Source organism: Xenopus laevis, chromosome 8S (assembly GCF_017654675.1).
Source record: "Xenopus laevis strain J_2021 chromosome 8S, Xenopus_laevis_v10.1, whole genome shotgun sequence".
In the NCBI taxonomy this organism is placed as follows: domain Eukaryota; kingdom Metazoa; phylum Chordata; class Amphibia; order Anura; family Pipidae; genus Xenopus; species Xenopus laevis.
This window is the reverse complement of record NC_054386.1, coordinates 72,114,713-72,642,003: the sequence shown is the minus strand read 5'-3', so window position 1 is coordinate 72,642,003 and position 527,291 is coordinate 72,114,713. Positions and strand designations below refer to the sequence as shown.

Below are 527,291 nucleotides of genomic sequence, written 5' to 3'. Positions count from 1 at the left end.
AGAATAATGGGTTCCCTGATAACGGATCAAATACCTGTACAAGTTTCTGCTATAGGTTGTTTCCCATCACCCAGTATATTTACATCCAATTAGTAGTTAGCCAATCACAGCCCTGCAGTCACACAAGCAAAGACTGTCCTTAGTTCCCTACCAGGTCAGCCCAGCTGCTGATCCCCCAGTATCTGTCTATATTGCACTTGAGTACTTGTAATGTACTTGTAAAGAAGAATTATATCCCCTTGCAAGTGTCTTTCCCCCCCAAGATAAAACCGCCACCATAACAGTCTGCCCTCATAATTTAAATCTTTATTTTTCTCCAATTATTTATATCCTTCTTAAAGGGGTGGTTCATCTTTAACATAACTTTTGGTGTGTTATAGAATGGCTAATTCTAAGCAACTTCTCAATGGGTTTTCATTGTTTTTTTTAACTTATTTGCCTTCTCACAGCTTTCAAATATGGGTCATTGACCCCATCTAAAATCAAATGCTCTGTAAGGCTACACATGTATTGTTATTGCTACTTTTTATTACGGGTATGGGATCCGTTATCTGGAAACCTATCATCTAGAAAGCTCCAAATTACGGAAAGGCCATCTCCCATAGACTCCATTTTATCCAAATAATCCAAATTTTTAAAATGATTTCCTTTTTCTCTTTAATAATAAAACAGTAGCTTGTACTTGACCCCAACTAAGATATAATTAATCCTTATTGGAAACAAGACAGCCTATTGGGTTTATTTAATGTATACATGATTCTAGTAGCCTTAAGGTTTGAAGATCCAAATTACGGAAAGATCAGTTTTGCAGAAAACCGGGGCCCCAAGCATTCTGGATAACAGTTCCCATACCTATAGTTTCCTACTGTTAGCATTATTATGGTATATTGATTTACTCATTTCCTTTATTTTGTTTAGATTACAACCATTTCTATTAGCCAACACTGAACTGACTGCAACATCTTACACTGATAAAAATACTTATGTAAACGCACTTTAATCAAAAGGATTGTAACTTATGTTGCAAAACCAATAAAAATACTAAAAAATATAGTAACAAGAATAACCCCTTGCTAGCCCATTAGTTGACATCAGAGATCAGAGAAAATCTCGGAATAAGCCAGCAGAGAAAGTGCCTTCAAGCAAACCATACAATATATTTTAAATTTCCATTATGCAGAGTGAAATGTATTCAGGTGTGGGATCCATTATCGGGAAACCCGTTATCCAGAAAGCTCTGAATTATCACATGGGCATCTCCCATAGATTCTATTTTATTTAAATAATGCAAATTTTAAAAAATAATTTGCTTTTCCTCTGTAGTAATAAAACAGTAGCTTGTACTTGATCCAAACTAAGATATAATTAATCCTTATTGGAAGCAAAACTAGCCTATTGGCTTTATTTAACCCTTTCCCTGCCAGCCGTTTTGTCCTAGATGCGAACATCTACTGCCAAGCAGTTTTAAGATATTTTGCACTCTTTCACTTTAAGGGCCTTTCCTGGGGTGGTCTTTTAGTTTACCCAGGAAAACAATATATTACAACCTGAACTTTCAAAATATGCAAGAATTTTGGTGTAATTCTACTTCTGTTGTGGCTTCTAAGTGTCTAATAAAATGAAAAAAAATCATGTTTCACATATATCAGAAACATCATTTATTTTATGTATGAGAACACAGCCTATTTGGAACGATCTATGTCTCCTGAACACGGCAATACCAAATATATATAGTTTTATGGAGATTTCTCACTTGTATAGCTCAAAATCTACAAGCAGTACACTACCAAATTTCCAAAGCACCCCTCCCCAAATGGCATACTTCTGATTTCAAGGCCAAACATTCCGCTAACAGTAGGTTTACCCTAGAAAACTACCCATTATTAGAAAGAACAGATTCTGGTGAATCAAAAATGGGTAAATATATGTTTGCACTCCAAACTACCAAGTTGCAATTGTTTCCTAAAGTTATAATGTTTTATAGAAATTGAATTTTTTGAAAAATGACCTCAAAGCTTCCACTCTACAGCATCATATCTTCCACACATCATTAGGTATCAATGTAAAACACCCCAAATATGAAAGCCTGGGGTCCACTGAACAGTTTGATGCCCAATTTGAGCTATTAGTTGTTTAATTCCAGATACTGCAAAAATCAACACATTTACATAGTTTGGGGGGGGGAGGCAAAGTTAGAAAAAAGTATGTTCACCCCAGAAAACCATATATTTTCGGAAAGTACCCATTCCCCCAAATGTAAATTGGGTATGCATGTCTTTGTACTCCAAAGCACTAAGCCACAAACCCTTCCTAAATTTGGTGATTTTGGTGACATTTTCTAAAATCACCTCAAAACTTCCAACCTGCAACATCGTTTTTCCAACATACTATCATGTATCAATATAAATCACCCCAGATATGAAAGCCTGGGGTCCCCTGAACAGTTTGATGCCCAATATGTATAGGTGTACCCAAGCACGTGGCATATAGGGGCCCCAAAAGGAAGACCCCCATTTGGTCTGTCATTTCAGGTACTGCAAAATCAACACATATACATCGTTTTGGGGGGGGAAGTAGAAAAAAGTAAGTTCACCCCAGAAATATATATTTTCGGAAAGTACACATTCCCACGAATCTAAATTGGGTATGCAAGTCAAAATTTCCAGCCTGCAGCATCGTATTTCCCACATACTTTTAGGTATCAAGAGAAATCACCCGGAATATGAAAGCCTAGGGTCCTCTGAACAGTTTGATGCCCAATATGTATAGGTGTACCCAAGCACGTGGCATATAGGAGCCCCAAAATGAACACCCCCATGTGGTCTGTCATTTCCGATACTGAAAAATCAACACATTTACATCGTTTTGAGGGGGGCAAATGTAGAAAAAAGTAAGTTCACCCCAGAAAACCATATATTTTCAGAAAGCACACATTGCCACGAATCTAAATTGGGTATGCATGTCTTTATACTACAAAGTACCAAGCCGCAAACCATTCCTAAATTTGGTAATTTTGGTGACATTTCCAAAAATCACCTCAAAAATTCTACCCTGCAGCATCGTATTACCCACATACTTTTAGGTATCAAGAAAAATCACCCCAAATATGAAAGTCTAGGGTCCTCTGAACAGTTTGATGCCCAATATATATAGGTGTACCCAAGCACGTGGCATATAGGGGCCCCCAAAGGAAGACCCCCATATTGGTCTGTCATTTCAGGTACTGCAAAATCAACACATATACATAGTTTTGGGGGGGAGCAAAGGTAGAAAAAAGTAAGTTCACCCCAGAAAACCATATATTTTCGGAAAGTGCACATTCCCGCAAATCCAAATTGGGTATGCATGTCTTTCTACTCCAAAGCACCAAGTCGTAAGCCTTTCCTAAATTTGGCGATAAAAGCAACAGTTTTTACATTTCTGAAAATGGCCTAAAAATTGGCCGCATTTATCTCACCTAATTTCTTACATACAATTGTAAAACACCATAAATACTGATGCCAAGGATCTACTGAACAGTTTGATGCCCAATATGCATTGATATACCAAGGCAGCTGGCATGTGCGGACCTCAAATGAAAATAGTGCATATGATTTTTCTCCGCTGCCGATTCGCCTTCTGTGAACATAGACCCTTGACTTCATATTATGTGATTCAAGACCCTCTTAACAGCAAAGACCCACCAAAACCATATATTTTTGGAAAGTACACATTCTGACGAATCCAACAAAGATAAGGACGTCTTTCTACACCAAACTAGCAAACTGGAAAGCTTTTCTAAATGTAGAGGTTTTTACAACATTTCTGAAAATGTTGCTGTTTGCCGCATTTATCCCACACAATGTTTTACGTATAAAGAAAAATCACCCTAAATATGGACGTCAGAGATCTACTGAATAGTTTGATGCCCAATATGCATAGATTTACCAAAGTATGTGGTGTGTACGGACCCCAAATGAAAAACATGCATATGAATTTTCACGCTAGCCAACTAAGCTGCAGAAAAGAGAACCCTAACTGTGCGTTATGTGCCGTAAGACCCCCAAACTGTAAAAAGACCCCCAGAAAACTATATATTTTTAGAAAGCATATATTCTGGCGAATCAAACTAAGTAAAATAAATCTTTCTATACCAAAGCACCAAACAGCAAAACTATACTAAAGATGCATAAGGAACAATAATGCAGGGATAAAATTGCAATAAAACCACAAAAATAGCGTAAATCAATGAAATAACAAAATAATTGATCCGACAGCGTAATGAGTGGCCGGAATCGATTATCCAATAGTCACACTGTCAAAATAACATGTTTTTAGGCAAAACAAATGGTACAATGAATAAGTAAAAAAAACACCTGTTTGGGAGTTTTTGTGTATACATATTTGTGCACTTCTAAAAGTTGTCTGAGTGTGCAAATACATGTAAAGAAGTGTACAAAAGGGACCAAGTGTGCTAAAATAAAAAATAAAAAATACCAATCTTTACTAAAATGTGTGTGTAAGTGTATAAATGTACTGTAAGTATGTGTAAGTGCAGGTAAGTGTGTAAAAAAACGTGCACTTACCGTTTTTGTAGCAGGAGGATCACTGGAAACAAAGGAGGCAGCTAGGACATCATTTTTGCTGAGTCACTGCAGAGCAGAAAGTGTGTGGGCGGATGTGCGACAGAGAGCAGCAGTAGCGCATTATGCAGCAGCGTTTGCCTCTTTGAAGTCGGATCTACAACAATCGTGTCGCAGATCCGACTTGACAGCACCCCAGCCTCGTTGCCCAGGGGGCTGTCAACCCTCCTGACTCTCTGCAGAGGCGGCATAAGCTGCCGATGCAGAGAGAGGGACTCAGCTGCAGGAGAACGTACGAGGTACGTTCTTGGCAGCCTGAGCCTTGAACCGCCAGCCGGCGGTTAAAGGGTTAATGTTTACATGATTTTCTAATAGACTTAAGATATGCAGATCCAAATTACGGAAAGATGTATTATCCAGAAAACCTCAGGTCCTGAGCATTTTGCATAACAGTTCCCATACATGTTCTGGTTAATAGGTCCCAAGCATTCTGGATAAAAGGTCCCATACCCAAACTGGATCACAGGTGGATAACAGGTCCCATACCTGTACACCATTTGGATCTTAATACCTACTAGAAAACCATGTAAACATTAAATAAACCCAATAGGCTGGTATTGCTTCCAATAAGGATTAATTATATCTTAGTTTGGATCAAGTACAAGGTACTGTTTTATTATTACAGAGAAAAGAGAATCCATTTAAAAAATCTGGATTATTTGTATAAAATGGAGTCTATGGGAAATGGCCTTTCCATAATTCAAATCTTTCTGGAGAATGGGTTTCCGGATAACGGATCCCATAACTGTACCATAATTATAGTAACTTACAATTCAATGGAGCACGTACATCTTGCTATTATCTGTAACTTGATATTATATCTGCAGAAGCCCCCCCCCAATGCAATTTGAAAATTCACGAATACCCAGGTATAACCCAAAATACCAGGCCTAAACCTACACAAACTAGAGACCGCGTTACTGTACAACACCAGGCATATGTAGCAAATACATTCCGTTTCACTATATGGGGATGTCTTTGCTTCATTCGTATTAATGCATAAGCTTATGGGAACATCAGACATTTCTACTGCAGTTTTCATGGGGTTCCAGGTCACCTTGTGCAACAGCAAATTATAGACATCAGGATGTACAGGTATGGGATCCGTTATCCAGAAACCCATTATCCAGAAAGCTATGAATTACAGAAAGGCCGTCTCCCACAGACTCCATTTTATCTAAATCACCCAAAAACTATTTCCCTTTTCTCTGTAATAATAAAACAGTACAGGTATGGGATCCATTATACGGAAATTCATTATCCAGAAAGCTCCGAATAACAGAAAGGCCATCTACCATAGACTCCATTTTATCCAAATAATCCACATTTTAAAAAGGGAGTTTCTTTTTTTTCTGTAATAATAAAACAGTATCTTGTACTTGATCTCAACTAAGATACAATAAATCCTCATTGGAAGCAAAGCCAGTCTATTGTGTTTATTTAATGTTTACATGATTTTCTTCTAGACCTAAGGTATGAAGATCCAAATTAAGAAAAGATCTGTTATCCAGAAAACATCAGGTCTCGACCATTCTGGATAACAGGTCCCATACCTGTACCTTGCACTTGATCCAAACTAAGATATAATTAATCCTTATTGAAAGCAACACCAGCCTACTGGGTTTATTTAATGTTTATGTGATTTTCTAGTAGACTTAAGGTACGAAGACCCAAATTAGGGAAAGATCCCTTATCCGGAATACCCCAGGTCCTGACCATTCTGGATAACAGGTCCCATACCTGTACCTTGCACTTGATCCAAACTAAGATATAATTAATCCTTATTGAAAGCAAAACCAGCCTACTGGGTTTATTTAATGTTTACGTGATTTTCTAGTAGACTTAAGGTACGAAGACCCAAATTAAAAAAAATGTTGTAGAAGGTCCCCCATAGGCTAACATAGCACTTCGGCAGGTTTAATTTTGCGAAGCATTGATGTCAAAGTTTTTTTAAAGAGACAGTACTTCGATTATCGAATGGTCAAATATTCGAACGATTTTTACTTCGAAGCAAATTTGAAGTCGTGGTATCCTATTCGATGGTCGAAGTATCCAAAAAATTACTTTGAATTTCCAATTCTTTTACTTCGAATATTCCCTCGAATTCACTTTGACCCTTGATAAATCTGCCCCCTAATAGTTTTTTATATGACCCATGTAGGATAAGTCGAGCTGCAGAAAAAGCACTCAGCAGTGATTATTAAATGAATGAAGGGGGAATAAAATATAATATAAAATATGTGGAGCAGAGCACATTTCATTTCATTTGGGGGCTTATTGAAAAAATAAGTGTTAGCAAATAGATCCGCTACACAAGCCAAGGGCAACAGCACATACATAATAATGCCAAGTGCAGATTGGTCACTAAGAGCTTAAATTTTAAAAAATTACGATTGCCACTCAGATTAACCCTTCCCCAATCAACTCTTACAGAACTACAACTCAAAACTGAAGAGGGTTGCAGCAAACTTTGAGTCTCTGCAGAGCATGAGGACAGCAGCAACAACAGAATAAGAGGTTGCCAGATCAATTACAAGCAGGCCTTACTAGCACCCTGTATGCCCTGCCGTGGTTGTAAAGGTGCACAGAATTGATCTGGCAGCCCATTTCTGGCCCCAGCATTTAAAAGTGTTGTTCACCTTTAAATTAATTATTAGTATGATGAAGAGAGATATTCTGAGACAATTTGCATTTGATATTATTTTTTAATGATTTATGGGGTTTTTTCTTTAGTTATTTTGATTTTTCAATTTTGATTGAAAAAAAAAAGATAGAGGCAAATAAATCAAAAACTATATAAAAGAATAAATGAAAGCCAAATGAAAAGTTGCTTAGAATTAGCCATTCTATAATATACTAAAAGTTAATTTAAAGGTGAACCACCCCTTGGAAGACACCACTGTGCAGAAGTTGCTTGCTCCTTACAGATGATTCTGTGAGATTTGTCAATACAATATGACAGCCAGGGCCTGGCATCAGTCAGTCTCATGACAGGGGGCAGATCTAGGGATTTGTCCCATTCCCCCCATTTCCCATGAGCCCCTACATGGTACCCAGCATGGCCTCCCTCTATAATGAAGGGCTAATGAATCGTACTCCGGTAACATCCGGGACTCATGGTTATCAGTAAAGGGACCTATGTGGAGGCTGGTGGTGGGTACTAGAGATTGAGGGCCCTGTGTGAGGGTGGGTTTGGGGCCCTGTGTGAGGACGAGTTTGGGGCCCTGTGTGAGGGCAGGAATTAGAGAGTGAGGGCCCTGTGTGGGCAGGTTTGGCATCCTCTGTGAGGGCGGGTTTGGGGCCCTGTGTGAGTGGCGAGGCCACAAAGGCCCAGGCCTAGGGCAGCAGAATATTAGGGGCGGCATGGCGCCCAGCCGTTTTCCGGGGAGCACAGCTCCCCAGTGCTCCAGGGGGCTCGTATGTGCGCTCGCACCGGAGTGGGGGTATGTTGGCGCTAGGACTGTGCGGCCAAGCACCAGGACCGCCCGCCCACTAAATCCAGTGCTAGGGAACCCCTGGGCCCTGTGCTGTTGTCTGGCTACGATCCTGGCCAACTTGAACAAGTCCACGGGCACCACAGCCCCTGGGCAACACTTCTCCAGGAACTCCTGGAAGCCCTGCACTCTCATGATGCTGCTGGGCAGAATGGGGCTGAGGCGGTGGAGAGAAGCACTGAGACAGCTTGGGGAGGGCAAGAGGAAACCACTCCTCAAAGTGTCCCGGGCTGTCAGATGCAGATAATGTACGGAAGAGGCGAGATCCTGCTATGGACTCGGGATCCTTCCTCACAGTAGTCTGACAGTGGGTGAGGGTCCCTGCGTGTCATAAGCCACCATCTTAATCGGCTTCTTCTTCAGTAGTGGCTAGTTCCTATCCTCGGAAAGTACCTGACGTCACGGTCATGTGATCCTACCATGTGACCGCTCCACTGCTGATTACCTATTAGTGAGTGGCAAATTCAAACATGGGAAAGCGGTAATGGGTAATGGGGATCATTGTACCTGAATTTCTGTAGAGTGAGGGGGATCAGTGTGCCTATGAATTTCTGTAGGCTGAAGGGGGAGTCACTGTGCCTCTAAATTTCTGTGGGGTGAGGGGGGGGATCACTGTGCCTATGAATTTCTGTACATCATGGGTGTTCAGTAACCAAGCCTCGGCAGAATAACTGCGCAAAGCAAAATTTTACCACTTTGACACCTTTTCGGCACTTGACACACGATTTGGCAGGAAGGTTTTACAAGCCACAGTGATCTCTTCCACATAGGACATCTTGACCACCCTACGTTGGGGACAGCTTTGGTATTCCCCACTGTTTCCTTTACGTTAGCAAGATCACATATAACATATTTGGGTATTAAACTACCAAAAAAACATACAGAATTATACTCTCTGAACATTCGCCATACTATAGATAATACACAACAAGAACTCAAATAATGGGAGACGTTGAACTTAATATTTCTAGGTAGAATTCATTTAATAAAAATGATTGTTTTCCCCAAAATTCTATATCACCTGCAGATGTTACTGTACAGCATAAAACCCTCAGATTATAAAAGATTACTCAAAGCACTTCACACCTTTATATGGAAAAAAAAAAGACCTAGGATAAGCCTGTTTAAGTTGCAAACTAAAGAGATGGGTGGGGTAAATTTCCCAAACATACATGAATACAATGAGGCATCACTCTTACGTTTTGCATGTGATTGGATCTACAATAGAAATGTAAATACCTCAACAGAACTTGATCAAGTACTGACAGGAGGCCTGTCTCTTAATTTCTTACTCCACTCTCAGATAAAAGACATTCCTCAAGATATGCATGAACATCCCCTATTCATAGACACATAGAAAACTTGGAATACAGTAAGGCACAGATTTAAACTCACATCAGGCAAATCCATCCATCTCACATGGATGGGTAACCCAACATTTCCAATGGGGAAAAATAATAGAACATTACTGAACTGGCAAAATCAAAACTTGAGATTGATCAAAAATGTTGCTACTGACAAATTCACCATAATTAACAAAGGAAACTTAGCTCAGAAATCCCCATTTCTATCTGAGGACTACCTACTCTCTACTCAAATTCTACATTTTGCTACAAAAGCTTTACAACATCTTTCTCAGTTCGGTAAAAATAACCCAATAAATATATTATGGCCCAGAGGCACTACAGTTAAGACTACATCTCAAATCTATCGTACAATTAGGACCACATTATTAATTGAAACTCCAAATAATTTTATAAGCAAATGGACCTCTGTAATTCCGCAGACAGAAGCTGCTAAGATACTCCAATTTCACACAAAGACTATGCAAACGCTTTGTACTAGTAAATATCAGGAAATGTCTCTATAGATACTACATCAATCGTATCTGACACCACTTCGGAGACATCATATAGGTACTACAAATACAGACAAATACCTGAGATGCCAACAACCTAGAGCTGACCTCGTACACTGTCTATGGCTTTGCCCTAGTATCCAAAAATTATGGGGAGAAGTTCAGGGATATTGGAAATCTCTAACACAACAAACTGCACCCTTTACATTAACATGGGCAATTTTTGGAATACCCCCCCCCCACAATTAAAACTTACATGTTCGGAGAGACTCTTAGCAGAAAGATTAACTGCTGCAACCAGGAAACTATTTTACATCACTGGCTTTCTTTGTTAATTATTTTCAAACTATGATGTAAGGAAATATTGTTGTTTTAATTAATCCCATATTCAAGCTATCTACATAATTTGACACGTTTTCAGATAAATCTCTAAGCTTGTATTGACAATGGAATCTTTTCTCTTTGTATAATTTATGTACCTCCAAATTTCCATTTTGTTACTTTGTTATTTATTTGATTTGGAAAATAAATAAAAACATACGTTGAAAAAAAATATCCACTTATACCCTTAATGGGACTGCACTAGGCAAATCCATAATGGAGACGGAGCTTGGCGTCTTTTTATATAATAAACTTGGCTGTAGCAAACAATGCAGGTCAGCAGCATGAAGGGCAAATAAGGTCTTGAGCTTTATTAAAAGGGGCATAGATTCACTGGAGCACTGGTAAGGCCCCATCTAGAATATCCCGTACAGTTTTGGTCTCCATCACTCAAACAGGACTTTATTGTATTAGAGAGGGTACAGAGAAGGGCAACTAAGCTGGTAAAAGGTATGGAAAATCTTAGCTATGAGGATAGACTGGCCAATTCGGGGATGTTCACACTGGAGAAGATGCGCTAAAATCGATATTGACACAATCCTTTAAAAATCATAGGAATGTGTCAGTATCAGGTGCTGCATCTGCAACAGTTCCCCTCAAAGCCATCACCAGCCCCGAGAACCTGTGTTGACCCGACTATTTGACACTGCTAAAAGATCTTCTGTGCTGTTTCAGTGACACTGGTCTGGGGGCGGGACAATCCTTCCATACGCTAATTACAAATGAAAACAGAACTTCAGCCTATGGAAGGATCACTCCACCCCCAGCACAGCATCACGGAAGCAAGGCAGAAGATCCATTAGTAGTGTCAGAGGGTCGTCTGCTTTGAGGGAAACTATTCCGGGTGCACAACTACTTGATACTGACACATTCCTATGATTTTTATAGGAACTTGTGATATCCTGAATGCTCAGGACCTGGGATTTTCCGGATAATGGATCTTTCTGTAATTTGGATCTTCCTACCTTAAGTCTACTAGAAAATCATGTAAAAATTAAATAGCCAGACTAATGGCTTCCACTGATTAACTTTGGCCAGGTAAGGTACAGGGGAAACAGGCCATACCTACTTGCAAATTCAGGGACAGCAATATAAGTGAACCAGTACCATAGCTGTCTGCTCATTTAGAGTAGCGTTTATGGAATGCAATTGCATTGTAATTGCACCAGGGACCACTCCTCCTCGGGGCCCACCGGAGATCGCGCTGCAGTGCGGTAGTCCCGCCAAAAATCACAGTGGTAAGTAATCCGCGCATCTAGAGGGGTAGGGGAGGGGCCCGGGTGCACATCCTGCGCCATGGCCCGGAAGACTCTAGTTACGTTACTGCTAGTTTCTATCCCTCTACTGGACCTGTCAGGTTTTTGCCTAATACCGATGGTCCCTGTACTGTTAGAGAAGGTCCTTAGACAGGGTGGGAATTAGCTTGTATGAACTGACTAGTTTCTATCTCTTTACTGGACCTCATATGAAATAGCAGTAAAACAGTCTAACACAGATGATGGATTTCACACATCTTATATAGGAATAACTAAGTACTATCTCTAAAAATGGCAGAAATATGTCCTATAATGAGTTGCAAATAGTTTTCTATCTATTTAACATAGCATAAGTTTAATATATTGTGAGGGCCTTTATAAGGATGAGAAATAGCTAGCTCTATTAGAACAGACTAGAGTCTATCCTTATTTGGGACCTTACTTTGAAGGTCCTTGTACTGGATGGCATTTAGCTTTGTCATTACAGACTGGACTAATTCCTATACTTTCCTGGTACCTCACCACTAGAGGCATTAGGTCCTTTCTAGGGATAGAAACTAGCTCACTGCCATATGAATCATATATTTCCTATCCACTAGAGCAGTGATCCCCAACCAGTAGCTCGTGAGCAACATGTTGCTCTCCAACCCTTTGGATGTTGCTCCCAGTGACCTCAAAGCAGGCGATTATTTTTGAATTTCAAGCTTGGAGGCAAGTTGCATAAAAACCAGATGTACTGCCAAACAGAGCCTCAATGTAGGTTGACAATCCTCATAGGGACTACTAAATGTCCAATCACAGCCCTTATTTGGGACCCCAGGAACATTTTTTTCATGCTTGTGTTGCTCCCCAACTCCTTTTACTTCTCAATGTTGCTCACGGGTTCTAAAGGTTGAGGATCCCTGCACTAGAGGTAAGGGCCTTTCCAGGGATAGGAACTAGTCACTACCATTTTGGGACCGAGTTGACAGAGCAAATGTCAGCGATTGTCTGCATCTGCCAGATTCTATTAAAGGGATTCTGTCATGATTTTTTTGGGGTCTTTTTTATTTCTAAATTACACTGTTTACACTGCAAATAATTCACGCTACGATATAAAGTTTAATTCCTGAACCAGCAAGTGTATTTTTTTATTTATAATATTGGAGTGTAGGCAGCCATCTCAGGTCATTACGTCTGGTCATGTGCTTTCAGAAAGAGCCAGCACCTTAGAATGGTACTGCTTTCTGGCAGGCTGTTGTTTCTCCTACTCAATGTAACTGAATATGTCTCAGTGGGACTTGGCTTTTTACTACTGAGTGCTGTTCTTAGATCTACCAGGCAGCGGGTATCTTGTGTTAGGGAACTGTTATCTGCAAGTCAATAGTGGTGCTACACTGAGGGGCCGATTCACTAAGGGTCGAATATCGAGGGTTAATTAACCCTCGATATTCGACTAGGAATTTAAATCCTTCAACTTCGAATATCGAAGTCGAAGGATTTAGCGCAGATAGTTCGATCGAACGATCGAAGGGTAATTCCTTCGATCGAACGATAAAATCCTTAGAATTGAACGATTCGAAGGACTTTAATCCAACGATCGAAGGAATATCCTTCGATCAAAAAAAGTTAGCCAAGCCTATGGGGACCTTCCACATAGGCTAACATTGACTTTGGTAGCTTTTAGATGGCGACAGTACTATCGGATGGTCAAATAGTCGAAAGATTTTTACTACGAATCCTTTGATTCAAAGTCGTAGTCGAAGGTCGAAGTAGCCCAAAAAAACCTTCGAAATTGGAAGTTTTTTACCTTTGTATCCCTCACTCGAAGTTAGTGAATCGGCCGCTGACACTGTATTGCCTTTTGAAGCGTTGGGTGCACAGCTGTGTTCCTCTCTGCCAAGGAATATATCCACAGTATGAAAAAAGGAGTGCTGCTGGATTTATTTTCATACTAGGGAGCTGTTATCTGGTTACTTTACCATTGTTCTGTTGTTAGGCTGCTGGGGGGGATAGGGTTGCCACCTGGTTGGTATTTTACCTGCCTGGCCGGTAAAAATGATGCTTGATGCCAGGCCTGGACTGGCAATCTGTGGGTTCTGGCAAATGCCAGAGGGGCTGCTATACCATACCTCCCAACTTTCCCTTTTTTGGAGGGACAATCCCTCTTTTGACAGCTCAACCTGCAGTCCCTCATTTGTACTGGAAAGTCCCTATTTTCTCTGCACTGAACAGCCAGAAAAAGAAAATAAGTTTCTCACTTTTAGCAGAGGGCACAGAACAGGTAACAGGTGCAAATAAGATACTTTGTAACAATTTTGAGACAAAAAAAAAAAAAAAGTTTAGTTTCAAACTTTCATAACCTGCCAAATTTTGTGAAATGAACATGGTAATTAGGGGATGTGGCCACAGAAAGGGGCGTGGTCAAAACATTACACTGCGCAATGTGCGAAAAAAACATTTTGTCCCTCTTTTTACTTCCAAAATGTTGGGAGGTATGCTAGAGGCGCCATAGAAAGTCAGTATTTAGTGGGCTGGTGGGGGCTGTTTGGGCCTCTGTGTTGGTTGATTGGGCCTCTGGGTACCTGAAATGCCAGAGCCTATTTTAATTCTCAGTCCAGACCTGCTTGTTGCCAATGTTATTAATAGGAAAAAATGGCAAGAATATAGCAAGGCCAGTATTTTTTTCCAGAAAAGGTGGCAACCCTAGGGGGGCAGGGGGTGATATCACTCCAACTTGCAGTGAAGAGTGGCTGAAGTTTATTAGAGCACAAGTCACATGACTGGGGGCAGTTGGGAAACTGACAGTATGTCTAGCACCATGTCAGATTTCGAAATTAAATATGAAAAATCTGTTTGCTCTTTTGAGAAATTGATTTCAATGCAGAATTCTGCTGGAGCAGCACTATTAACTGATGCGTTTCTGAAAAAAAACATGTTTTCCCATGACAGAATACTTTTAAGGGAGCTTTGACGTCTTGTCTGTTCTGCCTTACTGTGTTTAAACACAACTGTGAGTTTAATTCTAAAAATATGCACCAGGCAACATAATTGTTCCGAGGGGCAGCAGGGCGTAGATTGTTTTTATGCTGGGGAGCAATGCTGGGGAGCAATGGGGGCAGCATATTTCTAATGGGAATGGAGCGGGCAGCGTATTTGTATTATTGGGGGCAGAAAATGTATACTGGGACTGCAGGGGGCACCAGATATAGATTACAGGACTGCAGGGGGCACCGGATATGGATTTTCAGGACAGCAGGGGGCACCAGATATGGATTACAGGACAGCAGGGGGCACCAGATATTGATTACATGACAGCAGGGGCAGCAGATTAGCACAACAGGATAGCAGGAGGACAGTAGATTTTTGATTGCAGTGGAGACAGCAGATTTGTACAAAGGAATTGCAGGGGCCACAAATGTATATTCCAGACAAAATTTTGTATTAGAGAACTGCAGCCGTTTTAAAGTAGGAAAAAGTATAGAAGCAGTATACTGTTTACTTTCAACTTGTGGGCATACAATAATGTATAAAGGATTTGTTTGGTTTTCATAATACTGTGCAAATATAGATTTTGAGGTGTCCTCAACCCCAACTGCTACTTGACTTTCTAAACAATGTACATTTGTTTGAAATAAATGTATGTGTGTGTAAAGTGAGAGTTTGTTTTTTATGCAATTAATTATTTGAGCTGCCATTTGTTGCCTCTAAAATACATTAAAAATGGTATTATTAATGCAACTGTTATTTAGTGATGAGGATTATTTAGGGATTGTTATATAACTATCTTGTGAGAGCTGTTTTTAGTGGGGGTCCAATCACTACTGACTGTCCTGAGTTTCACACATTATGAAGTCCTGTGAGTGCAGAATTTTACTGCAGTGATTATAATACCATTAGGGATTATTCTTTCAGGGAAAGTGTTGTGGACATTGGGTTTCAGCTTGTTTCTAAATATATAAATGTTCCATGCACATCCTTGATTGATTGGATATAGAACTGAATTGGAATGGGCACTGCATTTGCTAAGGAGAGTTTATTGTGCGCAATACAGAAAAAACCCATGCCCATAAATACATCTGTGCTTAATGAGAATGGGGCACTAAGCAGTCCACTGCCTGCATTTCATGACAGCCAAGGTGTGATGGTTTCATGTAGTTTCCACTATAACCTCTGTATCTATGATGTAGGCGATAACAAACCTGCCAATGTTCAAGGATATTACATATTTTTTTGTATTACTTGCAACTAGTGATGGGCGAATCTGACCCGTCTCGCTTCGCCAAAAATGTGCAAAAACGGCAAGAATTCGCCCAAATGCATTGAAGTCAATATGTATCAAATTTATTTCAAAAAATCTAAATATTTTTGACGCACGACAATTTTTGTTCACCTATTAGAGTCTATGGGCATCATATTTGCGGTAATTCTGCATTGAAATCAATTTCTCAAAAGAGCAAACAGATTTTTTTAAATTTAATTTCGAAATCTGACATGGGGCTAGACATACTGTCAGTTTCCCAACTGCCCCCAGTCATGTGACTTGTTCTCTAATAAACTTCAGCCACTCTTCACTGCAAGTTGGAGTGATATCACCCCCTGCCCCCTAGGGTTGCCACCTTTTCTGGAAAAAAATACTGGCCTTCCTATATTCTTGCCATTTTTTCCTATTAATAACATTGGCATCAAGCAGGTCTGGACTGAGAATTAAAATAGGCCCTGGCATTTCAGGTACCCAGAGGCCCAATCAACCAACACAGAGGCCCAAACATCACTACTTGCAACTCTAAATCAATGTGCCTGAAACATTAAAAAGTTATTGAATGCTAGTAAAATCAATAAAATGACTCTATGGGGCAGATTTACATATGGTCGAATATCGAGGGTTAATTAACCCTCGATATTCGACTGTCGAATGTAAATCCTTCGAATATCGAAGTCGAAGGATTTACCACAAATAGTTCGATCGAACGAAAAATCGTTCAATCAAACGATTAAATCCTTAGAATCGTTTGATTCGAAGGATTTTAATCCATCGATCGAACGATTTTTCTTCGATCAATAAATTGTTAGAAAGCCTATGGGGACGAAGTAGGGGGTCGAAGTTTTTTTAAAGAGACAGTACTTTGACTATCGCATGATCGAATATTCGAATGATTTTTAGTTTGAATCATTCGTTTCGAAGTCGAAGGTCGTAGTCGAAGGTCAAAGCCAATTCGATGGTCGAAGTAGCCAAAAAAAACATTCGAAATTCGAAGTTTTTTTCACTCGAACAAAGTAAATGTGCCCCCTATGAGTTGCTTTCGATCAATTAGCGCAACACCACTCACCCCAGAGAATGAAGACAGAATGAGGAGAAGCAGATGTTGAAAGAGGAATAGTGAAGATAAACTTGATTATTTCAGAAACAATGCAGAATTTGAGTGTACTTAGAAACTTTCTTATTTTAGTATGTTGAAGCTAATATTAAATTTTCGCAAGCAGTGTATGACACACAGGTGCTAGCACAGTGGAGCTATGGTACCATATGTATTTGTCTTTTTCTGATAACGTTCCCTAGCTAAAAACTTTTGACTTTCAAATGACTATAGACAGCAATAACAAATCAATGTGCTAAGGTCATATTGTGGTTAGGTAGTGAGCACACGTCTAACACAAAAGTAATGCTTGTAAAGGCTTTTTTTCTTGTCAAACAATGAATACCTTAGAGGAAATCATTCATGCATCTCAAACATTACAATGTGACAACATGAGATGATCTATTTCTCCATCATTCCTCTACCTTTAACCTGTGGCAATATGCACTCTTCCAGATCATGGGCGATATACATTTTTCACACTAATGATCCACATAAAATGAAACACAGTTGCGTTGAATGTCCTACATTTGACATAGTCGCAGGCTGGTAAATTAATACCTTTCCATTCCAAATGACTCTCATCTGTATTAGAAAAGTTTTGCAACTATATATCTGCTAATCTTAGTTTTTATGTAAAGGTCTGTAGATGTTGTTTAGCACCTTCCTTATGTTAAGTGTACATAATCCCTAATGAGGGTTTTTTTTGTCCATCTGTTCCTACTGGAAGAACAACTAAACCTTCAATTATTTATCAATAATTGTAGTACAAGAGAATAACTAATACCTCTACATAATACTTTCTCTCTGCTAAGGTATTTTAATTCCCTATTTATCTGCAATTCACCTAGTTATCTAAACCCTCAACTCAAGACATGCACTTTCTGGCTTCTTGTGAGGGACTTATTGAATTCTTGATCAAATGGGATAATTGCTTTTTTAAAGGGATACTGTCATGGGAAAAAACATTTTTTTCAAAATGAATCAGTTAATAGTGCTGCTGCTCCAGCAGAATTCTGCACTGAAATCCATTTCTCAAAAGAGCAAACAGACTTTTTTATATTCAATTTTGAAATCTGACATGGGGCTAGGCATTTTGTCAATTTCCCAGCTGCCCCATGTCATGTGACTTGTGCTCTGATAAACTTCAATCACTCTTTACTGCTGTACTGCAAGTTGGAGTGATATCATCCCCCTCCCTTTCCCCCCCAGCAGCCAAACAAAAGAACAATAGGAAGGTAACCAGATAACAGCTCCCTAACACAAGATAACAGCTGCCTGGTAGATCTAAGAACAACACTCAATAGTAAAAACCCATGTCCCACTGAGACCCCTTCAGTTACATTGAGAAGGAAAAACAACAGCCTGCCAGAAAGCATTTCTCTCCTAAACTGCAGGCACAAGTCACATGACCAGGGGCAGCTGGGAAATTGAAAATATGTCTAGCCCCATGTCAGATTTCAAAACTGAATATAAAAAAATCTGTTTGCTCTTTTGAGTAATGGATTTCAGTGCAGAATTCCACTGGAGTAGCACTATTAACTGATGTGTTTTGAAAAAAACATGTTTTCCGATGACAGAATCCCTTTAAGGTTTTCTTCCTCATCCTGCAAGCAGGAGAGTTTGTTTCAATGGAGATATTTCTCTATAAACAAATTCCCCTTTTTCTCCAGCTGTACTATTTGTCAGGCTTTCAGATAAGGAGCAGTTTTTTACTTCTGTTGGCTTGCACCTGCTTCTGATCTTTGCCTCTCTTCTCCTCCATTCTCATCTACAAGACTTCTCTCTGTCTTCTTCTGGAACTCGCTGCCACAAGCTATCAGAATTTCTCCTTCCAAGCGCCTGTTTAGGAACCCACCTGTTTAGGGAAGCTTATTCCTTGTGTCTTAATTAACCAGACATAAATGTATTATAAATCACAAATTTGTTTCTATAATCACTACCTCTCAGTTGTACACTAACCCTTTCGTTTTTGAACTCTTTTGAGTGGGGTCCTGCAATCCTGTCGTACTCTGTAAACCCTTGTTGTTTGTTCAATGTTCATTATAAACTAATGGAAAGCACTGTGTAATTTATAATATTGGCGCTATATAAATCAATGATGAAGTGATGATGAAGTCATTGATGAAAAGTAATACTAAGATAAATAGATTTTTTTCATTCCCACTATAATAAAGGTATGGGATCAGTTATCTAGAAACCGTTTTTCAGAAAGTTTAGAACTACGGAAAGGTCGTCTCCCATAGACTCCATTATAATAAATTAATCCAAATTTTTTAAAATGATTTACTTTTTCTCTGTAATAATAAAACATTAGCCTGTACATGATCCAAACTAAGATATAATCCTTATTGGAAGCAAAACCAGCCTATTGGGTTTATTTAATGTTTACATGGGTGAATCTTGAAACTCTACTTCATTTGGTTCTGCAACACTTGGGTTAAGAAAACAGGATAAATATGTAACTATAAGGTTTTAGTTTCCCTTTAAGTTGTATACCTACACTGTAAAAAATTAGAGGAAGGCTATTGTACAAGGACATTCCCACTTAATCCACTTTGCACTATTCTTTTTTTTTCAAATTGAGAGACAAAAGCTGACTTCAGTTCTGACTTTCTGATGATGACGTATATTCCCTATAGGGTAACTGTTATAAAGTCAGTCTGGTATTTATTCTATACTGACTATTGTACATGACATATTTGGGACAAAAGGTTACTTTTCAAAATCAACCTGCCACCACTAGAGAGGGAAAGATAATGATCTAGTCATTTGACAAAGGCTGTTTTGTCATTGACTGTGATTCTAATAAACAAATGAGTTACTGTCATCATCCTTCTACCAGCAAGAGCAAAGGGAATGATGGATGTTGAATTTCTGCTGCAGTTTACATGAAATCTACAAGATGACAAAAACGCAGGTGTCAAATTGGATGCAACGGAAAATAAGGTAAGCAATGTCGTATGGTTGCGAAGTTGCGCTAGCGTTACCGCACAAAGCGAAGTTGCGATAATGTTGGCTAATTTGCATACAATGGGAAGTTAAATTTCAATAGACGTATATGTTGCAGCAAATACATTACACTACACAAGCCCAGGGAACCTTAATAAAAGAAAATCGAGTTGTTATAATACCCTACATGAGCCCAGTGTTTAGTTTATGTGCCATGAGTAAGGAAATGTAGGGGGGAAGCCGGGTACCCTAAAATAAATTTACGCTCTTTTGCAGCCTATCACCCTGAAAAACTTAAAAGTGGCAAACGTTTTTTGGGAAATTTTTCAACTTTTATTGAGGAAGTCCTATCTACTCTAATGCACTTCGTCTGGTCTGAGGTGGTGAAGGCAAGTCTGGCGCAAGAGGTAACGTTCAGTAAAATCTGCATCTTAGTGAACTCAAGTAGTTACGTCCCTTCACCAGAGTGCAACTTCGCCAGGCGTAAGGGAGCGAAGTACCGCTAGAGTCTATCTCCTTCGCTAGCAAAGTTACGACTGCGTCCATTAGTAAATCGGCAATTAATTAGTAAAACGAAATTACGTCACGCTGGCGAATTTTCACTATCGTTAGTCACTTTGCCCTTTAGTAAATCTGCCCCTATATTTAGTAGAAGTAAATCTAGAACAATGATATTCCATTTTCTCTAGATTTACTGCTACTAGATATACCATGAGCTCGATGAATGAAAACCTTCATAGACATTTTAAAATTAGGGATGCACAGAATCCAGGATTCGGTTCAGGATTCGGCCATTTTCAGCAGGATTCGGATTCGGCCGAATCCTTCTGCCCGGCCAAACCAAATCCAAATTTGCATACGCAAATTAGGGACGGGCGGGAAATCGTGTGATTTTTTTGTCACAAAATAAGGAAGGCTATGTATACGATGTGCAATTTCTACATGGTGAAACAAATACATTTAAATAAATGAAAGTCTGGAATATGCATTTTAATCACGTCTGAATTGTTTGATGTAAACTTTTACACACTGAGGAGCAGAGGGGTAACTCAAAGAAAATGTGTCATTGTCCCAAACATTATTTAGGGCACTTAAAATGGCATCTCCAATAGAATAGATGAACAATTTTAAATCTGTTCCCCAGTATTGAGGTCTGTGAGTTATCTGTTACTGACCCAGTGGGCTAATTTACCCTTTTGTCAGCAATTTCAAACCCTTTATGCATAGTCAATTAACCTTATGACTGCCAGCACAGCAGCTGAATCCTTCCTGCTGGCACAACAATTCTATTCTATTATTTTATCTAAAATAAACATGGAGAGACCTGTGCATAGTGGCACAGTAACAAGTATGTCCCCAGTAACCGATATTAAGTTCAAATTTAAGACCCAGGAGGAGAAAGGAGCTTCTGCGAAATGATCCTTTTAGGATACAGTGACCAGGTCACATATTTAAAGGGATACTGTCATAGGGAAAAAATGTTTTTTTCAAAATGAATCAGTTAATAGTGCTGCTGCTCCAGCAGAATTCTGCACTGAAATCCATTTCTCAAAAGAGCAAACAGATTTTTTTATATTCAATTTTGAAATCTGACATGGGGCTAGACATTTTGTCAATTTCCCAGCTGCCCAAGTCATGTGACTTGTGCTCTGATAAACTTCAATCACTCTTTACTGCTGTACTGCAAGTTGGAGTGATATCACCCCCTCCCTTTCCCCCCCAGCAGACAAACAAAAGAACAATGGGAAGGTAATCAGATAGCAGATCCCTAACACAAGATAACAGCTGCCTGGTAGATCTAAGAACAACACTCAATAGTAAAAACCCATGTCCCACTGAGACACATTCAGTTACATTGCGAAGGAAAAACAGCAGCCTGCCAGAAAGCATTTCTCTCCTGAAGTGCAGGCACAAGTCACATGACATGGGGCAGCTGGGTAATTGACAAAATGTCTAGCCCCATGTCAGATTTCAAAATTGAATATAAAATAAATCTGTTTGCTCTTTTGAGAAATAGATTTCAGTGCAGAATTCTGCTGGAGCAGCACTATTAACTAATGTGTTTTGGAAAAAACATGTTTTTCCATGACAGTATCCCTTTAACTGGTGAAAGTTATAATAAATATGACCTGCAGGGATGCTTTTACATTTGTTTGTTCCTGAAGGAAATATCCCCAAAGGAAGTGATTAGGGCAGCATTCATTTTTCATAGGTGTCATGTTTTAATGGTGACATATGGCTAGCCTAGAGCAGTTGTATTTTATGTAATAGTTTTTCAATGACATTTTAATCCTAGGTGACATCAGTGTACACTGTTTGCTTCTGTGCCTTTCTAAAGAAGTCTAGTCAAACTTTTCAGTAGTGACACAGAGAACATGATTACTAGCTTAGCATCAGGTGTTTGGGGGACTGCATACCTGAGGGAGGATAGGCTGCTCGTTCAACTGCCACAGACAGAGATATGGGGGTGGTGGAAGGTGTAGTTAAAGGGGACCCGTCTCCCAAAAATAAAAAGCTGTATAAAAAAAGCCAGAATTTTTTGGACTTTGATGCATTTTCGGCTCACAGAATATAATGTAAGTGACAGAAGATTGAGGAAGATCTCGCTACTTTAATGCACTTCGCCTGGTATAAGGTGGGGAAGGAAACTCTGGTGAAAGAGGTAGTGTTCAGTAAAATCTGTGGAGTAACGTTCATTCACCACGGAGAATTGTCGCCTGGCGATAGAGTACGAATGACCACTAGCGCTCGTCTCTTTTGCTAGCGAATTGGACAGAGCAATGTCCCTGTGGGCGGTGACGCTATTGAATTGGTGCTAGCGCTAGCCACTTTGCCCTTTGGTAAATCTGCAACCTAAGTATTCTTTTTTATCTACCCAGCGGTTTTCCGAAAAGAAAAGATTTACATCTACTAAATTAGTAAGACTATGAAAAAGGATTATAGTATGCCTTTCCATGGACATATTATGTTTTTACTTCCCTTGTCCATGTAAACTTACGTAAATTCACGTAAGTGCCGGCGGGAAACATTTTGGACGCACGTCGCTTGCGTGAAAACCGTTGCACATCAACATTATTCGGACACCCATTGACTTTAACACTGGTGTCAAAATTGATGCAGATGTCACGATTCATGATTTTTATTGCCGTTTCACGAATTTCACGGGAATTTGCGAATGGGAAAAATTCACCCATCACTATTAATGATAAAATCATTAATCAAGAAAGTATTTGACATCAAAACTGACATCAAAAAAGTATTTAACATCAAAACTGACTGTTCTATAGACACCACAAAAATGTAAACAATGCTGTAGATGCAATGGATGTATGTTACCATGTCCCACACATTCCTTCCCTCTACCATAACATTAAACAGAAAAACAGAAGCAAAGAGATGACAATCTCTCCCGCGGCCTCTCACATTTACATTCAGCATGTAGAGGGCTCAGGCTCACAGTTACACACTTTTTGGCTATATTCATTTGGAACATCAAAGACATATTACATTTTATATTTAATATTATAAAAGGTATAACTGTGCAAATTAACAAAAAGATGTTACAAAAAGAGACATACATTAAAAACATAATCGCAAACAGTTGCAATATAAAAATGGAAAACATAGAAACCTATACTTTACCCAAAGATTTGGGGGTAAATTTATCAAAGAGTGAAGTTCCGCCACTAGAGTGAAATTCCGCAGCTCTCAATTCATTTCTATGGGATTTTGAAAGGCGTATTTATCAATAGGTGAAAGTGAAAATTCACCCTTTGATAAATACGCCTATAAAAATCCCATAGAAATGAATGGAGAGTGGTGGAATTTCACTCTAGTGGCGGAACTTCACTATTAACTTCACTCTTTGACAAATATACCCCATAGAATTCCTTGTCCTGGAGACAAGGGGATACAAACTGGATGAACTTCAAATCGAAATTGGTCCTTCAAAGTAAATCCAAGGGTAAAGCTGGCCATAGATGTAAAGAGCTTTAAACAATCTTTTCTTTATCGTGAAACCACGATTATCTCGAAACGAACGTTTAAATTTACGATGTGTCCATCAACTAAAAAGACCATTTCAGGCGATATTGCCAGCAAAACTGAAGAGTAGCTGCCTGCTTGGCCCTGCAAACATAGTGGGACCAATAAAGATTTTTTAACCTGGCCGATCAATTTTCTGACAGATGTCGGATGAAAAATCGTAAGATGTACGATCGTTCAAATCCCAATAACTTCACGATAATTTGACGGATTGGTCGGATTTCGCTAAAATCAGTTGCTCGGCATAGAAAAATCTTTGCCTCTATGGGGACCATTAGTGAGAAGAGCTGTTTGTCTGTGAATGAGTTTAGGTATCTGGTAATTGGACACTCCCCCTCCCTCAGGAATGCAAGGGGACATGGCCTAGCAGGACAGAGATTCAATTTTTTATGACCTCCTTTCAGTAGGAACTGGACCAAGAATATAATAACTATAACTACTTACAGGAACACTGTAGAGAAATAATATAATATGTAGTGGTCATATTTCTTCCTACTGGGTCCACAGATAACAAATATCAATACTGTATGACCTGCCCCTGCCCAGATATTCCTACCTGATAAGAGCCAAACCTAGTCATTTTCAGACTCTTTTGATACTGGTACCATATTGAACATGACTCACATGTCATATGTTCAATATGGTGCCAGAATTAAATGTATGTTTGCAAATGCAAGGAGTCTGACTGGTAAAATGGGAGAGCTGGAGGTTCTGGAGGGAAAATATGATGTGATTGGTGTGGCCGAAACATGGCTGAATGAGTCGCATGACTGGGCAGTTAATATCAGCGGTTATACTTTGTTTTGGAGGGACAGAGGTAATAGAAAAGGAGGAGGGGTATGTCTGGTTGTTAGGCAGTATTTAAAAGCTTATATAAAGGAGGAGGTTGTGTTAGAAAATGAGGGGGCTGGAGTCTTATGGGTGGAGTTCTTCACCAATTGTAAAGAATCCAGCAAATTAATTGTAGGAGTATGCTATAGACCCCCTAATGTAAGTGAGGAGGAGGAGGCTAAGCTTCTGATGCAAATAGAAAAGGCTGCTAGTTTGGGTAAAGTAATGATAATGGGGGATTTTAATTACCCAGATATTGACTGGAGCAACATTACTGCCAGATCAGTTTATGGGAACAAATTTATAAACTTGTTGCATGACAATTTTGTGGCACAGGTTGTTGAGGAGCCAACCAGAAAAAAATGCTATTCTGGATCTAGTGATCTCAAATGACCCAGAACTTATAGCAAATGTGCAAGTCATTGAACCCCTGGGTAATAGTGACCATAATGTTATATCTTTTAATGTCTGGTGCAAAAAACAAAAATATACTGGGGCAACAAAAACCATGAATTTTGGAAAAGCTAATTTTAGTGCCTTGAGGGCTGCCCTACATAGTTTTGGGCATTAAGTTTTCAGCTAAAAACACAGAACAGAAATGGTTGTCATTTAAAATGATATTAAATCATTACTGTTCTCAATTTATTCCCATTACTGTTCTCAATTTATTCCCTTAAGGATTAAATGTAGAAGCTCTAAGAATCATCCTATGTGGCTTAATAGAGAAGTAAAGAAGTTAATAGGAAAGAAGAGAAAGGCATTTAAAAACTACAAATCTGTTGGGACAGAAGCTGCATTTAATGAATATAAACACTTTAATAAATGTTGTAAATCAGCAATCCGGAAGGCTAAGAAAAGAAATGAAGAGTTAATTGCGGTGGAGGTGAAAACTAACCCTAAAAAGTTTTTTTAATATATTAATAGTAAAAAGATGCCGGTTGAGAGTGTTGTTCCATTAAATAATGGTACCAGTATGGTTGTAACAGATACAGAAAAGGCAAATGTGCTAAATAAGTTCTTTTCTTCAGTGTATACAATAGAGGAGTCTGAGTTCTCAGGCTCACTTTATAGCTGCACTAATGGCTCAGCTCAATCTAGTCAGTGGCAGACTCAGGATATGATTCATAAAGATTTAAAGGAATAGTTCAGTGTGAAAATAAAAACTGGGTAAATGGATAGGCTGTGCAAAATAAAAAATGTTTCTAATATAGTTAGTTAGCCAAAAATGTAATATATAAAGACTGGAGTGCACAGATGTCTAATAAAACAGCCAGAATCCAACTTCCTGCTTTTCAGCTCTATAACTCTGAGTTAGTCAGCGACTTGAAGGGGAGCCACATGGTACATTTCTGTTTAGTGAGTTTGCAATTGATCCTCAGCATTCAGCTCAGATTCAAAAGCAACAGATATGACCCATGTGGCCCCCCCCTCAAGTCTCTGATTGGTTACTGTCTGGTAGCCAGGGTAACCAGTCAGTGTAAACCAAGAGAGCTGAAAAGCAGGAAGTAGTGTACTGACTGACATGTTATACGTCAAATCACTCCAGCCTTTATACATTACATTTTTGGCTAACTAACTATATTAGAAACATTTTTTATTTTGCACAGCCTATTTACCCAGTTTTTATTTTTACACTGAACAATTCCTTTAATAAAAATCAATGTAAACAAGGCTCCAGGGCCTGATGGCATAAACCCTGGGGTTCTAAGAGAGCTTAGTTCAGTTTTAGACCAGCCCCTATTTCTGATTTTCAGATTCGCTTTTATCTGGTATGGTGCCTATGGATTGGAGAAAAGCTAATGTTATTCCAATATTTAAAAAAAGGGATTACGATCTCAGCCTGGCAATTATAGGCCAGTAAATTTGACATATGTGGTGGGCAAATTATTTGAAGGCTTGTTAAGGGATCACATTCAAAATTTTGTCCTAGTGAATGGCATTATGAGCAGCAATCAGCATGGCTTTATGAAGGATAGGTCATATCAGACAAATTTGATTGCTTTTTATGATGTGGTAAGTAAGATGCTGGACAGTGGGGGGGGCAGTAGATGTGATCTATTTGGATTATTGATGTTTGATACCGTGCCCCACAAACGACTGCTTTCTAAACTAAGGTCTGTTGGGCTTAATGAAGTTGTTTGCACATGGATAGGAAACTGGCTACAGGATTGGGTGCAGAGGGTGGTTAATTGTACATTCTCTACTTGGAGTAAGGTTCTTAGTGGGGTCCCTCAGGGTTATGGAAGATAGCTCATAGTAAAAGTTGATCCAGGGACTAGTCCGATTGCCATTTTGGAGTCAGGAAGGAATTTTTTCCCCCTCTAAGGCTTCAGATGGGGTTTTTTTCCTTCCTCTGGATCAACTAGTAATTAGGCTGATTAAAACTAAAACTAAAAGGTTGAACTTGATGGACATGTGCCTTTTTTCATCCTTACTTACTATGTTACTATGATTGTGGAATTTGATCCATAACCAGTTTCTTATAGTGTTGGTACAACAGGTATGGGCTCTGTGAGGATAAATATGTTTGCGTATATTTTAAGTGTGACCTTCACTTCATGGGTTTTCCCACCTCCACATGGAATGGCTCTTATCAGTCAGTTATTAGCCAGGGCTTGGAGCAGGGCATCACAGGCTTTGACCCCTTTACACATGGCAAGACCTTAGTAAAGAAAGGGCTGTTACAGTCATATGAAAAAAGTTTGGGAACTCCTCTCAGCTTGCATAATAATTTATTCCTCTTTCAGCAAAAAAGATAACAGTGGGATGTCTTTCATTTTCCAGGAGTACCGGGGTGTTTTCTGAACAAAGATTTTTAGTGAAGCAGTTGTATGAAATTAAATCAAATGTGAAAAACTGGCTGTGCAAAAATGTGGGTAATTTTGCTAATTTGAATGCATGTAACTGCCCAATACTGATTACTGGCAACACCAATGGGTTGAATTAGCTCTTTAAGCCTTCAACTTCATAGGCAGATGTGTACAATCATGAGAAAAAGGTATTAAAGATGGCCAATTGCAAGTTGTGCTTTGGTTTGACTCTCCTCTGAAGAGTGACAGCATGGGATCCTCAAAGCAACTCTCAAAAGATCTGAAAACAAAGATTGTTCAGTATCATGGTTTAGGGGAAGGCTACAAAAAGCTATATCAGAGGTTTAAACTGTCAGTTTCAACTGTAAGGTATGTAATCAGGAAATGGAAGGCCACAGGCACAGTTGCTGTAAAACCCAGGTCTGGCAGGCCAAGAAAAATACAGGAGTGGCATATGCAGAGGATTGTGAGAATGGTTACAGACAAAAGATCAAATCCCAAGACCTGCAAGAACATCTTGCTGCAGATGGTGTATCTGCACATTGTTCTACAAATCAGTGCAATTTGCACAAAGAACATCTGTATGGCAGGGTGATGAGAAAGAAGCCCTTTCTTCACTCACGCCACAGAGTCGCATGTTGTATGCAAAAGCTCATTTAGACAAGCCACGGTCATTTTGGAACAAAGTGCTTTGGACTGATGAGAAAAAATGCAGTTATTTGGTCATAACAAAAAGCACTTTGTATGGTGGAAGAAGAACACCGCATTTCAAGAAAAACACCTGCTAACTACTGTCAAATTTGGTGGAGGTTCTGTGGGGCTAGTTCAGGGACTGGGGCCCTTGTTAAAGTCGAGGGTCGGATGAATTCAACCCAATATCAACAAAATTCTTCAGTATAATGTTCAAGAATCAGTCACAGTTGAAGTTACGCAGGGGTTGGATATTCCATCAAGACAATGACCCTAAACACATCTACATCTACAAAGGCATTTATGCAGAGGGAGAAGTACAATATTTTGGAATGGCTGTCACAGTCCCCCAACTTGAATAGCATCAAAAATCTATGGGATGATTTGAACAGACTGTCCATGCTGAGCAGCCATCAAATTTAACTGAACTGGAGAGATTTTGTATGGACGAATGGTCAAAAATACCGCCATCCAGTACATTCTGCCCCCAGACATAAATAAAAACAAGTTGGGGAGTGGTGCAAGCACAATTCAATCCAAGCCAATAAACAAAAAATGGATCCAAATCTTGGTAGAGGAAAATAAAGAATTCCCAAAAACTGCAAGAGGTGTCAGATATTTCTGTTCTGAGGGGAAGGCAGAGGAATTCATTTCTGCAAAGTAAAAAATCAGATGATTGCAAAAAAGCCAAGATCTGTATTTGTGAAATGTAGATTGCAGCACAATTTTCTAATGAATTATTTATGTCAATTATCTGAAATTGTTTTGCCTTCCACTACAAAAAGATGTCAGACTTGGCCAGAACATCTGTCTGGAGTTTTCTCTCCTTTACGTGGTTAATGAAACAATTTAGCCTGCTAGATCCCTAGCAGTATAGTAATGCATCCTTTCCTATACTAAACATTACAGGTTAAAGGAAAACTATACCCCCCAAACAATGTAGGTGTCTATAAAAAGTTGTCGCATAAAACAGCTCACATATAAAAACCCTGCTTCATGTAAATAAACCATTTTCATAATAATATACTTTTCTAGTAGTATGTGCCATTGGGTAATCATAAATAGAAAATTGCCATTTAAAAAAAATAAGGGCCGCCCCCTGGGATCGTACGATTCATTGTGCACACAAACATACCAACCAACCATAATTGTTAGGTCACATGAGCCAATTAACAGTCAGAGTTGTGTCTTTTGCTTCAACACTTCTTCCTGTTACAGTTGAAGTATTTCTGGTCAGGTGATCTCTGAGGCAGCACACAGACCATCACGAAATGGTGGTTCAAGGCAAGAGATGTAAAAGGGCAAGATTTACTTAAATATATATTCCAGTTTGGTAAGATTCTTTAATATGCCACTTAATATGATCTAAACTATCTGTTGCTTAAGTGTTTTGGGAGTATAGTTTTCCTTAATTAGTTGCAGTAAAAGGCTTGTGCCCATTGCTCTGGAGGGGCTATTAAAGTGTGACCATATATTGGTAGACATCTGTTGACTGCTGATTAAAGCTCTCTTGAGTTATCTGGTAACTCATCTTCCTATGTAAGGGTCCAAAATAATTGGCTTCTAGATCATTGTTCCAATGTAGATGTGAACAGACAAACTCCCAAAGCTTTCTGAAGACTAGTAAATGTAAATATTGTTGCCGGTCTCATGGACCTGCCCCTGCTTATCCTAAGCTTAGGCAAATGGAACACATTTAACTACTGACAAATATATTAAGAGGCTCAAGGGTAAATAGAGAAAAATATAAATCAGAGACATAACTGATGAAGTATAGAACAGTAACATTAATAAACCATCAACATACAGCATACGTAGATACATTTATGGGAATGAGGTGACAATATTTAATAGATTACTGGACAGAGCAATTTAATGCAACAATTAATAATGATTTTATAAGCTGATTGATTCAGTCACACCACCATATATGCAATTTTGCTCTTCCTCCTCAACTGATATTGTCTTAAATTGCAATCATCTAGAAAAACGAGGGAAGGTGGACTTTTATATTATACATTTTGCTAAGATAAGAGCATTTAAAACAATTAAATCCCGATCATTTAGAAGGAATGTTAATACTAATGCTTACAACTATATTATTAGATTAAGTGGTGGTTTGGAAATAAAGAGTAAAATTTAGAGGGAAATAAATACATAAATTCACAGTTAATCCAATGTAAAGATCCATTAAAGTGATACTGATCAGAAATTAAACCTTTGTTTACTATGTCATAACATTGTTTTTATATGCTGTTTAGAATTTTGCCTTAAAAGTATTTGCCCAATGATTTTACATTAACCCATCTGTTCCACTATGTTCCTCGATGAAGGGGCTGCCATATTAGTACAGCAGCAGTCTAGTAAACCGTTATTGGGAGACACAATACGATTATTTTATTATTTCGCTGTTTAAGTTTGTTCAGCAGCTCTTTAGTTTTGTTTGTTGGCAGTAATCTGGCTGCTGGGTTCAATTTACCCTAGCAACAAGACTAGGGTTGCCACCTTTATGAGACCGGGGCGGGGGGGCGGTTCCATGATGTGAGTGGGCGTGTCTGTGACGTCAGTGGGTGGGGCTATGGCACCAGTGGGCGGACCTGTGACATCAGTGGACGGGGCTATGGTGCAGGGATCAGCGATTGGCAGATCGCCGTGTCAATCCGGCAATCAAAACCTGGCAGGAAGTATAGACCCGGGCAGCCCCTCAAAATACCGGGTCAAAACCGGACAGGTGGCAACCCTAAACAAGACAGTAGTTTGAATGAGAGGCTGGAAGATGAAATGGCCTAAATAGAAAAATAAAATGTCGTTATAACAATAAAATTGTAGCCTCACAGAGGAAAAAGGTTTTAGGCTTCTGTTAAAGTGACCATCAAAGCATTTAAAAAAAATATATAAAAAATTAAAGTATTTTTTTTTTTTTTTAAATGAAGACCAATTGCAGAGTAAGAATTGAACACTCTATAAGATACTAAAAGCTAACGTAAGGGTGATCCATGCAAAGACATGGTTCCAATTCACCTATTATCCAATGACAAGGTTACATATATATAAAAATATTTTCAGTCATCCTTATAGTTCCAAAATATCTAGGGCAGCAATATATATTCACCCCAAATTGTACCAAAATTTGCTTTCAGGATGTGCTCCCATCAGTATTGATATATGCTAATCAACATTCAACTCAAATCTGACCCTAATCTGGGCTCTCTTCTGTTGCTCTGGACCACACTAGCAGAGTTTTGGGACCGCTGATGTTCATGCTGTCTCAGCAGTGATTTCTTTCAGGATAAAGTTAAGTGAATCCAGAGATGTACAGAATGAAACCAGACAGTTTGCTACCTACTGTAACCAACCTGGTTTGTATTTCTGCCCTCTGACGACAAGCTGGGGACTACTTACAAATTCACATTAAAAAAAAAGAAGAGAGACTATATAGCTTTTGCTTTTAATCTCAATCTCTTAGGACACATTCATATGTCTGGCAATCTATAGTACATTGTGCTGCTTGTTTTGCAGTCATTTAGAAATGTGATTCAATTTCACGAAAGAAGAACCGCTCCAAGTTTAACACTTCCTGTTTGCTGCTTCAAACGGGTGCTCAGTCCGCAGCGTCCCCACTGCTAGAATTCACATAGACATCCAAAGAAAAGGACGGCACTCCAATACTAGGAATAAAAATTTATTCCAAACACATACAAGGATCCAACGCCCTACGCGTTTCGGGAATCACTCCCTTAATCATAGGCATGCATCTTGGACCAAACAGACAGATTATATACACAACTTCAATAGTGACCCCTACTGGGCCCAATGTAGTAATACAAGTTAAAAACATATGTGCTTTATTAATCATTAAAACCAGTCTGCTGAAGGTCAAAACCTCGTTTTCCATATTAAAAAAACTGACAATCCTTCTACGAATGTGTGAAAATATATAAAGTTAATTATCTGCTCTGGAGAATGGGTAACTGGTAATAAATACTTGATGACTTATCGTCCGCAAGGCAAAGGTAAACCTTTTCTGGTAAAAGTAGGTTTCAGGGTATATATCTGTAACATAATACATATGGGTGTAGAGAAACATTATAATCAAGAAGTAATAAACAAGTGGTAAATGAGGAAAGTATAAAGAAAAATATGAAGAAATAGGACATGAGTTAAAGGTAGAAGGGGTGGAGAGGGATATATATTTTTATTTTTAAGGCTAGGACCGAGTCCAATTAATGGCCCCAGCACCCTAATATAAATATAATAAATCATGTCTGGTATTCAGACCATTCGGTAACCTAGTCTCCATTTTTAGGATCCAAAATGCCTCTCTCAAATTTAATAGATGCTCAGCATCTCCACCCCTAAGTGGTAGTTTCACCTGTTCAATGACTTTCACTGACAGGTCACGGATTCCTTTTTTCGAGCATATGGCAAAGTGTTTCCCCACGGGAGTCCCTTCGTCCTTATTCTCAATCGATCTAATGTGTTCACGTATCCTTTCTTTTAAACAACGGGTAGTGCGGCCCACATATTGCTTATTGCAACTCAAACATTCCAATAGATAAACTACGTTCTTGGTGTTGCAATTAAAAAAGCCGTTGCTTTGGAACACACTACCCGTTGCACTAGATCTGAAAGTTGTCCCCGTGGAGATAACTTTACAGGTTTTACAGATGTTGGCCCCGCATCTATAGCTGCCCTTAGTAGACAGCCAATTGCCTCTGTGGCTTTTGCGACCTGTGGCCACTAGACTATGGTCATTTAGAAATGTGTACTCCTCTTTTCACCAATAAACAACCTTACACTGCTTTCAAACACAAATAAAGCCGAATTTATCTTGACACAAACACGGGGAGGCACATTTATCAAAGGTCCAATTTCAAATTCAAGTGAGTTTTTAAAAACTCCCCAAAACGCGCATAAATTCGAAAATTATTAAAAAAAAAATATTTTTTAAACTCTGATGAATGGAATCGCCCAGAAAACTCGAATCGAATTCGAATCAGATTTTAAAAACTCGATGTCAGGAAGGCTGCAGACAACTCAAAATTGATCCCTGGTCCTGTCCCATTGACTTAAACAGCAATTCGGCAGGTTTTAGGTGGCAAATAGTCAAATTCAAGTTCTTAAAGGGCCAGAGTATGATAAATCTCAAGAATCTAATTTGAATAACTCCCTAGTCGAGTTTAAGAAATCGAATTTCAAATTCTCAATTCGACCCTTGATATATCTGCTCCTAAATTGTGTATTTTATTATTACCAACTATTTCCCTTGGGTCAGTGTCGGACTGGGACACCAGGGGCCCACGCAAAAACCTTTGACCAGGGGCCCAGTCTTAGTACTATTATTCTTCCTTACCTCACCCAACCTCTATTCTCCTAATCTCTTTTCTTTACATACTATAATACTATAATCTATTATTCCATCTATTTAGCCACTTTGTTCTCATAGAAATAGGAGATGGCCATGAAATAGGCCAAATGTTTAGCAGCATGAGGCCCACTGACACCTGGGCCCACCGGGACTTTTCCTGGTATCCCGGTGGGCCAGTCCAACACTGCCTTGGGTAGAGTGCATGGCATAAGAAACTCCCTGGAATGAAATCAGAAGATTTTGGACGCGGTGAACCTATAAAACACCCACAAAGATCGATGAAAATACCAGCTATACAGAAAGTCTTTATTGACTGTTGTTTTATTTTTTTCTGCAAAGCAGAAATATATCCAGGATGCAAAATATATTCTGTTAGTTGATTAAAATAACTTAACCTTTTTTAATTTTCAGTCAGTTCATTCTGTCTTCCAAGGAATGAAACATATGTAAGAGTGGGACAGAACACTGGAACCATGTGACGGGCACTGGAGGAGCTGGGATGGCTTCAGAGACTGTCCGGAGTGTTCTTTTCAGAGACAGAGGACATGCTGTATGAGGTATATTCAGGCTCAGGGGAGGGATGACTGTAATCCATGTCTTCTAATTCCAGAGGTGACTCAGATAGGAGGATCTGCAGGAAACAAGAGCGTTGCTGACTCTGACCAAATCAAATCATGTAGAACAGGTAGGACAACATACTGGCCCGCAGCATTTTTATAGTACACCGCCCCATATCCCACAAAGCCAATCATAAACCCAACATCCCTGATCCCATAAGTACAACAGGTTAAACATGCTGATCTAGCAGTGACTCTTGGGGCATAATGTGCACATAAAGACAGCCATTTACTTGTTTACAAATCCGTATGGTTAGTCCTATGACAGCACAGAAACTGAAGTTTGGAGAACTTTGTGACAGAATAAAATTAAGTACAGGTATGGGACCTGTTATCCAGAATGCTCTGGACCTGGGGTTTTCAAGATAATGGCTCTTTCTGTAATTTGGATCTTCATACCTTAAGTCTACTTGAAACTCATATAAATATTAAATAAACCCAAAAGGCTGGTTTTGCTTCCAATAAGGATTAATTATATCTTAGTTTGGATCAAGTAAAAGGTACTGTGTTATTAGTACAGAGGAAAAGGCAATCATTATTTAAAATCTGGATTATTTGATTATAATGGAGTCTATGGGAGACAGACTTTCTGGTGTCACTTACCTGTTGTTGGTCTTTATCGTTTGACTTCACAGCCTGTACAAGATTCTTGATGAACGCTTGAAGCTCAGCATACTTCTGCTTATAATTCTCCAGCTCGTTCTCCATGTACCGCATTTCTTCATTCTTTAAAAGGAAATGTATAATAAAATGTATGTAGCAATCAGATAGTTAACTTATTACAGGAATATACAAACCTGTTCCTTGTTTGTACAAAGAAACAAAGATACCGGCACACAAGGCTTGCTTGCAGGGAAACCCTTGCTTTAATTCAAAAGTGCGGAAGTGCTGGAGGTTGCCATACCCTCTATTACTGAACACCAGGCGTTATTTCAGGAGGTTGCTGTGGGTGTGCGTCTGCTCTATCTTGTTCCAGTACACCTTGTTTGTACAAAACCACTGAACAATGAAGCTAAAAGCTTATCCATGCATTGTACGCGATATCTTTGTCAGATAATCTATTATATGTCATTCATAATATAGTATTGTTCCTGGATTTGGTTTGTTTGTCACTAGGGATAAACCAAATCCAGGATTCGGTTCGGGATTTCGCCTTTATCAGCAGGATTCGGCCAAATTCAAGTGCCTGGCCGAACCGATTCGGAAAAATCATGTGACTTTTCATCACACAACAAGGAAGTAAAAAAACATTTTTAACCACACACTTCACTTTTGCCCCTTATTCCCATAATATGCATATGAAAATTAGGACTCGGATTTGGTTCATATTTGGCCAAATCCTAAAATAGTGGATTCAGTGCATACCTATTTTTCACCTGTGCCGAATTCTCATAAAAACATGTATGACACCTTTGATATATATTAGGCGTCATTTACAAAGTGGAAAACAGTGCAAAGTGCAAAAAACAGACACAAGGCACTATTTTTTTGCCCTTTGCACACTACCTTGCACTCTAGATAAATTGCTGCAGGTTTCTGAGCTCCAAATAGCAGACGGTGAGGACAGAGTTGTCCTGCATTCACCAATGTTGCATTCTGTGGGAAAAGGCGTCTCTGCAAAGCATTATCGAATACATACTTTTGAATAGCACAGAAGGGAAAAAAATAAATATATATGCTAGTATAATCTCCTTGTCAGCAAAAAAAAAGACATTGCCAAGCAAAACCTTTATTGGCATGGTAAGAAACAGCATGCATTTAAGGCATTCAAGCTAGCTGGGACACCTGTGAATTTTATTAGGTACAAAGAGGCCAATAAAGCATGTATAAAAGATATTATACAAACTAAAATAGATAATGAATAGGTCAAGTAAAAATAACTTTAAATTGTAAATAAAATAAAGCAAGAAGCAGTGGGACCCATAATATCAGAGGTAGGTCAACTAGTTAATGAGAGCAGGGAAAAAACTGATTCTAAACAGAGATTCTAAACTGTTGGTTTTGTCAGTTTACACAACTGAGGAACAAGCTAATGAAGCCTTTCTTGTTAATAGACCCAATTCTAATAATATAACTATTGACTAGGTGACTCAGGAGGAAATTTTAGAGACTAGAACATATAAAAACAAAGGTCCTGGGCTGGATAGTATTTATCCCTGGGCACTAAAAGAGCTCAGCTCAGTAATTGCTAAACCAATTGTCGAGGATTCTTAACTGCCTGGTTCATAGGGACTAGTGAATTGTTAGTATGTAGAACCATTTTCAAAAAGAGTTCCCGGTGTAAGCCTGAAAACTGATGGTCTGTTAGTTTGACATCTGTGGTAGGAAAGATGTAATAAGGAATACAATTTATATTCAATATCTATATTCATAAATCTTGCCAGACTAATCTATTTGCCTAATATGAGGAGGTGAGCAGGAATCTAGACTTTGCTTAATATTATGATGTCCTGCGACTTACGATGGGACACGATTACTCTACAAGTACATTAAAGGACACTATAAAGAGATAGCGGGATATATTTTTTCCCATAGAAAAGCTCAATGTGGCAGAGGCCACCTCTTAGGACTTGAAGAATTAATCTTCCATTTGAAGTAATGAGTGGTTCTTCAAGGTGAGGTTGTGGAATGCCCCGTCAGTGATGTTGGGATGGCTGATTCTGTTAATGCCTTTAAGAGTGGATGATTTCTTGAACAAGCATAATATTCAAGGCTACTGGGATCTTAAGATCTATAGTTAGTTTACAATTATAACCATCAATTTTATATCCCCTAAGTTTTATTATATTTTACACTATTGTTTTCTCGTCCCCTAAAAATGATGGACTTTTTGTCTTTTCTTTAAAGGGGGTGTTCAGCTTTAAATTAATTTTTAGTATGATGTAGAGTGTGATATTCTGAGACTGGCTTTCATTTTTTATTATTGTTTTTTTTTTTTGGTTATTTAACTTTTTATTCAGCAGTTCTCCACTTTGCAATTTCAGCTATGGTCCCAATTACCCTAGCAACCCATGCATCGATTTGCATAAGAGACTGGAATATGAATAGAAAGATGAGTAATAGAAAACTGCAATAACAATACATTTGTAGCCTTAATAGCCTGTCTGTAGCTCCCACCCTTCCCAGCTATAGGTGATCCCACTGGTGTCTAATAAAAGGGCAGCCAAGTTTGGGAGTTTTACTTTGAAAGCAGCTAGTAAGTTGCAGGTAAAACTTAGTCCCTTTGTAAAATGTATAATGAAGCAATAGAATTCTTAATGAATCAGATGAAAATTAAGCGTAGGACTGGCCAGATATGGGATGACTTTGATGTAGTTGGCCAGCTTAAATATATTGCAATATATGGACAAACAATCCCTGTGTTGTTTAAAGGGTAAGGCATTTTTTTGTAGCAGTATGCACAAAATGTCTCTGTCTTAAATATATTGATAATGGGTTGAGTGCAGAGGACCTCTTGTAGTTGACTATATGTATTTTGTGGTCACACCCTCATTGCACCCCCGCCGAATGGTTTTAAAAAATAGGGTGAGCACAACTTTCCCTTGTTTGTCTGAAAGCAGTTCCATCCAAGTGCTGGATCTAAAAGCACATGACCAGGCAAAATGACCTGAGATGGTTGTTTACACACCAATATTACAACTAAAAAAAATTAATTTATTGGTACAAGAATAAAATGTTAAATGGTAGAATGAATTATGTGCAATGTACCCAGTGTAGTTTAGTAATAAAAACTATACCATACAAATCATGATAGAATGATCTTTTCAATTGATGCAGGGTGCACAGTGCAACCAGATAGAATATGACTATGAAGATTTTCATTCATCCAGGTCATAGATATACTAGATTTAGCCAGATAGAAGTGCTTTTGTACCCTTTAGTGCTTATGCACTTTTGCCTGGGGTCTTTGTAAAAGGCACCTATTGTGTGCATGTATATATTTAATATAGATGCACAAAATAGGTGCATCTATATACATATTATATATATATATATATATATATATATATATATATATATATATATATATACATATGTTTTAAATTGTTTTTGCTATACATTTTTTGTATGAAAAAATGTGATTCATAGGGAGTAATGACATGAATAAGTCACCAGCTGCCTCTGCAAAATCTCTTTAAACCACAACATAAAAATTCTGTTTTAATAACACAAGGTGACAATTTCAAACTTAAATAAATATGAAATAAATATGAATATACTCCCAACAAAACTCAAAAATGCACAGCCAGGATGAAGAAACATGTGCTAACTAAACACAAGCTGATTTTTTTTCCACATGAAGAGAACACATATTATAATATTATGTGTATGGGTTTAACATAGCAGTTGCAGGGAAGGTCCCTACTGAGCTAAACACATATACGTCATCCATTAGGCCCCGTGTGCATCTTCAAGTGCTTCTAGTTTTAGCTGCACCAATTGGAATTGGACCAAAGTAGCAGGATTGCATAGCATGACTCATATCCACTTACACGCATTGCAGTCAGATGGGAGGTCTGATTAATTCTGCAACAGTAACATCACCTCTAATGGTCATATACAGAGTGTTCTGTTGCTATTTCCATCTTTGGGTAATTTGCAGATTGACCACGGCTATCAGTACGGCTTTCAGCTCCTACTTATGTATAAAAAGGAAGATGAAACATTTTAATGGGGATCTTTTTATTAAGCATATTTAGATAAACCAGTTCAGAGCAGCTTTCTAATTTCTTTATTTATCCTGTACGGTTATGGAATTATGAGCCTGCTCTTTGGCCTATATCAAACCTGCAGCTGAAAATGCTGGCTGGCTAATGGCATCACTGATCCGGCAAGAAACAGATTGATTGTGAAGGTTGAGTTTAATTATTATTCTTATTTTTAACATCTAATTTACTCTTCAGGCTTTCCTATTGATTTTCAATTGTGAATTCGAAACTGCTTTCTGGTTATAGGGGGGAATTGAGCCCTAGCAACCAAATAGCAGTTGAAATTCCAAGTCTAACCCTCATATGTAATAAAGGGTGCAAAGTTGCTCAGGAGCAGTAACCCACAGCAACCGATAGGATGTTTTCTTTTAAACAGTTGACCAATAAAGGCTATCAGCTGATTGGCTGCATTAGGTGACTAGATCTGTAGCAAACTTTGCACTTTATGTCATATAACTGACGTTGCAGAACAAAAATGCAAATATATACAGGTGTGGGATCCGATATCCAGAAACCTCCAAATTGCGGAAGGGCCTTCTCCCATAGGGGTAGATTTATCAAAGAGTGAAGTTAGACATCTCCATAGTCCGCAGAGTGAAATTCCACCTCTCTCCATTCATTTATATGGGATTTTAAAGGCTTATTTATAAAATGTTGAACTTTCACTTTCATCCTTTGTTAAATATACCTTTAAAAATCCCAGTCCCTCTGCGGACTGTGCAGATCTCCAACTTCACTCTTTGATAAATCTACCCCCTGGACTCCATTTTAACCAAATAATCCAAATTTGTAAAAAAAAAAATTCCCTTTTCTCTGTATGAATAAAACAGTACCTTTTACTGAGATAGAATTAATCCTCATTGAAAGCAAAACCAGTTTATAGGGTTTATTGAATGTTTACATGATTTTCTAGTAGACTTAAGGTATAAAGATCTAAATTACGGAAATATCCATTATCCAAGTCCCAGGCATTCTGAATAACAGGTCCCATACCTGTTATACATTTTAACACAAAATATCGACACACTCATAGTGTATTATATAAGAATAATACCTATGAATAAGATAAAGTAAGCCTTTTTAGGGCTACTGTAATGTTGCAAAACAGGGCTGTTATTTTTGAGATGTGCATTGGACTGGCTACAGCACCTGCTGATTGTGAGGGAAAGACTATACCCACCCAATCTGTTATTCTAATTTACCATTATGGCCCCAGACATACAATTATTGGAATGATTTCTCTGGTGTTGCAGAAACCTGCCCAGCACACTGTGCCATTCAGACAACAGCCCAAACACTTGGCAGGTAGATTTCAATTTGGAGTTAATCCCCGGTGTGCCATGATGGTCTATGTTACAAGAGGTTAGCAGCAGAGAGGAGCATTAAGCTGTTGCACGCATCACTCAGACAGAAGCGGGGGAGTAACCATTTCATTTAGAGTCAAAATAAAAAGGGAATCGCTCGTTTTTAATGACAAGGCACATGTCCAAACGCTGATAAATGAGCACTGAGTGACTCACAGTGAGTATACGCTAGCATTTCACTGCACTACAGAGGAGACGCTTTATACCAGTGCCTGACTTGGCAGCACAAAGAATTCCCTTGATCATTTGTTTCCATGGCATCCACCAAAATTTGTTTCATAAGAGATTGAAACTGATTCTCCCCAAATTCCCATTATATTTAAAATTCAGCAGCTCTTTCTCAAGAAGCACATACATGCATAAACGTCTGTCTTTTGTGTATATTCTATCATAAACATAAGGGAAATAAGTGGTAACAATATGGCTTGCACATTTTCCTGGGGAAACTATTGTAAGCCATATTTCTTCAAAGATATTTTTTACTGAAAACAAACTACTAGTTCGGTTGCGTAACTGCACTGCAGTAAATCAGCCTATGATTAAAGGAGAAGTGAAGCTTAACTGAAGAAGTAGGTTAGAAATGTTGTACATTATGTTTTGGGCTTCTGTACCAGCCCAAGTCATAATAACCCTTTACCAGGGAAGATATGCGTCTCCAAAGCTGCCCCAGTAGCTCCCCATCTGATTGCACATGCTCTGTGCTACTGTCACTTACTGAGCTAAGGGACCCACTCACATAGAATATAAATGTCACAATACAAGGCTGATTAGTAATTAATACAGATAATTACTACATGGAAGCACAAAAAACAGTGCAATTAGCATCAGAATTTAATAATCAGCCCTGTAGCATCAGCTTATATTACAGACCAACCTCATTTTCTGCTTGATAATTTGTGACGACCCCTAAGTTTAGCTTTTCAACAGCTGCTCAGAGCCTACTGAGTATGTGAGTGTCAAAAACATATTCCAAGATGGTGACCCCCTGTGACAAGTTTGAAGTCCTGGATCTTTGCTGCTATTGACAAGCTGAAACTTTAGGCTGTTGCAATAAGTTCAGTATATAAAACATGGCATTTTTAGCCCTATTCATTTTTAGCATTTAGTTCTCTTTTAAAGGTCACTTGAAAAAATTATTCCAAATCCTATTTTATCAAGTTAGTCAAGCAAAATAAACTTTAATTACACTATAACTTATTTGAATCTTGTTTCCTGGGAACTCATAATTATAGCAAGCTGGCAGGAGCCATTTTGCGGACACTGTTATTAAGGCAAGTCTCACATCATCTCCAATTCTTGTTTGTGAGTTTGCGGCATATCGCTGGCAGAGCTGTGAAGCAGCAATGCCAGATGGAGGATGGGTCTGCAGCAGCCCTTTTCTATTTGTTATTAAACCATTGCCCTAAGTGCAAGTACAAAACTGTTCCCCATATGGACCTATACAATTATCTGCTGCATCTGCAGGATGCAGATAATAGTCAAGCTGAAGGGAGCCCTTACTTAACAGCTGCCATAAGCATGTAGTAAGTACAGGGCTCTGTAGCACCTTGTGACTGCTACTACCTAGGTTGAACATCTGAATGAAAAGTAAGTTGGGCCCTCTAAGGGGATTGGATGCCTATAAACCACCCCTTCTGCCCCTCAAAAATACATCACAGCTGAACCAGGCACGGGCTGAGCACAGGTACTGCTGTATTCATGGGAAAGATATGTCTTTTTAATTCATTACGGAGTGCAATGACTTGTGCCTATGGTTGAAGGCTCTAGGACAGTGGCACTGCTCATAAAATGGACACAGCACAAACTGTTTTTAGCACTTAACATCCAACTCCGCACTGCTTTAATTAGGGTCATGGTCAGTGCCACCATTATACTGTAAATCAAATAGTTTCTTCTGAGGCCCAGTGAGTGACGGCTAATTTAAATGTATACAGAAGCTTGCATGCTGCAGTTAAGGATTCATGCGGTTTCAGGACCTGGGACAGCACTGTGTATTGGGTGTAGCAGGGAGTGTAGGCCATAATGCATCACAGAAAGGGCAGAGTGTGGAACTGGGGCAAATCAAATGTGTGCAGAAAAAAGTCAGCTATTTGCCTTAGGCTATAAATGCTTTTACTCAACCTTATATTGAACTCATACTCTCTGAATTCTTAAAATTACAAGTCAGGGAAACACCAGTTCTTAATAGCTATCTAAATTCAATGTGTATTTGATGTGTAAGTAAAGGCTCATAAACAACTCCTTAAGTAATATTATTATTGTTACAGTCCTTTGCTACAATTATTACTGAATCCAGTTTTTTCTTTTCAGTTTAATCACAGTTTTTCCTGATTTTTTCCTGTTTTCTTCATGTCCTGATCAAACATGATTAAGTGTCCCATCAGGCATTAAGGCAGAAATGTGTTTCATGAGATTACAGGGAACGTTATTGAATGGATTCATACCAGTGTGCTCCCTTCAGCCCGTAACATTCAGCTAAAAGGTCCCTAAAACTGTACAGAACTAAGAAAAAAGCAGATAAAGAGGGAACAAATCCATCATTGAACATTCTTTTTACGAATCCCATTTGCCTTGTGCATCTGTGTTGCTAGGAGAGGTGTCTTAGACATTAATCCTTGAATCTAGGCAGTGGCGTTATTAGTTACTCTTACTGGGCCCCCAGCAAATTAATTTGAGGGCCCCCCCAACATAACCAGAGGTTGTCCTTTTTTTACCAATGTATGTTTAAACTGCTCATTATTTAGGGCCTCATGTGGCCCCTATACCTCCTGGGCCCCCTTGCAGCTGCAAGGTCTGCTTTCTCTGTAGTCATGCCCCTGAATCTAGGGGCTGCAGGCAAGCCTGTTAGATTGGCAGTTCTTCATCACACTTTAAGCAAATGCACATGAATGAACCATAACTAGTGATGGGCGAATTTCCCGCGAAATTATGGAAAATTCGCCAACAAATTTTTGCAGCCGTTTGGTGAAGTTATTCGCTGGCGAATCGCGCAAAGTCGCAGTGAATTCGCGCCTGGCGAATAAATTCGCCCCTCACTTACCATAACCAACTAGGTATTCACCCAGAATTGTATCCTGCTGTATAATCTGAAGGCATTGCACAGAATAAAAAGACTGCTGTTCAGGGCAAAAATATGAAGGTTTTTACCATCTTGTAAGAAGGGTCTTAAATAAACATGTTTAGATCAAGCAACTGGCCAGGGAATGCAGTGATCATGCTAAACCCTGTCTGGCTTCTATGGCATGGTGGAAATATAAAGCTTATGATTAAGTGTTAGATGGTCTAAATAAAGATTTTTCACTTTTCAACAAATACTTTTCGGTGCGATCTGCATTTTGGTTCCAGAGTGCCCTATACCTTCTATTGTTCCCTATGGTGGAAATATGGCAGCCATGGCTGGGACAGAAAACTTGAGATCCAATGCAGACTTTAAGGTGGCCATACACTATAAGATGAGGTTGCCAAATGATGCATCTTTCTCCCGATATGCAGGGCAATATCTTGCCAAACTATCAGATTACAACAATGGGAATAGGCACCCATGGGGCAAGGAACACCAACTACACGACACAGTCCTTGACTCTGGAGAAAATCAAACCTGCCTGATCAATATCTGGCCTATTTTTGGCCAGATATTGGTTGTCAAGGCCCGCTGGAAGGCCCCATACATAGGCAAATAAGCTGCCAAATCGGTCTAAAGGACTCAAATAAACAGCTTAAATCTGTCGTGTATAGCTACCTTTACAATACAGTGAGAATTAAGATGGAGAGATGAGACAAACGCAGCGCACTTCTAATTGGTATTAGGCCTATTGCATGATAGCTCCAATGTTATGATATGGAGCTGCTTCTCACTAGCACAGATTAGGGAAAGATACCAACTGTGCATGTTACCACAGGTCTAACACACCTAATTACAAACTGCACTAAATTTATCAATGATGGATGTACAGAAAATGTTCAGTGTAGCTTCAGTAAATTTAAAGGAAGACTTTTAATGATGTTGGGACTTATTTATCAACAAATCTGCATCTGGGCAGCTGAAAAAGCTAATTACTGACTGGTTGCTCCGGGTTACTGCCCAGGAGCTAATTTGCCCAGTGTTCAAAAAAGCCCCCCCCCCATTATGTAGCAGCTGTTCTGACTCCTGTATTTCATGCAAGAAGTGAGATTATTGTGGGACTAACTAGTAACCATGGCACTAAGCACCTGAAATGTAAATATTAATAACAGTCACACATTGATCTCTATTCCTTATTGCCTGAAGAGCTCTGAATGCCAAGGATTTGTCTTGAAATAGCTTCTAGCCATAAATACATCTCCCTTCTGTCAGTGGGACTGTAATTCGTTTTTTTACACCTGAAAACAAGTCTCTTCATTGCATAAAACCTTGCTGCTCACCTAAAGAATAAACAGTAAACTCCTAAAAGCAGCTTAACTCAATTGTATCCTCATGATGTGAGATAACCCTTAGGCCTGGGGCACACTTTGCATTTCTTTGCTAGCCAGTCAGTCAGTGCACACACAGGGCAGATTTCAGTGCAGAAAGGCATTCTCATGATGAAAGCTGGCCCATGTGTTTGTTTGCAGGTCAGTGCATGTGCAGACAGGGGGTTGAACGTGTGCCCCTGGCCTTAGGGTAATAATGCACTGGACAATTAAGAAATCTTCCCCCATTCTAGGACACTGAGCCAATGCCCAGTTTTGGCAGTGATTTCTGGCATTTTGTCATCCTCCCACAGGACAGCCAAATGCTCATGTGACCATACACTAGAAGTTGCCTAGTGTGCCATTACACTTACATCACTCAATGGTTTTGTAATCAGTAATCTGCCAAAAATGTGAGGCAAAAGTATTCATGTGTGGAACTCCACTTGCCAATTCAAAAGTGGTCAATGTTCAGTTACTGAAGCACAAGAGAGATGAGATTCAATGAGTTATGCCAACTATCTGGCCATGAGGCACTGTACTGTAATTTACTCAAGATGAGTCATTTATGTCTTTGTATAAAAATGTTCTAATTCTGGGGTCATCATCTTGTCAAACAAGACATAATGGGGGCATTATAAATGTATATAATGTATATATAATATTATATAATGAATACATGAGAAAAGCCAGGGAATCTCTGTGAAAATATTGCATAATTATACTGTTACTTATATGCTTTGTAGTCTTTACGCATTTACCAAAACCACATCCATTACTTCACTTATCTATAAGAAGCACAGACACCTTGCAGAATACGGGTGTTCATGCATTAGTAGATTCCTACAACCTACTAGATAGGTTAATGTGGAAAGCTCTGTTATCCCATTGATAACCAACCTCAATTAAATATGTAATGACACCCATTCCACTAATCAGCGGTGGGAGTGTATCAGTAGCAAACGGTGCACATAACCTGATGGCCATCTGGTCAGTCAGTGTGAGAAATCTAGCAGTAATGTTTCAGACCAGCCTAAGGCCTAAATACTAAATTTGTATTTAGAAAATATCTGCTGGGATATACCTATGACTGTTACCCAAGGATTCAATTGATGACAGTAGGGAAATAATTGCAGGTGTGAGTGTATTCCACCCAATATGCTTAGAATATTTTCGGGTGGGAAAGTGCTCACTATCTACTTCCCCACATTGCCCACTGAAGTCAATGGGAGTTATAGGAGGTGGTCACAGGCAGTTTTCCATCGATGGGAAAAATGCAGGAGGAAAAACATTTAACATTAACCAAATAGCTCTATTCGCATGTTTCGCTTTACCATAACGCAAGTAGTAATATAGTGTTTTACAAAGACAAAATAGAAAACACTATACCTTGTAGTCCAAGAGACAACGCATCTGCTCCACATCAAACTTGCTCATTGCATCAGTGATTTCCTCTTCAACCACTTCCACTTTCTGAAACATAGTAACAGGCATTGCAATGATCATGGAGTTATACATTTAATTAGTGTGTGATTAGGGCTTCCTTGTGCAGAGATGCCTTCTGCTCAGAGTGCAGATCCCTCTCCCCAACATGCCAGGCACAAGTGCTTTGTACATGAGAATATAAGGGCTTTGCAGCCCTTTACACTCTTGCAATTGAGCTCTTCATGTTCATTTATTGTGAAAAATATAAAAATTGTGTGTCTTCTAAATGATCACCGACTGCATAAGTATGGGGATGCCCTGTTGTTGCCATCCATAGCACCTTTTAGAAGCTGAGGAACGGAAAAGGTAACCATCTGCAGTAAGAATGACCACATAAAGAACTGGTACACACTGCAGTAATGATATATGGACATAGGGACCAGTACATTGAAATGCCTATGCCATATGTCTGCCTTGGTTCTCACTCTTCCATTTAAAACAGTAAATAATAGCTACTGGGAAAAAAAAGAAAAATATTAGGGTACCCCAAAGGTTAAAAAACAAGGAAAGACCCTTTAACTGGGGGGTGCAGTTGATTTTTATTGCATAGCAGTAACGTCTCTCCTATGTGGAGGGGGCGGGCTTCAAAAATCAACTACATGCCATGTACAGTATCCACTTTAGAATAAATCATAGCAGCATTTTTGTATATAACAAAAGAATGATAGCATTGCCTTTCTTCAGATCTCTCTAGCTAGTTGCTATGGTCAGATTTCCATAGGATCATCCAATTACAATTATCAGGCACTGCATGAGAGGGCCAGGTTTACCATGGAAATATGAATACACAGTAGCTTCCAACTAGGCAGACTTCAAAAGGTGATAAGGGATGAAAAGAATGATATACACATTTTAGTGAGTAAAATATATAATCTTTCCCATTTTACTGGTATTAAAACATTGCTGGAAATACCCTTTTAATAATTAATGAAGAGAAGGTTCATGGTAGCAGAGAAAATGTTAAAATCTTGTCAAGTGTGTGTGTAGAGGATTGGTCTCGAAAAACGAACAAGTCCTTGTAAATAAGACAACGACATGTATTTTATATCATAGGAAAAAAATCAAAGATCCAGAAGGATATGATGGGAAGGAATTGGTAAAACCAGATGCAACTCCCCAGGAATTTTAAATGGCAGAGTCTAAATCTAAACAACTAGAATATTTGTTCATGAATTAAACTTTGTATGAAACATTTATAACAAAGATTTTTGGAGCAGATTTATTAAAATCTGTTTTATTTTTACTCACTGTAGCTGAAAAGAAAGATTAAGAAAACTAACTGTTTAATGTGTATTTTGCCTAACCAGGAAAATATAAAAGCCCCAAATACCCAAAATAGGAATTGGTCCTCCGGGCACTTTTACATTTCTTTTTTTAAGTGGTTTCTGAAATACCGACGACTCTTACAACTCTCTTTCAAGGTCCACTATGTCAAAACACTGTTTAGGAACCTCCTGTATTCATTTAACCCATGGTTTGGTAAGGATTTTTTTTAAATAAATATATTATCAAGCTTTTCAAAAATGTTGATTGTTCTAAAATGTGTGATTTATGGAAGAAATCATGTTTTATATATATATATATATATATATATATATATATATATATATATATATATATATATATATATATATATATACTGTATATATATATATAGGACAATGTGTGGCAAAATGCTCTGCAATAAAGCTAGACAAGACAAACTTTTTGAGAAATTGAGAGAAAAGAATGAAATACCACCATAGAAAGTAACAGAAAATATACTGTTTTGTGAAAGCACAAAAATGGTTTCAGAATTTAGGTTAATCACATCGCTGAACATTACATGTTGCTTTTAGGCACAAATAGGAAGACAATATTTGATGACAGTGCCACTTTATAAAACTGCAAATAATGAAAAGAGATAAATGTGTTTTTTTTTTAAAAAACTTTTTTAAAGTGTCAATTCTGTTTGGGTATGAAATCTCTATATGAGAATCTATTCTAAGCTAAAACAATATTCCCGGGAAGAAAATAACATACTCACCACATTATGCACTGGAACAGAATCGTGACAGTCTTCTTTGATGGCAATATCTTCATTCAGTACAACCTCAGGCATTTCATCTGCTGTAAGACAAGACAGCAAGTTTAACAGAGGCACATACTCTTCTAAAATAAAAGGTGTTGGAGGATACACAATTAACTAAGGATCAACTCCAATGCCTGGTTCTGTCAAACTCAGCAAGTCTATATATTGTATTGACTAATGCTTTATATTATTTTACACTGATCCTTTTTAAGGCATGAGATTCTGAAATGCAAAAATGGATGTGCATACACGCATCTTGTGTATATATATTTATAAATCTATATATCTATCTATAAATATATATACATATATATATATATATATATATATATATATATATATATATATATATATATATATATATAAAACTAAGTTTTGATTTGCACAGGAAGACAATCATTTCTATTTCCTGGACACTCCATGTCATACTTACCGGGATAGCCCCGCCCCAGTGCTCCCATCAGAAGGACCCTCCCCAAAGCTTTAAAAGCCCAACCCCACCCCCTAGTCCGGTGTCTTTTTTTCCTTCTGCTTCAGTTTTTTTTTTTTTGCTCCTGTTAGAAGCAAGTTTTCTTTTTAACCTTGGGGAAGCAGTAGGGCTGCTGTTAGCGTCCTAGGGACTCGGGTTGGTCCTGGTGATCTTTTACCCCTAAGCACATTACCTCAGGTGGAATCTTCAGTGTTTAAACATCTGGATCAGGTAGGCACAGTTTTTACTGTGGCTCATATCATTGCTTTCCTTGATCCATGTGCCCTCCAGCCTGATTATATCCAGGTCTGTGGCAAGTGCTATGTCCACCCATCCGTATGCCTACCTGGGCATGTCTAAAAAGCGTCCAGCGGCATTGGGGTATATGGCTCATACACCCTTTATGATTTTTACGGATGGGAGAGGGAGGTGGCAGTTAGGTACGTTATTCTGATGACAAATATTTAGTTAGTGGCCTGAACCTTATGGCCTCCTTCTCTTTTTTCCCCCACATGGGGGTATTATTTTTTTTTTCTTCTGGAGGAATTTAGGTGTCAGAGCCAGCTGCCTCCCTCAAAAGACTTTCCCAAGGTTGAGGTAATTGGCAGCTTCCAGGGTTAAATAAAAGAAAACCCTGAGGTCTTAAATCTACTGGCAGTTAAAGCTAAATTTAAGCTGAGAATGCCACCTTGTTCCAGAGTCTCCTAACTCTTAAAAAAGTATGAGCCTTGTTGGCCATTGGAAGAACTGTGCAGCTGCAAGGCTGATATATACGTTCTATGAGCAATGATAATGCAATGCAGTGATAATGCAAAACTGTTTCTACGTGCTGAGAGCAGCTGAGAGCAGTTCTATGCAATGATGATCTGCAGGGTCTGAAAGCAGCATTAAGGCAAGACTTGTCTATATGTGATGGGAATGTTGCAAATACAATGTTAGCCTTCTTATTTGAGCGCTGAGAATACTATGTTGATCTGCAGGTTCGGTTAACAGCAGCTGCAGGTAATTGGGTAATTACTCTGGAGGTCAGTGTTCAGGTTCAGTTAATGAACAGGTAGATCCCCTCCCAGCCCCTCCCTTAGCAGCTCAGATTGATTATCTGAAACATCAGGTAAGGTTCTGTGTTACGACTCTTTCCTTTATAGTATAGGTTTGTGAACTAAATTAACATGTACTTCTTCTACTCTGCTTCTGATTTAGCTAGCTTAGAAGCTTAGACATTACTGTATGGAAGGAAGTAAACTGTTTAGCCAGTATATATATGTGTTTATATATGTGTGTATATGCGTGTGTATATGTGTGAGCATGTGGATACTGGCTAGCTGGGATGGGCAGCCAGAGAAAGGGGCCTCTTTACTCTTGGGCCGAGTGCTCTGTCTGCATTATGTAGAAATTCCTAGTCCTGGCACTACTGAATATTGCAACCAAACTGACTGTTTGTTTCAGTGATTCTAGAGCTGGCTTTAATAACCAAATACAAATGCATATGTTATACATTTATGGGCCTGTCGCTGCATAAGGCAGTAACCAAACTGTCTGTATATGTGGAAACAAAATGTGTATGTTATACATTTATGGGCCTATCACTGCATAAGGCAGTAACCAAACTGACTGTATATGTGGAAACATTTCAGTGATTCTAGAGCTGGCTTGAATAACCAAATATAAATGCATATATTATACATTTCTGTGTCTGTCGCTGCATAAGGCAGTAACCAAACTGACTGTATATGTGAAACATTTCAGTGATTCTAGAGCTAGCTTAAATAACCAAATACAAATGCATATGTTATACATTTCTGGGCCTGTTGCTGCATTATGTGGTAACCAAACTGACTGTATATGTGGAAACTTTTTAGTGGTTCCAGAGCTGGTTTTAATAACCAAATATGAATGTACATGTTAGACATTTTTGGTATAGGCACTTTTTAATATTACACCAAACTGAATGTAGATGGGGTAACATCAGTGGTTCGGAGCTGGCTATAATAACCACATACTAATGCACATGTCATACATTAATTGGGCCAGCCACTGGTCACTACTATAACCTTACTGTATGTATATGCTTAAACATTTCAGTGGCTTTGATGCTTACTAAGGTTATAACTAAAGTAAATGAACATGCTATACATCTCTCTGGTTTGGACACCAATCAATAGAACAACCAAACTGAAGGTAAATGTTAAACTGATGAGTAATGGGTGTGGTAAGGTTCTAGGCATTTCCGGAGGGTGCCTATATAACCTTCAGGTTTGTATGTAAGCATGGTAACACAAGTTAAGGCTCCAGTATCCCTGGGTCATGTCTGTTTCAAGTAACTTTGATTTAGGTTATAAGCATGGATTACTCTTGCAAATAAGCCAATAGGGTAACGTATGCTTGTTGATAACAGCAGCCAAGACTGACTTAAAGGCGCTAGCCAAGTCAGATATAGGTATTATGAACTTAATTAAGTACGTCAGCTGTGTTGCAGATAAGTATTACGGTATACCCTTATTTACAGCAGTCCATAATGGCTTAGGGGACTGTGTCCCGGTAAGTATTCCACAATCGGTATATGGGTTACAGATACAGTAAAGGTGGTAACTGATGTAGACATGTATCTTGTCTAAATGGATTGGCTAAGGCCAATTCTGATTCATATAAATGCTATGTAATATATAGGATTATGCACCGTTACAAAGATGGTGTGAGAGTAGTGGCCAATTCTGGTTTAAAGGTATACGACTATATTGCATATGGGTGTTATGCAATAGTCAAACAGCAGGTAGGTATTATACAATGGCTGTATTATAACATGAACTTGTAGACCACAACTTTTGAAGTCAACGTGGTCCATATATTTGCTTACATTCAACTATAGGCTGTTGGAATAGTTATCAGTCTTAAGGATCTCACTAATTAGAATCTATGTTCTACGACTGGACTTATTCCTGCTGATTAAGAAAATAAGATAAATACGTATCCTGCTTCTGCGATAGGATTGGCCTGGGGCTAAATGGACGTAGACATGTATACAGTCATATATACATTTAACAAGGATTCTAATATCGCCACAGCTGGATATCAGGCAAGATAGATGTTCTGTATATTCCAATGATAAATCAAGGTCTATTTATAAAACTGGTATGATATTCATCAGGATCTCTTTCTTGGTTACAGGAGTGCAACTTATCTGGTCTCAGTCTGGAAGACAGTGGGTGCATCAGTCAGTGCAAATGTTTGGTTAAATCACATACTGTATACTGTATTCACTACTGCCACAGGGTTTTAGAGCTTTGCAATGAGGTATTTTATAGTACAGACCTATTTAGTTTGTCTCCAATACAATAGGGGTCAGCTCTTGGACTATATATTCATGGGACATATTATATTAATGGGTACCATATAAAGCTGGCTGTAAAATTAGGTATTCTCCATCAATTCAGTTATAGCTAAAAGTTTTGATCCACAGGTTCGTTATAACAGGCTATTCTGTAATGTTAATCCATATGGTGGACAGGAAGCATGCAATCTTGGCATGCTGGGTTTTCTAAAGGTCTGTTACTCTGGGTTTAGCCTTTTAAACCACCATAGACTGGCCTGGCTAGTTGAGGTAAGTATCATAGGGCTTAACATCAAGCTATAAAAAGGGTCTTATACACTATCCTTTTAGACCAAGGCTGCAGTATCGGCCTTAGGCAAGGTCCTGGTTATTGCATCTCTTGCCAACAGGCTTGGACATGCATGTATGGTTAGTAGGGGAGTTCCATTGCAGAATAATAGGTAAATAATTATATCTCCATACCTAGATTAATTTTAATCTTGAACACTTAAGGATGGTACTGTCCATGTCCGGGGATTTGAGAATAACCAATCTCTAGCAGTATTGTTGGTTGTAATACTTCCTTGAGTCATTCAAATTTCTTCCTATATGGTAAACTCATGGGAGCAGGCCATACAGATTGTTTATAAGCCCAATCTATGGTGTACAATAACTCCAGCTATGTACAGGTCACATCTGTGAAGGCTCGAGGACTGTATCATAGCAAGGTTATGCATATCTGCAGGCATTTCTTTTACCTGGTCTACTCCAGGGCACGCTGATCTTAATACTATCCAGTCTTGTTTGGTGTTGGATCATGAGCTAAAGATAAAAACAATTTCAATCTGTACAGACTGCAGAATGCTTCTAGATACCTCACAGGGCAGGTAAGGTATTCCCACATTGGCAGCACTCCTTCTCCATAAGTCATTCTACGGACCTCTCATTGAGAGGTGTATTGGTTATGGTCTGGAATAAATACAGGTTCCTTAGTATTAAAGAGACTGGGAACTACACTAGGTGATGCCATGTACCGGTAGTGTCATACAGAGCGGGGTCATGTAGAAGACTAGTGATGGTATTTTTCCTTCCCCCTACTAAATCCTCTTTTGCAGGTACCATGCTTTTGAGCCATTTCCAAGAGTCCTCTTGTGGATGTTATGCGGTTGGAATAAACATGCTGGTATGTAGTAGGAGTAAGACTATGTAGAAGTGTTACTCTGGGTTCCTATCCGCTTCTATTTAATAAGAGAGAGTTCTCTCTTTTTAAATGTAATTGTCATGCTGGTTTCACACTCGGTATCATTACTTTGGTGTGGGTTCCTTTAAGGAGTACTATTTCCTTTTATTCTCTTCCAGTCCATTTCCTCTGAAAATAGAGTTCACAGATTTCCACAAGGTGATTTTGGTCCACCTTTGGGGGTTTCATTCTTCTGAGTTTTATCTGGTATAGATTATACTCGGCCACTTCCTTATGTGTAACAAATTCCCTCCCATTGGGATATTAGCTTGCTAAGTCCCGGTAAGTATGACATGGAGTGTCCAGGAAAAGGGAAGATTGTATCATACTTACCGTGATCTTCCTTTCCTGGACACTCCATGTCAGGTTTCCCATCCCTTTTTCGGTAGTTTCTAGAAGCTTATTACGAGACACCGGACTAGGGGGTGGGGTTGGGCTTTTAAAGCTTTGGGGAGGGTCCTTCTGATGGGAGCACTGGGGCGGGGCTATCCCGGTATGTATGACATGGAGTGTCCAGGAAAGGAAGATCACGGTAAGTATGATACAATCTTCCCTTTTAATAACGCAGTGTAGTTTTGGGAAAGAAAAACACTTACATTCTGAAGAAGTGACAGGAACATATTATATTCTCACTGAGGAAGCTGCTTCCTTCTTGTCTTGTTAGGCTTTATGGTGAAATTCTAGTTATTTTCATAACAGAGCCCCAAGTGACAAGAGCGCTATGGCTTGAATACAAATTGATTACAAGAATTTCACAGAAATATCAAGGAATATGGGCACTTCAGGACACATGGCTATAATATTATATTGGCTACAAGCCTTCCTAATATACTGTTGTACATTTCTTAGGAAGGTAGTCAATAATAACAGAATATTCTGCTGTTTTAAATGTGTGTTACTTCTTAAAGGTAACTATAGTTTGTTATCCTGACCTTGTCTTCTAAGAGCAGGGCCACACGGGCAGTCGCCTGCGGCAATGCACTCGGGCACTTAGATTTCCGAAGTTTCCTCGTGAGGCAACTTCAGGTGACTTCAGAAATCGAAGCACCGCGAGTGTCATTGCGCTGGCATTTTCTCATTATAGCAGGCAGAAGGCAGTTCGGGAGATTGTCTCCCCAAGAAGAGGAGATTAGTCGCTAAGTGACTAAATCTCCCCGAATCTGCCTGTGTGCCCCTGCCCTTAAAGTTCTTGGCCCCGAAAGAGAGGGTAACGAGACAATTATATGTAGGCAAACAAAGCCTTTGTTTTGGTAATGGTAAGTCAGAATGAAAAAGGCTTTTAGGCAGAGACACACTCAGATTCGGGGAGATTTAGTCGCCCGGCGACTAATCGCCTCTTCTTCGGGCGACTAATCTCCCTAAACTGCCTTCCCAGCCGGCTAGAATAATAATCGCCGGCGGGATGGCACTCGGATCGCTTCGTTTTCCAAAGTCGCCCGAAGTTTCAACTTCGGAAAATGAATCGCTCCAAGTGCCATCCCGCTGGCGATTTACATTCTAGCCAGCGGAAAGGCAGTTCGGGAACATTAGTCGCCTGTAGAAGAGGAGATTTGTCACTGGGTGACTAATCTCCCGAATCCGAGTTTGTGTCTCTGCCCTTAGGGTGGCTGCGGGTGACTAATCTACCTAAATGCCTTCCCGCTGGCGGGATCGCTTCGGATTTCAGAAGTCGCCTCACTAATCTCCCCATCTGCCACCATCCTTAGGGCTGCTGGGTAAACATAGGCGGCACCACTACTTTCAAAAGTAGAAATTTCTTTGTTAGGAAACATCGGGCAACTTTGCGTCATGTGTGTTTCCCCAGCGGCAATTCACATATTAACCACTGGGAAAGCATTCATACTAGATTAGTTGCCCCAGCTAGAGGAGATTTAGCATGGGGCGACTAATCTCCTGGTCTGTCTTCACCCTTGGATTATTTTAATGCAAGTTAGAAAGCTGAGACTAAATCTAGCATGGTATCTTCTTTTTTTTTTTGTCAGCTTTTCTGGGGCCGGAAAACAGACAGGAGGCGGATGATGTCAGAAGAGGGGGCAGGAAGGAAATGTTAGAAGAAATACACTGAAGGGCCAATCAAGTCAACCACTTAAAGGAACAGTAACACCAAAAAATTAAAGTGTTTTAAAGTAATGAAAATATCATGTAGTGTTGCCCTGCACTGGTAAAACTGATGTGTTTGCTTCAGAAACACTACTATAGTTCATATAAACAAGCTGCTGATTAGCAATGGTGGAAATTTAAAAAAGGTTAAATGGCACAGGATAAATAATGGATAACAGAGAACATTATGCTCTACTGAGCTTATCTGCTATCTGCTGTGTAACTTGAGCCTTTTCTCCTTTGAATGGCTGCCCCCAATGCTACACAGCAGCTTATTTATATAAACAATAGTAGTGTTTCTGAAGCAAACACAGCAGTTTTACCAGTGTAGGGCAACACTGGGTTATATTTTTATTACTTGAACACAAATTAATTTTTTGATGTTACTGGTCCTTTAAGTAGCCGTTAAGTATAATATGGGGCACTTTCCTCATGCAGCTGTGTGATTGGAGAATCTAATCTACCAGCTCCATGGAGTGATTGTATATCTAACTGCATATAATATATGGGATTTTTTTTTGTCTTGGGCGTGGGCTGGTGATTTGGGGGGCCGACTGGTGACGTGGCAATCAGAGATTGGCCGATCGCCATGTCATTATTTTCAATGCCCTGTCCAGATTTCCGGTATTTGGACGGGCTGTCCAGGTGAAGTCCGGACAGGTGGCAACCCTATTGTTTAAGCATCATACAATAATAAATACATTTTTTTACAAATTGGCATTGAAAAGGTTCTTTAGATATCTTCAGACATGCAGAACTGCTGATCATAGAAGAAACATAAAGATGTAATCTGGCAACTACTCCTCGCCTGGTGCTGGGCCGGGTGGCTAATTGCTACATTGGTCTGCTTTTTCACTTTTAAAATAAGCAGTTATTTAAGTGCTTGCGGTAAATAAATCCTCTGTCACAGTACTTTCTTTTCTGTGTCTCTTAATGCATAAACTGTTTGTGTCCCCTGAGCCTGCAAGGCAATTACCATCCTTGTATGGCAATATTTCTGCTACCAATTATTCCTCTTTGAGTTGCAGCCTGCAGCTCTCTCTGGTGGAAAGAAAATACATTTTGATACTGGTATAAAGGCATGCCGTTGGCACAAAGCAAACCAGCAGGGTGGAAACTGAGAGGAAGGATGATAGTTAAACAGACCTTTCAGTAGAGAGCTACCCTTAACAGGTAGCTGCAGAATGCTGCTTTGATCCTTACCAGAGAGCTGCCATAATCCTGCACTCATCAGTGCCACAATAACTCCCAATATACATTATAGCATGGCAACTGCATTGAATTCTAGTTCAGCAGGAATACCACATTACAGATCTCTACATTACAGCAGCCCACTGTGCCTTTGTAGCTAAGGAATTCAGTTTTAATATATCACAGAACATTAACAGCATGAAATGCGGTAATAGGCCAAATTACTGAATAAAAGCATTAAATGCTCCATGCTCAGAAATCCTTCAGCTTACAAAGCAGCACAAGGCAACATGAACTGCAGGATTTATGAAAATATGATTTTATATAACACCATAAATGCTCCCTGCACATTTAATGGGGCAGTTACACCTGAGTTACACCAAAGAAAGCCACATTAATTCTGCTAAAAAATAATTGAAACCTTGAGGGGGTTATTTACTAAAACTTGAAATTTTCTCTTTATTTTATTAAAACAAATTCAACCAAACTTCCATCCACAATTTTACCCTATTTATTAATAAAAGAACTTGAAAAATTTGGTGTGGGAAAAAGTTCAATAAAATCGTGGAAAAATTAACATTTTTCAGATTATCGCCCGAAAACCTCTAATTATTCAGATTATCACTCGAAGCCGAGAGCAGAACATGATTTCTTCCAAACGTAAAAGGGACATTTGTTATTGATTTGTACATGACCTCGACAGGTCTGAGTTAGAGTATTTTTAAATTCGGACTTTTAGCAGCCTCGGGGTATAATAAATCTCAAAAAATTTGAGTTGTTTTTTTTCCACGAAAAATTTGTGTTTTCCCCTATAAAACCCCAAATTCAGAAATTCAAGTTTACTAGAGAAAAACCCCTAAAAACTCAATATGGATTCATGCAGTTTAGTTGCCATCAAGTACAAGGTAATGTTTTATAATTACAGAGAAAATGGGAATCTATTTTAAAAATGAGAACATGAGCTATATGGGAGTTGGCCTTCCTGTAATTCGAACTCTCTGGATAGTAGATTTCTGAATAAGGAATCCTGTACCTATCATATGTTAAACATAAAAACTTAGGTAAGGCTACATTTTTGCCTGTATCAATGTTCTTGCACATTGCAGGGAAATCTGTGCAAATGAGATGTTCATAACACAATGCAAAAAATGCAGTTATAATTGCAACACCAAACATAACGTTCCAAAGGCATACTGATGCTTTGGCTGGTGCTTTCACCAGCTTCGCCACGCAACATTGTAAAACCTTTCCATCTCAATCACACATCCACTAATTAGCAGGGCTAATAAAGAAAATACAGAGGATAAGAATAGCAATTCTCATTTCTTGTTAGGTAGCTAATTACTACAACTTAACAAACACATTTTCACTTCTTTAACAGAGGTGGGACTAATAGCAGGAGAATAGCAGGTTGCCCATCACTGGTCTATAATCTTTCCACAATTCTATTATACATATGCTGAATAAGGAATACAAGAGCTTCAGACCAGCACAGGAACTGTATACATTTATTGAACATGGCAGGTAACACAGCCCTGCTCCACACTTGCTCTTAGCTTAGACAGGAAGAGGTAAAACAGGAACAGGAAATGAATCATAAGGCAAGGGCAAAACAGCAGGAATGCCCTTAACAAAAATGTCCACAAAAGCTGGTTACTACAGGTGTCATCAGAGATCTGATGTTGCATCACCATGAACTTTAAATTGTCATCTTCCAAGGAAGTAGTAGGCGAGGAATGAGGCACAGAAGCCTATTTTGAGACATGCAACCCACTGAGCCCACTGAGCCAAACTCATAACTGAACCTACAATTCTTAAAACCTCACTGCAGCTTATGCTACTAGGGAACACAGAAGGACACCCCCTGTTCAAGCTTCTGTGAAACAAAAAATAGGAACATTCTGAACTCTTGTCAGATGAACACAGCCATGACACAATCTCTATTGTGCTGAATATGAGCAATAAACATTTTGTGCTCCCCCTTGCATACTCTTATGCAGAGCTGGAACAGCAAGCACTCTGCAAATTCTTCTATTGAACAGAGATAAAAACACCCTGAATAAGGTTCATTCATATTTGTTTCAAGTCTGACAATGGACTTCTGTTGAAATCTATGGAAAAAAAATGGATTTGAATTAGGAGAAAAGTTGTTTATTCTGAAATTGAATCTCGCGCATAAGTTTTAAAAGAAAACTATACCCCTCAAACAATGTAGGTCTCTATAAAAAGATATTGCATAAAACAGCTCATATGTAAAACCGTACTTCACAAAATAAACCATTTTCATGATTATACACTTTTTTAGTAGTATGTGCCATTGGGTAATCATAAATAGAAAATTGCCATTTTAAAAAATAAGGGCCGGACCCTGGTATCGTGATTCACGGTGCACACAAACATACCGAACAAATGATACATGTTAGGTCACATGAGCCAATTAACAGACAGAGTTCTGTCTTTTGCTTCCACACTTCTTCCTGTTACATTAAGAGTTGTAGTATTTCTGGTCAGGTGATCTCTGAGGCTGCACAGAGACCATCACGATACGGTGGTCCAAGGCAAGTGATGTAAAAGGACAATATGTATATTTAATATGTCTCTTAATATGATATAAACTATCTGTTGCTCAAGTATTCATTTTGGGGGTATAGTTTTCCTTTAAGTGATAAATCATAAAGTAATGATTTTCATGGAACTGAATCTTCACATTTTGCTTTGGGGTTCTCCACCAGTCCTTGGCAACCACAGCTCTGTAGATGTAAATATTTGTGCCTCCAAAGATGTTTCTAATAGCTTAATGTCTTTCTTCTGCTGATCCCCAGGGCTGCTGTCAGTTACCGGATAGTGACGTGCGGGTTGAGGAAAAACTGGACCCGCACCTGACCCTAACCCGCGCGCCCCCAACTTCCGCCTTCCTTTTATAGACCTGGGCCTCCCCGCTAATGATGTCATATAAGGGGCAGGACGGACAGAAGCGCGTCTATAAAACTGGAAGTCAGTAGTATATATCATGGGCAAGGAGAGAGCTTAACCCGAACCCACCCCTGACCCAAAAATTTGGGGAGCGAGGTCGGCCTGAATCTACCCTGCGGGTATCTATATATTCTATATATAGAATATAAATGTGACAATACAAAGCCAACTAATTAATTAAGATTCTAATTACATGGAAGCTCAAAAATTAATCCATTATTTGCATAAGAATTTAATCAGCCCTGTGGTATCAGCTTACTTGACAGACACAGCTTATTTTTGCTTGATGATTTGCAACTACCACTAAGCTTAGTTTCTCAAGCAACAGCTGCTTGGAGCACACTGAAAATCCTAATTGGGAGCTCCTGTAATATTGCTGTTATAGAGATCCTGAACCTTTCGGCTGGTGTGTTTGGTTCTGTATATAATATGTAATTTCTTGCCATATTCAATGTTAGGGTTTAGTGCTCCTTTAATTATTTTAAAAACATTTTAAAATAAAAAGAAACCCAGTAGGATTATTCTACCATTATGGATTGATGCTAGCTTATTTAGATCAATTTTAAAGTTCTATTTTATGATTAAAAAGAAAACAATAAAAAATGTAGAATGGTTTGCTTAAAATTGAGTCTTTTGGAGATGGCCCATGATTTGGATTTCTGTTTAAGAGGTTTCTGGTTCACAGATTTCCAGACAATGGATCCAATATCTGTAGCAGTATTTTATATTGAAGGAAAGAAGTGGCTAGTGATGTGTATACACCTTGGAGATGGATTCATTATCTACTATTGTGGGCCTGGGAGAGCAGGCAGAGTGGAAGGCCAGATAGGAGTGAGCAGCAGTAGTATAGTACTGTATATACAACATCCTCTTACAAGATAAGAGCCACTTAATCTTTTATGTATAATTTCTCTTGAATGCATCTTGTGGGCTAATTACATTTAACTGATACGCAAACAATTATTTTCATTTCATCAGTGTATAACTGAATGCTGCATATTATTATGGGCCAGCTCGGCACCTTGCTGCCACAATCAATCACCGTAGGGAGGTAGGGAGCCGCTGTACAGAAAGTAAACAGCGAGAAGCTGAGGTCTAGTAATGAGGAGTGTCAGCGGCATTAGATGCCAAGACTAAATGGAAAATTCCCATTCTTAGGGAACACAAGCAAAGTTTGTTTATAAATAACATAGCTGTCTGGGCAATATCTCAGGAAACATTTGAAATGAAGAAGATGTTGTCTGAAAACAAGAATGACTGAATTTTGGCTTCTCCAGATACAGATACCACTACCTATACAGCTTAGGGAGTCCCATAACAACAGAAGGAGGTCAATATAAGTCGCAATCCAGTAATATCCACTACATACTGTAGCATTTATTGCCAGCTCCATATCATTATAAAAATATCCAATTACAGGTATGGGATCTATTAACCAGAATGCTCGGGACCTGGGGTTTTCAGGATAACCAGTCTTTCCATAATTTGGATCTTCATGCCTTAAGTCCGCTAGAAAATCATTTAAACATTAAATGAACCCAAAAGGCTGGTTTTGCTTCCAACAAGGATTAATCATATATTAATTTGGAGCAAATACAAGCTATTGTTTTATTTTTACAGAGAAAAAGAAAATATTTTTAATTTGGATTATTTGGATAAAATGGAGTCTATGGGAGACAGCCTTTCTGTAATTCAGAGCTTTCTGCATAATGGGTTTCTGGATAACGGGTCCCATACTTGTATATATTGTATTACAGAAGTGCTCTTGGGGGAAGAACTGTGCAAATAGGAATGTTTTGTAGCCAACAAGTTCCAAAATGCTTCAAAATACCCTTCTACTAGAATTTACTTATATTGTGAAACGCATTTTCCCTATTCCTTATCAGAGGTCAGAACAATGGCAGCAGAAGAGCAGTTTGCCCATCAATGGACTATAACCCTTCGGAAATTCTGCATACACTTTGCTTGTGCTTATCAGTAAGAGGGACAGAAAATATCTTGCATAAACCTGCAACCTCCTAGGGTCTAATTTCGCAGACCAGAACAATTGCTGCTATCCATTCCATTACAATGTCAGGAACAGCAGGTTGATTGTATAAAATGCAGTAATGAACACATATTTTTACTGGTGTACATGTGGCAATTCCTGTGCAGAAGAATATTTCCAAACATTCTCAAGGCTTGAGAAAGGGCAAGAGTAAGCCCGAAACATTGCCTGGTTGTTTGACCTAATGAATTCAAGTCTTCACTTTTTGCAAGAAAGAGGTGCTGCAGCGGTATTTTTCCTGGCCCTAAATCATTCAGCCTTTCTGAAGAAAAATAGAGATGCCTCAAGAAGAGGTTATAGATTACACTGAAAGGAATTGCTAACATGAAATTGATTATAACAAGGACACTTTAAACACAGCAAGGGTTTCCAATGTGCCCTTCTCAGCACTCCAGGAAAATTTTTTCCTGTAATCCCTGCACAAATAAACCATGTTTAAATGGAGCTACAAGTCTCTCGCCATAATGCTGCCAGCAAACTCACAATCAGAAAAACAACACATACTTAAGACCAAACTGTGTACATTTTATATGATGTAAAATGTACATAAGAAGATAAATCCAGTATAATATGTGATGGTACCTTAAAGGAGAACTAAATCCTAAAAATGAATATGGTTCAAAATGCCATATTTTACATACTGGACAGTCTAAAGTTTCAGCATCTCAATAGCAGCAATGATCCAGGACTTCAAACTTGTCACAGGGGTACCATCTTGGAAAGTGTCTGTGACACTCACATGCTCAGTGGGCTCTGAAGCTAAGCTTAGGGGTCATCGCAAATTAAGAAGCACAAAATGAGGTTGTCCTGTAATATTATCTGATGCTACATGGCCGATTATTACATTCTGAAGCTAGTTGCACTGGTTTATGTGCTGCCGTGTACCAATAATCATTATTAAGTACTAATTTGCCTTATACTGTGACATTTCTATTCTGTACATACAGTATATTGTGAGTTGGTCCCTAAAAGGTAATTGACAGTAGCAAAGAGCATGTGCAGTGAAACAGCAGAAAATAAGACGGAGAGCTACATGGGCATCTTAAGAGACACAGATCTTTACTGCTAAAGTGCTGTGGTTGCCTTGGGCTGGTACAGAAGCCCAAAACATAGAGTACAACATTATTAGCCTACTTCTGTAGTTAGGCTTTAGTTCTTCTTTAAAGTGTGTATTTTAAGTGCCTTTTTGTGATATGTACTAGCTGGAGCCACGTCGTCTCGTCTCACTGTATATTCATATACTGCTGAGATGACAATAAAGTTTACTTGGACTTTGACTGACATAGAGTATCGGTTTATAATTATATACGCATTGTGGGGTCATGAGCAGCCAGACTGCACTGATGCTCCCGTTGGACAATTTATTGGAAATTGGAAAATTATTTGTGAACCAGCGTAACAGTGGGGTATACAGGAAAGTGCATCTACCAACAGTCAGTTGGTAGTCAAATTCGAGTTCTTAAAGGGCCAGAGTATTTTTTTTAAAAAACTTGAATTAAATTTTAACAATTCCCTAGTCTAATTTGACCATTTTTGACCATAAAAAAAAAACTTGAAAATTTAAATTCAAATATTCAATTCGACCCTTGATAAATCTGTCCCTTGGTGTTAATTTTGTTAAAATTATTAAAGGGAATCTCCACCCCAAAAGAGTTTTTGCATAAGATAGAAAATGTAATTCTAAGAAACATCCAAATATACATTCATTATACATTGGAAATATTTTCAATGTTATTAGTACTGAAATATAATGTACCAAAAGCACTGCCTGACAGTTTATATTCTATGCAATATGGGTTTTTGGCTCATGAAACACGTGACAGACCTGAAGAACTGATTATGAAGTGATCAGAATCAGTTGAGTATCTCCTAGTAAATCCCCTGATAAATGCAGACTGTATTATGTAGTTATTAAGGCTTTTCAATGCTTGCACAGAACAGTAATAAAGTATTCTACACATACCTTGGTGTGTGTAACTTTACTGCACTGATCCCTTGCATGCTGCAGAACTTAATGTGAAATGCTGCAGTTGTTTTTCTTACCCTGGGAACTTTCCTCAGAAAGGCAGATCGACGCGTCATCATTCCGGTCATTATCTTCAGCTACTTCTGCAACAGGATCATCTACTGAAGGCAACAAAGAGGATCCTGACTCTGAGAAGGTGGCAGGACCTCCTCTGGGAGGTGGGACCTCTATTCCCATCAAACGGTATTTTCGCCTTCGATTTCCAATCCACGTCTGTGAATAAATATCAAATTTGTTTTTATGAAAATAGTTTAAGTAGAAATGTATCACAGATGTCAGTAGTCTAATCCAATCAGACTTTGCACTTTTGTTGTTAGGACTTGAAAGCTGGATTACTTATGATATGTCGGTTTTCCTGATACCTCTATAATGCAAGAATACTAAGGGGTTCTGATAGTATACTAAACCTGTTTATTACATTGTTAGCTTTTCACAACTAACTACAGCCCATTCCCCCTTAAGTCCCAGGACATGCATCCTAATGACTTCAGTACTACAGGACAACTACAGGAGAAGATAAGAAAGGTTCTGGTGAGTATGGAAAAATGGAGTCCCCTGTACTGGGTCTGCACAACTGATATATTGCTGAAAATTGGACACATCTATCAGAATGATTTGAACATAACATTGACTGAAGACTGCATCAGCAACTTGATGCAGCTTTGTCCGACAGGTCTCTGTAGGCCCGTTATAGGATCTAATCGTTACTCCAGTGTGTTAGTGCCTAAATCTGGCAGACAATGCCAAACAAGCAAAACTCAATGTGTATGGCCAAGCCAAACAATACAAAGCATTGGCAAAGCAATCATTTATTCACAAGAAAGAAGACTTGGTGATCATTTAACATTTATTTGCATTAAAACATGTCTAAGTCTCTAATAAAGGGCCAGGATAACTGTACATTTTCATGAGTTAAAGGAGAAGGAAAGTCAAATCTAATCATCATCTTCCCTGAATAGGTCTCATAGAGTAGTGTTAGATCGCTAAGATTACAGCTCACCTACTGTAAGTCTACCATCAAGCAGCTTTTCATGTCTCATAATCGCAGCAGCTTTATCGGAATGCCCCAACCATATTGCTTAAGGATTAACTGCTCCTTTCTCGTCACCCAAGTCCTGTGATTACTTTCTCGGCAGCCCGCGTTACCTACTACTAGAGGCCAGGGACAACAGATGTACTCTGTGTAGTGTTGTAGTGTTTAAACAATAAATGTTATTACGGAGAATGGTTTATTTTTTCACTTTCGTTGTCCTTTAAAGGCGATTTGTAAATGATAAAGTGGCATTTGCTCATGCATTTTGTTGCAGTGGTTCTTTTATATGTTCCACCATTGGTCCTTCCCCTAATTACACATATATGGGATTGTCCAGTGAGACTTTATGCTACGTTGTTACTCAGTGTGTAGTTTGTATATCTTTTTGACTTTAAAAGGTGTATAACGATGAACTCAGAGACAGCCATGTTTCTGCCTACCCCGCTTCTAAAAAAATTGCAGTCTTTATATAGGTCCAGAGAACAGGTAAAAGATATGTATTAAGAAATGATACATAGGGAAAGAATTAAATTAGCAGGAAGGCAGAGTAATTGAGTAAGCCATTTCTTGTAATCCTATACAGCCTTTTTTAATGGTACACACAAAGGCAAAGGAAAGACACATATTCATGAAGTGCTTCTATGAATAGAATGAATTAACAGATGAGAATAGGATAAACAAATGCAAGTGCACCTATTTTGATGGAACCTTCACTGGTGTTTGCACTGGTTTCCACTGGCAAATAGAAAATGCTGGTAGTCGCCTTGCTTATTCAGGTGTAGCTGTTGTAATGTTAATGGATCGGATTAAGATTTGGATATAGATTTTGGAGAGAACTTTTTTCCGGCCTACAGTAACATTATCTAAGATCATAGAAATCATACATATTTATATATGTAAAAAAAAAAAAAAGACCAGCAACATCAGGAATTTCATTAACCAAAAATGTTATTGTATGTACAGCAACATACACACATATAACACTTTTGGTTCATTAAAGTCCCGGTGTAATTTTTCTTACCTTGCACCTGGGTTTATCTTGGAGTGCTGTTTTTTGCAACTAATTATATATATACTGTATATATAATTATATATATGTGTGGAACACAATGGTGTACACTGTAAACCACGTTGTTACCTGGGTGCCCGCAAGAAAATTATACAAATTGTAGATTGCAACACTCGCAGGGTTTCTTTGTGCAGAAAACAAAAAAATATTTATCTCAACGCTTCGAGCCCACACGTGGCTCTTCGTCAGGAGTAAACAACTCTTCGTCAGGAGTAAGCAACTCCTGACGAAGAGTTGTTTACTCCTGACGAAGAGCCTGCAACTAAACTTTGGACTATGATTTGCATAAAATCCATAACTAGATGGTGTTACTTTGCACCCATTTATACAGATCATGCAAGTTACAGTGGATGCTACTTAGCAAGAACTCAATATTGTGTTAGAATTCTGGCAAAACCAAAACACTGCATTGTGGGTTTGCACTTGGAACTCCATTCATAAATGAGCTCTATATTCTCAACTGACAATGAAAGACTAACGGGCAAATTCACTAACAATCGTAGTTTCGCCAGGCGCAACTTCGCCGCGCTTCGCCACACTTCGCCAGGCGTAGTTTCGCCAGCGCTTCGCAAATTCACTAAAATCCGAAGTTGCGCACAGGGGTAGCGTAAGGTTGCGAAGTTGCGCTAGCGTTGATTGATAGGGCGCCAAATTCAAATTTCAATGGAGGAATACGTATCAGCACTACAAATGCCTAGAAAACCTTCAATTCATCAAATAAAAATTTTATTTTGCCCTACACATGTGCCCACTGTCTAGGTAAGTTGCCATGAGTCAGGAAATGTAGGGGGGAAGGAGGGGAGCCCCAAAAAAATCTTTTTCAGCCTATCACCCATAATGTAGAAAACACGCCAGCGTGTTTTGGGACTTAGAAAAATTTTTGCCTTTTTTTTAAACAATCCCTATCTACTCTATTGCGCTTCGCCAGGTCTGAGGTGGCGAAGGAAGTCTAGCGTAAAAGGTAGCGTTCAGTACACTGCGCGCGTTAGTGAATTTGCGTAGTTACGTCGCTAGCGAAACTTCGCCAGGCGTAAGGGTGCGAAGTAACACTAGCGAAACTACGCCAGCGTTCGTTGTGAATTTGCGCAGTAACGAAAATGACAAACGCTAGCGAAGTAACGCTAGCGTTCGGCGCTTAGTGAATTTGTCCCATAATCCCCTGCAAAATAAACTCTTACTATGATATATTTGTGAGAACGGTCGTTTGCAGTTCAAGCTCAAATGCATTTGGTCCATGTCATTAAAGATGCAGTGGAGAAAAGAAAAACAAAGTGCCTAGCCAGCAATAAATCTCCCAGTAATACAACTTTTTATATCATTCTGCTAGATCAAAAATATGCAATTCTGATGTTGCAGCTTCTCAGATGATCAATAAAAAGCCTCTCACCTGAGGGGTTGTATCTATATATAGTAACAGAGACAGAATGAGTAAGTACTTCCTTACACGGCTATTCATTATACGGAAGCTAAAATCTATTTCAGGCTCCTCATTAAGCCAAGTACAAGGCTTGTGTCTCATGCAATTTTAAAGGGGTTCTTTGCAGATAGAAATTGTGCTCTGCTGTAGAAAAAGAGAACATTGCAAATCTATTTTATAACCAGTACTATTGCAGAAGCAACATTTTACTCTGAGCTTTTTCAAGTAATTCCTTGCCCTTAATGGATTTCTTTATTGAATTTTAAACCTTTGCTGAGAATCGTTTCCTATTTATAACCAAAATAACTGCATCAACACAATGAACATGTATATTAAAACCAAAGAATATATAAAACATACACACAGAGATATCTGTGGAAACATCTTTGATGCACAAACTAAATGAAATAGCTGTCATTTGGATTGGATTGAGATTTAGGAATAGAGAAGAGCCAGGAATCCAATCACTCTGTCGAACAGGAAAGTCCATCAGGGTCCAGTTTCTGATCTTCCAGGAAATCTACTTATAGGTCTCTCTTTCTGCCTAGCAATCCAATAGGGAAATGGATTATTCCAGGAATAAAATCTGACCACTTCATTCATGGGGGGCTTATTTATATGAATTTTTCTGATTATCTTAATGAAAAAAGTCAGATTATACAAGAACTCATGATTAAACCTTATTTTTATTTACAAAATCATGAATTAATCAGATCAGGAACAAACTCGAAAGTCCAAAATAGGGACTTCTCCCACTGACTTATATACAATCTCGGTTGAGAATGAGATGCCGGATTTTCAGATTCTGACTTTTTCCATCCTCCGGGTATAATAAATCTCGAAGTTTTTTTCCACTAAAAATTTGGTTTTTATATTTATAAAAATATTTTTTTTTCTAGTTTTTGGCATTTGCACCTTAAATATACTTGTTGTACAATATTTCAGGCATGGTGTATAATATACCACTGTGTAAAAATGTTCACTACTGTGTGTATACAATTTTTCAGACAGCTCAGTACACTCCCAGTCTGAACCTCCCATTAGATTTTGCTCAAAGCCATTTGTCTGGCCAATAGACTGACAGTACATGAAGAGAGTTCACAGTCAAAATGTACCCATGTATGATCTGCTTAGATGAATCCACTCCATGTGTCATCCTCTCAACTTCTGTTGTAAACATGAAATGAAGCAAGCAAAGCTGGATATCGTTTTTTTTTATATATAGCCCTTTTCACAAAATTAAGGTAGCCCTTTCACAAAATGAATGTTCAAAATGTTCAAAGTTTACATCGTTATCTGTGCTAAACGGGGGAAAAGACTTTTTACGAAAATGCAAAGGCATCCTGCTTGTTTTCTCAAAAACAGCAAGGAACCTCAGATTTGTTATTACCCATTAACTGCGATGAGAACTTGTTAATTCTTTAACAAAACAAGTCTACAATACACTATTGCCTTAGATGTGGGTGGAGACAATGATGACGCAAATAGGAAATCATGTCGCAATGCTTGTTCACAGGACGGGGTTGGTAGTAACTGAATTAATTTCCATGTGGCTACCATCATCTGCAATTTAAGGGGAAGACTTAACCCCTAGCTTTGGTTTCTTTCGCCCAACTGTGCAGGTCACACACAGCCAGTTTTAGGAAGGCCACTGCAAATTCCCTACCACACCCAGTAAATGTATGACCACTTAGATAAAAGGAGATCTTCATACATCCAGGAAGAGGATGTATACTATTCTAGCAAACAACTATACACAAGGTTAGATTCATTTAAACTTTTGCAGAATCATAATGCACTGTGACTTGCAATTTTCATCTTGGGAACAGGAAGGATTTTTTTTTCTATTCTAGGCTTAATTTCAGGAATGTATTTGAAACAAAAATATCATTGGTTGCTCTTACATTTTTAAAATGATAGATTGTTCACACCCGACAATATTTACTGGGTGTCTGTAAAAATGTAATTAGGAAATTAGCCCATCATTGCATCAGCTGCAGTCATTATGTAACACATTTATTTTAATAGCATTCCCTCTTGCCAAATCTTTTCAGTTAAGTATGTCACCCTACAAAAAACACAAACTAAATAAACAATCTCTATGACTTGCTATAATAAGTTATAATTCTACTATGCAAATGGCACTGAGGAATAAGGATACAGAGAGGTATGGATGGAGTACTACAACTCCACAGGGTAGACAGTCCTTTGACCCTTTAAAATAAACTTATTTTGACATAGTGATAATTTGATAAATGTGTAAATTCATTAAAAACTTTCCTGATTGTTGTATAACAATTTTGCCCCTCTTTTTGTTCCACCAATTTATCTATATATAAGCTGTTATGCAGTAATGATTTATGTATTGACGGATATTTAACTGTGGCTCAGATATGCAAATAGCTTCTGGACTAAACACAATGGGGGAGATTTATTAAAGGTCGAAGTGAAAATTCAAATTCTATTTTTCAAATTTTTTTTTTGGTCAAAATCTCAAATCTGAATTGTGAATTATCCAAACTCGATTCGAGTTGTAATTCGAATTTCGAGATTTATCATACTCTGGCACTTTAAGAACTCAACACCTAAAACATGGCAAATTACTGTATAAGTCAATGGGAGAGGTCCAGGGATCAATTTGGTGATTTTTGTAGCCTTCCTGACATTCAAGTTTGTTTCGGAGAATATGAATCGAGTTTTGGGGTCTTCAAATTCGTTCAAGGTTAAAAAATTCTATTTTATTAATACATTTCAACTAATCTAAAATTTATGGGAGTTATGGGGAGTTTAAAAATGGGTCCTGTATTCACTGCTCCACTCTTGTGGACATGCCAGTCTGTCTACACATTTGGGTCACTCATTTGTGCTTGTTGGAATTAAAAGACCAGTAACATAATTTTTTTTTTTTTTAAATTTGTTTCTACTTAACAGAAAAAAAAAAACACCAAGGCAGTTTTAACTTTCAATCCGCAAAGTCTTTATTAAGAAATTACTTACCGATTCTCTGCATGCGCTCCTCTTCAGTAACAGCAAGGATCCATCGTGCGGTGCTTGATTTCTATAGGAGATAGCCAGGAAGGAGAAATCGGGCGCCGCACGATGGATCGTTGCCCTGTCGCCGTTTCTGAAGAGGAGCGCAAGCACAGAATCAGTAAGTAATTTCTTAATAAAGACTTTGCGAATTGAAAGTTAAAACTGCCTTGGTGGGTTTTTTTTCGTTAAGTAGAAACTAATTATTTTTTCAAAAAAAAAAAAAAAAAATTATGTTACTGGTCCTATAACAAAAAGCTATTTATAGCACTAACATGTGGTATGGGAAGAAGAAAATATGTTCTCTTTATCAAATGTTTTGGTAATTTGTGTTGATTGTAGCATTTTCTTTATTAAAGGAGAACTAAAGCTTAAATAAAGAAGTAGGGTATACATGTTTTACATGATGTTTTGGGGTAAAGGCAACCACAGCCCTTTAGCAGTAAAGATCTGTGACTCCAAAGATGCCCCAGTTGCTCCCAATCTTCATTTGTGCTGGTTCACTGAACATGCTCTGGACTGCTGTCAATTACTGAGATTAGGGACAGGCACATAACTTTATATATATAATATAAATGTCACAATATAAGTCTGAAAATAATTCAGATTATTGGCACATAGCAGCTCAGACATGACATGTGAAATTAATTTTCTGCTTGATGATTTGTGAGGATCCCTAAGCTTAGCTTCTGAACAGCTGCTAAAAGCACACTGAGCATGTGCAGTGCCACTGACACGCCTAACAAAATCCAAGATGTGAAACTGTAGGCTTAGATCATTACTGCTAAAGAGAAACTGAACCTTTAGGCTGGTTCAATAATTTTAGTATATAAATGATGGCATTTCTAGCCATATTTGTTTTCAGGGTTTAGATCTCCCTTAAGATCTTTCACTGATGTTCTCTATGTCGGTGGCTTGGTGGACTCTCAGGGAAGGTACATAGGTGTTCTGAGCTGTAAATGCCCTGCATGAGCTCTAGCAGATTCCATGTTGCTTAACAGGACATCACTGCATGGAGTAACTGATTAATGGAGTCACTGGAGTAACTTCGTATGCCATATGGCTCTGTTCCCAATGGGACAAAGATGAAAGCTGAGTACAGAAAAAACAGGTCTTTGATGCATCTCCCCAGCTGTTATATGTACCCGCTGTTTGAGTAGTGATGTTGTCTGCTGCCTGTTTATCTTTTTTATTAAAGGATCTTTTAGTGGAGCAATCATATTATTAGGCACATCATAGGCTAATCAGCAGGAAGGAGTCCCTTTGAATAGAGTTCTTTTGGCCCTATTCACCCCTACATACAGATGTTTGAGACACACAATTTGGGTGCTATAATAGTATCCCTTTATGCAACAAAGCAAGAGGAAAGGTGTCTATTGCAACATTATGCTGGTTTATCATTCTCAGTTTAAATATGTTTCCCACTTGTAAAACCACTAGTCACAGATTTCAAATCCACCACTTGTAACAAGTGTCTGATGAGTCAGATGAAACACTCTCATCATTGATAACTCAGATTTTAACATTTATGTTTCTTTCTTACCCGCACTATTTCACAGTCTACGTTTAATTCTGAAGCCACTGCTTCTATCTTCTCTCTGCAAACCGAGCCCAAACTGGTCATGCCATTATCCCAGTATTTCTTCAGCGTTGCCAGATCATGGTCACTAAACTGAGTGCGGTCCTGGAGCTGCAGTGACAAAGCAACATTGGTAACAAGTCATGTTAGCAATTAATTGCATACTCCCTTGTAAGCAAGGTTAATATGTTAATTTATATCATTAGTAACAGAAATGTAGCATCAAAGTACAGTTTCTTTACAGTCTTTACTTGATCGTATCTTTGTAACCTATTTGCCGTTTAGCATCTCTAGAGATTCTTATGCTCCCGCAACTATGTTCTGACTGCATGCTGAAGTGTACCGTAAAGGAGAAGGAAAGGCTTGCAGCACTTGGGGGTGCCAAATGTTAGGCACCCTCCAATGATTGTAGTTACTTACATGAAACCCCCGGCCGACAAACTTATCAGCAGAAAACTGCACCGGCCCGGGGTTATACCAGTGAGTAAAAAAAGGAGGGTTGTGGGTGCACTCCTAAAGCCATATAAAAACATATTTAAGTACAATAATCCCCTGTCTAAATAATTCAATGAATATGCAAGTTCATGTATTTAAAAAAAAAAAACATGTTTTTTTGTTACAAAGTTATGATCATAGTTGATAAGTCACCATACCACATCAAGGTAAACCCCATACGGTGGTCCCTAACTTGTTTACCTGTATATCAAAATATAAAAGGTCATATACCTCTCTGCTTAACAGCATTACTCGGAGTCAAAATCTCCTGAAGCTTGGTTTCAATCTGTGGACTAGATCCTCCCCCGCCACCTGCGTATGCGGCTTTTAAAAGAGAGACTGCCTAAACTAACACCCATTTTTTTTTTTAAAAAATGTCATAATGAAGAGACTATAATAAAGGCTAAAAGAGTAAAGCTGTACATAGGTGCACATTTTTTTTTAAAAAAAAAATTGGCGTTGGTTTGGGCAGTCTCTCTTTTAAAAGCCACATACGCAGGTGGCGGGGGAGGATCTAGTCCACAGATTGAAACCAAGCTTCAGGAGATTTTTACTTTTTGTTTTTTATTAATTCTTGGTTTGGGCAATTCGTCTTTCTTAAAAGCCACAAATGCTAGCGGCAGGGGAGGCTTTAGTCCTTTTATTTGAAACCAATGCCTGTGAGACACTCCTTATATCTGCTGCATCTATCACTAGGTAACACCTCTGCACTTATTCACATACACTACACTTATTACACTTCTCATTTCTTCCTTTTTCATTTTCTGTTCACTTCTATACCCACACCTGTACTTATACCTATACTCACACACATACACACACAAGTGTGCACCTATATATAAAGCTTTACTTTGCCTTTATTATAGTCTCTTCATTATCACATTTTTTAAAAAAATGGGCGTTGGTTTGGGCAGTCTCTCTTTTAAAAGCCGCATACGCAGGTGGCGGGGTAGGATCTAGTCCACAGATGGAAACCAAGCTTCAGAAGATTTTGACTCCAAGTAATGCTGGTAAGCAGAGAGGTATATGACCTTTTACATTTTGATTACAGGTAAACAAGTTACTGATTTACCTTGACATGGTATGGTGGCTTATCAACTTTATGATCATAACTTTGTAACAAAAAACCCTGTTTTTCTTGTTTAAATACATATACTTGCATATTCATTGAATTATTTAGACAGGGGATTATTGTACTTAAATAAGTTTTTATATGGCCTTAGGAGGGCACCCACAACCCTCCTTTTTTATATCAGTGAGTACCATGGAGTGATCTTCTTCCAACGCCCTCCTTCTTCGTGCAGCTGCAATGCGCAGTAGAACGAAAAACCGAACTTTAACGAAAAAGTTGGCTATTTCGTTCAACTGTGCATGCGCTTGCCCCGGAAAATTTGAAGACAGAAGAAGACGGAAGTGGATTGATCCGTGATGCTCACTGGTATAACTTCGGGCCGGTGCAGTTTTCTGTTGATAGGAGCACCGGCCCGGGGTTTCAGATAAGTAACTACAATCACTTGGGGGTGCGTAACATTCAGCACCCCCAAGTGCTGCAAGCCTTTCCTTCTCCTTTAAAGGGGATGAGATGTAAAGTCAAAAAAAAAAAAAAATCCCATTTTACGTTTTCTAATGAAAATTAAACATATCTCCAATATACTCTAATTAAAAAATTTGTACCGTTTTTAAAAGAAACCCTAATTGTATGCAGTGAAATTCGAAACTTTAGATGGTCTGTAGCTGCTCTACGTGGTAACAATGGTAATAATGGTAATTCCAACAACAGGGAAGCAATGTGCAGGGTTATTTTATGTTTTGTTTGCATAACTTTGTTAGCCTTAGCTAATCTCTATGCCAATCAACCTCCCCCTCCACATTTTTCTTCCCAGTCCTGCAAAAAAAAAAAAAAAAAAAAAAAGGGCCACTCTGTTTGTTTCCCTGTAGAGCAGCTGGCGACCATGTAGAGATTTGTATCCACAGCAGTCAGAGCAAGTCAAACAAAGGGGGAATTGCACTGAATACAATCCTGTTTTTCATAAAACCGCTACAATTTTTTGTTAATTGAAGTATATTGGGGATAGGTTTCTTTTGCAGTAAAGAATGTAGAAATGGGATTTTATTTTTGCATTTACATCCCCTTTAAAGGCACTTCATAATTCCAACAAATGGGTGCTCGATCTTAACACCGAATATAAAGGATTTTAAGAACATCACATTTTAATTGATGTAAAAAACGGCTCATTGTATCTGCCACGAGCTGTTTTAGGAATCTCTACAGAATAGCAGCCTTAGAGTTAACAATGTAAGTTCCTTGCCATATACAGTATATTGTATATATATATTACCATTCCCTAAGCATATGCAATGGACAGCAGCCTAGAGCAAGAGAGGTGAATCAGCAAAATATGGCATGGACATCTACTGGAGGCATTTTCAGAGTCACAGATCTTTACTTCTAAAGGGCCATGGGTGCCTTGGGCTACTACAGAGGTCTACAACATAGTGTTTAGCACTATTTATTTGTTAAAGTTTAGTTCCTTTATGTCAATGAAAAGAACTGCTACAAGCTATGTAAGTGTCAAATTCCACTTTGACCCTACACAGCGGCTATCTTGATAACAACTCACCTGTGTATACGTTTGCCAATCAGGAAGCAAACCAATGAGACGAATGTATAAAACCCTATACAGTACAATTAATGGATCATAGAGGCTCTATGCACTGAACTGGAGCTCAAGACCTGTTTAAGGTAAACTATGCGGCCTCATTGTTTTTGCATAGCAGACAAAGAGGGTCAAATGGTTTACAGCTGCAATTAATAATTGATGTCCCATAGTCACTGACAAAAAAGCAATGAAGCATCCTAAATGAGTGATGGATGTGAGTTCTGTAAGAGCATACATCTACTTTTTAGACTGACCGCTAAATGCATCATAAAATGACAGCTTAAAAAAAAAAGCATAAAGTATATGTACTTTACTTAAAACTAGATCAATAACAATAATGACAGCATCATCAGAGCTGCCTAATAAACAGGATAAGAACAGCGGCAGCACTCTGTATTCTAACAATACAATGTGAATTTGTCTAAAGAAAACTTGCCTATTTAACAATCATTGTTTCCATGATTGTTTCTTTCTATAAAGTGTTTTAAGACAATTTTCCCTCATCATACAAAGAAAATGCTTGGCAGTTTGCAGTATATAAGCAATGATATGTCTGTTTAAAGGACAAAGAAAATTAAATGTACTTTTGATATTGTAGTATAATAACTAGCTTTAAAACCCTTTGTATACAGGTCAAAGTTCCTGTGGAAATTAATCTATTTACTAGCTAATAGCAAAGTTTCTCTATAATTTCCTTTTTAGTCATACACGTACGGTGCTGAACTTTGCTCTGTATTAGACCAAGGCAAAGAAACTAAGGGAACACAAAGCATATTCAGTCAAAGAGAGATCACCAGCCCACTTTTCCTGAATAAAGCACCTAATCAGCAGGAACCAATCCTGTTCTGTACAGATAGGACTTGCTACATAATAAATGTGAGCATATTACCCTCCAATGTGAAACAAATCTGAGTAATCAACGTTTTGCCTGTTGTCAAACTATTTCCTTTATTTCATACCCCACAGTTAGTTATTTTCCATGCTTATGTTTATGAAGAAAAAGCAATCCCCTCTTCTAGAGCATAGAATTATAATGTAGTCTATTCATGTATAGTGTTTAATTTGGTTTTGCTGTATTTTCTATGGATGGTTATAAATAACATGTAGATAGTTTTGTTGACTTATAAATGGTGTATACTTATTTAAGGTGTCAGAAACTTTTTAATGTGAATTAAATGTGAATTAAAAAACTGATAGAAGAGACAAAGAAAAGAAAATTCAATATTCACGACAGAATTGCTTGTTTATAAAGCCTGTCATTAATGGAATAGCGTGCAGTTGGGGCCCGTCAAATTTTATCACAACCTGGCAGAATATAAAACCAGAGGACAGAGGTAGCAGCCACCAAAAAGGGAATATGCCCTTAGAGCACTTCCACTTACAAGAAGAAGGAATAGGACTGGGCCAAATATTTTGTCAAAGATCAACCAAAACTTTTTTTTGAAAAATTAGTTATTTGACTGCATCCAAAAATACTGCATTATGTGCACATCTATAATGCATTAATTAATACAAGCAATTTCTTTTCAGCCCTACTACAGAGGCATTCTCTACCTCTTCTTTAATTTGGAATTCACCTTTAAATTAACTTTTAGGGGCTGATTCAGTTGGCATTAGGTACAAAGACCATTTCCCCCAAGGTGTGGTTGGAAATAACTCCTACAAGTCAGATATAGACTATTATACTTTCCTATCAATCAATCAATGGAATCATGGAGGTCTGTGATTTTACCATGTTTTTTTATTGTTTTGATTATTTACTATGTTTAATATGTTTTTGATTTTACTATTCTTATGTAAATCACATTGCGGTTTCTGGCAAATATTTCACCTTTATACTTCAGTGTAACAGTCTATTTCCCTTGAAACCATATAAGTTTGTGAAATAGAGTTCAACTCTATTTAAACATATAATAAGAAAGGCCTACAAAAAAGGTAGCTAGGTGTTCTTTGCCTTTTATAATGCCTTTTATATGCCAAACATATTCAGAGAGATCACAGAACTTCGTATATTCTAATCACTAATAAAATATTGTTTAAATTTGTTACAGATTAAAACTCATTACAAATAATCCATATCCCCTTTAAATTCTATCATTTGTGCCAAGACACATCCTGGTGGTTTACAATTTACAGGAAATGACACGTTATCCCATCCTTGATTGCGTCCCTAAAATATCTACATTTCTGCTCTCACAATTCAAATTAATTGTACTTGTAAGCAAAAAGCCAACTAGCAAAAGTACAATACAATGATTCATACATATTTTCTGATATTCATTGGCTACATCTGGAGAGATGCGGCTTCCATTTTTGCAAAACAGCAAATACATTTAAAAATTTAAACACAATGAAAATGTCACTCTCATAAAATGCTTAAATGCTACTTAATTAAGTCCCTTACTGTTCTTTTCCTGGAGCACTCCATAATCCAAGGCACTGTGAGGTTTCCTGAAATCTGTAGATAGAAAAGCCGCTATCAGCAATATTTTAACACAATTACATTTTCGTCAAGATAAAGATGTATTCAAAAAGCGATCATAACCAATTTTACAATAAGCATGCCAGAATCTCTGTCACATACAAACTTAACAAAGGAATTGTAATGCAACACCCCCCCAAAAAAAAAACAGGTGTGGTGCTACCTTTCCAAATTTTTCAAACATAAAAATGCAATCTCTATGTTGTTCCCACTACTACATTTATAAGAATTTATTATACATAATGTTTATCTGCAACTAATGAAGTAAATGCAGCAATGAGTATAAAACAGAGCAAAGATTGCTGAATGTTAGTTGTACAAGGGATATTCTCTCAAATGCATTTATTGATGATTAGTTTCATAAACCCAAACAACTTACCGGGTAGTTATTTTGGTTCTGTGGGAGTCTTTGTTGAGGAGATGCTGTGTAGGGTGGATGCATGCTATTCCTTGATGTATTACCACCAGGATATTGTGGGCTGGTTGTGTTATGTGTTGAGGTATTTTGTGATAAGTAGTAGTCTCTGTTCTGAAACATCAAACCTTCTGATAAGTCTCTTGAGTTAGGTGCCATTGTCTTACAAGTTCCTGTTCTTACTGGCATAGGCGATAAAGCACAGTGATTATCCAAATTTGGGGAACAGTTATTCTCCCTATATCGTAAACATGCCTGGTTCTGTGCAGCCATAGATGCCAGTTCTTCCTCTCGAGCATACTCATCATCAACATCACCTGTTTCCATAGCAATAGAAAAGCAATTGCTCTCAACCAAACGAGGCCTGTCCTCTACAGTACCTCCCAAAGCCCTTGAAGAATGTTCTTTAGTAGCCAATGAAAATACTTCACGGATCTCAAGATTTCTTATGCCACAAGAAGACTCTCTGTTTCGTTGCCCCATAGAGGCATTCCCAATAGGACTTATGCTTGGTCGATCTGATTTGTATAACCTTTGGCCTCCAGGAGGATCTGCCACACTTTTTATAGACCAAGTCATTGTTTTCTGAGGGGCTATTCTTTCTAGCACTTGAACAGTGGATACACTAAAATTTTTCTTGGCATACAGGGAATTTGGGGGATTGGCTAAACTTGGCTGTCGTGATAACATAACACTCTTCTCATCCAGCTGCTGTAAAGAGCTCTTTGACAGAGGTGCCTGCCGTTGCACAGGAACCTGCATTTTCAGATACTCTCCTTCATTTCTCCCACCTGGTCTGGACAGGTTGGGTTTCAGTGTCTCAGTTTTAGAAGCTGTGATTGGAGGAGTAGACCCCTGTCTAACCAAAGAATTATTTGGACTGTAGACACAGTTCATAATAAGATCACTGTTAGAAGAAGTCTGTGAAGGCTGGGTTCTGGTATTATTTGGCACATTTCTAACACAAACTTCTGGAGGACGTGAAGGAGAGTTTGACACTGACCCCGGTAAAGCAATTTCAGAATCTTTATAATTTTTACTGCTGCTCATTTTTCTTCTTTTGTTTCCAACCCAAGTCTAAGGAGAGAATATAGTTATGGATGGTTAAGTCATTCTGCTATTGCCTTAATTACAGAGAATCTACCATGTCATATATTTTAATGCATGTTCTGGAAATAAAAACCATTAAATCAAAGCCTATAACTATGCACTTTACCATGTGAACATCTTTTACAGGGTAATCAAATGAAATTTAACATGCAATCCTATATTAGAGGAAACGCACAGAATAATCACATCTGAGATTCTACTATATAATAACTTATATTATACTTATATACGAGTGTGGTGAGTAAATATTTACCATGAGTAAATATAATTTCAGTATATGTCACACTGTTTCTTTTCTCAGAAGCAACTCATGAAATCTTTGTTTAATCCAATTCCTTTTGAAATGTTTGATCCTTGATAAGAGTAACTCCTAAAAAAGAATATCAGTGATTGCACCACAGCTGAACAGAAACCCAAGTCAACTGATATGTGACTTAACCCTTTGCAAGTGACAGATCATCATCTATCTGATCAGTCTTATCAGTGCAGCCTGACTATGCATTAGGTCTAATTGTATAACGAGACAAATTGTCAATATAACAGTGTTTGGTCATTTTAGATTTTGGAGCATATGTCCCAGTATCTACGGTGAAACCATACGGACCACTTACTATTCTGCTTCTTGTCACACGTGATTTAACATCTTCTTCCCTATACCTATGATACTCATTAGTCACAAATAACTTATAAAAGATATACTTATAAAGAGTGCTTAAAGGAGAAGGAAAGCTACCGAGGCAGTTTATTGCCAATTAACCACAATAGTGCAAGCTAGAATGATATATTTTTTTATTTTATGTAGAATGCTTTACCATACCAGAGTAACAGCTCTAGAAACTCCAGTTTAGGATAGCAGCTGCCATTTTAGCTTGGTGTGACATCACTTCCTGGCTGAGTCTCTCCCTGTTCACTCAGGTCTGGGCTCAGATTACAGCGGGGAGGGGGAAGAAAAATGGAGAGGTCGATAGGAACAAACTGAGCATGCTCAAGCCCAAGCCCTGGATGTTCAAGCTAAAAACAGGAAGTCTGATACAGAAGCCCATGTATACACAATAGGAGGAAAGAAATGTAGTGGTTTTGAAATTTTCTATATATGTATATATATATATATATATATATATATATATATATATATACACACACACACACACACACACACACACACACACACACACACACACAGTTAGGTCATAAATCTTTGGACAGAACAAAGACAACTTTTTTCTAATTTTGGTTCTGTACATTACCATAATGAATTTTAAATAAAACAACTCAGATGCAGTTGAACTGCAGACTTTGTTTTAACTCAGTGGGTTGAACAAAAAGATTGAATAAAAATGTGAGGAACTAAAGGATTTTTTTTAACACAATCACTTCATTTCAGGGGCTCAAAAGCAATTCGACAATTGACTCAAAGGCTAATTCATGGGCAGGTGTGGTCAATTCCTTTATTATATAATTATCAATTAAGCAGATAAAAGCCCTGGAGTTGATTTGAAGGGGGAGGCAGCTTGTATGTGAAAGATTTTGCTGTGAACAGACAACATACGGTCAAAGTAGCTTTCCATGCAGGTGGAACAAGCCATCCTTAAGCTGCAAAAACAGAAAAAAAACATCTGAAAAATAGCTACAATATTAGGAGAGGCAAAATCTACAGTTTGGTACATCCTGAGAAAGAAAGAAAGCACTGGTGAACTCAGCAACACAAAAAGACCTGGCCATCCACGGAAGACAACAGTGGTGGATGATCACAGAATCATTTCCATAGTGAAGAGAAACCCCTTCACAACAAACAAACAAGACAAACAAGTGAATAACACTCTCCAGGAGTTAGACATATAAATATCCAAGTCTACCATAAAGAGAAGACTGCATGAAAGTAGAAACAGAGGGTGCACTGCAAGGTGCAAGCCACTCATGAGCATCAAGAATAGAAAGGCTAGATTGGACTTTGCTATAAAACATCTAAAAAAAAGCCACCACAGTTCTGGAAAACCATTCTTTGGACAGATGAAACCAAGATCAACCTCTACCAGAATGATGGCAAGAAAAAAGTATGGAGAAGACGTGGAACAGCTCATGATCCAAAGCATACCACATCTCTATAAAACATAGCAGAGGTAGTGTGATGGCTTGGGCGTGCATGGCTGCCAGTGGCACTGGGACACTAGTGTTTATCCATGATGTGACACAGGACAGAAGCAGCCAAATGAATTCTGAGGTGTTCAGAGACACTTTCTGCTCAAATCCAGCTGAATGCAGTCAAATTGATTGGTAGGCGTTTCATAATACAGATGAACAATGACCCAAAACATACAGCCAAAGCAACCCAGGAGTTTATTAAAGATTATCTGATCTGAACCCAATTGAGCATGCATTTTACTTGTTGAAGACTAAACTTCAGACAGAAAGGCCCATAAACAAACAGCAACAGAAAGCCATTGCAGTAAAGGCCTGGCAGAGCATTAAAAAGGAGGAAACCCAGAATCTGGTGATGGCTATGAGTTCAAGACTTTAGGCTGTCATTGCCAGCAAAGGATTTTCAACCAAGTATTAGAAATGAACATTTTATTTTCAGCTTTTTAATTTGTCCAATTGCGTTTGAGCCCCTGAAATGAAGTGATCGTGTTAAAAAAGGCTTTAGTTCCTCACATTTTTATGCAATCTTTTTGTGCAACCCATTGAATTAAAGCTGAAAGTCTGCAGTTTCATTTAAAATTCATTGTGGTAATGTACAGAACCAAAATTAGAAAAAAAGTTGTCTCTGTCCAAAGATCATGGCAATTGTGTTTTACCCAGAGTATATAGTAATACTGTATGTACCTAACAGGAAAGCAGTTGTTCAGGAAACTTACATTTGAAGACACATAAACTCAAATTATCCTAACAAAGGTATATCTGTAGTAATAAGTCAAATCACCAGTCATATCTGTAGTAATAAGTCAAATCAAGCCATCCAAAAACCCATTTGACAGTATATAGGCAAGTTGGGTTTATCAGTTGGGAGGTGAGCTGCAGGGGAGTTGTTGAGGACTGGGATAAAAAGAACACTGAGGAGCCTGGGAAGAATAAAGATGAAGACAGAAGCAGCTGAGACAGAGGAGAAGCAGCCTGGGAACAAGATGGGAGCAGGAGCCATCAGATGACCCATAGAGAGAAACTTTATTGGGTCAATGTTATTGTATAATTATTCTGTAACTTTAAATAGTGTAAATATTGTTTTAGTTTAAGTATAATTGTTTAAATTGTCATAACAATCCATTGATTTATTATTTAATACAATCACTTTAATATACACTTATTGGTGGATGTGGATTATTTGTCTACTTGCTTAAAAGAGCCATAGACCCTGGTAAGGGGGGGAATATTATTATTAATAATATTTCATACATATAATATACCTTACACCTGCATTGTTCACACTTCAGATTCAGACTGTAAAAGCCCTGCATTGTTTACATCTGTAATCTCCTGTATTTATCACACCTGTATTATTTACACCTCAGACTGTCAGTGCCCACATTGTTCACCTGTTCACATCTTTAGGTGCAGCATTGGCACTGCATCCTGATGGCTTTCCCTGTCTCTTACCCTCCTCTACCCTACCTATGTGTGCCATACACCTGTCCAACTCTGCATGCCCTAGTCTATCTCTGCATGCCATACTCTGTGCGTGCCATACTCTGTGCGTGCCATACTCTGTGCGTGCCATACTCTGTGCGTGCCCTACACTCCCTTTGTGTGCCATACTCTGCCTGCCCTACTCTACCTGTGTATACCATACTATTCTTGTTCTGCTCTGCCTGTGTGTGCCATACTCTGCCTGTGGTGCGCTCCCTGTGTGTGCCATACTCTACCTGCCCCATGCTGCCTATGTGTGTCATACTCTGCCTGTCCTATGCTCCCTGTGTGCCATACTCTACATGCCCCATGCTTCCTGTGTATGGCATACTCTGCCTGCCCTGCTCTGCCTGTATGTGCCATACTCTGCCTGCCCCATGCAGCCTGTGTATGACATACTCTAGCTGCCCTACTCTGCTTGTGTGTGCTATACTCTGCCTGCCTTGTGCTCCCTGTGTGTGCCATACCCCACGTGCCCCATGCTGCTTGTGTGGCATACTCTGCCTGCCCCATACTGCCTGTGCGTGCCATACTCTACCTGCCCGTGCTGCCTATGTGTGCCACACTCTGCTTGCCCTACTCTGCCTGTGTGTGGCATACTCTGCCTGTCTGTGGCATACTCTGCCTGTCTGTGGCATACTCTGCCTGTCTGTGGCATACTCTGCCTGTCTGTGGCATACTCTGCCTACCCTACTCTGCCTGTGTGTGCCATACTCTGCCTGCCTACTCTGTCTGTGTGTGCCATACTCTGCCAGGTATACTGCCAGGTGAACCTGGTAGGGATTTGTTAACATTTGGATATCCATGTTAGAGGGTCCAATGTGTTTATTCTTGTGCTGGGTGCTGCTATGCTATCCATAGTGGAGAGGAGGATTTAAGGGTCTTAATGTGACAAACTTTTTTCAAATACAATATGAGTGATGAGTGATATCCCTGCAGTGAGCACCAACCATTTGGTTTTTTTGGTGTGCTACTACCATTGAAGTGCCCATGGTCTTAACATTTTTGGTGTTACCATGAGGAGGGGCAACATTCAGGTCCTCGGTCCCACAGTTGGACAGCACTGGCTTAAATAATATGAAAGCAGAGTAGGTCTCACACAGCACTTACCCTGACTACACTGAAATCCAGCTTGGTTTCTTGCGCACATTGCAAAATGAGCTGAAAACAACTTTTACTCTGATTTGTCATTCCATTTTCATAATATCTCTGTAATATTCTCTGTTGCTCTGTAGTAAATACAGACCTAAGGTTCATCTGACAAAACAAAAGAAAAGCAATTTACTACTTTATATAAAACATCATAAAAAGGAAATTAAAATGGATAAAACCATCCTACAGTTCATGTGTAGAGAGAGAGAGAATGAGTGTATATAAAATGTTGTGTTATTCTTACAAAAGAAACATTCACCAGTAAAATGTTAGTTGTAAAATCCACAGTATCATTATTCAATGTGTATATTGTAGTACTAATGTAAAGGAGGTAATTTTTAATTAATGCTTGCTTTTAATAAAATGGCTTCATTTTAGTTGCCAAATTCAGGCAAATCCCATAGAATATCAGTAATGAGTTTTTAAAAATGACAGATCTATAACAAATCTCCCCATTTGGTAACATTCAGCATATATGATGATGACTGATTGAAGGAAATAATGCATGTTTGCAATATTAGCTTTTTAGTATTACAGATTTTTATTATATAGTTTCAGGAATGCTGAAGGCCTTCTTTGTTACTGAACATTTATAGTACAAAAGAAATTCAGTTTGGAAACCCAAATTTGGTTTGCCTGATTTAATTATTGACTATTAAAGGAAAAGGACCAAACATAACCAGAATCATTTTATGTCCTGACCCATGGGTTTAAAATCACTGAATTTCAGTCCCTGTGTGGCACTTATTTTATACTATCACATGTTACTGGGTTACAATCATGCAACAATTCTAGGAGCCCTATAAGGCTGTATGGTGCCAATTTCTCTTAAGTAAAAAATGTGTTCATGCCATTCACCCAAAATGCAGAAATATTTTTTTTCAAATGAATCCTGCAAGCATTTCAAAGGTAGAGGAAATTTTAATTTCATGAATCCCTGAAAAAAGTTTCCTTAGCCAGATATGGGACCTCTAGAACAAAAGTTACAAGAGGAACATACCTCTGGCTGGTATCCCTGAGACCCTGTGGAGGTCACTTCCTCAACATTTGGAGCCACAGGTCCCTCCATGGCACGAGTTTGGTGGCTCTAATTGGCAGAGATATGTGTTCTAGAGAAAAAAATACAGTACAAGTAAATTCTTAGTAGTGCAGGACAGGCAACCAAAATGTATTGTTTAAAGTTGGTAAAACAAGCAGAGACTTTTATTACAAGTCTGTCAATTTACAAAGAAACCATACAAATATATATATACAGTATATGTGTGTGTCCCATTAAAATTATTTTAGCAATGTTTTCTGATAAAAGTAGGGAAAACCACTCTGATAAACCTGCTTGTACCCCAATCCCCAAACCCAGCTTCCTGCATACAAATGAAGGCTCACATGGTATAAGAAAGAAAGATGTTGTAGGATGTAAGGAGTCATTAGTATTAGAAAACAAGAGAATAATTCCTTGGCAGATAAAGTCTGAACTGCAAGAATATTATATTGTTGTTAAGGGAAAAAAAATCAAGAGATAGGGAACTATGTAACGGCAGAAGGGTGTTCAGCCACCTACTGCAAATACATTACTTGATGCAGGGTTAGTATACAAAAAGTTTATATTCCATATTTATTGGTTTATATTAAAAAATCGGCCAACATTTGATTAATTATGGGTTGAGTGCAGAGGACTCTTGTATTTGTCTATATATATATCACCATCATGGTGTCGGCACTCACGAAAACGGTGTTAGTATGCCTGGGTGCAGAAACAATAACTTTATCCATAACAATCCAAAGGAATCCGCACTCACAGGTCTTAAGTTACATTAAAAATAGTTATTAGAACAGATGACTAACGTTTCGGCCTCTCCGAGACCTTTCTCAAAGTATTCATTCTACAATAAACATGCCTTATATGCACACAATCTGGCGGGAAACAATGATAGCTCTGATGTATATTGTTCGTCAGAAACAGAGCGACTTCCTTTATGATAGAAAACCACAGATTCATTGCACTTCATTATAAGGTATGCATTACAATTAAATCTAACAATACAATTTAATTAGACACAATGTTAAAACAAGTTTAAAACCAACATATCAAGACACTGTTCCTTTGTAACTATTTTGTAACAATATGATGACTACTTGTGCTCTAATTTGTAATGAATACTTTGAGAAACATTAGTCATCTGTTCTAAAATATTTTTAATTAAACTCTTTGGATTGTTATATATATATACAACTTTCCCTTGTTTGTTATAGTTATACAGGAGCAGTGACCAGCTCCATGTTGTAGCTCCCACCCTTCCCAGCTATAGTCAGGTGATCCCACTGGTGTCTAATAAAAGGGCAGCCAAGTTTGGGAGTTTTACTTTGAAAGCAGCTAGTAAGTTGCAGGTAAAACTTAGTCCCTTTGTAAAATGTATAATTAAGCAATTGAATTCTTAATGAATCAGATGAAAATTAAGCGTAGGACTGGCCAGATATGGGATGACTTTGACGTAATTGGCCAGCTTAAATATATTGCAATATATGGACAAACAATCCCTGTGTTGTTTAAAGGGTAAGGCATTTTTTAGTAGCAGCATGCACAAAATGTCTCTGTCTTAAATATATTGATAATGGGTTGAGTGCAGAGGACCTCTTGTAGTTGACTATATGTATTTTGTGGTCACACCCTCATTGCACCCCCGCCTAATGGTTTTAAAAAATAGTGGTGAGCACAACTTTTCCTTGTTTGTTTTATATACACACACACAACTAGATAGGTGCACTCAGCCATGGTGATGCCTAGGTGCTGGAACAAAAATTCATATCTATAAAGCAAAAAAACTTCCGCACACATAGGTCTTGATAAGTGAAAAAAAGCTGGTAGATTTATTTCAACGTTTCGGCTTACAAACTCAAGCCGTCATCAGGATGACGGCTTGAGTTTGTAAGCCGGAACGTTGAAATAAATTTACCAGCTTTTTTTCACTTATCAAGACCTATTTATATATATATATATATATATATATATATATATATATATATATATATATATATATATATATATATATATATATATATATATATATATATATATATATATATATATATATATATATATATATATATATATATATATATATATATATATATATATATATATATATATAGATCACAGTTTGTGATCGAAAGTTGAAATGTTTGTTTGAAATAAATGACTTTGGACAATTCTTGTTGAGTGTGGTGCTGTGTTCCTGTATATATACAGTGTATATAGGATGTTTTCAAATATAACTAGCAGAAAGTATACACCATGTAACAATGACAAAAGAACAATTACCCTTGACATCACTCTCTGGCTTTATATGCAGTGAAAGGTGACAGCCCAAAATAATGCATAAAAATAAAGACAAATCGCAGACCGTCTTAGACATCACTCTCTGCATCAGGGGTCCTCAACTGTTTTAAGCCGTGAGCCATATCCAAATGTTAATAAAAATTGGGGAGCAATCCCTATTTTGTTTAAAGAGTAAGGCATTTTTTAGTAGCTGCATGCACAACATGTCTCAATGTCTTAAATATATTGATAATGGGATGAGTGCAGAGTACCTCTTGTATTTGTCAATAAAAATTGGGGAGCAACACAAGCATGCAAAAAAAGTCCCATAGGTGTCAAATATTGACTGTGAATGGCTATTGGTAGCCCATATGTGGACTGGTAGCCTACAGGAGGCTTTGTTTGGCCGTACACATGGTTTTTATGCAATTAAAGCTTGCCTTCAAACCAGGAATTCAAAAATTAGCACCTGCTTTGTGGCCACTAGTAGCAACATCCTAGGGGTTGGTGAGCAACATAATGCTCGCGAGGCACTGGTTGGGGACCACCGCTGTACATGATATTAAATGTTAGTTGCCATTAATATTAACCTAAACACCTCTACTTTGTCAGCTGTTCAAAATGTTCTAACCTGCAGCTTTCAGAGTCAAATCAACAAAATGCTAAGAACTGTCTCCAGACGGAGTCCTTTGCCTATAATTCTGTTCCTTCTTGCTTTGTGAGCACGTTTTCATTCACAATTTCGTCAGACTTCTCTGACAGACTTTTAGGCAATACTCTAGCATTCTTAGGGGCCTATTTATTATGCTGTGAAATTAATATTGCTGAAAAAACAGTGCAAAAAGGTGTACAATAAATGGCAAATTTATCTAGGTGTTTGTTTGATTTTAAAACCATCCAAACACTCCATTTGGCACCATAATTCTTCCCCACTTCACCTGTCTTCACCAGACCTCATGTAATCCATTAATGTCGATGGGAAAAATTCAAATAAAAAGTAAATTCCACCGGCAGTTGCTCTAGGAAAAACGGTGTAAAAAGCCACAATAGAAGAATGCCAGGTTTTCCCCTAACATTTTCAAGTGGCTGCTTACAGTTATGCCAGATTTGTATGCAGTTGCCAAAAAATCAGTGTAAAGCTTGATAAGAATGGCATTTTTTAACAGACACCTGGTGAATTCGAAAGCTGTTCTTTTATGCAGCATAATAGACATCTTAAAATCCAGGACTATGTCCTGGACTGACTGCTGATGACAGGGTGGGGTTTGTTGCAGAGTGGGTCAGTAGTGTGTCATTTTACAGGTGGAGTTGTGACATTTCGGGGCTGACTGTGCAATGAAGGGATTAAAGAGCTTTGAATTTGGTGAGGGGAACAGAGCAGGTCTGGACTGAGATTAAAAATAGGCCCTGGCATTTCAAACAGGCCACACAGCAGCCCAAACATATAGACCGTGTTTTCCTTGTCAGAAAATATATCTGAAAGTACAGTATTGTATGGCAGCAATGGTAAATGTTCCACCAATCTCTTTAAAGGAGACCTATAGGATAAATGAAACAACCCTAGTTTTGTAGGCAATTATAAGTAATATATGGTGTTGCTTTTACATGGTGCTTAAAATTAATATTATCATTAAATATAGCCCCTTTATTGGAGCTCCCTATAGATGTTCTCTGGTTCAGATGAGGGGTGGGCGTGTCCTAATGGTTCCTGCCAGAAGCACAGTAGGAGGAGGGACAACCAATCACAGCCCTGCAGTCACACAAGCACAGCCAGGCTTCAGTTCCCTATCAGGTCCTGCTAGCTGCTGATTGGTTCCTGTCCTACAGTGCAGTGAGCTGAGCGTCTGGCTCCCCTGCAGAGCCTGGGAATTCAGGGAGCAGGAAGTGGAAGAGACGGGAGGAATTATTAGGCTTTTTGCAGAAATATTCACAATTTGTCTATATCTAAATGAGTATAACGCACTTGTAAATTATTTTTTTTACACAAAATGTCTCCTTTAACATAGTCCTGACATTTACATGGGCTTAAAGCTTCACAGGCTTCAAAAGTTGGCCAGCATAAGTTTGTCAGTAGTATTAGGAGGCATTAACCTATATGATCTCATCCACAAACACTTACTGGCAACTGAGCAGCACTGGAGAGATGCTGGCATGTGAATGGTGATATCTGACACAGTGACTGTGTGTGTCTGGCGGGAATATTAGTCAGGACACCGGGTAGGGCCGAGTTTACTTACAAGTACTGCAGCAGCTTTTATGTGTGTCTGTGTAACTCAGGCAGCCGTGTACAATGACTACATTAAGGAGAAATGGCTCCTCCCCTCGCTGCTTCAGTCACTGCAAAGTTGTGAACAGGGATGGGGGGAGGAGTCGAGGAGCAGGAAGTAATGACTCCTCCCCCTGCTGCTTCAGTCACTGCAAAGTTGTGAACAGGGATGGGGGGAGGAGTCGAGGAGCAGGAAGTAATGCCAGGTCGCGGATTGATAAACACTGCCTTGTTCTTGCCGTGTGTGTTTGTACAGATGCATTTGTGTGTTCCTCCACTTTACGAACCGCGAGGCGCTGGATTAAAGACATGACAGGGGTATTTTACAGCTTGTGCATACAGACACAGTCATGCCTGGTTTAGTGGGCCCTGAGCAATTGCCCTGTTATTACAGCCCCTCTCTTCTGCGACTCCCCTCCTATAATGCACGGCTTCCTCAGGGAACCCTGGAGCTGTGCTTTGCTTCAGTAATTGCTCAAGAGTTGTAGGTGGCGCGGCTAGCAGCAGCTGTACATGTGTGATATCAGCTCGGGAAAGCCTGAGCTAAAGAATCCCATCGCGCATGTCATAAAAGGGGAGGGGAATACGCCACACATTCCTCCCCCCTTTGCACAGAGCTGGGGAGGAAGCCTCTCCGTTTGGGGCCGGCTGATTTCCTATTAACCCTGTGCTGCTGCCGCAGGACTGCCACAAAACAGGATCAGCAGAGGGGATAGGTACACAAGGCTGCAAAGGCCAGACTGTAAAGTGCCAACAATGAGCCCAGTCCGCTGCCCACACTATATATGCTCTATGCCTCCTGGCTATGGGATATGTTGCGGGCCTCTCCCACTCACCACTGCTGCAGAAACCTCCCGGTATTTGTACCTACCCCCGCCGCAGGAATCACAAATGGGTCCTCTCCGCTCCGGGAACAGACAAAGAAATCAGCGCGTCCGATCATCAATTCTAATCATGATTGTGACGTAACGACAGACCGCAGCCAATCGCAGGGAGAGATCACGGGCCTGACATTCCCAAGAGCAGAAAGAGGGAGGGGGCATGGGGGACTGTATGGAGATTGTATACAGCTGGGAATTGCCCACTGGCTGGATGACAGTGCCAGGGCGCTTTAATAACAGCACAAAAGGGGCATTTGTCCAGGGCCCACTAAATAAAAGGACCCACTGTGTCTGGTTTCTTACACTTTTCCACTTAATGACTTTTATCTATCCCCCAGCTCGTAACACCTCTCTCTCACACACACACAACCTGTCGTTACTTCCTGCTCCTTGACTCCTCCCTCCTCCAATTTTGCAGTGACTGAAGCTGAAGGAGGCGGGTATTACTCCTTAATGTACACGGCAGCCTGAATTACACTGACACACATAAGGGTAAGGGCACACCTGGAGATTTGGGGATTTAATCACCCGGCGACTAATCGTCTCTTCTTTGGGGTGCCTAATCTCCCCGAACTGCTTCCCCATGTCTTCCGCCGGCTTTAATGAAAAAACGCCTGCGCCAATGCACTCGCGGCGCTTCGATTTCCGAAATCGCCCAGAGTTTACTTGTGAGGAAACATCGGGCAACTTCGGAAATCGTGGTGTGCCCGGCCTTACCCTAAAAGCTGCTGCAATACTAGCGAGTAATCTGTTTTGATATTGTTCACCAGAAATAGCCCCTTTTTCAATTACTTTCCATGTTTTAGTTTTGACCATTTTTTCAAAATTGATGTATAAAATGTCACCAAGGAAAACGTATCCACAACTTGCAGAGTATTGGTTGGATAGCGCACTCCAGGGCCCTCTTCATACAGAATCGCTCGTTTCCAAATTAAAGTTTAAAACACATTTCCTTTATTTAAACATCTTGATACACCATTTACACAGTGCCATGAGGTCTGACGCGTTTTGTGTCACTGCACTTCATCAGAGACCTGATATATATAAAATATTAATATAATATTAATATATATATAATATATATATAAAATGTCATGTTAATTACTTTAGAAAGCTTTCATTTTTTGGTGTTAATGCCACCAATTCTCTTTATTCAGCAGCTCTCCCATTTGCAATTTCAGCAGTCTGGTTGCTAGGGTCCAAATTACCCTACCAACCATGCTCTGGTTTGAATAAACTGGAATATGAATAAGAGAATATGGATAGAAACATGAGCAACAATAAATAGGAATAACAATACATTTGTAGCCTTATATAGCAATTGTTTTTTTTTAATGGGGTTAATGACTCTCATTTGAAAAGAGATAGAAGAGGAAGACAAATAATTTAAAAGATGAAACAATGAAAACCAATTGAAAAGTTGCTTAAAATTAGCAATGCTATGAACCACCCCTTTAAATGCAATTCAGAATTAACTAAATTATTGTTCTTAGAAACAGGATTGCTTCTGCCAGATTCTCCTTCATAGAAGCTCTTGAATTTGATTTGATTATTTCCAATGCGTGTATACTACAGATATGAATGTCAGGTTGCATAATAGTTCATGCTCGTGAAACTGCTATAAACTGGGCTTTATTCTTACAGCAGAGAAGTACTTTATTATGACTATTATCTGTGAAATAGGACATTGCGTAATGCATTTTTTAAATTGCAATTTAAAGTTATTAGGAGTCGGTACATTTTTGGAGACTCGGACTCCAGATACCCAAAATTGCCTCAGACTCCACAGCTCTGCATACTAGTAGTAGGATACAGTAACTTGCTTAAGATAAAACTGACCCTTAAACTTGTAGAAGGGAGAGTACATTTAAATACATTGATTAGGGTTATATATGAGCAATAAATTTAGGCCCAGACTGGCAGTCTGTGGATTCTTACAAATGCCAGAGGGGCTGCAGTAAAATGCCTCCCTGTACTTGAAATGTCTTGACCTGGAGTTACCCAATTTATGATTCCCATCCCTGGTGATGTGTGAGTGGTGATGTCACTTATGGATTACAACATTTTGCTGATGTTTGTGCTGCTATTCTCCTGATCCCCCTTCCTTCAAAGTTGAAAGCTCTGTACATAATAGCTTCTCAGCTGGGACCACAGTCTGAAATGCTAGCGTTCTTATCTGCACTTTTTTTAGGGAAAGGTAAGTGGGTGGGGGGGGGGGGCACTCCTGCTTAAATAGGCCATGGCTCCCAGTCAGTCTCTGTCCAAATTTCAGTGTCCAAATCGAACTCCTAACATATCTGAAAGGGTTTCAAAACAAAACAATCAAACAGCTTCAAGGCAGTATTAATAAACTGTAAGTGTTAGTTTATTTGCAGTGTAGGTACACTACATGTTTTGGGTCAAGCCCTTTCGCAAGTCTCACACTTGAGAAATGAACTAACACTTGCAGTTTATTAATACTGCCTTGGGCTGTTTGAGTCTTCTGTTTTGAAATTGATAATTTACTTTGTAGTGGTGCACAGACACCTGGAATCTACAGCCATACCATTTTTGACCGAGCACGATTAAACCACAATCATTTTATCTAGCTGGGTACTTTTTCTCTCCTGTAACTGGAATGCTGCATTTTGTTAACCCCATATTCAATACAAGGCACAAAGTTCATCCAGATCGTTGCCTGTCTTGACCTCTGCCTTGTTTTGACTTCTCTCTTGGATCCTGCTCTGTACTTTGACCTTGGTGTGTTTGACTCGGCTTGTGACCTTGACTACTCTTACGTCTCTTGAATCTGTACTGCTTATTCCCGATGGTATCGACCTGGCCTGTCCCTTGACTACGCTTCTTGTTCTCTGTCCCTTCCGATGCGTGGCTCCCTTGCCTGCCCAGAACGTTCTCCCTGTTCCTCCCAGGTTAAGACCTGGCAGCACCCGAGTAGCAGAGGGCTCCTCCCAAAGCAAAAGGTGGCTGTTATAGGCAGAAGACTGAGCCACGACTGGGACCTTGGGGATTGTTCTGGGTTTGGGATACCTATCGTAACATTAAGAAGCTGAAATGGAGCTTACAAGCCTCCTGAAATGCAAAAAAAAGGCTTCGGTCTCTGCTGAACTTTTCAGGGAATGAGAGCTCGGGCTCCACCATAGGGTAAACAGGTGATGCAGATGTCAGCTTGCCTGGGGAAGTTGAAGCAGACAATGGAGCAACAGGTTGCTGCCGGATGGTGTCCAACCTTGCCGACAGTCTTTGTAAGCATTGGACTATCTGGTCCTGCTTGGACTCCCGTTCTCCGAGGCGCTGAAGTAGACTTGCCAAGATTGCCTCCATAAGGGTAGAGGAGGAAGTTGCACCTTCAGTGTCCATATGAGGCCCAAGGTAATGTTACGATAGATATCCCAAACCCAGAACAATCCCCAAGGTCCTGGTCACGCGGCTCAGTCTTCAGCCTATAGCAGCCACCGTTCTCTTCTGGAGGAGCCCTCCACTACTCAGGTGCAGCCAGGTCTTATTGTGAGAGGACCAGGGAGAGCGTTCTGGGCAGTGAAGTGAATCACATATTGTACAGGAACAGAGAACAAGATGCGTAGTCAAGGGACAAGCTTCCCCCCTACATTTGATAACATATGGCACTTAAACTATACTGTGTGCACATGTGTAGGGCATTAGAATACATTTATTAAGGTTCCCTGGCCTTGTGTAGTGTAATGTGTTTTCTGCTGCATATACGGCCATTGTACTTTAACTGCACGTCAAATTTCCGATCGCTAGCGCAACTTCGCAAATGATCGGTAACTTGTGCGCAACTTCGGTTCTTCGTGAATTTGCATAGCCCTGGCGAATCTACGCCTGGCGAAGTCAACGCTGGCGCAACTTTGGAGGTAAGTAAATTTGCTCCAAGGATGGGTCCGCCATGGATTTCCAGTGTATTACAGTCGCCTTTTATGCATAAATACAACAATTACTGAGAGTAGCATACTACTGCTCCATTCTGGTGACAGATCCTCCATTTAATTGAGCAATAGCACCCTGGGGTCCATTGGGAGTGGAGTGCGTTTTCTACTCCCAGAATGACTGAATTTGAGGACAATTGGAAATCATTTTAATCAGAGAAGGAAGATTTATTGCAATAATAAGCTCCAAATAAAAATGTATTCAACAGCCAGGAAAGCTCTCTTCCCCTTGACCGTTAACGTTAACATAAACCACATTATTATCATATTAAGATTATTATCTTTTGATCATTAAAATTGCAGCTTTTCATTGGCTTTTAAACACATCATCTTATTATTATTTATTTAATCACATCACACGTATCTCACCTTATTTCATCATTCTGTGTGTCCACCCTTAACAGACTTTCCATACCATGAAACCATTCTTACTCCAGAATCATCCTTAGAAAAAAAAGCTAAAAGCAAAAGGGGGACCATATAGGGCCTAGCTGACCATCTCTGACAGGGGCCAAATACAAATATAAACAGTTTAGCCATGTTATACTGTCTTTACTACTGATAACCCCATCAAAGGAGGAATTAAGAGTGTTGTCACGTTCGGCACCCTATATCCAGAACCCAAGCTAAGCTCCCTGTTCTCGGCTCTCACTTCTGCTTTTAACCGCCGCCTTTCACTTCGGGAGGAGCCCTCGGCTAATCGGATGCCGCCAGGTCTTAATTGAGAGAGGAGCTAAGCTAACGGTTCTGGACGAGCAAAGGGGCACGATCGTCTCACCAGGGTACTGGAAGGAAGAACACTACCAGGAACAGGCAGGCCGGGCCAGCACAAACAGAGAAATGTCAGACAGGCCAGAATCAGGATTGGAGAATGTAGAATAGTCAGTGGACAGGCAAAGGATTGGAGAGGTCAGAATAGTCACAGACAGGCAGGATCAGGATTGGAGAGATCAGAGGAGTCAAACAGGCAGGCAAGGGTCAAAACACAGTAGATCAATCAGGATTCAAGTAATAAAGCACCCAGGAACAAGGCAAAGTGAACCTAAAAAGGGGCAGTTAGCAGAACACTGAATTCCCCTTTTATACAGTTTGAATTTCGCGCCCTTGCGCGTGACATCATCACGCCGGCGCATAAACCAGGAAGCGCGCTGGCGCGTGTGCCATAGAGGAACCGGCACAGCAAGGGAAAGGAGCAGCACAGCGGGCGTACATGCTGAAGGAGTGGTGGTGGACCCCGCTGCCCACTAGGCCACCAGGGTAAGGTTCCCTTACAAGTGTGCTCTGTTTGCTTTGCTGTGATCTGGGGGATATCCTGTTGACATTTTGTACATAATTTAGGTTTTTTGAGATCTCTTTACATACCCCCCATGCCTCCTTTGCATGTCTCAGTTGTAGTTATGTAAGAACCTCATGTTGGGGAGGGTGAATTTTGTTTAAGGTCCTGGAATGACAATAACTTACCATCCACTATTACATCAGTTATATATTTTATATTGTGCCAATAACTATGAATCTGATATTTTTTCTTAAAGAGGAACTCCGGCTTCCAAACTAAAACTTGATAAAGAGGCCTACATAACGCCCTTAATATACCATCACAGTTAAATTTTTTTTCAAAATGTATGAATAAATGCAATTTTCTATGCTGAAATCCAGCTGTTTAACAGTTCTTTTCTTTCTGCATCATTTGAAATCCTGGCAGGGAAGGAGGGACTAAAACACTGATGTTACAAATTGTAACAACTTATCCACAGCTTACAGACAACATGCAGGAACTACATAACCCAGGGTGCAGAGTCTGACAGTTGTGTCGCGTCGAATCAATGCCACGACTTCATCCGACATTTCTATCTCTTACCTTATTTCTGTCGCATGCGACAGCGCGTCGGATCATGCTGAAAACGTCCATGTAGTTCTACCTTTACAGAAACAAAAAGATGCTAAAAATGAATAATCATCAAAATCTAAAATTGTTTGGTAGGTATGATAAGGCTGTAAATCTATACTCCAAACCATTAACATATTTTGTATGGCTTAACTGTGTTGTTTTATTCCTGCTTTTACCTCTTTGTGATACATGTAAAGCATTTTGATATGCTCTACCTTCTCTATCACTTGCTCTTACTTTATCTCTTCATCTTCTCCAATTTTACCTGTTGTATTTGAATATAAAAATATTTTTTAAAAATCACAATCTGGGCTCACAATGAATCCAGTTTCTGGTTTGCAAAGCATTGCTTAGGACAACTGCAATTGTGCATTGCTTTGTTGAAAGAGACAAATACATTTTGAAATATTGAAAACCACAATATTACAAAAACAAGACAAGATCTTTAGACTATATTACAATGTCATTGTCTATATCATACTTTTTGTTTATTCAGTTAATAAAATAGAATTCCCTTTTACAATGGTTGATTTGTGCTGTGCTTCCTCCTTGTTTAATTTAAATTGTTTCTGCTGCAAGAAGAATTTGCAGGAATATGATACTTAGCTCAATACCGTAGCATTTTGGGTCAGTTCCAGCACTATTTGACTTCACATGTACCATTTTTCCTCATCTGAAAGGATTTTTACTCTTGAGCACTCATCACCACAAACATTTACATCAGGGGGGTCATTTATTATTCATTGGGCCTGGTGAAAAGTCCAAAATTGGTGCAAGCCACCATAGCTTGCAACGTGCCCTTTGATAAGCATCCAAAATGAAGTGCAAGCACATTTGCTTTCCCAATTAATGCAGAGCCATCTGTGTTAAGATAGAGGTGGCGGTGGGTATGCATATGGCATCCACTCTTCCAACCCTAGTAATACCCTAATTTGCATGTCATTCAGACACACAAATAAGGGGGCATCGACAGGCCCAGGCTGTTCAGGAGCATTGTACTTATTTCCTGGCTGCCCTGCACCCGAAAGAATGGATGCAAGTGCTAAATGTGTACGAAGGGGAGCAGTTTTATGTACTTAGTGCTCTAGCACTTGCTTTGGATTTGCCAGTAAATTATCCCTCATAAGTTACAGTTGGGATGCTGTCCAAAAGTATTGGATGGAGGAGCTAGTCTTAAAGCAGGTTAGGATGAAATTTGGGTTAAGTGCTTTTTTGCTGTTTTAGATTTCATTGAAAGTATAATGACAGAATGACTAACAAGGTTTTCATATATCAGTAGCCTTGTAATGAGATAGGAAGGCCTTGGCATAGTGTATGACAACAAAAGGGGATTTAATCCAAAGAGTTATTAGTCTGTGATGAAGTAAACATTAAGAATAATGTATATAGTAGGAATAAACAGCATCAAGGCAGTATTTTCAAAACTGCAAGTGTTTCATTTATTAGCAGTGTCAACACTACGGGGCAGATTCATTAAGGGTCGAATTTCGAAGTTAAAAATACTTCGAAATTCGACCCTCGAATTGAAATCCTTCGACTTCGAATATCGAAGTCGAAGGATTTAGCGCTAAACATTCGTTCGAACGATTCGAAGGATTTTAATCCAACGATCGAAGGAAAATCCTTCGATCAAAAAAAGGTTAGCAAACCTATGGGGACCTTCCCCATAGGCTAACATTGACTTCGGTAGGTTTTATCTGCCGAAGTAGGGGGTCGAAGTTTTTTTTAAAGGGAAAGTACTTCGACTATCGAATGGTCGAATAGTCAAACGATTTTTACTTCGATTCGTTCGATTTTGTTCGAATTCGAACGAATTTAACCAATTCGATGGTCGAAGTACCCAAAAAATACTTCGAAATTCGAATTTTTTTCATTCGAATCCTTCACTCGAGCTTAGTGAATGGGCCCCTACATGTTTCGGGTAAAACCCTTTTTCAAGTATAATACCCGAAACATGTAGTGTTGACACTGCTAATAAATGAAACACTTGCAGTTTTGAAAAATACTGCCTTGATGCTGTTTATTCCTACTATATACATTATTCTGATTACTTTGGGGAGTGAGACACAGGCTCCTTGGAATCTACAGTAAGATATTATTTGAAATTTGCACGCTGAAACCAGCTACTTGTCTTACCTTGAAGTAAACATTCCACCATGTGTTAAATATGCATTTTGGGAGACTGATGGAATTCAAATCCTTTCTGCATCTCTTTCCCTACTTATAAAAGAAAAGCAGTTAATTTTTAAATGCTTTTGGTGTTTCATAGTGTGCAAGCAATATTTATTTTACTGTATAATATCTAAATTACATTTTAGAAGGAACATCCTACAGAGTTAACATAAAATAAAGTATTAACTATATGCACTTCTTTCAAGCATAAAATAAATTATAATGTACTGAATAAAGATTATAATGTTTGTTCTAATACCATCTCTATTGTAATGAAATATAGATTTCTAGTTACCTTCCAGGGTAAGTCTATAAAGGTACATTTCCGAAAGACTCTTTGCAGGACATGGTAATGTGATGAGCACTTATAAACTAGCTTATAAAAATTTTATGGTATAGCAGACAAGAATATTTCCCGAAAGTAAGCATCCACAAGTCAAGATTAATTAATTGCTGCTCTGGTTAGGAAAACACTAAAAACATTCAATAGTTTCAGTTGTTCATATGGCCAAAACTTAATTGCTCATACTGCCAATACCACCAAAAACATTCAATTAAGTCACATTTATTAAGCATGGGTTAACAAATTTTAATATTTTCGGTCCAGAGCAAAATTTGCTGCATTTCTGGCATGGTCCAAGAATTTGTTAATCAGCAAAAGTCTTGTAAGTATATTCAAAGTGAAGTCTAACTTCTAACTGTTATCAAAGTCATTGTTGTAGGTACATTAGCCACATTGTTAAAGGAATTGTTTAGTGTAAAAATAAATACTGCGTAAATAGATAGTATGTGCAAAAATTTAAATGCTTCTAATATAGTTTGTTAGCAAAAAATGTAATGTATAAAGGCTGAAGTGACTGGATGTATAACATGTACAACATAATAGCCAGAACACTACTTCCTGCTTTGCAGCTCTCTTGGTTTCTACTGATTGGTTACCAGGCAGTAACCAATCAGTGACTTGAGGGGGGGCACAGGGGTCATAACTATTTGCTTTTGAATCTGTTCTGTATGCTAAGGATCAATTACAAACTCACTGAACAGTTATGTTCCATGGTGCCCCCCTTAAAGTCACTAATTAACTCAGAGTTAGAGAGAAGCAAAGCAGGAAGTAGTGTTCTAATTATTATGTTAGACATCCAGTCACTCCAGTCTTTAGACATTAGATTTTTGGCTAACTAACTATATTAGAAACATTTTTATATTTTGCACAGCCTATCTATTTACCTAGTTTTTTTTATTTTCACACTGAACTGTTCCTTTAATGTGTCACTAGAAGAAAATGTGTGCTGAGAATTATTCAAAAATCATAGGCACCTGCCAAGAAGTCTTTTGGGAATGTTTAAGGGGCACATTTACTAAGGGTCGAATATCTTGGGGTAATTAACCCTCGGATTCGACCCTCGAAGTTAAATCCTTCGACTTTGAATATCGAAGTCGAAGGATTTACCGCTAATACTACGATCGATTGAAGGAAACAATTTTCCTTAGATCAAAAAAAGCTTACAAAACTTATGGGGAAGGTCCCCATAGGCTAGCATTGTAGGTTTAAAGTGGTGAAGTATGTAGTCGAAGTTTTTTTTAAAGAGACAGTACTTCGACTATCGAATAGTCGAACGATTTTTAGTTTGAATCGTTCAAATCGAAGTCGTGGTTGAAGGTCGTAGTAGCCTATTCGATGGTCAAAGTACCCAAAAAAAAAACTTCGAAATTCGAAGTTTTTTTACTTCGAGGTTAGGAAATGTGCCCCTAACTGTCTATTGTATCTAGGAATGGGATATCTTACATACAAATCAATAGACAGTACCTAGATAAGTATATTGTTATCCCTTCATCTGTTAAACATGCACTGAATAGGTATAACTGGCTCTTAAAACTATCCCCCCAAAATGAATACTTAAGCAACAGATAGTTTATATCATATTAAGTGACATATTAATGGATCTTACCAAACTGGTATTTATATAAGTAAATATTGTCCTTTTACATCTCTTGCATTGAACCACCATTTCGTGACGGTCTGTGTGCTGCCTCATAGATTACCGGACCAGAAATACTACAGCTCTAACTGTAACAGGAAGAAGTGTTTAAGCAAAGACAGAACTCTGTCTGTTAATTGGCTCATGTGACCTAACAAGTATAATTTGTTATGTTTGTGTGACCAGTGAATCGTATGATCCCAGGGGGCTGCCCTTATTTTTTAAAATGGCAATTTTGTATTTATGATTACCCAATGGCACATACTACTAGAAAAGTATATTATTATGAAAATGGTTTATTTACATGAAGCAGGGGTTTACATATGATCTGTTTTATGCAATATCTTTTTATAGAGACCTACATTGTTTTGATTTAAAGTAGGTTTTAATTATTTGTTTAGTTACATGTGCATTTGTTTTTCTGCACAAATGTAGCATACCAGAACCATTAAAATGAGACTTAACAGCAACCTGTATTTTGAACATACAAATGGACGGCCAAAATGCACTGATTTAATTGATCAATAAATAGGTGAGAGTTCTGGTCTGTGCAGATGCTGGCTGACATTTTTCAACTTTCAACCCTGCCCCATAGCTGAGCAGGTCCTTGCACCCTATATTGGGTGCTCACCTATGGAGTACTCTGAGTAAATCATGACCCATGGCAGTTGGAAAGGACAGGGTTGCCTTGCATGACCTGCATGGACCCAAGTGTTTGGAGAACGAGTACTAAGTAATGCAATTTGGCCTCTTGTGACTGTAATGATGCAGGAATTCTGAGAACACTGCATTGTGGGTAAAAACATGTCAATTGCACTTGAATTACACTTTGCTCTCTGCACTTTGTAATTGACCCATAATGTATTTTTCATCCTCAACTAGTAAGTAACTGTAATACTTATATTGTATGGTCAACACAGTAACACTTATCAAGAACACTAAGCTCCCCTTAGTGCCACAAATATAATTCTGAAAACACAAGGCCAGGTTAATGGATATTTCTGTAATTTGAACTAAGGCATTCATAACACAGATCAGTTAAATCAACTATTGTGATCATCCACGTATACAAGTGTCATTTTCTGCAGTTCTTTTTAAAACCTTTCCTTTTGTATAAAAATAATATCTTAATTGGAGCAAAAACCCTAATGACTGGTTTTCTTGAAAGGTAGTAATTTGGCCTTTGTAAATATTGAGCAAAGACAAGCTGAGCTTTTTCAGAAAAGTAAGTTTTGCCCTACTGTGAGAAGTATATTCATCATCATCATCATCATCATCATTTATTTATATAGCGCTGTCAAGATACGCAGTGCTTTACTGCAGTTATAGCAAACAGGGAATAAATGGTGGCTAACAGACAAGGATTACAGAGTACAATAGGGTTTACAAACTAAAAGGTTAGGGTACAATTGAGACATTAGGATTATATAAACACATTGTCATTTTTGATACAGCAATGATTAATTAAGGTACAACGAATAGGCCTCTTTAAACAGATGGGTCTTTAAGGAGCGCTTGAAAGTTTGGAAGGAAGGAGAAAGTCTGACAGCTTGTGGCAGAGAGTTCCAGAGAAAAGCAGAAGCCCGAGAGAAGTCTTGTAGACGAGAATGGGCAGAAGTGACCAGAGGAGAAGTGAGGCGAAGATCAGAAGCAGAGCGTAGGTTTCGTGAAGGAGAGTATTTGGAGATTAGAGATGAAATATAGGGAGGGGTTTCATTATTAAGGGCCTTGAATGTGAGTGTAAGTAATTTGAATTTGATTCTAGAAGAGATTGGGAGCCAGTGAAGGGACATACATATGGGAGCAGCTGATGTTGAGCGGCGAGCTAGATGAATGAGTCTAGCGGCCGCGTTTAGAACAGATTGGAGTTGTGAAAGGTGACTTGTTGGAATACCTGTGAGGAGTAAGTTGCAGTAATCAAGGCGGGAGATGATGAGAGACTGAATCAGTGTTTTAGTTGATTCTGAACTGAGATATGGTCGTATTCGAGCAATGTTGCGCAGTTGAATACGGCAAGATTTTGCAAGTGTTTGAATGTGTGGTGAAAAAGACAGATGAGAGTCTAAGATGACTCCTAGGCAGCGTGCCTGTGTGGTGGAATGAAAGGTGGTGTTGTTTACGGTGAGTGATATCTGAGGGACAGGGGAAGATCTTGGAGGAAATATGATGAGTTCTGTTTTAGAAAGGTTCAGTTTCAGGTGGCGCTGTGACATCCAGGAGGAGACAGCAGAGAGACAGTCTGTGACTTGGGAAAGGACAGAATTAGAAAGATCAGGAGTAGACAAGTAGAGTTGGGTGTCATCAGCATAAAGGTGATACTGAAGTCCAAATGACTGAATGAGTTTTCCTAGTGAAGTTGTATAGAGCGAGAACAGCAGGGGGCCAAGAACAGAGCCTTGAGGAACTCCAACAGAGAGTGGGAAAGTAGTAGAAGTAGAGTCAGAGAAGGAAACTTTAAAGGAACGGTCAGACAGATAAGATGTAAACCATGAAAGAGCAGTGTCCCGAATGCCAGATGAGTGTAGAATGTCAAGGAGGAGTGTGTGGTCAACTGTGTCAAAGGCTGCAGAGAGATCTAGAAGGATTAGAATGGAATAATGACCTTTAGACTTTGCCAATAGAAGATCATTGGTTACTTTGGTGAGGGCAGTTTCAGTCGAGTGTGATGGGCAGAAGCCAGATTGCAAGGGGTCGAGGAGGGAGTTGTGAGTGAGATGCTGGATCAGGCGTTTATAAACAAGCCTTTCTAGTAATTTGGAGGCGAATGGAAGAAGGGAGACCGGTCGATAGTTAGTGGGAGAGCTGGGATCAAGGGAAGGTTTTTTGAGGATAGGAGTGATTAGTGCTTGTTTGTATAATGATGGAAAGGTACCAGTAGAGAGTGAAAGATTGAATAGGTGGGTAAGTGCAGGAGAGAGTGTATCAGAGATTGGGTGGAGAAGGCGAGAGGGTATGGGGTCAAGGGAGCATGTGGTGGGTTTTGAGCTGGCTAGAAGTTGCTGACTTCATCTAGAGTTGCAGGGGTGAAGGAGTGCAAAGTAGATGTGAGTGGACTGCACGTTGGTCTGAGATTGTTGTCGGACGGTATGCTCAGCCTAATGAGATCGATTTTTTCATTAAAGAAATGAGCAAGGTCTTGGGCAGTAACATTAATAGGTGGAGGAGGTGGAGGGGGGCATAGGAGTGAGTTAAATGTGGCAAACAGCTGCTGTGGTTTGGAGGACATAGTAGATATTAGATAAGAGAAGTAATGTTCTTTGGCTAATGATAGAGCTCGGTTATAGCAAGAGAGCATGAATTTGAAGTGGATGAAATCAGGATCAGTTCGTGACTTTCTCCACCGTCGCTCAGCTGATCTACTACATCTTCTGAGGTACCGTGTTACACTAGTGTGCCAGGGTTGGGGTTTAGCTGGCCGGCTGTGACGGGTGGTAGAAGGTGCAAGGGAGTCAAGTGCTGTTGAAAGGGCATCATTGTAGAGAGAAGCTGCCATATTGGGACAGGAGAGAGTATTAATATGAGATATGGATTGTGCTGATACTGTTGATAATTGTTGTGGTTCAAAGGCATTAAGGTTTCTGTACGTATGGGTAGAGAGAGATAGTTGTGAAGGTGCAGGTGAAAGCAGTATCTGAAAGGAGAGTAGATGATGGTCAGACAGAGGGTAGGGAGAGTTTGTTAAGTTGGATGGGCAGCATGAGTGGCAGAATATAAGGTCAAGAGCATGACCCTCGATGTGGGTAGGTGAGTCGGTCCACTGAGAGAGACCAAATGAAGCTGTTAGAGAGAGAAGTTTAGAGGTGGCAGCAGAAGCAGAGTTGTCAATGGGGATGTTGAAGTCCCCTAAAATGAGAGCAGGTGTCTCACTGGAGAGAAAGTATGGAAGCCAGGCAGCAAAGTGATCCAAGAAGGTGGAATAGGGACCTGGGGGGCGATATATGACAGCAACACGCAGAGAGATTGGAGAAAACAAACGTATGCTGTGGACTTCAAAAGAAGTGAAGGAGAGAGAAGACGGTGTATTATCAAGGTTTAGTAATAACCCACTTTTGTACCTGAAAGTGGGAGATAAATGCTCTCTAATTCTCCCACCACCTGCTCTGTATTTCTGCTCTGTTGACTGACGCTTAGAAAGGTTCTTGTGTTAATGATACCTGAATAACTTGTAATTGTGTCACAGTGTGATATCAGGGGAATATTGAAAGTCAAAAGATAGTTATTAGTTTGTAGAATGGCATTCTTTGAAGCAACTGAGCTGATTTAATCATGGGTCTGAGAAAATGCTCTTAATAGCATTCTGATCTTTTATGAATTACCAATCTTTAAGCTCGGTCATGGATGCCTACAATAATTTTATCGGCCAGGTTACCACCATGGGACCTTGTGTTATATATTAAGCCTACAACTTTCATCAGCCTTGTCACATGTAAATTATCTGGTTTAACCGCTCCTTTCAGATACAATGGCAGGTGAGAAACATATGTAATCATTTTAGCTACACTTGTAAAATACAGAATGTATCTCTGTGCTGAGTGAGAAAATCACTGTATTAGGGATGTGTTGACCATACAATATCAGTATCACAGTTACATACTAGTTGAGGATGAAAAAATATGTTATGGTCATTTACAAAGTGCAGAGAGCAAAATGTAATTTCAAGTGCAATTGCCATGTTTTGTTTCCCCAAAATGCAGTGGTTTTTCCAGAATTCCCACATCATTACAGTTGCAAGGGCCATTGTGCCTAACGCATTTGCAGCTTATTCATCAAAAATAATACAACTGCATGTGAACTTCATCATAAATCGGACGCAATTCTGCTGAAGCCCGTCTGTTGTTCTTTCCAGCGTTTGGTGTGTGAGTGTATATGTCCCAGTACTTTAGACGTAAGTGCGCTGCCGTCAGGAGCGCCCGATGGCACTCCCGTCTCCATTAGTGTCGCTTCCAAGATGGAAGATGAGACGCGGCGCAATGACATTACCCATCTGGCGTGAAAATTCTAAATAAAAAGACGCAGAGGTCAAGGGTTCAATGCCCGAATATAGAATTTACTGAGAGTTTTTCTGGGAGTTCCTAAATTTGTATTAACCTATTTCCTGGACTTTTGACCTTGGCTGAACCTGTGACTTTGCTTCTATTCTGCCTGCCTATTGAACTTTTGCCTGGATATTGACTATGTTTACTCTTTACCCCTTTTGGTTCAGCGAACTTGGACTTTTACCCTAAGCTTCCTCCTTGGTCCAGACTTCTCTCGCTGGGATAGTGCGTTTATTGACAGGGTATGAAGGAATCCCTGCAGAGGTGGAGTAGCTCTTGTGCTCCTCTGCACCAATAGGAGCCCAGGAGCTCAGTTCAAAACAGGAGGCAGGAAGGACTGATTAGAGCTATGTGCAACTATAGGGAAGTGCAAAGAGCACATTTCGATGCAACCTACTGCAGGGAAAATTGCGGAGGCACAACTGCACCTTGTTGTAAAGGACCCCTATTATGTTTAAAATGGCTCATGACTAACTGCTTGTGGTAATGTGAAACATGTGGGCCCTTTTGTACAAATGTCATAACACAATTTTTTTATAATCATAGAAAATATTCATTAATTTTTTACTCTATGGCAGTATTTGGTTAAGGCAAAAACAAAAATGCGTTATTTATCAGTGGCTAAGGGATAGTATTTTATTTTGATTTTTCTGCTTCTTCTTGTAAATATAAATAAAGGAAGATGGTTAAATTTTAAACAGACAAAGCAATGTTAGGATAGGATAGTACTCAGTTAGAATCTGAATTAGGCAAGATGCCATATGCTTTTTTCTTTCCATTTTTGCCACTTCAGAATACACCAAAATGAAATGTCTCTACCTCTGACCAAACTTTTGATTGAAGTAAGTAAAAATCTGTGGATGTTACCTAAACAACAGGAGCAGGAGTACCAAGTGTGTCCCTCAACAGAATCCCATAGTAATTTAAAATAGCCTTTACTTTTTGAAGACTTGGATTTCATGTACTATAAACGATTAACATAGGAACTGTAGGGGCAAGAACATTACATGTATATTTGTCTTTAAAAAAAAATTGAGGAATTACATTTTTTTAACATAGGTGGATATTGTTATCATGTGCAATCTCCTTTTATTTTCTAACCAAGTACATACATCAACACAAGTCACTATGTTTGTACAATATTCTAGTACAGAATTTTACTGTAATTGTGCTGGTTGCAATTGTGTGCAAAACTTTGTACTAGATGCCAGAGGCACAACATTTTCACTAGTCAGTGTGCATTTGTGCACATTGCCCCTGCAAGGAAGGGGGCAGCATGCAGTAAGTGCATGGGCATACGCTTCAACTGCATGTCATTCAACTGGTGCAGCATGGTTAATACACTAGGTACTGGGCTCCCATGTGCCAAATTAGTCATTTGTTTTTTTGGAAAAAAATTTCCATTTTCTACACAGAATGTCTGTAAATGCCTATTGCTCCACCACCTCCACACATTTTAAGCTACTCCTATTCAACAATGAATTGCTGCCATTGCATCTCAGTGCAGCAGCAGACACTTGTCTACAAAATGATGCACATCAATGTGCTAAGTGTGATGCAGGTTGTTAAATATTTACATCTCTACTAGACTTGGCATTGGCATTGTGCCCCCAAGGAAATGTCCACAGTGCATGGCTGATATGACATAACTGCTGTGCTGTTAAATCAGAGGTCTTAAACATGAGTGGTTGAGTTAAATCCTGAAAGAAATATCTCACCAACTGGATGAGATTAATAAAATAAATGTATACATAGTCAAGTTCCCTGCCCCAATACACTGTGCTCACCTGTTTTTGTGTTGGATTTGGCAGGAGCAAAAATGTGCACCTGCTGTGCAGACATGTGCAACATGCACCCTGCCAGGTATGGGGTTGCACACAAGCAACCCATGGATATCCACTTACATGCCCTTTACCATTACACCATTTCATAGGCATTTGAAGAGCACCTCCTATTTTCAAGGAAAATTTAGACTGCTGTGTGCCTAAATGAAAACTATTTCTAGACATCTGTAAGTAGCTGTGTTATATTAACCTTAGGTGTATGGAGGAATAAACACAATCAGCAGGCAGATCTTCCCAAACATATACGTTTACAGACTACACCCACAAGATAAATGGCAGATCAATAAGCAGTTCAGTAATTATGATGAAACATCCACAATGTCCAGAGTTGGGGGGAAGGGACTTATGGAATGCAGTCACATAAAAGAATTTCATATAAATGTACTTACAGTGTTTTAGAAGTTCCCTGAGAAGCCAAATACTCTCAAAACTCGTAAGGTGCCAGATGTGCAATACCTTCTTTTGCAGTACCACCTATGTCCTCTGCAAACTACCAATTCTTTAGTAGTACGCATCATGTGCCTATCTATTAGAACAGCCTTCTTACATTTGTCACTGTCACACAAATTGTTGATCCCCATCTGAACGAGAAAACCCATGATGTTTTAGCTATAGCAGAGAATTAACTCCTTCCTTGCTCTGTAGTTCAGTTGCCTTCTCAAAATCATGCCATCTAATTCTTGCCGTCCTCTGAAATAAGCATTATAGTAAACCCTACCCTATATTTTTCTGTGCATGATGCAAGTGGGAAATAACTAATTTTACAACTTTTTATCTCTTTGGTATAAAAACATGGTTCTCTTGCTGTCATTTATATGAATCCTTTTGCATATGGAACGAAATAAAGGACTGATAATTGCTAGCACGGGGCTCTTTTCATTTTTACTATATCTTCAGCCTCAGTATGCAGAGACAGGAGATAAGTAGGATATTTTCTGTGATTGAATGAGCTGACTATTAGAATTGAATATGTGAGCAGCTGAAATGGAGGTGCTAAATTTAGGCAGCTGTATTTTATACACATTGCTTGGGATTTAATGCAGCCGTATAGTACTGTAATGAGATTAGCAGAAACAGAGGTTACAAGAAGCATGTGTGTATATATACTGTACTGCACCATTTCCTGAATCTGTGTTCTTCAGTGTGTGTTGCAGGCTGTGTGCAGTGGGGGAGGTGCTTGAACTGATCAAGCAGTGTAATTTTATACATTACTGAATCAGTGCAGGCGAATCCTGGAGGGATAAAGCAACATCTTGGCTTTAGCCTGCAATATAAGATCTTTACTGATTTCCCATTACAGCCATGCTCTGAAAATATTCTTCCATATTTTTCCTTCATTTGGGTGACTGACAAAGTAATCTGGTGATGGCTCTTGTAATGGAACCCATTAGCAAGTGGAACCCCAAGCAAGTAGTAGACTGGATGAAAGGTACTGTATCGTTCTCTATTTCTACTATGCAATGGGTTTCAAGGGGGCATGCCTAGCTTGTAGTGCTCCTATGCATGCCATGCTATGGCAGTGATTTCTAATTAAATGTGCAGTAAATGAGAGCAGGGAACGTGTGATCCGATGCAGGGTCATCTCTTGCAGAGGTATACTTAATGCACACAGATTCAGTGCAGTTTGCCTTGTAAATGAGGGTGTATAGAAGGCTGCCTTGATACGGCTGTTTGTAAAGATCAGGAATAGAATGGAAGGCTGATGAAAGGAATGTTAGCAGATTCTTTCACAAATTAAAATCAAATGATGCACTGATAGTTTCCCGTTGCGGGAGGGAAGGAGTTTTAAAATCTGGCGTGTGCCTGTTAGTGATCTCCTGCACATGATCATTGCTCAGGGTTTCTGTCTATACAAACAGTAGATATTGCTTTCCCTTCTAAGCACCATGGACAGCTCCATTGCTATACGAGGTGGATTTTCCAGTGTGATGAATTGTGTTGGGAAATACCTGAAACTCTCACCAGACGGATTTGTTCATGGGTTTTGTTTTTGGTGAAAATAATAATATACCAGGTGATAATTTGCACCTCCCTTCATTGGTTCCATTGAATACCATATAGTAATTCCTATATTTCATTGGTTGACTTTGTGTGTGAGTGTGGGAACGTTCTGCACAGCCTCAAAATAAAACATGATCTGCTGCATAAAAAGCTGCATTTGAAAAGGAAAAGGTACATATGTGCAAAAATGTGTGCACTTCAAAGAACCAGCAGTATGAAAAAGATTATTATGGCAGAGTGAATTGGGATAGTATACGGTTATGTATAACTGTTCATCTAAGAAAGATTCCTATCCTGGCTGTTAAGGTATTAGCAGGATATAACCAGTTATATCACTTATGAGCAGTTTAACCTATATATATATATATATATACCGTATATGTTATATAAACTAGTGATATGAAAACATCTGTCTTAAGTCTTCTTATTTGTAGAATGTGTTAACTTCTTTTATCCTAATCTATGTGACTAAAAATGCTCCAAACAAACAAATACATGACTCCAGGCTGGACGGCATGTGTGGGAATGCCTTAGAACTCATAATGCTGTCAGCTCTGGAGGGAGGAGATGCTAATTATCTTAAACAGGTCAGCTAGGACTGAGTATGAAATTTTTATATATGTGACAGGAATACTAGTCTCACTGGACAAATGCTGCAATAAGAATGGACACTTTGAGTGAATTTTTGAAGTTCAAAAAGTTCGAATTTCAAAGTAAATTTTTGGGTATTTCGACCATCGAATAGGCAACTACTACTTTGACTTCGATTCGAAGTAAAATCATTCGAATATTCGACCATTCGATAATCAAAGTACTGTCTCTTTAAAAAAACTTCGACTTCAATACTTTGCCAAATTAAACCTGCCGAAGTGCTATGTTAGCCTATGGGGACCTTCTAGAGCATTTTTTAACGTTTTTTAAAGTCAAAGTAAAATCATTTGATCGTTCGCTAAAATCCTTAGACTCGTTCTATTCGAAGGATTTAATCATTCCATCGAACGATTTTACTTTGATCGTAGGATTAACAAATTCGGTTAAAAATCCTTTGACTTCGATATTCGAAGTATTTCAATTCGATGGTCGAATTTCGAAGTATATTCCACGAAGGGTCGAAATTCGACCCTTGATGAATCTGCCCCATAGATTTAAAATGAGTAATGTACAGGAGGTTGGAGGATCAATGAAAACAAACAGCGTGAAATCTGTATTGTTAAATATGTTCCGTTCCCAGATATATCCCAAATGTGCAGGAGTAAGATAGGAGCTGTAAATGTGTGTTTCAGGCATGTGTAATATATATATATATATATATATATATATATATACATTATTCTGAGATATCATAAAATATATAATATTGCTGTAACACACATTTATGTAAGCACCTTCCTTAATAATGGTTCTATATTTCTGTTTCTTTATTCATGTTTTATTCCTTTGAGCGAGTAAGTGCGAAACTGCACAGATCTAAACCAATAAATAATGTATAATCAATATCATCACTATGATTATTGTGAAGCCTTTGTCCACTCTTAATGACATCATGCAAAGTATGGGTGCAGTTTCAAACAGATGAATGCAAATGTTCAAATGAAATTCTCATTAATCAGATTTGGATTTATGTTGGAAATGTACTAAAAAAGTTATTGAATACTATTGCTGTATATGTAGAGCTAAGCATTAACCAGCAAGTGGTGTTTGATATTATTGAAAGATATATATATATGTTATGTGTTCATGGCTTACACGTTTAATTTCCACAAATACATAGTTTGTGTTTAACCCATTGTGCACTTGAATAATCTGAATGTGCTGTGGAAGGTGTTGTTTAGAGTTCAGTCTGCATTTATTTTAGAAGTAAGAGGAAAGCATGTGTGACTAATTGAATAATGGACAATATACATTTCTTTTAATTACACAAAATGTGTCTTTATCAATTCTGCTTGGTAACCCAGGGCACATATTTTCCTTTTTAAAATCGGTTGTCTTAAAGGTGTAGTGCACCCTAAAATAAACTTTTTAGTAGACAATGGTATTTCAAGACAATTTGCAATTAGTTCTATGTTTTAATCATATTACTTATTGGTATCTGAAATATTATACCGTTTGTTCTGCAACCGTCAGACTTGAAATGTTCACTGCTATTTATTAATTTACCTAGCAGCCGGGCAGCAGTTTGAGAGTCAGAACAGATTAAAATGAGAAGATAACAATGAAAAAATAAACTTTATGTTGCCTGGATCAGTGACCCCACCAACCATCTATGCTTTTCAGCTGCAGGCTGAAAAAAGACAGGATAGGAAGGCTAATAATTCAAAAAACATGCACAAAATTATCAATTATCAAGACCAAGGTAAAAGCAAAAGCTACTTAGAACAGGTAACCCAATGACACACTAATGGACTGCTTTATCAAGGGTCGATGTGAAATGGGAACGGGAATTTTCGAAATTCAAAGTAATTTTTGGATACTTCGACCATCGAATAGGCTACTTCGACCTTCGATTCGAAGTAAAATCGTTGGACTATTCGACCATCCGATAATCGAAGCACTGTCTCTTTAAAAAAACTTCGACTTCAATAACTTCGCCAACTTAAACCTGCCGAAGTGCTATTTTAGCCTATGGGGACCTACCAGAGCATATTTCTAATTTTTTTGTATTCAAGGGAAAATCGTATGATCGTACGATAAAATCATTCGAATCCTACGATTCGAAGTACGATTGGAGTACGATCGTACAATCGTACTACGATTGCAATACGATCATACGATGCAAAAAATCCTACAAATTCGACTTCAAATTTCTTAGTATTCAATTCAATGTTCGAATTTTGAAGTATTTTCCACTTCGAAATTCGTCCCTTGATAAATCTGCACCTAAAAGTTTGTATACTGTAAAGATGAACATCCCCCTTTAAACCAGTTTCATTCAGAATTTTTTTAAAGTCTGTAATTTTTATATAAAAAGATGATTTCACTTTTCACATTAACAAAACACAAGAGAAACAAACCTTCTCTTTGACAGTGTATTATACCACGTATGTAAATTGTGACCTACTGAAGCAAAAAGTGATTGATTGCATTAAATAGCTGACACATTACCTTGCTACAATGTGACTTTGCACTGGTAGAACAGTATAAGCTCTTAGAGACAGGACCCTGTTTTCTCAATATCTCAACAATATCTATTTATTGCAATTTAGTGTAGCTCTCTCTCTAGTTGCCTGCTGTTAATTAAAAGCAAGTCATGTTTTTAAAACAGCAAAGGGCTTGAATATTGGGATGGAATGATGTTTTATTAGATTGTTAAGATCTATAGTACATTCATTAATTAATTAATTGCATGCACTGTGATATTTTCATCTACATTCCAAAAGCATAACAGACCAACCAATGACTGTGTGAGTACATAGATCCAACTTTGAGAAAAATATGTTTTTGATCAATAAACTATGCATTAGAATCTCTTATTATGTGCTGAAATTTATAAAACACTGAGCAGTATTAAAAAGTTCTGAAATCAAAACTAATGTACTTGCCTAAAATAACCTTAGCCATTCACTGGCATTCATAATGCAGGTCCTTATCATTTCTTGTGCAAAAGCAGATGGTTTGGCTATCTGATATTCAACCGGCATTACTGTCAAGCAGTGTTTCTACATTGTAATATCTGTCAGATAAAGGATGTCAGTCATAGATGAAATGATAAAGCAGTAAGTCGCTGAACTATTCAAAGGATTCCTTGATTCAGTGTTTTTTACGTTTCTAGAGTGGGGTGGTTTATTTGTTAAATTAAAATCTTGAGGGCCAGATTTTAATATAATTAGGTCATTCCATCATAATGTATTATATCATGATGTCATACATGAAGCGCCTGAGTAGATTGGTGGCCTCAAAAATTCAATGCAAGCCATAGTGGCCTATAAACTCTAATAATAACAATTGCTGTTCAATAGTTACAGTATATGCCATGTGCCAAATATCCACATTTTCACATTTTAGGGGGCCAGATAATTATAAGAGTTACAAGAGTGAGCCTAGGGAGGGATTTGATGAGGTTAGGGGTGTTTCATACTACTTCAAGTGACTGTTACACATCTTAATTAATCTACAGATTTTTCCAAGGGATGCAAACGAATACACATAAACATGTCATAGTTCAGTCCTGTTAAGATATACTTGAATTTCATTCATTGTCCATTATTAGCCCAATGGATCCTTAAATAATGCATCTCCCCATAGTGTCCAGATGGATTAAGAGGGGTGTTCTAGCTACATGAATATAAGAATTAACTGTAAAAATGTTTTATGAAACCCTGATGGTGTTAAAAGTACACCAACTCAGACCTGCCGAGTTCATGTAAAAGTCAATGGCAGATGTTATGAAGATATCCTGATTTGCGCTGGGTATATAAAAAAGTTGTGATATTCAGCCGTCAGATCTGAAAAAGTCATGGTGTTCTTATGTGAAATCGAAAAAGTCACGGTATTCAGATTTTTTTCACAATTTTATCAAGTTTTTTCCTGCACAAAAAATTGTCAGGAAATTTAATTGATAAATAGGGGGGACACTGAACTTTTCAGATTTTGATAAATAACACCCCTAAGAAACAATAATAAGAATTTTCTGAAGCTTAAAGTGGACCTGTCACCCATACATAAAAAGCTGCATAATTAAAGTCCTTTGCAAATTAAATATGGAACCCCAAAATTTCCATTAATTTTCATTAAAACATCCATACCTGTTATAAAGGTGTTTAAATATCTAAACTGTCAATCAAATATTACCTGCCCCACCTCTATGCCCGTGGAATAGAGGAGGGGCAGTCAGTTACTTTCACTTTCCATTCAGCACTTCCTAGATGTCACTGCTCTCCTCACATTCCCCCTTCCCTCCTCAGGCTCTATAATTGTGTAGGGCACTGCACATGGACATTAGGTCCCCCATTCTGGTGCAAACACAAGATTTTGGGGTGATACACAATTTCCCTTAATAACCGTGTCCACAAAATTGCAGCCGCCTGCTTGCTGTGATTGTATAATTCCAAGGCAGAAGGAAACAAAATTTAAATAATAAATACAGTGTAAGTAAATTTTATTTTGCTCAACTAACATGATAGAAAAGAGTTTGCAATTATTTCTTAGGGTGACAGGTCCCCTTTAAATCTAGTAAGTGAGAACATAGCAAGGGAACGAAATAAAGCATCATAATTTATTTATAAAGCACCAGCAAGTTATGCAGTGCTTTACCATAAATAAATCCCTTTAGCATAAGACAGTGATGCAAGTATTATAGAGTGATTGCCGTGTTTGTGCTTATTTGTGGTTTCTGTATAGAGTTTAGTCAATTTATTTGCAGTATGTTGCATTTTTATTCTGCCAAATCACAGTTTATTACATTCCCATCCTACGTGCACATCAAGTACTTTGTCCCTATTAAAATACTCCTTTCTAAATTGTGGCATTGTGTTGCAGAGTACACAACACCATTTTTATTGTAGACTGGGACGTTCCTGTGTGAGAGCAGTGTTGTAGACTTTAGAATAAAATAAACAGAGGCAGTATGATGTTTACTGAGTTTCTTAAGTAACTTTTGGTTCATTTTTAGTTGTTTAAACACAAATCTACATACTATCTACCTCAAGCAATCATCTTCAGAGGTGGAAATGTCCTCATCATTTCCTTTTACAAAATAATTTGTAGCCTTATAAACATGTAAATATAACATATTTCTAGCATTTACTTGTTATATATTGATCATTGTATCAAAGCTCAGGTTGTTTTTCATAGAATATACTCAATTAGTAGCAAACTAAGTCATGCCAGCTGTAATTTAATTGTCCATAGACATTTGTATTCAACATTGGTGAAGAGCAGTAAATATACCTGGGCTGAATGATCATCTTAAAGATGACAGTTAAGAGAACTGCTTTATAATACAACTAGTTCTGCCAAGGTGAGTGGTAAGCTTTTGCCATTAAGTCATGTAAACATAAATGTATACCCCTGTGGGGAGATTGTGTACAGGAAGTGACTAGCAGAAGTTCTGAGCTGTGGACAAATGTGTTAATTGAATGGTTACAGCCAAATCATACTACATATATACATAGCGTTTATTGATGTGGTTAAAGAAGAAAGATAGAATCACTCGGGGGGGGCACCAACCCCAAAATCATGCTTTGGGTACTTTTTTCTGTGAGTACCGTACTGCACCACCGTATTGTTTAACTGTCCCAAATTCTTTACTGCACATTCACCTGCCAAGGGCAGCGCAACAGCCTAGGGTAGGAACTAAGTGACTGGGATCACTGGAAGAGCTGGACTTTTCATGTTGGCTTAAAAATACTCATATAAAGACTATTCCACTTGCATATTTTTCTCATATATTTTCTATTAATTGTATTTTAGTAAATCATTCTTTAATCCTGGAGGCCCAGATACTGCCAGGAGGTATGCAGGCCCCATGAGGCCCTAATTAATGTACAATTTCAGTATATATTAGTAAAAACAGAAAACCTCTGGATATTTAGGGGGGCCCTAAAATGAATTTGCTGTGGGGTCCAATAACATCTTGTTACACCACTGGCTCCAGCAAACATATGACAGAAAAATATGCAGCATGAGTTAACATGCTGATTCATCCATTTATATTACAGAGGCAGGAAAATCTTGTGCCTTTAAGATAAGAATTTCAATAGGCATTTTGACATCCATGGCTATATAACCTGTCACCTATCTTTTTATTTGCAGTCTTCGCCATAGTACATTAAGAGAAACATAATTTTATCTGCATGTCAGTTGATATTAGCTTCACAGTTAGCTTATGAGGAAATTTGGGACTTGCAAGAAAAGAATGGTAGAAAGAGAGATGCCTATAGGTGTGTATCTAGCTGATCACTGGCCTTACTCTGCTGTAAACTAACCACTAAATATAATGATTTAATAATGAAAACTTAATTACATTGTTTGAAAAGATCTGAAAAGATTACATTGATAAATGTTTTCATCTTCAGCACAGATTCAATACAGAATCAAAGTTGAAAAACAGTCTTTTCAGCCCAGGAGAACCCACTACTGTTATCTCAAAAAAGTATTTAAATGGCTTTGTAATAGGAAAGCAAAACAGGTCATTAATCTGCCCTCAAGATGGTCAGTTTGATGTTTCCCCTGGTAGTTTTAAATACTTATGTACAGTGGAAGCTTTCCCAGAGAAGCTATGGGTTTTTTCAGCTTTCTATTATGTACACTTCTAATAACTGTGTGTAACATGACGACTTCCTAGCAAGTTGTGTGTATAAATATATCGAAATGTATATATAATTTTGTGCTAAAGTCCACATTTTATAAAGAAATGTTCTTGTACATTGATGTAAGCAAAGTGCTAAGTATACTGTCAGGTATCAAGGCGAGTCTGAAGATATAAGCCTCCCCCACGCTTCCCACTGAGCTGCGCCCTGGGGGTTGGTACAGGACGGTCCCAGATAAGGAATAGCAAGAGTGCCAATTGAGCCCGCAGAAATAACAGTTTTGTGAATAAGGACTCAGCACTTATCTGCAATTGAAGAGACGAAGGCTCTTTCTGAAATCATATTACCAGGCAAAATGATCTGAGAAAAAAATACACTTTTTAGGTTAGGAATGACATTTTGTAATAAAAACTCACCCTGGTGGTCTAGTGGGGGGACGCCCGCCGCACAAATCTTCTGGTACTTTAGGGAGCTCGTGGTGCGCCTCCTTGGGATTTAAAGGTGTAGGCGCGCTGATGTATGATGTCAGTGCGCAATGGCGCGAAATTTAAAAGTACTTAAAGGTACATTTTCTTTTTACACACTGCCCGTTATAGGAGTTTGTTCCTGGTGCTTCTGAGCTTTAAGCTAAATCTGTCTGAACCTGTTTTGATTCCTGTTGTGACCTCTGCCTGGCTTTTGACTATTCTGACCTCTCGTTCCTGACCCTTGCCTGAATACCAACTACTGTACCTCTTCTGCTAAATCCTTTCTGATTGATATCCCGGTTTGACCCTTGCCTGCCTGACTACACTTATTCTCTGCCTTCCTCGACCCAGCCTGATCTGACTACTCTATACACCTTGTACTACAACCTTCTGCCCAAAGACTCTCGCTAACTGTCGTGCCCCTCTGCCTATCCAGAACCTCTAGCCATACACCTCTCGTTTAAGTGCTGGTGGCATCCAAGTAGCTGCGGGCTCCTCCCGAGGCCAAAGGCGGTCACACTACAGGTGAGGCACGAGCCGAGCACAGGGTGCTTGGCATTTGTTCTGGTGTTGGGTGCCAACCGTGACACATTTTATATGGTAGAGTAATAAAAACGACACCATAAAATCATGACAGATTCCCTTTAAAGTTTTGCAACAGGTAAATGTAGTCCAAATTACATTATTTGCCTAATTGCCAGTAAAATACATTATTAAATGTTCCCTACAGTGCCAGATTATAGATTCAGGGCATTATAGGAAACATTCAGGAGTAATCTGGGCCTTATGTCACAAGTCAGGCCAATCCAAAATATGATGACATTGGAACTTACATTTTCATTGCATACGATTTGGTATGTCCCTGGGACAGTCACCTGTTGGTGTTTATTAAGGAAGAGTGTGCAGCAATAAAGGCTTACATTTCTAGTTTAAAGAGAGAGTGTTGAAAACATCTCTGCAACACAAACCATATTGCAGCTAATTACTTTAATGTCTTCATGTAAAACATCTAATTGACTAGAAGATCAGCCTATTAACATGTAAAGCTCCGCAGTTGCTGTTTATTCACTCACACACTCTCACAAATATTAAGGCAACAAAGTCTCCTGACCATCCACAGTATCCAACTGAACTCCATGGATTTCACTGCCATAGATTCTTAGTGAAACGCTGTCCTTTGAAACCTTTAAAACATTCTTATTTACAAGCACTTTTAAATAATCTATCATATGTAATGCTGTTTTATTATAATCATTATGCATGGCACTTTGAGTTCATTTTGTAAGAGAAGTGCTATGTAGCTATTATTACTATTATTATTATAAAATGTGCACATTTCATTTATTTCACTTTCATGACTTTTAGTTTCTGGAAATTGGAGACTGTAGGATAACAGTAATAATAAAACAAGGATGTTTAATACCCAGAATTCTTTTTGAGGCACAGGGATAAGATTGCTTAACAAATTATTCCGTCATACTTTTATAAAGGGGCTAAATGACCCTATACCCCCATGATAAATAGGGCTTGTACAGGCAGTATTAATTATTAATTTTGCCTTTGCAAAACCTTGGGTCTGGGCAGTTGTAGTTCAACAAATGCCAAAATGTTTTATTATTACCCTCCCTGCGGTTAATCTTTTAGCACACAGATTTAATAAAAGCCCAAAATATCAAGTGTGCTAATGCTTAGCAATGCACATTATGCACTTATGTTTCTAAGTGGAACTGTGACCCTTTGAAATATGAAAACTCTTAATTTAGCAAATGTGCTCAGTTACTATATATGGCATCCCCTTTGTACAGCTTATTTTTTCATAATTAATCTCTTCATTTCATTTGCTCAGTCTCTCTTTCTGTGATTTCTATAAATTGAGGTAGGCTACTAACAATAAAGTCCCTTATAAATGAAAGGGAGCTGACAAAATCCATTCATTATTGAGGACATGGATGGGAAAGAAAGTGTGCAGATTCATAAATCACTGAGCTATTCATGTACAAACAGCGCAATCCAAAACACCAGACCAAAATGGAGAAACCACAGGTAGAATGGCTAATTGCTCCTAATTTTTGTTGCATTTTTAAGTATAAATAGGTATTTTTATGAATAGATGTGAAAATTACATGTTATGGCTGTGGTTACGTTTGTCATCATTTTCAAGTAAAAAAAGTAACAGAGTTAAATCAAACAAAACCTAAATAATCATACTGTGGCTCAGTGTACCTAATAGTATTTTGGCCAAATACTAGGAGAAGACACACTTATCCATGTAGTCAGCCAAAGATTTGGCCCTAACAGCTATAACTGACTTTATTCATAACATTCTCTGCCTAAGGGGAATTGCAAGGATATTACTAGAATTTAGAAAAAGGCGCTAGTATAGACAAGGGAGCAAACTTTGTATAACTATAAATAAATATACATAACAATACAATGTGCTAGGTTTTAAGATACATGAGGGGAAGTCCTTGTCCTATACAGCTTACAGTGATAGTGGGTGTATAACTTACAGGGACAAATACATTTGAAGAGCAGCAAAGAAAAGGTTTTAAGATATGAGATGGCAGTGGATGCAAATAGTATGAAAAGGCAGTGTCACTACGGGGAATGGATGAGGCAACCATCAGCATGTGAAAAGATAGAGTGAGGTTTGAATTAAATGGCTTTCAAAGTAAGCAGAAAGAATATCCCTTGCTAAATGGGAAGTCAGAATAAAGATTTTAACAGCAGAGAAGTGGGTTCTGATTTATGTGAGGAAAGGAGAATACTTGAACAAAAATTTAACAGAGAACTACATTTTAACAAAGAAGTAGGCTATAAATGCTAAACATATGTTTCTGGGATGTTGAACCAAGCCAAAGCAACCATAGCCTTTTAGCAGTGAAGATATGTGCCTCTGAAGATGTCCCCAGTAGCACCCCTGTACATCAGATTATAATGACAAATATAACCATCATTTTATTGGTTGATGATTTTTTATGGCTCCTGAGCTAAGCTTCTCAACTGTAGCTCATAACATGCTGAGCATGTGCAGAATGACTGACATTCAATAGAAGGCCCAGGATGGGGAACTCGTGTGGACAAGTTGGGCTGGTACAATAATATAAGTATATAAAAAATTGCATTTCTAGTCATACATATACAATTTCAAGCTTTAGTTCTGTTGAGGCTAGGAATCATTCAAGTAGAAAATATCCACGGCACACAGGCTGCTGCAAGCAAGGAACCCCTTGCACATTTATTGCGGAAGTGAGCTACGTTTCGGGGGTTTCGCTTTGTCAAAGGGCGTGACCCCGAAACGTTGCTCACTTCCGCAATAGACGTGCAAGGGGTTCCTTGCTTGCAGCAGCCTGTGTGCCATGGATATTTTCTACTTGAATGATGTATGAGGTGGCCGAACTTCTACCACTCAGCACCAGACATCGCATTAATTGATTGGGTGTGCAAGAGCCAGCGGTATTTCTATTCGAGGCTAGGAATCACCCATATAGTAAGAGTCCTTGGAAACCAGAGCTCTGGAGCAGTGGAGCTTCCTGTCGCCATCTTCCGGCTCTGTGTATTGTCTCCGGGTCTCAAGACCAATTTGCGCACTTGAAGCCGATTCCTGACTTGGCCCAACTGCGCATGCTCCGACAGGCTTTGTGTCAGCAAAGAGACCCGAAGACAACACTAAGAGCCGGAAGATGTCGACCAGGAACTCCGCTGCGCTTCTCTGCATTTAAGGGTCCGATTTTTTTTTAAAGGTTTTTTTAACAAATTTTTTAACTAATGCACATTGCAGGGAGGGAGAGGGAAGGGGAAAGCCTGTAAGTTTAGGGGGGATTTTGGTAGGGGGGTTTAATTCTCCTTTAAGAACTGAAGATGTATGAGGTAGAAACCTGCAGTAGGTTTCAGTAGTCTATATAAGAGGTGATAAAACATGGAAGTGTTTTTAGTAGTTGCTTAAAAGACAAAGGCAAGAATATTGACATTATTATGAAGACAAATGGAGAAGGTTTTGACGATGAATTCGTGTAAAGGAATGGTTGAATGTAAAGAGTAGCATTCTGTATCAACAGGGTTAATGAGCGTGCCTCCAGGTCAGGATATATGAGCATGCCATTTTTCAGATGGATAGATAAAGCTACACGCAGGAGAAGGGCAACATGCAGAAGAGAAAATGGAAAAAAACAACACACAGCAGGGCAAATATCTCTAAGTTCCTTGTTTAGTCATGAAGAAATTGGATTTGATTAGATTTTTCATAACTTCTCAAGATCTAGGAAGTGATTTGGATCTTGGTAAGACCACTGAAATGAGATATAGATAATCCATTATTCTTTGCTTTCAGTTAAAGAAAATAATCACTATATTCTTGCCAAATCATTTAGACCAACTGAGCAAATCCTGTTGCCAAAACATCCATACACAAACAGTGCTTCTTTAACTCTGCCCTTCTATTATCCAGAATCATCCCTGCAAGGCACATAAACTAAACACTATTTTTCCACAACAGAAATAATGTCTTTTTATTATCATTTCCTAAACACTTCAATTCCCTTACGCAAGTTTTTAATGTTTGCTTTCACCTTTTGGTTTGAGAATAAGGAGCACAATGTTTTGTATAACAAATTTCCCAAAACACCAAGGGGCAAATTCACTAAGATTTGTAGTTGCGCCAGGCGCAACTTCGCCGCGCTTCGCTGCACTTCGCCAGGCGTAGTTTCGTCAGCGCTCCGCAAATTCACTAAAATCCGAAGTTGCGCACAGGGGTAGCGTAAGGTTGTGAAGTTGCGCTAGCGTTGATTCGCTAAGTGATGCGAAGTTACGCTAGCGAAGGTTAATTTGCATACGGTGCCAAATTCAAATTTCAATGGAGGAATACGTAGAATCAATGCAAATGCCTGGGAAACCTTCAAAACATCAAATAAAATTTTTTTTTTGCCCTACACATGTTAAGTTAAGTTAAGTTGCCATGAGTTAGGAAATGTAGGGGGGAAGGAGGGGAGCCCCAAAAAAATTCTCGATCTTTTTCAGCCTATCACCCATAATATAGAAAACACGCCAGCGTTTTTTGGGACTTAGAAAAAATTTGAACTTTTTTGGAAGCAATCCCTATCTACTCTATTGCGTTTCGCCTGGTCTGAGGTGGCGAAGGAAGTCTAGGGTAAAAGGTAGCGATCAGTACATTGTGCGCGTTAGTGAATTTGCGTAGTTACGTCCGTAGCAAAAATTCGCCAGGCGTAAGGGTGCGAAGTAACACTAGCGAATCTACGCCAGCGTTCGTTAGTGAATTTGCGAAGTAACGAAAATGCCCAACGCTAGCGTTCGGCGCTTCGGCGCTTAGTGAATTTGCCCCAATGACTGGATACATTCAAGCATCTGAGGGCAATTATGCTGGACAGAAATCTCCTCAAAAAAGTTTTTTTTGCTGATGCTGTCATTTGACAGAATGTATGGTTGTTGCAAGGTCCTCGCAGAATCAATAAAACTTTAAACACAGACACATATTAGTGCTGGTACAAACACACATTTATTTTAAATAATATCATGTAATAATAATAATATTATAATAATAATAATAATATAACTGCAGTGTTGGTACTGGCAGCTTTTTGGTTAGAGAATAGCTTCCTCAATATATAAGATGTCAATTTGTTAGCTGAACTCTTAAATACAAGTACAACAGCCTGGGGATATAGTAAAAAAGAGCAGAAGTAGTAGGAATAAAGTAAGGAGTAAAATGTACAGTAAGGGGGCTTTCTTATGAAATCTAAGGCAGAACAGATGGGGCCAAACACAGAATGAAGAAGAGGAGGGTGGAGTAATGTGACAGACAATGGGACTGAGTAACAAAAAACAGAAAGGTTAAAGCAAAAGAAAAAACAGTATGGAATGAACTAAAACCCCAGATTTAGACTCAATTTAAATTAGTGAACATTTTTTCTATCTTACAAATATAGTTAAGAAAAATACAGTCATTGTTTGTTGTAATTAGTTACCTGAAACAGCTACAATGAAATCCAAACCTGAACTGATTATTGTATGGGTGTAATTTTGCATTGCTGAAGCCTTCACATACCAAATTACACAATAAATTATTATGATTGTTTTTTAACAGACACGACTGGATTGATTTGTTCTACAATATATAGTTAAAATGGAGAACAACATGCAGAAAGTGAGCAAATGCAGCTGGTGTTGGAAATACTGTAAGAAAAATTAAATACTGTACCTTCAGATGCATGGGCCTGAGTTGTTCTAGATTCATAACTATAGCATGAAAGAAGCAATGAAAAAAGTCTTGTTCATAATTTAGAATTACTTATGTCCAAAGTGAATGTTGAACTGATCCTTTTTTGGTGAGTGGGGTTCTAAATGATCTAGACTGACACCCAAACTATGGTTGATGAAATGGGTTCCCTGGTACAAGAAATGCCTTTTTAGTTGTAACATGTAACTTCTTTTTATGCTCTGTGCCCACTTTTTACCCTAACTGACACCCCCTGTGTGTAGGGCTGAAACAGTTTACAGCATCAAAGAGGGGTAGAACTAACAAGAGTGCAGCCAGAATAAATGCAGGGAGTCAGAGACCTTAGATAAAGAGCTTGTGGGACTGAGAATAGGAGACCTTACTGTTTCTTTTGATATGTCTTGTAATAGGCCCTCCAAACTTTTACTATGATGTGCTCCAGCTTTTGACAAGTTTATTTTTACTGATTTCAAGTTTATGTTACCATGGTACATTATAAGCACACAGTATTTACAATTCAAGTTGAACATTTGTATCAGTAAACAGAAGGAAAATGGAAAATAAAAAGAATAGCAATGGGATGATATCAATATGTTCATAGTTCCAGTGTGGATCCCAAATGATCTGGGCACATATTAGCTTTGCCTGCTGACCATGCCCCCATTTTGCCCTGGCCCCACCACCAGTTCCAGGTAATGGGTATGTAATTGCAGGTGACCAGGTAAGGGAGTTTAAATAAGGATGAGTCAATGTCTGTTTTCCCTACATTACTTTTTTAATTTTGGTCCCTCATTGACTGTAGAGTAACTAGCAAACAGCAAGCCCTGTGGGTGGTCCAAGGGAAGGGGGACTCGGACCTTTGCTGGATTGTAGTCCCTCTCTGTAGACCCTTTTGGTACTTTAATTTTTGTGGCCCATCGCAAACAATCAAGCAGATGGGCAGCTGGAGGGGTGAAAAGGACTGGTGTACTCCAGGTATCCCAATTTATTATTTAATGTGCCATAAAAACACAACTTTAGCTTTTTGAAAAAGTAAACATTATTTTAAGCAACTTTGCAATATACATCAATTAAAAAATATGCAGACTTTTCATGATTTTTAATGGTTTGGAGCAGTTCGCTATGCCAGGTCTGGACTGGGAGTCAAAATAGGCCCTGGCATTCCAAGTACAGAGAGGCCCAATCAGCTCCCCACCAGCCCACTAAATAGTGACTTTCTGTGGCATCTTACAGCAGCCCCTCTGGCATTTGCCAGAACCCACAGATTGACAGTCAGGGCCTGCCCTAAGCATGGTCTTAGCATGGTCTTCTGCTAATCTGTCTCACTACTTTGCTGAACTGGCTGACTACCGTTACTTTGTACATCTGCAAGAGAAGAACTGTTAAACAGCCTGATTTTAGCAAAGAAAATGGCATTTAAACATACTTTTTGAAGAAACAGGTAACTGTGATGAGTATATTAGGGGTTTCTGTGTTATGTGGGCCTCTTTATCAAATTTAGTTTGGAAGCCAGAGTTCCCCTTTAAAAATGAAAGTATGGTAAATGTCTGTAGTTAGATAATTGTTTTACTTATGTATAAAGTTGCTCCATCTGTTTACTACAGTGTTAAATTTTGTCTCATGAAATCAGTGACCTCACTAGAAAACGAAATCAGATGGAATGCCTCTCATACAGAAAAACAGCCCTCTTTGGCTTAGATTCTAGCAGACAGATCATTCTGCAATGTCTCACAGCTTCACACGCTCACACAGTAATTCATATAATGATGCAAATGTTGTCATTATACATTTTCTATTTTTAACTGCAAACCTATTGTGATATGACAAGTAGAGGAAATATGCAAAACAACTGCAAAACAAAATATAAATAATCTAATGGTGACATGAAACCAGTAAATTGCCCTCTGGAGCTTACAGTCTGATTGTAAGTGTCATAAATGATAAAATAAAGCAAAAAAAGTGACTTAATGCCAACAATTAAGACATTTATTGTAAACCTTGATGTTGTGTTTTGTAATTTTGTCGCTGTTGATGTTATTGATCACTAATGGAGCACAATTAATTTTGACAAATGTCTCATAGTTGCTAAGGTTCCAAGAGTCCAATATTAGTTACAATATTTTCTGTTTATAACTTTCAACTAAGAGAGCACCTATTTGTCTTACACGACTCAACTTTTTATGTTACCTTTAGTATAGATTGTATGTTTACCTTTTTCACTAGTCCTACTATACACAAGTTTTGCCATTTGTAATCTTTGCTCAGATTTACCCTTATAAAAAGTATGTACCATTGCAGGCGCTTTTCTACTAAACACAGCATTTAAGCTGAACCACACAATGTATGTAATAATTCATATGCTCCGTAAATGTCTTCTTTAGATTGCATGTTATGTGTGAACTGAAAATAATATGTTCTGACTGAATGCATATAATTTCTAGCTGCAGCTCAGGAGATTATTAATGGCATCAAATTGTATCCAACTAGAAACTGATCTAGTACTATTCTGAGTTCTGAGACCTACCTAATAAACTTGTAATATCAAAGTTTGCTTCTATTACAGGCATCCTCTGATATGAGACCTGTTATCTAGAATGCTTGGATCCTAGGGTTGGATAATGGATCTTTCTGTAATTTGGATCACCATACTTTAAATCTACCCAAAAATAATTTGAACATTAAACAAACCTAATAGGATTGTTTTACATCCAATAAGCGTTAATTATATATTAGTTGGGACCAAGTACAAGGTACTAGCCTTCCTGTAATTTAGAGCTTTCTGGATAACCTGTAGAACCAAATGCTATTATGGAATGAATAAAAGCTACATAGGAGCAGTTATTTACTTTGGGAGTAAATGTGGCAAAATCCAAGATCTAGGGGTTTTTTTTTAATCAAAATCCGAAATGTTCTCACTATTTTCTAAAAACCACTCCGACCAAACCTGCATGGACTTTCCCCCTATTTATCAATACATTTTCATGAAAAGACTCGATAAAATTGTGAAAAAATCCGAATCATATGATTTTTTTTGATTTGTAAGCCCGAAAACTCACACTTTTTCGGATTATCACCATGAAATCTTCGGATTATTGTACGAAACCAAGTGCAGATCAGCATATCTTCAAAATGTCAACGGGACATCTGCCATTGACTTCTACAGGTCAGAGTTGGAGTACTTTTTTATTCAGACTTTTGAAACCATTGGAGTTTAATAAATATAAAAAAAATTAGTTTTTTTCTCAGAAAAAATGGTGTCCCCTTTAAAAGTCCAACCAGAAACGAATTGGACTTAAATAAATAACCCCCTAATGTAAACATGGCAAGAGACATACCAAAGTTCATAAAGACTATTGTCATGTGTCTTCTTCCAGCAAAGGTCATAATGTTGATAGGGTGGAAATTGTTGTTGATAAATTTTCAGCCACATTTTCAGGCAGCGGGCACATGCTGAACTCATTGTGATTCTTATTAAATATAATGGGGACATTTATGTGTGACATTAGCTTTACACAAAGACATATATAAATAGGCATTTATCAGTGTTACTGCATGTGGGCTCTATACAACTAATGGTGTCTTTCCTTACCTCTCTGTATGAAGGTTCTTTTTTTTGTAACTATTGCAAAGAAAAGCAATAAAGGATACAACACCTGCTTTAATGGGAATGTGCCACAGAGCATAAGTATTTTATTTAAATTGCCTGTTGCAAAGAGGTTAAACCTATTCCTAACACAGCCCAGCTCATTAGCTCCTGAACCAAATGTGAGTCTGGTTTACTTTTATGTAGAAGACTTTCCTTCAATTTGTAATGCATCAGACTTCTCTTTGTCATTCAAGCTCTTTTTTTTTCTCTTTTCTATTGCTTAAAAATAATGGGCCCTTTAGAAAACTGTTTTAGTGATAATATTTTTTATATTTTCAATCAAAATGAAATAGGCTGAGAGCGATGGTCTGAGTTTCAAATGAAATGTAGCCTAATGTAATCTTCTGCTTCACTAAATATGAGTTCTGTTCTGAATAAAAGATTTTTAAGCGACTTATTATTTTAGTCATCCATCCCACAACATTCCCAATAATTGTGGGTGCTTTAGATTCAAGAGATACACACTGTAACTGTGACCCTAGTACTGAGAGATTGAAATGTAAATCTGTTTTAGTTTTATTAAACCCTAAAAGCTTGACAGGCAGGACAACTAATAGGAACCCCCAAAATTCAAAACAGCTGAAAAAAACCTAATTTCTATACCAAAAAAGAAAGCAAAGTATAAACACAAGCGGGGCAGCATCATCACACATTTAGGGAGTGAGGGAGTTGTATTGGCATCAATACCAATGAATGGTCTTCTAAATATGTAGATAGTGGCATCAAGAAAACTTGATGCAGTTCTAATAGCTAAGTGCGCCATTTTGTGATAACAATAGAGGGATTATATTCAAACTCATGCACAATTTCTGTTGGCATTTGGTTACAGGGCTTAAAAATTTTGTTTGGACATGTTACACATAAGTACGGTACATTCATAAATTGCAATTGTTTAGGAGACGTTCTTCAATTTTAGCAATCCTATTGAAGTCCCAGCATGCAACCTGGTGGAGCAGGTGAAAGACCAAAGACAAGTTGCAGAGGCGAGGTCAGTGGTCCTCAGATCCCCTTTTACACACCATTTATAACATCTGCATTATTATCTCTCATCTTTACCTTCCATGCACAAGTTAAATTGGGCAGTTTGTACGTCTAAAGCTTTAACAAACACCTGAAGCATAAACAAATAGATATATCTGAAATGTTACCAAAATAAGGCATTATAAATGGCACTGCGCTTTTTCCACTAATGGTTTTGCTGGAATTTCCTCACTAAATGTATTTAGTTCTGATCTCTGATCTCTGCTGTAATAACATGCTGCCTCACTTCCATCTCCACACCATCAGCTGACCCTTTATTACCCTCTCTGTCACATTCCAGCTGCAACTCATTTCCCATTCAGTGTTACCGTCATACTAGCTGACATGCTTGATTCTCAAGGTTTATTCCTTTCTTTTGCATTGGAAAAAGATCCAAGTGAGACTCAACCAGCCATACATTGTTGTAGATTCAGGCCCACGTCCATCAAAAGGAAGCACTGCTACTCGGAGTGCAAATTTATGGATCATTTCAACCTTTAGCATAGTCATGAAATAGGCTGAGCAGCAACTCCAAGTTCAATTAAAAAGCAAATGCACATTTTTAATAAAAGCATACAGCATCCAGTGGCACCACAAAGGGTGTTGTTTTTGGGAAATCCCACCCTTAATCATAGGTGCCTATAAGACAAGCCTCTGTGATGCCACTTGTAGCTTTATATGTTTTATAGAAATGTGAATAAAGATAAGCCACTCAACCTTTATCTTAATACCGTATTAAGATGTGTTAAGATGTGTTAAGATAAGGCAGAAAAACGTACAACTTATAAATGGTGATATTAATGAAGGTGAGTAACATAGTTAAATTGAAAAAACATCCTTGACTAGTCCCTGTACTAGAACTTGTACTACGAGTTATCTTCCATAACCCTGTATTCCCTCCCTTGCTAAAAAGCCATCCAACCCATTCTTAAAGCTATCTGATGTATCAGCCTGTATAACTGATTCAGGGAGAGAATTCCACATCTTCACAGCTCTCACTGTAAAAAACTCCTTCCGAATAGTCAGGGCAGAGACACATGCTACTATTTCGGGAGATAAGTCACCAAGCGACAAATCGATTCTTCTTCGGGCGACTAATCTCCCTGAACTGACTTCCTGCCGGCGTTGTGTGCGTGCGATTCTGGGCTCCCCTGGATGACGTCACAGCCGACGCGTTTTGTCTCGCGGGACTTTCACTGCTCTGAGGAAGGAGATTGGCTCTTTCTATATTTGCGCAACAGAGATCCTGAAGCCTTGAGAAAGTCCTGCGAGACATCATCAAGGGGATCCCAGCATCACACAACGCCGGCTACCACCACCAATCTTTGCGGAGCAAAAATACTGGAGCTGGAAATACCCATGGACTGACTATTTACATAATAATCCTAAGCATATTTATGTGAGTGCAATTTTCTCTTTTAAAATTATTTATTAAAGGTTTTTTACACAATGTTGAGCACATCTTTTTAGAAACCTATAGATGTTAACAACACTTAAAGAGGGTGCAACAACCACTTACAACGCAAGCAATGTTCCTAAACGTCTGTGAGTTTAAAATTTGAAAACACAGACGGTGCCATTTACAAAGCTTGGTTAAAGGGCAAGTTAATCCCACAGGTGAAGGGAAGCAGACACTCTGCCTAATGATAATTAACCCCGACCTCACTGAGGGTGTAACAACTAATTAAGAAATACTACACTATGGGGCACATTTACTAAGGGACGAATTTCGAAGTTAAAAAACTTCGAAAATTTGACCATCAAATTTGATACTTCGATAGTCAAAGTAAAAATCGTTCGATCGTTCGATTAAATCATTAGATTTGAACGATTTTACAAAAAAATACTTAGACTACTCAAAAACTTAGCCAAAGACTCAGAAAGATTACAGGAGGTCCCCCATAGACAGTACTTCGATTTTCGAAGTCAACGTTTTTTCAATTTGAATCGAATTTTGGCCTATTCGATGGTTGAAGTACCCAAAAATTTCTTTGAAATTCGAAGATTTTGAATTCGAAAATTCACTTCGACCCTAAAATGGTCGAAGTAAGTAAAGTAAAGTAAGTAAAGTAATGGGCCCCTAAATATTACTATTTTTTCTGTCTATCCCGAGCTTATAGCGCTGCTTTATCTACACAAGTTTAACTACTGTCCATCTGAAGGAGAATGGATTATCTGAACCGGCAAAGGGAGTGAACCACAGAAATCTCGGATTTTTTCTATTTTTAATATCCTAGATGGGGCCTTACCAGTGCTTTGCACAGTAGAAGAATAAGTGCTCTGTACAGTGGAAGAATAAGTGTTCTGCACAGTGGAAGAATAAGTGTTCTGCACAGTGGAAGGCTAAGTTGCAGTAAAGATGCAGTTTCAGTAAGGAGCTATTCTTTACTTCTCCAGGATAAGGATATCTTTTCCTTGATATTTATATACATAAATATCTAGGAACTGCAATTTAGCCATTTAACTAATAAGTTATGTCCACAAAACTGTACTCTTTTTAACAAGGGTTGTGCTGGTCTTTCAGCACCCTGCGTTACTTTATTTTGACACTGCTGTCTAGTGCTGGCAGGTAGATATGTTATTGAATCAAGTGATGCTAAAGGCTATTATCTTTTGTTCAGTTCTCCAAATGACCTCGACATTTACCCATGTGCGTCACTAGAACGTCACTCATCACCCATTTCTGGAGAATATTTTGTATTTTTTTGTACATCTAATAGACATAAGATTTAACTGTGTGCTACGTTACCCACAATCAAACGTGCTATGAGTGTGTTATTGTCCTATATGTATATATTTTACGGTAGAAAAAAACGAATCGACCAAATGAGTTAATATTGTACATTTAAAAAACACACCCAAATAAAATTAATTCAGTTGGTAAACTGATTAGCTCCATTGCATTATGCTGTTCAAAGTAATTATATGTTTAGCTGGAGGATTTTTCTTAGTAAGTAATTCCCTGGTTTAAAGCTGGTTCATAAAAGAGAAGGAGGGATGGGGGGTTTGTGAGAAAGCAGACATGTCAGGTGACGTCATTTGGTCACTTAAAATTCAGAGCACGCTTGGCTCAGGCAAGCCCCTTTCAATATTCTGCTTTCTTTATTAAACCACTTCCTGCTTTGTGCAAATATGTCACAAATAGTTAATCTTTCGTATCTGCTTAAAAGAGATGGGCTCGGAGCATAGATTCAGGCAAATCCCTTCTGCAGACACCAAATTATTCAATCCCTTACTAATAAGCACCCAATGTCATGTTTGAATTGGGATTTAACATTAAAATGCATTTTCATCAAAACAAATATAGAGCAAGTGCAATGTATGACTTTCAGTTTTTTGTCATACCTACAGAAAGAAAGAGATCTTCCCATATTCTAGTTGGTGTGGTTTTAGAATGTCTAATATGATTATATGGGCAAAACTGGATAAAAGAAAATTGCGTGCATAAAAATTGTCACGCGTCAAAATTATTCCGGACACCCATTGACTTTAATGCATTTGGAAAAAATAGTCGCGCATAAAAATTGCCACTCTTGTCGCGCGTCAATATTATTTTGGCGCCCATTGACTTCAATGACTTCATGAATTTTTCACAGTTTTGCAAATTTTCTGTAAATTTGTGAATTTTTCAGGAAAGCGAAAAGCCACAAATTCGCCCATCTCTACTGCCAGGCAGTTTTGGAAATTGCCATCCTCTATCCATTCCACCCCCATTCTCTATCATATATGCATCAAAGGGAAGTTAATGCAATATTGTTTGCAATCAACAGCCTCTCTTTACAAGATATTACAATATGTCCTGTCATCTGTCATTCCAGCTGTTCATTTCCCAATATACAGACCATGAGGATAGCCATTATGTCTTTGAAATATGCTTTGGGGACTAGAGACAAAAGAACGAAGGAGTTGAGTTGAACAAATCTAGGTTAGTTGTTGCAGAAAACAAGTTGTTTCATGTGCCAAAGATCAGCAGCAAAATAGAAATGTTTGTCACACAAATATGTTCACCTTGCCTCTGATATTTTTTTTAGTGTAAACAAGAAAACAATTCTAAATATATTCCTTAACAAAATATATCATCCCCATTTTTTAGGAAGACCAAAATTGCCCTGAAATTTAGCATTTTTTTTTTAATTTTATTTTTAGGCTTTTTGTGCAGCATATGCTATGTATACTAAGATGGTATGCAAGTGTCTTTATTCAATTAAAAGGATTATGGTTAGAGTTAGCACTGAAAGTAAACTTAACTTCATTTACTTAGTCTCCACTTTTCAGCTTGCATAAGACATTGTTTTCCTGGTACACATGGGCCTTTCTACTTCCTTTAAGTCATGGGATTCTAGCTTCATCCAGTGCTGCCAAAGTTATAAGACATCTAAATAACCCAAAATCATTTGGCTATCTGTCAATTTCACTATATATATATGAATGGAGAAATTGTCATGAACCAAATAGTAATAAAGGATCCCGACATGAAAGTGCAGGCACCTGTTGTTTCAGGTCAGTCACTTACCCCATAGAGTCATTTTTTGTTTTCTACTTTTGGCCTGTGAAAGCTGGAATTGCATCAGAGGATATTTAGGACATAACCATGACATATGCTCTGTGCCTTATAGCTCATTACAAAGGTGCTGGGGTTTAGAAAAAAGAAGAACTTCTTTTGGAGTGGTCATCTGGACTTTATTTTGCTGCTCAAAATCTACTAGATATTATATGCTAATCTACTAGATAGCAGATAATTGTCTCTTATACGTCTCTTATACGTCTCTTATAAGTCTCTTATATCATTGCTTAATACATAACCTTGATAAGCACTGTGATACATATGCAATATTAACACAAACACTTTTTATTTAAAAAAAAAAAAATGTCACTCTATACAGATGCCACAGTTTCAATACAGGCAGGTGATTCATTTAATCCAATGTTGGCAGCATGGAAAGGCAAATATATTAATCATGAATTTGTGTATGTTATGGCAGTGTGTGGTTTGCTCCAAACTGAAGCCGTATTCTTTGTGTATCACTGTTACAGCACAAGCAACCAAACTTTTATATTAAACGTAGGAGGAACTGAAATTTTCTATCCTGCAGCCACTTTATAGTAATCAGTGTCATATTCCTACTGGAAACATTTCTGTTATCAACAGCTGTTACTACCAGTATTTTCAGATACATGATAGATAATACGGTTAAAATAAAGATGAAGAGTACATTCCTAGAACATTTTATCAGATTCCCTCAAAAGACTGCACAATGAATAACTCAGCATTCTGTGTATATATATTTATGTGTTGTAGGAAACTTTTTTTGTAAGCTCCACTGTTGAATGAATCAGTCTCTATGCCAAATATAAATAAAGGATATAATAGTCTAAATGCCTCAAAAGATATAAGTAGTAGCTATAAGACGACAGCCAGTGTTAAAAAAATAACTTACACAGTAAAATAGCATGGTTGCATTCTTTCTCTGTTACTGGTAGAAGAGAGGTTACATGACTTATTACCCCAGATGCTGACCAGTAGAGCACCTGTCTCCCTAGTTGGATGAGCCCTCATCTGGATTAAAGGCCGAGCTATTTAAACTACATATCAAATGGCAGTGTTAGAGAAAATAGAGGGTTTCAATTATTGTTAGTCACAAACGGTGTTTACTGAACACAGATGAGGTACTTCCCTGGTACAATATCAGACACTAGATTCAGCAGTACACTGAACAAATACATTTTAAAGTGATACTGACACAAAAAAATTAATTTTAGCATATGAATGTACATTAAATGTTACCTATAGGTCATGTTGATCATTTTTTGCTGAGAGGTTTGTTTTTGTATATAATTGTTAGTTGAAGTTCCTAAGCCTGACTCTCTGACACTCTGACTTTGCCAACCTGACTGTCCCATCTCAGCCTGTTAGTTACAGTTTCTAATGTTAACGGACTCCTGCTGCACAAATATGGCAGCCCCCTCATACAGGAACATGGGGGATCAGACAGGTAATGTAAAAGCATCATGCAAATACTTTATGGCAAAGTTAGAAGTAGCTTGCAAAGCCAATATTATAATAGATGTAAAAAAAAGTTTGATTTCAGGTGTCAGTATCTCTTTAAGTACCCCCTGATATCAATTAGTTCACACTAGACAAAGCCCCATCACACTGGATTCCTCTGGCATACATCACCTGCGGAATACTAACCGCACTACTTCCATTCCATTGTAGAGAAAAGAACTGTTTTTTACTTGCAAGACCAGACCGTCTTACACCCATTGGATGCACTAAAACAGAAGCTAGGCTATCACAAACTTCCTGCAGCCCCAGATTGACTATTAACTATATAATCCAAGATTATTGAAATTAAATTTGATTTACTGCCTAAACTTTATTTAGAAGTGTTTTTTCTCCTCCTCATATGTACAGCTTCAATTGTTTTTTTCCCCTTTGGTCATTAAATAGGAATTCTGTGAGTAAAGGGTTGATGGAATTATTTCTTGCAGTTTATATTAAATATTTACACTTGATACCAGATGTTACCAGTCAACCAGGGCCAAACACAAGCTTTGCTGGGGCAAAGAGTGTGCTTATGGTTTGATCAAGTACACATGAGCTTACTTGAATGGATCACACAAACTTTTACATGTTTTTTCTATATCAGAAGTACGTTGTACCACATAAAGCATGGATTTGCAATTTGAATGAATGAAAATTGGTGGATTCTGGTAGTTGTAGTACAGCACTTTCCTGGGCTGACGGCTGTACAAGTAGAATGTTCCTGCGGGGGATTTGCATTGTTTCCAGACAGTTGACATACATCCAAGTAATTTTATTACATTCTAAATTGAGAAGCTAGTAATAAAATCAGTGTTTAGCTTGGCAAGATGCTTTGTATCCGTTACACAAAAAGACACATGTTCTTATCGGACTAAGAGTATATTATATTTATTACAGTCTCATTCATAGCACTCAAGATTAACAGTCTGGCAAATTAAATTGCTTGTGACGGAAGGATGTCCTTTTAAAAAAATAAATACTTCAGCAAGTTTAATTTGTATTTAGAATTTTTTTTAGAGAACACCAAGCGGATTAAGAGCCAACACTGTGAATTAAGCAGCTTTGTGACCATGAGGCATGAATCAGGTAAACTGGTTCAGAGCTAATCCAAAGGGCAGTGGTGGAATGAGTTTCCGTTTGGGTTGCTTTGTTTACTATAACATTGATTCCATTGCTCAAATGGAAATATGGCTCTAATTTTAGAATTATTATTACTTTTATCTGACAAATATAAAGCGATTACAAATTATGACTTCTCTCATAAGCTGCTTCCTTTTATCTTACCCCTTTGGCCATGTCTGGGGATATGATGCTTCTGTAAGATAAGAGCCAAAGGACCTTTTTACAGTGAATGTAGGAATGCATGTATTTGTTCTATGGGAGTTCTCTAGCAAATCCAAACTGTAACATTTTATTATGGTAGAGTTTTAACCAGCCAAGACTGCTCTGAAAGTGTTTACCGTTAAGGCAATAATAATAACCTGCTAATACCTTTAAGACTATACATGAACAGTTAATTCAAGTGATGGCACAGCTAATGGGCACTTTCCCAACATTACCTTTGGTGTCTCTTAAAAATACAAATAGATGTGACTGAATAACTGAGGAACAGAAGACTCATTTCCTAGTGTGCCAGTAGCTGGTAAAACATTACTTTGCTCTATTAAACATGGTGCATTTGAGGCACCTGTGTTGAAAGTCTTGCCTTCCATAGAATTATAGAACTATTTCAAATCAGTGGCAACAATGGAGCTCAATCTCCCCCTCATGTGGTTTTTGAAAAACATGACATGCATTTTAACCAACTTCAAAATTAGAATACAAGTATACAAACTTATCTTGGCATGCATTTGTGAATGATGACTATCAATACAAGTATAAAGAATAAACAAGAATAAAACAAATCCTAAAGAAAAAATATAGTGTAAATCAGTTACATCCAACTTGAAACCCTTTAGTACATATACTAAACTCTACTAAGCATGATTCCACATGCTGGAGATTAATCATGGGACCTTAGTTTATCCTTATATACACCAAGCCATGCAAAGGAATAAACTTTAATTAGTTGCCAACAAGCAGAAATGTTTAAATGATACCTGTATGGGATTTGTTTTGAGCAAATAATTACAAATAGAACAGTAGCTTGTACTTCATCCTAACTAAGCTGCATGAATCCTTATTGGAGACAAAACAATTAGGTTTATTTAATGTTTAAGTGATTTTCTGCAGAATTTTAGTATGTTGGGCCAGATTATGGAAAGACCCCTTATCTGGAAAACCCATGTCCCAAGCATTCTGGATAACAGGTCCCATACCTGTACATAGTGTTTTGTTTATTCTAGTGTATTACCGTATATACTCGAGTATAAGCCGAGTTTTTCAGCCCCCAAAATATGCTGAAAAACTCTACCTCGGCTTATATTCGGGTCAAGCGCAAAAACGGTCGCTGGTGTCTAAGAATAGTCGCTGGTGTCTAAGAATAGTCGCTGGCGTCCAAGAATAGTCGCCGGCGTCCAAGAATAGTCTCCAAGAATAGTCGCCGGCATCCAAGAATGGTCGTTGGCGTCCAAAAACGAGATGCTGGCACCTCCAATGGGAGCAGAAACCCTCAATTTTTTGATTGAAACTTACCAGAAGCTGCTGCATTTCTCACCCTAGGCTTATACTCGGCTTATACTCGAGTCAATAAGCTTTCCCAGTTTTTGGAGGTAAAATTAGGTACCTCGGCTTATACTCGGGACGGCTTATACTCGAGTATATACGGTAAGTATTTACCTTCACATACAGTGAGTGTTTTTAAACATTGTTTAGCATTTCATAACTCTGTGCAATAAACCTGATGTCACAGAACATCTCACTGATGATGTATGCTAATGTACAGTTCTCAGAGTGATTATGTCACGCTATTTATTATTGCATTCAGCTGTGTTTGCGTCATTACAATTCATCCAGGTCCATTGATTTTGTGCTATTGAGCTATGCATACATCAAATATGCACATGTGAAGAACAGAATCACATTAAATGTCTCCAGTGCATCTCTTTCTGTCTCTGGACCCTGTTGGTTCCCCTACTGTAAATATGGGCTACACTTCAAAAGGAGGCTTAACTAAGTCACATGATGCTAAACTGTTCCCCAGCACGTTAAAGGGACCTGTCACCCTAACAAATAATTTCAAATTCTTATCTATTGTGCTTGTTAATCAAAATAAAATGTATAAATTATTTAAATCTTGGTTGCAGTCAGCTTTGATATCCACCACCACAGCAAACAGGCAGCAGGCATTTTGTGGATACTGTATTAAGACAAGCATTGTAACACCTCAATATCTTGTTTATGCACCAGAATGGGGGACCTGATGCCATACCTCCCAACATTTTGGAAGTAAAAAGAGGGCCAAAAAATTTTTTTCCGCATGTAGCGCAGCAATTTTTTGACCACACCCCTTTCTGTGGCCACACCCCCTAATTACCATGTTTGTTTTACAAAATTTGTTTGAAAGTTTGAAAATATTTCTCCTTATCTAAACTGTGTTTTTGTGTCTCAAAATTGTTACAAAGTATCTTATTTCCACCTGTTAGCTGTTCTGGGCTCTCTGCTAAAAGCCAATTAAGTGAGAAACTTTGTTTATTTTTCTGGCTGTTCAGTGCAGAGAAAAGAGGGACAAATCCAGTACAAATGAGGGACTGAGGGTTGAGTTGTCAAAAGAGGGACTGTCCCTCCGAAAAAGGGACAGTTGGGAGGTATGTAATGCCCATACCTTTGCATTGGCTACACAATTATAGACTGTGTACAGAAAGGGGGAAGTGGGGAGAGCAGCAACATGTACGAAATGCAGAATGGAAAGTGAAAGTAATTGCCTGCCCCACCTCTATGCCTAAGGCATAGAGGAGGGGCAGACAATATATGATTGACAGCTGAAATCTTTAACAAGTATGGATGCTTTAATGAAAAAAAGAATTTGGATTTCATGTCTAATTTGGAAAGGACTTTTATTATATAGCTTTTTATGTCTGGGTGACAGGTCCACTTTAAAGGAATTATTATGTCATGATTTTTATGGCGTAGTTCTAATTTCACTCTAACATATAAAATGTTATTCCAGAAACAGCAATTTTTTTTTTTTTCAGTTGTAATATTGCTGTGTAGACAGCCATCTCAGGTCATTGTGCCTGACCTGTGCTTTCAGAAAGTGCCAGCACAACAAAGAACTTCTTTCAGATAAACTATTGCTTCTCCTACTCAATGTAACCAGAGGAGTCGCATTAGGACCTGGATTATACTAAAGAGTGCAACTCTCATAACTACTATAAAGCTGTTATCTTATGTAAGGGAGCTGTTATACTGCCCTATTGTTCTTTTAAAATACTGCTGGGGGGAAAGGAAGAAGGGTGATATCATTCTAACTTGCAGTGTAGAAATAAAGAGTGATCAAAGTTTAACAGATCACAAGTTACATGACTGAGGGCCTCTGGGAAACAAACAAAATGTCTAGCCCTATGTCAGATTTCAAAATTAAAATCAGTTGCAGGTAAGCTGCAGGTAGAAGTACATAATGGACTGCTTAGGACTCACATTCCCATAACACTGTAGTCCCTCACTGACCCCAATTCCAATTTCATGTAGCCCATACTGCTTATCTACCTGCAACAGGAAAGTAGCTTCCTGTCTGCTCCACTTTATTGAAACAAAGTTTATTTTGTCCATAGCCTGAGTGCCTGCTCTACAGTATTTTTTGGCCTCAGGGCGGTGTACCTGGGCCACTTCCTTAATGTGGTGAGTAACTACTTTACCTCTTGGAGACCTCATTCAAGTTTTATCATGAGCAGATACATATCTATGATTTCATATAATGAGCAAAGTACAGTTTGTGGAAGAAAACTTATTTCATGATCTTCTGAAAACTCAATTGAAATGCACAACAAGGTACATCCCTTCATTGCAGCAGCTGAGCATGACAAAAGTATACAACTTTATACACAATCGTCCGTGGCATTAGGTGATATAAAGCCTGTAAAACACAGTAGAAGTGAAGATTTGTATTATATTAATATGTGTGTAATGTTAAACTAATAACTCCACTTAAAAAAGAAAAATGACAGTTTGACAATGCTTTCATTAGATTCTTTTATCAAACTATGTCATTATGAGGAGACGTCAAGATTCTATGGGGGTATTATGTAATAAAAATTGCCACGTTTGCTGTAGGCTTAATCTCCTATAGCAACCAATATGCATATAGCATTTACTGGTCACCTGTCTCCCAAAGAAAACAACCTATTGATTGCTATGGGTTACTGTACCTCTGCAATTGTAGCAATTGTATTTCATACATATATCAGTCTTTTCCTCGCGTCACATTCTGTATTTCTCTATTCTTCCCATGTGACATTTTTTATTCCATTCTTTTATAGTCTCCTTTGAAATGTATCTTTGCTATTTTGCCTCTCTTTGCTATTTTGTCTCTTATCTCTATTCCCCTCTATCTGTTTCCTTTGTATTCTTCTCATATTTTCCCCTTCTTTAATCCAACTTTCATTTTGCCTTTCACCCTTTCCTTTTACATTCTTAGCACTTTTTTCTCAAATTTGCAACTCCCAGGAAACTTTTGTTCCATATTTGGCCAATAAGCAGTGTTTAAATTCCATTTCCATTGTCCTCTGCTAATTAATTAGTTCTAGTGTATTAGTGTATTTATTTTCCCTTGGACACACACACCAGTACATTCAAGTTTCAATGTTCTAGTATAATACTAATATAGATATTTGCATTTAGGGAGAATCAGATTGAACTGAAAGCATAGCATTTGGGGGGAATTTATAGGGCAGGTAGAAAGGACAGCGCTACACTGTGGATTATGGTCTGTGTCTCCCTTTATGTACAAATATACTACTGAAAAATTCAGCAGTGATAGAGATTGCTGATAATATTCGTGTGAGATCTGAAATCATACTAAGGTAGGCTGAGGTCTCCTGAGGTCCAATACATGTTTTCAATATATAAATATGGCTACAAGTTTAAAATCTGAAATAGCATAATTTTTGCATATTTGAGCAAATAATACATAATATACACAGTTCATTGTTGTTAATCAGATGCAATTGGCTTCTATGATCAATAACTCCAGATCATAATTACATTAAACAATTAGCGGTAGAAGTAGTGGCACCCAAAATACATTGAATGCAATGAGATTCAGTGGGAACTTTAGCCCCATATACAATAATACAGTAAATATATATATATATATATATATATATATATATATATATATATATATATATATATATATATATATATATATATATATATATATTAGGGTCGCCACCTTTTCGCCCGGTGGAGACCAGGCAGGGGGCTATTATGTGCTATTATTCTTAATTACTGTATCTAGTGATGGGTTATTTCTCCAGCTGTTTATTATTAGTAACATGCTTTGTTGCTTTAAACTGACTGAGTAGGTTGCTGATCAAAGGAAACTGCTGATAGTGAAGTGTTAAAGAAGAAAAGCACCTCAGTGTTTGTAAATGAACTCTACTGGATACATTTATGGAAACATATGATGGATTTCTATACTGTGCAAAAGAACTGCATCTACAGTATGTAGTCTGTCATCCAAATGAATAAAAGCAGATTGTCCCAAAACAGAGTGTGTGCTGACTTGAACTGGATTCCTTGTAGCACTGAGCAGTCTGCTGAATATGCACCAGCTGCCAGCCACAAGCATGACTTATAAATCACATACTAAAAATACAAAGATTAGAGATGACCCAATTAACTTCAAAGGCCTAAAGATGATCACATTTTATAGCATCTCCTTATATTGCTATACTGCAAGACATGTTCCCTGTGATCACTTTATACTTAAAGGACATGTAAAGCCTACATTTTCCTACCATGTATATAAGTTGGGCATATCTTCCCCACCCAAGTCACATCATTTATACTGCATATACCCCCTCTATTTGCCAGCGACATCGCACATCATCAGTAACATTGAGACATGTATGCTGTAAAGTTCATGCAATGCAGAATTCAGCTTTACACAGGGACAACATACTTTGATTAAAAAAAGTTCTGCTGAGGTTCAGCACTGTAATGGTTAAGCTGAACTCAGGAGAGGTGGTGAGGAGTAAAAAATAGGATCAGACAGCTAGAGTAGAGTTTCTATGGGAACTAGCAATACTGTCTCTTCATTGGCTGTTAGGGGGTTATAGGAGGAGAAGGCTTTCTAAGTGATTAAGGGGATGCTGCAGCCTTACTGTCAACCTTTTAACAACCACAGTGGCAGTTATCTAAAGATTCCAAAGAGGCTGTTCACTGATTAAATTTTGTGTGTTTGTGTGGGGTGGGGTTACATGTCCTTTAAGAAAGTCTTTCCATTAAAAAGAATGCATTAAAAATGTACTTGGCATTTTAAGGAACAGGCCTTTATAAACGGTGTGTAAAGAAGAACAAATAAAATTAAACTTAATGAGAGCACAATTCCATAAAATAATATTTATATATATATTTTGCAAATATTTATGAAATTGCAAAATTAAGTAATTGGATAAAATCGGACTCCAGGGAAAAATATTTACTATTAGACTTCTCCATCTCAAATATGTCTCAGCATTATTTACTGCTTATGATACATTATTAATGCAAAGAAGCTCACACAAACTCATAATTTAAGTATGATGTAAAGTGTGGTGTTTATACAAATGGCCTGTAAACATAACATAAAGAATAACAGTTCATTCGGCCTCTCCATATAATATACATGAACATAATATAGACTGTATTGAGACTGTCTGAGTGTGCTGGTTGTACTCAGCCCAAACTGTACACAGTAAGGAGAACTCTGTAGCTCCTTTTTTCCCTTTCAAGGTCATAGATAAGAATTTCAATTAAAGGTGGTTGCCAAAACTGACTGCACATTGTGGGTGGATGTCTATAGGCCTATTGGCTACCCTCCACCTTCTACCTGCCCCTCATGAGTGCAGTGCTGCAAACACAGGCAGTGCTTTATTCTCCGGGGAGACGTTGATTCCTTTGCTCCATATTGGAGTGCAGAGACCTGCAGCCATAGAGCAAATGTCAGGGCACAAATATGGAGGATTATCCATTTTCTGCACCTTGCATCCGTCCTGTACTTTGAAAATAAGCCTTCAATTTTTGTATTGGTGAACCCTGTAATGTGGAGCAGCACATGCAGATAAATAGGATATAAGGGTAAGGGCACACCTGGCGATTCGGGGAGATTTAGTCACCTGTCAACTAATCACCTCTTCTTTGGGGGCGACTAGTCTCCCTGAACAGCTTCCCCCTTTCTTCCACCAGCTATAATGAAAAATTGCCTGCGGCATGGCACAAGCGTCGCTTCGTATTCTGAAGTCGCCCAAAGTTTCCTCGTAAGGCAACTTCGGGCGACTTCAGAATACGAAATGCCGTGTGTGCCATGCTGCAGGTGATTTTTCATTATAGCCGGTGAAAGACAGGGGGAAACCGTTCAGGGAGATTAGTTGCCCCAAAGAAGAGGCAATTAGTCGCCAGGTGACTAAATATCCCAAATCGCCAGGTGTGCCCTTACCCTAAGGGAAAGGATAAAATAAACAGATAAAAACATTTGAAGCAGTTGAGATACAGTACTTTGGAAGAATTTAAAAATAGTTAAAGAAAGGCTGTTAGAGGAACAAAGACTCATAATAGGATAGAAACCAATGGAAAGTACTGATACTATGTAGTCTGTAGAGAGGGAGATGAGTAAAATGTGTAGATAGTGAGAATGGAGGAGAGTATGTTTTGTAGAAGATATAAAGGTAGAGGATGACAATTTAAGACAATGAACAGTGAGGAATGTTAAAGGAAAACTATAACCCCAGAATGAATACTTAACCAACAGATATTTTATATTATATTAAGCTGCTTATTAAAGAATCTTACCAAACTGGAATATATGTATCAGCAAATATTGTCATTTTACTTTGTGATGTTCTTTGTACTCCCTTGGAGATCACCTGACCAGAAATACTGCAGCTCAAACTGTAACAGAAAATTAAATATACACAAAGCATGCAAGATCAGGGCGACCTTGATTAACTGCTGACATAGGTGAACTCATATATAGGGATGTAGCGAACCGCCGAGTATGTGTTCGCGAACGCCGTTCGCGAACACCGGCAAAAAATGCGAACAGTTCGATTTTAGCGATCGAATGGTCGAATGGTCGAACGATTTTGACGCGAACGCCTATTGGCGAACGTCGCGCGACGTTCGCGAACTTGCGGCGGACGCGAACAGTCGAAGTTCGCGCGAACTAGTTCGCCGGCGAACAGTTCGCTACATCCCTACTCATATATAGTATGTAGTAAACAGAGTTACCATGGAAAACTATAATGAAAATAAAAATGTAAAAAATTATAAAATGATGGACAGATTAGGTGATGTTGAATTACTGGAGGGAGATTTATTGTGGGGTTATTGGGTAAATAGTAGTAATGGTATCTCTTTATGCAATGTCACTATAGGGTAGAAGAATAACTGTATATAGTGGGGGATTATAAAGTATTAACATTAGCTCTGTATCCCTAGATGTATGGAGATTGGTAGGTAGCAAATTACGTAGCAATTCAGCACAAGCTATTATAAAACCAACATTCTGCTGCAGCTGATACGGATGCATACTTAGAAAGGGAGAATTCTTTAATACCTAAAATATCAGTTCTATCAATAATGCAGTTGAAAATAACATTATGTTAAGTACTAAATACAAAGTGATAAACTAAACACTGCATGAATAAAGCACATGGTTCACTTTTACCCATTTAAATTAATTCATACTTTCCTGCTGTCAGGACCGCTCGGCGGTCTCTTCGTTCGGCGCCTCCATTGGCGCATCCAAGATGGCGGCGCCCATTTAAGCAACGTGGGGACACCGGCGCAAACGTCACGCGCATGGCGCAAAATTCAAAGTTAAAACCCTTCTGGGTCATGGGTTCAATGCCCGAGTATAGCATTTGTTTGGAACATTCCTGTGTGTGCTATAATTCCTGTTGAACTGATTTCTGGATTTAGACCCTGCCTGATAATCTACTTTGCTGTTTATCTGCCTGCCTTTTGAACATTTGCCTGGACCTTGACTACGATTCTGCCTTACCCCTATTTATACTGCGAACTCGGACCTTGACCCCCAGGGCTTCCTCCTTGGTCTGGACTACTCCCGTTGGGAGCCGATAGGCCCCCTGACACCTGACACTAATATTTAATACTATATAATTTATTTCTTACATATTTAAAGTCAAATTGTTATTTGTAATGTATAACAATGGGGTTGGCAGTGTATGCTGCATCCCCATCACAAATTACAATGACTGCAGGCTGGTCCTTTAAATTATCACACCACCATGAGTTTAATTAGCATTTGTAAATTGGATGTGTTGCAGACTGTATCCTGAGATAGTTGGCTCGACACTTACTTCATTTTTACATGACTTCATAATCTTTGTATAGTTGTGCTAAGTGCAAATCTCTACTTGCATTATCATTTGAATGATTAAATAGTATATCATTTCTGTAGCACTTTATTTTGCTTCTTGCTGTGCTTAGAGCTATTAGTATTCAGAATAAAAGCCTTTCAGAATTTTCCTGCAATAATACTACATTACCATCCGGCCCATGTCCAAAAGGATGGAACTTTTAGGGGATGGGTGTAGTGACATTACAGTAGATAGCAATACACTTACATTTAAAATATTGAAGTTGGCCTAAACACTGTATATCCTATAGCATTTTCCATATCTATATTTTCTACTGCTTTCTTCCTTTGTATTTACTATATTTATTTAGTTTTTACATATTTCATTGTTTCTTGTCAATATATTTCTATTTCCTTGTGTCCGTATGTATTTATAATATTTGGTATCTACCAGTGGTTTCAAAAGTTTATGTTCTGAAAATAATATATGTGAATAGGTACCATCACCATGGTCCACTACCATGATCCATTGGGGGTACAGGTTAGGGAAACCCATTATCCAGAAAGCTCTGAATTACGCAAAGGCCATCTTCCATAAATTCAAAAAAATTTTTAAAAAATTTAAAATTGTTTCGTTGTACTCTGTAATAATAAAACAGTACCTTTTTAATACGAAAACTATTAACTGACAAGTCAGAATTAATACACATTTTAGGGGGTTATTTATCAAAGTCCAATTTTATTTCAACATTTTCTGCTACAAACTCCAATCAAATCCGCTCATTTTTTTTACGCTTATTGATTACATTTTCCTGAAAATTTGCTTTGAGGGAAAAAATCTGATTTTCACATTTATTTCAGATTTTTTACCACAGAAAACTCAGATTTCTTATGCTTTTTTGCCCGAAAACTTCGGGGTATTGCATGAAACCCAGCGCACATCAAAAAATCATTGGGACTTCTCCCATTGACTTATATGCAACCACGACAGGTCTGAGATGCCGGATTTTCTGATTCAGACTTTTTCATCCTCTGGGTTTAATAAATTCCGAAAAATTCGTGATTTTTTTAAAAGTCCGATACAAAAAAAAACACAATTCTTTCAGGATTTTCGCATTAGCAAAAAAAAAAAACCTTAGTTCTTGGCTACCCAAGTGGTAGGTTAAATTGGGATTATACAATCATGTAGTCTCCATGTCAATGACCCATCCTTGACTGCCGGAAATTCTCTGTTCTTCCCAACTGATATCTTTCAGAACCCAGATCAGATACAGGTATAGAATCCATTATCCTGAAAAACATTATTCAGAAAGCTCCAAATCATACGATGTCCATCTCCCAAAGACTTTATTTTAATAAAATAATTAAAATTTTAAAAATGTATCTCTATTTTCTGTGTAATAATAAAACAATACGTTGTACCTGACCCCAACTAAGATAGAATTAAACTTTATTGGAGGCAAAACAATCGTATTGGGTTTAATAAATGTTTACATGATATTTTAGCATGATGAAGGTATGGAGATCCAAATTATGGAAAGATTTATTCGAAAACCCCAGGCCATTTAGATAATAGGCCCAATACCTGCAGTCAGTGTCGGACTGGCCTGGCAGGACACCGGGAAAAAACCCGGTGGGCCCCGATCCTAGTGGGCCCCTGCTGGGCCAGACCCCTCTCCCAACAGTTTTTTTTTAAAAAAAAAATTGCAGCGACATTTGCGCATGCGTGCCTAGCGATGTTTACGTATGTGCGATGCGCCGCCTGGGCAAGTATGCCGAGCGGCGCCTTTGGGTCACAGTAGGGGGTGGGGGGTAGGAGGGGGGCCCTGGACAGCAGTCCCGGTGGGCCCCGGGCCCCCCAGTTCGACCCTGACTGTAGTTTGTGTTCTGCATCTCGGATACCTTGGAAACACTTTGTGGTTGTATAGTTCCAAGGGCAAAGATTACCCTCTAATATAATAGCATAGAAACCAAGTATGGTGCTTTCAGTAATATTTGATTACCACACACTGTACTAATGACATTTTTAGAAATGGTAAAATTTGTATTGGAATTGGAATTTTGCTTGAACCTCTGTGCTTAAATGTCAGCCCTCTTGTTCTGCAAAAGAGCATAGATGCCCTTGGCGAAAAACACCTACCAATGCATGCATGGAAATAGTGTCATATATTTAATCAAACTGAACAGCGAAAAATAGCATAAAACATAAAGCAAATATCAGGAAATCAGAACCATAATCAAATTTTAACTTTAATGTAATATTCATATTTGTTCAAAGCATACATACATATCCACAGCATAAATATAGCAAGCAGTATGCCTCTGAGTTACAGTGCCCAGAAGCCTAAACCTGTGATGATTTTTAGTTTTTGATCATAGCACAGTGCCTTATATGCAGTTTATAGTTTTTATTGCTTTGTGAAGACACATGTTTATATTGATAAATATTTTTCTCCATGAAGCAATAAGAAGCCTTGAGGTGCAGTGTCCTAAGTCTACAATGTATGAGTAAACCATAGAACATTGCTTGATACAATAGAGGAGGCAGTCCATGCAAATACTGGCTTGTGCAGCGTCATAACTTTACATGGTCTAATTGCTGTAGTTTCATTTCTCACAAAAGGTAATCATTAAAGGCAATTATTTTCTGTCTTATATGTTTTCTTAGCCAATTAAGGGGGGCATGCTATCTCCTGACAGATAATGTTCGAGATTATGAGATTTGTCCAAAAGCAATAAAGAAGTAATCACTGACCTTAGTAGAAGTGCTCTGCTTCAGTACATTTATGCATTTCTTCTATTTCCCAAAAGCACTCTTCAAGCTCACTCATGACAAGACCAATAAGTCAAACTGGTTTATTATATGGCGGCACTATCTCTTTTCTGCAGATGACCAGAACTGTCACTGATTGTGATGTACAGTAGTGCACACGGTGCAAACTGGTTATGTTTGTAGATAAAGACAACTGAGAAAAGGCAAAGATCATTTTCTTTAATGTATAAGCACAGCAGCCAGCACAACTCGTGCAGAAGATAAACAAATGTTGGAAAGATCAAACAGAAAGTGATTCATATGAAGTAGCTAACTCAAAAGGGGATTCATCACTTTAAATATGAACAATATGTGGCTGGTTTGCGGAGATGCTCGATGTCATTACTCAACCTTATGCGAGTTATTTATCAAAGTCCAAATTTATCTCAATATTTTCTGAAAAAAACTCCGACCAAATCCGCACAGGTTTTTTGGGCGCCTATTTATTAATACACTTTCCCGAAAATTTTGTTTGCGGTGAAAAAAATCTGAATTTCACGATATTTTCTGATTTTTTTTATCAGTTTTTTTCTCGATTTTTTCAATTTTTTCACCCGAAAACTCAGAATTTTGCCCGATAACTCAGAGAACTTCGGGGTATTGCCAAAAACCCAGCGCACATCAAAAAATCATTGGGACTTCTCTCTGACTTATATGCAACCACGACAGGTCTGAGATGCTGGATTTTGAGATTCTGTCTTTTCCCATACTTGGGGTTTAATAATTTCTGAATAATCCCTGATTTTTTTAAAAGTTCGATATTATAAAAAAATCAAGAATTTTTTTGCATTCATGGTTTAGTAAACAACCCCCTAAGGTTCTATATTATGGTAGAATAGAGGGTATTTGCTCTGGACCCTCAGCATCAGAAGAGCCCTGTTGTGGGACATAGATAAAAGTGCAAAGGATAAATAATATTCTGCAAGAAACATTTTTTTTCTTCAAAGTAACATTTTTTTGATACTGAAACTCCTAAGGGGTCACTTACAATGCAGGATGCAGTATGTAAAATTCAAAAAAGCAGCAATTAGCCATTATTTTTTCTGCAATTTGCACATCACATAATGCATTGTGTAACTAGTAAAAACAGGTTAGCTTATACTGTATGGATTTCTTGTTAAATTGAATCCACCTTATGTATGTTGAAATTAATTCTGCAAACCTGTAATGTTGTTTGATCGCTTGTGGTCTTTCAGTTTTAATCTTTAAGATTCGTTGCTTTGCTAGTAATCAAGATTTTACAAGGTGTGAAAATCCGTAACTACCACAGCACACAAAAGCCTGTGCATCATTCTCTTACTCTGGCAGCCATTGACACTTAAATATACAGAGATAAAGAAGTACATTTTAATATCCATTGTTTGGAATTGAATCATTTCCTCCTTCGTGTGGGTGCGCATAAGAAAAAGAGTGAATAGCTGAACTAAAAAGTTGGCTATTTAGTTCTACAGCGCATGTGTCTGCCCCAGGAAATTAGAAGAAAGAAGAAGCAGGAAGAGGATCGCTCAGTGGTGCTCTCTGTAAGAACCCCAGGCTGGTGCAGTTTTCTGCTGATAAGAGCACCGTCCTGGGGTTTCAGGTAAGTAAATATAATCATTTGGGGGTACCTAACATTTGGCACCCCCAAGTGGGGGATATGATTCTTGAAGGGCTTTGGCACATGTGGCATTTTAATCACCGCTGCTTGTTATTATTACATGGCATCAGAAGGAAGAGCTGTTGGTCCCTGCATTGGAAGTCGCACAAAGTTTCGGGCCACTTCGGAAATCGAATCGCCGCGAGTGCATTGGCTCTTGCGTTTCCTCATTATAGCAGGCGGAAGGCAGTTCGGGTAGATTGTCGCCCCATAGAATAAGCGATTAGTCGCCGGGCAACTAAATCTCCCCGAATCTGCCCGTGTGGTAGCTACAGCATCCCCTTAATCCCTCCCTCAGGAATTTGCTTTGGCTATTAATTTACGAGCATGCTCAGTTCTTCTTAGCTCAGATTACTAAACACAACCTCCAGTCTAACAGCCAACAAAGAGATGGCATTGCTGGTTCCCATAGAAACTCTGCTCTAGCTGTCTGATCCTATTTTTCTCCTAACCACCTCTCCTGAGCTCAGCTTAACCATTACATTGCTAAACCCCAGCAGAACTTTTTTTTTATCAAAGTATGTTGTGCCTGTGTAAACCTGCATTCTGCATTGCATGAACTTTACAGCATGGGTGGGGAAGATATGACAAACTTATATACATGGTAGGAAAGTGTAGGCTTTACATGTCCTTTAAAGCACTGGTCGGAACCAGGATCCACCTCAGGAGGGATTCCCACTCTGATTCCAATAGAGAAGTGTTAATTGAACTATGAACTATGGAGCCCCAAATGTTTAGCCAGTCTTCCCCATGCCTGTACATAGGAAGGAACTGGCAGGGAATTAGGGAGAATTAGATATAATAGAGACAAGCATAAACAGGCATTTTGATTTCACCCATCACACTGAGAGTGCTCTGACAGTCCTTGCCATCTGTAATTCCCTAGATCTGACATGGGAACAGGCAGCAATTCAGTTTGTAATAATTCACTTGTGACTTGGTGTGCCATTCAAAAGAGTTGGCAGTACCCCTACAAAAAAATCACACAGCATTTTGAGCAAGAATAATGGTAGAGATATGGGGTGGAAACAGTTTTCTCCTCTGCATTACCTGTATTCTAGACAATGGCAATTTAATTGGAATCAATGGAGAAAGATCAAAAAGCTCCAGGCAGTATCTGTTATCTGCAATGTGGTTTATTTTAGCAGTGTAAGCACACTATACTACATTGTGGGGTACATGCTGTACACTTGATAAAGGACTTGACCTGAAACATGTAATGTGCTTACACTGCTAAAATAAACCACACTGCAGTTAATAGATACTGCCTGGAACAGTTTAATCCTTTTCTATCCATTGGTTATGTTAAATGTGTCTCACAGACACCTGCTATCGGCAGACATACCTGTGCCATAACTTGGGACTGTAAACTTGGTGAATTTAATTGGTACCTTATGGGGCACAAATGCAAAGATAAGAATAAATATAAGAACCATTTAAATACAGTAGGCCTCATTTACTAAGCGCAGGGCAGAGTGCAAAGTGCAAATTGTGTTTGCTGTCTGTCCCATAGTTTGCACCTTAAAGGGGTTGTTCACCTTTAAATTAACTTTTGATGATGTAGAGAGTGATATTGTGAGACAATTTGCAACTTAATTTTAAATTTTTTTTGTGGTTTTTTAGCTTTTTGCAATTTCAACAATCTGGTTGCTAGGATCCAAATTACCCTAGCAACCAAACATTGATTTGAATAACAGACTGGAATATGAATAGAATAGGACCTGAATAGACAGATGAATAATAAAAAGTAGCAGTAGCAATATTTATTTTTTTAGCTTTACAGAGCATTTCTTTTTAGATGGGGGTCAGTGACCCCCTTTTGAAAGCTGAAAAGAATCAGACGAAAAAAGGTAAATCATTTTTCAAATAATGAAGAACAATTGAAATGTTTTTTGGATTTGGCCATTCTATAACATACTAAAAGTTAACCGAAAGGTGAACCACCCTTTTCTTTCGTTCGATTCGAAGGATTTAATCGTTTGATCGAAAGATTTAACTTCGACAGTCGAATATCGAGGGTTAATTAACCCTCGATATTCGTCCCTATGTAAATCTGCCCCCTGATCAATACTGGGCTGCCTTGCACCAGATAGCTCTGCACCTTGTATTTTGAATATATTTTTAAATAGTGCACAGTGCAGCAAATAAAAAATACAGGTATGTGACCTGCTATCCAGAATTCTGGGGACCTGGGGTTTTCTGGATAATGGATCATCTGGTAATTTGGATCGACATACGTTAAGGCTACTAAAAAGCAGTTAAACATGGATTAAATCCAATAGAATTATTTTGCTCCCATTCTTCTCTGTTTGGAAATACCTTTACAATGCTGAAATTCTAACTGCAGCTTTGGTAAAAAAAAATATCTCAACAATAGTTTCACCCTGTGAAATATGAACACAAATAAACACGCTGAACAGTAAGCCATTATCCGCAGGTTTCCGCTAAGCTGGTTGGAGGATTGTTCGCCTGGGTATGAAGATTGCAGCAGGCTGCCGGGGTCATGTGATTATTGGGATGAGTCACCAGGGAGCTCCAGGCAATCCACTCTTTCTCCTTTACTTGCTGCCTTTATTACACTTTTAATGGTCAGGCAGCTTTATGGGAATGTCCACCTTTTTTATACTTGCTTATTTATTTATTTATTTATTTACTTCTTTATAGCTTGCCTGCAACTGCCATATTGAAATATTGAAAATGAACTGCAATAGAAACTGCGCCTGCATGTGACTTGCAAAAGGATTTTTTTCACTATAATAAAACTGCATGAAGCACATTTCCCATAATCCTCTGCAGGGCATGATGCAGCCCGTGAGCGTTATCCTTATATAACAAATCATGTAACAACTGCAATATCTGAGGGAGAAAACTGTGTTTGAACCATAGGGGCATACATTGTGCTTTATTCTGCGCTTGGTGGTAGTGCCTTGGCTAAGAAGAAATATTCTGTAAATGCAAAATATCCTAGGGCATGTTTCATTTTATTGTATAGTTATATATATTCCAGGTATCGCAATATACTGTACATGCAAAATATCCTAGGGCATGTTTCCTTTTATTTTATTGTTAAATACTATATATGCCAGGTATCTGCTACTATAGTATCTCTATATCTATACTATCTACTATATCTAAGAATTGCATATTTTTTTCAATCCTCTTCAATATAAAAATGGGCACAAATAATTTATAAAGGACTGTGCTGAGAGTAAAAGACATTTCTTATAAGGCATATCTAGGGGCAGAGTAACCTTAGCAAAGCTCTAAGGAGAAGACTGGTTATCCGTCATATCAATGATCGATGGTCGAATTTCGAAGTATTTTCCACTTCGAAATTCGACCCTTGATAAATCTGCCCCCAAAAGTCTGCTAAAAAATTATTTATTTATAAACATTCATTAAACTCAATAGGATTGTTTTTCCTCCAGTAAGGATTAGTTATATTGCAGTTGAAATCAAGGCATTGTTTTATTTTTAAAGAGAAAAAGGATTTAAAAAAATAAAATAATAAAAGCTATTTGATTAAAGTGGGGTCAATGGGAAATGGCCTTCCCATAATTCAGAGTTTTTTGTTATTTGTCAATTCCACATGTATTGGGGTGAACGGGTTATCTGTAAATGAATACTGGTATGTGATCTGTTATGCAGAACGCATGGGACCTGGGGCATTCTGGATAAGGGATCTTTCATTGATTTGTAATTTGGACCCCCAAATGCTAAAAATGATTTAAACATTAAATAAACCCAATAACATTGTTTTGCCTCCAGTAAGGATTAATTATATTTTAGTAATGTTTTAAACTTTTCAAAAGTGAAAGGAAAAGGGTTGTTTTAGCAATATTCACTAGTCATGTATGATCTGCCTGCCTTTTACAATAAGAATGCTATTTAACTATGTTAACTATGTAACTATTTATGATCAAACCAGCATCTGCCTACAAGCTCAAACACATAAGCTTAGAATCACATTGGTTATGAAATCATTTAGTACAAAGTTACACAGAGCAGCGGTTCAGCCACGCTTATCTATGTGCAGTGTATACATCAGAAAGGGACATCTATTGTTTTTGTCTTCTCATACTGAATTGACTGAAGACAGCTCAAAGTGAAAGGCTGAAAAAAACATCCAAATAAATGAAGTATACTTTTTCAGAAGGCCGCCAGCTATTTTAAGCAGGTTAGACCTTGAGTTAAATTGTCCTGGCATCTGTGGAACACTTGAATTTTTCCCTCAGGTGCCCTGCATGAAAGAATATATTCTATATGTCATTTCTCTTACAGCAAGAAAATAAATACTGTATTGTTTATTAACTTAAAAGTGGCCTCTGACTTTTATTATAAAGCAGGTTTAAAGAAAAGAAAACCATACAACATTTTTCAGCCTGATTTTATTCTGTGAAAAAGGAAGCTTTGCCTTTACATTGCATTGTTCTTGCTAATGTAGTAATATGTAGAAGACATTAAAGGAGAACTAAACCCTTACAATGAATATAGCTAGAAATATCATAGTTCATATATGGAACTTATTGAACCAGCCTAAAGGTTCAACATCTCTATAGCAGTAATGATCCAGGCCTTCAAAGTTGTCACAGGAGTTTCCCATCTTGGATTCTGTTAGGAGTGTCTGAGCACATGCCCAGCATACTTTGAGCAGCTGTTGTGAAGTTAAGTTTGTGTGTCAACGCAAATCAGCATCAGCAAGCACAAAATGAAGCTGGTTTGTCATATAGGCTGATTCTATAGGGTTGATTATTAAAATTCTGATGCCAATTGTGTTGGTTTCTGATCTTCTGTACATCAATGAGCTGAATTATTGAATTATTTCTGAATCAGCCTTATATTGTGACATTTCTGAAAATTGCACAAACTTCGTATTGCATTTATCTTATTCTTTAGTTAATGGAAAAAGTTCAATGGGATGCATATAAATACATCAATGCTTCGGTTCATGGTTTGAAACCTTTGTCAGATGGTAAAGCATCTTGACAAAGGTTCCAGACCATGAACCGAAACGTTTGTATGTATGGATATGAATCCCATTGAACTTTTTTTTATTAAATAAAGAATAAGTTAAATGCCAGTCAGAGTGCATGCAATTTTTGGAGCTTTCTATATATATATATTTTATCATTCTATTTTTTTTATTTCCCTGTATATGGCATCATGGACCCTAAGCTCAGTGAGTGACAACAACCCAGAGCATGTTCAGTGAATCAGTAAAAAAGAAGATGGGGAACTACTGGGGCATCTTTGGAGACTTGGAGACACAGATCTGCTAAACGGCTGTTGTTGCCTTGGGCTGGTACAGAAGCTCAAAACATAATGTACAATATTTCTGGCCCACTTTTTTGTTAAGCTTTAGTGCTCCTTTAACATCCAATCATCATCTGTTATGTGTGATTAGTCTGGTTAGCAAAATAAAGGAAATTGTGTAATTGGTTGGTCTGAGTTACTGCACCAAATTTGCACCCTTTTATTATAAAAGCCTATATCAAGATTATATGAAGATGGCCAAGATCAGTTGTTAGCTTTTATAGGTTACCTACTGTGCATGTTTGGGCTTCTGGTTACAGTTATGGTTCCCTTCCGATGGGTTTTCCCCTTTTGTTAGCTTAAAGTAGTGGATAGGGGCTCGTCTAAATTACAATTAAAATTAGATTTGGAGTGAATATTTGCTTACAAACAAAATTGGCATTTGACAAAGGAGTTATCTTAACAGCAAATCAATTAGTTTTAAAATGATACATGGAGATTACAAATTATAGGGACACATGATTACCTGTCATACCGTTAGGAAGGGTAAACACATTTCTCTAAATTAAAGGGATCTTTCTGTAATTTGGATCTCAATACCTTAAGTCTTCTAAAAAGCATTTAAACATTAAATAAACCTAATAAGATTGTACAGTCTCCAATATGGATTAATTATTTTTTAGGATCGGATACAAGGTTTTATTACAGGAATGGGTTCCATTATCCAGAAAGTTCTGAATTACAGGCAGGCCACCTCACATAGACTCCATCAGGGCTGGAACTAGGGGTAGACAGAAGAGGCACCTGCCTAGGGGGCAACAAAGAGGGGGCTTGGCAGGAATCTTTTAAAAGGGTCTTCTGCCTAACCCTAGTCTGGGTTTGCATGCCCCCTCTGCACCATTTTCCCTTCTTTCCAACAAGGCCCCCCACCGTGACATAATTGCACCCATAAAGGAGCGTGCGCATGGGGGTGTGAGGTGGCAGGCCGGGCTGCCTAGCCCACCCGGTTAGCTTGGCCCACCACTGTAATAATAAAACAATACCTTGTACTTCATACCAACTTTTATTGTGGCAAAACAATCCTATTGGATTTATTTAATGCTTAAGAGATTTTTAGCAGACTTAAGGTGAGATCCAAATATTGGAAAGATCCCTCATTGGGAAAACCCAAGGTCCCACGCCTTGTGGATATTAGGTCCCATACCTGTATTAGAGAGTAAATGGAAATCATTTGTAAAAATCGGAATTATTTGACTAAAATGGAGTTCACAGGAGATGGACTTCCCGTAATTCAAAACTTTCATGATAATGGTTTTCCAGATAATGGATCCCATATCAGTATTGGGCAGTTGCTTAAAATCACACTGTCTTTCAGTGCAAAAACTGTTTTTGGGTAATTGTTTTGGGGTAGATTTTCCCCTTTAAGAACTAAACATACTAGGTATTTTTAGATCAACTGCTCTTTAAAAAGCCCCAATGGTCTCCATTCATTTATTCAGAGATTAATAACAATGAGGATGTAAAAAGCCCATTGCACTGCACATTTTCCAAGACCCATTGTACATTCATTTAGAGGAAAGCCAACTCCCACCAGTGAATGCAATAAATATCTTAAGATCTTGGCATTACAACCATGTGGTATTGAATAGAATTGCTGCTAATGTCTTAGCATCTGTGTGGAGTCATTGCAAAACATAGTGCCAGGATGCAATCATATTTTTAGTGCTCTAGAAACACACTAAGCAGTGTTCATGTTGCTGAGATAATTTTCTGCTGCTCTTGTTTGATAACAGAACACAGCTAGCTATTTCTGCAGCAAGGAAAATCACCTCGAAGATGCTTGGGAAATGTTTTTCTCCAATAGCAAGTAGCTGCTTTTCCAAGTTTTGCTAATTTGGAATGGAATGTTATCATTAGGTGGCCTACTACTGTAAGAATTGGAATGTAATGCCCCTTATAAACTTTTCAGTGAAGCTTGGAGGTCCAGAATCACCCAACACCTTTTGTCCAGAACTGTAAGACCACAAATTCACATCAAAGGAAACCATATTCCTTTTATTTACAGAAGCGTACCACTTTTGTTGAAGAAATTCATATTATTTTCTTATTTTATTTCAATTCATATAAATCAGTACTAATGCCAAATAAAGGCATGCTTCATCAACTTTTTAGATATACCAAATGCTTGATTAAATCTGTAGATTATAGGGCTCATTTGCAGTCACAAACAAAGAAAACATGGGAATTGGTCATGCCTTTTACCAAGTTTTTGTGAGATACAACTTACTGTGCCGTGGAACATATAAAAAAGCTGCCACATGTAAAACGCCTGTGTGAAATAAGTTTCTCTATTTATAGGTGTATTTTATTAACCTCGCTTTAGTAAGCCCTTTAGTTTTGGAGGCTGATATTTTTCTGCATTAAAGAGTTAGAGGTTGGGGAGCACCGTCCATCCGACACAGAGGATGGTGTGCAGGGTCAAATAGTAATTGATAATACAAAAAAAGAAAAAAAAGAGATGACCTACCTACCTAGGCGCATTTTAGCTTTTGGTTAGGTAGGCGTCTGATAGGGACATAAGGGAGGGATAAGGAAGGGATCCTGAAGTGGGTGAAGGGGTGGCTTGATGTGGGTTATTACTTGGTGTACCTCATAGATATATAGAGTGATCAATGTGCCAAATAATCATTATTTATTGATTTTCTCTAACCAACCGTCACTCCTTAGTGACTTCACCCCTCTAACCTTTTGTTATCTAGACTCCTTACCAAACCTTTATTTTAATGTTGCTATCTAGACTTTGTTTTTAACTCTTTATTAAAAGTTACGTTTTAGGAATCACTTCACTGGAGTTTTGCAATATATGGATGGGAGGGTGCAATTAGATGGGTCATCTCTTTTTTCTTTTTTTGTATTATTTTTCTGCATTAGCAATTAAGCACATGTATATGGTCCTCTGTCCTCTAACTATGCAAATCTCTAGCTATGGCCCTGATCTGGTAGGTACAGTACAGGAACCAAAATAACCAGTTAGAACTGTGCTCAAACAGCAGGCCAGCAAATTCTACCTGCCGACTGGATGCCATATACTTGTTATTACATTAATGTATCAATTCCCTTTGACTACTATATTCTGCTAGCCACACGTTGAGTACTTTTATTTTCACTTGGTTCACATGGGATATATGGTTCTAGTAAAAACGTTAGCTGTGGGATCATTATACACTTCTTCTGTCCAGAGCCAAATTTTGTGACCTTAGAAACAGATGCTCTTGTAGGTGTGTTTTTATAAATGCTGTGCTTTATTACTACTGAAAAGTCAAACGGGTAAAGTAAATGGATGCTCATCCCTCATTTGTTCCTTCACAGCAAGTCTTTATGTTTGAAATAAAATATAAAATGTTGCTCTAAAAAGGCTGGATTCTTCTATTGCTAGTCCTATTGTGATTCTGTCTTGTTATACACAAAGGGCAGGAGTGATATTTGCTTTCACCTTTGACAAAAGCATTTTTTCTACCTAAAAGCATTGCATTTTTGGATGAGAGCAAGTTCCTATTTTCTTTACTGCATTTTGGAACCTGTGGACAAAAAAAGTATATATAATTCTGTATCTGAAAAAAGGGTACTATCAATTGGATATACCAGAAAAGCAGCTTCTTATAGATCGGGGGTTTTGTGTAAATGAATGACAATTTCCCAGCTGGGAACAGTTGAGAAATTATGTTGTACTTAATGAAAGAGGAGCGCGCGTGTTAAGAATAGGTTCCTTTTCTTTAACTATATCAAACAATCAAGCATACAGTATGACCTACTTTAAAGTTTTCTTTTCAAGTTAACCTACCATTAGCAGTCTACATAATCATATACTGCCCTTCCTTCTTTGCACAGATTTACGCACATACTGTAATATGTGAAATGTATATTGTACTTTGGAAATAATTGGGATCTATCTATATCTTCTAATGCGCAAAAAGCTTATGGGTGGGTAAGCTTTATCAGAAAGGTCTATATAAATACACCAGTAAACCCTCAAAGTAATGCTGCACCACATTTCTTTGCTTTTATTGTGTACACATGGGCTTCTGTATCAGACTTCCTGTTTTCATCTTAAACCTCCAGGGCAGGGCTTGAGCATGCTCAGTTTGCTTCTCTCCCCCTCCTTCCACCCATCCCTGCTGTAATTTGAGCTCAGAGCTGTTAGTGAGCAGGGAGAGACTCAGGCAGGAAGTGATGTCACACCAAGCTTATATGGCAGCTTCTATCCTAAACAAACAGAGAGAGTGTCTAGAGCTGTTTACTCAGGTATGGTAAAACATTCTGCAGAATAAATATAGCGTTCTAGCTTGCACTATTGTGGCTATTCTATTGGCAATAAACTGTCTTGGAGCTTTTCTTCTCCTTTAAGAAATAATGTATTGTGTAATATAATTAAACATTGTCAGAGCTGGATCAGCGAAGTTAAGGGAGGCAACCCCCCTCCACCAAATCCCACCAATCCATTACTACTGATCTGAGTTAGTGGTGGACACAGACCAGCTGGAAGCTAATCTGATATAGACATATTTGTGGAAAAGTAAAATTGGAGCTTGCAACAAGTGGTGAAAAGTAGTAATGTGCGAATTTATTTGTCAGGCCCGAATTCGCGGCAAAGTCCCACGATTCGCAGCCGGCTTATAATTTTGCGAAACCACTGTGAAACTTTGCCAGCGGAAATTCGCCGGCATCAAAAAAAAAAATGGACTCCGGTGTCCATTTTTTTGGACGCCAGCGAAAAAAATGGACGCCGGTTTCGTAAATTTTACACAGTTTTTCAAATTTCGCAGTAAATTCGCAAATTTTTCGGCGAAACGCCCCAAATTCACCCATCACTAGTGAAAAGTATGATTTCCCCATTTGATAAATTTGGCTATAAAACCCCTAAGCAAGTCAATAGAGAGTTGTGAAAGTTCCGGTTTCATCTTCTGATAAATCACAAGGAATTGTCTACACCCAAGCGGTGTGTTGCTCTGCATATTGTGAAACAAATATTTTCTTGAATTGCTCCCTCTCTTTTCCTAAAATAGTTGTGTCCAAGACAGGTGTCTCTGCTGCCTCCCTTTCGTTAGGACCCTGACCAATCTCAACAAAAAGGGAAACTGAGATGACAGACTGCAGAAAATGTCACAAGTCCAAAGGATTACGTGATCGAACTGTCAAGTTCATTATAGAAAATAAAGCCTTAAAATGACTTCCTCAACTACTTTTTGTGGTGGAAATGGCTGTGCCACTTCCTGTAGCCATCAGCCCTATGTCACATGACATACAGGTGTTCAAAAGGTTATCCCGATTTTTACTGTATATCTGCTAGTGTACATTAATACTTCAATATCAATAGTCAACAATAAGGACAAACTTTGCATTTTGTAATGTAATATTCTTTAGCAGACACTGCAAATTTGAAGGACCTGATTAGGTAACACACTCTTTTTTGCACAAAAAAGAATGACTTTTTAAAATATTTTCTTACATTCCCCCTTTATATTTACAGTATTTGTTAACACATGTTAGCACATAACACCTGAAAAGGGCATATTGTATAAAAAAAAGTCTTTGCCATTGCATTATACACCTCTAAAAACAGGAGATATACTCCTGCCAATGAAAATCCTACTAGTGCCACTCATCTGTTCACATTCCTTCTGGTCTCTGTTCCACAGTGTGCAGAAGAGCCTGAACAGATATGTAGACCTGAAAGGGCACTGTAGTTCATATTATTCTCTGCTATACCAGAACTGTGATTGGCTACCCATCTCCTACTGTGCTTCTAGGCAAGCACAGTTATAACACAGCCACCACTCACATACAACAAAGCAGAGAGGATCTATGGGGTACTCCGATAAAGGTGTCATTATTTGGTGCTGCAAGTACTTTTAAATGCACATTGAAATTGGGCACCAAATCTTATTCACTATTGCCTACATTACAACTGCTGTTAATGATGGTACGTCAATAGGAATCCTGTGTCCAATTCATCATCTTCTTTGCATAACTCTTGACAAAACGTTTTTAAAGTTGAGATTGTGAAGATTGTGTGTAACTTCAAACAGGTCTAGGACTTTGTATTATGCACAGTAAGGTTTTCATTTGTTATAATTTCATACAGCACAAGCAAACAACTTGATGTTCCATCTTCTAAATCCCGAAAAGACAGGTCCACTGACAGTCTGAATATTTCAGAAACCTGCTTTTACAAAGCACTTTAGCCACTTTTAGTGCAACCAACAACATAAATATTTTACTCACAGTCTTTAAGATGTATTGCCCTCAGCTCTTTTGCAGGACTTCTTCTCCTACTTCCTGGACAGAACTCACTTCTAGCCCCCAACCCAAACTGAGTTGAAAATAAGTTTAGCATTTTCTCAATTCTATACAGCAGAACATCAGTCTTTAGGTTACCCCTGAGTATACACCTTCCTAAAAGGTTCCTCAGATGTGATGCAGTACATTCAGGAATATAAGACCAATGGACTATATAACTTTCACAGCAGGAGTATAATACTTTAGTTAAGATGGGCCTAAATACAATAATCCTGCAATGGTCATATCTGTTCTCAATAATAGCAAAAAGTCTTCCAAAATGTATTGTCAGTTTAAGCTTTTGCAGATAGGCAACAATGTGCACAGTTACTCAAGAAAAATGTTTGCCAATAGGCTGAATGTCAGATCGTTATGGGGGCTATTTATTAAACTCCGAATGCCAAATGGGTTTTTTTTACTAAAAAAAATGAATTTTTAATGGAAAAACCCCCCCACAAATTTTCAGGGATTTATCATACCCTGAGGATGGAAAAAGTCTGAATCTGAAAATCCGGCATCTCAGACCTGCCGAGGTTGCATATAAGTCAATGAGATAAGTCCCAAAGATATCTAGATCTGCGCTGGGTTTCTTGTAATAATCCGAAGATTTTGTGGTTTGTGTTTTCCAGAGGAAAATCTGAAAAATTTTGTACGATTTGATTTTTTTCACGATATTTTCTGGGGTTTTTTTCATGAAATTTTTTTTTTCGGGAAAGTGTATTGAAAAATAAGGAGAAAAAAACCCATGCGGATTTGGTCAAGTTGTTGTCAGAAAATATTGAGATATATTCAGACCTAAATTGGCGTCCCCGTGTATATCTACATTTTCACATCACTGTTCATACTATTGCTCACTGTATTTTAAAGGAGGGGTGCACATAACTATGAGGCCTCCCTATTAAACATGTACATTACCAATAGAAGACAAAGTCTGTCATCTTGTTAAGCTCAAGGGGCTGAGCTTACAAATTGATTGGTATTTGTAAAGAGTTTCTAATAATATTTTGCCAACCAGTTTTGTTTATGTAATACTGTGTTGCTAAAACAATATTCAAATATTCCTATTATCTTAGTTTATGAAATCAAAGACTCGTAAGATATTCTTTTGATAAACATAATACCATTTCAAGTGAGAATTCATAAATCAATATTAGTGCTTAGATTTATATTACAGAATTACATTTAAATTACAAAGTCTAAAATTAATTTCCCTTATTGCCGCTTCTAAGGAAAGAGAAACCCTCAGGCATACATGGTGTCAGCAGAACTAATGCATGAATTCTCTTTGTATTCTGGCTTTCATTAATTGGTTGGATACACTAATGCTGAAAAGCATAAATTTAATATAACCTATAAATGATCTATGCATTGCATGCTTCTCTGTATTCTACTATTTAATTGTACCTGGAGTTTACTCAGGGTTTGGTATTGTACTAGCAGCACAGTTTGTTTAACTTTCTTTGAGTTGTATCATGACGAAACCCTTAAGATGGTCATACAAAATCTGAATGTCTTCTGGCTCAGCCAAACACTAGTTTGCAGCTTATTGTCACATTTTTGGGTGCAAAATTACTCCCTTGCCTCCTTTAAAGGCATGGGACCGGCATATCCAGAATACTTGAGATACTGTAAATCTTTGCAAAATTCTGATCTCCATGCCTTAATCCTCATTAATCCTTAAACCCTGCCCCCAATAAGGATTGATTATATTTTAGTTGGGGTCAAATACACAGTATTATGCTTTATTATTACTCAGAAAAATTAAATCATTTTATAACATTTTAAGTATTTGCATAAAATGGAGTCTGTGGGAGATGGGCATCTCGTAATTTGGAGCTTTTTGAATAATGGGTTTCAGGAGAACTGATCCTATACCTGTATCTGATCAGAGCTCAGATAGATTTCAGGTGGGAAGATTGGAGCAATTCTGGCAGGCAAGGATGGACAGGGGTGATCCTAGCAGCTTGCTGCTACTGCCGCCCTCCTCTGTACTCACATTTAAATGGGAAAAGCTTAGAGGTTACAACAATGTTGTTAATATAGGAACTATTGTATGGAGTTATATGAGTTATGAGTTTCCCCCCTTTCCCTGTTTAATGAACAGGTTTTTCCATTTTAATGAGAAAGATGAGCTCATTATATTATTATTATTCATTGTATTTTCCTAAACAGAGCTTATCTTGTATTTTCCTTGAGATTCAAAGGGGCAAATTTACTAAAGGGCGAAATGACTAACGCCAGCGTGACGTCACTTTGGTACCTCGCCAATTTACTAACGGGCGCAGGTGTAACTTCGCTAGCGAAGAGACTGACGCTGTCGATCATTCGCACTCAATCGCCAGGCAAAGTTGCACTCTGGTGAAGGGACATAACAGTGCAAATTCTACTGAACGTTACCTCTTGCATCAGACTTGCCTTCACCACCTCAGACCAGGCAAAGTGCAATAGAGTAGATAGGAGTTAAAATTTTTCTAAGTCCCAAAAAACGCTCGCGTCTTTTCCTTTTTTTAGGGTGATAGGCTGCAAAAGATCGTCATATTTTTTGGGGTAACCGGCTTCCCCCCTACATTTCCTAACATATGGCACATAAACTATACAGTGGGCTCATGTGTAGGGCAATATAACAACTCTATTTTTTTTTATTTAGCTTCCCTGGACTTGTGTAGTGTAATGTATTTGCTGCAACATATACGTCCATTCAACTTTAACTTCCCGTCGTATGCAAATTAGCCAACGCTAGCGCAACTTCACTCTGCTTGCCGCTTTAACGCTAGAGCAACTTTGCCAGCGTTCGGTGCCCTGGACGCAACTCCGCATGTTAGTGAATTAGCGTTCGACCTGGCGAAGTGTTGCACTGCCTGCAAAGCTGTCGCTGGCAAATTTTGAGCGGTTAAGTAAATTTGCCCCTTAGACGGTGACATATCGATGTACCTGGTCTGTCTAGAAAGAGGCTGGTTAGTGGAGTGCCCACATAGTCCACAACATAGCAAGTTACTAATGAAGGTTAAAGGGTGCTTCTATGTCTGCTGTTGGAATAAATATCTAGAAAGGTATAGGATCCCTTATTCAAAAAATGGTTACCCAGAAAGCACAGAATTACGGGAAGGCCCATAAAATCAATTTTATGCAAATAATTGGATTCTTTTTTAATGATTTCCTTTTCCTATGTAATAAATCAATGTTTTTAGCTTTAATTAATCATTTAATGATTTTTAGTAGACTAGAGGTGATGTGAAATACAGAAAGATCCCTTATCTGGAAACCCCCAGGTCCCAAGAATTTTAAATAATAGATTCCATACCTGTAAGGAAATAGAGGGCCTCACCATAACACATACTGCCAAAATAACGGCATTGCAAGTTTTTATTCAAGGTTGAAACCCTAAGTCATTGAATAGAGATGTTTCCTTCTGTGCATTTTCTGTATGGGTATTCTAATCAAAAGTAGACACAAAATAGCTTTTTAGCTATCATGGCCAATGTTACTATAGTGTCTGTGAAGAAAGACAAGATAAGCTATATGGTTGTTCACACATTTATTGAAGCAAATATGCCAATACGGTGTGTTTTGTATCCAGCATTCTGCATTCACTTATGGAGAAAATGTATGCACAAAGCAGGTTTATTTTTTTTGCTTCCTTTAATTAAAGGGAACTGGGCACAAATGTAATAGTTAATTAGAAGCTACTCCATCTACTGCCTTTTTCTGGATATGGAAGTCAGTATAGCATGATGCACAGTATTTTTGAAATGAATGAATCAGGGTTTTTTTATTTCCACATGAAACCATTCTTATTTACATATTATCTTTAGTGGTGATTATGCATTCATCGATTGCAGTATTTAGTGCTTTTTTTGGCCTTTTATTCAACCGATGTGAATGCTTAACATGATTTTGTATTGAAAACAACTTATTTTCTTCATCAGGAAATTCTGAATTCCTGTATTAGCCATTGTTGCACTGGTACAGCTTTGCCCTTCAGTATTGCTATTCCATTATAAGTCAGTGATGCCCAGTGATTCCTGCTGTTCCACCCTCACAAGTACTTTGCTAAGAACCTACATTTGTACCAGCCTACTCCCCTGCCTGATATATGTGGCAGTTACTGACAGCATGAAGCTATTCATTCTGAGCTCAGGCCTCAATGTTACCTTCCTGCACTCAATCATCTCTATTCCATGTCTGTTTTGTAACTGTAATTAATAGGCACTATTAAAATGTTTATTTGTTTTCAATAAGCACTGTTAACATATTTATACTGTTTACATATTTATTAATTTTCCGGTACAACAAGATCCACTACGCAGCAAGGTTAAGCGAAATTCTAAGCAGAATAACAGAGATAGAATTTCTTATCAGAGACCTAATTCTCCAGAAATGGTGATTGCCCTGAGCTTGACACATCATGGTTTTTTTTTATGGGGCAGAAAAAAGTTGAATGGTTTGTTAGTAGGAAAAGAGGCTATTGTGATACCGTTAGTGGGTTTAATTGGGAAAGTCTCTGAATTTAGGTGATCCAAAAATAAACTTTTTCCCCCCTGCTATTCATAATTCATAAGGTTTTCCCTTGTACCTGAACTTTATTAACATATTGGCACTAATTGGGCAAATACACCAATTCAGTGCGAATTTCCATGTGGCAACAATTCGCCGTCAAAAAATCTGACGTGTCAAAAAAAAAAAATTGGCGTGTGCCACGCGCATAAAATTTTTTGTGCGTCGGAATTATTCAGATGCCCATTAACTAATGCATTTGGATCAAATAGTCGCGCATATAAAAATTGATGCTCGTGTCAAAATTATTTTGATGCCCAATGACTTCACTGCGTTTCGTGAATTTTTTCACCTTTTTCCGCTGTAAAATCTCGAATTTTTCAGCGAAGCGAAACTGCACAGATTCGCCCATGACTAATTGCCACTTGTTGAGTTGTATTTTTTGCTGTGATGCACAAGCTCTGTTGACACTGCCAAATATATATATATATATATATATATATATATATATATATATATATATATATAGATATATATATATATAGATATATATATATATATAGATATATATATATAGATAGATAGATATACACATTGAACTGGAAGACTCAAGAATGTTCTATAGGCATTCTGGAGTTTTCGAGAACAGAACACCAATATTAAAGGCATGCCTTTACACTTAGCACACATCTCATTTTGTGTTACTCCTAGATACAGGCATGGGATCCATTATCCAGAAAACCTTTTTCTCTGTAATAATAATAAAAGTACCTTGTACTCTGTCCTAACAAAGATATTATTAATCCTTATTAGAGACAAAACCAGCATTATTAAGACATCCCAATGGGGTTATTTAATGTTTAAATGATTTTTAGCAGATTTAAGATATGGAGATCCAAATGATGGATTATCTGGAAAACTCCAGGCATTGAGCATTCTGGATAACAGGTTCTATACCTGTACTAGAACTGCCCCAGAAGTGGGCCTTATGTTATACATACACTTTTTTGTATTTAAAGTCAAGTAGCTTGGTAAATATGTAGTTAATATTACTGCCAGACTGCAGCATAGGAAGATAACTAGTAAGTGTGGTGAGTTTCTGCATTAGGGATAATTATGAGCAGGATCTGTGGACTGACAGTCTGCATTGACAGTACAACACATTGCATGGTGTAAGAATACAGTACAGTACAGTACAGGGGAAAGTCTTTTATTTAACAGGATTGACAGAGAACATTATCTATCACAAGTCCTACATCATTTTTGGTTTCTGCAGAGACTGGGGATTTGCACTTATGACAAATACTGCATCATGTTCTTGCATGTTGAGTGACTGGATGAAATGCCAACATATTTCTGGCAGCCAATCAGCATTCTGAACTTAGATATGATATTGATTCTATTCTTGGCAAAGACAAGTGCTCAAACTCCAGTCAGCTCTAAAAATACCAATTGTGTTATCAGCAGAATCCTGCCCAGCACGATATTGCTTCGTTGTTATAATATATTGCTTTAAAAATACAGAATCATCTAATTTTGTTCAACCAGACAACATCATTCCTCTGTTGGTTGGTAGGACTCAAGAGACCTGATTCAATAATCTTTGCAGATCGTCGCTGTCTGTTTCCCTTCCTTTATGTCTTTTTGTTTAAAGGAGAGAAATTGCTATTTGCCAGTCACAGAAATTGTGCATAGTTTGTCTAATGCTGTAGAGTAAGTGTTATTTAACTTTATTCTTTTAATATTCAAAAGGTGCATACAAGTACATTGTGAAAATTCTATCTATCTATCTATCTATCTATCTATCTATCTATCTATCTATCTATCTATCTATCTATCTATCTACTGTATGTGTGTGTATGAGAAATAGCATTTTAGGTCATGCTGCATGTTTTAATGCTATTTTAAATAAAGTGGTATTTTCAGTGGTATTCTAAGAATTTACAATTACTTGTTGTTTTTGTATTCAACACTTTTCTTTTGTCCCTTTCCAGTTTAAAATGATAACTGTTATTATGGGAAATGTACCCTAACAACCAGGCAGTGTTTTGCAATTCAGCAATACAAGTGTAGCCTCAGAGAAAATGAGTCTCTTTGCTATCGTAGGTACAACCACCTGCTATGAAAATTGGCTCATGTTTGCATGTGTTAAAGCTCTACACAATAAGTAGTTTAACTGTATTGCACCTAGCACCAATGTGCTATCTGAAGGGAAACAACACCCTTAACACTGTAGGGTTTACTTCCTTGTTTTGTGACAAAAAGTAACGCAATTTCCCTCCCCGTCCCTAATTTGCATATGCAAATGAGGGCTTGGATTCGAATCCTGGCCGAATCCCGAACCGAATCCTGGATTCGGTGCATCCCTAGTTCTGACACGCTGAGATGAATTGCAGGCGTCACTTTGGATGCGCTGAATCTAGTAAGTAAGTAATAGGAATGTCGGACGTTGTTGATGCGTCTGTCGGATACAACAACATCCGATATTCCTATTACTTACCTTACATTTGGTGTATCCGACGTGATGCCTGCAATTCATCTCAGCATGACGGAATGGACGGTATAAAATCGCCCGTAGAGTTTTACCCTTAGTTCCAAGCATTCCAGATAAAATAACCTATACTGGTATGAATGAAGCCGTTTCTAATAGTATGTGCCATTGGATAATCCCATATGAAACACTAATGTCTAAAGCACTATTGTCCATCATTTCTTATGGTTCTTATGATTCACTGTGATTCACCCACAAACCCACAAGTGCACACATGCGTGCTAGGTTAGATCAGCTAACAAATGAGCACAACTGTGTCTTTTTTCTCCAGTTAGAACCTGCATTAGGTATTCAGGAAGTGACAAAGTTTATCACAAAATAGTGACTCAAGGTGGATGATGTAAAAGGACAACAGCTTGGTCTTTTTATTAAATCATTTTTTAATTACTTATATTTCTATTCAGTCTTTCTCCTATTCATATTCCAGTCTATAAATCACATCAAAGCCCGGTTGCTAGGGTGAATTCGACACCAGCAACCAGTTGGTTGCTTAAACTTCTGAGCAAAAAGCAAAATAATTAAACAAATAAAAAATGAAGACTAATTGCATACTACCGGTATGGGATCTATTATCCAGAATACTCGGGACCTGGGCCTTTCCGGATAAAGGATCTTTCCATAATTTGGATCTATATACCTTAAGCCTACTAGAAAATCATTTAAACATTAAATAAATGCAATAAGCTGGTTTTGCTTCCAGTAAGGATGCATTATATCTTAGGACAAGAAGAAAAAACAGCGGAGCACCGTAGGAGTCCAGTAAAAGTATTAAAAAATGAAAATTTTATTTAATAAACATGTAAAAGCAGATTACAGCAGCAGTGAACCCTGGCTGCCCGCTTAACGCGTTTCGTGGCGTCCTGCCACTTCATCAGAAGCTGACGGCAGCCAACCTTCAACTCCCTTAAAAACCCACATGTAGACACGCCCACAAAAACCATTAACCATGAAGTGGCAGGACGCCACGAAACGCGTTAAGCAGGCAGCCAGGGTTCTCCTACGGTGGACTCCTACGGTGCTCCGCTGTTTTTTCTTCTTGTCCTTGGAATCTATTTGACCGCATGGGATGGCGGCTGGGTGTGCAGCACGTTTGAGTCCAGCGTCTGGTAAGTGCTCCCACTAAATATTTTTCTGGACATTGCATTATATCTTAGTTTGGTTTAAGTACAAGGTACTGTTTTATTAATAAAGATAATTTTTGGATTATTTGGATCAAATGGAATCTATGAGAGATGGCCTTTCTGTAATTCAAAGCTTTCTGGATAACAGGTTTCCGGATAATGGATCCCATACCTGTAATGTCTACATTATACTAAAAGTTAATTTCACGGTAAATTACACCTTTGAAAAAGAACTACTGTTATTTTTATGTTTGATAAAATTCTTAAAGTAGAAGCAAACCAAAAAGTTAAAAACCCCTACCCCCCACCCTACATAGACCCCCTTCCCTCCTCCCCTCAGCCTAAGTGTTACCCCGGCCAAATGCCCATAAGTCTTTACTTACCCCTCCATGCAGATTCTGTCCAGCGGAGTTCACGGGCCGGCATCTTCTTTTCTTTGGTAATCTTCGGAATGAGACCAGCGGAGCGGCGCATGCGCAGTTGGAGCAATTTTCTGTTATGCGACAACTGCGCATGCGCAAAACTTGCTGAAGCGCCAGTCTCATTCCGAAGATTACCGAATCGGCTGAAGATGGCACCTGTGAACTCTGATGCCTTGCGGTAACACTTACGGTAGGACTACATGGGCGTTTTCAGCAACAAAACGCCTGCAACAAGTTGCATGCGACAAAAATAAGGTAAGTGAATGCATTGACGTATGGTGTCGCAGCGTTGATCCGATGCGACGCGACTGTCGGATGTAGACACTGCATGTCGGATCGCGCCAAAAACGTCCATTTAGTCCTACCCTAAGGCTGGGCGGGAGGAGGGTCTATGTAGGGTAGGGTTTTTTTTAACTTTTGGGTTTGCTTCTCCTTTAAATAAGTCCCTAATTAGTCTATAATTTATTATTGGCTATGTTTTCTTTAGGGTATATAAAATACTAGAATGAAGCACAAGTACTCAGTGGTTTAATCAGTGATTTTAATCTGTCAGTTTTCCTTTCTTTACTGTGGAAAAGCTGGTTGATCACAATTCACTGATTAAACCACTATCAGCAGCAATTGGTGAGTGATTGTGTGTCATGCTAGTATTTTTTTAAAATCAGCACAACCTGAGAATCAATAGTCCATAAAAGTGTACAGTGTGCTCCCAACTTATCATTTAAATTGTTTCCAATTCCTTGGTTCTCAAGACCTATTGTGATGAGGAGGTTCAGGGCAGATAATCAATACAACAGTCACAGCTAAAGCCTGTTTGCAGTAAACTCCTAGTTATCAGTAAGCTAGAGACACAGGCAGCTGAGGGAAGGGAAAGGGAAGAGCTCATTAATACAGAGCTTATTATATGTTATTAAATAAACTATACTCATTATGGGGGGGCATGAAACAACAAATAAAATGCAATAGTGCTTTATAATATAAAGCAAAGACAATAGGGATTGCTGTAGTTGAAAGAATAGATGCAATCTTCAGTTATTTTGTCCTATTATTTTGTCCATTTTGCCTCTCTAGATAGTGAGAATAAATGACACCCCTGCTGCTTGATTATAAAAATCTGAGCATTGCATTCTATTGGCAAAGTACTGCTGTAAGGTGGGTGATATATCCTTGTAATGGCTTATTATTTAGCCTGTTACCATTCAAAATGATGCTCAGAATGAACTTCTCACCCTGAAATGATTTAAGCTCATTTAACAGTTATTTAGTCTGCTTACACGCTGTATTGAAATGAACTTTCTGTTAAATAGATAGGTTTTACGATTATAAACCTTTTTACCTCTCTATGCCCGTGACAACGGTGTCAAATTTATGCCCTGCTATGAGAATGCAAATATATTAAACTGGCAGCCTTGTATGCTAAAGCAATCGAAAGCCCATCAGTAAAACAAGTGTCAAATTGTAGCCTTTCTGCTGACTGATCTTAGAGCAGTTTGTGGGCAGATCAGGAACATTTACTAAAGACGGAGCAGACAGAAAAGCCGATTGCTGATAAATGGACATTAAGCTGAAAACGTTTTAGACTGCTACAAACGAGTGAAGATTCATCGTTCTTTTTAAAAAGTCACTGAACAGCAATTGCTAATTTGGTCAATAGTTTATAATGTCATTTGCATACAGTCTATCAATTAACATAACTGGACAGTTTAGATCAGCATCTGCAGTTATAAATATCCACTTTTTCATGGGGAGTTAGAGCCAAAATATAAAAAATAATTACCAGCAAGGATATTTTGACTGCACAGGTATGGAACCTGTTATCGAGAATGCTCGGGACCTGGGATCTTCCAGATAACTGATCTTTGATACCTTAAGTCTATTAGAAAATAAATTAAACATTAAATAAACCCAATAGGCTGGTTTGGCTTCCAGTAAGGATTAATTAGATCGTATTTGGGATCAAGTACAAGGTACTGTTTTATTATTACAGAGAAATTTTTAAAAAATTTGGATTATTTGGATAAAATGGAGTCTATGGGAGACATTCCGTAATTCAGAGTTTTTATGGATAACAGGTTTCCGGATAATTGATCCCATACCTGTCCTAGAATAATAGTGTTTAACTTTAGTCTAAAGAGAAGACCATTTTTTGGAGGTATTAAATTAAAGTTTAGGGGAAATGAAACATTTTATCTTCATCCAAAAGAAACTCAGACACTCACATAACAAGGAGCTGCGATGCCTGGGTGCAGTTCAGCAGAAACCGCTGTCTAGTCTCTAAGATGAGCTGCACTCATAGGGTTTATAGATGCTTTTAAAAGATTTATCATCATTAAGGTCAGTTAACATCTACTACAGGTATGGGATCCATTATCTAGAAAACCGCTATCCAGAAAGCTCCGAATTACTGAAAGGCTGTCTCCCATAAATTCCATTTTATTCAAATAATCCAAATTTTATAAAAAAAATTATTTACTTTATCTCTGTAATAATAAAACAGTACCTTGTACTTGCTCCAAACTAAGGTATAATAGATCATTATTGGAAGTGAAACCAGCCTATTGGGTTTATTTAATGTTTATATGATTTTCTAGTAGACTTAAGGTATGAAGATCCAAATGATAGAAAGATCATTTTCTGGAAAACCCCAGGTTCTGACCATTCTGGACAACAGGTCCCATAACTGTCCATCAATCTCTGTGAGTGCAATTTATTTTGGAGATTAGATACCCATTTATTTACATTGATCTCAAATGTATTTAAAAGATAAGTACTAGGTATGGGAAGATACCTAATCTGCTTAAAGGAGAAGGAAAATATTGTTACACTTGGGGGTGCCAAATGTTAGGCACCCCAAGTGATTGTGTTTACTTACCTGAGTGTAAATGACATTACAAGTGTAAATTACATTCCTTCTCCTTTAACAGTTCCAAATTGAGAATGGTTGCAACTCCGACAACAGGAACTTTCAAATATGACTATATTATGCAGTGTGCTTTAGTGGGACACAAGGTGCATTTCTGGGTATTCAAGCTTCTATAGCCCTCAGTAAATCACCTCTGATATTGTTTAAATTATTAGATAGACTGTTAGGGGCAGATATATCAAAGGTCAAGGTGAATTTTCGAATGAAAAAAATTTGAATTTCAAGCTATTTTTTGTGTACTTCGACTAGGGAATAGTCCAAGTTTGATTAGAGTTTGAAAAAAATTAGAACATTAGAATATCAAAAGTTATCATGTACTGTCTCTTTAAAAATTCGACTTTGACCATTCGCCATCTAAAACCTGCCGCATTGCTGTTTTAGCCTATGGGGAACCTCCTGGAGTCAATTGGTGGACTTTTTACAAAATCAAAGTTTTTTTGGGCAAAAACTTCTAATCGAATTCAATCAAATGCGATGTTCCTTCGATTCGTACGATTCTAATCCAGTCAAATATGGACCTATTCGATTGAAAACTGACCTATTCGACCAAAAAAAAACCAAACTTCGACTTCATTTCGGTTGGTCTTTTTTTCAATTCGAAATTCGACCCTTGATAAATATGCCCCTTAGTAACTTTGTGCTGAAAACAATCTGCCTATCCTGTTGCAGCTTTAACTGCTGGTATGGGACCTGTTATCCAGAATGCTCAGGACCTGGGGTTTTCCAGATAACAATCTTTCTGTAATTTGGATTCATTCAATCTACTAGAAAATCATGTAAACATTAAGGGGCAGATTTATCAAGTATTTGGCTATTCTGCGGTCAAAGTAAAATCGAATGATTTTATCGTACGATCGAACGATTTTTACTTCGACTTCAAAAACTTAGAAAAATGCTGTAGAAGGTCCCCATAGGCTAACATAGCACTTCGGCAGGTTTAATTTGGCTTAGTATTGAAGTCGAAGTTTTTTTTAAAGAGCCAGTACTTAGATTATCGAATGGTGGAATAATCAAACTATTTTTACTTTGAATCGAATTCGAAGTAAATTCAAAGTCGTAGTATCCTATATGATGGTCGAAGTATCCAAAATTTACTTTGAATTTTGAATTTTTTTACTTCGAAAATTCTCTCGAATTCACTTCGACCCTTGATAAATCTGCCCCTAAATAAACCCAATAGGCTGGTTTTGCTACCAATTAATTATATCTTCTTTTGGATCGAGTAAAGGTACTGTTTTATTAGTACAGAGAAAATGGAAATTATTTTTAAAAATTTAGATTTTTTGGATAAAATGGAGTTTATGTGTGGCCATGCCGTAATTCAGAGCTTTCTGGATAACAGGTTGGCTTCCCCTGAAATGTGCCTCTTTTGCACTTAATTTAGAATGTACAAGCTGGGGGATCTGCACTGGGGAATGCAAGGGATTAGATGGGACTAGAAAGGCTTTCACTTTATGGATTCTTTACTATTTGAACATTGCAATTGACACCTGTCCTTGTTATAAACAAACATGCATGAGCCTAAAGGCTCCCCTGTACTGCATCAGAGCCAGTGATAAGTGATACCTTGAGCTTCTTTGTGGCACAAGTATTTACCTTTGTACTTATTGTTATGTTTTGGTAGCCGAGGATGAGTAGGGTATAACAGTGCTTTATTAGCAGGTTCATGCAGCCATTACACTTCAACAGGAACTTCAACTCTAACACTTTAAGCTGTATAGAAAGTACTTTGTATGCACAGTGTAACTCTTGTGCACAGTGACACCTACAGGCCATTTGTATAAACACCACTTGTTCCCCCTATTGGCGACGAGGATGGGATGGTTTAACCGTGCTTTATTAGCAGGTTCATGCAGCCATTACACTCCAACAGGAACTTCAACTCTAACACTTTAAGCTGTATAGAAACTACTTTGTATGCACAGTGTAACTCTTGTGCACAGTGACAACTACAGGCCATTTGTATAAACACCACTTGTTCCCCCTATTGGTGACAAGGATGGGATGGTATAACAGTGCTTTATTAGCAGGTTCATGCAGCCATTACACTCCAACTCACCAAATGAGCAGTTCTTTCATTGTATAGTCACTTTTAGCTGGGGTTTTCTTTATTTACCTTGTGTTTAACTCTCCATGGAATCTACATCTCTAGTCGTGATCTGTGAGCTTTAATATAATTACAATGTAAACTTCTACAAACATCTGCTCCTGTCTTATTTGTTGTATTTGTCTGTTCAGCGAAACACAAACACTTTAGATACCGTTTTATTTTGCATACTAGTAAAATTTGAACATTTAGAAGAGGAGATTCATATATACAATACTAAGAAGGCACTAAGCTATTCTAAATTGGAAATAAACATGTTACAGAATCCCACATTTATTTTTATGATGATTGATGAATATTTTTCATACATAGCTAAGGGGTATGGTTACGTAATTGTTTCCAAATCCAACAGCGTTTTAGCTGACTGCTAGCAATATGGAACATGCATGAAATATTTAATCGAGATAAGAAAGGTAATGAAAATGGGAATAAAATGCGTCTGTATATTTTTAGAACTCTACATAAAATTTGCAAACGTCCATACAAAATGGTAGACTAGGTCTGTCAAAATTCTGGTGGAATTCTAAGGTGGAACAGCCTACTGTGTACATAAAGAACTGCTGACAGTAAGCTGAGCAATGTGGTTTCAGTAGATATTATGCAATACTGATGTAAATATGGTCTTGAAAATAATCCAGTGAACATGCCATAAATAAACTGATCAAGAGGTTCAGAGGTATGGCTGACAGTCTCAAAATTTAAAGCTCATATTTTATGTGTATTTGGCTTTTAAGCCATACACACCATGTGATGAACAAAAACAAATTGGATTTATTACCTACTATAATAGGGGAATTAGTTACCTGCAAATTCTATTTCCTTCTTGTCTTCTAAGGCAGCACCCTGAAAGAGACCACTCTGCCTTAGGTAGGACAGGAAAATACCTATAAAAAATGCCTCCCGCACTGAATGCCCCAGTGTAATTCTGCAGCTATCTGAACAAAGGACACATAGGGATATACTGTATTTATCAAAGAGTGAAGTTAAAGATCTCCACAGTCTGCTAAAGTGAAATTCCACTCTCCATTTATTTCTATAGCATTTTGAAAGGTGTATTCATCAAAGGGTGAACTTTCACTTTCACAAATATTCTTTTAAAAATCCCATGGAAAAAAATGGCGGAATTTAATTCTAGCAGACTGTGGCGATCTCTAACCTCACTCTTTCATAAATATACCCCATAGTCATGCTCACAAATCTTTTAATAGTTTTGGAAGAGTGTACTGTCTTAGAAGACAAGAAGGAAAAGGAATTTACAGGTATATAATTCCTCCATTCCTTCTGTCTTCTGGCAGCACACTGAGAGAATTATATAGCAACAGGGGCAAGGAAATTTCTCCTGTTTCGCTTCGTGAATTTCCTGCAAAATTTGCGAAACGACAAAAACGCGAATTTTGTCGCTGGCGGCAAAATATTTTTGACGCCGGCAACAGTTCCGATGCTGGTGACAGTTCTAACGCCCATTAAAATCAATGGACACCTAGAATTGTCACTGGCGAATAAATTCGCAAAACTTGCCGCTGGCGAATTTTGGTGGCAATTTCGTGAATGTATTCGCCGGCGGCGAAACGTGGAAATTCGTTGCAAAATCGCGCCTGGCAAATAAATTCGCCCATCACTACAAAAACAGCTTCCCCTGCTGAAATGAAATTTAGGTGACAATGCCTTGCAAACAGAGTCGAAGATGCGTTGGCCATGCCCTCCCCCCCCTCTGCAGCAGCCCCACTCCGGGGGGTTGCATTTTTCCTGTTCGTGGCCGCAACCGGGCTGGGACATGTTGGGTAGGAGATGTGAATCTTTTTCTTTGCAGTTTGTTCAGTGGCTCCTAAACTGACCCAGTGGAATTGTTTTTTTGATGTGTCAGATGTGTCAAGTAACTGGAAATGACTTATGGCTTTTAGCAGATATCTAAATTGCCACTTATAAAAGCATACCACATATACAAAGATCTTTAATGCCCAGTAACAGTATAACATTTACATAATAGCGGGGATTAAGCAACCTATTGTTTGTGCATATGCCCATGTTAACATTTAACCCTATAATACAAATATGCATAGTCAACTACATATTAACCAGATAAAAATATAAATGTACAGCTTTGCTTAGAAAAATTGGAATTGTATGTATAACAACATCTATTCATCTACTTCCAGTAAGTAATATACATATAATTCACTTAATTTTATTGTTTTTGACAAATCAATAATCTAATAATTATAATGATAAGAATATGCACGGTGCTACTTCCTCACACAATGCCATTTTATTGGAGGTAATGTTCTCAGAATAATTCATTTTCTATTGAATTGCTGGAAGGAGCATTTAAAATTCCATCAAATTAGGCAATGACTTATAAGTGATTTCTTGCAGAAACAAATTGAAGCGAACAGGCCCCTTGCTGCTTTTAAAATTTAAAAAAAAAACCCTAAACCAAAGACTTGTCTCTACACTTCCTCAACTCATTTCTAGTCAAGATCAGGGCCCAGGCTGCTGTCATATCACTGCTTCAAATCACTGCTTAAGCCACAGATGTATATCATATAAACAGGAATATATATTTAAATGAATATTGCCCCTTTAGATCTTTTCCCTTGAGCCATTCTCTGTGCTGCCTCAGAGATCATCTGACCAGAAATACTGCAGCTCTAACTGTAACAGGAAGAAGTGTGGAAGCAAAAGACAGAACTTTGTCCATTAATTGGCTCATGTGACCTAACATGTATGGTTTGTTTGTGTGCACCATGAATTGTCAGGGGGCAGCAATTTTCTATTTAGGATTACCCAATGGCACATACTACTAAAAAAGTATAATATGTATAAATATGAGCTGTACTATGATGTTTTATATTTTTATAGAAATCTATTGTTTCATTAAAAGATAACTAAAGCCTTATTAAAGTAGTAGCTAGAAATGTTGTACATTATGTTTTGGGCTTTTGTACCAGCCCAAGGCAACCACTGCCCTTTAGCAGTAAAGATCTGTGTCTCCAAAGATGCCCCAGTAGCTCCCCATCTTCTTTTCTGCTGATTCATTGCACATGCTCTGTGCTGCTGTCACTTACTGAGCTTAGGGACCCACTCACAATATACAGTACACATAGAATAGAAATGTCACAATATAAGGCTGATTAGTAATTAATACAGATAATTACTACATGGCAGTACATAAACCAGTGCAATTAGCATCTAAATGTAATAATCAGCCCTGTAGCATCAGCTTATATTACAGACCAACCCCATTTTCTGCTTGATAATTTGCGACAACTGATTACAGAGGTTCTGTCAAGCACAACTAATAATCCACACATAATCACATGGATCACTGGTCTAGTGCTTGTACAGGTATAGGATCCCTTATCCGGAAACCCGATATCCAGAAAGCTCCGAATTACGGAATGGCTGTCTCCCATAGACTCCATTTTATCCAAATAATCTATATTTTTAAAAATTATTTCCCTTTTCTCTGTAATAATAAAACAGTAGTTTGTACTTGATCCAAACTAAGATATAATTAATCCTTATTGGAAGCAAAACCAGCCTATTGGGTTTATTTAATGTTTAAATGAATTTCTAGTAGACTTAAGGCATGAAGACCCAAATTACAGAAAGATCCATTATCCGGAAAACTACAGGTCCCGAGCATTCTGGATAAAAGGTCCCATACCTGTAGTAGAGACTTAAGAGGGAGAAGACTGGTAAACAGGCACAATGGATGTTTTGCACACAAAACAGTTGAATTAAACAAAGGCCAGGTGAAAGACACAAGGTAGAATGGCACAGGTACAGGTATGGAAGACAGAAAATCAGCATATGCATCTGCGTTTATTTCAGTCCAATAATCATATCCAAAGGCTCAGTGAAGGCTATAGCCCATAACAAGTGAGTCTATGTGAGCTTAGATGTTTCAGACAGTAATGCCGGGCTGCATATCAATTGATTGCTTACACCATTTTGGCAATATCTGACAAAATGCTGGTTGTGGTAGTTCAGCAAACAGCTGACGAGCTTTAGAATAGGGGCCCCGGCTCCTGAGTGCAGAGCCAGAGCAGATCAGTTTCAATTTTAAAAGCTTCCACATAATAAATCCCAGTAAACGTCTATCAAATATCAGTCTGCTGCAGCGTTGTAATAGATACAAACCCCAACCAGATTAAATGAGAACTTACATGCTTCTTGCACATTTATCCACATAATGGAGGGGATCTGACTCTATGTGATATTGATTTGTTAATAGATCTGTGCATTTTACCTGAGGAGTAAATGCATCTCCAAAACCTTCTCCACACTATGATTTAGGCAGGGATTTGTATTGTTTGTCTTTTCCACTTCACTGCAGAATCTCCTAGGCTATAATAGGAGGAAGTTTCACCTCTCCTCTGCAGTGTTCCCCTGAGTAAAAATTTTAGAAAAAGGATGGTGCCACCCTCCTGTGCTTTTTTACATTGGGCTCAACCAGATGATTTTCTGTATTAAAATGTATAATTATGTGAGTCAGCTTATAAAAAGGTGAACTATAACTATGTAGGTATGGGACCTGTTATCCAGAATGCCTGGGACCTGTGGTTTTATCGATAATGGATCTTTCTGTAAATTTGGAACATCATTCCATAAGTCTACTAAAAAAATTCAAACATTAAATAAATTGCCAGCAATGAGGATTAATTATATCTCAGCTGGGATCAAGTACAATGTACTGTTTTATTATTACAGAGAAAAAATGAAATCATTTTTAAACATTTTTATTATTTGATTAAACTAGGGTCTATGGGGATACCTTTTCTGTAATTAAGAACTTTCTAGATAATGGATCTTGTACCTGTATTTTATTTTAAATATTTTGGCAATGTCTTATAGGGCAAGCAGGTGGAACCAACGCTTAAAGTTGGCCTTTAGGTGAATTACCCTATAGAAGTCTATATAAGGAGGTGCAGGAGCCAGTATCCTCATTGGTCTGATAACATCAAGAGGCAGGACAGCCTTCAGAAACCAGACCAGGTAGGAGGTTGCACCTTGTTAGAACTTGTTAGTAGACAATAGGTTTGGTTCTAGCTCATCCTGGGGGTTAGTAAGGGTGGTCAGCAAAGGCATCCTATGGCTTTAGTGAGGAGGTAGTAATGGGTTTAGACCCAGCTGGTTTTGCCCTAGTTAGGGACCAAATTGGTAATACAAGTATATTGTAAGGTAAAGGTATGTCCAACTATCTATCTAGTGATGGGAGTTCACTAGCAATGGGTGGTCCCGTTAGAAGCTCCTTCTGAAGATACTCATTGGGTCAAGATTGACTATATTTCAAGTTAAGTTGAAACTTATGTTTAGCACTTTCTAAACACTTTTCAAGCTGATTAAGTGGGAGTAAATGTCAATGCCAAGAGTCAGTAAATTATATAAAATCAATAGTATAGATATAAGTACAAGACACAGTTTATTATTACCAACATTGATGTAACTATTTCTATTACATTTTAGTTGCATCAAAATGAATAGGTTTATACACGTAATTAACACAAAAGGCTTCATAGAACATTCACTAATACACCTGGGGGCCAATTCACCAAGCTCGAGTGAAGGATTCGAAGTAAAAAAACTTCAAATTTCAATGTGTTTTTTGGGCTACTTCGACCATCGACTTCGACTACGACTTCGAATCGAAGGATTCGAACGAAAAATCGTTCGACTATTCGACCATTCGATAGTCGAAGTACTGTCTCTTTAAGAAAAAACTTCGACCCCCTAGTTCGCCATCTAAAACCTACCGAACTCAATGTTAGCCTATGGGGAAGGTCCCCATAGGCTTTCCTAAGTTTTTCTGGTCGAAGGATAATCCTTCTGATCGTTGGATTAAAATCCTTCGAATCGTTCGATTCAAAGGATTTAATTGTTCGATCGAAGGATTATTCCTTTGATCGCTCGATCGAACTATTTGCGCTAAAATCCTTCGACTTCGATATTCGAAGTCGAAGGATTTTAATTCCCAGTCGAATATCTAGGGTTAATTAACCCTCGATATTCGTCCCTTGATGAATTTGCCCCCTGATGTAGGTGAAAGGATAAAACACACACAGACATTCTAAAAATGACATTGCAGGGCAGTCCTTACAGAAAACATCTTTACTCAGTTCACAGCTAAATAATTTCTTCCAGAATTTCTCAGCTGGTGGCAGACATTGATATAATTGAGAGTAATATATCCCAGCTGGATACTAGACTGCCAGCTCAGTGATTTAACATTGTATTCGTCTCTTTTGTATAAAAACAAAAGATTATTTGGGGCAAAAATGAGGTTAGTAACACAGTATGCAAAACCAATTTCACTAAACTGCACTGCATGCATTTTTCCCAATAATTGTAAAAGCTATTTTACATGGAATCAGTCATCCACTTGTTCATTCGTCAAAAGCAACTAGTACAAGATATATGTCATTTTTAAAGAACCTTTTAAAGGAATTTTGCACAGACATAAAATATACCTGCAGGACCTGCCACTCTCAGCTCAAACTACAATGTGACATTTCTGAATTACTCACCATGACCTTCACGCCAAGCCCGCAACAGTAGAGCCATACACATTTTTTTCTGCAAACATTCCAGTAAACCTCTTTTCCTATTGCTTGCTCATTAGGAGACAAATTACAGGAAAATAAGGCTAAGATGAACAATGAACATTTGTAGGTGACCCACACCAGTGGCACAAGCAAACAGCAAGGGTTGGGAATGGAAATTCTAACAGATTTGCCTTGGGAGTTTTGTTCCCTCAAGAAGTTTTGGTCCCGAAAAAATAGGTCAGAATAAATTCTGATTTGGTACGATCAATTCCCATAAGATTTACACACATATACGTTTCAGCCTTGAGGAATAGCCAGGGGAACATGATTTAATAAGCACTTGCAGTATTAGCAATATTTTTTTATTTAGTTGATTGTATTCAGCCACCTATCTGGAGGTATAGCCCAGCCTTTGGCCTTGTTGTCATGAAATGACCACTCCTAAGATCCTGTGCCAGCCAAATACTGGTTAAAGTCATTTAAAAAGGATGCACATGTTTTTTTTTTGCTCTGTTCTCCATACAAAGGGAACCCTGCCTGCAAATCTGGTATCATCTGAGTACCCCAAAGGTACAAAAAGAACTCAGACTTGCAGTTCACTTCTGTCTGTAACAATCTCTTTTTGTATTTAGAAGGATCTCTCAGTTACACATTTAATGGCTAGTGTGGGTTTCCAATACCACCCACAAAGGCTGGCAAGGGAAACAAACATTGCTACAAGAGAATAGAGTACAGAATAGACTGGAAAATACATTACTAGCAGTAAGGAAATGGCACAGAATCATGAGAAGGAATTCATTGGCACATGCTGGACCCTAAAATATGATAATTTAACAAATAAATGGGGGAATGTAATAAAAGTAGCAAAGAGCAAAAAAAAAGTCTCATTTCGCAATGTAATACTCTTCCTTAAAATGTTATTGCATTGCAAATTTTAATTGCGCATTGCCTAATTTAAGAACTGTTTGAAGGTGTCGTAATTTGCTGGAGCAAACATAACTTTTTGAGTAAGACGTTTTATTACATTCACTGTGCACAAGCGCAAACTTTGCAAACTTTCTTCCACTGTCGGAAGAGGTTGCTAAGCAGTTTCCGGGTTTTCAAACGCTATATTAAATTCACACAAAGAAACATTTGTTTGTGCAAAGGCATAACTTTTTGCACTGAGAATATTTTTTCCATTACCGACTTTTATTATATTCCCCCAAAAGAGTTTTTTTTTACTGCAGGAGCTTCAGCTCTAATATATGGTGTGTTTATCACCAATGTGTTTAAGACTTTACCTATAATGTATTCAAAAACGGTAAATTCTAGAATAGACTATTTATTAATTGCTAATGAATCAGAGTGGCACTAGGTGAACTAATACTAGAAAAGAACTAAAAAAAGCTCGTTACCCTTTTCATTCAAAAATTATTTACATTCAATAGGCATAAGTTTTATGAAGACAATAACAAATGTTAAAGGGGTGGTTCACCTTTCAGTTAACTTTTAGTATGCTATAGACTGGCCAATTCTAAGCAACTTTTTAATTGGTCTTTATTATTTATTAGTTATAGTTATTTGCTTTCTTCTTATGATTCTTTCCAGAATTCAAATAGGGGTCACTGACCCCATCTAAAAACAAATGCTCTGTTAAGCTACAAATATATAATTATTGCTGCTTTTGATTACTCGTCTTTCTATTCAGACCGTCTCCTATTCATATTCCAGTCTCTTATTGAAATCAGTGCATGGTTGCTAGGATAATTTTTAGCCTAGTAACCAGATTGCTGAAATCGCAAACTGGAGAGCTGCTGAATAAAAAGCTAAATAACTCAAAAACCACAAATAATAAAATATGAAAACCAATTGCAAATTGTATCAGGATATCACTCTCTACATCATACTAAAGGTTAATTTAAAGATGAACAACCCCTTTAATAGTAACACTCTAAAAGCCACACAAAAGCGCAGATAGTACACTATGGGAAAACATTACAAAAAGTTATTAAACAGTGAGGATTTCTATTTTAACTCACTTGTTTCCTCTTAAATGATGAGCAGAGATGAGCACAAGCTGAGCCAGACAGCATGTCAATCAGAGCGAAGGAGCGCAAAATCTGAACCCTTGCTTACACTTGCCTCTGGGGCTGCATTCTGTACCTTGTGCCATCAGACAAAGTGGTTGTGACACAGCCCTATACTTAATGCCTTTATTAAGAATTAGGTACAGGGAACCTGTGTGTGTTAAATGCTGGGTGTAGGGCAGAGTGAAATGTCCAAAAAAAAAGATACAATTTGGAGCATTTTTTTTAATTTTCTCTCTGCCCTACTGATTGTCAATTAGGCCCGATGGCTCTTACACTTCCTATTACAAGTGTTTGTCTGCCAATGCAAGCATGGCCATTGACCAATGCATTTGGTCTGTGCATGTAAATTAAGTCCTGTGCATGTAAATTAAGTCCTCTCCAGGCACAATACAGACAGCAATGCACATTTCTTTGATAAAGTGCTGTTTTGAAGTCATTCAGACAGGCTTTTGACCTGCCTATTCACAATGTAAATGCATTGTCTAGTACATCCACCCATCACCCCCGTATCCTTTTAAACTGCTCTACAAATCTACTACTTGAATATATTACATTCTTGATTGTCTTCCTTCCAACGCATTCAGCCTCTGTTACTGTTAGCCCTTATGCTACTGTTTTAAGACAGGTATTCATTTAAACTGGATGATAATACATTGTTTGACTCTTGACTACAGGATAGTGAAACTGCTTAGCACCTAATTACTTATATTGTAAACTGCAACGAACTGTAAGCTCTCTACATCTGACATAATAATATGTAGCACTTATGGTTTCAAAGCCAAACAGAGATGAATATCTCTTATTTGGAATAACTAGATGATTTGGTAGATTACAATAGATACGGCAGTTTTATTATTCATCAGACAAAACATAAGCAGCAGCAAAATGAGCCCATATTTCCATGCTCTATTCAGCATTATAACATTAGGTAATTGGTGCTTTGAAAATGCTTTTGCCTTTGTGATGTTTCACTGCAGAAGATGTTTTGTAAGCGAGTTCAATATATTAACAGTGCTTAAAATATAATGAACAGATTGCAAGCTCTATGTGTCATCCATTAATTCTAAATTAAAGTATTTATTTTTGAAAGACAATCAGTAGGGAGAAAGAAACAGAGTGTAAAAGGGAATGCTAGAGCACCAACAAAAAATAATGGGAACAAATATCATAACTGTATAACTGCTATATTTACAGCCAACATACGTATCTTTCCCTCAAATATAGCTTCACCAATCTCTTTTACCAGTGTTTTGCTTAAGCCTTTTAATAATAGTTACATAGTTAGAAACTTAAGTTGGGTTGAAAAAAGACCATCAATTTCAACCACTAGTGTCCATATACAGGGCCCCCATCAGGGAGGGACTAGGGGGACAGTTGTCCCGGGCCCAGTGATTTTTGGGTCTTAGGGGGGCCCAGCCACTGTACTCACGCTGTAGCCGGACCCCGACTGCTGCCAGGAAGCTGCAGAATCGTATGGGAGGGCGGAGCTTCTTCTACACATCTTTCCTACACATTTATCCCAGCTTCTAAACTATTGGTAGTTTCCCTAGAGCCGCATGGTGATTGGATAACCCTATCCAATCCCTGTGTAGATCTACCGGGACTACTAAGCACTATAGCTCCGCCCACCCTATCCGATGCAGCTCACTGAGAGCAGGGGCGGGGACTTAATGGTTTTTTTTTTTAGTTTATTGAACCCCTGGCCACCAATGATATTTTATTATTATATTCTACGGGGCCCCTGACCACCAAATTTTATGATGGCTCTCTGTCATCACTGTTTTTTTTTAATTTATTGGGGGGCCGTGAACACTAATGAATTTTCTTAACTTATAGGGGGGTCCCTGACCACCAATGACTTTTTTTAACTTTTAGGGGGGGCCCCTGACCACTAATACATTTTTTTTTAACTTGTAGGGGGGCCCTGACCACAAATGTTGTTTTGGGGGGTGAGGCTTTGGGGCAGAATCTGGGGTGGGCGGGGACCAGGGGCCCCGAAAATTTTGCCGTACGGGGCCCCGGTGATTCCTGATGGCGGCCCTGTCCATATATAAACACAGACTCGTACAGACCCATACAGACTCCCTCTATACACTCACATAAACTATATGTCTATATATATATAAACTAGTATATCTATACTATTTGCAGGTTTTAGTATCATGATAGCCTATGACATTATGCTTGTCCAAGTCCCTCTTAAAAGCATTAAAAGAATCAGCCATCACAACATCACCCGGCAGTGCATTCCACAACCTCACTGTCCTCACTGTGAGAACCACCGATGTTGCTTCAAATGAAAGTTCTTTTCTTCTAGTCTGAACACTACTTCCTGCTTTGCAGCTTAAAGTTCCTTAAGTTTTATATAAACTTATACTTGGTTACTGCAAACTGTGCTTTATTTCCTAGGTGGATCTCCTGAGGTGTAATTCATTAGTAAGTGGAGGCACTGGGCTGTACTTCCCAGTTCCCAGTATCAGGACACCTGATCGCCACATCAACTGTGCCAAAGTAAGCGAGTGTACTAAAAAAGTTACATTTACTATCCAAATCACAGAATAATTTAACACTTTATATCCTATAACACATAGCACTGAATCACACACATGAAATATGGTAATAATGAGAATACAAGATAACTAGGAATAGCATACACACCCATGACATTCCCTTATTAGGATCCATAAGGCACTTCTGCATGAGAAAACAGGGTAGAAAGGGTTCAGCTAGTTAATTCAAAGACGTTTAAAAAAAAAGGTTGATGAACGTTCTTTCTTGTAAACTCACCACATTCTACAGACCTTCAGGGAGTGTACCATTAGAAAACCATATAGAGGCATAGAGGAGGGGCAGAAAATATTTGATTGACAGCTGAGATTTTTAAATAATAAAAAATAAAATTGGATTTAATGTTTAATTTGAAAAGGACTTTCATTATACAGCTTTTTGTGTCTGGGTGACAGGTCCACTTTAATGAGAAGTGACCTGTTAGTACACTCATTAAAGTGTTTTGCTACAGCAGTTCAACAATTTTCATTACATTCATCATTCAAATGTTCACAAAACCTTTCTTTTAGGGCTCTTACTCACGAGCGATTGTAGCTGCGCTCCCCTGTGTTCCGTTTTTCTGCGTTCAGCCGCAGGGGAGCGCAGGAATAGACGCATTACATTTTTTCCAATGGGGCTGTACTCACACAGGTGCCTGTAGGCGCCGAAACGCAGGTTGAGACGCAACATGCTGCATTTTTCCTGCGTTCGGCGCCTACACACGCATGTGTGAGTACAGCCCCATTGGAAAAAATGTAATGCGTCTATTCCTGCGCTCCCCTGCAGCTGAACACAGAAAAACGGAACGCAGGGGAGTGCAGCTACAACCGCTCGTGAGTAAGAGCCCTAAGAGTGCGTTTTGTTTGTCAGATATATTGTGTGTGTGTGTATATATATATATATATATATATATATATATATATATAATATAAACAATATATAAAATATATAATTGCACCCGTATACCATTAAAATGATGCAGTTGAAGTTGATTGCCACTCATTGGCACCAAGTAGGCTGTATCTTTTAACACTTTATCCATTCATGTTCAAAACCTAAATGGTATGAATGCAGTAATAACAATTATGTAGTAGAAAACACATATGTGGTATAAACCACCCAAGCAGGGAAGACTAGAATACCTAAATATTCAATAGCCAAATGCTAAAAATACTAGAATCCCAATATGTGCAGTTACGTATGCAAAAAATTTTCAGTGTCAAAGAAAGAAAATACATTTGTTTGCTTTGGAGATAATCAATGGGTGTGCTGTACTTTCTTACTTGCCTATGTCTTTTTTACATTCAATTCATGTGTATGCATGCATACAAAATACAAGGTAGCTGCCCAGTGCCCCACTATTATTATGCCCTAGGCATCTGCCTCTTTTGCCTACACCTATTTCCAGCCCTGCATGCTGCATACAAAATACAAGGTCATAGATTAAATACATTTCACTCATCATGTTCCCTACATATTTAAAGGCACAGTGGGATATACATTTTAAAAGGACTATAAAGATTTAAAGAAAGAACTTAAAGCATATTCCTATCATTAAAAATATCACTAGACCTTCAAAGGGCTTTGTCTGCATATACATGTATGACTTAGGAACTCAGTTTCCATTTAATGAGTTATGTTTTAACCAGGCAGAAATTGTACATTAAAATGCAATAGCATTGCATACATTGATATACTTCCTATTCTGGATCCAAAGAATTAAAGTTACACAACCTTCAAACTAGTGTTTTGGGTGAAATATACAGTAGCTCTTCTTTTCAAAACATCTTTGGAAGCCCGAGGAGGGCTAAAAACCTGATATAACAGAATAAATCTCAATACTGAAAAAAATGCTAATATGAAAATGGTAAATGATCATATTACTAGGATTTTTGACTTCAGTAATGAATCTGAGCAAGTGATAGCTTTGAAACTAAGTATTCAGTTCTGAAGAATAAATCAATAAATCTTTGGTTATGGTGTGTAAGATCGAGTGACAATGATTGTCAGGATTTATAACCTCATTATGAAACCTGTACTATAAGTAATAAAAAATGACACAGTGAAAAGAAAGATGGGCTTAATCCTGAAAATACAGTCTTGTTTCTTCTAAGGTCTGGCTTTTAAAGTTGAGTTAAGGGGCTCTGAAGAAAGCTTTTGCTAAAGTAAAACTGTGAAGTACAATTTGCTCTTATTGAAAATGCTTTTGTCACACAAATATATAAAGTATAAAATAGTTGAAAGCCATGCATTACTTTAAATCAAATTTAAGTTGTCTGCTAGATTAGAGAAAAAAAGAGACAGGAGCCATGGTTCATGTATAGTCTTTAACAAGGTTGACAACTGTGTTCTTTTGCACTGTTAACATTACTTCTTCTATAGAAGTAACATCTTGCGGTGTGTTAAAAGGACAATAACAGTTTTTTACTGAGGGTCTGCTATGTTAACTGGTACTGAGTAACTTTGTCTCTCAAATTGTCAATAATGCCACAGTTCCCATGAGAGACTTGCATCTGCCGCTTGCCCTACATTTGTCATTAAATACAGAACTTACATTGTACACTGAGGGGGTTATTTAAAAAACTCTGAATGCAAAAATTCATGATTTTTTTTACAAAATTGGACTTTTAAAAAAATCACGAATTTTTCAGAATTTATAAAACCCCGAGGATGGAAAAAAAAAGTCCGAATCTGAAAATTCGACATCTCAGACCTGTCAAGGTTAAATACAGTATAAGTCAATGGAAGAAGTCCCAATGATTTTTTGATGTGCGCTGGGTTTCGTGCAATACCCGAAAGTTTTCAGAATTTTTGGTTGAAGAATCTGAAAAAATTTTGAAAATTGGATGAAAAATCTGAGAAAATCGGAGAAAATTGTGAAAATTTGAATTTTACCCGCAAAGCAAATTTTTTGGGAAAATGTAACAATAAATAAGCGTAAACTCAGCGGATTTGATAGGAGTTTGTAGCAGAAAATAGAGAAACATTTTGAAAATTGGATGAAAAATCTGAGAAAGTTGTGAAAATCTGAATTATACCCGCAAAGCAAATTTTTTGGGAAAATGTAACAATAAATAAGCGTAAAACTCAGCGGATTTGATAGGAGTTTGTAGCATAAAATAGAGATAAATTCGGACTTTGATAAATAACCCCCCGACTGTTGCCATTAGCAAGTTTACTTTAGACTCTTGTGATCTGCACAGAAATCTCTGCCATTTTGAAACAACAGTGTAGTTCTCAGCGTAGTATGGGGATGTAAAATGCAGCTGCAGCTAATGGACAGGCAAAGACATTATAAAGTATCACATAGGCAATGTGTGTTTGTCATTGTAGGGGAATTGTACAATCCTCCATTTTCATTCACAGGAATATTGCTTTCTTCTAAAACCAGAACTTAAAATTTCAGAAACAAAATTTTGGAATGATAAAAACTTTTTTCTATAGGAGTAGCAGTATTTGGAGCAACACAGTGGCTCATTGGTTACTACTGCTGCCTTACTGTGCTTGCGTTCAGAATTTAATAATGATCAAAGCACTATATGCAAGGAGTTTGTATGTTCTTTCCATGCCTGTATTGTTTCCTTTGGCTACTCTATTTTCCTCCACGACTCCAGAAGCATACAGTCAAGTTAATTAGTTCCTAATCATTCTAAGTGTGTGAATCAGATTGGGAGTTTAGATTGCACCACTGGGACAAGGAATAATGTGAATGATAAAAATTTCGGTGAAATTCTGCGTCAATGTGTGTCGGCACTACATAATGATAAAAATAAGCATTTGCTGTAGTTTGAAGTAAACATTTGTACTACTTTTTATGACAATAAAGTGTGATTGCATTGTGCCAAAGCAAAAATTCTCTCCAATGTAAACAAAACTAGTGCAATAATTAAATAAGGGATTCTTTAACAGTGCTACTATACACTTGTTTGCTCTTTTGGGGAAATACCTATTCCTCATAGTTTAATCTATCTCTGTCATCTACATTTATCGCAAATGCAGTTTCACTTTTATTCACTTTGAAGCTTGCATTTTTATAAAAGGCTTTAATAATGAACAAGCTGATCATGACAAAACCATTCTAAACAATCAAAATAATACAAATTATGTTAAAACTAAGTTAAATGCATGTTATAGTACCTGTTTCACACCTCCCAACTGTTCCTTTTTGAGTGGTACAGTCCCGAAACGACTCAACCAGCAGTCCCGGATTGCTACTGAAATGTCCACTCTTTGATCTCCTGCACTGAACAGTCAGAAAAAGATACATAGTTGCTAACTTAATTGGCTTTTGGCAGAGAGTCCAGAACAGCCACCAAGGACATTTGGATACTTATGCAATAATTTAAGATAAGCAAATAAGTAATTGTAGCAATTTAAGATCAGCAGGTCTCTTGGGGAAACTGACTTGCAGCTTTAATGGCAATTCACCTTCATTAGCAAAACTGGGAGGTATGCTGTCACTGGGGTTCAGTTTTTACATTACCCAGAAATATCTATACAGGTTTTCATTCATCCAGGTCATCATATATCTAGTTAGTACAATCTGAACAACCAAAAGACCATTGTGTCATTGTGATTGAATTATTGCAAGAGTTTATTTGCCAAGGACTTCCCGTACCATTCAGATGAACTGAGGAAGATGTTCAGATGATTAGTGAAACAACTCCGCAAGTCCAGTTGCTCTAGACTTACTTCTACTATAAATTATCCAGAAATGTTCACAGTGGTGCTGAGAAAAAGAGACCTGACATTGTTCACAGGTGCAGCCAGAGTAACGAGCTACAAAGGGTGTTTCTTAATAAAATACTTTTGCCAAGATAAGGCAAACAGTTGGAATATAATTCATCATGCAACACCATCAATGACAGACTGCATAGCAAAACTGTTTGCCTACTTTTTTTGCTTGCAGATGGCTAGTCTTACTTTGTTTTCACAACAAACATGAATAAAATATGTCCTTTTATATAGAAAAGGCTATTTATCATCAGATATTATCTGTTCCACCGGTTCAATATTCAGCCAATAAGCTGGCAACTTGGTCTCAAGGGGTCAGGTCGGCAGCTTGTATCTGCCTATGACTTAAAATATTAAATATAAAATATAACAGCAATCAAACATTTACTTTCATTAATATAATTGAATTTAGTTAAAACTATACTTTATTGGCTGCAATGATTTACTGCATTGGTGCAAACTTACCCCTGTGTTAGCCATTAATAGCCATGTTTCAAAATTGTAAGATCTTGCTTCTATCATGGGCGATGATAAAATTATAACCAAGCTATGTGAGTGTTCATGATAAGTTCCAAACAGTTAGGGGTCCTTTAACTCCTGGGCAGTGTGCAAAATGCAAAAAATGGGGGGCAATGCACTTTTTTCTTTCGCATTTTACTCCATTTTTGTAGTACAGAGGCTTGCAGCTACCCCCTGCAGGCAGTAAGAACAGGGCTGACATGCTGTGCACCTCATGCTGGATTTTTATGCTGGTCTGTGTTATATTTTTAAGCACACAAAGTAAAGGCAAAATGGCAGGTGCCTACAATTTTTCTACTCTTTCAATTAATAAGTATATGAAAGGAAAACAAAAAAAATATTTTAGTTAGTAAAATAATAGTTTAAAATATAGTTAGGGAAAGCTGCTGAACATAAGTGGCTCCATTAGATTTCAATCATTTCAGATTTGTTCTTTAAACTGCCCTGATCAGAATGAATTCACTTCTTATCAGCAATGTGATTTAAATAAACACACGCAGTTTAAATGCGTCCAAAAAAGTCATCAGAGATGTAAACCCGCAATTATGAAATGAATTGTAGAGTGTACGTTCAATTTAAATGGCATTATGGAAAAAGATGGTATGTCAATGAAAAGACTTATTATTACATTTTGCTGGAAGCATTTTTACATCATTTTTTACAGCAGAGTTTAGGGCTGCGAACAAGTTTAATTTATTTGCTAATGACAGGAAAAGCTTCAATACAAGTGCATTATATTCTAAAACTTGTTTTGAAGGGACACAGAAGAACAGAAAAAAGCAACATTGCTCCTCCATCAGAAGAATGGGAATAAGAGTTTCTGGAAAAGAAAATATAGCTATAGTTTTGTACAGACAAGCTATGTTTCTCAGGAACATTCCACTGGTGATGCAGTCCATCATATCATATATACCTTGGTGTTTAACTTTCTCCATCTGGAGGAGACCTTAGTCTTCTAATCCGAGCTATTTTTTATACATAGTTATAAGAAGCAATCTTTAGTTGCCTGGGGCTTAGAAACAAATTTGATTGACTATTACGTAAAATGATAATTAAGTTGAACGTGTGCTTTGGTTATTTTGTTTTCTGACAGAGAATCACTTCAGTTACTCTACCCCCGGCTCACCAACTCTCCTTCCATTTAGACCTGAGCATCTGCTACTTCCAGAATTTTACTGCCTAAGGCAAGGACTTATCTAGTTACAGCAATGACATATAAACCATATAAGCAGCTTCAAGGACCTTGGAAAAAAGACTTGTGATGGTACTTGGGAATTTAAATATATATATGCGGAGGGATCACACGTCTATGCAGTAACACTGTGCATCACTGCACAGTATAATCTGTTTCCTCCAATTATATGTGAAGCATTGCAGCTTGACACTGAACATTAAGGGGGTTATTTCCGAATTTATATCAATATTTTCTGAAAAAAACTCTGATTTATTAATACACTTTCCCAAATTTTGTTTGCTGGAGAAAATTTGAAAAAATCATGAAAAATTTGATTTTCACGATTTTTTCAGATTTTTGATCCGATTTTCACGTTTTTTTTCGGATTTCCAACCGAAAACTCTGAATTTTGCCCAAAAACTCTGTAAACTTCAGGGTATTGCCAAATCCAAGCACACATCAAAAAATCATTCGGACTTCTCCCATTGACTTATATGCAACCTCGACAGGTCTGAGATGCTGGATTTTCAGATTCTGACTTTTCCATCCTCAGGGTTTAATAAATTCGTGATTTTTTTAAAAGTCCAATTTTATAAAAAAAATCAAACATTTTTCGTGATTTTTGCATTCAGAGTTTAGTAAATAAAAGGATTATTGGTGAAAGAATGACATAGCACTAAATTATATAGATTTTTATATTCGTCATTATTCATGATGTTAAAGGCCAGATCTCCAAAAATATTGCAGTGCCATGGATTGATTTAAACAGTTACTCTTCATGAATTTTTAAACATAATTCTGTATTCTGAAAACCCAAGGCACATGTATGTATCTGGTTATCCAATAGCAGCGTAAACAAGAAAATAATATATTTGTGGAATCTTCTGACACCATGGGGCATATTATTATTACTTAGCTCGAGTGAAGGAATAGAAGAAAAAATTCTTTGAATTTCGAATGGTCGAATATGGCTACTTTGACCATCGAATAGGTTACTTCGACTTCGAATCGAACGATTTGAACTAAAAATCGTTTGACTATTCGACCATTCGATAGTCGAAGTACTGTCTCTTTAAAAAATACTTTGATCCCCTAGTTTGCCACCTAAAACCTCGATTTAATTAACCCTCGATATTCGACCAAAGGTAAATCTGCCCCCATGTATAACAATGCACGCCTAATGTTAAATTGATTTGTAAATAACACATTTTGTATGCATTTATTTATACCTGGGGTTACTGTGTTGTCCTGTCCTGTGTACACTGATTTATCTTGGAAATAGCTGGTTATATTTGGTTTACAATACACCTATTACTTACAGTATGTGCTGTTATTTTTGCACATACAGTATACAATTGTGTTCTAAAACTATAATCCTGCTCTTTAAATTACTTTCCCTATATTGCTTAAGTTTGTTGTGATAACTAAAACAACACTGACCTTATCCAAACTGGAAACAGAACATAAATCAAAATATTTTACAGTAAGGTCTCTATTCTTTTTTACTATTTCCCACATTGTTTATCGGGAAAAAAGCAGCAAACAAAACAGCATAAAATTATGTACTACCAGTTGATAAATGGTTTCAAAACCTTGAACACTAAAAATAGAGATGTATTATATAAATCTGTAGTACATTAGGGGGCATATTTATCAAGGGTCGAGTTTCGAATTGAAAAAACTTCGAAATTCGAATTCAAAAAGACCAACCGAAAGGAAGTCAAAGTTTTTTTTGGTCGAATAGGTCCGTTTTCGATCTAATAGGTCTGTATTCGGCCAAATTCGAATTGTTTGATCGAATAAATAGCGTAATCAATCGAATTTGATTAAAAAAAAACTTTGATTTTTAAAAGTCCACCAATTGACTCCAAATAGGTTCTAGGAGGTCCCCCATAGGCTAAAACAGCAATTCGGCAGATTTTATATTGTGAATGGTCAAAGTCGAATTTTTAGAGAGACAGTACATGATGAATTTCGATATTCAAATTTTTTAATTTATTCCAGATTCGAATCAAATTTGGACTATTCTCTAGTTGAAGTACACTAAAAATAGCTCAATTCAAATTTGCAATGTACTAATAAAATTTGCAATGTAATAACAGGTTAAGGAAGAATATTACATTGAGAAAGACACTTGTACAAATTGTTTATCTCTTTGCGACTTTTATTACATTCCCCATAAAGTGTTTCTGCTGATTTCTGCTGAGCACAGGGAAATACCCATAATTAAATATTTTTACCTTTTACAATGGCCACTAAGCTATGCCAGTTAAACCCTTTCCCAACACTTTTTTTTATTTGATAGAGGATTGACAATCACTTTTTCTATACCCAGTAAATAAATACAAAGGAAACTGAAAAATATTAAGCTACGTGCAATATTAAACATTTGGCTTAACGTAGCGCAATATGTTCTACACTTGCCCTCCAGAGAATGGTGTTCATGTGCAACTTATTGCAGCGAGACAAAACATAATTCACCATTAACATTTTTGTGCAAAAATGCTATAACAGTCTTTGTAAAACAAAACAGAGAACTGAAACTGTGAATATTGAACAGGGTAGAGCATGCCGACAACTTTAGTACCATCTTCAAAGAAAGTAGGAAATGCCTTTATCGGTAGTTTATCATGCTAGGTTTAAACTTTTAGTGATGAATACTAAGAAAATTGAATAACTTAATAAGACACAGAATCCAGCAGGCTTAGTTATAAGACTGATATACTGAACTCTGAAGCAGAAAATATTAATTTGATTTCCGCATCTTCTGCTGAGCCAGACAAAGTTGCTATGTCTTCACTTACCGAATTGTTTTAAGGCTGCAAAATTATGTTATAAGAATGAAGATCTTTTTTAAACAATAAAAAAACATAGAATTTGATAACTAAAAATAACAAAAGTACAACTGAGGTATACAATATTATCCTGGTTTTGAGGCCTAGAATTACAAGGGGTTACTGGATCTAGAATATTGCAACTGGATGAAATACCTGGCTGGTGAGTTGATGGGTTATGTGAAAAGCAGGGTGGCCTGAAACTGAAGAGGAAAGGACTTGGCTGCCTTTATTGGATACAGCATAGAAAATGCAATTAGCTACTCATTTTATGGCAGAAAACATAAAGCTTGGTCCTGTAACTAAGTGATTTTTTTGATAGATCTAATTATTTTAAATGAAAAACCACTTAAATTCAACACTTAAATGACCTTGTACATAAGAAAAAGCACATTTAAGCATATGAACACAAGAACTTTAGAAATGTAATAGGTCCATGGGTAGTATGTCATGTGCATAAGCATTTTACATAACCTTTCATACATGTGTTATTAAAGGAGAAGGAAAGGCAAATCTTACAAACAGTCCCCTTCAATAGTCCTCAGACTGTACACCAAGATCGCTATGTTTTTTTCCCTCAAAAACGTTATCTTAGTAAAATATCAGTGCATCAATTTCACAAGCCGATTACTTGAACAGCGACGCCATCTTGCTAAAGGATGTGCAGCTGCCTTCTGCCAGTAATGCGCATGTGCCGAAAATTCCCTACCCCAGTCACGTGTCATAGTTACAAAGAATTATACACGGGCTCAAAACCACCCATATATCATCATTAAAAGCCTGCCTGCAGCCCCTCTCCTCTGTATGATCCTGTCTGCAGCTCCTCCGTGCATTCTGCTCACTAGAATCCCGGTCGCTGACATGAAATAGTAGTGTCCTCATGGCAAAGGGGAAATTCCATTCCTGTTGGCTGGGGGGCGGGCTCACTGTGCCAGTATGCTGTGCATGCAAATGAAGACAGGAGCGCTTCATGCAAGAAGATAAGGGAGAGTCGAATTACAAGCATGCGCAGCAGTACAAAAAAATGCCAGAGGCAGCGGGGGAGGAACAGAAGAGGATTTTGACCAAGTCACCCAACCCTGTGACTTGGATCATGCAGGCAGCACGTTTACGTCTTACTGAAGAGAGAGAGATGGGATTCGCTCTGCACAGTAGGTGCTTAAACAGAATGTCTTTGTTTTCAGCCAGCATGATTATTAACCTTTCCTTCTCCTTTAAGTTACAAATTAAGGGCCATATTTATCAAGGGTTGAATTTCGAATTGAAAAAAACTTTGAAATTCGAATTCAAAAAGACCAACCGAAATTAAGTCAAATTTTTTTTTTGTCAAATAGGTCAGTTTTTGATCGAAAGGTCCGTATTTGGCCGAATTCGAATCATACGGATCGAAGGAATAGCGCATACGATTGAATTAGATTCAAAGTTTTTCCGAAATAAACTTTGATTTTTCAAAGTCCACCAAATGACTCCAAATAGGTTCTAGGAGGTCCCCCATATGCTAAAACAGCAATTCAGCAGGTTTTAGATGGCTAATGGTTGAAGTTGAATTTTTAAAGAGACAGTACATAATAAGCTTCGATATTCGAATTTTCTCATTTTTCCCCTAGTTCTCTAGTAGACGTACACAAAAATAGCTTGAAATTCAAATTTTTTTAATTCGAAAATTTTTGATAAATCTGACCCTACGAGTAGGATCACATATGTTTTGTGGTGGTGGTTTGTGGTGAATTTATTAAAAGATCTGAATTTAAAAAGTAGGAACAAAAATGATGCAGTAAAAAAAATGATTTTTAAAAAAAAATCTAGCAAAAAAATCTGAAAGTGGCTGAAAGTCAGAAGTGACTCCTATTGATCTCTATAACACCTCAACAACTTTTACTTGCCAAAGTTTTGTATTAGAGGTTTTTGTGTTTTTTTCCACCAGATTTACTAAGGTTCAAATGGTAAACTTGTCAAAACTCACAATTTACGAATTTCACAATTAAAAACCACCAACACGAATTTAAATTGTAAGATTTATCAAACCTCGACCCTGGAAACAGTTCTAATTCGATACTTCGCTTAGTTCATGTACAAGTCAATGGCAGAGGTATGTTGAACCATTTGAAGATGTTAATAGCATTCCTGAGATTCAAGGTTTTTTTTGGAGGAAAACTCCATTCAAATTCGATTTTTGGGTCGTTCCTATCTGATCGAATGTTAGACTTTGAGTTTTTTCATAAATAACCTCCCATTCGAGTTGTCAGTACATTCAAATTTATTAAAGTAAAATTCACATAACTTCAAAATCCAACCTTTGATAAACAACCACCCTTAATAAATCAATAGATTTTTAGAAATGTAGGACATTTTTCAAGACTTGTGGAAAAAGAAATCACAAATTGATTGTTCGTAAATGGGCCCCAAATCATGATCATTCACAAATGCTACAATAAATGAAATAAGAAAAATATGTATTTATAATAAAATTGTTAGCCATATTGTTTTGATTTATTTTGGCTGCACAGAATCTGTTAGTGGGGATACTTCTGCATCTTAGATGTTTTCCTAAATTATACAAAATAGTATAAACACATAAAGCAAAAAATGTTTTCAGTTAAGGGAAAGAAGCAAAACAAACTTTTCCTATACTGTATTGCTGTATATGCAGTATTTCTATTCTTTTTAAGTATTACTTAAAAATTGCAATGACTTTGAATTTCTTGAACACTGCCTAAGCTTCTGCTTTTGTATCTAGGTTTTAAATGCCAGCTCATGATGTAATAACATAACCATTTTTTTATTTAGCATGACTAAATTCTCAAACTGTATTTTGCAAGGGGGCAGTGCTAGTCGATGGTGTCAGTTGTTTACCTGAATGATGTGCCCAGTCTGCATCACAAGTTGTGTTAGTTGCATACTATTAGCTTTAGACTTTTGGATGCATAGTGAAGCTCTTCTGCAGACACCAAAATGGTCTACCCCTGCAACAGTTGACACCCTGCTTGGTGTAAAGTTGCGCTCTCTCTCTCTCTTTCTCTCTCTTTCTCAGCTGGTCTTAAAGCTAAAGTTTGACAGACATCAGCAACCTGACATTTCCTAAAGCTTCTAGCTTGCACAACACAACACACCTGAAAGCCTAGTAGTAGACAACCCTTGGGCCTTCCATGCATGTTCATGACTGTGTTCCACTGATTCCTTGCTATGTTCCTGAGACAGCATTCCAAGTAGTAGTCAGTCTTACTCCTGCCGAATTGTCTAACAGTCTAACTGCCTATTATCTCACTGTCAGCCTTTTACAATACTGGTCTACCTCCAGAAGCAAACTTTAAGCCTGTCAATACTCCTACTGCTTTACCACACCCAATGAATGACCTGTCTACTTGCTGGCCATTATTCTTTTTTTGTCTGTTCCTGGTCTTTCCTCGCCTGTTTTAATTTGTCCTCTGTTGCTTCTGATTCAATTTTTTCTGGTCACTAGTAGATTTAAAGGAGAAGAAAAGCTACAGAGGCATTTTATTGCCAATAGATTAGTTGCAATAGTGCAAGCTAGAATATTATATTTATTCTGTAGAATGGTTTACCATACCTGAGTAAAATGCTCTAGAAGCTCTCTGTTTGTTCAGGATAGCAGCTGCAGTATTAGCTTGGTGTGACATCACTTCCTGCCTGAGTCTCTCCCGCTCTGGGCTCAGAGAAGGGGGTGGGGGGGAGAGTAGCAAACTGAGCATGCTCTTGCCCAGGGCAATGAGGTTTAAACTGAAGGCAGGAAGTCTGATACAGAAGCCCATGTGTACACAATAGAAGGAAAGAAATGTGGTGTTTCTTTTGAGAGAGGAGCAGCACTACTTTGAGGGTTTACTGGTGAATTTACATGGACCTTTCTGATAAAGCTTACTTAGTTTCAACCTTTCCTTCTCCTTTAAAACTGTAAAGGGCATATTTATTATGCTTTATTTTACATTGCTTCCCGCGGAAGTCACTCGAAAAGAACGCATAAAATATTTACGCTGTTTTACATGGTGAAGCCTGCCTATGTGTGGTGTAATATCAGGCTGTTTTTTTACACAGCATAACAAATATGTTCTAGGTATACCACCACAGATGGCATCACCTCATGACCATGGGTATTTTGCTTTATTTTGTCCAAATATTTATGAATTAATTTGCACGCGTGACAAGTAATTCACAATTGTTAGGCTCACAATGCACTTGCCCTTCCTTGCACTTATAAATACTAATACTATTAGTATAAATACTCCTACTGTGCATTCTTCGGTACATGAGGTACAAAGCACAATGTTCAGCATGCTTTTGGGTGCACTTGAATCACACCCCATTGAAGTGCATTTAGGTATATTTCCATGTTCTAATATAAATGTATTCTCCTTTGCCTAACAGACACAAGTTGTGTCCACTGGTGCAACATTTTTTAACCTAATCTTGTGTGGTGCAAGAGTTTGGGTTGTGGATAAAAGATAAAATTCACTATACTGTTTAGTTTTGGCCTGGCAGACAGGTAGTGGGGAGAGAAAAAAGTAATTCAAACTTTAAATGCCTTTCAGTTGTGTATTTATGAATGTTTGCACTATTACTAATATCTATTTATTGTTTTATATGTAGGATCTGATTACATTTTGTGTATGATTATATTTATTGCACTTCTGTTCAACTATAATGTACAGTATAAGTTTGTAAAAGAGGAAAAAAAATTGTATCTGACATATTAAAGCTTCAAGATGGTTGTTTATTACAGAAGAGAATCAGCGCAGCAATATTGTTTTGTACTTGTCATGAAAACAATGCCAGAAGCCAGAATGATAATTTGCCAAAACCTAAATACTGTGTAGCAACTCCAATCTATTTGCAAAAGAAGGATGCCAAATTGCTATGGATGGCTTTGGAGTGCTACAGTAATTAACAGACAGCATTTTTAAAATTGAAATATGTGGATGAAGATACATTCACAGAGTGTAGAGGTAAATTATACATTTTCATTCTCATATTTTCATCTGTTGACACAGAAAGTCCCAACACGTTTTCCAATCATGCTTTCAGTTTAAGCAGGGGTAATAAATGGCACAGATTACAGCGTGTGAAAAGTGCTTGAGAAGATTTGTTAAATCCAATGGCAGGTTCATAGAACAAACCGAACATTAAGGGAAACTGGTAAAATCAGAGAAGTCTGATTTATTTTTTGGATTGGCTTCTCAAAACTTTGCCAGCCTTACAATGTGAACACATTTCTGCATAGTCACAATGAAATGTGAGAAGATCCACAGTGTAGGAAGGAAATATTCCCTTGGACATTACTAACTGCCTCTTGTAGGACAAAGTCAAGGCAGGAGACTTCTTGCACCCCTTAAATGACTGCACATGAACCTCCATTATTATCTGGCTTGGTCCTCTTATGGTTGAGTGCATGTGTTTAGAGATGTAACAATTACATTGTTACCATGTTCCCAGTAAGTGAATGGACCCCTATTTCTTATGTCTGCTTACAGATAGAAACAGTCCCTGATGAATTAAGGAGTTAATAGATTATCAGTAAGGTTTGGTGGCATTCTGAATCCTCAGCCCCAGCTAGTGGGGTTAAATTGATAACTCAGCTTTAGTTTCTTTAGTTCTTTCATGTGCATTAATTGGAAGGAAACACACTGCTTTAGGACACATTGTTCACGGAGTAAAGAGCATTTACTTTATAGATATAACATAAATCATTAGCATACAGACAAATTGTGTTGTGACATGGTCCTTATTTGCCTCCTGAGTCACCACTATGGGCGAATAAATTTGACAGGTACGAATTCGAGGCGAATATCCACATTTCACCAACGGCAAATAAATACCCCTCTGAAAATTCGCCGGCAAACAATCCGGCGTGACAACAAAAAAATTGTCGCACGTCAGAATAGTTTGGCACATAAAATTGTTGTGCGTCAAAATTATTCGGATGCTCATTGACTTCGATCCATTTGGACAAAATAGTCGCTCATATAAAAATTGTCGTTCACGTCAAAACTGACGCTCATCAGAATTATTTTGACGCCCATTGACTTCAATGCGTTTTCAATGTTTTGTTAATTTTTCCGCGAAGCAAAACGGCACATATTCACCCATCACTACTCCTGAGCTCTTTCAATTCATCAAATGCTAAGTATAATTCATACATCTTTGTTTCTTCAAGGAATAGGCATAAAATGGACTCAACAGATTTTAATAAGAAATGGACCCCAAATAAAGATATGAATGTGATTGTTTCTGATGACCTAAGGAACTTTCAAATTAGACTGATATTCCTTGTGCTAACTCTTATTAATATGGAACTTGGGCCAGTGCTGTAATAATTAAAGATTTCCACTAATTGCATTCAATAATGTTGCTTACAAATGCAAATACATTATATCCTGATCCATGCCAGTGTAATCCCCCAAATATCATTTTATCAGTGGATGGCAGACACTCAGTATGAATGAATCAGATGCAGCCACATATAAATTTTAGTTTTCAGTAATGAATGGAAACAGTTATTAAGATAAACTGTAAGATTTAGTCAGTGGTTTCCAGACTGTGGGGCTGGAACCCTAAGAGCAATTACTTGAAGGGTCAGCCAGTTAGGGTGAGATTTTGGGAGAATGTCTATTTTTTTTCTTAAAGGAAAACTATACCCCAGAACAATGTAGGTCTCTATAAAAAGATATTGCATAAACTGTTTATATGTAAAACCCTGCTTCGTGTAAATAAACCATTTTCATAATAGTATACTTTTTTAGTAGTATGTGCCATTGGGTAATCATAAATAGAAAATTGCCATTTTAAAAAATAAGGTCTGCCCCTTGGGATTGTCGGATTTACGGTGCACAAAACAAACCATACATGTTAGGTCACATGAGCCAATTAACAGACAGAGTTGTGTCTTTTGCTTCCACACTTCTTCCTGTTACAGTTAGAGTTGAAGTATTTCTGGTCAGGTGATCTCTGAGGCAGCACACAGACAATCACAAAATGGTGGTTCAAGGCAAGAGATGTAAAAGGGCAATATTTACTTAAATATATATTCCAGTTTGGTAAGATTCTTTAATATGCCACTTAATAAGATATACACTATTGGGCACATTTACTTAGCTTGAGTAATTAGAATGAAAAATACTTAGAATTTTGAAGGTTTTTTTGGCTATTTCGACCATCGAATTGGCTACTTCAACCTTCAACTACGACTTCGAATCAAGCGGTTCGAACTAAAAATCGTTCGACTATTCGACCATTCGATAGTCGAAGTACTGTCTCTTTAAAAAAAACTTCGACCACCTAATTCGCCACCTAAAACCTACCGAGCACCAATGTTAGCCTATGGGGAACTTCCCCATAAACTTTCCTAGCAATTTCTGATCGAAGGAAAATCGTTCGATCGATGGATTAAAATCCTTCAAATCGTTCGATACCAATAAATGATACCGATAAATGCAGTAAATCCTTTGACTTCGATATTCGAAGTTGAAGGATTTTACTTCGATGGTCAAATATCGAGGGTTAATTAACCCTCGATATTCGACCCTTAGTAAATGTGCCCCATAACTGTTGCTTAAATATTCATTTTGGAGGGTAACGTTTTAAAGATACTCCTGGAAGCCCAGCTTGAATGCTAAGATATGTGCTGAAGATATGTGCTGAACACATATACAGGGATTCCCTTATCCGGAAAGCCATTTTCCAGAAAGCTTAAAAGTACAGGAAGGTAGTCTCCCTTAGGGTAGAACTACAAAGGCGATTGTACCTGCGATACCTTCAGTTCCGATGCGATGAGACAAGATTGTCGGATGAAGACTCAACATGCAGCGTTTGCATCTGACAGTCATGTCGTGTCGTATGCAATCAGCTTCTACATCCAACATTTGTATTACTTACATTAGCTTTGGTGCATCCGATGTGACACCTGTGATTAGTCTCATTGTGTCGGAACGAAAGATATCGCAGGTAAAATCACCCTTGGAGTTCTACCCATATAGACTCCACTCTAATCAAATAATTCATATTTTAAAGGCTATTTCCTTTTTCTCTGTAATAAAGAAACAGTACCTTGTACTTAATCCAAACTAAGATATAACAAATCATTATTAGAGCTAAAAGGGGTCCTAAATCATTGAACTTCCAAAGAGAAGTTCTAAACAGGAAGTGTACAAAAAACTCTGACCTTACGTAATAATATCGCTAATATCCCTGGAATGCCCACCAACTAGCGTTTTTTTATGGTTGGATCACTGTCACTGAAAGACAAGTGGGTTTTCTGGGTTTTCCTAGATTGAAAGGCAGTGGGAAGGACTTATTTCCCTGTGACAGCATGTAAGTTGCTTACAGTCTGTTTGTATGTACGTAAATTTGATACCCATGACTGGTAGGCTCCTAGTACAACCACCATGTAAGGCCTTTACTGTAAGAAGTAGGCATGGCATAAAATAATATGATATATTTATTATTAGACTTTATTATTAACTTCACATAGGTAGGGATGTAGCGAACGTCGGAAAAAATGTTCGCGAACATGCGTCCAAAAATGCGAACGGTTCGCGAACGTCGCGAACCCCATAGACTTCAATGGGAAGGCGAATTTTAAAAGCTAGAAAAGACATTTCTGGCCAGAAAAATGATTTTAAAGTTGTTTAAAGGGTGCAACGACCTGGACAGTGGCATGCCAGAGGGGGATCAAGGGCAAAAATGTATCTGAAAAATACATTGTTGACACAGCGCTGCGTTTTGTGCTGTAAAGGGCAGAAATCACACTACGTCACTCAGGTGATGTTTCTGGACACGGAATGTGAAAAAGCTCACACAGCTAGGTGGCACTTGGTTAAAGACTGGGCAAACAATGCCTGCAAGGGCAACGTATACAGTAGTGGATACGGAATATATTATTGCTGCTGTAAAAACATCACTCAGGTGATGTTTACGGACACGGAATTATTATTGTTATTTAGACAGAATGTGAAAAAGCTCACACAGCTAGGTGGCACTTGCATACCTCCCAACTGTCCCTCTTTTGACCACTCAACCCCCTGTCCCTCTTTTGTACTGGAAAGTCCCTCTTTTCTCTGCACTGAACAGCCAGAAAAAAAACAGTTTCTAACTTAATTGGCTTTTGGCAGAGAGCTCAGAACAGCTAACAGGTGCAAATAAGATACTTTGTAACAATTTTGACTCTGGTTGGTGCTGGTAGTGGTGAACTACTAGGAGGAGCAGCACACCAGTCCCTCTTTTCTCTGAACTGAACAGCCAGAAAAAAACCAGTTTCTAACTTAATTAGCTTTTGGCAGAGAGCTCAGAACAGCAAACAGGTGCAAATAAGATACTTTGTAACAATTTTGACTCTGGTTGGTGCTGGTAGTGGTGAACTACTAGGAGGAGCAGCACACCAGTCCCACTCCCCAACACAGCTCGACTAATAGCACTGGGCTCTTATAGTAGCAAAGTAAAAAAACAAAAAAGAAAATAAAAGCAGTCCTTACAAGGACTATTTGGTTATTACAGCAGTCAGCAGATGAGATCAGAAGCAGTGCCCACAGCAGCTACATACAGAGCACTGCAGTAGAAGGTAGATTACTAGTCAGCAAAGCTAACTAACCTAAACTCACTGTCCCTCAAATCCCTGCAGAGTTCTGTCCCTACAATACAGAGCAGTATCAAGTAGATTACTAGCCAGCAAACTGTCCCTCAAATCACTAAACAGCTCTCTCCCTACACTAGCTCTTCCAAGCACACACAGGCAGAATGAAAAAACGCTGCAGGGCTTCAGTTTATATATGGAAGGGGAGTGGTCCAGGGGGTGTGGGGGTGGTCCAGGAGGGAGAGCTTCCTGATTGGCTGCCATGTATCTGCTGGTCTGGGGTGAGAGGGCAAAAATAAGCGCCAGCTAAGGGGAACCCAAATTGGCGAACGTCGCGTACATTCGGTCGATGTTCGCGCGAATTAGTTCGCGGGCGAACAGTCCGCGACATCCCTACACATAGGTTAGCAATGGAAGAGCAGAGCCAGAGAATAGTCCCAAACCCACCCAAACTGCAGGTAAATCTCACTTACTGTAAGAGGCCATGATCCTAGAAGAAAATTAAAAACTGAAGTTTGGGCAGATTATAAGACCACATGGAAAATACTATAGCATATACGGTAGCTATTTGTGCTTATTATTTGTCATTTAGGTCAGGATGGGCAACACTTAGCTCTGTATGGGGCAAGGGGGTGGGTGGAGTATAAATTCGAGGATGTTCATAGTCAGACACTAGGACTAAGTGATTTCTAAAGGTGTTTCATATAAGAAAAGATTTTTATCTTTAGCTCTTGAAAAGGTCTGTTTTACATAAGTATTACACAAGCGATCTGCTATGAAAAAAAAGAAAGAAAAGGTTTGCAGGTAAAATGACCCCCTGGGATTTTAAGAAGCATAGAGCACTGCTTTACTTATAGGTAATAAAAAGAATAATTTATTGATTATTTGGGAGAACTGTATCAGCTGTAATGATGGGCAAATAAATTCGGCAGGCATGTATTCAAGGCAAATATACCCGTTTCACCGCTGGCGAATGTTTTTGCGAAACTGCGGCAAAACAAGATTTGCTTTGCGTCGAAAGTGGGGCACAAAAAAATAGTTGCGAGTCACAATTATTCTGACACCCATTGACTTTAATGCATTTGGACAAAAAAGTCACGTCAAAATTGTTGTGCATCAAAATAATTTTGACACCGATTGACTTCAATGCGTTTCGCAAATTTTATGCTGTTTTGAGAATTTTTGTTCCCGTTTCACGAATTTTTCAGCAAAGCACCCATCATTAATCGCCCATCATTAATCAGCTGTTGTTAGGCTTCAGTTATGTCTCTTAAATTACCTAACTGCACTTCACCTGGACAAACCAAATGACTTTGGTGCTTTTCCCGATAGAGTGTAACTCTCATTTGTTCTGCTTTGAATTAATATATCACTATTCTAAAACATCAACAATTACTGTAAAGCTTGTGTGTCCTAAATGCTGCAGAGAGTTTGACCAGCCAGGCTATAGTTCCCAACATCCTCTGATAAACTCACCAAAGATCACCCTCACTAATCTTAGGAAGTAAAGCAAGAATGTCTAGATGGCAGCCCTTAATCTGCCTACAGAAATAGGCCTGCTCTGAACTTAAAATATATAAAGTTGTATAATGTTAGGGACATTTGTTGGTGAACTAGAATTTCTAACAGTGGATATTGCAAAATGTAGTGTAACAACAGTTTCAGAGCCCCAGGTCAGACGTATCTCATGTATTCAATAAAAATCAAGTCCTCGATCATGTATGAATGCATGAAGCTCTGTGCTTCTGCTTGTGCCAAATTTGATAAAATATGAAATAACCCCAGATTTTGCTAAATTTATTTATTTATGTACCTTCCATTCCTCTTCTTAAGATTTCTTCTCTTTTTCCCTTTTCTTACTTTCAGGAACTCCACCAAAAATTAATTCTAAGCAACTTTGCAATATACATACATGTAAAACAATGCTATGGTTCAACAAATCTGTGTACCTTATGTAGATACAGTATTTTGTATATATTTCTTTAAATGAAATAGGCAACCTATTTCTACAGAACTGCAGCTTTCACAATTTCCTGGCAGGGGATGCTGGGAGACTACATTGTATGTTAGTTGTCTGTTACCTGTTTAGACATTAGAAGCCAGTGAGCTGTATTAAAAATAGCAATTTGATGAAAAAACAGGATACTGGATATGATAAAGATTTCATTTTATACCTCTTACCTCAAGAGACATCACCTCAGAGCTTATAACTCAACAAAATAACAGATCTGTGTGATGTTTCTAGCAATCTAATGGCCAGTACAGATGTTCTTTAACAACTGGAAATGACCCTTACCTTCTTGTTAAATGGAATGTGCTTCTGTTTGTCTCTCTAGACAATAAAGCATTAAATGGCTTTGCCCTTTAGAAGTGCCGAGTAACCTTTATTGTAGTAATAATTCTGGGAATTTCAACACGGGCATGTGTTGAAATGTTTGGTACACTATTGCTTAACACCATTTTAAATGGAATCCAGCAAAATAAATACATATTTTGACATTTAGCAAGTAAAAAATAAATATTCACACCATATTCTGGAATTGTAACATCCTGTATTCATGGTATAAAAAAAAAAACAAGAAGACTTTGTTCCTGTCTTGTAATAGATATCTAAAATAGAAAGTACCTTTAAAGGTTACCTTTTGTACTACTTCAATTAGAATTTCCCCAAAAATCTTACTAGCATCACCCATCCATTCCACTTCTGCTGGCTACTTTGCCAGGCTGTTCATGAGAGCTTGCAGCACTCAGCCATGTAGAATGCCAGCCAGTCAAACCAGTTGGCAGGCAACAAGCACATGCTTGACCTATAGTTTTAATTGGCTAGCCACATGCAACTCTGCTTCTGGGAAATGATTGGTAGAATACACTCATCCCTTATTTGTAATATTTAGATAGAGACTGACCCAAAGAAATACCAAGATAAATCCTGGTTTGTTGCCGCCCCTTGGCTGGTCCCACTGCCCACTTTCCCGCTACCTGCCAATATGAAAGGACCTGAACAAGGATCTGAAATGACATGGACAAAAACATAGGTAAAAATCATTATGACTGTGCATTTTTGCCTCAACAATGACTCCTTTCCAGCAGCCTAAATCTGAGAAATAGTAAAGATGATCTACTTATTTTCTTATTTTTCAGTAGATATTGTTCTCTGAACGTCTTAACTTCTAACCCTACAGAGTGTCATTTATTTACTTCTGTCATCTCCTGACAATGTGTGTGCCCTAAAATGACCCTAGAATGAGTGACATTCTTTCCTTTATTGCCAAAAGGGTAAACCCATGCATGTTTGAATAGGGCCCTACACTTACTTACATACTGTCTATGGAATATTCCAGTGGGGTGGGGATCCTATATTCCAAATGGCTTGCTAGTCAACTCTCGTACCACCACATTCCTACTAGTGTGATAATTCTGAGGAGGACATCATACTCCAACTATTTCCTAATATTGGCTTTTGGTTGGTACTATGTCCAAATTATGTTGTGGTAAAGGACATTTGATTATTTCTATAAATCTGCAAATGCTGGTCTGGTACTGATAAAAGCAATTCACCTTACATCATTTTTATTGGCCTCTTTAAAACTCTTGGGAAAAATGAAAAATGGCTCCTTCTAAAAGTCTACAAACATTATCAAATTTATGCAGAATAAAACAAAAATAACTCACCCTCCAGAATTTACATTCTGACTTTCTGTAGTATGGGACGTGTTATGCAAAATGCTTAGGACCTGGGGTTTACCGGATAAGGGACTTGTCCATAATTTGGAACCCCTTACATTAAATCTGCTAAAAATCATTAACCTTTAAATAAACCCAATCGGATTGTTTTGCCTCAAATAAGGGTTAATGATATCTTAGAATCAAATGCAAGGTTTTGTGTTTTAATTATTGTTGTGTTTAAAATTTGAAATATTTTTTTAAAATGGAGTCTATGGGAAATGGCCTTCTTGTAATTCAGAGTTTTCTGGATAATGGCTTTCTGGATAATGGATGCCATAACTGTACTGACTGATCTAATTTCTGAATCAGCCACAACAAATTTTAATGTCTTCCCCCTTCTGTGTTTATTTTCAAATACTGTTACTGAATCACATATTACAACTGTACCCATAGGAAGTACGGTTATGTGACTCCCCACACAGTAAACACCACCCCACTACTTCAGTTCTAGCTAGATATGTGTTGCATTGTGTATTGTGACAGATGTGTATCTAGGGTTGCCACCTTTCCCTGTGGCTCCAGCCGGACAGGGGGTGGTCCTGTGACGTCAGTGGGCGTTCCCGTGACGTCAGTGGGCGTTCCCGTGACGTCAGTGGGCGGTCCCGTGACGTCACGGGGCGGAGCTATGACGTCGCGATCGCCGATTGGCCGATCGCAGCGTCAATCAAGCTAATCCCGCCCGGTTTTCCTTATTTGGAAAACCGGGCAGGAAGCATTGAACCGGGCAGCCCTTCAAAATACCGGGCTGTCCGGTTCAAAACCGGACAGGTGGCAACCCTATGTGTATCATATGCTCCTCCTCATTTAAAGCAAAACAATTCCAATTGGTACAGCCTTTCTTCCTACCCTATGTTTTATATTTTGTCCAAATAATCTGGTAGATCTTTAGGTGTGTGGCTCTACATATTGCTACCAATTTGTTTACATATTGCTACCAACATTTATTCTTTAAACTAAGATACACTTCTAAACTGAATAAAGGAGCTTGCTTCTTCTGGAATCTGCAAAATCACCTGAAATTGAAATAATACATACAGTATATATACATATATATATACACAGTATATATATATATATATATACGAAAAAAGAACCGCACTCACAGGGCTTTATGAAGGTGCAAAATCAAAAATTTCCTGATGACGGCTTAAGTGAATAGCCGAAACGTCGAAATAAACATCAATTTTTGATTTTGCACCTTCATAAAGCCCTGTGAGTGCGGTTCTTTTTTCGTTATACATGTTTTGCTATAACCAGCACCTAGGCATTAACGCTTGTTTTGAGTGCACCAGCATTTGGACTGTATATATATATATATATATATATATATATATACACACACACACACACACACACACACACACACACACACACACACACACACACACACACACACTAGCCTTGATCTCTGCCTGTCTTGTATGCAGAATATTGGTGAGTATACAGTACATTACAACTGTGCACACACTTAAAAGTATGTTTCTGATCTATTTATTGAGTTAATGGCCTGCCTGGTTTAAATGTCTCACTTCAGCTCAAAAGTCCATGTATTCTTCCAGAGAAGAACTGTTGCTAAGGAACAGAAAGAGGAGTCTCTCAAGCCTTTTAGCAAAAGCTCAGATAAAAGAGATCTGAGCCCAAAGAAACTCCCTACACCTCGCTTTAAACAGCAATCTAACGATTGAAGCATACGTGTTTCTCAGAATGTCAGGGAATGAATGTTAATTGGCATGTTCTGTGTTGCTAGGATGTTTTACTTTATCTTCAGTTCAGCAATGTATATATGTGGGAGAGGATATAGGCAGACTGTATATCTTTAAGGCTTGTTTGTACCTCATGAAAAACCCCCTGCTTCTGGCTGATCAGTAAAACAAGGGATTAAGGTGGAGAAATCCATATATCCCAGTGATATGTAGACAGCATTAACGATATGCTAATGTATCTGCATGGCTTATAAATTTTTGCTACTGTTCTGTCAACCTGCTCAGGTATTAACCCTTTTTACAAGTGTCTGAAGGGCTGACAAAGACCATGCATAGCATAGAGACAGTAACTAGAAGTTTTATGCAGTCATGTGAATTCACTACTTTTTTAGCAGCCTTGGATTAAGCTTTTCAATTCCTATTATACCATAATCACCATTTCTAGTAAAGTGAAAGAAATCAGTGATAATCAAAGGTATAAAAAGTGGTTACAGGGCTCCACAAAGTTGCTCCACATAGTTTATTATGCTGACCCTTATAAAACTGCACATTATCCAGTGCACGCAGCAGGGTTGGACTGGGATTCAAAATAGGCACTGGCAGTGATGTAACTAGATGTTGCTGCTCCCCACAGAAAAATAATTTTAGGGCCCCCAAAATATCCAGTGGTTGCCCTGTATTACCAATATATAGTAAAAGTTCTCTTTAATTAGAGCCTCAGGAGGCCTTCTATGCCTCCTGGGCCCCCCAGCAGTCGCAGGGTCTGCTTCCTCTGTAGTTACGCCCCTGGGCCCTAGTATCCCTAGTACACAGAGGTCCAAAAAGCCCCCACCAGCTCACTTAATAGCCACTTTCTAAGGCATCTTACAGCAGCCCCTCTGGTCAAATCCCACAGATTGCCAGTCCAAGCCTGCACCCCAGAACCCATTGGCTCTGCTGTCTATATTGTAAAACCCCTAACTACAGTGCCATTGACATGGGTTTCATATAAGGGCAATATACATTTAGTTCAGTGACCTTCTACATAATGGCGTGAACAGGTTTTTTTTTTTCTACATGTTTTAACTACCTCAACAAAGTAAAATATATAAACACAGAAAATAACAAGATAAACATTATATCATCTTTACAATAGTTTTTAGTTTTACTGCTATATAGCATAACAAAGCCTTTAGGATAAATATTTTCAATTTTACACCTTATGCCTAAGGTAGGCTCAATGGAATCAAATGTACTGCAGAATAATATCTTTACAGAACAATGGATAGCAAATTTGCCCTGGTGCCCTATTACAATACATTTTCATGTAAAACAAGCAACTAAACACAGCCACCAACTGTGTCTGAAGTGAAAATGTAATATTAAGAGATATTTGGTGCCCAAGATGAACATTCAGACAATGGTTTAGTACTGGGTTAATTTTATTCTAGCTTATTGCTGATTTAAATGTTAAATATGTGACATTGCTATTTTGTGACTTGGATGGCTGTATGTGATAATAGTGTAGATAATGAAGTATATGGTGAATAGCTAAAAATATAATTTGAAAACTATACTTTGTCAGTGTCATGGACGTTTGTTCTGCTTCTGCTGGTGAAAATCAGAATTCCGTCCTCAGAGAAGGCTGCAATATATCAGTGGGTATCTAATGAAAATAGACCCAATTATATCCAGATCACCAGGGGACAATGGCAATTGTAAGAACTATGAGTGTTGTGACAGGTTCAGATGAGAATCATTATCCATCTCTTGTATCTCCAATCATGATCATTTCCTGAAGCCATGGAAACTGCTCATACAGGAACTAAGATAATATGAGAGTAATAATGACTTTAATGTTAACTGCAAAATGGGTTGGGGCACCATAATAATATGGTATTACGGCAATCAACAGTTTTCCAGCAGCTTTTATAAGAACGTGAGCTTCCAAATTCATGTAACAAAGATTTTCTTAATTCATTTGACTCTCCAGAAGGGAAACCTGAAAGAGCTGTATCTGTAACAAATATGGTTCCCGTTATCCAACACTTACTCAAGCACATGCTTAGATCTCCCAGATGTGCTGCTCTGGTGTAATAACTTGTGTACACTTGTATTTGACACTGTAGATCACCCTCTCCTCCTCCAGTCCCTCCAGTCGCTTGGCCTTCGTGACACAGCCCTGTCCTGGTTCTCTTCTTACATCACCAATCGTTCCTTCAGTGTCTCCTACAATGGAGTATCATCTTCTCCCCTACCTCTTTCTGTTGGAGTTCCTCAAGGCTCTGTCCTGGGACCATTACTATTCTCCCTCTATACTTCCTCCCTTGGCAAATTAATAAATTCGTATGGTTTCCACTACCACCTCTATGCTGACGATACTCAGATCTATCTCTCATCTCCTGATCTCAACCCAGAACTCCTAACTCGCGTCTCCTCCTGCCCGTCCGCTATCTCTAACTGGATGTCGCAACGCTACCTTAAATTAAACCTCTCTAAAACTGAAATGGATCCCCGAAGTATCCATCATAGTTAACAATTCCACTATCACCCCCTCTCCCCAGGCCCGGTGCCTTGGGGTTATCCTAGATTCTGCCCTGTCATTCACTCCTCATATCCAGTCACTTATTAAATCATGTCACTTCCACCTAAGGAACATATCTAAAATACAATCATTTATCACCCAAGACGCTGCCAAAATTCTTATTCACTCTCTCATCATATCGCGTCTAGACTACGGTCACTCTCTTTTAATTGGCCTCCCCCTCCAGAGACTGTCACCTCTCCAGTCCATAATGAACATTGCTGCGAGGCTCATACACCTCAGCAACCGCTCCTCCTCTGCCTCGCCATTCTGTCAATCCCTGCACTGGCTTCCGTTACCTTTCAGAATCAAATTCAAATTAATGACACTGACTTTCAAAGCACTTCATAACTCCGCCCCACCCTACATCTCTGAACTCATCTCTATATACTCACCCACTCGCTTACTGCGGTCCTCTACTGACCTGCTACTTAACTCTTCTCTCATTAAATCCTCACATGCTCGCATTCAAGACTTTGCAAGGGCTGCACCCCTCCTCTGGAACGCTCTCCCACGGTCTGTCCGACTTTCTCCCAACCTTTCTGCTTTCAAAAAATCTCTGAAAACTCACTTCTTTCGAGAAGCCTTCCCTCACTCTGCTTAACTACCAAACGCAACACCACATACAATACCACATTTCTCACCCACTTAATTCGATCTTGCCCGCTCCCACACCTTGTGTATTACTCCCTTCCCTTTAGACTGTATGCCTATGCATATGGCCTTCCTCACCTTCTTGTACCTGTATTGATTGTGATGTTTGTTACTCCATATATTCTATTCATGTGATGTAGTTGTATAATCACATTTACTTTACAGTGCTACGCAATATGTTGGCGCTATATAAATACATGTTAATAAAAAAAAAACACCACAAATAAAAAAGCTTAGATGGAATATTGTCCCTACCCCGGGATGTGTAGATCCTTACTCTCATTCATCATGTACTATAACTTTAATACAAACAATGTTCCGTTTTTTGAGCTTCACTGGTATGACGTGTACCAAAACTATTTTACTGTTACCATTGCTCCAGGCAGAGTTTATTTATTTATGTTTCCATTTGTTTATGATTCCTGGTCTGAGGGGCCAGAAGGAACGCCTCATCACTGGCAAATTAATCTGATTAGTGTAGTATGTGATCAAGTTCAGTATGGTGGCTATGATACCCACTTACTTATAGGCTGTAGTTCTATCCATTGTAAAAATGGAACCAACCAAGGTCAAAAAAATGTAAGTGCTTACAACCTAAGAGCAGAGCAATACAGGCAGTGTGGCTCAAGATGGAGCAATGCAGTGTCAGTATCATTCATCACAACATTTTTTTTTTATGGGTCTTGGCTATTCCACAGAGGTCAATAGAGCACATTTGCAATTAAAGTAATTTCAAAAAACAATAATACAATCTATATACTGTGACTGGTTACACACTCTTGCAGGGGTCAGTCGTGCAGAAATAGGAGTGCAGACAAGTTTGTGTCATAAAGCTGTTCAGCCGCTCAGGCTTTATTTGTAAGTTGCTCAAAATAACAAACAAAACGAAAATAAAACATATTTTTATATATCTCACTCTGCCTATCTCACTCAGTGGCCCTATCTATACTAGCAACACAAATATAATGATCACAGTCACTGGCAAAAACAGAGCAACTTACGGTTTCATAGTTTTCAGGGCATTTGAAAATCACTCACAGAGCTCCTTTCCTTCCAGCTTTCAGGCAGCCTGCATATAGGAAGAGAACTCTGTGTCAGGCCCGCTGACCTTAATACTCCACCTGTGTGATCAGCACACAGACAGGTAAAACCCAAAACATTCCTGGAGCCTTTTAACACATGAAGTGCCGGAATCCTGGTGCAATGTATACACCATCCAGCACTTTCTCTGCTAAACATTGGGACACCCTGTCACAATACATATATAGTTTCTTCTGTATAACCCTTTATTAGTGATGAGCGAATACATTTGGCAGACATGAATTTGCTGCAACTTTTTCGCCACCAGCAAAACTGTGGTAACAATTTGCCACCGAAAAATCGGCGTCAAATAAAAATTGTCACATGTCAAAATTGTTGCACGCATAAAAATTGTCAAAAATATTCAGACGCCCATTGACTTTAATAGTCGCGCGTATAATAATTGTCGCTCCCGTCAACATTATTTTGACGCCCCTGGACTTCATTGCGTTTCGCACATTTTCAGGACACCCATCACTAACCTTTATGAATATTCAGTTGTTATTAATGCAACAAGAAAGAATGTGTTATAAATAGTCTCATACTCATTAATTTTTCATCCATTTTAGTGAAATGGAACCTTTTTGCAGAGTCAAAAAAAAGTTATAGAATACCTAAAACACTTAAGCTCTTTCTTGGGATATGCAGCTTTATCTTCTAAAGAATTGCTTTCCTAGAATGTGTTATGCACCCACCGTTAAATTTAATTAGTGCCAGCTACACTGATAATTTAACCTATTTCCAAGTTGGTAGTGTCCACTTACATTAAATCTTTGTAAGTAGCTAATCCATTTCATGCTCAATTCCAAGGCAACCTTTTTCCTTTTTAATTTGTAGCCGAACACAGAGAAAATTTCTGTACAGCCTTTTTTGTTCCTGTAAAGAAAATGCAAGCCTGGCATTGCTCATAGCCTTGCACAGGGATTAAGCTAAAATGGCTAGCTCGTTTTACTGCTGCATAAAAGCTTTTTACAGGATTACAAAATGTACAGCTGATTTTATCGACATTGCTTAGAGAACAGACCACATTTGTGAGGAAATCAATTTATTTACCTAAGAATTACAATAACACCATTGCAGTTACATAGAGCATCCAGATTTTTGCATTCATTCTCCAACTTATAGTAGACTTATCTATTAAAAAGTAGAATTGGGCCTATTAAAAAGGAAGCTTTAAAAAACTGGTAATTGGTAACTGCATTGGTGCAACTTGGCAATTGTGTTAGACTATTAAAGGAAAACTATACAACCAAAAGGAACACTTACGCAACAGAGAGTTGACATCATATTAAGTGGCATATTCAAGAATCTTACCAAACTGGAATATGTATTTAAGTAAATATTACCCATTCACCTCTTTCCCCTTGATCCACCATTTTGTGATGCTGTCTGTGTGCTGCTTACTGCAGCTCTAACTGTAACAAGAAGTAGTTTGGAAGCAAAAGACTTTGTCCATTGATTGGCTAACATGTTGACCTAACATGTATGGTTTGTTTGCACTGTGAATTGTAGGATCCCAAGAGGCACCCGTAGTTCTTAAAATGGCAATTTTCTATTTTTGATTACCCAATCGCACATAGTACTAAAACATATGTTCTTATGAAAATGGTTTATTTACAGTTTTTACATAGGAGCTGTTTTATGCAATATATTTTTATAAACACTTATATTGTTCGGGGGTTGAGTTTTCCTTTAACTTCTTGCCTACACAGGCTTTTTGATTTTGCTGCACTGCATGTTGCCAGACAACACAGGGCAAAGTGTCAGGAATCTGAAAGCTTAAATACTAAGGCTCTGACAGTCAGGTGCCTAATGGCTGAAGGTGGATCATTTACCATTGACAGTGGAAAGTTGTTTTTCATTTTATGAAAGGGATTTTGAACAATATCTTAATGGCATCTTCAGGACTCAATATCCTGAGAAGGGAAGAAAGGCAGTGAAGTGAGTGTTTGCTTAAAAGCCCCTACAATTGTCATTTTTATCTGATATCGAGTACTGGGAATTGGCACCACAGAATTTTCAAGATCCTGCCAGTATCCCTAAAGATAGTCACCTACAATATGGACTTATATGGTTTACATGCACTGTGTGCATCATTAATCTTTGCTCCATCAAAGTACAAAGATATCACACATGATTTGCCATTTGGTTCCTCATCTGTTCCTAATTTTGCTTAACCACTTTTTTGGCAGTTTAGGTTCTTCAGCAGACTGAGCGTCGCCATCATTAATGCTAGTAAACACAAATAATTGGTTTAATATCTGACCTGAAACAGTGTTTACTCATGCTTAAAATTAACAAATAATTGTTGGCTAAGTGAAATTCTAATTCTAGTTTTATTTAAATTCTTTGGTCTGCAGAAGGTTAAGTGCAGCAGATAATAATGCTTGCTAATTAGAGCCATCAGTAAAACCACCAAATAAGGTTTATAAATCCAAAGACAACGAGTCAGATTTACTAAAGGCGAAGTTGCCATCGCTAGTGACAGTTAGCCAGAAATCCCATCCGCAGGGACATTGCCAATTTACTAACAGGCATAGAGGTCAATTCGCTAGTGAAAGAGACCGTCACTAGCATATGTTCGCACCCTATCGCCAGTCGACTTTTCGCTCAGGCGAACAGTCGTTACTAAAGTGCGAATTTTACAGGACGTTACCTCCTTTGCTACCTTAGACCAGGCAAACTGATAAGTCAGTGACATCATATCCTGTATGCTGGAAAGTCATAAAAGTTGTAAGAAACGCTGGCGTCTTTTCATTTTTTAAAGTAGGATTGCTTTAAAAAGTCCTATGTATTAAAGATGTGTGGACCAAAGAATGGACAAATGTGGCTCCACATTCATGTAAATGCTGAAACAAATAAAAGTGAAAGGGTTAAATGAGACATATAGGATAAGTGAAAACACTCTAATCTTGTAGGTAATAATATATATGGTTTTAGTTTGGGCTAAAAATTATTATTTTCATTAAAAATGTCCTCATTAATGGAGCACTTTTTAGATCTGCTATGGTCTCTGTCCATATTTCAAATGACGGGTGGGCAAGTCCTTATGGTCCTTGCCAGAAACACAATAGGATGAGGATAGCCAATCACAGCCCTGCAGTCACGCAAGCAAAGACAGGCTTCAGTTCCCTATCAGGTCAGCATATCTGCTGATTGATTCCTGTCCTACAGTGCAGTGTGTCGAGTGCCGCTGGCTCCTCTGCACAACCTGGGAAAGGAAGCAGCAGGAAGTGTAACAGAAGGGCGGACTGGTAGGGTTTTTGCTGAAATTTTCAATAAAACAGCCTGACACACAACTTTTGTGCATTCCTTCTATATTTAAAGGAGTATAATGCAAACAAAGTTATCCAACACAATAAATAAACGTAAAAGTCTATTGGAAGTCTATGGAGCCCAGCTGTGCACAACAGACATACTATAGTGGCTGTGACAAACCACTTTAACCTTTGTTGGTAGAGTTGGCTTATCCAGTGCAAAGCTTAATATGAGTGCAAGCTCCAAACCATAAGAGCAGGCAGTTCATTCCTTCAATAAAGTATATCCATAGTATAACATGACAATTAATTGAAGGGATTTATAGCATATATAGGAAAATCTTTGCTTTAACATATATATATGTGATGTAAGAAGTAGAATGTAGGATAATAGAATATATTTACCAAGATAAGCTAACATGATTACTGGTCTTTGAAATCTGATGACTATGACTAATCAGTTGACCATCCATTTTCTGATTGTGAAAGTCACAGGAATCCATTAAAATTGTAGTGTTCTGTTCATGCTTTACTTCCAGAACTATATTGCTCTATATGACAGATGAAACAAAGACAACATTTCTATAAGTGAAATAATTTCTGTATTTTGCTTTTTAACTTTTATAATAATGTAGTTCCAATAGACAGATACTGCAAATGTAATTCTGTGTGAGACACCAATTTCTATATTGATAAAGCAGAGGTAGGTGCGCTTTTGCTGGACTAACTGATATTGCCTAAAAAAGAAAAGAAAAGAGGGGGACCCGATAGTGTATTATCCTCTTTTTGACAAAGGTGGTGTGTGCTGCAGAACTACTCACGGGGGAACTGTAGATTTAGTTCACAAAAGAGACTCCTAGTGGCTTCGGTCTGGCTGATCGTCTTAGTAACCTGGCAGAAGAGAAATTTGCATAGCGCAGAAAAGCCGGTGTGCGGGTGCGGGAGAAAGGTTTAGGTACGCTTACCGAACGATGGTGTTAAACACAGCACTCTGAGATTGTACCGGTGGGTATCGGCTGGTGCCTTCTAGAGATGTCGCGAACTGTTCGCCGGCGAACTTGTTCGCGCGAACATCGGGTGTTCGCGCTCGCCGGAAGTTCGCGAACGTCGCGCGACGTTCGCCATTGTTGGCGCTTTTTTTTGCCCTCTCACCCCAGACCAGCAGGTACATGGCAGCCAATCAGGAAGCTCTCCCCTGGACCACTCCCCTTCCCTATAAAAACCGAAGCCCTGCAGCGTTTTTTCACTCTGCCTGTGTGTGCTGAAGAGATAGTGTAGGGAGAGAGCTGCTGCCTGTTAGTGATTTCAGGGACAGTTGAAAGTTTGCTGGCTAGTAATCGTTTTGATACTGCTCTGTTATTGGAGGGACAGAAGTCTGCAGGGGTTTGAGGGACATTTAAGCTTAGGTAGCTTTGCTGGCTAGTAATCTACCTTCTACTGCAGTGCTCTGTATGTAGTTGCAGTGGGCAGCTGTCCTGCTTCTGATCTCATCTGCTGACTGCTGCAATAACAGTAGTCCTTGTAAGGACTGCTTTTATTTATTTTTTTGTTGTTTTACTACTACTACTACTACTACTATAAGAGCCCAGTGCTATTAGTCTAGCAGTGTTGGGGAGTGGGACTGGTGTGCTAATCTGCTGCTCCTAGTAGTTCAGCAGCACCAACTTTAATTTTTTTTTTTTAATATTCATTTTTTTTTTATTTTACTTTTTTTTATTTTACTACCGCTGTAGTAGTGTATAAGTTGACCTTTTAGGCATTATTTGCCCTGTAGGCATTATTTGCACACTGTTTTCTTCAACCCGCCATCTAGCTGTGTGACCTTGTTCACATTCTGTCTAAATATCCATAATATTACCGTCTCCAGAAAAAACACCGGAGTGACTTTTTTCAAGCAGCCATAATATATTTTACGTAATCCGTATCCACCGCTATAGTAGTGTATACGTTGACCTTGTAGGCATTATTTGCACACTGTTTTCTTTCAACCCGCCATCTAGCTGTGTGACCTTGTTCACATTCTGTCTAAATATCCATAATATTACCGTCTCCAGAAAAAACACCGGAGTGACTTTTTTTCAAGCAGCCATAATATATTTTACGTAATCCGTATCCACCGCTGTAGTAGTGTATACGTTGACCTTGTAGGCATTATTTGCACACTGTTTTCTTCAACCCGCCATCTAGCTGTGTGACCTTGTTCACATTCTGTCTAAATATCCATAATATTACCGTCTCCAGAAAAAACACCGGAGTGACTTTTTTCAAGCAGCCATAATATATTTTACGTAATCCGTATCCACCGCTGTAGTAGTGTATACGTTGACCTTGTAGGCATTATTTGCACACTGTTTTCTTCAACCCGCCATCTAGCTGTGTGACCTTGTTCACATTCTGTCTAAATATCCATAATATTACCGTCTCCAGAAAAAACACCGGAGTGACTTTTTTCAAGCAGCCATAATATATTTTACGTAATCCGTATCCACCGCTGTAGTAGTGTATACGTTGACCTTGTAGGCATTATTTGCACACTGTTTTCTTCAACCCGCCATCTAGCTGTGTGACCTTGTTCACATTCTGTCTAAATATCCATAATATTACCGTCTCCAGAAAAAACACCGGAGTGACTTTTTTCAAGCAGCCATAATATATTTTACGTAATCCGTATCCACCGCTGTAGTAGTGTATACGTTGACCTTGTAGGCATTATTTGCACAGTTTTTTTGGCCGCAGCCACTGAAGCACAGAGGCCAGAAAAAATATGCCATATAAATGCTGAAAATAGTAATTTTTTGCCATACGTTGACTCAACGTATATGGCAAAAAATGACTATTTTCAGCATTTATATGGCATATTTTTTCTGGCAACTGTGCTTCAGTGGCTGCGACCAAAAAAATGCATATTTTCTGCATTTATATGGCATAATTTTTCTGGCCTCTGTGCTTCAGTGGCTGCAACCAAAAAAATTTATATTTTCAGCATTTATATGGCATAATTTTTCTGGCAACTGTGCTTCAGTGGCTGCGACCAAAAAAATGCATATTTTCTGCATTTATATGGCATAATTTTTCTGGCCTCTGTGCTTCAGTGGCTGCAACCAAAAAAATTTATATTTTCAGCATTTATATGGCATAATTTTTCTGGCAACTGTGCTTCAGTGGCTGCGTCCAAAAAAACTGGGCAAACAATGTCTACAAGGTCAACGTATGGCGAAAAATTACTATTTTCAGCATTTATATGGCATATTTTTTCTGGCAACTGTGCTTCAGTGGCTGCGTCCAAAAAAACTGGGCAAACAATGCCTACAAGGTCAACGTATGGCAGTTGTTTAAAGAGAACAGTAGATTACTAGCCAGCAAAGCTACCTAAGCTAAAATGTCCCTCAAATCCCTGCAGACTTCTGTCCCTCCAATACAGAGCAGTATCAAGCAGATTACTAGCCAGCAAGCTTACTATCATCTGTCCCTGAAATCACTAACAGCTCTCCCCCTACACTATCTCTTCCAAGCACACACAGGCAGATTTTTCAGATACATTTTTGCCCTTGATCCCCCTCTGGCATGCCACTGTCCAGGTCGTTGCACCCTTTAAACAACTTTAAAATCATTTTTCTGGCCAGAAATGTCTTTTCTAGATGTTAAAGTTCGCCTTCCCATTGAAGTCTATGGGGTTCGCGAACCGTTCGCGAACCGCTCGCATTTTTGCGCAAGTTCGCGAATATGTTCGCGAACTTTATTTCCGACGTTCGCTACATCCCTAGTGCCTTCCTCCTGGGTCTGGTCGATCCGTCTGGCGATGGAAGATTAATGGGTTGTATCGTCAGCTGCTAGCTTACGGTCTCCTATTTGGAATCGGTCTGTTTGGCGTGACACCTGTTTGGAACAAACTTACATAGCGCAGAGGAGCCGGCTTCACGGTGCAGGAAAGCGGTGAGTATATGCTTACCCAATCATGATGTATCTTAGCGCTTGGAACCCGTGTGGGTAGCAATCCTGTGGCGCCTTCCTCTTAGGATTCTTGCTGATCTCCCCGGCGGTCTGCAGGAGTAGTTGTAGGGGTCAACAGTAGTTGTGGTGACCACTGCCGGAAGCTGGTTTCCTCCTTGTATGTAGTTCTTCGGGTCTCATCGTTTCTTTTCGCTAATGGTTTCTTACAGGCACTTAGTTAAACACAGCGCGGTGTTTTTTGTAAAAATGTACTTTTATTTACATAAATTAGAGTTTAACAGAGCATTATAAGCCCAACGCGTTTCGTATCATAAAATACTTCCTCAGGGGCGAATTTCCCACCCTTCCTTTCGCTCCTATTTATCAGGTTTGTGGGTGGGTATGTCAATTACCTTAATTGGTATAATTAAGAGTTATTTGGCTGCAGGTGAAGCGATAGTTCATTTTAAAAGGCCGTCTGGAAACAAAATTAATTATTTAAAAAACGAAATTACTCAATTAAAAAACCAAATTAGTCAATTAAAAAACATTTCAAATCTATTTCGATATTTAATCCTTTTGGTGTTAATGTTTTTAATTTGTGGATCCAAAAAGTTTCTTCTTTAGAAATTAAATTAGTTATATTGCTGCCCCGCCAGTGGGATTTTTTAAGAGTTATTCCCATAAAGGTCAGTAGTGAGGGATCGGAATTGTGGTGGCTTTTAAAATGGGCAGAGACACTATGTGTCAAAACTCCTTTTTTAATATTGTTAAGGTGTTCCCTTATTCTTATTTTTAGGGATCTACCTGTTCTTCCTACATATTGTAGTTTACATGGGCACTCAAGTAAATATATAACATTTTTGCTGTTACAGTTGATGTGCTGTTTGATGTCAAATATTTCGTTTGTTATGTTGGATTTAAATTTAAAGATCCTTTTGTCGTTATTTTTGCAGGTTTTGCAAGCTTTACAATCCTTGCAGGAAACAAATCCCTTGTTTTCTTGTGAAAGGAAGGTTTGTTTTTGTTTTTGTGGTATACAGCTTGGTGCCAGAATTTGCTTTAAGGTTTGCGGTTTTTTATATATTATTCGTGGATTATCAGATATGTGGTTAGATAAATCCTTATCTTTTTTTAGAAGGTGCCAATGTTTTTTCAGAATGTGTTGAAATATTTTATTGGACTGGTTGTATGTGGTAATAAAAGGAATGTATTTATTAGTTTCATTCTCAAATTTTTTGGTTTTGGTTTTTAACATTTCGTTGCGATCTTTCAAATCGCACACTTGTTTCGCTTTTGTGACAATTTGGTCATTATATCCCTTCTCCTTAAACTGTTTTTGTAGAAGTTCACATTCCTTAGCATAGTCCATTTGTTTGCTGCAGTTACGTTTTGCTCTATTGAATTGGCTTAGAGGGATGTTATTTAGCCATTTTTTATGATGACAGCTGCTGTTAAGGATAAAACCATTGTTGTCAGTGGGTTTGCGGTATAGACTGGTGTACAGTTTATCGTTTTCTGCTGTGATAATTAGATCTAAAAAATTAACACTAGTTTTGCTGTAATTGGAAGTAAATTTAATATTGTAATTGTTGGTGTTAAGTGAGTCCAAAAACTGAATTAGTTCACCTTCAGATCCTTGCCAAATGAATATACAGTCATCGATTTAGCGTTTCCAGTGTAGGAGTCCTTTGTTTTGGTTTAATACCGGTGTGATGAATTGTTTCTCCCAATGCCCCATGAACAGGTTGGCATAGCTGGGGGCGAATCTCGTTCCCATGGCAGTACCTTTAATTTGTAGGTAATAGTCACCCTCAAACCAGAAGTAGTTTTTATTTAGTATAAATTCTATTCCTTTAGTTATAAATTCTCTTTGTGTAGAAGTCATGGATGAGTCTTCATGTAGGTAGTAATTTACTGCCATTATCCCCATTTGATGTTCTCTTCTGCCAGGTTACTAAGACGATCAGCCAGACCGAAGCCACTAGGAGTCTCTTTTGTGAACTAAATCTACAGTTCCCCCGTGAGTAGTTCTGCAGCACACACCACCTTTGTCAAAAAGAGGATAATACACTATCGGGTCCCCCTCTTTTCTTTTCTTTTTTAGGCAATATCAGTTAGTCCAGCAAAAGCGCACCTACCTCTGCTTTATCAATCATTTTCCTGTGGATACGTGGATCCACTTTTCTCTGGTGCAGCTCAACCCCCCCCTTGATAGCCAGCAAGCGCGGATCTTCATCCCCCTTATTGCATCTTTATACGTACCACATCAGGAAGACCGCTGCTGCTATCTAAAGAAATATGGACATCTTCAACGAATGGAGGAACAGAAACGTGGACATTAACCACATATTTAAATATAAGGACGATAAAAGTATGAATGCAGACTATATGATTAATGAACTGTATAAATTGCTTAACAAAGAAATGAAAATTTGGTGGGACATGGTAACTTTAGAAAAATATTTAGAACAAGACATGATCCCCCAGGGCTTATTGATATGCAAAGAACCCTCTTTCAACAGTATCGATCCCACCTTTAAAGAAAGATGGGACTTTATTTTAAAACGTACCTCATTTGACCTTATGAGCCTCATAATATTAGACCACAAAAATCAATTAGAAAAAATAGAAACAGAAATTAACACGATACAAGAGAAATTAGAGCCAATTAAAGGCATAAGAGAGTATAAAGATCAAGCAACCATTATACAAGGTAAATTAAAAAAAACTGAAAATGAAATAATAGAAAGAAAAAGAACAAAATTCTGGAGGGACAAAAACAGACCCCCAAAAGAACTAGCAATAAAAAAAGATCGAAAACAACCCAAATACTCAGAGGCACGCAATAGACCCCCTCCGAACTACTATAATAAATACCCACCACATTCAAATACACAACCTCAAAGAACCCATTCAGAATATAAAACACATAATCAACTTTACAAATCACCCTGCTCCAAACAACATAGAGAACACCATCATTATCAGAATTGGGATTTTCAGGAGAACCGGATGAGAGAGAAAGAAAAAAGACCCTATCACCGTATAGGAGGACCGCCAATAGTTGGCACACCGCACAAAAAAAGGAAAACGTTAGATTCAGAAAACGAGGATGTAGAGGTGGAAAGAAATCCACCAAACAGAGAACAGACAGACAGAAGAAAAATGTGGATTCCCTTTTAGGGATCTACAACCTCACCAACAAGAACCTACAACCAAATGAAATTGCAGTATTACAAAAAGGCTTGAAATTTGCTCCAACCAATAATTTCGACAAATTCCAAACTTATATAGACACCCACAAGTTCATTAGAAAACTCAGTTTGAAAAAATTCTTCAATAAGAAAGACAAAACAACGACAAATCCAGTCCAGACATTCCAACATACCGCCCTCAAACCTAAATCCACATTCAATCCCTCTTATTCAAATAGTCATTTTATCAATACTTTTAGGGATCTAGTCCTAGAAGACTTAGATAATATGACCTCGCACAAACCTAACAAACTTAACCTAACGACAAAAGAGCGACAAGCTCTCAAACAATTACAAGATGATAATACAATTGTGATCAAACCGGCCGATAAAGGTGGCGGAATTGTAATCATGACCAAAGAATATTATATAGAGGAAATAAAAAGACAACTATCAGATGATACCACATACAAGAGACTAAAAATCAATCCCACAAACGAATATAAAGGACAGTTAAATAAGTTACTCGAAAATGCCAATTTAATAGGCATTTTGAACAAAAAAGAATTCGAATATATCAAAATAGATCACCCAAGAGTTCCTGTTATATACACCCTGCCGAAAATACACAAAGACGTCCAAAAACCACCGGGCAGACCAATCATTTCGGGCTGTGGTTCGCTAACTTCAAACCTGTCTGAGTATATTGATCTTTTTCTACAAAAATATGTAATCAACTTACCTTCCTATCTCAAAGACACGATTGAAACGATTAATTTTGTCGATACCATCTCCTGGCAAGAACATTACATCATGGGTACCTGTGATGTCACCTCATTATACACGATAATCGAACATCAAATGGGGATAATGGCAGTAAATTACTACCTACATGAAGACTCATCCATGACTTCTACACAAAGAGAATTTATAACTAAAGGAATAGAATTTATACTAAATAAAAACTACTTCTGGTTTGAGGGTGACTATTACCTACAAATTAAAGGTACTGCCATGGGAACGAGATTCGCCCCCAGCTATGCCAACCTGTTCATGGGGCATTGGGAGAAACAATTCATCACACCGGTATTAAACCAAAACAAAGGACTCCTACACTGGAAACGCTACATCGATGACTGTATATTCATTTGGCAAGGATCTGAAGGTGAACTAATTCAGTTTTTGGACTCACTTAACACCAACAATTACAATATTAAATTTACTTCCAATTACAGCAAAACTAGTGTTAATTTTTTAGATCTAATTATCACAGCAGAAAACGATAAACTGTACACCAGTCTATACCGCAAACCCACTGACAACAATGGTTTTATCCTTAACAGCAGCTGTCATCATAAAAAATGGCTAAATAACATCCCTCTAAGCCAATTCAATAGAGCAAAACGTAACTGCAGCAAACAAATGGACTATGCTAAGGAATGTGAACTTCTACAAAAACAGTTTAAGGAGAAGGGATATAATGACCAAATTGTCACAAAAGCGAAACAAGTGTGCGATTTGAAAGATCGCAACGAAATGTTAAAAACCAAAACCAAAAAATTTGAGAATGAAACTAATAAATACATTCCTTTTATTACCACATACATCCAGTCCAATAAAATATTTCAACACATTCTGAAAAAACATTGGCACCTTCTAAAAAAAGATAAGGATTTATCTAACCACATATCTGATAATCCACGAATAATATATAAAAAACCGCAAACCTTAAAGCAAATTCTGGCACCAAGCTGTATACCACAAAAACAGAAACAAAAACAAACCTTCCTTTCACAAGAAAACAAGGGATTTGTTTCCTGCAAGGATTGTAAAGCTTGCAAAACCTGCAAAAATAACGACAAAAGGATCTTTAAATTTAAATCCAACATAACAAACGAAATATTTGACATCAAACAGCACATCAACTGTAACAGCAAAAATGTTATATATTTACTTGAGTGCCCATGTAAACTACAATATGTAGGAAGGACAGGTAGATCCCTAAAAATAAGAATAAGGGAACACCTTAACAATATTAAAAAAGGAGTTTTGACACATAGTGTCTCTGCCCATTTTAAAAGCCACCACAATTCCGATCCCTCACTACTGACCTTTATGGGAATAACTCTTAAAAAATCCCACTGGCGGGGCAGCAATATAACTAATTTAATTTCTAAAGAAGAAACTTTTTGGATCCACAAATTAAAAACATTAACACCAAAAGGATTAAATATCGAAATAGATTTGAAATGTTTTTTAATTGACTAATTTGGTTTTTTAATTGAGTAATTTCGTTTTTTAAATAATTAATTTTGTTTCCAGACGGCCTTTTAAAATGAACTATCGCTTCACCTGCAGCCAAATAACTCTTAATTATACCAATTAAGGTAATTGACATACCCACCCACAAACCTGATAAATAGGAGCGAAAGGAAGGGTGGGAAATTCGCCCCTGAGGAAGTATTTTATGATACGAAACGCGTTGGGCTTATAATGCTCTGTTAAACTCTAATTTATGTAAATAAAAGTACATTTTTACAAAAAACACCGCGCTGTGTTTAACTAAGTGCCTGTAAGAAACCATTAGCGAAAAGAAACGATGAGACCCGAAGAACTACATACAAGGAGGAAACCAGCTTCCGGCAGTGGTCACCATTGACCCCTACAACTACTCCTGCAGACCGCCGGGGAGATCAGCAAGAATCCTAAGAGGAAGGCGCCACAGGATTGCTACCCACACGGGTTCCAAGCGCTAAGATACATCATGATTGGGTAAGCATATACTCACCGCTTTCCTGCACCGTGAAGCCGGCTCCTCTGCGCTATGTAAGTTTGTTCCAAACAGGTGTCACGCCAAACAGACCGATTCCAAATAGGAGACCGTAAGCTAGCAGCTGACGATACAACCCATTAATCTTCCATCGCCAGACGGATCGACCAGACCCAGGAGGAAGGCACCAGCCGATACCCACCGGTACAATCTCAGAGTGCTGTGTTTAACACCATCGTTCGGTAAGCGTACCTAAACCTTTCTCCCGCACCCGCACACCGGCTTTTCTGCGCTATGCAAATTTCTCTTCTGCCAGGTTACTAAGACGATCAGCCAGACCGAAGCCACTAGGAGTCTCTTTTGTGAACTAAATCTACAGTTCCCCCGTGAGTAGTTCTGCAGCACACACCACCTTTGTCAAAAAGAGGATAATACACTATCGGGTCCCCCTCTTTTCTTTTCTTTTTTAGGCAATATCAGTTAGTCCAGCAAAAGCGCACCTACCTCTGCTTTATCAATCATTTTCCTGTGGATACGTGGATCCACTTTTCTCTGGTGCAGCTCAACCCCCCCCTTGATACCCAGCAAGCGCGGATCTTCATCCCCCTTATTGCAATTTCTATATTAGCTGCTGGGATAATGAACTGTTGGGTTTTACAACCGTCTCAGAAAATGATGAGATCAAACACTAAGTGCAAATACTTCTGTTGTACATAATTAATGCAGAGCTGATGCTAGCCAGAGGTAATAGCTATAGAGATTGCTCTCCAGCTATAACTTGATCAAATTAACCTCTTGCTTGTCTTATAAAATTGTTGTTATACATTGAGGGCAATTGCCCTGAAAACATCAAGTGTTAACGCATGTTTAAGGGAGATGATTCCTATATTAGATTGTCTTTTGTTTTGGTATGCATGTAAAAGTTTATTCCAGGTGATAGTATTGATTTTAATATAATATAAGGTGCCTGAATGCTCAAAGCAAAATGCTGATAAATTTACACAGGTAACTTCTTTAATAAATGTGTCAATTTCATGAAAATATTCTGGAGCTCATGAAGATTGTGAGAAATAGGGAAATTGCTTGGAATTCATATGGGAATATGACCCATGGATTTTTGGAACTATTGCCACTCTGAGAACAGAAGGAAGTTTCGGAATAGGAAAACTGGTAACAATATTTTAGAAATATTGCTTTTCCAGATTAATTGATCATAGAAGTGTTTTTAAGAGAGTTTGATCATTTTCTTTTTTAAAGACTATTGCAGTTTACAGTAGCACAAAGAAAATGTCTACTTCTCAGTTCTGATCTCAGTTCTGATCTCAGTTCTGAACTTTGCCTTGTTCTTCTTTTATCATAACTTTATCCAATTCCTCACTTCAATGTTTCTCTCGAGCTTCTGCCTGTGTCTAGAATTCCCTACACAGTCAAAAATTCCCCTTTGTTTCAAATCTTTTCTAAAGACCAATTTATCAAAAGAAGCCCATTTGATGCATCATGGATCATCAGAAGTCAACATATAAAAAAATAATCTCCAGTTCTGTGCATCATAATCTCATAAAATACCTGAAAAAAGGAGACAACCCATATTGTGAATTCAGACTGGTACACAATGTTAAGAAATATTTTTTCCCTGCCTCCATTTGGCCTTTTTGTGTGGATCTTAGCTTGTCTAAGATAAAAATTATTCATTGCTTAGTCTTGTAATTCTCCTTTATCCTACCAAAGCCCTTCTGACAGTTTTGTGTTATAATCAATTTACAATAGCTCTTGGTGACATGGCTTAACAAGACATGACACGGTTGGTAATAAAAGAACTGCCATAGAAAAGACAGAAACAACTACCTAAAGAACTCATAGCTTCAGCTTATATTGCAAGGGGAAATAACAACAATACTAGGGCACGTAAATAAAAAAAGAAAAATATGATGTTATGTGACTTTATACTAAAATGTGTTTAGTTTATCTTGGAATTTAGTCAATTCTATTTATTATTTATGTTTGACTAACATCTGCTACTGGTAAAGCTGTGGATATATTTTGATATTTCCTTCTAAAAATAAACAGTAGGGAATTGTAAATGATAAGGGTGCTTGGGGAAAAATTGGACACAAACGAGGGAATGTAATAAAAATCGCTAACGGAAAAACTATTCGCAATGTGAAAAGTTATGCCTTTGCGCGAACAAATTTTGCTTTGTGCGAATTTAATATAGCTTTTGCGAGCCCGGAAACTGTTTAGCGACCACTTCCGACAGTGAAAGACCGCTTGCGAATTTTATAGTTTGCACCAATGCGCAGTCAATGTAATAAAACTTCTTACTGAAAAAGTCGTTATGTTTGCTCCAAAAGATTACGACACCTTCAAGCACTTCTTATGAGTGCGCAATTAAAATTCGCAATGCGCAATTAAAATTCGCAATGCAATAACAGTTTAAGGAACAATATTACATTGCGAGATGTGGATTTTTAGTCTTATTGGTGCGAATTGTTTTGCTCTTTGCGACTTTTATTACATTCCCCTGAAAGGGTTTTGAGAAGTATAACATTTCAAAATATACAAACACTGACAAGTAAACATATCACTTTATGTCTAAAAAAGGAAATTTCTGTTTCTGGTTTTAGATATTAGTCAATATTTATAGCTCAGGTCCATACAACACGCTAGAGATGTGTCAGTAAAAATATATTGATTTGGAAGGCAGTAAAGCTGAAATTAAATTGTGTTTCCCCCCTATAAAATTGCTTTGCCTTACCCACTATCAAATACCATGAATACATACATGCAATTTCCATTTTTCCACAATAGTAACCTTCTAGCATTTTCCATTCTGCAGTCTAGTTAAGTCTAGTTAATTGCAGGGACAGTACAGAAGCCAATCACAGTTGTACAGTTGCATCTGTGCTATATAGATACCTGATATATTATATACAAACTGTGTTCTTGCCATGTGTTGTCTTTTGTATATGGTGCATATTAGGAAATTGTTCTAATGTGAACACGGTAAGCCTTGTTTACTCTTGCACCTCACCTTGAAAAACAGTTACATATCTGTGATCATTTTATATTTTCTGCCATAAGACAGAGGTACCTCTGAGCTCCATGGTTTAGAAGATACTCCCTCTTTACTAAGTATATGTATTTTTACTGAAAGCCAAGAAATCACAGTTTTATTGTTTTTAACAATCTGTTCAATTGCTCAGGGAAGAGAGCTAAATTCAGCTTTTGCAAGAAGTAGCATATAAAGACAATTAACTTTTATATAAAACCTTGGACTTTGGATATTGTATTTTTAATTTTCTATCAATTCGTGGCAAAACAAACAGAATTGCACACATTTTATCACAATTTAGTCAGGAAACAGGCAAGAATATTCACATTTACCATTAGTGCAGTAATTTTAAGCACTAGTAGATAACAAATCCCTTGAGATATGTACATATGTTCAATAATGTATCAGTCCACATATACACAGGACTCCGAATTGACCTTAAATATTAATGTATAAGGACTCAGTTATGAAACATGACAAAATGCAAAAAATAAGAGCAAAGCACATATCTGCAGGGCAAACATGGCTGCTTTAATAAAGCAACAAATGATGCATCCACCCAGGGCCCACTGTGTCATTATGTCTACAATTCTTTTTCACTCCCTTCCTTTTAGCCATACTCCTCCACCTCATGCTGCCACCACTGTCACTGCCTTCCTCATCCCTCTTTGACTTTTCTGGTGCCCGTTTTTGGAAAAAAATTCCAAGATGGCCTACATTCCACTATGTGTGTGGATTTTTTCACAGGTGGATTTTTTCAAGCTAGGCAAAGTGAAAAAGGGGGCTAATCATTGTGGGAGCACAAAAAAGAAGAAACCATTGGTATTCTGCTTGTGCAATTGTAGGTCATGCTTCCATTATATTCACTGATCTTACTGGCATATCTGAAGTTAGTGTAGTTTTTATTGGTAATTTTTCAGTGATCTTACTGGCATATTTGGAGATAAGGAAGTGCTTAACTGGCAATTTTTCAGTTATCTTACTGACGTGTAGCGTTAATGGACTGCTTATTGGTCATTTTTTAAAGTTCCAAAAGATTTTGTAGCACTGCACACCATAGGATGGGGGAGAGCAGGAGGTCCAACCAATTGGCTCTTTGTCCAGGGCCCAACAAGGTTTTAAACAGCCCTGCATGCAAAGATGTGTGCTTGCTTGTAAATGGTCTGTAAAGTGTAAAACATGGCCAGGATGTAAGTGTCCCCTTTGATGTTCATTGTTTGTGTTTTATGGACAAAGTGCATGCTATGGCAGGTATTAAATATAGGGTTCCTTTGCACACAATGCATGATGTATAATTTATGCTGCAGGGTGTGATTTTATGTTTATTAGTGTAATATATAACATATAAGCCCTGTGAAGTCTAAAGTCCAAAATGTTGGTATTTTTATGATATTTCCCATGGTCTACCACTTTATTAATTAGTCATTTTCTCTGGCTAGTAAAGAACCCAGGGATTCCTAATTCCAATGTGTAAGTATTTCTCTGTCATATTGTAAAAACGATGCATACATAACAAGCTGACAGTTGTCTGCCTCATAGTGTTGCAGATCTGGTCCCTAAGCTCAGCTACCAGTTGAAGCTTTGAGGATTTTCTTCCTCCAGACAGTACATGCAGATTGATCAGCAGCGCAGTTGCTCTTGACAGATCCACAAGTGCTAATGATTTAACCAACTGTGCCGGCGTGGAGTTATCCTAATATCTGCAGTGCTGGCCATGAACTTTGAAAGCATATGCAGTACAGAGTCATGTAAATCAGCATAACATACACTTCTTACATCTGTATTATTCAGAATTATTTTTATATGAGGATGCAAATACTATTATAACTATTTGATAATATATAAACCTGCATAACTATTTGGTATTTAAAGCTGTTTTTTTATTGCAAATGTTAATGAGGTTTAGCATTTTCAAAACAGTATTTGACGCATTCCTTGATCACAAGGCTTTTGCATTTGAATGGATACAGATATGTCTCTCTAGAAGGGGACACAGAGGATATTAAAGATGCATAAATTCTGAGGGAGTGTGTCAGGGGGATACTGGAGTTGTAACAAAAGCCTGGGTGGACCACAAGTTGATATTCCGGACTCTCAGATTGGGGTTTCTGTTCCTGCATCATGAGGGAACCCCAATTTGTTTGATTTATCCCTGGAAAAACGGTGTACTCATGTTTATATTTTCAAGTCAATTTACCATAGCTGCTGGCAGGTTCACCACAGTGGAACATAGCCTATGAATGGAAAACAGGTAGTTAAATTCCATTTCAAATTATCCTAATTTAAAATCATGCATAAATCCATAAAAATAAAATCAATTTGGTGCCAGAACATGTTTTGTGCTCTGTTTGAGAATTCTTTAATATTCACTTTTCTGACTAAATTACCATAAATGTATTCTAAGAATAAAGTTAATGCTGCAAAAATAAACTTTAATAAATATCATTTTGTGAATTTACATGCAAAGCCACCTCAATAGGATATGTTTTATTTGAACTGATAATATTAGCTACCTCTGTGACAGAACAATCTGATCCTATCAGAAATGTACTATTTATATATATGTTAAGTTTTTTTACTTGAACATTATTAATTAGCAGAGACATTAAGATAAGAGGACTTAGCGAGGCAACGGAAACAATTATACGCCCAAATTTAAATAAGTAATTTTATATAATTTTGATATATATTCACAAACATGACAAAATGGTTCAGCACTAATAAAAATCCTTATAAAGAACATTTAAAGGAACAGTAACACCAAAAAATGAAAGTGTTTTAAAGTAATGAAAATATCATGTAGTGTTTCTCTGCACTGGTAAAACTGATCTGTTTGCTTCAGAAAAACTACTATAGTTCATATAAACAAGCTGCTGAATAGCAATGGTGGAAATTGAAAAAAGGCTATACGGCGCAGGATAAATAGTGGATAACAGATAACATTATGTTCTACAAAGCTTATCTGCTATCTACTGTGTAACTTGAACCTTTTCTCATTTGAATGGCTGCCCCCATTGCTACACAGCCGCTTATTTATATAAACAAATAAATATAGATATTTTGGCTCTAATACAAATATAAATAGTGATGTTTCTGAAGCAAAGACATCAGTTTTACCAGTGCAGGGCAACACTGTATTATATTTGTATTACTTTAAATCAATTTCCTTTTTTGATGTTACTGTTCTTTTAAATGGAAAACGTAACAGTTTACCACTATGACAGTGCCTTGACCAGGTAGTAAGTAAATAAACCCCTTTACATGTATTACCTGTTTATGTTTCATGTTGCTGTAGAGGAATCACACACCCAATTAAATGTTGTGTAAGAGCACGCCCCTGCCCCACTTCTTATCTCACAGATGAAATCTCTTCTACTTTGTGCATAATCTATTAACTTGACCAAATATCTGTGCCTCCTGTCCTATATCTGCTGCAACTGTAGGCTCACCTACACTGAATTCACACTGAAATTACTCATCTGGTGGGTAAAAACATGAATCATTTTTGTTCTTTGCACTTGTTTAGTAAATTAACTTTATAGTTTTTGTGTTGGCGATCTACCAAAATGTTTATACAAATGTCTGTTAATGTCACAGCATGCTTTATTATTTTTTTGTTCCTTTAAAAGAGAAGAGTCTTTTTTTTCTTCACCAGGAGTTTATTGATTTTAGTATAACATTTCTTTTCTGGATTCTCCTTATCAGGGTTGGATGATTGCCTGCAGCAGTACATCAAAAACTTTGAGAGGGAAAAGATAAATGGAGAGCAGTTGTTACACATCACCCATCAGGAGCTAGAGGAACTGGGTGTCACACGAATTGGTCACCAGGAACTGATCTTGGAAGCCGTTGATCTGCTGTGCGCTTTAGTAAGAGCAACCTTTTATGTCTTATCTTCTTTACAACAAAATATAAAAATGCACCGTGTACTTTATCTTCAGGGAATTTTCAGTGAAAGGATCCATGTCATGTTGTCAGAACAAAATGTAAACATATTTTATGCGGGCTTTTTGTGTGTAGATTGTTCAAACAAGCCTTAGCTAAAAAAAGCTTGTTAAATATACTCCATAAAATATCTAATCTTTTCTTAATGCATATGTGCCAGAAGGCTGCAAAATTAGGCTTTAAGATTAAAATAAAGGATGCTATTGGGTGATTATTCTTGTTACAGAGTATAAATATCCCAGTTCTCACAAAACCTGTACCTGAAAACCTGATAATTGTCTCTTCTGCCATTCAATGCAGTAGTTACAGCCATTTAGGTCATCTTGGCAAAGGAAACCCACTTTTATGCATACATTTCATGGCTTGTATAACATAAATCCAGGGCAACAGTTTTTTAATATTATAATAAATTTAAAACATGCAGATTGTGTGACTGAAACATATGTATATTCTACAACATGACTCGTCTTATAAACTATAGCCCTATATACAGTATGTTCTGATTTCAGAACATGCTGTTTATAACTTAAAGCAACAGAAACTGAAATAAAAAAAAAACAAGAAGAACTATTTGCCATTGCTTTAATAATGTCCCTTTCCCAAAACGCAATATTCTACTTGAAAACAATTGCAATATATGAACTGTTTTAACATTCAAAATCACTTCCAAATTCACTGTTACTCTCATGGCAAAACAAAGAAAAAAACTAAACTGCTAATAATCTAATAACCCACAACAACCAATCAGACCATGTTTACAAACAATGACCAATAAATGCTACCGGCAGATTGTCTTGTTTTTCTAGCTTTATTTGCCTTTCTCTCTGGAGTTAGCAGCATTTGTTGCCTGATCCTTTGTGAATGATTTCATCAGATTCTTGGCAAAATTAATGCAGAGAGAACCAGTTTTAGAATAAAGCTTTAAGACAAATAATTAATACAGAATTAAAGGCAAACAAATAATAAATAAGAATATTTAGTTCCATGGATCTCCCTGTGCCGATTCACCATATAATGATAACGCACCTTTCATAGTACAAGAAATATGGCGGCCCCTAAGATGACATTTATGAAAAGGTCTTGTTCTCACAGTAAGATTACCAAATTAATGTAGCACAATGAATCAAAGCTAGAAAGGAAGAAGTCAAGGTCTTAAAGGACAAGTCATAGATCTGCGGTTATAGCTGTGTATGGAGGTCTATTTATAGTACTGTATTAGTGACTTGTAATTTAGCTGTAGTAAGCTAAGTATGAGCTGCAAATCTCATGGTAAATAATATAAGCTTCCTGAAACAGCAACCCTACTAGGATTCAATTTATTCTTGTAACAAAAAAACAGGAAATTGTAACATTTCAGATAACAGACAAAATACTCTATCAGCTATTTTGCTAGTGGAAATGTGTTGTGTGCAAATTCGCAGCACCAGCAGGAAGTAGTGCCAACCACAGCCAAATAGAGCTTTTAGTATCCAGGTCAGTTTAAGTAAGTTATAGAAAACATTTTACAACTTTGAAAGCTGCATTAGTTTATTGTGGTAAATATACTCTGTAGGCCTGTTTACAATATTATAAACTGTTTTAAAGCAAAATAAAAAATATATGTACAAATGTTTATTTTCTGACACATGAAATCTCAGGACATTTTGTTCATTTGACTCATCCAGGACTTTAGGGTAGGACTACACGGACCTTTTTGGCACGTTCCGATGCGCTGCAACAAAACGCCTGCGACCAATCGAGATAGAAATGTCGGATGCAGCGTCTGCATCCGACAGTCGTGTCGCGTCAGATTAACACTGCGACTTAATCCGACATTTCTATCTCTCACCTTATTTCCGTCGCATGCGATTTGTTGCAGGTTTAAGGGTAACTTAAGTGTATTTTGGCTCTAATACAGTTATATGTCATTTACAAATTTCTTTTGTTTTGCAATTTTAACTTAGTTGTATGTATGTATAACTTTATTTATTTACAATACACACAGGGTGGACAGAATTATAATAATGTTTACAATAATAATCAAATAACATATGGATAACAGTCACATAAAGGAGGGCAAAGTGCACAAAGCTTTGGGCATTGGCTGGCTGGGAAATTCCCTACAGAGAGCTGAGAGCACAGAAGAGAGAATTTTATCAGGGCTGATACATGGTAAATCAGATTTGTAGCTTCAATGCAAATAATAAATCTCACATGGGCTATTCAAAGGTAGAATATGGTCTAAGATAAACATCCCCTTTAAGTTTCAGGACTGGACAGATGTGGGGTATTTACTAAAACTCTCACTATAGTAAAAAAAAAAGTTTGACCAAACTCCCAAACCTGAATCTCCTTAACTTACCAATAAATGTGATTGAAAAAGTCAGTGCAGGAAAAAGTCAAGACAAAACCGTGTGACTTTTTTGCCCAGAAAACTCGGCTTTATGGAATTGTCACCACAACAACTCAAATTTATCAGATTGTCAAAGAAAAATCAGCGTCAAACAGCCTGAAAGTATTGAGAATCATGAAAGCGTGATGTAAAAAAACATTTTACAATTGTTAAATGGACCATCTTCCGTAGACTTCTATGAAATTTTGACAGGTTTTAGCTGGAGTATTTTGAGATTGGGATTTTTAGCAACTTCAGACCATAATAAATCTTGAAAAATTTGATTTATTTTCCTCCATAAATTCAGATTTTTTTCCCCTATTAAAACTTGACAAGAAAAATTCAATACTTCATAAATAGACCCCATACAGGGAATGTAATAAAAGTTGGTAACGGAAAAACTATTCGCAATGAGAAAAGTTATGCCTTTGCGCTAACAAATTTAGCTTTGCGCAATTTAATATAGCTTTTGCGAGCCCGGAAACTGTTTAGAGACTACTTCCGACAATTTGCAAATCTTATAATTTGCACCAATGCGCAGTAAATGTAATAAAACTTCTTACTGAAAAAGTTGTTATGTTTGCTCCAAAAGATTACGACACCTTCAAGCACTTCTTAAGAGTGCACAATTAAAAGTCGTAATGCACAATTAAAAGTCGCAATGCAATAACAGTTTAAGGAACAATATCACATTGTGAGATTTGGATTTTTATTCTTATTGGTGCGAATTGTTTTGCTCTTTGCGACTTTTATTACATTCCCCCTAAAAGTGTTCTATTGCTCCAAAAGGCTGGATCTGAGTTTGTTTATGAAGGGGCTCAGACGGTGTTCCTTACAGAGAAATACAGGGATTTAATTCCAGAGGTATGGACCAGCAAGACAGAAAGGTTTTAGATGAGAAATAGCAGTGGGTGTGAATGGTAAAAAATATGGAGGTATTGAGAGGAGCGGAGAAAGCGACCAGGACTGTACAGGGAGACAAATGAAGAAATCTATGGAAGAAATGGAGGATTGGAGTGAAGAGCTTTGAATGTATACAATCATTTTATCAACAAGCAGCCATAAAAGAGATTTTGCCAGTATAGAAGCTCTTCCAGTTGGCAGAGAGCTTTGGTACTGCTTTCCAAGTGCAAAACCCCTATACACCAAAATATGCTATCGCCTTCTACCCGTAAAAATCTGAGTCTCAGCCCATTCCTTCTCTAAGAATGAATTAGTTGCAGTCTCTTACTGTGCAGCATCAGGGCATGTGCAAGGGGCAGGCATAAATCAAACTGTACCTGGAAGATTTTTTACCATGGTAGTTTCACAAGGCAGCTACCCCAAAGTAGTAATTTCTATGAAAAAAGAAGGCCCATCCTTGGACCATATACCATCAGTCCTCCCAGTACCTGTAATTTAATTCTACAACAAAACACACAATCCAGTTTGTTCTAATCTCCATGAAAATACTACATTGGGACTTTAAGAATTATATATTGCACTTACAATTTAAGCAGAAAATGATTGCTCATCAATAAAGTCTGTTAAATCTGTTTTCCAGTGCGTTTCGGCGTGCCCTGACTTTTTCAATGGTGATGGTGTGCTGATTGGTATAGGGCCAATTTCAATGGAAACCTGTTTTCTGCAGGAAGAATGATTGGTATCTCATGCAGCCGAGGTTTCCAACAATAACTGCAATTCTGAATTGCTAGCCCCACTGCTGAAAATGATAATTTACTAAAACAAAAGCCCTATTTTCAAGGAGTTCTGTGCACTCATTTTTTATTTGCAGCCATCTGTTTCTGCTCTGGCGTTATTATTTTGGACTAAAGAAATTCATGACCATTGCACAAAATAAATCATTTACAACCAAGAACTGAAACCCTAAGAGACTGGAAGCTAGAGGCTCTTTTCGTAGTCATCACATTGCCAATTCTCACTAATAAATTACACATTGAGTTTGAGCCTTGGTAAATCATCCCGTAATGTTATACACTAGAAATTGGCTTATCATGGTTATGAGGAGTATAAATGCTGTTCGGCAGATTGCTTTTGTGCCTAATAAATTAACACTTAAAGGAAAACTATACCCCCAAAATTAATACTTGAGCAACAGATAGTTTATATTATTCACTCCTTGACAGATCCATCAGTGATCTGAACCATGATGTTTGTTAACTACTAGTGACTAATTTGTCCAAATGCATTAAAGTCAATGGGCGTCAAAATTATTTAACGCGCGTCAATATTTACATGCTCAACTTTTTTCAGCTGCATATTTTCACAGAAAAAATTCACAGGTGCAAAATGCAGAAATTCGCCGCAAATTCATGCCTGGCAAATAAATTTGCCCATTACTAATAACTACTCATTTAGTATCCTGTCCCTCCATCAGCACTCAAAGGTTCAAAAGGTGCAATGGGTGTCATCATTTGCAGGGTGTTAAAGAAGAAGCAAGGACAGCTCTAATCTCTGCACCCTGCACTGGATAATTAATCTGGTGCAAAGTTCAGAGAAAGACAGCTAAGTGCTCAGTCTAGGACACCTGTAAATGAGAATAGATAATGACACTAGATGCACAATACAAAGTAGAAAACTCACCTATTTAACTCAGTGGTTCTGTTGCTCCAGCCCTAGACCCTCAGCTCAAGGGAGTGGACAAACCATATACAAAACAGCGTATAGTATACCTTGCTGTGACCTACGTAGATCTCTTTCACATACAGTGAATCAGAAATGAGACATATTTTGACTTGAATCTCAGTCCAGATTTCAGAAATATCAGTGGAGAAAAATTGCTCCGTTGTTGGCAAAAGAAAAGCACTGGAATGTAAAAAGCCCTTTAAAGGGCTGGTACTATATAGAGAGGACTGGTTCACTTTGGCTCAGCTGGAGTTCTATGACTGCTACACACATATCAGGGATTGTTTACGGTTTTTAAGAAACTGTAATCCAAACAACATTCCTAAATTGGCACTTCAACTTCCTTTCATTTTTATTTTTCATTTTTTACTATGGCAAATATTTCAGCAAAATGTATTGATCTTTGAGTTTTAAAATCTTTGTATATGCAGTGTAAGGTATTTAAGGTATTTACATGCCTCATGCTTGGTGCCAGATTCAGTGGGTTGGCGCCCGCCCGCTTACCCCCCTCGGGCGCGGCTGCACCAGAGCTGTGCTCCCTGGGAGGCGACTGGACGGCATGCTGCCCCTAATATTTTGCCGCACTAGGCCCGGGCCTTTGTGACCTTGCTACAAATCCGGGCCTGCTCATGCTACACACATAGCACTGCCTAAATTGTAGCCACTTGGTATAGTAAACTGTTACACAACTTGAGGGATATACTTTTACACTGGGGCAGGAGAGTAACTAGAGTCCCACTGACCTTTATGAAAAAGTTTGTTCAGGGTCCACTTCCTACCTTCTCAATGATCCACTACTTTCTGAGTCCAACTCCCTTATTTGCACCTATAGCTTATAAATATCTGTGAATTGGCCCTTTAACACTTTTTATTTTCTGTGTGCAACATATGGAGTAGCATCTCCTGCAAGTGCTATAGCAAAACTATTCTGCTATATTTAGATGCAACCAATTGCCTGCAAGGTATATCTGCATTAATATCCTGAACACTGTACTCTCTTTGCAGTCTATAGCCTTTTCCCAACAGCAGATAAGAACAAGCACAATATAGGAAATTAAATATGCATTTGCTATGACTATTCACCAAACTTTTAATTTATTTACACCCCTTGGGGAGTAGTTATCACACGGGTCTCACTATGGCTTAGTGGTTAGAATGGCTACCATATTGGAGTTCAGAGTGGAATTTCATTCAAAGACATCTGCAAGGAGTTTGTATATTCTCTTTGAGTTTGCTTGGGTTTCCTCCGGGTAGTTTCTTCCACAAACAAGTGGGCAGCTTAATTCGATTGTGATGAAATTGATCTCAGTGTGTGTAAATGTGTTCTTGCTTCCAGAAAAGTAGATTCAGGCAGTATCGATATTGATCCAATCCACTGGAAAACAAGACATTTCATCATTTGCTACAACTTTTTATGGGATATGACATCTGAGGACAGTCATTTTTAGGCTGCTCTGGGATAAAAAATCTTGAAGGCTCGGACATTGATAATTATTGATTTTGCTGCATTTCCACATGGATTAATTCCATCAAAGTTACAATGTCAGAATTACTAGATCAAACATTACATCTGTCCCATAGTGGTAAACTGTGTGTATTTGTCACAGTGGTTGATACAAGGGGTTACACACCCGTATCTTCAAGACCTCTAAGTGCTTTCTTACTGTCACCCTATATGTATGCGTTTATATTTGTATACTATGCATTATAATATACTACTCATTTACTAATTTATAACAACCCAGATTAAAAAAGTCATTTACAGTATTCCACAGAATACTTTTGAATATAGTTTCCGCCTTAAGATGGCAAATTACAAATAACTGAGACATACTGGGCCCGATTCAATTCAATGAGAAAAAGGTTTTATTGTGAAAACTCGTGGACTAGATTCAATTTGTGATACAATTCAAACTTATCTGACAGTTTATCACTTGAAATCTATGAAGATAAACTGGATGAGGAGAAAAGTGCACATAGACAAATGCAAGAGTCCTCTGCACTCAACCCATCATCAATATATATATATATATATATATATATATATATATATATATATATATATATATATATATATATATATATATATATATATATATATACATATATATATATATGGACAAACAATCCCTGTTTTGTTTAAAGGGTAAGGCATTTTTTAGTAGCAGTATGCACAAAATGTCTCAATGTCTCAATGTCTTAAATAGTATAGTAGTCTTTCTGTAGGAAACAGACAATGTTAATATAACATAACTGCATATTAGAGGGTATGTGACCTGTTATCCAGAATGCTTGGGACCTGGGGTTTTCTGGATAATGTATCTTTCTGTAGTTTGGATATTCATACCATAAGTCTACTAGACAATCATGAAAACATTTAATAACCCCAATAGGTTGCTTCCAATAAGGGTTATTTTTATCTTAGTTTAGATATATTACAAGGTACTGTTTTATTATTACAGAAAAAAAGGAAATCATTTGAAAAAATTGCTTTATTTTGATAAAATGGAGTCTATGGGACTTTCCCTAATGCAAAGCATTCTGGATAACGTGTTTCTGCATAATGGATCCCATACCTGTATATTTTAATATTTAAAACATTTTAATGTTTTGGTGTTACTGTTCCATTTACTCTTCACAGCAATTTAGTGATGTTTTAAAGAACAAATATTTATATATTTAATAAAGTTGTGTTTTCTGTCCACTTACATGTTAATTAACAGCTTAGACTGCAGACTTCTGGGGAAAAACACATACATAAACAGAACTGTTTAATTAGATTCAAGTTCTTGACTGTTATTTTTTTTATCAATCCGCCCCAGGCGTATGTTGTGGAAACACTCTGGGAGTTTACTGGAAAAACATATCAAATAAGTTAAATTAAAGTAACCAGATAAAAAAATAAGTATCTTATTTTTTATTACTGTTATCTTTTTCTTTATTATTTGCCAGTTAAGGTAATCTGCTGCCCATACTGTAGTTTAGTCCCCAAATCTCCTGAACAGCAATTTATAGAATGGCCTTTTTAGTTTAAGAGGATCACAAACATCAAACATGCGGTGCAGTGGGTTCAACCCTGCTGAGTTTTGTCCTCAGTGTTTGTGTGAGCCTTCCCTCATATTTGTCTTGCCAACCTCTGGTATGGGAACTTTACAGCTCATAGTCATGAAATGAACACAACAGTTGTCTAGAATTATATTCAAAATAACCAAATCTACACATGTAATTAGCTTTAGACAAGATACAATGCTAATCACATTAGATAGTTTAATAGTGGTTGATACTATGATAAATCCACAATTTAACAGATTGGATTTCTCGTTCCCCCAATTCATATTATATACAGATATAACATTTATTACTTGCAGTATATTTGAGAAGCATTTGGAAGGCTATATTAAACTGAGTTAAAACAAAAATATAACATAATAACACTTGTCAGTAAATTCTTTATGGAATCTTGTAAGCAGAGCCCTCAAATCATCATGTTTTATACTGTAACCTTTATTTGTAAAATAAATTCCTTCATAATATTTTTTACAACTGACATTGTTGTAATGCAGTACATCAGTTCTTTGTTTAAAAAAATACATTATAAAAAAATTCTTGTTTCGCAAATTTCACAGGAAATTTCCATATTTTTTGGCGAAGCAAAATGGGATAAATTTACCCATCACTACCAATTATATCTCTTTATGCATTAGATTCATCAGGTAAGCATTATAGATATATCCAATACTTTAACTAGTCATCTATGTAGCTCCTCCCAGCAAGTCATAGGGTGGTCTGAATTCCCAGGTTATACATGGGGGTACATTTACTAAAGGGTACATTTTATGAAAATTTACAGTGAATGCGCCAATTTGCTAAAAGGTGTAGAAGACAATTCGCTCGCGAAAAAGTTCAGCGCTAGAGATTTTTTTGTGCCATTTCCCCAGGCAAATTTTTGCTCAGGTGAATGATCATTAATCCACAAATGTATTGAAGTGTAAACTTTTCAATATATTACCCTTTTTGCAAAGTCTACTGGTTCTACCTGGCAAAGTAGGTGAACATTTGCTGAAATGAATTGAAGTCTGTGGGCGACAAATTCTTGACGGGCAACACATTTTTTCATCCATTAGAGTCTATGGGCGTCATTTTCATAGTGAAACTTGGCGAAACATTTCACTCAACACTACTGATAAAGACATACAGTACATATGACCTGTATGTAGCCACCATATTTAAATTGATGTAAATGTAAGTATGTTAATTTAAGAAATTTAAGAAAATTTAAGAAGATTTCTTGCTGATGAATTTTCACTAGCCAAGTATGCCAGTGTTCATTTACAGAGACTGATTTATGCATCTTGATGAGGATGCGTAGTCATAGCGAATTAACATCTGACATAGTTGCACAAAGTAAATTTGGCTCATGGTCTTTAGCTAATGCACAATTGAAATATAAATACTCTTTAGAATACACCTCAAGAAAACTGATCAGTTTCTTTTCCCTTTTGTTGTTGCTCTTAGGTCTCTATACTTTGTCTCATCTGTTTCACTTTGATGTGTGCTCTGTCAGCTTCTAAACCAGTGTTTAGTGAACGGATAATTAAAATACTCCATGGGTCAGAGTGATAAAGAAGTTTTTAAAACATCTGTAAGGCTAAGGCCACACTAGGCGATAGCGCCGCGATTTGACTCGCGGCGACTTTTCGCCGCGACTTTTAAGCCGCAATCGCTGTGGAAACTTTTGCGCTGGCGTCTATGGGGAATCGCGAAAAATCGCCAGCGTAAAAACACACGCGGCGATCTTTTCTCTACTGTCGCTCGAAATTGCCTCGCTAGGCGATTTCGAGCGACAATAGAAAAAAGATCGCCGCGTGTGTTTTTACGCTGGCGATTTTTCACGATTCCCCATAGACGCCAGCGCAAAAGTTTCCACAGCGATTGCGGCTTAAAAGTCGCGGCGAAAAGTCGCCGCGAGTCAAATCGCCGCGGTATCGTCTAGTGTGGCCTTAGCCTTAAGCCCTTGAGCAGACTGGGGGATGATAAAAGTCCCTTGTCGAGCTACATTTGGTCACTCCTGCATGGGTCAGTCAAAGACCTCTGACAGAGAATAAAGCTGGCCATAGACATGCAGATTCACCTTCATAGTGCCATCTCCCGGCCTGCCACTGACCATTCAGATCAAATAAAGTAGTAAAAGAACAGATCAGATGATGTTCTGCCCCTGACAGCAATTGTACAAAAGTTATGTCTGACAAAAGCTGGTGACAGTCTCCCACGGATATTGTCAGATTGACGGGACACTCCACACACACCGCCCGAAAAATCGTACGAAATCTTTGCATCTATTGCCAGCTTAAGACTCAGTTTGGAGCACTAGATGTTAATCATTTAAGCAGAAGACAGCAATGACTAAATGAACTTCTGCAAATCATGCTTGCATCCTTATAAATGACAAAACTAGGCTTCAAGTCACACAGCAGATACCCTGACCTTTACAGATATGGCAAGTTTGGAATATTTCAAATATGCCCTTTTCAATTTTACAGGTAGCTTACCCATTAGTATATAATTAATGTGTGTATTATTTAAAACTTGACTTATATGCTCCTGTGTATTAACAAAACAATTCTGTTAGTAAAAGTTAAAAAGTTTCATGGTGTGGGAGATTGCATAATGAGACACTCACTATTAATATAGTAATATTACTGGGGGCAACACAAGTCATCTCTCTGAAATTCTCTTGTCTTCTGGTGAATCATCTTTTTTCATGATATAGTAGGAATTTTAATCTTGTAGATTTGAGACACATATTGCAAGTTTTGAATAACAAACTCAAAGGCTATATGAGTTGAAGTCAGAACTTCTCAAACAGTGAAGCATTAGAGAGCAAACATGACTACAACATGCATATTTATCAGCTTTTGGTAAGACTAGGCTTTTAGAGATAGAAAATGTTATAAACGCAAGACATATTTAGTAAAGAGAATATATTGTAATATCTGTAACTACTGTATTTTGCCAAACCCTCCCAAAGTAAAACGGGAAAGGCTTAAGAAATGTTTTACATATAGTCTGCTATGTGTCTTTAAATTTAGAGTGGTTTATACTTTGTATCCTCTTAAATGTATAGCCAGGGCTCCAATGAATTGGGCCACTAGGGTGCAGCATAAAAAAATTAGACCACACCCATTGGAAAAGCATTGATTATAGCCAATAAGACCTCACTGTAAATCTACCCCTAATAGACCTTCATACTGGACCCCTTTAGTTCATAAGAAGGTTATTGATAACCAGGGCTAAAAATATGCACTCACCCAAATCCTAACCTTACTGGCCTTCCGGCCGGATGCCCTTATTTCATAATAATGCCACCAACTGCTAAAAATGTAGGTGTAAATTATAAATTAAATTTAAAGTGAAAAAGTCACCTTAGGATAAAAATACTATATGGAATATATGGAACAACTAAAAGGATCAGATTACCTTCAGAGATAAATGCAATATTTTTTCTTACTAACATCATAGTGTTTTCTTCAAACTGTTGATAAGACTTGTTAAATGGAGGCATATGATCATACAAATCATATTGCCTAACTGCAAAGATTCCATTAGTGTGTGAAAGTGCTGTGAAAGTTGTATTATGACATCCTGGAACATAGCACAGTGGTATAACAGTGTGGTTGAATAAAATGATTTAAAGCTAAGACAATATTTTTATGGCATAAATAGTGGATAATGGGAGCTAAGAGGAAAATATGTAGTTGGGAATGCTGAGAAGCAGATATTCTTCTTCTTTCTTTCTCTCGTTTGTTCCTACTTCCTTCCTTTCTTCATCTTTTAATTTTACTTTGAGATAATTATTTTGATGATGTTACAGCCATAGCACTGAATTAGTGAGCTCTATAATTTAAATAGAACAGTTATAAGAAAAACATCAGGCCAGATTAAATTCACTGAGAAAAAGGTTATCATGTAAACGCATGGGAAAGATTACATTTGAGATGCAATTCAATTCTGAAAAACTTACAGTATCTTACAGTTTATCACATTTAAACTCTATTGAAGTCTATGGGAAAAAATCTGGAACTGTACTTGAAAAAAAGTTTTCTCCAAGTTTTAACTTGATAAACCATGAGATAGTATATTATTATGAAAATGGGTTATTTGTATGAAGCAGGGCTGTACATATGAGCTGTTATGCAATATATTTTAATAGAGACCTACATTGTTAGGGGGTATAGTGATTAAATTAATTGGTCTGGATAGACGAGATTTTGAAGTAAGTTTAAAAAAGACATACATGCTCATGAATTCACATCCACCATTTAGTGGCAGATTTATTCATTGGCAAATTATTATTCGTTAAAAATGTAATTGTGAAAATAAAATGTGATTATACTGAAGTATTGAGTGGTAGCATACTTACAAAAAACTGTAATTGTAAAAACGGTATTGCGCCGATTAGCAGAAAAAAAATGGTTTGCCGCAAAAATTAAATTGTTCCATTCATTCTTAAAAACTGTTAAAAACAGTTATTTAAAAAAAAAAATAGTTTAAGCACTGAAAATACACATGACGGCTTCTACAGAAACTTGCCAGGTTTTAGCTGATTAATATTTTTTTTTTAAAGATTTCTTCAAGAACTCTTGAAAATGTATCTTCAGAGAACTCATGTCGAAAATTTCAAGATCACATTTTTTTGATGTTATATTCTTGCATTGAGGAAAAACATTGCATTCGAATAAGTATAGCTGCTTACCCAATTGAAATATTAGACTTACATCACACAGCGAGATTTAAGGAGCTGCTTTCACTGTGTTTTATATGGTGAAACAAGGTTATTATGTCCCCAAACAAAACAATGAAATCTACCAGTCACTGCTTCTAAACTCCTTGTGGAACATAAGCCTAATCGCTGACATTTTTTGGGCATGCTTGACTTAAAGTGAATACAATAACATACAGCCTATGCTGCCTTTCCTCAAAAAGTCAAACAACAGTACACAATCAAACTGCATCAAACTACAAGGCTGGTTGTATAAGCCAACAATAATGCATACATTTTCCCAACCTAGATTTCAGTTAAACTTCATCAGAGGAAAATATTTTTAATATAAGGTTTTTTTTGTAACCAAAGATTGCATTTAGTCTGGAGGACCAGACATTGGAAGCATTTTAATTATTCTTGTAGTAGATTTTATGATCACTTTGTCAGCAATGGCCTGTGTAAATAAATTGTCTTTTTAGGCGTATTAAGATTTATCACTGTTTATTAGAACTCATCCACTACACCCTATTGGGTATTGATGATTGTATTATTATTATTCATTCTGTGTTTATACTACTCAATCTATGACATATGGTTGTAGAATTCTTACTTCTATGCCATGTGTTTCTGTTATTATTCTGTCAGTACATGCTCAGTAAAATAACCAAAGGGGTGTGTTCTTTCTACAGTCTTGTATATTGGAAACAATATAATAGCACATATTAATATCGTAAGTTAGGTCGAAAAAAAAAACAGACATGCATCAGTTCAGGCTTTTATGTCTATATACAACCTGCCTTACTTCTAGTTGATCCAGAGGAAGCCAAAAAAAAAAAACCCTTCTTAAGCCTTGCCAATTTGCCTCAAAGAGGGAAAAAACTCCCTCCTGACTCCAAGATGGTAAGTCCCTGGATCAACTTGTACTATGAGCTATCTTCCATAACCCTGTATTCCCTCACTTGCTAAAATGCCATCCAACCCCTTCTTAAAGCTATCTAACGTATCAGCCTGTACAACTGATTCAGGGAGAGAATTCAACATCTTCACAGCTCTCACTGTAAAAAAAAACCCTTCCGAATATTTTGACGGAACCTCCTGTCCAGCACTGGAGACCAAAATTGTATTGCATATTCTAGGTGGATCCTTACCAGCGCTCTGTATGCTGGAATCTAGGCCCCTTTTTGCCCTAGCAGCTGTTGACCGTCATTGCTTTCCTAGGGCAGTCCCCTTTATTATACATTTTACAAAGGGACTAAGTTTAACCTGCAACTTACTAGCTGCTTTCAAAGTAAAACTCCCAAACTTGGCTGCCCTTTTATTAGACACCAGTGGGATCACCTGATATAGCTGGGAAGGGTGGGGGCTACAACATGGAACTGGTCACTGCTCCTGTATAACTATAACAAACAACGGAAAGTTGTGCTCACCACTAATTTTTAAAACCATTAGGCGGGAGTGCAATGAGGATGTGACCACAAAATACATATAGACACATACATGAGTCCTCTGCACTCAATCTCACTGGTGTCTAATAAAAGAGCAGCCAAGTTTGGGAGTTTTACTTTGAAAGCAGCTAGTAAGTTGCAGGTAAAACTTAGTCCCTTTGTAAAATGTATAATGAAGCAATAGAATTCTTAATGAATCAGATGAAAATTGAACATAGGACTGGCCAGATATGGGATGACTTTGACGTAGTTGGCCAGCTTAAATATATTGCAATATATGGACAAACAATCCCTGTGTTGTTTAAAGGGTAAGGCATATTTCAGTAGCAGTATGCAGAAAATGTCTCTGTCTTAAATATATTGATAATGGGTTGAGTGCAGAGGACTCTTGTATGTGTCTATATATATTTTGTGGTCACACCCTCATTGCAACCCCGCCTAATGGTTTTAAAAATTAGTGGTGAGCACAACTTTCCCTTGTTATTTATATATATATATATATATATATATATATATACACACACATTTATTTATTTATTTAATTAATTAAACTGTTTGCTAGGGAAGACAGACAAGTAGAGACAATTACATTGGATTATGGAGCTCAAAATGTGCTAATACCTAGCCTGTTCTCAGTTGTCAGTTTTCCATGGTAGCCAGATGTTAGAGTCATGACCCTGTTTTGTTGAAGAAATTAAGTTTGAAGAAGTGTTATCCCTTGTGCCCTCTATACCAAAGGTATACCACTATCTGTTTTTTCTGGAGCAACCACTATAGCTTTTAAAATTCTTTAAGTTAATATTTCATAAATATATATCACCAGACTAAGATAGCTGCATTGATGTTCAAAGCAGTCATCCACATCAACTGCAAATCAATGCCGATTGTGTACATTTCATGTACTGGAAAATGCTATTTTTATGACACACTAGGCCAGATGGTACGCCACAAAAAGTAATGCTTTAAATGTTCAACTGATGTGAAGTGTCACAGTTGTCAGGATAGTGCTGTGAGATCTGGCTGTAATAGTCCAGTTTACATGATTGGGCTATGTGACATGTCATCTGTACCATGGTGGAGATGATACTCTGTAGGCCACAAGCTTCACTCTCAGCAAAGCAGACATCAGTTCTAACTGTAACAATAGGGAAGACGTTATATTACCTACATTGGGCTTACAGCTACAGACAAGGTAAACATAAATTCCTAGTTAGACTTTAGGTAGAACACCAATGGCATATTGTCAGTAGAAATATCCTGCCCTATCAACAAATGCATACTTCTATAAATCTAGACATGACTTTGCTTCCGTAAGTGGTAGAAGTACTGTACATTGTAAATGAACAGTCATTTTCAATCCCAAAAGTTGTCTCTCTAATTTATCAGGAGCATAGATAATACATATGCATTTTGTTTTCTGCTATGCAATCTTCTGATGCAGGAGAGACAGCTTTTTTTTAAAAGTAAGACAGCTCTCTTCAAATGAGAAATGCCCACAAACCCCTTCATAAAACAGTCAAAGAGTACCCATGCAGAGCTGTTTCTATGGTGATATCAAACAGCCAATTAACTCATCGTGCCTAGTGATGACATTGAGATGACTGACAAAACTTACAAAAAGCTTTGACATGTGAAGATTATATTCTGCTCACATGTAGCTGGAGGCAATGGTGGCTGAGCTGAGTGGGAGTTATAAGGAATGTGCATTATGCATTTGAAAGCATATGTACCATATACCAGCATACACTGTATTTATTTTATAATACATACACTGAAATATTGTTTTTGTTTTTTTCTTTGCATTTTTGTCAGATGCATAATTTTACTTTCATACAATGCACAAGTATACCCAAGGTTTTTAAGGTAATAGAAACTGCATGCAGACTAATGGCTTACTGGACAAGATGGGCAGCAGACACAAGATCTATTCCTCTTGAGCAGGAATGGGAGAAAGCATAGGGGCAAATTCACTAAAGGGTGAATTTTTGCCTGAGAAGGCTTCACCACACTTCATGTCACTACATCAGGTGCAAATTCACTACCACTATGCTAATTCACTAAAATGTGAAGTTGCGTCTCTGCAGCCAAACGCTGGCGAAGTTTCGTCAGCACAAGCATTTCATAGCAAACTTTCGCTAACATTTGTTTCTGCCTATTGAAACTTCATTTGTACACTTAAGCTTAGGTCGATTTGAAAAGGGCGGGTACATATAGACGTCGTTATTAGTGATGTTGGTGCAAATGCTTGAAGTTGCTGCGTATTATTACAAATGCCCAAGGAAGCAAAATAAAGACAAAAGGGATCCTCTAATGCCCTAGACATGAGCCCACCCTAAAACAAATGTGGCATGTCCCTCAAATGGTTAAAAAAATGTTCAAACTAAAATTTTTAATAGTTACAACTTTTAAAGACAATCCCGCTTTAAAATATGAAAAAACGCAAGTTTTTTTATTATTTTTATCACTCTTCGGAATACAGGATATGATGTCACTGACATAAGATTGAGGAGGATGTAGCTTCATCTGATCAGTTCGCCAGGTCTTAGCTGGCAAAGGAAACTCTGGCGAAAGAGGTAATGTTATGTAAAATTTGTACTTTAGTGAATTTGCAGAGTAACAATAGTTTGCCTAAGCAAAAATTTGCCTGGTGATAGGGCGCAAAACTTCATTAATGATGTACTCTTTTGCTAGCGAATTGTCCTCTACAGCTGTTATTAAATTGGTGGTATTTCTGGCGAATTATCACTAACGATGGCCACTTTGCCCTTTAGTAAAACTTCCCCAAAAAAGTTTGTGATTTAGGGAACAGATTACAGAGGTCAGTAAATGAGCTGAGGAAGTAGGAGAAAGCAAACAAGAGAATATGGGAAAAGTAGTGGATGGGAGGGTTGAAGGAACAATAGCTTAGAAGCCTGAGAACTTGGATAACACGTGAAAGCATAAAGGTGCTGAATGCCGGGGAAGACAATACAGGCTTTGAGTATTGAGGGTGGTGGAAGGTTGGGTGAGGGAAGCAAGGGGTGATCCCATGGACATCATGAAATAAGTGGTGGAAGGGGAAGAGAACATGAAAGTTCATGGAGCAGTGGGAGAAAGCATAATTAGAAAGGAGTTATAAACAGGGTGAAGTGGTTATACTTGGTGGAGATGTCATATTTTCTCAAAGCTGTTGTCCAAGCAATAAAAAGGATTGTGCTTACTGAGTGAAATGCTATTCGTGCCTAATATGACCTGCATAGAAGTTCTCTCTGGGCTTACAGTATATCAGAACCTCCTTAAAGGGAGTCTGTCATGATTTTTATTATATATTCTTTTTTATTTCTAAATTACACTGTTTTCACTGCAAATAATTCACTCTACAATATAAAATGTAATTCCTGAACCTGTAAGTGTTTTAGTTGTAATATTGGTGTGTAAGCAGCCATTTCAAGTCATTTTGCCTGGTGATGTGCTTTCAGAAAGAGCCAGCACTTTAGAATGGAACTGCTTTCTGGCAAGCTGTTGTTTCTCCTACTGAATGTAACTGAATGTGTCACAGCGGGACCTGGATTTTACTATTGAGTGCTGTTCTTAGATCTACCAGGCAGCTGTTATCTTTGTTAGTGAGCTGCTATCAGGTTACCTTCCCACTGTTCTGTTTTTAGGCTGCTGGGGGAGGGAGGGGATGATATCAACTTGCAGTACAGCAGTAAAGAGTGACTGAAGTTTATCAGAGCACAAGCCACATGACTGGGGGCAGCTGGGAAACTGACAATACTGCATGTCTAGCCCCATGTCAGATTTCAAAATTAAATATAGAATAATCTGTTTGCTCTTTTGAGAAACAGATTTAAGTACAGAAGTCTGCTGGAGCAGTACTATTAACTGATGCATTTTGGAAAAAAAAATTCCCAGGACAGTATCCCTTTAAAATGTATTTGTACATTTGTGGATTTGCAAGACCAAGAGACCATGTGATTAAAACACAACGTATACCTGATATATCTGCAAATGGGTTTAGATGAGTTTGCTATTTCCTGGCAGGTAAGGGGAACATTTATTGCACTGGAGGAGCATTTATGCTGCATATGTATGAGGAATTGTAGTAAATAATGGGGCCGTTGCAATTTAAAGTGGATACTGATGAGTGAAAAAAATGACAGATGAAAGAGGGAAGCAAAAATGTGTTCTCTTGGGAATCTTTTATTTCCACAGGTTTTTTGCAGTTTAAAGATAATAAATAATAAAATCAAGGTGATGTCTTAAGTTAACGAGTGAGAAGAATGAAACAAGTCTTACGACTGAAGATTAAATAAAGTGTAAAAGCTTGCAGTGCAAATAACATTCTTTTAGTGTTATGTTGACAGCAAAGAATCAAAACTTTGAATATATTACTGTGGTTGGCTCAGTATGAGTGACTGAAGCTTGGAAGCACAGGAAGCCGTCTCGTGCAGAGTTCATTTTATCATACTGAAAGAAAAGATGGAATTCCAATTTTCTGCGCACTATACCATTAGAACTATGGAAAAATGTTGAGAAAATGGAAAGCAAGCAGTTTTGACCTGAGAATTACAGAGTAGGAGCATCAAGGTAATTCAGTTGTCACGTTTTACAAATTGATGTGCAGCTGTGTGCAGACACATCATTTATAAGATATAATTATTTTGATCTTAAACTATCTTTTGAAGCATGCCACAAATGAGTCATTCTATGAAAAGCAATGCAAATGAATTTATTTGCTTTGTTTTTAGATTATATTTTTATTTTGGCAGGGGTTTATTTTCATGTTAATGTTGCACTGGTATCTTAGCACGAGTGACATTGCCTTACTGTATGAACTGCACAGTGGAAGTGCCGTGATTGGGATTTCTCTCTAAAAGCCGCAAAACTGAAAGGTGAAATACTTATTAGAGGTGAAGATAATATCTGTACATATTCCTGATATTAGTTTTGGCTCCATTCTATCACATTCTATATAGTCAGAAATGACTTTAGTGGTATGGAAATAATCAAAACAAACAAAACAAAAATTGTAAACTTTGTGGAATTCCATTCAGGAAAACAGTACAAAAATAAAATGATTACAGCATACAACATTAAAGGAGAAGGAAAACTCCAAGACAGTTTATTGCCAACATATTAGCCATAATAGTGCAAGCTAGAACACTATATTTATTCTGCAGAATGCTTTACCGTACCTGAGTAAACAGTTCTAGACATTGTCTCCGTTTGTTTAGGATAGAAGCTGCCATATAACCTTGGTGTGACATCACTTCCTGCCTGAGTCTCTCCCTGCTCACTTACAGCTCTGAGTTCAGATTACAGCAGGGATGGGAGGTATGGAGGGGGAGAGGAGCAAACTGAGCATGCTCAAGCCCTGCCCTGGAGGTTTCCGCTGAAAACAGGAAGTCTGATACAGAAGCCCATGTCTACACAATAGAAGGAAAGAAATGTGGTGTTTCTTTTGATAGATGACTCAGAGCAGCATTACTTTGAGTGTTTACTGGTGTATTTATATAGACCTTTCTGATAAAGCTTAATTCATTTTAGCCTTTCCTTCTCCTTTAATGAATCTCTATTAATATTCATAGAACAAAAGGCAACACAAAATGGGAAGTTAAACATTACACACTATTGAAGTCGTATGGTCCCTGGCTTTATTCTGAGGTCAAAAACAATCCTAAGAGGCAGTGGGTTAAATTACTGTACTGTAGTTCTTTCCCAGAGCATTCCAAAGCCAAGTGAACAAACCAAATTGATGTTCATGTTGTGGGATCAAGGGCCACACTATCTCTTTGTAGCAAAGCTCTAGAAGAGTTTGGTACTGATAATACTCCTGATAATACTGACAATAATGTGTGTGTGTTAATGTGATAGGGGCCTTAGTTTGTAAACTTCACTGGGGCAGGGACTGATGTGAATGATGTATAATAAAGAACTGCAGAAGTACAAAGGAAAAAAGAGACAAAGGAATAATTGTATGCACTGGGCATTTATTTTTTATTAACAACTTTTATTACACTCCCCATCAGGAGCCAAATGTTAACTTGTAATGGAGATTATTGGTGGTTAGTTATTGTATAGGCAGAATCGATTTTTTGTGCTGTTTGTTCAATTACACTTTCTAGCAGTAAATGCAGAACTGGATATGATCATACCGTTTAATGAATTTCAAATGTAAGTGTTAAATCACTTGGTAATTGTTCTTTTTATTTTCATGTTTAAACTTCATTAAAATGTAAGTTGAAAAAAGAAAAATCACCAGGGTTGCTTTCAGCAAATGAATTCAATTATTGTGGAACTGCCACAGAACATTTCAGTTAATGGATGCAATTATTATCTATTCCATAGGCTGGTAACCTGTGGCTCTCCAGTGTTTGTTGAAGTACCGGGATTCTGGTAGTTGTAGTTCAGTATCAAATGGGCAGCTATGGGAGTGAAGATATCTGATTTTATCTGCAAAATATTTAACACACTCTGCTGTGATGGCAGGCTTCATTAATACTTCTAAGAGGGGCATGTATGACTTAAGTCATCTTAAGGCCTGTGGTTAGTTGAATGGACTTGATGGACAGCTGCTGTCTATTTTCCACCCTATTTAACTATGTAACATTCCAATTAATGTGTAAATGGAACACGAATGCATGATTTATATGCTATAACAGTAGTTTCCATTTTTTATTACACCTAAACATCCTCCTTCCAAAATGACTGGTGATCACTCCAAAGATATAATCAAATACGAAAATAGCAGGCAGCTAAATCTGAGCACATTTGTTAGGCATCTCCAGCCAAGAGTTTATCAAATTTGAGGCATTCGAAATAACATACTACACCTAATAGTAGGCACCGAATCCAGGATTTGGTTTGGAATTCGGCCAGGATTCGGCCTTTTTAAGCAGGATTTGGATTCTGCCGAATCCATATGGCCGGCTGAACCGAATCCGAATCCTAATTTACATATGCAAATTAGGGACAGGGAGGGAAATTGCGTGACTTTTTGTCACAAAACAAGGAAGTAAAACATTTTCCCCTTCCCATCCCTAATTTGCATATGCAAATTAGGATTTGGATTCGGTTCGTTATTTGGCCGAATCTTTCGCAAAGGATTTGGGGGTTTGGCCGAAACCAAAATAGTGTATTTGGTACATCCCTACCTAATAGCCTATAGATTTTCCCAGAGGCCGGTTTTTGCAACCAACAAGTTGATCAGTATCTTCCTACAAGGTGCCAGTGTCATGAGCCAAGCCTAGATGCAGGAAGTGTTGTATGCTTCCAAATTTTAGGCCATTGCACCACAAAGCAAACTAGATGAGATTTTGGTTGAGACAGGTTATAGGCAGAACAGGTAGTAAGCCGTACTCGGACACCATACTTGTACAGCAATATTAATGACTGTGGACTTTTCTCTTAAAGAAAATGTTGAATTTTTAATGTAGCTTTGAATAAAAAATTTTGAATGTTACTTTTTGTGATTTTTTTGGGATCCTTTGAGTTTCTATAAGACCATGTTTTTTGTTGTTCATAGATGTCCACTCCCTTAGCTGAGGGTCTGGGGCTGGAGCACATGGACCATGATTTCCACTCCTGAGTGTCTCTATAATTGGTACTTTATTTGCATATTGATTTTTTGTGCGTGTGACTTTTCTCTAAGCCCTCAATTGCCCTTCCTCCTAATCATATAAAGTATTAACATTTAGGAAGCAAGTAAAACAGACAAGTCTATGAGCTACTGGGAAGATTCTGCAAGCTGTGTGTCAGCAACTGTTGAAGTACTACTTAATAAGGCCTTTTGGCTGATGCAGAGGTCTATTAAGTTCATTAATCTCTAACAGTACAAACTCTCCTCAGCAACCTATGTTTTCTTGATAATGTCATATGGAAATTGAAATATATCGCAAAATGGCAGCTATCAGGTGATGCAAAGCTGATTAAGGAAATTTGGATGGGTTCTTGTGATTAATTGCAAAGTAGGTGTTTTAGGAAGCATGATTAGTGGTAACCTTTACAAACTCTTTCCGCATCAATACTCCTGTAACAAATCAGCCAAGTCTTATTTTAGTAAATGAGTGAGCTAATAAAAACAACAGTGATTATAAGTTTTTACTTTTTTACTGCCAAGTTCCACAGACAGAAAATATCCAAATAATGTGTATTTGTGTAAATAATGTGTATTTTGTGTATATAATATATGTAAATCGCAAATAATATATTACCAACAACACCCAATAATACCTAAAGACTGGGGGCTGGAGCTTACAATTGTGCAGATTATGTTGTCCTTTTAATGTAGCTTTGCTCCATAGTGTATAGGTTGTATTTTGGCCACATGGACTCATTCTATATGTATTTATTATATTTGGGTGTATATATCACAAAATAATTTAACAGCCTGGAGGCCCAGTTTGGTGTTAGCCCTTTAGGAGTCCATCTGTGGTCATACAGTATGGTACAAATAGTAAATCCTGCAGACTTATTGGTACCACATTGACAGTTTTACAAAAGACAATGCTAATAAATATTTTATATATGTTATCAATAAAATATGCAAGTTAAGGGAGAACCAAACGCTAGCCATGAATATAGTTAAAAAAAGCCATATTTTATATACTAAAGTTATTGAATCAGCCTAAAGTTTCAGCTTCAGCAGCAATGATCCAGGACTTCAAACTTGTCACAGGTGGTCCCTATCTTGGAAAGTGTCTGTGAAGCTAAAGGGATACTGTCATGGGAAAAAATGTTTTTTTCAAAATGAATCAGTTCATAGTGCTGCTCCAGCAGAATTATGCACTAAAATCCATTTCTCAAAAGAGCAAACAGATTTTTTTATATTCAATTTTGAAATCTGGCATGGGGCTAGACATATTGTCAATTTCCCAGCTGCCCAAAGTCATGTGACTTGTGCTCTGATAAACTTCAATCACTCTTTACTGCTGTACTGGAAGTTAGAGTGATATCACCCCCTCCCCTTTTCCCCCCAGCAGCCAAACAAAAGAACAATGGGAAGGTAACCAGATAGCAGCTTCCTAACACAAGATAACAGCTGCCTGGTAGATCTAAGAACAACACTCAATAGTAAAAACCCATGTCCCACTGAGACACATTAAGTTACATTGAGAAGGAAAAACAGCAGCCTGCCAGAAAGCATTTCTCTCCTAAAGTGCAGGCACAAGTCAAATGACTGGGGGCAGCTGGGAAATTGACAAAATGTCTTTTGAGAAATGGATTTCAGTGCAGAAGTCTGCTGGAGTAGCACTATTAACTGAGGTGTTTTAAAAAAAACATGTTTTCCGATGACAGGATCCCTTACGCTTAATTTATCTGTAATATAAGGTGATTATTGAATTCTGATGCACTGGTTTCTGAGCTGACATGTAGCAATTATCTGTATTAATTACTAATCAGTCTTATATTGTGACATTTATATTCTGTGTGTACTATTTGAGTCAGTCCCTAAGCTCAATAACTGACAGCAGCACAGAGCATGTGCAGTGAATCAGCAGAAAAGAAGATGGGGAGCTACTGGGGCATCTCTGGAGGCACAGATCTTCCCTGCTAAAAAGCAATGGTTGCTTTTGGCTGGTACAGAAGCCCAAAACATAATGAACAACATTTCTAGCCTACTTCTTTAGTTAGGCTTTAGTTCTCCTTTAATTTCACTCTGTGCAATTATATACATACTGTTCAAGCTTCAATAACTCACTGTACATTACAGATTCTGTGCTTGGGATGCAATGCGAGAGTCATGTTCTATGGCAGCGCACTAGCATCTGGCCTGAACAACTCATTGTGTAATTGAGTAAAACATGCTTGTATAACTCACAATAAGAACCAATACCACTAGTTGAAACCTACTTAGAGGTAGAGTTGAAAATGGGCATTTAGAGTTGAATGTGCAGCTTATACATAACTGTATTGAAAACCTTTTGAATCTAAACATGAACACATTTTTTGTAAATTATATTGGAATAACCTTTTCGCATTGCCAGCATACCGCTGCTTTACAAAAACACAGGTAAGAAATGAGGAAAGATGAATGGGAAAGCAAGGGTAGGTGTCGGCAAATTGAATATTAATTCATTCATATTTATCTATAGTACTTAGGGTCGATGACTCATTAAGTATATTTAACCAGGAGGATTGGAAAGTGTACTAGTCAATCAGCAGGAGATTGATCTCTGAAATAATAAAGGAAAATAAATGTTGAACAAAAATGGCCATAAGATCTAATTTAATTTTGAATCAGGATACGGTAAACTTCCTATTTATATAATTACTGGTTTTCATTTCACTGTAGATCAGAAACTGACGCTGATATTTCTGTCTGCATTAGTATGGATTGTGGATATGATGCATTTGTAACAAGCCTTGGAGTCTTGTATGTGTCTTATGGGAACAGAGACACCAATTCAATAAAAAATAGCAAAATTATAGAAAATGTAAAATATTGCTTTATCAGGCTTTTAGCTAATGTTTCACAAATGTCTAGGGCATTGATCCCCAACCAGTAGCTCATGAGCAACATGTTGCTCTCTAACCCATAGATGTTGCTCCCAGTGGCCTCAAAGCACTGCTTATTTTTGAATTTGTTGCTTGGAGACAAGTTTTAGTTGCATAAAAATCAGGTGTACTGCCAAACAGAGCCTCAATGTAGGTTGACAATCTACATAGAGGCTACTAAATGGCAAATCACAGCCCATATTTGGCAACTCAAGTACATTTTTCATGCTAGTGTTGCTCCTCAACTCCTTTTACTTCTGAATGTTGCTCTCGGGATCTAAAGGTTGGGGAACCCTGGTCTAGGGTAAAAGACAAGCCTTCACCCCAAATCTCACCCCAATTAACATTTAAGCTAGGCTTCAGTGTGTATGTAGCAAATAGATATCCCCAAAACTCACTCTAACTGACCTTCAAGCTGAGCTTCTCAATGTATACACTTAGGGAAGTGCTATCAAAATCCAAGTAACTTTATACATTTTTCTTTTCAAGGGTCTCTTTTCTTGAATTACTTTTGTAGTTTATGAATTCTTGATTAGTCCATTGCCAGATATTTTGGATTACAGAAATGTTGGTGTGTTGCATAGATAGAATTAGCCTCTGCACCTCTGAGCTCCAGACTGTTTTGGACAAGGACATGCCACATAGCCCTATAATTCCTTATGACAGCATGAAATACCTCAAAGTGGACAATGTGCTGGAGTACAATACAAACTGAAGCAGTTATCAGGCAACAGGGTGAGCATAGCAGAGTACAAAGGTGTCTCCTACAAATCACCAACATTTTGATAACACCTGAGACTAGATACAGGGCTAGGCAGAGCAACAGGAGTGTCAAACAAGTCTAACAAACAAGATACAAACATAGGTCAATGGTAATTAGTTCAAATAAAGCCATGCTTCAAGCAGAAGGTTAAGGCAAGCAGCTTGTAGACAAAATCATAAATATGGGCAAGGTCAAGAACAAAAACATGTGCATATATCTATGAGGTAAATATGAAAGTGCAGCATTCTGGTTCTATAATAGTATTTCATGATTATTATTTTCAATATAAACTACAACGAAAAAAGGAGACTATTCAATAAACTGCATTGACTGGTAGGGATAAATATGAAATTAAGCAATTTCAATTTCAAAGGCAATAAATGTTGTTGGTAAACATAATTGTATAGTTTCTTTTAATGGTAAGGAAGGACTAAATCAGAAACATAGTAACTACCACAGCATCCAGAAAACGTTTGCAGTAATATGTGCCGTTTTCATGTACTTAAGGTTACTTCTTCATATTTTGTAAAGTCAGCACATTGATTGAAAGGTTAGGAGTTAATGGATCAAGCAGAAACAAGCTTATATCAGTGTATGTGGCTCCAAAGGTACTTGTTAACGTGAAGAAAAGTATATGTGAAGTACATAAAAGGGAGAATAGCAGCTGATGCTATAATAACTAGTAAGGCAGGAGATGCTGTTCCCCAATATATATATGGATGGTACCCCGATGTACTAGTGCTAATAGTTTGTGAACTTTGGGCACAATAGCTGCATTAATGAAGCTTCCAATAAAACATGCAGATCCAATTAATTGGTTCTAGATAACTAGGAAGCCCTCTGTGTACGGGAACCTGTATTTTTCCCTTTACATAAATGGCATTATTTTGTGAAAATTTGTATATTTTGGCCGTGATTTACTTTTTTGATTTATGGTTTATTTGGCTTTGAGTCAGGTAGGTTTACAAATATCTTGTCAGGAAAAAAACTTAATTCTGTTTAGCTGAGCTAGAATCACCTATGAGATTGAGCTTTTAATTTCATTATTTGCTTTCTCTTTCATTTTATAACAATTTGTATTTGTTTTTTTGGAGAGAACAGCGTATTGTGGCAGGGATCTCTAAAGCTGGTTAGCCACAGGCTCTTAAACATGAACTTATGGGAGAAAAGCAGCAGATTCCATAATGACAGGAAATGCTGTTTCCTAATATTTAGTTGGGTGGTACCCCAATGTATTAGTGCTAATCGTTTGCGGAGCCCCAAATAATTCACTCAATGCTAAACTGAAAATGGAACCTACTGAACTCCTTGTGCTAAGAGGCATTTGATATTTCAGGCGACATCTGTTTTTATTTGACAAGTAAATAAAAGTTTGGTAATAACAGCAACTTTTTGTTTGCAGTATATTGAGCTGAAGATCATTCCATGTAGGATAAATATATTTTCATTGAGATATGATATTTTAGTGCAATTACATGAGCATTGCTTACATCCTCTGACAGAACAGCTAGAGGCTGTGCGACTGTGACAAGGATGTCTACATTTATTTCTAAACTTCAGCAAAACTTTATGAATAAACCCTCAAAATATAAGGCTAGATTTTATATGAAGAATTTTCAGTTTGCTGAAAAAATGGACAATAAATAACTGTGTGACCATATTCAATACTCTAATAGTGACAGGTGGTTGGTTAAACCTGTTATTATTGAAAAAAAATTGTAGTTTATTTTTCTTAATGGTAATTTAACCATTCTCTTAAAATGCACCTCTTTAGGAAAATCTGCCCTCATCTATCTATTCTTTCTTCATGATACAATATAAACCACTACCTCCTCCTTAAAGGAGAAGGAAAGTCTGTTTGCACTTGGAGGGTGCCAAATGTTAGGCACCCCCAAATGATTGTATTGACCTGAAACTCCGGGCCGTTGCTCCTATCGGCAGAAAACTGCACCCGGCCTGGGGTTATACCAGTGAGCACCAGGGAGAGATCTTCTTCCTGCTTCCTCTTTCTTTGCACAGTTGCACATGTGCAGTAGAACAAAAAGCCAAACCTTAACTAAAAAGTTGGCTTTGTGGTGCTCACTGGAAAAACCCCGGACCGGTGCAGTTTTCTGCTGATAGGAGCACCAGCCTGGGGTTTCAGGTAAGTCAATACAATCACTTGGTGGTGCCTAACATTTGGCACCCCCAAGTGCAAACAGACTTTCCTTCTCCTTTAAGTACAATAACCAATGAAGCCACTTGTATCTAATCAGTATGTATTGCTGGATATAACCTTCTATTAAAGAACTCTGGGGCTCATTTATCTGCACAGTGAATATATTTGTGCACATATTTATATAGATGGGTAAGAGTGGTATATTTCATGTGCAAACATAATTGCAATTTCTAAATTTTTTAAAATATCAAAACAAAAAAATTTAGTATATATAACACATGCAAAAAAATGACTTTCCAATATACCTGAGACAGATTCAAGGGGTCATATTCTTAGCCCTGGGGAAGAAGTGCAAGATAACTATGGGACAAAAGAACATAGTAATCACTCATTCAGGAAGCACATCTTTCTGGCTCTGACTATGCTCTGCGCTGCACATCAAATAAAAAATTTGGCATGCTATGCAGAATGCAAGATCAGAAGACAGAAGTCAACTTACCCCCTGGGCTATGGCAAGTGGAAAAGACAGGGCACTGTTGGGCCTGTATCCATCACCATTTCTAAGTTGCAGAAAATAGGGAGAGTTGAAATAATGGTGGTAGCTATAGGTCAATGTGCTCTAAAATGGAGTGCAGAGACCTGCGATAATCCCTTAAAGGCAGCATGTAAAACTTTTTTATTGCACTCTTCACACTGCCTTCCTAATGGTAAATGACCCCCGCAGTGCTTTTATACATTTCATAATTGGACTATTCCAAATCATTATGGGTTAAAGCCTGCTTCTACTCTTTTTATAATATTTTACTTGAATATATTCCGCTGGTCCACTACGCGGATATCTTACGTTAGGTGGTCCTTATTTAAAGGCATAGTAACCACAAAATTCCATTTTAATTCCATTATTTGCTAGTATCACAATCAAACAGTAAATGGTGTCACAACTAACGAGTCACAACTGTATACTCCTGTTTAAACCAATTTGTCAGAAAATGAGCAATAAAATACTGAAAATTGCATTAGGGCATAATACACAAGGTAAGGAACCATGTGCAGGAGACTGCTGCTCCAGATCAGGAGGGGAAAAGTTTAAAGTAAAATTGATTACCCCAAAAAAAGTAAAATTGATTACCCCAACTCTTACATTAACAAGAAAACTTCTACCTTTACTTTGAAAATGCCACAACATTTAACTTCTTTTGAAAAGCACTTGCTGAGTTTGTTAAATAGAAGCCATACAATACATGTGTTTCTTTAATGGATCTACCTGAACTATACAAAGGCTTGCTGTGGTTATCTGCCCTGTAGGGGTTTGGCGGTTTCACCTTACCACATCAATCAGTTATAAATCAGTGCTCTTTTGCTTTCACAATATTGATCTGCTTATTTTAAAGCAGCTGTCTGAATTGTAAAGTCTATTGAGCTGTGATGCATACAGTTCAGGGAAACAATAAATGTTTATGTGATATGGTGGCATATATGGAATTTTAAGCTTATATATATATATATATATATATATATATATATATATATATATATATATATATATATATATATATATATATATATATATATATATATATATATATATATATATATATCTTCAAGGTATATATATACAGTGCTACGCAATATGTTGGCGCTATATAAATACATGTTAATTATATATATATATATATATATATATATATATATATGTTAATTATATATATATATATATATATATATATATATATATATATATATATATATATATATATATATATATATATATATATATATATATATATATATATATATATATATATATATATATATATATATAGGAAATTGTCAACAGCAACAATAATCTTGTATTGCAGAATCTCTAACCAGCATTCCAATGCCCTACACATGCTAACCTAATCTGAAAGTGTATATTAGTAATAGTAAATAAGACCATGCACTACAAATGGTGACTACATCTACTGTTATGTGCTTAGTGCGCTCAACAAATGTCAATATTTCTCCTCTTTTTCTTTAATTAACACTAACATTTTGGAATGCTAAGGCAACTGATTTTTCATGGGCTTGACCTTTGAAACAGCAGTTTGTCAAGTGTCTGTAGACATTATAGGAAATATAATTCTTGCTATTGGAGGAAAGTAAATTGGTTGATGGAATCAGAAAGTTTAAATCTATTTTTCTGCTTTGGTTTACACTACTAAAGAAACAAAGAGTGAAGGATCATTTTTAATAGACCTAATAAATAATGTTAAGTGATTAGTTGAGTTCTGCCTCCCCCCCAAGTTCAAGCCATGTACAAGCACAACAGGACTGTCTCAATAAAAAATTGTGAAATTAAGCTTGAGGGCTTAAAAATATCGCATTGTGCTTAGCACTGTGCCAATATTTTTTCACTCTTTGTAAGTGAAGTAAGATCACTGCAGAAATTAACAATAAGCATTAACCACAGACATACCAGCATGAAACTGCCAATGAGTATATTAACCCCAGAAATGAACAATGAGCATTTTAATCTTAGACATGTCAGTAATGAGCATATTAACCCCACACAAACCAGTAAGCTCACTGCTGAAAATAAATAGAATGATAGCATTACCTCATGTACTCAAACAGAATTCCACCATGCTATGGCCATCTTTAACCTTCCAAAGCAGAGAAATATTACTGGTCCCACAGTAGGGGGTCTGCACATTCCTTGTGTGTTACCCTTCCTTACTACCTACTGTTGTATCTCAAAGCTTCTTGGCTCATCCTGTGCCTTAAACCACACATCCTCTTATCTACCTTCCAAATGTCAGGCTGCTCAACTACTACATCTTCTTTGCCCCTGTGGTGTTTATACAAATGGCCTGTAGATGTCACTGTGCCCAGACTTATACTGTGCATACTTCCTGGTAGCTTAAAAAGTGAAAGTGAAAGTTACTGTTGTGTAATGCCTGCATGAGCCTGCTAATAAAGCACTGTTATACTCTCCTCATCCTCGGCTACCCAAAACATAACAGCCCCCATGTCTCCTCCTGTTCCATAGTCCTCCCCATTTCTTGGATACCACACTCTCAGTATCCTCTTGCCCCCATCTTTCCAGAGGAAGTCTCTCAGTCTCCTCTTGCCTTACTTTGTTGTACTTTTTGTTGTACTTGGCTAGAGAATTGGTTGAAGGATAGATTACAAAAAGTGGGGATAAAAAGAGCATTATCTAACTGGATCAGTGTTATTAGTGGAGCGGCTTAGTGTTCAGGACGCCCCCATAGTCTAAAACAGCAATTTGGCAGGTTTAAGGTGGCGAGTAGTCGAGTTTGAATTTTAAAGGGCCAGTGCATGATAAATTACGAAATACAAATAACATTTTTTTAAAAAAAACTCGAATCGAATTTTAACTATCCTTAGTCGAATTACACTAAAATAAACTCAATATTTAATAATCACATTTTTAAATTCAAAATTCGAATTTGAAATTCGAATTTTCACTTCAACCCCTGATAAATCTGCCCCAAGGGTATTATAAGTACTGTCTCTGTTTTTGCCTGGGGCCTGATGTGCACCTTCTGGCAGTCCCTTGTCAGCCACCACCCCTGTGGCTGCTTGGCCATCAGTCTGTTGCTTGTTTATGGCAGGAGGGACCACCATACAGCAGATCACATGCAGAGTGTGTTTTGTGCTATGTAGTTTGTCAGGTGGGGTGGATTCCCCATCTGTACAGACGGTAATCTCTGCTGAGACGTGTAACAGAGGAAGCCTCACAAAAAGGATGATATACTACAGGACAGAAAACACATCAATCTATATCTAAATGTAAAATGTAATAGAATCTCAAAATGATAAAAATAGTAAAAAATCAAAAACAGTATCAAAAATTAAATAACCAAAAGTAAACCAGTCATTAACAAGTTTGATTTGGCCCAAATGAATTTTCCAGGCACAGGGATCAAGATGGTTTTATTATGGTTGACACATACATTTAGTTACTTTAAGATAAAAACAGAATGGTAGGTTATTCCTGTGGCATTTCACACTAATCTCATCTGTAAATGTACATATATTAATGTATTACTTTGTGAAATATCAGTTGTTTGAAGAAATGGAGTAGTGTTTGTTTTTAATTGACTGTTTGGGTATCTGAAAGGTATTTTAGTTTCAGTTTTGTGTGACAAGTTATATCTCATCAAGGCAGATGTTAATTGTAGGGTGTTTGTGTACCATGTAAATTGCACCTTTATAGCTTATGTAAAGCAGAAGTGTATATAGCAATAAGTACCTTTAGAATACTGTTTGGATGGAGACAATTTTGCAATTTTGCTCTCTTAAATGTGCTCTCAAGTCACAGGTAATCAGCTGCAAGCAACATACAGTACAGCTGTCAATCAGTTGGTATCTCAGACTGATTGGTTAGGAATGTGCTGAATAACAGCTGGATAGTTCCACATTACATACTACTGAAGATCAGTAATAATGCTATGGTGTTGCTATGATTGGACTTTATTGATATTTATGAGAAGATAATTAAGGTTTATATGGTTCATTATTGAACTAAAGCACATATTTTAGGTAGGAGAATATAATGAGTGAAGATAAGTGGAGCAGATCTGTGAAAACTATTGCAATATTCAGTAATTCAGTTACCAATCTCCTGTGACAGGACATCGGTTGAGTATGTTATTCATACATAGTATTTTAATATCTGCGATTTCACCTTGTAGAAAGCAGCCTCCTTTAATATAAAGTGCACACATGAGACATATATTTATTACCAACTTACCCGATGTACTGAAATTTGGCTTGCATCATTTCTATAATGTTTATTGAATGAACTCTTTGCTATCCTGCCTCTAACCTGAAATATAAATTGCCTTGTGCATGCTATGGCCAGGAACCCTAGCAGCTAGAAGGCAGATCGATTGTGAGGATCGGTTTTAATTCAAATTCTTTTCTCTAGTGTCTACCTATTGCTAATCATTCCATTCATACTGTCTTATATTCATATGTTATTCAAACATATGTTTAGATGTAGGTCTTTGAGTTGACCAACCAGTTAATTTACTGAATTAGTTTAGGCAGCATTTGGGTCTAGGCAGTGTGGATTTTTCTATTTCTGAATGGGGAGATCAAAAGTCATTTATAGTTCTCTACATATGTTAAAGGTGAAAAAAAATCAGACAATTTACATTCACACCCAAAAGTGGACACAATGGATGATTTTGAACAAAGATATATTCTTCATATCTAAAAATTTAGTGCTGCTGCATTTGACATTTGGTACATTCCCCTACTTTCACTAGGGAATTTTGACCTAACAGGTTCCTCGGATTTTAATGGAGACTATTGTCCCATATGCAATAATCCTAAAGTGATAATGATTGCAGAGATGACTGCTAATTCCATGTCATCAGGGATGTGTTGATCTAGTCTTGCTTGACTAAATTCAATTCTACAAGGCATTGCAAAGTGGAATATGACCTTAAAACATGCCAGACCTGTGTCATGATCTACCTATATATATATATATATCTTTGTGACCTTTTTTTTCAGTTTATTGCTGGCATTATTGTAAAATTTAATTTTAAAGAGCTTATGTGCACTAATGTAAGGTCCTAGAGCGACTAGACTAGAATCAGACTAGACTAGGTTAATACTACCCATGAACTATTGTTTATACTCATCTAGCCTTAAAGCAATTGCTAAGGAAAATTAGGCATCAACAGCAAGTTAATGTAATCATGGAAGAACTCAATAAATTGTCTCAAATTACCCCTTTTGTGTTGCTGCCTTCAAGGGCCCAGTAAAGCATTCACTGTTATGGGGGAAGTTGACCACACAATTTTACACTGTAGTACCTGCACATACACCAACATATATGAGACCAATATTTTGAATCATTCTGGTTACTTTATTGTTAGACCTCATTGTCACAATGGATATTGTTTTTCTTGTATAACTTTAATTGAGTAAGCAAAACACATATTGTAATGTCTAGCGTTTGTAGTTTATCCTCTAACCTTATGCTTTTTATTTGATCAATTTCAGAACTACGGCCTGGAGACTGAAAACCTAAGGACTCTCTCCCATAAGCTTAATGCCTCTGCCAAAAACCTGCAGAATTTTATAACAGGTAGAAGGAGGAGTGGACATTATGATGGAAGAGCCTCCAGGCGATTGCCAAATGACTTTCTTACCTCTGTTGTTGATCTGATTGGTGCTGCCAAGAATTTGTTAGCGTGGTTGGATAGGTAATACGATTTTTTAACCTTAACCAATGTGTTGTGTGTTATCTTTATGTGTCTCACCTTTGTTGAAATCTCTTGGCAGGTCAGAGGAATTCATTGGTAAGCAAGGTAGCTGACTTCCAATAAAGTTGTGAATACATTAATCCAATTATGTGGCCAAATCTAGTTACATTACAATTCACACATGTTGTTTAATCCCTGCATTTATACAAATGCATGCAATAAGGGTATTTTAAAATCTCTCATCCTAACCTTTGATTCAGCACAACCTTAAATATTTGGGAAATATTGTAGAAATACACTATGAAGGATACACAGTCATTAAATGACACTCTAAATTTAATTCAAACTAGAAACTTTTTTAACATCAACTAAGCTAGAAATCAAACTTATGATTAGAAGCCTGTTTAAGTAACTTGCGGGGGAATGTAATAAAAATTGCTAACGGAAAAACTATTCGCAATGCGAAACGTTATGACTTTGCGCGAACAAATTTTGCTTTGTGCGAATTTAATATAGCTTTTGCGAGCCCGGAAACTGTTTAGCGACCACTTCCGACAGTGAAAGACCGTTTGCGAATTTTATAGTTTGCGCCAATGCGCAGTCAATGTAATAAAACTTCTTACTAAAAAAGTCGTTATGTTTGCTCCAAAAGGTTACGACACCTTCAAGCACTCCTTATGAGTGCGCAATTAAAATTCGCAATGCGCAATTAAAATTCGCAATGGAATAACAGTTTAAGGAACAATATTACATTGCGAGATGTGGATTTTTAGTCTTATTGGTGCGAATTGTTTTGCTCTTTGCAACTTTTATTACATTCCCCTGATAGAGAACTTTATTTATATACCATTGGTTTCAGAATTGGATATTTGCATGTGGATATTTTTGGTAAATTTAGCTGTAATGCATCTATATATACTGTATTTTTGCATCAGAATGACATTTTTAAAAAGTCACAGTAATAACAAATCAGATCTGTAAAAGCAAATACATTGCATTACTATACTATATTTTGTGAATAATTGCCTTAATATGTCTATGGGTCCACATGCTTGATTTAGAATTTAATAGTATTACCATTATACATCATACCTCCCAACTGTCCCTTTTTCAGAGGGACAGTCCCTCTTTTGACAGCTCAACCCGCAGTCCCTCATTTGTACTGGAAAGTCCCTCTTTTTTCTGCACTGAACAGCCAGAAAAAGAAACAAAGTTTCTCACTTAATTGGCTTTTAGCAGAGAGCCCAGAACAGCTAACAGCTGCAAATAAGATACTTTCATAACCTGACAAATTTTGTAAAACAAACATGGTAATTAGGGGTGTGGCCACAGAAAGGGGTGTGGTCAAAAATTGCTGTGCTACGTGTGGAAAAAAAATTTTTGTCCCTCTTTTTACTTCCAAAATGTTGGGAGGTATAATACATCATGGAACACTCTTGTAAAGTCGCATATCCTTCTTATATGCAACAGTAACATTCTAGCAGATATATACATATATAGATAGATGATAGATAGATAGATAGATAGATAGATAGATAGATAGATAGATAGATAGATAGATAGATGATAGATAGATAGATGATAGATAGATAGATAGATAGATAGATAGATAGATAGATAGATAGATAGATAGATAGATAGATAATATAAACTAAATTCATTCCAAACATGTTGCAAGCTTCATCAGAAAGAAATTTGAATTACAACTGCTGACTTTCCATTGACTGATACATTACAATTAAAAAGAATAATTGAGCATTAGAGCATTAACACACAGTATATTTGTATATATTCATTTAATTGTTTAGATGCTAGTGTGGCTAAGCTGCAGGGGGTTACTCTGACCTGGTTCAATCCAATCTAATTAAACTCATGTTCAAAGCACACAAATTCCCTTCCAGGGACTCTGTAGATTAGAAAAAGACAGGATAATTATTGTCATGTACAGTTAATTTTCTGGGGAACATGAAAGAAGGAAAAAACAACCAAAAAATTAATTATGTCCATTGCAAAACAGTTTGGGATGCAACGCTAACACAAAGAATTTAATGTTTTCCATTTTACTTGGTCTCTTAACTATAAAAATATGTTGGCCACAAAGATAAAGGCTGATGTACTGTTTGGTAACCGCATGCAGCTATGAAATGACAAATAGTGTACAGATGTACAAAAAGCATTGGGATTGACATGGAGTTAGCTTATATCATTACTACTAATAGTACAATGATGACAAATATCAGTTTTTTTCATATTGGTGGGGTTCAACTCTAAAAGCAATTGCCTTTCTGAACATACATTTATTGCAGTATCTACGATATCAGTTAAAGGTAATGTGAAATGTTTAGTTCTGTTGCGCAATGCCTCTTGTCTTTTATTGCCAAGATTTTAAAGATGCATATAGTGGGGGATCAAAGCCAATGTTCAGATTTCTTTTTTTTTACATTTGCATAAGGCAGAATGTTAACATGTGCTACATGTGTATGTACAGACAAGGTTATTGTTGAGTTTGTGTTATGGAAAAATGAGTAAATCCTTACTGCCTTGCATGGTACACAGCCAAGTAGTGGTATATTTAAATCCTAAACCTTTATGGGATTTGAAACTTATAGATGGGTAGATTTTTTCTTCCTTAGAGTAAATAGTAGAATATAAGAAGTGGTATCAGAGAGCTTTAAGAAGATGGAACACTGATTTCTGACCTTATGAAAATGGTATATAGGAAGTAGTATTATTTTGTCACCAGAAATGAGTTATGAATGAAACTTAAGGTTACAGTCTTTCTTGTTTATTCACAGGTCTCCGTTTGTAAGTGTAACGGAATATTCACTGCTAAAAAACAGCATTGTTCAACTGTGCCTGGAATTGACCACCATTGTGCAGCAGGTAAGCATTTTAATATGAAGACATGTTTGAGATTTTGACACGGAAGTGACAGTTAGGAATGTATTTTGCAGTAGTTGAACCTTTGGTTATCTTGGCAGTTGTTGGTATAAATTGTTGGGTTTGTGGCTTAGTGTTAAGGGTAGGACTTGAGTTGCAGTTAGGGCAGGAGTTATTTAGGCGCCATGGTTATACAAAAGTGTATGTATGCATAGCAGATATGTTAGAATTCAGTAAAGAACTTGGGAGGTTTGAGGACAAGAGTTACTTTATGGTAGGAGAAGGAAGTTTGTGCCACCAGGACCCCTCCTGCCATGAGGCAAGGTGAGAACGTTGCCTCAGGCGGCAGCGAGTTGCCAGTTACAAAGGGTGGCAAAAAGCCACCTCTTGTAACTTTAAGAGCCAAATTTGGCTCCACTAGTGCAAAGAGTGCTATTGCACTTATTGCACTTATTGTACTAGTGATGCTGCCCCCCTTTGACCCGCTCCAACACTGATTTTAAAGCACAGAGGCGGTGGGGAGGGGCAGCATCTGGGCTGCTGCACTAGAATCACCCCAGAATGCAACATGGATCACCATGGATATTATTAAGTGTGCAATGCTGTGTATGCATTTTATTTGACTGAGAAACACACGCTTGTAGGGGTTAATTCACTTGAGGATAGATGAAATGCATTAAAGAAGAAACTACTCATTAAAAATGTAATGCTAAAATAAATATGGCAGCTTCCTAATGTTTATTATTTCTTTAAAGGAAAATTATACCCCCAAAGTGAATACTTAAACAACAGGTTATATCATAATAAGTGGCATAATAAAGAATCTTACTTAACTGGAGTAAACACTTGAGTAAATATTGCCCTTTTACATATTTTCTTTTGAGCCTCCATTTTGTGATGGTCTGTGTGCTGCCTCAGAGATCACCTGACCAGAAATACTGCAGCTCTAACTGTAACAGGAAGAAGTGTGAAAGCAAAAGACAGAACTCTGTCTGTTAATTGACTCATGTGACCTAACGTGTATGGTTAACATAATAATTCTTAACAAGACAATTTTCTCTTTAGGATTACCCAATTACATATGAGCTGTTTTATGCACTATATTTTTATAAAGACCTACATTGTTTGTGGGTATAGTTAACTGAATGATAATCGACACCGTATATAATGTGCAAAAGAACAGTTCCATTCTCATGCTACAAATGAAAATGGCATGTTGTTGAATCACACAACATATTTCCATTGATTTTATACACAACCCATAACTGGCAATCACAATAAAACTGTTTAATAGGCAGCAGCTACATATCATTTTTTAATATAATACACGCTTTTTAATATAATTCCACACACACATTGGTTAAAACATGAGTTTAGTATAAATTAATAATGACTGAATAATATCACCAGCTTCTAATGCTTATTCCCCAGAACCGTTTTTATATAGATAAGTACTCTATTCATCTCATTTACTGATATTCCTGGTAGAATAATTAAAGTGTAGTTGAATCAATATGCTTCTCTGGCTCTTTGTATTGTTTTAGATGAGTATGATATTACAATTTACATGTACTGGACATCTACAGTAAAAACAGTGTGACAAGCTGCCTGTACACGTAATTTTGGGGGAAATTAGCTATGGAAGGCAGGTAAGCAGAGGATCAGGAGCATAGAGACAGGGGCACAGCATTTTCAGGCAAAAAAAAGACAGGTTTATTTAGGAAAACTCTTCCAACATAATGTCACTGGCATACAGGATCACAGTTCATTAACATGCATTCAAGACTTTTCCCCACACTGGGGTTCTCACCATACAGGTTGGCTTCCACACTCTGGAATATTAAGGCTTCTCAGTGAGCCCCTTTTAGGCTGGAACTACAATGTGTGTGTCCTTATGATCCGAATCGATGAGAGGAAGTGCAGGCGTCACTTCGGATGCGCCGGATCTAATGTAAGTAATACAAATATCGCATCTACAAACTGATTGCATCCGACAAGACATGATGCACGTTGCGTCTTCATCCGACAGTCGTGTCGTGTCGCATGCAATCAGTTTGTAGATGCGACTTATGTATTACTTACATGAAATTCTGTGCATCCGACGTGACTAATGTGCTTCCTCTCATTGCGTCGGATCAGAAGGACATGCACCGTGTAGTTACAGCCTTACTCTCCCCTCCTGGGATATCAGCTCACCAGCTTCCAGCATGGCTCACCTTCTGGCAGTGCTTCAATAACTTTAGACTCAATCATCTGGTCACGTCTCCCTCTGCTCCTTGCAGTGACAGGTAGCAACCCCTGCCCCTCTGGGAGCTCCTAACACAGACAGGTAACCTTCCTGTTCTGTGCTTTGAGAGACCTTCCTAACACTTAACTATGGTTAAATACTTTTCCACAGGACAGCCTTGCTATGGAAAGTGAGCTCCAACATGATCCACTGGAATGTATTGCCTGTTCCCCCTACACTATAGCTTCCAGGGCCAGTCCACACACACATTCTCTGTTTAGACACATCTTCCTTGCAGCTTTCATCTCCTACAGGGGAGAAATTAAAGGCAAACCACACCTTCTTTCCCTTCTATGGGATCATTATCATTCTACCACAACAGCATGTGATTGGAAATGGTGGTGTGTTTGTTATTCCTGGGGGAAGGAAGCTGCCTCCCATGCATATATCCTAATATGCAGGGAACTCATTTCCTTTGTAGATATGGCCTTATATGTTGCTGAGCAACAACTGAGTATAATAAGGGGAGGATAAAATAAAGTAAACATGGCATACATTTCTCCCCAAGGTAATGACATTTTGTCTCTTCACCGACTGAACTCTATAAAAAGATACATGTTGAATACAAAAAGATACGTTTGATGTCAAGGGATTAATTTGCTAATTTGGTGGAGAGTAGGTTTTCAAGGATGCTAGCATAATTGGACCTGCTGGAAACTGGCACAAACATTTCCACAAGGCTATTTTGTGTCAATGAAGAAATTAATTGCAACTGCCACAAAATAGATGAGCACCAGGCTGGCGCTCTACATTTTAGATTTTTTAGATTTCCAAAATTCATAATGCAGCTTGAGTGAAAATAGTTTTTATTAAGCCTCACAAAATAAAGTAAGATCATTGGAAAAATGAATCAGACTTTCTACATTTTTTACCTTGATACAGATGGCTTAGTTGCTATACAAGATGGCTCTTAAAGAGTTAAACTACATGTACTGAGACATCCACATCTGTTCTAAACCTTAGTGCTTATGGATTAATTTCTCAGATGGAGGGATTCTGTAAAAACAATGTTCACAGTGGTAGAGAACCAGTCAGAGGAATGAAGTAGGAAAAATCCTCACTGATGAAGGTATCAGGGGAGCATGAAAGCTTAGTATTTGCACTTCATGGACAACAATCTGTTAGATGTTTCCACAACATTCATTTTCTCTTTCCTACAATATTCAATTAGTGAGAGGTCGATTTTGCCTGCGGCGTGTTTTAGAATATATTCCACTTTAAAAGTGAATGCCTTTCCTAGCAGCTAACAGCACATTAACTCTTTATTGTCATTTTCTTTAAGCATCTTAGAAAATACCTGATTAAGACTAACATGAGTAACATGCTTTGCAATAAACTGAACTCAACAAAAGAATGCAGCAAAGCAAGAATATTATTATTATTATTAACATGTATTTTAAGAGTGCCAACATATTGCGCACTCTCAGTTGTTTTTAAGCATACTTTCATTATAAAGGGGATTATCAGTGTGCTGGTAATCTAGGCACAAGCCCTATTCATAGAATTTATGTTGATCAAGGGAGTGTGCTGCCCCTTTAAATGTTTAACATTGTGGTATAGCATGATGCTAACGACCTGGGTTGGCAAATACTTAAATAATTAAGTATATGTAAGAAAAGGCAAAAATTATAATTACACAAGATTAATTGAAAGATCAGGGGCTTTCCACTTTCACAGGACAGAGACTTTTGTTATAGTGGTCATTCACCTTAAAATTAACTTCTGAGGTCAGATTTATTGAAGGTTACATTGAAAATGTTTTTCAATCTTGAGAGCAAGTTGAAAGTTGATTTTCAACCATAGATTGAGTGGTTTCTTGCCCACATCATGCAGAGTTTTAAATGGAAATGTGGCTAGCACTCCACTTTCTGGAATCTCAGATTCATTTACCAATACAGTCTATTATTCTTGCAATGGGAGAAATACTGTAGGTAAGCCATAGATAATAAATACATGTCCTTTTTACACATACAAAAGCTGACTAGAAAAAGAATTTTTGAAAAAGAATTCTCAAATCGTGATAAATTAGCCCATTATATGGTGTAGACAACAGAAGTCTAAAAAAAATTGCAACTGATTTTTAATTTTAATAATTGCCATTCAAAATGATAATTTTATACAGCAAAGTAGGCAGCATACTAACTATAAAATCTTAACACTTTTGTGGCCTTCCCACAAATCCAGACCCAGCTTTCCAGATTTGCAAAGCTACATCTCATGTGCACAAGGATAAAATTGTTCACACAAAAGAATTTTCACATTAAGAAATTATTACATCCCCCCATTGAAATGTAAACTGTTAATTGACAGATTGGTATTAATTACTTCAGCAACCAAGAAGCAGGCTTGATATGGGAAATAAATAGTAGAGGGCCATAGCAGCTTGAAAGAAAGACACGCACTATAAAAAATAAAATAACAACACTGAAACCTCATAGTCAATCTGTTTGTGGTGGTGCCCATCCCAAGTAATACAAAAATATATGGGTTTCCTGCAAGTGATTTTTCTCTACCCTATCTTTTTCATGAGTTGTTTACTCGCTAGGATGAAGAATAACAAACCTGCCTTGATCACTGTATTTTGACTTGACTTTCTTCTTAATAAAGTGTTATATGGTTATAGATTAGAGGCAGGTCATACATGTGTTATTTTATGCATTTAAAAGTGGATATTCAAGAATGCCAGACCTGAAAACAGCGTATTATGTTATATATAGTGAATCCAGCTGTAAAGTTTGCATCAAGGTCAACTCTTGAAAGCATCATTTCTGTCAATGATCTAAAGAAAGGCAAACATCTGGCATGATTTTTCCATAGGCATAACCTTGCAGTTACCATATAAATATTAAGACTCATCAGCCATAAAATATGTTTTTTCTAGACTTCAGTATATGATGAACCAACTTTTCTCATCTGGAGGGAAATATGTTAAAGATGCTTAGATGTATCCCAATACCCCCTCCTGAACTGCTGTACCAAATGGTATTGTAAATTATTGATAAATAATAATTGATCATATTGAAGTTGCCATGCTTCAATAAAGAGCCACCTCCCCTAAAGGGAATCTGTGTATGAGTCCTTCCCTATGCCCACATCCTCAAATTTGCCTTCTATACCTCCATGGTCATGCCTTCACTTAACTATTAGTCGTGAGAACAGAATCCTAACACAAGAAATGAAATTATATTCCAATATCTTGTGACTCTAGGGGGGTTAATTATCAAGGTCCGAATTTATTTCAGTATTTCTAATATCCAACACCAAGCAACTCCGAATTCTGGAATGGACCTTCTTTATGGAGAAAAAACTTTGGAGCTTTCCCCAAAACTCCAAATTGTACAGAGATTTTTGCTCCGAATTCCCAAAATCATCGGATATCGGTACGGACATCAGCACAATACGAAGAAACAAGAGGCTTGCACACTAAACAAATTAAACTGGGGTCCTACCCCTGGTCTGTTTATTGCGTCACACGTCACATCAGCGCAAACACTGGGACCTTCCCCGTTGACTTATACAGGACCTCAAGAGCTTTTAGATGCCGGGGGTTCAGAGTTTTTAGACCATTGGACTTTAATAAATCTTGAATAATTCATAGTTTGTTTTTCTTTGGTCCGAAAACTACAAATTATTCGAGGTTTGAATATTCGGGGCTGAATAAATAACCCCCTATGAGTGCATAATGTAGATAATTGGTTGCCTTTAAATGATCTTGTGCATCATGATCATTCAGCCTTTATATTATCAGATTGAATTATTGCAAATTGACCATCCAGGTATGCAAATTCTTATTTTTATAATTATAATATTTATTTCTTTATAGCATCAACATATTCTGTAGTGTTTTACAGAGATATACCATACCCATCAGACCCTGCCCCAGTGGAGATTACAATCTAAGGTCCTATCACATTCATAATGCATATATTATGGTTGAGCCAATTAACCTGCTTTTATATCTTTAGAGTTTGATAGTAATTATGCACAAGACAGGAGAACAGGCAAACTCATTCCCGAATTGTTTTATTTTTAAACACAGTTAAAATTGAAGGAAAGAGGCCCAAGGACAGAAATCTAAGGTATAATAACAACTTGAAAATGCTTGAAAATGTTAACCTCTCAATAAACTTAAAGAATACTGTGCCCATATTTAGTCATCCTTGCATCCAGTACTGTCTCAAAGCCACCTTATGTAAGTGACGAGAATTAGGCCCAGCTGTTATTACAAATAAAAGGGGCTTCACAACTAGGTCAAGTTATTATGGATGACTTCAATTCTCCAGACATTGACTTGGGTAATGGGGTTGCCAAGTCAGAAAAAGTTAATCGGTTATATTACATGACAATGAATGAACAATTAATCTTTTAGACCTCGTAATGACTAATAATACCAAACTCATCTCTAGCATTTGTGTGGGTGAGCATTTAGGGAATAGTCACATAACATGGTCTCCTTTGAGATTATGTTGCAGAAACAACTCTATACTGGAGTAACTAAAACACAACATTTTAGTAAACTTTGGCAGTATAAGGGCATCTCTGCAGCATATTAATTGGGAAAGGCTTTTCACAGGGTTAAACACAGAAGAAAAATAGGGAGTCTTTAAAATGTTGCTTAATAAATACATGTCAGTATATTTCAGTTTGAAAGCAAGGAACATCATCACAAAGCAAAACCTTGACAGAAATATTGGTGTTCAGTTAGGTAAGAATAGTCATAGTTTTAAGGCCTTCAAGTTAACCGGGACAGCTGAAATGTTTGTCAAGTATAAGGAGGCCACTAAAAAAGCAATCAGGCAATCTAAAATTGAGAGGGAAATGGGTGTAGCAGCAAGGAGTATAATGAATCCCAATTTTTTTTTTTAATATGTAAATAGTAAAAAAAATTAAGCAGTATGGGGTGGAACCCTTGGGGGCTTATTTATTAAACCTCAAATATCTCTGATTGAGTTTTTAAAGGGGGAAAACCTCAAATTTTTAGTGGAAAAAAGCTATCATTTTTTGAGATTTGTTATGCTCTGAAGCTGCTAAAAATCTGAATCTGAAAATACTGTTGATGTAGAATGTAGACATGTAGAAGTCAACAGCTGATGGTCCCTTTAACAATTGGAAAATGCTTTTGACCTTCAGGATTCTCGATAGTTTTGGGCTGATTATGCTGGTTTTCAAGATGTTTTGGCTACAATTCAATAAAGTTAAGTTTTTGGGCGTCAATGCGAAAACGTTGCACAATTGACACACCAATTTTTTCAAGACATTTTGTTGGTAAATTAAGGGGATTCCGGTTTGGGAGTTTGGATGAATATTTTTTTTAAGAAAGAAAAAGTTGAGTTTTAGTAAATACCCCCCTTTATTTCAGAGGGGTCAGTAGGTCTATGAGAACACAGAAAAAGCAACGATTCTGAACTGTTATTCTTTGTCCAACCAACTAATGAAGGTTTCGATCTTAATAGTTCCAATTCTGGTAATACAACTAATGATGCATGGTTCACACAAGTAGAAATTAAAAGAGACTAGAACATGTAATGATAAACAAAGGTCCAGTGACCAGATGGTATTCATCCCAGAGTACTAAACAAGCTTAGCTCTGTGATTGCCAAACCTTTGTATTTAATTTATCAGGATCCATTGAGGTCTGGCAAGGTACCGAGAGTTTGGGAAATTTCTAATGTGGTGCTGCTATTAAAAAAGGATCCCGTTCTCAGCCTCAAAACAATAGGCTGATTAGTCTGATGTCAGAGGTAGAAAAGCTTTACAAATGGGGTATTAAGGGATAAGATATTTGAATTCATTGCAAATAATAATACTGTGAGTTTGTGCCAGCATGGTTTTATGCATAATAGATCTTGCCAGACTAATTTAATTGTCTTTGATGAGGAGGTGAGCAGAACTTAGACTCTGGGCTAGCAGTAAACGTAATATACTTGGAGTTTGCGCTTTGGAAGAAGTAATATAAATTTGAGTTATACATGGCAGTGTGTTGGGGTTTCCTTAACTGAGAAGGATCTAGGGATGTTTGTGAATAACAGATTGTCTAATTTCAGACAGTGTCATTATGTGGCTACTAAAGCAAATAAAGTATTGTCTTGCATAAAAAGGGCTGAAACTTGTAGGGCCTCACCTTGAGTATGCAGTTTAATTTTGGCCTCCAGTACTTAAGAGGAATACAAATGAGCTTGAGAGAGTGCAGAGGCATGCAATTAAACTGGTTAAGGGGATAGAAGATTTAAATTAAGGTGAAGCATTTTAGACAGATAACAGGAGATCTTTTTTCCATAAAAAGGATCACCTCACCAAAGGACATCCCTTTAGACTTTCATTTAAAGCAGCGTAGGTGGTTCTTCACAGTAATAGTATGGTTGTGGAATTCCTTGTCGGATGGTGTTGTGATGGCTGATTCTGATGCCTTTAAAAAGGGCTTGGATGATTTCTTGGACAAGCAAAATATCCAAGGCTACAGGGATACTTATATCTACAATAAATGTCAATTGTAGGGATGCACCGAATCCAGGATTCGGTTCGGGATTCGGCCAGGATTTGTCGTTTTTCAGCAGGATCCGGATTCGGCCGAATCCTTCTGTCCGGCCGAACCGAATCCTAATTTGCATATGCAAATTAGCCGCGGAGAGGGAAATTGTGTGACTCCAAAATAAGAGATTCGGTGCATCTCTAGTAGATTGTATGTATATATATGTGTATAGAGGGGTCAGTGTGAGTTTGTTAATGTATGTGCACTGGCAATATTATGGTCATGTTTAAAGTAAAAGGAAAGTTAGGCAAATACAGGCTTAAATAAATCATGCTACCTTTTTCATGGTGTAATATTAGTGCCTGTTTCCTTAGCGTCCAAATATATTTCATACATTACTTGAGATTAAATAATGCTTATTAATATAAATAAAAGTATTAAATTGACTATTTATTTTATATGATGGTGCTTTACAATACATATTATTATTAGTAGTAGTAGCAGTAGTAATAATAATACAGTCACCAGTTAAAACTATCTTTTAAAATTATGTTCCTTTTAAAAACTCAACCTTTATGGTCCTCTTGTATCCCTGTCTATGTAAATGAGTAGTGGGAGTGTTTTGACACTCATTCCCTAGAAGAACAAAAGGGTGTGGTGGTCAATATATATATATAATAGCTCCTTATACAGAGAACAATATACAGCAGCTCTCCGTACCACCAAAGTAACTTTTTTGGAGAAATTGCAATTAAATACAAAAGGTAACCTTTAATTTATTGAGGTGTATAATGCTAGAGTAAACACCCAATTGATGGTACTACATCCCCCCTTTTAAGCTCCATTTATGGGATTACACTCGATCCTTCCCTTAAATGAAAGAGTCTGATGATACAGTTTTAATGTTATACGTGATTTATTGCTACTAGTGATGGGCAGATTTGTGCAAAAGATTTACGAAATGCATTGAAGTCAATGGGCTTCAAAATAATCTTTACGCGAGTGACTATTTTTATATGCGCGACTATTTGGTCCAAATGCATTAAAGTCAATGGGCGTCTGAATAATTTTGACACGCACCAATTTTTATGCGATTTTGACATGCAGTTTCGCAAATTCATTTGCTTGTGGCGAAATGTGGAAATTCGCAGCGAATTTGTGTCTGGCAAATTTATTTGCCCATCATTGCTACATATATGCAGCAGTAAATTTTTCCTAGGTCTGGTGACCTCTAGCAACAAAGCAGCAGTTGATTTTTATAGGTCTAGTGCTATGACATTTTCATCTATCATTTTATATCTAATCCTTATAAAATATTTTTACAACATGACACTCTACTTTGAGCATTTTGCCTGTGAGGACCAATACATGGTAAGCAGCCACACTGACTGTAAATAAAGAGTGAGCTAATGGGTCTTATTCCATATACATTTATTCTATGTTCTATAGTGACCACTTACCATTTCCCAGACAGGATGTGCTGCTCTAAGTATGGAAAAAGCTTTTTATTTAAATTCCTTATTTTCATATGTTAAGAGGTGTTGGGATTTGTATCTTTCAACACTTGGGGGCACATTTACTTAGGGTCGAATATCGAGGGTTAATTAACCCTCGATATTCGACTGTCGAAGTTAAATCCTTCGACTTCGAATATCGAAGTCGAAGGATTTACCGCAATTCATTAGATCGAATGAAAAATCATTTGATCGAACGATTAAATCCTTCGAATCGAACGATTGTAATCCATCGATGGAACATTTTTTCTTCGACCAGAAATTTGTTAGAAAGCCTATGGGGACCTTCCCCATAGGCTTACATTGAGGTTCAGGAGGTTTAACTTGGCGAAGTAGGGGGTCGAAGTTTTTTTTTAAAGAGACAGTACTTCGACTATCGAATGGTCGAATTGTCAAACGATTTTTAGTTCGAATTGTTTGATTCAAAGTCGTAGTCGAAGGTCGAAGTAGCCAAAAAACACTTCGAAATTCGAAGTTTTTTTTATTCTATTCCTTCACTCAAGAAAATGTGCCCCTTGGAGCAACACCAATTGGACAAGCCTAATCTAAATGCTATCTGACTCCATACTACCAAAAGATCAGCACTTTATTAAAATGCAAATATGGAGCAGGTGTCGTGCACGAGCAGACTGAGCATGTGTTATTGCATGAAAAACAGTGTATTTTCCAATTTAAATAGCTTTTGAGAATCTGAGAATGAGCCAGTTTGGCAGATTGCAAGGATGAGGCATAAAAGATTTGTGATCTAGTGTTTGAAGGAGCTTTGATATCCCTGGGCAATGTTATTTTATTCATATCATTCTGTATTTACCATGGGCATTTCACAAATTCAAAGCTGTGTATATGTTTCTCAAACACATCAGCTCACACACATTACAATTATGATATATCGACTGATGTAACACTGTAAACAGACCTCTGATCACTGCTAGCTTCTTAAAGGCTTTATGTTAGTCACCAAATTAGCTCTTGCAACGCCTGCGGGGATGCATTTTTAGCTACACAGATTAAAAATATACTTATAAGTGAGGAAAAACTTGTCTGTGCCCAAGTGCAAGGAAACCCAATATTTGCAGGCGTGAATATTCTGCCACAAATGCTCTTTATCAGCCTACTAAAGTCTATCTTCCATCTAGTTTAGTTTCCTTAACTGAAACATTTTGGGCCCAGAAAAGAAAAAGGAGAATCTTTTTTATGGTGTAACTCATACCCAAACTCTGAAGGGGCAGGCATGGTTACATTTCCATTCCTATCTATCATAATATATCATATTGCCTTTATGGCATATACTGTACATAGAGTTTCACCTTTACTCTAAACTCAATCAAAAAGCAAAACTCTTAATATACAGAGGTACTTTTGTTAAATGGCCGGTAAGGACAAAAGAAGTAATTCATTTACATTAATGGAGCATCTATTTTTATCTATAGTCTCAAAAAAGACTTGAGTTGAGGCTTCCATGTTAAGGTCCTCAAAACACAGTGTTATGGTAAAACAGCAGGGATCTGAGGACAGTTGTTGTGAGAGGACAGTACATATATGATTTCAGATCTTATGCATACAAAAAAGAGAGAAAGAACATTAAACCTGAAAACAAATATTGTGAGGTTTAAATAGATTATATTAGTCCAACAATTAGGTATAGATTAAGGGCAGATTGTTCTATCCGATGGAAAAATGTTTACTACATTTGTATTAAATGGGAGGGAGGGCGCAGTCAAGTTTTGTGTACATCATTATATTCATTTCCCTATATCTATGATGCCATTTTATGGTGGAGAAACTATAGGACATATTGACAGTGTTAATCCAGTTAAATACAAGTCTGTCCATTTGCGAAATGTTATTACATACACTGCAAATGTTTGCAAAAGCAAACTTTTTTGAGGTAGTCGTGAGGTCTTTAATCAGTCAAAAATGGTGCAAACATGGTCCCTAATGTTCACAAAGCGTTTGCAAATGTTTTTGCACTAACAACACACATTACATTCCCCCATTTGTGCACTAAGTTACAGAAATGGCCTCCCCTTTAAACTAAACATTGTAACATAGTTAAGTTGGGTTAAAAAAAAGACCAAAGTCTTCAACCGCATACCTGCACTAATTTTTTTCAAAATCGAGTTTGGTCTATTCCCTAGTCGAAGTACACAAAAAATAACTAGAAATTTGATTTTTTTTTAATTTGAATTTTCACTTCAACCCTTGATAAATCTGCCCCTTAATGTGATAATGTAAAACTTTGCATTATTACTTAATTACATAAAGGCACGTAAACCCAGTAACACATTTTACTGAGCCAAGTACAATAAAAGTAATAGGGACTATACCTTAAATTCAGTAATTGTATTTACTCTTACAAGAAAAACTGAAAGAAATCCCAGAAACCCAGAATAAATATATATTTTTATGTATTCTGCATGTATTGAAAGCTAGCATATCAATTTGCCATTTGTCAGTAATCTACAGCAGAAAAATATAACAATATCATATGAGATGACAACAAGCAAGTAATGCATTTATTATCCCTGTGTCTTTGTGTTTCATTAAACTGAAAACACTTGAAGCCGATATGCAGTATTTATGTTGGAACTTTAAGATTTATTAGCTTTGAAGATCAAACTACATTTTTTTCTTGCAACAATATTATGCTAATTCAGTTTATGGTTCAGTGGTGCTAATTAATTTCTTTAGCATTTTCTATTCACACTCTCTTCCCCAGGCACTTGTTGTCGAAAATTAAGGCAGCATCTGAATTTTTCTTTGCTGCGCTAGACAGCTCTAACTTTGCCATGCTAGGCAGCATTTAATGAGCAGCATTTACAAACATACTACATAGATAGATAAACTTAGATAGGGCACACAGAGCTTGACCTGTTTTTCTGCAGTATAGTATACAGATGTACATATAGGGCGTGTTGTACTCTTACAGCTAAAATCTATTTATTTAATAAAAATTTAGATCCCTCTTCATGGCATATAAGGTAGTACTCAGGACAAAATTGTTCCATGTCTGTATTCACTGGTATTCACTGGTGTAGAGTTGAAATGTGTATGGGGTAGTTCAATACAGCAAATAGCATATGTCTGTGTGACCAAATAGTAATGATGGATTCACATATGAATAGAACTGTTTTTAACAGACTTTCCATACTGGTGATTGATAAGAATATGATTAAAATGACTGATAGGCAGTGCAGCATAACATGAGTAAATCATCCTGCAATAACTAATGTGAACAAGCAAACACGCTTTAGATCAGATGAGTAATGTTGATTGGCTCATGTGACCTAACATGTATGGTTTGTTTGGTTTGTTTGTGTGCACCGTGGATCCTAGGATCCCAGGGGGTGGCCCATATTTTTTAAAATGGCAATTTTCTATTTATGATTACCCAATGGCATATACTACAAAAATGCATATTATTATGAAAATGGTTTATTTACACAAAGCAAGGTTTTACATATGAGCTGTTTTATGCAATTTTTTTTTTATAGAGACCTACATTGTTCGGGGGGTTTAGTTTTCATTTAAGGGTAAGGTCACACCTGGAGATTCGGGGAGATTTAGTCACCCCACCACTAACTGCCTCTTCTTTGGGGCGACTAATCTCCCCGAACAGCTTCCCCCTGTCTTCGGCGTGCTGTAATGAAAAAACCGAGCAATTAAATCTCCCCGAATCTCCAGATGTGACATGGCATTACCCTAAGAAGAAAATAAATTCAAGTTGTGTTTGGCCCCTTAGGCATGTTTTGCGGCAAGAAGACTAATCATGCCTTAGCTGGCTACATTTAACATGTAGAAAAAGTAATGAGGGTTTCAATCAAAAAATAGATACGTGATATTACAGATAAAATAGAAAATGGTGGTGATTGTAAGATACATGAAATAACTTTCCAGTAGAATGGTGTGAAAAAATTCAGTAAAGGAGTTTAAACTCACATGGGATCAATACAAAAGCAATTTGGTCTCAGTATAAAATCCTAATGATATATTTAATGGGCAGACTCCAATGTAGGTCGCAGGATAGGATACTGCATAGGACATATTAAATAAACTAGTAGATTTTTATATGCAATGCTGCTTGTATCGTGTTTGTCAGTAAACGAAGACAAATTTTGAAAATAGTATTTTTTTTTCCATTTACATTTAATAAGGAGAGCAAATAGTAAAAATATTTTTGTAACAATCATACAGTTATTAAGGGAAACACGTTTATACAGTACATTCATCTGTATTACAAAAACAAATATACATAACATTCTGTTTAACAGCTCATCTCAAATACAATTTATCATATGGTTTATACCAATCAACCTACAGTAAGTTCATCAAATATAGTGTATGACAGGAAGCCACGAAACGCAGTTTGGGATGTATAAAAACCATGTGCACTGCTAAAACAGAGCCTCAATGTTGGTTGACAATCCACATAGGGGCTACCAAATGGCCAACCACAGCACTTATTTGGCACCCCAAGAACATTGAGTTCAAAGGGTTGGGGATCCCTGATTTAGACCTACTGGGGCAAGAGAATTACATTTTGAGATCCATTTGTTACCACCTCTAGAACTACCCGTCTAAGTTGCCAATGGTTGCGTTTTGCATGGTTTGCAGTGTGACCTTAAGATGGTGAGCCTACTGCATGCCGATTATTGGGGATACGCTGAAAAATACCTGTATTTCTGGAACCTACAGTAAGTTATCTAATAGTTTTCATTAGGTAGTGAGAACAATTTGCAATATGTTTTCAAAACTTAGAGGGTTAAGAGGGTAAAAGTCTGCATTCAAAGAGTGCAATGTCTTCTAACTTACGTGGATCTCAAAGCATTTATCACAGTCTCCTCTACTGTGACATGTAACAGTCGTCTGAAACACAGCCAGGTGCTGAATCTATATTGGAAACAGAAGGCCTAGCTGTGGAATTAATGGTAAGGTTTTTTTCAATACAGAATAGAGATTCTGCTGTTAAGAGGAACAGTTTCTATTTTCTAAAGATGTAAGAAACATCCAGCAGATTATTACACATTTAAGTACATTTTCTTTTATTGGTTGAATATTTAAAAAGTTTGGCTTCCAATGTGCTGTTGATTTGGAAAGGAAAATGTGAGGCATGAATTATGTTGAAGGACAGAGTTTCACAAACTGTTGGTCTGGATACAGAAAAATGTGTGGAGGCCACAGATTTCGTGTGCAGTGATCATATTATTTTAATATTTAAACTAATCTCCTGTGTGGTTTCTGCATTCAAATACCATGGCTTCCTGACAACTGATTTTAGGTTCTAAAAAGAAAACCAATCAGCAGGAAGGTGAGGTATTTAAATGCAGAAACCATGCAATAGTTTAGGAAGTCATGTGTGTGTTTAGTAGCATGAAGGCTCAATCATTGATAAAATGGTCCCCAAGTTTTACCTTCATAAAAAGCTGTGCTTATTACCATTACTCTTTACATGATTTTATCCTTTTTAGTTTTTATACATTTGGGAAGCCTATAGTTATCTATAAGAGCACTATCCAATTTCTGCCTAGTGGGCCGATTATCCTAAATAAATAAATCTATTTGCTGAATTACATTAAAGGATAAGGACATTCCTCAAGTTTGCATTACTAATATACAATTTTCCCATGACCACTTCCTCTTCTTTTAATGCATTACTGCATATGTGCCTTTCATGAAACCCAAATGCCATTGCCAGCATCAGTTAATTGGGCATGCGCAAAGCATGCAGCAGTTTGGGATGCTTAATGCTGAGGGTGTACAAAGTTTCTGAAGGGGGTTGTTGTCCATCTATTAAGCAACAAGAGTTAATTAGAGGCATTTGTGGAGAATACAGGTGAAAATTTAAAATGCTAAGTAACCTTCATGTAACAGTTACTTTACTTCCGACCACAGACCTATAAGTAAGGTATCCAGTTTTGTCAGCAGTGTGGATTACTGTAGTTTACGCACCATCAAGTATATGGAACTGTTTTATTATTAGAGATAAAAATAAAATCATCTTGAAAAGTGTTAATTCTTTGCTTAAAATGGACTCTATAGGATGGCCTTCTCCTAATTTGGAGATTTCTGGATAATGGATTTTTACAGATAAGAGATCCCATACCTGTACAAGAAAATAAAATCACAATAGAATAGTTATGCAATTACAGCCAACATTTTCCGTGGTACTGTTATAGTATACAGAAGCTTGTCGGTATTTATTATTCTGCCTGGACTTGAACAGTAAAAGCAATTGATTACTATAGATTTCTTGTCCGTGATTGTCCTGTTTTACATAACACTTTATATATTATTGTAGTTTACTCCCAAACATCTACAAACCTGGTTTACAAACCATCACATTTCTGTGACATGTTACAATACATCGAGATCTCTGTGTTGAAATGTTTATATCCCCCCACAAAAAATTACAGTTGTACATCGGTGATTTTTTTTTTCTTTAATACTATATAGTTCTTGAAAAAAAATATTTGAATGCTTCAGAAACAACATTGAGATAAAAATAATTGTGCCTCTTTAATAACTAGTTTTTGTTTTGTTTTCTCAACAGGATTGCACTGTGTATGAAACAGAAAACAAAATTCTTCATGTTGTAAGTAATAGATTTTATTGTACCATAATATAGTCCTTTACCAATAGATAATATGCATTTTACATTTTACATCTACATCTACATTCAACATAATCTCCAACATACATTGGAGTAGAGTTTGCTAGAGGCAAATCAGTTGTATGTGGGAGTACAACATGCAAAGTGAGCCCTAAAAGTAACACAACCTGAAGGTGTTCCTGGACCCCCTTGCATTCATATTCTCTGAACTTTGCATATTGCACCTTTTTGAATTGGGTTAGGGCGAATCTAATATTGATCTAGATCAATATTCAAATTAATATTGTGCTCAGCACTTGCAGCTGTGTAAAGGAATCCTCTAGGCTTAGACGTTAAGGTGAAATGTGGAATTTTGTAGTTGCAGCTTTTTTGAACACATTCCATTCTTTTTTACCTGGTCTTCTAATACAGACATTTGCAACAAATTGCTGAGGCTAGATGGGAAACTTGCTGGATTGCCTTCTCTTCATCCTTTTAGATATCAAACTCAAAATCAATTGCCATTACTGACACTCCTACATTATACATAACATTAATCTATAATGGGAAGTGGTCTAGGGCAATACCACATTGTTGATACTTTTGGGAAACTTAAGCCCATAGGAATACTGGGAATTAAAAAAAAAAGTTAATAAAATAATAAGGCAAATTTAATCCTACTTTAAAATTGTGATTTTTTTTTTTTAACAAAAAAACGATTTAATGCTAATTCTTATTCAAATAACCATTAAATGAATATATATATTAGAAGGACAACTTGAAGATGCAAGCATTATTTCTTTAAAAGTAGATGGTTTTTATTACCAAAATGTTTTATTAATTTTTTTAAAACATAAAAATAATCGACAAAATTACAAAAAAATGTCACCATAAATATCTTATCCAATATCTATAACTAACTGCTGGGCTACATAAATCTTAGAGCTCTCAATATATATATATATGCAGTTCCATTTCGATCTCTCTAGCCTCTATGCTAGTGTATAAACTTTACACATGTAACGCTGAAAACAGCAACGGATCATTCTCATAGACTAGCCACCGCATGCAAATTTTATCATATACCTCCATATCATTTTGCAACATTATTATTAACATGTATTTATATAGCGCCAACATATTGCGTAGCATATAACATATAACTAAGCTTTTTTATTCATAGCTTTATGTATTATCTTAGCTTTCAACGGGGTTAGAGGTAAATTCGAATTTTTTTCCAATTACTTACAATAATCAGCCCAAGCTAATTACCTTATTTCTCCACCAACAAAAATCTAGCTAAGAGAACCCAGGGGGAAATCCCAATTATTCATTAAAGGACTTAGAAGTGGAGTGGAAGACCTAAGTGCTTTTTTGCAAGTGGTTTCCATAAATTTAACATATCAATCGTTAAAGGTGACTGACTATTAGGGGCCCATTTACTCGAGTGAAGGATTAGAAGAAAAAATACTTTGAATTTCGAATGGTCGAATATGGCTACTTTGACCATTGAATAGGCTACTTCGCCCTTCGACTGCGAGTTCGAATCAAATGATTCAAAGTAAAAATCGTTTGACTATTCGACCATGCGATAGTCGAAAGTACTGTCTCTTTAAAAAATACTTCGACCCCCTAGTTCGCCACCTAAAACCTACTGAGGCCAATGTTAGGCTTCCTAACAATTTTTTGATCTAAGGAAAATCCTTTGATCGATGGATTAAAATCCTTTGAATCGTTTGATCGTAGGAATAGCGCTAAATCCTTCGACTTCTATATTTGAAGTAGAAGGTTGCAATTCGGCAGTCGAATATCGAGGGTTAATTAACCCTCGATATTCGACCCTATGTAAATCTGCCCCTTAAAGTGTTGATATGGTATTTTAGACATCCATAATACTTGATGTAAAGTAGAGTTTTTATTTAAGTTATGTTCCCTTGACTAGAACGAAAACGATCAAGAACTTTCTTTCTCCAGATATTTGCTTTTAACCTATAAGCAGGATATATATATATATATATATATATATATATATATATATATATGTATATATACATACGCATACATGTATATATAATATATGTGACTAAAAAAGGAAACACTATATGACAGTGCTGATAGATGGTGCCCTGTTTGTATGAGTAAATAATTCTGTGTACACCGTACTCTATGGCATTTGCATGTTTTGGGAAATCTAAATTGTAAATGGGATCTAAAATCTATTTAAAAATATAGTTATTTCCCTAAATATTTTAAATATTTTCCCTCTACCTAGGCATACAAAGCAATGTCAGTTTGTAAATTATTACTGGCTCTTCTGCCAGTAACTGAGCTAATGGCTCTCCTTACTTATTCTACTTCCACTCAGATGTTACAGAAAAAGATGCAATACATCTGCATATCTCACTACCTGCTCATTCACATATAATGATTCTACTGTTACATTACCAACCACCTCCTGAATATTATGTTTCATTACATTCTAAAATAAAACTGCCATAAAGGCTATCACATCTCTAAATGATCATCCCCAAGCAATTTCTTTATGATACAAAACTATAGCCTGCTACAATCATCACATGATCAAGTCTATAGCCACTGCACACTACAGTGATTAAAGCTACAGATGTCCATTTTTCTGAATGGTGAAAGCCATGTTTGAAATAATTTTCAAACATTTTGGGTGGAAATCAGCCTCTTCTGTGTATTCAATATGTACATGGTGAGGTTTGTAGAAAAGCCACTGGCTATTGTAAAAGACTGTATAACACCAAATATATTTGGATTAAAATATTTTATCAAGGTATTACTTGTATTGATTATATTACATTTATCATATGTTAGATCGCAATATGTTTTTATTTTTCATGTAAATACTTTTCTTTTATTAGCGACAATAAAAAATGATGACCCCAGTGAAGGAAAAAAACAAAATGTCAGTTTGGCAAAACAGGGGGGAAATGATCAGTGGTTGTCAACCAGGAACAAATACAGGTATTGGACCTGTATTCAGAATGCTCAGAAACTGGGGTATTCTGGATAACAGATCTTTCCATAATTTGGATCTTCATATCTTAAGTCTACCAGAAAAGCATATAAATAACCCCAATAGGCTGGTTTTGCTTCCATTAATTAAATCTGGATTATTTGATTATTATGGAGTCGGATCTTTCTGGATAATGGGTTTCCGGATAACGGATCCCATACCTGTACTAAACAAAAATAATGTCCTTTTATGTCTATATAAGGAGACCAGTGTCCTATTCCAATTTTCTTAAGAAAAATCCATTAGAGTATCCCTATACCTTTGTTTTCTCATTGTTGAAATGTGATTAACTGAGTACATAGACCCTATTTATTTTGATTTATCTGTAAATGAAGGTGCTGTTCTCCCAGCTTGCCATGTTAAGCAGGAATTCTTCATATATGTTATCAGACTCTGATATGATTCTGTATCTGCAGTTTTCCCCTGAGAGCCCCCCTGACTTGAATGGATTATGTTCTCAAGCTAGCCTTGGTTATTAGTACCCTGACCCTGAGAGCAGAGCCACCTGCTTGGCTGTAAGAGCAGTTCTTTGGTTTTCTGTTATTACATTATTTTGATTCTTTGATTGCTGGTAAAACGTCCCCTTTTTTCCTCAATGACATATACGTATGTATCAGGAATTCCTTTGCCGTCTGTTTAACATTGTAAATATGATGCAGTCTTTAAATAAAACCCTTAAAGAGATACTGACACCAGAAATTTAACATAACATGAAATTGACTCGCATGCTTGTAATAATTTTGCCATAAAGTATTTGCCCAATGCTTTTACATTACCTATCTGACTCCCTGTGTTCGCCTATGAGGCTGCAATATTTGTGTAGCAGTAGTCTGTTAGGATTAAAAACTTTAAGGGGCAGATTTATCAAGGGTAGAACTTCGAAGTAAAAAATACTTCTAAATTCGACCATCGAATTGAAATACTTCGAATTTGAATATCGAATTCAAACTTTTTTCATCGAATTTGGGTGTTCTGCGGTCGAAGTAAAATCGTTAGATCGAACGATTAAATCTTTCGAATCGAACGATTTTACTTCGACTTCAAAAAACTTAGAAAAATGCTGTAGAAGGTCCCCATAGGCTAACATAGCAGGTTTAATTTGTCGAAGTATTGAAGTCTATGTTTTTTTAAAGAGACAGTACTTCGATTATCGAATGGTTGAATATTCAAACTATTTTACTTCAAATCAAATTCGAAGTAAATTCGAAGTCGTAGTATCCTATTTGATGGTCGAAGTATCCAAAAAATTACTTTGAATTTCAAATTTTGCATGACCTATAAGTATCTTTTAATGTACATTCATATTTTAAACATTTTTTAAAAAAAAATGTTTTTTAGTGTCAGTATCACTTTATGTTGTTGTCGTGCTTTTTCTTATGTCGCTTTTACTCCAGGAGTATGGCTTCATTGTAACTTGATTAGCTATGCCTCATTTACACATTGCGGAAACAAATTATTGACTGCAGTAATTGCAGGCTCTGCTGCTGCTCACGAACGTTTCTAAAATATGCATTTGCATTTTATGCCAATTCAACTGAGCTTTATATATCTATATATAGATAAACTAGGCAAAACAGTTTTACAGAAAAGTATAATAGATAGTGATGGGCGAATTTATTCGCCAGGCATGTATTCGCGGCGACCTTTCGTATTCCACTGATGGAATCCGAACAAATGAACGAATTTTACCACATTGAACTTCAAAGTTGCGAAACTGCCACGAAATTCGACGTGGTAAAATTCACTGCAACAAAAAAAATTTGGCTCGTCAAAATTGTAGCACGTCACAATTATTCGGACGCCTATTGACTTTAATGCATTTAGACAAAAGAGTTGTGCGTGTAAAAATTGTTGGGCATCAAAATTATTTTGACGCCCATTGACTTCAATACATTTCACAACCGTTACGATGTTTTGCTAATTTTCTGGAGTTTCTTGGCGAAACGGGGCAGATCACTAATTATAGGGCTATGGTTGTTTTTGTTTTAGGGTGCTAGCACCCAGTTAGCCATAAGCCATGTTATACCTATGGGCTATAAAAGGCAGTGATATTTAAATGTTCACCACAACAACAAAGAATTACTAAAATTAATGAATCAAGTACACAGCGCCTTTTAAGAGACTTTAAGCCAAATTCGCTGTTGCGTCCAACGCTGGTACTAAACTATGACCAGGGTAGCTCCGGCCATGAGGCAAGGAATCTTGCCTCAGGAGGCACAGTTACCAGTTACCAGATGCGGCCTATGGTAACTTTCCATTTTTTTAAAAACGGAACTGCTCCTCGACCCGCTCTTGCGCTACAAGTTAGAAGCACGGAGCAGGAGGGGGCAGCAAATCCCTGAAGCGAGCCTGACTATGACTTCTTTTGTTATTTTCCCTATGGCTTTCTTAACTGAAAAATTCAAAAGATTACAGTTTTAGGGCTCTTACACACTAGCCATTTGTGGATAATTTCAAAGACCCAAAAGACCGTGGGGCCTTAGCGACTTAGTGACTAAACACCACTGTAAATAACACTTTCCATGCATGTACAATTCCCTATCTCATAACATGTAATGAGAGATCCCAAATGAGAGCTCAGTTCTTCCATTGCATTAACACAGTCTGGGGGTATTATGACCTTAAAAAATAATAATGAATACTTAAATGTCCACTTCATAAATGTACAACAAGGCTTCATATTTTGCTGTTAGAGAAACATTAAACCAAGAGTTTTAGTGCAGATTCCTGCATATGTGTGGATCTGATAAAAAAGATGATGATCTTTTCACGGCATAGATATTTGGAAGGTTTGAGAAGGATCCTCTCACTGAATGCTTAGTTACCTAGATAATATTATGGTTGTAAAGGGTGACAATGATTAGATGTCAATAGCTGAGACCTTCAACTTAAAGGAATTGTTCAGTACAAAATAAAAACTGTGAAAATAAGTAGGCTGTGCAAAATAAAAAATGTTTCTAATATACTTAGTACGACAAAAGTGCAATGTATAAAGACTGGAGTGACTGGATGTCTAACATAATAGACAGATTCCTACTTCCTGCTTTTCAGCTCTCTTGGGGGTATATTTATCAAAGAGTGAAGTTAATAGTGAAGTTAATAGTGAAGTTCCGCCACTAGAGTGAAATTCAGGCACTCTCCATTCATTTCTATGGGATTTTTATAGGCGAATTTATCAAAGGGTGAACTTTCACTTCACCCATTGATAAATACGCCTTTCAAAATCCCATAGAAATGAATTGAGAGCTGCGGAATTTCACTCTAGTGGCGGAACTTCACTCTTTGATAAATTTACCCCTTGGTTTCCCCTGCTTGGTTACCAGGCAATAACCAATCAGAGACTTGAGGGGGGCCACATGGGTCATAACTGCTGCTTTTGAATCTGAGCTGAATGCTGAGGATCAATTGCAAACTCACTGAACAGTTATATCCCATGTGGTCCCCCTTCAAGACTAACTTAGCGTTAGAGAGCCGAAAAGCAGGAAGTTGGATTCTGGTTATTATGTTACACATCTGTTCACTCCAGCCTTTATAGATTACATTTTTGCCCAAGAATTTTTTTTTATTTTGCACAACCCCTCTATTTAGCCAGTTTTCATTTTTACATGAAACTGTTCCTTTAATTAATCTTGTTTTTTAATTTTTTCCAATTACTTTTGAGCCCCTGAAATGAAGTGATTGTGTTAAAAAAAGGCTTATTTAATGCAATCCTTTTGTTCAACCCACTGAATTAAATCTGAAAGTCTGCAGTTCAACTGCATCTGAGTTGTTTCATTTAAAATCCATTGTGGTAATGTACCGAACCAAAATTAGAAAAAAAGGTGTCTCTGTCCAAATATTTATGGACCTAACTGTACAAATCCTTGTATCAATTATGCACTGCAGTGATAGCAGCTGTCTCTTGGAATGCATCCGCGTAGTAAAAGTGGAAGGCACTGTGCAGAAATTACTTCAGCTGGGAACAGTCTTTTTACTACACAATAGAATGTATGGAAAACTTATTGTTTGGATTCATGAAAAAGTTAAATTCAGTGATTCAGTGAAATCACACATTTTAACTGTAACTGTACCAGGAGAAATTGTTCATCTCTACTGATGTGCGCAGTCACATGGGTATAATTGGAACACTTTGACCACTTTTTCCAGCCACTTCTGACATTGTCTTATCATGGAAATGTATAATTAATGTATGTAGACTTTTGGTTTGGTGAGGACTGATTGAAATGTCTGTGATCATAACAATGACGGTTAAAAAGTCATTAAAGCATCTACATATTTTTGTACTAAGCATCAGGCATGCTTTAATTGTCAAATTGAATAAATCAAATTGCATAAAGTTCTTGCCTTAATTGCATTTTTTATTGCCTTCTAGATTTAATGTTTATTCAAGGAATTATTGGAACCATACACAGTACATGAAATTCATTTAATCAAATCGGTATTGATGCTTCTAGTAAGCAATAGGAGACTCTAATTTTGAATTACTTTTCCAGATTTCCTGCAATTTCACAGTATAATGTGCTGTTGCTTTTCTCTGATTACCACCTGAAGTAGGAAGAATAAGCTAGGTGGTTAAAAGAAAAATGTATTTAATTTTGCATAGAGAGAGAGAGTATATCCTCCAGTGATCCTTGCAGACATTTTTTGCTCTGAACTGAAAAGTCTATTCTTAGGGGCACATTTACTATTGGTCGAATATCGAGGGTTAATTTACCCTCGATATTTGACTTTCGAAGTAAAATCCTTCGACTTCGAATATCAAAGACAAAGGATTTACTGCAATTCGTTCGTAGCATTCAAAGGATTTTAATTCATCGATCGAACGATTTTGCTTAGATAAAAAATACTTAGAAAGCTTACGGGGACCTTCCCCATAGGTACCTCGGTAATTTTTAGGTGGCAAAGTAGGTGGTCAAAGTTTTTTTTAAAGAGACAGTGCTTCGACTATCGGATGGTCGAATAGTCAAACAATTTTTAGTTCGAAACGTTCGATTCAAAGTCGTAGTCGAAGGTCAAAGTAGCCAATTCGATGGTCAAAGTAGCCAAAAAATACTTTGAAATTCTAAGTATTTTTTATTCTAATCCTTCACTCAAGATAAGTAAATGTGCCCCTTAGATTAGAATTAAACAATAATGCATGCATTATTTACAATACTTTAAATATTTAATACAGAACTGCTATGCTGGGTTTAGTTACTCGTTTATTATGAGCGTTCATTTTTGTGTGTTTTCTCCTAGTGTAAAACTTTATCTGGGATCTGTGATCACATCATTTCTCTCTCATCGGATTCTTTGGTATCACAATCTGCTCACTTGGAAGTAGTTCACCTCACCAACATTATGCCCAGTGAAGGACTGGTAAGACCTGTTACTGATTTTACTGTTTTACTGTTGACCATTCCTTATTTTATGTTTCTGTGCACACAAACTTTAACATTAATTTGTAACCTTGTTTTGGGATTACTTTATGCAGTTTTTTCTTGAGCAGTGGACAGCAGCAAGGTTGCAGGTCGCTGACTGATGAATCCTAAAGTAGGTGACATATATATATATATAGACATCATTTTTTGCTCAATCTATATCAATATAAAGGTTTAAGCCCATTTTTAAAGGTAATGTATACATATATAGTTATAACTGCATTTTTTTCCAGGGTTGTCCTATTTCGCTCACTTCCAGTGATTGGCGATTTTGCGAAAAATTCACAAAACGCCCGTGACAAATTTGATGCCCGGGACAATTTGACCCGTGCCTTTTTTGTCCAAATGCATTAAAGTCAATGGGCGACCGAATACATTTTTTTTTGTCGCTGGCAGCAAAACGTGGAAATTTGGCGCAAATTTAATTTGCCCATCAATACTCACCTCCAATCTACCGTGGTCTTTATTCAAGAGGTAATGCAGCCACTAGCTTTTCAGATGGCTGGTGTAAATAGACCAGGCAAGAAGCAGTATGCCTGTCTCATCTTATTAGACCCTTTTCAGTATGTGCTGGGCTGTCATTCTGTCCTAATTATTGCTAGCCAAATTACATTTTTCATAGTGCAACATAAGGATTTTAAAAGCAGTTCCACCAAACAAGAAAAGACAAGCCTACTGCTCCTGCACTGGCCTGCCCTCATGCATAGCAACAGCGGCTGCACTACTGATTAGGTACTGCACTAGACCAAAGGGAGGAAGACAGGGAAAACTATCTAGTAGGTACAGCATTCAAAAAACAGACTTTAGATCCCTTCTGAGGTCTCAGATAAATGTATTCCAGTATTTTAGACATTAATCTTAGTTTTGGAGCTTTCCACTAAACACACAGGCATAGAAAGAGAAGCTAGCTCTCTAGACATAGTACAAAAATTAAGCAGAATCAAAGAACATACTGGACCCTTTTCAATCCCTTCAGGGTCAAGTGTTTTTGACCTTGTGTTCTGCATTCTGTGTTCTCTATTTAGATTATCATTACGCAGAGATGGGAAGATCTAAGATTATTGTGAAGTATCCTTTAAGGACCCACCTGTGTCCAGCTGAGCAAATAACAGTATTCAGATCTACTGCCAAAAAAATGTAGAACACTCTGTGTCCTTTTGAAACACAAACTATGTCACTCATCGCTTTGTATTAGTATTCTGGGCACATACAATTGAACATGATACGGATTTCATTTACTTTTTCTCTCGACTACTTTTATTTATATTTATAGCTCTTACTATATAAGAAAGCCCTATAATTATGCATGCTTTACATGTATCTAAGATTTATAACTGGTGGCTTTATTTTGTGTCTTAATTAATTACATCCAGGCAGATGTTTTGTTACAAAGCATTACTGAATTCCAAAGAATTCCACACATCTCTCTGCTACTACCAGAAAGTTTATTTCTAATAAAGAACTCGCTGCCTATACCAATTATTTTGTACAGCTGCTGCACAGTAATACTGTGTATATACAGTACCTTCAGAACTAAGAATTAACCTCTGTCAAGAGACTGCATAATATAGAGGTGACGTGGTATATATATGTTGGCAGTACAAACTCTGCCTTATTTTCTGGATGTACCAAAGATAGCTCAGTTTACCTGGACCTCAATCCCCAGGCCAGTTTATATTTGTGGCACCAATATCCATCATGCCTCTAGTATTGAAGCAATGATGCAGTAACATGATTTTACCTGCTACTGTATCTGCTCTATGATATGTGACTCTCTTGACTCTCAAAGATTTTTTTTTCCATGCTGGAAATACATTTGCAGGGCTGCACTTTCAGATGCATTTTATTATGTTTTATATAAAGAATTAATGGAGTCTTATCATAAGTAAATGAGTGTTCAGACATTATCATTAGTCCATTTTACAGTGAGACCTACAGTTAACATTCTCTATAAAAGTTGCACACACAGAACATTTTCAGTGATTCAGTGAAATCATTTTTTTTTCAGAAGCTGATTTACCTACCAGCATGCTTTTGCTTTAGGGTAGAAACCCAAACCCAGCTTTATACAGAGCTCAGCTATGCAAGGCAATAATACTGACCAATGAGTGAATAGAAGCAAGAGTTGTTCTTTAAAGGACATGTGATCCCCCTACACAAAAATTTACAATAAGGCTGCAGCATTCCCTGCTTACAAATCATTCTCCTCCTCTAACCCACTTATCCCCCTCCCTCTGGAATTTACTTTTGTTAACTTATAAGCATTCTCAGTTCTTCTCAGCTAAGATTACTTAATACACCCTCCAGTCTAACAGCCAATGAAGAGACAGCATAGAAACTCTAACTGTCTTAGACTGATCCTTTTTTTTCTCCTAACCACCTCTCCTGAGCTCAGCTTAACCATTATAGTGCTCAGCCCAAGTGGAACATTTTATCAAAGTATGTTAAGCCTGTGTAAACCTTCATTCTGCATTGCATGAACTTTACAGCATACATGTCCTGTTTTCAGATGTCAATGTTACTGATCATGTGTCAGAGGGAAAATGGCCGCCAGGTCAAAGCTGCTATTTGTTTTAAGAAAATGTGATGGCTCTGGCAAATGGAGGGGGTATATGCAATACAATTGATGTGGCTTGTATGAGGAAGATATGCCCAATTTATATACATGGTAGTAAAATGTAGGCTTTACATGTCATAAAGGGATTTTCATTTAGTGTGTTAGTATACCTAACAATAAAGCAACCCTTGTAAATTTCCAGAAAATGATCTTACAGCTAACATTACAAGCAAAGCAATCTCACACTGAATGCCACAGCACTCCTTGTACACAGGGAGATAGAAACCTCCATTTCCCATGACTGTAGGCTTCAAAACATCAGTGTACAGAAGGACGTTTTAGCATGGCAGTTATCTAATGTCTGCACCTGGTTCAAAAGAGAAGTCCAGATTTTTTTCTTATTAGTTATGATTAACTAGGATATTTGCTCATCTAACATCACATATTTCTATTTTTATCTACGAATAAAATATATATTGCAATTAAGGACAATAAAAGGCATATCCGTGGATGAAAAGATGAATGTGAATTATGATTCATTTACTGTTGATAGAAATTGGATTCATTCACCCATACAATAATAATGGTAGGGAATCTGCTATATTAAGCAATTTGTTACAGGAAACATTATTGTCATATTACAGCTGAATGCATGTTAACCGACTTCATGTCTTTGCTTGCAATGATATTTGGAGGGTACAAGGCTTAGATTTTGGGTCACAGTATGAAGATAACTAAGTATAGAATAGCAGCATTTAATAATCACAAAAAAAATCTATTTTTTTTCCCTCCGAAAAAATGGTGGTTTCCCCTTTAAAACTCTGAACAGAAAAAAAATATCACAAAAACTCATAGGGGGTTATTTATAAACACTGGGCAAATCTGCACCTGGGCAGTAACCCATGGCAACCAATCAGATCAGCTAATCATTGAATGGTTGCTATTGGCTATTGCCCAGGTTCTTATTTGCCCAGTGTTTATAAATGAGCCTCATTATACAATACACAAACTATTCACAGGTGTATGTTAAATAGCTGGGGCTTAAAAGCTCCCCACTTTCTCATTAGAGCTCCTGAGCTAAGGGTAATTGCACAATGGTCTTACTACTCAGTCACATTGGTTGCTGGGGGACTTGATTTTAAATGTACTGCAATCTCACAGATAGAATAGGACTCAAGTAGAATGAGGGGCCTTGTCTTGGCATGTGAGCTTACATATTTTGGCCAAAGTATGGTACAGGTATGTATATATAATAATATTCAATTAAAAACCATGTTTTTAATGAACCATTAAATTACCATTTCAGAAATAAACAAGTAACGCCTCAATATCCACTTTCGGAAATCTATTCTTCATGCAGCCTTGTGTACGAGTCATTCATTCATTTAGCTCTAGGCAAAAGGGAACCCACACCAATCAAAATGTGACTGCTGAGAGAGAGAGATATGGCATATGCCCCAGATCTTGCAGCTAATTCTCAAGAGATGAAGTACAAACTATATTTTTATTTGCATGTTAGTTTCCCTTTAATAGCTCAACTGATTTGCTAAAAGTTAAACTATACATCTCAAGCTTTACTAACACAAAATATGCAATAAAGCTGACTTCAGGTACAGGCTGTCCTCATAGAGGCTGCATTTTAGAAGAGCCTACTTAGGATTCAAAATATGCAAGATACCTATGGGACGAAGATAAGTCAATTCTTGATAAAGAAGAAATTAGGAATACTTGTGGATAATAAAGTTATTTACAGCAAGTGAGACTCATCAATTGAAGAAAGGCTGACCATCTAGAAATGGACATGTGCATATATTTAGAAATAAGATAAGGAGATTTAATCTCAAGGTGCACAATTAGTTTCTCATTATGAGAGCTGTAATGTCTTCCCCTAAAGCAATCATACTGACATATTAGATAGCTTAAAGGGATTCTGTCATCGGAAAACATGTTTTTTTCAAAGCACATCAGTTAATAGTGCTACTCCAGCAGAATTCTGCACTGAAATCCATTTCTCAAAAGAGCAAACAGATTTTTTTATATTCAATTTTGAAATCTGACATGGGGCTAGACATTTTGTCAATTTCCCAGCTGCCCCTGGTCATGTGACTTGTGCCTGCACTTTAGGAGAGAAATGCTTCCTGGCAGGCTGCTGTTTTTCCTTCTCAATGTAACTGAATGTGTCTCAGTGGGACATGGGTTTTTACTATTGAGTGTTGTTCTTAGATCTACCAGGCAGCTGTTATCTTGTGTTAGGGAGCTGCTATATGGTTACCTTCCCATTGTTCTTTTGTTTGGCTGCTGGGGGGAAAAAGGGAGGGGGGTGATATCACTCTAAGGGCTAGGCCACACGGGAAGATTTCAGGGAGATTAGTCGCCTGGCGACTAATCGTCGCGTCTAATCTCCCCGAATGGCTTGCTGATATCTCGCACCAGCTAGCGCTAAAGTCGCCTGCGCCTATTCACACGCGGCGATACGTTTTTCAAAGTAGCTCGAAATTGCAATTTCGATTGACTTTGAAAAACGTCGTACCAGCAAGCCATTCAGGGAGATTAGTCGCCTCAAAGACGCGACGATTAGTCGCCAGACGACCAATCTCCCTGAATCTTCCCGTGTGGCCCTAGCCTAACTTGCAGTACAGCAGTAAAGAGTGATTGAAGTTTATCAGAGCACAAGTCACATGACTTGGGGCAGCTGGGAAATTGACAATATGTCTAGCCCCATGTCAGATTTCATAATTGAATATAAAAACATCTGTTTGCTCTTTTGAGAAATGGATTTCAGTGCAGAATTCTGCTGGAGCAGTACTATTAACTGATTCATTTTGAAAAAATTTTTTATTCCCATGACAGTATCCCTTTAAATTAAAAACGTTAGATTCTTTTTTAGCAAGAAAAAATTAATTCATCATGCAAAGTTAATCCAAGGACTGGTCAGATTGCTCTTTTAGATTTAGAAAACCACAGAAACCACAAATTAGCACATTGAAGATGGTTTCATATGGGGTTCTTGTCTTCCTCTGAACGAACTAGAAACTATACAGTATGTTAGACAGGACCTGAAGGAAATACCTTTTTTAAACCTCATTTTCTGTGTAGTTATGTTTCTAAGTTCTTTACAGGAAAAATGCCACTTGACAACAGAACCCTTCACTTCACAAGTCCTTTATACTACTTCATGTAACAGTTCTTTATATAACCTAGGAAAATAATAAGGAAATGGATCATGATTATTTGATTTTGCAGCTGTGGAAGACTTCGATTGATTTTCATCTTCATTTAAGATAATTCCTCTTTTGTACAAAACACTGGAAGCTGTTCGCTGAATGCTATTTCCCATTAGAAAACACAACCTGTGTCCATGCACATACAGCATTTGTGATTAGTTATTAAAATTAATATAGGTTATAGTGCTGTTCAAAGTCACATAAAAGAAGGCAGATGTGAAAATTCAATTTACTCACTTTAAAGATCAGAAAAAAATAAACAGATTTATCAAGGGTCGAATTTCGAAGTAGAAAAAGCTTCGAAATTCGACCATCGAATTAGAATACTTCGACTTTGAATATTTAAGTCGAAGTTTTTTTACATTGAATTTGGCCATTTGCGGTCAAAGTAAAATCGTTCGATCGAACAATGAAATCCTTCATCCATCGATCGAACGATTTTTCTTCAACTTCAAAAAACTTCAAAAAATGCTTTAGAAGGTCCCCATAGTCTAACATAGCACTTCAGCAGGTTTAATTTGGTGAAGTATTGAAATCGAAGTTTTTTTAAAGAGACAGTACTTCGATTATAGAATGGTCGAATATTCTAACTATTTTACTTTGAATCAAATTCAAAGTGGTACTATCCTATTCGATGGTCGAAGTAACCAAAAAATTACTTTGAATTTTGAATTTTTTTACTTTGAATATTCCCTCGAATTCACTTCGACCCTTGATAAATCTGCCTCAACTAGTCTTTAGAGGCATAGTGGCCCTGTCTATTTTAGGTCAGGTCATCATAAGGCAGTAAATCATATTCTCTTTTTGACCAGCAGGGTTGCCATTGTGCTGCAGTTAGTGAAGAACTGGGTAAACCCCTTATACATATGTAATTTCAAATGTGAAGATTTAAGGGTAATTTTTTTAATTAAAAAAGTCAGACCAAACTAGAAACCATGATTTGACGCTATTTATTATTAAAAAAAAAAAAATTTAATCGGATCAGGTAAAAACTTGATAAAATTGAGTGAAAACCCGAATAATACGATTTTCCTAAAAAGCCCAAATCTTTCCAATTTTTGCCCCAAAAACTCCAGAAATTACTGATTTTTGGACCAATTCCTACGCAGACCACAGAAACTTCCAAATAGAATAGGGACCTCTCCCATTGACTTATATACAACCTTGTCAGGTCAGATTTTCAGATTTGGGATTGTTGCAGCATCAGGTTTTAAAAAATCTCAAAAAAAAATTGAGTTTTGCCCCAAAACGCCTGACCAGATAAATTCAGAGTTTAGTAAATAACCCCTATATATTTGACTATGCAATAATCCAGGAGTTCCTAACCCATGGTACCCATAGGGCTCTAAGATCATCAATATTTAAACTTGTTTTTTATTCAGATTGTTGAAATCAGTAATCCTTAGTCAAGCAGGAATACTACTACATTACTTGCTACTGGGCCCTTTATCATAATATTATATAGAGAAAGCCTATACAAACATATGCGAGTTATCAGAGGGAAAGTGCAAAAAATCATGCATCAAAAATCATAAAATCATTACCATATATATATTTATACAAGCGAACACACTCTCTGTTTTACCAACCAAGTATGGAAATGTTTTTAGAAAATAATATTTACAATGTCTTAGCTAGTAATTTAAGAATTAGGTCAGTTGCATAACAGAATCAGCAAACAGCACAATAGCTATTTTTCTTTTCCTAATGCAGTACAACCCTGATGATATTAAGCTGCACAATAGTCTGTACAGCAAAAAGTTGTAATTACAAGGTTTCGACATTGCTTCCATTAGTGAAAGGAGTTCAAAGCTGAAAATGTTTGCCACTTTTTCACAGAAATCATTGAAGCAAAACTGGATATGCAAATTATTGTGTTAGGATATTTAAGGATTACTTAAAGGGGACCCGTCACCCAAAAAAAAAAACATTCCAAATCCTATTTTATCACATTAGTCAAGCAAAATGAACTTTAATTACATTATATAAATTATTTGAATCTTGTTTCCTTCAGTCTGGGAATTCATAATTATAGCAAGCAGGCAGGAGCCATTTTGTGGACACTGTTATTAAAGGGATACTGTCATGGGAAAAAAAAATGTTTTCAAAATGAATCAGTCAATACTGCTGCTCCAGCAGAATTCTGCACTGAAATCCATTTCTCAAAAGAGCAAACAGATTTTTTTATATTCAATTTTGAAATCTGACATGGGGCTAGACATTTTGTCAATTTCCTAGCTGCCCCAAGTCATGTGACTTGTGCTCTGATAAACTTCAATCACTCTTTACTGCTGTACTGCAAGTTGGAGTGATATCACCCCCCTCCCTTTTCCCCCCTAGCAGCCAAACAAGAGAACAATGGGAAGGTAACCAGATAGCAGCTCCCTAACACAAGATAACAGCTGCCTGGTAGATCTAAGAACAACACTCAATAGTAAAAACCCATGTCTCACTGAGACACATTCAGTTACATTGAGAAGGAAAAACAGCAGCCTGCGAGAAAGCATTTCTCTCCTAAAGTGCAGGCACAAGTCACATGACCAGGGGCAGCTGGGAAATTGACAAAATGTCTAGCCCCATGTCAGATTTTAAAATTGAATATAAAAAAATCTGTTTGCTCTTTTGAGAAATGGATTTCAGTGCAGAATTCTGCTGGATTAGCACTATTAACTGATTTGAAAAAAACATGTTTTCCGATGACAGTATCCCTTTAAGGCAAGCCTTGCATCATCTCAGAATCTTGATTGTGCACCAGAATGGTGGGCCCGATGTCCATTCCTATGCCCTGGCTACACAATTAAACGGTAAAGAGAACAGCAATATGTGTGGAGAGCAGTGACATCTAGGAAGTGCTGAATGGAAAGTGAAAGTAATTGTCTGCCCAGCCTCTATGCCACTGTCATAGAGGAGGGGCAGACAATATTTGATTGACAGCTGAGATTTTTAAATGAGCTTACAACAGCTATGAATGCTTTAATAAAAAATAGAAATTGGATTTCATGTTTAATTTGAAAATGACTTTTATTATACAGATTTTTGTGTCTGGATGACAGGTCCACTTTAAAGTAATTAGTATCCGTTGATGAGATTAAGCAACTCTGAAGGTTTCCAAATGGTTTTTGGCAACTTATATGGGCCTGTAGAAACCTCATTTTTTATTATTATATTTCTTCACATGTATGGTAGAGCTACTTTTTATATGTATCTGGACTTGCTTAATAATCTTGAATATTTATCCAAGTGAATAAATATTATTTTCTTCAGTTCAGCTGAGTGAAAGGGAATTCCTCATCATTTTAAATCCTTATGGGTAATCCATTGAACAAGGTTGAACAGGTGTTAGCTGAATTGCACTGATGTATGAAACCTCAGTGAACACTAGTCTTATATGTATGAACTTATAATAAGCAGGATATCAAATGACAGTGTAAATACTAATAAAAATCGAACACTTATTGAATGCAATATTTCTATAATACAGGTATGGGAACTGTTATCCAGAATGTTTGGGACCCGGGGGTTTCCGTATATGGGGACTTTCCATAATTTGTATCTTCATACCTTATTTCGAGAGTGATCATTACTTAGATAGCGTGTGCGGACATTGGAGACATATCTATCTATATATATATATATATATATATATATATATATAAAGCAAAAAACCGGCACTCACGAAATGGAGGTCAAGCGTGCCTGGGTGCAGTCCAAGGTCGGTAACATCAATTAGAAGTGCGATCTATATATATATATATATATATATATATATATATATATATATATATATATATATATATATATATATATATATATATAGGACCCCTTATCCGGAAACCCAATATCCAGAAAGCTCTCCCATTTTATCCAAATAATCCAAATTTTTAAAAATGATTTCCTTTTTCTCTGTAATAATAAAACCGTAGCTTGTACTTGATCCTAACTAAGATATAATTAATCCTTATTGGAAGCAAAACCAGCCTATTGGGTTTATTTAATGTTTAAATGAATTTCTAGTAGACATAAAGCATGAAGACCCAAATTACAGAAAGATCTGTTATCCGGAAAACCCCAGGTCCCGAGCATTCTGGATAACAGATCCCATACCTATATATGTATATATACAAACAGACTTTTAAAACTTTAGCTGTTTTCTCTTTGTTTCAAAAGCCATTTTGTGTAAAATGAATACTTTTTTTTAGCTTGGCCAATTCTCAAATCAAGATTCAGTTAATCCCTATATAATACATTTTCAAACTTTGGGCCAGGTTTAGTTTGACCAATAAAGCTTATCTCCTATTTCAGTTCCACATTTTCTATAGATCGATATCCAATTCAATGACAAAACTTCTCTCACTGTTTATCACATGAAAACTCTATTGAAGTCTGTAGGAAAACACTGGAACTGAATAAGAAGAATTTTCCCACGTTAAATTGAATCTCACTCATACATTTTTACAATATAAACCATAAAATAACATTTTCTGGTCCTTTGTTTTCTAGTATAAAATTTAAGTTTAAAGGGAATAAACAACAAAGCTTTATATTTTTTTGTTGGTTACATAAACCTTTAAATACTTTATGAAAAACATGACTTTAAAAACCACATAATGTACTCACCAGTAATGCTTAATGATTACCTTTGCAGAGTGTTATTGTATCAGATTTATTTGGTTTGTTCCTATTTCACAGGGAATACATGAACAAGAAGTTTTTTTACTGCATTAATTATTAATAGAAATGTATCTTTTATAGGAGCTATTGTAATATAAACAGAAAGGAGAGAGCAGTTCAGAATCCAATAGACAAAGGAATGTATTTTTTTAAAAATATTTTCTGATGTAATCTGATGTTCAAAGCAGTAGCTTAATAAAACCAAGAAATAATTCTACCTTTCCAGTGAAATATCTGGTTGGAAACATCTTGAACATAAAGCCATGGCTGCTCCAAAACATAAAATATAAATAAATGATAATTTACAAATTATTAAGATGAATATATAAAAATATTGTTACATGGGTTCAATAAGTTCTGTAAATATGTTTCACTGAACAGGATTTCTCTTAATTTTTTTGTTTGTGTAGGACTTATTGACATCTTCAATTATGTGCCTTTTAGGGAATGTACATCAAGTCTACATATGATGGACTGCATGTGATTACTGGAACTACAGAAAATGTAAGTTCAATTCATTATCTTTTTTGAGCAATGTTTATCACTTGAAAAAAAAAAATGTCTGCTAAAATGACGCTAATATATTCACTGCATTTTTCATTTCCTTAATGAAACATTGGCGAAGAGCTGCTTGTACAAATATTTATTTTTCAAAATAATCTTGCCTAGGGCTCCCAGAAATCATCATGCCTTTTCATGCCTTGCTTAAACATCAGTATTTGACTGGATATGTTGAAGGGTAGTATAATACAATCTGGTGTTTATATCTATATGAATATTTTATTTGTGGTTTTTATATACCAAAGGCCATAGTTGGAAGCACAGACAAATCTGAATTGCCACTCAAGATTTCTACGATTAATTGTTGAAGAGGTTCTGATCCTAGCTCATTTAATCTGATTTAGGACTTGCCACCAAAATGTTTTCCATTGACTTAAATAGGTTATGCAATAAATACAACAATAAAATAACCACATATAATATGGCAATTGAGGTGCATAAAATTATGTTAATATATATTTGTACCTGCCTTATACAAACAGCTTAAGGATTCCCTGTTTCCCCTCATTGTTCTGTGGATAAAGAAGCAGGAGGTTCTATACTATTTCTTGAAATGCAAGCGGTGCTGTCCCCACCTACTATAGTAGCCTTTGTAAGTACAAGTTCAAGAGTTTCATTATTTAATAAATTACCTAATTTACTGCAATGATTTGGCCTATGAATTAGATTTCACAACCCTTTAGCAATTTGTGTTTCGCACAGATCAATTTATAAACGGAGAGATAGCCTTAAAGCAGAAGTTCAATATGCAGACATCATTATGTTAATTGCTATTCAATTCATCTCACTTTCTCTGCATTTGTGCTTGAACTTGTGACTTGTCATTCAGATGATCAGTAATCAAATGGGTTCTCTTGCTCTTTGGCTCCTAAGCTGACCCCTAGTCATTTGTCTCATTTACTACTTTATAAAATCTCTCACTTTTGGAGCATTTCCATTGGCTTTCCCTGAAATTTGCATTGCAGATGCCAAACAAAATTTTCCACTCACGTCTTTCTGGCCCGAACTAAGCAATGCGACCTTCATGCAATCTTTTAGTAGGAGGGTGGGTGGCTGTATATTTTGCTGTCCTTTTGTGAAGCTTCTTTTACGCATTCTGTAATTTTTTGTGGTAAATCAAAATGGCAGATTCTTCTTTAGTAAACAGTATAGCAGTTCATTTTGATTTGAATCTTTAAAAAATGGTATGACTTTCTTTGTCAGTAAATTCACATGTCCTAGAAATGCTTTGTTCAAACAGTTCTTCTTTTCTAAACCACACAACTTTTTTAATTTTACTGTGGAACCAATCAGTACATTTTTCTATGGTTGATTTTTATATTTGCTTTAGCAGAGGAAGCAGGAGTTCACTGATTTTTTGATTATTAAATGTAAATACGCCAATTGATATTATTTTTGTATAATGAACGCCTTTGTTTTAAAAAATGGAAAATCATTCACTGAGGTACTTCATTTAACCAACAGAATTGTGTTTAGATTTGAATGTCGATGCCATCTTCCCACAATTTCCACAATCTCTGTTAGTTCTCTTCTTCATCCCCCTCCCTCAACAATCTCCATGCCCTCCCCCAACTATGATCACTTCTGTATATTCCATTCTTTATGCACCACCTACAAAGGCATCCATTCTCTATTCTCATTACTACCACAATCTCTGTACACTCTCTTCACAAACTCCATGAGCACTCCCAGACTACTTCTGCAAACTTTGTACACTTCATACACGCTCTCCTTTATCACCGTCTCAACGATCTTCATAACCACAATTATTGTATACTCTATTTTTTATTGCACCTCCTTCAACAATCTCCAAGCCCTCTTTTCTTTCCTTTCGCCGATCCCCTACTCCCAGGCCTGGATTAGCAATGTGTGGATTCTAGCAAATGCAGAGGGATTGCAATAAGATGCCACATACAGTCACTATTTATTGGGTCCATGGGGTCTGTTGGGTCTCTGTGTACTTAAAGAGCCAGAGCATATTTTCAATCCCAGTCCGGATCTGCCTTCTCTCATCTTCACTTCCCCTTCCAACTACATCAAAAGGAAACCCTAAATGAAAGGGAGAGAAGAGAGGACTTGGGGGTAAGTAGGTTAGAGGATAAGAAAGGGGATGGGGTTTCATTTAGATGTAATCTAGAGGCATGGCAGTTTTAAAGAAATGTAAAATGTTCCCTAGAGCAGTGGCCCCCAACAAGTGGCTCGCAAGCAACATGTTGCTCACCAACCCCTTGGATGTTGCTCTCCAACCCCCTGGATGTTGCTCTCAGTGGCCTCAAAGCAGGTGCTTGTTTTTGAATTCTTGGAGGCATGTTTTGGTTGCATAAAAAACATGTGTACTGCCAAACAGAGCCTCTTGTAGGCTGACAGTCCACATAGGGGCTACAAAAAAGCCAATCACATGCCTTATTTGGCATCGCATTGGACTTTATTCATGCTTGTGTTGCTCCCCAACTTTTTTTACTCTTGAATGTTGGTCACGGGTATAAAAGGTTGGGGCCCTAGAATCTAAGGTATCTTTAACGTCTTGTATGTGGCAGAATACATTTCCAAATACGCTCTTTCTGAAGTGCATGGTTTAATTCATACCCATTTGTTCTTGTAACTGCATTTCAAATTTAGCATAAACAGGATAAAACTGACTGAATTCATGTGATTTTCTGGAATTAATGACAATGAATGTATTTTCTCAAGTGAAAATGTTAGACAGGTTCTAGCACTATTACTATTACAGCAGATACTGTATTAAATACATGGAGTCCAATAGGAATGTATTCATAATAAATATAATAATAAATGTACTAGATTTTGGTAATTATTTAAGGTATTCTCTTTTAATATTACAGCTAAAACTTGAAATCTTTAAAAGAAATGTATTTGCACTGGCAAAACACAATGTTTTTACAATTCGTTCCTCATGCCCATGGTACATGGGCATGAGGAGCGTATCCCCTGGAATTTCCATTTGCACATAATTTAATACACATAAGGCAGGAGTACCAGGGTGTGCAAGGCCCTAGGGATCTCACTACCTAATGCCTATGTCTAATGTTCTACCATATGTGTAAATATGGTTGAAAATGTACATTTAAGGGGATTCTCAGTTAAAGAAACACTGCCATCAAAAATATCTCAGAGCATCATTTTAGTATTGGCAACTAAAGAATCCTATTAAAAGGCTAGTTTGCCAACACAAAACAGACTCAATGCACAGAAAGAGACAGACAGGCAGACGGAGAGCTTGCCGAAGGCTGTGGGAAGAAAAGACAGGAGAGATGATTTTCCCCCAAATATCATTGCAATCACTTTAAAAAGAATTGGTTCATTGAAGGGTTAAACTTGATGAACAGCTGCCTTTTGTTTCAGTCTAATGAAATATGAGGTAACATTGCAAAGTAGGCACTGGGCTAATAATATGAGGAATGATAAATATTTGATATACCAATGTGGATTTTATTGCATTTTCCAATATTTTGTGTCAGCTTGGTTTCATATTAACAGCACCCTAATATGTGATTGTCATAAATTCAGTGTATATTTTTATAAAGCATTATGAGCTAAGGGAATATAAGAAATCAAAATAAAATATCATTATTGCAGTCTTGGCAGCTTATTTGGAGGAAACATAAAATTATCATTATTAATACATTATTCATGCATGCATAAGAGCCTGCATAGTAAACAAAAGTATATCATCTAATAGTCAAACTACCATCAAACTTATTTAGACAGTGACTTAGTATTTTTAATCCATATCTCAGGCATGCTTGCCAATCCTTTGTGCTTTTTTTTAATATTCCTAGTTTAAGGAAAACCAAAAACAAGATCTGGGAAAAAAAAAATCAAATTTTCAGTGCAAACAGTATACCTACAAATACTAATCCTATTAAATTGCATGTAACACATGCATACTATTTACAGTTTGCTATTGCTAATTCTTCTGTTGCTATTATTTATATGTAGAATCATCAGGTCAATTTCTATTGATGTTTATTTCTTTCCATTCAGTCTCCTGCGGACCAGTGCAAGAAGATTCATGCAGGTGATGAAGTAATTCAGGTCAACCATCAAACTGTTGTGAGTACTGGCAGCTGTTCATGTCAATTTAAAGAATAAATTATAGATATTGAGAACATTTCTCACAGGAGGAAGCAGGGGCATTTCACATTTATTTGGAATATTCTGTTTAAGTTCACAGGGTTGATTCACACGGATGGCTACTCCGGAGCTACAAAAGTATCTAATAAAATAAAATAAATTGACTGCAATTCCACTATTTCTCATAACTGTGGTTTAACCAATAGGTTTAACCAATAGAGGGAATATTGGCTGCAAGTATTCACTATGCACTTGTGCCTCTTATTTTAACTTTAGTAGAAGCAGGTAGTTTGAGCAGCCCCAAAAAAAATAGTAAACAATATCTAATTGTATGTAACTTTTTGTTATATCTGAGTTGCACACAATTAGCTATTGTGATGAGGCATTATATTAATTTGTTGTAGCAGTTTTGAAGGACAATAAGATAATCAATAATTGTATATTTTAAGGCAAGGAATGTATTATCTGTTTAGAATTCTTACCAGTATTAATCAAAGAAGACATGGCTAAATGAAAAATTTGGCAGTGGAACACATGACATAACAAACTTAAAGGCACTTTGCCTTTCACATAATACTCACTATACGGAATAGAATCTAGAACTGGTTGGGTGCAATCACCTATACCTTGCAGTCAATTAGGTAATTATGTATGTATACAGACAAGTGTTTAAGTGACACTGGTTATATACATGTAGCACCTATTTGGTTGTATTTAGACAAATACCCACTAGTATGATAGAGCATTGGCTACATGTGACTTACGCAACAGGGTCAGGGCCTTTGCTAAGTGGAAGCATTCCCTTTAAGATGTAGTATAACTACAACACATAGGCTACAGTGTATAAAAATAGATTGATTGGATGCCAGGAGGTTCTTTGATGCAAATAAAGTAGTTGGTTTATTGTAACAAATGCAAATGCAAGTGACCACAGGCTTACTCATGCAGGAGATGATGTAGGTGTAGCATATCACAGAGGAGGGAGGATAGCAGAAGATGATACAGCACAATGAAGACTGTCACTCCCATAAGGCATAGTAGTCAAGTGTACATCAATTCCTAGAAGACAGATATACCTATGTGGGGATCAGGATCACCAGTGGAGTAGTTAGGGAGACAAAGTCTAAAGCCTAACACCCTATCCCTATCCAGTCCCTGCACTAAAGGCAAACAAGAAGCCTTTGGGAAGCTACTCCCTGCTACTATCCTTGATGGAGCACACAGCTGCTCATGCTATATAAAGCTGTCTATTTCACTCTCCTAGAGAGTCTGTTAAAGATCTGCCCTAATGATAGCTAACCTCATTCACAGGGTTTCCTGGTCCATGACTTAATCACCAAAGGTACAGGTCCCTTTGGGGCAAATGGCTTTACTGGGGCCTTGGTGATCCCAGGCTCAATTAGAAACACCGAGCAGCACAGACACCAGGAGCCAAAGAGGAAGAGGCCACTCCCTACACAACACTATATAGCAGTGTGGCAGGAAATGGTATTACACTCTTTGACCAATAACTAATGGTGTACTAAATGACATGTTACAGGAGCTTAATCCAATAACAATAGAGTAAAGAAAGGGTAAGGATTTAACTCTATAGGAGCCTAACAGATCCTATGGGTCCCTACATACATATGTTTATTAGATCATATTACACAGTTAACAATGTTCAGCCCTTGAAAGGATAAAAATGTTACTTGTTTATGCCTGAGGCATAGAGGAGGGGCAGGCAATATTCTGTACAATTGACAGCTGGTTTTTTTCAATGAGTTTATAAAAGGTATGGATGTTTTAAAAAAAAAAAAAAAGATTTTGGGTTTCATGTTCAATTTCCAAAGGACTTTGATAATACAGCTTTTTATGTGTGAGTGACCGATCCACTTTAAAGTAATACTGACGCTAAAAAAGACTCTTCAAAATATTAAAGTACAAAAAAACTCTTCAAAATATTAAAGTACAATAAAAGTTACCTAAAGGTCATGTTGATCGTTTTAAACACAGGGAATCAGGCAGTGTAACAGCATCCGGCAAATACTTTTATGGAAAAGTTTTATTTTCTGGTTTCAGTATCTCTTTAATGTAATATTACAAAACAGTGGGGTGCAAATATCCTCATTCATCATTTTTGGCTTTCAACTGTTTCCTAGAACGACATGCAATAATTTGGACTTCCACATCAAAAGCTAGCACAGCTGTACATCAAAGAATGCAATCTATTATTTAGCTCAACAAATGTGATCATGAATTACAGAACTGAAGCTATCACCCGAATAGCAGTGCATAAAACATGGGAGGACACCATGAAGGAAATGAGGAACTCCGTGGGGGTCAATGTATTTAAATTAATCAGAAAAAAGTAGAATTTCATTAAACATGGATTCATGGTAATGTATCCCTTGGCCAACTAGGATTTTCCACCAGGTCCAGTTAATATCTGAAATGAGCCCAAATAAATGGTTACGGTATGCAATCATTCGTTTTCTGTACAATACCGTATAGGATTAAATCAGTAAAGGAGAAAGAAGCAATTGGCAATAGGATTTATGTCTTCATATGTATCAGTTTACTTAATATGTTTGTATTAGTTCCACAAAGTTACAAAATGTGTAAATGTTTAAAAATACAGTAGAACCCCCATTTTACATTTTTCAGGGAACCAGGAAAAAATTAAGTAAAATCCAGGAAAATGTAAAATCAGGGAAATGTGTTAAAGTAACTTTTTCTTTTTTCTTTAAGTACTGAAAGGATATAAGCACAGGAGTCTGTTTTACTTTGAGAAACAATATTTACTGTGTTAATAACAAGGGTTAAGCATTGCAGTATTTATGTTACACTATAGGGGGACATAAGAGGTAGACTAATTGGAATTGACCATTTAGAAATAATTTTGATGCCCATTGACAATGCATTTCACAAATTTTTTGACGTTTCGCAAATTTTTTAGCCACTTTGCAACGGGACAAATTCGCCCATCACTAGTGGCAATCTTTGCAAAATGCAATAGACATTACCTGGTGTGGGAGCGCAGGTATGGGACCTGTTAACAAAAAATGCTCAGGACCTGGAGTTCTCAAGATACAAGGATCTTTCCATAATTTGGAAAACAGTCACAGCATCCCCTACTCCTCCCCCCCATTAACCCACTGTGCCTGCTCCCCCCACTCCCCATTCGCTTGAGAGGGGGGGTTTCTAACAACTTTAGAGGAATATATAGGCCTCCCTGCAACCAAGAGATCTGCTTCCTCTATAGTTATGACAGTGGTATGAATAATAATAATAACACTACACTTTTGGACTTACTGAAAGCTGTCCATCGTAGTTACAAGAGACTGTTTGTATTATAAGGCTTCTGATAGTTTCCCTGTGTGATATTCCATATTTAACTTCCATGACATCTCTTGGCTCAGATCAATAAGGCCTCCAGTTCTTTTTCCAAATTCATTAAGTGAAGAAATTGCATTAGATGGCTAAGTTTTGTTGCGTCATAGCACAATCAATATTTCTTGACATGCTGATACTATTAAAAAGATATACAATCACCTTTTTATGTATCAATGCTATGTTTGGGGATAAGTTCTTTTATTGTTGGACAGGGATAATTTCAAAATAAACTAGCCCCCGGGGTCAACACCTGTTGGATCATATCTTGAAATATTTCAGCTTGCCTTGCTTAGTGAATCGAAACTGATCTTCTGGCCAAGAAAGCAGCTTCTCCATACAAAGATGGCACTCTTTCAAAAGCAACAAAAGTAATTAAATCTGGTCACAAGTGCTAAGACTGCTGAGATAAAGTTGTTCAGGTTTGCATAGACACACTTTTGCAGCCAAATAAAAAATTAAGTCCTTTTAACCGCTAAATATAAGTATCCAGCTGTACTGTTCAGAGTTGGTTTTCTGAATATGCTTGTTATAAACAGATGGGCTACACTGTAATGCTTATTCTACTTATTCTTGTCTACCCTGGTTATAATAACTCAAATTATAGTTCATACATATAGCTAAAATATAGAGAGATAACTGCTAACCTGAGTTAATTGGATAAGTTCCACTATACTTTGTGAATGCCCTGGCAGTCACCGATTGGCCTTTTCTTAGGAGGATGAAACACTAAAGGGCAGATTTATCAAGGGTTTAATTAAAAATTTGAATTCAAAATTGGAATTTTTGAGTTTTTATTGTTTATATGAACTATAGTAGTGTTTCTGAAGCAAGTCAGTTTTACAAGTGCAGGGCAACACTACATGATATTTTCATTACTTAAAAAACACTTTCATTTTTTGGTGTTACTGATGCTTTAAAACATTTCGGATTTTTAGAACATTTAGGAAATATAGGAAAAAAAATAATATATGAGATTTGTGTAAAAAACTGCAATTTGATTGTTAGTAAATGTCTTAGTGTCATTTATACCTAAATAATGGATTATACAATGCATAGTAATGCAGTTGTTCATGTTTTATTACTAGTAAGTATGAGTTCAGTCCTTAGGTTATATTTACGTTTATCATGGCATGGCTAAACTTAAATTTTGTGTCCCATAAATTGGGAGATATGAAATCTTGTTTTTTTAGCTTTCAAATGATTTTTTTTTTTAACTGTTTATCCTTCTTTACAAATCAGCAATGGCTGTGGGACATAAAATATGCACAATTTACTTGATTTCTTTACTTAAAGAACACTTTCATTTTTTGGTGTTACTGTTGCTTTAAAACATTTTGGATTTTTAGAACATTTAGGAAATATAGGAAAAAAATAATTTTTCGAGATTTGTGTAAAAAACTGCAATTTGATTGTTAGTAAATGTCTTAGGGGCAGATTCACTAAGGGTCGAATTTCGAAGTTAAAAATACTTCGAAATTCGACCCTCGAATTGAAATCCTTCGACTTCGAATATCGAAGTCGAAGGATTTAGCGCTAAACGTTCGTTCGTTCGATCGAAGGATTTTTCGTTCGATCGAACGATTAAATCCTTCGAATCGAACGATTCGAAGGATTTTAATCCAACGATCGAAGGAAAATCCTTCGATCAAAAAAAGGTTAGCAAACCTATAGGGACCTTCCCCATAGGCTAACATTGACTTCGGTAGGTTTTATCTGCCGAAGTAGGGGGTCGAAGTTTTTTTTAAAGGGAAAGTACTTCGACTATCGAATGGTCGAATAGTCGAACGATTTTTCGTTCGATTCGTTCGATTTCGTTCGTATTCGAACGAATTTAACCAATTCGATGGTCGAAGTACCCAAAAAATACTGCGAAATTCGAATTTTTTTCATTCGAATCCTTCACTCGAGCTTAGTGAATCGGCCCCTTAGTGTCATTTATACCTAAATAATGGATTATACAATGCATAGTAATGCAGTTGTTCATGTTTTATTACTAGTAAGTATGAGTTCAGTCCTTAGGTTATACTTACGTTTATCATGGCATGGCTAAACTTAAATTTTGTGTCCCATAAATTGGGAGATATGAAATCTTGTTTTTTTTAGCTTTCAAATAATATATTTTTTTAACTGTTTATCCTTCTTTACAAATCAGCAATGGCTGTAGGACATAAAATATGCACAATTTACTTGATTTCTTTCCAGCCTAAGACTGCATGACATTTCAGGAGATCAAAACATCTGAGCCAGATTTGAAATGCAGCAATGTTCTGGAAAGGCTAATGACATGCAGAATAAGTATTCAGAAGACCTCATTTTTGCATTTTTGTTCATTACTTAGGTTTTCATCAGGGCTATCATTTTATTTGAAATCAGATTTCTGAGAGAGAACTTTGTAAATTACAAATTTAAAAGTGCACTAGTGGACAGTACAATCAAACAACACTATTTATAAAATGTTTTTAATAATGCAAACCACATAACATGCTGCAATATATATTCATAGCTCAATGATTTAAAAGAGCATATAACATTTGAAAATAAAAAGCAAATGCAATGCCCTAAATGCATTTATACATAATATTGACCTGCAATTCAGATCTGCTTTATTTCTAGAAAGCTTATTATTTTTTATAAAAAAAAACCCTGTAGTTTTATTTTTTATGTGTATTTTTATGTGTAGTGGGACAAATAGGAGAGCCAAATGGTATGCTAAGTATTTTATTGGCTTAGTTCACTGGCCCTTAAACTGAGCCAGACTAAGTATAGAACATTAATAATTAATTTAAACATAATATTCTTAAAGGAAATTCTAAATTTTTAAAGTTCTTTTAAGTATTATCAGTTAAAATAAAATCCACAGAAGCTGTACATCTGCTACTTAAAGGAAGGTGTGCATATGGCGTCCTATCTGTCAATACAGTCAATACTGCAGTTGCATTTAGCTCTTAAGTATGTAGAAACAAGTGGCAAGTATGTTTAAAAAAGGCTGCTTTCAGTGATGTTCTGCAGCAATGGCATTATCTATGGATTGCATGCTCCTCCTAGTGGTGGGATGCAAATATATATATTTTTTTAATATTCATACATATGTATTGGGTTAAAAAACAATGTTCTAAATTTGAGACTAATGTTCCACTGATATAAGTCAACTTTGGTGGTAGATTGGGGTTATGTACCCCACTAAATTTTTACAGGCCCCCATTATCTTAACCTCTACTGTCTCTTAAAACTATGCGGTTCCATTACAAAAATATAAATGCCAGTATGCTTCAATGTGAGTGTTTTTCTATCTTGTATATGAATCCCCTTACTTTTTATACACAAGAAGACGAATGGTACTATTGAGATTTTCACAGTGTTGGAAAATGACTATTGACAAGATGTCAAGAACAGAGCCATTTACTTAATATTTACGCAATGTTTACGTAACAGACTTGGCTATTTTATCTAAAGATGTATGTGTTCCTATGTATGTGTGTGTGACTTTGATGCCCCTTACATTTATATCCACAGAGTTTACATTTTTCCCTTTTGCTGACCTCTGACTTCCATTATGTTAAAAACATGATTGTAGAGTATTCATCTTGACCCAGTTCGCATCTGCTTGTATTCCTCACCTTTTTATTGTTCAACTTTACATGTGCTTCCACTAGGGTTTCTGAGATGTGAGAAAACATGAGTATCTTTATCTTTTTATCTGCCATCAAATAATGCGTATCTATGTTTTCTCTTGTAGAATTTAACAATGTTACAAATCATTTCTTTTTATGGCTAATAGGTCCCACAGGTCTGCACCCTCGCTGACAAACACGAGGGTGGGACCTGTTAGCATACGTAATTTTTTCTTTATTATGTTAACATTTATGAGAGAATAGGATAATACAGTATATTTTAATTCTATTTTACAATGCATATTCTCAAAACAAGCAATGCCATAGTCATGGTCCAACATTACAATGTAAAGACTGTCTTTTTAACTTTGAAAAGTTGTCCAAATAACAAATAGACAACATGAAAGTAACAAATGAGCCTTGAACAAGAAAACTGCATTTAGATTTAAGTCTCCTTAATTTGCAGCAGACCTTGTAAAGAAGTAATTCTCAGCCTTCTGTTTTTTTTGAAGAAGAAAAGTAGCTAATTTATTACTTCGAATTCGTCGCACAAGAAATCAATTTCGGAGGCATGTTGCTTCCAAAAGCACTAGCGAGGAAGGATATGCTAAGGCATAATGTAGAAAGCATTTTAAGCATTTCCAGAATTTTTTTTTCAATCCTTGTAATAAATGGATGTCTCTAAATTATTTTAAAAACTTTTATAAGTTTATAATATTGTAATACCGTTATCAATAGTGATGGGCAAATCTGTGCCATTTTGCTTCGCAGAAAAATTTGCGAATTTGCCGATAAATTAGTGAAACTGCAGCGAAAAATTAGCAAAACACATTGAAGTGAGCGACAATTTTTATATGAGCGACAATTTTGTCCAAATGCATTAAAGACACGCGAGAATTTTACGTGCGCGACTATTCTGACGTGCAACAATTATTTTTGTTGCGGCAGATTTTTTGCCGGCAAATTTTCGCTGCTGTTTCATAAATGTATTCACTGGTGGCAAAACGCGTAAATTCGCTGACAAATTGTGCCTGCAGAATTTATTCGCCCATCACAAGTTCATCATTTATGCTTTATCTATGTTTTTCACAGACACTGTAGCCTAAATTATTCAATGTATTAATTTTGGAAACACAAACTCCTAACTTCTTTGGAAGGCCAACACATCAATAAGAAAGGCTATTAAGAAAAGATGTAGATCGAGAGTTAGAAAATGGCAATAAATTCAGAACAAGTGAATGTGCTTAAACAGTTATTTTCTATTCTATTCTATTCATTCTATAGAGTCAAGATTTAGTGGCACTAATGTCTTAGCTCAGTCTACTCAATGGCTGAAACAGGATATAGTACTTAAATATTTATGGAAGTTAATGTGTGTAGTTTTGCAGTTGCAGCATACCTGACATACCTGCCTTTAAAGACATTGGTTTTGGTAATGTTTGTTCATGGAAAAAAAGAAAAAAATGTGATTCCCTTTAAAGGGGCTGTTCACCTATCAGTTAACTTTAAGGGAGTTATTTATCAAATTTATCCCAATTTTATCTGAAAAAACTCAGACCAAATCCGCACAGGTTTTTTGCCTTATTTATTTATACACTTTTCCAAAGAAATCCGAAAACACCATTAAAAATATGAATCGTACAATTTTTTTTTGGATTTACCACCTGAAACCTGATTTTTTTTCTTCGGGTTATTGTAAAAATAAAACCCAGCGCAGATCAAAAAATCTTTGGGACTTCTCCCATTGACTTATATGCATCCTCGACTGGTCTGAGATGCCTGATTTTCGGATTCTGACTTTTTCTATCCTCGAGGTAAAATAAATCTTGAAAAATCTGCGTTTTTTTTTTTCACTGAAAATTGGATTTTAAACTAAAAAAACACAAATTTTTTAGGGTTTTGGCATTCGGAGTTCATTATATAACCCTATTAGTATGATATGGAACTTTTCAACTAGTCTTCATTATTTATTTTGTATAGTTTTGGAATTATTTACCTTCTTCTTCTGATTCTTTCCAGCTGCCAAATAAAAAGCTAAATAACCCAAAACCCACAAATAATGAAAAATGAAAAACAATTGCATATTGTCTCAGATCATCATTCTTTACTTCATACTAAAAGTTAACTGACAGGTGAACAACCACTTTAAAGGGCATATATTAGTTTTAATTTTATGAGTGCTTGAATAGCAAACCGAATAATATTTAGCAGTTGTGGATGAGATTGAGCTTTGAGCAGCTGTACAATATGGAACTATTAATACATCTGAGGGCAAGAGGGATACCTGGGGCATATAATAGTTTTACTGGTGTCCTGTTTTGTTTCCCCATAGTGAGGAAGGGATAGAGGTGATTATGAGTCCCCTAACTCTACATTACCCTAGATTAGCCCAGTTGCTCAAAAAGCATGCTGTATTATTAGGTCTGCACATAACTCATGTCTTAGAACAGGGTTTTTAAATTTTGGATTATTGTTTGTTGGCTGGCCTATTGGTCTGAATAGCTGTTTTTAATGTAGACGATTAAAAGTTACATTTTATAGTACTGAATTCTGCTTTTCGAATGAGTATCTGAAACATAAAGTGGTGAGGTGCCAGCATAGTTTTTTTTACAAGAGGGCATTATAGAAAGCTAGAGGCATTTTTTTCCATAAAAAAAAACAAAGAGGCCATCCCTTTAGACTTGAGGAACTGATGTTTCCATTTAAAGCAGTGAAGGTGGTACGTCACAGTGAGGGCAGTGGGGTTTTGGAATGCACTGCCAGGTGATAATATCATAGTAGATTCTATTCATGCCTTCAAGAGTAGCTTGGTTGACTTCCTGGACAAGCATAATAGGCAAAGCTACTATATACTGTATAAGTAACAGGGGGACCTTATTTATCAAAATACCAATTTCTATTTAAATAAAAAAAAGTCCAACCAAACTAGAATGCAAGACTGGACCTTATTTATTATTTTTAAAAGCACACTTTAATCAGATCGGGACAAATGCCATAAAATCAAGTGAAAATCCAAATCGTATGATTTCTTCGGATTTTTTCTTGAATCGCTCGATTTTTTTCTGGCTAAATCTAGCACAGACCACAGAAACTTCCATATAGGATAGGGACCTCTCCCATTGACCTATATACAACCTTAGCAGGTCTGAGATGGAGTATTTTCGGATTCAGACTTTTTCCATCTGCTGGGTATAATAAATCTTAAAAATATCGAGGTTTTTTTTGCACTTCAAATTCGGATTTTATAGTAAAAAAAAAAACCGCAAATTTTTAACATTCAGAGTTTAACAAATAAACCCCAAAATGAATGAATAAATGAATACATAAATAAATAAATTATACTAACATGCACATACAATAGATTCAGGAATTACAGATTGCTTGACAAAACAGGAAGATGAGTACCATACAAAGCTTTTACTGCATTCAAAGTTTTATCACAAATTGCCATTCATTAATATGCCTAGTGACCTGCCACAAACTTACAAAACATTATAGTAGTCTTTGCATAACTAGCAAAAATAGCAGAGACTACATCAGAGAATGTTTCTATTGTGAGCTGCAGGGGTGCTTTTCAAAATAATTTTCGTTCTGTCGTCATCATAACTTTTTCGTTTATTCCTAAAAATACCATGGAAAAGACTTTCCACAAAATAAAAGGTTAAGAGGCATCTGTCACTAGTGTAGAAACATAAAGCACATAAAAAAAAAAAAATAGGTCACTACAACTGAAGATAAACCTGTCTCATTCCCAACTCACTGTAACAGCCAGACATTATTACTTTTGATGTTTTTTTTCAGTTGTTTTGACATTTTGCTGTAGAAAAAATACAAGAGTAAAAGCTTTCAGGTCTGGATATGGAATAAATGGAAGATTCATGCTTGGCAGCGCCTTGTGCCTTATTTTTTAAATCACTAAAGTTTCCCTATCTTGCAAAACAATAGAACAAAGCAGACTAAGAAGCTGTTTCAAATGATGCATTTGTTTTTATTTCAAAGAGAATTTCTGTTATTTTAGTTAACTCACTATTGCCAACATAACTAGCATGCAGTCCTGATGCACTAAAGAGTCTGCAATATGTGGGCCCTAATTAGCCCTCAGGTTCATGGGGTAGTACACGCTGTAACAGTATTTTAGTTATAGTTAATGGCCTTTGCTGAGGCAGCCCCTGGGAAGCTGGCAGGGCCTATACCGCAAGGGCTTGTGGGATAGAAGTCACAGAAGTTTCTAGTACATGGGCATAGCATTGATTGGTCCTTTAAGTTAACAGGTGTCTGCTACCTGATTGGTAGGCAGATGTTTTTACCCAGCAACAACGAGTTGGCACCAGCTGTTGGGCCTATATAAGGGGGAACATCAGGGCATGGGTAACAGAGAAGTCACAGACCTGCAAGACAGCATGTCTCTACGAGTTCCTGCGAGCAGCGCTGATCCGACTTCACCTGGACCGAGTTCAGCAATGGACAAATCGGCACGCCTTGATGAGATCCTCCGCTGGGCACAGTTTGAAGCTGGCGCTGATGAGCTACGCTTATTGAGTCAAGCGTGCTTGCGCCCCTCCCCTCAGAGGACAGCAACCGGCGCAGAGTCTCCGCCTTCTGAAGAAGCGACATCACCGATACCGCCCACCACTCAATCAAGAGCTCCGGCGAAGCCCGCCCCTTTAAAGCGCTACAGTACCCGCAGCTTTAAGGGTCCGGCTAAGAAGAAGAACCCAGTGTCAAACCTTTCAGCCAAGAAGAAGGTCCCCCATAGCGGCGGGCATTCCCGCCCCAGCACAGCTCCTCCTGTGTCTCCTACAGACTGGCCGCCTGCTTCTCTTCCAGCAGCGCAGGGCCGTCCGGCTCCGCCCACCAGAGGTGTGTCCCCAGCAGAACCATCGATGTCGCGCATTTCAGCCCAGCCGCCTAAGCCTGCCCAGATCCGCGGCCCGCCCCTTCTCAACACAGGACCTACTGCAGACGGTCCGGCCGTCCGGCCTCCTTCTGATTGGCCGCCTTCAACGCCTTCCCCATCGCAGGATCATGTGGCTCCGCCCACCGGAGGCGTCACCTCTGCAGCACCGGCTTCTTCCCATTTGGCAGCCAACCCTCCTATTACTTGGCCGTCTATGTCACCACCAGCAACCCAGGGCCTCATGGCTCCGCCTATTAGGGGAGGCGACTCCCAAAACATTCAGAGCTGTAACACTTTAATCAACCCAGCCTCTAGTCAAGGGGGTGTGGGCTCCTTTAGAGCAGTTGCAGCAGCAGCTCCTATTCCTTCCCCTACCCAGTCTGTGCTTGCTTTACAGGTCCAGCCTCCGCTGAGGGAACCTGCAACAAGCAGTCTTCATGAGAGCAATGCTGCACAAGACATAGGTAATACTGACAATGCTCAATTGTTAAAAACTTTACTTCGTTTGCTTGTCCCTGGCGCGGCGTCCACGCAATCAAGCGCAGGGGCCCCTGAATCTGCATTTAGAGATTCTATTTTATGTGAAACAACACCCCTTGGTTTACATTTATCTCAGTCTATTAAAGATAAGATAAACAGGGGAGAATATGTAGATTTACTATCTTTATTGCCTTCAGTGAAGGTATTTTTAAAGGATAAGAAGAATGAAGCAGAGGAAGACAGGCGTAGGCCAGTAGCTAGAACCTTTACTAACTGGTTGCAGGCATTTTGCATCTATGCTAACATCCTGTGTTCCAGACACCCTCAGTTGGGGGCTAGTTTATTTAAACATGTAGATATCATTCTAGAAGCATACAAATCTTATGGAGGTATTTCGTGGTTTATCTATGAGGACAGGTTTAGGCAGAAGATGGCCGTTCAAACATCGATTCCTTGGGGCACTAAGGATGTTGACCTTTGGATGGGCATGATGGCTCCTCGCCCAGTGACCAACCCACCGATGTTGCAAAAACCAGGGCAAAAGTACAATACTTGTTGGGCGTATAATGATTCAGCTTGTAAATGGCAAAGTAATTGTAAATTCAAACATGAATGCTCTCATTGCGGGAGCAACCACCCTGCCTTTCGATGTGTCAAGAAATTCATTACTACTCCCAACAAATTGTTATCAAAGGAAACAGGAAAGATTGATAACTCCGGTGAAGCTGTTAGATATGCTTCCTTACCTAAGGCAGTACCCAAACCGCAGGATGGCGGCTTTAATTGAGGAGGGTTTTAGTTATGGATTTTGGATCCCGTTCAGGAATAGTAATTCGGTAGTTGTTCCGGATAATCTTAAATCTATCAATGTTAATTTGGAAGTTGTTAGGGAAAAAATTGCTAAGGAGCTTGCAGCTCACAGGATAAAGGGGCCTTTTCAGGAACCACCATTCACAGATTTTAGGATCTCTCCTTTAGGACTTGTTCCTAAAAAGGAACCTGGAACTTATAGAATGATACATCACCTATCATTCCCAGCAGGGAATTCAGTTAATGACGGGATTGACCCTGAATTGTGCACTGTAAATTATGCATCATTTGACCAAGCTATTGAGATTATTAAAAAATGTGGTAAAGGTGCTCTACTTGCGAAAAGCGACATTGAGTCGGCTTTTAGATTATTGCCTATCCACCCAGAGTGTTGGAAATTACTAGGTTTCCATTTTGAGGGTTTATTTTATTTTGATTGTTGTCTCCCGATGGGATGTTCTTTATCTTGTTATTATTTTGAAGCTTTTGCCACATTTGTACAATGGGTAGTTCAGCATGAAACTAATTCTAAGTTTATATTGCACTACTTAGACGATTTTTTATTTGTCGGACCACCTCAGTCGGATCACTGTTTTTATCTCTTAAGAATGTTCATTTGGCTTGCTAACAGGTTTGGTATCCCTCTTTCAAAGGAGAAAACAGTTTACCCCACTAATGTGATGCAATTTCTAGGCATAGAAATTGACACTATTAAACAAGAGTTTAGATTACCACAGGATAAATTAGTTCAGTTAAAAAGTCTGATTAATTCTGCTTTAGCTGCCAAAAAACTGAAGTTAAAGCATATACAATCTCTTGTGGGGCATTTGAATTTTACTACAAAAATAATACCAATTGGCAGAGTATTTAACAGACGTTTAATTGCTTTGACTGAGGGAATAACAAATCCTAACTGGCACATTAGGATTCCTCAAGAGGTTAAAGAGGACCTGCTCATTTGGCAATAGTTCTTACAAGATTTTAATGGTAAGGCATATTGGCAAGATGATTTTCTGGGAAGTTCAGTACTGCATCTTTTTACAGATGCCGCGTCTTCAACTGGCTTTGGTGCTATATTCAATAGCCATTGGTGCTCGGATTCTTGGCCTATAAGTTGGCATGAACAAAACTTAACAAGAAACTTAGTGCTATTGGAATTTTTTCCCATTTTGGTTGTACTTGAGATTTGGGGTGCACATTTAGCCAATAAAAGGATCATTTGGCACACTGATAATTTGGGTGTTGTTTATGTAATAAATAATTTGACTTCTAATTCACCGCCGGTTTTAAGGTTGTTAAGACAAGTGGTTTTTAGGGCCTTAAAGTACAATATTTGGATTAAGGCCAAGCATATTCCAGGTTTTAAAAATAATATAGCCGATGCTTTATCTCGGTTTCAGTTCGAGCTATTTTGGAGGATTGCAGACAACCCGGATCCATACGGTGCCTCATGTCCAGATTACCTTTGGGGGCTTATTCTGCCAGAGCATGTGAGGTGTTAAGGAATGCACTAAGTGAGAAAACTTGGAATGAATATGCAACAAGCTGGTGGAATTGGTCTCTTTTCAAGGATAGCAACAAGCAAGAAATTTGGCAGGATAGAGACTTAATTCTGTGGTACATACTGGAGCTTTCAGAGGCTCAGTATTCTTATGCGAAAATCAGTAAAAATTTGGCGGGTATCTCGTATTTCCTTAAATTGCAGGGCTTGCAAGATTTTACAAAGCCTTTTTTAGTTAAGCAAATATTAAGAGGTTTAAACAGAGTTAGTCAGACATTTGACAACCGGAAACCAATAACCTTGTTGTTATTGGATAAGTTGGTCCAAAAACTGCCAGAAGTCTGTTTTTCACAATATGAGATAACACTATTCAGTTTATTGTTTATATTTTCATTCTTTGCTGCCTTAAGAGTTAGTGAGTCGATTTCTAGCAATAAGAAAAAACCAGGGGGCCTTGATGTTTCGGATGTTGTATTAGTGCAAGAAAAACTTAGGATTATACTTAAGAAATCTAAAACAGATCCAACAGGAAAAGGCACTTTAATTTGGTTGGGTTCTTTTTCGGTAGAGAGTTTGTGCCCTATTGCAACCTTTTTCAAATTTATGGCTTTACGGCCGAATATCCCAGGCCCACTCTTTATTCATGCAGATGGTTGTTTTTTATCTACCTTTCAATATAGACAAGTCCTAAAAAAGACACTTAGCGCAGTGGGTCTTTCACCGAAAGACTATAATACTCATTCGTTTAGGATTGGTGCAGCCACGCAAGCGGCGCTTTTTGGCTTTAGTGAGCAATCCCTTATGAAGCTAGGTAGATGGTCCTCTAAGCGCTATCGCTCATATGTTCGGCCAAGTTTAGTTGATGACTAATTTAAAAATCCAACAAATTTGTTTTTACAGGGCACCCGCTCATGGTGTGGATTATTGGCCATTCTTTTGTCTTTCGGGCGAAGAAACGAGCTGAAGAACGCACTTATGGTGTCAACCTGGGTATTAAAAATGTAAATATAGTTTGGATGGGCCTCAGAGGTCTTAAATGGGATGATATGTTACCAATTGCATTGCAAATGTCTACTAGGTGGGGCATTCCAGCTATAATTTTTATTCACTTAGGAGGAAACGATATTGGCTCATTGAGGTCCATTGACCTCATCAGAAATATCAAAAGAGATTTAGCTCAGCTCCGTTTCATTTTCCCAGACAGTTGTATTATTTGGTCTGAAGTGATCCCTAGATTAATTTGGCTACAAGATGCCAGAGTACGCCCATTGGAGCGTTGCAGGAAAAAATTAAATTTTTGTTTAGCCAAATTTGCTAAGAGCGTGAACATTTTGGTTCATCGCCATTTTGAATTGGAGTCAGGTGGAGAAGGCCTTTATTGGTATGACAGGGTGCATCTGTCAGATATCGGGAATGACATCTTTAATATGGGCATTCAAGATGCCATTGAAAAAGCAATCAAGTTGTGGGGTTGGCCAAGACCAATCTAAGGTTTTAGCTAGTCTTGGCATGGCGGGATTAAAGTGCATACAAAGAGAGGCAGCCTGCTGGTGTTTGAGCAGTGGCTGGCTGGGGATAGCACATTTTGAATTTCTATGAAGAGTTATGAAAAGAAATGTTATTGCTGAAAATTAAATAAAGTTTACAGCTGCGGCCTTTCTCCACCTACAATTTTTGTGTTGTTTCTATTTATTAAAGTTTAAAACATGCGTGTTACTCATCCCATGCAATATGTGGGCCCTAATTAGCCCTCAGGTTCATGGGGTAGTACACGCTGTAACAGTATTTTAGTTATAGTTAATGGCCTTTGCTGAGGCAGCCCCTGGGAAGCTGGCAGGGCCTATACCGCAAGGGCTTGTGGGATAGAAGTCACAGAAGTTTCTAGTACATGGGCATAGCATTGATTGGTCCTTTAAGTTAACAGGTGTCTGCTACCTGATTGGTAGGCAGATGTTTTTACCCAGCAACAACGAGTTGGCACCAGCTGTTGGGCCTATACAAGGGGGAACATCAGGGCACGGGTAACAGAGAAGTCACAGACCTTCAAGACAGCATGTCTCCCACCCTCCCACCCCCTGTATAAGATTATATATGTTATTAATAATAAAAAAAAAAAAATGGAGTAAATATTGATATTGTCGCAGCTGTTTGATGTAAAATCTGAGCTAATGTGTGCGGGATTAAAGTGCATACAAAGAGAGGCAGCCTGCTGGTGTTTGAGCAGTGGCTGGCTGGGGATAGCACATTTTGAATTTCTATGAAGAGTTATGAAAAGAAATGTTATTGCTGAAAATTAAATAAAGTTTACAGCTGCGGCCTTTCTCCACCTACAATTTTTGTGTTGTTTCTATTTATTAAAGTTTAAAACATGCGTGTTACTCATCCCATGTCCAAAACATAAATCTGTAGCATTATATGTCTTTGATCCCCTCATATATCAATGTAGTATTTTCATTTTCTGGTGTCATGGACCCTTTAAAAGGTTAGTAATAACAGGACATGAAGAACTTCGACTTCAACCATTCGCCATCTAAAACCTGCTAAATTGCTCTTTTAGCCTATGGGGACCTCTTAGAACCTATTTGGAATCAATTGGTGGACTTTGAAAAATCAAAGTTTTTTTTAAAAAAAAATACTTTCGAATCGTATTCGATCTCACTTTGATTCGTTTTTTTAAAATAAATTTCGGTTGGTCTTTTTTATTCGAATTTCAAAGTTTCAAAAAAAAACTCCCATTGCTTCGAAATTTTAACCTTATAAATCTTCCCCGAAATGTCCAGCAATATGGACTTTTCTTTATGGTGTTTTTTTTTTTGTATTGAGGAATTATCTACAATATATAAAATATAAGTAATAAGTAAATATATAAAATAATGAGTAAATACTACTGCGATGGATGTATTTTGCCACGAATATCTAAAACTCCCATCATATTTGGCCCTTATGTGTTTTTCAGTGGTATTAAATAGTGATGGGCGAATTTGTCCCGTTTCTCTTTGCCACAAATTTCCCTCAAAATTCGCAAAAACGGGCGACAACTTCGTCGTCAAAATTTTTTCAACGCCAGCTAACTTCCAGGGTCGCATTTCCGTGGCAAATTCACAAATTTATTGCCAGCGATGAAACACGCAAATTCACTGTGAATTTGCGCTTGCCAAATAAAATCGCCCATCACTATTATTAAAACAATAAAATATGAGCATATTAAGCAAATTATGTTCATTTATAGTTTCTGTAATAGAAATGCACAGAGAAAAATTGTTTTTGTCTTTAATTAAAAATATCTGTAATAAAAATGCTTTTATTACCACAATCCTGCAATATTGCTTAAAAATGCATTTACAATTACAGATGTAGTAGAGAAATCCATTGTATTCTTCTACCCAAATTGCTTTTGTGCTGCATGTGCACAAGAAACGGGTGCTGAGAACATTATTAAAAGTGATAATTCAGTTGGAAATGAGAATTTCCCAGATCAAGTGTACTAACGGTGTAGTACTTCACCCCACTGTTACTTCACCCCACAGATAATAATATAAGGCAAATGTATATATTGTTAACTTTTGAATTTAGAAATACTGTCATTAAAAAACTACCCATTTTTATAATGCAACTTAATCATTAGTGATGTGGTTGCGCTTAAGGCAACTTTGTTTCTTTTGTTTCAGAAAACTTTGTGATTCCCTTTTACATCTCTGCTCAATTAATTTTTGCCATTTTTGTGCTACAGAGGTTTAATCACAATATCAGTTTATAAATGTGTGTGTAATTGTCTCTTATTTATTATAGAACATTAAATATGATCATTAATATTTCCATTTGTTAGGTGGGCTGGCAGCTAAAGAACTTAGTAAATGCTTTGAGAGAGGATCCTAATGGAGTCATCTTAACACTAAAGAAGAGACCACAGAATACTCTGGCATCTGCCCCTGCGCTGTTAAAAAATGTTAGGTGGAAACCACTAGCCCTTCAGGTAATCACCTTCTATATGTTGCATAAAACTGTAGTGTATTTATTTAAAAAATGTATTTTAACATTTAAAATTTAACTCTAAAGTGGGATATATTCATTACTAAATGTACAGTGGTGTTTAAAATATTAGTTGCAGTTTTAGTTTTTCTATTTGACTTCCCTTGTGTGCAACAATGAAATAAAAAAAAAAGCTTACAGTGCTTTTAAAAAGTATACACTCCCTTGAAAGTTTTCAGGTTTTATTGTTATAAAACATTAAATAACAGTGGATTTAATTTAATTTTTTGACGCTGATCAACAAATATACTGTAGACTTGCATGTCAAAGTGAAGTCTGATTTCTGCAATGTGATTTAAAATTAAGAACAAAATAACTGAAATAAAATAACGTATTGCATAATTATGTACCTCCTTATGTGACACACGTAAACCATCACTGGTGCAGTCAGTTATTAATTCACATAATTGATTAATCTGAGATCACTAAATCTGCATGTAGTCTAGGGGTTGCCAATGACTGAACTATAAAGACGTGTATTTGGAATCTCATTCTCTGATGAGTCAGTGAGCGGCATAATCTAAACCATGAAAATAAAAGAACAATTTTTGTGGAAAGGTGGATGAAAAGCACCAGTGATGGGATTTATACAAGGAAATCCACTGAATATCCCTTGGAGTACAATTACTTCAATCATTAAGACATGGGAAGAGTATGATTATCTGTCAAGAGCAGGCTGTCCACCAAAAGTGAGAAACATAGCAAGAAGGAGATTAGTGAGGGATGCAACCAAGAGGCCAATGACAACTGTGAGTGGCAGTGATGATTGAGAAACGTTGCCTACAACTGTTAGTCAGGTGCTTCACCAGTCACGGCCTTAAGGAAATGGCAAAAAAAAAAACACTTTTTCACCTGCAGTTTGGCAGAAGAAATGTGGGACCCTCTAAAGTCATCTAGAAAAAGGTTCCATAGTTTTTTGGAACCAAAACCTGGAGCCTGCAACTTTTCTTATTTCAAGCATTTGTTCTGAAAAACAAAACCTTATTTGCTTGCTGTAAAGAATTAGCTCAGTCCTGTCAAGCAGGTTCACAAGACATGGGTCGTCTTAATAGTTCACCACATCTCTACACTGTTTACAGATACTTAGTATTATAATAAAAGAGTTCAAGGATTTACAGTTCAAGATGCCTCTTAATAGCTCTCACTCCTGAAGCTCTAACTGTAAACATAGGGGGTTAATTACTAAACTCTGAATGCAAAAATCACAAAAAAAATTGTTGTTGTTTTTTTTTAAAAAAATCGTAAAATCGTACTTTTAAAAATGAATTTTTCGGAATTTATTAAACTCAGAGGATGGAAAAGTCCGAATCTGAAAGTCCAGCTTTTCAGACCTGTCGAGGTTGCATATAAGTCAATGGGAGAAGTCACAATGATTTTTTTGATGTGCACTGTTTTTTGTGCAATACCCCAAAGTTTTCAGAGTTTTCGGGTGAAAAGTAAAAAAAAAATCTTGAAAATCGGATGACGAAATCCATAAAAATCATGAAAATCAGATTTTTTAAATAAGCGTAAAAAAATAAGCGGATTTGATTTGAAGTTTGTAGTAGAAAAAAATTGATTGAAATAATCCACATAGGGGCAAATTCATTAAGATCCGAAGTTGCGCCGGCGACAGTTCGCCGCACTTCGCCAGGCGTAGTTTCGCCAGCGCTACGCATATTCACTAAAATGCGAAGTTGCGCTCAGGGAGGCGAACGGTAGCGAAGTTGCGCTAGCGTTAATTCGTCAAGCAAAGCGAAGTTATGCTAGCGATGCCTAATTTGCATACAGTGCCAAGTTAAAGTACAATGGACGTATGTGTAGCACCAAATACATTACACTACACAAGCTGGGAAAGCTGTTATTTTGCCCTATACATGTGCCCACTGTATAGTTTAGGTGCCACATGTTAGGAAATGTAGGGGGGAAGGAGGGTACCCCCAAAAAAAATGTACGATCTTTTACAGCCTATCACCCTTAAAAAAGGAAAAGACGCCAGTGTTTTTTGGGAAAAATTCAACTTTTTTTGAAGCAAGCCCTATCTACTCTATTGCACTTCGCCTGGTCTCAGTTGGCGAAGGCAAGTCTGGCGCAAGAGTTAACGTTCATGAAAATCTGCAAGTTAGTGAATTAGCGTAGTTAAGTCCCTTCGCCATAGCGCAACTTCGCCTGGCGAAAGGGTGCGAAGTAGCGCTAGAGTAGGTCCACTTCGAAGTAACGAAATGACGTCACGCTGGCGAATGTAGGCTAGCATTAGCCACTTCGCTCTTTAGTGAATTTGCCCCATAATATTGAACTAAAACACTCCTTTATGAAGACCCAGGAGAAATAACTGTAAATTACTCAAAGGACAAAGTTTAATGTTGCTCCAGGATTTTTATTATTTATTTGTGTGCTGTGTCCTTTTCTCTTTAAGCCCTGACTATTACTTCCATTTTTTCACTATGCAATTCCTTTTACAGCAGATTCTCCATTCTCTGCCACTTTTCTCCCATTTGTCATGTAGTTCAGGTCCTCCATTTTTTGTGCAATATTGTTGTATAATTGTTGATAATTTCCTGCATTACATAGAGAAAATTCAAAAGCTAATGTAATAAGTGATTGATGACCTATAATTTACATCTGTTAATCAATCAATGGTCTGGTCTTGAAACTAGATGTCCAAAATCTAACGAAAAATCAATATGGTGTGTAAAAATTAATGCAGGCAAACTTCCTCCATGACCTGACTTTTCAAATTATCAGAAATTCTGAAAGTAAAAACAGATTGCATTATAAATTTGCCTTTTTAGACTTTTATATCTATTTTATTCTAGTAGTTTGCTCACAGCATGACTCTGAAGATTAATTTTTAATTCCTGCAGAATCCAGGACACTGTTCACAGTTTGGAAAGTAACTATTTTTAGCTTGTGGTTAAGAAACCTCTTTGAATATGAGAGGAATAGTCATTCATTTGGTGAAGAGTGATAAATGCTTTGGGAATAAAAAATAAGCTTTATTTTAAAAAAAAAAAAAAAAAAGTCAGTTGAATTGCAAGGTATTTAGAATGCATTCTTCAAATACAATGTAGAGCGTCCTGTATTGAATTACCCTTGAATGCATCTTTCTTCTTTTCCTATGGTAAGAGTAAAAATAACTTGGATTTTTCTTTCACTTCATGCAGTATGCACACTCAGGGAGGCCCATTTATCGACATTCAAATTTTTCTGTTTTTTGAGGGTTTTTTTTTAAAAAAAAACTAAGATTAAGCTCTCTTTTTCTAAAATCACGTATGCCTTATAATTTATTTAAAGATCCAAATATAAAAAATAGAAATGAAAAAATGCTGAATGATGCAGCTCCCACTGACTTCTACACGACTTCAACTTGTAATGGGTGTATACTCTGTAGTGGTGTCTTCGGATGACAGATATAATATGGGGATTTTTGTTTTTAATAGTATAAGTTTAAATCGTAGCCTAAAAAGTCAGGCAGCAGGACTATGTGCAGAAAGCCATTTTCTGAACTTTTGTGTTAGAGTTTTTTGTGTTTTTTACACTTTATCAAGCTTGAATTTTTTTAAGTTTTAGAGAAATAAACATTTTTAAAAAACAGAAATTTGAATGTTAGTAAATAGGCCCCTACGTATGGGATTGACCTTTTAATAGTGAAAAAATGCTAGTGAATATCTTAAAAGTCAAAATGCATTGAAGTCTATGAGCGACAACATTTTATGACAAATCTTTGACGTATGACAATTTTTTTCACCCATTAGAGTCTATGGGGTAAATTTATCAAAGAGTGAAGTTCCGCCACTAGAGTGAAATTCCACCACTCTCCATTCATTTCTATGGGATTTTTATAGGCGTATTTATCAATGGGTGAAAGTGAAAGTTCACCCTTTGATAAATACACCTATAAAAATCCCATAGAAATTAATGGAGAGTGGCGGAATTTCACTCTAGTGACGGAACTTCACTATTAACTTCACTCTTTTATAAATATACCCCAATGGGTGTCATTTTCACAGCAAAACTGGACAAAAAAATTCTCTCATCATTAATGGAAAAGCAATAAGTCTGAAGAATCTCTATTTTCTACAACTCATCAACAGCATGTTGGCTGTCTAGGATTGCTAGAATATTAATTTTTCAGCTGGTGGCACAAGGTTCTTTCTGCATATCTACTATTACCTGTATATATGTAATTTTCTTTAACTTCCTACAGCCTTTAATCCCAACAAGTCCTACAAGTGGCAACACTACTCCTACTGGGACAATAGGAATGTCGTCCAAAGTGGATAGCTCAAATCTGCATGATGTCTTCATCCTGTCTCCTGTTTCAGGACTTTATGGTCCAAGGTAAAAAAATTCAAATATTACCAGTTACTGCCACAAGGGTAGGATGCTCAATCTTCTAATAAGGTGTGGTGTTGTGCAAGCCTTACAAGAGTAACCGAGGAATTAAAAGTTTGAATAACCATGGAATCACTGTGGCTCTCTGTGACTGTTGAGATGCTACAGCTCCATTAAATCTTAAATCATAAATCATTTGTATGACTTATTGCATATGCAATTTGAATTATCAGTGTCTATATAATGGTATGATTAAGGTTTCGGAGTTTAACATCTGCCCTGTCCAGGCAACTTGACAAATCTCCTTTCTACCAAGAGAAATATAATTTTAAGTATATTAAATATTTGATAAAATTGATTAAAGTATTAACTACATAAGTGAAAACAGAGATAAAGCTTGTAAATAATTAGACTGAGCTGCATAGACTATAAGTTATTAGTAGTACAGGGACAGGATTACTCCTGGAGCTACGGTGACTACCTTCCTTATTTTGGTTGGTCCTCTGGACAAATTTGATGAGCCATTGTGTAGGCACTGGGGCTACAAAGTAACCTCAGAATAAAGTAATGTCACTCATATATAAAAAATAATTTTACAATCTAAAACACTGATGTTTATAGTCATAAAATGTGCAATGTACATCTAAATTGAAATAAGAATTAATACGATATAAGTATATGAACATAGTAATTCCATGTGGCCACATACTGTATATATCAACAGAGGTTGAAAAAAAGCATTACATTTGTGACACTTAGGGGGTATTTATTAAAGTCCAAATGCCAAAATGAGAATTGCAGTGAAAATGATGCCCATAGACTCAAATGGGTGAAAATATTTGTTGCGCGTCAATAGATTGTTATAGATTGTCAATAGATTGAGTCAATAGTTGCCCATAGACTTCAATGCATTTCAGCAAATTTTCACTGCGTCGTGACAAGGTCAAATTCTAGTAAAGATCTATGCCTACAAAGATGCCCCAGTAGCTCGCCGTCTTCTATTCGGTTGATTCACTGCACTGTGCTACTGTCAGCTACCTGAGTTTAGGGACCCAATCACAATATACAGTACACATAGAATATAAGGGGCAAATTCATCAAGGGTCGAATATCGAGGGTTAATTAACCCTCGATATTCGACTGGGGAATGAAAATCCTTCGACTTCGAATATCGAAGTCGAAGGATTTTGCGCAAATACTTCGATCGAACGATCGAAGGAATAATCGTTCGATCGAACAATCATCCTCTGTTGATATATACAGAATTTGGTCACATGAAATAGCTTTCATGTATATGAATATTTCTGTTCACCTCTAATCTATTTAGTTTGGTTAGAGCAAACTTGGTTACTAGTAATTGTCTATTTGGTTTTGGGATTATACTAGCAGTAAATACAAAGTACAAAACTTAATTTTGTAGGAGTTAACGCACAAATTGCAACCTCTATCTATACATTTTCAATTCATCCATGTGTGCACCTATTTTATAAAATATATAAAATATCTATCTAATGAGGTTTTTTGTGCTGAAAGAAATGAAAGAAATGTACCCATAAGCATTTGCTGAGAAAATGTATACATAGTATTTTCCGATAAGTTCAACCTTGCATGTAAACAGGTCTCAGACATTCCTGTGGGTCCTGTAGCCATATAGATGGAGATCGATAATAACACAGAAAAAAAAACACGTATAAGTCTATATTTTTCTACTTTCAGTATTGATCTCCATCCAGTGTGTACAGACCGACAGAAATGACTGAGACTAATTAGTGCATGCAGTGATGTGGATTGCATTGGAGCACACAGCACAGCAACCATGTGAGCAAAAGCTTGTGGGTACGTGCCTCCATTTTCCCATCTCCATCAATAGGTTTTTCCCCAGTATATGTGGGCATTCTCTTCCTTTTTTTACAGATCATGCAAGATTACTCTTCAATTTTTATACTTGTGCTGCCAGAAGAAATATGTATATATATATACAATATCAAAACAGGGGGGTTGTGGGAGCACTCTAAAGGCTTTAAAGTATATATATAAGTATAATAAATGCTATTGCATATGTACCCAAAACAGGGGTTATTTTGTTACAAAGTCATGATCATAAAATTGATAAGCCACCATACCACGTCAAGGTAAACCCCGAATGGCGGTCCCTAACTTGTTTTATATTTTATGTGCATTTTAGCATTACCTGTAATCAATGTCCTTTAAACTAGTGGTGATCCTATGCTTTTAAAATTGGGCGTTTGTTTTGGGAATATCTCTCCTTTAAAAGCCTGATTGCTGGCTGGGGAGGACTTAGCCCTCAGTGAAAAAACAGCGTTCAACGGACATTGATTACAGGTAATGCTAAAATGCACATAAAATATAAAACAAGTTAGGGACCGCCATTCGGGGTTTACCTTGACGTGGTATGGTGGCTTATCAATTTTATGATCATAACTTTGTAATCAAAATAACCCCTGTTTTGGGTACATATGCAATAGCATTTATTATACTTATATATATACTTTAAAGCCTTTAGAGTGCTCCCACAACCCCCCTGTTTTGATATTGTATATTTAGCCAGGAGCTGTGGCATAGCTTCAGTGGTTGTAGCACCCCATACCCCCCCCTTTAAACTAGTGGTGATCCTATGCTTTTAAAATTGGGCGTTTGTTTTGGGAATATCTCTCCTTTAAAAGCCTGATTGCTGGCTGGGGAGGATTTAGCCCTCAGTGAAAAAACAGCGTTCAACGGACATTGATTACAGGTAATGCTAAAATGCACATAAAATATAAAACAAGTTAGGGACCGCCATTCGAGGTTTACCTTGACGTGGTATGGTGGCTTATCAATTTTATGATCATAACTTTGTAACAAAATAACCCCTGTTTTGGGTACATATGCAATAGCATTTATTATACTTATATATATATACTTTAAAGCCTTTAGAGTGCTCCCACAACCCCCCTGTTTTGATATTATATATATATACATATATGTTTACATATGAATATATATTTGATTTATTAAAAAAGCAGATCTTTGATGCAGTGTCTTTCATTGTCTTTCTTATTGTCGTTATGACTAGAGAAATAGTCTAGTACAAAAAGTACAGGACGAGATAAATATTTTTGCCACCAAGCAAATGCAACACATGATCACATTGTTCCACTGGACCAGCAGTTGTCTAAAAATTTTACTTACTTACTTTACTTTTCATCAATCGAAATCCTAATTTGTCATAAATATAACTAAAATATATTGTGAATAGCCACTAATTTTGCAAACAATTATTTTTTAAATACTTTCTTATTATTGCCTTTTTCACTTACACATTTCCATTTAAATTTTGTAGGGATGAAATTGGAATTGTGTCGTGCGATGACATCAATAAGTATGGCGTAGGAAAGTCAGGAATGAAAGGCTCTGAATCACCAAGCTATTTCCTAGAGCATGAACGCGGCAAATATTACACTTTAATTGAAGGTGAGGGACATCAAGTTGGCTCAGAGTATGAAAGAGGTAGATCAACAGGGGTACGGAGAAGAGAAAAGACACCAACACACGGTATGACAAATTATTTTGGCCTTGACTATTAAAATGAACTAATCTGTTAATACAAAGGGGGATTTATTTGCCCAATTAAACCTGAGAGTAAATAGATCTGATGGGTTGTCATTTTGTGTCTGATATTTAAACATGCAATTAGGAAGTATCTGCCTACCCCAAACACACTGCTTGGTGCAGACATTAAAAAAAAGCATCTAGCAGGGTTCTCCATCACTTCGCTGAACTAGGGCACTGTGGTATATGGTGGGCTATAAATTATGAGTGCAAAGACTTCTTAAACACCATGCAGAGGGAAATATGAAACTGACTAGTTCTTAACAGGATATGATAGTTGCTTAGAGGCATAGTGCAAACCCAGTAAAATGGTTTAATTTCCAATAAGGATTAATATATTCCAAAATGTATATTCCAATAAGGATTAGTTTGGATCAAGTACAAGGTACTGTTTTATTATTACAGAGAAAAAGAAAATACTTTTTAAATATTTGGATTATTTGGATAAAATGGATTCTATTGGAAATGGCTTTTCAGTAATTTGGAGCTTTCTGGATAATGGGTTTCTAGATAATGGATCCCCTGCCTGTATGATCTTAGGCCAAAAGAGGTGGAAAGAAACTGGAAGAGTGAGAGTAATAGAATGTTACTTTCATTATATTGCATTTGTGGAGCAGGACCTCTCCTATAAGAGTGCAAACAGTGTAGTTTTAAGGCAGCCACACATGAGGATGACGAGGATACTGCTTAATCTGGTGACAAATGTGGATGACCAAATTGCACCAATATAATAAAGGCAAACATGAGCCAATTGGTTGAATTAGCAAACATGTGGTGTTCTGGCTTTGCTGATTACTACACACATGCTTTCATATGGATTATCTGCCAAACCTGTTGCATATTTAAGGTTAAGTTAACCGTGCTACAATTGCAAAGCAAGTTACTAAATAAATCCACCTGTTGGGTTAGGACTCCATATAAAGCCAACTAATATGTTCTGTAAGGAAAATGACATGAGTGTGTAAAATAGGTTGCAAGTGAATATGTATACTAACAGAGTTGATGGTCAGTGCTTGCAGAATGGGTATGTGCATTTTACCTAAATGCTATATAAAATGTTATATTTATTTATTAATATGTAAGCCTGATATGAATGGGATTATGTACTAAAATCCCAAATGTTCTCATTATTTTATTAAAACTTTAACCAAACTCCCATCCACAATTTTAACGTATTTATCAATAAAATATATTATTATTAATAAACTATAACAAAAAAAGTTGCCTAAAGACAATGGGACTCATTTATCAACACAGGGCAAATTTGCCCATGGGCAGTTACCTATAGCAACCAATCAGTGATTAGCTTTTTAAAGCCAGCTGTAAGTAGAACAATGAATGCAGCATTTTGATTGGTTGCCATGGGTTACTGCCCATGGGCAAATTTGCCCAGGGTTGATAAATGACCCCCAATATGAGCACTACCACTGTAAATAGGATATCAATAGTGTATTTAAGCCAATGAAATATGGAGAGAAGGATATACTGACAGTTCACCCCAGTCTATGAGGAAGTGCCCCAATAGGCATGAAATGCGTTTGGCCTCCATTCATTATGTCCTAATAAACATTTTTGTATTTTTTATTACTTTTTGATTGACTTTTTTGGAGGGACTCACATTTATAGACTATAAACTCTCCATAAAATTGTGAAAAAATTGGAAATGTATGATTTTTTTTCAGATTTGATGCCCAAAAACTCAGACTTTTTCAGATTATCGTCCGAAAACTAAAATTTTTTAGGATTATTGTACGAAATACAATGCAGATCATGATATCTTCCAATTGTACAAGGGACATCTGCCATTGACTGCTACATGATCATGGCAGATTTGAGATTTATTATTTTTTTATTCAGACTTTTAGCAGCCACGAAAAAATGGTGTTTTTCCATTCTGACCAGAATTCGGACTTTAGTAAATAATCCCCTAAACATTTCTTTATATTCCCTTAGTTGTGTCAGTACAAGTTACCAATCGACCACCTCTAAACATGGATGCCTATAGCAAAAAGATTGCAGAGCTGTTACAACTTACAGTAGCATGTGCAAAGCTTTCCAGCATGCAAGCAATATCTGCATGTTCAAAATTGCTATTGAACCACATTGGCTTAACCTTGGAATTCTGCATTTAGAGCTTTGCTTTTACTTGCCATTGAGGGTTATTTGACACAATAATGACAGTTTGAAACTATGGAGCCATTTCCCCATCATTCACAGGAGTTGACATCCTACATGACTCCCAGTGAACTCTATTTAAAGCCTTTTAAAGGCAATTTCTTTAATGGGGCAAATACATTACACCCATGTCTAAATTTGTTTTCTGCTTTTCAATGAATATCATATGAACACCAGTTGTGCGTGTTTCCTACCTGAAAGACAAGAAAAACATAATACATTCATTTCGTTTTGGGTTACGGGAATGTAAATTATTAAATTATTTTAGCACAGAATATTTTCTTCACAATTTTATTACATTATTATAGGAAGATATTCCTTCCATGTTTAGGCAACCAAATTAAAGGAAATTGTTCTGATAAACTGATTCATTTGTACTTGACTTAACACACGTTGTCAGTTTTCTCTTCTCCCTTTTCCTCAAGAATATATAACCTAGACTTTCTGATTACTGTTCTGTGAAATACCACATTCAACCACAGCTATAGATGTTGCTACACAGGCCCTTATTTTGTAAAACTGCATGCCTTCTTTCAAATTGAAATGGTGAGTTTTACTTTTATCTCTACCAAAAACAATCTTCTATTTTTTCATCCTGAAGCACTGAAATAATGTATTATTCCTGTTGGTAAACATGGAGCCATTGTGTTTCTCTCCAACAGCAGCTAGTTGCAATGATTTAAATAACCTAGAAATGTTTCAGATGGATCCATAATAGACACCACTCTATTTGCCTTTCTTACAATTAAGATTTAGGCGTGCACTTCACAAACTAAGACACATGATATAATTGTATAGGTAAAGCAAAGATTTTGGTACCAGCGTAATAGTTTCAAACTTCTTCCAGCTGTAGATTCCAGGAGTTTCTGTCACACTCCCAAAGTGAACAAAAGTAATTGTAGATGGAATAAACAGCTTCAAAGGCAGTGATTTCAAACTGCAATCGCTTTCTTTATTTAGCAGTGTAGAACACTACATGTCTCGGGTCAGAGCCCTTTTTCAAGTGTGCTCATTGTTTTAACCCCGGGCTGCAGTTTTCTGCAGATAGGAGCACCAGCCCAGGGTTTCAGGTAAGTCAATACAATCACTTTGGGGTGCCTAACATTTGGCACCCCAAAGTGCACAAAGCCTGTCCTTCTCCTTTAACAGAACTGACCTTGCTGAGAAGAATCCAGCTGTATTAATTAGAATATATTTCATATGCATTCATGTTCCATTCCTATTAATAGCACTCACACACCAGCTAAACACAGGTCATAGAGTAACTTTATCTACAAATGTCACATTGTGGCATTCATACTAGAGCTCATAGCACAGTATATGACAGGAGATCCTGTTTCAAGCCATTTGTGTTGCACTGGTATATGGTCAAAGCCTGACTTCGGCCAGAATGTCCCTTGGTAAAAGTTCAAACATCAGTTTATTAATAGTGATGGGCGAATTTATTCACCAGGCGCGAATTTGCGCGATTCGCCGCCAGCGAATAAATTCGCGAAACGCCCGCGAAAATTCACGGCAAAAATTCACCGGCACGATTACGCAAATTCGCCCATCACTACTTATTAATACTTATTATTACCATGTGCCAATTGTTTGTATTTTTTTTTTACAATGGGAATATCCAGCTTTTGAACTAAACCTAGTTTCGTTCAACAGCTGAAGCTTAGGAATTACCACATTTTGCAGTTAAACAACATTTGAGGGAGGTGAGCTGGATATTCCTGATATGAGTATAACATTTTTTATTTGGGGGCCTCAGATAACCAAAGTTTCCCGCATGTGACCAGCCCTTGGCATGTATTGTAAAATATGCCTTTACTCTGCCTGGCAAAGCTGGAGGAAGAGAGTCAGAAATGAGGGAAACCATGTTGGTGATGAGCTGAATAAGCATTTTTCAACAAAATGAACAGCAGCCATCAGGGAGAATGTCGGGTATTCAATGCTGTTATGTATTTAGGGGTGCCAGTTACAAGTCAAAATAGAAGGGTACATGCAAATCTTTATGGAAGACATGAAGCTGTATGAATTTATGAACAATTGTTTACAAATGTAGTTACTGCGTGAATTATTCAGGATTAGTCAATTCATTTTATTTTGTATCTCGTAATTGTGCAAGGTTTATCATGCATCATTTTTAAAGGGATATTGCAGCCCTGGATATAGGGGCAATTATCTGCCCCTTTCTGCCTGAGGCAGCTCCTGTGATGCCACCCACTTTGCTCCCCAGAGCTTACCATTCTTGTGCAGGAGCTGATCCGGCGGGACTGTGCAGAGAGTACAGTTGAGCTCTCTGCACTTGAGCTGAATTTCCAGTTTAGTAAGAAGTGTATTTTTGCCACCCCTGAGACGAGATTCTCAACTCGCATCATGGCAGCAGCAGAGCTTCTTATGGTACAGCTGAGGATCCCTGACAAATGACACTCACAACCTTTGCATTATTGATTAAGTTCAGTGGGGAAAGACTTTTGTGTTAAAGAAGAAATCTTGACTCATGGTGTCAGGCATGGGAATCATCTGGAGACTTAAATATTTGGAAAACTTGATTAATAAGAATGTGAACCCCCTATAAGCAAGAACTATAGTATAGACTGAGTAATATAAGCTGTCACAGCAGTGATAGCTGTAGCTTTTAAAGGTCATACAGAGATAAGCAGAGTAACCAGACATCATTGTAATGTTCTCCTATTCAGGATTCAGGACAGACAAGCTTACACTACAATATCAATCCACAGCTGCCTGCCCAGTTTTTTTTTTTAAGCTGGAGGTGCACACATAAATAATCTATAACCAGTGTTTGCTGTATCCCTGGCCTCCTTTCCAAACTCTTACCTTACAGGCCCTGGGCACTGCAGCCTCCACTCTACAGAATGGCTTGCATCTATCAGGAACCCTTTACACTGTGAATGAGTATGTGGGTATTTTGAAGATAAATCCTTCAAACTCCTCCTGAATATTAAAAATTGTATTTGCAATGCAGAGTTTCCTACAGAAATAGAGTGTAGATACAGTTTAATAGATGTTTATTTCCCCCTAAGCCTGGGAAGGGGTTAACACATACTTAGTAAGCCTACATTTTGGGTTTTGCAACATTACCCCCAGGGTGATTTGTAGATATCAGACATTCTAAGAATAACTGTCCCCCATAACTGTGCATTTAAGATATGAATGTCTTTTCTGTACTCTGGACGATTTTAGCTTTTTTTTTTTTTTTTGCCCCAGCATTTTATCACTCTTTGAGAAGGGAACAAAGTGGAAGGCATTGCCCCCATTGAAAGTTAAAGGAGAAGGAAAGCTACGGAGGGATTTTATTGCCAATAGATTAGCTGCAATAGTGCAAGCTAGAATGCTATATTTATTCTGTAGAATGTTTTACCATACCTGAGTAAAAAGCTCTAGAAACTCTCTTTTTGTTTAGGATAGGAGCTGCAGTATTAACATGGTGTGACATCACTTCCTGCCTGAGCCTCTCCCTGCTCTGGGCTCAGATTACTGCAAAGAAGGGAGGGGGGGGGAAGAGAAGCAAACTGAGCATGCTCTTGCCCAGGGCAATGAGGTTTAAGCTGAAGGCAGGAAGTCTGATACAGAAGCCCATGAGCACACAATAGAAGGAAAGAAATGCAGTGTTTCTTTTGACAGGGGACTGTCAAGGCAGCACTACTTTGGGGGTTTACTGGTATATTTAGATGGACCTTTCTGATAAGGCTTACTTGGTTTTTACCTTTCCTTCTCCTTTAATGGGAATTGTGTGCTTGAGATGTGTGCTTGTTTAAGAAAAAAAGAAAAACATGATTTAAAAAAAAAAAAGAAAAGAAAAAACATAATAATAAGACGTTCTACACTTTATTTTCAGACCTTATATTGTGATAAGACAATACCCATTGACTTCGGGATAAACTCACCAGCTTTTAGAAGCCAATTTAATTTTTTATTCCAGTTCAAATGACTTTCCCTTGGGCATGCAAGGTCAGCCAGCAGGCACCCCAAAGAGCAATCAAAGTCTAGATGTTCTAGTAAAAAGCGTATTAACAAGACTCCCTGCAGCTCTACTAAACTGTGCCAAATGAGGCTTGGTAGTAAGTAACTTGCCCCCAGTAAGTTATTGAAGCACTCTGCACAAATAAATAGCTGATTTCACAATAAAAAAACAATATAGAATTGTAGTACATTTTTATTGGGGGTTGTACACTGTAAGCCTGCAAATAAACTTTATTACTCATGGGTAATATAATAATAGGAGCAAAGTTTGCTCTGGGTCTAAAAATACATAGTGACCAATCAGGAGGCAGCATTTTAAGCATTTACTGGTTGGCTGCTATAGATTACTAGAACAAAACTTTTTAATTTTCTCCTGTCGCATAACAAACTACCAGCTTCCTTGGTGGAAGATTCCGAGAGCTGGAGTGCCAAAATAGCATAGACTTGCTCTTTTTTCAAAATCTGTACAACTCAAGATTTCATATTTAGGATGAACATTGTTTAAAATAAAATACAGACGTATGCAGAGAGAACTGTGTTCCTAAGAAAAGGTTGTGCTGAGTAGATATTGCCATTAGCCAAAGGCCGTATTCTTTCTTTCCTCTAAAAGCTTCTCTCTGTATGGCTAGCTGTTCATGTAAAGAAACTGATATAATGGGCTGTTGGCTTTTCATTTCAGGTGATCTGAGGCCTGTTTCTATGCCGACAGAATACAGCTGGTTAGGAGAATCCAAGGAGCCAAATATGTTCAAAAGGGGTAGTAGAGGTGAGTACAGTCTCATATGCAGTATTGCTAATGCAGCTTTAAAAAAATTACTCTATTCAAGGGGGTTCCTTTGTTTTGTTTTTTTTCATTTTTAAATATAGGCATCTGGTAACAGCAGCATTAATCTCTTTTATAGTTAAAATGTAATTTGCTGTAGGTGTATAAACGCTTAATGATTAAGGCGCTGTATTGTATTTGGTGTATTATAGAAATAATCTTTATTTTGGTTGTTCTTTTAGTACAAACCACTAGCACATATATGAAGTCTGAATTTTGCTATATACAGGAACATTTGTCAGTTCTGTGCACTGCTGCTGCTTTTTGTAGGTTGTCACAAACAGCAGTTGCAACGGCGTAAAGCAGGTGCCAAAACATTCAGCCATTACAGCATCAACATTCCCCTAGAGGGCTTAGTAAATACATGCAGAAGAGCAACACAGAGCCTGGAAATCATTTGCCTTATACCAGGGAATTTTAGAAACCCTAATATACTATTCAAATAAAATGTCAGTGTAAATATTATATAATGTACATTATTCATTTTGGCACAGAAAAGACTTCAATATTTGCAACTAGCAAAAGATGGAAAGGGGAAGTTCAAACTTAAAGTAGCATTTAGTATTTATCTGTATGGTTTCTGAATTATTAGCATTCCTATTCTGGCTTTTTCCAGCTTGCAGCTCAAAATGTTATCTGGGTGTCAGGGTCACTGACCCCAGTAACAAAAAAACAGAATGACTGTGTTGTCAGCCCGTCCTGCAACCTCGACCCCCAAGTGCTGGCTCCTACGCTGGTGAAATGACGTCACAGTGGGGGGCCTTGTTGTAAAGAAGGGAGAGTAGAGCAGTGGGGGGCAAACAAACCCAGACTAGGGGTAGGCAGAAGACCCTTTCAAAAGGTTCCTGCCCAGCGTCCCGCCCCCTTTGTTATGCTTTAAACAGGCACCTCTTCTGTCTACCCCTAGTTCTGGCCCTGGTTGTTTCAGATTTATTGTTATTCTTATTGGTTGTTTTGTTCATCAAACTGCTATGGGTAACCCCTATCAATCAGATAATTTAAATTCCAAGCCTTAAGATAGCCATAGATTGCAATCCTTTGATCATTGGTCATTTTTTTCAAAACAGACACTTAGGGGCAGATTTATCAAGGGTCGCAGTGAAAATTCGAATTTTGAATTTGAAATTCAAATTTTGAAATTCGAATTTTCAAGTTTATTTGTGAAATTCGACTAGGGAAAAGTTAAAATTTGATTTTTTTTTAAAAATTTTAATTCAGTTTTTGAAATTTATCATACATTGGCCCTTTAAGAAATTTAATTCGACTAATCGCCATCTTAAACCTTCCTAATTGCTGTTTTAGCCTATGGTGGAGATCCTAGGATCAATTTGGAGTTGTTTGCTGCCTTCCTGACAATCGAGTTTTTTTCAGAGAAAAAACTCTAATCGAATTCAATTCGAGTTTGCGGGTCAATTCCATTCACCCGAGTTTTAAAAATTTGAATTAATTAATACATTTTGATTGGCTGAATTTTGGTCAATCATCATGGGAGTTTATGGGAGTTTAAATAAACTCCCATGAACTCTAAATTCGACCCTTAATAAATCTGCCCCTAAGAGGCTTATTCATTAAATGTCAGATTTTAGAGGTTTTAGAGGATTTGAAACCATGAGTAAACTCACAAACCACAATTGTCATTCAATTTATCCATGATTTTAAGTGGTCCAATAGGATCGGCACAGCTGCCATTGACTTCTATAGGACCTTGACATCTTTTACTTGGTAAAGTTTTGCTTTAGAGATTTTCATGATTTTTACCTTTTTTGAGCTTTTTCCGAAAATATAGGAAAACCACAAATTTTTAGAGATTCGTTGAAAAAATCATCAACTATATGTAGAAACAATAGAATTCTACCTGTATCTGATAATTTAGCAGTAAACCCTGGCCAATGTTCAGGTGCTTTTCCGACTTGGCCAATAGACAAGCAACTTTTATCCAAGTCTTTTGCCGATATATCAATCTCACGCCATACATGCACTAAATATCCTATGAAACAATGATAATTATGTCTATGGCCACCTTTAGAGCTACAGAATGAAAATACAAAAGAATATAAAAAAAGCAGACCAATTGTAAATAGGATTATAATTCTGCTATCTGCACCATACAGTGGTGTATAAAGCAGCCCACCCTTACTGAGAAACTGGCCCAAATTTTAGGATTAAAAAAATTTAGTGGTGGCAGTCTGAAATTAAATTATAGAATTGCAGAGATTTAAAGAAATCCTATTGAGCTAAGGGACATATCAAAGCACAGAACATCATAATTTCTTGGAAATATGAAATGCATTTTAGCTGTAAAAACAATGTACTGTTCTCCATGTTATGAGAATAAATGACACCGTGTGGATATAAAATACTTGTGTTTGAAAGTAGCAAAGATTTAGTTTCTATGAAGAAAAAATGTATTGCATTATGTGATAATTAAACACAAATTTAATCAAATATTCATAAGTGTTTCATTGCTTAAATTATTTATTCATGCGCTTAGCACATTACCAGGGAAGAATATGAAGAGAACTATGGAGGAGATATCTTACATTAATATCACCGGATCATGTGACACCTCCATGAAATTTAGCTACAAGGGTGCACTAACGACTTCTAATTTTAAGGGAAATTATACTCATCTAAACAACTTAGTGTGAAATGACTTCTGAGCACCTTTTCTAGTTACATGATTTTTTTTTCATTCGGTCATAGGGGGTAATGTAATAAAAGTCTCAAAGAGAAAAATAATTTGCACAAATAAAAATGAAAATTCACATTTTGCAATGTAATATTCTTCATTAGATTGCTATTGCATTGCAAATTTTAATTTTGCTTTGCACATTTTAAAGAAGTGCTTGAAGGTGTTATAATCCTATGGGCAGACAGTACTTGTTAGTACAGTACCTCCATGGTGTGCTGTGCCTTCTTCTGCTCAAGTGCTAATGACGCCCACGTTTGGGGTAGGTAGGGAACAGAAGAGAAAGGCACCTATGTACCTACCCCATCAACCCCTTTAGAATCGAGTGCGGCCTAACACAGGTTGCCCTTTATTCTAGGCACAGTCCGCAGGTCTCTTTCGGTCTTTTTTCATCTCTTTGCACTCTTTGTGGGGCATTGTAAATGCACCCTATTGTCATGACTTTTTTAGTTTGGTATTGTTTTCCAACATATATTTTAAGGGAAGCTAGTATTTTAGTTGTAGGTGTGCTGTCATTTATAAATAAATTAACTTTCAGAAATTAATCAGTATACTGAAAGACTGGCATGTTATCACTAAGAAAAAAAATCCCTTTGCAGGATTCATTTGTATTAAAGTGTCTTTTGTGTTGCAAATGCTCAGAGACCAGAGTGTCCTAAATGCTGCTGAATAAGTACTGTTTAAATATAACCAGCTCAGCCAGCAGCGTGGGAAGCTTTCTGCGTTATCATCAAAATGCCTACTTATGCTATTAGCAGCTCACTTATTTTAAGCAATATTTAAGAGAATGTAAAGGTTTGGGGGTTGCACAAGGATTCCATTAAAAAACTGCAATGAAAACTTGCTTTGAATTGTATAGCCTTCTTTAATATAAAACGTGTGTGCTATATGGTGTATCCTATTTTAAACTTATAACACTTTGCATATTATTCATGTTATAAAAACCCAACACCATGAAATATGTTGGCAGACAGAGTAAAAACAGAGTAGATCCCAATTAAACCATCTATGGTGTTTCTGTTTCTGTTATGGGATACATTTTATTTGTTAGTCCCTCTGTATGGCCACTGGTCTGGCATATGTTCTAACCGAGAACTATCAATCAGGCTATATGTGTTGTGATGGATCTGGCTGCATGGTTGGCTTGTCTATTCCATGCAGATTTAGAAGTTCTAACCTATATCTAGGTCTGGTCTATAGTATGTTTATTTATATTGGCTAGCACTTTCACTTGCACCTCTACAGAATAGTTGGGATATGGCCATCTTCAGTTAAGTACATACAGAGTTGGTTTGTGGTCATTCATTTAACATTGCAGCAACCCTAACAATAATTTATAGGGGCTCATTTATCAACAGTGGGCAAATTTGCCCATGGGCAGTTACCCATAGCAACCAATCAGATAATATAACAGAGTGACTGGGGGACTGGCAGCTGTGCTCTCAATCTCAGCAAGGCACCCCCGCTCCAGGTGTAGGAAATTAAGTCAATTAACAAGAGAGCTGAGAGAAAGCAAACGAAGAGGCAGAACTTGCTGCTAAGTGCTCTTTATTGCACACAACATGTTTCGGGCCCAGAACCCTTTATCCCACTTGATAAAGGGCTCTGGGCCTGAAACATGTTGTGTGCAATAAAGAGCACTTAGCAGCAAGTTCTGCCTCTTCGTTTGCTTTCTCTCAGCTCTCTTGTTAATTAACCAATCAGATAATAGCTATTTAAAGCCAGGCCCAAGTAGAGCAATGAATGCAGCAAATTGATTAGTTGCCATGGGTTACTGACCATGGGCAAATTTAGTGTTGATAAATGATCCTCACAGTGTTTTTATATGCCTAATATATCAGTTTTGGTGTTAATGTACTGCAGACTTGACTTCTTGCCAGCACTCTCATTCAGAGTCAGATTTAAAAACGGCGTGCAGTCCCCGGCTCTCTTTTGTCCTAGGCCCGGGGCCTGTTCCTGCTTATACAGGTATGGGACCTGTTCTAGAATGCTCAGGACCTGGGGGTTTCCGGTTAATGGATCTTTCCTTAATTAATACTTTGGGGCAAATTTACTAAGATTCGTTGTTGCGCCAGCGTCAGCTTTGCCGCGTTTCACCACACTTCGCCAGGCGTATTTTCGTCAGTGCTATGCAAATTCACTAAAATCCGAAGTTGCGCTCAGGGGAAGTGTAAGGTTGTGAAGATGCGCTGGCGTTAATTCACCAAGCAAAGCAAAGTTACGCTAGCGATGCTTAATTTGCATACGGCGCCAAATTCAAGTTACAATGAAGGTATATGTAGCATCACTACACAAGCCTGGGAAACCTTCAAAACAGCAAATAAAATTTTTATTTTGCCCTACACATGTGCCCACTGTATAGTTAAGGTGCCATGAGTTAGGAAATGTAGGGGGGAAGGAGGGGAGCCCCAAAAAAAATTTCGATCTTTCTCAGCCTATCACCCATAAAAAAAGAAAAAACGCCAGCGTTTTTTGGGACTTAGAAAAATGTTTAACTTTTTTTGAAGCAATCCCTATCTACTCTATTGCACTTCGCCTGGTCTGAGGTGGCGAAGGAAGTCTGGCGTAAAATGTAGCGTTCAGAATAATTTGCGCGTCAGTGAATTTGCATAGTTACGTCCGTTGCGCAAATTCGCCAGGCGTAAGGGTGCGAAGTAACACTAGCAAATTTACGCCAGCGTCCGTTAGTGAATCGGCGAATTAACTAAAATGCGCTATGCTAGCGCATTCACGCTGGCGTTAGGCGCTTCGCGGTTTATGTCTACTAGAAAATCATGTAAACGTTAAACCCAATAGGCTGGTTTTACTACCAATAAGGATTAATTATATTTTAATTTGGATAATGTACAGGGTTCTGTTTTATTATTACAGAGAAAAGGGAAATCATTTCTAAATATTTGGATTATTTGGATAAAATGGAGTCTATGGGAGACAGCCTTTCCGTAATTCTGAGCTTTTTGGATAACAGGTTTTCGAATAACAGATCCCTTGCCTGTATTACTATTGCAACTTGGGTGTAGTGAATTAGCTGAGTGCTTTTGGAGCTGAAGATCTAATAGTCAATAGATGCAATGTTTTAGTGATCAGAGATTTTAGCAAGTAAACATATGAAAAGTTACATGCTGTTTAGTAGTGATGTGGCTGTAAATGTACCAGTGTATCACTGTTGAGAAACAGTTTTTTTTCCTGGGCTGCTGTGCAAATGTGCATGTTGATTTAGTAAATGCAATGTGCTTGTTGAATACACTGTTACTTCCTCTGGTAAAAGTCATGCATAGCTTTGCCACTTCCTGTAAGATAGAACAACACCCCCCTCCAAATATATCACTGCCACAGCTATCCGCCAAGTCTTTCACTTTCAGGCTCACATGTTAGATATTCTCAGTCTTGCTTATGCAACCTCGAAGTGCACTGTCAGTATTTTTACAGCTTGAGAGCTGAGTTCCTATTTTACATTTCCTATTTTCTTTTATTTTAATTAATATCTATATCTATATATTTTTCATTGTTTGTATCACTGTTGAAGTGGGTTCGTAAAGGCAGTTAACTTCCTGTTTGGGTTCATATTACCCAATTATTGATCTCTAATTGAATCTCTAATTTAATTACAGATATTCCCATAAAGCTTGATGCAATTCAGTAAGAATTCATTGTTTATCACATGAAAACTCTCTTGATGTCTATGTGAAAAACCTGGAACTGAAGTTGTTTTCACCTCAAATTGAAAATTGAGGAGAAAAATGCACTCTCGTGATAAACCATAAAATAACATTTTCGCATGAGACCAAATTGACCCGTTGTACTTTAATGTGCTGTATTTACTAGTGTTGTGTTGGTGTAAATGAGGACCATCCACAAGCAAAACTGGGTGGTCATCTGGTATGTTCTGGGTACACCAGATGCATATGCCATATTCCCAGTTATTATGTCTGGGTGCACAAGTGCCATCTGCATTCAATATCCTTATACTTTGCATTGCTGGTTATATTTGAAATGGAACAATTGATAGCATAGCCAAACATGCAGCAGGTATGTTCACAAACATCTAGAAGTCTCAACATGTGGAAGTCAAGAATTAAGCAACCCTACTGTATAGTTAGTGTAAGCCTGGTGATTATGCTTATTGGTAACAATTAAAGATATAGGAAGTAACAAGAAAAAAAATGACCTGTAGGTTCAACAAAAATGGTTACTGGATTTTTTCATGAACTGATTAGATTCTGATCTGAAAGGGATAATAACTGCTGGCATCTGTAGATTTAGAAAAATATTTCCATATAACGTTTACTTATTTATTTTATATCCTCTTTGTTTCAAACAACTGACTCTGAGAATTCCCTCCTGCGATACCTGAGTGATGATAAGATCCTAGTGATACAAGAAGAGCCAGTTACACAGAAAGACAACAAAAGGGACACCGGGCGCAGGTCAAGAAAAAAAGGCAAAAACACAAGTAGCCCAAGCTACCCTATTAGTCCATCAATGTTAACCTCCACTGGACGCTTAGAACCTGCTCAGCAAGATGTCTTGACATTTTCACTGCCTGAGAGCAACACTGTTCCATTATACCATGTAAGTAAAGGCATGTCAGAATTTCAGAAATGCTAGTTAAACTACTATTAGGCACCCAGAAAATACGCTCCTTAAACAATATTTACAGTTTGACAGCTGAGTTTCTGTTTTACATCTCCTGAATTATTTTATTTTTAGACATATTTATATCTATATATTTTTCAGCGTTTATATCATTATTAAGGTGTGTTCACAAGGGCAGTTAAAGGTAGCTAACTTGACCTAAGAGAATCACAAAAGGCCATCATCTTCAGGCTCCATGGGAATATCTGGAATCAAATTAAACTAGTACCTACTAGTAGACATAGTGGGGGTCATTTATCAACACTGGGCAAATGTGCCCATGGGCAGTAACCTATGGCAACCAATCAAATTGCTACATTCATTGTTCTACTTGCAGTTGGCTTTAAAAAGCTACTCACTGATTGGTTACTATAGGTAACTGCCCATGGGCAAATTTGCCCAGTGTTGATAAATGAGCCCCAGTGGCTTGGCCAAGAACTGCAATACTACAAAAGATTTAATACAACTGGAAAAACAAGGGCTCCGATGGAAAAGTATAAGGAGTAAGCAGAAAACAATGTCTGACCACAGGCATAAGGTCTGGAAAGGCGGCAGCCATACAAAGTCCATGACACGGGCTGACGGTTATGGAAGGCAGCAGACAAGCGGAAATTCAAATAACAGGTCAGGGGAGTCAGGATATGAGGGAAAAAGGGCAGAGCAAGACAGGACATACAGATCTCAGGATACCGATTCAGGGTTCCCAGTGGAATAGCTAAATAAACCAGCAAAATGTACGATGGGCCGCTAGTGGTTCTATATTAGTTCCTAGTTTGGACAGACATTATGATCTTGGTGCTAATGTGTGTTCGAATTTTTATGTCAACACAGATATTTTAATGTTTTATGCTATACTGTGATATGCCTGTTTCACCAGCATTACAAGGAGAAGAATTAGCATATGTAATATTTAATATTAAACTTTCCCAATGTAGTAATATTTTACTTTTAGTTCAATATCAGGATCTAATCCATTGGCCATATAATGGAGGCCTGCTGTTTACTCTCATACAGGTATACTTGGTTGCCTTCCCATGGATAAAGTTCTACTTCTGGAGATTTGGTTATTTTGCCACAAGGACATGTTGTAGGCATCTAATGCACTCACTGGACACATTACTCGGTAGCGTTTCAAGTATTTATAGGATAATTGCTATGTTTTTGTAGTTAGGCTAAAGCTGAATTAGAGAATGATTAGGAAATATCTGAGAGAAGTGGTCATATGGTTTAGTTACAGACAGAGTAAATTACGGTGGTATATGAAGCATTGCAAAACCCACTTTTGTCATTTCTTGTTTCACAGTGAAGCTAGAAATGTGCTGCTTAAAATTGCAAAATCTGCTGTTTCAAGTTTGGTTCTCATTTTGCTAATTTAGCAGTTTTTTTCTTCCTCTAAAAGTTTATAAACTACGGAATAGAATGTAAACTTCAAATCCCACTTGGTGGAAAGAAGAATACAAATTAATCTTGTACTGAAGCTGTTCAAAGATTAGAGTTTTTATATTTTTTTCTGTTACCACCAACTTTTGAATGTGCACTTAAAAGCATAATACTTATGAATGGCACTGAAAAGTGTTGTACATAATTCCAAACCATTGATTTCATACATACTAAAGGGTTTATTTACTAAAATCCGAATGTTTCTGATTTTCAGATTTTTTGATTAGTTAATAAAAAAAATCCAACCAAACTAGAATCCACGATTTACCCTTATTTATCATTAAAAAAACATGAAAAAGGGGGTGTGGCTAATGATGCTGAACGGATAAGACTTGTTTCAACTCAGCTCCATTCTCAGGGGGGACATAGCCTAATTTTGGATTATTCTGTAAACTGCCACCAGTGATTTCACGCTTCACTTTACCAGAACAATGCCTAAAAGCAGGAAAGCCAAAAAACAACTAGCTCCCAAACACTTTGTACTAGGGTTGCCACCTGGCTGAGACCGGGCGGGGGGTGTCCGTGACGTCAGTGGGCGTGCCTGTGATATCAGTGGGCGGACCCGTGAGGTCAGTGGGCTGGGCTATGACGCGGCGATCAGCCGATCGCCGTGTCAATCAAGGGAATCCCGCCCGGTTTTCCTTATTTGGAAAACCGGGCAGGAAGTATAGACCTGGGCAGCCCCTCAAAATACCGGGCTGTCCAGGTCAAAACCGGACAGGTGGCAACCCTACTTTGTACTCTTACCACCCCCGTCTCCTCAACAAGCAGCCTCTCCTAAGATGGCCACCAGTGAGAGCTCTTTGCCACTTCACAGCATTCCACATTCTGAACATGACCCAGACCAGGGTGAAAAAGAGCAAGTGCCTAGGGAAGTACAGCAATACTCTGAGGATGCTACACTTATAAGTAGAGTTAAACAAATGCTCCAAATGGAACTGCGGCAGGTAGCAGATACCATCGCACACCATGTTATGCAGGAGATTTAGGAACTCGGCAACCGTACAGCTGCTATTGAGGATAAAGTAGAAGAGCTGGTTGCTGAAACTACCACATATGCATACCTGCTCTCAGATCACCAACAGCAATTTAAAGATCTTCAGGACTGAATGGAGGATGCAGAAAATAGGTCCCGAAGGAATAATATTTGCATACGCGGCCTAGCAGACACTGTTCTTAATCTCCAGGATGAGATCCCGCCATGTTAGCAGAACTGATTCCGGACATCCCACGAGACAAGCTACTACTAGATAGAGTGCACTGGGGTTTGGGACCTAGACGTGAAGGAGGACCCCCAAAAGATATAACTGCTCGTTTATACTACTACACCACCAAGGAGGCAATTACACTAACTGCTAGATCGACAGCACACTTGAAATATGAAGGAGCCATATATTTTTTATTCTCGGACCTCTCCAGAATTACACTACAGTGCAGGAGGGAAATGAAACCGGTAACAGTGATCCTCTCAGCCAACCATTTAAAATTTAGATGGGGATTTCCATTCCGAGTGGAATTATCTTGGAATTCTGCATATTTGAGCTCATTAATGAGTTAATACCATGTCCCTCCTGGGGAAGCCCCCCTGAAGCCGGCATACAGCCTCGGCCCAGATGTTTATTTCATGTTTGGTTTGCATTCATGTTTTTATTTGTTTTTAATTTTATTTGTATCCAAGGGTAGTGATGGGCGAATTTATTCACCAGGCACGAATTTGTGGCAAATTTGCGCGATTCACCGCAGTTTTTTTGGACGCTGACGCATTTTCGCCCAAAAAACTGACAAAAACGAGACGACGGCGCCAGATTCGCCCATGACTATCCAAGGGGTATATCTACTAGCTATATAGAAAATGTGATAGGTACAACCTATTTTCTTTTATGGTAACATGACACTGACAAGCAGCACCGGATTTCTTTGCCGGCCGCGCGGTCCGACCAGGCGGGCCCCTTCCCAGCGCGCCAGCGAAAAAACGCTGGCGCAGCAGGTGTAATTGATTGGGGACACACACGTCCCCTTAATGCGGCTGGGCGGCATGCCGCCCCTATTTTTTGCCGCCCTAGGCCCGGGCCTATGTGGCCTTGCCACAAATCCGGGCCTGCTGACAAGCGCATCTCATAACACTAAAGGGCTTAACTCTCCACTCAAATAGGCCTTTCGCAAATATCATTCTGTGCATATTGATGTGGTGTTTTTACAAGAGAAACATTTATCTCACAATTCGGAACCAGTTGTAACTTTGGTTGTATATGGCCCAAACGACGACCAAAAATTATTTTTCCAAAAGTTTTTTGCTATCCTTAAGAAAAATCAGAGAGGTCATCTTATACTAGGAGGGGACTTTAATAAGGTGGTAAACCCAACAATTGATAGACAAGGCCCGCTCTTTAATAGCTCGCAACACCACCCTCATTACTTTCAGTGTTATTACAAAACTTATCCTCGGTGGATGCATGGAGGGAAACTCACCCATTAAAAAGAGACTTTACTTTCTTTTCCCATCCACACAAATCCTACTTGAGAATTGATATGGTCCTCTTAAATAAACCTATGGCCCCTGTTTACTTCAATACAGGCTTGTCCTTGGTCTTATTATTAAGCTCCAGCTACGAGGGATTGCACCTAGACCACAACAATATACTTGGAGACTTGACAATACTCTACTGTCTTACCCTCAAACAGCAAAGGAATAATAAAAAGATATTCAGTCCTTTTTTCAGATAAATAAAACCGCTGACATCAAAACTTCCACACTCTGGGCAGCCCATAAGACCTATACCCAAGGCCTACTGAAGCCTCAGCAAAATGCAAAAGAACTAACTAGATTGCATCTACTAGGCTTTCGCTAATCTCCCCTTCATATAAAATTGAATAGCTAATGTTTCTTTGCCTGCAGCTACTTTCAAGTCATTTGATTGGCAAACATGCTGCCTGTGGCAGTCTCTAGAGATTAAGAGTAAGCTGTGTTACCTATAAAAAAATATTTTAAAAACCATGTCACTTTCATTTTGACTACAACTGGTAAGAAATGTCTGAAGAGCAGCACACTCACCTCTAGAGAAAAGCAAAAAACCCAGGTGCTGCCCTAAAAAGTAATATCAGCATATAGAACACGGCACACTCATTTACTTAATTTATGTGTAATTATGTGTAAGTCGACGTTTCGGTCCTGCCCAGAGGACTTTTATCAAAGATTTCCCCAAACTTAAAGATGGTTGTTTGGAACAGCATGTGTTGCATGTACACATAGGGGCAGATTTATCAAGGGTCGAATTGAAAAATCTAATTTTCAAATTTGAATTTTGAAGTCATTTTATTGTACTTCAACAAGGGAATATTTCAAATTAAAAATGTACTGTCTCTTTAAAAATTTGACTTCCAACTATTCTTCATCTAAAACCTGCCGAATTGCTGTTTTAGACTATGGGGGACCTCCTAGAACCAATTTGGAGTCATTTGGTGGACTGAAAAATCAAAGGTTTTTTTGGGAAAAGCTTTGAATTGAATTCGATCAAAACACAATCCAATACTAGTCAATAAGGTGTGAGCTCTTTTGCATGTGTATTTTATTTGCTTAGGTTGTGCATACAGATGCAGCCACTTTGGTTTGTCTGTTTGACACAGAATAACTAAACACAGATATCCCATTTTTCTCATTTAACACAGAAAACTGTGTCACAACATCCCATCTAATTAAAGCATTCACCATTGTGAACAATGGTGCTTTGGTATGCTAATGAAAAGGTTAAATGCATTAAATGAGTTAAGATGACTTTAGATAACACAGTTTCTTCAATTAACCCTGAGTCATGACGCATTTAACTCACAAATCCAAGGAACTTCATCTGTATATTTAGATATATAAACTGTATATGCAAATCAATGGTACGACATCATTAGTACAGATTATTGGTTAAATTAACGCTGTCCAGATTTCCCAGATGTATTCTGGAGGTAATGTACCTGCTGATACAGATTAATAAACATTGCATCAACTTTATTGTATTAATTGCTCCCTACAGGGCCACAGTTCTTTTTAACAAAGCCACACACAGTGGACAAATCTGGCTAGGTAAAGGATTATTTAAAAACATCTTCTGCCATTCTATCTCGTCTCTGTAAACTTCAGTGCTTGCACTATGCCTTCCTGTCACCTCCCCCTCAAAACCCTATTACACATCAGAGGGAAGCAGAACCTCAAAGGGAACTGAAATACCAAACTTCGTACTGCACATTAGAAAAGCTTTCACATTTTGAGCTGCATTAAAGTGAGAACTTCTGCAAGCTTCTACATATTCACTTTAGTGTTATATTCCCCCAAAGGGAAACTGAGAAAAGCAGACAGTGGATTACAGATAACTGTGAGCGTATATTTGTATCCACAGTTGTGTTGGCAGCGAAGATTGCAAGGTACAGTAAATATTTTGAAAAATATTGACTGTTACAATAGAAGGCTAGATTACTGTTTTCTTTATAAGAGGCTGAGTAGTAATATTTCCCACATTACTTTTCTTAAGGAAATATAACCTTATACTTGCAAGTATTTATGCAAATATACCTAAGTAGAATTCCAAACAATGTATTGCAAATAAGGGGCCATTCATCCTTGTACTCCCTTACAAATTTATTTTACATATTCTTAAAAATATTTTTCCTACTAATGCATTTTCCCCTCCCACAGATAACATGTTTAAGGCACCATGCTAGATTATTATTGGAAAGTGCTAATAAGTATATGGCTGAGGCACAGACATATTAATTGGCAACTGGCACATGAGTAACACAGGAATTATACCTATCTGCCTCTGATTATCTAGATCTATGGCATTTTAATGACCAAACTAGCCAATAAAGGTACCAATCTAGTCTAACCATAGTTAGCCATAGATTCCGATCAGAGGTGATCAGAAAAATGCTATTACTGTCCCACATTAATCAGAAACAATTGGCTCAGTTTAGTCAAACCTGACTGGCTGATAGTATGTGTGCTACGAGCTTTTGAGAAAGGGACTTTTTACAGTTCCGAAACATCAAGCAAATTGAAATAAATATTTTTTACATCTCAAATGAGATGAAGATTTGCTACCAGCTCAGTGATGAAGATTTGCTACCAGCTCAGTGGTATTTGACTTTTATTTGAATATACATTGAAGACTGAGGGGAGGTGGAACCAAATGGGATTCCAATCCATAAAAGGAATCTGGTCCTACTTCCTTCTCTATATGTTAATTCTTCTAATCGACAGAATTTAAATTTTACAGGCACATATTACACATTTTATTGAGCCTAAAACGCATACAGTATACCACATTACTCCTTAAGCTATTGCTACCAAAACCCCTAATGATGGGAGCATGTTAGGTTGTAAAAGATCCAAGTATAGGAGAAGGAAGAGGAACTCCAGCAGTATTACTGCAAACAAATTTTTATTCCAGGCAGTGGTAAACACAACATATTTTGGGTTCAATACCCTTTATCAAGTGAATAAGGACCATTAACACATGCACCCATTTAAAACTCATATGCACTTTGAACTATACGACATAGTGCAGTCTGGGTAATCAATTTAAAGAAAAATGTACTAACACATTTTACAACTTATAGATACAATTTTTTATTTTTATATCAGCAACAGTTCCCTCGCTGATATAAAAAAAAAATCTAAAGCTTTTGAAGCTAAAGCTTTTTTCCCCATATATTTGTGTTTTCATCTGTGCTAACCAGCTGACCTGCAGAGAAGTGATTTACAGAGAGTTTAATCTGTCCTAATAAATGTGTTTCCATTGACTTAAATGGCTCTGTGCTTAGGAGTATTGTCTTGTGAAATAGAATTGTTTTGACATGGTTAAAACAGCCATTAATGAAACTGTAATCATTTTATCTCTACCAGTAAAATCTACTACCTGCAAACCAAGGCATATGTAATGGTACATGTGCTTGTGGTTTGAAAGGTCAGCAACTAGTCAGCAACTGCATATACTGCATTATATAATATATCTCTATTTCGGAATATAATAAATATACAGTATACTTTATGTAGCTGTATACCCTTTCACTGAGAGCTGAAATCTATTTGTAAATACAACACCTCCAAGTGTGGTGCTTCAATAGGCTAATGAAACCATAGGAGTTTCCTAGGATGAATGCTCAGTGAGTATATGGATTGACGAAGTTCAGCACCATTAAAAACAAAAGTGCATATGCAAGGGCGGAAATACTGGAACACAGAAATCAGAAAGTTAGGACAAATGAATCAATACATCTGGCTTAGCAACATGGTTAGATTACAGTCCATGAACAGAAAAGTGAAACCCAGAATATTAGAAGGAACAAGCTTTAATAGTTTACACTTTTTGCAACAAGTCTAAATTAAGTTTAACTATTAGAATCAAATTGGAAGCAGAATCAGTAAATACTATTAGTGAGCATGTCGGAGACCTCTAGTGACCAAACAGAGGTAAAACCACAATCTCAATAATTGCTCCAAAACATGCTATTAAGTAAAAAAATATATTTTATTCACATCAGTAGTTAAAAAACATGTATAGTATTCCCTCTAACGCCTAACGCGTTTCATGCTTACCCAGCACTTAGTCATAGGCAGGATTCTGCCTATGACTAAGTGCTGGGTAAGCATGAAACGCGTTAGGCGTTAGAGGGAATACTATACATGTTTTTTAACTACTGATGTGAATAAAATATATTTTTTTACTTAATAGCATGTTTTGGAGCAATTATTGAGATTGTAAATTAAGTTTAAAACAATGTCCTATAACAGGTGAAAGCTAGAATCCTTTAGATTCTCCAAGGGTTCAGCCATAAAGATACTTGTCAACTATTACACAGTCCTGAGTTCCTTAGAGAAGGGACCTAGCAACCAATGAACATCCATCTGTATCTCTCCTACTGTGAAAGGTGCTTATCTGTCCTTGAAAAAACTAAAATGGGTAGTTCCCTTTAAATTAACTGTTACCCCAATATGTATTAAAATAGGATGTATAAAGTCTGCTCAGGTACAGTAACCTAAAGCAACCAATAAGATAGTTGCTTTTAAACAGGCTAACATTGTTATGTTTTGGGTAGCCGAGAATGAGTAGAGTATAACAGTGCTTTATTAGCAGACTCATGCAGCCATTACACAACAGTAACTTCCAACTCTATCACTCTTAAGCAATATTGATAGTACTATGTATACACAGTATAACTCATGTGCACAGTGACACCTACAGGCCATTTGTATAAACACCACAACCAGTAGATTCCATATGCCAGCTGGATGATATAGGCTACTGTGCCAGGCCAAATTTAGCATCTTTTATTACATAAACCCTTTAGGGTCAGAGGTATTCCAGACAATTTGTAACTGGGCTTCATTTTTTGTTAGTCATGTAGCTGTGAGGCTGGAATTTGTAACTACTATCTGGTTGGCATTACTTTAACACCCTAGCAGTTATGCAGATCATAATGGAAGATAAATAGTAGCGACCTTTAATAGAAATATAAGCAACTGAACAACAGTCAGTTTCTTTTTTTAGAAGCCTAAAATCCATAAACCATAAAATAACAAGATTTAGACCAAATGAAATGCTGCTTGCAAAAAGTCCATCTTCAGCATAATATTATATGATGTGAATCCAGATTACATAACCTCGATCCTAATGCGCTCAAAATACTAATAGTCCTCTTCTTTTTTAGTCTGTTCTCATGGAAACAAGCTACATCTACAATTAGATATATCCTCTCCAATCAGGATTTTTCACTCTCCTGATGGTGTGATTAGCAGTAAAGTAAGGTCTGGCTATATGTTGATACAGCCAGACCTTGCCCATCACACTCACACTTTTCTTTTACTTACATTTCAAATAAAGGCCACTTATTCCATTCATCTGTTTTCTTTCTATACCTACTCCCTCTGCATTCCAGTAGTTGAATTGGCTTACATTATTAGATTACGTAGATGTCAGTAAATGTTCTTACTTGACCTCTTAACCGTATTTCAGTGTCAGCTTGAGTGCCACACTTTTGTAATACAAAATGGCACTTACATAGAAGTACATTTAATGGTTCCTGACCTACAGCCCTTTGATGATGTGTGTTTAGGCTGATACTTTCTAATCCTTGGTTTCTTGTGAATGCTACAGCTCAGAAATTGACTTGGCAAAGATGGATGTCAAGAATCTATAAAAGTAGTTAGTGCCATTGTCCAGTGGTCAGTTTTAGTGTGTTTTCACGTCTTACTGAAAGAGAACCCCCCCCACCAATCAGCATACTATGATAAGTAATGGTTTACTGGAGGGAGATAATGTTAAGACACTGAACTTTTATATGATACAGCACATACACATAGTTTCATTTTGTATTGAAATGAAACCCATACTCCCAGTTCCTATTATTAAAGTGGAACTAAAGTCTAAAATAGAATAATGCTAGAAATGCTGTATTTTCATCATCATATTTTGTATCTAAACATAAACAAGACTGCACCAGGAGCCTACTTAAACAAATGATTTATGTTTTCAAAGTTGGCCGCAGGGGGCTGTCATCTTGTAACTTTGTTACACATCTTTGTAAGACCAAGACTATGCACATACTCAGTGTGGTCTGGGCTTCAGGTGGGAGGTTAAGCTTAGGGATCATCATAAATGATCAAAACACACAAGTCAAATAATATCTGCCATAGAAGCAGATACAGCAAGACTGATTAATAATCAGAATATGCAGATTGCACTGGATCTGTGGATACAAATCTCTACACAGTCGTTGGCTGCTTTATAGGGAAACAAACAAAGCTGCTCGAGGTCAGGAAAGTAAGGTCAGGGGGCTCCCCCCTGCTCTTTGAAAGTATGATAGTTTCCCTGCAGAGCAGTTAGGGACCGTCTGAGGTTTCCTATCTGCAGCAGTCAGAGCAAGTAAATGAAGGGGGAATTTCACTGCATACAGTCAAGTTTCTTATAAAAACAGTACACATTTTTAAATTAAAGTATATTGGAGATAGGTTTCTTTTTCATTAAAGAAAGTAAAAATTGGATTTTATTATTTTGCCTTTACATCCCCTTTAAAGAGCAGCTGGTTCTTTCACACAACTACACATTTGATACTGAACACTTCTACATCAAGTATATACCGTATCATAAAATACCGTATCATAAAAGAAATAATTATAAAATAATGAGAGAAAATTATAAAATAAATCTAGGATTGTATTAAGGTCTCCCTGGACTTTTTGTATGCATTAGAATTTGAAGTCTCAACCTCTGCCTCACTGAACACTGCAATAACTGTAAAAACAGGATAAATGCAAGAGTATAAAGACATGTATGCAGTGTAGCAATAATCTGTATGAAAAGGAAAATGAGATATATCATACTATTACCAAAACCTTAAACCAACTGTAAAACTCAAGGGCAGAATTATTTCTCTTTGTAAAAACCACTTCCTCGCTGTTATTTATAGTGGAAGCAGCATAACTGATTGCATTGACAGACACATTTCCAAACAATATTCTGTGTCCATAATAAATTATATTTAGAGCTGGCTTTAGAGTAAGTTGTTCCCTGTCCAAACTACTGGGAATCTCCTGAAAACCAAATCCACAGATCTATTGTCTGCTTGAAATACAGGGAAAATAAGCTACAATATTGTACCTTTCTTGCAATACACGAAGGTTAATATTCAAACAAATATAAACATTTTGCTGTGTTTAAGTGTAGTGTACTTGTAGTTCAGCCACATACCCTGGTGCTCCCATAAGTTCCAAAATATACATAAGTGAATGCTGGCGCACACAGGGATTTTTTCTTCAGAGTCTGTTTTATTTAATCGATGTTTCGATCCACCTCCAGGAACTTTATCTTGATAAAGGTCCCGGAGGTGGATCGAAACGTTGATTAAATAAAAACAGACTCTGAAGAAAAACTCCCTGTGTGCACCAGCATTCACTTACCTCTATATATATATATATATATATTTATATATATATATATATATATATATATATATATATATATATATATATATATGAAATTTTAATTCAGCTAGGGAGTTATTAAAATTCAATTTGAGTTTATTAAAAAATCTGAATTTGATTTTCGAGATTTATCATACTCTAGCCCTTGAAGAACTCGAATTCGACTATTCACCACCTAAAACCTGCCGAATTGCTGTTTAAGGGGAAGATTTATCAAGGGTCGAATTTGAAAACAATTGAAAATTCGAATATCAACATTTATCATATACTGGGACCGATTCACAAATTCCTTAACGCACTGTTTTGTTATTTAAGATGCGTTATTTAAGGAACAATTCATCATGCGCTAACAGACATTAAAACTCAATTCTTTCTTACTCTGTTATTAAAAAATATGTGACCAAACTCCCAAACCCAAATCCCTTTAATTTAGCAATATTCATTCTTGAAAGAAATCGGTGCAACAAAAAGTCGCCAGAAAATCGAGCGTCGATTCCAATCGTACAACCTTTTCGAATGGTCACTTTGAAAACTCGGCCCCAAATTATCCTGAAGGTAAAAAACATCCAATTGTTAAAGGGACCATCTGCCATTGGCTTCTAAATGATTTCAACAGGTTTAATTAACAGTATTTTTGGATTCAAATTTTAACAGCTTCAGAGCATATTACTTTTATTTATTTCCTCAAAAAAATCAAGTTTTTACCCTTTAAAACTCAACCAGAAAAATTTGAGGTTCAATAAATAGGCCACATAAAGTATGTAAAAACCTGACTTAGTATTTTTTAGCATGATTTCCAATCCTGAAATAGAACATTACCTTAAATAAACTGACTGACTGACTACTCTTATAAATAACTTATGCTTGTTTTCATTTTTTATAAAATCTCTCAAATGACACAAATGGGCCCACTAAAGCTTTCAGTTGGCTTGTTTAAACAACCAGATGCATGAAACTATTATTTTAAATATTTATAACATCTTAAAAGAACCCCCTTTGAAATAAAAGTTTTTAGATGCCAATCTATGAAGTATTTTTAGCAAGTCAAATAGCCCTGCAGCAAAACATTATCCTGTTTAAGCTGCATTTCATGAAGGCCAACTGCCCAAGGAAATAAATGAAATGCCTGTATATGCTCATACATTAACTTGTGAACGTTTATTTAAAGTATATACCTACAGTATTGTAACCCTAACTGCAGTCTAGTAGACCTTAGAATGTATTGTTGTATCTGCAAGGACCTCCTCTTTTATAGGGTTGTAAATATTGATTATTATCCATTGATAATAATATTATTGAGATATGTGGGTTCCTGCTGATTTACCCATAATGTATTTGTGTTGTGCAGCTACTTTTAGCCATTTATTCATGATATAATTGTGTTTCATGTACTCAAATGGATTACAGAGTCATTACCGAGCCCACTCCAATACCAATTATTATTGGAAAAGAGTAAAACATGTGAATTGTGAATTTGTAAGACCCTAGCACTTCATCAATATGCAGAAAGAAAATGCACGCTTTAATTGTATCAATGTACTATTTACAAGCACTTGAAAAGGTTGTCATTGTTTGTTCCACCTTCAAACAGGACTGAAAGATCTATGCACAATTACTTCAAATACATCACAATATGACCTTATTACCTCTACTACTCTTCAGTCTACTTTTACTACCCTTCTGTAAACCACAGAAGTTAAAATATGTGTTTCTGTATTTTGGGCTTCAGCTGAAGTCAGAGAACTCACTTCCTGACCCCTGCAAACATGTTTAACTGTCATTTCTTATATACTGTTTTTGGGTCTTTTGTTTTCTTCCCTCAGCTGCCTAATGAAATCTGTTTTCTTTTCCACAGAGAACAGGTGACACACTTGGTGGGGACTCAGAGAGGTATGGTTTGGCTCATTTAATATTTCAGTTAATGATGAAAATTGTGATGCCTTTGCTTACATGAAAGTATCATTCATTTTGACAAGGCTTTTAAAAAAGTTGAGCTATACATGTCGTACAAGTCTAATTATTTCCTTTTAATACTTCATACATGGCAATTCATGATTAGTTAAATGGACCTAAATATTTCTAAATGTCCAAAATAATCAGTTTTTTTTTAATAAAAAGCAGATAATAGTTTGGAGTAGTAAACAAACCAAAATATCTTTAGACAAAGTTTAGAATCAGTTTTTCACAGTCGGCACCCTAATCCAGAACCGATGCTAAGGTCCCTGGTCTCAGCTCTTTCTTCAGCCTTTAGCAGCCGCCTTTCACCTTGGGAGGAGCCCTCGGCTAATTGGATGCCGCCAGGTCTTAATAAGAGAGGTGCCAATCGATGGGTTCTGGACAGGCAAAGGGGCATGACTGTAGAGCAAAGTCTTTGGGCAACAGAGTAGTCAGATCAGGCCGGGTTGAGGCAGGCAGAGTATAAATGTATTCAGGCAGGCAAGGGTCAAAACCAGTGGATCAATCAGAGGGATTATAGAATAGACGAAGTCGGAATTCAGGCAGGGGTCAGGATATATAGATATAGTCAGAATCGTCAGAAAGCCAGGCAGGGGTCACAACAGGTATCAGAATCAAGAATTACAGATAGCACAACACTCAAAACAGCACCAGGAACAAATCCTATAACGGGCAGTGAGAAGGGGTACATTGGCCTATTTAAATACCCTGAACTTTATGCGCCATTGCATTGCATGCGCCCATAAATACAGTAGAGGCGCGCCGCACGCGCCCTAGTACGGTGCATTACTACCAGTTCTCACTTTATATCTGACAGATTGGTCTGTGTGAGAGAATGCCCTAAGTGTCAGCTCATTATACTTTTATCAGCTTTAAAATGAATAAGGACTCAAAGGTTAAAGGCATAGGAGACTGGCAACAGAACATTTACTTATTGTTTAAAATAATATAAAACTGAAGGCACATGGTACCAGCAATAACTGAACTGTGACTTACAGTCTTTTTCATATATGAAAGTCTTTCACATACATGTATGGTATGCAAACAGTTCTGTTCTTCACGCCTATTTGTGGACAAAATTCATGTAAAAACTGTGCTTATGACAGTGGAATACCTGTGCTGTCCCCAAATACCAAAGTATGGAGCTGTATTTTTAAATGGAATTATTATAATGCCAAAAGGCTATGGGATGAAATAGGGAAGGCCAGAGTGTGAAGAACAAAATGCAAACATGAAAAACAAAAGGTGGTACAATCTAGGCCATGCCCTCAAATCTACCCAGGCCTCATCATGCTCCTTGCACTTGCATATAGTTGCACTGGGTGTCCTTCATCCATTCTGCCTTCTGTTCCACAGGAGACACAGTGCAGGGGAACCATTGAGTTACACGCCACCTCTGAAGATGAAGGTACCTCCAGGGTTCCCAGAGTGGCATGCATCAATCACCATAGTGCACTTGCTCCTAAAGAATCTGAAGCACATATCATTTTGATGGCAAATGCTGGAAATCAAAGCAACCAAGCAGTTTGACAAATCTGTCCAATTCATATCAAAATGCAAGTACAATTGTGCATATTTTGAAGCATTAGGCACAGTTGCTTCCGGTACATCACCCTCTCATGTTCTTTACACTGGAATAATGGCAAAACACTGCATTGTGGGTAAAAACATGCAGATTGAGCAACTTTTGGGTTGTCAAAGTTCAAAAGGTGTCGCTGGTCGTTTCTCAAAGAAAAGAGAAAATGGTGTGAATTCCTTGTGTATTTCCCTCCCTGCGGTGGGGCAAGAGCTCAGTGAGGGGAAGTCTCTGCCCACCCAGTGCACTTCTACATCAATCCATATAACAGGGACGTATATTCAGACTTCCAATATCTATGGAACGGCACAGTTTGTAGGAAACTCTTGTTCATAAGTTTTCCACATCCATAATTACTACACTGTCCAAACGAATTATTCAGAGAGCAGTCTATGTCCTGATATGTGATTTTTATACGGGCCGTCTGTGAGTATAATCTACTACCAGAAGTGGGGCCACAACTGTTTTCTAATACACCTTTTCTACTTTAGCACTTAAGCACTTTAACTGATGGTTTTGTGAGTACACATGATAAATAGTTCACTTGCACCTTAGAAGGTTGAGGTGGTGTTAATAGCACTGATAAATGTGTGAATGCAATCACATGGAGGTGTGATTTAAAAAAGAACGCCACACTATATTGTCTTGTTTTTTTCTCCATTTTCTCTTTTCTTTGAGGAACGACCAGCGACAACTTTTGAACTTTGATTTTTTTTTGGAGGTTGGAGAGAGCCTTTTTTCCGTTGCTGGACTGGAGAACTTACTGAGTTTTCAAATATTTTTCAGTCATTTTGAAGCTATTCCCTGTCTGCCGTAGGAAAACCCAAATCACAATTTTATGTGTAATAAACCTTTGCAGAACTAATATTAGTTCAGTGTTTGGTGGGAAGGTGATTGCTAGGCCTAATTTATACTTTTTTTTTTACAAAAAGATTAAACAAATTTAACCAAGTTAGATCTGTATTCAAAACAACTTTGTTCTTAAAACACTGCAAAGACATTTCATTTCCATATACATTACAAATATGAATGATAGTATCGTGAGAAACAAATATTACAGTTTAAACACTATGGAGGATGAAACAAATGAAATGCTGCCTATGTGCATGGAAACCGTTGAATCACAGATGTTTTTCTCAAAATCCACCCATGTTCTATTCCTCCTCCGTGTGTAACAAAAAGAGAGTTTATGTATCAACTGAAAAAAAAAATGTACCTGCCATTTAAAAACATACTGTACACCCACCACTGTTTATAGTAATGCTCTATTATGGCACTTGTTGGCCCAGGGAATACAACCCACTGGTGGACACCTGTAATGCACATTTTCAGCAGCAACTTTTTTTATGGCAATGCAGTCACTAGGCTCTTTAATGTACATGCACAATTCTAATGCTGCACTTTACATTCAAAACTGTTTCACAATGAGTACTGGTTTTAGTACTCTTTTCCTCCTTAAGCTCCACATACAAATGCTATAACAGCGAGTGGCACACAAGACAAGGGGCTTTCTACACACTATACAATCACACAGAATGCATAAACTGTGGTTTTGGCACATGTGATCACTTGTGGTAGACAAACCACATGATCCAGCTAGATTGTGACTTTTTCCCTCTGTGAGGATAAGCCAAAGTCCAACTAATGCTTTTTGATGGAAACAAACCTGGAGAGCTCTTTCAACTGATTAAAATGAAAGGTCAGCCTCAGGGAGATGTTTATTTTGTAAAGTTATTTAAATTTAGGCCCACTCGTGTCTTGGTGAGTTCTCTGTGCCCATTCAGTCCTGGTTTTCAGTCTGTACAAACTGTTGACACGGGATAGTTTGATTGTACTACAGAACTTGCAGCTAAAAATGTGGAACAGAACCACCCTCAGAAAGAAAACTGACGTGCAGAAAATTCAGCGTTAAATATGTATTCCCTCTTAAGATTACTAGTAAAAGAGGTATGGGAACTATAAGACTAGATTGGCTACTAAAATCAAAACCCAATATAATTTATGGGGCTTAATTAACATCAGGCACAAAGTTAGTTTTTATTATTAGAGATAAAAAGGAAATCATTATGAATATCAGATTCCTGGATATGGGATGATTCATTGATAGCGTTCTAAAATTAGCCAGATGCGGTTCGTTCTATCAACCATATCTATCTATCTATCTATCTATCTATCTATCTATCTATCTATCTATCTATCTATCTATCTATCTATCTATCTATCTACCTATACAGCTATGGGACCCATAATCCAGAATATTCAGGACCTAGGGATTTCTGGATAAGGGGATCTCTATGCTATAAGTTTACCAAAAAATGTTAACAAAAATGAATATAAACAACCTTGTTTGCCACCAATAAGGATTCATTATATATTTGTCGCCGGGCGACTGATCTCCCCAAAACGCAGTGTGTATCTCTGCCCTTAAATTAACTTGAATATGATGTAGACATTGATATTTTAAGACAATTTGCAATTTGTTTTTGTGTTTTTTTGTTCAGCAGCTCTCCAGTTTGGAATTTTAGCATTTCATTGATAGGGTCTTGTTTGCCTTGGCAGCTAGGCAGTGGTTTAAATGAGAGACTGGCACATGTATAGGAAGAAGGTTGAATAAAAAGATGAGTAATAAAAAGTAACAATAACAATAAAATTGTAGCCTTACAGAGCAATAGTTGTATGACTGCCGGGTTCATTAATCACCATATGAAAGCGGAAAAGATGTAGAAGTGGAAAGCAAATAATTTAAAAACGATAGAAAATATATAATGAAGACCAAATGCAAAGTTGCAAGAAATTGGACCCTCTGCAATTTGATTTACCAAATACCTCTAATATAACTACTGTGCATCCTCTTTAAAGATTTTAAACACTATAAAAGGCTACAGACATTTTTTCCTCTCGTTCAGTCACCTCTAGCATCTGCCATTGTGTCATTGTGAATAAAATTTCACTGCATCATCAGAAATGGTTTGCCAAATGTATCCCAAAATGAAAGACTACAGCTTATTTGATGGCTGAATAGCAGAGGCATTTACAAGAGGTGACAGAAGTTGTTTAACTCCAGTATGGCCAGCAGTTTTCTGGAAAGAGCTTTATTAATTGATTCTCCTGGTAAGAATCAAAATCAAGTAAATATATGTATAATATGTACATGGGTATGTATAATATTTGCTGGCTTCAATTTAATACTGCCTTGAATTTGCATAGTGAATTGCTTACAAACAAGTTGAAGCTTCAAAACATTTTATTTTTTTCTTTACACATATTTGGATTTTCTGTGTATCAATTAAAAGCACAACACATGGTTTCATGTTTGTAGCCTGCTTACATGCATCAGCAAGATAGTTTGCCCTTGTTAGAAAGAGGTCTTCCTCCTATTCAATCTTGATAAGACACACTCACAGCATCACCAGTTGCATGTTTATTGTTCTTGACTCACATGAGTTTAATTTGGACAGTTAAAAAAAGGTACAAAAGGGGATATAGAAGAAGAAAGAATAAATACGTATTTGCTTCACTGCTATAACATTTTCTATTTAGTTTTGTCTCGGGTTTAAATGGGTCTAGTAAACAGCATAGGTCATAACTAAGGAAAACAGAAATATTCTTTTCACAGCTCTGTACCAGTGCCTGCTGAAAAAATGTTTTAGTAAGGTTAGATGGAATATCTTTTTTGATACAAGACATTTGAAACCAGAGGCAATAATCTAAACAAATAGATTATAATTGTATTAATGTAAACCAGCACTTGCACTCATTCATTCCAACAGATATGTGTTTTTTTTTATGAATACAGGTATTGGAAACATGTTATCCAGAAAGCTTTGAAGACTGTCTCCCATATGCTCCATTTTATCCAAATAATCCACATTTTAAAAAATAATTTCCTTTTTCTCTGTAATAATAAAACAGTAGCTTGTACATGATTGATCCAAACTAAGATATAATTAATCCTTATTGGTAGCATAACCAGCCTATTGTTTTTTTTTTAATGTCAGGAATAGAGAGAGAATCCTTTATCAAAGCATGACATGTTTAAAATTCTAGGCCAGTGCTTCATTTGATGATAATAAAGTCTGTCAGGAATGTGATTAGGTGCTGCTGATTGTGTATCTCACAAATGCGAAATAAAAACAACAATTTAATTTCAGTTGAGCTTAGTTGAGTTCTGAAAATAGAAAATAACCATTGTAGCCTGACATATGAAGCTTAAGAATGCTAATATTACAACTGAAGGGGAATAATTACCAGTGTTTGTTTTCTGTCTTGCAAGACTGCAATGTTTTTAATAAAAATATGAGCCTGTTAAGATGTCTTTAGGATTACCAACTGCTCCATTTAAATCCTTCCACCTGTTGCTGAAATACGAACTGCCACATATAGACTTTTCAAATACACTGCAATAAAAACTGTATGATTCTGGAAAAGAGAACATTTAAGGAAAATAAAACTTTATAAAGACTGTTGAAGTGGTAAATCTAGATTATAAATTATGATTTTGGCAGAATTCATACTGAACCAATGAACAAGAGTAATTTCTTCTTACATGCAATGCCATATCTCCTCAGATTCTATCTGGCATATCAAAGGCTATACATGGATGCACCCTTGTTCTCTAATAGTATCTATTGTACTGCATCTTTTAGACAAGCTCATCACTGAAATTCAGGGGGTTATTTATCAAAATCCGAATTTTTCTGATGTTTTAAATAAAAAAAAGTCTGACCAAACTAGAATTCACGATTTACCCTTATTTATAATTAACAACAAAGCCTGCGAAAATTCGCCAGTGATGGCTTTGTGCACATCGCAACACTTTGCCAGGCGTAAATTCGCCTGGACAATGCTGATTCACAAAGATCCGAAGTTGCACACAGGGTACCGAACGCCAGCGAAATTACGCTCAGTAGTTTGAAGTTACGCTAGCGTTGGCTAATTAGCATAGGCGTGCAGTTAAAGTACAATGGCCGTATATGCTGCAGCAAATACATTACACTACGCAAGGCCAGGGAACCTTAATAAAATTATTTTGTTATAATGCCCTACACATGTGCCCACAGTATAGTTTAGGTGCCACATGTTAGCAAATGTAGACGGAAAGATCTATTTCAGTCTATCACCCTTTAAATAGGAAAAAACGCCAGCGTTTTTTAGGACTTTGAAAAATTTGCAACTTTTTTTTGAGGAACTCCTATCTACTCTATTGCACTTCGCCTGGTCTGAGGTGGCGAAGGCAAGTCTGGCGATAGAGGTAATGGTCAGTAAAATCAAAAACATAGTGAATTTGCGTAGTAACGCTCTTTCACCAGACCGAAAATTTGCCTTGCCTTAAAGTGCGAAGTTGCGCCAGAGTCTATCTCCTTAGTGAAATTACGCCAGCGAATTTATTCAAGCTACTGTTAGTAAATCGGCGAAGTGGTGAAATGACGTCACGCTGGCGAATTTTCGTCAGCGTTAGCCACTTTGCCCCTGTGACTTTTTTGGAATGTCGCTTGAAAAATCCAAATTTTTTGGATTTGATGCCCAAAAAGTCAGAATTTTTCAGGAAAACAGGAGAAAATGTTGAAATGTTTGTATTATTGTACGAAAGCCAGCGCAGACTATAATATATTCAAACTGCAAATAGGACCTTTGCCATTGCCTTCTACAGGACCTCGACAGGTTGAAGATGGATCAACAAAAACTTTTTTTGGATTGTCGCACAAAAAATTAGAATTTTTTCGATGTGAAGCCCATAAAGTCTGAATTTTTTTAGGAAATCAGCTGAAAAGCCGGAAATGTTTGAATTATTGTACGAAAGCCAACGCAGACTGTAATATCTTCAAATTGCAAATAGGACCTCTGCCATTGACTTCTACAGGACCTTGACAGGTTGAAGATGGAGTATTTTTGGATTCTGACTTTTTGCAGCCTTATTGGTATAATAAATCGCAGAAAAAAAATTTCCACTAAAAATTCGGATTTTATATAAAAAAAAAAAAAAAATTTTTTCCAGTTTTTGCCCTTCGGACTTTAATAAATAGCCCCCTAAGAGTTAAAATTTTACTTAATGGGTTGCTAAAAAATTCTGTGCACTGATGGGGGTGGAAGGGCAAAGGCAAAAAATTGAGCCCCTCCGAATCCCCTTCACCCCCTAGGGCACTGCAAAATAATATGATTCCAAAGAAATCACAATGCAGGAGTGAAAGTCTTAAATGAAGCTAAGCAAATCTCACTGATATCATATAAGCTCAGGACAAAGGTTTAGTTGCCAAGTTATCAGTGATGCATGTGTATGAGATATGTGTGACCTTTCAGCAATAAACAGGGTTTGTGTTGCTTGAGCAAGCCTTGAATATATCACATTTTGCAGCTGAGCATTTAGAGCAGGTTGTCCCATCTGCAGCTCAGAGATGTTATGACATACAGCTCCCCTACAGCTCTTCTCTGATTTAAAAAAAAGGGTTGGGGAATATTAAGTGACTTTTTAAAATTGGAGACAATGAACACAAAATAGTTTGCCTTGAATACATTTATATTTATACAGTGGAGTTTAATGTAACCACTTCCCCAACAGAAGCCATATGCTATTATTTTTTAAATACATTTCTACCATTTTGACACCCATCAGTGTCTTTAGACTGGCCAATATATAAATACTGACCTATCTCATATGCATATGTTGTGGCTTCTAACCACCGGTTGCTATTACAGAGTTGAGATCCTCTATCTGGAAACCCGTTATCTATTATTTTCTGTGTAATAATAAATCAGCACCTTGTACTTGATTCAAACTAAAATATAACTAAACCTTGCTGGAGACAAAACAATCCTACTGAGCTTATTTAATGTTTATATTGAAAAAAAAAACCCAGGTCCAGAGCATTCTGGATTACAGGTCCTATACTTGTAATGGAAAACCTGTTAACTTTCTATTGTTCGTTAAACATTAAATTTTCTATTGCAGGTACACAACGTCAGCTGCTGAGCGGCAAGGAATTACATCGATGAGGAAGGTACAGATTTGAAATTCCAGTTTAAAAGTAGAATTGTGACCAAAAATTGTATTTATGATATATTGTGCTAAATATAAGCATATGCTTATTGGAATGGTGAAGTGCATGGTCTTATTCCTATTCCCAGTTCAATATGAAATGCTTAAAGGGGTTGTTCACCTTTATTTTAACTTTTAGTATGATGCAGAGAGTGATATTGAGACATTTTGCAATTGATTTTTATTTATTTTTTTATTATTTGTGGTTTTTGAGGTAATTAGCGTTTTATTCAGAAGCTTTCCAGGTTGTAATTTCAGCATTCTGGTTGCTAGTTTCCAAATTACCATAGCAACCATATATTTGAATAAGAGGCTGGACTATGAATAGCAGATGGTCTGAATAGAAACATGAGTAATCAAAACTAGCAATAACAAGACATTTGAATACATTTGTATTCTATAACATACTAAAAAGTAAACTTAAATGTGAACCACCTCTTTAATGAACTCCTCCTTGTTAATTACCCCTGATACAGACAGCATAGCTCACTATACCAAGGTTATTATTAATCTCTGCTTTAGTACTCCTCATTTCCCTTAGGGGGTTATTTATCAAGGTCCGAATTTATCTCAATATCGGCTGCTACAAACTCAGATCTAACCCTCTCGGGTTTTAAACGCTTATTTATTATTTCATTTTCCCGAAAATTTTGCGGGAAAAGCTCTGATTTTCCGTGAATTTTTCCCGAAATCTCAGAATTTTTCGGAGTGTTTACCCGAAAGTTCCGAAAATATCGTGAAATTGCCCGAAACCCCTGACACAACCAAAAATCAATGGTACTGTTCCCATTGACTTTTATGCAACCTCGACAGGTTTGAGATGCCGTGTTTTTAAATTCGGGCCTTTTAGCCCTCGGGGTTTAATAAATTCCAAAAAATTCGTGATTTTTTTAAAAGTCTGATTTTATAAAAAAAATCACAAATTTTTCGGATTTCGGGTATTCGGAGCTTAGTTAATAACCCCCTTAATTTACTCTTTGGTGCTCACACAAAACAGTTTTATGGTTTATTAACATAAAACACATAGATATATAACTAATAAAATACAGTGTATATAGAGATGTGAATTGGTTGCACTTAAGTTCTGCTTAGGATCCAGGCAATGCTATAGACAGCAGTGAATCACTGTAAACTATTGTATTATATAAAACAGAGTTTACAGCTTTGTATTTTATAGATTCCTATTTTCGCTATATATATTTTTGAAAATATTGATGTATGCCATTGAGTCAAAGTGTGCATTTATCTGCAATATATACCAAACATGTCCTCAAAAGAATTATATTATTGTTCATATTTGGTCTCTGAATATTGATAATAACGCCTGAGGCAGGACAGTGGTAAGGGAATAGGTTAATTACTTTCACTGAATACCACCAACCATCAGTAATGTGCTAAGTGCTATTCTGCTCAAATACACGCTTATATGAAAAAGGTTCACTCTCGCTAAAAGGTCAGCCAGAGGGAAGTTAATTACGAGACTCCCATTGACGTTGCATAACTACGTCTCTGTTTTGTACATATAGGATTCCTTAAAGTCTAAAATATATATTTTAATCATTTTTTATTTAGTCCAGGCATGTCCAAAGTGCGGCCCGGGGGCCAATTGCTGCCCGTTTTCAAATTTACACCGGCCCTCAGCCTCCATTATGAAATTAATAATAATGTGGCCCCCCAGCACAGTGCGATCAGGAATCGCGTAGCAGTAATATTTGGGCACATTAGTGAAATGATTTGCCACTTGGTCTATACTGCTTGTGTGCTGAAGGTGTTAGCGATAGACACGTACTGGAACGTAGACGCGATGTTTTCACATACTTCTTTAGGGCTGAAGGTGTCAATAGATGTACTGACCTGTCAGTACTGTAAACGAAAGAAGTATGGCATCACAACGTGCCGTTACGTGTCTATTGCTAACACCTTCAGCACACAGGCAGCAGTATAGACGAAGTGGCAGATCATTTCTATAATGTGCCCAAATATTACTGCTACGATTACTCGATTCCTGTAATTTAATGTTAATGGTTCAAAGAATGTCAGGCTGAATGATCGGCCCCCACACATTTTCACGTCACGATATCTGGCCCTCGTTACAAAAAGTTTGGGCATCCCTGATTTAGTCAATAACTAAATATCAATCTGGGAAATTAAGAGGAATTTACAATTTCAATATTTTCAATAAATTATTAATACACATTTGCCTAAAGGTGGCCATACATGGGCAGATAAAGCTGCCGATATCGGTCGTTTGGACCGATTTGACAGCTTATCTGCCCGTGTATGGGGGCTTCCGACGGGTCTTCCCGATCGATATCTGGCCACGATATCGATCGGGAAGGTTGGATTTTTACCCGACCGACCTGTCGGAGCCGCTTAGCGCATCGTAATTCGATCGTTCGTCCATATGGCCGAACGTTTGAATTACCCCCAATATAGCCATGCAGTTTAGTGGCATATCGGGGAAAGATCTGCTCGTTTGGCGATGTCACCAAACGAGCGGATCTTGGAGTCTATGGCCACCTTAACAGTTAGGAGAGCGTTTAGTGACCTGACACGTTTATTTAAGCATTTACACGGGAATGTAATATGTTTCTCTAGAGCAAAGAAGCTTGCAAACATTAGCGACCATGTATGTACCATTTTTGACAGATTAAAGACCTTACCGGCTTCCTCGCAAAGTTTGCCACCAAACTGCTTTTGCGAATGTTCGCAGTGGATGTCATAAAAATTCGCATACGCAAAAGATTTTTGCCACAAAATATTTAACGAAAATCAAGAGCAGGTGTTAAAGGTTCGCAATGCGCAATTAAGATGTGCAATAAAATAAAAGCCTAATGAAGAATATTATATTGCGACAGGCACATTTTTATTTGCAAAGCTTTGCTCTTTGCGAATTTTATTACATTTTCCTCCTAACTGCATTGATCAGTGTGGAAATTGAGTAGTTCAACTCAGTTCTGTGCTATTGCAGAGCACTAACAACCCACCAATGTGTTAATCGATAGGACATTTTAGAAGTCAAGACAAGGCAAATGGGGGTTTAAAGTTGAATTGAAACATAATTTCTCACATTGCAATGTATTAGTCATACTGTAGAAAACAATTAGTGAATCAGTTCCACTTGTTATTATTTTGTTTTGTTTTTACAAATAGTAACGTTATTTACCACTCCAAAAATATTAAAAGGGTATAGTAAATCGTATTTAATGGTTTTGAACCTAAAATCTGATTTTGATTTTCTGTTTATATTTTCTTGATGGATGTTTTTTTTTTCAGTGCAGTTGAGCGGTTGGCATTTTAAATTCTCATGTGTAATCAATACAATTACAATGATTCTATTAAAGGGGTGGTTCATGTTTAAGGTAACTTTTAGTATGTTATAGGACGGACAATTTTTAGCAACTTTTCAATTGGTTTTCATTATTTATTTTTTATAGTTTTATAGTTATTTGCCTTTTTCTTCTGACTCTTTGCAGCTTTGAAATGGTCGTTGCTGACTCCCTTCTAAAAAAAACAAATGCTCTGTAAGGCTACGAATGTATTGCTATTGTTACTTTTTATTACTGATCCTTCTATACAGAGTCTCTCCTATTCATATTCCTGTCACTTATTGAAATCAATGCATTGTTGCTAGGGTAGTTTGGGCCCTAGTTACCAGATTGCTTAAAATGCTAATTGAAGCGCTGCTGAATAAAAAGCTAAATAACTCAAAAACCACAAAAAATAAAAATTGAAAACCAATTGCAAATTAAGTAAAAAACATTCGAAATTCAAAGTAATTTTTTGGATACTTCGACCATCTAATAGGATACTATGACTTCAAATTTACTTAGAATTAGATTCAAAGTAAAATAGTTTGAATATTCGAAGTACTGTCTCTTTAAAAAAACTTCGACTTCAATACTTCGCCAAATTAAATCTGCCGAAGTGTTAGCCTATGGGGACCTTCTACAACCATTTTCTAAGTCTTTACACATCGAAGTAAAATCATTCGATCGTATGCTAAAATCGTTCGACTCAAGCGATTTAATCGATTTTACTTTGATCGTTCGATGGCCAAATTCTGTGAAAAATACTTTGACTTCGATATTCAAATTCAAAGTATTTTTTACTTCGACCCTTGATAAATATACCCCTTAATGATTTATGTGTGAACAATTTTTTAAAACTAATTTGAGGGGCATGGCACATTTGTTTAAGGCTGGGTTCATGTCTAAGTCATTAGAGGATCTCTTCTGTCTTTATTATGACTCATTGGACATGTGTTTGAAAAAAAGTGGCCACTTCAAGCACTTGCACCAACATTACAAATAAAGACGTCCATACGACTTTTTGGTAATTGTCCTAAGCGGTGGTGCTATTCCAAGACGCACAACCACGTTATATAACAAAAATGTCATAGCACTTCACCACTTCTTGCTGTGCAATTATACACCTCCCTGATGAGGTGTAGACCCCCAAAAGCGCTGTTCTTTACTTTGTTTGGCAAATCTGGCTAAATAAATGCACAACAATATTGGTAGTATTTATCACATGAACACTCATGGGGGAGATTCAGTTTGGGGAGAAATAATTTTTCTCCTAATTCACTTCCAGTTTTCCCCCATATACTTCAATAGAGGTTTCACGTAAAAAAGCGTGAGATTTTATCTTATTTGAAATCTTGTCCATGAGCGTTCAGGCGAGAAACCTTTTTCTCACTGAATTGAATCTGGCCCAATTTGAGATGCCAACAGGATGAATTGCACACAAATGCATGAACATAAGTAAAACCTGGAAATAACACCTGCATTAAGGTACTGTTATTTTTACTGCTCCCCTAGAGGTTCCACCAACATATGCAACTGACCTCCATCTGCTGAATGACATGCTAATGCTATTAATTATGCCACAGCCCAAACACAAACTCAGCAAAAATGGCACACTTTAACTCAGGGGTGCCCAAAAGGTAGATCAGGATCTACCAGTAGACCTTTAGCTGGTGATCAGTAGATCTCAAGACACTGTCAACAAACAGCTTGTCTAAATCACCCTCCTATTTCATGCGTTTCATTCAGATATCACATAAGAAATAGTTGTTTGTTAAATATAGCAATATAAATTCTCTCATGAATCAATATATTTAAGGGATATTTTCTATGGAACAGCATGCTGACAATGCTTTTATGGGTGTAGATTATAATGGGACATGATCACTAAAAGTAGAGCTTGCATTAGTAAAGTGTGGGCACTCCTGCTTTAACTTGTATACAATTTACCAAATTGAACTCAAGTTGCAGCACATGCTATTTAGTGGGCTCCCACAATGATGCCGGAATTCTGAGAAAACGTTGGTATCCACATGTCTGTCTTTTAGGCTATTGTTACACTTGATCCTTGCAAACTCATCATTTTTCATAAAAGAAAATGCAAAACTAATGGAAATGATCTTAATATCCCATTGTGGACAAGGATTGCAAGTATAGCACATTTGTGTGACAGCAAGTACAAACTGAATTCAACTGCATTTCAGGCAGAAATTGTGCTGATGTACAATAACAGCAGCAAATATTATCGCTACAATAATAAATTGTAGGAAATGATTTTGTTCTTCTGTGACATAACCCTTCATCTAGACAGGAACACAATTAAAACTGAAAATAAGTCACAAAATGAAAAGAAATTAACAATTTCAGATCTTTGTCTGTATCAATTTTCGTTATTATGGCTATTCCAAACTAAACTAATAAACAAACAACTACTGTCATTGACGTCTACCAGAATACTGAGACTTTACTACTGAATCATTGCCTAAAGTATTGGAGTAAAGAATGAGGAATCACACCATATTATTTCTTAACTGAGATTAAATTATTGTTTACATTTTTTACACTGAACTAGGTAAACAACTGACAACAATTATTTAATCTGGCTTGATAAAACTGGGCTTTTTGCATTGTACAATAAGGTACAGATTTCTATATGAAAGGTAGTTCCTCCCAAATCTGACATATTTATTGAAATGGATAAGGGAAATTTTGTTGCATTTATAGCATTTTCCCTCTACCAGAAAGCAAAAAGCATTTCATTTGATAAGCAGGTTAAAATAGATTTTGCCATAATAGGGCTAGCCACTAACTATGCTTTTATATTTTGTTCCTGATAAAGGTGTCTGTAAATATTTTACAGTCCCCTGTCAATTTCTATCTAAGGTGTTATTTTTTAGCCTAAATTAATCAACCACACCGCACCATAGAACAAGTGAAACGACTGTTCCAATGCATGATATGACACTGGTTCAGTGGTTGGACTGGGGGACCAGGGGCCCACCAGGGCTGCTGCCCCAGGGCCCCCCTGCCGTGCCGTCATGTGTGGCGCGTCTGTGCGCATGAGCACGCACAAAAAATTTTTTTCCGACAAATGGGGTTGCGGCATTAAGAACCAGATGTGGGTGCGGACCTAGGCTGATGAGGCCCACAAGAGCCGGGGCCCACCGGGTTTTTTCCCGGTGCCCCACCGGCCCAGTATGACCCTGCACTGGTTATAGTTTGTTTTTATAATGAAGTACGAATGGGTTAAATGATATTAGTGGCAGAGTCCACAAACACTATTCTAAATTGGAAGGTAATAAGTGTGAAATGTACATTAAGATAATTAAGAACATTTGGAGTGTCACTAAGGTTAAATTCATGGGAACTACACAGTGATAGGAGGTTAAATTAATTTAGTTTGTGGTCCTTATAATAGACAATTAATTAATGATGCAACAATAAGGCCAATAGATGAGATCACCATATTTAATACCTATGTATAGTGATGGGTGAATTTGATCAGCAGGCACAAATTCACTGCGAATTCTCGCATTTCGCTTCCGGCGAGTAAATTTGCGAAAATGCGCCGTAATAAAAAAAATGTACATTGGTGCATTTTTGCTTGCAATGCATGCCAGCGTCCAAAAACGGAGATGTGTCCAAAACGAGACGCCAACGTCATTTCCCGAATTTTTTGCCGTTTCGTGAATTTTGCAGGGAATTCGCGAATTTTTTGGCAAAGCAGAACGGGACAAATTCGCCTATCACTATCTATGTACTCATTTATTGATCTAGACATGGAGGGTAAAATTACATCTTTAAATATTATGGTGGTTAAGTCAGTAGAGCGGTGAAATGTTATGTGTTTAGACCCAGGGTTCCAAGTGCACATCACAATATCCTTGTGTTATAATGGGAAGGGACGCTAAGTTTCGGAGGAGTAATGTGGCGGGATAGAATTCAGGGGCCCGAGGGACAGTATCCGAGTAGTGGTGCTTAGTGAAGGAGGGAGATAATTGATAAAATAAATTACATTAACTTAAATTAAACAAAGGGATGAATTATTTAAATCTAAGCAATCAGTTATTTTATAATTAATTAAGAGTCAAACCTAAGAAGGCTAAGTGGACATAGACTGTGTGATTTGTAGCTTAAAGGGTGGTGCATTTCGAGGAGACAATTTAAATGACTGGTAGCCTTGCACAATAGTGTTAAATATCTGCTCAGAGATCAACACATTAGTAACTATGTTTCCATTTATGTGTTACAATACATAATCAATTTATGAATGCTAATCTGTGTCTTATTTTTAACTTTTGTGTATCAGTTGATGAATTCTAGAAGTATGACGTTTTTTTAATGGTTATGTATTGAATATTATATGTTTGTATATTATATATTTCCACAGAGACATTTTTAAAGGTGGTCACTCCACTATGACGGTTAGAAGTCATGGGGAATACTACTGTTTTCCCGCCATAGCATGTACTTAAGGCATGATCACTGTTGATTAGGCACTTTGAGAAAGGCCTGGGTTTGGGCAGGAACGTTAGTTTTTTTGCTTTACAATAAAGTAAGTTGTTTAATTTTAAGACCTGTGAATGCGGATCTTTCTAAAGGGATGGGGATTACTTGATGACCCTGCACCCAGGCACATTAATGACTTGTATCGAGAGTGCTGGTATCAACATGGAATAAATATATATATATATATTTATATACAAACAATGTGAACCGGTGCACACAGAGCACAAGAGAATGCCTAGGTGCTGGTACATTAGATTATAATATCGTACAACAGGAGTCCGCACTCGTAGGTCTTGTGTTACAAAAAAAGTGATGTTTATTCAACGTTTCTGCTCTTAGACGTGAGCACATGGCTCACGTCTAAGAGCCGAAACGTTGAATAAACATCACAAGACCTACGAGTGCGGACTCCTGTTGTTCAATATATATATTTATATATTTTATTTATTTATTTATTTTTTTATGTGCTCATTGTTACCAGTTTTAATTCTGTCGCACTGGTATAAATTATACCGAAAAAGTTATATTTTTGTGCAATGTAACTATATTCTAAATACTTTTGTACTTAATGTTTTTGCAGTCATTCCATTCAGCATCTTTGAGGGTTAAAACGAAAAAGAGGTCAAAAGGTAAAATATTGGAATTTATATGAAAGAAAATGTGCGTGTAACCAAAAACAGCACTGGTGGGGTGGTCATAACTAAAATATAATTGTACAGAATGATGAATTTGATGCTTTTCAAAAGTCATAATCTGCAGCTGTATGTTTAGTTATTATTTGTATCTTTTCTACCTCCTCCAATCTTGTCATTTATTCTGTTATCTGGTTGACAGTAACAGTCCCAGCAGTGTAACTAGAAGGTCAGTTATAATCACTTTTCTTCTTATTTTTAGTTTCCTCCTTCGTTTTCTCTGCCTGTACAGCATTGTAGTCAAATATCTAAAAATTATTCCAAAGTCAAAACTATTCCAAAGTCAAAACTATTCCAAAGTCAAAACTATTCCAAAGTCAAAACTATTCCAAAGTTAAACGGGTTACTGCTGGCTATAATATAACTATAATTTCATACGAGAGAAAGGTTTATGTTAAGTTTTGTAAAATGTTGATTCGATCATGACCATATCACAAAGACAGGCACATTTTAGGTCACTATGAAGTTTTGGGACTTTACCACAAAAGGTCATATTATTACTTTGTTAATATAATATGTTGGCAATGAGAAGAAGTTATGAGGCCAGTGGCCTTCTTTTGGACATCATAGCTTATGTTTCTTTCTCAGGAAGTTCCCTTCCCGGTGGAAGCAGAAGGCGGATTTCTTGCAAAGATTTGGGCCATGGTGACTGTGAAGGCTGGCTGTGGAAAAAGAAAGATGCCAAAGGTTACTTCACACAAAAGTGGAAAAAATACTGGTTCATTCTTAAAGATTCTTCACTGTACTGGTACACAAATCAAAATGTAAGTAGCAGCAAAAGTTAAGACGGATTCTTTATACTGTATATACATGTGGCAGAAGTATCATTATTCTGACAAAATACCTCTGTACATGCTTCAAGCAAAACTCGATGAAATCATACATTCACAAGACTAATTCTATATTGTATAAATAAATGATAGTAGCAGCTTTAGGATATGGGCAGCTTGGTGACACCATGGTTAGGTGTTTTAAAGGGATACTGTCATGGGAAAAAAATATTTTTCAAAATGAATCAGTTAATAGTGCTGCTCCAGCAGAATTCTGCCCTGAAATCCATTTCTCAAAAGAGCAAACAGATGTTTTTATATTCAATTTTGAAATTTGACATGGGGCTAGACATATTGTCAATTTCCCAGCTGCTTCAAAGTCATGTGACATGTGCTCTGATAAACTTCAGTCACTCTTTACTGCTGTATTGCAAGTTGGAGTGATATCACCCCCCTTTCTTTTTCCCCCCAGCACCCAAACAAAAGAACAATGGGAAGGTAACCAGATAACAGCTCCCTAACACAAGATAACAGCTGCCTGGTAGATCTAAGAACAACACTCAATGGTAAAAACCCATGTCCCACTGAGACACATTCAGTTACATTGAGAAGGAAAAACAGCAGCCTGCCAGAAAGCATTTCTCTCCTAAAGTGCAGGCACAAGTCACATGACCAGGGGCAGCTGGGAAATTGACAAAATGTCTAGCCCCATGTCAGATTTCAAAATTGAATATAAAAAAATCTGCTCTTTTGAGAAATTGATTTCAGTGCAGAATTCTGCTGGAGCAGCACTATTAACTGATTCATTTTGAAAAAAAATGTTTTTCCCATGACAGTATCCCTTTAAGCTTCTTTTCAGACATGGCATTATCTGCAGGCAGTTTGTATGTTCTCACCATGCTGGCCTGGGTTTCCACCTACACTTGGAAAAAAAAAACCATGAAGGAAGGTTAATTGGCTCCTGATGCAACTGACCATAGTGTGTGTGAATTTGAAATGGACTTGTAAGCTCTACTGGTGCAGGGACAAATGTGTATGATGAATGCTATCCACAAAGTACTGCAGAATAAGTTGGCACTATAAATAAACAATACTTATAATGTCATTTTGGTAATTCTTGGACCATTGTGAATTTTCAGAATTTGTTGGCAAACCCCCACCCTCTTCTTTCTCCTGTAAATAATGCAATTCATCCTGCACCATTTTCACCCAAACACACTGATAAAGTTTGCTACTTTTGAAATAGTATGGTTACTACAGCAATGACTCCATTACAAGGCATTCTCAATCACCCACACCACCAATATTCTTAGGCCTTCCCATATGGGCTACACTTTGTGCTTCTGGTAAGGTCATTATTTCACTACTTACTATAATGGAAATGAAATATGCTTAATACATGCCAGCTTCACGCCAATCTAACCAGCAGTTTCTTTTTTATGTGTTGTATTACTGCAGAATGAAAAGGCAGAAGGTTTTATTAGTTTACCTGAATTCAGGATAGATCGAGCCATTGAATGCAGAAAGAAACAGTAAGTAAATATACTAATTGGTTGCAGTATTAAAATAAAAACATACTGGGCCCTAATTCCCAACTTGTGCTAAGCAGAATAAAAACAATCTGTTGTCCCTGGCCAGACAACGCCACCAACATAAACTGTGCCGTTTATTCTTCTTCCTATTGCTACTGTTCAAATTCTAAATCAGTTCATCAATAAAAGCTCTATGTGTGTGTTATACATCAGTATAAATCAGATTGTACAAACATATATTAGACCCAGAGATGTATCTTAATATAATTTTATTGCACTATAATTGGAAACTATAGGAGATATTGCGTATAGTTTGCCACAGAAGATCCCTTATCTCCATATTTGTTCAGGTCTTTATTGTACAGAAATGATTGCTTTCCTGGGCTTAGTTGAGCAGGGGATAGGCATAGGGGCAAATTCACTAAGATCCGAAGTTGTGCCAGCGACAGCTTCGCTGCACTTCGCCAGGCGTAGTTTCGCCAGCGCTACGCAAATTCACTAAAATGCGAAGTTGCATTCAGGTACGCGAACAGTAGCGAAGTTGTGCTACTGTTACTTCATCAGGCAAAGTGAAATTACGCTAGCGATGCTTAATTTGCATACGACGCAAAGTTAAAATATAATGGATGTATATGCTGCAGCAACTACATTACACTACACAGGCCCAGGAAACCTTTAAAAAATAAAATAAAGGTGTTCTATTGCCCTACACATGTGCCCACTGTATCGTTGAGTTGCCATATGTTAGGAAATGTAAGGGGGAAGGAGGGTACTCCCAAAACATTTTTCGATCTTTTTCAGCCTATCACCCTTAAAAAAGTAAAAGACGCCAGCTTTTTTTGAAGCAAGCCCTATCTACTCTATTGCACTTCTCCTGGTCTGAGCTGGCGAAGGCAAGTCTGGCGCAAGAGGTAACGCTCAGTAAAATGCGCAAGTTAGTGAATTAGCGTAGCTACGTCCCTTCGCCTGGCGTAAGGGTGCGAAGTAGCGCTAGAGTAGGTCCACTTCGCTAGCGAATTTACGCCAGCACCCGTTAGTAAATCAGCGAAGTAACGAAATGACGTCACGCTGGTGAATTTGCACTAGCGTTAGCTGCTTCGCGCTTTAGTAAATTTACCCCATAGAGTGACGGGAGATAGAACTGATAAATCTCAGAAAGCTGTAATGACTGTGATTGAATTTAGTTTTGTTCACTAAAACAATAAAATTAATTCTCAAAGCTGTCAGTATTTGCTAATATTCTAATGTCTCATAGCAGCTAGTACATACTGGATCTATCTCTACGATCACTAAAAGGAATCACAGGATACAATCTGAATGCCAGATTTCCAAGTGTTTTCGCTTGGAGAAAGTAGGAACTTAGATTTTACATTCAAGTTATATAAATCTCAATTATATTTCTCTTACAAAGTCTTAATGTTCCATAGAGAATTATATAAATGGTTTTATCAGATTTCCGTGCAGCTTGCCACTAACACAGCCATGAAACTGTGCAAAATAACAGCTAAATGTATAAATAATCACACATATTTGCAAATATCAGCACCCTTTAACTGTGTTTGTATCATCAACCCAACCATCTGTTTTGTATTTAATCTTGAAGGTTAACCCATTCTTCGTTCATTCTATCTGACAAAAGTTGCATTCATTGCCAGGATATTGCAGTTGTTTTTTTTTTGCAACAGTATAAGCTACCCCACAACATCATCATATCCACTGTATCACAAAAGCAACAAGTCAATTAGGGTAATAAAGAGCTTTTTTCCAATGCCCTCAATGTCAGTAACTGTTGGTATAAAGCCTGAATAGGTTTTGACATTTTATATACAAACATAAACAACTGATAAGCAGATTACGTTGGCTGAATATAGTGTATAGTAGCTTTCACTGTAAAAATAAAACTGTGTCTATCTCCTAGCTGCTTTTGTTCCATCCGACTAAAGTTGGAACTATACTGTATAATATGTGGCCTTTTTCCTAACAATATACATATACATACATATATTTTTTTTTTTGCAGTGCCTTCAAAGCATGTCATCCGAAAATTAAGAGCTTTTTCTTTGCTACTGATTGTCTTGAAGAAATGAATAGGTAAGATTCATATGCATGGGTACTCAAATGTATTGGGCATATTTATCAAGGGTCGAATTTCGAATTTAAAAAAACTTCGAAATTCAAACTGAAATCTATTAAAAAAATCGATTTTTTTTTTGGCCGAATAGGTCCGTTTACGATCGACTAGGTCTGTTTACGATCAAATTCGAATCATACGAATCAACGTAATAGCGCATACGAATCAAAGTTTTTACCAAGGTCCACCAATGGACTTCAAATAGGTTCTAGGAGGTCCCCCCATAGGCTGAAACAGCAATTTGGCAGGTTTTAGATGGTGAATGGTCGAAGTCAAATTTTTAAAGAGACAGTACATGATAAATTTCAAAATTCTAATTTTTTAATTATTTTCAAATTCGAATCGAATTGAAATTTGAATTTTCACTTCGACCTTTGATAAATCTGCCCCTATGTGTCAAAGAGGTGTGCCTCTCCCTCTATGCTGTGCTCCCTGTGTCTTTCAGTGCAGATTACTAGAGAGGTGAAACCTGGGAGGATGTGGGTTGTGGACACTGGCATCACATGCCAGACCCTTACTTTATGCACCATTCAGAAAATGCAAGACATGGTTTTAAAGTGACACACACACTATGGGGGTTATTTATTAAAGTCTTAATGGAGAAAACTCGAAAAATTCGAGTTTTTTTACTATAAAATCCACATTTTTATTGAAAAAAAAAAACAAATTTTTCTATATTTATTATACCCCGAGGCTGCAAAAAGTCCAAATCCAAAAATACTCCATCTTCAACATGTTGAGGTCCTGCAGAAGTCAATGGCAGAGGTCCTATTTGCAATTAGAAGATGTTATTGTCTGCGCTGGGTTTCGCACGATAATCCAAACTTTTCCACCAATTTCACAAAAAAATCCGGACTTTTTGGGCATCATTATGTATCCAAAAATTTCAGATTTTTCCTATTTTTGTCGATCCAATTTTTTATAGTATTTTATTGATAAAAACGATAAATCGTGAATTTTAGTTTAGTCTGATTTTTTTATTTAAAAATTCTGAAAAATTCAGATTTTGATAGATAACCTCCTCTATGTACCACCTATTTAAGGCAGATATTGGGTACAGGGCCCCCATGTGCTAACCCTTCTGTGTTCTGTGCTTTCCTCCAGAATTCCAGGGACAGATTTATCAAGGGTCGAATTTAGAGTTCATGGGAGTCTGTAAAAACTTGAATCGAATTCGATTCAAGTTTTTTTCAGGAAGACTGCAAACAACTCCAAATTGATCCCAGGATGTCCCCCATAGGCTAAAACAGCAATTTGGCAGGTTTAAGATGGTGAAAAGTCGAATTTGAATTCTTAAAGGGACAGTTCATGATAAATTTGAAAATTCTATTTTTTTTTTTAAAAACTCAAATCGAAATGTAACTATTCCCTAATCCAATTTCACTAAAATAAACTCGAAAATTTGCATTTCAAAATTAGAATTTGAATTTAGAATTTTCACTTGGACGCTTGATAAATCTACCCCCTAATGTGGCAGGCAATGTAGAAGATAAATGTCTGGGGCATAGAGTATGAGTTTGGGTGTCCATGCCAAGCTTCATATTCCCTGACAACAATTGGCATGGACGTATCAAAGCAACTTGGCAAACAAAGGTTAACATATTTGTTTACTGATGCAGAAATCTTGTATATTCTTAAAATCCAAATCAAAGTATAAGCTACAGTTTAATAATCATTAATTTAAGCTTAACATGTATTCCATTTTGTTAGAACTAAAAACAATTAAGGAAGATAAAATGTTTTTTTTGCAAGTGTCCTAATGTATGCTTCCAACTATTTATAATTATGGGTATAAGCTTCCCCAGAATACACTGAAGAGTAGTAAAACAAAGAATTGTTATTATTTATGACTGTTAACAATAGATACAGCTAGAAGTAAATAAATGTTTAAAGGGCATGTAAAGGCAAAAAATAAAATCCCATTTTTAATTTCTTTAGTGAAAAAGAAACCTATCTCCAATATACTTTAATCAGAAAATGTGTACAGTTTTTAAAAGAAACCTGACTGTATGCAGTGAAATTCTCCTTTCATTTACTGCTGTGGATAGGAATTGTCAGATGGTCCCTAACTGCTGAGCAGGGAAACAATCATACGTATGAACAGCAGGGGGAGACCCCGCCTTACTTCCCAGCCATGCAGAACTCAAGCAGCTTTGTTTATTACAATCCCTAAGCAGTCCAGACCACACTGAGCATGTGCACAGTCTTAGTCTTGCAAAGATGTTTAACAAAGTTACAAGATGGTGACCCCATGTAGCCAACTTTGAAAGCATAAATTATTTGTTTGATTAGGCTTGTGGTGCAGTAAGTTCATGTTTATATTAAGTATACAAAATACAGCATTTCTAGCCTTATTCTATTTTAGACCTTTACTTGCCCTTTCATTTCAGATTCATAAATCTTTTCCAGCATTGTTTAGCGACTGAAATAATCCAGTAAAATTTTACCAATTTGTGAAGTTACCCATAAACTTGCACTTATGGATGCTGCAAATTCATAATTCTAAGAGTCAGCCAAATACAGAACCACACCTAAATCCTTATTTGCATTTTGAGATTTAAGGTAAAATAAAAAGTAAAAACAACTGCATGGTTTTTTTTTTAAATTTCTCATTACATTAGTAATTAATTTTAACATTCGTATTTGGCTCAGCCAAATCTGAACCCCGCAAATCCTGAGACTTCAATTTCAGGATTCAGTGCATTCCTTTTTTTAAAATAACGAATCCAATGCTCATACTTGTTGGGGGGGTTACAAACAATTTCCCTGCCTGAATTTCAAGCTTCCAGATTTCTGCCCATCGGAAAGAATGGAATGCAAATGGAGGCAAATTTATCAAGGTTGAGGTGAACTTTCGAATGAAATAAATCATGTACTGTCTCTTTAAAAATTCAGCTTCGACCAATTGCCATCTAAAACCTGCCGATTTGCTGTTTTAGCCTATGGGGGACCTCCTAGAACCTATCTGGAGTCAATTGGTGAACTTTGAAAAATCAAAGTTTTTTTGGGGGGAAAAATGTCAAATCGAATTCATTCGAATGCGCTATTCCTTTGATTTGTATGATTGAATTCGGCCCTATTTGATCGAAAATGGACCTATTCGACCCAAAAAAACTTTTTTGGTTGGTCTTTTTGAATTCGAATTTCAATGTTTTTTCAATTCGAAATTCGACCATTGATAAATATGCCCTTTGGTGAACGCTTTCTAGAGAATTTAATGTGAGAAGTAGGGAGATATTTTGATGAATGAGAAAAATAATCAATATTTTTACTATTTTTGCAAAAGCATGCATTTTTTTCATGTCTGATATCAATGAGAAAGGCTTTATAGGCTTTCATGAGGTGATATTTATTTATATTGTGTCAGCAAGTAACACGGTTATATAGTGCCAGCAAGCAATGCAGCACTTTACAATAATTTGTTATTGTAATTGACATGGATAATGGCATTATGGAGAATAATAACACTTTTGGTGGTTACTCAGACACCTGGTGACTATAGCTGGAAACACCCGTGTGAATTCTATGAATATTTTATTCAAATGAGAGTCAGAACATGCATGACTACACACTCTGAAGTGCATCTGACTTTGACTGACATCAACAGATGCAATATCAAGGTACAACTGTGATCTGTCATGTGCAACTTTTCTCCAGCAGCACTCCCATGGAAATCACAGATGTGTACAACACTTCAAGGGCCATTTTGTACTTGAGATTTTGCAGGTGAAATTCACTGACATGCTCAGCAAGTACCTACAACTTTTCCTTAGAGTTTATTTCTATTCCTACATATTTTAGATTTTGGATTCATTGTAGAAAAAAACAAAGGAAACACCAAAATATCACATACCATATTTGGAATGAATAAAGACATGGCTTCTTACGGCCCCGCCAGAGAAGAGGACACAATTAAATGCAGATAGTAGTAAATGTAATAGATGTCATATAGACCTATGGTGAAAATAAGAAAGGGGTGGTCGCCAAGGGTTGCCACCTTCTGTCCCCTGGAACTCCAGGCAGGGGGGTGGTGCCGCGTTGTAATGGGGGCGAGTCCATGACACGGTGGTGGGCAGTTCCGTGATGTCCATGGCGATTGGCCCGGTCGCGTTGTAAATCATAGGAAATCCTGCCCGGTTTTCCTAATTCGGAAAAAAAAACGGGCTGTCCGGGTCAAAATCGGACAGATGGCAACCCTAATTTCACCAGGAGATCCTCTGATACTGTGGCAGGGCAGTCTTACCCTGGTTGTACCACATTCTCTCTTTGTCAGATACAAGAAGATTTGTAACAGGGCTCCTCGTGGCTAGTGGGCACCTATCACTAAGATGTTCATATGTTAGGCCTTTGCTGCCAAAAAATCCAGTTCCACAATACATTAAATGAATCCAGTCACTTTTACTTAAATTGCAGCCTCTTGCAGGGGAACAGCTTACAGTTAGCCCAGGAAGTTGGTTGACAACAAAGATCTTAGTCATACAATGTCTATAACTCACACACATACACAGCGTTTTCCCTTCTGAAGCCTCCAGGGCATTTGTCATGTATGACACATTGGCAAGAGTGTCATTAGCTGTATAGGGAGCCTCCTTTGGCTAAGGAACTCTTACCCCTGATTCTCTGCCACAACCTCACATGTAATTCCCAAGCTTCTCCCGTAGGCTCTCGAACAGCCTACACCTCAGGGCTCTAGTCCTATTACTATTACTTCTTGTTGGGACAACAGGCTGTCTGTGCTTGCTAGCCCTCTCTAACTTTCACTCCTGAAGTGAACTCACTTACCACTGGTATTAGGGTTGCCACCTGTCCAGTTTTGACCGGGACAGCCCGGTAATTTGAAGGGCTGCCCAGGTCAAAAATCGGGCAGGATTCTCTAAGATTGACATGGTTATTGGCCAATTGTTGATTGCTGCGTCATAGCCCCGCCCGACTCCATGGTCCATCCCCTCTGCATCCGTGCCCTGCCTACTATGCATCACAGCCTGCCCCACCACATAACAGCCCCGCCTCCTGCCGGTCTCCACCAGGCTAAAAGGTGGCAACCCTAGTTGGTATCCACTAGCTGGCCCTAACAGTACCAACCTTCCCATGGGTCTGGTCACTTGATCTTCCAGGCCAAAACGGGAAGTATCCCAGCAAGGCACTGTCTTATATAGGCTCTCAGGTGGACTTGGCGCCCACCTGCTGGCTGAACTACAGCGTAGCTTAACTAATTAAATGATAAAAATAAAGTCTTTATTTTTAAAACCTTTACAGACGAGTCAGCCAAACAAGTCCACTGCGAGAAATCATGTGTTACAGTATTGCTTACTATGTACAGTATGCATAGTGATTATTCTGGCTACACAGGAAAGGTGATTTGTGGTATACTACACTGTTTCCTCAAATAACCTCTGAAGGCAATTAGTGTTAAGAGTAATGCTTTTCCAGTAGTAGTTCCCCTCTCTATAAATACTGAATATAAAAACATTCAGAACTAAGAGGAATCAGCAATAATTCATCTGTGCAGAGCATTTCAGCTAGTTACTGCAAGAAACTACATAAGAAAAAAGATGGGGCTCTAAATGCCTACCCATGCCAGGTTCAGAGCATATTCTAAGATTTATTAAAACCGTTTAGGATGAAAGCAGGAAATACTGACCCAAGGCTTCTGCTTTGAGGATTTTCTTAAACAGTGTGCTAACAATCAGCTTGTGTCTTGCTCACACAGTGGGATGTTGTTGTGTTGATTTTTCCTGCTGTGTCGCCCTACAGGAGGCTTGGGACAGAGTTTGCTTTGCAAAATTAATGCGCCTTTGTCAGCTTGTTGTGTTTACACTAAACCAACCATGTTCATACTGATACATGAATAATTACATGAGCTTGAACTACTTTCTTGTCTCAGTACTTCTTGTCTTTCTTAAAATGCTGAAATGCAATTAGCTTCATGCTTTATTTTTTGGCAGACTTAAAGATCCTCCTTGGATTTTTTCTTATTAAAATTAGATTGCCGTTGGGTGCTGTTTTACCAGCATAGCCTTAAAAAATTGATCTTGATGCCGATCTTTTTAATAGGCCAATATATCTTTCCAGAGAAGGTGGCAATGCTAACTACACCCATAGGGGGAAATGTAATAACATTTGAAAAAATAATACATTTGCAAATAAAAAATGGCATGTCGCAATGTAATATTCTTCAATAGGCTTTTATTGAATTGTGAATCTTAATTTTGCATTGCGAACCTTTAACAGCTGCTTGAAGGTGGTGTCGATTTTGGAGCAAACATAACAATAGGTTTTATGACATACACTGCACACAATTGCAAACTGTACAGTTTGCAATCACTATCCTACTGTCACGTAAGGGGCAAACTGTACGCAACATGTAGGCAACATTTTCCACTTTGCAAATATTTACTTGCATTGCGAATGAATTGCAAACGATTTTGTGTTAGCAACCAATATTACATTCCCCCATTAGTATACTGATGTTGCAAGTACAATTTAGCAAAGATAGCAAGATAAGGAATTCCCAGCCATCCACAAAATGCCTTCCATTTCATACGTATTCTCATTTTCTACTTGACATGTATTACATGACCCAGAAAATGAATTGTCTAGGGGCACATCACATCTAAATCAATTCTTGATATTAGTCATACTCTTGTCAAATTCTTTCCTAAGTTCATGAAACCAAACAAAGAAAAAGATGGGAGAAGCAAGCACTATAGAACACATGATCTTCAGTTGTCATTTTAAAGGGGATTTCAACCCAAACATGAACATCTTAAAACTGAAAGAACTTTCACACTACAGAAACATGTTATTGAAAAGCAGCTCTCCTGCAGCCAAGACTCTGGTTCCCTCAATGCCTTGCACACTTTTTTTTTCAGGTCTGTTAATTATGCAACATGAAATGTATTATGGGAACTGGAATCTTGGCTGCAGGATGGCTCACTACTGATACATTGTATCTATTGTATCTATTATCTAGTACTATTGGGCAGATTTATTAAGGTTGAATGGTAAATTTGAATTTTCTCATTTTTTTTTTGTCAAAACTCACAAATTCGAATTTAAAAGCACCAACTCGGATTTGAATGTGAGATTTATTACACCTCAACCCTGGAAATACTTCTAATCAGAGTCATAACTATAGAGGAATAGAGGGACCCTGGAGGTATAGGGGTCCCATGAGGTTCTAATTCATATATAATTTCAATAAATATTGGTAAAAGTGGTCAACCTGAGGGAGTGAAATATAATCTGCTGTGGGGCCCAGTAATATCTAGTCATGCCACTGCTTCTAATTCGAATATTCGCCACCCAAAACCTGCTGAGAGCATGTAGAAGTCAATGGTAGAGGGCCTTTGAACTATTTGAATATGTTAATAGTAGTGAGTAGTGAGCCAAATTTTTGCCAAGTTTCGCTGCGAAAACTATGCCCCATAGACTTCAATGGGAGAAAAAATTGTTGCACGCAAAAAAATTTGACGTGCAAAAGTCGAGGGTTTTTTTTGGAGGAAATTTCAAATTCGATATGAATTTGTCGAGTCGTTCCTATTCAATCGAATATTAGACAAGTTTCTTCATAAATAACCTCCCATTCGAGTTGTGAGAACATTAAAGTGTAAAAAAATTCACATAACTCTGCCCCTATAAGTAGTCACATGAAGCAACTAAGACATTTAGGGGGTTATTTATTAAAGTCTGATTTTTTTGCGTTTAGACTTTTTTTAAGAGAAAAAACAGAATTTTTTCGTACAAAAAAACCCTGATGGTGTTTAAAGTCCAAATAAAAAAGTACTCCAACTCATACCTGCCGAGTTCATGTAGAAGTTAATGGCAAATGTCCAATTGATATCCGGATCTGCACTGGGTTTTTTGTTTAATAATCTGCAGATTTCCTTGTTTTCAGGCATCAAATCCGAAAAAGTTGTAGGTTTCGGGTGTCAAATTCGAAAAATTTGTATGATTCCGATTTTTCCCGATTTTATTGATTTTTTTCCCGTACAAGAAATATTCAGAAAACTGTATTAATAAATAGGGGGGGGGAGTCTGTGTGAATTTGGTCAGAGTAGTTTGCAGAAAACAGTGATAACTTTTCGGATATTGGTAAATAACCCGAATAGGTCCGTATTCGGCCGAATTTGAACAGTTCGAATCGAAGGAATAGCACATTTGATTGAATTTGATACAGTTTTTCCCCAAAAAATTTAATTTTTTAAAGTCCACCAATTGACTCCAAATAGGTTCTAGGAAGTCCCCCATAGGCTAAAACAACTATTCTGCAGGTTTTAGATGGCGAATGATCGAAGTCGAATTTTTAAAGAGACAGTACATGAATCAATTTCGATATTCGAATTTTAGAATTTTTTGCAAATTCGAATCAAATTTGGACTATTCCCGTGTGGAAGTACACAAAAAATAGCTTGAAATTCGAATTTTTCCATTTGAAATATTATCACCTATTATTACATTCATGGTATGTAAGTTGTACTAAAGATTATCACCAGAATTGTTGCCAAAAGTAGACAAAATTGTTGCCAAGTTTAATTGCCACCTGGAGAATTTATGTGAACCAAAGCCAGAAATTGTATAGTGAGAGAGATGTAAAGTCAGTTTTTAACATAAGCAGCAACAATTTGTGCTTCCACTTGGGAAGAATGATGCTTACAAAGTTATTAATTGTGAAAATAACTGATTCCTGATATAACTTAATTGGCCATAGATTTATGTAATAATACATTCATAAATTGCTAATAAATACAATTTATATAAACTATTCATTAGTTTGGCCACTAGCAGTTTTTTCCAAAAATCTGCAAGATTTAGAGCAGATAAAACAGTTGGGGGTTATTTATTAAAGTCCTTTTTTCTAGTGGTACTTTTAAAAGGGGGAAACACCATTTTTCTGTAGAAAAAAAACTAGAATTTTTCAAGATTTATTATACTCCAATGGTGTTAAAAGTCTGAATAAAAAAAGTACTCCAACTCAGACCTGCTGAGTTCATGTAGAAGTCAATGGCACATGGATGTCCTGTTGATATTCTGATCTGCGCTGGGTTTTGTTCAATGATCTGAACATTTTGTGGTTTCGGGAAAGTTGGAGGATTTGTAGGTCAAATCAGAAAAAATCCCAGTTTTCTCAGACAAATCTGAAAAATTTGTACGATTCAGATTTCTTTCACGATTTTATCGTGTTTTTTCAGATTTGATAAATAAATTCACCAGAAATAACACTGAAACTAACTGCTACCTTGTGTAAATAATTCTACTTAACGCAAGACAAATTTGTTTCATTATACTTTAGTAAACATGGGAGCTGTGATAATGTCTGATACGGTAGTTTATAGACAATTTTTAACAAATTTAAAAGTAGGATATGGAAAAGGTTTAAAGTTGCCAGGATTAGCTTTCTGCTATTCATCTATTATTCTGATTTAGCTACTACCTGGTTGGTTATATCCAAGATTAAGACTATGAAGATTTTCATTCATCCAGGTCATGGTATATCTAGTATAGGTAAATCTAAAAACAACTGGACTTGCTGAGTAATCAATGAAGACGTTTCACTACTCATCCGAGCAGCTTCTTCAGTTCGAACTGAAGAAGCTGCTCGGATGAGTAGTGAAACGTCTTCATTGTTTACTCAGCAAGTCTAGTTGTTTTTAGATTAACCTATACTAGATATCCAAGATTAAGCATTGCAGTACATGCTTTTGCAGATTGTCCTAAAATATTAATCTGTACATTAAACTAAAAGTTAAGACTATCTCTTTAATTTGAACTACCCCTTTAAGGAAACCAGCTCACAGTTCCACTTGTTCATAAATATATTTAATACTTTATAAAATAGCATATTTTGAAATTAGAAGCACTTTCATTTTTTACCTTCTTGGTAGACAAAAACCTTTGCCCAAAGCATTCTTCTATCACAAAAGAGAAATTTTAATTTTAATGCTAAATCCCCAACACACAAATTATTGATTGAGTAATCAATTTGATGTTGCTGTATCTCTGAATTCCTCCCATAGGTTTCTTTCATAAATAATTATCTCTGCAAAATAAAGGCATAATTGCATTTGCTGTATACAATTTCTTGTGCTCAGTAAAGAGGAAGTCAATAGCATAAAGATTAACTGGCTTCAAATAGAAATCTGTTTATCAGAGAGAAGTAAAGTTGTAGATTCAGATTCCTCTGTGCTATACAGAACCAAAGCAGATCATGGAACCCAATGGCAAATAGCTTCAAGGCAAAGAAAGCTTGATTCATAGAAAAATAGTCAAAAAAACGGTCTTTCTGTCGATCCACACTTTTTTTTCTTGTATGTAGTTTCCCACTGATGTTTTGTTTACTATTTAGAGCCACTTATTATTATTTATATTCAGGGGAATATTTCTCAAGAGTCGAATTTCGAATGGAAAAAACTTCGAAATTCGAAATCAAAAAGACCAACCGAATGTAAGTTGAAGTATCTTTTGGTCGATTAGGTCCGGTTTCGATCGAATAGGTCCGTATTTGGCCAATTTAGAATCGAAGGAATAGCCCATTCGATCGAATTTGATTTGTTTTACCCAAAAAACACTTAGGGGCAAATTCATCAAGGGTCGAATATCGAGGGTTAATTAACCCTCGATATTCGACTGGGAATGAAAATCCTTCGACTTCGAATATCGAAGTCAAAGGATTTTGTGCAAATACTGCGATCGTATCATCGAAGGAATAATCGTTCGATCGAACGATTAAATCCTTCGAATCGAACGATTAGAAGGATTTCAATCCAACGATCAAAGGGTTATCCTTCGACCAAAAAAACGTAGCCAAGCCTATGGGGACCTTCCCCATAGGCTAACATTGGGTTCGGTAGCTTTTAGGTGACGAACTAGGGGGTCAAAGTTTTTTCTTAAAGAGACAGTACTTTGACTATCGAATGGTCGAATAGTCAAACAATTTTTAGTTTGAATCATTCGATTCGAGGTCGTAGTCGAAGGTCAAAGTAGCCCATTCGATGGTCGAAGTAGCCTAAAAATCACTTCGAAATTCGAAGTTTTTTTACTTTGAATCCTTCACTCGAAGTTAATGAATTGGCTCGAAGATGGCGAATAGCCGAAGTCAAATTTTTAAAGAGACAGTACATTTTTGATTTTCTATTTTTTTTTCAAATTCAAATTTATTAATCGAATTTATTCGATAATAAATTTGCCTCTTAGAGGTACATTTATCAAATGTCAATTTTTCGAGTTCAAGTGAGTTTTTACAAACTCCTCTAAACCCCCATAAATTCGAAAATGTATTAATAAAATAAAAAATTTTAAACTCAGATGAATAGAATCGACCCGAAAAATCAAATCAAATTTGAATCGAATATAAAAACTTGATTAGAGTTTTTTCTCAGAAAAAAAGGCTGAAAACAACTGCAAATTGATTCCTGGACCTCTTCGATTGACTTATACAGCAATTCAGCAGGTTTTAGGTGGCAAATAGTCGAATTTGAGTTCTTAAAGGGCCAGAGTATGATAAATCTCAAAAAATCTAATTCAATTTTTTTTAAAAAAAAAACTCCAATTGAATGACAAATTAGAAAATTCGAATTTTCAATTCAAACCTTGATAAAGCTACCACTTAGGAAAGAGGAGGACTCTAACTCTGCCACCACGACAATCTCCAGATCTAGGTGTATGATGAAATGAGAAGCCTCCACTGTCAACGCTCTTTAGAGAACTGAGGCCACTGATACCATGGGCCTAAGAAAACTAGTCACACTACTAATTACAATCAGCAGGGAGCTAAGTTAATACACAGCATCTATCATAGCCCAACAGTTCGTTCACTTTCTAACAGTGATTGCTGTTTTTGTTTAAGCTGTATTTACCTATCACTTCATACAGGGTCAAGTATTTCTATCAGAAAGAATTAGATCTGTAAGGTTGGCTGTAATATTGTGTATAGAGTGCATGACAGCTGTTGGGTCAGTCAGTAGATTGATTGAAAGTTACTGTAAATGTAGTAAAGAAAAAGACAATGTTTTGTCATTACCAATCTAAAAATTATATTTTTCACACAAATTCTTTATGCTATAAGTAATGATCAGAAATGAAGCCGTTTAGCAGCTTTGACAAAGGGAATCTATGGATATACTGATTTGAGGAGTTCAACAGATAACTCAAGATTGTTTCAGATGCTATTAGTAACCCATACTTAGCCAATGAAAATTTTCAGGGTGGTGTATTTCCCTGTGAGTTCAACATTGTTGATCCATAATATTACCAAACAGGAAAAAGAGATGTGATGGCTTATATTATAAGTGTGAAAAAGTTCTCAACTCTTCCTTTATTTTTTACCAACATTACAACATTCTTGCTGAGCATTCCCAAGCCAAGTTTCAAAGATGAAATGGTGTGCTGTGAGCAAAAGCAGTCATAGCTGAGAAATAAGTGCAAAGACCAAGTATAGTGGAGTACATATACATGCAATCATGTTAGTAGACTTCATTTCAAATGAGCAATATTATGCTACCACCTAGTGATGAATAATAAGCCATGTGGTCTCATCTATCATCAGTGGGTTCATGGCAATGGAAAACAGTAGATAAATTCAAAATTCAAGTAAGAATATAGTCAATGACTATAGAAGACCCTAGAGCAGCTGCCTTCATTTTGCCTAATAATATACATTAATAAAGCATTACTATTATACTTCACACCTGATTTTGTAGCACTGGTTCACTGCCAGAGATCCAAAACACTAATGTTTCTAATTTGTTCATAATATGCAAAGGGTGTTATAGGCAGTTTTCCATTTTATGTGATACTGACATCTTGTGGAAGAAAATGGTAATACTGAACTTGCTATGCTTTTAGAAGAGCATGTAATTAAACTGCAGAGGTACAGTAGTTTGGGCCCCAAAACATCATACTCAACTCAAAGGCTAGTGCCACACAGGTGCTGAAATCGACCTGCTGAAATACACAGAGCAAAAATCAGCCTCTACGTAGGCAGTAGCCTCCTTTTCTGTTCACATAAGTAGGCATTATGTCAGCTCCAGCGTGAACACACTGTGCTTTTTTTAGGGAGGAAATGTGAGACTTAGCATTTTTATCCCTAAAATCAGCAGAGTTGACATAAAGGTTCCTTATGCGAACAGAAGAGGGGGCTACTGATCCTGTAGAATTTCGGCATGCATATTAAACAGGCAAATTCCAGCCCCCATGTAACAGTAGACTAAGCATAGCTGGGTGTTGTCACTCCCTTGCTCTGCTAGCCAATTGTGAGATACTGCTGCTTATAACCTTTCCTTCTTAAATTAAATAAAAGCTGCTTGAGGTGTGTTCTGTGGATATTCTTGACTGCACCTCTTAGGACTCTTTGTTGGGATACATACAAAGTTATTAAACTTTAACAGTCCTGCATGGTTGCTAAGAACACTACTACTCCAAAATGAGTTTCCATGTGTGACCACCCATGACTAAGACAATATGGGTAAAAATTCCATATGTGGCACAATTCTGCTCAACTTGCATTTTTACATTCATAGCTCCGATGTGTAATTGTCTGTATCGGTTTTTTTTTCTTATAGGTGGATGAACCGTTTAGGCCTTGCAGCAATTGGTTACACTCCAGATGAAAAGGATACCAGACCAAATGAAGGTAAAAGCAATTTGCGTCAAGCCACAAACTCATTCTAATTGATAAAAGCATGTATAGAAAAAATAATCCCGTGGACTGCACAATGAAAATGACCTATACATTATTAATGTATTATTATAAATATGTATTTCCTATCCAGTAAATTGTGATATAATGCTAATATATATTATGTGAGAACCCACTCACACTTTGTGCCTTTGTCAGTAAACAATTAATAAGGTTCTTCTTTTACCCAATATCTACCTCATAGTCTTTTTTTATTACCATCAAGTTACTGTTTAGCACACCTTCAGACTTATTAACCAATGGTACAATCTGCTCCCTACTCCATGGCCTTGATGAAAACAACTGGTGTACTTTGTGACATTAAGGGGGTTATTTATAAAAGTCTGAATTTATCTCAATATTTTCTGAAAAAAACTCCGACCAAATCCACACAGGTTTTTTGGGCTTATTTATTAATATACTTTCCTAAAAAATTTGTTTGCAGGAAAAAAATCAGAAAAAATCGTGAAAAATCCGATTTTCACAAGTTTTTCGTATTTTTCATCTTATTTTCATGTTTTCCATTTTTTTCACCTGAAAACTCCGAAAAGTTTGGGGTATTGCCAAAAGCCCAGCGCACATCAAAAAAATCATTGGGACTTCTCCCATTGACAACCTTGAGATGCCGGATTTTCAGATTCTGACTTTTCCATCCTCGGGGTTTAATAAATTCCAAAAAAAATTTGTGAGTCCTATTTTATAAAAAAAAATAAAATCACAAATTAGGAGTTAGTAAATAGTAAATAACCCCCTAAGTATAGGGCTCCCTAGAATCTTGAACCCACCAGCAATTGCTTCTGAAGTATCTGGACTCCCAAAATTGCCAATGCCTGTCCTGGATGCTGATTAGTAACGTCTATTTCTGAACATATAACAATATCATATTGAGTTGTCTATTAGTACACAGACATCCTCTAAATTATGCATTTAAGGTTTACATAAAACTTGCAAATTAATAATTATTTTTCATTAGCAGATTATTGGAGTGAAAGTGACCAGGATGACATTGATGGCTCAATGACCTTAAGACAGGAAGTTCCATCAACAGTGAGTGACACTTAATTAAAAATACAATTGGTAGGTAGGTAGGTAGGTAGGTAGAACAAATTTGGGTCTCAGGAAGTATAGTATTAGATATATGCAGAGATGGAGGTGATACAGCAATTAAGTAAATATGGCTTGTCTGTAGAGAGTAACATCAATGTGGGGGACAAAAGGACAGAATACAGGATTAATGCTAATGTGCAAATTTATTGCAATCCACACATTTTCACTTGAAAAGGGGCTGGTGATGCCCAAAACATGTTGTGTGGATTGCAATAAACATGCACATTAGCAGTAATCCTGAATTCTGTCTTTTTGTCACCCACATTGATGTTACCTATTGGAATATATGGTGTTAGGACAGAGCATCAGTGGGACATATATAGGACATTATATACTGCCTTTGAGTGTATAACTACAGTGTGAAGGATACCATTGTTTGTCATAGAATTGGTTATTTGATATAAAAAGATCTAATACATCTTCAAGGCAAAGGCTGTACTTACAAAAAGATGTATTAGATCTGTCAGTCAAAAACGGATTCAAACTCCTACATAAAAAGGAAAGGATGCCAAAGGGGAAATAGTATAGAGTGACTCACAACAGTAAAGAATTTAGAAACAGTAAAAAAACAGTAAAGAATTTTTAATTGATTATATTTAGAAAGTCTATTATTTCAGTGAGATGATACTTATATAACATTTACATTTTTGCAATACTTTTCCTTTAACCCAAATGGCTTTCTCAGACATGTTTGTTGATTAATAACTACGGATGGGCGAATTTGACCCGTTTCGTTTCGCCAAATATTCGCCGCCGGCAAAATGTCGCAGACGCCCATTAAAGTCTATGCGCGTCTTTTTTTTTTGACGCACACCACCATACAAGTCTATGGGCATCATTTTTTCGGCGAAACGAGGCGCAAAAATTCGCCCATCACTATTAATAACATTTGTAAAATGTTAATTCAGGTTAATTCATCCAGTCCATTTCCTGAGCCAAAGCATGGGCGTCATTTTTCAAGCGAGTCAACATATTCCCACTCTTCTGCTGAGGATTCAAGACAGGATGCCACTGGAAGTACACATTCATCGGGGTGCAGGCCTAGTTACAGGGAAAGACGTTCTTGGCAAGATCTAATTGAAACACCGTTAACCAGTTCAGGACTTCACTTTCTGCAGACTGTACCTTCTGATGGAGAATATGTAGCAGGGAACGTTGGAATGTCCCCAGAAAGGAGGAGACAAGCTACACTTCCAGTTCAAAGACACCACAATAATGAAAGGGATGGACCATTCCCGCTAACAGAATGTCCTAGGGGGCATACATCTCATGCTAGGACACAAAAACAACGCAGCCAAAGTCTGCCAAGGAACAGGGAAGTTAGAGTTAAGAACCGTGGGAAGAAGACAGACCAGCTAGAAGAGAAATCTGAAGATGAACTTTCGAAAAGGATTCATAGCAATTCTGATAAAGAAGGTAATGTGTTTTTGAATGCAACATCCAAAATATTTTTTTTCAACCTTGTCAGTTATTGAGCATTTCCATAATTGCTGCTGTACTTAATAGAATGTGGATAATTAATTTTGGGTACATGCTCTCTAATATGTTTACCATCACATCTTATTTATCAAAAACAGAATTACCAGCACTAACATAACTTTCAAGATAATACTGCTTTTATTTTATAATGACATTATCAGAGAAACTTTTGGATTTACAGAGTTCTTTGCTTTTTCAAAATTCTGTTGCAAGGTTGACGAAACAAAAGGGAAACGGCTAAACCCCGGCAATGGCAGGAATGGCTGACCTGGGGTAGGAAAGAGAAATTAGATGGCTGAATTCATAGAAAAAAAGATTAGTAAAAATAGCAACAATTATTTAAAAAAGAGTGGATATGGGTTAACTTGGGACATGGTTATTGAATCTGAGGATGACGTGGCCGAAAGAGATTTTATTCCCTAATTTCACAAGCCTAAACCAGATGTTACTACATGTACGGTATAAACTGCCATTATTTTGTTAAAGTTCAAATGTAGTGCTGCTAGGAATAACACTACAAATGCATTACAAAAACCCTCAAGCAGCCATTTTGCCAGAGACCTTGGAGTAGTTATGGCCAAGAGAGAGGGAGAATTATCTCAACTGGGGGTACTGAGGATCTTAAAACGTTGAATAGAATAAAGTAGTTCAGAAACATCAAGTTTGTGTCAAAGCAGAAATACTTGAGTAATAAACTGAGGGACAGCATAGTAAGTGAGCTGTTTACACAGGAGATCGTTTCTGATCATTCAAGATTTTTCATAAAAATCACAATATTTAAAAAATGGCAGCCTGTCAATAGCAGAGATTTTTTAACTATAAAAAAATGTGTTGGGCTCATTTATAAACATGTGGCAGAAACCTATTGCAACCAATCAATGAATACTTTTTTTCAGCGAGCTACCAGTTGAACAATGAAGCCAAGCATTTGAGTGGTTGCTGTGGGATACTGGCAAGGTGAAAATTTGCCAGTGTTTATAAATTAGCCCCAATGCAGTTCAAGCACTATATTCTAGTTATTTTGTGAGGGAAGCATTTAAATATGTGTTAAAAGCTCTAAGCTTCCCTTTTTAGAGCTTTATAGAATTTACAATGTGCCTCATGGTTGTCCTAAAAGACATCTAAGCTAGAGACAAATATTAACTAGGAAGCCCTTGAAACTCCATCAGCCTTTCAATAACAAGACTTCAAGAGAAGTAACATTGTCAGATAACAGCCATTGAAGTACAATTAGCTGGCTATGAAGATCAGTTGAGCCAAGAAAAACCAAAATACAGATTTGATTAAAAGTTTAGAAAAAGTCTGGCTGAACTCAGTTTAGATAACTTTCCCTGGAAAGATTAAATGTTTAAAGGGCAAGTCAAACCCAAAATAAAAATTTGCCTAATAAAAGAAAACATAATTCTATGCAACTTTCCAATATAAATTCATTGCAAATGTTCAGTACTTTTTAAGTTATTTGTAAAAACACTTGACATTAAAAGCAGCATTTGCTTAACTCCTGCTTGTTACTTTTTAAACAATGTTGCAACAGTCTTGGTTCCCCAGCAAAGACAGGTCTGTTAATCAGCTGCCTTGTCTTACATTGTATCAACAGTCTGAGCCATCAGGGCAGAGCATAGAAAGGGACAGACAAACATTGTTTTTAATAGCAAATAATATACAAATAACTTAAAAACCATAGAAAATGTGTAATGAATGCATACTGCAAAGTTGCGTAGAATGTTTTCTTTTATTACTTTTATTTTGGGGTTGACTTGCCCTTTAAGGATGAAATTGATGTCATGGATATTCTACAATATGGAACGATTTTAAAGGATGAATAGCACACGCTATTTCTTTTACAGAAAGCAAGAACGAAAACAGGTCTAGCACTGATGGGCTTCAAGAGCTATACAAATCACTGGAACAAGCCAGCCTATCCGCATTTGGGGAACAACGGCGTTCATCCAAACAGGAGTTCAGGAGGTCCTTTATAAAACGGTGTAATGATCCAGTGATGAATGAAAAACTCCATCGAATTAGAGTCTTGAAAAGCACTTTAAAGGTATTTAAATTATCTGTTTATTATTTTACTGTATAGTTTCCATCCTTTTGGAAAAACTGCTGAGAGGTTATAGTAATTTCAGAAAGGCTGTTACTTTCTGTACATTTAAATTGTAGGCAAACATCAATTACAAGCAAACTTTTGCCCAAATAAATCCACATTTGAAGTTGTTGCCTCAAAAGAAAAAATATAATTTTTTCTAGATTTAAGTTCTAAGTTTAAACCAAGGTGCGTTGGTATGTCCAAGCATATGTTTTAAAAATATTATAGGGGCTGTTTGCTAAATATCAATCTGGCTAACAAAAGAGTCTGTGTGTGTCTTTAATAATCATTGTAATCAATTTTTGAGCCTTTGACCAGCTTTCTAAACTGATTCCAAAGAAAAAAGCTGTAAAACCCTCTCTCTACCGAGGATTCACAAGTTATTGAATTGACAGCACTTTCACAAGGTAACCTTGCCTGTCAATTAATCAAGTTTACTTAAGCAGTGAGTGGGCAATTAGTTGGGATAGAAGTTGATGTAATTTAAGAATTTGTAATTATTAATTGATTTGATTAATTGTTGGCACAGAATTAATTGCCAATTTTCTTTTCTTTTGAGTCCTTAGCACTGTGCACTTTAGTAATTTAAAATTTATCAATTCAATAACTATTGAATCATCGCTAGAGACGGGGTTTTACTGCTTTTTTCTTTGGAATCAAATATTTTTAGTATGTCTGTGCGTGTCTGTGACGTCAGTCGGCGGACCCGTGCCGTCAGTGGGCGGGTCTATGACGTCAGTGGGCGGTCCCGTGTTGTCAGTGGGCGGGGCTATGATGCGGCAATCATCGATTGCCGATTGCCGTGTCAATCAAGGGAATCCCGCCCGGTTTTCCTTATTTGGAAAACCGGGCAGGAAGTATAGGCCCGGGCAGCCCCTCAAAATACCGGGCTGTCCGGGTCAAAACCGGACAGGTGGCAACCTTATCGAAAAGTGAGTTCTTTGAATTTAATAGGGATAACCCGGTTTTCTTTACCAGCTTTCTAAACTGTCATTTTCCAACTGTATTTTCTTTCCTTGGCCTTTTAGGCAAAAGAAGGGGACCTTAGAATCATCAACTCTCTTCTAGAGGACTCACATTTGTCATCAAAGAAATTTAAAGAGTGGAAGCAAAAAAACTTAGAATTTTTCTTGGACATCTGTGAGTACAGCGGAACCCTGAAACCTCAGAACGGTGCCTCTGAACTTGCAACTTCAGCACCCATAGTGGCACATACACATTCATTTATTGAAACGCACGTCTGACTAGTAGCAGCACCATGAACAATAAATTTGCTAGGTGCCACCGGAACTCAAGTCAAGAAACACTGTAATCTTTGTATATAATGTAATCAAGTATATTGTACATAGACTGGATAAGAGAATAGTGCCACACGATGCCTATGACATTGCATGAAAAATTCAGTATTATTATTATTTCCTAAATTATTTTTCCTGTATGTACCAAGATCTGCATATATGTTGAATTACTGTATCAGGGAGGGACAATGCTACTGTTCAAGTACCAGCCCAGAATATTTTATATATCTAGATACAGCGCTATTATCAGGGAGTGCCGGAGTACACCACTGACTATGGGCAAGGAAAATCCAATTGTATTTCTGCTCAGTCATGGTGGGGCCTGGTCACTCCTCTTTTGCACCAGGCACAAGGGTCTCTGCAAAGTGACCCTGTTTAGATATGCAATCACTCTCTGGCTTTGTTTTTTCTGTATCTATGTATACAAAATGCAAAACAGCATACAGTAATATTAATTCATTTCAAATAATTTTACTGATAACATTTTTACAGTTTTTCCTATGCCAGAGGTGTTTAGGATTACAAAACATTTCTGGTTTAGAATTCAGACAACTTTGTTGGTTACTATAATCATTACACTTTTTTGTAGACTTATAAAATATCTCTAGGAGTTGAAAGAGGTTCCAGACAAAGAGAAATGGCTCAGCCCCTTAGTGCCTTAAGATGTGTCTTGTGCATCCTGCAAACAGCAGCTTTCTTAATCTATGTCATTTGTGTTGGGATTATATCCAACTTCCAAGGAAGGCTTTCAACTCTTATTGAACTGTTTAAGGGATGCTCCAACTTAAGGTGGCTTTCAGTCCGCTCAGAAAGTCTGTTTTGAAGTGCTAGATGTCTTTGCAGGATTATCGATATCTCCACTGTGAATTTAATGCCACTATCCTGTGATTTAAGAAACTCTAAGGGGGTATATTTATCAAAAAGTGATGTTAGAGGTCACCACAGTCTGCTAGAATGAAATACCGCCTCTCTCCATTCATTTCTATGGGATTTTTAAAGGCGTATTTATCAAAGGGTGAACTTTCATTTTCACCCTTTGATAAATACGCCTTAAAAATTCGATACAAATGAATGGAGAAAGGCGGTATTTTACTCTAGCAGACTGTGGTGACCTCTAACTTCACTTTTTGTTAAATATACCCCTAAGGGCAGGACTGAATGGCGATACCGCAGTGATCTGACGCGCTGTACCAAATCGCAGGCATCACGTTGGATGCGACGGAAACAAGGTAAGTAATGGCAGTGTCGGATCATGTCGCATAGTTGATGCGACACGACATGACTGTCGGGTGCAGATGCAGCGTCTGCATCCGACAGTCATGTTGCATCTCATCAATGCTGTGACACAATGCGACAATTGAAATACCTTATTTCCGTCGCATCCGATGCGACGCCTGCGATTTTGCGCAGCGCGGCGGAATCGGCCGTGTAGTCCTGCCCTAAGTGATGTTGGCTTGTAGTTTGGATGGGAAATTCAACCAGTCAAGAGTGTTCTCCATACAGGAAGAACAATGTGAACTGTAGGAAAGTGAACAGAGTGGAACCACAGAATCAATGCGATCTATCCAATACATATAAAGGCAGTAGGTGCTGTTCACTTGGTTCTTCCAGCTAATAGCTAGCATAAAATCAAATGTTTGTGGGTCGGATCTGTCTCCAGTTAATTGTTAATTCCTTCTCTCCACAAACGTATCATTGTGATAAGCCCTAAATTTGAAGGGGAGTGTTCACCACTAAAAATGCACACAGACTGTAGTGGGTGTTTAATAAAACGTGTTGTGTCCCGGATAGGTTTAATGTATTTATGCTTATAGTTTTTGCAATAACATATTTACTGGTGTGCTTATTCAACTTAATCCTGCTGCAAATGACTTAATCATATTGTTTGCCAGTTCGAACAATTTGTTCATATGGTACAAAATAATGCTCCTGATGTAAGTCTGAGCACCACAGCATGAATGACTTTCATTTCATTCATAAAACATTAAATATATTAAAAGAAAACTATAAGATACAAATAATAAAGCCTATTTCTAAAACAGGTTTTGTTACATATCCTCTACAGTTTTTGTTTTCTTTTATCACAATGACAGAATGTAGGCCTGTAATGATCTCACCTGTCTGTAGCGTTATGCCCTTTCTATTAATCGTATGCTGTAATCTAAGATTTTTTTTTTATGGAATCCGGATTTTGGCCAGTGTGTTTAAAGACAAGAGAACACTGCAGATGGCGATATAAAATTATAAAATTATTATTAAACAAAGGAAAAAAATCTCCAAAGAAAGATATTGCTACACCAATTAAAATGCATAATTTCTCAGGGGATTCTAGAATAAAGGGAGGTGATGAAACTGCAAAACCATACTGAAAAAGAAGAAACTTTCAAGATAAAAAAACAGTAGCCTAAAATGCTTCTAAACAGTTAAAAAATGCCAAGACAAATTATTTTATATCATTCTCTTTATAAAAGTGTTAAATACACAAAATCCTTAAAAATATAGTGATCCTTGCCAAACATCAACCCTCACAAAATCGACATAATTTAATAAACAAAAGAGAACACATTACTTCCTTAGGCTTCATCTTTTGGATGAATCCAGGTATTTGAGACTCTATTTTACTGCACCACTGATCCATGAGATTACGCTCATACTGTTCCTGGAAGCTCAAACAGTGTTCATGGCTGCCCTTAATAAATGTGCATAGTACAAGGAGATTGCTACACTGTACACATTTGTGTTAAAGGTGTTTAAATTTACTTATACCCCCTACTATTTCTATTCCAGTCTTATTCAAGACTTAGCAATCAGACAGCTGCTGAAATTGCAAATTGGAAAGCATCTGAATAAAAAAAATCCTAAAAAGACCAATTGCAAATTGAATATTATTGTCTACTTAATATTAATTTGATGCTGGCCTGCCATATAAGATGATGCTACAGGGCTGATTATATATATTCTGATTCTAACTGTGCTGGTTTCTGTGCTGCCATTTGCCAATAATCAGGACCATCTACTAATCAGTCTGATTTTATGAGATTTATATTAAAGATATTCAGTATATTATGAGTCAGTCCCTAAACACAGTAACTAACAGCAGCACAGAGCATGTGCAGTGAATCAGCAGAAAAGAAGATGGCGAGCTACTGGGGCATCTTTGCAGACACAGATCTTCCCTGCTAAAGGGCTCTGGTTGCCTTGGGCTGGTACAGAAGCCTAAAACATAGGGGCAGATTTATCAATGGTCGAAGTGAAAATTCTAATTAAAATAATTAAAATTGTGAGCTAATTTTTGTGTACTTCGACTAGCGAATAGCCCAAATTTGATTTGAATTTGAAAAAATGAATTTCGAAATCATGTACTGTCTTTAAAAATTTGATTTCAACCATTCACCATCTAAAACCTGCCAAATTGCCATTTTAGCCTATGGGGGACCTCCTAGAACCTATTTGGAGTCAATTGGTGGACTTTGAAAAATCAAAGTTTTTGGGGGGAAAAACTTTGAATCATACGATTCGAATGCGATATTACTTCGATTTGTACAATTCGAATTAGATTGAAAACTTTTTCAGCCAATTTTGAATTTCGAAGTTTTTCAAATCAGAAATTTGACCCTTGATAAATCTGCCCCATAATGTAAAAACATTTCTACATTTCTGCCCTACATCTTTAGTTAAGCTTTAGTTCTCCTTTAAGTATATAGGGAGCAGTTCTGTGAGGGGTGGTTGCAGACTCTATAAACTGTGCTAAATGGGTATGTTAGTTGATGCATTTCTTAACTTCAGCCATAGTGAGCACATTAAATGGCACCTATCATCTAAAAATCATGGTTATATTTGGTGTAATGTGTAAATAAAACTGTGGATGAGCTATATACTTTAAAGGGTCATTATATTGCATTTTTGAAACTACACTATTTATCATGCTGTGTAAAAAAATACAGCACACATCACCATCAGAATGGCAGCTATCACCAAAGACAACAACAATAAACAATTCATTTTTTTTTTACGTTTTAATTTATTTATTAAGATGTGTACAAATGTTTTCTTCAAGAACGTTTGCTGCAAAGAAATTCAGGCATAAACAGCAGCTTGAAAATGCTGTGTGAAAAATAGTGAGCCTCCTGTGTTTTTTACTGCCAGAATTTACTTGCCCCCTAAATTTTCCCTGTTGACTCCAATGGGCTATGCCATAAATATGGTGTAAAATATATAATGTGTAAAAAAAAACATCTGCTGGACAGTGTAAAAAAAAAATACAGTTCTATATAAATTCACAATTTTTTTACACCATTTTTACAGTATAAATAATTGCACACAAAATAATAAATAGGCCCCTAAAAGTTCCATGATCTTTCTATTGAGCAGTTGAGAAATATTATTACCTACTAAAGCAGAACAACCCCTTGACTATTTCCCATGATAATTTGGAAGCTCGCTGTATTTCTGGAGCCTAAAGAAGAGGTTTTGAATAAAATAAAGCAATGTCATACTCTCAAGCAACTGCACACTGGTTATTCTTTAAAACCACACAAAGACAAACAAACTTTAAGGGAGTTATTTATCAAAGGTTGAATTTTAGCATAACGTGAATTTTGAATGGTACATTATTTATGAAAAAATGTAAACATAAAAAATTTGATCAAACAGTCCAGACGCGAAAATTCAAATCTAATTTTAAAAAAAAACGTTGTTTTGACGTGCAACATTTTTTTCTCCCATTGGGGTCTATGGGTGCCATTTCCACTGTGAAACTTGGCAAAACAATTGTCTTCTCACTTCTATTAAAGGGGAACTAAAGTTTAAAAATGGAATAATGCTAGAAATGCTGTATTTTGTATACTAAACATAAACATGAACTTACTGCACCAGAAGCCTAATTAAACAATGATTTATGCTTTCAAAGGTGGTCACCATCTTGCACATGTTCAGTGTGGTCTGGGCTTCAGTTGGGAGGCTAAGCTTAGGGATCATCATAAATTATAAAAGCAGCACAAGTCTAATAATATCTGCCATAGAAGTCGATACAGCAAGACTGATTAAGAAACAGAATTTGCAGACTGCCCTGGGTATGTGGATATGAATCTCTTCATGGTTGCCACTGCTCTGCAGGGAAACAAACAAAGCTGCTCAAATTCTGGGAAGTAAAGTGGGGGGCTCCCCTCTGCCGTTTGAAAGTATGATGGTTTCCCTGCAGAGCAGTTAGAACCATCTGAAGTTTCCTATCCACAGTAGTCAGAGTAAGTAAAACAAAGGGGGAATTTTACTGCATACAGTCAGGTACACATTTTTTAATTAAAGTATATCAGAGATCGGTTTTTCATTAAAGAAAGTAAAAATATGATTTTATTTTTTTGCCTTTACATCCCCTTTCAACATCTTCAAATAGTCCAAGTGACCTCCGCTATCGACTTCAACACAAACTTGGCAGGTTTTAGGTGGCAGAAATTCGAATTAGATCTGTTTCCGGTGTCGATGTGTTATAAATCTCACATTCATATTCGAGTTGGTGGTTTAAAATTTGAAATTGTGAGTTTTGACCCAAAGTAAAATTTGAATTCGTATTTACCATTTGAGCCTTAGTAATTCTGCCCCTAAATATTGGTAATAATAATAACTATACATTTGCCACATTGAAACGAAAATTAAAATGTAAGTGCAAATGGACCCCCCATTGTATTGAAGTGTAAAATATTAGGAGAGTGTAACTGGGGTCAAAGCAGAAAAGAAAGGTTCTGTGGCGCTTCAAAGGAGCAGACAGGCCTCACCCTGCCTACATATATACTTAGATGATTTAAGGAACTTTAATAGAAGTAATTGATTTTATAGAGACAGATGTCAATATAATACAGAGAATAACATGAAATATCACATAATTACACATTCCAAATACACCAGAAAGAACAAAGTGGACAAAATAGGAATGTTTGGCAGGTCAACAAAATTACAGGAACAGCTTGTGCTTGGTGTTTATAAAGAAGTATAAAGAGAGCTCATTAAAGCATACTCCTTTTATATAGGAGACCATATGAAGAATATTCTGTCTACACTGTTTAATGTCACTTATGTTTATGACTCTTCCAAACAGCATACATACATAGGACCATTGCAGAACTGAATAACAAGGACTGCTGTTGAACATGCCGGTGTCCAGCAGAATTCGATCTAGTGCAGAAGAACTCACAGCACTTTGGGGTTGACTTATTAACATCTGAGCTTGATTTACTGCATTTTGCAGAATAAAATTGAGGTTTTTTCCCCCCTCCCAAGATCATTTTTTTGGGGGGTTGCCAGTGAGATTTTTATTATATATGCTTTTCTTTGAAATAAAATCAGTGATTATGGCAAAACAAAATGAAAAATGGAATCCACAAGCTGAAATATGAATAAATCAGCCCCTAAATGGTTCATTATCATTTCAGTGTATGTACCCAGACCATAAAGACCTATTAATCAACAAAACAATTGATGTTAGTTTATGGCAGATGCGTACACTAGTAAGAAATAAATGTATATTTAAAAAGTATTCACTAGAAGTAATATTAGACAATTGTATACAAGGGGTGTTCATCTGAAGGTAATTGTGTATATATATATATACACAGTCCGATTATTCTATTCCGATTTATTATACATTCATATTTGTTACAGAATGGAAAACTATATACTCCTTGGTAAAAAAAATACTACTGCAAGGCTTGTTCATTTTCATGGATTCATGATTTGATGGAGTCTTGGACCTGCTGAGCTCTAACACTAAACGCATATAGCAAACTAGTGTTTGAGTACTCAAATAATTAAACACTTTCATGACTGTCATGATCATTTATCTGACAGTGAGGGAAGTACTAAGTAAATGTGCTACAACTCAAACGTCTGAGAATATAATTTTGAGTATATTGTTGAATATATAAAGCAGATATGGCTTTATAAGCACTGATTTAACAAAATGAAAGCATTAGACATCTTATTGTAGGAATAAAAAATTCCATGGCAATGATGGCCTCCTTTCTGATTTTCAACATCCCCACAAAGGCAGAGATGATCCTTAGCATCTATCCATCTTGGATCTCAGAAAAACGTGCTCATCCTCCAACCCGGTATAAACTGGAAATCGTATAACATTCATGATTAACTGTTGAAATATTCCTTTCTTTTTACATCATTCTGACCATTTCCATAGACTAGTATGATTTGGTGCTGCTGTTTTCCAGTAGCTGTATGTATGTGAAAATGTCTGCACACTGGCCAAAGATGTTCTGTTGGAGAGTGTTGAATCCATACATCACTTCTAAGTACTGTTTGATTCAGGCAATGCACCAATGTAGCTTTACTTTCATAAAAGCAGGTGAGGGGAACCTGCGAATGCACTACAATTTGTGACTTGTGACACAGACACTGTATTGCAAATAAAACATTTGTCCAAGCTATTTTTGGGCCATTAATGATCTGTGTGTAACTGATCACCATCGAGGAGATATGTTCAAATCAGAAGACTTTTTTTTTTCTTTTAAAATAATGCTTAACTGAATGAAAAAATGTTTATCTCTTGTACTATGGCTTGCACTTTACCTGCATATAAACTGTGAAGTAGGCTGTAGTAACATTGTTTTGTTTTGTATCGCAGGTTGATATACCAAAGCACTATTATATTGCCGGTTTTCAACCATTTAATCTTACTAGCCTTCGGTTTTCAGAATATTAAAGTTTATTTTGGTACCAGACTATGGTCACATGACCACCACTAGTAACTTTTTGGTTGCTGTTTTTCAACTACATGTAAATATGTTCTGTATTACTGCAGCAATAGGAAATTACTAACCAAACATACTTTAGGACTGTTTCAAAGAAAAGGTAAAATGCCTGTTTCCTCTATGTTTCACCACTAGATGAAGCACCTTCTTTAGGACTGTTTCAAAGAAAAGGTAAAATGCCTGTTTCCTCTATGTTTCACCACTAGATGAAGCACCTTCTGTTTACTTTGTCTTATGTATATATAGACAGCACTGTTATTGTCAATCATTTGGAGGGGTCCCTTTCTTTTTTATTGGGTTATCTCTTCAACAACTGGAGGAATACATGCTATTGCTTGAGTAAAAAGGAAGCGTGGAGACGATATAATATGACATGGGTAAAAGTTTGCAATGTTAGTCATATACAACAGCAGTACTAGCAAAACAATGTATTATTACAATGAAATGTGCTTTCTTTTGACATTTTCCACATTATACTTAAGCACATAAACAAGTGTATTTAATAAATAACATGAGTATTACAGATGTGACTGGGTTTTTTCCTATATAATCTTTAGTATTGTTGTGCTCAACCCTTTGTCCATTAGATATCTTAAACTTCAGAATTAGGTGGACAAAGTCCCCCTTCCTGGAAACATGCGCACTAGCCGAATATCCTATTAATGCATAGCAGTTTGACCACTTTAGACACAAGGTCAAGGCAGGCAGCAAGCAAAACCGAGTCTAAGAACATGCATAAGGTTGGGGCAGGCAGTAGACAAGAGAAAATCCAGGAATAGACCTAGGGTCAAAACCAGGGGGTCAGAACCAGAGGACAAAGCGGGAACAGATTTACAGGATAGGAACCTAAGACTTGGATGAAGCAAATGGGTTAATGATCCAGCACCATTGTATAGGAGAGACTAGAAGCCAGTTAGAATACACACGAATTGTATGTGAAGAATGCAAACAATGAATTTAGTCTGAAAAACACCTGCACTGCTTGGTGCAGATTACAAAATTAAAACAGATAAGAAATGTGAATCAAATCATGCTTATCTAAACAATAAAAGAGAAAGCAGTGGAGTTCCTATTTGTTTAAATGAATATTTCATAATTTTCATAAGTACTCTTTCTGTGAACCGCACCAGTTTTTGAGATGGAGGTTGACATTATTTAAATGAATAAAGACAGATTAAAATTAAAGGATATAATTATCTGAAGTATTGCACACAAAGCCATGTTGCAGAATCATGTCCCCCAAATGAATTACTCCTAAGTAAGGTGTTCCTTTCTACTAGCTCCAAGACCACATATACAGAATGCATAAACATATCCACTTACAAAAATAAGTAATCTGTAAAGAACTGTCACCTTACTATAGAAAGTATAGACCCAATTTATGTGTGCAAAAAGAACTGCAGTACAGTCACTAGGGCTTGCGACCTTATCTTCCTGTGAGTTACCAGCTTATAACCTTGATGGACTATTTTGCTGTCATGTTTAATTTGAAAAGAACTTATATCCTAGTGAATGACATTAAGGGGCAGATTAATCAAGGGTCCAATTGAAAATTCAAAATTAGAATTTTTGAGCTTTTTTACTGTCGAATAAAATATTATCGCATTCAACAAGGCAGTTATTCAAATTCGATTCGAGTTTTTAAAAAAATCAAATACAATTTTCAAAGATTTATCACACTCAAATTTGACTATTTGTCACCTAAAACCTGCTGAATTGCTGTTTAACCCTTTCCCTACCAGCCGTTTTGTCCTAGATGTGCACATCTACTGCCAAGCAGTTTTTAGACATTTTGTACGCTTTCACTTTAAGGGCCTTTCCTGGGGAGGTCTTTTAGTTTACCCAGTAAAACAATATATTGTTTTTTCAGGACAACCTGAACTTTCAAAATATGCAAGAATTTTGGTGTAATTCTACTTCTGTAAAAAAAAAAATAGACTTCTAAATGTCTAATAAAATGAAAAAAAATCATGTTTCACAAAGAACAATCGCAAATATCAGAAACATCATTTATTTTATGTACGAGAACACAGCTGATTTGGAAAGGTCTATGTCTCCTGAATGCGGCAATACCAAATATATATAGTTTTATGGAGATTTCTCACTTGTATAGCTCAAAATCCACAAGCAGTACACTACCAAATTTCCAAAGCACAGCTCCCCAAACGGCATATTTCTGATTTCAAGGCCAAACATTCCACTAACAGTAGGTTTACCCTAGAAAACTACTCATTATTAGAAAGAACAGATTCGGGTGAATCAAAAATGGGTAAATATATCTTTGTACTCCAAACTACCAAGTTGCAATTGTTTCCTAATGTTATGTTTTATAGAAATTGATGAATTTTTTGAAAAATGACCTCAAAGCTTCTACTCTACAACAGGTATTAATGTAAAACACCCCAAATATGAAAGCCTGGGGTCCACTGAACAGTTTGATGCCCAATATCATATGTATAGGTTTATAAATGTAGACACCCCATGGTATAAAATGTAGACACCCCATTTGAGCTATCAGTTCTGTAATTCCAGATACTGCAAAATCAACACATTTACACAGAGTGGGGGGGCAAAGTTAGAAAAAAGTATGGGGTCCTGTGAACAGTTTGATGCCCAATATGTATAGGTGTACCTAAGCACGTGGCATATAGGGGCCCCAAAATGAAGACCCCCCCCCATATGGTCTGTCATTTCAGGTGCTGCAAAATCAACACATTTACATCGCTTTGGGGGGAGGCAAAGGTAGAAAAAAGTACGTTCACCCCAGAGCACCATATAGTTTTGGAAAGTACACATTCCTCCAAATCCAAATTGGGTATGCATGTCTTTCTACTCCAAAGCACCAAGCTGCACAACTTTACTAAATTTGGCAATTTTAGGGACATTTTCAAAAATCTACATAGATTTGGTTATGGCTTATGATACAGTGCCGAAAACTGTGTCGGACTGGGCTGGCGGGACAACGGGAAAAAGCCAGATGGGCCCTGCCGCCGACCCAGATCCGCGATTTTTAAGGTTGCTTCCTGCTGCGCCACTTGTAAAACTAGGTGAGCATGCGCACCGGCACATAAGCGCACACACTGGGCAGTGTGGCGGGGGGGCAGTGCGCACACGCAGTGGCGTGCACATAAATATTAGCTTTCTAAAGTAAGGTCTTTTGGTCATGGTATTATTATTTGTACATGTATAGTTGGCTCATTTCTGAGTGGTGTGCTACGTTTCTCTGTTAAAGGAACAGCAACGTTTCTCTGTTAAAGGATCCGCAACACCAAAAAATTGAAAGTGTTTTAAAAGAATGACAATATAATTGTTGCTCTGTACTTGTAATACTGGTGTATTTGCTTCAGAAACTCTACAATAGTTTATATAAACAAGCTGCTGTCTATCCATGGGGGCAGCCATTCAAAGCTGAAAAAAGAAAACAGGCACAGGATACACAACAGATAACAGATAAACTCTGTATTATACGAGATTCTTCAGAACTTATGTGTTATCACTATCATGAAGCCTATGATTAAGGGAGTTGCTCCAAAAACGCGTTAGGTTTTCCTATCTTTAGAGTACTGCAATAAATTTTTAACCAGAGTGCCGTCCATTTTTCCTTTTTTATGCATTGAGCCAGTGGGGACACTGAGGACTGAGCACCTGGTTTTAGGGAGCTGCATTTTAGGGGACTTTTGAGTGGTCTTTTTTGTACATTCATGTCTTTAAAATTATACAGATGCTGAGCATCCACTCACAGGCCCGGATTTGTGTAAAGGCCACAAAGGCCCAGGCCTGGGGCGGCAGGATTTTAGGGGACGGCATGCTGTCCAACTTCAGAAACATTGAGGATGCACAGGAGATACAATAGTTTTTAAAAAATTTCCATGTACCAATCCCCAATGCTCCTGACCCAATGATGAAAATTTGCACATGTGCGTCCCACGATGTGAACTCAGCCCTGTCAACTGAGAATGTGTCATCTTCTTTGAAGCCAGTTGATCCGGGGGACTAAGATTTAGTGATGATAAACCTTTACATTTTAGGGGTACTACTACCTTTAATGACAGGCAAGAAATTGGAGTTTTTATTGGTAACACCTAGGGGCAGATTTATCAAGGGTCGAATTTCGAAGTACAAAAAACTTCGAAATTCGACCATCGAATTGAAAAACTTTGAATTCGAATGAAGTTTTCTCACCGAATTTGGCAATCCTACGATAGAATAAAAACCGTTTGATCGAACGATTCGAATGATTTTTAGCGTACGATCGAGCGATTTTTATTCGATGTGTAAAGACTTAGAAAAAGTTTGTAGAAGGTCCCCATAGGCTAACATAGCAATTCGGCAGGTTTAATTTGGCGAAGTATTGAAGTCAAAGTTTTTTTAAAGAGACAGTACTTTGATTATCGAATGGTCGGATATTCGAACGATTTTTACTTCGAATCAAAGTCGTAGTTTTCTATTCGATGGTCGAAGTATCCAAAAAAATTACTTCGAAATTTGAACTTTTTGTACTTCGAAAATTCACTCGAACCTTAGTAAATCTGCCCCCTAGGGTTGCCACCTTTTCTGGAAAAAAATACCGGCCTCCCTATATATATTTATCTTTTTCCCCTATTAATAATATTGGGCTCAACCATCATTTTTACCAGCCAGGCTGATAAAATACCGGCCAGGGGGCAACCCTAGTGACACCATGTGTGTGGCAAAACCTGGTTTCCTGTATTGGAAGCTCTCTCTTGGTGCAGGCAGCATAGTGCTGCTTCTTTTGTTTCTCACACAACAATATTGTATCCCTGCATTGTACCTCCAGTGGGGAAATGTTTCCACCTTAAAGGGGAAGGAAACCTAGTCGGCGTAAACCCCCCACCCATTTGTTGCCCACCCTCCCCCCTGGCCTACCCATCCCGCTGGGCAAATGCCCCTAACTTGTTACTTACCCTTCTGCGCAGGTCCAGTCCAGGGAGTTCACAGACGACATCTTCTTCCACGCGATCTTCTTCCTGCTTTGAACGGCGCATGCGCAGTAGGATCATTTCGCCGGTACGGTCTACTGCGCATGCCCGTGACTTTTGGCGCATGCGCAGTAGATCCGTACCGGTGAAATGATCCTACTGCGCATGCGCCAAAACGCCGTTCACAGCAGGAAGATCGCGTGGAAGAAGATGTCGTCGGTGAACTCCCTGGACTGGACCTGCGCAGAAGAGTAAGTAACAAGTTAGGGGCATTTGCCCAGCGGGACAGGTAGGCCAGGAGGAAGGAGGGTGGGCAACAAACGGGAGGGGGGGTGGGGGGTTTGCGCCGACTAGGTTTCCTTCCCCTTTAATGTGCAGTTTAATTTCTCCAGTCTGCAAATCAACTAGAACTCAAAGAAGAGCATCTTCTAGGTCCCTGGCACAAGTTAAAGTTTAACTCTGGTCTGACACAAAAGATGCTCTTAAGGTGGTGGGTATTGCTGTAATTCAGCAGGAAAAAACAATGAATTAGTTAGGCATGGAGCTGAAGCTCTAATGGCAGAAAGCAAGCGTCCACAGCATTAAAAATCCAAGTCCACTTCCCCCGACAAAAATAGAAGCTTTAAGCAAAGGAATTAAACATTGTTGCTGTACCCGAAACAAACTACCCCCGTTACAAGCGGTTTATCCTTATGAGACACAGCGACAGTGACAAAAACCACCATCACTCCTCTCAATTGTAGCGTCTGCGTAGGACATCACTGCGCTTTTTATACGTGTGGAGTGACGTGAGGCCTCGCGAGATGAGACTTCTGACGTCAGGAATAGCTGTCCGGCTGGAGTCAAGGCGCTAGACGTTAACGGAGCTGCGGGACTTTTAAACAGCGAACCGGGTCTACTCTGCCGGCTGTGTTAATAAAATCGGAAAAGCGGAAAGCCATCTGGGCGGTATGTGTCAGGTGTCATATTACCTGTTTGGGTTTAACCCTGTATGAGCTGGGAGGGTGGAGCTCGTCAGTGGAGAGAGCATCCCTTCCATGCAGCTTGCACTGCTCTCTATACATTCACATGCAACTTGTACTGCTCTCTATGCATCCACATGCAGCTTCCACTGCTCTCTATGCATCCACATGCAGCTTCCACTGCTCTCTATACATTCACATGCAACTTGTACTGCTCTCTACACAGCAACATGCAGCTTGCACTGCTCTCTATACACCACATGCAGCTTCCACTGCTCTCTATGCATCCACTGCCCTCTATACATCCACTGCCCTCTATACATGCAACTTGTACTGCTCTCTATGCACCCACATGCAGCTTCCACTGCCCTCTAGCCATGCAGCTTGCACTGCTCTCTGTGCATCCACATGCAGCTTCCACTGCTCTCTATGCATCCACATGCAACTTCCACTGCTCTCTATGCATCCACATGCAACTTCCACTGCTCTCTATGCATCCACATGCAACTTCCACTGCTCTCTATGCATCCACATGCAGCTTCCACTGCGCTCTATGCATCCACATGCAACTTCCACTGCCCTCTATACATGCACCTTGCACTGCTCTCTGTGCATCCACATGCAACTTGCACTGCTATCTATGCATCCACATGCAGCTTCCACTGCTCTCTATACATCCACATACAGCTTTCATTGCTCTCTATGCATCCACATGCAGGTTCCATTGCTCTCTATGCACCCACATGCAGCTTCCACTGCTCTCTATGCATCCACATGCATCTTTTACTGCTCTCTATGCATCCACATTCAGCTTCCACTGCTCTCTATACATCCATATGCAGTAATAAGCCCCTTGCCCTGTACATTCATGTGTTGTGTTAAAGGTGGAAATGTTTTTTCTGATGGTCTAATAAATGTTATGAATTATTTAATCCTTATTTGTATATTATGCAAATCAGGTTAAATCCATGTTGAAAATGATGCAATTATATTGATCGATTATCGTTTATTATAGATAAAACAAAAAATCTTGTCCTTTTCTTCAGTCCTGATTGTAAGTGAAATTGACATTTGTAAGTCAGTGTTAGCCAGTTGCTTTTCCATTGGCTTCTGTGCTACCACTCTCCAATACATGGGGATTTGCAGGGTCTATGTGTGCAGATGACTTTTCAAGACTGACTTGAAGGCCAGTTCTCCTAGTTGCAGCGTACCGAAACTTTGGTTCAGTAATGTGAGTAGAACTTATACTGTGATGATGGGTTCATTCAAATACATCTGTGGGCCTCCTGGAAGCCATAAAATAATTTGCAGGACTACATCTGGTCCATGGGGCTATCCTTTAGCCAGGCCTGTTGTATATTGTCTATGTTTAGTTGCAGTGCATGGGTAGTTATGTATTATGCCTATGTGGTTATTAAGTTATTGATGACAAGGATTCATTGATCATGCTGCTTGTAGCTTTGAGCAGTGTTGGCAGTCGGCATCCTGGCAGGTATGGGTTAATCGTGGCCTCTTTCGTTTTCGTAACAAAAATATGTAATGGAAGTTAATGTAAAGACTCAGCTAAAGTATTTCTTATTTTTTTTAATTACTTTGTTTTTCTTTTGTTTCTTTGCAGCCAGGACATTTTAATTGCTTTCTGATACTGCAGAACGAATAGATTTCATCATGTTATTGTATTTTTTGTTGCTTATATTCTCTTCTATATATATCTTACAGTTGTCATATCAACTAATGTCTGCATGCTGTGGTCAGTGCCCCAAACCTGTGGTGATTTTTCAGTTTAGTTTACTAGCTTTTGCTTTCTTCCACCACTCTCTCATCCCATCACGGTAAAACAATTCTACACAACATGCTAAATGGAATAAAGGACACCTGGTGGGGGGATTAGATTCACAAAAACACATTATATAATAGAGTTGAGGTGGAATAAAATGTTCACGAATGCCAGATATCCATCTGTCACCATTTATAAAACCGTTCACAACAGTTTCAGGTTTTTAAAAAGTTGTAGTGTTTCAACTAATTTAACACAATGTTTTTGTATCTGATGTTCTTGACACTAACAAATGGTGGTTACAACAGCACAAATCTTATCCAAACCACCTAGTCTGTTGTAAGGTGTTCTGACTAATATCAGAACAAAGGAATAGTATTCTAGAATTGGAATAGGTATTTCTGCACCCCCAGTTAAATAAGTTTGTCAAACAGATGGTTATTTCTGATTAGCAAAAGTAGTCCAAATTTATGAAAGTGAGATAAACGGTTTCTGTCTAAAAAACAAAACACTGGATTTTATTAACTGGGGTTAATACGTCATTCTTTTTATCACAGTTTATTAACCACATATCTTCCTTACTGCAATTTTATTTTTATGATTTTCCCCACTGTTTTTTTCTTATTGTCCTAGATTTCAAATCATTTACATCTGTGCACGTTCCACAACATCCAACCTAATGAAATGTCACTTATTTCAAAGCTTTGCTGCTGTTTACTAGTCCTTAAAGCACCAGATCATCAAATCAGCTACTAATTCATACACATTTACAATTCATTGAAGTACCTATGTATGTTTTAAATGCATTGTAAAATTAGTTTTCCTTTCTGATTGTACATTATTTTCTCTTTGCCATCATGTGTCTGTATACAAAGAGATGGGTTCAAATAAAGTGTTACATTTATTTGCTTCCAGTGAAGTTGTGTTTGTGTCATTAACATAAAGGAGCTTTATATTATTGCCCATGTATTGAGAAGATAATAGAGGAGGTTATGGAAGGCACCTGGGGCCATATTTGGTTTTAGTAAAGTTAATTTGTCCAGTTGAGCTGCAATGCCAGACTGCATTTACAGAAAAATACATATATAAATTACAGTGATTATTACAGTACATCCATGACATCCCGCTTTTTATGAATCTTTATAATGAGTCATTTAATCGAACTGTAGACAAAAGCTGTGATCAAAATGTACAAGAACCTCTTGAAATACCTTTTGGTGACCATTGGTTTAAGGATGTTCTCTGTCTGAGAGATGTGCAGGTCAAATGTTATTGCTTGGTTAGAAACAGGCAAGCATTCATCCTTCATTTTCATTTAGACCAGACAAGGTTTTTTCTTTGGGGAACCTAATTAAATGAGGGGGTCCTCTTTGCAACCCAATTGTTGGCTTTGATCTACACAAACACCTTGTTTTTAGAAAGAAATTAGTCTTATGAATTAATGTAGTAAATGTACTTGCTGAAGCATGCTAAAGTATAAAAATAAGGTATAAATCAAATATTTTCAGTCACACCATTCATATGTATCATATTCCAGTTTCTCTTCCTTTAGTTCAGTAAATATCTGAGCAGTTGGTATACCTTCCACTGTTGATAAATAGAAATTAATATTTTTACCTCCTTAAATGTGTAAATTGTGTCTTGATCAAGAACAGAGCAATTTAGCAAATAATCAAATGGTCGTTTCTAAAAACAGCGGTTCTGCTTTAGATTCTGAAGCAGAGGAAGCAACTAGTAATAACGCTACCAAAAAAAAATTGAGAGAGAGCTGGTGATCCAAAGAGTATTTATTAGTGCAAGACACTACAGGGCACATTTATTAAGGGTCGAATTTCGAAGTTAAAAAACTTCAAAATTCGACCATCGAATTTGATACGATCGAAAATGGTCATTTTTGATCAAAGTAAGAATCGTTCGATCAATTGATTAAATCGTTCGAATTGAACGATTTTACAAAAAAAATACTTTGACTACTCAAAACTTAGCCAAACACTCAGAAAGGTTCTATGAGGTCCCCCATAGGCTAAACAGCAATTCGGCAGGTTTAAGGTGGTGAAGTGTCGAAGTTTTTTAAAGCAACAGTACCTATATTTTCGAATATTGAAATTTTTTTCAATTCTAATCAAATGTTGGCCTTTTCGATGGTCGAAGTACCCAAAAATTACTTTGAAATTCGAAGTTTTTGAATTCGAGAATTTACTTCGACCCTTAGTAAATGGGCCCCTACATGTTTCAGATTTGCCTGCTTATTCTCAAGTGTATACCGCCACAAATAGGAACAGTTTAGTATAAAAATAAAAACTGGGTAAATAGGCTGTGCAAAATAAAAAATGTTTCTAATATAGTTAGCCAAAAATGTAATGTATAAAGGCTGGAGTGACTGGATGTCTAACATAACAGAATAGAACACAACTTCCTGCTTTCAGCTCTCTAACTCTGAGATAGTTAGCAACTTGAAGGGGGCCCACATGGGACATATCTGTTCAGTAAGTTTGCTTTTGATTCTTAGCAGATTCAAAGCAAATGTTTATGACCCATGTGGCCCCCCTGAAGTCACTGATTGGTTATTGCCTGGTAACCAATCGGTGGAAACCAAGAGAGCTGAAAAGCAGGAAGTAGTGTTCTGGCTATTATGTTAGACATACAGTCACTCCAGCCTTCATACATTACATTTTTGGCTAACTAACTATATTAGAAACATTTTTTATTTATACAGCCTATCTATTTACCCAGTTTTTATTTTTACCCTGAACAATTCCTTTAATGATAAAACACATACCTTCAGATGCAGCACTATGTGCACAAATAGAAGCAGAGAAATCTTCAGGACCTGAGGCCAAAAATACTATCCCAATTACCTGCACTTTAGCAGGCTGTAGGATGAAAATATAGTATAGTGGTTTAAAAAAAGTACCATTCCCAAGATGGAAATTTTTGAAATTGCAAAAAATATTGAAATTGTGTCAGTGTCCCTTTAAAGGAATACTGTCATTCCTCATCTGCTCTGCTTCATTATACGAGTACATAATGGCTATTTGCAAGCCTTCATATTTGTAGAAACATATCTTGGAGGATCTGGAGACTGTTAAGGTTTGAAATGAAGCCAAGTCTTTCTTATTCATTACTTTAACGGATCACATATGAGCCACCATGAGAAACAGAGGGGGTCACCAGAGAAGAGAAGTTTCTTAGGGCTGCCAATACTCCGATTCCATCCAACTTATTTTTTTCCAGGCTTAAACCTACAGGCACATTTTCATTCTGGTCTTTAGGTGTCATTTAAGTTTGCCATTGACCTAGTTTAGGAAAATATTCTGTAAGTATATATAAAGTTGCATATGTCCCTGTCTTTTTAATTCCAAGCTATAAATAAGTAGTCCTTTGTATCATATTGAAGACTGCTATACAATAAGCAGAATATAATATAATGTGTATATATATATATATATATATATATATATATATATATATATATATATATATATATATATATATATATATATATATATTCTATAACAAAGTAATTGTTGATAACTATAATGTTTTTTATTATGTTATGGAATGTCCAATTCCAAGCAACTTTGCAATTGGTCTTCACTATTTATATAATAATATAAATATGAGTTATTTGCCTTTTTCTTTTGACCCTTTCCAGCTTTCAAATGGGGGTCACTGACCCCATCTTAAAAAACAGATGTTCTGTAAGGAACCAAATGTATTGTTATTGCTACTTTTTATTACTCCTCTTTCTATCTAGGACCTCTCCTAGTCATATTCTTGTCTTATTCAAATCAGTGTTTGGTCACTAGGTTAGTTAAGACCTTAGCAATCAGATTACTGAAATTGACAACTGGGGAGCTGCTGAATAAAAAGCTAAATAACTCAAAAACCACAAATAATAAAAAATTAAAAACCAACTGCAAATTGTCTCAGAATATAACTCTCTACATCATACTAAAAGTTAATTTAAAGGTTAACACCCCTTTAAGGGCACATATTAGGGATGCACCGAATCCATGATTCGGTTCGGGATTCGGCCAGGATTCGGCCTTTTTCAGCAAGATTCAGATTCGGCCGAATCCTTCTGCCCAGCCGAACTGAATCCTAATTTGCATATGCAAATTAATGGCGGGGAGGGAAATTACATGACTTTTTGTCAGAAAACAAGGAAGTAAAAAATGTTTTCCCCTTCCCACCCCTAATTTGCATATGCAAATTAGGGTTCGGTTTGGTATTCGGCCGAATCCTTCGTGAAGGATTCGGGGGTTCGGCCGAATCCAAAAAATTGGATTCAGTGCATCCCTAGCACATATAGATAAAACATTGACTTCCCTTGTTTCCTGAAGGTGGATAGAGTAATAATGGCTATAAAGTCTCTGCCTCTGTGCCTCTTAACCACACAAACTCCATGAAAAATCTTTCACAGGACCAAATACTCTGGTAATTGTCATTCAAAACATCTATTTTCAGAATTGAAGAGACCTTAAGATTGCGCTTAAGCTGATAAGTACAGTGCTCTAGGTAGCTGGGTTGCTGGTCTCATCGATTAAGGAGAAGCGGGCAGCAACCTGAATTCTTGAGCTCTATGACTCTGGCCTAAACATTTGGACCTCTGTAGCCCCAAAAAGAAACTGTGTGTTCCCAAATATATTGGGTCTTCAGGTTGACAAAACAGGAATTTAAAAAAGAAAACTTTACCAAAAGTCATATAAAATCCTTTACTTTTTAAATTAAAATCTTACTTGGAAGGGGGAGGACATGTCTAGGAAGTAGCATAGTTGTCTGTAAACACAGCAGAATGGTTTCCCTTGCCTATTTAATCTTATTTATATGAGGAATCTGCATTGTCTCATGATATGATTGCCTTTTAATATGATTAATGTTCAAAAATAAAACTATCTCTGGTATGAATTGCAGGACCATCAATATAATAAAAATCCCACTGCTACCTTGGCTAGTGAATGACTCCTACCCTCACATAGCTTTATCCCACTGAAAGTAAAATGAGGGTTTTACAACATTGTCATTGGTAATCCTATAGCCTTGTGACTAGGTTAGTTTGTTCTCAGGGGTGGGGCATGTGAGCCCTCCCTTCTAGGATGAAAAGAAAATTAAGGGCATGAAAAAAACCTCTTACAGGGAATGAACAAGTGGCAGTTTACTTTTACGAAATGTATTTTCAGATAGTGTACGGCAAATAATAACTATTTGCTATGCTATCTTTTTGACTGTTTTACAACAGTTTTACAATTACTTAGTTTCAATTTCCTCCCTCATACAAACTTGGACAAGGTAGGTAGGTTACTGACTCTCTTAACAGTAGAAATGTAATACATTATTTCATGCTAGAATTCCTCTGGTGGTGCTGAGAAGTCTAAGTATTGTATTATTATAATGTAATAGTTGCATTCATACAGACATTACTCAGGCTCACTACACACTCAGAGGAGACAAGATTGCCTACAGTAACATAATGTCAGAAATTCCTGCTTCCATTAGGTGTCAGCATACCGGTAAATTGATGCTTTTCAAATTGTTGTAAACAGTTGTCGCCTTTAATTTTACTTAAATGTACAATGGTTTATGTTGTATGCCAAATTCTGATGTTTATGTTTCTATTCAATGCAGGTGGATCTGTGAAAATGGCTGGGGACTGACCTTACTTTGCTTATGCAAGGATACACAGCTTACACTGACATACATGATTTTGATAGGATAAGGTAAGTCGATAAAGTAGCAGAATAAAAGTATTTGGCCACACATGGATCATTACACAGTTTGAATGAACATGAATGGGCACATATTTACATTTATAGATCAGAATTGTAAGATATGACTGACATACAATTTTTTTGTTTCTTGGTGTTACCGGCTTATAACTAGGGATGCACTGAATACACGATTCAGCCTTTTTCAGCAGGATTCTTCTGCCCAGCTGAACCGAATCCTAATTTCGATATGCAAATTAGGGGTGGGGAGGGAAATCACGTGACTTTTTGTCAGAAAACAAGGAAGTAAAAAATGCTTTCCCCTTCCCAGACCTAATTTGCATATGCAAATTAGGGTTCCGATTCGGTTCGTTGTTCAGCCGAATCTTTCACAAAGGATTCGGGGTTTCGGCCGAATCCAAAATAGTGCATCCCTACTTATAACACCTTCCTGACATGTATGATCTTGCTGAAACAGATTCTTTGGATCAAGTAGTTGGTCATGTTTACTATTTGATTAATATTTTTAAAGATATTTTTGAATATTTTTGAAAAATGTGATTAAATCTTAAAGCAATGTATGTGGTACATTCGTGAAAGTGTAGCTTCAAAATTGTTCTTACTTGAGGAGAATATGCTGTTTTATCTGTGATATGGAATGTCACTAACATGCAGTCTATTTTCGAAGGTTTTTCGAATGATTGGTGTTAATTATGGATCCTGGTGGTGGTGGCCTAGGCCTGCATGTAGAAGAAACCAAAATACCCCATGCCATGATCATGCAGGACTTTGGTAAATATTTACACTATTGTGTTGTAGTACGATTCAATATGCTGTATGTGATATTTTTGCCAATTATTTTGGGATCATGCTGGAAGAGTAGTTTCCACCTCAACTTGCACCCATATGGACACAAATTAGGCAGTGGAGTTTCATAGTTCTTAGTCCTGGTAAGCAATGACACTTGTATTTACCAGTGATAGTCCATTTCTCAACAGAGCAAACTGATTTTTTTTATATTTAATTTTGAAATCTGACATGGGGCTAGACATATTATCAGTTTTCCAACTGCCCCCAGTCATGTGACGTGTGATCTGATAAACTTCAGTCACTCTTTACTGCTGTACTGCAAGTTGGAGTGATATCACCCCTTCCTCCCTCCCTCCCTCCAGCCCCAATCCCCCCTCCCAGCAGCCTTATATAAAGAACAATAGGAAGGTAACCAGATAGCAGCTCCCTAACACAAGATAACAGCTGCCTGGTAGATCGAAGAACAGCACTCAATAGTAAAAGCCAGGTCCTACACATTCAGTTACATTGAGTAAGAGAAACAACAGCCTGCCAGAAAGCAGTTCCATCCTAAAGTGCTGGCTCTTTTCTGAAAGCACACGACCAGGCAAAATGACCTGAGGTGGCTGCCTACGCACCAATATTATACATTAAAAAAAATACACTTGCTGGTTCAGGAATTACATTTTATATTGTAGAGTGAATTATTTGCAGTGTAAACAGTGTAATTTAGAAAGTAAAACTACACCATAAATGTTTCCATGAATAGTAGCTTAAAACTGTGTTTCTTCATTTTGTATCTATGCAGGAAAATATGTATCTCATATACCTTTGCAAAAAAACGTACTTATTTGTCTTTACATAGTGACTGGGATGGCTGGCACCGCTCATGTTGATGGAGACCACATTGTTGTTTCTGTTCCTGAAGCTGTCTTAGTCTCGGAAGTTATCACAGATGATGACATTGCACTGGAACATGATCTGTCAGATGAAGTTGTTCAAGGTCCTGATATCATCACAGAGGCTGAAAGTGTCATTGTTCCCGAATCAGTGCTGGAAACTAATGTTGCCATTGAGGAGGCTTTGGATGACAGTCACCATGTATTGGAATCAGACATCATTACTGAAACAGTCACAGTTCCTGAGCAAGTATTTGTGGCTGACCTAGTCACAGACAGAGATGGCCAGCTGGAACATGTAGTCCAGGACTCTATTCATGGATCCCACTCGCCCACAATGGTTTCCCAAGAGGTCCTTGTAGCCAGTTGTCATGCAGATGCTGTTATCCAAGTGCCCACCATTCAAGCCTCAGCTTCATCTGTAACTATAAAGACTGAAGATGATGAAATAAAAAACACCTCTGAAGATTATCTAATGATATCATGTAAGTTAAGGGGACATCCAATAATTAAAGACCATTCATTATTTTTCTTTTGTGTGCAAGTGTCTTAATCATGTTTCCACAAACAAAACTACATCCCCGTTTTCAAGTTATAAAATGAATGACATAAATAGCTTCTAGTAGGCATGGTAGAAATGTGGTAGCAAACTATTATTATCCCTAACACGTAGGGGCAGATTTACTGAGCTCGAGTGAATAGTTCGTATCAAAAAATATTCTAATTTCAAAGTAATTTTTTGGGTACTTCGACCATCAAATTGGTCAAATTCGATCGAATTCAATCGAACGATTCAAAGTAAAAATTGTTCGATCATTCGACAATTCGATAATCGAAGTACTGTCTCTTTAAAAGAAACTTCGACTTCATACTTCACCAAATTAAAGCTACCGAAGTCCAATGTTAGCCTATGGGGACCTTCAACAGCAGTTTTTTTTTGGGTAAATAAAAATCCTTCGATCGATCGCTTAAAATCGTTCGATTAGAACTATTTTATTTCGATCTAACCTATGGCTCTAAAATCCTTCGAATTCTATATCCGCATTTGAAGGCTTTTACTTCGAGGGTCGAATTCGACCCTCGATAAATCTGCCCCTAAGCATACGGTTTACTTTTAATCTTAGCTGTGTTTATCTTTAATTCCAGTAACATTATTCCATTATCCTTTAGTGTCGTGGTAATAAGTTGTATAGCTGGAAGGTACCTTATATTGCCTCTATTTACTGTATTGGAAATTGTCTTACAAAGGTCTTTGTGAATGCCCCTCTCACTGGGAGATTTTTATGACCAGCGCTTATTGGTTTCCCAGTTATTAACAGCTCAAGGCAAATAAAACCTATACCACCCCATTATTTGTCTTTCTGTCTAACAAAGATCCATTAGAGCAAGAGTAAAAATGCATGAAATATATTTTAAAAGGGTAAGAGATATTTACAACTTTAAAAATGAATCACTTTACACAGGGTCGACTTATTATTACATTGAACATTTTACTGAGCTGTAATGATAGCAATTCGGTCCAGAGTGAAAATGTCCATTTCTCTACATCCAGTTTGCAACTCGGAGGCAGAAAATGCCATTTAGAGCAGTTTGAAGGCATTCTAACAAAGTGATGTGGGTAAAATGTTTGAAAAATGTGTCAGTTCATAAAAAGCTGAAGAAAATGCCAGCAGCACACAGAAAAATTGAGGTAATGTAAGGTTTATTTAAACCTAAAACATACAGAAAAAAGGCAACGTTTCGGGGCATGAAGTTTCCTTTTTCTGTATGTTTTAGGTTTAAAGGGCATGTCAAGGCAAAAAGATAAAATCCCATTTTAACTTTGTTTAATGAAAAAGAAACCTATCTCCAATATACTTTAATTAAAAACGTGTACCGTTTTTATAAGAGAATGGCTGCTAAATGCACATGTGCAAAAGCCCTTATACAGACATGTTTAAGCATTACTGTATCTGTATCGACTCCAGAAGAGTGCAAGTAACTGTATTTGTTGATGCATGTTGGCCCAGTAAAGCACATGTATTGCATAATCAATTGGAAACAAAAGCACTCCATAAAATAACAAATGTATTATAAGGTTTTATGGAATAAGCCACAATAAAATGCAGTGCATAATACACAGATATATGTATAGTGAGGAGCAGTATGAGCATGAAGAATGAAATAATAAACATGAAATTGAATGAGCTGATTAAATATACCATATAATGTATGAAGTCATGCAGGTATCAGACAGCGTGTAACCATCACCAAACCTAAGCTAAAGTCATGCACATTAACAACATGGCACATTTTCTGTGCAGCAAAGGAAATTTTAAGCCGAAACAACTTTCCAAAACACATTCATTAAAGATTTTCATTGGTGTTAAGTACTTGTTTTTCTTGCAGTCCCTGAGTCTGACTCTCTGCTGCAATTGTGTAAGATGTGTCTAGATAAAATTCATTGTGTGATTTCATCAATCACTTGGCGTATGCAGCAGAGTGGGTACTTCCACGTTCAGCAGACAAAACCACATTAGCAAGTTTGTAGCGGCCGGTAGTAAGAGGGGTGAAGCCTGGTAGTAGCGTTACCCTAGATATGTCAATAGGCACATACCACACTATTCATCAGAGCAGACTGGTCAGGCACATTGCTTAACAGGAGTGCAAGTAATGAATAGCATCAACCCAGTCGCTAACTTACTTTCATTTTAGCCTGACGCATTTAAACAGGGGGTCCTAACTGAAGATTTAGGTCAGGGGTGCCCAACCTGCAGCCCAGGATGGATATGAATGCGGCCCAGCTTGAAGGAGAGAGAAAAGGAAGAGAAGGGAAAAAAAGAAAGAAATTAAGATATTAATATATGGAAATACAGAGAAAACAAGAGTGAAATAACACTTTGTGCTCTCTAAATCCAGACACAATAACCACCTCAGTCTTTTGTCTTGTTAGGAACAGGCTTACTATGCCAGCTTGTAACAATGTGGTGACCTGTAGAGTAGGTAGGATGGGGACTCTGCCCATTGCCCAGTTAGTAATAATAATAATAAGTCTGTTTAATATCCAGGTGTCCCATATTCCAATGTATACCTCCATCTAGTTATCCAACTGTTATTGTAGTTCTTTTCTGTGTATTTTCTTTAATTTTATAAATCAAAAGTGTTTGTGTATTTCATGTGTGGCCCCAGACAATGTTTCTTTTTCCAATGTGGCCCAGAGAAGCTAAAAGTTGGACACCCCTGATTTAGGTCTTTCAATGAGCTTTAATCAGCTGACCTGCAGCATTGTTTCAGGAGTCAGAACCAGGAGTGCAAAGAATCTAAACAATCAGACAAATATTGATTTTAAAGTGATACTGACACTTTCCTATAAAAATCATAGGAACGTGTCAGTATGAAGAAAATGCTGCACACAAAATATTTCCCAACAAAGCCCCCCGCAAAGCCGCCCCAGCCCAGCAAACCCGCACTCATCCGACCCTCCGACCCACCTAAAAGATCTCTTCAACTGAATTGAAATGCTGACTAAATCTCTTCAACTGTTTCCTACATCTTCCGGTTTGCTTCACTGACGCAGGGCTGGGGGTGGCGCGATCCTTCCATTGGCCGATTACATATCACAACTGGACTTAAGCCTATGGAAGGATTGCTCCGCCCCCAGCCCTGCATCAGTGAAGCAACCCGGAAGATCAGTCAGTGCAGGAACCGATTCGGCTGAGAAAGGTGCGCAGGGCTGGGGGCGGATTTGCGGGGGGGGCCTTTGCAGGAAATATTTTATGTGCAGCATTTTCTTCATACTGACACGTTCCTATGATTTTTATAGGAACGTGTCAGAATCGCTTTAAAATCCGTTGCATTTTAAAATACACTTTTAAACCATTGGTAAAGAGTTTTTGGGTGGAAATCCACTTTAGCTTTAAAGGGATACTGTCATGGGAAAACATGTTTTTTTCAAAATGAATCAGTTAATAGTGCTGCTCCAGCAGAATTCTGCACTGAAATCCATTTCTCAAAAGAGCAAACAGATTTTTTTATATTCAATTTTGAAATCTGACATGGGGCTAGACATATTGTCAATTTCCCAGCTGTCCCATGTCATGTGACTTGTGCTCTGATAAACTTCAATCACTCTTTACTGCTGTACTTCGATTTGGAGTGATATCACCCCCCTCCCTTTTCCCCCCAGCAGCCAAACAAAATAACAATGGGAAGGTAACCAGATAGCAGCTCCCTTAAGCTGGCCAAAGACGCAAAGATCTGATCGTACGAATCGAGGATTCGTACGATTTTCGAACCGTGTGTGGAGTGTCCCGACATTTTTCGTCCGGCGGAGATCGTTCGTTTGGTCGATCGGACAGGTTAGAAAATTTCTGTCGGCTGCCGATAATATCTGTGCGTGTATTGCCGATCATACGATTTTCAGTGGGAGACTGTCACTAGCTTTGGTTGGACATAGATATCGTACGATTGCTGTCAGGGGCAGAACATTGCTGATCTGTTCTTGAACTAATCTGACTGGTAAGACTTTGATCTGAATGGTTAGTGGCGGGTCGGGAGATGGGAAAGTCCGATCGTACGATGATTCATACGATAGGATCTTTGCATCTATGGCCAGCTTAACAGAAGATAACAGCTGCTGGTAGATCTAAGAACAACACTTAATAGTAAAAACCCATGTCCCACTGAGACTCCTTCAGTTACATTGAGAAGGAAAAACAGCAGCCTGCCAGAAAGCATTTCTCTCCTAAAGTGCAGGCACAAGTCACATGACATGGGGCAGCTGGGAAATTGACAAAATGTGTAGCCCAATGTCAGATTTCAAAATTGAATATAAAAAAATCTGTTTGCTCTTTTGAGAAATGGATTTCAGTGCAGAATTCTGCTGGAGTAGCACTATTAACTGATGCGTTTTGAAAAAAAAACGTTATCCGATGACAGGATCCCTTTAACTTTCACCACATGATACACTTAGGGGCCAATTCACCAAGCTCAAGTGAAGGATTCGAAGTAAAAAAACTTTGAATTTCGAAGTGTTTTTTGGGCTACTTCGACCATCGAATGGGCTACTTCGACTTCGAATCGAAGGATTCAAACTAAAAATCGTTCGACCATTCGATAGTCGAAGTACTGTCTCTTTAAGAAAAAACTTCGACCCCCTAGTTCGCCACCTAAATTGAATGTTAGCCTATGGGGAAGGTCCCCATAGGCTTAGCTAAGTTTTTTTGGTCGAAGGATAATCCTTCGATCGTTGGATTAAAATCCTTCGAAACGTTCGTTTCGAAGGATTTAATCAATCGATGGATTATTCGTTCGATCGAACTTTTTTCATTCCCCAGTCGAATATCGAGGGTTAATTAACCCTCGATATTCGACCCTTGATGCATCGGCCCCTTAGGGTTGCCACCTTTTCTGGAAAAAAATACCAGCCTTCCTATATATTTATCTTTTTTCCCTATTAATAACATTGGGATCAACCATCAATTTTACTGGCCAGGCCGGTAAAATACCGGCCAGGTGACAGTCCTAGATACACTCCTATATATTTAGTTTTTTCTTGTCCCAAACTTGTGGGAGCACCCCTTTTTTGTATGTTTGATTTACTCAAGGAAGCTCCTTGTCCCATATAGTGATCATATTGTGTGATTCAAACTTGTTACTTTCCTGCATAGCCTCTGGTACTTTTTAAAACGGTTGTTCACCTTTGAGTTAACTTTTAGTATGATGTAGAGAGTGATATTCTGAGACAATTTGCAATTTGTTTTCATTTTTTATTATTAATTTTTTTTAATTATTTGGCTTTTTATTCAGCAGCTCTCCAGTTTGTAATTTCAGACATCTGGTTGCTAGGGTCCAAATGACCCTAGCAACCATGCATTGATTTGAATAAAAGACTGGAATATGAATAGGAGAGGACTGAATAGAAAAATGAGTAATAAAAAGTAGCAATAACTATACATTTGTAGCCTTACAGAGCAGTTGTTTTTAAATGGGGTCAGTGACCCCTGTATGAAACATGAAAATGGTCAGAAGGCAGCGGCGAATAATTCAAAAACTATTCTAAATAAAAAATGAAGCGCAATTGAAAAATTGCTTAGAATTGGCTATTTAGAACATACTGAATAAGCTTTTAACCTTCTTAGGGGCAGATTAACCAAAGGATGAAGTAATTAATGCTGGCGACGATTCACCAGTGTTACCACTTTCAGGCACTTCGCCAATATACTAACGGCGCTGGGGTAACTTCGCTAGCGAAAGAGACAGACGTTAGCAGTCATTCACACTCTATCGCCAGGTGATTTTTCGCTCTGGCAAATGGATGTTACTTTGCAAATTAACTAAGATGCGGATTTTACTGAACGTTACCTCTTTCACCAGACTTGCCTTCACCAGCTCAGACCAGGCGAAGTGCAATGGAGTGCATAGATCTTGTTCAATTTTAGTGGAAAAAGTTTCTAAGTCCCAAAAAACTATGGAGTCTTTTCCTGTTTTCCGAGTGATAGCCTGCAAAAGTGCTTACATTTTTTTTGGGAGTAACCGGGTTCCCCCATACATTTTATAACATATGGAACACAAACTATACAATGGGCTCATGTGTAGGGCATTATAACAACTATATTTTCTTTATTAAGATTCCCTGCACATGTGTAATTTAATGTATTTGCTGCAACATATATGTCCAACTTTATAATTTCCCACGTTGTGCAAATTAGCCTTAGCGAAAACCTCTAACGAAGTTGCGCTAGGCATAATTGACTAGCTAGCGCATCTTCGCTTTGATTGCCGAAGTAACGGTAGCGAAAATTCACTTGCGTTCGGCACCCTGGACGTAACTTCGTATTTTAGTAAATTATCGTCTGAGCGAATTTTCGCCTGGCGAAGTGTTGCAATTGCTGCAAAGTGGTCACTGGCGAGTTTTCTCTGCTTACTAAATTTACCCCTTAGACTCCTTCTTTTCTCCATTACATGGTAAATTGCTTGCTCACAAATACCAGTATGGAAAAAAAGTCCACAATACCAGTTTGGGTAAATATTTTGGTGGTATATAGTGCACATGTTTTTATTTCTTGTGAAGCAAAAGAACTTCATTTTGTTTGTTGTGACACTCTATTGCAAGAGATACATTTTGGGTAAAGGTGTGTGTGTTATGTCTTTAGTTCTGCATATTATAATTTACATGAGCTGAGCAGCAGTGAAATGAGGAACATTTAGGTTCTAACAGTGATATCGGCTGATGTATGGTCAGTTTTAATGATGTGTGCTACTGTTTGACATGGATGTCATATAGTAGCATCCGCTTCTTATATCTTGCTAGCTTATATTGTTTCCATTTGGGGCATAATAGCCCATTTGCTTCATCCAAAATACTTATTTTTGGCAGCTAAAAGTAATCGTTATTAATCTTGCAAAGAAACATAAGCCTAAAGTTCAAATACAATTTTCCAGTTCACCTAAGGTGGCATTGTCTACTAAATTGGCTTGATGAGCCTGCATGTCCTTTTATGTGCAAGAAAAATGGTAAATCACAGAAGGGGTTGCTGGCTTTAAAGGAGAAGGAAAGCTACAGAAGCAGTTTATTGCCAATAGATTAGTCACAATAGTGCAAGCTATAACACTTTATTTATTCTGTAGAATACTTTACCTGATACCTGAGTAAACAGCTCTAGAAGCTCTCTCTTTTTGTTTAGTATAGCAGCTGCTATATTAGCTTAGTGTGACATCACTTCCTGCCTAAGTCTCCCTGCTTACTCATAGCTCTGGGCTCAGATTACAGCAGGGAAAGGGGGAAAGGGAAGGGGAGAGGGATAGAGGAGCAAACTGAGCATGCTCAAGCTCTAGCCCTGAAGGTTTAAGCTGAAAACACAATAGAAGGAAATAAATGTGAGGTTTCTTTTGACAGAGGGCTCAGAGCAGCATTACTTTGAGGGTTTACCGGTGTATTTATGTAGACCTTTCTGATAAAGCGTTCTTAATTTTAGCCTTTCCTTCTCCTTTAAGCTGCAGAAGTAATGGCCTGTCAGTTCCAGTAGATAGACTTCCAGCATTTCATGTATTTAGTTCTGCTCCTTTGCCAATAAATGCAGTCAGTGCTGCTGTGTTCCCTCCAACATCTGTATTCTGGCAATATCCACAGAATCACACTTAGTTCCTTTGGATCAGTATGGAGCAACGGTCAGTCACATTGGGCAGCAAGCTACTCCCAACGCTATAATCAGTTATCTAGTGTCGTGTTTTATGGGCAAATAAAGATGTTTCTATAGTCTGTTTAGTTACAATTTGTAATATAGGGGATCATTCATCTTAAAGGTGACCAGTTATTAGATTGCTTGTTGGCATTAGTGAACTGATGATGTTTACATTGGGGCAGATTTCCTAAAGGGCTACTTGTACATTTATTAACACTTTCAGCAGAAAAAGGGCTAAATTACTTGTGAACATTTTATGCCAGCAGCCAAATGGTTAATTTGGTGAGGACAGTGAGGTTGTGGAATTCACTGCCTGATGTTATGATGGCTGATTCTATAAATGCCTTTAAAGGAAAACTATACCCCCCAAAATGAACACTTTAGCAACAGATAGTTCATATCATATTAAGTGGCATATTAAAGAATCTTACCAAACTGGAATATATATTTAAGTAAATATTGCCCTTTTACATCTCTTGCCTTGAGCCACCATTTCATGATGGTCTCTGTGCTGTCTCTTGAGCCACCATTTCGTGATGGTCTCTGTGCTGTCACCTGACCAGAAATACTTCAACTCTAACTGTAACAGGAAGAAGTGTGGAAGCAAAAGACACAACTCTGTCTGTTAATTGGCTCATGTGACCTAACAAGTATGGTTTGTTGGTATGTTTGTGAGTACAGTGAATACTCAGTTGTGAGTACAGTTGAAGTACATTATTATGAAAATGGTTTATTTACATGAAGCAGGATTTTACATAAGCTGTTTTATGCAATATCTTTTTATAGAGACCTACATTGTTTGGGGGTATAGTTTTCTTTTAAGAGAGGCTTGGCTGATATTTTGGACAGACATAATATCCAAGGCTATCGTGATACTAAAATCTACAATTAATATAGAAATTTATATACAGGTATGGGACGTGCTATGCAGAATGCTCAGGACCTGGGGGTTTCCAGATAATGGATCTTTCCGTAATTTGAATCTTCATACCTTAAAGGACCAGTAACATCAAATGTTTTAAAAAAAAATTCTTTGTTAAGAAATAACTTAACGAAACGCCGATTGGGCTCCTCTTCATAAAAAGCGGCATGGTGACGATCCATTGTGCAGCGCTTGATTTCTCCTCCCTGGCTATCTCCTATAAGGAAGGCAAGGAGGAGAAATCGAGTGCCACACGATGTATGGCCAGATCGCCTTTTCTGAAGAGGAGTGTGAGTGGAGTTTCGGTAAGTTATTTCTTAATAAAGACTTAGTGATTTCAAAGTTTAATTTGCCTATGTGGAGTTTTTTTTTCGTTGTATACCAACAATTTTTTTTTAAAAAAAAAATTTGATGTTACTGGTCCTTTAAGTCTATTAGAAAATCATGTAAACATTAAATAAACCCAATAGGGTGGTTTTGCTTCCAATAAGGGTTAATTATATTTTAGTTTGGATTTAGTACAAGGTACTGTTTTATTATTACAGAGAAAAAACGAAATAATTAAAAAAAAAAATTGGATTATTTGGATAAAATGGAGTCTATGGGAGACGGGCATTCCGTAATTCAGAGCTTTCTGGATAACAGGTTTCCGGGTAACGGATCCCATACCTCTTTCAGTGAGTATGTATAGGTATGTGCGCTTGGTTTGACTTGGAGGGGTTGTCCTTGATGGACATTAATCTTTTTTTAACCCAACTTAACGATGTATGTAATTAGCATCAATATATAAAATAAACTATAAAACACGATAAACAATACAAAAGTATATCACAGAAGGACAGTCATAAATAATACATTCCTCCTCTTTACATATGCAGGTAGGAGTGCACAGCAATGTATCATTTACAACCCCTTGTAAATAAGTGGTTATTCCAGGCAGGTTTCTGTAATATAATATTATTGGTACATGCCAGTACTAAATATTATCAGGCATACTATGTTTCATAGGTAGGTGATTAGAATTATAGCAAACATGAAGGTTGTCTCGAGTTTCAGTCCCCCAAAAAGCACCCCTCCTCGTCGGTATATGAGGGTCCTGTTTGTTAATCTTAGGAAGCATCTCCTCATAACCAGTATGTGATGTGTGCAACCCTAAGGGAGCTGGCGATGGGCAGATTTGGGGAGATTTAATCGCCTGACGACTAATCGCCTCTTCTGCGGGGTCGACAATCTCCCCGAACTCCCGTCCCTGCCGCCTGCTATAATGACAAAACGATAGCGCCAGTGCACTTGCAGCGCTTCGATTTCTGAAGAAGCCTCACGAGGAAACTTCGGGCGACTTTGGAAATCGAAGCGCCGATAGTGCATTGGTCCTGGTGTTTTATTATTATAGCAGGCAGCAGGCATGTCGAAGGCAGTTCGGGGAGATTGTCCCCGCAGAAGAGACGATTAGTCGCCATGCGACTAAATCTCCCCGAATCTGCCCTTGTCCTTGAGGCCTAAGAGGTATATGGATTCCTTTCTGTATATTTCTCATAACTGACCCGGCCTCTATTTGTTCACCAGTCGTTTTCCTTTGATCATCAAAGGGAACAAACTTATCAGTTTCTGTGCCCAAATGATGTGGCTATGAATAGTCTTTCCAACAATCTCTGCTCCACAGTGGAGCAGAGATTGGCCCTTAAGTGCCTGCTTTTGTGTTTTTCAGGCCAATGTATGCCCTGCTCTGCTTAGCTGCACTCAGTCCAAAGCTGTGCCTGTCAGTTTAGCTACAAAGAGTTACCAGTTACATTAGATTACATCCACCTGATCAAAAACCACATGCGGAAAAAAAGTATCCCTTACACACAATTAAGGCAACTGTCCCGTTTTTAGAGGGACAGTCCCTCTTTTGACTGCTCAACCCGCAGTCCCTTGTTTGTACTGGAAAGTGCAGTTTTTCTCTACACTGAACAGCCAGAAAGAGAAACAAAGTTTCTAACTTAATTGGCTTTTGGCAGCGAGCCCAGAACAGCAGAAGATAAGATACTTTTGTAACAATTTCTAGATAAGTAATTGTAACAATATAAGATAACAGGTCTCTTGGGAAAAGTTAGATTCACAGCTTAAAGGGCAATTCACCTTCATTAGCAAAACTATAATAACTGAAAAAAACACAGAAATATGTTCAAGCTTTCATAACCTGCCAAATTTTGTTAAATTAACATGTTAATTAGGGATTGTGGTCACAAAATCGGCACGGTCAAAAAGGTATGCTAAAGGTGATACACTTTTCTGGCTTACCCTAACACAGCTCAGTGTCAAATAAAGGGTCATGACATCTAGGAAGTGCAGAATGGAAAGTGAAAGTAATTGTCTGTCCCACCTCGGAGCAGGCAATATATGATTGACAGCTGAGATCTTTAAATGCATTTACAGGTATGGGTGTTTTAATAAAATAAAGAATTTGGGTTACAGGTTCAATTTGAAAAGGACTTTTACTACACAGCTTTTTATGTCTGGGTGACAGGTCCCCTTTAACCTGCCCAACTTGCTATTTGATCATTATTTCAGATGCAAAAGTTCACTGTTATTTTACCTACAGGGATTGTGACTTGCCAATTTTACAATGGAAGACATATTGCCGTTCAGTTGTTGTAATATAAAATTTGTTTTTAAAGTTTACAGCTCCAGTTGGAGGAACAAGGAAGATGGATCCAATCTTCCTTGTTCCTCCAACTGGAGCTGTAAACTTTAAAAACAAATTTTATATTACAACAACTGAACGGCAATATGTCTTCCATTGTAAAATTGGCAAGTCACAATCCCTGTAGGTAAAATAACAGTGAACTTTTGCATCTGAAATAATGTTTTCAGTCATCTAAGGTGCAGTTTTATGAGTTTAGATCTTTTTCAAGTCTATGGGGTGTCTTTTTTTTAAAACTCAATTTTTAAAGGGGAAAAACTTAAATTGTTCAAATTTATTATACTCTAAAGCTGCTAAAAATACAAATCTGAAAAATACTCCAGCTAAAACCTGTTGACGTCATGTAAAAGTTAGTGGGAGATTCTAATTTTTACAATTGGAAGATGTTTTTTGCCTTCATGATGTTCAAAAGTTTGGGCTGTTTGATGCTGGTTTTCGTTCGATAATCTGAAAAAATTGTGGTTTCTGTTTAATAATCTGAAGAATTCAAATTTTTCGGGTGATAATTTGAAAAAGCTACATGATTCGAATTGTCTTCAACAATTTTTAAGAGACTTTTCCTTCACAACAATGTTTGATATGAGTAAATTAAGCCAGATCATGATTGGTAGTTAGGTCGGATTTTTGTTATTAATATAATGGGAAAATTTGAGTTTTAATAAATAGCCCCCCCTATATGTTTTCCCTCTTAATATGATATATTAATATGACAGCATTTGCTTCAGAAAGTGCTCCATAACCAGTGGGTGATTTTTCCTTTATTCAGTAGATGATGTCGGAGAGAAGTTGGAGCACCTTGGTAATACTCCTCTTAAAATCAGCACAGAGGTCTCTCAAGGTGATATGTCTAAGGAAGATGGATACGGCTCTGAAGTGATTAAAATTTACATTTTTAAAGCGGAGGCTGAAGATGATGTGGAAATAGGTGAGAAGTGAATGTGCTGCTCTTTATAAAACAGTAATGAATTAGCACAATGAATGAGATTATCTAGTTAGACTTTAGGGGTCTTTTTATTGAATGTTATCAACAGAATGTTCAAAGAGTTTACATAGGGGCGCTTTTTAAAGGGATTCTGTCATGATTTTTATGATGTATTTTTTATTTCTAAATGACACTGTTTACACTGCAAATAATTCACTCTACCATATATAATTTAATTCCTGAACCAGCAAGTGTATTTTTTAAGTTGTAATATTGGTGTGTAAGTGCATTTCAGGTCGTTTTGCCTGGTCATGTGCTTTCAGAAAGAGCCAGCACTTTAGGATGGAACTGCTTTCTGCCAGGCTGTTGTTTCTCCTACTCAATGTAACTAAATGTGTCTCAGTGGGACTTGGCTTTTTACTATTGAGTGCTGTTCTTAGATCTACCAGGCAGCTGTTATCTTTTTTTAGGGAGCTGTTATCTGGTTACCTTCCCATTGTTCTGTTGTTAGGCTGCTGGGGGGAAAAGGGAGGGGGGTGATATCACTCCAACTTGCAGTAAAGAGTGACTGAAGTTTATCAGAGCACACATCACATGACTGGGGCAGCTGGGAAACTGACAATAAGTCTGGCCCCATGCCAGATTTCAAAATGAAATATCAAAAAATCAGTTTGCTCTTTTGAGAAACGGATTTCAGTGCAGAATTCTGCTGGAGCAGTACTATTAACTGATGCGTTGTGAAAAAAAACATTTCCCATGACAGTTTCCCTTTATATTGAGCTCAATGAATACGGCTTCTGCTAAACATTCATTTAGCCTGTTGTTTTAATAATGAAAAATGTATGTTTTTTTTGTTATTTGCTTAACAGAGCGAGAATGACAAATAAAAACAACCAGCTGACTGCAAAATTCTCATCCCTTTATTGCATTACCCCCATTGATTTTAATTAAATTGATAAATAGGTCTCTAAGTATGTTTGCCAGTGGTAATCACTTCTTCCATCCCAATGCCTTTATGTTTCCAGAAAACTTCTACCCACGTACATGATATCCTATATTTAAAATGGGTTACAGGTTTAGCTGAATCAACAAAAAGCAAATACTTCTTGGTATGAAGGCCACCTGATCCACTGCATTGTTTTTGTTCCTTTTGCTTTTATGTCTTCTGTGCCTTTGTCATTTATGAAGGTGGTACGGAAATTGTCACAGAAAGTGACTTTCATAATGGACATCCTGTAGCCGGCGTGATTGAACAAAATAGCCTTGGCCGTATGCAGCGGGAGAAGATAGTTTACATGGCAGTTAAAGATTCTTCCCAAGAAGACGAAGATATTGGTAAAATAAAAATGTTTATTCATAGGTCGTTTCTGCTTTTTTATAGAGGCCATTTGTCACAGGCTTTACGGCTCATGGAATTGAATTTCCCCCTTTTGATGTAGGTTGTGCTGAAATAGCCGATGAAGTGTACATGGAAGTCATTGTAGGAGAAGAAGAAGCCTCTTCCCTTCCCGATGCCCAAAACGATGATTCCGGCATAAATAAAACATTTGTTCCTGTGGCCTGGGCAGCTGCTTATGGCAAGTAAAATAAAAACATTTGACTGATTGTGTTCCAATCAGGGATGCACCGAATCGACTTTTTGGGATTTGGCCGAATCCCCGAATCCTTCATGAAAGATTTGCCTGAATACCGAACTGAATCCGAATCCTAATCTACATATGCAAATTAGGGGAGGGAAAAGGAAAATGTTTTTTACTTCCTTGTTTTGTGACAAAAAGTCATGTGATTTCCCTTCCCACACCTAATTTACATATGCAAATTAGGATTTGGTTATATTGTGTGGGGTATAGATTGGCAGCCCAAGCTACAGAGAGATATTGAAGTCTTGTCTCATTATTTCCTTAATTGTGGGATAGAGTCGTTACAGAATAAATTGCTCTTTAGTCACTCCCAAACTATTAGTTTTGCCGTGATGACGTTTGCAGTGAGCAATATCAAGGGCCCCCATGATCACTCTTTTATATGTGTGTGTATGAATATATATATATATAATACACAAAAGCCATGAATATCCTGTAAATTATATCCTTATAAACAGTGACTAGTGATGTCATCAGTTATAAACGGAGAGTAGTGATGTCATTTTTGTCACATGATTTACTAAAATGTGTGTATTATAATAAATAAAGTACCCCTTGTTGGAAAATATAAGGATATTAGAAGTAACCTCAGAGTTCCATGACTTGTATAAAAGCACTCGGCTGGAACTCCTCGGTGACTTAAAATATCCTTATATTTTACAATAGGGGGTACTTTATTCACTATATATTTCACACGTTTGGGTCATTGAATTATGAGCATGATGATGGTGAGATCATTTACTCAGTATGTGCACTGTAAAAGACAACAAAAACTAACAAGCAATACAGGGATCTCGTTATGGGGCAGTAAAAAAATTCGAATTTCAAGCTATTTTTGTGTACTTCGACTATCAAAAAGGCCAAATTTCGATTTGAAATTGAAAAAAATTTGACTTCAAAATTGATGTACTGTCTGTAGACTTTGACCATTCGCCATCTAAAACCTGCCAAATTGCTGTTTTAGCCAATGGGCGACCTCCTAGAACCTGTTTGGAGTCATTTGGTGGATGAAAAATTAAAGTTTTTTGGGGCAAATAATTTGATCGAATGCACTAAAACTTCGAAAGATTCCAATATAGCCTATTCACCCGAAGTTAAAAACTTGAGTTTTTTTTTTTTTAATGAATTTCGATTGTTTTTTTTTATTCAAATTTCGAAGTTATGGGAGTTCAAAAAAACTCCCATTACTTAGAAAATTTGACTCTTGATAAATCTGCCCTTATGTGTATCCACTACTTGGACTCTTGTAGCCCCAGCAAGTTATGCAGCACTTTACAACAAACGGGTCTAACAAGAACTTTTAAAAACAAGGGTTACAACATAAAATGTATTTATTCTAAAATTGTTGTCCCAAAACCATATAGTAATTTACATGTAACTTTATTTTTTTGTCGTTTACATAGGTGAGGACCGAGACATTCCAAGGAAGTATGGGGACTGGCAGGAATCTGGTATGTCTGATAAAGAATAATGAGACTATTGCTTGGATTTTGACTGACTATGATTTATGGTTAGCGTGTGCTAAAATATTATAGTTTGTAAAGTATTATGAATAGAGACTGTATTAGACTTTGGGACCTGTTTGTAATGCTTTGAATGAGGAAAAATAGCATTTAAAAATATTATCCATGTTTCTAGCTTTACCCAAGTATAAATTGTTTATGGAAATGTTTCCATACAACTTCAACTGTTTTTCCTTATTTCGCTCTTTCTTTTAATAGAGAGAGAGAGAGAGATCCTTATCCTCGCCTACCCAAAACATAACAATAAGAAAACATTATAAATAGGGCCCATGTTCACCCAGAGAAACAAAAGTGTATTTGTTTCTGATACAGGTTAACTTTTGGTATGACGTAGGGTGACATTCTGAGACTATTTGCAGTTGGTCTTCATTATTTGTGTTTTTTTAATTATTTAGGTTTTCTTTTCAGCAGCTCTCTAATTTGGAATTTCAGCAGAGTCCAGTTTACCATAGCAGCTAGGCCAGATTATATGGTTAATGATAATTAATTTATTTCACACTCATACAGAGAGTTGTGAAATCCGGTATAGGCTTATTCGATAATGTTTGTTAACTTCAAATCTTTCTCACCATTAAGTTAAACTGGCTCAGGTGCCAATTGCCCCGAGCCTCTCGCTTAAGGAAGGGGGGAGAAAGAGAAAAATCGTCCCCAACTGCGATAGCCCCAATCTTCAATTTAGTATTTAGCTTACCGGATTTCTGCTGTGACCTGGGTGCAGCCGCCCCAAGTCCGTCGCCAAGAAATAAACGCCAAGTTACGATTATTGATGTATGGCAGCGCACTCCAGACCACATTCAATAGTCACCAACACCGCAGTTGCTTGTTAAAAAGATAAATTTTATTTGAACATTAGGCTAGAAAGCGTCTGAGGTCTGACGCGTTTCGTGTTCACACACTTCCTCAGAGACCTCATGCTCACTACCATGTGCACCCCTTATATTCACAAAGACCCTCCCCTTAGAATTAACATATCAATTAAGAAAGCCATTAAGACAATTACTTATACACGAATGGTTAAAAACAATGTTACAAATGTTCAAATACTTAACTTATTGTTGCTTACATTTCTGTTCAAAAAATTGTTCCTTTTATATAAGTTATATATCCTAGATTAAGTTCGCAAATCATGTAACACACGTATATATTCAGTCAACTTGACATTGTATTTTGGGTTTATAGTGACCCAAAATACAATGTCAAGTTGACTGAATATATACGTGTGTTACATGATTTGCGAACTTAATCTAGGATATATAACTTATATAAAAGGAACAATTTTTTGAACAGAAATGTAAGCAACAATAAGTTAAGTATTTGAACATTTGTAACATTGTTTTTAACCATTCGTGTATAAGTAATTGTCTTAATGGCTTTCTTAATTGATATGTTAATTCTAAGGGGAGGGTCTTTGTGAATATAAGGGGTGCACATGGTAGTGAGCATGAGGTCTCTGAGGAAGTGTGTGAACACGAAACGCGTCAGACCTCAGACGCTTTCTAGCCTAATGTTCAAATAAAATTTATCTTTTTAACAAGCAACTGCGGTGTTGGTGACTATTGAATGTGGTCTGGAGTGCGCTGCCATACATCAATAATCAGATTATATGGTTGTTTTGTGTAATCCATTAGCTCTTGCTCTTCCATTTAAACTGTATAAATTCTTCCTAAATAACCCCCCCCCCTTTGCCAGCCCTGTATAATTAACAGCCTTCCTGGATTCTCCTGCTTATCTGTGGCAAAACATTTAGCCACAGCCATTTGCTTGACCCCATCATAGATTCACAATTGATCTTTTTTTATCTTTTTCATTGCTGGAAATAAATGAAACCCAAGCGGAACCTGGAAAACGTAGAAAAAAAATGCTCTGTACTCCAGAAAGAGCAAAAGGCCCCCCTGGAAAATTGTTAATGGCAGAAACACACGCTCAGATTCGAGGAGATTAGTCGCCCAGTGACAAATTGTTGGCGGTATGGCCTCACGAGGAAACTTTGGGCAACTTCGGAAAACGAAGCGCTCCGAGTTGCATCCTGCCAGCCCGAAGAAGAGGCGATTAGTGGTCGGCAACTAAATCTCCCCGAATCTGAGCATATGTCTCTGCCCTTACACAAAAAGCCAGTCCAACACTATCCCTATATAATCTACTCAACACCACAGACTGAACAACATTCCAAATCCACAAGGAAATGATTTATCAAAGTTCCTTCTGGGAATCCTGCAGGGATATATTTTAATTTGATCCAAATGACTGATATATTTGATCATTGTCTGGATCTTCAGGCTTCTATCCCAGACTAGCAGGAATGGGCGCTGGTTTGGGATGTTGAATGTTAAAGTTTCTTCCTGTTCATTCTGTAAATATCAATATTGATTGTTATGCATCAAATTAATGGTTTCCTTGTTACTTTCCATGTATCGATACACAACTGCATCACTCATGAGAATACATACAGTATTCCTTTTCTAGTTGTACAGCTATGATGTACTCTCTTAATTAGCAATGCCATTTCCTTTAAATTATACTGTGACCCTGGGACATCTTGTATGTAACATACAGTATTTTTTTCCCGCAGGAAATAACGTTGAATCTCGGTTAGAGAACAAAAACAGTTCAGCAACCCATTACCTCCAGATCTGTGACAGCATTGCTGCAAATCGAGCACTTAAACAGAAAGCCAGAAAAAGGAAGCGAGGGGATGCACGGCAGTGGCAAACCGGTATGTTTTTAATCCATTCAGATTTACCCATTGACATACTAAAAAGAGGTCTACACCGGTGTTTCTTAATGGGCACCTATTGCTAAATTTTTTTTCCTCACAGAAGCTGCAGGCTTACAGAGCTGGACACTCCTAATGGGGAAACAATAGTATTTTTTCAAGAATAGTCCCTACAGAGCACTGTGCCTGCTGCTCCACTTGCAGTGCTTCTCATAGGCATCAAGGATACCTGCTTAAGATTTTAGTGATAATCTTTTTTTAAGGGGCCCAAATAAGTAATGGAAACTTGGTGTAGAAAAAGTTATATACATTGGTTCATAAATTGAATTGGCAAGCATAATCACTCCTAATAGATAAACATATATAGTGGATGGCATAAATGTAAGTGCCCATACACAGAATTATAAAAGCTTCCTAGTTGGCTCCTCCATACAGAATTTGTATGCAGCCCTCCCAGCAGCTTGCCTGACTGCTGACCAGATATCAGCCAAGTTCAGGAATTCCATTGGGTGATAACCACATTGGTGCATTAATGCAGTCCTTTCTTAACAGGCTTCTTGATACAACAATCTTTGACCTGGAGGCAAAACAATCAGGTCAGCCTAATTTGGCCCAGCGCATTGGTGGCCAGATTAGCCAAAGATCATTTGGAGACTTGCCAGATCGGTTGGCGCATGGCCAATTTTATAAAGCAATGCAGTGCTTTATAGTTGTTTTGACAAAATAACTATATATATTTATATATATAAAGCTCAAGAGGACCCGCACACCTTGGTTAGGGAACCAAAAATTTCTTTATTTTTCAAACTTGTGCATCCAACGTTTCGACCCACATTAGGGCCTTTATCAAGGACAAAATACAAGTGTGCCGGTGAGAATTTAAACCTGTGTAGCTCCTCCCAGTGTTTCAAAGGCACCAATCATAAAGACATATAAATCCACATTGCATATAATCAGCCATAGGTGAAATAATTGTGCAATATCTTAGCTCACCATGTGATGTCACTGTTGAGTGAAAAAAGTGGTTTTTCTTTTTCAGAATAATTCCATTCAATAAAAAACATCCTTCCCTGTGCAACCTGTGAATTTACATACATTACTTTGTTACTCTGTTATCTTGAAGCGACAGATACACTTTGTTACAATGTTAGCATCAATTATCTGTTTCAATAAAAGTTATACAAACTTACTATACATTGTGCTGTCATTTCTAAACTACCTTCGTTCATTGAATTATAAAAAGCAATTCAGGACCAACTGCCCGTTTAACCCATTCGGTGCCACACAATTCAATTCATGTATCCAGTAAGCCTCCCGTTGGAGTAGTACTCTGTCAAAGTCCCCTCCTCTGGCCCTCACAGGGACATGCTCAATTGGCATGCACCTAAAGGCAGCCGGGCTATGTTTGGCCTCAGCCCAATGCTTAGCCACCAGCTGCTGTGTAATATCCTGTTTTCTGCCTTTTTCTTTTTTATCCTTGTCATCCCTGTCTGGGTTTAATGTCGCCCGTATGCTGGACCTATGCATCCCAATTCGCTCCTTGAGCTGCCTTATTGTTTTTCCACAATAAATGAGGCTACAGGGACACTTTATGATGTACACCACCATTGTGGTGGTGCACCTCATCCTGTGTTTGATGGCATATTTTTTGCCTGTGTGCGGGTGTGTAAAACTGGTACCTAGAATCAAACTGATCTTTAAGGCAATTTGGGCAAAAAATGGGGGTTACAGTACAAGAACTGGGAGCTGGGGCAGAAGGTGCTGTGAGTAGCATGGATCGCGTCCCCAGTAGATTTAAAACCAAAAGCATGTATGACCCTGTCTGTAGTAACCCATCCATCAAAACCTTCAACCGCATGCTTAACCTGGGTCGAAACGTTGGATGCACAAGTTTGAAAAATAAAGAAATTTTTGGTTCACTAACCAAGGTGTGCGGGTCCTCTTGAACTTTACATAAATACTTTGACCCAGCACCCACGTTCATGGAAGACTGGTTCAGAGTGCAAGCGTCTGATTCAGGTTATATATATATATATAATACACAAAAGCCATGAATATCCTATAAATTATATCGTTATAAACGGTGAGTAGTGATGTCATCAGTTATAAAGGGTGAGTAGTGATGTCATTTCTGTCACATGACTCACTAAAATTTGTGTATTATAATAAATAAAGTACCCCCAGTTGTAAAATATAAGGATGTTAGAAGTTACCTCGGAGTTCCATGACCTGTATAAAAACACTCTGCCTTCGGCCTCGTGTTTTTATATGGTCATGAAACTCCTCGGTAACTAATAATATCCTTATATTTTACAAGAGGGGGTACTTTATTCACTATATATAGATACAGTTAGGAGCACTCACGGGTGTAGTGATAAAGAAGTGTCTTTTATTGGAGTGTTACAAACTACCCCACATCAATGCGTTTCGGTTCTTTCTGAACCGTCGTCAGAATGGCATCCTGACGACGGTTCAGAGAGAACCGAAACGCGTTGATGTGGGGTAGTTTGTAACACTCCAATAAAAGAAACTTCTTTATCACTACACCCGTGAGTGCTCCTAACTGTATCTATTTGCTTCCCTCTGAGGAGCACCCGGGATTTGATCAATTGAGGGTGAGTGTCGGTGAATCATATGACTATATATATATATATATATATATATATATATATATATATATATATATATATAGACAAATACAAGATTCCTCTGCACTCAACCCATTATCAATATATTTAAGACAGAGACATTTTGTGCATACTGCTACTGAAAAATGCCTTACCCTTCAGTAGCAGTATGCACAAAATGTCTCTGTCTTAAATATATTGATAATGGGTTGAGTGCAGAGGAATCTTGTATTCGTCTATATGTATTTTGTGGTCACACCCTCATTGCACCCCCGCCTAATGTTTTTAAAAACTAGTGGTGAGCACAACTTTCCCTTGTTTATATATATATATATATATATATATATTATAAAAAATAAAGAATAATACAGTACGCAAATAAAATGATGCTCCTTTCTAGAGATGGTTTTGTATCAGTGTAAACATCCCTACTTAAAGGGCATGTAAAGGCAAAAAAATAAAATCTCATTTTTACTTTCTTTAATGAAAAGGAAACCTATCTCCAATATACTTTAATTAAAAATATGACTGAATGCAGTGAAATTCTCTCTTCATTTACTGCTGTGGATAGGAATTATCAGACGGTCCCTAGCTGCTCTGCAGGGAAACAGTCATACTTATGAAGAGCAGGGGGAGCCTCCGCCTTACTTCCCAGCCATGCAGAACTCAAGCAGCTTTGTTTGTTCCCCTGTAGAGCAGTCAGCGACTATGTAAAGATTTGTATTGGATTTTATTTTTGCCTTTACATCCCCTTTATGTTTCCAACTCCAGCTGCAGGGACAAAGATCATGGTGCCAGATTTAAACAGATAAACTGGGATTCTATTTGTAGGATTATTTTGCTGCAGCCACTGCTTCTGCAGAGTTGGAGAAAGTTTGTATTAATCAATACAAAAACTATAAAATCCTCATTAGATTACATGACAACACAGGACCCAGTGCAGTTTGCATATTCTGATTATTAATCAGCCCAGACCACACTGAGCATGTGCACAGTCTTGGTCTTGCAAAGATGTTTAACAAAGTTACAAGATGATGACCCCTGTGGCCAACTTTGAAAGCACAAATTATTTGTTTGATTAGGCTTGTGGTGCAGTAAGATCAAGTTTATGTTTAGTATACAGAATACAGCATTTTTAGCCTTATTCTATTTTAGACTTCAGTTCCTCTTTGAGTGTCTACGTTAATCCCTTATAAATGTGAATATAATACCCAAATGTGCACTAGGATTGCTAGTAAGAAGTGGTTATTCCTTGAAAAGACATGGTACCTGTACTAACATTCAGTTGTAGCATAGTCTGTTAAATGGAGAACAGGGAGACAGATGATCCTGAAGTAATGGAAACAGAAATGAAAAGAACTACTTTTCTGCCCAGGTCACCAGATGGATGTTTTGCCTCTCAAGTTGTACGTCAAATTAGGAGGAGGTCTCTTGGCCTTGAAATGCCTGTCTGTGATGGGCCATCTCCTGAATCTAGTGTGTTGATTGGCTGATGAGATTTTTACCTGGGCCATTTGATATATGAAAAAACCCCAGTTAAATATTGATCAATAGGGAGCTGCATTGGGCCCAGGCTAGTAGGCTTTAGAGTAAAGGCACTAAAAATATTACTTCTTTTAGGAATGAATTAAAAAATCAGATTGATAAAATAATGAAAGAAATGTTCTCCTAGAGCAGGGGTCCCCAACCTTTTTTAACTTGTGAGCTACATTCAAATGTAAAAAGAGTTGGGGAGCAACACAAGCATGAGTGCCAAATAAGGGCTGTGATTGGCTATTTGGTAGCCCCAAGCTACTGCTTTGAGGACACTGAGAGCCACATGCAAGGGGTTGGAGAGCTCACAAGCTACTGGTTGGGAAACACTGTTCTAGAGTAACATAGATGGAGTAAGTGATATGATATGTGTTACAGGTCCAGTCTATAGTGATGAAAGAAGAGATTTGATACACAGCATTTAGAACTAAAGAGATCAGACATTGTAGGCCTCTTCTCTTGGTTTTCCACGTTTCTCCCAAATATACTCTATAACTGTACTGTGCATTTTATCTAAGAAAAAGGGTAGAAATGTAACTTTATGCTTGTGTTTATTGTGCAGCTGTCATAATAGGTCCAGACGGTCAGCCATTAACCGTGTATCCTTGTCACATATGTGGGAAAAAGTTTAAATCCAGAGGGTTTTTGAAGAGGCACATGAAGAATCACCCAGATCACATGATTAAAAAGAAGTATCAGTGCACAGACTGTGATTTCACAACCAACAAGAAAGTCAGTTTCCACAATCACCTCGAGAGCCACAAACTGAGCAACAAGGGGGACAAATCACACGAGTTTACAGAATACACCAGGAGGTATCGAGAGGCGAGTCCTTTGAGCTCTAACAAGCTGATATTGAGAGATAAGGAGCCGAAACTGCACAAATGCAAATACTGTGACTATGAGACGGCTGAGCAGGGACTCCTCAATAGGCATCTCCTAGCTGTCCATAGCAAGAACTTTCCTCATGTGTGTGTTGAATGTGGCAAGGGATTCCGCCATCCCTCAGAGCTAAAGAAGCACATGAGGACCCACACAGGAGAAAAACCGTATTTGTGCCATTTCTGCGAATTCCGATGTGCCGATCAGTCAAATTTAAAAACTCACATTAAAAGCAGACATGGCACAGATTTGCCCTTCAAGTGCGAGCAGTGCCCACAGGCATTCACCGACGAGAAGGAACTCCTGCGGCACACGGAGCTTTTTCAGGGCCACAAAACTCATCAGTGCCCCCACTGCGACCACAAAAGCACCAACTCAAGTGACCTTAAACGGCATGTTATATCTGTGCACACAAAGGATTTCCCTCACAAATGCGACGTTTGCGAGAAAGGATTCCATCGTCCTTCAGAACTCAAAAAACACAGTGAAACCCACAGAGGCAAAAAGATACATCAGTGCAGACACTGTGACCTTAAAACGTCCGACCCTTTTATACTGAGCGGGCATATACTTTCTGTGCACACTAAGGACTTGCCCTTTAAATGCAAAAAATGCAAGAGAGGGTTCAGGATTCAGCCTGAGCTTAAAAAGCACATGAAAACCCACAGCGGCAAAAAGGTGTACCAGTGTCAGTATTGTGAGTACAGCACTACAGACGCCTCCGGGTTCAAACGGCACGTCATCTCTATACACACAAAAGACTATCCCCATAGATGTGAGTTTTGCAAAAAGGGATTCCGTAGGCCGTCGGAAAAAAATCAGCATATAACGAGGCACCATAAAGAAGCGTTAATGTAATGTGCACTATTGGTAGTCGAACTGAAGGGACATCAGCTTGTTCCAATGTCTGGTTTCTTACCATTCAGTGTAAAATAACATATTGGGGCACAGCAGGATTATGACAATACACTACAGAGCAGAAAAATCATGATTCTTTAATGAACAGGCATGGAACAGGTGTATGTGAGCAGCGGACACATGGACATGTTAAAGGGCACCTATCACAGCCAAAATCAAACACATATTAACATTCTGACCAGTACAAGCTAAACACGTTTAATCAAACTACAGATATAGTTTTTTGAAAAAAAAACACAGGTTTTGAAAAATCCCTTACTTTGTCAAATGGGTTCTTCCACTGAGGGAGGCCATACTGAGACTATAACAGTGACCATAACATGCAAATTTCAGGAGCATGCTCAGATTGTAGCACTGCCTTGAGTATTCTACCCAGAAGGCCTTGTTTTAGTAAACTCCTCCACTAGAAGTATCAGGAGATTTCCCTATCTTGTCCCCTGCTGGTGATGTTATTATGCAAATGAAGGGCACACACTAACTTCCAGCAGGTGGCAGCACTACTGAACAGCAGCTAACACACAGGTTTGGCTGATTTGAAAATAGTATAGAAGGGATGATAAGCAAACAAGGAATTTCAACTGAGCATGTGCGAGATTTCAGAGCTGTTTTGGCTGTGAAGATATAGGTAGGAGGAGCCAGTGAAATCCAAGATGCCTGCCTCAGCTAGAACTGCAGTGGAGATAGTGGAGATCTTGCAGAAGGTATAGGGGCAAATTTACTAACCTCCGTAAATTCGCCAGCAAAGGCTTCGCTCACATTGCAACACTTTGCCAGGCGTAGATTCGCCAAGACAACGCTAATTCACTAAAATCCGAAGTTGCGTCCAGGGCACTGAACACTAGCGAAGTAGCGCTAGCGTTACTGCTGCAAGCAAAGCTAGCGTTGCCTAATTTGCATACGGCGGGAAGTTAAAATTGAATGGACGTATATGTTGCAGCAAATACATTACACTACACAAGCCTGGGAAACCTTAATAAGATAATCTTGTTATATTGCCCTGCACATGAGCCCAGTGTATAGTTTAGGTGCCATATGTTAGGAAATGTAGGGGGAAGCCGGTTACCCCGAAAAAATCTATCACCCTTAAAAATGAAAAGTCGCCAGCCTTTTGAGACTTTTTCAACTATTTTTTGAGGAAGTCCTATCTACTCTATTGCAATTCGCCTGTTCTGAGATGGTGAAGGCAAGTCTGGCGCAAGAGGTAACGTTCAGTAAAATCTGTATCTTAGTGAATTTGCGTAGTTACATCCATTCGCCAGAGAGCAACTTCGCCAGGCGTTAGGGAGCTAAGTACCGCTAACGAAATGACATCAAGCTGGCCAATTTCGCTAGCGTTTGTCACTTCACCCTTTAGTAAATCTGCCCCATAGTGGGCTGATGATTTACATTATACAAACAATTCTAACTGTTTTAAAAATCGGGTTTCTTGCACTTTCACATAGTGTTTTTACTTAGTAAATGATTTTAGTTATGATTGGTTCCCTTTAAGAGCACACAAAAGGTTTCTTCCTAGCGCAGGGATAGCACATCATTCCCACCATTAATCCTTCCTAGCCAATAAAATTAGGCTTTTTGAGAGTTGTAGTTTAGAATAAGCTAGAGAGCCACAGATATTATGCGTTTCTTACACAACAGGAGGGAATCAAAATGATGTGGATAATTACTGCTTATTCGTTGTTTTACATTGTGCCTATAAAACAATATTGTTGCAGCTTTCCAAAAGTAAAGAAAGGGTATGTCAAGCTCACAGCTGTTGTAAGACTATCCATACTTCTATATCTTCAGCTGCCCAGCACGTGAGGCTTCTGGGAGTTACAGTTCAGAACAGCTGGAGGGCTCTACGTGCAACGTTCCTGGTTTAGGCAGCTTCTTCCATTTCATTGGGAATCTTCAGTTGCAATGATATGGCTGAGCAAGCTGATAGCAACTGGTTATGACACGAGCATTCGAACTCTAGTTGTTAAGGTGCTAGAAAAATTGACTTTTGTACATATTTGTTCCATTTTTATCTGGTGTTGCTGCTGAATGTTGTTTGGTGGACACTTGTTTTATTGTATGTATGGGTCTAACCATGTATGAGTCTAAAACTTCTTTTTTAACAGTATATACGTAACACTCGACAACGACCGATTTAGCACTTTTATTTTTTTTCGACTGCGTCATCTTAGATGTGAATTGGTTTAAGCCTTGACCATTCGGCAAGCTCCCCTATGCATTTCTCTGCAAATGGAACATGCGCTTGCTGTTTAGCTGGAAGACCCGTGAAGCTTAACACTGATCTGATCAGGAATCATTAGAATTCATAAAGCCTAGGTTACCATCTATTCTGTGGAGATGATATACTGTATACAGTATTTAACCATTGCTCACTCTGCAGAAGAGGCACCAGTTCTTCCATTTACAGTGTATAAAATATGCATCCCTTGGAAAGAAGTCTGTGTGTTAGCATGCTGCACATCCCAGTCGTGTAAGGGCTAGTCCACACGGGGAGATAGCGACGCGTTTGCGGTCGCGGCGACAAAGCGCCGCGACAGTCGCCGCAGGCGACAGTTTTGTATGGGCGCCTATGTAAAAACGCCTGTGCTAACCACACGAGGCGATGCGCTTTTCAACAGTCGCCTGAAAATGCCTCGCCAGGCTTTTTCAGGCGACTGTTGAAAAGCGCATCGCCTCGTGTGGTTAGCACAGGCGTTTTTACATAGGCGCCCATACAAAACTGTCGCCTGCGCCGGTCGCGGCGCTTTGTCGCCGCGACCGCAAACGCGTCGCTATCTCCCCGTGTGGACTAGCCCTTAGGCTTTGTAAGAGAAGACAACTGTCCATTCATCTTTGCCTATTTTTGTAACGTTTTTTGTTTTTTAATGTTGCACAGTCTTCTAGAGAAGACTCTAAATCCACGTTGTCGTGTCTTTTCACTTTTCTTTTGCACATGTGAGAATCTTTGTTTGGTTTTTATACGATAGAAATGAACTTCAGAACGCGGTTATTTCTGGCAAGCGAAATCTTTCCGGAAGAAAACGGAAAACTTTGTTGTTTATGTGGCTGTAAACGCTGTAAGATAAGACTGTACCTGGTAACGTGGAATTATTTCTTCTTCATGTGTTTACTCATAATGAGCATACAATAAATATGCGCATCTCTTGCACATTTACCTGACCAGAAAATGTTCTGCTTTTTATTACCAAGAAAATGGCTGTTCTATCAGCAAAGCATTGGGCTGACAGAGCTGGAGATACATACATGTCATACCAACTAACCAGCAGTAATAAGAAGCTACGATTCTCAGCAACAGCCTATGGTAATGGGTTATACCTTGATAAATTAAGTTTGACCCTCCATGATATGAAAACTGGTGTGGGTCTAAGTTAGGGGGCCCTAGTAGGGACGTCTGCCTGGAGTGACGATCCTTCTATAGAGCACGATTATTTTTATATTTTTAATATAAATAGTATGACCATATTACAGAGCATATTATTCCTGAAGTCATTCTAAATGGTACAGCCACCCCAGCACTCAGACAGGGGAACATTGTCTTAGTATTACCAGCACAGCTGCTAAGGGGATTGCAAACTGTCAGTTACACACTGCCACCTATTATTTTATTGGCGGAGAATGAGCTTCCCTTTAATGGCATCCAGTTGCATCCATTGCCCCCCACCCTCCATTCACTGAATTGGGCAAGTTGTACACAACACACATACCCTTACTCCGTGCATATGTACTGCTTATTGGCAATGTGCTGTGGGAAGGGGCTCATTCACAAGACATTTACATATTGAGGCTACAGTACCTACAGTTGTCACGTATTTTGCAAAGTTTATATTTCCCCTTTATACTTGCACAGGTGGTTACACATCTATGATTTTGTTCAGTCCTACATTGTGGAAATATTCAAGCCACCATTTTCATACACGGGGTTATTTATCAAGCTCCGAATAGCCAAACTTCGAATAATTGGTAGTTTTCGGAGCAAAAAAAAACTACTAATTATTCAATTTATTAAAGTCCCATGATCTATAAACTCAGAATCCGAAACCACTGCATCTAAATGCTCTTGAGGTCCTGTATAAGTCAATGGGGAACGTCCCAGTACCGATAGCTGATGATTTTGGGGATTCAGAGCAAAAATATCCCAAAAACACTGAAAAAAAACAGTTTTTGCGGAAAACTCCGAAGAATTCAGAGTTTTCGGGGGAAAGTTCCAAAGTTTTCGGAGTTTTGCCCGACCCCATTTGTTCAGGCTTTTTCTTCATAGATAAGATCCATTCGGGAATTCGGAGTTGCTCGAAGTTGGTAGAAATACTGAGATAAATTCGGACCTTGATAAATAACCCCCACAGTGTACTTTGTGTACCTTCTATTTGCGCAAGAGTCCAGTAGTGTCTAGAGAAAAAAACCTTACGCTTTGTCTTTCGAGATGTGGTTACGTAAAACACATGGTTAGTTTTACAACTTTATTTTTTAAGAGGCATAAATCCATGTTCCACATTGTCAGAGCTAAGAAATATGACATTCAAAAATGACAGTTTTCTAGAAAATATTACATTATATTATAAACAAAAAGCCATCTGCACCAATCATGCACATATACCCTTCCCAAAAAGTACCCCATATTTATTATTAAAGGAAAACTAAACTCCCACAATAATAAAAACCCCTACCCACTACCCTAAATAGTCCCCCTGCATAGGTGATTACCCCTGAAAGTGACCCTAATTTATTAATCATGTATAGGTGCAGAGTAAGCGCAGGGGAGCTCATGGACACCATCTTCCAGGTCGTTGGAATTCTTCAGGTCTCTTCCCTTCTGCAATTTTCTGCACTTTTAGGGCATGCGCAGTTGCTATGAACCGGAAGACTGCTCCAACTGTGCATGCATCGATACAGAAGAGCCGATGATGGTGCCCATGAGTTCCTCTGTGCTTACTCTGCACCTATACATGAGTAATGAATTAGGGGCACTTTCAGGGGTAATCAACTATGCAGGGGGGAAGCAGGGAGAGGGAATATGTAGGGATGGGGTTTTTATTATTTGGGGGTTTAGTTCTCCTTTAAAGGAAAACTATACCCCCAAAATGAACACTTAAGCAACAGATAGTTTAAATCAAATTGAATGACATATTAAAGAATCTTACCAAACTGGAATATATATTTACATAAATATTGCCCTTTTACATCTCTTGCCTTGAACCACAATTTCGTGACTCTATCTGTGCTGCCTCAGAGATCACCTGACCAGAAATACTACAACACTAACTGTAACAGGAAGAAGTGAGGAAGCAAAAGGCAGAAGTCTGTCTGTTAATTGGCTCATGTGACCTTACATGTGGTTTGTATGTGTGCACAGTGAATCGTACGATCTCAGGGGGCGGCCCTTATTTTTTAAAATGGCAATTTTCTATTTATGATTACCCAATGGCACATACTACTAAAAAAGTATATTATTATGATAATGGTTCATTTACATGAAGCAGGGTTTTACATATGAGCTGTTTTACTCAGTATCTTTTAATAGAGACCTACATTGTTTGGGGGGTATAGTTTTCCTTCAAGTCTTTGCTTTATTCTAAAGCATGACAAACACAAGTTGGTCATGTTTCCCACCAAAGGGTCGCTAGATCGAAAGAACAATTACTACACACTCTGGCAAGAAACCCTGTATTTTATATACTGAGCTTACTACACCAGCCCAAGAGGTTTCAGTAGCCCAATAATAGTAATTATCCATGTCTTCAAAGTTGTAAATAGCATCTCGCCATGTTGGATTTTGTTAGGTCATCTTCTTGAGTGTCAGTGACACTGCATATCCTCTGTGTGCTCTGAACAGCTGCCGAGTAGGGATGGGCGAATTTGACCCGTTTTGTTATAAATTTGCCACTGGCGAAAGGTTGCAGACGCCAATTAAAGTCGATGGGCATCAAAAAAAATTGACGCGAAGTGAATTTTTTTTGACATGTGGCGAAGTTTTTTTTGACATATAACACCATACAAGTCTATGGGCGTCATTTCCACGCCGATACAAAGAGAAAAAATTCACCCATCCCTACTGCCGAGATGCTTAATGGACAAGGAAAGGCAAAAAAATAAAATCCCATTTTTACTTTCTTTGATGAAGAAACCTAACTCCAATATATTTTAATTAAAAAATGTGTACCGTTTTTATAAGAAACCTGACTGTATGCAGTGAAATTCTCCCTTCATTTACTGCTGTGGATAGGAATTGTCAGATGGTCCCTAACTGCTGAGCAGGGAAACAATCATACTTATGAACAGCAGGGGGAGCCACCGCCTTACTTAGCAGCCATGCAGAATTCAAGCAGCTTTGTTTCTGACGATCCCTAAGCAGCCCAGACCACACTGAGCGTGCAGGGTCAGGGTCAGGCAAAGATGTTTAACAAAGTTACAAGATGACAGCCCCCTGTGGCCAACTTTGAAAGCATAAATCATTTGTTTGATTAGGCTTTGTGGTGTAGTAAGTTCATGCTTATGTTTAGTATACAAAATGCAGCATTTCTAGCCTTATTCTATTTTAGAATTTCCTTGTCCTTTAAGGGTTGTTGGAAATCAACAACAGTAAATCAGGGAATAACTGTCACTGAAGCTCATCACAAATCAACATTTTGTTGTAGTGATATATGCAGTTTGTGGAGAAACAGCACCAGCTAATGAAACAGCACCATGCAGGTCAGTGGTACATCAATCTCTACTCATTTTCATATACATATACAAGTCATCTATTAATAAACACATAGACATGAACTTTTTTCTTTTTTTTTTTAATGAAGCCTATCAATTATACACATTAATTCCAGGCATTGTAGCATTAAGCAAGAGATGCCGCCAATACAAAATTTTTTTTATATTACAGAGCTTCTCAACTATTTTTCAGTACAACAAGATCCAGTCCATATATTTTTTGGCCACAAAGGGTGCACTCATTTTTATTTTGTGTAATTTGGGTGGGGGTTCTTGGGTATAGGGATACCATCATGGGAGGTTTAAAACTGATCCAAACATGTGAATGAAAAAGTGATGGTAAATATATACAAATGCACAGAACAATTTTTTCGTCCTAATAAATACATTAAGGGCAAAGGCACACACTCAGATTCGGGGAGATTAGTAGGCCAGCGACAAATCTCCTTTCCTTCAGGTGACTAATCTCTCTGAACTGCCACCCCAACCTTCGGAAAACGAAGCGCTTCGAATGCCATCCCGCCGGTGATTTTCATTCTAGCCGGCGTGATGGCACCCGGAGCGATTCGTTTTCCGAAGTTTCCTCGTGAGGCAGATTAGTCGCCCCAAAGAAGAGGAGATCTGTCGCCGGGCGACTAATCTCCCAGAATTGCAGCATGTGTCTCTGCCCTTAGGCTCATTAGGCTCAAATGAGTTGCAATAGAAGCAAACCTATATTCTGTTTCTGACACTTGATCAGATATGGAGTTTGCAACCTCATTTTCCTGCCACTGTTAATACAAATGCACATATACTGGGACCACGCATATTAACCAGCCTTAGTGTTTTGATCTCTAAGAGAAAACTGGAGCACATAGTCTAAGGTTTCCATGTGTTAGGAAATGTATGGGGGAACCCGGTTACCCAAAAAAAAAATTTAAGGACTTATGCAGGCTATCGCTCTGAAAAAAAGCAAGACGCCAGAGTTTTTTTTGGACTTAGATACCTCTTCCACTAAAAAAATATGATGTAAGTAACAGAAGAATGAGGAAGATCTATACACTCCAATGCACTTCTCCTGGTCTGAGCTGGTGAAGGCAAGTCAGGCGAAAAAGGTAAAGTTCAGTAAAATCCGCATCTTAGTGAATTTGCAAAGTAACTTCCATTCGCCAGAGCGAAAATTCGCCTGCCGATAGAGTGCGAATGACCGCTAGCGTCTGTCTCTTTCGCTAGCGAAGTTACGCCTGTGCCCTGAAAGCGTTAACGCTGGCGAATCGTCTCCAGCGTTAGTCACTTTGCCCTTTAGTAAATCTGCCCCTATGTGTTTCATTGCCAAAAATGACAACAACAATCCCTCACTTTGCCAGGACTCCATAAATATCTGCACCATCAAATGTGATTTATATATATATATATATATATATATATATATATATATATATATATATATATATATATATATATATATATATATATATATATATATATATATATATATATATATATATATATATATATATAAATGGACTGATCCTCTGAGACTGAAAAATAGTATGCTTTAGTTAGAGCAGTCCCCAGACTACAACTGGATGAGCGATTCTGGAAACAGCCCTGTTCTGTGTAGTCTCCTTCATTCCTGTAAGAAGCAAGCAGTTCTTTAAGGTGTGTCAAAGTATTCCTGTCACAAAATAAATAGAGCTTGTATTATCCTTTTTTAACAATACCATTCACAATACTGTTATACAGGCCCCTCAGTACCAACCAAACCTTTCCAAATCCATCATGTCAACAGAAGTGAATAAATGCATTGCTGTGGTGTATTCATAGGCAGCTGCCCATATATCACTGTCAATTTGGGTCGGTTCTGCTCCTTCCCTGTAACTTGGAGCAGTTGTAAGGGGTCCTACCTCTGTGATCAGCCCTACTCAATGCTTCCTCCATCTGCTAACAGGGTTCCTCCATACTCCTTCCTTTATATTATGTCAGCCCTCCTGCATGAACCATCCTTATTCTTATCCTAACTAAAGCGAGGGAGAACATTCTGGAGGGCTGTCAGTGGATGGAGAAAGGCTGAACATTGAGGCTTACAACTGAACCCAAATTATAGGGAGGGAGCAGAATAGATGGCAACGGTTCATGTACAGTTATGTTCAGAATAATAGCAGTCCGACATCACTAACCTGATCACTGTGGTAGAAATTATATTTGTATATGGCAAATCATTTACTAGTAGGTGTAGTAGAGTAATAGAAAACCAACAGACCCAACAGTCATGACATGCATGCTGCTGATTCTATGTAACTGAATCATTAATTGAGACTTGTTCCAAATAATAATAATAATAATAGAAGAATAGCCAAAATGGCAGCCAATGAACAGCTCCAGGAAGATCAAAGAAGATCTAAAGTTACCTGTGATACTGTTACAAATAGAAGACTCCTATGTGAAGCCAAGCTATCGGCAAGAAGTCCCTGCAAAGTCCCATTGTTGAAAAAAAGACATGCTGAAGAGGTTACAAAGAACACATTGATTGGCCTAAAGAGAAATGGTGCATCATTTTGTTGATGATGAAAGCAAGATTGTCCTTTTTGGGTCTAGGGGCCGCAGACAGTTTGTTAGATGACCCCCAAACACCGAATTAAAGCCACAGTACACATGAAGACAGTGAAGCCTGGTGGCACAAGCATCATGATATGGGGATGTTTCTCATACTATTTATCACATACCAGGGATCATGTGCAGAAAAACGGCAAGCACTCCTGGAGCCACTCGTAGGTAAAAACAGCTTTTATTCAGTCGGTTAAAAACATGGAATCCTGCCGCGTTTCGTATCTTACCGATACGTAGTCATAGGCTAAATATGTTTTTACCTACGAGTGGCTCCAGGAGTGCTTGCCGTTTTTCTGCACATTTCCTCACTCACCCCAGCTACGGGTTCGGGGCGATGCACCCGGGCCACCCTGCACGTTCGGTGAGTGTTTTTTTCCATATTAAGCCGTGTTTGAGTTAATTGCGGGATTGAATTCATGTGCAGGACCCGGGGTTTCTTATACACCTGGGTCAAAAGAGTCTAAGGGTGAGCTCATATGAGTCAAAAGATTGTCCTCACCTTTCTCTGAACCTTTTCATTTTATTGCACATTTAGAGAACTTTTTGTTCCTTTCTTTTTCCCGTTTTCAATAATTAGATGCAGGACTACTTGAGCCGATATAAATTCTTTTTTTGTATTAATTACCAGGGATCATGGATCCGTTTCAATACATCAAAATACTTGGAGAGGTCATGTTGCCTTATGCCGAAGAGGATTTTGAGCTTTATTCACCATTTTAAACACACTGCTACTATTCTGAACACAACTGTACATCTGTTTTGATAACCAAGACCTGGCACAGAGAAAGGTGCATGTGTAACCATGTAATTGCTGGAGAATGTGCTGGATAATGTGCTTACATGTACACACAGTCATGAGAGTGTCAGTCCAGGGACATCATATTGACACTGTCCATTGCTTCCTGTTCTTACTAATGAGTGAGTGATACAAACCTAACTGTGCTACCTATTTGTACCCACTGTTAAAGCAGCGCTTATTTAGCTGCATAAAGGTTTGCTTACGTGTTTCCACATCTCTCCTGTTCTCTCAATGACAATTGTCTGGGATTCTCTCTCTGGTCCTGTAGTATTATAATCTGACAAGAGCCCAAGGATGGGATAATGGTTTCTGTACCTGTAAATGAACACAGAGAACTTGCATGCATCTACTTTCAATATATTTTAATGTCTGTCATAAATTGTAAATAGCAGAAATAATATATTTCAATGGTTTTCTATGGAATCAGCGATCTAGTGTAGGCAGCATTTTCTTTTAGAAAACATGTTGCAGTGGGGCTTAACCTGACAACTAACTTACTTCCCATTAGCAACTTGTATTTATTATTTCCTGGCAAACGTACTGTATATACACTTCTCAAATAAAGTGTTTGCTGTTGGACAACTCCCAGGGCTGCACTTGATAAGACTTTTGGGGGGTTATTTATTAAGCAATGAATATCTGAAAAATCCGGATTTTTCAGGATTTATTAAAGTCCGATAGTATGAAAACTGTGACTCTGAAAACCCACTGTATGTACCGACAGGGCCGCCATCAGGGGGGCACAAGTGTACTGGGCCCGGGCCTGACAGCGCTGAAGCCCGAAGCTGTGACACCTCCTTCCGAAGTCCTGAATGCGGAAGTGCCAAAAAGCCAAAGTCTGAAAAGCAAAAGTGCCGAAAAGCTGAACCGCCGAAGTCCCGAAGCTCGAAAAGACCTGAAGCCACGAAAATAGCTGAAGTCCCGAATCGGCGAAAATATCCAAAGTCACGAAAACAGCCAAAATTCAAGTCCTGTAGCGGCGAAAAGACCCAAAGTCACAAAAGGAGGCGAAGTTGAAGTCCTGAAGCAGCGAAAATACACGAAAGGAGGTGAATTTGAAGTCCTGAAGCCACGAGTTCAATTCCTTTAATCCCCTGGCCACCAATGTATTATTTTAATACTCTATAGGCCCCTGCCACCAATGTTTTTTTTAAAAATATTCTTTGGGGCCCCAATTTTTTTTTTAACTTGTAAGGGGGGCCCTAGCGCCAATGTTTTTTTTTAACTTATGGGGGGCCTGGTCACCAATAGCTTTTTATATGTTGTGTGTGTGGGCGGGGGGGGGGTTTACCTTTTTTAGCATTGATGTCTGTGTGGTCTTTTAACTGTGAGTTGGCGGAATCTGGGGTGGGGGCCCCGTCTATGGGGCCCCGTGATTTCTAATGGCGCCCTGAGTACCGATATACGATGATTTAGGGCCAAAAAGTCCCAAAACTCTGAAGAATTTATGGTTTTTGATGAGAAGTCGAAAACTTCAGACTTTTCGGTCCGCAGTTTGTCCGAACCTATTTTTATGAATGATAAATAAGGTCCATTCGGGAATTCGGATTTTTATCTTCGAAATACTGAGATAAATTCGGAGCTTGATAGATAACCCCCTTGATGTCTTCTTTGGCTCTAACAAGGAAGTATACAGGTCTAAAAACTCTGCCATTAGAGAATTCTGCCATAAACCTTAATAGAGATAGTAACAATGTCAGCCATAAAGCATGACGTAATAGTTCATTGGGAAGTGACGGAAAGAATTATTAACCATTTCGGTAGAGTAGTCTGTGCAGAAAATCATAGCATTATTATACAAGTTTTACATTTAAAGGGGAAGTTCACTTTCCAACACTTCAGCTCTTCTCACTTGTTTTCAGAAAGTTCACCAGAAATAAAGACTTTATTCAGTTACTTTCTATTTGTGACCATATTTCTAATATTGAAATTTACAATTTCATATTTCACCTCATAATTTTCTAAAACAGCTTGGGGGGGGGATCCCCAAATCTGTAACTGCTTTAAATGGATACATTTGTTGCCGCATATCTTATCTTTGTCCCTGCTCAGGAGAAATCCTGAATTTCATTAAAAGCAGCTGTTGGAATTTATACAATAGTTGCTAATATTCCAAATACAGATGTCATTTAGTGTCATAATGATCTTTAACCTTTTCCTTGCTGGTGTCACCTTTTGGGCTATGCTGTGTGTTGCCTTGAAAATAAACAAGTGGCATAGATCAAAGAGCCTAAAAAGCAGAATCTTTTTTTTTTCTTTGCAGGCCCCATACAGCAAAGTGTATGGCACTAGAACAGTAAAGCAGGCCATATAATAAAATCATTTTATAACTGTCTTATTTTCAAAACATGAGGTTACCTTTAAATCCACAACATCAGCAGGTTGGCCCAATGAATAATCTAATTACATGTTTTTAACCTAAGGAACTGGTTACTGTAATTCTGTACTTACTTTAATGTAAAACCATTGCCTTACTTTTTTGTGATGACAGATTTGGTTACACTTTTTGACTCTCTTTCTTGACGCAGTCTGAAAAGTTCCTGTAAGTGAGAGAATAATGTAGTGCTTGAAATGTATAAAGTGGTATCCAGTCACTGTTTAGTTGATTCAGCAGTGACATTTGGGATTACATGCTGGATGCAGGTATTAGTAACCAGTGTTGGACTGGGACACCAGAGGCCGACCCAAAAACCTTAGACTAGAGGCCCACCAAAGAACCATAGACCAGAGGCCCACTCTCAGTACTATTATTCTTCTTCTCCTCACTCAACCTCTATTCTCCTAGTCTCTATTTTTACATGCTATAATCTATTATTCCATTTATTTAGCCTCTTTGTTCTCAAAGAAATAGGAAATGACCATGAAATAGGCCAAATCTTTAGCAGCACAAGGGCCCACTGACACCTTGGCCCACTGGGAGTTTTCCTGGTTTCCCGGTGGGCCAGTCCGACACTGTTAGTAACAGATAACCAGTGATGGACATATGTACATAAATTACAACTTTGTTCCTCTCACCTCTTGTTGTCTCTTAATTAAAGATTCCTTTTCCTCCAATGACGATGTGAGCTCCAGCAGCCTCATCTGGAAATCACTGCTGCTGCCTTCTCGCGTCACCACTTCCTGCTGGAATTTAGTAATCTGGCTCTAAAATTTAAAAAAAAAAAAAAAAAAAGGATTTCCTTGTTTGGTGAGGTTGTCAAATAAGCAGATCTTTTACCAATATGCCCTTCTTTAGGTGGGTGATAATCTGACTGATATGCTTGATTGGCCCTAGAGCCAGCTGATAGGAGAGAGGATCACCACAACAGGGATACTTAGTCCTCTGGTTCTGATTAAAATTTTAAATTGTCCAATCTGGCCAGGTATTGGTCAGTAGTCCCTTCAGAGTGTCCAATACACAGGCATGTAAACTGCCAGGTCAAACCGAAGGAGCCGAACCGACAGCTAAAATCTGCCCGTGTATTGTCACCTTAAAGGCATACTGTCACTGTTTTTTCAAAACACATCAGTTAATACAGTGGATGTGATAATAATAATAGTGGATGTGATTTACTTAGACTTTGCTAAAGCATTTGATACAGTGCCACACAACAGGTTACTGGTTAAATTAAGGAATGTTGGCCTGGAACATAGTATTTGTACCTGGATAGAGAACTGGCTAAAAGATAGACTACAAAGAGTGGTGGTAAATGGAACATTTTCTAATTGGACCAGTGTTGTTAGTGGAGTACCGCAGGGCTCTGTACTAGGTCCCTTGCTTTTCAACTTGTTTATTAATGACCTGGAGGTGGGCATTGAAAGTACTGTTTCTATTTTTGCAGATGATACTAAATTGTGCAGAACTATAGGTTCCATGCAGGATGCTGCCACTTTGCAAAGTGATCTGTCTAAACTGGAAAACTGGGCAGCAAACTGGAAAATGAGGTTCAATGTTGATAAATGCAAGGTTATGCACTTTGGCAAAAATAATATAAATGCAAGTTATACACTAAATGGCAATGTGTTGGGAGTTTCCTTAAATGAAAAGGATCTAGGGGTCTTTGTAGATAACACGTTGTCTAATTCTGGGCAGTGTCATTCTGTGGCTACTACTAAAGCAAATAAAGTTCTGTCTTGCATAAAAAAGGGCATTAACTCAAGGGATGAAAACATAATTATGCCTCTTTATAGGTCCCTGGTGAGGCCTCATCTGGAGTATGCAGTGCAGTTTTGGACTCCAGTCCTTAAGAGGGATATAAATGAGCTGGAGAGAGTGCAGAGATGTGCAACTAAATTGGTTAGAGGGACGGAAGACTTAAATTATGAGGGTAGACTGTCAAGGTTGGGGTTGTTTTCTCTGGAAAAAAGGCGCTTGCGAGGGGACATGATTACACTTTACAAGTACATTAGAGGACATTATAGACAAATGGCAGGGGACCTTTTTACCCATAAAGTGGATCACCGTACCAGAGGCCACCCCTTTAGACTAGAAGAAAAGAACTTTCATTTGAAGCAACGTAGAGGGTTCTTCACAGTCAGGACAGTGAGGTTGTGGAATGCACTGCCGGGTGATGTTGTGATGGCTGATTCAGTTAATGCCTTTAAGAATGGCTTGGATGATTTTTTGGACAGACATAATATTAAAGGCTATTGTGATACTAAACTCTATAGTTAATATAGGTATGGGTATATAGAATTTTAATTAAAAGTAGGGAGGGGTGTGTGTATGGATGCTGGGTTTTCATTTGGAGGGGTTGAACTTGATGGACTTTGTCTTTTTTCAACCCAATTTAACTATGTAACTATGTAACTAAATAGTGCTGCTCCAGCAGAATTCTGCACTGTTATCCATTTCTCAAAAGAGCAAGCAGATTTTTTTTATATTTAATTTTGAAATCTGACATGGGGCTAGACATTTTGTCAGTCTCCCAGCTGCCCCCAGTCATGTGATTTGTGCTCTGATAAAGTTCAGTCACTCTTTACTGCTGTACTAAAAGTTGGAGTAATATCATCACCCAATTCTCCCAGATAGACAGCACCACACGTTCAGAAAAAATTCCTTAAAAAGCCTTTATTTGCACAAGGGCAAGGGGACTTTCAGGCCTACATCAGCCTTTCCTCAAGCTTGAGGAAAGGCTGATGTAGGCCTGAAACGTCGCTGTTATTCTGTCTTATACAAGCCCTTGTACAAATAAAGGCTTTTTAAGGATTTTTTTCTGAACGTGTGGTGCTGTCTATCTGGGAGAATTGAGTTTGATATTCGGGTGGAAGTGGCTACCTGTGACGTGCACCCCTTCTGCAATAAGTTTCCGTCACTAAGTGCGGACTCCTTCTTCGAATTGTAATATCATCACCCTCCCTTTTTCACCCAGCAGCCTAACAACAGAACAATGGGAAGGTAACCAGATAGCAACTCCCTAACACAAGATAACAGCTCCCTGATAGATCTAAGAACAGCACTCAATAGTAAAATCCAGGTCCCACTGAGACACATTCAGTTACATTGAATAGGAGAAACAACAGCCTGCCAGAAAGCAGTTCCATCCTAAAGTACAGGCTCTTTCTGAAAGCAAAATGACCCGAGATGGCTGCCTACACACCAATATTACAACTAAAAAAAAATACACTTTCTGGTTCAGGAATTAAATTTTATATTTTAGAGTGAATTATTTGCAGTGTCTGACTAGACCTCAGGATTGCCTTCTATTGCATTTTTCTGGCCCTCTTACCATTGAAGATTGCCCATTGATTCTTGTACAATGAACAGCTACAGTGTCCCTGCAAATACTAATCATGCTCTGAACCACTATCTAGCAGTAGTGACATGACCAACTATAGACAAGAGTGTAATGGGCTTGGACACAAACAAAAGCAGGACAGACAGTTTCCAAATGAGAGCATTTCTGTTGGTGGTCTATCAAGATGTTGGAACCTTGCCACTAGGTGGTGGCATTGCTCCACGATAATGTTTTTGTGGTCTCATAAAAATCTAGTGTACAGAAAACTTCCTTTAGCATGTTTAGATATCCAAACTGCACCAGCCTGCAAAAAATATGCATGACAATAGCCCTATACCTAAGTAATAGGTGGATTCTATACACTTACCTGAGGGGTGGAGGTTACTATGGATGTTAATATACATGGGACCATGATTTCCCCCATTCTTCTTTTTTTAAGATAATTTAGCTGGATGCTACTATCCTTAAAAAGGCTTACTTGGTAAAGGAAATAGCTGTATCCCCTTATTTAAATAAATACAACAGTATGGCTCCATAGCCAGGGGCGCTTCGCGAATGAGGCGACTTGAGACTGTCGCCTCAGGCGGCAGCGCCCCGCTAGGTACCAGGGGTGGCAAAAATGCCGCTCCTGGTACTTTAAGAGCCGAATTTCCGGTTTTCAAACCGGAAATTCGGCTCTTCTAGCGCAGAAAGCGGAGTTAGGCTCTCTGCGCTAGTGCACTGGCCCTCTCTGCTGCCCTGGTGGACCCCCCGGACCCCCTCAGGCGCAAAAAGGTAAGAGCACGGGGGAGGGGGCAGCAACTGCTGCTGCTTCGGGCGGCGGAGGGGCCAGGATCGCCCCTGTCCATAGCGCCATGTTTTTATAGTAAAGTAAGATTACAGACCACAAGTACAAACTGTGTATATTTTTCTGTATTATTAGATGGAGGGTCTGTCTGTTGATGTTAAATTGATAGTGTAAAAGTGAGTAGAAGTTATTTGGCTAAAGAAATAAACATTTCTGCAAAAACAGAAAAAAAATCTAACGACTTTTAAAATTCACTCCTTTGTCAAACACACAACTTTTTTCACAACAGTCTTTCCTCTGACACCCTTTTCTTCGTCTTACCCTGCATCATCACCATTAGTTCAGAATATAAACTTACTCTCAAGATGCGAATCTCCTTGTCCTTTTCTTCTCTCAGGTTACCGATCATTTCCAAGTACTGCTTGGAGATCTCGTCGGCCTTGGTTTGAAGCATTGGGCTTGAACAAGTCTCAGAAAGCTGCACATGGAAGAAATAAGACAAATCAAACTAAGCCAGAATGAATACCTTTAGCCATATTTGTTTCTAATGGTTTCGTAGCAAAGAAATGAAAATAAAACTCTCCTTATAATAACTAAGCAAACACAACTTGCATTTCCCTCACCCTTAAAGGACAAGGAAAGGCAGAAAATAATAGGCCTGGACTGAAAGGTCTGTGAAAATAGTCAAATATAACTTACTGCAACGCTCTATTACAGTCTCCTGATAGGGAACCTTTGCTTGCCTGTCCTGGGTGACAGAATTACACATCTTTTTGTTTTTTTAATCCACCCACCCACTCTGGTGAGAGCAGGCAATGACGCAAAAGTCACGACTAAGCCTATGGGGTTATATAATAAAAGATGCAAAGGTCTAGTAACCTAAAGCAACCAATCAGCAGGTAGCATTTACTGGTAACTAGTTTAGAAGCAAACTGGGCAGATTGATGGCTAGTTTTACATTATGCATGATCACCCACACTGCACAATAAAAGATCAAATCAAGTCTCTCAGCAAAATGAATGGCATACATTCAGCCTGCTTGGCAGAACAGAGTGTACACAAGTCAATGCCATCATCAGCTAAACAGACTAGGCTGGCGCCTGAACAGAAAAGTAACTATATACCCAAAAAAATTATTCAAAATCCTATTTTATCACATTAGTCAAGCCAAATGAACTTTAATTACACTTTATAAATTATTTGAATCTTGTTTCCTTCAATCTGGGAATTCATAATTATAACAAGCAGGCAGGAGCCATTTTGTGGACAAGAATGGGGGACCTGATGTCCATCCCCATGCACTGGCTACACAGTTAAATGGTGAAGAGAACGGGGGAATGTGGGGAGAGCAGTGACATCTAGGAAGTGCTGAATGGAATGATTAAATGATTTTACAGCGGGTATGAATGCTTTAATAAAAAAATAGAAATTGGATTTCATGTTTAATTTGAACCTGACTTTTATTATACAGATTTTTATGTCTGAGTGACAGGTCCAGTTTACGTTTCATTTTTGAGGCAGAAAAGAAACATTTTCAAGGGCAAACTACTACTTTGTAATTTGCCCCCGGATTCCCGTCTGCACTGGATTTTCTGGGTACAACTTTCCTTTTAATGTTTGTATTGATTTTCAATTAAGTAAAGGGTAAAAACAGACAAAGAACATATATATTTTGTATAATTGTTGTTGTCCCTAGGCAGCACAGGTACTAAGAGTTAATGTCAATTTCACTCTAGGAGGCAGGATGACAGGTAAAAAGCTGTAGGGCTCGTTCCTCCTCTTCTTGACATTAGCCCATCCTACTTTAGTTTTTATCATCCTGCTTCCAAGGAGGTAGGCCTCCTTGAAAAACTTGCAGCAGTCACCATACAAAAGGCACACTCAACACCCAATACATAAACCTCTGATGATCCCCCCTTAGAAAAAGCCTCTGCTTCAGACTCGGACTTAGAACCAATAGATACGCCAGCAAACCCACCCTTTACAGTCAGAGACAGTTGAGGCTTTCCTAGCTGACATATTTGTCACCCTGGGGATCCAGGAAGAGAACAAGGAACCTAGAGCGCTTGAGATTTATTTTAAGCTCTTTAAGCTCTTTAGATCATTTAAAAAGGTGCAAATGCATTTTCCGATCCATGAGACAGTAGACAAAAAAAAGAATGGAAGTCTCCAAACAGGAGATTTACTAGAGATAAAGTCTCGATAATCTCTACCTGTTTGATAATCAACCTACAGAACAGGGGGATCAAATACCCAAAGTCAACGTTCTGGTGGCCAGACTCACAAAACGTACTATGATCCTCCTGGTGGATGGAACCTCTTTCAAGGATCCAATGGATTGCAAAGCTGAAACACTTGATTCTTGCAGCACACCACTTATTTGTCTCTATAGGGTGCATCCACTTTCCAGACCACTTCCAGGCCAAATATACCATCCAGGCTGCATAAAGGGAAGTATCACACAAACTCAGACTGGCAATTGCCTTTATCACATTTTATTGCAGAATTTGAAGCACAAGCTTTTGGGTACCAACCTCTTCCTCTGGTGCACCTTAATCCATAATTTCCAAAATCAAAGGAGGTAAAAGCAATTTCTTACCCAAGGAGAAAAAGGCTAAAGCTTCCTTCAGTTCACAACGCTCCTTCATTACCCCCTACAACAGTTGATACTCAGAATATTATATAACCAACACAACTGCTAACACCAAAGGTTTTCGGGGCCCCAGAAAGTCCTCTTGGAAGCCCCTAAGATGTACAACCAAAACGAACACAGACAAATAAGACTCCAAATAAGCCATCTGTACCCCGCAGGAGACAGTGAGGTGGCAGTCTCCTCCAGTTCCTACTTGTATCACTTCAAGCCCGAATCACAGTATCTAAAACAAAAGCCAGCGCCAAAGGCACGGGAACAGACAAACAGATACATAGGGTAATATTGCTTTACATATGGCACCACTTTTTGTGCTTGAAGGATTTGATTAACTCCACCACATATGTGTTAATCCCTTTTAATTTCACCACCACCATAGGCAATACAAAAAAGGAAGCTCCTTAACTCTCATTATGTAAGCTATTTGTATTTTTGCCTTACAAATAGACAATTACTAATTTGAAGCCTCTCATTCGGACAGCCAACAGCTCCATAAATCTTCACCAAGGTGATGGCAAGCTTGAGTTTACAGAGATAGCAGCACCTCACCATGATCCCGTATCTGGATGACCTCTTGGTTCAAGTTCCCTTGGAACAATCTCTCCAGACTGAAATTTGTCTCAACATTCTCCTCCTACACGGCTGGATAGTTCTGGATAGTTCATTCCAAAAAGAGTTCTCATCTACCTTCAATCGTCAGATCCTAGCTTACTGCAGGAGATACCAACCCTCTTCTTACTTCTTGCCCTAACATCTAATAGCTTTGTTTACTTCTTTAAAATGAGCCCTCCATCACAAAGACCCTCTTTTTCTCATGAGGATGTGAGACTGATATAATTTGATGGGGGTAAGGATCTATTATTAGAGATGCACCGAATCCACTATTTTGGAATCGGCTGAACCCCCGAATCCTTCGCGAAAGATTCCAAATCCTAATTTGCAGGTGTGAAGGGGGAAAACATGTTTTACTTCCTTGTTTTGTGACAAAAAGTCATGCCATTTCCCTTCCAGCCCCTAATTTGCATATGCTGAATCCTGCTGAAAAAGGACGAATCTCGAACCGAATTCGGTGCATCCCTATCTATTATCCTGAATGCTTGAGAACTGGGGTTTTTATTTATAATTGGTTTACCATACCTAAAGTCTACTAAAAAAAAAATGTAAACCTTAAATAAAGCCAATAAGATTGTTTTGCCACCAATATGGATTTGTGTATTTTACTATTAACTTTATTTATTATTAACTTTAGAAATTAGATTTATGTGCTTAAAATGGAAATCTATAGGAGATGGCCTCCCTGTAGTTCAGAGCTCTCTAGCCAACAGGTTTGTGGCTAAGCGATCGGACATCTATATACCAGAGCAAAGGTAGCCTCACCTGCAGCCTCAGATTTTGATTCTCCTGTTGTAAGGCATTTTTTGCATATTCCAGCTCTTTTAAACAATATTCTTTGTCATTTTCAGTGTTGCGCAGAGTTAGCATTTTTTCTTCTAATCTGCTGATCATCATAGTGCGATCTTTCAGTTCTTGCTGAGGGGCGAAAGTCAAAACAATGCATATTAACTATACCCTATTCCACTGTGCTATAGTATGTCCCACCTGTTATACTATCATTTTACTGTCTGCTAGTTACACTGTATGTAACCCTTCTTGTTTCTTTACAGTCTGTTCTCCTTTAGTATAATATATTTGGTTCCATATTTTTCTCTGTATCCCACCCTTCTCTTTTGTGATAGTACATCACAGTAGAGAAGGGTGGGATACATGAAGAAACAGAACCTCCTGAGATACATTTCACAATTCCTACTGTGCACATTCAAGTTCTCTATCCTAGTGTTTTTTGTACTATGATGCATTTTACATTTAGGTACTGAGGCCAAATGATTCGTTTTATTAAAATAATGCCATTGTAAGAAATCATAACGGTGTAATATCGTGAACAGAATTATACCTGCTGCTGCCGATTCTTTTCTCTCAGAGATGCCAGTATAGCCTCATACTCCTTTATTTGAGAGTCCTTAAAGGCAAGATCTCTTTCAAGGCTCTTCTTGTCTGTGTCAAGTTTCTGTGAATGAAGATATACAGTATTGTTTCAAAAAACTTCAAATGGGATTTGCATTCATATGATAACATGTTTATGAAATATCGCCATATTAAAGGACAAGTCAACCCCAAATAAAAATGTTCCTTATACAAGAAAACATCATTCTAAGCAACTTTCATATATATATATATATATATATATATATATATATATATATATATATATATATATATATATATATATATATATATATATATATATATATAGTGAATAAAGTACCCCCTCTTGTAAAATATAAGGATATTATAAGTTACCGAGGAGTTTCATGACCATATAAAAACACGAGGCCGAAGGCCGAGTGTTTTTATACAGGTCATGGAACTCCGAGGTAACTTCTAATATCCTCATATTTTACAAGAGGGGGTACTTTATTTATTATAATACACAAATTTAATTAAGTCATGTGACAGAAATTCCATCAGAACTCACCGTTTACAACTGATGACATCAGAACTCACCGTTTATAAGGATATAATTTACAGGATATTCATAGCTTTTGTGTATTGTATATATATATATATATATGTGTATTGTATATATATATATATATATATGTATATATACAATACACAAAAGCTATGAATATCCTGTAAATTATATCCTTATAAACGGTGAGTTCTGATGTCATCAGTTATAAACGGTGAGTTCTGATGGAATTTCTGTATATATATATATATATATATATATATATATATATATATATATATATATATATATATATATATATATAGGGAAAGGTGGGTGCAAGCTGCACACCTTAAAGTGCACAAAAAATACCTGGGTGCTCTGGTTAGAGAATAAATAGAAAAAGCACGTAGTACCGGCACTCCCAGGATTTGCATAAAAAACTCAAATGTTCGATATGTTGAAATAAATGAAAAAGGTTTATTAAATCCGACGTTTCGGTTCCTCACAGGAAACTTTCTCAAGGACAAACAGTGCTGAACAGGAAGTGACAGTTTAAATACCCAAAAGTGCGCCAAAACAGTTGCTAGGCAGCCCCTGACTCCACCTCCACCCCATGAGTGATAGGACCCAAGTATAGCAAGTCCATGTGAACTGAGAAACACACAAGTGTATATACATATGTATAAAGACCATGAACAAACCGAAAGGAAACTAAAAGGGATGCACACTGGTCATAGCAACGGGCCTCATGGTGTGTGACCTTAATGGTAGGCCCACTCAAGCATACAGTAAAGAGACCGAAAGGGACCATATGGTGGGTTCCTGACAACGTATCTCCTATTCTGGATAGTGTGTAGGCTGCAATACATTGCCTAGCCCAGGTACTGCATTGGTGGGTGGGCCAATCTAGCGAATTAGCCGTGGGTGTAGGCAATATACTATGTCCTGAACCGCTATCTGCGTGTCAATCACAGATGCATATCAGACACGTGTCCCATCTGTCTGCCCCTTGGCCATTATTCTCAGAAGGTATTAAGCGTCCAATGCCTGCCCTCGCAACAGCTAAGGGCCAAACATGGACAAACAACACCTGGGTCCACAGTGCCAGGACTGGCCCGTGTACGTTTTGAGTGGCTCCTCGTGAGGTATTGAGATTTGGGATGAAGTGTTATTGCCGTTTGCCCCTAGCCACATACCAGTACCCATTTTTACGAGTAAAATAACCACATCCGGAAAGGTCCCATGGTGAGCGCATCGCCTGCATTGAGTGCCTAGTCCTAACATCTATACCAGAGACCACTTACATGCGTCCGAGACCAGTTATTGTGCATATGGGGAAGTAGAATCTAAACATATTTTAAAAACAATCAGTAAATTACTAGTGAACCAGAACAAAAGCACAATCATATATCAGAGCCATTAGGACATATCAAAGTCCACAGTCCATATAAGCATTGTTAATAAAAGCATCCCAATGGTAGGGACTCATTTAGTCCCCTAGGAGACAAGGTATTCAACCTGTGGATCCAACGGGCTTCTCTGCGCAAGAGGGCAAGGTCTCGGTCACCCCCCCTGGACAGGGGTGGCTGATGGTCAATCGCCATGCACTTAAAGGTAGGTAGTCCATGTGCTTTGGTAAGAAAGTGTCTGGCGACCGGTTGTAAGGAGTGTCCATCCTTGAGGGCCCTACTAATGGAGGATCTGTGGTTGCTGATGCATTCCCTGAGTGTGGTAATAGTTTTTCCAACATAATACAGACCACAGGGGCAGGTAATGATATAGACCACATAAGTTGAGGTGCATGTAAGTCTATGTAGTATTTTGATCCTTTTGCCGGAGTGGGGGTGTGGAAAGTCAGGTCCGCTAAGTAGGCAGCGGCAGGTGGTGCAGTCTGGGCACCTATAGCAACCCAACTTAGTGTGTTTGGTTAACCAATTGGTCGAATTTGGGCCTTGTACCTTAAAGTCAGTGACCATTAGGATGTCTTTTAAGTTCTTGCCCCTTTTATACCCCATCATGGGGTTAGGAGCCCCACACATTGAAAGGGATTCATCCATGTTAATCATGGGCCAATTGGATTTAATTGTCGTAGCCAATTGTTTGGTGGCAGTCATGTAAGTGGTGGTAAATATCAGAGGGGTAGGGCCCTTTGGTGATGCTGGTTTCTTTTGTAGTAGGGAGCCCTGTGTCTGTAGCTTTGCTCTTTGTAGTTGGGTCTCTAATAGGTGATAATCATAGCCCCTACTGAGGAATCTGTCAAACATTGTACGAAGCTGAGCGTCAGCTGATTGTGGGTCACTGTTGTTCCTAATGACCCTTATAAATTGGGAGTACGGGATGCCCCTGATGGTAGCGGGTGGATGGCTACTAGCCGCATGTAGTATCGAGTTTCGATCTGTAGGTTTGCGAAACAACCTAGTGCCCAAGCCTCCTTGGTGTTTGTATATGTTAAGATCGAGAAAATTTCGATCGAGAAATTTCTTGGGTGTGGTAGGCCAAGGTTAGTTTAATAGGGGTGTTAAGATCATTGAGACCTTGATGGAATTCTAGTAAAGCTTGTTCGCCGGCTGTCCAAATCATGAACAGATCGTCAATGTAACGAAAGTATAGTAGAATTGACTGACCTATCCAGGGTGAGATGTGTGTGGTTTCAAAAGCTAACATGTATAAGTTGGCATATGATGGAGCGAGGGCACTTCCCATGGCTGTACCCGATGTTTGTAGGTAAAAGGAGTTTTCGAAGCGGAAGAAATTTCTTGTGAGTATCAGCTCCAGTAATTGTAGAATGAATTCACATGGGGTGTGGCCACCAGTGTTGTTGGATAAGGCCCTCCTACATGCGGAGATACCCTGACTATGTGGGATGACTGTATATAGACTTTTTACATCCATGGTGACTAGGAGGCAGTCTGTAGGGATCGCCTCCAATGATTGTAGTTTTTTGATGACATGTGTGAAGTCTTGGGTATATGATGGCATAGCCGTTACATGGGGCTGTAAAAAATGGTCTATGTATGTGGACGCAGGTTGGTACAAGGACCCTACCGCCGATATTATGGGTCTACCAGGGGGTGCTGATTGGGACTTGTGGATCTTGGGTAAGGTATAAATGATGGGGATACGTGGATGTTCTGTCACCATATAGTCCAATTCATCATCACTGATCCATCCTGCACCATGTCCCACAGTAAGAAAACTGTCCAATTCCTTTTTGTATTTAAGCGTCGGGTCACCTGTCAAGGGCTAGATTGGCCCACCCACCAATGCAGTACCTGGGCTAGGCAATGTATTGCAGCCTACACACTATCCGGAATAGGAGATACGTTGTCAGGAACCCACCATATGGTCCCTTTCGGTCTCTTTACTGCATGCTTGAGTGGGCCTACCATTAAGGTCACACACCATGAGGCCCGTTGCTATGACCAGTGTGCATCCCTTTTAGTTTCCTTTCGGTTTGTTCATGGTCTTTATACATATGTATATACACTTGTGTGTTTCTCAGTTCACATGGACTTGCTATACTTGGGTCCTATCACTCATGGGGATGGAGGTGGAGTCAGGGGCTGCCTAGCAACTGTTTTGGCGCACTTTTGGGTATTTAAACTGTCACTTCCTGTTCAGCACTGTTTGTCCTTGAGAAAGGTTCCTGTGAGGAACCGAAACGTCGGATTTAATAAACCTTTTTCATTTATTTCAACATATCGAACATTTGAGTTTTTTATGCAAATCCTGGGAGTGCCGGTACTACGTGCTTTTTTATATATATATATATATATATATATATATATATATATATATATATAGTGAATAAAGTACTCCCTCTTGTAAAATATAAGGATATTATAAGTTACCGAGGAGTTTCATGACCATATAAAAATACAAGGCTGAAGGCATGTGACAGAAATTACATGAGAACTCACCATTTACAACTTATGACACCAGAACTCACCGTTTATAAGTATATAATTTACAAGATATTCATGGCTTTTGTGTAATATATATATATATATATCTCTATCTATCTATCTATCTATATATCTATCTATCTATCTATCTATATATCTATCTATATATCTATATATCTATATATCTATATATCTATATATCTATATATCTATATATATATATATATATATATATATATATATATATATAAATAAAATGTTCATTGCCTTTAAAGATATTTGTGAAAACAATAGAAGCATGAAAGAGCATCTGCTTAACTCCTGCTTTTTAATTTTTGTTGCAAAAGTCGGGAGTTCCTCAGTAAAAACACATCTGTTAATCAGCTGCTTTGTCTTGTGTTGTTTCATTAGTCTGAGTTATCAGAGCAGAGAATAAACAGGTACAGACAAACACTGCTTTCAATAGCAGTACATATAAATATTACTTAAAACCATGGAACAATTGTAATGAATGTATATTGCAAAGCTGTTTATTATTATGTTTGCTTTTACTAGGCAAAGAAATTGTTTTTTGAGTTTACACATGCCTTTAACAAATACCATAATCAGCTGTGTGTCATGGTGGAATTAAATGGTTTATTGATCTGAAATACACTAGTAAAACTGAATTGAGAAGTGGCTATTCTAAATATCCAAATTTAATACTAATGCAGCACTACAGTAATCACTACTTGGGCTGGTACTTCATGTACATATGCCAGCTGCAGTACTACATTTGTCAGCAATGAGTTTCAGGCACTATTCTCACACAGATTTACTTCTGTGATCACAATCACAGATAACCAACACAGAACTCTGTATTACTGATTAGTGTAATGCAATGAGATACAGAATATGGACACTTACATTCAGGTCATCTTGCAGGTGAATCAGCTCCTCACGCAGGCTGTTGAAGGTGTTTAGCACCAGTCTCATTGATTTGTCTGAGGTTTGTCTCATCTGACAGTGACAGAAAACAGAGACATATTCTTTTATTCCATTAAACTCCCAAAGGAGCGATGGCCTGAATCCGTTTTATTATGGGATGTCATCTTGCAGCTTTGCTGCTGTCTTTTCTATTACAATAACATTTTTCTTAAAGTCTAGAGACACAATGATGGTCTAGCCCTTGTAATGCAGTATTCAAATGTATTTTTGTTACATAGCACCATTACCAAGACAATGGCATCACTCATACGATCATACCTCTGCTTAAAGGGGAAGTAAAGTCTAAAGTAGAATAAGGCTAGAAATGCTGTATTTTGTATACTTAACATGAACTCACTGCACCACAAGCCAAATCAAACAAATGATTTATGTTTTCAAAGTTGGCCACAGGGGGTCACCATCTTTGCAAGACCAAGACATGTGCACATGCTCAGTGTGGTCTGGGCTGCTTAGGGATTGTCATAAATGATCAAAACAGCACAAGTTAAAATCTGCCAGAAGCCGATACAGCAAGACTAATTAATAATCAGAATATGCAGACTGCACTCGGTCCTGTGTTGTCATGTAATCTAATGTGGATTTTATACATTTTGTATTGCTTAATACAAACTTTCTCCAACTCTGCAGAACTAGTGGCTGCAGTTCCCAGTTTATCTGTTTAAATCTGGCTCCATGATCTTTGTCCCTGCAGCTGGAGTTGGAAACAGTAAAGGGGATGTAAAGGCAAAAATAAAATCCAATACAAATCTCTACACAGTTGCTTACTGCTCTACAGGGCTGCATGGCTGGGAAGTAAGGCAGGGCTCCCCCTGCTGTTTCCCTGCAGAACAGTTAGGGACCGTCTGACAATTCCTATCCACAGCAGTAAATGAAGGTTGAATTTCACTGCATACAGTCAGGTTTCTTATAAAAATGCTACACATTTTTTTAATTAAAGTATATTGGAGATTTCCTTTTCATTAAAGAAAGTAAAAATGTATTTTTTTGCCTTTACATGCCCTTTAAGCACATAAAATTTCTCACCATTACCTTTCTCACCTTTCCAAAGCAGAAACTTCTCTCTTTGTTCTCTTCTAGACCATAAATCTATGCCAGCACCAGCACTCAAAGCATAATTCTGTAGGGAACTTTGTGCGTATAACATAATATGTATGGTGAATAATAATAATGGTTAAGGAAGGCACACCACCCTTATTTTCCCTACCTGTAGGAGGTAACGAATTTGCTGCTTGGTGAGTTCAGATACTCCTTTTGGGATTAACGATTCAATATCCTGCAAAAAACAAAACAAGTTTCAGTTTAAGGATGATGTTTAATATCTTGCTTTCTGATGTAGATAAACATGCTTTTGTAAGTAAATATCATTGCATAGCTGGATAAATAATTTTATATAAACCAATATACGTTTACCTAAAAAAAGCAGAATAGTAAAAGGCCTGCCTGTATCACAGATCAAATAAGCAAAACACAGATATTGCTTTGGACTATATGCTTATTACTATGATAGTTAGAACTATACTATACAAATAGTTAGAATACCAAATCATAACTGGAAATAAATAAACATGTAATAAAGTTTCATTTAGTAGCTAGCAACATCAGCAATAGCCTCAGGGGACCAGCGGATTAGTTGAGCCACTATAATGAAATTGTTTGGTATCATGGGCACACATCCATATACTGGACTGTTATATATCATGGTGAACACATACACTAGTCTGTTTGATGGCAATTGCTAGCCCTCAAGTCTAGACATTCCCCATGACATTAGTTCAGTAAATGCAACCTAGTGAGTGTATCATTTAGCAATCATCCATGCTGCAGCCATGGGGAAACTACAGGGCATATGTCCTATGAAAATCACCATCAGCCTTGTTTTAATTCTGAAACATTAGCCAAGAAGGAATCATTAAATCATATTAAATCAGTGAGCTCTAAGTGCAATATTTAACCAAATCAGTGGCACTTTACTAATAGTTAAATATGCTCCAAGTTTCTCCTTGAAGGTAAATAAACCAGTAATTAGTATGAAGTGTCAGCAGTACGCAACTGACTTTAACTGTGCATGCTCTTTGTGCAAGATTACTGGAAAGAGAAGGTCCCCAGGCATAACTACCAGGGACTGTGACTGAACCAGGCCCGCTCCCAAGTCCCACCGGAGGGGCTGGCCCAGGTGCAGACACTACACTGTTCTACAATTGCATTAAAAAGACCTGACATTTCCAATGCTAATAATAATAAAAAAAAACTGTGAATGCAGACTACACCTGGTGCAAATATGTGAGCTTGTGAAAATAGGAAAATGGTCCCAGTTGAATAAAAGCTAATGCTTTGGGATGTGGCGCAAACATATTAAAGGTGCATGTTGGGTGTACAGGAATACCTGACGTTAGAGATGTGCACAGCATCACTATTGATCTGTAATTATTTTGTCCACACACCCTTTCACAAGAGGCAATGATGTCCAGCAGATTCTCTTCCCACAGATTTTACATTGAAGCGCATAGTGAAATTCCAATAATAGATGCCATTTGGGGTAAGAGTGGAATGTATAAGCTTGACTATTTTTGCATTTGTGAAATGTGTACATCCCCATTTTTACTTCACAGAAAACAAATATACAAGTAAGAATATTTAGGATCTATACCTGATCATCAGATTCTGACGGCTTCCTAAAAATAAAAAAGCATTTGGTTACTCCACAAATAAGACTGCAAATTGGATTATAAACAGGAATTTAAAAGCTAGAGTGTTTTTTTAGAATGGGGTTTGGGAGCAGTTAAAACCTCTACTGAATTCATGTGGGAATATACAACACAAAAAAAGGTGTTAATGTTACTGTACATATACCACTTGCAGTCCATAAAACACATCTGTTTCTAGACGAAACCAGTGCCCAACGAATTAAGTACTGCAGTGATTATCATACTATGGTTACTTTATTTCTATTTCTAGTAGGATCTATTTGCATAGTAAAAGCACTGTAATACACCCAGGGATTGATTTAGGAGTTTTTACCAAGTGAGTATAACATCATGTAAACTGCTCGGACTAAATTCCCTGATGACATCCAAGGAAATTCAAAAGAATAATATTAATTAACTTGGGGATCCAGATAAAGGTTCCATGCCACTAATGTCAATCATGAGACATTGCAAACAGAGCTCTGTATCAGAAAGCAACATCTGCAAACTACCATAATAGTTACAATGGCGGATTGCAAGCTTTTTACTGGCATGACCCTTTTTGAGTATTAGCCTGTATGTAGTCTGTCCTTTCCATCTGTACACTTATGTACACACACCAGGAAAAAAATGCCTCTTTATTTGTGGGCCATATTCACTCAATTCATTTACACTTCTATGCTCATGCCTATTATACACCGTGCTTTGTAGCTGTATGCAGTATTATTTAGGAGTAGTGATGTTTACATTGCAGTGCCTATGATCCGAGTAACTGAAGTTACTCAGATTCTGGCATATTTAATTTTGAAATCTGATACGGGGCTAGACATATTGTCAGTTTCACAGCTGCTCTCAGTCATGTGACTTGTGGTCTGATAAACTTCAGTTACTCTTTACTGCTGTACTGCAAATTGGAGTGATATCACCCCCCCTTTCCCCCCAGCAGCATAACAACAGAACAATGGGAAGGTAACCAGATAGCAGCTCCCTAACACAAAATAACAGCTACCTGGTAGATCTAAGAACAGCACTCAATAGTAAAATCCAGGTCTCACTGCAACACATTGAGTTACATTGAGTAGGAGAAACAGCAGCCTGCCAGAAAGCAGTTCCATCATAACTGCACATGACCAGGCAAAATGACCTGAGATGGCTGCCTACACACCAATATTACAACTAAAAAAAATACAGTTGCTGGTTCAGGAATGACATTTTATATCGTAGAGTGAATTATTTGCAGTGTAAACAGTGTAATTTAGAAATAAAAACAAAATCATAAAAATCATGGCAGAATCCCTTAAAAAAAACGGTTAGAATCAGATTCCATTTAGTGTTATATTTTAGAAATGAATGGATAGAACCGAGCAGGCAGTTGTGAATAATATATTGTAAAAGTGTCTGTTGAGGATACATTAATATATAATAGGCATCAGTGCAGTCAATGTATCTTTTTTAAGTCGCTGAGTAATTGAAGGTAATGCCAGCTTCTTTTAATAGTTCCTTCGCATTCTTTAAAAGGACATGACCTAAATCCCCATTGCCCATGACCACAATACTATATATTCAGATATTGTCAATTCTCCCAGTCATGAGGCATTTTGTTTCTGTTTAGAACAGAGCACAGTAGGGCTGTGAAGCTCTGCTTAGTTTATACAATAAGGAACATTCTTGTGAGTTCACAAACCCACAGGCAATTACCTTGCTCCGATCTTCTCCACATGTTGCATCAAGCAATTGTATAAGTCACTGTTCTTACGGCTCAGCTCCGCCAGCAGTTCTCCAAAATATCTTGCGTCCAGCTGCTCAGGGCCCACATCAACATTAACACTCACCTGAGATAAAAACTTAATTTTACTGGTAAAGAATCTTTAGGGAAAAAAGCCAACTTTGTCATACATATTTTTAAGCCTCACCTACCCCCTGAGAGAAAACAGAATATAGGTCAGCATTTTGTTGAACAGAATTCAGGACGCTTCTTTTATTAAAACTAAAATATATTACAAAGAGAATGATGGTACTTTAATAGCTATTATCTTAAGCTTTAATTTAGTTTTATATTTTAGCTCATAAGCTCATTCCATTGCAAAAATACATAGTGCAACACAGCATGACAACAGAAATAAAATAGAATAATGATAGAAATGCTGTATTTTGTATACTAAACATAAACATGAACTTACTGCACCACAAGCCTAATTAAACAAATGATTTACTGTATGTTTTCAAAGTTGGCCGCAGGGGTCACCATCTTGTAACATTGTTAAATATCTTTGCAAGACCAAGACCGTACACATGCTCTGTGTGGTCTGGGCTTCAGTTGGGAGGTTAAGCTTAGGGATTGTCATAAAATATTAAAACAGCACAAGTCAACTAATATCTGCCAGAAGCCGATACAGCAAGACTGATTAGTAATGAGAATATGCAGACTGCACTAGGTCTGCGGGTACAAATTTCTACATGGTCGCCAACTGCTCTACAGGGAAAAAAAACAAAGCTGCTCGAGTTCTGGGAAGTAAGGTGGGGGGCTTCCCCCCTGCCATATGAAAGTATGATAGTTTCCCTGCAGAGCAGTTGGGGACAGTCTGAAGTTTCCTATCTGCAGCTGTCAGAGCAAGTAAAACAAAGGGGGAATTTCACTGCATACAGTCAGGTTTCTTATAAAAATGGTACACATTTTTTAAGTAAAGTATATTGGAGATAGATGGGATTTTATTGTATCCCCTTTAAAGTGGTGTTTCACCTTTCAGTTAACTTTTAGTTTGTTATGGAATGGCGAATTCTAAGAAACCTTTCAATTGGTCTTCACAAGTTTTTTTTTTTTTTTTTATAGTTTTTGAATTTTTTGCCTTCTTCTTCTGACTCTTTCCAGCTTTCAAATGCTTTGTAAGGTTACAATTATATTATTAATTTTTATTACTCATCAGTGCATGGTTGCTGGGGTAATTTGGGCCATAGCAACCAGATTACCAAAATTGCAAACTGGTGAGCTGCTAAATAACTCAAAAATCACAAATAATAAAAAATTAAAACTAATTGCAAATGGTCTCAGAATATCACTCTCTACATCATACTAAAAGTTAACTTAAAGATGATCAACTTCTTTAAGTCCCTTCAGTTCACAGTAGCCCTCGAGGTCAGAGACTGCCTTACTGTTGCTGAACTACAGCCCTCAACCAACTTCTGACAAAATAAGCAATGGAAGCAATCCCTGCACTAGACTAATTCAGCTCACAGACATGTCACTTGCTTGTATTTGCTCACTAGGCTGTAAATAAATTATGACGGTTTTTGAGAACAATTGCCAGCCATTCTGTGGTTGCTGCCGACTGTCTCACATGATCATGCCATATGCCTACTACACGTGTGCTCACAATGGGGTGAAGTTGGGTGGTAAAATAATCCTTTATGCAATAAAACAGCCAAACTTCCAGTTTGAACAAAAATTAAATCTGCCTGTTAAAGTTAGCAGGGAAGTTTCTCCATGCCTCTGGGTACAAGGTCCCCTTAACGGTTTAACATTTAGTCAGGCTACTTTTTGGGTCAGATTTATTAAAATGTGAATTAAAATTTTTTTTTTGGTCAAAACTCACAAATTCAAATTTGAGATTTATCACACCTTAACCATAGAAACAGTGGCCGAGTTAATTTGCAAGTCAATGGCAGAGGTCTGTTGACCCATTTGAAGATGTTAATTGCATTCCTGACATTCAAGTTTTTTATTGGAGGAAAACTACAGTTTTACAGTTCTACAGTCTGGGAACAACGGCCTGACAGAATTTACCAAAATTCCTGCTAAAAAAACACAGTGCAAACGTAGAAATGGTCTAACATTGCAATACAAGATATTTTCATAAATCCCCATGCCGCTGTCTCTATGAATATTAAAATAGAATGACACTCCAATAAAGTATCCCACTATTTAAAAAAAAAAAATATTTTCGATTGTGCCATTTTTGAGAGGTTGTGCAATGGGCGGCTGCTCAGAGAATCGTCATGACTGTAAACAAGAACACATCCTCGAACTGACATATAATCCAACTCTGCAGAATTCTTTTTCATTATCTGTGTTACTAACAAAATGGCTCATGAAGGAGTACAGTACACTACCTAGAATACCAGTGCACACCGAAAACTATGGTTTACAAAAATGTTGGAAGCACAGACATAATTCAGTGATTGCACAAAGCCACCCACCGCACAGACTACTTAAAAAATGTGCAAAAAAAAAAAAAAGATAACGTTTTAGTTTACAATAAATGAAAGGGGATAATTGCATTGATCATCTCATTTGCAACTGAGCCATTCCTGTCCTTAGGTCCCGTCCTGTCAACACATGAAATAAACGTGTGGGTGTGTAAGTTCTTAGGAATTAAGAGTCATTGTAGTTACAAGTCAGCCTAAGGTAGTTTCTTCGTTTGCAACTGCAAGCTTCAAGCTTCCCTACAATCTCTGACAGTTATAATAGCTTTATTTCTGGCTGAAGTGTGTGACATTTGTTTCTTGAAGCTTTTCCTGATGTTTTGTTTGTACTTATGTTTAAACTGAGGGCCACGCCCTGACTCCTGTATTAACTTGCTCATTCAAAGCTTCCAACAGAAGAGATTCATGGCAAACTTAATCAGCTTATTAAAAACACCAAAAGTTTTGTAGCAAATAAAAACATTTTTAAAGCAACCTCAGGCCTTGGAATTGCTGCACTGCAAAAGTGATAAATGTTTTAAAATAATTTCTACACGTATATAGAATTCAGTTAAATAGCCGTCAACAAATAATTACTTTACGATAAAATGGAAAATAGGTCTAACAGAATATCTTTCGAAATTAGATTTTGATTAACTTTCAGCTTTTGACACTTCCAACAAAATCATTCCTTAAAAGGAATTTCCTAATTTTTGGGAAATGACAATAACATAGTATTCTTTGAAAGTATTTATGGATGCCCAAAAAAGAGCTTGAGCAGGTCCTTACTAGAACACAGCCATAAAAGTGACATCTTCAGACTGCAAACAGCTTGTCAAACTAGTAATTTACACAGTGCACCAACACCTGTATCTGACACTCCAACACATACTGCAAAAACCCAGAGAGAGACTGGTCAGACTGGATTCCAGAGCATAACAACCGGAGAGTGTTTAATGTTCCAATCTGTGTAGTTACAGGTGCTACATTGGTAATTACTTTGCATGACATGCTACTCAGGATTTTGGTCTATTTGATCATCAGGTTAATGCAATAAAAATTCTTACCTTTGCCCACATTTAGTAAACCACAGCAACCCATTTGGATGTTTGTTTTCAAACAGCGGACCAGTAAATGCTACCTGCTGATGGTTGCTGTGAGTCACTAAACAAGGAGCAAGCATAAGACCTTTACTACATTACCCCTTATATGACTAATTGCTCCATGCGTAATAGGGATGCACCAAATCCACTATTTTGGATTCGGACAAACCCCCGAATCCTTCGCGAAAGGTTTGGCCGAATACCGAACCGAATCCTAATTTGCAAATGCAAATTAGCGATGCGAAGGGGGAAACATTTTTTTTACTTCCTTGTCACGCAATTTCCCTCCCCACCCTAATTTGCATATGCGAATCCTGGATTTGGTGCATCCCTAATGCCTAACTGCTATGCAGTATTCCTACATAGGTTGAGGTCTTAAATGGAATACCAGGCTAGATCTACAACCCCAGCACCCTCTCACAAGCTAACCTAACCAGAGTTGCAAGTGCCCTAAAGAAGGAGTTTCAACTTAAAGTTTATTCAGATGTGATGAAATTAGCTCTTCAATGCAAGATCAAGTTTTTCCTAAATTATTTGTCTATTTTTAGAAAAAGACCAACAATAAATCCTTTGTGCGGGCATACAGGACAACCTACCTGCTCATTCAGGTTTACTGATACTTTCTGCTGAATTTCCTGGGCAGGAGCGATCTCCTACAATAAAAAGCAAACAACTGATATCATTTTCCAAAGTTCTGAGAACATTTACTATGCTCTGTATAGCCTTTGATTCTTTAAGTATACATAAATAAAAAAAGATGCATATAGTACAGATGAAGCCACTTGGATTTGTGAGATAAATGCGTCATGACTCATGGTTAATTGAAGAAACTGCGTTATCTAAAGTCATCTTAACTCATTTAATGCATTTAACCTTTCCATTAGCATACCAAAGCACCATTGTGAACAATGGTGAATGCTTTAATTAGATGGGATGTTGTGACGCAGTTTTCTGTGTTAAATGAGATAAATGGGATATCTGTGTTTAGTTATTCTGTGTCAAACAGACAAACCAAAGTGGCTGCATCTGTATGTAAGACAATATACTGTATAAGACAATTCCCATACTACCAGAGTCATACTAAGCCCTCCTGTTAAATGTTTTATAATTACAGTAATTCATCTTAGACTCATTTGCAGAATTTAATTTTTCTATGTCACCAGTCACCACCAGTTTTTCTTTTAATAAGGTGTCCTCATGAGATGTATGTAATGCTCCTGTATAGTTACCTGCTCAAAGGACTGCACTGAAGTTCTGGTTTGAATATTTTGCTCATGGACTTGATCAGTTCCAGAGGATACACTCATTGTTCTTGTGTTCTGGGAAAGTTTATCCTGTTCCAATGATAAGCAATAAGAAGGTATTAAAGTGCTCCACAAAAAAATGGATACGTCATCCATTTGAATGCACTAATGAACAATTAACTGAATGTTTGTTAATGAACACAGCAAAGGTTCCTATAGGCAGGGGATAGGAGGCCTGGCAATTAGCTACATTTTATTTTAAAAGGGTGGTTCACTTTTAGTATTTTATAGAACAACCTATTCTTAGCAACTTTTCAGTTAGTCTTCATTTTATATTTTTACTTTTTTTTTAATTTATTTGCAGTCTTCTTATTTCTGTTTTTTTAATTCCAAATGGGGGGGGTCATTTGTCCTTACGAAAACGATGTATTTCTCTGTGAGGCGATAATTTTATTGTTATTGTTACTTACTCATCTTTGTAACCAAGCCCTCATTTATTCACATTCCAGTCTGTCATTCAAAACACTGCCTGTTTTCTAGGGTAAGTTAGACCTGCTGAATTGTGACATAAGAAGCTAAATAGTTAAAAAAATGAAGACCCGTTCCAAATTATCGCAGAATATGAATGTCAACATCAAATTTATTTTTTGGCGAACTACCCCGTAAATTTTTATTTGTTGCTCTGAACACTCCTGGAACTAAAGCACGTGTTAAAAGCAAATGCAAATGAATATTAAAACTTCCCTATCATTTAAGATCAGCATTTCTGGGCGATATTGGTTTATCCATGCAACAGATATAAGCATGTCTAGTATTTTTAATAGTGATCAGTGCTTTCATTATTCTAAATCCTGTTCATTTTAGGTCTGATAAACCAACATAATCCTGAGAAAATGTTCCTTCACAACAGCCACAGGTACATAAAAAGTCCCAAGAGAATATAAACAAAGCAATAAATAAATATCCCATTTTTAGTTCCTTTAGAGCTGGCTAATCGTCGAGTATTTACATAATTATTTTGGCAAAGGCAAAGCGAAGCACTCTGTCTTGTTAACACTGCTTACTGAAAGTGCATTGTGCCTTTTGTTCATGAGTCATGATTGATGCCTGACTTGTCTCAGGTACAACAAGCTAGCCATGCTTTCTTGTTGGGCAAATTCATCCCAAAGGAAACTGCATTAGTGTCACCTAGCTTTTTCTAGTTGCAAGCAAAAGAATTAAATAACCCAATAGAGTTAAATATTAAATATGCAACAACAAGTACATACAGTCATCTAAATGTACATAAGCAAACTTAATTTATAAGGGTTTTTTCTAGGTCATAAAAATAGCAAATCCTTCACTATTTGGAAGTATCTAATATGATCAACAATGTATCTAGTACTTATCAGCAGACATTTTTAAATAAAAGCACAGATGTGAGCTTATATATTTGCCGCTTTCCTCAAATCTGTTCCCTTGCCTAGGAGCAAAGCATAAAAAACATTATCAGGCTAGTGGCATCAATTAATCTTGCAAATATTGCCATGATAAATGCAATACAGAACTTCCTTCTATCCGTAATGCAAGGGATGGATTAGTTGATTAAACTATACATTTTAAGATAATTCTCTTCCAAGATTACCATATTATTATTACCAGAGTAATGAGCTTTATATACATGTTATCTAACCTCATAATTGTAAAAGCATCAGAAATAATCACATAATATTACACCAAACTATCAGAAACTACTTACCACTTCAGAATTTGCCTTTTCAACTCTTCTGAAAGTCTTTTCGTAGATGACATTATTGGATGGGATATAATTTACCCCCTTCAAATACGTTTGCTGAAAAAGATCACATTGCGTAGTGTAACTAAGTTAAAGGACAGCTAAGCTTAATGTTATTTTATAGCTTTTGTACCTAGTATGAATCCCTGTACTGCTGAATGTAGACATGGTGCTGCCATGTTACCCTACCTGTTCCGGATTCTGCACTATGTATCGCCGAACACTTTCTTGTTGAACTGGTGTTTCCTGTAATATAATAAATATTAAATCAATTGCTTGTACAACACAAAACCATGGAGAGCAGAGAGAAGACAAGCTATTTAGTTTCTTAGAATATACATATTCTTCAAAATATATATTTCTGTAATATCCCACCTGTTCTGAATTCCGAACTATGTATTGCCGTACAGTTTCACGTTGATATGGTCCTTGTACTTCCTGCAATACAATATTTATTTGGTTATTATTATCCAGGTGTTTCAGCATCAGATACCACTGCAATAATGCAACATAGCAAGGCATCTTTTTTTGTAATCCAGAACTATTTTAAATTTACTACAGTGTCTTTTCTGTGAAAGCATGAAACAGGATATCCAATCATTTTTATTCCTATTAGAATATAGTATCACATGTTAGCCTTTTTATGTAAAATGGTTGACCAAACCCGCAACTTAATTGCTGCTTTCAAGGTTAAAACTCCCAAACTTGATTCCACTTTTATTGGCCACCAGTGGGATCACCTGGCTATAGCTGGAAAGGGTGGGAGCTACAACATGGAGCTGGTCACTGCTCCTGTACGAACTATAACAAATAAGGGAAAAGGAAAGGCCATATAGTAATTTTACTCTAACCAAATAGACCACTCAAAGCTTATCCTCCCATTGGCTGTTCCGTTTCCTCCTTGTTGGGTTCTCAGTCCGCAGCGTCCCCACTGCTTTAATCATACCAAAACCAAAAAAGTGGACGGCACTCCATTCAAGGAGATAGCCGGTTTAATGCAGCTCCTACAAGGATCTCACGCCCAAATAGTAATTTTATATAAGCTTTCAGTATTTGTTTGTGCTTGAGAAAAAGCCTACCTGCTCAGGATTTTGAACAATGTATCTTCTTATAGTTCCCTGTTGTGCGTAGGGCATTGGTATTTCCTGCAAAAACAAGGTCATTTTAGTTATTACACATTAAAAATTTTAGAACATGTAAGCAAAGGTGCTCATAAGCACAGCGTATCTAATTCTGTTTAATATATTTAAATGGTTGATTTACAAACACAAGTCATAAATTGCAGAAGTGCAGTTGCCAATAGCAACCAATCAGGTCTTTTGCTGTCATTTTCCAACTTGTAGTGGTCTGTTCAAAACTAAGGTGCCAATTTATCAAATATTGAATTCAAGAATGCTTTGGAGTTCCCAGCAGATTGAGGTTTTCCCCATCTATCAAAACTTTTCTGACAATCAGGAAAGCTTTTAAAGAATTCACACATTTATTAAATAAGACAGATGTGCCAGATAACAGGACAAGAAAATTATTGCTAATTGCAACATTTAAAGGAGAAGAGAAGCTACGGAGGCATTTTATTGCCAATAGATTAGCTGCAATAGTGCAAGCTAGAATGCTATATTTACAGTATTCTGCAGAATGTTTTACCATACCTGAGTAAAAAGCTCTAGAAACTCTGTTTGTTTAGGATAGGAGCTGCAGTATTAACATGGTGTGACATCACTTCCTGCCTGAGTCTCTCCCTGCTCTGGGCTCAGATTACAGTAGAGAAGGGAGGGGTGGGGGGAGAGGAGCAAACTGAGCATGCTCTTGCCCAGGGCAATGAGGTTTAAGCTGAAGGCAGGAAGTCTGATACAGAAGCCCATGTGTACACAATAGAAGGAAAGAAATGCAGCACTACTTTGGGGGTTTACTGGTATATTTAGATGGACCTTTCTGATAAGGCTTACTTAGTTTTAGCCTTTCCTTCTCCTTTAACAATAAACATCCCATATGTTTTTTTTTTGCCCAATATTAGAAAAAAACAACAATTTTAAATTTTATACAGTACAGCTCTTCCATTATAGTTTGGAATGGTTCAGTCAAATAGTAAACAGAAAAGACTGATGTTGGACCCCGATCCTGGTGGGTCCCGGCCCTTTCTATAACCCCATGTGTGCTCTGCCTGAATGCTTGACACAGTGACTAAGTAAACCATTAAAATAAGTAAATGTAAAATTGATGAGGGCGCTATTCTAAGCACTTTTGTAATTTACATTATTTATTTTTCTTTAATTCCAAGATATGAAGGGATACATGTACTGGTAATATGAATGAATTGAGTTACAACAGCACCACCTGCTGGCCATTTTCTGACCATTCTGACCACCAAGTAGTCAAGGAAGTTCTTCTGCTGATTGATTCTGGAAAGGTTTTAATTTTTTTTCTTAAGCAGAAGAACATCAGAGCACACTCTGAAGACTGAAAGTAGAGTCGGCCTGAGGTCTCAGATAAGTCATCAGGAACACTGGGATGTGCCTTAATAATTGGCACCACCTGTAATCCTAACTTGTATTGTAAGTACAAACGGATTCCTTCAAGTATTATGCATAAAGGTCACTTTGGGAGGATACAATTTATATTATACCTGCTCAGGGTTTTGAACAATGTATCTTCTAACTGTTTCCTGTTGTGTGTAAGGAGATTGTACTTCCTACAACATAAAAATATCTTTAGTTAGCATACACCAATGATACACACATTCACTATTAAGTATTGGCAATGCATTCCCTCTGGTGGCATTAGATATGGTTAGGTCAGACAATTTATAAATCATCGAGGTGCAGCAAGCCTGGTCTGGCAAGTTCATATTATGGTCAGCGTAGGTCAAACATTTTTCTACCCACATATCACAAAGTATATAATGTTGTATCTATGTTAGGGTTAGTTCACACGAGGAGATTCGGGGAGATTTTGTCGCCTGGCGACTAATCGCCTCTTCTTCTGGGCGACAATCTCCCCGAACTGCCTCCGCGTGTCTTCCCATCCGCTATAATGAAAAGTCGCCTGCGCTAAAGCACACGCGGCACTGCGTTTTCCGAAGTCGCCCGAAGTTTCCTGGTGTGAACTAACCCTTAAGATTGCTTTCAGAAAGCTATGGAGCAGAGCAGTCTAACCACATAATGTAGTACTATCAAACATAACATTTAAAAAAGCTTAAATGGATTACAGACATATGGTGAATAAAGTGATGAAAGAAACAGTGTAATCCTGTTGACATACCAGCTCAGGATTTTGAACAACGTATCTTCTTATAGTTGCAGTTGGGTTTGGAGACTGCACCTCCTGGAAGGAAAGATGCCCATATCAGTTTTGTGATAAACAGGTTAGACGCTCAATTAATGTATCATATACAACTTTACTATACCATAACTATTTAAACAAATTTTGTGGGTTTGCCCATGTTATATTCTGTCAGCACTTACTCCTGGATGTAACGAAGATAAAAATACTTTTTATCCAGTCTAAAAAAAAATTGTATTAAAAGGTACACAGAATAACACCATAACAGTAATAATCGCTATGAACCTCATCCTCAGGCTCTCTCTCCTCCTTCCACCAAATGTTGGCAGTGTCATGAAGTTCAGTGAACAGTTTTCGGTTCTGCCATTGGTGCGGATTAAAAATAAGGTCAGTGTTGAGGAATAAATATATATAAATATATACTCTTCCCTTCCATGCTTCCATGGGCCAGCTATACCCTCATGAACAATCCTACTTACTTCTTATTTTCCAGTTGCCTAAACAGCTCAACTGGAAAACAGTGCAAAACATTCATAGAATGAATATGGCTTCCACTTGTAATCCAGTCACACTGCCCCTTCCCAACTACTCAAAAAGTAAAACTTCACATGCAGCCTTCTGATTGCCATTACAAGTATATAGCAGTGATAAAAATGCTCAATGAATTTATATTATGATCTACAACAACAATTTGCCAAAAGCCACCCATGTTTATAGTCACCAAATTCTCAGTGCCAGGACTCCAGGATTATTTGCAAACTAAAAAGTTGATTTGCACCTCATTTTAATACCTATTGTATTTCCTATTGTAGAAGTCATAGCATTGTACTAACAGAGATAAAGGAGACCCACCTACAACAGCATGGAGACCCATTTTGGGCCTCTTCTCATTGATTTACAAATGCTGTATTATATGTATAACTCTATATGCCATAACATAATTAAAACGAATCCTGTAGTAATAGGAAAGGTCAAATAAAGAAGAGAAGGCAGCTCTGTAACTCTTTCTAAATGGAGTCAGATGAACTACAAAACTACACAGCACTTAAAAGGATGCATAAAAAACATATACAAGGAGTTACAACATCTGTATTATGATGTTGTGGCTAAGGATGCATCAAATCCACTATTTTGGGATTCGGCCGAATGCTAAATCTTTCATGAAGGATTTGGGAGAATCACAAACCAAATAAGAACCCTAACTGAAAGGTTTAAAGATCCGTCTGTGATGAATAGACCAAATCAATAGCAATCTCCTTGTCCGTGTGAAAAAAGTGTCACATGATTTTTAAGATTTGGTTTGGGCAGGCATTTGGTTATGAGTCCTGTGGAAAAAGGCTGAATCCCCAGTTGTAGCCTTGTCTGCAGGTTTTTGACCACAACCTTGCTTGTCACATCCGATAGCCTTCCTATTGTTTTATAATCAACTAAAAATGGCTCGGACCCAAACAATAATGGGGTAATACATTTTTTCATACCTTGTACAGGAAGATAGAGTCATAGAGCTCAGCCAGAATTAGCATTTGACTACTTAAAGCACACAAAAGCATTAAAGAAACTGGGATTATTCAGTGAAAAAAAATTCAAACAAAGAAAAAAAAAGCAACATTTTTGTATTTTTATACAAAAATATTTGGATGCATTATTGAAATTAAATCCTATGTTTCAAAAATAAAAAAAAAACATTCCTCTCTTCTAATAATTTGGCCAGCAGAAGGGAAAATATGAGTATTTCATTTTTCTTTTTAACAAATGAACATGAAAGCTTCAACAGATGTATAAAAACAAGCATACAGTATAATATGGTAATTAAGTACAACAAGTGCCAATATGTTATACTGGACATTTACTGAGAAACACAAAAATAAATCATATACTTGCTATTGGTTATATAATATTAATATAAAAAAAGGAAATCTTACCTGCTCAGTGTTTTGAATGATGTACGTTCTTACAGTTTCTTGTTGTGAACTAGGAACTTCCTGCATGACAAGAGAACTATAGTTACTTACACGTAGACCATGAGAATACTGGGCCCTGACTGACTGATAAGCAAATTCAGTATATGTCTGTGTAGCAGATAAGTGAGATAAATAATAATAATAATAATAATAATAAAAAAAAAAAACATGGTTAAGTCTGATACAGAAGTGAAAAAGAACTCTATCACACAAAGGTTCATAGCAGTGGCTTTATGGTTATATGCAGGAGCAAACGGCTGCCACTGCAATGTCTGTGGAAAATTAAATTATAGGTGTGACTATCTCTCCATGTTGAAGAATGTTTTGGGTTGCTCCTTGGAATTCTGTTTTTCATTTGGGAAGGGGAAACCCCTAAAATATTGTGCATTTGTTGTCTGCTATACCAATAAAAATAGGTATTTGCCACTTGCCCTTTTATTGGCTTCATTACAGTGAAGCCATACACTGCTGAAAGTGTTTTTGGAAAGGAGCCGTCTGTGCCAAGGCAGTGTGCTATTCTAACTATTTCTTCATAATGTAAATTGTCTCTAACCATATCCCCAGGCCATTTTCCAATGTTCTCAAATTACTTCTTAGTATCTTTAAATCTTTGTTCTCATAAAACCATGGGAAGTGTAAGTATATGCTTACCCATGAGTGTTTCATAAGTATATGCTCTTCTTCCCTGCCCCCACCAAAAACATGGTGTCTAAGGAATGTGTATCAGTAGAAGTTTGCAAAAAAAGGGATTCAATATTATTATTACTCTTTATTTAGTTTCTTAAGAGTGTTAAAGGGACACTGCAGTGAGTGCTTGCAACTCGTTTGTCCACTTTTTGGGCACTTTGTCACTCAAGTGATTCTAAAATGATTCGAATACAAGTTGAAAGGAGAGCTCCCCAAAAATCATGTTAACTGCTAAATTGAGGTTTATTTCAGACTAACTGACACACATGTTTTGGGCCCAAACTGCTTTTTGGAGTGCTCTCCTTTCGACATGTATTAGAAGCAAATTCAAGGTGGGCAGTATGTCTTTGAAAAGAATTGATGCATTCAGTGTATGGGCTGCTTGGTAGTGTGCTGGGAAATACAATATTGCTTTGGTGTTTGACACCTGAAAGGAAAACTAAACCCTAACAATGAATAGGGCTAAAAATTTCATGTTTTCTATACTAAACTTATTTCAGCTTCTCAATAGCAGCAATGATCCAGGACTTCAAGCTTGTCACAGGGGGTCACCATCTTGAACAGTGTCTGTGACACTCACATGCTCAGTGGGCTCTGAGCAGCTGTTGAGAAGCTAAGCTTAGGGGGTCATCACAAATTATCCAGCAGAAAATGAGGTTGGTCTGTAATATAAGCTGATGCTACAGGGCTGATTATTAAATTCTGATGCTAGTTGCACTGGTTTCTGGGCTGCCATGTAGTAATTATCTGTATTAATTACTAATCAGCCTTATACTGTGACATTTCTATTCAATATGTACTGTATATTTTGAGTTGGTCCCTAAGCTATGTAACTGACAGCATCATGGAGCATGTGCAGTGAATCAACAGAAAAGAAGACGGGGAGCTACTGGGGCATCTTTGGAGACACAGATCTTCCGTGCTAAAAGGTTGTGGTTGCTTTGGGCTGGTACAGAAGCCCGAAACATAATGTACAACATTTCTAGCCTGCTTATTTCATTTAAATTTTCTTGTCCTTTAAAATGACTTAGTGGCCTAAATTACATTAGCAACCCACAGCCCGATGTTGTTTACACAAGAAAAATGGAAGTGATAATAAAAAAGCCCCCAAGCCACGTGATACCTTTAGGGCTGTGGGTTGTTGGATCTTGTTCCCAGTGGCCTCAAAGCAGGTGCTTATTTTTGAATTCCTGTCTTGGAGGCAAGTGTTGGTTTCATAAAAACCACATGTACTGCCAAACAAAGCGTGTTGCAGGCTGTCACTCCACATAGGGGCTACCAATAGCAAATCACAGCCCATAATTGACATCCCCATGAACTTTTTGCAAGTTTGTGCTGCTCCCCAAGTTTTATCTACATCTGAATTTGGCTCATGAGTAAAAGGGGTTGGGGACCCCTGCCTTTAGGACAACAGCTCATCAGGAAATATCAGGCACTGATTAATGGTGTCAAATGGGTGATTTTAAGGGCCTAGTTAACAGCATTTTATAGAAACTGGACAGGCAGGGTCCAACCCCATTTGCCCTTTATTTGAATTGTTTGAAACTAATTGTTTGTCTACTTTTTACACAAATACTGCTAGAAAACCTGACAGTTTGCATTTTCGGTAAACAGTTGTGCTTGAACACACACAATGGCAAGGTCGTTTCAGCTAATTTGCATGTTTGGGAGTTTGGTTGAAATTTTTTTCTTAAAGCGAGAAAAAGTTGAGTTTTAGTAAATAACCCCCTAATGTAGAGAGAGCCAAGTTACAGAAAGAACCCTGATCTGGAAAACCCCATGCCCCAAGCATTCTGCATAACCAAGACTAAACTCACTTTCTCTAAACCACAAATGTCATGAAATATATCAAAAATCTGAATTTAAAAAGCACAAAAAAAGCTGGACAATGCACTAAAAAATCTGAATACCTCTAAAAAATAAAAAAAGCAAAAAAAAAACTGAAAACCTCTAAAAGTCTGAATTGATTAAAAATGGTCTGATAGGATCAGCGCAGCTCCCATTGATTTCTAGAAGACCTCAGCAACTTTTACTTGGCAAATGTTTATGTTAGAGTTATATATATTTAAAAAAAAAAAAAAAAGATTTCCTGATAACGCATGCCATTCTTGTACTCTATATCCATACTTCTAGAAATAATATATTTATTATATAAAGGTCCTTTAAAACAGACCAACTGGGATGCAATAAAAAACAGAAAGGTTAGTTTCTGAACCTATGTTTGCCTAGTGGTACCCAGGAACTGCACAATGTAAATTAATAGCACCTTCTCAAGGAGCAGACTGAAATCACTCAATAACAATTCTTCTGATATAATATACTATTCTGTGGCTACATTCATAACAATAAGGAGCACATTTATTTAAAGGAAGTAGGAAAGTGTTTCTACATTCAAAAAACATAATATAATTATTCAAATGAAATATTTTACATTTGTCTGCATACATAATGTATGAAACAATTGGTATCTTGTTATTATGAAATCAAAAAAGCACACTTTGGAAATTTTGTTTAAATTTGTAACTGCTCTTGTCATACAGTTTATTAACAGTCTACTGTTAAACTAAAATACCTGCCAAATCCCTCATGTCTTCATTATGTGAAATACTTAAAAAATAAAATGTATGAGTGAGGTGGTAGGATCTGCAATCTCATCGAGCCCAAGCTTCCAGTAGGATACTCACAGGAACAATAACCATTTTTCCCAAAGTGAAATCCCAGGTTATATGTTGCTTTTTAACAATAACACGTGAATCAGCTTTATTTTTATATTTCTTTTATTTAGGGGGTTATTTATGAAAAACCAAAATGTTCTCACTAGTTTCTTAAAACTACTTCGACTAAACATTTATCAATGAATTTACTTAAAAATATCTGGTGCAGGAAAAGACTCGCTAAAATTGTAAATTAAAAAAAAAAAAAAAAAAATGTACGATTTTTTTCTGATATGATGCCCAGAAACCACAAATTATTCACGATTATTGTACGAAACCCAGCCCAGATCATGATATCTTCAATTGCAAACGGGACATCCACCATTGAATTCTACATGACATTGGCAGGTTTGAGATGGAGTACTTTTTATTGGGACTTTTAGCAGCATCAGGTTTTAATAAATCACGAAAAATAAAAAAAAATTTATTCCTCCAAAAAAAATAAGTTTTGTACCCCTTTAAAACTCCGACCAGAAAAAAAAACAGATTTTAATAAATAAACCGCTCAATGTAAAAAAAAGTTTTAAGAACAAATTAGAAAGTAGCTTTTCCGTTATGGGTGTTACAAGACAATGTTTCAGATTCTATTTAACGTCCGATGTCACAATAAATAGATGCCATATTACTAAGATATTTTTAGCCATTGGCGAACTAAACAATTGTACGAATTTACCTTGCAGAATTATAAAAAATAATAATTAGGACACTGTGACAAATATGAATTTCATATTTAAATATAATTTACTATTTTAGATCATCATAACCCCATGAAAAAATAGATAAGTGATAAATATCAACAAGTATAAACAGAATGGCATGTATAAATGGTCGCCTTGTAAGGAGCAACCTCACATTTAGCATCCCAAGTTCTTTGTCTGTGACTGATAAGGTGATACAGAGCTAGAGTAGGGACATGGACCAGATGAAAAAAGAATATATCTAAAAATACTTAGTTGACAAATCAGTTTTTTGGGAACTCTACCTATTTCATTGGGCTTTGAACCAAAGGTGTTGCTGTATTAAAGGTGGCAGCTGGATGATGGTCACAACCTAATAATTATAATTTCAGTAATTTATATTTTTTAATACACAGAGCAGCCCCATCCCAATCCTTGAGTTATAGGAGACCAGTGTAGGCAATATAATCTTTATAATGCCAAAAAAAAACCAATTATTTATTAAGTCAATGTTTTGATCACTTTCTTGTCTATTGCACTGTTGTCTATTTCAGTGTGTATGGAGAGATAAGTATTCTCAGTATGACAGAGTCCAGGTGAGCACACACCAGTAATAGACTGTGCGTGATGAATATGAGGGTGAGAACCAGGTAAGTGAACATGTTAAAGGTAAGTACTGAAAGAACAAAAGTAACTTTGTACATATTGTAGCTGCTATTTGTGAAAATTGGTACATCATCACCCTGTTGTACTACATGCATGTGTCAGTTGCCTTTTAATAAAGGCATTTAACTTTATTTAAATAAACCATAGCAAGAAATAAAGGTGGACTACTTTAACAAGGGATTCCAATGAACCCTATTTAACATGTATACATTCTGATGCTCCAGGCCAGTAGTTAAAGGGAGACTGTCATGGGAAAACATGTTTTTTTCAAAAGCATCAGTTAATAGTGCTGCTCCAGCAGAATTCTAAACTGAAATCCATTTCTCAAAAGAGCAAACAGATTTTTTTATATTCAATTTTGAAATCTGACATGGGGCTAGACATATTGTCAGTTTCCCAGCTGCCCCAATCATGTGACTTGTGCAAGCACTTTAGGATGGAACTACTATCTGGCAGGCTGTTATTTCTCCTACTTAATGTAACTGAATCAGTCTCAGTGAGACTTGGCTTTTAGGGGAGGACTCCACGAACGATTTTGTCGTGATCCGACAAAACGCATGCGATAAAAATAAGGTAAGAGATAGAATTGTCGCATGGTATTGCAGTGTTGAGCGTGCAGCGTCTGCATCCAACAGTCGTGTTGCATCAGAAAATGCAGTAGAAACTTTTCAGTGCTACACTAACCACTTCAAAGTAGGCTCTGGAAAGGAAATATTCCTTCTTGTTTCAATGCCGTAAAAAAAATAAAAAAAACTTACTACTACACAGAACAGGAGATCTTCTTTAGCATAACCAAGTTAATAGCTTAATTAAATTTAAACATCACTAATAACATTACCATTAAACTGTTTATAAAAAGTGAGCAACGTGTAAGAAGCGCACCATTTATTTAATTAAACTGCCCTTGTTTTGGATAACTCCCATTATAATTTATGAAACTGTCATATGTAGCATATGGGTGTGATTATTGGCCAAAAACAGACATGTGATAACCATTCCAATGTTCAATATTCATTGTGCCTTCCATTAATTATAATAATTGGCGATTGGCGATACTTAACTATTCCACACATTTTACTGGTGCAACCATGTAATGATAAAAAAAATCCTTTACCTAAAATGCAAAACATCACTAGAGGTCCAGACCACAACCTACCACTCTTACAAAATGATATGCATTAAATCATTATGTCAGCTTATCATGCTGAAAAGGGGGGAGAGGAAGTTATTTTGGATGTTAATACATCTTGTTCTGGGACCCCAAGTAGGCAATCTCCCCTATCATAAAAGGACAGGTTATTTCCCTTATAATAGCTTCAGAAGCATAGTGCCCATGCGTTATATACTACTGAAAGATTAGATCTACTACTTCCAACATTTCAAAAGCATTTCTGTAAGTTTGTAAAACAAGCACTGAGGCATTAATGCGCCTTCCAACCAAACAGAAATTTAGCTAGGAGATTATGGAACATGCCTGTCTGTTATTAGAAGAATAACATCCTGTACAATGATATGGTTACAATGAAAGAACAATACAGAAATTAGTCTAGGCAAATGATAATGTGTTGCCTTCCACCTGGCTAACTCATATAAACACACTGGGTTTCCTCCAAATGCACACAGACACTATGTTTAACATAAAGGAACTCTGCTGCACTCATGTAATCCTAAAGTACCAAGCACTGGGCTTTTTACAAACATATGACTCCCAGTTTCATCAGTCTCTCTATTTTTCCCAGGAACTGGTGCATCACTTGTGATTTGCTGGAAAGAGGCAGCTCTTTTAACGTATTGATAGTATACAACTTTAAAAAAAAAATTCTATTACTATTAATTTTCTTTTATTCTTATTCACGCTGTAAGCCATGTCCCCTAAGTCCTACACTTGGAAAGCAATTGTGACAAAAGTGCAAAAGAGTGGGCACCTTTCTACTTATCCAGCGAGAAACAATGGGGCTCAGTTATCAACACTGGGCAAATTTGCCCATGGGCAGTTACCTATAGCAACCAATCAGTGAGTAGCTTTTTGAAACCAGCTGCAAGTAGAACAATGAATGCAGCAAACTGATTGGTTGCCATGGGTTACTGCCCATGGGCAAATTTGCCCAGTGTTGATAAATGTGCCCCAATGTCTTTGCAAGGTCCCTGACCCGAATTGCCTCATCCTTACTTACATAGCCATTATGAGTTATCACCTGGTGACAATTTCAGAGTTTAATAAAATCTCTGACTTTGTGCTGTCACTCAACAACCATGGCTTTCTCTAAGAGTCTGAGTGAGGCTCTGAACGTGAAGCTAATTGATGCCTACTTAGCAGGGGAAGGCTATAAAAAGATTGCAAAATGCTTTCAGCTCACAATTTTCACTGTCCATAATGTCATCAAGAAATGGCACATAAGGGGGAAGTGTGGAAGTCAAGGCAAGATCTGTAAAAGCAAGAAATCATTCAGAGAGAACTGCTTGTGTGCTGGCCACAGAGGCAAACCCTCACATTACTGAATGATTTGTCTGACACAGGAGTGGTGTTCCACGATGCAGAGTTGCTTGCACAAACATGATTTGCATGGAAAAACTCATCAGGAGGAGCCTTCAACCTGCAACCTCATCACAAACATCGACAAAATGATTGCAAAACGGTATCTAGACAAACTTACAGTATGGACTGATGAAGTAAAAATGTAACTCTTTGACCACAAACACTAAGGGGGTTATTTATCAAAATCTGAATTTATTTCACTATTTTTGGAAAGCCACTCTGACCAAAGCCGTACAGACTTTTCCCCCCTATTTATCATGAAATTTTCCATGAAAAATTCTTGTGTGGGAAAAGTCTCGATAAGATTGTAAAAAAAAAAATCGGAATCCTTGACTTTTTCGGATTTGACGCCCGAATACTGTGACATTTTTCGGAAACTGAGCGCAAATCAGGATATCTTTGGAACATATGCCATTGACTTCTACGTGAACTCGGCAGGTATGGAGTCTGAGTCCTTTTTTTTCTGACTTTTTAACACAATAGGGGTGTGTTAAAAGACCTACATCACAAAAAAATTCAGGTTTTTTTTTTCTATGAAAAAATGGTGATGAATAAAACAACTTGTCAACTGCTAAACATGGGAGAGGATCTATTATGCTTTGGGGCTGCATAGGCAAATGGATTCCACTAAATATCAGCAAATTTTGGATGCCAATATGAAATGCTCAGACAAAAAGTTAAAGCTGAAGAGGGGATTCAGGTCGGCTATGATGCTAAACATACCTTAAAATCCACCATGAGCTACTCGAGGAAAGGTATTTACAAGCTGTGATCTGTCCCAAAGGGGTGTAAGCAAATTCCTGCTTACTAGGGAGTCCTACCTTTTGCACATGCCACTATTACTATTTTATTTGTTCCTGTATTTTAAAATTAAAATAAAAACAACATATGCAACTATTAATACATTAATGTTTTTTTAGTCCACCGATTCCTGCACTTTTACAAAACTAACTAAAAGTGCAATTTTGTGAGTGCTCTCCATGCTGTTGTGCCACCGATTCAGTCATAGTCATAATAATGATTTATTGGGTGGCAGTGCTGAATTCATCAAAAACATGCTTTAAATAATTATTGCATTCTGACTCTGCAGCATTTCTCCTCCCTCCATGTACAAGAATTATCCTCCAGCTAATGTCCTACAAGTATGTGCTTGTGCACTGTAGCTTCATTGGCCAACTGCTGTAAGGAGTATTTTTATACGGAGCATTTACTGGGTAACTTATTGAATAATGTTTGAGCAATACTGTAATGAGCTATTAGAAGCACAACAGGGATCAGTTTCCTAAACAAAAGCTTGTTTGGTTTGAAACAGTGAACATGGCAATACACAATAATTGCCCCAGATTTTCTGTACACCCCTGAATTTCCAATATTAGCCAGTTTCCAATACAGGTATGGGACCTGTTATCTAGAATGCTTGGGACCTGGTGACCTGGTGTTTTCCAGGTGACGGATATTTCTGTAATTGGGATCTTCATGCCTTAGGTCTACTAGAAAATCATGTAATACATTAAATAAACCCAATAAGCTTGGATCCAATAAGGATTAATTATATCTTAGTCTGGATCAAGTACAAGGTACTGTTTTATTATTACAGAGAAGAAGGAAATCATTTTTTAAAAATTGGATTGATTATTATGAAGTCTAAGGGAGACAATCTCTCCGTAATTTGGAGCTTTCTGGTTAATGGGTTTCCAGATAACTGATCGGATACCTGTGCTTTGGGTGTAGACATACATGAGAAAACTCCAGCTTAATATAATGATTAATGGCCAGTGCTGTTACTTGCCACCTGAAAATACAGATGTCTGATTTTTTTTTTTTTTAACATAGCACAGATAGGGGATCAACATACTATGTCTACTAAAAAAACATTTTAAAATTAAAAAACCCAACAGGATTGTTCTGACACCAATATGGATATAAGCATAAAGGTACAGCTTTATTACTACAAAAATAACAATGGCTTATTTAAAATGCACCTGGGAATGGGAAATGCACTTCATGTACATTGGAGCTTTTAAAATAGTAAACCCCATACCTACATGGTATAACTGAATCAAAGGACACATTGGATAGAGCACAGCATATAGAAATCTACTTAAAGGGGAAGTAAAGTCTAAAATAGAATAAGGCTAGAAATGCTGTATTTTGTATACTAAACAAACGTGAACTGCACCACAAGCCTAATCAAACAAATGATTTATGCTTTCAAAGTTGGCCACAGGGGGTCACCGTCTTGTAACTTTGTTAAACATCTTTGCAAGACCAAGACTGTGCACATGCTCAGTGTGGTTTGGACTGCTTAGTCATAAACAAAGCTGCTTGAGTTCTGCATGGCTGGGAAGTAAGGCGGGAGCTCCCCCTGCTGTTCATAAGTATGATTGTTTCCCTGCTCAGCAGTTAGGGACCGTCTGACAATTCCTATCCACAGTAGTAAATGAAGGGAGAATTTCACTGCATACAGTAAGGTTTCTTATAAAAATGGTACACATTTTTTTTAATTAAAGTATATTGGAGATAGGTTTCTTTTTCATTAAAGAAAGTAAAAATGGGATTTTATTTTTTTTGCCTTTACATATGCCCTTTAAGAACACAGAAATTAGGAATGAATAATAGCAACAGATCATTTGTGCGATACACTACTGACATCAATATCAATATCAGTCCTCTTATTTTGGTGGTGTTATTTGTGTTTGTAGATGCAGAAAAAAAATATTTTGTGTAAACATGCATTCTTGCACAGTTGTAGATAAAAATCATAGCACTTCCTTAAGGAAATAGCACTCAGACAATACAGACCATTAAACACAACTGCAACTTTAAAGGAAATGATATGCTATAAAGTTTAACAACATTTTACTGTTATGTAAATTGCAGGAAAAAGATTTTGCATCACTCAAAAATACAATAGTTAAATACATGAATGTTGTTTTTTTATTTTCAAGTGTTTGATGTATATTCTTTTTATGTCTGCTGAACAAACATACAATAAAAACCAGCAAACTGCAGTTACTGGAAGTTATAAATCAAAGTGCTGACTCTACATTAAAAAACACAGGACGCCTAATTTACAGTATTTGTACCGAAAAACAATGTATTTTTCCTTTTTTTCCTATTGTCATTATGGGAATTGTAGTAGATTTACAGATCCAAAGCATCCCAAATAAAGATTAACAAAATATATCTACAAAAAAGCATGCAAACATAATTATTTAATTTTTTTTTTTTTTTTTAAAAACTAAAACTATGGAATGGAAGGTGAAGTCTCCTGAGAACCCCCAATCTACCAGGCTCCCTACACACAGGTTCTACCCAAAAGGTCTTGCCCAGGCTGCAGATGCTTATATGACTCAAACATAACCTAAACAACCTGGCCTTCATTTGTTGTGTGTCCTATTATTTAATAATGTTCTGCCACTCACAGGTTTAGAGTTAAGAATGCCATTTGGTTGGTAGGAAGAAATGACATTAGGTTCCAGGAAACCTTTTATAATGGAAGATAAACAGTAGAGAGTATGAAAATCAAAATCAAAAATCCTGGACAATCAGACAACATTTAAGTTGCAGTCTGGAAAGAGCCAAATAGGATGGAAATTCATTAAAAAAAAACAAAAACATTCAATGTAAATAATGAAGGCCAACTGCAAAGCTGCTGATGATATGTAGTTTTAAAGTTAATGTAATGGTGAACTGCTCCTATTACATTAAAAATAGGCTAGTTTATTTTTGTTTCCAGAAGGCAAATATTCCACTACAGTGGTCCAGAACTTTTTGATACAAGTGTTTAGAAGAGTGCCTTATGGAACTGGATATTTTTGCTTTGAGGCACCAGCAGCACATCACCTGTGCATGAGCAAAAGCTCAAATCTTTAAAATGTCCTTGGCATTTTTATACCAAGGGCATTCTCTGGCATTCTCTATCCTGTAGACTCAGGGACAAAATACCATGAAAGCCCATACCGATCAACTTCAAAATACTTTCCACTTTGTCTGTCTTTAGAACATGTGTTTTAATCATCCACAAATTCTTTTGCTTTGGAATATACCAATTAACCACAAAGCAACGTTCTTTAAATTAGATAAGCAGTTCTCCAAAACGAAGGAGCAGCATCTGTGGATAGACAGGCCACTCTCAAACAAAAGAGCAACATAACACTAAAGGAAATCATTTTAAGTTTGGTGCAGTCTGTAAGTATAGCAATAGTCTGGTAATGGATAATGTTCTTTTTTTTGCAAAGTCCTACCATTTTGGGAGAACTTTGCATAAGCAGACATGCCCTTTAATGAATGAGTGGTGCTTTCAGATTTGTAAGAGGAAATCCTGCAAACATGAGTTAATATTTTACAGACTGTGACTGTAAGTAAATTGTCATTTGGACTATGGACAACTAACCTAAACAGAAGTCTGATGCCATGGCACTAGCAATCAGCAGTCCTGCACTTTCATTTATGGCTTATAAAGTTCCTTGCATGTTGGTTTGCCACACCTACACTTTCACAACTCTTAAACTGCTGACTTTCATTGTTGGGACCATCTTGTATATGTGGCAAGGTGAGATTTTCCGATTAGCCACCCACAGTAAATGTTTTATTAGTTAATCATGAAAGGCACTCAGCTAACAGCCTATCTAATGTTTTTTAAGCAGAACCAGAGGAGAAGTTGAAGGGGCAGCCAGGTAGCAAATATTACAATTAGGGATGTACCGAATGCAGGATTTGGCCTTTTTCATCAGCATTTGGATTCGTCCGAATCCTTCTGCCACGCCGAACCGAATCCAAATCCTAATTTGCATTGGAACGAAGTGGATTCGGTGCATCCCTATTATAATATCAATATGTGCAGACCCAAATATTTGCTAAATATCTCTAAAACATCTGTAAACCTACACATACAAACTGAAGCAATTCCCCACAGTTAACTGGTTAAATGAACAGTTTCAAGATAACATTAGAAAATAATGAGCTGGTCAGCATTTCCAGTTAATATTTGCACAAAAAAGTCTCCTGTGTGTTCAGTAACTGTTAACCCTTCTTTCACCAATAAAGTAAGGAGCCCACCTGAGAGAAAGAGTTCGGTGTAACACATCCTCTACTGGGAGTTGCAACTTGTGCGGCCAAGTCTAAGGTTCACCATGTGAAGGTCAGTGGTTGTAGGCTAATACAATTGTACTGATAGTCATGGTCTCTTTCAGAAAGAACAACAATCCAATAAACAATCAAATCCTAACAATAATCTGAATGGAAAATGTATTGTCTGTGTCAGATGTCGATACAGCTGGTCAGTGCATTTGTGTAACTTCCTGCCTGGAGTGGAACCAGTGACCTCGTGTTTTCTGACTGTCTGCATTGCCTCTGCTCTATGTGAGCAGACAGATACTGTCCTGAAGTTGACTTTGTAATTGCACGTAGGTGTGGCTTGTTTAACCCATTGCCCATCTGGTCACAGGTGATCAGTGTAAGCCATTAGTCTGGCTATAAAACCCACTGCTCTGGACTCATTGCCCAACGTAGGTCAATTCCCCAAAAATTCCTGGGTGTGTTAGTGATCTGATTTACTGTCAGTATCAGACTGGCCCACTGGGACACCAAGAAAACTCACGGTGGGCGCAGGTGTCAGTGGGCACTCCGGGCCTATTTCATGCCCATTCCCGATGTCTTTCTGCCAAAAAAAGAGGTTCCATAATGGAAGAATAAAGTAAAATATGTAGAGAAAAAGGACTAGGAGAATAAAGAGGTTGAGTGAGGAGCAACAATAGTTTGGAAAGTGGGCCCACAGCCTAAGATTTTCTGGTGGGCCCACATTCTAAGGTTTTCTGGTGGGCCCCTGGCATCCCAGTTCGACACTGTTTACTGTTTCTCACCTTGACCTTTGATTATTCGCTGCCTGAACCAACCTTGCCTTATTACTGACTATTCTTCTGGATCCTGATTGTGTACCACGCTGTCTGACACTGGTCTGTTTATCCTGACTATGCTCTCTGTTCCCCTCCTTCCTGTATACGTTAAGAGTTCCCTTTCCTGCCCTGAACTCCCCTCTTGGTTCTCTCACTTTAAGACCTGGCGGTATATGATGGCAGACGGCTCCTCCAGAAGCGAAAGGCAGTTGTTAAAGGCAGAAGCGTGAGCCAAGACCGGGACCTTGTTCTGGGTTCTGGGATACCATAAGTAAATTTGCCATTAAAAATTAATGGGAAGTAGGAAAGGGCATTTTGGTTGCTGCTGTTCTTTCTAAATAAGGACCATGACCATTGATGCAATTATACTGGTCTGCATCAACTCTGAATAAGCTTCACATGTTGAACCTTAAACATGGCCAGACAAGTTACAATTCCTAGTAGAGAATGCGATACACAAGATTCTCTCAGATGGACCCACACACAGGACCATCTCTCAATAGCTTGGTGCCAGTGGTTCTTCAAACCTATAATTAATTCTCACTTCACAGTTACTTCTCTGATAGCACTGGGCACAGGCAGAGTACTCACTAATAGGTGAAGTAGTCCTCAGTGCTAGAAGAATGCCCAGTGTTGTCTGTGGTACTTTACTTTAGGAACCTCTATATACTTGAGTCTAACCAAAAAACCTTTACTGTCCTACACATGTTGAATAATATAAATATTTTAAAGGGGACCCGTCACCCCACAAAAAATTATTCTAAATCCAATTTTATCATGTAAGCATCAAAGCAAAATTAACTTTAATTACACTGTATAAATTATTTGAGTCTTGTTTCCATATTAAGCAGGCAGGAGCCATTTTGTGGACACTGTTATTAAGGCAAGCCTTGCATCTTCTCGGAATCTTGTTTGTGCACCAGAATGGGGGACCCAATGTCCATCCCCATTCACTGGCTACACGATTAAATGGTTAAGAGAACTGGGGGAATGTGGGAAGAGCAGTGACATCTAGGAAGTACTGAATGGAAATTGAAAGTAATTTCTTGCCCCACCTCTAGGAGGGGCAGCCAATATTTGATTGATAGCTGAGATTTTTAAATGAGTTTACAACAGCTATGAATGCTTTAATAAAAAAAAGAATTTGGATTTCATGTTTAATTTGAAAAGGACTTTTATTATACAGCTTTTTATGTCTAGTTAACATGTCCACTTTAATAAAAAAGTGCAAAGCTGAATTTCCTAATATTTTTAAAAGGCTCTATATCTCAAGTGCACTTTGATGCCTCGAGAAAAAAGGCCAAATGCATCTCAAAGACAAGACGTCAGCATCACTGGCACTGGTTCCACATCTTTTAACATTTATTAAAAAATAAAATCTTGACAACAAATTCTATAATTTAATTTTAATAGCCACTTTACACAGAAAGGATATAGAAGAATTAAAACAGGGGCAGTTATTTTGATGGCAAAATTGTTTCCCATACTTAAACTAATTGTTCACCTAAAAAGAAAGCAAGTAACAATGTACTCATTTGCAACGATCCCAGAATGCATTGCTTTTAACAAAGCCCAGAGGAGACAGATTTACAACATAATTTTTTTTCCTAACAAGGAGATGAACTATAATTTATGGTAGGAGGTTCAAGGGCAGCACTAACAATGGGTATTGCTTTCTAATCTTCCATAGCTGGGGATGAAACAGGACAATAGTTGTTGCTAGAGAGGTAATACAATAAAAGCATTTTTAACAAGCACCAGCCCAGATAATAGAATTTAAAAGCAGCTGTACTGTTAGCAAAAGGCCTTGAGCCACTAGGCAAGCACTTGAAATATTGTACATGCCCCAGGCAAATACTCAGCTTGTTAAAATTTCAGTATACATAAGTGTGAATTGTGAAAACATTACTGTATTATGATTTGTATGGCTGAGCTACATTTGTTATTGGGCCCATCTAGCAAAATAAACGTGTAGTATTTTACTAATTCTTTTTTTTTACTCATAAATACTACTGGGAAGGAATTGAACATGTTTACAACAGGCATTAGTGTGACAGTGAACAACAGAAAAATGGGGAGGCACATTTATCAAAAGTCGAATTAGAATTTCTGAGTTTTTTTAAACTCCCTTAAATTAGAATATACTCGATATACGACTGGGGGGTTATTTAAGAAAAAAATTGAATATCTAAAACTTGGACTAATTTTACCGACCCGAAAACTCAAATCAAATTCAATTCGAATTCTACCAAACTCGATTTGAATTTTTTTCTCAGAAAAAAACTCGAATGTCAGGAATGCTACAAACATCTCCAAATCACTGGACCTCTCCCATTGACTTATACATGAGTTTGGCAGGTTTTAGGTGGCAAATAGTAAAATTCAAATTCTTAAAGGGGACCTGTTGCCCAAAAAAATATTCCAAATACTATTTTATGACATTAGTCAAGCAAAATAAACTTTAATTACACTATATAAATTATTTGAATCTGGTTTCATTCAGTCTGGGAACTCATAATTATAGCAAGCAGGCAGGCACCATTTTGTGGACACTTATTAATTCAAGCTTGCATCATGTCAAAATCTTGTTTATGCACCAGAATAGGGGACCCGATATCCAATCCCATGCACTGGCTACACAATTAAATGGTAAAGACAGAGGGGGAATGTGGGGAGAGCAGTGATACCTAGTAAGTGCTGAATGGAACGTGAAAGTAATTGTCTGCTCCGCCTCTATGCCTAAGGCATAGAGGAGGGGCAGGCAATATTTGGTTGACAGCTGAGTTATAAATGCTTTAATAAAAGAAAGAATTTGGATTTCATGTTTAATTTAAAAAGGACTTATTATACAGCTTTTTATGTTGGGGCACTTTAAAGGAGAAACCAACCTGTGGGTAAAAAAACCCTACCCCCCACCCCAGGTAGCCCTCCCTCCTCCCCCCAGGCTAACTACCCCCCCCAGGGAGATGGCCCATACTCCATACTTACCCCTTGGTGCAGATTCTTCTAGCGAAGAATCTTCCGGCTCCTTGGTAAGCTGACTGAGAGATCGGAAATTTCCGTGTAATTCCGTGCATGCGCAGTTGTCGCAATCTGGAAAACTACTCCAACTGCGCATGTGCAGAAGTACAGATCTCCCAGTCAGCTTACAGAGGAGCCGGAAGATGGAAGTGTGGAACTTCGCTGGAAGAATCTGCGCCGAGGGGTAAGTATGGAGCATCTTCCTGGGGGGGGAGGCTACCTGGGGTAAGGGGTAGTGTTTTTTTTCCCACAGGTTGATTTCTCCTTTAAAGAGCCAGAGTATGATAAATCTTGAAAATCGAATTTCTTAAAAAACTCGAATCAAGTTTGGATGATTCCCTAGTCAAATTTGACAGTTTTGACTATAAAAAAATTTTGAAAATTCGAATTTTCAATTCCACCCTTAATAAATCTGCCCCATAGTGTTACTTTGGAGAAAGTAACACTTATTACACCGAGTAGCAATAGAATATATTCTGGGCAAGAAATGAATGAATGTAGCTCTGCGTTAGGCTACATGTTCTGAAAAAGTACAACAGATCTTTATGTCAAACCTACTATTGTCAAAATATCTGTAAATCAGTTGTGAACAAAGTGGATGGAATGTGTAATTTATATGTGTGTCACCTCAGCAATAGCAACTCAACAGTAAGCACTACCTAGTGACATATCACGCACACAGTCCGGGCTGGTGTGATTGCAGGCGCTTTATGGAGACCTAGACACAAACTATGATTTCTGAAACAAAATATCTGAAATCACCACACACTACTTCCTGTGCCAATTGTTTTAAAACAAAAAACAACCAAAAAAAAAAAGCACACACACACACACACACAGAAAAAGAAAACACAAAAATTGCATTTGCAGGCAAACGCTACAAGTGTATGCAAAATTTAGAGCTTGGATCCCACATTTTTAGCAAGAAAAACATTTTAGAACAATCATCAGGACTAGAAAGAAGTTTACAAATTGAATCTAATTGAATAGGCAATAGACTTATTTTAATTACTGCAATGCATTAATGTTAGGGGTATTACAGGTCTGGAGGGGCATTGGACAATAATACCCTAAACAATAAAAAGCTTTCTGTATTGTTAGCAGAATATCTGACTGCTTAAAAGGAGTCAGTACATTTCTGATGAACTGACATTTTTTTTAAACAATATATAAAACACTTTCCTGACTGTCAGAAAAATGCTCCTGACAGTCATGGGAGTGTTAATACGTGTTATTGGGAAGCTTATTGTATTTCCCAGTCTGAATCTTTCTAGATCTGCCTGTAAGACATTTTGTACAAAACATTGTCTAGATATAGCAATATAGTTAAGTTAGCTTAAAAAAAACGCACAGAATTATCCTGCAAATGGCCAGTGACCGAGAAGACAAAATCATTGAAAGAAAAATCAGAATGTTGTTTGAGCTCTTAAGCCGTCCAACCCAGAACTGCGACATTTACCAAAATGCGAACATGAAACAATATTGCTCAGCATAACATCTGAAGAAGCCTATCAGGAGCCCAGCAGTAGGAGATCATCTGAGCGATGAGAAAACAAATATTTCAAACATTTTAGTAATTACAGTATATCATCTTTGAACGTGTGCATGAAAGATATAAAGTAAAATATCAGGACAAACCAACTTCATAAAAAAAAAAAAGTGTTACCAAAAGGCGGTGGGTTTCATCATTTTGCAGAAAGAACAGTAGCCCAACTGACTATTTCAAGTAGGTTAACCCATTCATTCAAAGGCATAGGCTGCACACCTAGGCACATGCTCTTTTTTGTTGAAAGTGGAGTAAAATTATTATGCAGGCTGAGAGGGGTTCCCAAACTTTTTCATATGACTGTATTATATACTGTAGTTTGCTTTAATCACCACCAGCACTAAATTCACTAATTGCTGTGAAAACCATCATAGTGCAATAACGTAGAAACATATATACTTATTAGCTCAAGTGTTGGACATTACTGATTCACTTTTCACTTGTAAATTAGAGGCATAACTTACAAGATACAATTCTTCTCCCCTTACCAACCACAAACATTATGTCTGGTCCCTACAGACCAAGTGCTGCTGGTTTCTTGCTTTGTTGTAAAACGCCTGGAACCAAAGACGGATATAATAGTTTTACAATGATATATCACAATGCTTTACTCCAGGATCATATATCAACCTTCCATTATCATCAGTTCCAGTCAGGATGAACATAAAATTTAAATAGATACATGAATAGAGTAGAATTCAAAAGTTCTCTTCCTCAAACACAAAACAGAAGCCAAAGACTTTCTTTTTAACTGCAAGGAACAGTGCAATCACATTAAATTCAAAACAATTACCTGTACAATTAATTCATTGGCACCAATAATTATCTAGACTGGAAAAGCAGACTGACACTCCCTTATTCACTCAACATATACAGCAGCTCTAGAGATCCAGCATAACTCAACACCTTTACACTATTTGTAAATTATGGATCTCCATAAAAATAGCAAGGTATTCCCCCTAGACTAAACTAATCAAACGCAGATGACCAACTCAAGGCATATGAGTAGAATTTAGTCCACACATGTATTTTCTTTTCCCCTTACCCGTTCATTGGTTTCTTTTTTTTCCTTTAGACCCCCACCCAAAAAAAAGTTGCAGCGATCAAACAATCCTACCTAGGAAAAATAACAAGATAAAATCGTTTATGGCCATGAGGTCATTATTGTTTGGGAACACGTCACCAACCAATCCTTGTCGGACATATGTCCCACAGGCACACTGGTTCTCAAGATGGCTTTACAGCTGTTGCAAACTACAACTTTCACCACCCCTAGCTAAGAATGCTGGAAACTAAAAAAATTATAGCATAAGTGCCTTTACTTTGACAGTGATTGTAAATTGTAGAATTTTAGCATGAAAATAGGTGTGGCGGTTTAGCCGGAAAAGCTGAGAGATCAAAGCTTTTATGATGAAGAGGTGTGTATGTGAATTTAACAAGGCAGGATTTGAAATTTCTCGGGCATTCTAAAAAAAAAAAAAAAAGATTCGGGAAGGTAAAATCTATAGTTTGAAACCAGTAACAAGTGCAGATTTATTGCTACATTGGAGCTGCAGACAAGGCCTGAGGGAAGTAGGTCACAGGAACTTACAGCTTCCTAAAAGCAGGAAAGAATTTAATTCAAGACTGGTAAAACCAGCGGAAGGGGTTAAAAGTAAATAACCAATTTTATAAAGGCACCCCTGAGGGCCAGTTTTAAGATCATTCCACTCTTCCTCCACATGTGGAGTAACAGAAGCTAGACATAAGGATAAACGGTAGTATTTCACAGAATTTATGCACTGATCGTTTTCAGCTGATAGCCCCCTTGAGGTCATATATTTGGCCAGGACCCCATTAGCTAAGGTTACAAGTGCATGAAAACATTGATGTATCAACAATGCAGCTACTGAAATATCAGCATTTGCTTATAAAAGTGAGTGCTGGGAACCGTAGTACATAAATGTAAAACACAGTACAAGGAACGTTGTGCCGTTGTACAATAGACACAAATAGTAGAAAGTAGAAAGTACATGCACACAGAGAAATAAATGCTGTGGGCTGAGAGCACGATAAATGTTAGAATATCAACAGCAGGCACAGAGAAGATGTAGAAGACTGTCCCACCTGCATATGTTGAACTCTTTGAAATTGAGGCTCAGGAGGCGAGATCACAGTCTGGTATACAGGGCTTGGAGGATTGGCTCTAGGACTCAAAGGAGCGGAATTATCCATAACCTGAAACATTTTCGTGACTGGACTGTACGTCCTCCTTCGTTCATAGAATACATTGTCCCTATCTGAAGTATTTCCATTTTCAGTCACCCAGTAACCAGAAGAGGTAGACATCTTTTCACCAGGAGCAGGTTCTTCTGGCAGCTGGCTAAGCTTTGTGCAACCTGTAATGGAAACAAATATCATTGATTCTCAGCATTTTGTTGGTAACTGCTACATAAATCACATTTACATGACAGCACTGTGCTAAGCAAGAAAAATCCAGAGATGTGTTTGTGATCCAGTTCTAATGAGATAAAATAGCCCTTCTTCCTGCTCTTCAGCCTGATGTGTAAACAAGTGAGATAATAAAAGATCTACCTGGTGTAAGAAAACCTTTCATGTGCGGCACCCATTTAGTGTTTGTGTATGTGAAGGTAGGGATTTACTGTATTATGGGAAGGAAACGGTGCTCACTGTTCTGTGTATTACACGTACAAATTAACTTTGTGGTCATGTTGAGATGTAAATAAAGAAGACTACACCATACATTTGCTATCAAAGAATTCCAGAATGGAAAAAAAAAAGAGAGGTGCCGTATTTTCAAGACTAGATCACTAAATATAAGCAGCCAGCAAGCCCAGACACTGGTAATATGATTCTCATTCCAACTATTCATTATAATTTTTTTAAATATTTTGGATGTTTTGCCTCTGTTTGTACATTGTGTTTATGATGAAATACCATACTGATTCCACTGCACTCTCCTAGTCATGGACAATGACAAGACATCTGCTTATCTTTGCACAGCAACAGCTTTTGGCAGGGTGCACGTCCCAGCATTAAGATTTCTATGGAGACTTAACTGAAGCTGAACGCAGCACCGGCTATTAAAGAGGTTATTCACCTTTAAATTAACTTTTAGTATCATGTAAAGGGTAAAATACTGGGAGACAATTTGCAATTGGTTTTCATTTTTTATTATTTGTGTTTTTTTTAAATTATTTAGCTTTTTATTCAGCAGCTCTCCAGTTTGCAATTTCAGCAATCTGGTTGCTAGGGTCCAAATTACCCTAACAACCACACAGGGCCTGAATAGAAATATAAGTAATAATAACAATAGTTTGTAGCTTTACAGAGCCTTTTTTTTTTTAGAGGGGTCAGTGACCCCTGTTTGAAAGCTGGAAAGAGTCAGAAGAAGAAGGCAAATAATTCAAAAACTATAACAAAGAAAAAACAAAGACCAATTGAAGAGTTACTTAGAATTAGTCATTCTATAGCATACTAAAAGGTAACGTAAAGGTGAACCACCCGTTTAACAACACTTGTTGTTGCGTATACAGGACAGTTTGCGCAACTATTTACAGAATATAACGCAGCTGTGTGCACTTGGAGAGGGATAGGCAGAAGGACAAGGACAAGCATCAGAGGAGCAAGAATACTGTACCTGAGGGATTCCCCGAACTGTTGCTGCAGCTCTCCTCACGCAGAGCCACTTCCTAGCTGAGAGAATGAGTTCTGCCCAAGCTGTGGGGGTGGGATGAATGAAATCAGCTTGCGGTGCAATAGGCTGGAGAATGTTTCAAGCCTGAGCTCTGCTCTGTCATTGGGCGTAGCAGAATGCCCTGGAAGATAATGTGCAGGTGTGTTTACCTGAGATCTGACAGACTAGAGTCCTACTCACTACTGCGTGTGGGCCCCGCCTCTCCGCCACTTGTTATGCAGTCATTAGGGTGTGACCAGAACTCTGAGAACTGACAGTTACATGTCAGGGAGACTCAGCAGCATTCCTCGCTGCTTTCTGTTGCTCTCTGACTGACACACACGAACACTGGGATGAGCTCTCAGAACTTAATCCTAATATCAGGAAAGTGAAGGAAAACTAGAAATGTGTTTAGTATTTAGTCGACAGGCGTCCTCCCTCATTTCCAATGGTCTCAGCCTATATTATGAAAGTGATCTAATTGGGCTACAATTTTTGAGAGCCTGCTTGGTGATTGGTAACATTTAAGGGCAGATTTATCAAAGGTCGAGAGGAAGTTTCAAAGTGAAAAAAATATTTTTGTGTACTTCCACTAGGGAATAGTCATACTTTGATTTGAAGTTGAAAAAAAACTTTGAAATTCGAAGGTCGAAATTTTTGAAGTATTGTCTCTTTAAAACTCGACTCCTACAACCTGTATGGAGGCAATTGGGGGAGTTTGGGAGATCAAAGGTTGAAGTTAGAAAAACTTCGAATCTAAGTACGATCGTACGAATTGAATCTGGCCCACTTCGACCCCAAAAAACCTTCGACCTCCATTTGATTGGTCTTTTTGAATTCGAAGTTCGAAGTTTGTTTAACTACTTCGACCTTTGATAAATATGCCCCTTAGAATAAAACAGAAAAAAATAACTCTCATGTAATTACCTCAGTGATGTGGCTTTTTTTTTTTTTTTTAAACTTTGCACCTTAATCTGTCTGTTCCTATCTAGTAGAATCACAGGTCAGATTAAAACTATCTACACATCCACAGATATTTCACTGACTTCAATTGTTTTCCAGCCATACATACTTTGTGATCCTGAATATGTGGCCCTTAAATCAGTCAGTCTGGCTGATCAGATTGTACTCGGGCCACACCATTCAGCAAGCGAAAACACACTAATGCGCAAAGCCGCAAATGTTGTACTTAAAAGGATACTGTCATGGGAAAAATGTTTTTTCCAAAATGCACCAGTTAATAGTGCTGCTCCAGCAGAATTCTGCACTGAAATCCATTTCTCAAAAAAGCAAACTGATTTTTTTTTATGTTTAATTCTGAAATCTGACATGGGGCCAGACATATTGTCCATTTTCCAGCTGCCCCCAGTCATGTGACTCTGATAAACTTCAGTCACTCTTTGCTGCTGTACTGCAAGTTGGAGTGATATCACCCTCCCCCCACCAGCAGCCTAACAACAGAACAATGGGGAGGTAACCAGATAGCAGCTCCCTAAAGGTGGCCATACACAAGCCAATAAAAGCTGCCGACAGACCGAGTCGGCAGCTTATTGGCCCGTGTATGGGGCCCCCCGAGGGGCTTCCCCGATCGAGATCTGGCCGAAAGTTGACCAGATCTCGATCGGATGGGACTAAAAATCCCGTCGGATCGCGGCTGCATCTGTTTGTTGATGCGGTCCTGCGACCGCCCATTCCCATTCGTATGCCTCAAGGTGGGAATATCGGGGAGAGATCTCTCCGTGTATGGCCAGCTTAACACAAGATAAGAGCTGCCTGGTAGATCTAAGAACAGCACTCAATAGTAAAATCCAGGTTCCCACTGGGACACATTCAGTTACATTGAGTAGGAGAAACAACAGCCTGCCAGAAAGCAGTTCCATCCTAAAGTGCTGGCTCTTTCTGAAAGCACATGACCAGGCAAAATGACCTGAGATAGAGCCTACACACCAATATTACAACTAAAAAAAATACACTTGCTGGTTCAGGAATGAATTTTATATGGTAGAGTGAATTATTTGCAGTATAAACAGTGTAATTTAAAAATAAAAACGACATAATAAAATCATGACAGAATCCCTTTAAAGGGGTAGTGGTGCATAACTTTTAGTATGTTATAGAATGGCCAATTCCAAGCAACTTTTCAACTACTGTTCCTTCTTTAATTTTTTTTATAGATTTGAATTATTTGCAGGGTTGGTCAGGGACATCAGGAGAAAACCCGGGGGGGGGGGCACAATCCCAATAGAAAACGTTAGCTGCAACTTTCATCTGATTTCATACCACATGCATGCATTAAAAAAACCTATGCAGCTTGTATCCAGCTCATCATTTAAAAGCATATAAAAGCAACTGACAGTGGTATAATTAGACTTAACACCAAAATGACTGGCTTCCATGGAAGAAGATTCATTAGATCCTCCATCCTCACAAACTTGAATTTGTTTAGTATGTGCTGAACTGAATATCAGCCATGCCCCCATTAGCCAAGCATATTTCTGCAACCCTAGCAGACACTGGACCTGCTGTCTCTGTTGTTGTTACACCCTCCAGGGGAAATCTGACACTGTATGATGAATTTCCCCATTCTTTTGCTACAGTACCTTTTAAATCATTTCGCTAGAAGTTTTGTGAAATTTTCCAGCTACATATCTCTGATGTTTTTTTCTTTTCAGTTCTTTAGAAAAACACTGGAAACTCATGAAGAGATCATCTTGTTTTCTGTAATGTTTTAACTTTAAAGACACGACGCGAGGTCCTAGTGCCGTCCCCCTGCACCTCCCGCAAGTGCATATTTCAGAGCACTGGTGCTCCTCAGCAAGTGGCCGGGCAGCATGCAGCCCCCTAAAGGTTTGCCGCCCTAGGCCCGGGCATTTGTGGCCTCGCCACAAATCCGGGCCTAGAGTGGGGCTGAATTTCTTGAATGGAAACTTTAGCCTTAAAATTAACTTTGGGTGGATTTTTGCTACCTCAGGTAAGTTGCGAGTGCAACCTGAAGATAGGTTTTCACCGTGTCTCATGGTAGAAGCACACCAGTATTTAAAGTAACATTCATCAGAGCAGGCTTACTTTTACAGGAGCATGACTCCATGTTATGTCTTGATGGGATTTCCCATTCGTTTTGCATGTCTTGCTGTTTCTTACCCCAAGGCCACCAGTCAGACCTGTCAATGCCGTGCAACTAGAGGAAAGGACGGAAACGGAAACTCGAAAACAGTAAATAACTAGCAAATTATTATCCTATGAATACAATTTCATGCTTATTCTTTACAATACAGTATTTCACTGTGTAGTATATTTCTATCAGTGTGACTGATATGCTTAAAGGGGTTGTTCACCTTCAAACAACTAGTTGTTTTCAGACAGATCACCAGAAATAACGTCTTTTTCCAATGACTTTCTATTTTCTATGTGTGACCGTTTTTCTAATATTGAAGTGTCAAGTGTCTTTTTTTACCTTCTGAAGCAGCCCTGGGAGGGGGGGGTCGCCGACCCTGTAAACTGTTCTAAATTGATACATTTAGTTGATACATTTCTTATCTTTGCCCCTGCTGATCAGAATCTCTGAGTTTCATTACAGGCAGCTGTTAGACTTGATACAATAGTTGCGAATACTCCAGAGATGCAGCTGAGAAATGTATCAACTTAGGGCAGATTTATCAAGGGTCGAAGTGAATCCGAGTAAAAAAATCAAAATTCAAAGTAATTTTTAGGATACTTCGACCATCGAAGAGGATACTACGACTTCGAATTTACTTCGAATTCTAAGTAAAATAGTTAGAATATTCAATAATCGAAGTACTATCTCTTTAAAAAAACTTCGGAAAAATAACTTACTGTAATGTAATCTGTTGTTAATCATCAATAAAAAGAGATAAACAAAAAAAAAAACAAATAAAAAAACCTGCCAAAGTGCTATGTTAGCCTATGGGGACCTTCTAATGCATTTTTGTAAGTCTTTACACATCGAAGTAAAATCGTTTCGATCGTACGCTAAAATCGATCGAATTGTTCGATGGCCTTCGATCGTTCGATGGCAAAATTCGGTAAAAAATCCTTCGACTTCGATATTTGAAGTATTTTAATTCGATGGTCGAAGTATTTTTTACTTCGAAATTCGACCCTTGATAAATCTGCCCCTTAATGTTATAAAATTGTATCAGTTCAGAGTCTGCACCTGAATTACTGAGCTGCCAGAATGAAACACCAGAGACACGAACATTCAACTTTAAACTTCGATTTTGGAAAAACAGTAAAAAATAAATAATGGAAAGTAATTGAAAAAAGTCTTTTTTTCTGGGAAACAATCTAAAAATAGTGTTTGGAAGGTGGACAAACCCTTTAATATGCCATTATTCTTCGTGACCCATTTATGAACAAGTAGCGTTCAATAGGCTCACATGCCCTTTTTCTCTCAGGCAGTGTTGGACTGGCCCACCGGGATACCTGGAAAAGCCCCGGTGGGCCAAGGTGTCAGTGGGCCCTGATGCTGCTAAACTTTTGGCTTATTTCATGGTCATTCCCTATTTCTATGAGAACAAATAGGCTAAATAAATGGAATAATAGATTATAGTATGTAGGCTAAATAAATGGAATAATAGATTATAGTATGTAAAGAATAGAGACTTTGAGAATAGAGGTTGAGTGAGGAGAGGAATAATAATAATAGTACTGAGAGTGGTCCCCTGGTCTAACATTAATTGGTGGGCCCCTAGTCAAAGGTTTTCGGGTGGGCCCCTGGTGTCCCAGTCCGACACTGCTCTCAGGCCTCAGATACTGTTAGACCAGTCATATATTTGAATTCATTCAAAAAATCTATTCCTGAAAGGCTAAACTGGATGGGTGTGTTTTTTTTAATCAGTATATACTGTATGTTTAGCTAAAATGTATTGTTTACCATTGCCCTAAAAGTGTTTGCTTTAAGAGAAAAAGAAAACAGAATAATAACTAGCAGTTTATGAAGAGCTCATAATAAGATGTTTAAATATACTGATTCATTTAATTCATACAACACATGGTATGATTTGTAAGTGATAAAAGCCTATTGTAGATTGTACAGGTAGATATTCAAAACAAAGAAATTACAATGACACTAAAGCAAATCCCTTGAAATGAATACATGTAATACAGATAACAGAGGAAAAATTGTGTGAAATGAAGAATGCAGGTGAGCGAGCAGAGAAAATGCAGAAGAGAAACAGTAGATATGTAACTGTACTTTAAAGTCATACAGAAGAACCAGAGAGGGTAGGTTAGAGGGAGGACAGCAGCCAAAAAGCCCTTTCACTGTACAATAAAAGTGAAAGCATCCTTAGCAGAAGCTATTGACATGCCTTTAGTTAAAAGAATGTTGTTTATATTTCAGTAATAGAATTTGCTTGGAGAATTGTGGGAGAGCAGAACATTTGGAAAAATCTGATGCAGAAATAGAATGAGCAGAAGTGAATATATGGGCACAGCCAGGGCCGCCATTAGAAATCACGGGGCCCCGTACAGCAAAATTTTTGGGGCCCCTGGGCCCCGCCCACCCTCACGACCAAGCCCCACATCCCGCCCACTCCACATCACAGTTAAAAGACCAGACAGACATCAGCGCCTTAAAAAGTAACCCAAGTTACACACACAAGTTATAAAAAGCTATTGATGGTCAGGGCCCCCTTATAAGTTAAAAAAAATTGAGGCCCCCCCCAAAAAAAATTTTTAAATTTTTTTTTTTAAAAAAAAACATTGGTGGCAGGGGCCCCCTTACAAGTTAAAAAAAATTGGGGCCCCAGAATTTTTTTTAAAAATTTTTTTAGTTATTTTTTTTAAAAAAACATTGGTGGCAGGGGCCCCCTTGCAAGTTACAAAAAAAATTGGGGCCCCCAAAACTTTTTTTTAAATTGGTTCCAGGGCCCCCCTTACAAGTAAAAATTGGGGCCCCAAAATTTTTTTTTTTTTTAAAAAAAAAAAAACATTGGTGGCAGGGGCCTATAGAATATTAAAATAATACATTAGTGGCCAGGGGATTAAAAAAAAAAAAAACACAAACTGGTGTTCAGTAGAACTGAACTCAAGGCTTCAGAACTTCAACTTCGCCTCCTTTCATGACTTTGGGTCTTTTTGCTGCTTCAGGACTTTAATTTCGGCTCCTTTCATGACTTCGGATCTTTTCGCCGCTTCGGGACTTCGGCTTCGGATTTTCGGCACTTCCGCATTCAGCATCCTGAGAAATGGCCGCACGGCTCGGGCGCTCTTAAGGGGGGCCTGGCTCTTTCAAAAATGCAGCACTGCCTTCAGGCCCCCCTTCAGGCCCGGGCCCGGCACACTTGTCCCCCCCTGTCCCCCCCTGATGGCGGCCCTGGGCGCAGCCATTCCCACCCATTGTGCTTGGTAAGAACTAGCGTTAAAATATGAGTATGGCTCTTGCAAGATAATCTGGCATTAAGAACTTCTGATCGTTTATTCATTTTAGAGTACCGGTAATAAAGACATTTTTCAATTACTTTCCATTATTTATTTTTTACTGTTTTTCCAAAATCTAAGTTTAAAGTTGAATGTCCCTGTCGCTTGTGATTAAGCCTGACAGCTCAGTAATTCAGGTGCAGACTCAAAACTATTTTGTAACATTTAGTTGATACATTTCTCAGCAGCATCTCTGGAGTATTAGCAACTATTGTATCAATTCTAACAACTGCCTGTAATGAAACTCAGAGATTCTGCTCAGCAGGGACAAAAAAAAGAAATGTATCAACTAAATGTATCAATTTAGAAAAGTTTACAGGGTCAGCGACCCCCCTTCCAGGGCTGCTTCAGAAGGTGAAAAAAAGACACCTGACACTTCAATATTAGAAAAACGGTCACATATAGAAAATAGAAAGTCATTAGAAAAAGTCATTATTTCAGGTCTGTCTGAAAACAACTAGTTGTTTGAATGTGAACCACCCCTTCAAGTTGGGTTTTATGTAAAGGAGCATGAACACTATGTTACATTTTTAAAAATAAATATAAATGCATGTTTGTGAAGATTCTCATTTACCCAGGTCATGTTTGACTTCCACCATCCACTAGATGGCTAAGGTGAAAGAGTTGGAACATCTCAGAGGGGCCCTTAAGACGTATGGGTATCCAGAATGGCAAAGCGGAATGGGTCAGATTCGCCAATCACTATGACAGACATGAAATCCCAGGTTCTGAACTTTTTACTCCTCCTCACTAAGAAAATGCAGTAGGGAGGGCAGGGCCGGATCTAGGGGTAGGCAGAAGAGGCACGTGCCTAGGGCGCAAAAACAGAGGGGCGCCAGGCACGTACTTCTTCTGAGCCCATCTCCTAGTCCGGACCCTTGTGTCCTTAAGCTGTGGCTGCAGCTTAGTTGTTTTTTAATGCGTGTGCACCCTTCCACACATGCGCACCGGCTGGCGTTTTGAAATGGCATATATGCTCTAGCGTGCATGCACACTGACGCAGCATTGCCGCTTCCATGCATGCGCACTAACGTGGCCTCGCCACTTCCACTCTTCTGCGCATGTGTCGAACAGTGAGGGGCGACGTAGTCGGCCGGGTTGCCTAGGGCGCCCAGCCAAATTGGCCCGGCACTGAATGAGGGGGTTCATATGATACAATTCTTTAGTTAGAATTTCAAGATTTATTGACACTCTGGCCCTTTGAGAACTCGAATCCGACTATTCACCTCCTAAAACCTGCGAGTTCATGTATAAGTTAATATCCAGGGACCAATTTGGACATGTTAGCAGCCTTTCTGTCATTCGAGTTTATTTTGGAGAAGTTTGCTCGAATTCGGTTCAAGATTTCGAGCCTGTAAGATTCGTGCGAGTTTAGGATATTCAAATTTTTTTTATGAAATAACCCCCCAATCGAATTTCGAGTATATTCGAATTTAAGTTTAAAAAAACTCACATGAGTTCAAAATTTGACCTTTAATAAATGTGCATCTAAGAGTCAGGAGTTGGGTAGCTAGCAAGTATTGTACCTTATTAAACCTTTAATTCCCACTAAAAGGGCAGTTAAGAGTTATCTTGGTTCTGTGGGGATGGTACAGGCCATTCGGGGATGTTGCAGATGTACAGAAAGGTGGTGTATAACTCAGTGAAAGTCTGGAAGAGAGTCCCAGATAAAGAGAACTTTGAAGTAAAATCCTGCAGGAGAGATCCTGTGAATATAGCCATACTTGATACTAAGGTGGATTGGTTCCCAGGGAACGTTGACTGAAGTGAAACTGTGAAAGAAGAGTGCTATTAATAAAGCAGTTCAATTGTTCAGCAATTATTCATTTGGTGCTCCAGTTAGTACAGGTCTCCCATAGACTCCATTTTATCCAAATAATCCAAATTTTTAAAAAAGATTTCCTTTTTCTCTGTAATAATAAAACAGTAGCTTGTACTTGACCCCAACTAAGATATAATTAATCGTTATTGGAAGCAAAACAGCCTATTGGGTTTATTTAATGTTTAAATTAATTTCTAGTAGACTTAAGGTATTAAGACCCAAATTACGGAAAGATCCGTTATCCGGAAAACCCCAGGTCCCGAGCATTCTGGATAACAGATCCCATACCTGTACAGTAGAAAAGATTCGATTAAAAGAAGTAAATGTTTATTTCAGCATATTAAAAAACATACATTCCCTGTACACTAATTTAATAAAATGCAACAACTGTTTCACTACTTCTTTTTATTAAGGTGCAGCTAATACCTCCCTTACCTTATACTAACTGTAATGAGGAAATTGTTCTAGACTGGAAACCCAAGAAGAACAGAAAAGGAAAAGAACATCATTTGGTATGGTTAAATATACTGATGAAATATTTCCAAGACCCTGAAACGGACTAAAACTACATTTCCAAAAAATATGGATCATTTTTTTGTGGTATATGAAATGTAAGAACTTGTCTTTTGCTATCTATATTTATTTATTAATAATAATAATAATAATAATAAAACAACAACAATAATAATTCTATTAGATGATAACATGGTGTTACTCAGTGTTTTGTTGCACACAGTAAACTGATTAAATCAATTTTATAAGAACAGGTAGAACAATAGAAGAACTATTTGCCTTTATGCTCTTGCCAATATGTAAAGCCCACTTAACCTAGGCATCTTTCTATGGTGAGAATCTACAGAATAGAAACTTCTATATTTACAATTTTGAGATAATTTTATAACACAAATTTGTCTTATCTTTTCGACAAGATAAATCCTTATAAGCCCAGGTGGGTGGATCGTTTTTTTTAGTCATATATTTGGCAAGTTAGAGATATATAATCCCACCCCTTTTAAACGCTACATATTAATATATATGTTTGTATAC

General features: G+C 37.5%; 4 protein-coding genes across 12 annotated transcripts; 2 read left to right on the top strand and 2 right to left on the bottom strand.

Moving 5' to 3' along the window:
- Positions 1 to 33,947: 33,947 nt before the first annotated feature.
- Positions 33,948 to 90,545, bottom strand: hdx.S (highly divergent homeobox S homeolog). 8 transcript variants are annotated; one of them, XM_041574981.1, is made up of 11 exons: positions 90,183 to 90,536; positions 84,733 to 84,841; positions 83,691 to 83,837; positions 77,814 to 78,926; positions 77,357 to 77,410; positions 71,762 to 71,908; positions 63,687 to 63,882; positions 48,272 to 48,351; positions 46,150 to 46,233; positions 34,863 to 34,985; positions 33,948 to 34,273 (listed from the first exon to the last, which is right to left on the bottom strand). In XM_041574981.1, the coding sequence occupies exons 2-11, from the start codon at positions 84,799 to 84,801 to the stop codon at positions 34,148 to 34,150; spliced, it is 2,139 nt and encodes a 712-aa protein (XP_041430915.1). In that variant the 5' UTR covers positions 84,802 to 84,841; positions 90,183 to 90,536; the 3' UTR covers positions 33,948 to 34,147. The 8 variants fall into 8 exon arrangements, with proteins under 8 accessions (XP_041430915.1, XP_041430914.1, XP_041430913.1 ...); XM_041574980.1 differs by having other exon boundaries at positions 48,272 to 48,354; positions 89,165 to 90,535; XM_041574979.1 differs by having other exon boundaries at positions 48,272 to 48,354; positions 89,283 to 90,535.
- Positions 90,546 to 108,285: 17,740 nt separating this feature from the next.
- Positions 108,286 to 407,267, top strand: LOC108700149 (connector enhancer of kinase suppressor of ras 2). The gene is made up of 23 exons (XM_041574976.1): positions 108,286 to 108,484; positions 233,471 to 233,634; positions 267,338 to 267,540; positions 270,336 to 270,423; positions 287,241 to 287,282; positions 295,561 to 295,680; positions 306,639 to 306,698; positions 310,761 to 310,829; positions 329,351 to 329,497; positions 333,740 to 333,873; positions 337,208 to 337,419; positions 344,306 to 344,392; positions 344,983 to 344,987; positions 351,471 to 351,710; positions 382,143 to 382,191; positions 382,843 to 383,018; positions 384,483 to 384,556; positions 386,576 to 386,647; positions 400,247 to 400,317; positions 401,336 to 401,409; positions 402,378 to 402,885; positions 404,796 to 404,995; positions 406,066 to 407,267. Exons 1-23 carry the CDS (start codon positions 108,421 to 108,423, stop codon positions 406,279 to 406,281), a joined length of 3,075 nt encoding a protein of 1,024 aa, XP_041430910.1. The 5' UTR covers positions 108,286 to 108,420; the 3' UTR covers positions 406,282 to 407,267.
- Positions 407,268 to 419,805: 12,538 nt separating this feature from the next.
- On the top strand, positions 419,806 to 453,901 carry znf711.S (zinc finger protein 711 S homeolog). Of its 2 annotated transcripts, none has more exons than XM_041574975.1 (10): positions 419,806 to 419,980; positions 427,400 to 427,491; positions 428,168 to 428,271; positions 429,134 to 429,652; positions 441,707 to 441,862; positions 443,048 to 443,194; positions 443,299 to 443,436; positions 444,903 to 444,950; positions 447,592 to 447,735; positions 452,458 to 453,901. In XM_041574975.1, exons 3-10 carry the CDS (start codon positions 428,193 to 428,195, stop codon positions 453,633 to 453,635), a joined length of 2,409 nt encoding a protein of 802 aa, XP_041430909.1. In that variant the 5' UTR covers positions 419,806 to 419,980; positions 427,400 to 427,491; positions 428,168 to 428,192; the 3' UTR covers positions 453,636 to 453,901. The 2 variants fall into 2 exon arrangements, with proteins under 2 accessions (XP_041430909.1, XP_018088549.1); XM_018233060.2 differs by having other exon boundaries at positions 419,808 to 419,980; positions 441,704 to 441,862.
- A 10,529-nt stretch (positions 453,902 to 464,430) lies between these two features.
- On the bottom strand, positions 464,431 to 518,074 carry pof1b.S (POF1B, actin binding protein S homeolog; the record flags this gene model as incomplete). Its single annotated transcript, NM_001193408.1, is given in 22 exon segments — positions 464,431 to 464,750; positions 466,255 to 466,319; positions 466,795 to 466,923; positions 470,642 to 470,761; positions 474,311 to 474,463; positions 474,885 to 474,998; positions 480,257 to 480,349; positions 481,542 to 481,610; positions 482,985 to 483,009; positions 484,720 to 484,853; positions 488,900 to 488,956; positions 489,533 to 489,637; positions 491,286 to 491,378; positions 491,511 to 491,567; positions 491,697 to 491,759; positions 492,401 to 492,466; positions 493,945 to 494,010; positions 494,412 to 494,422; positions 494,561 to 494,642; positions 496,523 to 496,582; positions 516,412 to 516,683; positions 517,946 to 518,074. Coding segments are annotated over 21 exon segments (1,791 nt in total), but the record flags the coding sequence as incomplete, so codon positions are not given.
- Positions 518,075 to 527,291: the final 9,217 nt, after the last annotated feature.

What these genes read in the sequence shown, in the direction of transcription:
- znf711.S (XM_018233060.2), top strand. Translation starts at nt 428,193, where the DNA reads ATGGATCCTGGTGGTGGTGGCCTAGGCCTGCATGTAGAAGAAACCAAA. An exon ending in TGAAGATGATGTGGAAATAG is followed by an intron (nt 441,863 to 443,047) that starts GTGAGAAGTGAA and finishes TCATTTATGAAG; the next exon opens with GTGGTACGGAAATTGTCACA. An exon ending in TGGGGACTGGCAGGAATCTG is followed by an intron (nt 444,951 to 447,591) that starts GTATGTCTGATA and finishes TTTTTCCCGCAG; the next exon opens with GAAATAACGTTGAATCTCGG.
- hdx.S (XM_041574980.1), bottom strand. Translation starts at nt 84,801, where the DNA reads ATGGAGGGACCTGTGGCTCCAAATGTTGAGGAAGTGACCTCCACAGGG. An exon ending in TGGATTTCAGTGTAGTCAGG is followed by an intron (nt 78,927 to 83,690) that starts GTAAGTGCTGTG and finishes TTCTCTCCTTAG; the next exon opens with ACTTGGGTTGGAAACAAAAG. An exon ending in ACGATAAAGACCAACAACAG is followed by an intron (nt 34,274 to 34,862) that starts GTAAGTGACACC and finishes TGTTTCCTGCAG; the next exon opens with ATCCTCCTATCTGAGTCACC.
- LOC108700149 (XM_041574976.1), top strand. Translation starts at nt 108,421, where the DNA reads ATGGCTCTTGTAATGGAACCCATTAGCAAGTGGAACCCCAAGCAAGTA. An exon ending in GGAAACCACTAGCCCTTCAG is followed by an intron (nt 329,498 to 333,739) that starts GTAATCACCTTC and finishes AACTTCCTACAG; the next exon opens with CCTTTAATCCCAACAAGTCC. An exon ending in TCAGGACTTTATGGTCCAAG is followed by an intron (nt 333,874 to 337,207) that starts GTAAAAAAATTC and finishes TAAATTTTGTAG; the next exon opens with GGATGAAATTGGAATTGTGT.